Below are 442,490 nucleotides of genomic sequence, written 5' to 3'. Positions count from 1 at the left end.
CATCAAGCGATTTCTTGCAGTACCGTGTGAATCAGCTTCCACAAGTGTTTCATTTTTTTCATTCCTTGCTCACATTTTTTAGCACTTCTAAGATACCCCTGTATGTAAAACATCTGGCCTAGCTATACAAAGCCTGCTTCAAGGAACGTATTTCTGTGTTATTTTGTTATATATAAGAATTAACAGATTCTTTGAAGCTGGCCGGAACGCCAGAGTTCTCTTTTTATATGTAAGAAATAAAGAAAATTGTCTATTTTACACAGTGTCAAGCTTTCTTAACACTTTTATTTTAATTTTATAGTTGGTGGCAATGACCTTTGAATACACTAGAACTTGTTTTCAGCATAATATATAAAAAGCAAGCATTCCATATGCTGTAGCATTATTAACTGTGTATTAGCCTCTTATGCACTTTGCACTATCAAAAAAAGGAATTTGGCAGCTATTTAACATGTAATTGACATAAGAGCCAAAGTTTCACGATAGTATTGAATATCATGATACAGTACATGGTGGCTTTAATGAGGCTTCTCATTTTAACTTGAGTTAGTACAGTAACTCTTCTACTTAGTCTAAAGCGTTTGATGGTTTAATTTAGTACAATATATCAGGAACATCTTGGGGGCAGCAGTAATCATCTGGAGTTCTGGGAATGTTTTTAATCCACACCTGGGGACTATCTGGAAGTTCTTGGTTCGTTGCAATTGGTGCTTACTAGCGTACTGGTTTAGTCTAGTCCTGAAGTACTAACCACGGGATCATCCGCAGTTTTTTGTTCGTTGCAATTGTTCGTTCGTCTTCTCATAAAACTATTGGTGATTACATTAATAAACAGCAGAGTTTGTTGTGACAGTAGGATCTTCACAGGCAGTACTGTACATGCAGTGTGCATGACTTGTATAGCGGAGCTGTGAAGCCAGTGCAATGGCGTTGAAAAGACCTTACCCCTCGGGCAGAAAACTATTTAAATAAAAAATAAAGATTGAATCCTTACAAAAAGAAAGGTATTCTTTTATTATTATTATTATTATTATTATTATTATTATTATTATTATTGGTTTTTAACTTTTAAATTAAACATATGATAATGTTATTTCTATATATGCATTTTGACATGAGATGAGTAGTTAAACTTCATACCCATTTTTAATAATGTTATTGACAAGATCAGAATGTAGATAGTTATTAATTTGAGTGGCTATCACTGGCACATGACAGGAATTTCTGTCAATTTCCTACCTCAAGATCAACTCTTTTAAATTTAAAAAAAAAAAAGATGCAACAAAGTAACCTACTCTGTGTATCAGAGGTTCTCACTTTCTAGGGGGCACAGCGAGCATTCAATAATAAAGTAATCAAAATAAAAGTTTTACACATCAGTCTCAATGGGAATCTTACCTTTGGGTTCTTTCCTGCTCTTGTTTCTGCTGAAACGGGTTTGGCTGCGAGTAACAATATTAACTCTCCAGATGTTTAACTATTAATACACTAAAACTGTAACAATTTTGTTTCATTGCATTGATATGGAAAATTGAGATATCTGTGTAACTGGTGGGAATATGGATAACAACTGAACTCTGTGTATTCAGACTATTTAATAGCCTATCTATCATGTTGCAAATGTAAGCAAGCTGAATACAGAAAGCAAGTTAGAATTGTCTTTAAATAGAAATTAGCTGCTGTTGAAAGCAAGTAATACATTGTTTATTCAGTTGAGTTCCATATGTCTGATTAGTAGTACAACAAGTTGCAAGTGTTGCACTGTTCTGCTCTAACGCACCCAGCCAGAATGATGCTATGAAGTAAAGAAACATTTACAGGACATCTTTCACAGCTTTTTGCTCCAGTGCAACATTTGCTCCTTTTTCTAACTGCAAATAAACTCCAGCTCATTTTTCTAAACTGTTTAAATGAAAAAAAATCCTTTTATTTCTCTTTCCACACCTACGTTGTCTCGTGCTAGATTTGCACCTTTAAACTTTTACAATTACTTTCAGAAAATCAGTTTGCTCTGGAGCAAAAAGCTTCGAAAATCACCCTGTTACTGTATTAGCTAAATTCATTTAACAATTTACAGGTTTATCAACGCTTTAATTAAGAATCTGAGTCGGAGTAATAGCAATCAATTACAACATAAAGGAGAGGGTAATAAAAAAAATGAAACCGAAAAGGGGGGCAAAAAATATTGCCGCTCAGGGCCCCCAATCAGCTAGCACTGCCACTGCATATGTAAAGCAATATAGTATACCATTAGCATGTTATGAATCGGTACAATGACTACTTAACGATTCTAAAAAATAAATAATGTTTAAGAAATCATGAACCTTTCAAACCCCCAAGGGTTTATGACATATCTAGATACTGTACTAGAGATATTTAATTATCTTAAAGAACAAAACATTTTCAATTAGAATTGTTTTAGAAAACTACCTTTAGTTCTAATGTGCTTAGAATTATTCCAAATGCTTCTACTTAAATTACACCCCTTTGAAACAATTACTGGTAGCAAAATTACCTTACCTATATATGTATTGTACATAGTAAAGGGAGAGGGGATGTAAATTTGGTTAATACAATGTCTACCTTTTTAATACCGTAGCTTAAATGAAGCTCAAAAAGCACTCGCAATATACAATTTTCAGGTTTTTTCTTATTAACTAATGAAGCCACAAGTCTTACAAGATATAAGCAGCCTAATAGTTTCAAAACTATATAATAGTAATAAACCTGTAAATAAGTAGTTATATTGCAAGATATAGTGTAACTATTGATTGTGTAGAACTTATTCAACATAAGATTGTAAAAATGCACCATGGAATGATATACATTGTATACGAATGTTTCAAAATACTGAATATGTCTTATAACTCATTTTTCTATAGGGGGTGTGTGAAGTTGTGAAAGGATAGCGTTAGTAATGAGAACCAGTCAGGAAGCTGCAGTGGCAGCATTGTTGCGCATGTTTATTAAAGCAAAATAACAAAAACAAACAAGGCACAATGACCAAAACTAAAAGGTTCAAACAAAAACACCCTAGGTAGCTTTAGGCTGGGTTTGGGACTCCGCTAAAGAGGGTGGCCCCAACTCTGGTAGTGCTAAACACTCCAGCTGGGGCGGTGGCTCTGTGCACTTCAGCAGGGGCAGCACTGACAACTGTGAAGATGGACCTTCTAAACGTGTGGATGCTGGATCCTCAGAATGTGCAGCTGGCTTTTGCCATGCTCTCCTCAACAGCAGGTGTAGCGGCTGCTGAGGTTGGCTCCCTGAGCCTGGAGCTGGCAGAAGCTCCTCCCCTTTGGCTGTGGAGATGGCAGTGGCTCCTCCCCCTTTGGCCCTGGAGACGACAGTGGCTCCTCCCCCTTTGGCCCTGGAGACGACAGTGGCTCCTCCCCCTTTGGCCCTGGAGACAGCAGTGGTTCCTGCCTCTTTGGCACTGGAGATGGACACAGCCCCTTTGCTTGCCTCTGCGAACGTCCTTTTCTTTTATTTTGAGGCAGACAGTTCTTCCTTCTCCAGCATTCGAGCAGGCAGCTCCTCTTCCTCTTGTGTCCGAACTCCTTGCATGCAAGGAACCAGCATTGATTTTCCAGGCAGCTGAGGAGGGCGTCTAATGCGTAGCCCCACAGGGCTTGGGACACATGGAAGCCCTTTTCTTGACCTTCTTTTTTCAAGACCGAGGGAGCGTTGTGACAGTACGATTTCTACCTCTTGATAACAGAAACAATATTTGAAATTGGGATACTCAAATGCTTGGAAATCTTCTTGTATCCTTCTCCAGCTTTATGACAATAAATAGTTCTCTGCCTACGGTTTTCAGATAGCTCTTTACTTTATCCCATATTGACTTATTGGTAATGACAGCAATCTCCTATGCCTAACCCTTTTGTACTCACTAAGACTGTTCACCTATAATAAAGCATTTTCTAGACTTTTCCTGCATACTGAAATTTCTAGCACCTTGTAGACAATACTATCATAGCATGAAAGGGTATGAATACTTTTGAATTACATTTGAAAAATCTATTTATTTTTTCCTCATCCACAATAGCAAAACGAAAGATTTTTCCTATGATTCTTTGTTTTTGCGAAATTTCTAGAAATTGTACATTTCCACAGGTATGGAAGAAGTGGTGCACACATTAGTTCAGGGGGGGATTGTTATGAATGGGGCTTTAGTATCTGTGTTGCTGCTTGCAGTACCGGCGAGAAAGATTACGATTTCAAATGTCCCTCCGTATTTAAAGAATAAACTAAAGAAGGAATCGTCTCAGATAGTAGTGGAGGAGAGGGGCGAGGATGAGACAATAGGGTTAGTGGGGGGCTGGTGAGTAGGTGGGACAGAATACGACGGAGGTTAGTGAGAGGGAGGAGGTTATTGTATAGAGCGAAACACAAAACAATACTTTAGAGCAACGACAGATCTTGTCTCAAAGTACGGAGAGATTAGAGGTGGTTTCTGTAGTAGAAATCGAAGTGGTGGAAGAAGGCAATAATAAGTTGGGTGAATTTAAGCTGCCAAATAGAAAGAGGAAGGCAAAATTGAGTGGGGGTGTTGGTGGTGTTGCAAAACGAGGACATTTTTCTGAAACCTCTAAAAAAGCGGATGGCGCACAGTGTGTAACCAGAACGTTGATACCATAGCAGTGGTATATAGCTCAGAAAGTGAGGGAGAGGGCAGTGATACTGACTCCTCTTTCAATTACGAGCTGACAACAAGTCAGCAGATGAGAGGAGGGTATAGTGTGGAGAGCATAAGGGCTTTTTTAGAGACGATTAAGGGAAAGCAAGGGATTAAAGTGGTTGAACATTTTCCTGATCTTCAGCTGTTTTTGAACTCAGCTCAACAGGTTATGCGAAATGCAGTACTGTTAGGAATAGAGAAGGAACGAGACAGATTGAAGAATCTAATGGCTAAAGTGCATGGTTCTTTTAAACAAGAATAATGTTTGCGTTCTATCAAGCACACCTTTTTCTTCCTGTTTACTTGTTGTTCCTTTTAAATGTTTGTCTGCTTGATTCTCTTTATAATCACTCAATGCAGAGCCTTAATTTGGGGATTCTGAATGTAAACGGGTGCAGAGATGCAGTAAAGAGAGCAGATCTCTTTGATTATTTAGTGCAGAAGAGAGTGAGTGTGTATTTTTTTACAAGAAACACATACTGATGATAATAATCAATCAGACTGGGTCAGTGAATGGGAAGGAACAGTTTCTCTTAGTCATTGCTCCAATGTCAGTGCAGGAGTGGGCATTTTACTTAGTAAAGGGTTTGTTCCTGATTCATTTAATGTTAATGAAGTCATTAAAGGGAGGCTTTTAAAGGTTCAGGTGTGTATGGGAGAAAAGACAGCTGTTTTTATAAATGTTTATGCCCCTAATAATGGGAAGGAGAGGGTCGTTTTTTTTCAAAACCCTAGATAGAGTATTGGCTCAGTGCCAGAATGAGGAGATTGTGTTGGTAGCTGGAGATTTTAATTGTCCTGAAAATGCATGTTTAGATAGGAATGAACTAGTGGACACACGGAGGAATCTGCACCCCATTGCAAGGCAGTATACATGGGCAAAAGGGTATTCTGGCCTTATATCATTGGCCAGATTAGATAGAATGTATTGTTTCAAAAACATTTAAATTTAATAATAGATACTGCTGTATATATACTTAAATAGTTCAAAATCCTAAAAGGTATAGACAATGTCGACCCAGGGGACTTTTTTGACCTGAAAAAAGAAACAAGGACCAGGGGTCACAAATAGAGATTAGAAAAGGGGCTTTAAGAAAAATAGGAGGCAATTTACACAGAGAATTGTGAGGGTCTGGAACCAACTACCCAGTAATGTTGTTGAAGTTGACACTCTGGGAACATTCAAGAAGATGCTTGATGAGATTCTGGGATCAATAAGCTACTAACAACCAAACGAGCATGATGGGCTGAATGGCCTCCTCTCGTTTGTAAACTTTCTCATGTTCTTATGTTCTTAAACAGTGATATGTAATCATTTTTGTAGTTTGAATATTGCAGGACAAGTATTAAAAAAAAAAAAAAAAAAAAAGACCACCCACAAGCAAGCACTGCCAAAAATGATTTTCTTAGTTTCAAGATTATTTTTCATATAATAAGAAAACTTGTTCCTGTAAATGTTAAAGTAGCTAGTTATTGGTGACATTTTCAAGCAATTATCTTCATGGGCAAAGTTCAAGTAACAAAATCAAGTGTGTTTTGATCAGAGCAAAGGTGATAATTGCTTTAAAATGTCACCTACAACGAGTTGCTTCAAGTGTTGTTAGGATTAGGGTGTAAGGTGACAGAGCAGGCTAATTCATAAAGTTCTCATACCTTTAACCTCTGGAGGCTTGGGTTCAAATCTGGTTTATATACTGTAAGTGAAATGCTTTTATTGCCCCCAGTGGATATTAGTTAACATCACAAAACCTTCACATTGTCATTCTCTACATGCCCAAGACTAAATGGCAAGAGGTGTTTGAATGATGAACAACTGTACAATATGTAGCCAGTGCCATTGTCCCTTACATTGTATTAACACCAAACTAACAGATTTAAAAGAGGAGCTGACTGAAAAGGTTGCATGGACTGCAGTGCACTGTAAAGTGCCTAGAACACAGGTATTTACTGCAGAGAACTGGTTTGAATCCTGCCAGGCAAGAAAGTGAATTGAGTTCTCATGAATTTAGCATAGCTGTGCTTTTTTATTTCTTCTCCCCACCCCTTCATCCTTTTCATAAATGGTCATATATGACCAACACACATTCACATTCTTATCAGGACAACTATTAACCCTATTGTATCGCCCATGGAAATATGGCCCAGTGGTTTTATTGCTTCCAAGAATGTTGACCTAAACTGAGACAGAAAGGCATATCAACCTTATGGTTTAACAAATGTTATTTTTGCTTAAAGAAGGAACCAACTATCATTTCCACAAAGATAAATTATATAAATGCCAATTCTGATAAAATGCAGGGCTTGTACCATTGATACTGCTTTAGAAAGACATGTTTTGCTCCAAATGTACAACCCCTTATTTTCCAGTTTATATCACAGGTCTATTTGAAGGTTTTTTGTGCAAGTTTCACTACTTCTTCAAGCAGTTAGCCTAAATCTTCGCTATTACATATTATGCAGGATCAGTTGTTTCTTTACTTTATCAATAACACAACTTTATGTTTGCTGGTTCTGTATCATGGATGTATTTCGAGACTATCAGGAGAAATGATTAGTAGATCTTCATGTATTTTTAGTCTCTCTGTAAAATCTCTTCAGTAATATCTATTGCATTGCTGAAAATCATGGGCAATGCCAATGCTTTGAACTACATGCAAGTACATGAACTGGTATTTAAGGCCAAAATGAATGTGATGCCTGGGTCCACCTGTGTCTGCCAGATGTTCACGTTGACCAGTGGGATCATTCCGTAACAAATCACCCCACAGTAACACCCTACCCCTTCCCATTTACACCAACCTCAGTGTTCAGGGTTGTTCAAGGCAAAAATAAATACATTATAAATTACGTTTTCAGTCTGATTGGGTCAAAAGTTATAAGGGATTAGACATTTGAATAATTCTGGACCCCCTGACCTTTAATCAATCTTTTTTACTTCAAAAACTATTTGAGCTAGAGACTTGTGTTAGGTGTATTTTTATTTCATGGTCAATCCTGACAGTAACATTTGTCCTGGGTTTTCAGCATTGACCATGACCTCTTTTTTAACAGTAGCTGTGCACTCTTTGTAGGTGATGTTACCGTGATCAATGTAAGTCAATGAGATCATGTAGGTTACTTACCAAAAGCATTTTATTGCACAGAAAGCAGAAGTCGTAACAGCATCACAGTACAGTGAAACACAAATAACTAGATGACCCTCAATGGCACTGAAGATCACAAAGGATTTCTCTTTACAGTTTAGTTGGAAGTAAGCAAGCATTTATTAACATACATCCAATCACATACTGCTAACATCCCAGACTTACCCAATAACAGCTAACTACTTTGTATTACTCCAAACTATTATTGAACTATTACCCTATGTTAGCCTTTTAAACCAGTTCTAACTGATTCTAGTTTTGAGCAACTTAAAACACACACACACATGTAGGGACTGCACTACCCAGAAGCCTCAGCAGGATGGCTGGGTGTAGTCAATACACCTGTTAGGAGCATATGGGTGTGATTTACCTATTTAAAAAGAGGCTGACTCTCAGCTCAGGTTGGTGAGTGAGGAGTTGGTGTGGAGTGAGGTAGGAGAGCCGTGTAAACTTATTGAGAAAAACTATTGATTTGCCGTGTATGACTCTGGACTGTTTCGAGAACACTATTGTCTGGATTGACCCACCTTTGTATGAGAACCGGAACTGTGTACCGGACTTTTGCTTTGTCCCAACGACCCTGTGTATTTAACATAGGGAAATAAACATACAGGTACTGTTCTGTTTTACCTCCATTACTGTCTCCAAACAAGTGTCTTGTCTACTAAACCAATTTGTGTACAAGTTTTACTCAGACGGGTACTGCTTTGTCACTAATTATATATATACTGTGAACAGGTATAGTCCATGTAAGTATGAGATGCGCAAGTGGTGTCTGTTTTGGTGCAGAAGAACGTGACAGAGACCCAGGTCCAAGGAGATTTCTGTTTTAATGAGTTTCCTTTTTCTCTTATATTAAATCAAAATGAACACACAGAAGTTCCAGTTATCAAGACAAATAATAAACAAACTCAAATAAACACAGTCCAGGACTTTCTTTGTGAATCAAGACCCTCAGGTAAGTAGTTGCTTGTTGTATCCAAGTTCCTTTGGTGTTGGCTTGGTATTGTGGTTTCTTTTTCTTTTCCAGGTTGTCGCGGACATCCACCAGATGGCGCTGTGGAGTCGTGATCGTCCCCATCCTACTCACAGGTTTGTACTCCCGCCTGCCCTGGAGGTCTGTTGCAGAAGAGTGCGGCCCCAACACCCAGCCAACCTTTCGTTAAGGTAAGTAATAACACTGCTGTGTTGGTAAGAATTAGTATAGGTGATCAAACAGTGAACAGTGAGCAATGAGCGTTCTCTAACTCTCGCCTCTCTTTTGTTGCAGGTTCCACTGTTCCCTGGACATAAAATAAAGTTGTGTTTCGTTTAAATAACCCTTTTTGCGTCCATGCGTATTATTACACCGTTCAACACTTCCAGATGGACACAGTTCTCCTGTTTGTGGGCTTTTGATACAGTCTTTAAACACGCTGTTTAAACAAGTCCCGTACTTCAGTAGCTCCCAGCATATCAAAGGATATCAAAAACACAGCGTATTCCTCTACAGCAGTCCGTGTTCTCGGCGTTGCCCCGATGCAGGGAAGCTTGTAGTCCGCTGTGTTGTTTCCAGGTAGAACCACCGTGCACTGTCCCGCTGTAGAAACAATTGTTGTCTCCGACTGGTGACAATGGTAGTCCGTAAGGTTGCTTCAATGTAGTGCCCCAATACGCTGTACCGTTTTAGAAACAAGTGCTAAAATTGTATTCCTCTGGTTTACCACTGGTTAATATCCCAATCTCGCTCCCAATGCAGCTGCCCGCTTTCGCCTTGGTTCGGTACTCTCCAGTCCCACGGCTCGTGTGTGCACCTACCTGTTCTCACTCCCCCCTCTATCTGATTCCAGCAGCTTTTTGAAGCTGCCGCTGTTACCCTTCATGCAATGTGGGTTTTCCCCGTTGTTGGGAAATGTAGTTCCTGGTCGTTCTATGTCTCTTCCAGGGTTACTCCCTGTACCTGCTGTCTCTAACCCCTTCGAAACTCTTTTAATCTCACAATACATACATACATACACACACACACACACACACACACACACACACACACACACACACACACACACACACACACATATATATATATATATATATATATATATATACAGACGTGCTCAAATTTGTTGGTACCTTTAAAGCTCATTGAAATAATGCTTCATTCCTCCTGAAAAGTGATGAAATTAAAAGCTATTTTATCATGTATACTTGCATGCCTTTGGTATGTCATAGAATAAAGCAAAGAAGCTGTGAAAAAAGATGAATTATTGCTTATTCTACAAAGATATTCTAAAATGGCCTGGACACATTTGTTGGTACCCCTTAGAAAAGATAATAAATAATTGGATTATAGTGATATTTCAAACTAATTTGTTTCTTTAATTAGTATCACACATGTCTCCAATCTTGTAATCAGTCATTCAGCCTATTTAAATGGAGAAAAGTAGTCACTGTACTGTTTGGTATCATTGTGTGCACCACACTGAACATGGACCAGAGAAAGCAAAGGAATGAGGAGATCAGAAAGAAAATAATAGACAATCATGGTAAAGGTAAAGGCTACAAGACCATCTCCAAGCAGCTTGATGTTCCTGTGACAACAGTTGCAAATATTATTAAGAAGTTTAAGGTCCATGGAACTGTAGCCAGCCTCCCTGGGCGCGGCCGCAAGAGGAAAATCGACCCCAGGTTGAACAGAAGGATAGTGCGAATGGTAGAAAAAGAACCAAGGATAACTGCCAAAGAGATACAAGCTGAACTCCAAGGTGAAGGTACGTCAGTTTCTGATCGCACCATCCGTCGCTTTTTGAGCGAAAGTGGGCTCCATGGAAGAAGACCCAGGAGGACTCCAGTTTTGAAAGAAAAACATAAAAAAGCCAGACTGGAATTTGCTAAAATGCATATTGACAAGCCACAATCCTTCTGGGAGAATGTCCTTTGGACAGATGAGTCAAAACTGGAGCTTTTTGGCAAGTCACATCAGCTCTATGTTCACAGACGAAAAAATGAAGCTTTCAAAGAAAAGAACACCATACCTACAGTGAAACATGGAGGAGGCTCGGTTATGTTTTGGGGCTGCTTTGCTGCGCCTGGCACAGGGTGCCTTGAATCTGTGCAGGGCACAATGAAATCTCAAGACTATCAAGGCATTCTGGAGCGAAACGTACTGCCCAGTGTCAGAAAGCTCTGTCTCAGTCGCAGGTTATGGGTCCTCCAACAGGATAATGACCCAAAACACACAGCTAAAAGCACCCAAGAATGGATAAGAACAAAACATTGGACTATTCTGAAGTGGCCTTCTATGAGTCCTGATCTGAATCCTATCGAACATCTATGGAAAGAGCTGAAACTTGCAGTCTGGAGAAGGCACCCATCAAACCTGAGACAGCTGGAGCAGTTTGCTCAGGAAGAGTGGGCCAAACTACCTGTTAACAGGTGCAGAAGTCTCATTGAGAGCTACAGAAAACGTTTGATTGCAGTGATTGCCTCTAAAGGTTGTGCAACAAAATATTAGGTTAGCGGTCCCATCATTTTTGTCCATGCCATTTTCATTTGTTTTATTATTTACAATATTATGTTGAATAAAAAATCAAAAGCAAAGTCTGATTTCTATTAAATATGGAGTAAACAATGGTGGATGCCAATTACTTTTGTCAGTTTCAAGTTATTTCAGAGAAAATTGTGCATTCTTCGTTTTTTGTGGAGGGGTACCAACAAATTTGAGCACGTCTGTATATATATATATATATATATATATATATATATATATATATACACACATACATACATACATACCAATTTCACCTACACTGTTACAAATCCAAACTCTTTCCCAAATAGAAGAAAAAACTGCCCCAAAAATTATGTGATGTTTGATTTTTTTTCCCCACAGCAAAGCAGAAATATTACCTAACAGCAACTTTGTGTGTGAAAGAAGATACTTTGACCTTTCCATAATTTTTTTTCTTCAGATTCCTATTTTGGGGGTTTTACATAAAAGTCAAAGGTCAAAACTTTGTTTACTTATTTGCTTTTTAAATATGTTTATAATATCTTTTTTGGACAACTTGTGTAATTTTCAATAAAAAATACATCTAACACAAGTTTTAAGATCAAATTGTTTTTGAGTAAAAGATCTTTAAAGGTTGGGAAGTCCAAACTTTTGACCCCTTGACCCGATCAGGCTGAAAATTGTATTTTTTGTGTGTGTGTAAATCGGAGATCGTGTTAAATTCAATGTTTTTTGGGTGATCTGTGATGGAATGACTCAGGGATGCTTCATTATTTATTAATTATTACCAAAAAGATTATGAACCAAGAAATACAAATTGTAATAAAATAACAACCTGTTATATCATTGATCAATATCCTCATTTAGAATTTGTATATATTCCAAGTTACATTTTTAAAATCAGCCTTTCTTTCATAAGGTTAGAATTAGAACACACAATAATTGATATATATATATATATATATATATATATATATATATATATATATATATATATATATATATCAATCAGAATCTGAGTTGGGTGTAGAACCCCAGAAGATCCTGCTTCTCAAACATCTAGCACAAGGCTGAACTGCCTTGATAAAAAAAATACAGTATATGACCACAATGAGAAGTTTGGAGATACAGACATTGGACTGTGCCTTTCAAAAGATATGACTTGTACATAGAGTATATATTAGTAAAAGGGAACAAAACTGACCAGTTTATTTTCGATTGTATAAAACATAAACAATATCAATACAGGTGTACACTTTGTGTATCATTTTACATACAGTAATCATACTGTAATGAAACCTGTCCTGGCTAGGTTGTGTTCTAACTGGATTGGAGCAGAGTAGTGTGTAGCTGCCACCACCTTTGATAAACCGGGACGGTCCACATAAATAACCCCAGAAGCAATTTATTATATAATTATGGTAGCTAGGGAACAGAGTGAGGCACCAGGAAACAGCTATAATAAATAAAAGGGTATCTTTACTTCAGAAAGAGGTATTCAAATAATCTGGGTACATAAATTAGTACAAGCAAATTGAACAATAATAGAAAAACATTTACAATAATCAAAAATAGTGTCATACAGTAAGTCAACTTTCATAGTCAAATCAGTTACCAGATATTAAACCTAGGCTACGTCCCCTTTTGTACCGTCAATCATGACCCCAATCATGACGAGTGCAACCGCTCCTCCAATCTGCAGCTGCCACATCGATGATTTAGTGTACCGTAGCTCCACCCCCTTTCTAGATGGCTGACTTCCGTCTAACCCTGGAGGTCCCCGGTTCAAATCCCACCTCAGCCACTGACTCATTGTGTGACCCTGAGCAAGTCACTTAACCTCCTTGTGCTCCGTCTTTCGGGTAAGACGTAATTGTAAGTGACTCTGCAGCTGATGCATAGTTCATACAACCTAGTCTCTGTAAGTCGCCTTGGATAAAGGCGTCTGCTAAATAAACAAATAGTCTGCTAAATAAACAAATAATCTAATAATCTACCCTGGGAATGAATTGTCTGGCCATCCACTCCAGGGCACTCTGTTCCCTTTACACAGCGCCCTCACACGTTGGGAGGGAGATTTATCACCAAGAAGCATTCTGTCTCTGTCACACCTAGCCACTGTAGTTGTCTAATGATTAGGAAGTGGAAAAACTTCTGTCCATTTTGAAAAATAATCAGCAACTACTAAAATATACTTGTTCCCATTAGTGGTGACAGGAAGGGGGCCCAAAATATCTAAAGTTATACGTTCCATGGGTCTAGAAGTTTTGGATGTGCATAATGGTGCACAGGGAGCCTTACCTGGGGCTTTCCTAGAAGCATTCTCTACACCACTTTTTCACATCACTGGACCACCCTGGCCAGAAGAACCGAGTCCTTACCTTTCCCTGTAGTTTTTCTGTGCCTAAATGACCTCCTGTGACATCATTATGCAACATCTTGAGTATGGAGGGCAGTCCAGTGCCACGAAATCCGCGTGTTCAGATTCTTTTACGTACTCTTTTGAATTGCTCAGCACACACTCTTATCTCAGGGGAGACGTTAGGAGGACAGAGATGTTATTACTCCTAGTGGGATATAGTTCATGCTCTGGACCCGCAGTATATCCAGATGACTAATATAGAACTCAAGAAATTGACAGACTCATGTATTTAAAGTTTTTTACGAATCGGAGTATGATTAGTACTCGTTCGGTTTATTAACGTTTAAATATTGGATAGAGTAGCTACAGGCTACGTCGTATCCCCAGCTGAAAGACACACTGGGCAGTCCAGTGTCTTAACAGATATCAACGTTAACACTTTAATACATGTATATATGTGTTAATCAAGGCCGACAAGCAGGCCAAGAACACGTCACCTAAAGTACCCAATGGTCTATTTCAGCACATTCAACAAAACTCTCTCTTATTTCTAAAACATAGCGTGAGTCCCTTATAGCAATACATGCAATACATGTGAGATAAAATAATAATAATTGCTTAATGCTTACCCTTTAATATAAATCGTAAAAGGATATGGCTGTCTTCACCAGGCAAATGAAAATGAATTCAATCAGCTCAATTGTGTCGGTTTGCAAAAGATGGACCACCTTACCCTGTCTGGGATGAGTGTGGTACTCCATTGAAATTACTCTGGAGTTTTATAGGTTTTTCGTCTCATTGGAATACATGGGACGCCTCAATTAAATCCAATCATTAATCAGGTGGGACAGTTCTTATCCATTTTACAAATAATAGTTTTCAAAAGATCCAGACTAACTTTTCAGAATTAATAGGTGTCATGTACTCAATAAATTCAATATCTCATTTCTTGTCTAACTCCAAACCTATGATCTCATTTCTTTGCTTTCCTCTGAGCCCCTCCTTTATCTGAAAAGTTAAGTGAACCAAGGTTCCCAGGATCTTGGTTTATAATATAATATAAAAACACTACTGCATGCAAAACACTATTTTTATATGTGTTATATATGAGAGATGTTCTTAATATGTGACATCATCTTCTAAGTGATTATATTATGCTAAATTAAAGGTATGTGTTTCTTTTAACTTCATATTGTTTCATCATTTTGTTAATGAGTCAGTTTTGATTCCATATACCATTGTCTAACAGAGTATTTGACAAAAGTGTGTCTCCTACAATATTCAAGTCATTTAGTTTCACTAAGTTTAAGTGGTAATAGTTTTCATTACAATTATTTATCCCTAAGAGATGCACTGACCAGGCTCTGACCTGTACCTGACTCTGGGAATATGTTACTGCTAGCAGTTTCCACAGTCTCTTGTTTTTTCCAAGGTCAGAGTCTGTGCAAACACTTTTTAGATTTATGACCTATAAAGGTCTGTTAAGCCATGATTTGTGCATATTATTTCAAGACATTTACTTATCAGTACTAAACCACTAACTCCATAAACCTTAACACTACAAGTCTATGAGATTTGCAATTCTGCTGAAGTGGAACCCAAGGACATTCCTTCTTTCTAGATAAGAAGAGAGGCCCTGTTTTCACTGCAGCAGTTTCAGATCACCACATTATAAGGAATCCATCTACCATCATTAGACAATAGTATAGTGGATTAATAACAAGGTACATTATAGTATATTATTACAAACTTAACACAAAAACATAACACAACACCTTTTAACTTCTATAATTCAATGGATATCATAATGTCTAGAAGTCTTATTGTTCAATAGAAAGAAGAATAAACTTGTACCATTTTCCCATTTAAGTAAATCGAATACTGCTCCAGGTTTTAATTTTCTTATCACTACAGCAAAGTCGTGAACAAGCAATAATACTTGTCAGTTTTAAATAATATGTTTTCTCATTATAGCAAATACTTAAAACATATTATTAATCTTATGAAATAACTGTTATGAACTATAAACAGTGTCAATTAGCACTGAACCTGTTTCATTATAAGATAATCTTTCAATTAATTTACCTCTGTTTATCAGTTGCTATAATATTACTTTGGTGAATCCCTCTTAAGATTTAAATCCAAATATATGCCAGTATAACTGCATTCAACTAGGCTTGACCCTTCTCTTTGTTCATACAAAATCCAGCCGAGACAGGATTTTTTTTCTCAAGACCTCTGGCTTGTTAGTTAATCTTTTGGTCATAAAGAGTCTCTTCTTATCTTGTGTTTTTAGGGCATAAATTTGTAGATTAACGTTCACTTTTAGCCGGAATGGTGCTTTTTATCAAGCGTCATGCTTTCTGAAGATAAGATATACTAGTGGTAAATCGTTCATTATATATATATATATATATATATATTGTAAGATAGCGGGTTGTGAGAGACAGCAGGGAGGGGGTTAAAACCTCCCTGCGAGGGAGAAAACATGTGAGAATGCACCTTTTTGTTTGATTTGTGTTGCTTTATTGTTTCATTTAATTTTCTAATTGATTTGTTAATTGCTTTATTGTTTAGTTTAATTGTTTTATTATTAATGATCATCCGCACCTGGGCGTTATTGGGGAATTAGACCCAGGTGCAGGGCAGTCTGCTCGAGGCTGCTGAGTAGAAGGAGGCAGAAGAGGTGCTCTGTCTCCGAGTAGCCAGAGAGAAAAAGTAAGTGCGGTGTCAAACCTGTGTGTTGAAGTTTGTGGTTTTGGGAAGGACGGGAAAACAGCGTAGCTGTCCCGCGTTAGTCAGGGTGGTCCTGAGAGTTGAGTTAGTGCTCCAAGAGGAGTTAGGTGTTTGTTTTGTGTATTTGTTTTATTTTGTGTTTATTAAAAATTAGCGCAAACGCGCAAGAAAATCCATTTCAGTGTCCTGGGTCGTATTTTTAAAGGGGCAACGAACCCGAGTGGGTCCAGCTTTTTTACAATATATATATATATATATATATATATATATATATATATATATATTATTTATTTAAAAATTCTCAGATTACTAAATGTTCAATTAGAACCATATGTAGACTGACCTATTTCATGGAGCAAGAGAGCCATCCACTGGTGGTACAAGGATACTCTTTCTTTATCCTTCCTAATATCTTTGACACTTCATTTTATAATACATTCCATATTTAAAATCGCCTCTCAGCAGGATTCAGCTTCTGTACCAGGTTTCGCTTTTAGTTGTTTCCACAAGAAGTCCCTTGATCCAATGTTTCTCCATCACAGGTGTGGATTTCCATGGCCTGACTTCATTCCTATAAGATACTTGGACACGTTTAGCTGTAAATATTATTTCTATATATTTCCTTTTGTTCGCACAGAGTCACTTTGCGAGGTACACCTTCCATCCAGAACACTGAAGGAGGCCAAAACTCACTGTTATTCATATTTTCTGGTATCCAATTACTGTTCTGCCTCACATCATCAGTTGGCAGACACAATACAACTGAATCTGATTCAATTGATGAACCAACAGCTGTAGCTACTGAGATCCTCCATGCAAAAGGAGTCAATATTTTACTGACCAGCCTAGCTGATTCAGCGTTACTTGCGACACCAGTGACCTGGGGAGAACCACCTGCACACCTAGAGTCTAATTTGGATGGTGGGGGGTACCCTTACCTGCAGTTGATCTTGAACCTGCATTTGGTCTCACACACCTACAAACCATTTCAGAATGGGGTGGGTCTTTAATTGCTCCAGAGTATCAACCCCTGTTTCTATCTTCCACTGGTAGCAGAACAGCATCTGGATCATCCTTCTGCGCCTTTTCCAAGTTCAACTCCTGTTCGATCGATCCGGTCGTTGTTAGTGGGGGTCCCTCTGTGTCTGCTGTGTTCACTGCAACCATTTCCAGCGAGACTGCAGGCTCTGCATCCCGGCACTCCCCTCCTTCACCTACAGTAAGGACCCTTGAAAGGGCATTGGCATTCTGATGTAGTCTTCCTGGTCTGTGTATGATATTCCATCCATTGTACAAGCTGTCCTTCCAATTGTTGAAAGTTGTGTAACCACCTCAATGAATGGTAGTCTGTGCATAGAACAAACTCTTTACCTAAAAGGTAATGCCGGAAGTACTGTACAAATGTTACCATTGCCAATAGTTCCTTCTTGGTTGTAGCACATCATCTCTCTTTCTTAGTAAGAGCACGACTTGCATAGGCAACTATTCGTTCGCACTCCTCTTCTTCTTGTGACAGGACAGCTCCTATTCCAGTATCTCTAGCATCAGTAACTAAAATAAAAACCTTTTTGGGGCCTGGGTATGCCAAGACAGGGAAGTAATCAGACTAGTTTTTAACAGATCAAAGGCTTTCTGGCAGCTATCGTCCCACTTAAATGAGACACCTTTTTCTGTCAAATGGTATAAAGGACGGGATATCGTGGCAAAGTCCATAATGAACCTCCTATAATAGGATGCCAACCCAACAAAACTCCTCACCTCTGTTTGGTTCTTGGGTTCTTGGGTACTAAGCCACGCCCTTACTGTGCCCACCTTCTTAGGGTCCACTGCAATCCCTTTAACCAAGATTATATGGCCCAGATATTGCACTTGAGTAGCAAGTAAATGACACTTAGAAGGTTTCACTTTTAAGTTTGCCACCTTCAGCTTTTTCAAAACTTTATCCAGTCTACCCAAATGTTCTCCAAAAGTTTTGCCAAACACAATGATGTCATCATGATAGACCAGGCAAGTACTCCACTGCAAATCTGCTAAAACCAAGGCCATCAATATGTGAAATGTAATTGGTGCATTACACAAACCAAATGGCAATACATTCAACTTATACAGTCCATAGCAGGTAGTAAAGGCGGTCTTACATTTATCCTTTGGGTCAACTTCAACTTGCCAGTATCCACTGGCCAAGCCCAATGTAGAGACCCATTTAACAGAAGCTAAAGCGTCCAATGTGTCAACTATTCTTGGTAGGGGGTATGCATCCTTAACACTAGACGCCCCGTGGCAGTCATTTTGGCGGTTTTTGGTTTTAAAATGTAATTTTCTCCACTTGTGTGACACATATGGGGCTGCGCGGTCATGTACCGTTCTGCCCGTATGTATTAAATATTCTCACATGAAACGCGGGAGTGCAGAAATAAAGGAGATATATTACATTATACCTAAAAGCCCCGGGAGCAGTCACATTGACGGCCACACAGAAAACAATTGTATTGTGATTATACAGAACGGTATTCTATTTTATTATTTTTATTTACTAGTCCGCAATGTGTTTAGCTGATTTCCATTACACGAGAGTAGATGTTAAAACTTCATGCTGATTTGAACTCGGCTCTCGCCAAGATAAGCACCAACTAAGACGTAGCTTTACAGTAAACTAATGTGATCCATATGTGTCTCCATCCATTTACGTTTCCTTCCATATGATGATGTAGATATCCTTCTGTCTGGTGTTAATGGCTGAAGTGTAATGCTGGCTCCAGGGATCAGCTTATTTTGCCTCCCTGGCGCATCAGCACACACAACGGCTGCGATGCTGGCTCCGGGGATCAACCAAAGTGCGGCCTCCCCAGCGCATCAGCATGACAACCGTCTGGATTGAGCTAAGTAGGGTACATCTCTGGGGTTTTCAAGTGGGCACCTTCCATCCTCAGTGTTTCGTCGACTAGCCCACGACACCTCAAGAGGGCTCGACGGTGATTCTGGCGTCCCAGCATCACCCCCCTCCGTCCCCCACTCAACTCAGCCCAGCTTACTTACCTGTCCCCAGCCAGAATCTTTCCGTCTCAACCACAGCCAGTTGCTGCTCCTCTCTGCTGCTTCAGATAAGTTCTTCACTGTGCGACGCAACTCTTGGCCACTGAATCCGATGTCTCTGAGAAACCGGGTTGTAGAGTGTGCCACAAATCCTCGACAACCCACTTCCACTGGGTAAACCCGAACTCTCCATCCTCGCTGTTCCGCTTCAGTGGCTAGTTGAGCATACCGCAGTTTCTTCCTCTCATACGCCTCATCTACAGCATCCTCCCATGGCACTGTTAACTCTACCAGGTGAACAAGGCGTGCTGATCCAGACCACAAGACAATATCTGGTCGAAGGTTAGTGGTGGCAATCTCAGGTGGAAAAATAAGCCGTTGACCAACATCTGCCAGCATTTTCCAGTCTCTAGCAGCTTCCAGTTGTCCTGGGTGAGAATTGGTTTTAACACCTTTTCTTGGTGGTTGCTCTCCTGGGCGGAGGAATGTTGTCTTTTGTGTGTAATGTTTTGATGGAACAGGTGACAACTTATTGGTCATGTTACGCTTGTCTTCCAATGCTAATTAGATTAGTCTCTACTCTGCCTGTGTGAATGACTGACAGTCTATTGTTTTTCAATCAGCCTTTTCAAAAGCTGGCGCCTGCTTGCCAGCTGTGCTGTTTTGGTCAGTCAATTAGCATCGGGACTAGTGAAAATAAATACCAGAGACCGTGGAGTTTTACAACGCAAGAAAATATGGAGTTGATGTTTTGGATCAGATGGCACTAATGTATTCCATGAAAGCTGGCTCCCGACAGCGGGCTTTTCAGGTGTTTACAATGTATTGGACCTAGCAGCCATCAACTCCTGGGTACTTTACAAAGACTGCACGGAGAAGAATTTACCAAGAAAAGAATATATTTTACATTTAGCATAGGAACTTCGCAAGAAGCATTTGGAGCCTGCTGCCTCGTCACAATACTTATAATAAACACTTTTTTTCAGAAAGTCAAGAGGACAGCAGGTCCTAATGTAACTATATACACCACCACGTGGCCAAAATAAAAATTTCGGGCAAGTGAAATAGTAACATCTTGACTGAATAAAAAAGACTCTTATTAATTGAGGAGGAGGGCAGGGGGCTCAGTGAGAAGAAGGTGTGGTGGGTTATTGGAGGAAGTGACGTGACCCAGAAGCGATGGAGACAGGAAGCAATTGAGGTACAACCTGCGCACCAGCAAGGCAGGGCTGGTCAGGGTTTTATTAATATTCCATATGGAGAATAATAGCAGGGGTCAAAGACAGGTACAGTATTGCACAAACCAAAATAAGAACCCCTCTTGAATACTAGCAATAGTAATCAAGGGTTGAAATAAAAACAATAAATAAAACAGTCCCGCACTACACAGAAACCCAAAGTCGAAACAAAACAATCACGTGATTCCTCCACGAGATGGCAACCGGCGTCCTCCAGCTGCTGCCTCAGCTCCCTCCTGAGGCTTCACAAACACAAAGGCACAGAGACAAAAGGTGCTGCGCTGCAGATCCGTCCAGGTATCCAAAGGGGTAGGGAAAGCAAGGGAAAACACACACAGCTCGTCAAGGATCTGCAAACACAGGGCTTCAGTTGTGAATGCAAACAAACCAACCAACATGGCTCTTGCGGGTGTTAATCCAGCACAACCAACCCAAATGGCAGAACCCCACAGCCTAAATAGTGCCGAGCCCCACCCCAACAATCAGTGCACTGCCCCACCTCAGCCAATCGTCGAGCGCAGCATAGCTGATTGCAATAATGGGGCTCAACCATGAGGTCCTGCCCCAAGTTACGATGGCCGCGGCTTCTGCTGTGGCTTCTGCCCCAACCATGACTCATACTTTCTCCTCTGTCTCGGTCCTTCCTGTACAGCCCTGCCAGTAGTCGGGAGAGTGACTTACAAGAGGGACTCCTTTCACTCCTGTCACAAAGGCCTTTTCAAATAAGAGCTCAGCTATCGAAATCTGTAATAATAATAAAAAAAATTAAAAAGTTAAATGATGCTTTATTGTACCTGAACTTCAATACCCATATGCGTTTTGAGGAGGGAGAACAACATAGGATACTTTACAGGATATAATGCTTGACTGCTTTACATTAACAGATAGAATATTGTATGGCTTATTGTTTTGAGTTGCTTGTTTTTAACTATTACAAATTGATAAGGCTTCCTAAAACATAATTTATGCAATTTGATTAATCTCACCCTCTATAACTATCTTGGATTCTAACAAGACTTCTAACATTGAAAATACTAGGACAAAAATGACTGCATGTTTAGTGGGCTTTGGGACAGTAAACTGGTTTCATTTCTACTTGGCACTTGAATATACATTTTCTTTAAAACAAAGCTGTTTACTCCAGTGCATTATAATAGGTAGTAAACATTTACATATGTATAAACCATAGCAGTTTACAGTTTTATTATCAAGACAACTGTCATATAGTAAGACTACTCATACCTCCTGTAGTAAACACAAAAGTATAAACCAGAATCAGCATATCAAAAAGACATTCAGATTGCAAATTCTTTTTACAAATATAGTGCAATTTTCACAATCTTTGCAGAGTATACCGTACCTCGGAATCTCCTTCGAAAAGCTTTGGCTCCTCCTTGTGGTAGACTCTGGAATTTTTTACTGTGTGATAAAGGACCACAGCTTCTCCCTCACTGCACAGTCTGCATGTACAGGATGACCAAACAATGCCAGCTACTATTGTCAATGGCAAATTCAACTTTATACAGTACAGTTAACAAACATGACTTTATTCTGATCTACATATTTATATATAAAACACACACAAAGAAACAATAGTAGAAACAATGCCTGTTTAGCCTGTTATGCCTTTTTTGACTGTCATTAATTCAAGACTGCTATAACACAGCACGATACATTCAGAAAGATCACACTTAGCTTGTCTCACATACAGTGCACAGTATTTAAACACAATGTACATTGTGTTTGTACTTGTTGATTTGAACCCCATCATTTAACACAATTCAATATCTCTTGTATACATATAATTGAAAAAAAAAATTGGATATGGGTTTTCAGGAAATTTTCTGGGAAGCAAAAATCATTGAATACGTATATCCTGGAATCAAAACAAAAGGAAACTAATCCCTGTTACACTGCTGGTAGGCTCAGTTGTATATTGTTAATTTGCCTTATTGAAGAAGTCACTAATTGGATGATTAAATAGGAATGAATGGCTTTTGTGTCTGCAGTTAGTGTTGATGTCTTTATCTGAAGGCACCTCCTCGTAGAGACAGCCCTGGCGTTGGTATCAACAGTGTCACATGCAGCCTGTAGTTGAATCTTAGACTCATTCTCTTCTGCAAACTGCATAGCCAGTTCCATGTTCTTCTGGGTAGGTGTCTGCAAGCCGGCTCCATAGCATATGTTAATACTTGGCAGCATACACCTGATAGTTGTTGATGTGCATGCTGCAGGTGGAGGCGTTGCAGTCCTTTCTCAGGAAGGTATCTACTTGCCTGCACGTTCTGATGTGGAGGATCTGGAGGATGCAATTGCTTTTGGTGTAGCCAGGATGGTATCCAGCTTTGGCAGTTTAAAAAGGAAATCCTTGTGGTCTGCTGGCACCCTGTACAATTTTACCCTGGGGAGATGTGGTGCAGAGGAGGCCGAAGTTCACCATTTAGCACCAACAGGCCTTCAGACCGCCTAATAGAAGGGGTACCCTTCAAAGGCTTTTCTATCCTTTGCATCAGTGATGCTCAGGAAATCGTCCTCCTCGGTACAGGTCTGGGTATTGATATTGAGAGAATTAAATCCTTCTCAAAACAGCCTCAGTATTAATGTATAAGGATGACGGACCTTCTGTGAATTCCGGTGTGTCATTGCCAAGGGCAGTAGTACTGCTCGTGTGCAATCATAGGTGTTACAGTACCAGGAACTGCTGCATGGGCTACAGGCTGTGGAGGCCAAGCCTGTTTTGAATCTCCATCTTCCCACCTTGTTGGAACCCCCAAAACAATAGTTGCTTTTTACTCTGCAAAATCAGATTTACAGATATCTGGATAATGCAAATGATGGGCATTTTTAAACACCATTATTATACACAAATATTACTTTTGGTATTAAACAGCATTTTTAAGTAAAAACACATGTAGGTGTCTATAAAACAGTTGAACTGGAGATGGGGCCACATAAATCAGGTTAAATACCTTTAACATTGTCATGCTAAGATGTGATCTATCCTGCTTGAAAATTTTTTTATTATCGGTGTATTGTCAATGCACAAAAATTCCAAATGCATTGGACATACAGTATGTCAGAACGGAAGCTGAAAATATGTGTTTCATGGATCTATTTAACACAAATAATGTATCCAATATGGTCATGACCAATGCAAAATCATCATGCCATTAACCAAACTGTATGGACAGCGCCTTGTATAGACTGGCACTACAGTGGCTGCTATTACTCATCAGCTCAGTGGTGTGTATTCAACTAGATCTCTTTCTTTCTCCCTCAACAGGCAAGTACTGATCATATTGTAAAGGACAGTGGCTATCAGTACATGCTCATGGGTTTTGTCTTGGCAGTCAGCTTGACAGCGCAACCAGTCATTCAGCATTAGTAATAAATTGGCTATTTGGAGAGACCAATGCAGGGATACCAATATATTAAGTAAGCAAGGTGTGAGTGGGGTACAATAAATACCAAATACCCCAACCCAGTCATTCTACGTTTATTCATTTGTCCCAATACTTGTTTGAGTATAGTGTGCCATGAGTAAATTACAAAGCTTTAAAGTAGTCTTCCATACCAAGTTAATATTTTAAAATAATTATTTTAATTAAATCAATCTTAAACAAGTCGCCTTCCACCACCACCACCCTCTTGGAAATGAAAGAGGGAATTCTCTGTTGATGAAAATACTGTAAATAAATTGAACAGGATTTCTGTTGGTTAAAATACTGCAGATATATTAAACTGAATACCTTGTGCCATTTCTGTGCTCCAGTCACATTTAGTGCCAATATAATACAATCAAAAGTGGGATTTTGAAATTGGCCTAAACAAACATGCAATTTGTTGAGGAATATTTCAGTACCTTCTGTAAGCATAGTCATGTAGGAAATCTTTGGCTTTTTGATCTACTGCAGCATCCACGGGTGCAAACTTGGCCAGCTTTTTAATCAAATCTTGCAGTTTCTCAGGGTCATCCTAGTACTGAAAAAAGCACCACATTATATTGGCTAAATAACATCATTACAGGATCGCTTGTGTAATAGGAAAGTACCGTATGTGCTTGATATTTGCCATGGCGAAAAGAGCCTATGAAGCAACTCTGTCTTCTACGGTATGTAAAAAAAAGTCCATGTTTCAGCTTTCCCATTTCATGGCACCTTATAAAAAGCTTTGATGTGGACAAATGCATTCATAATTAATTAATATGTATGCATGGATAAACAAACATGGATAATATGCAACTTACATTTGTATCAAAGGCCTATAATTCTCACTGCTATGTAATGAAACCATGCATTCACTATATCCAAATCATTTTAAGATACAGACAATGCACACCCAGAAGGTATATTTTTGGTGCACTAAAAAGCATTTTCATAGGTGCTTTTTTTATATAAAATTAGTCGTTGTCAATTATTTTTATTATTGTCTTCCAATTTGTAATGGCCAATTATGATTTGAAGCTCAGCTGCCACCCCTGCTCTGACTTGGGAGGGCGAAGACGAATACACACTGTCCTCTGAAGCATGTGCCGTCAGCCGACTGCTTTTTTCCACCCTGCGGACTCACCATGCAGCCACCCAAGAGCTACAGTGTCGGAGGACAACGCAGCTCTCGGGCAGCTTACAGGCAAGCCCGCAGGCACCTGGCCAGGCTACAGGGGTCGCAGGTGCGCGGTGAGCCGAAGACACCCTGGCCGACCTAACCCTCCCTCCCCCTGGGCAACGTTCAGCCAATTGTGCACCACCCCCTAGGAGCTCCCGTCCACGGTTGGCTGTGGAATAGTCTGGACTCGAACTCTCGTGACATCCAGACTATAGAGCGCATCCTGCACTCTAAGTGGAGCACCTTTACTGGATGCGCCACTCGGGAGCCCCGCTCATAGGTGCTTTTAATTCCAATAGATGTCTAGGACCAGGTTATTATTCGGGCAAGTAGAACAGTAGAGTATATGATGGGGGTGTCAAACCCAAGCTCTTAGTTAATTACTTAATTGGTCTAATTCTTTGATTAATTGGACAGATTTAACACTTCTCTCCATGCTTCAAAATGTTTCATTGGTAGTGTACCTTGAATGAAGTGTATTTTTGAAATCATCAACTGTAAAGCACCTTGAAAAATATTAAATATGTCCAATTGAACAAATAATTAGATCGATTATGTTAATTGAGATCTTAAGCTGGAATGAAAACCAGAAGACTGTGTGGCCCTCGAGGACTGGAGTTTGACAACCCTGGTATAGAGAGTTCATGCTTCCAAACCAACGATACAATCAGCGAAAGCATCGTACAAGTACCTTTACTGAATTCTGTACTCCCATATAACTGAGATAATCTAAAGGCAAGCCCTGTCTGAATTCTATATCCTCCTCAACAGCCATCTGCAAGGCTGCAGGAAGAAGCTACCAGTAAAAGACAAAAGTACAACGTAGTCTCTGGTAACATTATTAAAAACAAACAAAATATCAATTCAATAGTATCTGGATATTCCAGAATCACCGCTCTTTTAAAATCGAAACCCTTTCCCCTTGGTGACCACTACAACAACAAAAAAGCCTCATTATTTAGTAGGATTAATTTAGTAGTTTTTCAAAATGTTTTGCTAAATTATTTAAAACATTAAAGTAATACTACTGGTACTACATGTGGTGGATAGATGGAAAGTTTGGTAGCTGCTAAACAGATGAACTCAACAAAACCTTTTCATAGTTCAACATGTTGACAAATGTATCTATCTAATGCCGAGCACAGTTCCATTTTTAGTCTTTCTATATGTAATAAAACAGCAGCAGACATGTCTTATCCAGCTGGTCCCCCCAGCTATTCTTCTGGAAAGTGAAGACAGTAATTTGGAGAGAGTGTCAGAGATACAGTCTCCTTGGTGAATAAAACCTCTAGGAAAACAGGGTAGGTCTCCAGACTCCAAGACAACCTCTCCGATCTCGTCCTGTCTGAAGTTAGCTAGGCACAAAAATAGAGAAAGTACTGTTGCTAGGCAGAATTTAATGGCTAGCCACTTAAAAATAGATTAAAAATGTCTGCAGAAAGCACCAAAAGACATAAATGACCTATGCAACAAATACTTTTGCATGAGAAAGTGGGCCAACATGTCCTACACCCACATCACCTGGAATAACTTGGGGTACCCTGAAGAACTTGTGCTAAAGAATATCTTTACCACATGGGCAAGTGGTTCCTAAAACATAGCTGCAGACACAAAATAACACTATTGCACTTCCTTAGGAAAGTGTCACGGATAGCTGAGTTGGGTGGAGGTGTAAAAATAATAAAATCCAGTCAATGGTATGATATTCCACAAGTTATTTTCTTTTCCTTTATTAGTGTCCGCAAACAGTGGTAATCAGGACAGGACAACAAACAAAAGAAAATGTCCAAACAAAAGAGAAACGCTAACTGAAATGTGGAGAGACAAAAACAAATAAACAACAAAGTAAAATTATCCAGACTCTGGGTGGCTGTCCTTGCATTTCTGGCCATTCTGGTGTCCACCCTCCTGGTTGGCTGTCTCTCTTTTAAATTAGTTTGTTTAGGTCTGTCAAAAAAACACAGTTAGCATTTGTTTGGTTTATATATATATAACCCTCAGTACCTCTCCCACACTCCTTTGTGCTTTCAGATACCAACCTCGACTGCTACAAAACGGCCCCCTTTTATGTGCCGCGGAATGCCCCCCTAATCAGTGGAAAACCAATCAGCGATTGGCATTTGAATCGCCTCCCAATTCTGGGACTTTCCAGCACATTCCATGTTGTTGCCCTCAACAAAGATAGCGACTGTCCTTTTGAGACTTCCGCCCCAAAGGTGGAACTGCCACGTCACACCATCTCTGTTGGGGCCTTCTAGGCTGGCTCACAGCCCCCTGGCAGCTGGGAGGGTGGATTACAGCACAGGATCGCTTTACCTCGTCACATACCCCCCCCCCCCCTGCCCAGAGTAAGCTGAAAGAACAGTCGGACCGATCTAACGCCCCCCCCCCCCCCCCAATTGACCACCCTCACGAAAAAAATAATCTGCATTTTGGTGTAATTTACCCGCTCAATGTTGGACATCAAAAGAGAAGGGCTGCAATGCCAGGTACCACCGTGCTACCCTGGCGTTCTTGTCCTTCAACCACTGTAAAGGAGAGTGATCTATGACGAGCGTAAAGTGACGTCCCAGGAGATAATATTTTAATCTTTCCATGGCCCATTTTACCGCTAAGCATTCTTTTTCTATCACAGAATATCAAGTTTCTCTAGGGAGAAGCTTACGGTGAAGATATAAAATGGGGTGTTCTATGTTATCTTTCTCCTGAGACAGAACCGCCCCCATACCTATCTCAGAGGCGTCGGTTTGGAGGATGAACTCCCAACTGAAATCCAGCGCAATAAGTGCTGGGGCCTGACTAAGGCTTGTCTTAATAGATTGAAAGGCCCTCTGACACTCTGCACTCCATTTTACTCTGTTTGGGGTGTTCTTTTTAGTAAGGTCAGTGAGAGGTGTGGCTATGGTGGAAAAGTCTTTTATAAACTTGCGGTAGTAACTTGCCAAGCCTAACAATGACCTCACCTGGGCTTTTGTGGTAGGGACCGGGGTGTCTAACAAAGCATGGACTTTAGAGATAAGCGGCTTAATCCTACCTTTTCCCATGATAAACCCTAAATATTTGGTTTCCTCTTTTCCAAAGGCGCACTTCGCCATGTTTGCCTTGAGCCCGGCCTCTCTCAAGGACTGAAGGACGGCCCCCAACCTATCAAGGTGCTCTCCCCAGGTAGAGCTGTAGATTACTACGTCATCGATGTATGCCACAGTATACTCTCGATGCGGAAGTAACACCTTGTCCATCAATCTTTGGAAAGTCGCGGGGGGGGGGGCACCATGAAGACCAAATGGCATAGTGCGGAATTGGAAAAGACTTTTAGGGGTGATGAATGCCGTTTTTTCCTTAGATTCCTCAGTTAACGGGATCTGCCAATATCCCTTCGTCAGGTCCAGGGTCGAGATGAAGCGAGCCTGCCCCAAACGGTCCAAGAGTTCATCCACCCGGGGCATGGGGTACGCATCAAACTTTGAAATAGCATTTACCCTCCTGAAGTCTATGCACAGCCTCAGAGAGCAGTCAGGTTTCTTAACAGGCACAATAGGGCTGCACCACTCACTTCTAGAGGGCTCTATAACTCCAAGCCTGAGCATACTCTCCACCTCTGCCCGGATGGCCTCCCTCTGGCTCTCCAGGATCCGGTAGGCTCGGACCCTGACCCTGGTACCTGGCGGAGTGACAATAGCATGTTTAATCATGTGAGTTCTACCAGGCACCCTAGAAAACACATCACCAAACTGTTGAATGAGGTGCCTTAATTCTCCCTGCTGATCAGCCGATAACTGCTCCCCCATCAGAACATCAGCAGCCTCTAGTGGCTCAACTGAGGGCCTCCTCAACATTCTCTGAGGAAATAAAATGGACTTCCCGTTCTATCCAGGGTTTGAGTAAATTGACATGATAAATTTGGTTTTCTTTGCGGCGCCCAGGCTGCCGTGATGCGCTCCTGGGTGTTTTCGACTCCTAGGTGGCCTGCAAAGGGTAAGTCATGCGCTAATCGCATAACTTCAGCCCAAAAGGGCCCAGGAACAACCAACTGGGTTATGCGCTCTCCGGTTCCGACTGCCCGGGTTACAGAGTAACTGCCCGGCCACAATAAAGTGCAGAAACGTCTCAGGTTGATTCAAATCCTTCCATTTAAATCCTTCCCCTTGATGGACCTGACTTTCTCCCTAGCAAATTTCAAAGTGGAATCATTCTGTTGTTCCAATGCCAAATCAATATCTCTATTCCACAATTCAGGTACATTGAGAGGAGGAGGAGTCTCTACCATGCCTCCGTTACCAGTAACTCCACCCCCCAGGTCACACTGAATGGCCATTCCCTTGCTGGACCGTTTAATACTTTGGCTTACAAACCCATCATTCCCCTCCCTTAGACGTGTTAATATACCTTCATGACGTTCCACCCTACGCTCACAGCATGTCTTTCGTAGGTGAAACCGGGAATAAAACAGATCAGATTGGAGTGGGAAAATTTCACCAATAGTTTTCTCCCGCTCATGGTTGCATTGCTGAATGGGATCTATAGCCACTTCTCGACCTACAATTAAGCCAAAGAAGGGCCAGTCTCTTCCCAGCAATACTGGATACGGCAGCGTTTTTAATGTACGCTGTCTGACCACCAGCGGAGATTCCTATGTCATAGTCCAGGGCATCCTCATCCGACATGGCCCTGTAACCTGCCTGGGCCTCTCCCATGAGGCAGGGTGCTAATTTGGTGGCCCACATGGTCTTGGGCCACCGTGCCGCTAGGGCCACCCGTTCAAAAGTAGTTAAAAATGCTTCCAGGTCGTCACCTGCGGTCATCTTTTGTAACTTTGGCTGGGATATTACCTGTAACACTGTGGCTTCCGCAGAAGTTGAGGATGTCATCATCTGGTTTGTCAGGCGCTCAAAGAAGGTGGCTAGTTGCTCTGAGCGCCTGGCCTCCCGTTCTTCCTGCCGCTGTGCCTGCTCTTGTAGGATTTGAACCATTGTCGTTGGATCCATGATAAGGCAAGATCCCACTGCTTAAAACCCAAAAAGCCAGAAGGATCGTGAGGCCCCGCTTTCACGGTCTGTATTCATACTGAAAATCAAGATCAAGCGGGCTTTTGCCCTTCTGCTCCACAGGACTGCCACATCACACCATCTCTGTTGGGGCCTTCTAGGCTGGCTCACAGCCCCCTGGCAGCTGGGTGGGTGGATTACAGCACAGGATCGGTTTAACTCGTCACAGTAAGAGTAGTGCTAATCAGGGTATGTGAAACCAGCTATTAGGGACAATATCCTTTTCTTGCTTTTCATATCTATAGCATATTTGTATTGTATTTGTTCTGCTGTATCTTGCTGAGGACTTTGCTATAAATGAGACCTTGGCCTCAGTGACCTATTTTTCTTCCTTTAACTATTTTTAATGAACACTTTCTCCTGCCCCACTTGCTCTAATGGAATTGTTTTTTACAGTTATTTCCTCACTTTTTTCTGTATCTGCTCCTACTCATTTATTTACTTTGATCAACACAAAGAAAGGTATGTGATGTATAAAATTACATTTCAGTAAAGTGATTGCTTTTAGTGTATCTGTAATGTTATTTATAATGTAGAAACACTTACGAAACCTGGGGCAGAACTTCATCCTTTCTTCTGTGAAAAAAGAGGTGTTTTATTCTGGGATTATTTTTTTTATTATTATTTTTTTTCCCCCTTTATACAACACCATTTCTTTATTGACCCATAACATACCATTTGATTATTCAACCAAATTATTTTCATAACTTATTTATCCATTTCATGTTGCAATTGTCATAACAATTGTATCAATGAAATACAACAATGACTGTTTTAAAGAGTATTCAATAATTCAATTTTTTTTCAACACTGTAGCAGCGCAGCAGACGAGCCCTGCACATAAATAAGGGGCAGGGCAAAGCCCTGCTTGTAAATATATTGTATTGTGATTTAAAATATATTGTTTTTTTATTTATTTTAAAACAGGTGTTTGTGTTTTATGTTATTTGAAAAGTATTTTGTGTTTAGTTAAAACACGGTGTATTATGATTTAAAAATGTATGATTTAAATGCATTTTGTTTTGATTTAAAAATACAACTGTGTTTGGTATTGTGTGTTGTGCAGAAGGTGACCATCCCCAGATTAATTGAGAGAGAGAGAGAGAGAGAGAGAGAGAGAGAGAGAGAGAGAGAGAGAGAGAGAGAGAGAGAGAAAAAGAAAGAAAGAAATCAATCAAAAGATAACAATTGATATGCGTGCTGGAAGCACCACCACAGTACTTGTTTAAACTTTTAGTTTTGCTTTGTGAGCATTGTTTTTTTGTTCAACCTTTTTATTTATTTGTGCTTAATAAAAACAGAGCAGCAGTGCGTTTTTTCACCCGAGTACCTGGCTGTGTTGTCAGCTTCCATATCTGTTCCGTATCTGTTCTGGGGACGTCATCACCACTCGACTACCCTGTCACAAACACTTTCTTTCTTCTTTTATTTATTTTTCATCGAGATGGTAACTTAAATCTACCACATTTTTATTTTACATAACATTAAATGCTACTATTCAACCAAATGTCAGTTTCTACATCATGTAAATAATAATGCAATACTGGCAGGCGTGCAAAGAATTAAGATCCATTTATACCCATTTTCAGAGGGCTGATTCATGAAAGTGTACTGTATTTCTGGTGCCAACAAGGCTAAAAAACAAAAACAGAACTATGCTTCACTGGCTTCAAATTAAGCTCTGTGTTGGCTTTCAGGTGGACCAGCATGACCACTGTGTGGCTATCCTGATATATCCTGGGCATAGTTTGAAAGGTAACATTCAAGGTCATTTACCAGAGAGAGATTAGGGGCCTCATATTGACCAATTAGGTTAAAAGAAATCTCCAATCAATTTTCTAATATATTATTAAAATAATAACCCACAGTCAAAAAAATGGCATACAAATTCAAAGATGCACAGAAACAGTACTATGTAGAAGTCGCAGGATGTCAATTCGTCCAGTTTTAAAAGCTCTGGGAACATCCAGACTGAATATCTAATGTATAGAGAAATATTTCAATCAACTCACTGGAGAACTGAATAGCAATTTCATAATCGGAATTTAAAGGGTTAGGATGAATGAACTAACCTGTCATTTTAAGTTAGGATTAGGTTTATGTATAAATGCTCCTGTCATCATTTTGCCATGGACGAATCAACAACATACACACACACACACCAAAAGTACTTCAACAACCTTACTTGTGAATTACTGGTTCAGATTATTATTATTATTATTTATTTCTTAGCAGACACCCTTATCCAGGGCGACTTACAATTCTTACAAGATATCACATTATTTTTACATACAATTACCCATTTATACAGTTGGGTTTTTACTGGAGCAATCTAGGTAAAGTACCTTGCTCAAGGGTACAGCAACAGTGTCCCCCACCTGGGATTGAACCCATGACCCCCCGGTCAAGAGTCCAGAGCCCCAACCACTACTCCACACTGCTGCCCTATATTAGATTGTAGATTGTCTGCTATTCCTTAAAAACAGCTGGTTCGTAGGAAAATAAACCTTTAGCGCTTTTTTTTACCCACGTGTTGTTCCAGCTCTGATAAGTTTAATTTCAATTTCAATATTTACATTCTGATGACTTTTTAAACATCACTGTTTATCTATAAAATGCAGGGTGCTCTTCATCAAGGGACTTTAAAATATGTCTCCCTAAGGCCCTACTTTCTATTATCCAATATAATCCACCCCCAAAACATTACAGTTCGAGTGGGCGGAAAAGGGCGTGATCACGTTATCCCGAAGACAGTGTGTGTGAATCGTGAATGTAGCAGTTTTGAAATCTATGTAAGGTTATCCCAGTAACCATCAATTGCAAAATAAATAATTTTTTTAATGCAACTTTTTGTCCACTACATGTCTGTCTTAAAATATTTAAGTATGTTTGAATATTTATTTGTTTAGAGCTCTAAAATCACTACATATCGCAAAAGACAATGAAACCTGTCATATTAATTGTAATAATAATTTCTCAAAATATTATATAAATCTCACAAAATATCATTCTTTGGGTTGTACAATTCACCTAGATTACATTTGGCATAAAAATATCTTATTTTTCAAAGTAGATTTTATTGTATAACAGTTTGTTTTTAAGACAAGAGGCCATTGAATTTCCAGACTTGGCCGCAGCACCATGTCTGTGGCACGCTGAAATCGGTTGCAGTTTACTTATTTTTGACAAATCCACACTGACTTCATTATACACATACAAACTGCTTTAAAATAAACTTATATATTGTGAAAGACTTGCACCACTTTTGGTTCGTAGCCCCTTTTTTTAATGCAGACCCAGGCACAAGAATTGATGGTTTTAAAGCACTTTCGTGCAATTTTATTATTTACAGAAATAATAACTGAACACAAACAAAAACCTAACTCCATTTTGGAGCGCTAACTAAACTTTTTCTTTTGGTTCCTAACTAAAATTGGACGGCTAAGCCAATTTTATAACAATTCTTCAAACAGACACAAAGGTTTCCACACTACCTTCACAAAACCACACAGGCTTCTTTACTGTAACAGCCTCTCTCCTCCCACAGACTGGAGACTGCCCCAAACATACATTTGTCCTGGTTTAAAAACCGGAGGCAGGTGGCATTCATTTTATTATTAGAGCCAGGTGTACCCCATCCTGGCTCCCTCCAGTGGCATTCTGGGGAATGTAGTCTTTTCCCCTTCTTCCCCCTGGTCTGTTACAATATATATATATATATATATATATATATATATATATATATATATATATATATATATATATATATATACTCTTTAATCACTCTGAATCCTTGTTATCAAGCTATTCTGACAGTCGGAACATTAAACAAAAAGAGTCTACATTTTCTGGGCCGGTATTTTGAAAACAAAACCAAGTTCCAAACTCTCAAAAACGACATAATTGTTTAAAGCTATGTGTCCGGAAGACACACCTGCTTGAATTATTTATCAGGTGGGGGGTGGAAGATATGTGGGTTGGATTAAGTGGCGTGCATTCAAGTTTGTCGAAGTTGAACTCATTCTGTGCTCTGTGAGACAATGGCAACAGCAAGTGTGACTACATTGACAGAGCGGTTGTCTCGCTGCCATGCCCTCCTGACAGTCTTGGCAGAGTGATAGATGTGTTTTAGAACATAAGAACATAAGAAGGTTTACAAACGAGAGGAGGCCATTTGGCCCATCTTGCTCGTTTGGTTGTTAGTAGCTTATTGATCCCAGAATCTCATCAAGCAGCTTCTTGAAGGATCCCAGGGTGTCAGCTTCAACAACATTAATGGGGAGTTGGTTCCAGACCCTCACAATTCTCTGTGTAAAAAAGTGCCTCCTATTTTCTGTTCTGAATGCCCCTTTATCTAATCTCCATTTGTGACCCCTGGTTCTTGTTTCTTTTTTCAGGTAAAAAAAGTCCCCTGGGTCGACATTGTTTATACCTTTTGGTGATTTTGAATGCTTGAATCAGATCACCACGTAGTCTTCTTTGTTCAAGACTGAATAGATTCAATTATTTTAGTGTGTCTGCATACAACATGCCTTTTAAACCCAGGATAATTCTGGTTGCTCTTCTTTGCACTCTTTCTAGAGCAGCAATATCCTTTTTGTAACAAGGTGACCAGAACTGAACACAATATTCTAGGTGAGGTCTTACTAATGCATTGTAACGTTTTAACATTACTTCCCTTGATTTAAATTAAAAACTTCTCACAATATATCCGAGCATCTTGTCGGCCTTTTTTATAGCTTCCCCACATTGTCTATATGAATACGTTTCCAAGTCAACATTAACTCCTAGGTCTTTTTCATAGATTCCTTCTTCAATTTCAGTATCTCCCATATGATACTTATAATGCACATTTTTATTGCCTGCGTGCAGTACTTTACATTTTTCTCTATTAAATGTCATTTGCCATGTGTCTGCCCAGTTCTGAATGCTGTCTAGATCATTTTGAATGACCTTTGCTGCTGCAGTGTTTGCCACTCCTCCCATTTTTGTGTCATCTGCAAATTTAACAAGTTTGCTTACTATACCAGAATCTAAATCATTAATGTAGATTAGGAATAGCAGAGGACCTAATACTGATCCCTGTGGTACACCACTGGTTACTTCGCTCCATTTTGAGGTTTCTCCTCTAATCAGTACTTTCTGTTTTCTACATGTTAACCACTCCCTAATCCATGTGCATGCGTTTCCTTGAATCCCTACTGCATTCAGTTTGAGAATTAATCTTTTATGTGGGACTTTGTCAAAAGCTTTCTGGAAATCTAAATAAACCATGTTGTATGCTTTGCAATTATCCATTGTCGATGTTGCATCCTCAAAAAAATCAAGCAGGTTAGTTAGACACGATGTCCCTTTCCTAAAACCATGCTGACTGCCTCCCAGGATATTGTTATAGTTAATTTTTGGATCTTATTATAGTTTCCATAAGTTTACATACAATAGAAGTCAGGCTTATTGGTCTGTAGTTACCTGGTTCGGTTTTGTCTTCCTTTTTGTGGATTGGTATTACGTTTGTAATTTTCCAGTATGTCGGTACAACCCCTGTGTCAAGAGACTGTTGCATGATCTTGGTTAGCGGTTTGTAAATAACTTCTTTCATTTCTTTGAGTACTATTGGGAGGATCTCATCCGGCCCTGGGGATTTGTTTATTTTAAGAGCTCCTAGTCCCTTTAACACTTCTGCCTCTGTTATGTTAAAGTTATTTAAAACTGGATAGGAACAGGTCGACATGGGGCAGGCTGTAGTGTAAAAAAAAGATCTTTGAATTTAAAATCACAATTTAGCTTGGAGTGAATTTTCCCTTTGAAAAGTTTTAATATTTTAGCGACAAATCTGTTATTTTTTTTAAATCTTAAAGCTAAAGTCAGTAGAGTGCAAAACTTAAATCCAAGATGGACACTGGGCAGGAAATGTAGTCAAATTTGGTGTGTAAAAAAAGCATTTTTACACGTTTAAAACCTTTTATTAATTTTAGATCAGTTTAAGTGAAGTAAAAACTATTAATAATAACCTATTTGGGGTTTTGTTTGTTGAAATCTAAAAATAAGTTTCAGCACCCTATTACAGTTCACATTGAAAAGCCATATGAGTCCCATGCACATACCAATATGGGTGTTCAAGGAAACCACCTTTGTGAGTAATTGTGTAAACTATTTTTAAAACTACACTTTTAACATTAAAAGTGGGAGGAAAAAAGCAAACTTACACATTTGCACCAGCCATACTGCCAAACTGTTCCTGAAAAATGGAAAGGACATTCTACACTGTGACAGAAAAGGCCTGAGGGATCAGCAGCCGCAAGAAACAGCCATTCTGGAATCAAAAAGAACACCAGCAGACTGGCAATTCACAGTTCAGAAAACAACAACTACCATGTCTGTTATAACTCTAAAGGGGCATTCACACTGGATGCAATGCACATGCCACGTCCTTGTGACTCACTTTGTGTTGCCACAGACCCCTGTTCACACCAAAGGTGGCAAGGGAAGTAGGTGGGCTTCGCCTATAAACACAAAAAGTGAAGGATGTCATTTAGAAAATATAAGCTGTATCGATACACATAGAAAACCTGTGGAGTACCTGGAATTAAACTTAAAAAAATGTCAGATACTGGCTGCTGGTAGGATACTTCACGAAGTGGTGCCACTGGCTGCCTTCGGTGTGAATACCTTAATTGAAAACAACAGCTTCTACTTTTTTGTGGTGTGCCCTGGTGCTGCATCGCATCCGGTGTTAATACCCCTTAAACTGGAAGCGACATGTCTAGAATCGGACAATAGGGAAACAATCTGTATCACAAAAAAATAATATTTCAAATATTGATAAATAAATAAATAAATAAATCTGATTCTTAGAGCTAGGGTAGAGTAAGACATACACAAAACTATAAATATTCTGTAAATTAGTCGTTGAACTTATTAGAAGACTGCAACAGGAGGGAGCACCAGAGAACACCGCATGAAGTCGATGTGTTTTTGTGCCGCTCCTGCTCTTTTCCAAATAACCTAGATATTTCATTGTACAAAACTTATTGAAGCTTCTATTCAACAAAAACTAAGCCACCTGCATGGAAAACAGAAAAGTCATCGGCAGTCCTAGAGGAAGAGTTTTCTTCCCAACAACCATAGCCATCTTTGGGGGGAAAGGGGGGAAATTGAGGTTAAACAAAAAAAAGGAAGAAAGAAAGCTGTCACATTTGGCATGTAGACATAGGAAGTTATTGTCAAAGGAGATCTGCTGGAGGACTGTGTTATATGCCACTATTCCGACCGTTTTTCCCCACTGATTTCTGTATTTTCTAAAGCTGCAGAATAAATATCAGGAATCTATCTGCTAGTTTGGCTCATTAGTTATTCTGATGCGTTCTTTTTGGCGGAATATATAATGATCTAAGAATCCGTGCCTATTTTCCAAAGATCAAAGTGGTGGATAATTTAATCTTCCACTAGTTAGCTTTCCACCTGCTTCAGAATGATCAATACGTATATCTGCCAGTAAAAAGAGTGACAGCACCTTAGATCATAGGCTCAACTCCTGTGCCCCCCTTTACCTTTTCAGCAACCACTCTTAATTTAAGATTTATTTTCATTGGAAAGCTGTTGACATGTCAATTTATTTATTTTTAATAAACCGTAAATATAAATTCCCAGGCTGTGACAAACAACTTTATTCATATCACATTTTTGTTTTTTGTGCATCGATATGAAGAAGTGGTTAACCTTTGAGTTTTCACCTTCTTATTTGCAATACAGCCTAGCACTGCTTGAGACTCTACTATTCATAATATGTACTGTTAACACTGACCTTCACAAACACAGGTGTACATAAAGCAATATACAATGGGGAAAAAACTTTGTATTTTACACAAGGAAGAAGTTTTAAAAAAGAGGCTAGGCTACCGTTGGATTATAACTTTTTGATTCTTATGAGGAAAAAGTAAGTGCAAAACAATGCTAAATGTAATGTTAGCCTTTAGGTGTAATTCGGGGGACGCCGTAGAGAGCGTTCTCACTGCGTTTTTCCCTGTTTAACTCATTTCTCTATGCCGTCCACTCTAGCTTTCCTCAGCGTCGCTCCGCCTGGGGGAAGTGATCAGCTGGCTCAATCACATCCGGGTGGGGAGGGGCAGCTCACTTCTAGTCATCTCTAAATAGCCTCGTGCAGCGTTCACCACATCAGTCAAGGGGCGTGGCCAGGGCAGCACTGGGGGTTCCGTTTGGCAGCTCCGCCCGTCAATCTCCCCCTTTTTCCTATATTAACCTAGCACTACTTCCGCTCTTTGTCTTGTGTTTGTTTTTTGTTGGAGACTCCCAGACTGCGTGCTTACGTGGTAACTCGCTTACCTTTCCAAAGCAAAAAATAAATAAAAAAATTAAGGGGATCGCGATAGTTCGTTTAAAAATTTATTTTCTCTTCTTGTTTCTGCGTTATAGTTTGTGTAAAAAAAATAAATAAATAAAAAAAACTTTTTGTTGTTTGTTTTGAGCTAAATAGCTGGTATATTGACAGAAGGATCCAGCAAGATGGAGACTGCTTTCGGCTCCTTCTCGGATGACAGTGACGAGCTTCCACCAGGTCAGCCCCAGCGCTCGGCTCGCTCTTCTCAGCGCAGGCAGCAACCTTCACCGTCACCAGAACCAAGCTTTTCATCAGTAAGACCTAAGTGTTCAACTCCTCAACCCCCTAAGACGCTGTCCTACAGCAGTTGGACGCAGCTGAAGCTTCTTAAAACCCTTTTCGAAAATGGGATACCAATACCCAACTCAATCTCTGCAATTCCTGTCTTTCCTGCTTCAAAAAGGAAATGTGTCGCCCTCCCTCGACAACATTCAGCTACAGAAGTGTCTATCCCTGCTCGTCATTGATCTACCTGTCAATCAGGCTACAAGCCCACTCCTCCTGACCAGACAGTCCCTCCACGTTTCTGCATTTGATTCGCCTGCTTCCTCTCATCATTCTACCAGTAGGCAGCCCCGCCAGGACATCGCCTCCAGCTCTCCCTCTGCTATACGCCACACCCGTTCCAGCATCTAACCTGGATCTCCTGCCTCCACCCTCAGCCCTCCTCGTCGGCCAAGGCAGGCTCATACTGTCTCTCCAGGCAACGCCCCGCGCTCTCAACCTATACAGTTCTCGGCCACTTCAATTTCGCCATTCGCAACATCCCTCAAGAGCGCATCTTCATCTCTCGTCTTCTTGCCTTGTCTTCTACCTCTAACTCCCTGGACGGCTCAGTCATCATCCCAGATGAAGCTAGGAAGGATATCGAGATGTGGACTTTACTCTTAAACAACTGGAACAGCCTTTCCCTCTTCTATGATGACCTCATCTCCGCCCCCGATTTACACCTATTCACTGATGCCTCCCATCTAGGCTTTGGCGGTATATTTGGGTCCCAGTGGTTCTATAGCACCTGGCCCAATGAAATCGGTTCTCTTCCTCCGCAACTAAAATCCTCCTCTTTGCTGGAACTGTACCCCATTGTGATAGCTGCCCTGCTCTGGAGCCACGATTGGCCACGGAAATCCGTTCTCTTCCTCAGCGACAATTTCGCTACAGTTCACATTATTAACAAAGGCCATTCATCTCCTATCATTATGCAGCTCCTCTGCCATCTAGTTTGGACATCAGTATCCAATAATGTCATTATTGAAGCGCACCATTTCCCAGGGTCTCTTAATAACGCTGCCAATGCTCTCTCTCGCTTGCAGATCCAGAAGTTCCGCAACCTGGTCCCAGGAGCAGACCCCAACCCTTGGCTCGTTCAACCGTTCAGCAAGACAATATTCAACTGAATAACTCTCTCTCCGGCCTCCTTCAATCAGCACGTGGATTCATGAAGAACACTCTCACCCCATCTACCCATTCCTCCTACTCGACTGCCTGGTCTTCATTTACTCACTTTTGTGAGCAAAATCGGATCTCTCATATCTCTTACAACCTACAGCACCTCGTCGCCTTCATCACTCACCTCAGGCTGTCTCTACGTTTAGCCCCCTCCTCTATTAGATGCTACCTAGCGGGCATTCCTCCTACTCGACTGCCTGGTCTTCATTTACTCACTTTTGCGAGCAAAATCGGAGCAATCATATCTCTTACAATCTACAGCACCTCCTCGCCTTCATCACTCACCTCAGGCTGTCTCTACGTTTAGCCCCCTCCTCTATTAGATGCTACCTAGCGGGCATTCAGTATCAATTTCGCCTTCAATCTATCTCCTCTCCCCCTCATTTGTCCGTTCCAGAGATCCGCCTAACGCTCAGGGGCATGGAGAAAAGCCGACCCCCCTCTTCTCCATCAAGACAACCAATCTCAACAGACCTTCTCCTTCGTCTCATCACCGCTCTCCGGCAAGGATTCTTCAACCCATTCGACGACGTTGTCATGGAACCCCTGTGCCTGACCGCCTTCTTCAGATTTCTCCGCTGTTCCGAATTCTCAACTCCATCAACTTCCAGCTTCCCAGCTCTAGGCCTCAAGCGCTCCGCTCTCTCTCTCAAATCCCTGGAAACCACTTTTATCCTCCACATCAGATCTTCAAAAACTGACCAGTTAAGCCAAGGTCAGTTCATACAATTCTGTAAAATTAACTCTCCTCTGTGTCCTAGTTCTGTTCTGTCCAGATACCTTGCATGCAGGATCCTGTGTCTTCAGTCGGATCCCCTCTTCATCGACAGCTCCAGATCTATGGTTACGAGACACTGGTTCTCATCCTGTCTATCCATCCTCTTGTCACAGATCAGGCTCTCTTGGAATCTCTCCCCATTCATTCTGGATCAGAGCAGCCACCTCCGCAGCCAGGGCAGGAATCAATCAACACTTGATTAAGACTATGGGACGCTGGACCTCTTTAGCAGTTGAACTTTATATTAGATCATCCTCTGCCGACATCGCCACAGCTCACCAAGCACTCATTAGCTTGCCCGGAGTGGGGGGCACCCTCTCCGCCAGGCCCACCAGATGTTTCCTCCCTGCAGGGGGAGTTTTTCCTCTCCACAGTGCAGATGGCTTATAGGCATAGGTTATCTACTAAAATCTCGTCTTTTCTCTTTTCTTCTAGCTTTTGTCTATGTGTGCGACTCTGCAATCTCTTTTCTATCCCACAGTGCGGTTCTTGTGGGGAACCGAGGGTCCTCTTTTGGGGGGAAAGTGAGTCTCACTCCTACGGCTGTCCGGGTCGGCCTCTCGTCTCAACTACTGCCGCCCAACTGTTCCTCGCCGACCTGAGGGGATCCCCGGCCACATCCTATTCTTCTGCTGCTTATGTGCTAAGCCTTCCAGGCTTCAACCTTGCTGTCCCATCTCCTCTCTTCCATTTCAGGTCCAGGACCATTTCACCCCCCTCATGCAGTAGGCTGAGCCTTCACCTGCCGAGCTGGCCCCGACCGAGGGGGGCTGGGGTTCTCTGTTTTCGTCTCTCCTAAACGGACCTGAGACTTTTCCTAAGCTCTCCACGCCACCCAGCTGCCAGCTTAGCTGCCTGAGGATGCTGATCTGAGTTGCAAAGGATCTGCCCTTTTGTCCTGTATGTCCCCTTCCACTAAATGCCCAGCAGCCAGAGGATGCTGCCTGACCCGTCGGGAGCGAGAGTCAGATTTGTTTTATGTTATGTGTCTTGTCCTATGTTCTAACCCTACTGCCACTCAAGCACTCATGTGCTTCAAGCTCACTGCCCCTCAATGCCTTTCTTTACTCTCATGCTCTCGTAGGCGCCCAGTGAATTATTATTATAATTCAAGTCACAGATTTAACTGTATAGGTTTTGTTTTTTTTTGCTACAATGTTTACAACATGCTTACCATAAAACATTTACAGCAAACACAACCTATTCTGTTATGATCCACTTAAATACTGCAATTTATAAATGTTTACTTGTAAAAACAGGTTGACCAGCTGTATTCTGTTGTTGACAAGGACAGTCAGAAGGCTCTAAAGAATGACTTGCACTCTGGTCTCATGCTGAAATCTTTTTTCACGAGGGACATCTAGCGTGTCCAGAATGACACTGTGTACATGTGTTAGAAGATTGTATAGAACAGTTATTAAAAATCTCCTAAAAAAGAATATCTGTAAATTCTCAGCGGCACCACATGCTAAAATCAGCTTTGTTATTAAAAGAAAGTAGGCATACATACACCTTTTCTGAGAAGCCATTTCAGACCAAAATGAGAGAGAGAGGAATGAATTGAAATCATTTTAATATGCATGTTGTCTTTGTGTTTTTTTTTTTTTTTTTTTGCCTATTAAGTTACTGATGCGCATCCCCAGGAGAGCATATAGTGCCTATAAATAAATGTTTGGGATGCTCTATCACCAGTGAGTCGGAGCCTATGTGAAATGTATATTTGTGTATAAAGTCTTCCTACATATTTTATATATTTTTATTTAGTGGATACGTTAAAACATTACTTTTTGGTTCTTGGTGCATCTAAATAAATAATCATTACTTGAACAAGATGTAATTTTGATAGGAGCAGCTGCTTTAAATATTGCAGTTAACAACCTAAATCTTTTATACGTAGACAAATACTGCTTCCTGATGTATTTGTACCTTTTAATTTCCATTTGATCATGTGACAGAGGGTGAAGAAATTTGTGCTGTAAATCTCCCTCCCAACAAGAAAGGATGCTGTGTAAGGTTGGTGGTATGCATCCTCGTAGATGGACAGCCATGACGGTAGGCGGAAACTGGAAGGTGACCATATTAGGAGGAGCGCGTAGCTGCAAGTACACGGAAGGACTCCATTGCAATCAGCTACAGGGCAGAGAGCGATTGAAGAAACCATGGCGCTGGGTCGATTGCAGGGAGGAGTTTTGTGGTACAAAGGGGAAGCAGCTACGTCAGTGCCAGGCATTGCGCTGAAACGTAATCTACCCGTGTACCCCCCAATACCATCACTGGAAGAGAGGCGGCTTTATTGTTTTGATTTAAATAAACACAGACATTCTTGGGAGTGAAATACTGTTTGGACCATCTCTTTGAACACCGCAGCACTCCCATCCTGTCACACTTGGTGTCAGAACACAGATTTCAGAAGAAAATGGATCCAGCCATATTGACGATGATGGAGGCACAAGTGTAGAGGCATGAGGAGACATTGGCAGCGGTGATGGAAAGGATGAGCAACATGCCAACCAGAGGAGGGAACCGGTGGCTGAACGAGCAGTGCCACTGTCAAAGCCCAAAGTGGTGAAGATGTCGCTGGAGGATGATCCTGAGTCCTATCTAATAGCACTTGAAAGGCAGCCAACAGCAGCCCAATGGCCTCGGGAGTGGTGGGCTACCCAGTTGGGCCCCAATCTGATCAGGGAGGCCCAGTCAGCCTACTACACCTTAACCCATGAGGGAGCCATGGATTACGACCTAGTGCTAGTGAAAAAGGCCATACTCCAGAGACTGGACATGATGGAGGAGACACACACCCATTGAGACAGTATGACTCTGGATAGATGCATATTTTAGTAATGGTGGATTACACGACCAGATAGCCAAAGGCAGTACCATTGAGATCCACTTGTGCATTGGCAATTGTAAAAGTGTTAGTACAGATTATTGCAAGAGTAGGTATCCCCAAAGAAATCGTTACTGATCACGGAAATAACGTCTCAATGTTTATCCACTTCAACTCCAAATGTAAAAATGAAACCCCTTCCAGGTACCAGATTTTGAAAATAATAATGTTTTCAAACCTGTAATTGCTATAAAATGTTAACATATGATGAATAAAACACAAATAAATGACCTAAACTGTGTTTTTAATTGGCCCTGACAGGGTCAAAATACTTGGACTGCAAAGGCTTAAGGAAGACGGGGCTGACGACTAATCTGGGCAAGTATGCATTTGGCAAACAGGAGACCCAATATCTTGGCTATATTATGGGTAATGGCCGGGTAAAGCTGATCGCCTCTAAAATCCAGGCTTTGGTGGAGACGGCAATCCCGAGAACCAAGCCGCAGGTGAGATCGCTCTTGGGGTTAGCGAGCTATTATCACCGCTTTATCCCTGAGTATGCCACCATAGCTAACCCCCTGGTAGAGCTCACCAAAAAGACAGCTAGTTAAGTGGACAAGGTGAATGTCAGGGGGCCTTTGATATGATTAAGAGGAGACTATGCCAGGCACCAGCTCTTATTTAACCAGATTACAGAAAAGAAAAACTCTGATCGGTCTGGGGGCAGTCGAGACCCAACAAGCTGACGGAGTGGAACACCGATCATTTATATGAGCAAAAAAATAGCTCAGAGGGAGATTACCTATTCAGTCATTGGTAAGGAGTGTCTGGCCATCAAATGGACCACTCACACCCTTCGCTATTACTTATTGGGACGTTCCTTCACTCTTGTAATGGACCATCCCCCTTTAAGGTGGTTACACACGATGAAGGACATCTACGGCCAGGGTTTGTTTTGTGTGGATTACATGTTTGTTTTTGTTTGTTGCAGAGGAGGACTGAGGAGACAGGAAGCTGCCGCCACAGAGCCAGCACATACCACTGAGCACAACCCTTACTGCACAGCACCAACACACACCACGATTCACCGGCTTTGGAGAGCACAATTTCATGCGCCAGGATTACAAATTGTATTGTACCCTCTGTGTTTGGGACTGTAAACCCACCGTGTACACCCCGATACCATCGCTGGTAGAGGGGTGGCTTTATTGTTTTGATTTGAATAAACATAGGTGTTTTAGGAGTGAAATACTGTTTGGACCATCTCTTTGTGCACCGGACCACTCATATCCTGTCACACTTGGTGTCAGAACAGAAATGGATCCAACCATATCGATGTGATGATGGCACCTGTACTGTAATTGTTAACCACTTCAACTCCAGATGTAAAAATGAAACCCCTTCCCAGGTACCAGATTTTGAAAATAATAATAACAATGTTTTCAAACCTGTAATTACTATAAAATAATAACATATGATAAATACAACACAAAATAAATGACTTAAACTGTGTTTTTCATTTCATTAACCCTTTATGCTGCTGTGTACTACATACCCATATTCAATATAGAGAATCTTTTTTTTAACAATGAAAACAAAAATGCTGCTAATAACGATAATAATAATAATCAGTAAACAGTATCAAATAAAAATCAAACAATATCAAAACATGTGCCAGTATCAACTTTCAATAAATGGCTCTGTGCCATTTATTGAAATGTTCAATACAACAGAACCCGGGATTGCCTTCGCAACCACTGCACATTTTTCTTGTCTTTTCTTTTGTTTTCATTTTCGTAGCAGACCCTGCACCTTTTTTACGGTCTCTGCTTCCCTTGTGTTGGAGGGATAGTCACAAATGCATGTAGGCAGCTACTTTGCACAGGCATTGTGATGGATCTGGCTTCCGCATTGCCTGTACCCAGCGCTGTGTTTTGATAGTATTTCGTCACAGCACTGCCATTTCAAACCAAACAGCTTCCCGTTTGCAGCTGGCTTACCTGTAAAGTAGCTGCATGCACTTCTGTTTGTACAGTTTGTATTGTTCTTGGCTCCACATCCTCTTCATCATAATCGCTGAGTGATAAGTCAGCATCACTGTCGCTGGTATCGAAATCCTCCGAACCAACTTCACTCCCGTTGCTCATTATAGAAAGACCATGTAAGTTGCCATGTTTAGTTTTTGATAAAAACTATATAAACTATAAATAAACAAGTAAAACTAATAATAAATAAAAAATTAATAATTTAAAACACTATATATATACACTTGTAAAAGCTGAATATCTCAGCCTTCTAAACGCCCACAGCTACAGACTGGAATTGCTACATGACATGCAATTGGATAAAAATGTCACCTGACCCTCCCCAACTTTCATTGCACATTCCACAGTACTAGCACTGCTTTAGAGAATGAAACTTGAAACGCTAGACTGAGAAACCGATCATAGAATAGAATGGGAAACTTGACGTACGCACGTATGGCATGGTACTGTAAGTGGGTTTTCAATTGACGTACGTGCGTATGTCATGGTGTTAAAGTGGTTAATGTGATAGTGACATTGCTTCTGGCTGCCAGAATAATGAATGGCAATGATCATTTTTACATGCGCACACACACATATTTATTGGTAAATGTCAGTACATTTGCCAGTATATTATATATCAGACAACTTACATTTACTACAATCTGTTAATATTACACAGTTGCATTGTCATGCAATTGTGCACATTTTTAAGCCTACATACAAAAATAATAAGAAAAAGGATAATATAAAATAAAATACTACTATACATATGTTTGTGTTTTGACTAGTTTTCTGCTGTTTTGGGACAGGTTTCGATTGTGCTTTGTGGAAGGGTGGTGGGCAATTCACTGACACAAGGAGACAGTACTTTATTTGTAACGCCGCTCAGGCGTACTGATTTATTTGTCGCAGTAGATGGCGCTGTTGTCCGTGTTCTGGATACTGACAACAGTAACCAGAATCACGGCGTTTACCAATACAGGTATATGCACAACAAGTGCTCACAAATAATAATGAAAAACCAAAGGCGAAAGAAAAAGGGGAAAATAAAACACAGTAATAAAACTACAAACAAAAAGTTCTGCTTACGCAGTGCCCCCACTGCCGCTAAGCCGGTCAGAACGGGCCTCCGTCCTACGCTCAATTACCTATACACTGGGATGGCCGGAGTTCCCCGTACAACTAAGCACGTCCCCTCTCGGGTACGTGGTGATTTCTGTTATTTCTTTTCCCGTTAAATTATTTTAAGGCCGGCTGTTTTTCTCAGCCAGTTTTGCCTCGTTTTATTTTAAAACTGACGTCTTTCGTCAGTGTCACTGGGTATTCCCCAAACACGGCCACCCGAGCGTCCAACCAAACCAGATCTTATGGGCCGAGCAGTCTCCCAAGGCCCGCCCCTCAGCCACTCGGAGAGAGGGAAAGCACACACACCCTCTTCCCCACCTCTCCGTGTCATCGCCATGACCGACAGGCGGATCCCACGAGACTGCTGACCTCTACCTGCAGTAATACGGATGTGCCAGACAGTCAGTCCAGATCTCCCCTGCTACATGCTTATATAGCATTGCTAACACATTTTTTTGTCGGATTACACAGTTTAAATGCTCATTACTTATTCAATTTAAAGCCAACGGGTAAAACAGAGGTCCACTTTAGAAAATAGGAAGATATTTAACAGATTAAAAGGTGGAAAAAATCTGCAGATTTTGCCATTTCCATTGAAAATGAAACCCCCTTCCAGGATATAGGGTACTGTAGTTCCTCAGCATTGAGTATGTGTTGCCAGGGTCCCGACTTGAATATCAAGGGAATATTGTACTACTCGGTTTTTCTCAGTTTATTTTACCTGCTATGGTTTGGGGGTCATGTCTTTCACTCCCAGCTATTTCTTAGTTGGCAAAGATGTTTGGTTTGTACCGCAGATGTATCTTTCTCAAAACTTTCATGTAATGTCACATAGGAGTACCACTAAGCTAGGTAGTAATAATAATAATGTTTTCTCAATGTCATGGAATGTAAATGCATGTATTTTTTTTAAATAACTCGTTCAATTTTGATGGATTATAGAGACTCTTTTCATTGAAAGCCAGATTTGTTGTCAGATGTTTCAAGGTTTGAATCCCATTCACAAGTAATTGCATCAATTCAAAATGTAATCCTGGGGAGCACTTGTGACAGGGCAGTTCCAGCTTGCTATAAAATGTGATCCCACAAATGAGTTGCTGCATTTTGGGTAGGCTATTCTGGCTGCATTCTCAATTGAAAATGCCCCGAAGAGTGCACTTATAGGTAAACTGAAATTCAGATTACCTGACTGTGACAGGATAGCATCACAGCCCAAGCTGTTATTGGTAGGAAGAGAGACTCATAGACAAAGAAGCTGCAATTTAAGCACTAGAGTGCACATTTAAGAAACAAAACAACAAACAGGAGCAAAATAAACGCAGCACAAGGGCCAAATTAAAAGGTTCAAAAGAAAAAGAATAAACACGCAGAGGCTGGTCATTCACCTTCACTACCAAGTTACAAAAATCACACCACAAACTCCTCCACCACACAAAGGATTTCTGTTTGCTTGTATACATGTGGCCACTCCCAAATTAGCACCAATTACCTAATTGGGGAATGGCCACACCTGTGATTGCTGGCTGGGACAGATTTAACCCCATCCCTGCCAACCTTACATTCACACACACACACTATTTACAGGAGCAGGGCTTCTGCCCTGCCACATTGACCAACAGCTCTCAATTTTGCCTTGTAAAAATCCCAACCATTAAAAGGCAGTGCCCTTCCAGGCGGATTATGCGTCTCTCTCTCTCTCCATCGCTGTAGCTTGGGACATCTAGATTTACCCCATACGGAACATCATTCTGAAAATGAACAAACAATAAACAAATGGCAGGTTAAAGACATTTACTATTATAGCTCACTCAACTTGTATCTGTAAAATTATTAAAAAATCACTGCCAATACAAAATGTGATTACATTTCCAGTGGTAGCTAGGGCCATAACAATAATCAAAAGTACAACAGTTTATATAGTCTTAAGATGGCACATATCTTGCTGTATAGGTGTAGAAAATCTAAGTCATGCACTATGTTTTCCACATTTGGCATAACTTGTGTGCTATGAAAATACAGTTGGTCAGTGATTTTTTTTAAAATTTATTTATTTTATTATTCTGGTTTTATACTGGGTAAAAGTAAAAAATAAATAAAAAATACAGTCAGCACTCACATATCCAATCCTATAAAAATTTGACTTCAGTGACGGTTAAACCTGTGTGATGCATATCTGAATATTTCATTTTGACCCATTCCAACCCTTGTCCATTTTTCAAGGAACACAAAAAAGATACAATTGCAAAAATACATATCTGAAAGGATTGTGTTTTAAAATAAGTAGGCTTCCATTTAGATGTACTGTATTGGTTTTGTTGGTACAGTACTATATTTTTACAGTAGTATTTTAATTCAGAACGATATGATTCTGAAAATATCACTTGCCAAAACTAAAGAGACAACACGTTAACTGTAAACCAGTACATACTTTTAAATCTGGTATGTATTGTAGCGGTATGTAAAATCTCCCATTAACTACCTAAGAGCAAAATAACATCTAAATGCTATCCATGCACAGAACTGCGTAAAACGTAAAAGGCAATGCAATTTAGCAAAACAGAAAGATTTAAAAAAACAAAACAAAACAACAACAACAACAACAACACAGTTTCCAGAATTAAAACAGCGGGCTGTATTCATCAAAGTGTCGGTTTCAAAAATCGTTGTTATGAACAGATTATGGTTTAAGAACTGTTTGTGATTCTTCAAATGTGGATTTTGTCTCTTCCGACAACTGAGTGACGTCACGGCATGTCAAATAGAGACCGTTTTCTACAATCCGACAAATCCCAAAAAAATGACAGTTTCCTAATTTGCATATCATTGCCTATGCAAGTGGCAAAAGAGAAGCGATTCATCAAACATTTTTGTTCAAAGAAGTACCGTTTTTTCTGTCCGAGTTAACACCACGTTGCAGCTGTTCTTAACACGGACCAAACATGGTCAGGGTTGCAGTGTTGGCAGAAAATGCCAGTGCAAATGCATTTACAATTGTAGCCCTCACAGCATATGACCTTACAGAACATGAGGCTGCTATACAACAGGATAACCAGGGTCAGCAAAGGCAAATCCGTCCGAGAATTTTTAAGCAAAGAATTTCTTTCCTTAACATACCCAATGATGAGGTTAAAAAAAGATACAGGTTGGATAGAGCTGCAATATTTGACCTGTGTGAGGAACTGAAGGGAGATCTGGAAAGCCAGACCACTAGATCTCGAGCCATACCAGTGTACATTAAAGTCCAAATGGCACTGGGATTTTACACTACTGGATTGTTCCAGAGACCGGGAGGGGATCTGTATGGAATGAGCCAGCCAACAATGTCACGCGTGCTTTATCAAGTGACAGAAGCTTTGGTGAGACAGGCACGCAATTACATTTCTTTCCCGAGAACACAGCAACGGCAGCTACAAAACAAGGAAACTTTTTTTTTTTTTTACCATTGGATCATTCCCTTCAGTATTGGGGGCAATAGACTTCACACATGTGCCATTACGTAAACCGACTGAGGGAGCCGCGGTTTATATCAATCGCAAGGGCGTCTCATCAATTGACGTGCAGGTAGTTTGTGATGCCACTTGCAGTATCATCAATGTTTGTGCCAATTTCCCACGATTCTTATATCCTGAGCCAGTCCAGCATCTATAGACTTTTTGAGGGAGACAGACCTCCTGATGGTGTTTTACTGGGTAGGTAAAATTATTTCCTTAGGGTTTCCAATCTAGTCAATAATGAAACAAAAAGCAAACGAATATTCTCATGAAACTCGTTATACTCGTTATAATGTATGGATACATATTACATGGTTCATATGATGTAGTACTGTTAAAAAAATTAAATATACAGTACATATATATATATATATATATATATATATATATATATATATATATATATATATACACACAATGCCTATAGAAAGTCTACACCCCCTTTCAAAATTTTCACCTTTTGTTGCCTTATAGCAGGGGTGCCCAATCGGGCCGGTGTCCTCCTGGCTTTTATTCCAACTGCCCCCTAAATTACTTAATTGGACCAATCAAGCACTTATTAGAAGCTTAATTGGTCCAATTAAGCAATTTAGTGTACAGTTGGAACAAAAACCAGGAGGGACACCGGCCCTCCAGGACCAGGATTGGGCACCCCTGCCTTATAGCCTGGAATTAAAATGCATTAAAATATTTTTTTTCATTGACCTACACATCCTAACCCACAACTTCCAAGTGAAAAAAATATTCTAGAAATGTATAGAAAATTAATTAAAAATAAAAACTGAAATAGCTTGGTTGGATAAGTGTCCACCCCCCCTTGTAATAGCAATCCTAAATTAGCTCAGGTGTAACCAATTGTCTTCAAAATCACACACCAATTTAAGTGGCCTCCACCTGTGTTAAATTGTAGTGATTCACATGATTTCAGGATAAATGTAGCAGTTCCTGTAGGTTCCCTCTGCTGGGTAGTGTATTTCAAAGCAAAGACTCAACCATGAGCACCAAGGCGCTTTCAAAAGAACTCCAGGACAAAGTTTTTGAAAGGCACAGATCAGGGGATGGGTATAAAGAAATATCAAAGGCCTTGAATATCCCTTGAAGCACAATCAAGACCACTATTAAGAAGTGGAAGGTGTATGGCACCACCAAGACCCTGCCTAGATCAGGCCGTCCCCAAGAAGGAGACTGATCAGAGAGGCTACCAAGAGGCCAATGCAACTTTGCAAGCTTTTATGGCCAAGACTGGTCAAAGTGTGCATGTGACAACAATATCCCAAGCACTCCACAAATCTGGCCTGTATTTTACTCAAGAAAGACCACCTTGAATCCTTGAAAACCTTGAAATACAATTTCCAGGGTGCGGGGCATCCTGGGGATAAAAAGGAAGTGTGCACTCAAGTAGTGAGAAGTGTTGGGCAGAAGGAACAAAGAAAAGGGAAAAGACAGATTTCTTTAGAGAGATTATCAACAAAAGGGTATGTGTTGGTTTACATTCAAACTGTGGAGGTTTGTCCCAATAGTAATACTTTTGCCAGTAATATATATATATATATATATATATATATATATATATATATATAATTTTTTTTTTTTTTAAGGTGATGCAGGTTATGGTTATGCAGTCACACAAAACCGAGCACAGGAAGCATACAACAAAGCCCACCCAGCAACAAGAAATGTAATAGAAAGAACATCTGGTCTGCTGAAGGTGCGTTTTCGATGTCTGCACACATTTGGAGGTGCATTACAGTATGCACCTAAGAGAGTGTGTGACATCATTGTGGCATGCTGCGTCTTGCACAACATTGCTGTGCAAAGACAAATTGTGGAGGATCCTGCATTGCCCGAATATAGGCAGGGGCAGGTTGTCCGTAACAGGATAGTCCAGGATTTATTTTATGTGTAACGACTGTAGTTTAATTGTCATCAACATTGTGTTTATATTAAATTAACAATGTGTGTAAAGTAACTATATAATTTACAAATGTTGAACATATGTATCATTTTGTACTTCCTTGTGTAAAAGCACTTGACATTTGTTTATATTTTATTTTGCTTACTCAATGATCAACTATATATTTCAATAAAAAAAAAAAAAAAAAAACAGTTGATCCGGCTAATAAACTAATACATTATAACCTACTAATTTATATGAAATAATAACACACATAGGTCACATTGAAAAAGAAAAAAAACCCTTTTATAACTTCTGTTTTCATTAATGCGTTATAAAATCATCACACAATTTCTTGTGCCTGGTTGATCTTGATGTCCTCCTAGTAGCCACAGTTTTAAGGGTTCCTTTCGAGGACATAGAGAAGGAAGGAGTCACTGCAGACACAGGAGCCCAGACCAAGAGAGGAGAGGAGCAGACCCAGAGGGGAAAGGAGCAGACACAGAGGTGAGAGAAGCAGACCCAGAGGGGAGAGGAGCAGACCCAGAGGGGAGAGGAGCAGACCCAGAGGGGAGAGGAGCAGACCCAGAGGGGAAAGGAGCAGACACAGAGGGGAGAGGAACAGACACAGAGGGGAGAGAAGCAGACCCAGAGGTGAGAGAAGCAGACCCAGAGGGGAGAGGAGCAGACCCAGAGGGGAGAGGAGCAGACCCAGAGGGGAGAGGAGCAGACCCAGAGGGGAGAGGAGCAGACACAGAGGGGAGAGGAGCAGACCCAGAGGGGAGAGGAGCAGACACAGAGGGGAGAGGAGCAGACACAATTGGCAATGTACAAGGAGTACAGCTCATTGCAGGGATAGGAGAGGGAATAGGGGGAGATAAATGTGGACATGTGTGGCGGAGTGTCCCGCCCCTATTTATTATTATTTGTATTTTTGTTTGCGGCGCGGGTAAAAGCGCCGCGTCTTTTATTATTATTTAAAAACCCCGTGAGGATGCATGGCTGATCAGCTACTGATTACTTAAATAGCTGACAGTCATGCATCCTTACCAAACGCGTGCAGACTCTGGCCGGGGGATAATAAGATAATTACCAACTAGTTAATCCCTCGGCCAGAGTATATAAACCTGCAGCTCTCTGCACTTGATGTTGGGGTGTTGGAGTAGAGAGTACGGGGAGCGGAGAGAAGGAATAATATTTAAAAAACAATTGCTAATACGTGCTGGATAATCCAGCACGGCACTTACTTGTTTGTTTATTTATTCGTTTGGCCCTCGTGCCCTTTTGTTTGTATTCTGTTTAAATATTTGTTTGTTTATTATTAAATACGCTGAGTGCTTTTGCACTCAGTTTCACCCGCCCATCCACTGTTTTGGAGTCGGTTACTTCCTGGTCCGTGACGTCATCCACCACACCACTGCGAGCCAGACTGTCACATATGGTGTCCTGCGTGGGACAAAACAAACGCCTCCAATAGCCGGACCAGGAAAGAAAAGCTCGTTTTTTTTGTTCGTTTTTTTTTCAAAGTGTTTTTGTGTGTTTTTTGGGAAAAATAAATAAATAAATAAATAAATAAATAAATATGGGAAGAAGCGGACGGAGGAAGCAGCAGCTACAGCAGCGTGGGGCCGGTCGCAGGTCCCACTGTAGCTCAACCATGCTGGACGTCTGCCCCACCTGCTTGAAAGGTGAGGAGTGGTGCTTCGCTGTTGGGGAGGTGGGTCACATAGCACCCGACCAACCCCCTCCATGGCAGGAGAAAGAGGAGCCAGAGCGTCCAGTGAGGGAGGACCTGCATCCTCCAAAGAGGACGAATGCACTCTCCTCTGAGGGAGTCTGGGACTGGCTGGTGGAGCCGGGGAGGGATTATGAGGAAGCCCTCCCTGCAGTGATCAACCTCCTGTGGGCAAGAGATGGGGAGCGCTGGGAGGCCTGGGAACAGCAACACCACCCAGCTTCCCTCCCAGACATCGCAGCCATGGTGTTCAACTACCTGGCTGCGGATATGGGAGAGACCCTGCTGCTGCCATCTCCAGCACAAAAGGGAGAGGAGCCATCGCTACCGTCTCCACCAGCAGAGGGAGAGGAGCCATCGCTGCCGTCTCCAGCGCCAGAGGGAGAGGAGCCATCGCTGCCGTCTCCAGCGCCAGAGGGAGAGGAGCCATCGCTGCCGTCTCCAGCGCCAGAGGGAGAGGAGCCATCGCTGCCGTCTCCAGCGCCAGAGGGAGAGGAGCCATCGCTGCCGTCTCCAGCGCCAGAGGGAGAGGAGCCATCGCTGCCGTCTCCAGCGCCAGAGGGAGAGGAGCCATCGCTGCCGTCTCCAGCGCCAGAGGGAGAGGAGCCATCGCTGCCGTCTCCAGCGCCAGAGGGAGAGGAGCCATCGCTGCCGTCTCCAGCATCAGAGGGAGAGGAGCCATCGCTGCCGTCTCCAGCATCAGAGGGAGAGGAGCCATCGCTACCGTCTCCACCAGCAGAGGGAGAATGCCTGCTGGTTTCGCCTCCACAGCCTGGGGAGGAGCCCGAACGTCCTACGCCCGAGTGGGAGGAGCCCGAACGTCCTACGCCCGAGTGGGAGGAGCCCGAACGTCCTACGCCCGAGTGGGAGGAGCCCGAACGTCCTACGCCCAAGAGGGGGGAGTCGGTGCGTCCACAGCCCAAAGGGGGGGGAGTCGGTGCGTCCATAGCCCAAGAGGTGGAAGTCTGCGCTTCCACAGCCTTAGGACCCAAGCTGCAGTCCCAAGAGCCAGAAGGGGAGGAGTTACAGGCTCAACCCCCTGAATTTTTCTGGGGGGGAGAAGGGCAGGATGCTGGTGTTCCCCAGCAGCCTCTATTTATGCTGCTGAAGGGAGCACGGCACACACCAGCCCAGCCGCCACAGCAGAGGGAGCCAGCACCGCCACAGCCTCCCTCTGAGTGGCCAGCATCCGCCCCATCGCCTCTGCCTCCACCACCACCAGGAGCAGAGCAGCAGGAGCTGCCTCTGTCTCCACCACCACCAGGAGCAGAGCAGCAGGAGCTGCTTCTGTCTCCACCATCACCAGGAGCAGAGCAGCAAGAGCTGCCTCTGCCTCCGCCACCTCCACCAGCAGAGGGTGAATGCCTGCTGGTTCCACATCCACCGTCGTGGGAGGACTGCTTGCCCCTCCCACCTCCACCAGCAGAGGGTGAATGCCTGCTGGTTCCGCCTCCACCGTCGTGGGAGGACTGCTTGCCCCTCCCACCTCCACCAGCAGAGGGTGAATACCTGCTGGTTCTGCCTCAACCGTCGTGGGAGGACTGCTTGCCCCTCCCACCTCCACCAGCAGAGGGTGAATACCTGCTGGTTCCGCCTCAGCCGCCGTGGGAGGACTGCTTGCCACTCCCAGCTCCACCAGCAGAGGGTAAATACCTGCTGGTTCCGTCTCAGCCGCTGTGGGAGGACTGCTTTCCCCTCCCACCATCGCCATTGCCTGGGGATGGCTGTTCTGCATCGCCTGGGGCTGCCTTTTGTTCTCCACAGGACACAGGGTACGAGGGAGAAGTGGAGCTCCCGCTGCCGCCTCCATGGCCAGGGGCTCCCCTCCCGAGTTCGCCTTCCGAGGGTCCGCTGCGGCTGCCGTCGCCTTCCGAGGGTCCGCTGCTGCTGCCGTCGCCTTCCGAGGGTCCGCTGCTGCTGCCGTCGCCTTCCGAGGGTCCGCTGCTGCTGCCGTCGCCTTCCGAGGGTCCGCTGCTGCTGCCGTCGCCTTCCGAGGGTCCGCTGCTGCTGCCGTCGCCTGGGGTCGCCAGGGATCCTGCTTCGCCTGGGGTCGTCGAGGGTCCGGCTTTGCCTGGGGTCGCCAGGGATCCTGCTTCGCCTGGGGTCGTCGAGGGTCCGGCTTCACCTGGGGTCTCCAGGGATCCTGCTTCGCCTGGGGTCGCTACACGATGGCCGGAGCTCCATGACAGGGAGCTGCCAGAAATGAAGAAAGGGGGGGAGGTCAGGAGACCAGCTTCCCCAGCCGCACTTTCGCGGCTGGAGATCATGTGGTCGGAGCCCCACGGAGGGGAACTGCCGGCCATGAAGAAGGGGGGAGAGGTCAGGAGACCAGCTCCCCCAGCCGCACTTTCGCAGCAGGATAGAGTGTGGCGGGAGCCCCGGAAGAGGGAGCTGCCGGCCACGAAGAATGGGGGGGTGCCAGAGATTCCACCATGGCCACCCCCCAGAAGTAACTTGCTTCCCCCTCTTCCGGGACTTTAAGACTGAGGGGGGAGGTGGCCATTGGGGCCATGTGTGCTGCGCACAAGGGGGGGCATGTGTGGCGGAGTGTCCCGCCCCTATTTATTATTATTTGTATTTTTGTTTGCGGCGCGGGTAAAAGCGCCGCGTCTTTTATTATTATTTAAAAACCCCGTGAGGATGCATGGCTGATCAGCTACTGATTACTTAAATAGCTGACAGTCATGCATCCTTACCAAACGCGTGCAGACTCTGGCCGGGGGATAATAAGATAATTACCAACTAGTTAATCCCTCGGCCAGAGTATATAAACCTGCAGCTCTCTGCACTTGATGTTGGGGTGTTGGAGTAGAGAGTACGGGGAGCGGAGAGAAGGAATAATATTTAAAAAACAATTGCTAATACGTGCTGGATAATCCAGCACGGCACTTACTTGTTTGTTTATTTATTCGTTTGGCCCTCGTGCCCTTTTGTTTGTATTCTGTTTAAATATTTGTTTGTTTATTATTAAATACGCTGAGTGCTTTTGCACTCAGTTTCACCCGCCCATCCACTGTTTTGGAGTCGGTTACTTCCTGGTCCGTGACGTCATCCACCACACCACTGCGAGCCAGACTGTCACAACATGTGATAGAGAAAGGATCAATGTTGTAAATCTCCCTCCAGATCAGAAAGGATGCTGTGTAAGGGGGGTAGTATGCTGCCTCCTAGATGGACCGCCTTGACAGTAGGTGGAAACCGGAAGGTGACTATATTAGGGGGAGTGCGTAGTTGCAAGTACTCAGGATGACGCCATTGCAATCAGCTGAGGGGCGGCCCTCTATTGGAGAAACCATGACGACGGGTTGATTGCAGGGAGGAGTTTTGTGGGTACAAAGAGGAAGCAGCTACGTCAGTACCTGCCCTTGCTCTGAGAGAATGAGCGACCAGCCGGAGCTGTTCTTGTTGTTTTGTTTTGTTTGTATTACGTGCTGTTTGTTTTTGTGTTCTGTATAGAGGAGGATTAGGATTGGGAGGCTGCAGCCGCGGAGCCAGCACAAACCCCAGAGCACATCCCGCACAGCACAGCACAGCACACGCACCACGACCCCTGAAAGAAAGGAGCACAGTGTAGTGCACGGAGGATTGGGGTCAAGGAGTGTTTTTCGTTTGTTTATTTAAAGACTGGAACTTATCATTTTTACCCCGATACTAGTTGGTAGAGGGGTGGATGATTATTATTATTATTATTATTATTATTATTATTATTATTATTATTATTATTTCTGTTATTTATTTTCTAAATAAATCGCAGACTTTATTGGGATAATCCTGTTTGGACATTGTACTTTGTTTCACTGCACTACTCACATCCTGTCACAGGACACAAAGGCAGTCTTTCCACCAGATCCTCCAGACACCTGGCATTCTGTCCAGGTTATTGACTACAGCTGTCATGTGCATCTCTTGCCTTTATAGGTGGGACAGCAGCTGATGATTGGACACCTGCTGTACATTTTGAAAGGCAGACAATAACTCAACTAAAGTAGAATGTGTGTTGGAAAGGATCCTTGTTGGGGTGAGGTAACTAACAGGAGGAACACAGTGCTCTGGGACAGGGGGGGGGGGGGGGGGGTAGCAGGACTCGGAGCTGTAAAGGGTGTAGTGGGTGGTGTATTTACAGGGCAATTTAGTTCAGTCTGTGACTGGGGCTTGTGGGGTTTGCTGCCCTGATAATACCTCCTCAGGATCTGTGTTCTGCACAGCCAATGCTGGTTCTATATCCAAAAAATGTGTTAGTTACTTTAAACACTGCAATGCGTTCTAATGTGCTTTATCAGTAGTTAAGCATTTCAAATATACCTTTATGAGAAGGGTAACTACTGACAAAAGCAGTGTAATTTCTTAATTGAATTGAATATATTTTGTAAAATGTCTACCCTCCACTCCAATATCATGACCTCCAAGACCCTCCAGCGCACGCACATCCCAGGTGGACAGGGTTCTTCCTCAATATTGCTCAGTGGAGAGCAGGGTTGGGTTCCACCCCCTGTACCCAGGAACACCTGCTTCAGTTTTGTGAATTTTGTTTTAACTTTGTCTCAGAGAGCATAATATTTTTTCTGGATGTCAGGTTATGTTGTCCCATATGTTATTTCTATATGACACGTTTCTTGTGTGCGCCAAATAGTTCTGTTTTCTTTTTTAGGACCTCATTCACCAATAGGTCTATGCTTTCATGATTGAATTTTCTTTTTCTTTTCCCTCCATGTGATGTACTGGAGTTGCCTTCCTGGAGGACTGAAGAAGACCCCTCACTTTCCAACCCTGCAGGAAAAGCTGCACTTTGCCCTCCTGCCTGCTTTTCAACTGTGGTGGGCTGAAAAGATAATGACAATAATAAGTGTATAGAGTTGTAGTTGGAAGTATGCACACCCTCTATTTGCAACAATGATAGAACAATTTGTGTTCAACACACTTAAAAGACGTTATTGTGGTGTAAGTATAGTTTAACAGTGAACAACTTACACTTCATACAATGGTAAATGACTTTTGGAAAATAGTGTATGAATACTTAAGACAACTACTGTATACACACATACACAAGAGTTTCATACGGGAAAACAAATGTTAGTTATTCTGATGTGTTTTCTTTTCTGTAACAATTTAACAGGAAACAGGGGCAGTAATAACATCTGCCCTGACTCAAATTAAACATTTTAACAGTCTTCAAAGACACAAACTGGATATAGTAAAATAGTGAATCTGTAATATTTGTGGTTCGGTGACCATCAGCATCATAATTTAACCTTGCAGATTGTTGCCGCAAATTTTACCAGTATTGATGTCCCTTGCAATCGGCTCATGCTTCACTATTGGTTTAATGCGTCTTTTTCGCCTTAATCCACAATTCGTGAATCGACTTTGCTCCCTTTTTCTTCGGATTGTCCTGTCTCGTAGGTGGTCCGTATGTGACCCCTATTTTAATTTATGCATGGAAATCCGACAGAAAAGGCTTTACGACTGTCGGATTTTCGAACTGCAAGTTTGATGAATCACTCATGATTTCAGGATTGAATTTTCTTTTTCTTTTCCCTCCTTATGGAATTCCAAACATGGAATTGTTGGAAAAGATTTCTTAAAAAGTTCTAAACACAGACACTTTTAAGAATAGAGCCCAGTATCCCAAAAAATTGCAGAATATAGTGCTCGATAAGGCCCTAATGTACAGTTCACTTGCAAATGAAAATGCACAAAAGCAATAAAAGATCACAGATTTAAAAAGGAAAAAAAAAAACACGGTCTGTGACGGATATTCAGATAAACTGTAACATTGAAGAGATGGGCTTTGCATCAAAAAACTGATGACGGAGTCAGAAATAATTGCAGTGTTTAATCATCCGAGTCCTGACTGTACAAGGTGCTAGAGGGTATTGAAATGTTAATTTACTACACATCTACACAAAGAGGCAAATAAAAAAACGACAGCCTAATTAAACCAATGAAGACCTACCATTTCAAAAAGTAAGTAAGTAAGCGTTGTATCAAAAATTGAATTTCACATAAGGAAGCATTTTATTTTATCAATGAAGAATGATCACAAAGATACAAATTAGTGCCATTGAATGGACTGAAACAGCAGGCTTTAAATGAAGCACACAGAAGGGAGTGGATGAAAGCTGGACCAAGATAAAAACTAAAACAATGCAAATCCTATTTAAAACCAAACTGCACAATTACTTTGCATCTACTGTAAAAGAAACATATTACAAAGATGCATCATTATATGAGTTTTCATATTATTATAATTGTGTGGTAATTTGACATTTCTCATTGATTTAGTGCCCTGTCCAGGCAGGTTTGCCTTGGTCTGTCAGCATTATGATTAGGGCTTCTGTTTTTCGGGTGTTATTAATTGTATTTTTCGGTGCTCACTTTTAGCTATTTTTGAGTTTCATGTAAATCGTTTTTTTCGGGGCTTTCGTTTTTGATATACTGTATGAAATTTGTGTTTTCGGTTAATTTCCAAAATGCTTGAGCGTTTTTTTTTTAGTTTTTTTTTTTTTCTGTCAAAATATGTATAGTAGTAACTCAACAGTACTTGCACACTTAAGTTGTACCTTCTTTCCATTGCTGTTTCCAAAACAAAAACCCTATGGTCACGGGTACATTCTTCTGGGGTTTTTGTGTGTAGGCATTTTTGTACATTTCGCCACAATTCTGTTTTAAATCCTCTGTATTTTTTTGTAATACAGCTTGAAATCCTGCTAACAAGCCACCATCCTGATTGTAATCTCGTATTAAATTTCGCAAGATGAGTCTCCAATAGAAATGTAGGAATGTGCTGTCATTCAGTAGTTGGAGCAGTTTTATTGGGTTTTATCAGTTAAAACCGAAAATCAGAAGCCCTAATTATGATTGATAAAAAAAGAAAAAAAAAGTCTTTTTAATACATAGACTATAGAGAGTAATTGTGTGTATAGTTTTCAAGACATTTTGTATAGCTACTTCTTTTACACACACCCCAGCTAGAAAAATGAACCAGCAATATGTTATTATTATTATTATTATTATTATTATTATTATTATTATTATTATTACACCGTGTAACAATTATTATTATTATTTTTTTGTTCCTGGGTAGTAAGTGTTATTTCCTAATTGCTTATGCCTCAAAAGTATAGAAAATGGCTATTATTCCCCACAAACTTTGCATTTGTGACCAGGACAGTGATATTTTGAAATTTACCTATTTTCCAGTACAGTCCAGATAGATTCAGTGCTGAGTAAACTTGGAGTAACTTCTAGAACTTTCTAGAACTTTCCAGTAATATAAATAGTAGTATAAATACAGGGGCCTTAAGCCCATCAGTTCAGTTTAGTTCCAGCTGCCTAAGTGGATACATATCTGCATTTTTCTGAGATGGCATCAAGAGGCTGCAAGCATCCAGCAGACGCATTTTGAGACTTCAAAATGGTGGCATTCCTGATGGGTCTCCAAGGCGGTTTTACCAAGTTTCCCTGCTATCTTTGCCTTTGGGACAGCAGGGACACCAAGGCGCACTACCACAGGCGGGACTGGCCACAGCGGACCGAGTTCTCTGTGGGGAGGAACAACGTCAAGTGGGAGCCACTGGTGGACCCTCGGAAGGTGCTGATGCCACCACTGCACATCAAATTGGGCCTTATGAAACAATTTGTCAGAGCTCTAGATAAGGAGTCGGCAGCCTTTAAGTACCTTCAAGACTTCTTCCCTAAGCTGTCTGAGGCAAAGGTCAAAGCCGGTGTCTTCATCGGACCACAGATAAAGAAGATCCTGGAGTGCAATGAATTCCCCAGGAAGCTCACTAGTAAGGAGAAAGCGGCTTGGAACAGCTTTGTCGCAGTGGTTTGTGGCTTCCTGGGCAATCACATGGCCGAAAACTATGTGGAGCTGGTTGAGACTCTGGTGAAGAACTACGGCACAATGGGCTGTAGGATGTCTCTCAAAGTCCATATCCTTGATGCTCATCTTGATAAATTCAAGGAGAACATGGGAGCATACTCGGAGGAGCAAGGCGAACGCTTCCACCAGGATATACTGGACTTTGAACGCCGCTACCAAGGAGAGTACCAGGGCCTGGACAAGGAGTTGCATGGAGTAGCTGGTGTGGAAGGGTCGGATTCTTGGTATGTTGCTCAGGAAGAACGGCAGGTATGTGCTAGAGATGTGCTGGGAGTAGGAGAGGCAGGGGTCCAGGGTTACTCCAAGGTTCTTGGCTGAGGAGGAGGGAGAGAGCATGGTAGATTCCAGAGGAATGGAGATAGAGAGATCAGAGGAGGGGAAGAAAAGGAGGTCAGATTTAAAGAGGTTGAGTTTGAGGTGATGCGATTGCATCCAGGAGGAGATAGCAGACAGACAGGTAGAGATACGGGAGGGGATGGTGGGGTCAAAAGGGGGGGGGGGGGGGGGGGGGGAGAGGAAGATCTGAGCATCATCAGCATAGAAACGGTATGAGAAACCATAGGATGCGATGAGGGGGCCCAGGGAGCGGGTGTAGAGAGAGAACAGGAGAGGACCCAAGACTGATCCTTGGGGGAATCCTGTTGAGAGAGGGTGAGGTGTGGAGGTTGAGCTGCTTTCAGTTACATGGTTCTTGTTTGTTTACTTTTTAATGAAAAATGATAATCTGCTTGCAATGTATTATAAAATTGGTCTTTTAAATACTCTATCCTGATTGGTCAAAACAAAAGGGGGGGGGGGGGGGGGGGATATTACAGCATATTCCCATGGGTTGAAACTGAAAAGGTGTGAACGGTAGCCATATTTTAATTTATATTAATAAACACGACTAACCACATTTAATATATAATTTTGAAAAAAACGGTAGCCATATTTAAATTCGCAATAAAGATGACTGACGGGGTATATCAATTTTGATCTTTTGGGAACCCAAACTCGATGAGATTTTGGATGAGTCTGAATCAGACACCAACACTTACTCAAGTGGTGAAAAAAAAAGTAATACTGCCTGTGCATCGGGTGTCCTTTTTAAGCCACTGTCCGAATTTTTCAAAATGCGAACAGCTTTGTTGCCTCTGGAAATGGTACCACAAATCTGGCATGGATACCTCCTGTCACTACTCCCGGATCACAAAGGACGATAAAAAAAAAAACTGTCATAATAATAATAATAATAATAATAATAATAATAATAATAATAATAAGTTTTAATTAATACATTTTTGGTTTTATTTTTTAGGTCAGAGGTGGAAGGATATTTAATAAAAATTACTTTTTTGTTAATTGAAATATGTTTGTACGTTTTTTTTTTAAATTTTAATTTTTTTATTTAGTTAGTTGACCCATTTTATAAGTGCAATAAGGCACTTCAGGGTGTGGGATATACTGTAATATCCACACGCCCCAGGTGCGTTATAAGTCACATGTGCAGTTCAGAATGACTGTGCCCTGTCTGTCTGTATTGTCTGTCCACCACATGCAACAAGGTTGACCTTGTTTGTGGCATCCACTGAAGCACGTGGCTCAGTTTCCTTTAACAGCATTTTTGACATTGACTTTGATCTGAGCATTGTTGTGAGCAATGATGAGAGTTGTGAAGATTTCCCCCTTTTCAGCTGTAAGATCAACACTTTCACAGTAGAATGTTTCACTGGGCTCACCGTCTTGTTTTAATTCCAGCTCATTTACTCTGTTTACATTTCTCACTCTGGGCTGGTAATTGACTGTGGCATGTTTAGTAGCAGAGGCATGGTGGGCCTTGTACTGAGAAAACTTCAGCCTCTTTTCTCAGTTGTTTTGTACTTCTCTCAGAATGTTCGTTTGTAAATTCCAACATCAGGGTTTTTTTTCCACGGAGCAGCTGCTTAGTTTAGCTAGAAAATGACAAGTTACAGTGTCAGCTGGGATCGTTTAAATGCTTAAAGAAAAATTAATAATTTATCCGCTCCAATGCTTTATTTTTAACTTTAGTGCCTTTACCAGCCCAGAGGGAGCCCAGCAGACCAGGACCAGCCCGGAAACCAGTGGACCGAATGTTGTTGTTGCATAACTCAGGTAAGTTACTGTCCCTCGGATGTAGGTTATTTAATTCTGTCAAACCAAGCAGTTGTTTAATAAAGGGGGTCTCTTGCAGTGGCGAATAGTGGGTGCTAGTGGTTGTTAAATGAAATATCATAATGATGAAATATCAATCATTACCATTATATGACTCAAGTAGGTGCAGGTGCAATACAACGTTTGGCAGCAGTTAACAGCGCTTGCAAGATGCTTTGTGTGCACTCTGTTTAAAAAAATGTTAACACCCCGGGAAATTCGTAGGCAAGTGAAATAATTTGGTTGGTAATGCCTACAGTTGCCTACCGCTATGTCCATCACTAGTCTCTTGTATTATAAGTTATGTTTCTGTTTTTGAAGCACAGGTAGCCATGGATGATAGATAACTTTAAGTGTAGAATTACCTTTACTGTCTTTTATAGTGAAGTTGTTTTTAATCATTATGTTTAAATTGTGTGTGAATGTGTTTTAATATGCTTACTAATTCAGTTGCTTTAATATACGTTCACATTAAGTTTTTACATAGTATTGTGTAAGTTTCGAGTTCTTTCATTTCCCATCGGCAAAACTAGCTACGTGCAGTTTTGCATAGCCTAACACGACTCAAAGTCACAGATAGGTGTCTGAACTAAACACCAAAGGGCAGAGATTAGCAGAGATAGTGTGAGATGGGGGAGGGGAACTTACTGATTCAAAGTAAGTAAATGAAATAGTGGACTCATATATTCAATGTTAAGTATTTTTATACAACAAGCCAATTGTTTCAGTTTCAGTAACCCTAACATATTCGATTAAATGTCAATGAAATATGTGGATCCTGCATTATGATTTAGGTGACCTTTTAAATTCCTTAAATACATGCTTTTCTAAATAAAGTTTTCTGAGATTTCTTGGGACAAATTGTTGATATGACATATCCGCCAACTAAACTACTGAAATAAACATTTGTTCCATTGATTTAGATGGAGAGCTGTATTATTCTGCAAAGGAAACAGCAAGGAAGGTGGTGAGGACACGGGAGCATGGCAGGGAACTGTTCCAAGAATTCCACTGCTCTCCCATGGGGGGGCATAGTGGAGTTTTCAAAAGAAGAAATGCTTTGTCATCCAGATATTACTGTCCAGGAATGATGGTTGATATTGTGACACGTGTAAGTATATTTCTGTAAAGGAAGGTAATTAAGTTGGGCTTAGCTGAGTGGGGGATGGAGGGGGGTGATGCTGGGATGCCAGAAGCACTGTCGAGCCCTCTTGAGGTGTTGTGGGCTAGTAGACGAAACACCATGGATGGAATGTGCCCACTTGATGACCCCAGAGAAGTAACCTACTCAGCTCAGTCCAGACGGTTGTAATGCTGATGTGTTAGGGAGGCCGCACTGTGGTTGATCCCTGGAGCCAGCATTGCAGCCATTGTGTGTGCTGAAGCGCCAGGGAGGCAAAATAGGCTGATCCCTGGAGCCAGCATTATACTTCAGCCATCAACCAGGCAGAAGGATAGAAGGAAACACAGATGGATCACATTAATTTACAGTAAAAGAAACTATGTCTTAGTTGGTGCTTATCTTGGCGAGAGCTGAGTCCGATATCAACATGCAGTTGTAACACTCTCATGTAATGGAAATCATAATGACATTTGAGGTTGCTTGCCTTCTAAAGACTACAGTGTTTAGATCGGGACTTTGACTAGGCCATTCCAAAACCTTGATTTTATTCTTCTTTAACCATTCTTAATTAGATTTTGAGTTGTACTTTGGATCATTGTCGTGTTGGAACATCCAGTTGTGCTTTAACCAAGTTTTGTAGCGGAGGGTTTCAGATGATTGGTCAATATCTTTTGATATGCTATAGAATCCATTTTGCCATGTATTGGGACTAAATTTCCTGTGCCATTAGGGGAAAATCAGCCCCATAGAAGGATATTACCACCTCCATGCTTGAAATAGAAAATAAGTATTTTTACAGCTGTTGATAAATATATCACATCTGAAAATGTCTCCTGTAGCTATTCATAACAAGCGCGAAGCTATCAAGTTCAGCAGCACTAAGCCAAACCCACTATTTTTACTATGAGAGTCAATATGACAGCTGCGGTAGTTCTAGGTATAATGTATTATATCTCCATAAGTTTCTGCAACCCTGGGTCTACTGATGGTTTGAGATCGCTGTTCTTGCATTCATTAAAATCATGTCTTTTCCTGCCTGTCAACTGTTATCTTACCAGATACTTCCACATATGATGAAACCAAAAAAAAACAAGGAAAGCAACATCAGAAGAAGCACATGTAACGGCAAAAATGAATACTTCTAAATCACAACAGAAGCAGAAAGAGGTATATGCAAAATGTGCGCTTAAGAAGTACAAAGACATAGTGTACAGAGTAGGAAACTGTACAATGCCAGGAAGAAGGTCCGTATGGGTGGGAGACTTTAGGCAGCAAGGAGAAATTCTGAAGACAAAGTACAATGTACTGTAAATCATATAAAGCCCTACACGACAAGCGAAACAGTTGACAAGTGCTTCTCCAGAATTCCAGGTACTGACAGGCCCAAGTGCAGTAATATGTAGTTCTCCATTGACAAACAGCTCAACAGTGCTGGTGCACAGTGAGGCAGTGAGGTCAAGAGTTACAGCCTTTCGGCAAAGGTCACTTGGGAAAACTTGACAAAATCTGGTAGTGTCTCCTCAAAAAAAGATAGGGAATCCACAACTCAAAATGTGGTTTCAGCCAGGCCAAGAGAATTACTAAGCAGAAAGGTACTGTAAAATGTAGCAATTGCTCAGTTCACTGATTCAAGTTTCAGTTCAGTTGTATACCTTTATGTTGTAGCATCAGAGTGGGTCATAATATCATTTTGTGTATGAAATTAACATAAATTGAATATATAGAGGGGAGTCCTAAGCCATTCTCTCTGTATACTTGGTTTCTGCTCACAAACTCCCCCACTGACAAAGATTGCTTTTAAAAAGACTCATAAACTAAATGTCTTATCTTCCCCCACCACTGAATGATTCATTTGGTGCCAGCAGCACCTTGCACAATGCAAGCCAGTCAGTTTTGGGTGCTTTGACACCTCAGACAGAAAACAGTACCCCTCATAAACAGCCGACGGGTCGAAACCACAGACCAATTGAGAAAAAATGGTCTGTCTCTGAACGAGACCATCCAATGAGAAACACCCCACGTGTACTCGGGCACAGCCCAAAATAACCAAACTAACCAGGTGGAAATGAGAATCACAAAACCAGCCTTGTGACTTTCAAACAGAGCGCGCTCTCCACAAACGAAGAGTTTTTCCACACTAAGCAAGTTCCCCACAGAAGGAACAGTGCTCCAGGCAAGAGAGAGCTCTCTGAGAGCTTCCCATACGTGCTGCCCATGAGCTCCCCACACTGAGAGTTTCCTGTACGTGCTGCCCATGAGCTCCCCACACTGAGAGCTTCCCACACATGCTGCCCATGAGCTCCCCACACTGAGAGCTTCCCATACGTGCTGCCCATGAGCTCCCCACACTAGAAGTGTGCCCCACAGAAGGAACAGCGCTCCAAGGAAGAGAGAGCTCTCTGAGAGCTTCCTGTATGTGCTGCCCATGAGCTCCCCACACTGAGAGCTTCCTGTACGTGCTGCCCATGAGCTCCCCACACTGAGAGCTTCCCACACATGCTGCCCATGAGCTCCCCACACTGAGAGCTTCCCACACGTGCTGCCCGTGAGCTCCCCACACTAGAAGTGTGCCCCACAGAAGGAACAGCACTCCAGGCAAGACAGAGCGCTCTCCACACAAGGAACAAGTCTTTGAACTGAAAGGAGAAATGGAAGCTGAACTGTTCTGAAGAATGTTACTGAAGTCATGATAGCATAATTGCTTGAATTCACAGAAGGAAAGGAAGAACCAATGTTCGGAATAATGGCTAAAGTCATCTTCTGAGGAAGGGCCCTGTCGTCTGTCCTATGAGAAACTGAATCAGTAAACAGGATACTGCATCAATCGTAAAGCGGGTCTGTGTTTCCACGTAGCTGCACGAAATGAACTGAAGCAAAGCCATCAGTTATGCTTTTGGAAGATCCCGAGAGAATTGCAACAAGAACACTTCTACAAACTATATAACTTTTCAATTGCAACGCATTATCTGAAGTGAGTTATGTCTGATCAACGGAACTATTCCCAGTTGGAAAACTGTCGACAACAAAGATAATGCTGCAAGACTTGGATCAACAAGCAGATCTCCATCTGAAAAGAACTATTTGTTTATTGCGAGCCTACGCAATACAATGCGTACAGCAAAGTACCGTCTTCATTGGAACTTCAGATCCAATGAGTGCAGTGTTCGTTAACACAGATTGACTTCTACTGTTTCCTTTCCCCAGCTCTACAGGTACGCTTTTGCTGTACTATTACAAACATGTGTCAACATAGAAACCTGCATCAAATACAATACATAAAATAAATATAATATTTTTAATATTTTTGTGTAAAAGAGAAAAGACAAAACATTGCTATCTGAAAGTAAATTAACTGAAGCACAATCTTTAAATGCATCATTTTATTGCAGACTTTACAAAAATGCAAATGCAATAAAGGTTCCTACAATATGAAACAAAATATTTGCACTTTTACTATACAAAATGAAAATGTTGTTTCAGAAGAACACAGTCTCAGCAATGTGAGACAGCATGATCATCTTTCTTTAATAGTAATAGCTTGCTTGTGTAATACTGCTGTGCTACAGTACTACATTTAAATGAATAAAACCGACTTTCTGTCCGAAAACCCTTTTGGGTTCAGGTTGGGTCTCAGGTCCTTGGGTACGGATAGACCTGTGAAGATACACTCCAAAAATGTAATAAAAGTAAAATTCACATCTGTCTGTCATCATGAAATTATTTTAATAGAACTGTTCAATACTAATCATTTTAACTTTCTTATTTGTTCTCTGCAATATTGATCTCATCTGGGGATTTAACATTCTGCATCATGCACTGTTTAATCTTCTCAGTGGAGCAACTGTGGTCTCAAAAGGCTGTTGGACAAATTGAAGCTGTTGTCGGTCCTTACAAGCTGTATGACACTTCATTTGAAACTCTGAAAGAATCTGTCTGGTTGACAGATGAGGTGAGGAAATAACTAATTCAAACCATTTGAACAGTCATTTTTCATTAAATAATAATACTGATAAAATACCCTCTACTTGTACCTTTTATTTTTGTAAAATTAGCTGATTGATTAATACCTCCACATACTGTATTAACAAACACACCAAAGGCAAGTATATGTTGTTTATTTACATGAATCATAGCTTGCTTAACTTGTATAATAAATTCCAAATATTTCTTGTAATTAATCACTTCTGATGTTGACGTTACAATATAATACAGATCTGTACAAAGTTTAATTACCCATTTCCGTTAACTAAAATATTCATACCTTAACCTGCTTTTCTGCATTTATTACAAATGTTTAATCATGCCTGACCATTTGTGCAGGTAGCTTTATATTACATTAGGAGTAAAACATTTTTTCTTTGAACAGAAAAAGGTCTACTGCATGTCTGCAGTCATTGCCACATCAATGGAAAATTCAGATCTTTCAGAAATGTCAGTATTAATGATGTGTAATGTATAAGCTGTTCTCAATGAAATTAGTCAAATGTAATGTTAATTTATATTGCAATCAAATACACGTAACTACCATTAGTAATGAGGGGACAAGAAAAAAGTCTTTAATTGTAACCTCAGGATTATCATTTCATGCATGTTTTTAACAGATCGGAATACAAGAACATGAGATTTTGCTGTGCCCTTACAACACTGGAAAGCACTGGATTCTTGTGGTATGTTATAATGTAACATTAACAAATTTCAACAGACACATTTTTATGATTACATTTTCTGTATTGTTTAAATTGTGTTTTGGTTACAACTAATATTTCTAAAATGTTATGTCTAGGTATTGAAACTACTATACAGTATATATACAGTGCCTTGCAAAAGTATTCAGACCCTTCCTATGGTGAAATTACAAAATGATGCATACACATTTTTTTAAACTAAATATTTTATTCAAAATTTGGATGCTCAAACTGAAGACTTCTAAGGGTAAGATAAGTTAACAGTAAATGTCAGCAAAAACTAAAGAGAAAAAACAGAAATATGTTGATTGCATAAGTATTCAGACCCATCAACTCAATACTTTTTGGAACCTTTGGCAGCAATTACAGCCGCAAGTCTTTTTGGGTAAGTCTCTACCAACTTTGCACACCGGTTTGGTGCAATTTTTGCCCATTCTTCTTGGCAGATTTGCTCAAGCTCTCTCAAGTTGCGCGGGGATCGCTTATGGACAGCAGTTTTCAATTTTTTCCACAGATTCTCAATAGGATTCAAGTCAGGACTTTGACTGGGCCACTCAAGGACATTCACTTTCTTATTCTTAAGCCAGTCCGGTGTAGCTTTGACCATGTGCTTTGTGTCATTGTCCTGCTGAAAGGCGAATTTTCGCCCCAGTTTTAAGTCTTTAGCAGACTGAAACAGGTTTTCCTCTAGTATTTGCCTGTACTTTGCTCCATCCATTTTTCCTTCAATCCTAACAAGCTTTCCAGTCCCTGCTGAAGAGAAGCATCCCCATAGCATGATGCTGCCACCACCATGCTTGACTGTAGGGATGGTGTTGACTGAGAGATGTGCTGTGTTGGGTCTGTGCCAAACCTAACGCTTGGACGTTTGGAGGGACGGCCTGATCTAGGCAGTGTCTGGGTTGTACAATGCACCTTCCATTTCTTGATGATTGAGTAGACTGTGCTCACAGGGATATTCAGAGACTTCGATATTTTTTTGTACCCTTCTCCTGATCTGTGCTTTTCAATGACTTTATCCCTGACTTGCTTTGAAAGCTCCTTCATAGTTGAGTCTTTGCTTGAAATTCACTACCTGACCAAGGAACCTGACAGAGACAGGTGTTTTTATTCTGAAATCATGAGAACCACTAATATTGCACACAGACAGAGGCCATTCAACTAATTGTGTGGCTCGTTAAGGTCATTTTGTGTATCTGAATTAATTTAGGTTTGCCACAGCAAAGGGTTTGAATACGTATGCAATCATGACTATTCCATTTTTATTTCATATTAATTATATATTTACTTCTTTCTTGTTGTTTTTGCTTTGAATGTGTGGAGTAGGTTGTGTATATAACACATATTAATTCCTATTTCAAAGTATCATGACTGCAAGCTTTAAAGCAACAAAATGTGAAAACTGTGAGGCACTGTATATATATATATATAATGTTAAGTGAAGAATCAATTAAGGTTACTGTAAATAATCGATATTAAAGAATCTACTAATTTAACAGATTTCAGTTGTTCTTACTACCACTGCCACAACTGCTGCTGCTTCTACTATAAAATACGGTATTTTGCAGATGGTGGAAATGTGTGAAAATACTGTGGTCCTGATTGATCCTCTGGGTGAGGAGGACAAGTATAGCAGAGGAATTTTAAGGAACTGGAGGTTGGTACACGTGCTATACGAGTCTTATGTGTGTTATTTGTTTTATGTATTTTAAGCAGAAGAAAATTGGATTCAGTTTACTATTGTGAAATGTCTTAAATGCAGTATTTACAGAAATGAGAAATAATTAGTGGCCATGGTTAAGATTGAAAAATAACTCCTCTCAAATAAACAAATGTAGGTAAAACACTTGATTTATATCTGTTAATTTAATTGAGTACAGGATGTAGACCTGAGTGCATGTCCACTCAGTAGAATTGGCATTGCCACTGGAATTCTAATAAACTGTCTAGTTTCATGAGATCTAAAGTGGACACAGGAAGCAAGGCAGTTTGGACATTGCAGGTGTTCAAACACCAACTTCAAATGGACGGCAGCAGTTGTGGTGTGCTTATATTATAGGTAAAAATCTAACTTTATTATCTCAAATCTATCTTTTGGGGGTTTTAATTTCTTTACATCAAATATTTACTTTGTTGTTTAGTTTGCAGAACAGTACCTTGCAAGTGGATCAATTGATCAGATGGAAACCAGCCAAGCATCTATATGAGCTGCAAGACTGGAGATTGCTGGCTTCCTAATGGAAAATCAGGATAAGAAATTACTATGTGCAGTCTTTAAAACAAATGGAAGACTACCATGTGATTTTAACACTTATGAATATAGAGCAGATTGAATTTACAATAAGAAAGGATATAACAATCCAGGACTGAACAACGCAACTAGGGAGAATCTATTGAGACATTATGTCTTATGCGTTTTGTAAAATGTTTGTAAAATGTTTATTATATTTGCAACAATGAAGGGCTGATATACAATACTGTGTTGGAAGCCACCATCCATAACATTTTGTAGGATTTCCTGAAGTACTGCAGAAACTCTGGCCACTTCCTACTAAGGGGGATTAAAGGTGCTTTGATTTAATCCGCCCCTAATTGCCCTTGTTTGATACTGGATAGTTTTTTTTATCCTCCGCCGCCGTGGTGGGGGGGATAGTTTTAGGGTCCATCCGCCATGTCATCTTTGTATTGCTTATATCTCATAAACTAAGAGCTTTTCTTTCTTTTTAGCATGATTGCTTTTTAGCATAATGGCCCACATATGAGAACCAATATAAAATACATTCTTGATTTACTTCAAATGTAGGCTCAACCATGCCGACGGTGGAGTCTAGACACTCTGGGTATACAGCCGTTAAAGAACGAAAATCCGTCTCTTATTGATGGCATAATCAGCATTATTAATGTTCCCTGGTTGCCGTCGATAGCTGTTGCAAAAACAAAAATGGAATCCATCGACAGTACTACCGAATCCCGAGTCTGCAGATGCCAGTCACGGGCAGTTTGCAAAACCTGATTCCGATGCCCCTATGCCAAAAATTCAGGACATGTCATAATTTAGAAAAAAAAAAGGATTTTTTAAATAAGTACTCTGCATTTAGGTTTGTTTGGCAATGCTGGTAAACACATTTCCATAAGCACACATAAGATTTCCATTCTTAACTGCAGGTCCAAAAAATAAAATAAACAAATAGCACTGTAGGAGGATGTTTGAATAATACTGTAATTCTAGTAATAATAATAATAATAATAATAATAATAATAATAATAATAATAATAATAATAATAATAATCATTTTGAAAACTTTAAATGTTAATCTAACAAATTTTCAACTATTATTATATTACTTCGAATTAACGCCACCCTCGAATTAACGCCTCACTCAGATATCAGCTTTTCAATAGACGCCGCCCTCGAATAAACGCCGCTCTCAATAAAGAAACGTAAAGGTATTCTTCTCATAAAAAAAAGAAAGAAAGAAACGCGCAACTCTGCCTATGTACATGACACCCCTGAAGAGACTGCAACCTCAATCCAGCATGTAATACAAACTAATGTACACCCACCTTAGTAAGCAAATGTTATTTTATAGTACAGTCCCAACAGACAACCCAAGATGAACTACTTACAGCACAGCAGTCCTTCACATCCCTTTTTCCCAGCAGAGTTCAGTGCCAACACAGCAGGGGATAAAACAAGGGCTGTCTGTTTACCTTGTCGTCAGCTTAGATGGTGAAAACTTAAACTCAGAGGAACTCAGAGCTTTGCTGGTCACTCTAAGCACTATCCGAAAGCTGGCTGAAGATATCTTCTTGTAGGGGGTTTAGTTGTTTTGTTTTTTATTCAACTGGAATTTTTTCTCAGTCCTGTACAGGTAAACAGCTTAGCTGTCCTGTTTTTAGTTTAGGTTCCAGTGTTTATGTTTAGTTAGTACTCAAAGAGAGCTAGGTGTTTGTTTTGTTTATTTTGTTTTTGTTTGTTTGTGTATTAAAAATAGAGCAACCGCTCTTAAAATCCAATTCCTGTGTCCTGGGTCTGTGTTTTAAAGGGGCAACGAACCCGAGTGGGTGCGGTTCTTTTACATTTGGTGGCAGCATGTGTGGGTGCCCCTATAACCCAGAAAAATGGATTTTAGAGAATTGATGGACAAGATCAATCAAAATACCTCTGCTCACAGACAGAAAGGTGGAAACTGGGCATGCGCTCCCCCTTCCTTCCACTTCGAGGTCCCAGACGTCGCTGCAAGCAAGATATTTCAGTTTTTTATTTTTCTTAAAAATATTTCCCAACATAAAACCAATGTCACCTTACAATAATTCATTTTGAGTTTCAGTGTTTTAAAATAAAATATCAAACAGATCGAAATTTCAATGTACCATTTGTAATTCAGTAATATGAGAGAATTGGTCAGGGGTCTGAATACTTTTGCAAGGCACTGTATATATCACTTGCTTACTATCTAGGAGAAGATTTAGTTTCGGTTTCTCTTACAGAGAAATTACAAACAAGCAGGTAAATTACAGTGAGAAAAAAAAACAAAAAAAACGAGTAGGATATATTTTAGATTTAACAGAAATCAAACCGATATTCAGAGGTAATACTCCTGATTCGCTGGTACAGTACTCCCCTGACCTCCTAACTCCCACCTAATAGGCGCTCATTAACTGTCAGTAAATGTACTGTATTCAAGCCCCAAAAACACACAAGAGTATAGTGCTGTAGATCAGAGCCTCTCATGGCACCGTTTCTAAAATGCCTTAAATCATTTAATAAAATATTGCAGCGTTTGTAAAGCATAGTATTATTAATAAAGGCCGCTCTCGTATAATCGCCACCCTCGTTTAAGGGCCGTAGTCATTTTGATCAATTTAAAATAAATGCAGTGGTGACAAATTGAAGTAATACGGTATTATTATTATTATTATTTTTTCTTTTTATAAATTTAGTCATGGCCAATGGTTTTTTACCCCAGTTTTCTTCCCTAATTTGAAATGCCCAATTGTTTTTTGTATCCTCGCTGCAGCCCCCTGGCAACTTGAGGAACGGAAGCTGTAACATGCGTCCTCCAAAACGTGCTCCTGCCAATCTGTCATTTTTTCGTGCTGCTGATCCAAAGCGATACCACCAGACCTATAGTGCCGGAGGACAACACAGATCTGATGGCTACACTGCAGAACCACAGGCGCCTATCGGCCACAGGGGTTGCTGGTGCACGGTGAACCGTGGATTTCCCTGCTGACCTAGTCCCTCCCTACCCGGGCAGCGCTCGGCCAATTGTGCGCCGCCCCCTAGGAACCCTCAGTCACGGTCGGCTGTGACATAGGCTGGATCCGAACTTGCGATCTCCAGGCTATAGGGCACATCTTGCACTCCACACGGATGCACCACTCGGGAGCACTATTATTAGTATTATTAGCAATACCAAGCAAGCCCAAATTTCCCACCGACTGCATCAGCAGCACTGGTATACTGTATATTATAACGCTACATGAAAATAAACAGGTTCACATAAACAGTATTCATCCAAACTGTTTATTGTGAACACAGGTAAAATAACTAAAAAGAAAAGGACTGCTGTCAGCCACAGATCACGGCAAAGAAATAATAATAATAAAATAACTGTCTCTTCTCAGTCTCTCACTTGCTCTCCGCTTCACAGCGCTGTTTCAAAATGATTATGCCAGAGAATATGTTCTTGTATGAGTATATATTTATATTAAACATTTGCCTTCATATAAAGCTACAGAATCTTTTTTATTTATTTTTTTTTCAAAATAGGCAGTGTTAATCACGGGTATGACAAACTGTATATCAGAGCAAGTGTAGAAATAAAATATGTCTTTAAAAAAATAGTCTGCTGAGGCTGTCTTTAGTTTAGACTTGACTGTAGAAAGCGTTCAATAACTCCTAGTTATTGACAGCATTTTGCTGTCGTTCACTCCTATGAATAGCAGGTTGAACAGGACCGATGAAAACTTTATGCTAATGAGGTAATCATCAATCTCTCAATTCGTTAAAAACATGCCTTCATAGACCAAAATCGTTGGGGCTTAACGACGCATCTGAATGATCTCTTATGAATAGCAACTGCCTTTAAATAGGCGGCTATGGAAGAAATCCGATCACGTACTCCTGTTTTCTCATTTCGACAGACGTTAAACCTTTTATGAACAGACCCCTCTGTGTCTTGACTGCATCAAGAAACACTTCTTGTTCACAATATTATTCCTAAATGTAATTTCCATAGATGTTACATGTTAAAATATCAAACTATACTGCTTTAAAAAGTGCTGCTTTATATTTGAACATATTTATCAAATTTTTTGGGGGGGGGGGTTAAAATATTTTTTTAATGTTTTAGTTTGTCTAATTTGTTTGCTTTCACAGGTAAAGTAGATGAATACTGCATGACATGCAATACGATGGACCTACAATCAAGCAACACCATATCAGATTAGCACATACTTCTTTTATCGCTCTGAGCACACTCTTAAACTCAGGGGAGACATTTAAGGAGGACAGAGATGTTTTAAACTCCTGTAAGTGGATTGTTCATGCACTAGGCTTACATTATGTCCAGACAACTTTTTAACAATCAAGAAAATCACACAGACTCATTTAATTGGAAGTTTTAATGAATCAGAGCAGTAATCGTGCTCCTTCTGTTTAATAAATGCTTAAAAATTGATTGGGTGGTTGCAGGCCACAGCAAATCCCAAGCAATAGGCAGTCTGGGCGATTCCAGTGCCTTTACAGGTTTAACAGCATTAATACTTCAACACAGTAATACAGGTATGGTTATCACATACCCAGCCCTTAGGCTAGACATGCAAACCACTAAAGCACCCACCGCTAAATCCTAAAACATCCAATATATCACTCTCCAAAGCTAAAATATAATTCCTATACCTTATAGCAATGCATCAATATAAATGAGATATACATTAAAAAATGTTCTTACCTTCCACTATATGGAAGTGTAGTTGTAGAATACAACGTAAAAACAACAGCAGTCAGTTTTTCAGAGATCCTCAGAGCATGGACCACACAACTTGTCGTTAGCAAGTCGAGTGATACTTGACTGGGGTTTTACCTCAGCTTTTATATTTCTTTCTCCATTTAATGTCAGAACACCCAGTTAAATCTAATTATTTGCTCTGTTTTGACAGCTCTTATCTTTGTGTGAATAATATATTTCAGAAGGTACCGGTGACTCCCATTTCAAAATTAATTGTATGTGAGCTCATGGTTCACTATCTTCCATCCCTCCTTTCCCTAAAAATTAGGTGAACTGGAGTTCACAGTGTCCTTGCTACCAAATACAATACAAGTATATATATGAATATATAGAGAATACATATAGAGAGATGTTTTTTTTTAATATACAACACCCACTCTGTTTAATCATTCCAACTCGGGTTTAACATATATTACCCTCAATAGGTTGGATTTGCTTCATGTATAGGTGTGTTTTAATTCAAAACAATGTAACAAAGGTTGGCACTCATAAGAAAAACAAAGTAATTCAAAAAAGTCACTTTCATTATTCTTTCTTTATTTCACAGCTTACATTTTTGAAGAACAAACAGATTCAAGTTCTAATCCACAAGGAAAGTCACAAACATGTTTCAGCCAAAAAGCCTTCATCAGTGTGTTTACACAGCTTCAATACCTTGATTTAAATACACTGAGTTTAACAGGTAATTACAATTAAGTAAAGTGTTAGTTCATGGGCACACAACAAAATTTACCGATTGATTTGCCACACCTGGTATATCACAAATATTTGTTCATCAATTTTTGCTTAAGTTCTAAAACTGTTATCTCAGTGTAATTTACATACAAAATGAAACATTCCTCAATTGAATTACAGACATCAATTAATTATACAGCATTGATCCTTCAAATACCCTGTAAACCAAAGTGATATAGATACACTAATAAACCAATCTCCTAACCCATTATTTTGATTATTAATCAAACTTAAATAAAAGCAGTCATTCTTAAAACAAAAATTAGGTATAGTTCATAAAAAAAGGTACCAAATCTAATTCTTCATTTAATCCATTGGGTACCATAGTATTTAAAATGAAAATCCAAAATGATTCTCTCTGTAGCAATTTATTATTAAGGTTGCCACCCCTCCTATTTTGACTTACGTTTTCTATTCCAATACACCTTAAAGTATCAATGTCATTGTTTTCTTCCAACTGGTGAAGTTATATCTTGTCTCCGAATGGAGCTTCTGTGTTCACTAAGGCCTGGACCAAATCAAATCATTGACAATCCGCTAATTGCACTTAACAAAATGATAGGTTGCGGATACAACCCTGGTTCCCTGAAAGAGAAAATAACCATCAAGTTATGGGATATCGGCGTCAGGCAGTAGGAATTGGCTGAGCTTTATAGCAAAGCTGCCAGTAGGCCTCTGTGCGAGCTGACGTGTAAGCCCGCCCCCCTGGAAGCTTACATTACGCAGCGCACAGAACGCACTTCCTCTTTTGCTTCAGGCCGTGAAGGCTTCCGGAGCAACCTCACGGCTTGATGGTTAGTTTCTCTTTCAGGGAACCAGGGTTGCATCCACAACCTATAGTTCCCTTTCAAGTCGAAAATAACCATCAAGGTATGGGAACAGTGTACCCAAGCCGTCGCAAGGGAGGATTCTCGGCAGTAGGACAGACTTACGTCATAAAGCAACTGCGTAGTCAACACATCTACGTATGTGCGGAGCCGCGCCTCAGCGTCTACGCTCGCAATGACACCTGTCCTAAGGCGGAATCAACAACATATCATGACAATACTCAATATGACCATCAACTAGGGCGTCATAGAGTGTAACACGGATGTTCCAAATGACGGAGCAGAGGATTCAAGTAAATTTAAACGGTAAAACCTCGTAAAAGTATGCGGTGTAACCCAACAGGCTGCAGTGCAAATGTCAGACACCGGCACCCCTCTAAAGAGGGCCCAGGATGTCGCCATACCCCTAGTGGAATGCGCCTTCAGCTGCCCTGGCAGCGGAAGGTCCGCTGATTCATACGCTAACTTATTAGCATCCACTATCCAATGGGAAAGGCGTTGTTTAGACAACGGCTGACCCAGAGTCCTAGAACCATGGCATACAAACAATTGTTCCGTTTGTCTCACGCTCCTCGTACGGTCGATATAGCACCGTAATGCCCACACAGGGCAAGTGTAATCGTTCTTCCTCTGGGGAAGAGAAGGGGAGACGATGGAACGCCATCAACTGATACCACTGACAGCAGAAACGCGGTCTTCATAGACACAAGCTTCATATCCACACTGTGGAGAGGCTCGAACAGGGCCTTGGTAAAGGCTTCTAGCACCACGTCAAGGCTCCACGACGGTAAACTGGTCGTCCTTGGAGGTCACAAGCTGCTGGGAAATCGTGGGCTGGTTGACAATAGGCCCGACGAGTTTGTCCGTTGCTCGTGTCTTGGCTAGAGACATGAGCAGTGACTGTTGACCCATCATGATGAAGCGTCGAGGTGCGTGCACCGAGTGCTGAGTGCCGAGCACCGAGCGCCGAAGCGTTGAGTGTCGAGGTGTGTGCACCGAGCGCCGAGCACCGAGCGTCGAAGCGCCGAGCCCCAAGCGCTAAGCACCGAGCGCCAAAGCGCTGCACCAAAGCGCCGAAGCGCAAGTACTGACCGTCGAGAAGCTATGCACTGGACGCCGAAGCATCAGCTGACCCGCAGAGCGGAGACGCTAAGTGCTAGTACAGTGTCTTTAAAAAGACAATGGTGCTGTGCTATACTTACCTGCTATGTTGTTAATAGGGCAACTGTATAGATGCACTTGGCGGTTGTCTTCCTTATGTATTGAATGGGATTTTTTTTTTTTTTAGAGGCGCTGCAGCAGCACTGTAACTAGTGCAAATAATCGCAGTAAAGATGGGCTAGAGCCCTACAGCTACCACGCAGTGAGAAGTACACAATCCGCGAGTGGTATTTGTTGGAGTGACTGCAGCAGCAGACTCTTCACTGGGTCTAACTGCAGGCGAGACCGAGGCTGCAAAAAATTGTGCGGCCAAAGGCCGAGCGCACAACGCGTCCTCTAAACTGTATTCTACTACTCTAAAGGGAGAGAACAGACAATATAAAAAAAACAAAGAATATAGTATTATGTATAATATTATAATATATTATATATACAAAAATATAAACAAAAATAAAAATATGTAAGGAAGACGGGTGCCAACGCGGATGGAACGCAATGCCGAAGCAAAGGGTGAGAGTGAAAAATAATATATATAAATATATATATATATATTTTAATGCTCAACGGCGCGAACACTGAAATAAACTCAGAGAAGGGCCGATAGCCAGCTTAAAAAGCTAATGAGTACAAACAGTGTAGTAATGCAAGAAATTCTCACAGAGAAAAACTTACCGGCTCAATGTTCTACATAGGCTGAAGGCAAAAGAAGTGTCCTATCGGCAGCTTTGCTATAAAGCTCAGCCAATTCCTACTGTCCATACCTTGATGGTTATCTTTGACTTGAAAGGGAACTGTATTTAGTAGCGTTTTCTTTTTTTGTAAGTATCTTATTTCTTCTACTCAAAAAGAAACGCTATTAAATACAGTTTTGTTAAGTGCGATTAGCGGGTTGTCAAAGTTTTGATTTGGTCCCAGCCTAAGTCTAGTTTTTAATTGATGAGTGGTTTTACCCACATACCCCTTTCCACATGGACAAGTCAGTAGATACACTACATGTGTGGTGCTACATGTTATACAAGATTTGATCTTTTGATTTTTACCAGTTGTAGGACAATTAAAAAAATTAGACTTTATTAGATTCTTACAAGAGACACAGTTGCGACATGGAAAACATCCCATTATAAATGCTCTTTCACTTTTCGATTTATGTACATCTGCTTTCACCAACATAGTTTTAAGGTTAAGTGCTCTTTTATAAGTACAAAGATGGGGAGTTTGAAAACCAGAACCCAAAGACGTGTCAGAAGACAAAATATGCCAATGTTTAGTCACTATTGATTTGATCTTATTACCAAGAGGGTTGAATGTTAATGCATAATTAACTGAAAATTGTTTTTGTTGTTTAGATTTTTTAACAAATAAACTGTCATGCTTGACACTTTTGACTTTATAAAATGCATCCTTTAGCCATTTGTCTATATATCCGTCCTGACGACTTCAGACAGGGACCACATTAAGTATTGTCTAGTTAGTGCTCCAACTGAGAGCTAGGTTTATTTTGTTTGTTTTGTTTTATTAGTGGTTGTTTCCCCACCGCAGTGTAAGAAAAATAAAACCAACACCGGTTTTAAACTGTAAATCAAGACTCCAGCCAAACCCCACCCCCGCATCACTGTGCCGCGCCGCAATCCCACTCCCTCTACATGCATATCACACAATAACACTGCTGTACTCGGTTTGTATTCAATGAATGTGTATTCACATTACTGAAACAAATTTTCACTTACAGAGAACACAAAAAAAAATACTTGCACAATGCAGTGGCGCAGTCACTGTCTGATTACAAACAATGCAGTGTTTCCTGCATCATTGCACAATCCACGCTGCGTATGTGCCTAATCACGTGAGATGTGAAACAGCTTTATTGGCTGTACACGTCATTGCACTTAATACAGTAACTTATTACATGTACTCAGTTTGGCCCGAAATAATTCTTATAAGCGGATTGCTTGATTCTTCCAAGTGGAGTATTTTATCATGGCTAGTATAGAATTAATTTGTCCCAGTGGTTTTGATTATTATATGTGGTTGATTCTTATATCAGTCATTCTTATAAATGGAGTGCACTGTGTGTGTGTGTATATATATCCTTACAGAAATATACCAATGGTAACCATTGAGCCTTAAATGGTAAGCAATGGTAAATAATGGTAGCAAAAGTTATTCTTAATGGTAGAAAAATACAATGGAAGTCTCAGTAATATTCAAATGGTATAAATGGTAAATGTACACAATGAATGGTTTGTGGAATGGTGGAAAGTTGTGAATAATGTTGAAATAATAATACCAATTTGGGTGTACAATTTTTGAAAAAAAAAAAAAAAATGCTGGAAACATCTACTTGCCCCCTCCCCATCACACAAAACACACACAAAAAAGTAGAATATAACTTGTAGGACTTTGGTTTTATTTAACAGCGAACACAATTAATCAATTAGTGATTAACAGGGGCGGATCTAGCCTTGTAGCTTGACTGGTTTCACTAAATTCTTCAAGATACACAAAAGGTTCCCTATAACCCCACCACACCTCAACACATTTGTAACATAATTTAACTAGTGCTGGGACAAATATCTGAATATTTGAATGATTTTTTTACATGTATTCGGATACAAAAATCAGATGTTAGTATTCGCTATAAATGACAAACATACCTTGCACTTATTTACCTCCTCACCAGAAATCTCCGCGACATAAAATAGCAAATGAAAAAGTTCTGTGAAAAAGAACTTGTCTCTCGCACTGAATGCATGCCCGTCACAGGGCTCCCCTGGGTCCTAAACCCTGCCAAGTACAGACAGGGATTGCAGTAACCACACATCGGCCATGCATTTTGCAGACATTAAAGATTTGCTTAAGGGGGAGTTTTGAGCAAACTACAGGAGAAAAACTGCCCCGGGAGATGTCCAGGAGAAGGGTCCAAAATTATTATTATTATTAGTTTATTTAGCAGACGCCTTTATCCAAGGCGACTTACAGAGACTAGGGTGTGTGAACTATGCATCAGCTGCAGAGTCACTTACAACTACGTCTCACCCGAAAGACGGAGCACAAGGAGGTTAAGTGACTTGCTCAGGGTCACACAATGAGTCAGTGGCTGAGGTGGGATTTAAACCAGGGACCTCCTGGTTACAAGCCCTTTTCTTTAACCACTAGACCACACAGCCTCCTGAATACGGGGGAGTTGACAGGTCTGCAGTGCCCAACTTTCTGAAAATGTTGTGTAGTGATTTTTATATAGACTATCAAGGCTCGAAGTTATTGTATATTTGGTAGCATTTTGCTACCCTAAAATCTGAATTTGCAACTATTTTTTTTTTATGCAGTAGCATTTTTCTGATACATTATGCTGCAGTATATGAGTGAACATGTACATAATTACTGGTATTATTTTTTATTTTTTAAAAAATGTACATTATTAGTATCTTTCATAAAGCGGCAAACCATTGCTAATAGAGCTTCATGATAGATGACAGGTTTGTACCGCTCCAATGTAGATACATACGCGCGAGGCACACAATGCAAATCGTATTGTACAGTATACATACCTACAGTACAAAACAACATGGATACAATGTAAAGGTATGAAGTTTATTTTATAGACCAAAAGTAAAATGAAATAACTGTTAAACATTAAGATTTTATAATGACAATGACCTAACAGGATTGTAAATTGATTCAGTTTCTATAAAATGCTGATTTAATCTGCCATGGAGATTATTTTGTTAATGTTAACCTGGTTTCACCCACACTAAAAATGAAAACATAATAGGTAGATATTTACTTTATCAATGCTGACTATGAAAAAAAAACAGGAGCAAATAGCTAGCTATAACGTCTTCCTTGTTTTATCAGTACGAATAATAGACGAAATACGTCATAAGAATGTTTTCTTTTTATAATAATTATCACTACCTTGCGTACTTCTCCTGTTTAACTCGTGAAACGTGTGCTTAAACACAAAATCTGACATATAAACACACGTGGCTAACTAATGCCACTGTTTAATAAAAACAAACCGAGCATTTTTTAAAAACCTTTTTGGTTGATATCCCTTATTCTGTTATTACTTTTTAGTTAATTTCTTCAAAATTGTACAGCATTTAAAAAGGCAGTGAAAAGGCAGGGTATGAGCATACAGATTTATTAACATACCAGTTATTATAACACGTTGCATGAATCTTTTAAATGTAGTGGTACCGTGGTGGAATTAGCTTTCATTTCCAAAACATCTCGGTTGTGGTTGTAACCTTATAATTTATAAGGTCATACGAGGCAGGATTCAATGATATTGTGGCACACGTTACTTTTTTTAAATCACTGTCTTTTTATAGGTGTATGATTTGTTAGTTACCAAAATCTCAGTCAACAACTGAAGACATAATTTTGTACCACTTGTACCGATGAAACATAACCTGGTTAACCGTACTGATGGCATATCAAATGCTTAGATGACAGATATGGTTGTATTCATATAGAACTTAAGGATAAAACAAAATACATTTCGACAAGGACTTGAATTAGTTCCATTACTTAGTTGAGCACAAGGTGGTTTCAATAAATACTTTCTGATTTAAATATAGGCCTACTGTGTGATAGTTTGGTTTATTCAGTCTATTTAAAACAGTAGGTAGGTGTTAATTATTTTTATTTATCGACTTTAAGTGGAATGTAATAAACGAGAACCAAAACAGCAAGTCTTTTCCCCCTTCACTTTACAACGCCATTTACATGTTTGTTTTATTTGAAGTGTTCAAATTAAATTTCAGTTTGTGTGCCTTTTTGTAGCTGAAAAAGCAAAAGTAAACCTCATGTTATTACTTTATGAAAACATGTCGATGGCCACTGTTTACTGTCTGAAACTCACCCTGTTCAATACAGATAACAAAAACCACAGAAAACAGAAATGCTTTTTAGAAAAAAAAAAAAAAACATGATTTATTATTTGTAAAAAATATTTTGGCATGGCCAGCTCACATCTGACAGTGTACAATAGAACTTCAACATGTAGGGAACATGGATTATTATTATTATTATTATTTTTAACTAATTGTATAATAAATAAGGGAATTATGGCCATATATACAAAAAAAGACCAAAAGCAACCAAAAAAAAAAACTGATTATTGAAAATGTGCAAAAGAAAACAAAAAGGAAAAAAAGAAAAAAAAACACATTCAAATTATTTGTCTCAGGGACCCTGATCATGTGGCACAAGATGGGACTGTTCACTGTGGCTTGAATGGCCAGCAAGGTGGCGACCATGGCAACATAACCCTAAACAGCTCTGGTCTCGTGCAACTGATCCACAACCACAAAAAACAAATACAGTATATTTATCGGAAAATAGGTCTTTGTGCCTTTGATGTCGCCATTTCTCTTATTTTGTGAAGATTTTGTGTGAAAATGTTTGTTTACTGCACCCAGGTAGGTCTGTTATTTGCTAGTAAATTTAAGTAACATACTAAGAGTACAATTATAATAAGCAATACTTGGGAGTTATTCAAATATAAAAATAGCTTCTGCCTGTTTTTTTCCACTTTCTCTATATGCTGACTCCAACTCCTGATGTACATGTGTTTTCGTTTGTTGCATCACAGATATTAAATCATTGCCAACTATTACTGCTGCTTTGTGGAATTCTGATTTTTCCTGAAGTTCTTTCAGTTTTGTAACTGCTGAACCCCAACTTGTTAAAGGATGTATATAAGCTGTCAAGTTTCTCTACATTTTTTACTGTTTATCTACCAAAATGCACGCAATATTTACAATAGGCTACATCATGTTCTGCAAAGACTATATATATATATATATATATATATATATATATATATATATATATATATATATATATATATAGTTTATTTCTATTATATACTTTTTTTAAAACAGTACAACATTTTACAGCTATTTTTCCTCATCTAACATATCATATTGCTACATGATGGCTAACTGGAACGCTGCTGCAGCAGGGTGATCCTAGTTTCATATTATACCCTGATGGCCTTTTGGGGGAGGGGAGAGGGGAGGGGAGGGGAGGCACGTCTTTGTTTACCTTGTTTTTACATCTCCATTTGTAATTAAATCTTTAAAAAATCATTTGTCCATATCAGGAAAAAGATTGTTAATATAAAGTGTTATCTATAGTCAGATAATGGAATACTGTTTCAGTATAAGAAGCTGATCATTTCAATGGGCACGAGGTGGTAGTTGTGGCAGTTTTTGAAAAAAAAAAAACATTCAAGTTAAGCGCTATTATACTTATATTACATCTTTACAAATGTTATAAGGATATGTTAACTATGTGTATTCGTAAACTATAGCTCTATAGTAAAGTATAAATCCTTTTTGTGCAATAATCCGCGAGTTTTAATTAGGGATGACATAGGGCACTCGTGTATCCGGTTACCCGGTTCTCAATACTACACAAATCCATTTCCTCTTCGAATCCCTTTTTGCTAAAAATCAAAACATCTCAGTTTTCCACGTGACCTGTTGTAGCGGAGCCACTCGACTTGACCAGCTAGACCAGTGCTTTTCAACCTTTATTGGTATTATGATTATTATTAATTTCTTAGCCGACGCTCTTATCCAGAGTGACTTACAATTGTTACAAGATAGCACATTATTTTTAAATACAATTACCCATTTATACAGTTGGGTTTTTTTACTGGAGCAATCTAGGTAAAGTACCTTGCTCAAGGGTACAGCAGCACTGTCCCCCCCCCCCAGGGATTGAACCCACGACCCTCCAGTTAAGAGTCCAGAGCCCTAACCACTAGTCCACACTGTGACAGGCTTGCCACTGGCATGATTCCTCAAAACACAATGCTCTGTCAATCGCACCATCGTGTATCAATCTGTTTGTACCGCTGAAGCACAGACTGACTGTCCAGAAAAACATCTTCTCCCGTTCTCCCTTTTTGGAGAAGCAAAACATATATAGTAAATGAATTGTGGTATATGGAAGGAGATATGTGGTATATTGAAGGAAATATTAATATTAACGACATTATTAATATGATTTGTACTGCCTGTAATAACCTCTGATTTGTGATGTATGTAAATGAAGGGGGAACAAAAAAAAAACGATGTAGACAGAGATTCGTTGGGAGCCTGAAGTATGTGTATGAAATGTTAGCTTGCGAGGTTCAGGGGGCGTGGAGCTGGGGGCCTCTAATCTTCTAATCTTTTAATTTTCTAATCTCCCGTTAATTAGCATCTATTTACTATTTAAGACCTGATCACCTGCACCTTTTCTGTCTAATGTTTCGTTTTAGTAGCAAACGCTCAGACGCCGTTGTTTCGTGCTTCACTTTGTTGTCTCGCTCACTGCAGGTCATTTCTCTGCACATCGCTGCCAAGATATTATCAATTATCAATACACAGGTCTTCTTTTGAACAAGAGGCTGGTTCTAATATAGCTGACAACTTTGCCGTTGTGGAGGATAGGGTTTACCGGACAGTGAAGAACCCAAATGGAGTAAATCACTATCAGGTTTATGTTCCAGCAGCTTTAAGAAGCAAGGTCCTTGCATCTTTCCATGACAACCCTCTCAGTGGGCATTCAGAAACTTGCCTACTGGCCGAAGATGTGGAAAGACGTGGTTACCTATGTACGTAATTGTAAAGTTTGTCAAACTTTAAAACCAGAGACTAGACGGCTGGCAGGGAAGATTCAACAAACTGTTGTTGGTCGTCCATGGGAGATGCTAGGGATTGATCTCATGGGTCCCCTACCTCGGAGTGCAAAAGGAAATACCCAACTTCTTATGATTGTGGATTATTATTCAAGATGGGTAGAAGTATTCCTTTTAAGAAAAGCCACTGCTGAAGTTATCAGTCAAATTCTAATCAGAGAGGTCTTCACTAGATCGGGAACCCCTGATTATCTTCTTTCTGATCGAGGATCACAGTTGATTTCTCATGTGCTGCAGGAGGTGTGTGAGAAATAGCAAGTAGTACAAAAATTGACAACGGCTTACCATCCTCAAACTAACTTAACTGAGCATGTGAATCATACCCTGAAACCTATGATGGCGTCTTATGTGTAGGATCAGCATAAGAAGGATCGATATCTTTGCGAATTTTGATTTGCTATAAACTAAGCAGTACAAGAATCTGCTGGTTACACTCCCGCAGAAGTGAATTTGGGACGTACCCTTAGTGGGCCCCTGGAGAAAACTTTCCAACATAATACAATGCCTGACTTGCCTAGTTATAAGTTATTGTCTAGGTTAAGTAAATTGCATGCTGCCGTGCAAGAAAATGTAAGTAAAGCACAAGCACGACAGAAAATAAATTCGCAGGGAGGTTAGTTTTAACCTCAAGGATCGAGTTTTGGTCCGTAATCATCCCCAATCTAAAGCTGCTACCAGTTATACTGCAAAGTTCGCTCCAGGATGGAAGGGCCCATATAGAATTACCAAACAAATGGGACCTGTGAACTTCCAGGTAGTTATGGAGGAGACTGGGGAGGATGCCAGAGTTATTCACATTCCCAATTTCAAGCCATGCTACCCTACTGTAGCCGAACTAGAGGAGCAAGAGAAACAGAAAGTTTCTGTGATTTGCAGAAAAAGAGATTGAAGAGTCTGTTGCTCCTCCACGTTCCAGCTCCATATGGAGGGCGGGGGAGTGTGATGATAGGTACAGTAAATGTCTCGATTTGCCTGGCTATATATTACTTGCTTCCTTTATATAGGATGTAGTTGTGTCACCTATAGAAAAGTGAATTACTATGTCCGAGTAGCGGGTTGGTGACAAATATGGTAGATTATGCATTTGCCTGGGACCCCAGATAGCCAACCGTTACAGAATTTAAAATGAATATCCCAAGTTAATTTCCTTAGTTCTGTGATTGACCTATCTCCTCCTAATATATATTGGGATAAATTACACTCTGTAATAAAAATTAAAAAAATATCTGGAAAGGGAAGCAATCCAGAATTAAATTTGCTACGCTTCAGCATGCCAAATCTGCAGGTGGACTAGCGGTACCAAATTTTAATGTTTACCATTGGGCTTTCCAGCTACACCCCCTTAAAACCTGGACTGATACTGTTTCATCTGTCCCATGGCATTCAATTGAAAAGGTGTTAGTTCTTCCTCATTGATTAGAAGATGTTTTATTTAATGGCCTCTCTATGAAGAAATGTATTACACGGTTTGGCCCTATCATAGCTAATTCATTTGCAACCTGGCGGGCTGTTGAGCGATATATGGGTATTAAAGACACAAGGCATTACCATACTCCAATTTGGCATAATTGTTCTTTTCTTTCTGGTAATAAACCATTTATATTTTCAGCTTGTTCAGACAAAAGAATTTGCTTATTTGGAGACTTGTTTGGTGCTTATGACCTACTCAGCTTCCAGGAGTCAAGATCTGCCTTTTATTTGCCAGGCTCCTCTTTTTTTGTATCTTAGGTTACGATCTGCTCTATGTGCATATGGAGTACCATGGGACACAGTGCCCTCTACAAATTCTATAAGGAACTGGCTCACTAATAACACTATGTCAAAAGGATTGATATCAGTTATTTATAATCATTTGCTTCAAAAATCTTACAAGCCTCTTGGTCTACTTACATCTTGGGACCATGATATCCATGTGTTTAACAAAGAGATCTCATGGGATGTGGTGTGGGTTAATGTTTTCACAGTCTCGAGGAATCCAGATCATCAGTTAATTCATTATAAACTATGTCATAGAGCTTACTTGACTCCACGTAGAATATTCAGAATGGGACTTGCCCCCAATCCAATGTGTGGATTTTGTCACCATGGTACTCCTGGCACTTTTATGCATATGTTTTGGACATGTCCTGATGTTTTTTCTTTCTGGAAGCAAGTTGTCTCCACTCTATCAAGTATACCTAATTATGAACTTTCTCTGGAGCCTTCATTATTTCTTCTCAATGACAACTCTACAATTCAACTCTCTGTTTCTCAAAGGAGAACTTTGCTAGCCGGTCTCACTGCTGCTAAAAAACTATTGGTTCAGCATTGGCTTCCTACACACTCATTGTCTTGGCGACACCGGATGCTTACTTTCTCTGACGTTATTCTGTTAAAACTATCTACTGCCAGAGTCAATCATGCCTCTGCTTTTGTGCTTGTCCTTGGGATGGGGTGGGGGGGCTTGGGGGAGATGGGTTGGGGGCAGGTTGCTCGGTTTTGAGTTACTGTTTGTTTAGTTATTTGTTGTTTTGACCCATCTTTAAAATAAAATAAAAAAATATTAAATCGCAAAAAAAAAAGTCACTGCCACAGAATTTTACAGAAAACTCTTTTCTTATTGCAGATTTTAGGACATTTTACCACAGATTTCCATGGGGACTAATTAAATCTGCGCGCCTGTGCGGCATGTCAACATCCACTTCTCTGTGTCTGACTCCTTATTTATCAGTGATGACCCACGTACATAACATCACCCTGTCACAAGGAGGTTAAGATATTAAGGTATGAATATGATAACAAGGTTAATAAGGAGTTCAAAATATCTGATGAAATGAACACTTTTTTAATATGTTTTCACCAGAAAGGATACAAATAATATATTGCCAGTGCCACCCGTTGCGCACACACAGTTCTTGAAGATTTCAGCATCAGTGAAGTATTAAATAAGTTACACAAGCTTAAATATAACAAATCACCAGTATAAGTGTAATTAATGCCGATTCCAATGTACAGTATTTGGCAGGTTGCCTCTTTCAAGAGTAGAGGAGATTATTTTTTGAAGTGGGTCTATTAATTGTTTAGAAAAGCCCTTATATGGCACAGATCTCATCACATGTAACATACTGCTCTTTCCTCTTTAGATAAAACGGGCATATCTAAATTAAGCAACAACTTTACTACATCCTCCTAGAGGCCCTTACTTGTGCTTGATAAAGCATAGCGTAAAAGTCTTTTAATGCGTTATTAATTTTTTGGGGGTTGGTAGTCATGATACCACGCTTATCTTTAACTGCGGGATGGCTCTCTCTGCCTCCTCCCTCCTAATTTGCCAGGAAATACGTTTTCTTGCCTCGTCCCTCTGTTCTGCATGTTGTTGTTCAGTTTGAAGCATAGCTGGGTGTTAAGAGAATTATACTCTATGTTCTTATAGTCTAATTTACGGAGAACCTCTGAACATTTTGTAGCAATGTGTTGTTTTTCTAATCCCTTAATGTCAGTCTCCAAAGTCTGTAATTCTTTTTTGGCTTTCAAGGTATCCCACACTATGGTGGAACAGACACCTGTATCTTGATGCTTGTCCAGAAAGATGTCTGATTGATTATTTAAGAATGCAATAAACTCTCTATCTCCTAATCATGCTGTGTTGAATCTCCACCTTTTTGCGGCAACAGTGTCTAAATCTAAGACAACTGAAAAAAATGCAGTCATTTTGGGGGCTGACCTGTCAAACACCGGTTCAAGAACACAATTAAAATTTCCACCCCAAATAATGGAATATTTTTGATGTCCACTTTCAAGACCAAATCGGTGATACATTTGGTGTGATTAGCGCTTTGTGACGGTGGTCCACTATGAAAGGCGCTATATAAAATAAAGATTGATTGATTGATCATGTTTAGTCCTGTAAGTGTTAATTAATAAACTTAATAGACTTCCTGATGGTCCAAAACACCCTTTAAAACTATGAAATGGCCATGAAAGTCAGACATTCCCTCATCTAGCTGAAATGCCACATTTTTTGTGTATTAAAATAGTGTTCTAAATGTGTTAGCGCTATTTAATATTTAGCTAACTAAACAGAATGCAATTCTGCCTCAGGTTTATTGTTGATATGTGCAACATCACAATCCAACCATGTGCAGAGAGTTTCAACATGATGGATAGACCTGTTGGAAAAGGAGAGCCCAACTTTCAAGAAATATTCAGTTATTTATCAAACGGGAAATACTCAGATGCACTTAAAGGGAACAGTGGAAGAAAGGCTAATTTTCAGAGACAATGCTAGCGTTTTTTCATTACAGATGACCAACTACTGTACAAACACAAGGTACATAAAAAACCGGTGATCCGCCAAATAGACACATTCTATCAGTATGTACATCAGTATGTTACTATTTGTTATAATATTAATAAAAAAAAATTTTGTCCATTAAAAAAAATGTTATTAAACAAGATAACATATTCAAAACATGTTGTATAGTGAAAACATTTCTAATCCCTCGAGAATGTTTGTTGTTTTTGGAACAAAAGAACTCAAACCAGTCTGCTTGAAAGAAGGTCATCCATTAGCCATAGATTCCAATTTACTGTATTGGTGTGTGTGTGTGTGTGTGTGTGTGCGTGCATGTGTTTCTGTATATAGTACTGCTTTTTTCTTTAATGTGTTTGCTTTGTATTTCAACTCCGTAATTTGATATACAGTTTGCACGGTTACAGTTTCTGTTAGTACATTGTTATGTTGGTAAAAAATAATGTAATTGTATGTAAAAATAATGTGTTATCTTGTATCAATTGTAAGTCGCCCTGGATAAGGGCGTCTGCTAAGAAATAAATAATAATAATAAAAAATGCTTTGATATAATGTACTGTAAGATGTTTTGAGCTTGAGTGTTTTGAAAGTACGTAGTGTGTTGCGTATTGCCTGTGCATGAACTGTTTCAGGCGCGGTTGAGAGGCAGAGCGGGAGAGTAAACATAGAGGAACAACTAGTGACTAAGAAAATGATGAAAAAACATTTAAGCTGTGCTCAGAAACATGATGTGTCAAATACAACTTCTGTGTCGATCTCCTGTCTTTTACAATGGTTCCACAAATGGGGGCCCACAAATGTGTTTGGCGCCAGGCCCACAAAAGGTTAATCCGGCCCTGCCTGGGAGTGGGGTGTAATGGGGAAAGTAGATTCAGCCGAGTATTCCATCGGCTCCACTCTGAGCGGTGGGATATGTGACAGAGAGTGAATGAATCCTAGTCAACAATCTCCCTCCCGACCTGTGAGGGTGCTGTATAACAGGAACAGTGTGCCCTGGACTGGATGGTTTGGCAGTTCATTCCAGGGTCAGTCGGAAGTCGGCCATTCAGAAAGGGGGCGGAGTCACAATACCAGAAGTCATTGCCTTAATGCGGTAGGCGATGTATCAGTCATGGATTGGAGGATACTTGATTGCACTCACTACCAAAGGGGGTGTGACTAAAGGTATATCAGGGGATGTGGCCAAGCAATCTGCAATCTAGCAATCTATGGAAAGACCTGTAAAGGACATATGAGTGAAAAAGTACCGTGGGGCTCCTAAGTGGTGCATCCAGTAAAAGCGCTCCGCGTGGAGTGCAGGATGCGACCTATAGTCTGGACGTCGTTGGTTCAAGTCCAGGCTATTCCACAGCTGACCGTGGTCGGGAGCTCCCAGGGGGCGGCGCACAATTGGCCGCACGTCGCCCGGGGGGGAGGGTTTAGGTCGGCTAGGGTATCCTCGGCTCACCGTGCACCATTGACCCCTGTAGTCTGGCCGGGCGCCTGCGGGCTTGCCTGTAAGCTGCCCGAGAGCTGCATTGTCCTCCAATGTTGTAGCTCTTAGGTGGCTGCATGGTGAGTTCGCAGTGTTAAGCCAGCATCAAACCCGGACTACACCGATTATTGTGTTAAATCACCACTTGCACTAGGAACACTCACTATTAGACTTGTGATCGTGTGTGTATAAAGTGTGTGTCATTATTAGTATTATTATTTCGGGACCGAACCCTGTGGTTTAACTGTGCCATACACATTGCTGTGTAGGGACAGTTATTATTATTTATGAGTCAAATAAAAGAGTTGTTTTTCACTGTGAACTGTCTTGTTTCTGTTATTCCTGAGCACTGCATTACCTCTACACCTGTGCACTGCAAACCACTTTGCCACACCACTCTAGTACACTGGGGTTTGAAATGTGTCCTCTAAATCACTGCAGGAAGAGTGATTAAAAAAACCAAACATAAAAACAAGTGCTCTGGCTTTTCTTTTCCATACGACATTGTGGATGGTTATTGCTGTGTTAACTGTTTGGCAATGTGGGCAATAATCCTTACACTATCTGGGCACTAGACCGGCCATTTTGAGAAGAGTTTTTAAACAGACTTTAAAGGTTTAAGTGTAAAAAGTTGTCAAAATGTTAACAATGAAAAGAATAATGACAGGTACATTGTTGTGATTGGGTCCCCTGTTCTATTTAAATTGTATATAATTTGGGGAGACACATCACCCCCAATGGGCTACAGTGGACATTGTGAAAAAGTGGTGCACAACATCAAATTACAGTGATCTCTCATTTCCTCTGAATAAAATCCTGAAAATCGGAATGCAACAGGCATAGTGTAGGCTGCTACATTATTTATCAAAGGACCTGCCATGACCTTACTTACGGTCTTGCATGGTATCATGTTGATTAGTAAAAATTGAACAAGTCTTCATTTGCAGCTGACTGGAAAGGTTGAGTCAGCTGAGATTTACAGCTTGCAAATGGAATGTTTTTTTCTATATTTAATTTTGGCAAGAGAGATAATCTTCCATGGAAAGTGTGATTTTATGACATTTGTCTCTGACATTTTGTTTACGACGCAGCTTTCATTCTAATATTATTCTCTTTATGTGCCGTATCTTTGAAGGTATTCCAGTTACTTAGCATCAGAGTTCTGGTGCTGGTCATGATGGGATGAAAGCTGAGGTCAATTACATAAACACACCTCAGTATAGGAAACCATAGGAACATTGGCAGTAATCAAATGTATTGTTTTGTTTTATTTATTTAATTTTTATGATGTTTGCTATCATTCTGAGTGGTTCTTATTGCAATTACTGTTTCTTTACTTTCTTGTAAGTCCATATTAAGGTGCTTCAGGAGCTGCTCTTGAGTTCAAGTTGCCATAGATATAGGCTAGATCAGTGTCTTTATATTAGTAAGCAGCAACTCTATCTAGTGTATTGCCTAATCAATTCAATTGAAAATGTCTCAGCATTTCCTAGGAAAAATATTTGGAAGGAGCAAAGCAATCGAGAAGAACTTATTGTGTCAAGGAACAATTATATGAGGCTTTAACTATTCATGAAATGATTGACAGTATTCATGCTGAAGGGTGCTAAAAGACCTTTTTGACAGCTGTTTAATAATACACAGTAATTGTTTTATGGTTATTTTTTATCCTTTCATTTGTGTTACCTTTACACTTTTTGCCACAGCAGTCTTTGTGTTCTTTTAAAAAAAAAAAAGTTTCTTCCTTTTTTTAAATTATAATGTAAAGATTCTATAAGTGGGGCTTACTAGCCTTTCACCTCTGGAGCTCTGTCACAAGGGAAACCCACATCACAAAACCACCTCACAACTTGGCACAATTTATCACAGTTGTCAGTCTCAGTTGTCAGTCCCAGGACTCAGTGGCTGGGGGTGTTCAGGTCAGGATTAATGTACACTCACAGAGCTGTGAAGGGAAGCTCTCATGGAGCCAGCTGGCACCATGCTTGACTGCTGACAGTGCCATTGTCATTCACTTTTCATGAACACTAAATATATATATATATATATATATATATATATATCAGTGGCGGCTGGTGGCCAAAAAAAATTAGGAGGCAGAAAAAAGGCAGAAGGCTTGGGTCCCCTTAAGCCCCCAACAAGCAGTATAATCTTATTATTATATTTTGACTGGTAACACTTTTCATATTATTAATAGTATTTTAATTATTATTTACTTATTTGACAGATGCCTTTATCCAATGTGACTTACAGGTGTTACAGGGCAGTACTGTACAGGGTTACAATGCAAGTGCAGTCAAAACAGGTTTGTGAAAGGATGGCTGAATGGTGACGTCACGAAACAAAAAATACAGACACAGTACTGCGGGTGAAGCTCTTGGCGTGTATTTATTAAACAAAAGTAACAAAACAAAACAGAAACAAAATGGCACGGTGGCCAAAGTAAACAAACACAATGCTCAACAAATATCAGTTGTTGTTTTAAATCAATCAACTGACTGAGAGGTTCCTGCCACTTTTATGCAGCTGTGCCTGAGATTGAATCCTTGTCAATCATTCAATCACGCTCAGGCACATTCTACAGGTGGATTTATTTGGAAGGGGAGGCAATTAACCCTTCCCTGCCAACTCAAAAGAACAAATTAAATGCACTTAAATGATAATAATAATTATAATAATAATACAAAAACAATACAAATACACATAGGGGCGGGGCATACCCTGTCACAAGGTTTTACCCCAATTCTGCTGTTAAACGCATTTTCTCCACTAGCCAACAGAGAAAAAAAAACAGTAGCCCATCATAGTTTATTATAATATGTTTACAAATGCACTGCATACAACATAAATATATAGCATTTAGATTTCAAGACCACATCACTAACATACTTAGCATACAATATTTTCTAAACAAAGTTGTTAAGGCAGGAGAAAGGCAGACAAAATATCTAGCACATCCTATCAACTTAATTTGCTAAACTAAATAAATGACCAAAAAAAGTATATACCTGTGGCAAAGGGGTTCGCAGGGTACAGGTGTAGGAGAGATGTGGTGCGCAATGAAGAGACAGACAGTGACCCAATCAGGAAATAGATTTTATTTATAATCCAGATCTGGTATCAAAACAATAATTACAGGCAATACACAGCAATGTTCAAAACAAAGGGTTTGCAGTTCCAAATAATAAACACAGTCCAGTTACAAACACAAGATACAAACACGGTCACCAGTCCTGGGTGCATGCTGTAGTGCTCGTGGTGCTAATACAATAATTATCGTGACACAGGTGTAGTGATGTCCGGGTTCGTGCTGGATTCTGGTGACAGCCCCGGAACGTGTTAGCCATCTACTAATAATAACAAGCAACAATTAGAGACGAGACAAAACAAACAAAACACTCACGTACGATATCACAACAATGGTCCCTCCAGGTCATTTCCTTAACCATAAACATAGGAACAGATCACGTCTCTCCGTCCCCTGTTTGTACCGTCACACAAGACCCCTTGGCAAATGAGTGAAACTGCTCCTCCAATCTGCGACTGCCACATCGTTTCCCTTCCGGGTTGATGAGTTAGTGCACCTGAGTTCCGCCCGCTTTTTAGATGACTGACTTGCTATTAACCCTGGGAATGAATTGTCAGGCCAACCAGTCCTGGGTACTCTGTTCCTGTTACTTAGCGCCCTCACAGGTCAGGATGGAGATTTACCACCAAGAATCATTCTATTTCTGTCACATATCCCACCGATTAGAGTGAAGCCGAAGGAAAACTCGACTGAATCTACCTTTCCCATTACTCCCCCCTCCCTGGGAAAAATAATCTGCATTTTGGTGGTCTTTTCCCACACGGTGTACCATGTTGTACATGACGGGCTGAAATGCCAGATACTACCAAGTTATCCAGGCATTGCTGTCCTTCATTGTGCTTCGCACTAGAACTGCCAGGGTAGTCATTTTGATGGTTTTCACTTTTAAAATTTAAATTGTTCTGCATGTGTTAAAGATCCGCGGTTGTCTGTTCTTGACTTTTCCTAAATACATTGTGACAGTCTGGCTCGCAGTGGTGTGGTGGATGACGTCACGGACCAGGAAGTAACTGACTCCAAACAGTGGATGGGCGGGTGAAACTGAGTGCAAAAGCACTCAGCGTATTTAATAACAAACAAACAAAATATTTAAACAAAATACAAACAAAAGGGCACGAGGGCCAAACGAATAAATAAACAAACAAGTAAGTGCCGTGCTGGATTATCCAGCACGTATTAGCAATTGTTTTTTAAATATTATTCCTTCTCTCCGCTCCCCGTACTCTCTACTCCAACACCCCAACATCAAGTGCAGAGAGCTGCAGGTTTATATACTCTGGCCGAGGGATTAACTAGTTGGTAATTATCTTATTATCCCCCGGCCAGAGTCTGCACGCGTTTGGTAAGGATGCATGACTGTCAGCTATTTAAGTAATCAGTAGCTGATCAGCCATGCATCCTCACGGGGTTTTTAAATAATAATAAAAGACGCGGCGCTTTTACCCGCGCCGCAAACAAAAATACAAATAATAATAAATAGGGGCGGGACACTCCGCCACACATGCCCCCCCTTGTGCGCAGCACACATGGCCCCAACGGCCACCTCCCCCCTCAGTCTTAAAGTCCCGGAAGAGGGGGAAGCAAGTTACTTCTGGGGGGTGGCCATGGTGGAATCTCTGGCACCCCCCCATTCTTCGTGGCCGGCAGCTCCCTCTTCCGGGGCTCCCGCCACACTCTATCCTGCCGCGAAAGTGCGGCTGGGGGAGCTGGTCTCCTGACCTCTCCCCCCTTCTTCATGGCCGGCAGTTCCCCTCCGTGGGGCTCCGACCACATGATCTCCAGCCGCGAAAGTGCGGCTGGGGGAGCTGGTCTCCTGACCTCCCCCCCTTTCTTCATTTCTGGCAGCTCCCTTTCATGGAGCTCCGGCCATCGTGTAGCGACCCCAGGCGAAGCAGGATCCCTGGCGACCCCAGGTGAAGCCGGACCCTCGACGACCCCAGGCGAAGCAGGATCCCTGGCGACCCCAGGCACAGCCGGACCCTCGACGACCCCAGGCGAAGCAGGATCCCCGGTGACCCTAGGCGAAGCCGGACCCTCGACGACCCCAGGCGACGGCAGCAGCAGCGGACCCTCGGAAGGCGACGGCAGCAGCAGCGGACCCTCGGAAGGCGACGGCAGCAGCAGCGGACCCCCGGAAGGCGAACTCGGGAGGGGAGCCCCTGGCCATGGAGGCGGCAGCGGGAGCTCCACTTCTCCCTCGTACCCTGTGTCCTGTGGAGAACAAAAGGCAGCCCCAGGCGATGCAGAACAGCCATCCCCAGGCAATGGCGATGGTGGGAGGGGCAAGCAGTCCTCCCACGACGGTTGAGGCAGAACCAGCAGGCATTCACCCTCTGCTGGTGGAGGTGGGAGGGGCAAGCAGTCCTCCCACGACGGTGGAGGCGGAACCAGCAGGCATTCACCCTCTGCTGGTGGAGGTGGGAGGGGCAAGCAGTCCTCCCACGACGGTGGATGTGGAACCAGCAGGCATTCACCCTCTGCTGGTGGAGGTGGCGGAGGCAGAGGCAGCTCTTGCTGCTCTGCTCCTGGTGATGGTGGAGACAGAAGCAGCTCCTGCTGCTCTGCTCCTGGTGGTGGTGGAGACAGAGGCAGCTCCTGCTGCTCTGCTCCTGGTGGTGGTGGAGGCAGAGGCGATGGGGCGGATGCTGGCCACTCAGAGGGAGGCTGTGGCGGTGCTGGCTCCCTCTGCTGTGGCGGCTGGGCTGGTGTGTGCCGTGCTCCCTTCAGCAGCATAAATAGAGGCTGCTGGGGAACACCAGCATCCTGCCCTTCTCCCCCCCAGAAAAATTCAGGGGGTTGAGCCTGTAACTCCTCCCCTTCTGGCTCTTGGGACTGCAGCTTGGGTCCTAAGGCTGTGGAAGCGCAGACTTCCACCTCTTGGGCTATGGACGCACCGACTCCCCCCTCTTTGGGCTGTGGACGCGCCGACTCCTCCCTCTTGGGCTGTGGACGCACCGACTCCCCCCTCTTGGGCGTAGGACGTTCGGGCTCCTCCCACTCGGGCGTAGGACGTTCGGGCTCCTCCCACTCGGGCGTAGGACGTTCGGGCTCCTCCCACTCGGGCGTAGGACGTTCGGGCTCCTCCCACTCGGGCGTAGGACGTTCGGGCTCCTCCCACTCGGGCGTAGGACGTTCGGGCTCCTCCCACTCGGGCGTAGGACGTTCGGGCTCCTCCCCAGGCTGTGGAGGCGAAACCAGCAGGCATTCTCCCTCTGCTGGTGGAGACGGTAGCGATGGCTCCTCTCCCTCTGATGCTGGAGACGGTAGCGATGGCTCCTCTCCCTCTGATGCTGGAGATGGCAGCGATGGCTCCTCTCCCTCTGATGATGGAGACGGTAGCGATGGCTCCTCTCCCTCTGATGCTGGAGACGGCAGCGATGGCTCCTCTCCCTCTGGCGCTGGAGACGGCAGCGATGGCTCCTCTCCCTCTGGCGCTGGAGACGGCAGCGATGGCTCCTCTCCCTCTGGCGCTGGAGACGGCAGCGATGGCTCCTCTCCCTCTGGCGCTGGAGACGGCAGCGATGGCTCCTCTCCCTCTGGCGCTGGAGACGGCAGCGATGGCTCCTCTCCCTCTGCTGGTGGAGACGGTAGCGATGGCTCCTCTCCCTTTTGTGCTGGAGATGGCAGCAGCAGGGTCTCTCCCATATCCGCAGCCAGGTAGTTGAACACCATGGCTGCGATGTCTGGGAGGGAAGCTGGGTGGTGTTGCTGTTCCCAGGCCTCCCAGCGCTCCCCATCTCTTGCCCACAGGAGGTTGATCACTGCAGGGAGGGCTTCCTCATAATCCCTCCCCGGCTCCACCAGCCAGTCCCAGACTCCCTCAGAGGAGAGTGCATTCGTCCTCTTTGGAGGATGCAGGTCCTCCCTCACTGGACGCTCTGGCTCCTCTTTCTCCTGCCATGGAGGGGGTTGGTCGGGTGCTATGTGACCCTCCTCCCCAACAGCGAAGCACCACTCCTCACCTTTCAAGCAGGTGGGGCAGACGTCCAGCATGGTTGAGCTACAGTGGGACCTGCGACCGGCCCCACGCTGCTGTAGCTGCTGCTTCCTCCGTCCGCTTCTTCCCATATTTTTTTTTTTTTTTTTTTTTTTCCCAAAAACACACAAAAACACTTTGAAAAAAAAAACGAACAAAAAAACGAGCTTTTCTTTCCTGGTCCGGCTATTGGAGGCGTTTGTTTTGTCCCACGCAGGACACCATATGTGACAGTCTGGCTCGCAGTGGTGTGGTGGATGACGTCACGGACCAGGAAGTAACTGACTCCAAACAGTGGATGGGCGGGTGAAACTGAGTGCAAAAGCACTCAGCGTATTTAATAACAAACAAACAAAATATTTAAACAAAATACAAACAAAAGGGCACGAGGGCCAAACGAATAAATAAACAAACAAGTGAGTGCCGTGCTGGATTATCCAGCACGTATTAGCAATTGTTTTTTAAATATTATTCCTTCTCTCCGCTCCCCGTACTCTCTACTCCAACACCCCAACATCAAGTGCAGAGAGCTGCAGGTTTATATACTCTGGCCGAGGGATTAACTAGTTGGTAATTATCTTATTATCCCCCGGCCAGAGTCTGCACGCGTTTGGTAAGGATGCATGACTGTCAGCTATTTAAGTAATCAGTAGCTGATCAGCCATGCATCCTCACGGGGTTTTTAAATAATAATAAAAGACGCGGCGCTTTTACCCGCGCCGCAAACAAAAATACAAATAATAATAAATAGGGGCGGGACACTCCGCCACAACATATAATAAATACCCTGACGACCTTTGAAAGTCAAAATCGCAAAAATAAAAAAAGTTATAAGCACTTCTACCTAGAACCACCAAAAGTAGTCATTTTGACAGCTTCTTACAATACATGCTTTTATTGTCAATATATGATGTGATAAAGAGTGAAAGGATTAATGCTGTAAATCTCCCTCCCAAACAGAAAGGGCGCTGTGTAAAAGCGAGGGGCTGCAGCCACTGAGTCAGCACAATTCCCGGAGCACTTCCCTCACAGCACGGCACCTCTCACTCACCACAATCCCTTGAATAACAGAGCACAGTTTTCGTGCACGGAGGATCGAGGATTAGGAGTGTTTTTCTTTTGTTATTTTGGTTATTCTGTTTTTGGACTTTATTAATAAATCACGGATATTTTGGGAGAATCTGGTTTGGACATTGTAATTATTGCACCACGTCACTCGCATCCTGCCACAATGACCATTTATGACTTTTCCTAAATACTTGTATTAAATACCCTGACAGCGTTTGAAAGGCAGGATTGCGAAAATAAGGAAGTTATAATCCCGCCCACCTAGAACCACCAAATCAGCCATTTTGACTGCCTTTTACAATACATGTTTTTATTTTGAATATAACCTACAATATTCTGTTTTTTTTATATATACAAGCCTGTTGTTATCTCTACCCCCACTGAGCCTACCTCTGCAGTACCAGCAACTTTGCCTGTATCATCTCCTGCAGCAGCTACAGGTGTACAAGCCATGTCAACCGCTTCACCCACAGCAGTACCAAGGATAGTGACTTCAGCTGCATCGCCAAGAGACTTGGAAGGATGGCACTATTTGGGAAATTATAAATCCCGGTGTTGATGCTGTGGGAAGATGAGCTGCATAAAAAATGATATGCAAATGCTACACCACATTCAATGGTGTACTGTAGCAGAGGCACATAGGATACAAAATAATGATTCCTGGGCAATGTTGTTGGAGGAATTAGAAGGGTTTATTGCAATCCTGTATCTTTGTGGAGCGAAAATACCACTGACAGTTTTTTTACTTCACTGCAATTGGCAAAAGAACAGCATGGTTGAACAGTGAACAAAGCAAGAAGAGAGCTTCCACCATCTGCGCACAACTTGCAACCACAGCTGTACTCCAGTACAAGTTTGAAACACAATGACTGTGCTACGCTAACTGTTTACAAGTGCAAGCTGAGAAAGACTGTCATTATTCTCAGCTCCCTTCATGGGTCAGATGCCATCGGGACTGTTTACAAGACAAAAACAAAGACTGTGGATTTCTGCAAAGACACAAAGTACGGAGTACAGACCAGATGGCACATCAGTACTCAGTGAAAGCCAATTCTCACCGGTGGCCTGTTGCTGTATTTTACAATGTACTGGACCTGGCAGCCGCCAATTCCTTCGTTTTGAACAAGGAATGCACCTGGAAAATATCAGTAGGAGAGATTTCATCTTGATCAGTTTGTCTTTCATTTTAATATTGAGGTTGTTTAAAATGTAACCGTCTGTGACAGGATGGCTGAGTCGGTGACGTCACGGCAGAAGCAGGAAGGTAAAGCACTGACACCAGGGACTGCAGTTTTTAAAGAAATACACGGCTGGCCACCGTTTTTATTTAGCAAAACAAAAATAAATAAAATATTTAAAGAAAAACACTGTGCTCACAGAGCAAAATAAATAGTTAAACAAAAACAGATCACAAACACAAAATAAATGAAACAACACAGGTCAGGCTGGGCAGATTGCCTTCACTGTTCCTATGTCTATTCTTTTAAGTTTTAGCTCTCGCTTTCGCTCTTCTCCTCGCTCTCTACGCTCCTTTCGTACACCAACCACGAGCGCAGAGAGCTGCAGGCTTATATACCGTGGCCGAGGGGTTAAACTAGCTGGCAATTATTCTATTACCCCTCGGCCACAATCTGCACGAGTTTTCTAAATTAAACTGCTGTGGATGGGGCTTCCCCATCCACACTACCAAACAGTATAAAACAAACATACGGCGTGATGGACCAGTTCCTGAGAGGCTTACCACAGGCAGTGATGGAATAGGTTGGTCAAGGCAACCCCCAAGACTCTAAAAAGCTTATCGCCCTGGTGGAAAGATGGCTGACAAAGTTCTAGCGCGGCCTACTCCACAAGACCGCTCAGGACATAATTGGTGGCCACTAAACCCAAAACCCAGGTGCCTTGAAGAGCAGTCTCAGACTGTGAAGAGACCTTGGTTTGGGGGTAAACAGACATTTGGGGACAATAAAACTGTTTCTAGTACCCGGCAGTCTGAGCTAGGCAAATTCCCAAAGAACCAAAGTGTTGGGTACAAAGAATTTCAAATTGTGCGCTGTTATGATTGTGAAGGGTGGGAGCATAGAGCCTGAAACTGCCCCAAACAGGGGGGCAAGGATAGCATGGAGTGTAATCATGTTACCACCATCAGTAATCTATTTTTCGGAAAGTGCAGGTAGGCAGGATTTTGTAATACCTCTGGAGGTGTAAAGCAGAAATGTGGTAGCTTTACTTGATTTGGGGAGTGTTCAAACTTTAGTTGCTTCCCATTTTCTACCAGCTGTGGCAAAGTGTATGGAAAAGTTATAAAACGGGAGATATTACAGGCTGAGAATTTTAAGCTTTTATCCTATGTAATGAAAATGTAGTCCCTGGGTGTGGACTAGCCATATAGAAAAAAGTACACTTCCCAGAAGTCACAGGAGTTTCAAAAGAGGGCTCTTAGGAGCAATTTAGTTTCTTACGAGGGACAGCTGAACTCACTAAGGGAGGTTTTTAAACCCAGCAGTATGCAGGCTAGTTTTGGATTGTTGGGAGACTGGAGTGTGGGTCTGAGAGAGAGAGAGAGTAAAATAACAGCAAAGAGAACAGAAACGTGTGCATGTGTATGTAAGTACATCCTGCTTAAAGCCAGTAAATGGTTTAGCCATTCGACAGTTTAGAGTAAAGCTGTATTGGTTAGTTAGTGCTGCAAAGAAGGAGATGTTTTGTTATTATTTTTGTTTAAAGTTTTCTTTCTAATAATAAACGTACTGGATTTTCCTGTTTATACTGAAACTACTATGGTCTTGAGTGCTGTCTTCACCGAAACCAGAGGAAAGATCTCGAGTGGTGACGGGAAAATACCTGTGTAAACAGGAGCGTTTGTCACATATGGTGGAATATTTGGGCAAACTTTCACTAATTAAAAGTGAGCAAATCTTGCGCAGCAGGATGCCACCCGCATACAGCATGAGACTAATCAACTGATCTAGGATTTGGGGTGGGTTTAAAGTATTCAGAACGAATCAATGCAAGATACAAGTCAGGAAGGAGGGACATTGCTAAACTGCACTTTTTCACGGGGTGTGGCAGCGTACGGTGCACATGTGTATGTGTATGTGTTGGTGTGGGGAATAATGGGTTGGCAGGAAGAGGGTTAAAGTTCTCCCTGTCAAAACACGTGGGAATGTGGCTGGAGCCATTAATTGAATAAGTGTTTAAATTGTAAATTAAGGCTTCAGCCACAAGTATATAAATAGGGTGATCACAGGTGTTAGTGAGGATTGGTTGAGTTAATGTTGGTGTGGAGGTCCATGTGGTATGTGTTTTTGTGTTCTGTGCTGCCCCGTCTGTTTGTTTAAATTTTTGTGACTTTTGTACAACCTTTTGGTTTGGCCCGTGTGCCTGTTATTTTGTTAAATGTATTTTGTCTAGAGTTTGTCAGTGCTAGTTTTGTTTATTTGATTATTAATCGTGCACATTAGCGCTTTGAAACTGCAACTTCTGTGTCTGAGTCTCTCTCTCTGAGATTTTGAAGAAAGACGGTAAACGAACGTGGAAAGGAGTTCATAAAATGGCAGGCAGCGCTGTGAACAAACTATTGTTGGACATGTTTCCTTCTTCCAACTAAATAAGGCAAAGTTTCATCTCTTAATGGTACAACTCAATTTCTTGCCACAACATGACAAGCTGCCTTGTTTTTTTTTTTAAATTAATGATTTTGTGATATTATTTGTGTCTTTATAGCGAGTGTTCCACGCTGGTGTCACGTAATGACTTGCAGAACTAAGTAGTGGTTTTAAGTTTCTGATTTCCAAATTGATTATAAAAACTTGTATCCGCAGTTCTGTAAGTTGTGTGTTGTTTACAATGCTAATGTTGCTTTTTTCAATTGATGGGGGTATATTTTACATAGCGACTGCAGTAGTATATTAGGCATTGAGTGTGTGTGGGGGGTGGTAATAACTGTTTAGTGATTTGTGCCTCACCTGTCATAAAAGTTACGAGCCGCCACTGCCTTCACCTGTTGTCAATAGAATAAATACCGTGCACAACTTCAGACCTGTTGCCACCCACAATTTGTATGCTAATTAGAATTTTTCCTACCGGTATTTTTGTTTCTAATTAGTTAGTAAATAGGGTGTGACACTTCAGGAAATACCATGCGCAGTCATTTCAATTTTCCTTCCGCAATTCTGGCAAAATTACTGCTGCTTAGTAAATGAAGCCCTTTGAGTATTCTTATACTAAGCACTGTGGTTATAGCTGCTCTTCATCCACATACTCCGGGGGTGCTATATGTATGGCTTTACTGTGTGACAGTTGGTCTTGACTTTTGTTAGTGCCCTCCCCTTCGTCTCGGGACACATAACTCCTATCGCAGTCAACTACTGCATGGTACAGCTATCACCAATGGGCACTGTTGCTTAATTGTAACACTAGTTATAGCTCAGACTTAAATACACTTGAACTGGTGAGACAGCATCTCTCGAAAGGTTTTTATTCCCGATACAAAGCATTTTTGTGATTTTAAACATTTTTTAATTTTAGGAAAACAGAATTAATGGATGTATAGCACGATTTTTAAATTAAATTTGGGGTTGGGAAGATGTGGGAACAGCTTTAACACCATACTGGATACAACTAAAAGCAGCAAAAATGTTTGGGGTAATAGTAATAATATATATATATATATATATATATATATATATATATATATATATATATATATATATATATATATATATGTAATAACAAATAACACAGGTAAGTAATGTTATAAATGATTTTATAACATTGAATCATTGTCCTGATGATTCCATTTACTTATATGGCAATGTACTGGGGTGGTGCCAATTCCTTTAATAACATGGCCATTGAAGATATCTGTTACATATATAGTGCTATTCCAGAACCTCACAGCAGTATCCATCTGTTTATGTAACATTTTTGTTTGTTTTCAAAGTGTCCAATCGTGCACCAGAATTTGTATCGCGTGACTTTTTATAAACACCCAAGATTAGATTTGAACCAATCATTGATATGTGTTCTGAAGCCATTTTAGCTATGTGATTGGAAGATCTGGACAAGGAATGCCTGATGGATAAGTTTTAAAAACTCTTGCACAGATCATATTCTCTTCAACTTTCTCCTCTCTTGCTGTCTATTGCTCTCTCTTCAATTTAAGAAAAACTCTCTCTCCATTCAACATTAGCTTTGCACAAACTGCTTGCTATTTTCACACCATACCAAGATGCTCCAAGGGGGAGAGACCTTTGAAGTTCCAGCCTTGAGTAACATCTCCTACAAAACACAGCTGCTCGTTAGGAAAGACAGCTGCCTGCATCCAACTAAAAGAAAGCTTCTAAAAAGATCACAGCCAGGCAATCACAATGAAAAAGTAAAACCATCTTTGAAAACATTGGTAACAAAAACATTACTTGGACTCTCTGGAACCACAAGGAGTCAACTTATTCCAAGCCTGTTTTAAACCTATTTCTAAGTTTGTTAACTATATGACGATTTATTACATTTCATGGTGCATAGAAATGTTGTATCAATGAAATAAACAAAAGTAATTTTACTTTGAAACTGACTTGTCTGATTTTATTTTTGGATGTTAATTAAAGCACTGTTAATATATATATATATATTTGTTTAAAATACTGAATTAGCTATATACAGCAAACATAATCCGGTTCAGCTTTTAACCATACAACGTACAGATCACTTCACTACGTCCCCTTTTGTACCGTCAATCATGACCCCTTGGTTAACGAGTGCAACCGCTCCTCCAATCCGTGGCTGCCACATTGTTTCCCTTCCAGGTTGATGATTTAGTGTACCATAGCTCTGCCCCCTTTCTAGATGGCCGACTTCCGTCTAACCCTGGGAATTAATTGCCCAGTCCAGGGCACTCTGTTCCCTTTACACAGCGCCCTCACAGGTCGGGAGAGAGATTTATCACCAAGAATCATTCTGTATCTGTCACAGCAGGTGTTTCACTTACTGGAGGTCGAAAAAGGCCTGGTTGTAACTTTAATTCTATAACCTGTTTTACAAGTCCATTTAATTGCTCTTGCTGAGTTTTTATATCTTCTAATAGTTCAACTAAAATGATAGCTTCCTTACGGAGTTCCAAAAAGGAAATACCTGGCCATTGCCTTATCATTCTGTTAAGCTCCCGGCGAAATACATTATCCCTCACATTTTCAGTGAATCTCCTTTGGGGTTGCAATTCATGGTCTCCTTTGGGGTTGCAATTTATGACACCCGTCAAAAGAGCCATCAGAACATGGGAAAACTCTCTCAAAGATTCACCCTAATTTTGCCTACAGTCAAAAAATTGCTTCATTAACTTAGCAAAAGGCAGTGCCCATCTATACACTTCTTTCAATATTTGCAGCACTCGCTTAGGGTACTTTCTATCATCTAAAGAGAAATATTACATTTCCTCTCTACCTTCCTGTCACAAAGATGGCTGGTGGATGACGTCACAAACACTTTTACAAAAACAAAAAGGCACGTTGGCCAAACAAAACAGACAAATAATAATTCTAATAGAAAATTAAGTATGGTGCTGGTTTTGTGCCAGCACGTCCAGCATTTGTTTCCTTTCTACTTTTGGCTTTTAACTCCTCGCTCCCATTCTCTACTCCTAAACTCTCCTCTGCTCTGAGCCCAGAGTGGGTCTTTTATACTGTGGCTGGAGCCTTAATTACCTATTAAACAATTACTTTATTAAGATTGCAGCCACATTCCCACGAGCTACTCGGGATGGGGATTCAACCCCATCCATGCCAACCACATTTTACGAGACCGGCTTTTTCACCCGTCTCAAACAATAAATAACAATGATGGATGGCTTTTTTATACATACAATAATAATACTAATAATAATTCAAAGAATACATAAATATGCACAAGGGGTGGGCACCCTGTCACACTTCCCCTTTCAAATGCTCATATATCAAAACTGCCTTGTATGAGAGTGACATGCGTCGAGAACCTATCACACCCTGGATCTCACTTGGCCTGAAAATTTGCACCATTAATTGTGCCCTTATCCCCCTGGCCTCCCTGAAGATTTGCTGTTCAGGTGCTGATACGTGTGAACGGAGTCATCAGCCAAGGCCTCAGTGGGTAGCCATTTTCACCTGCAAATGAAAACAATTTAAAGTTAATTTTGTGGTACAATGTAAGTGATTTAATTTTATGTTAAGTTCAGTACACTAAATAGAGACATGATAAGACCCTGGGAATCTGGCAACCACATTAGTTATATTGCATTTTGCATTACACACCACCTGCATGTTAAGGTAATGGAAGCCTTTGTGATTCACAAAGACTGATTGCAACATGCATGCAGGGAATCTGGCAGTTCCATAAAACTCCCTCATTGTTTGATGGTGTTGCTCTAGTGAGAGGGGGAAACTGATATATTGATCAGCTCTCCAGTTTAGAGCAACAAGAAACTGACTGAGGCCACGGCACATAGCTTACTGCATAATACCAGAGGTGTCTCCTGCTAGCACCTGGAACTAGCAAGAAAGCACATGGCATCTGAGACTTAGGAATTAGGAACTCATATGCAAATCACATACGTGCCTAAGTGCAATTAGGTCAGCATTTGCACTTTGGCTGAATATAGCAATTTTCCAATTGCACACCTAATTCTTCTAGTTAGGCCAATATGCATAAAACTTACCGTCTCCTTTATCATGCCAGTACTAGTGTTTAACATGACAATATTTCATCGGGTGATACATAAACGCCATTTACCGTCAAAAAACATCACTCATCACGACGTCAGAATAACATGCCCTTAGAGACCAATTTTCTCATTAACATATTATTCGTATGATTCATAAATCTGTATTGTGCCATTAATTGACACTTACCGGCATCATAATTAAGACGTGCCTCAGACCAGGCAGAGAATGAGTTGTGTCTTAACTGTATCATTTCCTAGCATAATTTCTGTGTTTAGGAACATGTATTTAAGCCTATAGTAATAATAAAAACACTTACCAATAATTAGGTAATTTAAGTACTTTGTTACTTGTAACACATACATTAAATTGTATTGTTAACTCTGAACGGATGAACGGATAGGCTACTTACTGGGTTCGTAGCCTATTCATTGTCTAGCTTTGTGTGCTTGTGTGGGCTGTACATCAATACATTGGAAGACAATCCTCCCAGAAAAACCCTGCAGATTTGAGCTGAGACTTGACCCTCTGGATTACGCTGATGATGTGAGCAGGTATCAGTTTATCAGGAGAACAATTACTCACCTTTGGGGAGAACAAGAACATCAAATGAAGAGTTGAACTGCTAGAAACAAGGCGGTTCACATAGAATAAAAGTTACAAACTCACTGCATGATTTGTATTTGATGTTAGTTTTTGCGGTAAACCCCCCCCCCCCCCCCCAAAGAAAAAACATTTTTCATTCCTATACTGATCACTGTCCGTGCGCAGAAAGCTAATAGTGCACTTTACATATTTTTCATAAGATTCCATCTACCGACAGAGGCAGAGCAAGTCATTTTAAAGTAAATTAGATTGCATAAGTCCCCCAACACATACATGTGTTTACTATTTACAGCTATGATCAAAAGTGTTGCATCACCCTATAGAATTAACTTTTTGATTCATAAAATCAAATGAAACCTGCTGAATATTGGATTACATACCGCTTTGTAGTTTTCTAATTAAATGGACAAAAACTTTTGACATTTCAAAATGAAATACTGTACTATGGCTTCCGGTAGACTTTTGATTTTCATTTTCTAGTTTCTTTGATTACATGATGTTAAATAAAAGATCTAAAGTGGTACAAGCGAAGTGCTGTTCCGTGTTTGTGCTGGCCTCTGGCGACAGCTCCGGAACATGTTAGCCGTCTAGTGAATACACTCAACAATAGACAGTACAAACAAACACTCACGATTATTTCACCAACAGTACAGGCCCTTCCAGGTAAATGACACAACCAAAACGAAGGAACAGATAACATTGCTTCGACCCCTATTTATACCATCACTCATGACCCCTTGGTAAATGATTGCAGCTGCTTTTTATGATCTGCAGCTGCCACATCATTTCCCCTCCTGGTCAGTGAGTTAGTGTACCGAAGCTCCGTCTCTTTTCTACATGACCGACTTCCTTTTACCCCTGGGAACAAAGTGTCAGGCCAAGCAGTCCAGGGTACTCTGTTCCCGTTACTTAGCGCCCTCACAGGTCGACAGGGAGATTTACCACCAAGAATCATTGTCTTTCTGTCACATAACTCAAAATAAATTGCAAGGAATATGTAGCGTTTTCTAATACAATTTTGCTATGAAACCGAGTAGTATTGTGTGACAGGCAGGATTTTTCAATCTAGCTGTGTTTATTTATTTTAGTTTGAAAAAAGCTTTTTGTATGGTAAGGTATACTGTATTGCTGTAAGAAACCAAAACACCTACAAGAAACAGATAATAAACATGTCTTGGTGTTTATTTTGGAAGCACAATTAAGCTACACACTGATTATAATTTAAACATGTACATTATTTATTTCCCAATATGAATACTTATGAATGGGCTATGCTTGATCAAAAATACATTAAAATAATTGTGAACCAGGATGGAGACCTTGCTGTGTTATAGGCAGGTCATTAGGAACACACAAAATAGCAGTCACCAAAGAAAGAGAGAGAGAAAGACAGACAGAAAGCAGCATTTACATTGTATCTCATTGTATTTCATTATTTTTGGTCAGCTATATAGGCTTTAGACGCATAACAGGAAAGCTGTTTTAAATACACAAAACACACTTGTGTTATTAAAATAAACATGCAATGCATCTCTTGAATTTAGTGATGAGAAACAGTCTAGATGTATTATTATTGTATGTGAATGAATTGTACAGGTATTCGCGAACTGGGGGAATACAGTAACACATAAAAACATACTTGTTTCGCCATTTAACAATTGTAGGCTAATTTAATGTAACTGTGTGGTGCTGTCTTGCCATGTGAAAGGTCATTTTTCTTCTAAAAAATAATCAGGTATTGTCTTCAGGTGAGTTCAATCAAAAGAGTTTTAGTCAGGAATAAACCAATCAAAAAGTAGTATAGGCTACAATAGCAACAGCACTGTAATCAACCTCACAGGTCTCAACAGGTGGAATCCGAGCAACAGAGCTGACTGCAAGTAAACTCACAGGTCTCAGCAGGTGGAAGCAACAAAATACCTGTTACAAGCATTAATATACCTAGCAAACGCCTGCACACTGGGAGTGGAACTCCACCTAGAAAGAGTGGAAATCCCCTACCTTCACCAATGAACAGTTGGCCCTCCTTCATAGGAGGTGTGTTAGTAGGCGTTCCGTGATGCTTGCCTAAAGTTACAGCGCATCACTTTTAGCAGAAGTTTGTGGTTTGGAACCAGTTTTAGCTGGTTTGATTGTGGTTTGCACATATGACCAAAACAGCTTTTTAAACAAAAACAACTCATGTAAAAGCAAGGGTTTTATCATCCATCCAAGGTCACAGCTGCACGCTGAGTTATGAAAAACCACATACTTATCATAAATCTCAGGCATGGGTGTAGTCCTGGCTATGTGCAAAGCTACAGAGCTACAAGGTCAGGGCAACGCTAAAGCCTTACATGTGCCATTTGCCATTCAAACAAAAGTTTTAAAAATATAACCAGAGCTTGCTGACACCAGTGCCTTCTACTTTCTTGTGCTCTTGAAAGAAAACGTGTGCTAACAAAAAAAAAAAAGCATTTGAAAATACCTCAGGGTGCACTCTTATATTTCTATTACGGAACTATGTCTTTGCTGATAAAAGTGATATATGACACATCACATGGTATCCCAGGGTAGCATTGTAGCTCGGTCTCTCTTGTTCCTTTTTTGTCATGAGAATCTTTCCCATGGCTCCCACATAACCAGTAAAAATAAAAACAGCCTTATACACAAGGGGATTCTCATAGCTAAAACTTAATCGTAATAGAACAAGCCAGTCGCATCAACAAATATAGAAAAAGCACTGCAAAGAGCATAAAAAAAGTTAGGTAAAGATACACAAGATTGATGCCTTAATACAAGCATGACTTGTATTAAGGCTATTGTCTTCAATATCAGTGGAAGCTTCATTTTTATTCACATTTAAACATCAGACAACTTTATTATGATTTTGTTATAATTCTGCCTAATAAAAGCTACAGTATACAATGTTTATCATCGTATTCATAGCTCTACCAAATGCAATACAGTTTATTTTAATGTAGTGCAAACTGCTTACTGTATTTGGAGGAAACTGTCAGTGACACATAGTACTAGTTTCAGTCTCAAGTTATATTAGGAGAGCCAAGCAGCTGCAGTGGGATAGCCTACTGATTTTGTGAGTTTTCAAAACATTTTAGGTAAGTGAAGAAATCTTTTTTATATATATACAAACTTTAGATGTAATAGTCATTTGTAACAACAATGGAAGCTTATTTGTGCAATGTCATTTCAAATGTAGACATATATAAAAACATATAGTACAACTTAGTGTTAAAATATTTTGCAATGGCTTTGCTGAACGTATTTGTGGCCATTGTCAAAAATAACTAATTTGATAAAGATGGCAATTTTGCACAGGGTATTGCAGGGTACCGCATTCAGTCTCATATTTGGAAATGCAAATTGTGATGTCTTTTATGTGCAAAAAGAACATCTGTGGCTGGCTGTTTGTGATCAGGCTGCACTTGACCTGACACAATATCAATTTAACTGTGCTGCAACATTGATAATCACAATTGCTCTCTCCCTTCTTCCCCCTATTGATTCATTCTCCCAGCTTTCAGCAAACTCGGCCACTATGACTTTTTCTGTCCTATCTCCACCCCACCCTGCTCGCTCCTCCCCTCCCCCGCCTTGGACATTATCTACACTCTGCTCATCCCGCAATGAGCTGTGCACTGCTGAACAGAGATGGAAGAGATCCAAGCTACCCTCTGATTTAGACTACTACTGCTCCCTCCTTTCCTGCTTCTGCCAAACAATCCTACTATTAAGCTCTCATCCTGTCCTGCACCCCCACTGACTTTTCCTTCCTCCTCAAACCCCCACCCCCTTCCCCAATCCTTCTCCTTCACACCTGATGACTTTGCCTCCTTCTTCTGCTTCAAAGTAGAGGATATTCAGAAGCTTTTCTCCAGACCATCTTCTCCTTCCCCCTCCCCACTTGACCACATCCCACCTTCCTGACCCTCCTTCATTCTCAACTATCACACCTCTACCTGACTCAGACTTTTGCTCCTTACTCCTGAATTCCAGGCCAACTACCTGTGCCCTGGATCCCATTCCCACTCGCTTCCAATCCATTGCCCTTGCTTTTCTTCCTTTTATCTCCTCCCTCATTAAAACCTCTCTGCTCTCTGGCTCCTTTCCCTGCCTTCAAAACTGCTAACATCCACCCCATTCTCAAGAAACCTTCTCTTGACCCTTACTCCACCCAGAACTATCACCCTGTCTCTCTCCTCCCGTTCCTCTCTAAAACTCTTAAGCGAGCTGTCCATCACCAGCTGGCATCCTTCCTCACTGAGCACTATCTGCTTGATCCCCTCCAATCCGTGTTCCATCCTACACACTCCACGGAAACCGCCCTCCTCTCTGTAACTGACTCCCTCCTCTCTGCTCAGGCTGTCTCTCTGTCCTCCATTGTAATTCTCTTTGACCTCTCTTCATCCTTTGACACTGTTGACCGTGCTATTCTCCTCTCCTCTCTCTAACCGTTCCTTCCAGGTTTCCTGTTGTGGCTCGCTCTCTTCTCTTTCCCCCCTCTCTACAGGTGTACTTTAAGGATCTGTCCTGGTACCCATCCTCTTTTCACTCTACTCCCACTCGCTAGGTAAGCTCATATCCTTCTTTGGCTTCTCCTACCTCCGTTACGTGGATGACACCCAGATCTTCCTCTCCTTTCCCTCCATTGATTACCACATCTCCTCCCGCATCTCAGAATACCTCTTGGCTATCTCAGCTTGGATGCATTCTCATCACCTCAAACTCAACCTCTCTAAATGTGACCTCCTCTCCTTTTGTTTTCTCACCCTTCCCTGACCTCTCCATCTCAGTGTCCCTTGACTATCACACTCTCTCCATCTGTTTCTGCTAAAAACCTAAGTGTTATTCTTGACCCCTCCCTCTCCTTCTTTCAACACACCTCTTCCCTGACACACACCTGCCTCTTATTTCTTAGCAACATCTACCAAATCTGACCTTTGCTTACTACTTATTCCACCGAACTCCTGGTCCAAGTTCTTGTACTCTCCAGATTGGACTTCTGTACATCTCTCCTTGCTGGTCTCCCTTGCACAAATATTTACCTCAGAGGTATGTAGCTCTGGTGTCAATAAATAAAATCTAATAAAAACAGACATGACAGAACTTGACATATTAACAATAGTTTGAAATATTTTACTCAAGAGATCATTCTCATGCTTTGCTGAAAGATAGAAACACTAAAAGAAACTTAGTAATGCTGCCTCCCTTTACATAGATTTTTCGTATCAGTTGTTTCAGTATAATGGCATCTAGCCCACTGAATGGATACAAGGATACTGTGGCAGTGAGTGTTGGAGAATATTATTCTCTCACTTGCTTACTTTTAATTAATAAACTTTACTGAATTAGTGCAGCATAAACCTGGCAATGTCTTTAAATTATGACCTTTACTCACTTTTTATTACTTGTCCATCCAAGCTTTGACTCTGTGAACTGATTTGTGGACTCTATCTACGTACTTACTGTATATTGTTAAACTATTTAATTATGGCTAGGCTAAACTAACACTACTTTTGTTAATTGTTTGTTTGCACTTCATGAATCAGAAACAGACGACTGCTTATCTTAATGCTTCATACTACAAGATACTCCTTACTACCAAAGTCACTGCAGGGAAGGGGGTGGGGATTTACACAAAGGAAAGTTTGCAGTGTTCACTTGTTCTGTCAAAACAATTCCTAATACTCCTAGCACCTCATATCAATTCAGAGTTTGTTCTACTCAGAGACTTAAATTGGGGTATGATTCAGTTGCTCTTCAATACAACTCTTTAAAATATACTTTTTGTCTTTTAAAATATACATCTGGAGTATTATGTCAATATATTAGTAAACACTGCTTTATAGCATCTGTTAGGGATGGAGCATGAAATCTGAGCTTTAAACATTTTGATGATCAGGCTTTCTTAAATGATCTTTGGAGAGTGGACTGGAATACATTGTTTTTAACTCCTTCAATTAAAGAAGCATGATATTATTTTAAATGTTCTTTTTGCACTATTGCTGATAAGCATGTGCCCATGGAGTCATTAAGAGTAGAAAATCTAAATAGTCCCTGGTTTGACCTTCATTCGTCAAGTATAATTGAGCATAAGAATTTAATTTGGAAAAAGGCAATAATGTCAAAAGTAGAGCATAGAAATAAGTGCTTGCAAATAATTAGACAGACTAAGACTAATTACTATAAAGATCAGTTTAGAAGGTCCCTGAGTAATCCAGATCAATTCTGGAGTATTTTTAAAACTATGGAAAACAAATCAATTCCAGCCCAACTGCCCAACATAGTTAATTATAGTGATCTGATTGTTACATATAAATGACAAATGATGGGGATATTTAATTTCATAAAAGCAGGTCATGTTTTTGAGGATGCTGTGAAATTGGAGCCTAACTTGAGTAGGTTGTTTACTTCAGTTTCAGATAAAGATTTTTCAGTTTATCTGACCGCAAATATTGTTTTGCTGCCTGTTTCTGAAATTAATGTCTTACATTAATTATTTTGTCTGGATCTGAAGAAATCGTCTGGCCATGACAAAGTGGATACTTTTTTTTAATTGGTATTTTTAATCTTTCTATTCAAATGCAGAAATACCTCTGGCAGGAAAATCGTCTCTTGTTACCCCACTTTTTAAAGATGGATATTACTCTGACTTGAATTGTTATAGACAAATTTAAAATGTATCAGTTTGCTCCAAAATTATGAAGAGGTTGGTTAATACTCAACTTATCTACTATTGTAATACAAATTATATTTTGTCAGAAAACAGTGAGGTTTTTGGGCTTGCCATGGATAGTCACAGCTACTTTAAAAGTTACGAATGATATCAATAATGTTTTTGATTAAAAAAAACAAAAACATTATATTTCATTCACTCTACTATTTACTAGTTCAAAAGACCTTACAACCAATTATGGACTATGGTGATGTCATTTATAGTTTGGCCCCTAAAGCTCCTTTCACACTGTCACTCCTACCTGGGTTCTGGCTGCCCCGATCACAATCTGGTTGACCCAGGTCCCAGCAACCCATCTCAGGATGCGGGTCGACACGCTTTGACCCGGGTTGAGCGAGACAAAATGCATGATGGTCGTTCGTAAGCCGACGAAATAACAAACAGCCACGTCTGTGTGAAGGTTTCACTTCTGCAAGGAACATTTCTGTTCATTCTGTTTAGACATATTTTTGTTACTTGAGACACACCATGAGCCAGATTGCAGCAGGGATGAGAAACATTTTCTCTAATCAACATTTGGGCCGACGTTTCAATCCAGAGAAGCTTGGATGGAAGCGTCCGTAACAACCAGACTGTAAGAACTCCACACTTAGGAGAGGAGAGGGTATGGATTCCAATCTTTGAACTTGCAAGACTTGATATCTGTTGAACTCTCTAACTCTCTCACTCTTTTGTTGATGATGTTATATTTTGCTTAACACTAAATGCTGTTATAATAAAGCTCATTTACTTGATTCAAAGACTTGACTCATTTCGACATCTGTTCCTGACTGAGTGTCTTCTTATAAATATCTTGCAGCCCTAGAATCCACTTTAAGCTCATTGCTCGAGGACCGTTAGGATTCAAGAGCATGACAGTTCACATCCTAAGGTATATAACAATGGTTATATATAAACTCAAAGATTGCTGGGGTGGCCCGCTTTCCAATATATTTTTGTGGAGCATGGCTCCACGGGCCCATATAACCCGGTGCCTCTGGGTGTCTTAAACACTGATATATGCTTGTTTATAGAACAACAATTGACAAAGTTCCAGCATATCTCCAGAATTGACCTACTTTTTCTACTTCAGACTGTCAGCTTAGATCTGATGCATTCATAAATTGTGAGTTCCAAGGGTCACTTTCAATAGACACTCGTTTGAATTTGCAGCAGCAGGTTGTTGAAATGTTTTATAGAGTGATTTGAAATTGAGCAATCTTGTTTCTGTTAACCTTTTTAGTCATAAACTGGATATACTACTGACTTATACTTGTAATTGTTAAATCTGTAATGAATGGACTTATTTTTGTGGTGTTTTTATTTTACTATCTTTTAATGGGGGTGCCCAAAACCTTTTACAAACACTTTAGTTTTTATATACATAAACACTGTTGCTGTTGGTACAAGTGAAAATCAATCCCCCAGGATTTTAACATTACATTGGAAATATTTTAAGGAATATTTTTTTTTTCTGTGTACATTAAACCCTTCTCAAGGACGATTCCATTTATCTGTAATCCTAGCAGATTCCTATGTGTGTCAGCACAGAGCAATAAGACTTTGTAGATGGACCAGCTTGCGTTTACTGTACAAAGGTATGGGAAACTACCAGTATTTCTCAAAACCACTGGACGGTAATCAAAAACTTTGTCGGTAGAAATGTCAGTTGTGGTTAGAGAGGATTTCAGGCTTGATTGGAAAGACAAATAGTTCCACAGTATGCCTGTCAGACAGAGAATTAGGTGACAATTCCTGTCAGCTAGGTGATCCCATGGGCTGAAGCAGGGAAATGTGCAGATATTTCAACCTGCTGTACCATTAGTTTTCTTCAATGATGTTTACCCTTCTTAGACTTTACTACAGCTCATTATTAGTATTTTTTTCTTTTGATTTCATTAGGGTGATACGTTTAAAATTATATTTTAAACTTTATTGCCATGCAGTGTGTTACTTGTTTCCACTTTGGTTCAGATACGTTGGAAATCGAAAGTAAAATACATGGCACTCACACTCATTTCAAATTATGTGACTGTGTAATGTTGTAATGAAAGTAAAAACAAATAATATGCATTATTTAAACCATTATAAGTTCAATAGTCCATGAAATAAAATGTTTTATTGGAATCAAAAGTGAATCCAATGCATTGTGAATCTGAATAAAATATTGTGTTTGGGCTAAGCCCTAATAGATTTGATTTGTTACTAGATAGATTTGTGTGATTGACACTTTTGCAGCAGATTATCCTGGTGTAGTAAAGATGTTAAGGACAAAAATGCTGTGTGTGAGTGATGCCTCCACACCGTGCTTACTGTTGAGGAATAATTCACAAGGGAAAAGAAATAGATCTGTAGCAAATGGAGGCAAGTTTAATAACTTGAACTTACTATTAGCTACCTGCCTGGGGGAAAAGAAAAAGTATCAAAGTGATATTTGAATGCAGCACCGTGCCTTACAGAAAACATATACTGTAGATGAACAAGAACATCGAGTTTGCCATATCTACACTAAAAGTCATGACTCTGCAACATGATGCAAGTTATAATTTATTTTAAATCGGAATTTTACCTCTTTTACTTTTGCAACTTTAAACAATTTAAGTGGGATATGTATCATATCTACTCCAACTAGCTTATCCTTGCAAAATACTGAGGACAAGGCAATAAATCAAAGGAAAACAATCTAGCATCCAACCACAGTTGTCATAAAACATGCAGAGCATCAACACATGGGGTTGATACATGGAACAGTGGAACTGTTGATGACATATGGAGCATTAAAACGAGGGGTGATACATGGAGCAGTAAAAGTAGGAGTGATAAATGAAGACTTGGAGGTGATGAATACAGCAGGACTACAAGGGGCGAAACATCAAGCATTAAGACCAGTGGTTATACAGTTTATTAAACCAGGCAAGAGTGTGGTGTGGATCTTTGGTTATTTTTGACAGGTAAAAACTTTACTATTAAACCTACATTAACATTAGATTTATCATCCATAATTAAAACACTTTGTCATAAATTCTAATGTAAAGCTATGAGAAATGCTATACATTACAGTAGTGACCCAACACATAACTGTTCATATTAGTATTTAAGGGAACTGTCTGTTGGAAACAGTGTTTTGTTGTACTATTTTATTTCACAGTTCTCTCAAAATAATAAACTTAAGAATACTTAAAAGTATTTGGGTTCTATTTAACAAAGCACATTTTCATAAAAGAATAAAAGGAGCACCCAGTTTGGAATAGTGGGGCTGTGCCTTTGTTGGCTGCTTTCACTGACCAGCTATTCATGGAGCAAGGAGGCGGTACTGGAAGGCTGTTTGCAGTCGCTCCCGGGTGGCGTGCACAAGAGATAGTCTGCAGGGGATACCACGAACATAGGCTAACGTTGGTGCATTTTTGCACCAGGGGTGACCCCTTGTCAGGGGATTCATGGGATTCAGGGGATTCGAGGGATGCACCTGGACAAGGGGCAAGAAATGTGATACATTCTTGAATTTCTGTTGGCGGTCTTTGGGTTATTTAAGGGGAGCCTGCAAGCTCCTTGGGGCAGATTGTGGGGAAGCTTGCCGTGAGTGTTGTGTGCAGTGTAACCTGAATAAAGAATTGCCGTTCCAAGCTACAACTTCCAGTCTGATCTCTTATAACCCTTTCACTGTTCCTGAAAAGCTGGTACACTGCACTGCACTGGTGATCAGAATTGGGAGGGAGCGAACATCGTGGAAAGTGAAGAAGGAGCAGAAGGAGGGAGTGACCGGAGCCGACAAGCCACCACTGACCAGGTGGAGGTCAGCGGCAGAGAAGGGCGCTTTGCGGGAGTAGCTGCGGGGGCAGTTTGCTGAGCTGGAGATCGGAGCCAGAGCAGGCACTACCGAGAAGGGAGCTGGCAAAGAAGCAGCAGAGATCCCGGACAGACAGCTGAGAACTGAGGCAGAGCGATCAGGAAAAGAGCACAGGCTTTGGGAGCCTGGCTGACCAAGAGGGATTGAGCCAGCCTAGCATCAGAGCAGGAGAGGGAAAGCCGCCAAGCCTACGCAGAGTCCTCCTCCACCGAGTAGGAGGAGCAGGCACGGCTACAGTTCACTGAGTCGCTGGGGATCGGAGAATTGAGACGACACCTGCGTTTACGGCAGCCTCAAATACTGCAAGCGGGGCTCATGGCCCAAGAGTGGGAAGTGGTAATGGCCGAAGAAAAACCACTGAAGAGACCCAAGGTGACCAAGCCCAGCCCTGTAAGGGGAGAGCCAATTGTGGCATGCTTGCGTTGCCTTGGCTCCCTGAAGCAGTTGCTCTTGTTCAGGCACTCACCACCAGCAGCTGCCAGCACTCCAGCTCCCAGGGCTGGCTCTACTGGAAGTGTGGACAGCCAGGGCACTTGCAGGCACAATGCACGATAGCAGACCGCTTTATAGTTCAGTTGTTTTATAAGTAAAGGTTATGGAAAAATACTGAAGCTATAGAAATTTTAAAAAATGGAGCCCTTTGCAAGGATTAATACATACATAAATAACAAAGCCCTTTCATCCATTAGACTTTTGCTATCTTCATGTTTGGTTATTATCGGATAGCTGATTGCTTTAAGCCTAGAATTTACTGTCCTTAGCAATTAGATGCAATTCATTGTACACTAGCTTTGAATAGCATCTATCATGTGTACTTACCAAGGACAAAAAAAGTCACATTGGACCCCAAAACGTAGTAAACTAGCGTGATTGAAGCAATCAACCCACTCATGATATAACATGTTTAATATGTTTATAATAAATACAGACGTGCTCAAATTTGTTGGTACCCTTACAGCTCATTGAAATAATGCTTCATTCCTCCTGAAAAGTGATGAAATTAAAAGCTATTTTATCATGTATACTTGCATGCCTTTGGTATGTCATAGAATAAAGCAAAGAAGCTGTGAATAGAGATGAATTATTGCTTATTCTACAAAGATATTCTAAAATGGCCTGGACACATTTGTTGGTACCCCTTAGAAAAGATAATAAATAATTGGATTATAGTGATATTTCAAACTAATTAGTTTCTTTAATTAGTATCACACATGTCTCCAATCTTGTAATCAGTCATTCAGCCTATTTAAATGGAGAAAAGTAGTCACTGTGCTGTTTGGTATCATTGTGTGCACCACACTGAACATGGACCAGAGAAAGCAAAGGAGAGAGTTGTCTGAGATCAGAAAGAAAATAATAGACACGCATGGTAAAGGTAAAGGCTACAAGACCATCTCCAAGCAGCTTGATGTTCCTGTGACAACAGTTGCAAATATTATTAAGAAGTTTAAGGTCCATGGAACTGTAGCCAACCTCCCTGGGCGCGGCCGCAAGAGGAAAATCGACCCCAGAGTGAACAGAAGGATAGTGCGAATGGTAGAAAAAGAACCAAGGATAACTGCCAAAGAGATACAAGCTGAACTCCAAGGTGAAGGTACGTCAGTTTCTGATCGCACCATCCGTCGCTTTTTGAGCGAAAGTGGGCTCCATGGAAGAAGACCCAGGAGAACTCCAGTTTTGAAAGAAAAACATAAAAAAGCCAGACTGGAATTTGCTAAAATGCATATTGACAAGCCACAATCCTTCAGGGAGAATGTCCTTTGAACAGATGAGTCAAAACTGGAGCTTTTTGGCAAGTCACATCAGCTCTATGTTCACAGACAAAAAAATGAAGCTTTCAAAGAAAAGAACACCATACCTACAGTGAAACATGGAGGAGGCTCGGTTATGTTTTGGGGCTGCTTTGCTGCGCCTGGCACAGGGTGCCTTGAATCTGTGCAGGGCACAATGAAATCTCAAGACTATCAAGTCATTCTGGAGCGAAACGTACTGCCCAGTGTCAGAAAGCTCTGTCTCAGTCGCAGCTTATGGGTCCTCCAACAGGATAATGACCCAAAACACACAGCTAAAAGCACCCAAGAATGGATAAGAACAAAACATTTGACTATTCTGAAGTGGCCTTCTATGAGTCCTGATCTGAATCCTATCGAACATCTATGGAAAGAGTTGAAACTTGCAGTCTGGAGAAGGCACCCATCAAACCTGAGACAGCTGGAGCAGTTTGCTCAGGAAGAGTGAGCCAAACTACCTGTTAACAGGTGCAGAAGTCTCATTGAGAGCTACAGAAAACGTTTGATTGCAGTGATTGCCTCTAAAGGTTGTGCAACAAAATATTAGGTTAGCGGTCCCAACATTTTTGTCCATGCCATTTTCATTTGTTTTATTATTTACAATATTATGTTGAATAAAAAATCAAAAGCAAAGTCTGATTTCTATTAAATATGGAATAAACAATGGTGGATGCCAATTACTTTTGTCAGTTTCAAGTTATTTCAGAGAAAATTGTGCATTCTTCGTTTTTTGTGGAGGGGTACCAACAAATTTGAGCACGTCTGTATATATGCAGTCAAATAATGTTCAGCAAATAATACATGGATAAACAGCACTTTCTTATGCAATATTGATTTTTTTTTATTGTATTTGTGTAACGCTACGTCTGGGTTTTTGTTTAGTTTCTCTTGCTATTTTTTTGGTGGGCAAATGAGGCAGACTGCACTGGCGGTTCTTCAACACAAACTAAAAACTTAGTGGAAACCCAGTTTAAGAAAGCTGCATGATATCAATAGTCGTGTAAAGCCAAGTTGGAACGCAGACAGAAACATTTAAATATACCCTCCCGTATTTTAATAATGGTAAAAGATTAATTTCTAACCAATGCAATTTTTAAAGAAAGACTATCACTACTTCTGTATATTATAAATGTAGTACTTTTGTATTAAAATAGTGGGATTTGATGATGTGATCTTAAGGACTGCAAGCAAAGGCTTTATTGTTTGAGGTACACAGAACGTTCAGCTTGCTTGTGTTTGTTCAGTGATATCTATGGAATTTGTAAGTTATACTTAATATATAATTACATTTATGAACTGATCACATTGTTTTGAGATTATTCTGGGAAGTCTGCTGTGAAATGCCTGAGAATGTACTGTTGACAATTTTTATCGGTTGGCACAGAACTACAACATTGTAGACTTACTGGCTCATTTTTATTGGCCCATTGGTTTTTATGTTCTGTGATAACATTTCTTAAAACAATATTTGGAACGGGATAACAGGAAGTGTATTTTTTGTCTCAATAAAATGATGATTCTTTTATTTGTCCCTGGAGTATGACACATTTTATGGAAAGTACAGTGTTAATTGAGACAAACTCATAGAAAACATTAGGTTATTATCATAACTCTGGTTCCCAGAAATAGTTCTTAACGGGTGAGTATACCAAAGCCGTTGCAAGGGCAATATTGCAGAATGACTGGAATGGTGTTACCATAAGGAACCAAGGTGTGGCAAGGTGTGACAGAAATACAGTGATTTTAAATACAATGACCCCGTTCCTAATCCTTAAAAGTACCATTAGTGTTTTGTTTGTTTTGTCTTGTCTTGCACATTACCAGACAACACAGTTCCGGAGCTGTTGCCTAGGGCCAGCAGTCACTAAATAACCTGGATCACCCACCACAATCCCGGTATTATTTACCCTGTGCAGCACACATTGTTGTGTATTGCCGGGGAATTATTGTTTAGGTCACCAGACCTGGAAAAGTTCACTGTTCCAAACTGGATTACAAGGCTCTGTCTGTTTAATTACCGCACTGCATCACTCCTGCACCTGTTCCCACTCAGCCACTTTGTCACACAGGGCTAAAAAATTGAGGGAGAAACTCGCCTCTATGCCTGTGTTCTAAGGGTCGACTCAGAAGCCGTCCTTAACAATCTAGTTCCAAAGCCAGGGGTTTGAGGATCCACGATATTTAGTCTGTAGAACCTAGTGAAGGTATGGGGAGTAGCACAAACCTATGCATTGCATATGTCTTTGACAGATGAACCCTTGAACATAGGTATGCCCTGCTGTAATATAAAAAACAGCACACGGCACTTGAGGCCAAAATAAAAAGACACATAAAATATTTCTCATACAAAATACAGTAATAACAATTACTTTAATTATGCAAACCGTCTTGTAATTTTGGCCAAAGCCAAGACGAGAATAAATAACTCCAGTCTTGAGCTATTGCAGCCTGGGGGGAAGAGCACAAAGTCACTCGACTTACGTTGCTTGATCCCTGGGGCGACTCAAACCGCCGGCTTCACACGGGGCAAAAGGCCACTGTGGGACGTAACAAACAACAGGCTGTAGTGCACAATATTCACGTAATTAATTATAAAACAATTATTACAGTGTAAATAAACTATCGCATAAATTATGTAAAACACAATTATTAGCGAAAATTATAGAGTCATAAGTAACAAGTATTTATCTGATAGGCTCCTCCTGTCAGGTCAGTCTTGAAAGGAAAAATAGTGCTGAGATCTGTGCACACAGTACTTTATACCCTCGGGGGCGGGCATGACTGCATCACAGACTTGGCTGAGCAGCTTTGGTATAGCTTATTCAGGTTTCGGGTCTTTAGGAGATAAACACCCATTAGGGAATGGTTACACTTCATACTTGAAAGGGAATTAAATAAATAAATAAATCACACAATCCATTTTTAAATGATTTATTGTGCTGCCAAGAGCCAAAACAAAATACAGGAAATTGCCTTACAGTTTAAAAAAAAAGAAAAAAGAAAAAAGTAAACAAGCGATCTGCAAAACAGCAAGGAACTCCAAGTGCCACATATTTATTTAGTTTCCTTTAAAAATAATATTAGCATTTTTTTTTACAAGAGCACAATCAACAGTATCAGGGATACAGTATGTACGAAAAAAAAAGAAAGAAAAAACAAACCTAAAAACATTTTTACACCAAGTCCTACATCCTATTCATATTTTAGAATATAACTCGCCTAAGCCAACATATACGATAACAGGAAAGTTTACTTTTTAAAATACTATCTTTGTTTGTTTGGTAAGGAATCAATGTCTTATCTTTTGCTGTCTAGAAAACGAGAAAATGAGGTTCAGCCTGAGAACAATCAGATGTTTTTTTACCATCCCCTCTGCCCTTTTTCTTAGGAAATAAAAGCATTTCCATGTTCTCTGTCACAAACAACTCGGAACATCTTCTTTTGTTCTTGTATATATTTTACAATTTTTTCAGATTAATAAATTAGGTCATTAAAATAATAAATTAGATTGATTTGTTTGTTTTTCAGCAAATTCCACCCAAGTATTTACAACAATACTTGAAAGTTCCACTACAAAACAAAAGTACAATTTATTTTCACATTTAGCAAAAAGGGCAACTCTTTCATTATACAATTAAAAAAAAGCCATGACATAAACAGGTAAATATTATGTAAAAGTGCCAAGACCTGTCAAAATCAACATTAATATAAAGTTACACCCCAGACAAACCACCACAAATTTCCAGCTTATTTCTGACAACATTCTAGTAGTTTCGACATCAGAAACAGTTAATGTGTTTTATTATTATTATTATTAGGAAGCCATGCTGTTCAAACAATTCAGTGAATGCCACACTTTCTGCTGCCTTGTAAGCAATGTGCTCTTAAAAGCTTTTAATGTGAAGGAGTCTAACATTTTTGAAAAAAAACACAAAATACATTTTAAGTGGCCAAGCTATCAGCAAATTAAAGGCACAAAAATAAAATCATAAGTAGAATGAGATGCTCTTTCTTTTTCGTCGCAAACTTACAAGTAATCAAGCATCGATATGGAATGCCTGTTTAGCTATTTCAGTTCCAGATAAAATCTCTCTTTCTTAGTTATAAATACATTCAACAGGAAAAAAACATAGAAAATTATATATATAATATATATATATATATACAATATTTTTTTTGTTTTAGCATAAAATATTTACATAAATATTCCTATAAGATAATGTTACAAGAAGCATAATCTCCATTTTGTATGAGCTTCAAAGAAAAAAAAAAAAAAAAGGTGCTTGAGTAATATACAATTAAGCAGCTCCCTAGCTTTGAAGCAGTTTCTAAGTCTGCATAACCAGTAAATTCATTTAAAAAAAAGAAAAAAAAACAGTCTCTGTTTTTACTCTTAGAGAAATATATTATCTTGTTCTTCCAACCTTCAGAACCCACAGAAAACTCACTAAAGTTTGAAGCTGACCAACACGAGATAAGCAGCAGGCTTCTGTCTAGTACAAGCACATCAGGATCCAGTGCTCAAACACAGAAAATAGTAGGTCTCAAGTCCTTTGCTACCTGTCCTGTCAAAACTGGCCATTTGAAAATATAAGCAGCACACAGTATATCGTAGTTTATATGCACAACATCAACCCACCCTTTTTTTGTTAATTTTTGTTTTCTGGATTTAAAAAAAAAAAAAATACATTTGTTTATTTTAAGCGTAAACCCTCTGTTGTGAAGATTACGCAAATACACAAGGCCTGTGGCCTTGGAAGATTCCAGTCTACGATTATGCACCGAGGAAAGGCTAAAAGGTCACACTGCTTCATCCTTTAGGGATTGTCCTTTTAGTGGGTTAGGCTTCGTCAAAAGCAGGTTCAGAGCAGCAAGAAAAGCCAATGTCCAGGCGCCTGGTTAGAGATCCCCCATATTCTTCTGCCAGTCTGAAAGACAACTTCCACACTAATGGCCTGATTCATCTATAGCAATATTACAAGCAAATACACATTTAGTAACATAGAACTTTGGTGCTACAGTGTTCTATGAAACATTTGGTCAAAAGATCACAAGAGGAAAAGCAGGAATGCTATTTTTCTGACACGCTGCAGGAGACAGAATCTGTCATATTCCAGAGCTGTACATGAGTTCACAACCCCAATACAATCCATGTGGCAAGCGCGCAATTATAATTATGCATGTTTTTTTGTGGTTTTATTTTATTTTGTTTAATTTTGTCTGTTTCAGATAACAGGTAAGTCATGTGTGTTCTGTTTCTGATGGTTCCTCACACTGTTTGGTAAAAGTTGTCTGCCTGCAGGTTGTTCTGTTTTGGCATGCTGTAGGAGCCGCTGTATCTGGAGTCTGGGTCTGCCATCCTCAGCATCCGCTGAGGACTGTCTACCTGGACCATTGTGCCTTTCTTACAGTCCACGTACACCAGCTTGTTGTTCAAACATATAGGCTGTAAACAGAAATAGGAAAACATTCTAATCAGCTTTAGCCCTCACAAAGTCAACAATATAGATACAGCTTCAGTGAAAATATGTCAGAAATCAGAATAAAATTAAACAAAAGAAAGTTGAGGATAATTTCACTGCTATGGTACATTGCAGTTGCTATAAATAAAGTGTTATCATAATAAAGTGCCATCACTGTTTAATGAAAAGGAGGAGGAATGCAAAGACTGGCTTTAAGACTTGTAACCACTGAAGAGCAGTCGCAGTGCGAAATCTTGGAGCTATACAATATAATGCATTCTGGATTTCTATATATAAAAACTCTTGTAGATATACAACATAATCAGGACTTCTGTTTTTCTGTTTTTATTCATTTTCATTTTTCGGTGCTTATTTTTAGCTATTTTTGAGTTATGTAAATCGTTTTTTTTCTGGACTTTTGCTTTTTATATAATTGAATCCAAATTGGGAGAAAATAAAATAATTGGCAACGACTAAATTTAAAAAAAAAAAAAAAAAAAAATCAGAAGCCCTAAATATAACGCATTCTTGATTTCTATATAAAAAACCTGCAGCTATGCAATACAATGCATTCTAGATTTCAATATAAAAAGAAAACTTGCAGCTATGCAATACAATGCATTCTAGATTTCAATATAAAAAGAAAACTTGCAGCTATGCAATACAATGCATTCTGGATTTCTATATAAAAAACCTGCAGCTATGCAATACAATGCATTCTAGATTTCAATATAAAAAGAAAACTTGCAGCAAGAAAAATGCATTCTGGATTTCTATATTTCACTGGTGGGTTTACAATTTAAAATCCCAGTCCAGAAATATGTATATTTACATTGTTTACAGAAAATATTTAAACAGAAAAAGAACTTCAGATACAGAGAGAATGTAGGAACACCCCACAGATTACCCAGCCTTACCAAGGCTTACAGCTGCAGTCTCCTATTGCAACATATCATGGTGAGTCAACTTGTAGACAAACATTTTGACACAAGCCATTAGAAGTGGTTTAAAACTGTGGATAAACTGTAAAATGCAGTATAACATTCTTCAGCATAACGCTTTTCAGTACACTGTAATGCATCTGCGGTCTGTACAATTTGCAGTAGGAGAAGCTTTTACTTTGAATACCAAGACACGATGCTGAGATTTTTTTTAAATGTTCCCCAATTGGCTTATGACACTGGATATGTGAATACATTAATCAAAACATTTGTTAAATATATTGCTGTAGATATGTACTACAAGGTGTTCCCAATGTAATGGTAATGGAAATTATTTAAATAACTTCTACAGTAAAAAAATAAATAAAAAAACACTGGCAGTCAGTATACAGCTATTAACAAAAGTTTTGCATCACCCTATAGAATGAACACATTTTGCTGATAAATTAATTGCATAATACTTGGTGGTTTTTCATATACTTAACATGAAATATCTATTATAGCTTCCGGTAGACTTTTGCAATATCATTGTGTATTTTTTTTATTTTTTATTACACAATGTTAAATAAAATATCTAAATTATGCTCATATAGTTTCTTTTTTCTTCTTTAATTGCCTCAATTAGGCAGTGAACATAAATCTTAGTAGCATTTAGCTCCTGTTAACCAGTATTTCCCAAAAGTGCCTAATGACAGGAATCCAGAAAAACATGTAACAGCAGTTCCCAATAAATAATAAATATTAAACAGCAGTTCCCAATGTCCAGTAAATTAAATGTTACAAGGGAATTGCTTGAAGTATTTGAAGAGGACAGCTACCTTTGTAGGAGTTCTGTAGCAGGGCACAGGTATCCACTGCTTCTTCTGATTGATCAGGAGAAGAGCGATTATTGTAATCAGAGCCATCATTATAGGCAGGGTTACCCAGGCGACGTAGTGGAAGGTGGTGTCCTCGCTTCGCATCGGGCCCTTGCCCTCGGTGAACTCCATTTTGAGGTTCCCCATTTCTCCTGGAAGAAAATAAGCAGGTGTTCAGGGTAAACAGTACAGGGTGATTCATAAAACTTGTCACTCTTCTAGGGAAATGGCAGAAATGCTTTCAACATAATATAATTAACCTATACCTGACAGCCACCACAAGTTTACAGGTTAAACATCTTCAATGCAAATAATAAATAATGCAACAAATTGTGCAGATGTCCATAACATTAAACTTATTGTGCCTGTCAGTTACAGTATAGTAATTATACCATATTATATGTTTTTGATTCCAAATAAAGTTATTTGTTTTATGGCATCAATAATGTCCCGCTAGAGACAACCACACTGTTATTTTGTAGTATAAAATGATAAGGCATAAAGCAGACACATTTTTAGGTATTGTTTGCATTACATTTACAATTTGTATGTGCTTTTTGATTTGCTTACTGGTTATTATTCCTGTGGTGTGTGTTGCTTGGTATATTTTAGCTGCTGATCAATAAGCTTTTTGTTCTGTTTTTTATTTGTTGTAGTTTACTGTGGATTAGTTACGGAACACCCTTTAGTGCTTACCACAAACGTATGACTTACCATTGCTGTCTTCTGTGCTGTACGTATTACTGAAATATCTTACAATAACAGTTGTTTTTATATCTGTATTCACATACCCTGGGTCAAAAATCTACTGAAGAATGAAAACAAACAAATACGTATCAAATCTTTGATGTGATTCGGCAGAAGAGGAAAACAGACCATGACACCTTCTGGCATTTGTATCCAAATAAAATTAACATTGCTGACACAGGTTTTCTGTTCCTACGTGATTCCTAGCACGTCAAGATGATGTAGTGAATAATAAGTATCAGTATAGATAGATCTGCGCATTTGGTGAATTTGCTGATAGTAATTTGATGTGTACACTGTTAAGAAAGATTATACACTGCAACTGTGCTTTATTGAGGGCTGTAGTAAAAATAAAATAAAGTTTGCAGTAATGTCTGTTTGTGCATGTCAGAACACCTGGTTTTGTTGAGAAAAAAAAAAAAAAACATTCCAAATTTTCAATAAGATATATCAATATTTGATAAATTGTTTACTAATACATAATATTGTTACTGCAGTAAATTACATAAATTAGGCTACATAAAGAATGTTCAATATACAGTCAACCCCACTTAATATCACTTCCAAGGGACTGGGCTAAAATGGTGACAATGAGCTGAATTCTAACAGCCTGGCAAAATAAGCATTTCTGGCTACCAATAGTAAAAAGAACTGGGAAAAAAAGGGTCAAGAGCTGTTGTTGTTGTTGCCAGTAGAAGCAGTGGCAGTAGCGCTGTTTTTTACCCAGATTTTGATCTGTCTTTACTGGGGCCTGATGAGGGCCCGAGGCCTTCTTATTGTGTCACTTGGGGGGTGGGGTGCGGTGGGGCAGGGAAGCTAGTGGGGGGTTGATTCCCGTCAGAGTAGTGCTTGACCCTTTAGCAGGCAAGGCAGACATTAAGCATTTTTCCCTCATGTAAGAGGGAGAAAGAGGAGCAGAGCAATCCTCACAGAAAACCAAGAGAATATCAGTTTAAAACAGAGAGGGATGAGGACAGAGAAAGCAAACTAAAAAAGTGTTTTGTTTTTATTTAAATTGGTTAGTCCTTCTCTGGGCGAAAGCAGGAGAAAAAATGGATGGGGCTCAGCTTCTATCTTTCACCTATATCACCTGGAGGGGGTACATGGATACAATACTGCAGAAGAGCCTCTCCTTCCCTGGCACAGGTTCTTTCTGCTGGGCTAGCAATGAGATTGGAGGTTCATGTCTGGAGATCATTGGAACCGGCAAGAAATATAGAAATCAATGTCCAATGGCAGGCTGACACTTTTTTTTTTTTGCGAAAGGCTTTTAAATTTTGAGTCCAAAATGAATTGTGTGACCTGTTTGTTCCTAGTTGTGGTTTTAAAAAACAGATTACCGAGTAGCTCTAATGCCAATTTTCCTGAAATGTCCATCTTGTTACAAAAACCAAAGTTATTTACAAAAAAAAGATAAAACTATTTGAACTAATAATAATACCAATAATACTTTTTAAAATATAATTACATAAAGTGAGGTCCGTATCAGTATCACAATTATGTTTCAAAATCTTAATAGCAACATCTTAATGAATATCACTGCACTATCAGCTTCAGCCATATCCCTGTTTTATACAGCTAATATGGGAAGAGTAAGACAGATACAAATGCTGATAGCATGACGTAATCCTCACAGTTTTTGCTGTCTACCGATTCACTCTGAAGAATCCCCATTCCCCATTTGATTTATGACCCAGATATGTGAATTAAAAATATTAAAACAATCGATATTATATTGAAGATATTTCAAAATTACGAATAGCACAAGTTACAGCAATGGTTAGTGTTGTAGTGTATAATATTTCACAAACATATGGAATTGAAAAAATACAAAGAAGCAGGCAACAATGTATGCTTCTGGCTCTATGCCTTTATATATTAGTGCTGGGACAAATATCCGAATATTCGAACGAATATTTTTTGACATGTATTTAGATACAAAATTTAGATGTTCGTATTCGCTAGAAATTACAAAAATACCTTGCACTTATTTACCGCCTCGCCCAAAGTTGCGCTACAGTTTCAAACATGGCAAATAAAAAAAAGAGCTCCGTATGATATGGAAAGTGATCTGGGTCAAAAATTGTTGTGCTGCTTTAGCGCGAATGAGAATCTCATGACAGAAAAAAGGCAAACACGTCATTCTGAAATGCCTCGCTTAAACAGTGCCCAACTTACTGTAAATGTATAGTGATTTTTATATAGATTGTATATATTATATATATTTTTTGTTGTGACTTTGTTATGTGGAATGTAATAAACGAGAACCAAAACGGTCTTTTTCCCCTTCATTTTACAGCGCCATTTCCACGTTTGTTTTATTTGAAGTGTTTAAAGTTAAATTTCAGTTTTTGTTTGGTTTCATTCAACTACAATAAGGCACAAGTCAACCTTGTGTTATTACTTTATGAAAACGTGTCAATGGCCACTGCATACTGTGAAGAAATGGCAATGGCAAGGAATTAAAATAAATTAAAAAAAGGAAAACAATTAAATAAAATGCGGCAGAGGTCACATTAGCCTTTAAAAATGTGCATTTGTAAAAAGCATACCATCTCAAAATCTGCGTTTTCAACCATAACATCTGCATATTGCATCAACATAGTTATATTATTTTCCAGTGTAACTATTTCAGATTAATGAAGTTAACATGCAAAACAGTACACAGTATAAGTAATGGTACACAGTATCATTACTAATGGTACACAGTATCTCTGTTCCTCTGGAATCTACCACACTCTCTCCCTCTTCCTCCGCTAAGAACCTTGGAGTCACCCTGGACCCCTGCCTCTCTTATTCCCAGCACATCTCCACTCTGGCACGCACTTGCCAATTCTTCCTGAGCAACATCCGAAGAATCCGACCCTTCCTCACCAACTATGCTACCCAGCTCCTGGTCCAGGCCCTGGTACTCTCCCGCCTAGACTACTGCAACTCCCTCCTGGCTGGCCTCCCTGCGTCCGCTACCCATCCGCTCCAGCTCATCCAGAACTCTGCTGCCCGCGTGGTGTTCTCTCTGCCTCGCTTCGCCCACGCTACTCCACTCACTCCACTGGCTCCCGATCACTGCTCGCATCCAGTTCAAGACTCTTGTACTAGCCTACAGATGCCTTGACCAGACTGCACCCAGCTACCTCCAGACACTCATCTCTCCCTACACCCCCACTCGACCTCTCCGCTCCACCTGCACTAGAAGACTGGCTCTACCTCCGCTACGCTCCCCTGCCTCCAGAGCCCGATCCTTCTCCACCCTTGCTCCGCAGTGGTGGAATGCCCAGTCCCTGACCACATTCCGGCGCCTCCTTAAGACTCACCTCTTCAAACAGCACCTGTAGAACTCCTCTGTTTGTATCCTGGGACACTGTCACCCTTCATTTAAATGTGCTTTATTTTGCTCTTATCTGCCCCCTATTTTACTGCATTTAATCCTGTACTTCAGAACACTGTAATCTTCCAAATGTTTAACCTGTAGTATTTTGTATTTAATCATATCCTGATGTAACTATCACTATTTAATCATATCCTGATGTAACTATCACTATTATCTGCTGTATTATTGAATTGTGGTTTGTCACACTTGAACAAAAATTATTGTATTTCTTGCTCTTATTGTATTACTTGTATTGTAACACTTGAAATGTATTTGCTTACGATTGTAAGTCGCCCTGGATAAGGGCCTCTGCTAACAAATAAATAATAATAATAATAATAATAATAATAATAATAATAATAATAATAATAGTCCAGACATACAGACATAAAGACAAGCTTACCATGAAACTTTTTCTTTTGAAAATCTCCCATTCATGATGTATAAATCAGTGTTGTAGAACATGTACCAATGTCTCTGTGGGAAGCTGTCAACATCATAACTATTTACAGTTTTGCTGTTTAAAAGTTCTTTACATTTTCCTTTTAGCACCCAATTCAAAAAAATGACTTGTGCTCTTTCCAAATCAAAGTCTTAATAATTCTCAGGATCTTCCGTTGAAATGATCATGTTTAGATCATCCTCACGTAAACGAGAGTGTTTGCTGGTCTGCACTCTGTTCTGACAGCTAAAACCCTGTTCTGCTGGTACACAAGGTACAGGTATCGTAATTGCAATTGCTGCAAGTTTTGCAAAAGAAGGAACTATGTCAAAAAAACCCCGCAGACCTCATCCATGGTCTTAAAACCATGATTTTTGAGCATGTGTTTACTGTCCAAATTCTTGAGAGTCAACAGGTAAGATGCTCTGATACAGATTACTGAGGTCACTTTTTTTTTTTTTAAGAGGATGCAGGGAGCAGTGGAAGCATTTTTACATGCATAAAACTACTGCGTAATATAAACAAAATTATTGGGTAGGGATGAAAAGGAGATCTGTTGTCTTTTACATCTCTGTTTTAGAAACGCACTGCTGTTTTTTTTTTTGCGTTTTGATAAAATGTCCTGCGTATATAACACAAAATTCTGCATAAAAGTGACCTCTGAAATGTGGTGTCAACTTTATGTACTATATATTTTGGGAATAAACAAAACAACGTTTAACTTGAACTGTTATTTGGCATCCACTGTTTTGTAGTTATTTCACTGGGGTAAAGTAAGGCCTACACAACCTGTTCTTTACTCCTGGGATATTTTTCTACTTTGACATGTTACTGTAACGTCTTGCTATAAAACACAGGCACATGCAGTATAAAGCAGAAAACTTAGCCCCTGCCTATGCAGTCCCTGCCTGCGTTCTGAGCAATATAATGGCTTTTATTACTTTTTGAAAACGAACGAATATCCGAACGTGAAAATCCTGTGTTCATCCCATCACTAATTTATATATATATATATATATATATATATATATATATATACACACACACACACACACACACACAAGAATCTCCTCCAGTCGACAACCATGAAGGGGAAAAAAAGACGGCAACTCCCGTTAGAATCAAGTCCATATCTCAATAAAAGCAATAGTCTTTATTTCATACCTTTAAAATTTCTAAGTAAACATAGCTAACACGTTTCGACCCATAGGTCTTCTTCAGAGATATATATATACACAGTGCTCCCTCACTATAACGCGGGTCTCGGGGGACACACAATATGAGCGTTGTGACTGAAGTGCGTTATAAACGGGGGAGGGGGTGGGGGGGCGCCGTGGGACACATAACACACATCTAACTAAAATACAAAATAAAACAACCCCCTCTCTAATGCACATATAGTGAAGCAAACATGTAACTTTCCGTGAATTAACCATGCATAAAGCACCATCAATGCTATATTTTTTACAGAAAAAAAAAAAGGTGACATTCCCACTCGTGGATCATTTTAATTAGCAGTTTTTAAACTATAAATAGCCTGGCTAAACAGCGGTCGGGAGTTCAGTTCGAAGCGACAGACAAGCAAACCAAGTGCGAGAAGGAGAGAGGGTCGGGAGAGGGGAAGAGAGAATGGGCTCGCCCCAGGTTCGGCTGCTGGAGCGGGGCTGAAGCGAAACTGAAGTGTCTCGTCTCCCGGAGAAAGCCGGAGCTCCTCTCGCAGCAATAAAGTAAATACATCAGGAAAGATAACCATGTAATAGGCCTAATATTTATTTAGTTATAAAACAAATGTTGAATAAGATGTCCGTGTTATAAAGTGCCAGTGCAGCTTTTCTTCAGTTCAGATAAGGGAGAGACAGAAACAGAAGTTAGACTGAGAAGTTGTTTATAGTTTGAACAACACCGGTACTGTATTTACTGTAGAAATACTGCATGAATCACTAGTATAGGGAATTGGGGGACATGCTGTAGGAGCGTTATATCTGAGACGCATTATAACCAAGAGGCTTATAGCGAGGGAGCAGTGTATATTCCTTTCAAACTCAGTCCTAATAAAAAACTGCTACAGGTCATTTAATCAATGCCACTATTGAAGCACTCTTATGAAACACCTGACACAGTATACAGTCACAGACAAAAGTATTGGTACCCTACACTTAATATAAGATCATTCAAGAAAACATGTGAACATTAGCCACTAAGACAAAGACAAAGACCAAAAATACACAATTTCTGGTAGTTTAATAAACAATCTTTACAAAAAAAAAAGCACTTAAGCAATTTCAAATATTTGTTCATTACATTAAAAGTCTGTAAAAATGTAACAGAACATTGATTAATTGAAAACCATTACACAGTAACTAAGCTGCATTACATAGCCAGAAAAATAGGTCATTATTTCCAACATCTGTTGAAGAAGAACTTTTGGCAACACAGCAGAAGATGGTCAAGCCAAAGGAATTCACGTTTGAGAAAATCATTTGTAGCAAACTACAACAAAGGAAATGGCTACAGAACAGTATCAAAGGAATATGGAATACCAAAATCCACAAATCAGAGGAATAATCAAGAAGTACCAACGAACAAATTCAACTGAAACGCTTTACAGGTCCTGTAGCAGGGTGATTGCCCTACACATGTGTAAATTAGTGTTGGTGTAATTTTATATGGGAAAATGGGTTTATTGTATGTCTTTTTGGAGTCGATCTGTGCGATTAAATTATTGTTTACAGACAGGTGCTTGTTTGAGACTTTGCTGCCTGCTGGATTTGGTTGAGAGGAAGGACAGCAAGTGATTGGCTGTGCTGGTCCTCAATCAGCAGGTGGGTGGGTCTTGATAGAGTGTCCGTCAGTTTAAAAACATCTGGTGGAGTTCGCTCGGGGCGACTGCAACGCCATGCTCCATAGGGGAGCTGTGTCTATCCGGGAGGAGAGAGTCCACTCTGCAGGAACGACAACTACGCAACCCTGAAACTGCAAGCGGTGCTTGTGAAGGCGATGCCCATCCAAGGCCGTATGAAGCAGCAGGAGTCGTTGTATGAATACCGGCTCATAAGTAGGTTAGTTTAGGGGATAGTGATCCCAGGAAGTACTGTGCAGCGAGGGTTACGTAGTGTAGCTGGTTCCTGGAGCGGGACGCCTTGTTTTATAAGGCTAGCGCTCGCCCTCTGTGTCACCTTTCATTTGTAGTTTTTGTACTGTGTTTTATTTTGCCTTTTGTACAGCTTGCTGTATGTGTCCTTTGTGTATTACCATCGCTGATAACGTCACATGACCCCTTTACTTTTTGTATAAATAAATCCTGCACGCCTGTGCTGGCGTTTCAACTCCACCTCCCATGTCTCTCTGTATTGCTTAAGCAGCGGTTACCCACACACGTGACACGAGCACCCTGTCACAGGTCCAAAGAAGATTATATGTACAGCAATTTCCAAGGGTGTAGTATGTGTTTTAAATTAAAGTTTAAAGGTATTATTGACATGGGTTACTGCCTTTTTGTGGCTTTTTATGTCTGTTTGATTGAATAGCACCACAAAGCAGGGAAAACATTGGTCATAAAGCAGCCATGTAACCAACAACATACTGTACCAGAAACTCAAGCTATGGCAGGCATTTATCAGAAATTGATCTAACCCATAACCCCACAGCCCACAGGCAGCCATGTCAACTGCTCTTGCATCTGCTTAGTCATCGACAAGCACTCACCTCTGAACTGTGGTAAGATCTCATTCTCACTGCCTGTTGGCCAAAAGGGCTCATGAAATTCAACCTCTCCTCTCCGGTCGGTCTTCTCAATGGGAATGTTGGTGGGTTCGGGCACGTACATCTCTGTAGGGAAGATTTAAAAATTATATTTAAAAAAACATTTAATGAGCTTTGTTTTTCGGAACAGTAAACATTGTATAAGCAATTTGTTTAGACAGAGAAAGTGATTATTTACTGTAGTGTTTTTTTTTTCTTTTAACTTTTTTCAAGGGCTAGACAACAGACAATAATAATTTTCAGATGTATGATTATGGGGTGAAATATTAATACTATCTCAAAACTACTCTAACCATTCATCCTGCAAAACAAGTAAGAAATGCCACAGGTTCATAGTGTGCAGCAGTGGAGGATCCTTAATTTCCTTAATTTAAAAGTAAAAATAATTAAATATATATTTCTTGTGTAGCATTGTAATAATGGTCAATAAAACAAAATAAAAAATATTGTCTAAAATACAATAAAAAATGACATTTGATCCTAAACCCCAGAACCCCAGATTCAACATTCCTATAGTAACTGCAATTCTGGCTCCTCGGAGGAGACAAGGCCATTATAAACTCCTATCTGCTATTAACCAGTACTAGCAGTAGCAGATCACGTGATCTGAGCACAGGTTTTAATTGGATGGGTTCAGAGAGTTTTTTTCATCAGAGACAAGCCTCCGTTACAAACTCCTATCTGCTATAACCGCACACAGTACAGTTCTAGCAATGACAGATGGCATAGTCTGATTCATGGTTTTAAATGGAGGAACACTCCCACCACCTGCTGAATATTACTTTACTGAGAATGCGCGATTATGAGTGAAGTGGAACGTGATTTTGACCATAAAAAAAAAAAAAAAGAAATCCATCATAACGGTAGGGGAAAAAATAAACAGCATCGCTGCTTGATAGTGTGGAAAATCCCTTGACTCTCAGTGCAATTAAACCAAAGTTAAATGCACAGGCGGCACTGATGACATGCGTAGATTAATGGGAGTTGTAGTTAAGCAGTGAAAGGGGAAGGCTTTGGATGGGGTGGCCTGACAGTTCTTTCCCCGGGCTGGGATGTCTGTCAGTCTGGAAGAAGGCGAGACTCTGTTGCAGGAACTTATTGACCCGGAAGGGAAACGATGTAGCAGCTGCAGACAGTAGAAACACCTGCAATCGTTTACCAAGGGGTCATGCGTGATAGCATAAAGGGGACAGAGGATCGTAAATCTTTTCCTTCGCTTGGTTCAGAGTGGATACAAAACTGGAAGGACTGGGAAAGATTCCCATTGTTACTGAATTAAAAAGAAAAGAGTTTGTGAGTGTTGTTTGTTTGTAGCACTGTTAGTAATTGTCGTTTTGTTTTGTAAATTCACTAGACGGCTAACATGTCTCTGGAGCTGTCGCCTTGGGCCAGCACTACCCTGAACAACAACACCACAGTCACTGTTCAATTGTTATCACCCACCACGAGCACTACTGCACACACCCGGACTGGTGACCGTGTTTAGTATTATTGTGGGACGGATAACGCACATTATTATTTGGTCTGCAACCAGTTATTATTGTTTCCTTCCGTGCTTTACACATTGGTGTGTATTGCCAGGGGATTATTGTTTGGTCGCCAGACTGGGAGTTTATAAATAAAAACAAACCTCTTTTCCAAACCGGATTACTGTTTTCTCTGTACTGCATCACCTCTGCACCTGTTTCTAATCATCAGCCACTTTGCCACAGTACCAGATAAACTATTATTCCCAGAAGACAGTGCACGCCCATATGCCCATTGCATTGTGACACCGATAGCATCAGTAAAGTGAGATATACTTTGAAATCTAGTTGTTGGTTTTGTTGTTTTCTCTGTTAGTGTTTGTTGGAAGTCATAGTTATATTAATGTTAGCGCATCCCCAGCAGTATTTGTTTATTTTCCCCAGCACAGGCAAACTCGTTCACTCTCTTTTTGCCTGTACGGTATATCATTATTTTGTTGGTCCTTTTTGGTCCTTATTTTGTTGGTCGACTTAAATTTAGCAAATTAAGTCGATAGGATGTGCTTGATGTTAGGGACATGGTCTTGAAATCTAAATGCTTACTTCTAATGTATACAGTACATTTTTTTAAACATATGCTGGCAGTGTGTAACAGTTATGTTTATTAGAATAAACTATGATGGGCTACTGTTTTATTTTCTCTGTTAGCTTGTGGAGAAAATGCGTTTAACAGCCAAATTGGGGTAAAACCTGTTTAGACTGCACTTGTAGATCTCTTGATCTACCCCTCCTACTATGCACTGGACTTGCCTGACCTAAGCATCACGTTACTAGAACCTCAGCTGATGCACTATCCTTGCACTATTGCACTACTAATATGTCATTGTAGATATAACTTGTTGCATCCTAGTTCATATTGTATTTTAGTAGTATTATTTGCACTTACTGTAAATGATACTGTATTTAGCCCTGTATAGTACTGCCCTGTAACACCTGTAAATCACCTTGGATAAAGGCATCTGCCAAATAATAATAATAATAATAATAATAATATTAAAAGTGTTGTCAGTGAGAATCCAACAATAAGATTCTGCTGTTGCGGGGGGCCTAATGGGCTGGATTTGCACCGACATGGTACTTGATTTACTTGTCCTTGTGTTTGTTTTGGCCAATGTGCCTTTTGTTTTCTGTACAAGTCTTTTGTTTGTTTGATTTATTTAATTGAATAAAGAAAGAGCGCAGTGGCGACTGATCCCACAACCCTTGCCTGTGTGTATTTCTTGGTCTGTGACGTCACCAGCAAGCCATCTGTGAGAGACCCCCAATCCCTTTGCCTTTTTTTCTGCCTCCCCATTTTTTTGGCTGACAGTTTAGTCACAATTCTGGAGATATTGAGCACACAGGGGTGATTTAAACTTCAGAGTTTTAAAAAGTCACCAGATGTTTCACACCCAGAACAAGTTGCCCAGTAGCTCTAAAATTGTAAACCTGCTTGTGATAGGGGGTGTGGGTAATCTGCTGACAAATGGAGAGGACGCAGGAGCATGGTTTTATTATTAGTCTTTTTGAGCAGCACACAAAAAGCTACATGCCGGTATCAACAATGCTAATGGCCGGGGGTCAATACATGGTTGTGTAAAAGGAACAGAAATACAAAAACGGAGGCTGTGTGGTCCAGTGATTAAAGAAACAGGCTTGTAACCAGGAGGTCCTCGGTTCAAATCCCACCTCAGCCACTGACTCATTGTGTGACCCTGAGCAAGTTACTTAACCTCCTTGTGCTCCGTCTTTTGGGTGAGACGTAATTGTAAGTGACTCTGCAGCTGATGCATAGTTCACACACCCTAGTCTCTGTAAGTCACCTTGGATAAAAGCGTCTGCTAAATAAACTAATAAAAAAAGGTTGCCGTCAATACGGTATCAGCTGCTCTCACTATTACGAGAGGTGCCGCTGACTCACTACCTCCTATACTTATTTTATTTAAAATTGTTACAAGATATTACATTATTTTTTTTTTACATACAATTACCCATTTATACAGTTGGATTTTTACTGGAGCAATCTAGGTAAAGTACCTTGCTCAAGGGTACAGCAGCAGTGTCCCCAACCGGGGATTGAACCCACAACCCTCCAGTCAAGAGTCCAGAGCCCTAACCACTACTCCACACTGCTGCCCTATGGGATTTAACAATCCTGAAACTAATCCCTGTCCCTCATAGGAAAAGAATAAATTCTGATCACGATTCCACACGCAATGGTCAGACATTGGGGTCTTTTTTATTTTTATTCCAATTACTCACAGTGCCCTGGGCTGGGTAGCGCGTCACAAGCAGAGCATATGGCTCTCCTGCAGATACCCGCATGCAAGCGAGAAGCCAGTGATGATACACTGTCCCTGTTACACTGATTTATCGAATACCTCATTTGGCTGAATAGCTCTTGCAGAATTAAAAAATATCATAAGGTTTAGAAATCTACAAATAGCCCAGTTCGCTCTTAGGAAATAGCCTCCATTATCTCAGCAGTAAAGGTCTTTTTGATGGGCTTACCTGAACACATAGGGCAGCAACCCCCCTCCACATTTACTGGTTCCACACAGGGCAATGCAGGGCAGCTAACAGTGGAGCAAAGGGTCTGACCCTGCAAGCAGTAGCAGTGAGTGCAGCTATCGATGTCCCACCTCTCCTCATCTGCATAAGTCTTCCCGTTGAAATGGCACACTGCTTTCTTTGGTACAGTATCCTCTGTGAAAGACACACAGATAAACCAAGCATGAATTAAAAGTCCTTGCTTACAGTTGCTGATAACTCATAATGCAGTTAAGACATGTTAGAAGCTGTAAATCTGATGTGGTCTTCTAGGGACACTTCAGTTTTAGCATTTAGCACAGTTTAGTTCACTTGTATTACTAAGTTAAGTCATTTGAACTAAACTCAGAAGTATTATAAGTATTCCAAAATGCTTAGGCATTTTTTTCTGTCAAAATATGTATAGTAGTAACTCGACAGTACTTGCACACTTAAGTTGCACCTTCTTCCCTTTGCTGTCTTCCACAACAAAATCCTTATGGTCATGGGCACATTCTTCTGGGGTTTTTGTGTGTAGGCATTTCACCACAATTTGCAATTCTGTTTTAAATCCTCCATATTTTAACTGTAATACAGCTTTAAATCCTGCTAACAAGCCTTTGTTCCTAATTGTAATCTTGTTTTCAATCTCACAAGCGGAGTCTCCAACAGCAATGTAGGAATGTGCGGCCACTCAGTAGTTGGGGTGGGTATAGAGTATTCAGAACGAATCAATGATAGAAAAGTCAGGATGGAGAGACATTGCTCAGCTGCACTGAAAAGGTAGTTTTTTGTTTGTTTTTTTGTAATAGTTTTTGTTTTTATGAGAAAGGGGCAGTCAACGTGAATTGAGTAACCATTTACACAGTTTTTCCATTGTTTATTGTCTGTACACCGATTTTAATTTTTTTTTATATCGGGTTTTGTTTTATCAGGTTTTATCAGTTAAAACCAAAAACTGGAAGCCCTAATAAGCTAATAAATGCATTAAGTATCAGTATTTATTACCTTTATTTCTTTAACTGTTTTTGGTTTAATATGAGTATATTTTGTATTGGCCAGTACTTTTTACTTTTAATAGCATTTCTTGTTTCGCTTTCCAGCCCCTTCACCCAGTGAAAGAAATAATTTAAAAGTAATCTAAGCCACTGTGAAAGGAAGGTGTCAAATTTTCAGTTACACCAATGTCTTGCCATGTCACATCCTGTAGTTTAATACATCCACAGGGGTGGTACAGACAGTCAAGAAAATCAAGTGACTTTTCCCAAGGTTACCGGTAATCATGGTTATGTAACGGCTGTATTACCATAATTAAGATCCCAAACTGCCAAACTCTTTTCTTTTGAAAGCAAAAACATATATAATTTAAATTCAGTCTTAATGGTTTCTTTCTTTCAAGTAGTATTTTTTTGTATGTGACGTGTGAGGCAAACCTCTGCACTTTAGAGTCACTAGAGGGTGCAAGAACACTTCCCTTGGCAAATTTGTAATCCTTTCAATATTACCTCATTTTCTGAGAGGCCACCTTCTCTCTGAGACAGAAGTGGAAAGCTGTAGATCAACAACTACATTAAGGACTTTATAGAACCACAACAAGGAGAGACGGGGGGAAAAAAAACAATTTGCTGTTTCCATCACCTGCCAGCTATCCTTGTTGTTTACAGCAATGGTAGTTTCTACTGACAAGTGCACCTATGTAATAGAGAACGCTTCTGGTAGGAAAATCTTGTTTTGAGGAAAAATAAACCTAAGGGCTGCTAAGAAAGTTTTTCAGATCTGCTTATTTTAACACAAGGTTTGCCATTTTTGACAGGAACAGAGTCCAATTGTCCAAAAGCAATTGCAGAATAGAAGTGACACTGCTGTCAACATCTTGACTCAAAGTGACGTTTTGTTAAAAAGAGAGGTTGCAGAGGCAATCCTGTCTTCATTGGAAGGAACAGTGAGGAATAAACACATAACTTTTAACCCCCCCAAAACCCTTGAATATATTTAGCCTAGGTGAACAGTGAAGAAGCAGTATGTCAGAACTAACAAATACAAAACCTATTACAAAATAAAACATACTTCTGTAATTATGACAGCCTCGGGGAAAAACAATATGGGTTTGTAAAGGTTTGCACCATACTTGACTGATTCATAGAAAACTGGATATTATTTAGTAATATACAGCACATAGACGACTGAGACCTTCAACAGTAGACCTTGTATGCAACATGGGATTGTGAATACATGTTTCTCTCATTTCAAAACATTTTTTTTACCTGTTATCAACATCTCTACATTTAGTGTAGAGAAAAATTAAATGAAACTGAATAGATTTGTAGTTTGTAGAAGGCTGCTTCACATTACATAGATTTCACACCCTAGTTCAGAACATGTCCCAATCCTGAATACATTCAGAAAACTGACAAGGTCAAATTACAAGCTATTATGGCAGCTGACTCAGCAGATACCTGGTGAAGTATGTTTGACGTGCAGTGCTTTTTACCAGTTTATCACATTCAAATTCTGAAGATCTCCTATACTTAGAAAATCAAAAAGGTGTAAATGCCTGTAAAGTGTGCTTTGTTACAAAAAGCATCACCCTTTTTCCTATAAAAAAAAGGAAGTATATTTTTCGAACAAGGCAAATCAAACCTGTATTTCTTTGCTCACACAGTAGATTTATGGTGTGTGTTTTTGACAAGCCATACAACATCAAAGGATAAAACAGTCGCAATCCACAATATACAGAAACAGCCCACACACGAAAAGTAATTCATTCAAAATGTAGTAAAAAAAAAAAAACTTGAATAAAATAGTAATAATGTACTTGTGAATTTACCTGCAAATGGAAAATGTGGTTTGAAAGACCTGCGCACATTAATTATTACTTAAGTTACTGCCTGCCAACCGTGTAAAAAGCCTTTGTGATAGGACAATGGACTTCAAAGCTACTGTATACAGCAGTATACATTACTTTCTGAATCCTGTGTCAGAATCCTGTACTGCAGCAGAACTGGTCGTCTGGGCTTGGTCTGAATCCATGGTTCAGTAAATTGTTCTTTCATAAATATGATCTAACAAGGGCTAATTAGGTTAAATGTTTTTGATGTCTCAAGAGGATTTTTTCTTCTTGGATTTCAGCTGCATGGGGGTCTTAAATGTGCTTCCATGTGTATAGCCATTTCTTTTTGTTTTTGTATGCCTTTGTAACACTAATATAGATGTAGTAGTCACTGTTACTGGAAATTAAGGGTCTTTCATTTTGTCTTGAGAGGGAGAAGTTAGTAAAGAAAAACAAGCAGGTTTCACTTCCCTCTATCCATTTCTGCTTACTGTGAACCTCTCTGTCTGAAAACAGCAGCCCATCAAAAAGAAAACCTGTTCCTAACTGTACTTACCACAAACTGGAAATCTTGCGTTTGCTAAGCTATTTACAGTAAGACTTTCATTCCAGCTGTGACAAATAGATACAGTCTAGTTTTTGTTTTTTAGAGGCCTTTGAATCTCACTTTAAGTATACTAGCAAGCTTCTCTAGAACAAACCTGAACCAATTCTTGTTGCTACATGCATTCAAAAACAACAGCTAAAATTTGAAAAAAAAAATTAAAAAGGGAAAACATTATCTTCCATCCCTGCAAAGAAAAAATGCTAAGAATGTCCTTCATGTTGCACCTGTCTGTCATTAAATTCTGAAAGTATTTTGTCTGTAGATTCAGCTCAAAACAGAATACATGAAAATGCTGTTTAAAAAAGCACTCCCCACCCCACAGTAGGTTTGGCGTTGAATCAGTTCTGTAAAGAAAATAATCATATTATTAATGTACAATAAAACTGCCAACAGTATCTTAGGCTCTTGTACTGCTGTTTGTGCATAGAGGTATAAAAGGTCTATTTTTCTCAATTTTGTAACACTATGGGCCTCATTTACGAAAGGGCACTAAACATTATGGGGCGCTATAATTGCAATTAGTGTGCACGTTCATGATTTCCGTATTTATGATTGCAATTTTACTCATTATCGCACAAAACAGTGGCTGTATTATGGCGCACACTGATTTTATTGTGCATTGCTATGGTAATCGGAACGAATATGAGATTTGTATGGTAATGCATGATTATGTATTTAAATGAGGGCACCCTGCTCTGATTAATGAGATGAGCTTTATTCACACCGAATTTACTAAAGAGCGATAATCGCAGTGTGCACTTTAAAGTGAGCGATAATTAGTTCGTTTGGAAACCAGGCTTTAACCACCTTTAAAAAACTATTTTTCTGGGCTGAAATCTATCTGGCACCATGGAGGTATTACTTGCATTAAAGTTTTCATATAGAGCAATGAAAATTACCTGTAAATAACAGGTTATATTAAGCTCGAATAAATGTGAATTAATGTTATAATTTCTTTGATTTTTTTATTGTTCAGTACATTACATTGACAGAAAAATAAACATGCTAGCAAAATGGAAGACTATCACCTATTAATGTAAAATTGTTGTGCACTACTTTTGAATAAAAGGTATGCTTTATTATTACAAGTATTTATACATTCTATTAATTACAAATGTACAACAATCCACAATAAGCTCAATTAGCCTTGCCTTAAAGATGTAAAAACCCAGTTTTTTTCCTTTTGTTTTCCCACCAAGTTCACTTCCTCTGCAGAAGGGGTTAAGACCCTGCCTGACCTCACATAAGGTGCATTTACACTTACAACTCGGACCTGAGCTGGCTTACATAAGATTCTTTTCATTTGAGCAACCATGTTTACAGCTGAGCACAGACCTATGCTGGCTTTGGCTCCGTATGCACGCATATCAACCACCCCTTGCTTGAAGACATTTCCCCTCCCCAAAACATAGATGCAGAAGTGTTTAAATCAACAACAAGCCTGTCATTTGTATCCCTTGTGTGTTTCTATTTTAAGGTGGTCTTATATCAGTACCGTTTACTTGTCAGTCTGATATCTAAAGAACACCTGTTTCTTTAAACTTCCACTTCCAAAGTCTCTTCTTCAGGGGTATGTGGACATTTAAAGAAACAGGTGTTATTGTACACACTTACAGATCAGTCTGACAACTCTTCTTGTATGTAAATGTAAACAATAACTTGTTTAATAGCTAAAAAGGAATATCTGCGACTTTCAATTGTGTACGATCTCCCGCTAGAACTCAAGATTTTTCACCATATACAGTAGTCTGGGTAAGAGAACACTCCTTGGGAAGCAAGTGAAGTGTTCTCTTGGCTGAGTTGACCACCGGACACAATATGCCAAGGTCAGTCACAGTATGAATCAATAAATACAAAAGTATCTATTACTTATATCATGACACACATGCATCAACATATTACATGAACAGAATACGTAAGAGAAAAGCAATAGGCACGCGTATGTTAATAAACTACAATAATAAACTGACAAACTAACGTTAATAAACTTACTAACTAAATTAACACAGCACCCCTACACACGTTACAGAATGCAGCAGCAGCTCTAGATTACTCTCGTGATAAGTCCGTTTTGAAAAGGTTGAATAAACCATTTTAGTTTTATGATGACGAGTTATCAGGTTACAAAACAGTACTTTATCTGTTTTGAATCGGTTAGCAATGAATCACAATCGGTGGCAAAAGGTTGTTATTTTAAGCAATGTTCATGTTCCTATACAAAGAGACTACTGTACTAACAATGTATCATGGTATTATCAATGATACAATTTAAATAAATAATAAAGCCTCATAAATTCATAAATCAAATGATTTCCTTCTAGGGGCGAATATAGTCCTTTGTTTAAAAGTAAAGTGCTTTTGGACCTGCAGTTAGTGCTTATATATATATATATATAAACAAACCGCTACTACTCGGGTTCATTGCCCCTTTAAAAATAGACCCAGGACACAGGAAATAAAGGTTTAAATGCTTACGTGCTATTTTTTTAATAAACAAACACAAAGCAAAATAAACAAAACAAACACCTAGCTCTTTTCTTGAGCACTAAACTAAACACAAGACAGGGACCTAAACTATATAACAGGACAACTAAGCCGTTTACCTGTTCAAACGAAAAACAAAACCAAACATGCTTTAAGCAAATCACACCAAACAGGCATTACACTACCTTCTCTTTATAATTACGGCTGTACAAACACACCAGCACAGGTGGGCTTCTACACACCTCAGCAGCCCAGAACAAACTGGCTGCTTTCTTTAAATAACCTGCACCTGGCTCTAATTTACAATGATAGCCAGGTGCAGGGGATAACACAATTAACAAATAATTAAACAATTAATCCAAATGTGCATACGCACATGTTTTCTGCAGGGAGGATTTTAACCCCCCTCCCTGCTGTGTTACTATATTATATATATTATATATATATATATATATATATATATATTCACATTATGGCACTTAATGATACACTAAAAATAAAATAAAGCCTATACATTAAAGCCCATTTTTCAGTAATTCAGACACACCACAAAAAAAGCCTTACAATGCTTTTTAATTGAACAGTAATATCACATTTAGAGCACACCTCAGGCTTGTAAAGTATATTTACCTACCATTTATATCCCCCATAAAGGATCATGGATGCTTTTCTCCTTTCTGTTGTGATCTACATGGGTAGTTTGCTCAATAACACGAACATGCATATAGCTTTCATTCGCCAATAACCAATCACAAGCCAAAAATAATGCATACTGTAAGTAGGCCACCTTAAGCTAGAATCTGAAAATCTCAAGAATCAATTGTAAAGAATATCTGTATACAGTGCTACCCCATTATAATACGGTTGTCGGGGTCTATAATTAGGAGACTGTGTTATTTGTGTTTCGCCTTATGACGAATATTGGCAGTTTTGTTCCCGAAATGATTCGCAATGCCCACAAGCCAAATTAATATTGTAGTGTACGGTGGAAAATGAAGGAAGGAGACACACACAATTTGCAGGTACTCAAATCCACGGCTTATTGGGACGATTATTCCCTGGGCCACACCAAAAACAGTCTTGCCCTCAACAGCACATTCACACAGCAGCTTGTTGTCTCACTCAGCTCTGCCCACACTGATGTGGGCACCCCCCTATATGCTTTCATCTCCCCACCTCCCTGGACGTCATCCACCAATCCCGGCTGAGGCAAGCGTGACACTTCCCTGCTAACAAGCACACACATACACAAACAAGCAAACAAACAAACGAAACAAACAGGGTCCGTAGACCAGTCCTGCAATAGTATAAATCAATATGCAGTATATAGAAACTGCTATTCCACCAGTTTAAAGTTTAAATTGTATATTTTTTACAATACACACTTTATACACACTTGCATTGTTTTGTGCTTGTTTTGTAACATTAACAGACAGTTAGTTTTTACTTTTAGAAAAAAATAAAAATACAGTGCAAGCACGGGAGCTTTATAAATACTGTATGTCCCAGTTTCAACTAAAATGAGTTTAAATACGGTAATGTAAAAATAACAATAAAACAAAATCAGTGTGTAGGTTTTCTTTTCTTTTTTGAGTTTATTACAATTTATCCCAGCATAATTCAAGATAACATCATCAGGCTCACTTAAAGTATCTGGAAAGTTCACCCAATGTTTGCGAGTCAAATTGCATTATGGAGGAAATGGGAGCCACGACCTTACCGTGTTATAACCGATTCCGCACTCTAACAGGTCACGTTATAACGGGGTAGCACTATACTAAGTTTACATTAGTTGCCAAATAATGGGTTTCATGGAATAACTTAGCAGTGGTTGAAATATTTCCTTCAGAAAAAGAAGGCTTAGCCCTTATAAGGACGTAAGAACATCAGAACATTTACGAAAGAAAGGAGGCCATTCTGTCTATCTAAGCTCACCTGGTTCCTAGAAGTTGATTTCTCTCAAAACTTTGTCAAGTTGGATCTTAAAGGATCCAAGTGATTCTGCCTCAACATGACTTGTTAACCCATCAACCCTCTCTGTGTAGATGTGTCTCCTTCCCCCTGTCCTAAGTCTATTTCGTCTTAATTTCCAACTGTGTCCTCTGGTCCTGGTTTTTGTACTATGCTTAAATCATTGATTAAGGTTAACTGTGTCAGCTCCTTTTAAGATTTTAAAGACTTCAATCATGCCCCCCCCCCCCCCCCGCCAATTCTGCTTTGTTCCAGGGTAAATAGATTCAGTTCTTTCAGTCTATCTCTCTAGCTCATTCCTTTATTTCAATGGGACTGTCAACAACCTTACTCTAGTCGCACCAGTCTCCCTCCAAGTGGCATTCTAACCTTGGTGTCTATATGTGAGTAAAACCCTCAGCACCTCTACACTATTTAATGACAATAGCTGACATTCACATATTGCCATCATCTACCAGTTTGTCAAGTATAGTACCTCTTAACTGTTCTCTTCTGTGGATGACCTTACAAAATGGTCCTGATGGGCTACTTTGTATGAATTGTAATAAGGTAAAGCAATTTTTAATGGTAGATTATTTTATTAACAATCCTAAATGAGATATGGGAGCATGTAATGTACTACAAGACGCTGTTTAATGTGTATCATTTGTATCGCTATGCACACCTCTTTTATGATATGCTATATCATGTGAAGGTATCACAATTCATCGATACACAATGAATCGTTACAACCCTAGTGAGGCTTGTGTTTCTCTGTGGACAGCAACATCGGCTCACCCTAATATCTAAAGAGGACTTACCGAGACAATAGGGGCAGCACTGGCCTTTCCTTAGAACAGGCCGAGCACAAGCCACTGGAGGGCAGGACTCTGAGAAGCAGCTGATTGCCCCTTCCTGGCAGACACAGCTGGTGCACACGTTGGGCTTCCATGACTCGGCCGCCAGGAAGATGTCCCCTTCCTCATTCTTGCAGTAGCCTGGCATGCTCTCATTGCTAGGTGACAAGGGCAGGAAGGGCTCGTCTGAAATGAAGAGGTCTGAAATTAATGTTCTCCTAAAGTTTGTGGTATTTTTATCACTATGGTTACCACAAGAACTCCCTTCAGCTTGAACTACTAAAGGGTTATAAATATAGCAAGTTATTTTGCAGTGCTGCTGTGTAAAAAACATTCATTCATCGCAGGTTTTATTGCATTAACTGCTTGGACCTTTGTTGAGGTAAAATTAAATGCTGCTTGAGGATTTAATCAGACTTGTGGACATCAAGATAATATGTTCTGCATCCCTTTTAAAAAATGTAAGCAACTGCCAATGTAGGCTCATACAGGTCCCTGTATTGCTAGTTCTCTGGGTTACTGCCATTGCATTTTGGAACTTCTTTAACTGTCTTGCATTGATCTACTACAGTCAAACCTGCTCCTGTGACCACCATTATTTAGCTACCACCTGGTCTAAGTGACCACTTTAAATTCCTACCAATGATATCTGTGCTTTTATTTAACTGTATTAAGCGACCACCTGTTCTTGGTTCCAGTAATCGTTTATATCGGAAGCTCTCTCGCACCCGCCAGAGACCACCGCTCTGCCTGCTTCACAGCGACACACAGGATACAGCAATACAGGAACACAAGAACCATGGCAACCAGAACAGCAGCAACATCGAACAGCGTGCAGCACCTTCTTATAACAGTCTTTTAACAGTGTTATGCTACAGCGATGAAACCGAGAAAGTGATTCTAGCAGAGTACATTTTATAATATGCCTTCAACAAGTTTGCTAGTTTTATGACGGGCAGCAGTGTGGGGTAGTGGTTAGGGCTCTGGACTCTTGACCGGAGGGTTGTGGGTTCAATCCCCAGTGGGGGACACTGCTGTTGTACCCTTGAGCAAGGTACTTTACCTAGATTGCTCCAGTAAAAACCCAACTGTATAAATGGGTAATTGTATGTAAAAATAATGTGATATCTGTATAATGTGAAATAATGTATAATGTGATAACTTGTAACAATTGTAAGTCGCCCTGGATAAGGGCGTCTGCTAAGAAATAAATAATAATAATAATAATAATGATGCAGAAAATTATTTTCGTGGTTATTTAATATGTTGTTATTTATTAATTTGTTTAATTTTTTTTTATAAGTAACTTATGTAGCAAACTTATATTGGAACATGACGCCATTTCCAATTAAGGCAAGGCTTTTTTAAATATAAGCTACAGTACATTAAGCAAATCTGCCTACAGCCAACTGTACTGGAAGTATTATGCATTTATTTGAAGGTGATAAGGTCCCACTATAATGGTAAAAAAAGAAGGTTGTATTAACACAAATAAATTAATGAGAGCTGATCAAACATCATGGGAAAACTACCACTTGGACATTTGTGAAATACACTGGAAGCAAGGAGTAAAGTTTGGAGTAGTGATAATAACACACCCCCAATCTTAACTCCAGTTTAGTGTTCTGCAGTGCTGAAAATAAAAATCCTTTGAATCTTTGGTTGACAAATTAATTACAACAAACCACAAACCCATATTTTAATGTGTGTACTTTGTTTTAAACTAATGCAGCCCAAACAGTGAATTGGAATGTTCTCTTGCAAACCAAATGCCCACAGAAGCTTTCTGCACTAGAACACAATTATGAACATTTTTCAATGATCATTTTAAATCACAACCTTTCCTTCTTAATTAGTGCTCTTCAGCCAATTACTTGGCATACTGGGTTGCAGAGACTCAATGACTCCTTCAGAATGAAATCTTGATCAAATACCTCTCCTTAATTATAGCCTATTTTAAATCCTAGTTTGCTTTTGTGTACTGATGTAGTGTAGTTGTTAGGTCTTGAAAAGTTGTGTATGTAAGATGGCACCATACATTCGTTTTTCTTGTAATGTATATCATTTTATACATACATTATAGTTCAAATGTACATAGAAAAAGTAATTTCATCCAAGCTGTAGCCTTCTACATTAAAGCCTTCTTGCTAAAGTAAATCCTGGACTATATTTTCAAACCATTTACTCCAATCATTAATTAGTTTTGTTGAAAGGAGAAACCAACAAGAACAGTATTTCAGTCCATGAACTTGCTTTGCTAATCTTTTAACATTTCAAATCTACCTTGTTTATAAATAGTGCCTTGCAAAAATATTCAGACCCCTGACCAATTCTCTCATATTACTGAATTACAAATGGTACATTGAAATTTCGTTGTGTTTGATATTTTATTTTAAAACACGAACTCAAAATCAATTATTGTAAGGTGACATTGGTTTTATGTTGGGAAATATTTTTTAAAAAAATAAAAAACTGAAATATCTTGCTTGCATAAGTATTCAACCCCCAAACATTAATATTTGTTAGAGCCATCTTCCGCTGCAATAACAGCTTTAAGTCTTTTGGGGTAAGTATGTACCAGCTTTGCACACAGTGTCGGAGTGATTTTGGCCCATTCTTCTTGGCAGATTTGCTCCAGGTTGTTCAGGTTGGTTGGACGACGCTTGTGGACTGCAATTTTCAAATAGTGCCACAGATTCTCAATGGGATTGAGATCAGGACCTTTTTGTTCTTGAGCCACTCCAATGTTGCTTTGGCCTTGTGCTTGGGATCATTGTCCTGCTGAAAGGTGAATTCCCTCCCAAGCTTCAGTTTTTTAGCGGACTGAAGCAGGTTCTCTTGCAGTATTTCCCTGTATTTTGCTCCATCCATTCTTCCTTCAATTTTAACAAGATGCCCAGTCCCTGCTGATGAGAAGCATCCCCACAGCATGATGCTGCCACCACCATACTTCACTGTAGGGATGGTGTGTCTTGAGGCATGGGCAGTGTTAGGTTTGCGCCACACAGAGCGCTTTGAGTTTTGGCCAAAAAGCTCTATCTTGGTCTCATCTGACCACAAAACCTTTTCCCACATCGCAGCTGGGTCACTCTCATGCTTTCTGGCAAACTCCAGACGTGCTTTCAGATGGTACTTTTTGAGTAACGGCTTCTTTCTTGCCACCCTCCCATACAGGCCAGTGTTATGCAGAGCTCTTGATATGGTTGACTGGTGCACCATTTCTCCACTCCCAGCCACTGAACTCTGTAGCTCCTTCTAAGTGATTGTTGGCCTCTCTGTGGCTTCTCTCACAAGTCTCCTTCTTGTTTGAATGCTGAGTTTTGAGGGACAGCCTTTTCTTGGCAGTGACTGGGTGGTGTGATGCAGCTTCCACTTCCTGATTGATCCAACTGTGCTCACTGGGATATCCAAACACTTGGATATTATTTTGTACCCTTTCCCTAATCTATGCATTTGTACTACTTTATCTCTAACTTCTGTAGAATGCTCTTTGGTCTTCATTTTCCTTCAGATTCACAGCCTGACCAATGATCCTTCAACAGTGGGATTTTTATCCAGAAAATGTGACAGCAACTTTAATGGTTCACAGGTGGAGGCCAATGGTAAGGTAATTGTGTCCTCGTTAGGACAATTTCTTTCATCGGTGTAAACTGGGAGCTTTCACAGCACAGGGGTTGAATACTTATGCAAGCAAGTTTTTTATTTTTCTTAAATATTTCCCAACATAAAACCAATGTCACGTTACAATAATTGATTTTGAGTTTCAGTATTTTAAAATAAAATATCAAACAGAATGAAATTTCAATGTACCATTTGTAATTCAGTAATATGAGAGAATTGGTCAGGGGTCTGAATACTTTTGCAAGGACAGGACCTCATAATTACAGCAAACCAATCTGTGGGTGTGTGTTTGGTTGTTACCATGACTGCACGTAGATTAGTCATTCTAATTGCTCCTGACAAAGCAAAGCTACCATGGCCTATCATGTGATTGAGTACATTTTCACTACAACTGGAGTTTTTCGGAAACCACAGATTAGAGCTTTAAAACAAAACACAAAACACCCACCCACGTGGTCTACATTGTGTGCTGGGGTTATCTAAGGTTTCCCCCATGGTGTAAAAGTTTAATTTCATGAAGTGGGAATATCTTTGACTAGTGAAGTCAGTGCAAGGTCTGCTACCTCCTGCCAACCAGTTCTGGGAAAAGCTGTGACGAAGACAACTGAGGGACAGAAGTCAAATTTAACACCAGAAATGTTGTACTGTAAAGAAGTATTACCCCCAGAAATGGACAGGTAACATGGTCTTAGTATAACCCTTTCGGTGGAATCCGATCGCAAAATGTTAGCAAATTAATCCAAAAGAAGTACGATTGCACCCGCATGTGATCGAATGCGTGATTGCATGCGACTGGATTGCATCGAAACTGCATAGTTTATCGTGGCCTTTAGATAGACAGAAAGCTAGATGGGTGAATTTTAGTTTTTTTTTTGTTTTCTGTCAGGAGATATGGTGGTCACAAGTACAAGATTACCAGAAATCATACTAAATCGTTCAAAATGTCCATAAACCCAAAAATAAATTAACAAAACATTCATTTTAGTGAAATATTCAAAGGATAAACTTTAGGGATAACCCGCCAATCAAAATGCATTTCACTAAAGCCCCAAGCCAATAGAGATACCTTTATAATGAGGTGCATCATTTCAGTATCTTAGGTTTTGGTTTCAATTACTGTATACCAGGATTTTAAACTGCAGCATTACTGGAGAGCATACTAAATTGCTTTAAATAAACCAAGGATGCTTATCAAATAATTATTTATTTTTAACAGAAGATGTTGATCAGTTGACAGATCTATCAGATTGCGAACTTCTTCACATTTGTGCACCTGTCAATTTGGTGTAAAATCAAAACCAGGCATGGTATTTATAAAATTCTTTTTGATCCTAGTTCTTGAAGGTTGTGGATACCACTGATCACTAGGAGATCACTAGATTACACTTGAGTACATTTTAAAACATATTGTTTTACATTCAAAATAGGTAATTGTAGGGTATATTTCAACATAGAGTGAAAATGTTATTCTCTTAATAATCTTCAGACTTTCAGCTGTTTTGGTGGATTTGTCCTGATACAACAAGCCAAAAAAGTCAGGTTATGTCAGACCTCAAACAGGCAGAATTTTTCACCGTAGCAGAAGGGTTAGAGTATTATATATGTGTTTCTTACCTGGACACTGTGGGCAGCAGGAGTCCTGTGTTCTGATAGGGTTCTGGCAGAGGAGGGGCGGGCAGACCTCGGTTTCACACAGCACTCTTCCACTGTGGCAGGTGCACTGAGTGCAGGAGTCAATGTTCCATGTCTCCCCTTCCACAAAATACTCTCCCCCGGGAGCATGGCAGATAGAAGAGTCGCTTAGCTCTGGCGTCCGAGAACTGGAGTCGTCTAAAAAAAAAACACATTAAAATAACATGCATTTAGAATTGGAAACAGCCCTCATGAAAGTATTACCAAAACTTGTGAAAAAGCATGTTTGAGTAAATTCTCACTATTTATCATTTTCATAAAATGTAAAATCTGCTTTGTTTTTGTATTTGAACTTAATCATGTTTGGGTTTGCTCAGTAAAGTGGTTTAAGTAAATATGCTTATTGCCAGAGCTTTTAACAGAAGTTTGAAAATATTCTCATTTTGAAGCAAGTGCACTGGCAAAGAGCCTAAATTGTGTTGATAATTTAAACATAATGTCTGTGGTAGTGTTGAAAATCTGAGCTCCAACCGCTTTGACTTAGAGGAACAGTTTAAAAATGCTTAAAGAGGCAACACAAGCTGAAATTAAATGACATTCTCCTCAAGCCTGTGAATACAGTTTCACCATATCAGGAGCTTTTGAAAATCTTTATGACAAGCTCCATAAAAAGACTAGCTCAACCTTAAGATTCAACCTTTTAAGTACAGAGATAAATGTGAAGATCCCACTATATTAAGACCATTGTCTTTCTTATGCTCTACTCTGCCACATCAAAAGTTGTCATTGTTACTTGGTCATCTGAATTCAATGCAGGCACTTTGAAATTAGATACAAGGGAGAGAAAGCAGTCTCCCTATTGATTTTAGCAGGCTTGTATCATCCATTATTAAAAGAATAACATGCGGCCTTCTGAAACATCTCACTTTTTATTATTCTCGAGTAAAGGACACGAAGACTATTATTATCATATTCATATATATATATATATATATATATATATATATATATATATATATATATATATATATATATAAAGTGTGTAGCCAACAGCCTTAACTAGACAGCCAATTAGACCGTTCTAACTTGCATTACTCACGTAGAACCGTTACATTTATCACTGTCTATTACCCGACTATGATTAATAACACAAGACTGCAACCACCTACTGAACATTCCATAAAAGATCTCCTATGAAGCCTTCCGCTAGTGTGTACTGCACCAAACTTATTATGGCACAAGGGGGTACAGTGACCACATTACACAGAAAAGAAGTGTGATTCAAATCTAGAACTCCACAGCCATTTCTGCTGAAATGGTTGTGTGGCTTTCTTTTTTCATTATTTATTCTATGGAAATTACCACTCTACTGACTGTTGGGTACAAATGTAGCTTCAAGAATGTGTTAGAGTTGGGAATGTGGTTCAATTACTCTTTTCATCTGTTTTATCTCACCTTACCTATCCTTTACATAACATGCTTTCTTGCAATAACCTTCATCCTTGTGGCACCATTAAGCTGATATTGCTATATAAGGTGCCAATTGGTGACGGCTGGGGTGAGTTTTTGCTACAGTCCTTTTAGTTTTTACTAGGCAGAGCTTACTCAGGGCTACCAACTAGGGGCATGCGAGTGGGTACAACAGCATATCAGGGATTGGAACTACACTTATTTTTCAATTATATCCTATCTAAATAAAACAAATTACAAAATCTCCTTGACAATAACTTTCACGCCTTTTTCTTTATTGACTTACATTTTCTTTTGCATAGATTGCAGAAACCTTTTCTAACCACATTTCTTCAATAAAACCTTTTCATAGCAGACTAAACAATAGAGGTGTTTACTTTCACAAAGTAGAAGGAGGAAAACAAAAAAAATGATTGTCTCCCATATATGCATATACAGTTTAGAACAATTTGTAGATTATATTTTTCACTTTGACATTATGGACTTTTTTGTGTTGATCAGTGGCAAAAACTCCTAATTAAATCCATTTTGATTCCATGTTGTAACACAATAAAATGTGGAAAAGTCCAAGGGGGGTGAATACTTTTGAGAGCCACTGTAAATGATTTCTTCTACACCATAGGAGATTTTCAACATGATAAATAAAGGAGAATTAGCAGGTGACACTGCTTGATTAATGTGCTGCCACTGAGCAGACAGGGCTGAGCCAAATGACACATCAGAGGGGATTAAAAAAAGGCATTCTTTTCAATTTGGAACATGGTTATTAAATCAGTGAGTCAGTGCTGATTAAAGTAAACTGATGCTTAAGAACTACTGATCAGAGACTGGCAAGATTTAGCGTATGAAGTATTGTAATTAAGCGATAGTGCCTGTCGATGATGGCTCTACCATGTGATGGGAGTTAGACGAAGGCGAGAGCGCTAACGAAAATCAAGGTCAACTATCACACGGTAGAGCTATCATCGAGAGGGCACTATCACTATTAGAAAACTATTTTTACCATTGTTTTCCTTAAAAAAAAGAAAAACTTAGATTTACCTTGAACGTCTACAGATTCATCGGGTATCTTTCTGCTGAGTAAAGATTCTAAGAAAATAGTCCCGAACATTTTTTAAATAAAAGAACAAGGATGACACACACAAAGAGAAAAACAATGAGTTTGTATTCAGTAAATTGATTTTTATTTATTAACTTGTTAGGGTTTTGAACCCCTATTTATAATCAGGACATTGCCTGAGGAATAAATAGAGCAACAATCCGTGTACGATGGAGTCAAACAACTAAACACCACTCTAAAATGCCTCTTAACTCACCATGTTTACACCTTCAGCCAAAGCCTTTTTCTCCTAAATCTGTGTATGAATGGAGCAATATTACTGAACTGTCCGCATCTCGCTTTGTTGTTGCTGAAAGATGCTGTATCTGTGCGCCAGTCGAGCTGACAGCCTGTGATTGGTTCTTGAGTGTTGCAGGTACAGGACTGGTTGCTTTCGTCAATGCAATTGATTGGCTGGTTTTGGTGCATAATACAATTAATTTGGACCAATTGTGTCTTTGTTTAGTATTTACTGTCCAATGTGAACAACGCTTAAAAATACAGTAAGTCACATACGCAGATTTAAATTGGATTCACAGTTGGTGCTGAGACATTCCAGCGGACATCTACTGTCTATTAGAGCCCACTAGAGCTGGAAGCTGATGGTACTGAATCATTTTCTAATAGATTACAATACATGGTGATTCATAATACATGCAACATTGTTGGTTTTCATGGTTTTCCATTCAACCTAAACGTTGACATCCTGTTTGCCAAATGATGCATGTCATAGACTTTTTTTTTCCTTTACATATCATCCCCCACGTCAGCGTTCCCGCTAAGGCTAAAATGCGTGCATTTTTCGCAATAACTGGCAACAACCTTCGCACTCAGTTTACTAACTTTCGCAAGATATTGTCATAAACATCAACCTCAATCGAGACTCCAGCCACTCGAGGTAAACCTATTATTTTTGAGACCATTCTTACAAACCATTAACAAGCATATTTGCATACTTACCAAGGGCCAAAAAATACTCTCATATAATAGACTTATCCCCTCAACTCAACACCACACGACCAGCATGACAGTAAACATAGACACAATGAAGCGTTCTTATATTTGTATACTGGTAAGTTAGTGATCAGCCGCACGAAGAGCACAGCGTGTGGTTTTCACTAACAGCAGAATAAATGAATTTTTTTCTATGTGTAAATATTGGGACTTTCTTCCTATGCATTGGGACGCGGGACATTTGCTGGGAAATCGGGACTGTCCCGACCATATGTATCTGGTCAGAGCTCGGTGCAGAGCTCCCTCGGGCACTGACAAAACTACTGTTACAGGGAGGGCGAAGCAGGCGTCTGGAGATTCTGCCTCAACAGAGAGTGCTGCTCGGTGCTGCTCATGAACTTTACAGTTTTTAACTCGTCATATAATTGAATACTAAAATCAGTGAAGCACAATCTTCCTGCATTATTTAGAAGTATAAATACTCCGGTAAACATAAATAAAAATCACAATACTCACACTTTGACGGTTTTTGTTTTATTTCCCTTTTAAATAACAACCATTTCAGAAATCATCTTAAATGTTTTGACACTGGTAGAAATGTAATCAGCACATTAGTCATAAATACACAATTAAGTGTACAGTAAATGAAGAATACCATGAAACTCAACATGGCGGCTATGCCAACAAAGAAAAAAAGCAATGTTTCAGTAAGACAGAGCTAAAAGAAATCTGATTATCTAGATGAGGATGGTGCGATAGTATTCTTAAAGATTTGCTGTAATTCGCGTGATCACGTACAAGTCCATACCATTAAATATCATAATGCCAGTTGTAAACACGTAGAGAATAAGAAAGCAAATAAGACGGCAACAGTGGCAAAGCACTGCATTCTTCTCTGCTGAAAAACTAAGAGCTAAGATACTGCGCTTAAGATGGAGCTTTCCTGAAGTAAGTAAGCTAAATTAATTGCATGTTTCATTATTGTTTAGTTTATTTCTTTCCACGCTACCTGCCTTTAATGAAGCTATAAATTAGCAATTTAAACCATGGCCGTTTCTTAATTGAATTATATTTTCTGACGATGAAGAAATTAGCTCAAAACTATTTTTCTATCTTACAATCCTTACAGGAAATTGATCACTTTACTGTGTAAAGTATGTAGTCACTACACTTCACACCGTTGGTTTCATAAAGACATTCTGTCTGGAGACATGCCTCTTTTTAAACCTTGCAAATAACACTGCAGAATTAGGAAAGAAACAATTGAGTGGATTAATTATGCATTTACATTAAAAGGGGCGCTATTTAAATTACATTCGGGTAATACATAGCAATGAACCTGTTTTAAGCAACGAGTCAGTCAACACGCCCTTATCAGTGTTTCATATTTTATCCTGGTTAATATTAGAATTCCAGTAAAAAGCTAAACTTAATTTGTGGAATACTGTACATAGGATTACTCTCACATGACATTGCTGGACTGTTACTAAACTGTTTACTATGTTGTTGTAAATGCCAGCAATAAGTTAAACAGATCTTTTCAAAACACCTTTATTTGTAGACTGAACTACTGTGTTAGTCGAAGACTGTAAATATGATTCTCACAACTGTGCTGGACATTTGGTTTTCTGAACTGTTGTAATATAATTCTTAGGATTTCCTGCATATTTTAATGCCAGCAATGAGCCAAGTGATGTCTATAAACATAATGACAGGTTTGAAGTGTCTTCAGGTGCTTTACTTATGATTACAGCAACAAGAGTCTGATTGAAAAAAAAAGAATTGTGGTAATATTTTAACTACCAACATTATATTTATGTTCAAATGGAATTGGCCATTTTTGAAAAACTGAATTTGGCATTCCCAAGAATGGAACAATTAGTAGCCCTAAAGATGGTTACAATTGAAGGCAGTGCAGATGCCAGTGTTTTATGCAGTAGTATAAAGCAATTTTATGCAGGCCACCAGTTAAGCATGCAGTCTATATCTATGATAACAACCGACAGCGCTGCATAGGATCAGAGGATGACTCAAAAATCAGAGGCAGAGCCACAATAAATGTCTTGTTTAAATTTAAAGTAAATTGTAAAATTGTTGAGATACTTGTGTTGGAATATTGTTTCAAAATTGTACAATGCAACAAAAAATATATTAAAAGGGTTAATGCGTGGCCGAAGGTTTCTCACTGATAATTTACCCTCGCAGTCAAAACGGCAAGTTTCTCAGTATCTAAAAAGCTTAGAGGGAACACTGCTCCATGTACACTCCCCCAAAAATATGTTTTATCTGTAGGGAAGTAAGCATCCTTTTCACTTTAAACCAGACTGCTGTTTGGTATTTCAAACTACAAGGGATTGTAATGGTGTTTGATCTGGTATCATTGGAAGGATGAATCAAAGGGAGAATTGTACTGCAGGAACTGAGTAGCTTATGTTATAGTTAGCTTACTACTGATTGAGCTGATCACTGATGGATAGTGTGCACAGATTCAAAGAAGTCAGGTAGTGCAGTGAAGGGATGGAAGGCCAGATTAAAAGGAAAAATCAGAAACAGCTGTAGTGGCTGTGTAAAAGGGATGCTTGTTTCTCAGGTGCTTTGTTGTCTGAGTTACCAAATAAATAAAAGGCAAAGGGAAAAGAAAGAAGTACAAGACAGACAAACAAGAAAATAAATATGCCTTCATATGATGTTAGCATTGTAATAAGTTTTTATCTATTGGGGACTGTGAAAGGGTAGCGTCACTGCCAAGGCTTGTTTCTGTCAGGGAGAGACTCAGACACAAGAAGCTGCAGTGTTAAACCACTACTGCGCACAAAAATGAACAAACAGAAACACTAACAAACAAATAGGCACAAGGGCCAAAATAAAAGATTTACACAAAACACACAAAAAATACAGCACAGCAAACATCTCACACACCTTCACCAACCTTAACATTAACACCAGTGATTTTTCCCTTTTTATACACCTGTGGCTGGAGCCTAATTAATCATCAATTATTTAATTATGGCCCCAGCCACATTTCCACGTGTATGCAGACAGGCAGGAATTTAACCCCCTCCTTGCCAACCCAATATTCCCCACACACATCCACACATTACACCCTGCCATAGGGACTGGATTATTACACCTTCAAACTTCAGAAGCAAGCAAAGTTCTGCATGACCAATATTCAGATGGGGCACCTCCCAAGAACAATCAGACGCTGCAGTTTATAGTGTTGGGGCATTCTTCCGTATGAGCCAGAGCTCTGTCGAACACGCACGATGTAAGGATGTGCTGTAGAAAGTGTCATTAAAGTAATGTCCTGTCTACACCATATACTGTCAATAAGGAAATGGCTGTTGTACTTGCTTAATAATTGGTTGTACTTGCTTAAAAATGGCTTGGATATCTCCTTACCTGGACAAGATGAGCAGCACTGCCCAGGCCGGATGGTGGGGTTGTCACAGGCAGGAACTGGGCAAGTGATGAGGGCACACATCTCCCGGCCGTTGTGGCAGTAACAGTCTCTGCAACCATCATGCCAGCTTTCCCCGCTCTCATGACGCCTACCATCCATGGATAGGCAGGAACCAGTTTTGACTGGAGGACCAACTGAAGTGGGCATTTCTGTGTAAACACAGGGAAAGAGAAAGGCACAGTTTAATTAGGACGCCAGCGACAGGAATGCTCCACTAGAATATCAATTGTGTTAGGTGGAATGTACTACGGTCAAGTGGAATGCTCCATGGCACTTTCAGTAATAACAAAGTAAAATGTTGACTAAGCATTACTGGAGGTATTAAGTCACAGCTAGATTTAATTAAACATTTTACAGTACAGGGGAATCATCTATCATTGATTATCAATGAGAAAAATATGTGGTTAATGCAAAATGCTCTAATAAAATCCAGCTGCAGATTATCCTGGAGGGGTACAAGTTGATCTGAAGGACCACTAAGCCCAGTAGACAAACCACGCTGAAGGTTTCAAGTCTAGTACCAGAAATGGGGGCAAAAAAAGCTTTGTCTTTGCCTTTGCAGCAGATATAAAAAAGTTGTTTGGATCCGTTTTCCTACATAAGAGGATGCATGTTTAAATATTAATCAGACATTAATTAAATATGGCTGATTAATAGTCGATATACTCCACTGTATAAATATTTCAGCATTTTTATTCATTATTTTTATTATAATTAATATTTAACAAAGAAAAACACTTTTGTGCTGGTTCTCAGCTGTGCACTTAAGAGGCACGCTGTCAGACTGATTAAAAAGAAGCTCTGCAATTCTTCCTTGAAAATAAACTAATCAGAACGGGAGCACTTACACAAAATATAATTATCACAATTCAGAGAGCAAGTCAGTGTACCGACACAAAACACAGCTATCTACCGTGGGTTCCATGGAAAATGTGCTCGGAACCATGGTAAACTAATGGTACCTTGAGGCACATCACTGCGGTTATTGTGCATTGTAGCTTGACGTGTAAAACCAATACTCTATTTTTCTAGCAGAGTACACCAGAGAGCTTTCAGGAATTTAATGAACCTTATACCGTTGTTCCTTAACAAGATGATTTCTGCTGTAGATCGGTTTCTCTCTGTAGGGGTATTGTGTGAGTACTGTATTAAAAAAGGTATGGCATTTTTAAAATGAATTATGCACACAAATGCTATTTAAATGAAAATGTTATTCATGGTAGTTTTTCATGGTGTGAAAATTCCTGTGGAAAAAAAAAATCAATAAATGTTGGTATGTTATCTATCTGAAAAACACTTTATTAATATTAATCAAATATATTTAATCCCCAGTTAAGTAAACAGCCCCATATGGTTTAAAAACAGTTTAAACATATTTAACTTTGTGTTGCTTTAATGCCCATTTCAGTTATACTGTCTTCTGTAAAATGTATCCCACTGTTACATGTTTGTAATACAGTGGTAGCCAAAACCAGCTATACAAATGGCGAAATAGAACTCTTCAATGCGATAAGCAGTTTAGTTAACCTGTCCTGCATCTTCTGTACACTAGAGGACGTTATATGACTAGAAACTCGCTTGTCACAGATTACTACTGAAATACAGTGTTTCACCAACAGGTGTCACATGCTGAAGCTCACAAATACCAATACTGAATTAAAGACATTTTTATACTCTATTGTATAAATGCCAGACCTGGCTTTAGTGTTAGGCGAATTAGGCGAACGCCTAGGGCGGCGATTTTAAGAGGGTGGCAAAATGAAAGACAGCTCTTAAGTTGTTTTTAGTCTTTTAAGAGAACCAGCAGGCATCAGCTAGCTTTATTCTCTATGTTGTCTGTTTTTAATATAGCCCCTTTTGTCACTGGCATGATCTACCCATTTATTTATTTTATTTATTTCTTAGCAGACGCCCTTATCCAGGGCGACTTACAATTGTTGCAAGATATCACATTATTTTTACATACAAATTACCCATTTATACCGTTGGGTTTTTACTGGAGCAATCCAGTCAGAACCTACCCGGGAAGGACCCGGTGTCATGCGGGTTGGGTATGTGATTTCACACTGCTTTTGAGGGTTGATCTGGGTGACAGAAGCAAATGCACAATGCGCGTATCAATGCCCCGGAAGCAACTTGTTACAGACGCTTCCATCCAAGCTTCTCTGGATTGAACCGTCTGCCCAAATGTTGATTAGAGAAAATGTTTCTTCATCCCTGGTGCAATCAGGCTCATGGCGTGTCTCAAGCAACAAATATGGCAGAAACCTTCCTGCAGAAGTTGTTTAAAAAATATGTTTTAAAATATTTATACAATTTGTTTGATAACTATACTTTGAAAGTGTCTTTAATTTTCATATTTTTACACTTCTAAGGAATCGCATTTTTTAAGACGGTCAGGTGACTTACTCGTTTCCTTTCAGTTAACTGAAACTAGATTTGTTGGCGGTTCAGCGGTTACAGTATAGGCAATTATAATAACTTGAGTTACACTAGTTGATTATCATTATTACGAACCATGTCTGATGGAAGACCACGGCTGTCAGGGGATGAATATCGGAAAAGAAAAGCCAAAGAAGAAGCTCTTGTATCGAGCCAAAAAGGAGTGCTAAACAATTGGTTGAAGAACAGTTTTCACGCTTTGGGAACGTAGTAATTATCAACATAAACGAGACGGGACAAACACACAATTTATAATAAGGTGAAAAGAAGACAGATTCATAAGTCATGTGTTGGTTTCTTATAAACAGAACATAACTGTATCTGCAGGAATTGTATTTAAATATCTTTCCAAAAGTGTGGTGTACAGATAAGTGAAGGTGACATCAAAAAGACTTTATCAAAACATGCATGCCCAAAACATTAGCACCTCAGCCTTCTCCTCTCCACTGCATCAGTTTATTGGTGTTTCCGCCAGGTCCTAGTGGCGACTGTATACCGAGTAGCAATTTTAATAACAAAGTAATAATGTGCAGTATATTGTATAACTGTATTGATTCGATGTATAATTTGTTTTACATTCTTTGCTTGATAAGATCGGAGAACATTGTACTGATAATTAGTGCATTTACTACTGTAGCGAAGTAGAATGCCGTAAAAGTTCAAATACGCCGGGACTCTAATAAGCGCCGGGGCTGCTGGGAAATATGGTAAATAGATGCCGGCTTTCTTTTAAACGCCAGGTTATGAATAATAATATAATGCACGTCATACTGAATGTTCCAGCCAAAACACACACATGGCTGTACAGCAAGCTTACCAATTTGTTTTTCAACAGCGATGAAGAGACCCGAGGCTCAGGATGAATGATAAGAAAACTGAATTTTATTTATTTTAAAAGGTACAAGTATCAGTTTTTTTATGACGTTATTCATTTTAGTATAAATACCCCATTGTTGTTTTGCTGAAAGTAAGTAAAATACAAACTTGTTTTCTGATATTAACAGGGTTGCCTTTTAGTGTATTTGTGTGTTTTTATTTTTTTGTTGTTTTTTTGTATAAACAGTATTTAGTGCATTTGAGTCTTGCAATGAATATTCGTATTTTGCTCCTTTTCCAGCGTTCTTATTTCTCAATGTACACGTTATAAAAAAAAATTAGTCACTTTTGCTTTGATTTTGTGATAAAACTGGTACTTGTTTTGATTAATCTTTAAACAGTTTGAAGCATTGAGTGTGTTGTGGGCCAACAGAATGAATTTATTTTTTGTATTAACACAGTATTTCATGCAGTTGTTTTGCAATGAAGATTTGTTGCTGGTTAATTTTTCACTGATTGTCCATGCTTACCAATGTACACGTTTTGAGGGTGAATAAATAAATATATGTTAATAAAGCGAGATACTCATAGCTTTTATTAATTTTAAAACCATGTTTTTTTTTTTTATTGTGCTGCAAGCCTACCTTAATACACGCGTGTGTTCCGATATTTAGAGGGCTGTCTTTAGTGGATTTTACTGTTTTTATTATTATTACAATATAAACTGTTATTACCCACTGACACAACCTTTAATTACATTACTGGAATGTTGTAATGTACTTATGTCGTTTCTATAAGGTTGTGTGCAGGCATTTGCAGATGTTAGTGATCTTACATAATAAACACCGAGTCTCAAATAGGCGCCAGGGCTACTGGCAGATAGTGTAATTAAACATCAGGGCATTTATTTAAAGTTTTACTTTAAAATTAAAGAGCCTTTAGTCATTATGCATCTGTATTATGGAACAATCTTCCAACTGAAATCCGTAAAGCTGACTCAATAAATGCATTTAAATCAAAGCTTAAAACACATCTTTACGCAGAGGCCTTTTTGTAGATTGGGATGGCCTATTTTAGAATTTTGTTAATATGTATTTATTTTATTTATTTATTTTTTGTCCGTGGCCTGAGTACCGACAATGGTAAACAGGACCACAGAAATACCAGTACTGGTAAACAGTTAAAAGCTGGTGCACTTACGGGTGCTCCGCAATAATAAATAACAAAGGGCGAAAAAAAGGGAAAATAACACACAGTAATAGAATTACAAAATAAAGGTGCTGCTTACGCAATGCCCCCACTGCCGCTAAGCCGCTTAGCTCAGGTCTCCATCCTACGCTCTGCTATGCACTATACACTGGGGGTGGCCAAGGTTCCCCTTCTACTCAGACACAATCCCTCGGATACGTAACAATTTATTTTCTATATTATTTTCTTTCTCTAGGCTGGCTGTCTTCCTCAGCCGTGCTTGCCTATTTTGGACACTCTCTCCAACCACCGGTGTTCCTGAATGGTCTATGTTTACAGTGGCCTTCTCAGCCAAAGTCTCACGATAAGCATTGTAGCAGTGTAACATTAGTATTACTATTCTTATACTCTGGCCGAGGGGTTAACTAGCTGTTAATTATCTTATTACCCCTCGGCCACAGTCTTTATGCGTTTGGTAAGGATGCGTGACTGTCAGCTAGTTAAATAATCAGTAGCTGATCAGTCACGCATCCTCACAGGTTTTAAATTATAAATATAAAAAACAATAACAAAAGACGCGGCGCTTTTATCCGCGCCGCAAACAAATACAAATAATAATAAATAGGGGCGGGACACTCCGCCACAGATACATTTTGTTAACTTAAGAAAAAAAAGAAATGCTTTTTTTTTTTATGTAAGAATTAACAGGGAAAATAAGTGTCAATCTTGTGTTTAAAGTGCCTAAAATCTTGGTCATGATAATATAAATTCTGTTTTCTACCCAAAGTAAGACTAAATCTTATGCTGACTTTCCATGGAACCCATTGTTATAACAGAAGATGATATTTTCTAACTTTCCATTTATTACATACTTTACCTCCTGTGAGAAGTACAAAAGTAGATGTATGCACTAACCTCTGCATTTGCAGATAAGGCAGCCAATGTTGTCATGCTCGAACCCCATTGGACAGTCTTTGTCACATGGCACTTCTGGGCACTTCTTGCAGCGGCAGATATCACATCCATGCTTGTTCTTCCTGTGTGGCACAAAGGAGAATTAAGAAATGAGTGATGGAGCCTAAAAGTGACTTTATTCCAAGGTTGAATTCTTGATAAACAGCTTATCTGCACAGTGATTGCAAAACAATGTTTTAAATATAATATGATTATATATATATATATATATATATATATATATATATATATATATATATATACACACACACCGTGTGTATGTGTGTGTGTGTATATATATATATATATATTGTGGTAACGTGGCGGGCAGTCAAGACTGACTAGCGGCAGGAACAGCAAACACCCACAGACAGAGTTATTGTTCAGCGCCTTGGCGCACTTTTATTCTCACAAAATAAAACAAAACACAGGAACAAAGTAAATATTTGAACCAAAATACTATAAACCCTTTTTACAAACAAACCAAACCAAAAGCCTATCTTCACTTGAAGATACTAACTTCACTGTATTGAAGTCCCTAACTCACACAGGACAGCTAAGCTGTTTCCCTGTCTCAAATCCAGTTTATCAATTATTTTAATCCCTCTGTACTTACGTTCTCCACATTCAACACTCTTGCCACCTCCTTTTCTTTTTTTTCACTAAGAACAAAAGGACCGTTTATATAGGACAGATAATTGCAAACACTCAGTCAATTATCTACCCAATTAGACAAGTGTTTTTTCCTTTTCTGGCTGAATACCATCAGCCCTAAAGGCTTCTGGGAAATGTAGTTTCCCCAGCCACTTCAGCCATGACGCCTATCATGAACTACAAGTTTTTCACCTTAACAGGGGAACATAGATCTTGTCAGCCTCAGACTGGCATACTTATTAGCCCTCACTTCCCCACAATACATATATATATATATATCAGGCGCGTAGTGTCCATTGAGGCAGCCGCCTTGATAAAAATCGGCTCAATTCTGTGAAAACGAAAAAAAAAAACCCCCCAAAAAACGTATCCACTTTATTTAAGAGTGTAAAATTGATTTGAATTATATATATATATATATATATATATATATATATAGTATTTTTAATTTCTTCACATTACTGAGATCTCGGGCTGTACAGACACTGGTGTATGTCAAATTCGTGCCACAAAGACGTTTCTCATTAGTCAGTTTCTCAAGTTACTCTGTACTCTGGTCACATTTCTTTCTAAAGAAGCCAACTCTTGGTAAGAATCAATGTTAAGTGAATTATCATTTATATTGTTGTTTTTCCCCTGCGCAATGTGATGTTTAGCTGCAATACGTTTTGATAATTTTTTTTTTTTTTTTTTCCCCCATGTAGAAGGTTTTAACGCCAGCACAGCAAAAATCCAAGTACCTGTTTTTATGATGACATTAAATGTGTAGCTAAACCGGGATAGCTGGCTGTATGTTTTTTTTTTCTCATCACTTTAATTGGACAGTCAGCTCGTCCAAGTATCAGCCTAGCTGCCATATCATAGTGTTTTATTCTAGCATAGTGGCTGTGTATTTGCATCTATAGTGAGTCGGCCTGTGCGCTAGGCAGCACCAAGACCTCTGCAACCAGTTTCCCTCGCCTGAAGTACTGTACTACTTCCTATCGTCGATTTATATTGACAAAAGAATATTAGAATTGTGTGAGAAACTGTGTAAATGTTCAAAGGAGAGCTAGCGTTCAGAGGTGGGAACATCACATTATTATTATTATTATTAGTGAATATCTTGTCAAAGTACTAGAGAGTTGTACTCAAACAGCACCAGTCCCAGCAGTGTCAGCACCAGTCAGTGCCAGCACCAGTCCCAGCAGTGTCAGCACCAGTCGCAGTGTCAGCACCAGTCCCAGCAGTATCAGCACCAGTCTTGCCAGTCAGCAACAGTTATCAGTCCCAGCAGTGTACCAAATGCAAGTCAATAAAGGTATGAACCCATCTACTTATTAATACTGATGTTACATTCTTGTTAAAATCACATATTTCTGACAGTGTCAATATGGTCATTTTAGGTTGCTGTGGTTTTGCTGGGAAATAATTTGTTTTAATCTTTGTAATAACATGGGTAATCAAATTTTAACATTAACATCATCATCCAAGGGACTTAATATTGCTTTGCAGTTTGCATGAACAGTCTCCAGGCTTTATAAGATGATAACTTTTACCTTTGTAACATGAACAGGATCTGCAAGAGGTTTGTTCAACTTTTTTTTTTTTTGCCTCAGTAAAAATCTAATCCTAGCTACGCCCCTGTATATATATATATATATATATATATATATATATATATATATATATATATACACACACACACATACACACACACACACACAGATGAACCTGTTTTATATGATCTCGCTTAATATCATGCCGTGTTTATTATCACGATTTTTCAAAAACCGCTCGCCATGCACCATATGTTCTTTCAGAAATTACCTCTCTTAATATCATCATCTCACAAACCCACTTAGTCACATTTTGTGCAGCCTGTCAAATGCTGCGTGGCTGGGCTTTACTAAGTAACCACAGGATAGAATGAATTTCCAATGCAACTAACAACCAATAATAATCTCGGCTAATAAACCGACATTTTGTGCAGCCTGTCAAATTCCACATGGGCAGTCTTAATGGGATACAGTTCAGTTACAAAACACCAACAGCCCAAATTTGTGTTTTAAGTCTTATTCACAAAAAAAAAAAAAAACACCAAGTGCATCGCCTAATTGATAGCTCTCAACAGTCGATAATTCGTGCCTTTATTAGGTAATGACACAAACTGTCGTTCCAGTTAATGATACAAAACGTATTTGTCCTGTGTTAAACTATATGCATTTGTTTAAATGTAAAGAATGACTAAATGTTCAGTATTAAAACACTGCTCTTTAATTCACCATTAGTTTTCTTTCTTTTTTTCTTACACTCATAATGTGCTGTCATAGGCACCTAGACGTGCCTGGGCCTGCTCAAAGTTTTTAAGATGTAGTACTTGCAGTATTGATTATTTAATCAGTTTACTTGTCAAAATAATTGCCCCTAAACCATTAACACATGTTTCTTTAACTTGTCTGTGAGTTACAGACCATTCCTGGATTCCAAAAATAATTTCTGATGAGTGCTAAAATCGTGGGTCTAAAATGGAGTAAGGGGATTCAGAAGCATCTTCTACCAGCCAGGAGAAAAAAACAGAAAAACATGAAACTACGTGACAGAAAATGTGTTTTTCACTCTTCACTTATAAGCAGGTGTGAAAGAGATAAAATGATTTTTGGTGTTAGATCTCCCTCCCGACCTGTGAGGCAGCTGATAAAGGGAACAGAATATCCTGGACTAAATGGCACAAGAGCTTATTCCCAGCATTAGGTGGAAGTTGGTCATCTATAAAGGGGGCAAAGCTATGGTATACAAACTCAATGCCCCGACCGGGAAACAGCATGGCATCCGTGGATTGGAGGAGCGGATGCGCTCATTGACCAAAGGGTCATGGGTGACGTTATAAAAAGGGGACGTAGTGATGTGATCTGTTCCTTTATGAATGGTTATGTTAAATGACCAGAAGGAGAACCTGTGCTGTGAAACGTGAGTGATTTGTTTGTTTTTGTTTGTTGTTAATAATACTGTTTGTAATTTTTGGACGGCTAACACGATCCGGAGCTGTCGCCAAAGGACAGCAACAACACTGCACTTTTGTTGTCACTAAAGAACTGTATTCACCACGAGCACTAGAGCACACACTGTGGACTGGTGTTTGTGTTTGTGTATGTGTTACGTGTTGGTGAACTGAAAAGGGACTGTTATTTCAGGGCAAACCCGCGGTTTATAAATAAGCAATACACGCCACTGTATTGCTTCATTAACATTGTTATTGTTTACTGCTGTTAGCCATCAATTAACCCTTCATTGCACCTGGATTATCATTGTTTGTCTGATTATTGATAACCTGCACACTGTTAACCACTTTGCCACAGTAGGGCTCTGTGTTTTCAGGTTCTTCTTTTAAACATCATTAAAAACTGTTAATTGTGCAACAGGCTGGGGTTAAAGGTAGAGGCTTTGATGCTTTCTGTACAGTATTTGTTAAAACTCATCTTATTCGTTGTTTCTGATGAGCTGCAACTCAGCCTGACTTGAGTGCAGCAGGGCGGAGACCTCCAAGACAGTAAGTTTATAAGTAGGGTGTCAATCATGCTCAACACCCACATTGTTAGACAGTATGTCAGAAAGAGTTATTTCCCTAGGTCCTTATTGGCACACGGAAGAAAATTAAAACAGTACTGTATATAACACCAAAGTTAAGAACTTTTTTTAGATTCTAGATTCTACATGAATGTTAAATATATAATTGCCCTGACAATTAACAGAAAACACATATGTTATTCAAGCCCCCCCTAAAAAAAAGCACTTATAAGCTACTGTCACAAGTATTATTTTTGCATGTCATTAAAGAGTAAGTAGCGGGTTTCCAAATAACATCCTGACAACTTTTTACACTTAACTTAAAGTGTGTTTCAAAGCTATTTTCGAAATGGCTGCTGTATGCAGTAAGTGTAAGGGTTATTGCCCACATTGTCAAACTGGTAACACAGCAATAACGATCCACGATGTGGTACGGAACAGAAAAACCAGAGCACTTGTTGTTATGGTTTTCTTTTCAAATTACTCTTCCTGCAGTGATTTAGAGGACAGATCTCAAACCCCAGTGCACTAGAGTGGCCATTTTGAAAAGAGCTTTGACAGCAGTTTTGGTCCTTTCATGTAACTGGGAAGGTCCAGTGTGAAAAGTATATATTGGCAAAGCTAGCCCCAAAACCACCACTTCTTATACCTTGTTAAAGAGAAAGTACTGGGTTTCCAAAAGATATAGCATTATACGTCCCCACGTGTTGCTACAGCTGTTTAAATACCGCACATGTAATTTTTACTTTCATTGTTAACATCCTGACAACTTTTTACACTGGACCTTCCCAGTTACATGAAAGGACCAAAACTGACAGACTAAGCTCGTCACAGGAAGCAGGTGACAATAACCAGGTGAGGGTCAATGATATTGATTTGGCTAATTTGCCATTCCAATAGTTGCTTGGATTTGTGCCAATTGCTGCTCCATGGAGTCTAAGAAAAGCTCACAGCTTTGTGGAGAACTGAAAATCAGCACAAATAGAAGCTGTTATTTTCAACTATTTTAATTAAAATGGTGAATTAGCTTAATCAACACCATTGAGTCTCACCTAAATGTCATATGCTACTTGCTCAATCCGAATATATATGCTTGCTAGCTTTATACTTTCTAAATATTTGCCCTTTCGTTGCTTTTGTTAGTAAAAAGTATTTATTTCGAGAGGATACAGCTGTATGTATGATTTCCATTACACGAGAGTAGATGTTAAAACTTCATGCTGATTTGAACTCGGCTCTCGCCAAGATAAGCACCAACTAAGATGTAGCTTTACAGTAAACTAATGTGATCCATGTGTGTCTCCATCCATTTACGTTTCCTTCCATATGATGATGTAGATATCCTTATGTCTGGTGTTAATGGCTGAAGTGTAATGCTGGCTCCAGGGATCAGCTTATTTTGCCTCCCTGGCGCATCAGCACACACAACGGCTGCGATGCTGGCTCCGGGGATCAACCACAGTGTGGTCTCCCCAGCGCATCAGCATGACAACCGTCTGGATTGAGCTAAGTAGGGTACAACTCTGGGGTCTTCAAGTGGGCACCTTCCATCCTCAGTGTTTCGTCGACTAGCCCACGCCACCTCAAGAGGGCTCGAAGGTGATTCCGGCGTCCCAGCATCACCCTCCTCCATCCCCCACTCAACTCAGCCCAGCTTACTTACCTGTACATCAGCGTTTCTTTCTTTCTATTGTGCTTGAGATCCCCAGCCAGAATCTTTCTGTCTCAACCACAGCCAGTTGCTGCTCCTCTCTGCTGCTTCAGATAAGTTCTTCACTGTACGACGCAACTCTTGGCCACAGAATCCGACGTCTCTGAGAAACCGGGTTGTAGACTGTGCCACAAATCCTCGACAACCCACTTCCACTGGGTAAACCCAGACTCTCCATCCTCGCTGTTCCGCTTCAGTGGCTAGTTGAGCATACCACAGTTTCTTCCTCATACGCCTCATCTACAGCATCCTCCCATGGTACTGTTAACTCTACCAGGTGAACAAGGCGTGCTGATCCAGACCACAAGACAATATCTGGTTGAAGGTTAGTGGTGGCAATCTCAGGTGGAAAAATAAGCCGTTGACCAACATCTGCCAGCATTTTCCAGTCTCTAGCTTCCAGTTGTCCTGGGCGAGGATTGGTTTTAACACCTTTTCTTGGTGGTTGCTCTAGTGGGCGGAGGAATGTTGTCTTTTGTGTGTAATGTTTTGATGGAACAGGTGGCAACTTATTGGTCATGTTACACTTGTCTTCCAATGCTAAGGCCAAACATCGCAGCACCTGGTCATGGCGCCAAGTAAACCGTCCTTGGCTAAGAGCCACCTTTCATCCTGTCAAAATGTGCCTTAATGTTGCAGGTGTTGAACACAAAGGACATGAGGGATCCTCTCCTACCCAGAGGTTTAGGTTCTGTGGTGATGGGAGAACATCATATGTTGACCTGATGAGGAAACTGATCCTGCTCTGTTCCACTGACCATAGGTCTTGCCAGCCAATCTTGCGTTGTTCCACACTCTCCCATCTCATCCATTCTCCCTGCTTGGCCTGGGAAATGGCCTTTATACACCTCATCTTCTCCTCCTGCTTTTGCACCTCATTGACTACCAGCTTCCTCCTTTGAGCTGGGGCTGCCTTGTGCCATGTAGGAGGAGCTGAACTGAAACCAAGACCCCCTCTTCCATGCTGAACTTGCCCCATGATATCACCAATTCGAAGGGCAGCCTTTGCATCTTCCACAGCTTTCTTTGCCGCCCACTTTCTTCCAGTTTTCAACACAGGTGCTGCCTCCCTTACGCATTTGACGCGTGACTCTACTAATGTCATTTCCAGTCTGACCTTGGCGCACTTAAACTCCTCGGTTAGAGCGGAGACTGGTAGCTGCAGTATTCCTTTACCATAAAGTCCCACTCTGCTGAGGCAGCGTGGAACTCCCAACCATTTCCTGATGTATGAACTGATTAAAGCTTCCAGCTTCTCTACTGTTGTCAAAGAAACCTCGTACACAGTCAGTGGCCACAGCAACCTCGGCAGTAGACCAAACTGAAAGCACCAGAGTTTTAGTTTGCCTGGTAGAGCGCAGCTGTCTATGCTCTTCAACCCTTCCACTGCTTGTTGTCTAACTTCTCCCACACAAACTGTGTCCTTTAGATTCCCGTCGTACCATCTCCCAAAACTCTTCACTGGCTTCTCAAGTATTGCCTCACCATTAATGAAGAATGTTTTATCTACTACTTTGCCTTTAATTATAGAGATGCTCCTTGATTTAGTGGGCTTGAATTGCATTCATGCCCATTCAATGTTATTGATTAATTTGCCCAATAACTGATTAGTGCAGGGTACTGTTGTAGTCATGGTTGTCATGTCATCCATGTATGCTCGAATTGGTGGTAGTCGCATTCCAGAAGCCAAGCGCTCTCCTCCTACTACCCATTTTGATGCCCTAATGATTACTTCCATTGCCATGGTAAAAGCCAGTGGAGAAATGGTGCATCCTGCCATTATTCCAACCTCTAGGCATTGCCATGTGGTGCTGAATTCTGAAGTTGAAAAACTAAATTGCAAATCTCCAAAGTAGGCTTTCACTAAATTTGTTATTGTCATCGGTACACTGAAAAAATCAAATGTTGCCCAAAGAAGTTCATGTGGCACTGAACTATATGCATTAGCCAAATCCAGGAATGTCACATGGAGCTCCTTCCTCTCCTTTTTAGCTGATTGAATTTGTTGCCAGATCACATTGATGTTTTCTAAGCATCCTGGGAAACCTGGAATGCCTGCTTTTTGTATTGAAGTGTCAATGAAGCAGTTCTTTAATAGGTAAGTTGACAATCTCTGAGCAGTAATGCTGAAGAAAATCTTGCCTTCTACGTTTAATAGGGAAATAGGACGAAACTGACTGATGCTTGTAGAATCTTTTTCTTTAGGTATAAAGACTCCACCTGCTCGGCGCCTTGCTCTTGGTACAACCTGTTTTTCCCATGCCACTTTCATCAATTTCCACAGAATTCGTAGAACTCCTGAAGCACTCTTGTACACTCTGTACGGAAGATGTGCTTCGGTACCTCGGTGCACACTCAGCCCTTGGTACTTCAGTGCCTTGGTATGCATGGTGCTTGGTGCACTCGGTGGATTTGGTGCTCAGTGCGCATGGTACTTCGGTGCGTGTAGCGCCTCAGTGCACACGGTCCTCGGTGCTTGGTACACACGGTGTCTTGTACCTTGGTGCCACAGCGCCCTCAGTGCTCGGTACACTCGGTGCACACGGTACTCAATGCACTCGGTGAGCTCGGTGCACACAGTCTTTTCATCCACCTCCGTTTTCTTCGGAAGAGGATAGGAGATTGAACTCCCTCTGCCCGGTGCAGGGATTAAGGTGGCACGTGGATAGGACAAGATCTCTCCGTCATTCTGACCTGCTCTTTGTCTGTCATAGTATACGGACCCTAGGACAGGCCCTCTCGAAGCAGCAACTGTCGCACTGGATTGTGGACACAGTCTCGACTGCATATGAGAATGCCGGCTTGCACCCATCTTGGTGGGTAGCCATGCATGCTACAGAGGGTTAGCTACATCTTGGGCCCTCTTCAGAGGGGCTTCGCTGTCCGACATTTGTACTGCCACTAGCTGGGCTGTGCCGCATACTTTCTCCAGGTTCTACATTCTTAATGTGGTAGATCCTTCCTTGCCTTCATTAGGAACGAGGGTCCTTGAGGTTGCACGCTCACACTGCTGACCCTTGGGTTATGTGGTTATTATTTATTTCTTAGCAGACGCCCTTATCCAGGGCGACTTATAATTGTTACAAGATATCACATTATTTTTTACATTCAATTACCCATTTATACAGTTGGGTTTTTACTGGAGCAATCTAGGTAAAGTACCTTGCTCAAGGGTACAGCAACAGTGTCCCCCAAGGATTGAACTCTTGACCCTCCGGTCAAGAGTCCAGAGCCCTAACCACTACTCCACACTGCTGCCCTGGTTCTGATGCGTTCGTCATCTGCTGCCATTCCTTCTCCCTCGCGACTGCTCTGATGGTTGTCTTCGAATTGAAAGGGAACGTTAGGTTACTTACAGTAACCCTGGTTCCCTGAAAGAGAAGATGACCACCAACCAGTGAGGTCACAAAAGAGAAAATGGTCTGTTTAATCCCTTGGTAGACAGGACTGAGGACGTCATCCCACGGAGGGGCCTTTCGGCAGCTCTGACATAAAATGCTCTGTGAATACCTGACCTGTGGCAGGCATATCCCACAAGTAATGTTGGTGGTCGTCTTCTCTTTCAGAGAACCAGGGTTACAGTAAGTAACATAACGTTTTGGCAACATGTTTTAAATAATGTCAATCATTCACTACTCTCTTTCTACATAAAGAAAACCGCTTTCAGAAGGTGCGCAGTGTGCAAAGACATTGCAACTGAGCAATCATCAATTTTGTGCATTACATAATACGCGTCAATGCTTCATTTACTTAGCAACGGGCTTAACGACCATGAACCCAAACAAACCAGCAACATTGCGTCATGGTTTTATTCAGTGAAGAACTGAAAAAGTTAATTTAAAATATAAAACTGCTGTACAGTTATACTTCTACTTATCCATATTAAAGCTTTTCTTGTGTACAACAACAATATTTCTCTTTCAAACTTTTGTGTAAGTCTCTGAGCTGTCATCAGATGCCGCAAATTGTGGGTTGATTGTTAAAAACTATGTTTTGTTAAAACAATAAAAAATATAATTAACCATTCGATTTTGTGCAAATCCTTAGCAAAAAAAATAATAAAAAAACATGTGTGACAACAACTAGAAGTTACCCACAACAAAGGCAAGTACTGCGATGCAAGACGCAAATGCACTTCTTTCTTTATTAAATAAAGGTTTTAAACAAAAAAAAAAAAAAAAAAAACATTTCAACAAACAAAACGGCACGGTGGCCAAAACAAATAGAAAAACAAAACAGACAAGAAACGAAACCAAACAAGTATCGTGCTGGTGTATAACCAGCAGGCGTAGCGATTGTTTTTATGTAAGCTTAACTTTGCTTTACCTCCCGAGCCTCCGAACACACTAACCTTTCTCATCCATGATCACCCTATTTATACACCTGTGGCTGGAGCCTTACTTAATCCTGTAATCACTTATTCAATTCATGGCTCCAGCCACATTACCACGTGTTTTTGCAGGGCGGATTTTAACTGCCTTCCTGTCAGCACTATTTCACACACACACACACACAAACCCACATCCCCGTGCTCACATACCAATACACAGTTTATCTGCACATGAAGTGACTGTGCAATCCCTGTGCCTAAATACAAATATACATTTTAAATCACTTGTGCTACATAGCCCAATGTATACCCCGTGCACCAATATATACACACGAGCAATAACACAACAACAACATAAAACACAAAATACCCACAGGGGCGGGGCTCCCCGCCACAAGGCCTGAAAATACAACAAGCTAAAGTGGTAATTTCAATAAATCAATTACAATAGTTTGCCCTTTTACAGTACCATTAACTTTTAATACTATTGCCTGTAGGGTGAATATGATTTACTTAAAAAACTTTCAAATAACAATTATAATAAAATGAGCCATCAGCAATCACGAACAGTACTCCATCATATATGAACAGCAAACACTAATATATTAACAGCAACTACCAACTAATCCTTATACCCTTTCAATATGTCCCTCTGAGCTCTTATTAAATATGAAAAAGGTAAGTCTGTCAGTTCCTGCTGTCTCTCTCAAGGACCCTTAAGGCATTTTAGCCTTTTTAACCTCTGTGAATTTCTCCTAGGACTTAGACTTTTTTTTCCATTTTCCATTTTAAGCTTAAAGGTGTAGTGTCCCATACTGTATTTTACATAGTTCAGAAACCTGTAATTGGTTAAACATTTGTTTTTTTAAAATCAACTACATGATTGTCTCATGTAAAATGTATAAGCAGAACTAAAAAAAAAATTGTAAAACAAAAACAAGCCCCCCTTTTTTAACTATTGTGTCATGTTTTGGTTTGTAGATGTCATGTACAATCTTAGCTCTTTTTACAAAATTATACTGTATATTTTAGTGTCAAGTTTAACACAATTATTGGACACTGCCACTGACAATATATCCACATTCTTCATGTGCAATGTATGCTGTGTTAAGAGTTCTAAACTTACCCACTTCAATGACATGTTTTAAATCATTCTTAGCTCTAAGTACTGGACCAACCATCCAATGCACAAGCACGACATTGAATGAGACCAAATTTGCACTGACTAAAGGGCACTTGGACTGTGGGTCATCTGAAACATAAATAGGCTGTTGTCCAGTCCCATTAACAAAATAAAGGTGCTGATTTTTTAAAGACTTCTTCTTCTTCTTCTTGTCACTTGGAAATTGGTTTCAAAATCAGCATAGAATATTACAATCTCATCTAAGTATAGAACTACTTTTCTTCCTCAGCTGTAGTGATATTGGCTGGAGGAATTGGTTGTAATTTCTTCAAACTAGGCAGTGACAAATACAAATATATATATATATTTTTTAAAAGAACAAAAACTCACATGAATCCAAAAGGACAGTCCTTGTCACAGACGACAGGCTTGCATTTCTTGGGACGTGGGCGGCACTGGCAGATTTCACAGCCGTGGGCGTCTGTCTGGAACCCAAATGGGCAGTCGAGAGCACATCCTGATATCAGGCCACTGCACAACTCCCCTCCTTGAAAGATGAAAAAATAGGAAATGTAAATGCATGCTAGTTTCATTTTTTGTTATAATTTGTATTCATTTAAATACATTTTGTGAGAGAGAATGGCACTGGTTACTATCAGGTATGATCTGCCATTCAGCCCTGGGCCTCTCTCTAGCTCACTGCAGAATTGTTCCATATTGTGTGGTGGTTTTGTGGTATGGACTATTGTGCACTGGGGACTGAGCCCACTAAGCCTTGTATTACGTGTGATGTAAGCCAGATTCAAACCCAGGCCTCTGTAGGTGAGCCTACTAACTTACTACAGTTCAACTGTAAAACTATCAAGTATGCCACAGACCCCCACTAGTACACTTCTATGACCAACAGTCTTCGAGTATAAGGGCCACCATGGTTGAAGATGAGTGCAAATGCAAGGTTTGAGGGCTAAGATGTTTATACACCTGAGTTACAACAATAAGGTAAACTCAATAACCCCACCCCCCTCATAAGCGCAAATCAAAAAGTAGTTGTGGACACATTGTGATCACATGTGATTGGCAGACCAGGAATTCAAACGTACAGCCTTGTGAGGTGGAAGATCAACACACTTGCACACCATTGTTTTAAGCCACTGGTCTTGCTTTTAAAATAATCTCCTGAGGGGCAGGAGGCATAGTCACTGATGCAGAAGTTCTATCAAGCTTGGTTTACATGAATGTAAAAAAATTGATTTGACTGCCATCCCTAGTGGAAACCATGCACCCTTCTCTGGTGTGGACTGCTTCCAATTTACATTTAAATGAGGTTACTGGAAAAAAAAGAACTGACAAACATTTTACAAAGCTTACTTTGAACAACAGCAAAATGTATTGAAACAATAAATTCAAATTACTTATTGTTATTTTTTATCACCACCATTATAAACAGCAACAACAACAATAATACAAATAATAACTTTTATATTAAAGAAATAACTCTTCTTGTATAAAACACTCTTGGCACCTGCCTTACATCATGTTAACTTCATGAGCAAACGTAAAGTTGTTAACTCCCACTAACACACTAAATAAATACGTAAAGGCCTAAATAAATTAAGTTCAGTTATTGCCAAAGCGACAAGATTTACTACCAAGAAGCACAATTTAACATATTTTGCATAATTTCAGTGTTTGGTGAGGTTTCAAATTCAGAATCTTTTCTTTTATTATCGACTATAAAGTAAGATGATGATATCACACCCCTAGTAGCTAGGATTTCCATTTATATAAACATGCTTACAGCAGATAGACTTAAAGGGAAATTGTGAATAGGATGTACATGTATCACGTTTTAATGTAACTGTTAAGGGTGGTTGGCCTTTAGCTCTTTTTACACATCTTGCTTGTAACTACCAAGATTAATTATTTTGTGTAAAAAATAATCTAGAAGCTCTTTGACAGGGCTGTGGATCAATGGAAATGTTATGAGTACCACAGTTACAGTAATTGGATTACCCAACATAAAAGGTCAAGTAAAAATGTGTTAGGGTTCAATCTTAATATAATTAAGAATCTGACATTTTGTTTGTAGGTCAAAGGTCACAGTTAGTCTTACTCATACCTTTGGTAAATTCTGTTTTATGTGAATGTTCATAGTTTCAGCAAGGTTCAAAGCTAGAACATGGTGTTGGTGAACAAAAGATGTCCACCTCAAATATATAAAATATATGCTTTCAAAAAACATAGATAGAAATAAATCTCTTTCTTTGGATGGCGTGACTCAGTATGGCACTATGCCACTGCTGCTGTGCCACAGAACATGCAACTGTAACTGATATAACTGTGTACAACCTAGCACATACCTTTCACCTGCTGATGTAACAGGTACACACAAGTACTGCAGGTTGAAGCTCTGGGCACGTATTTATTCAAACAAAATAAATAAAAACAGTGCTCACAGAGCAAAATAAAAGTACAAAAACGACCTTCCAAAAAGAAGTACAAGTAGCATTTAGTATTTTTATTTAGTTTCTCTCTCACGTTTCTCCTCTGAGCGGCTGCTGTGCTTTTATAAACGTGTCCATCTCCGAATTAGTAATCATTCAATCTGGAGATGGCCACATTCTGCACGAGATTTTTTACATGCCTGGTCAACAGCCAATTTGTAATAAATCATTAGCCGCCAACCACGCTTTCTTACACATTAAACTATAACATTACATTTATTTTCCAAGTAAACAATACCTTTATCAGCAAGGCTCTGCCCTGCTACATATTTACATGCAGGGTTCTTCTGTCCTGCTACAGATACGTATTGATTTTCTTCTTGTACTTTCAATTTTTGTCTCTAAAGGGTAAGAGAATGTGAAATGTTTCTACAGCATCACTCTCATTTCCTTTTCATTGTACTGGAGCGTTCTTTAATTCACACATTTACAGTTCTCTGTGTACAAAATTACAATAAAGAAACTGACCACGATCAAACAAAGAATCCTATTCTATCTCATCCTAAGTGGAAAACAAGTGCCAATCCTTTTCAACCTCACTTAATCATCTGCATAGAGGACTGGTTTCTATATTTAAAGAGGATAAAACTGTTGAGGTAAGTCTTTGTAATCTGCCAACCACTAAAGCCAAACCCATGGTGCCCTAATGCATACAGACACTCCTTGCAGCGTGTGAACACATGAATCAGTGGCTACTGATCCACTGGCCCTTCATAGACACAGGTAATTCTAACAATCCAATCCTAGGTTTAAGTGAACTGTGAAACCAATCCAAATTGAGATCATCTCTTAATTTATTTTGCAACCAGTCAACCAAGGCTCCAATCTTTTTAAGGGGAAAAGGGGAGAAAGGAGGTGGAAGGCTGTACAATTGAAGTCATTTGTCACCAGGAGCCTTTTGTGATGTGCAATAGTTTAAAATGTCATCAAATAATGCCCTTCAGAATATGTTTCTTTATACACATTCTTCTTGTTAATTTAAAAGAAAAATGAGTATTCTAGTGGGGCTGTATCTCAACTAAACATGAATAACACTGTCACAAACTACTGTACAGTACAACCAAGGTGATTAGGTGATCAAAGAAGAAAGGAGCATGCCATTGTATAGGTTTATACATTTCTGGAACACAGCCCTATCTTACAGGCATTAGCTCCTCAGTTTCCTGATGTATGTTCAGAGATACATATGCACAACTGACACAATTACCCTAAATTAAGGAAACATGTTACATAAACAGGAGGGTACAATCATAAATTCATATTCTGGCAAATTGTTTTGAACAGCAAAAACTAGTTACACCCCAAACGATGCTACCACTATTATAAAAATCCCCTGATAAGGTATGAAACCCTTGATAAGAGATTTGTGCATGAATATTAAGAAGATTTTTTTTTCTAAACTAACGTTGAATTTAACCCTCTAAGTTTACAGAGTGTGTGTACACACAGAAAAATCAACTATTTAATAAACTGTGTCATATTTATACCTAGAAAGTGTACAAACATTATTCTGCTAGCCTAGCCTTCAGCTGACAACAAAAGTCACTGGGTACCTTTGCAGGTAGTCTTAAAAACAGATGCTAAAGATTGGGTGGGCATGGAAACCTGAGCTCCTCCCTTAGCCTAAGAGAGTGGTACCCTCAGATTGAAGCGTGTCGTGGGGCTGTGTGGAGCTGATATTTACAGTACATTTACACTGCTATTAGGTTACATAGAGAATACTTCACTCTTAATTGTACTGTTATTTTGTATTGTTTGAAGAAAGATATTTCTGGAGACCTAATACTGCAGAACCAGTTATAAGGCTGTATGGGCGTCACTCCTATTTACACTTTCATAGACCAAGGAGTAAAAGCTGCAATGTTTAATCTTACTCCCTACACCTATGTTATTTACCTCATTATTATAATAATGCAGACCACTAAAAGTTGCAATGTCTTGGTATTCCTGCTGTAACAGACAATGAATCCCTTTCACCAAAGACTTGTTTTCTCTTTTGATGGATTAAATACTTTTTTTTTTTTTTCAATAACAGCATAGAACAAAACAGTCTAAAATATCTCATGAACTAAAGCATTGATAAATAGAACTCAAATTAAGGCATTTAAAATCATGTTGTGGATGGTTATATGTGGTTTCCTAAACAGCTTTTCCTATGAGATGGGATTGTGAGAAACAAACCCACTGTTGCATATTTAATCTTAATTTACTCTTCAGATGTGTCTATTACTGTAAACCACACTCCACAAGCAGTAATGCGTCCTGGCCACTCTTTGGTATCGCTCGTAGTCCTAGTACAACCAGGCCTTTCTGTTGGCCTGTTGATAGACGACAACATACTTACTGGTTTTGCACCGGCAGGTGCGACAGCCATTCATGTCCAGTCCAAAGCCAAATATACAGTCCTTTTCCGTCAAAGTGCAGTTCTCTAGTAGCTCACAGGTAGGTGGCCCAATTGTGATGTATGTTGGTTCTGATAATCAAAAACAAAGATTAACACTGAAAATTTCATTTTCATGTTACTGTGGAACCAGCTAGCATCTACTGCATTTCTTTATGACGAATATTGTATTGATTTATTTTATTTTATATTATTTCATTAAACAGTGTTACAGAATAACAAGTTGTAGTAAATACTATATATATATATATATATATATATATATATATATATATATATATATATATATATATATTGTGGTAAAAGTCTGAGTATTGGCAAATCTTAAGATTTACTGGTAAATGTCCAGAATAAACATGATAACGCTTTATTTCTGACATTTACCGGCAAATCTTAAGAAAAACCAAGTGGCTTTAGCTAATGACCGAATGTCTCACTTTCGCACATTGTAAGGCTTCAGGAGTCCTGTGTAACTCCAAGTGCCACAAGCATCTACCATGCTGCAATAAGTAACTAAATATATTTGTTCAGTGCCTGTATTTGTCATGTTTTGTGTCATAACCACAAGTGTAATTTCCTGTTGAAAAAACAAAATGATTTAATTTGCATTTAATAGAATGTTATTTTTCATCAAACTACTAGATATTTGGAGTACAGTATCCGTCAACACCATTGTGAATTGTTTATATGCAAATGTACCAAAATGTTGGTTGTTCTACATAAGTGGATCACAATTTGAGTACTGTGTTGAATTGCTCAATTGTGCATTACTCATAAAATGACTGGGCTTCTTACTGATTATTTTGTTATTGAAAAATGTGTATGCAGAAATAAATATATTCTTCGACATTAATAATTACTTTGTTAATTGACAATTTATATACAGGAATAAATACATTCTCTGATGATATACCTGCATTTACCAAAATGCTTCGGTAAATCATAAGTTTAACCGAAAAGCAATTTACTGCTTCATAATTTCGGACATTTACCATCTTATTTGGTAACTGTTCACATTTACTGGTAAAACTTAAGCTTGACCAGATTCAGAGTTTTACCGTAACACACACGCACAAATATATATATATATATATATATATATATATATATATATATATATATATATATATATATATATATATATATATATGAGATAGAGAGAGAGAGATTTATGAATTAGTCCTTAGAAATTCTGCCGCTGCTTACAGCCAGTTGTGTTTTTTTTTACACACTTCCTCAAATTATGTCATCACGCTGAGCATCCTTCCTCGCTTAGTAAAATGGCGGACAACAGAACATGTATTACAAAATACACTACAAAACAAAAATGCTACAAACACTATAATCGTCATAGAAACTTTGCTTTCACTGTTTTCTGACTCTAAAATTCAAACAAATCCAACGTGACGATGTATATAAATACAACGTTCACAAACTCATCGGACTCCTCCGAGAATTCTATGCCACAATGAAAAAGTCAGACAGACAGTTCTATGCCAAAAAACTTTAATAACTATGTGCTATGGACTTCAAAATCATTACTTTCTTGACTGAATCATAAAATAAATATGGACTGCAGACCTCGGCTCATAGTGGGAGACTATGGCCCCTCGGGAAGAACCATAGTTACCTTCAGGGGACAATTATAGTCCCCTGTTGGTAACTATAGTTCTTCCCTCGGGGCCATAGTTTCCCACTATACACCTCCTCTCCAGTCCATATTTATATTTAAAACATTATTATTATTATTATTATTATTATTATTATTATTATTATTATTATTATTATTATTATTAATAATTCCTAAAAGAAATTCATGGCAAGCATTTTGACTAGAAGTCTCTCTCAATGGCCGGGTTTCCATGCAGCTTAGAAAGTCGTCACTCTCTCTCCACAGTCATTATTTATGTGACGTAGCACATACCATGCTGTATAGGAAGTGTGCATCTAAAACATTGTACAATTTTAAGGGGTGGGTAAATCGTCTTCTTACTCTAAAAAAACGTACACTTGATCAAAAACATTTTCTTTTGCATGGTAGTCGTACATAACCTCACGCAAGGCTGTACCATCAAGCAATCCTTTATTATTTGAGAGGTTCTTTGACCAAATAGGAAACCATAAGCATACAGTAGGAGGGGTTTAGATACCTCTTCATTTAAGTATTTTTTTTATGTGACACCATGTATTCAACGTTTCAATTTATTGCCATTTGACTCATAAAATGATAGGGCTTTATAGTTTGGTTATTTTATAAGCAATGTTATAAGAAAAATACTGAACCTACTTCAAATAAAAAAACGCTGCTCTTTGCCATACATAAATACATACATACATACATACATACATACATACAAACAAACAAACAAACAAAATAAATAAATAAATGAATAAAATAATGAAGCCCTTTGCAAAGCATAGATATTTTTGTTCACCCGTTTTACACTTTTGTTATCTTCGTGTTTGGTGATCGGATAGTCAATTGCTTTAAGTTTAAGACTTTTCTGTCTCTTAGCTATAAGATGCAATACACGATACACTAGCCTGGCTGGTGGTGACGTGACGTCAGACCCGGAAGATGGGCACACAGTCAGTACTGTAAGGTATGAAAGCGCTGCTGCACGGTTTAATAATAACTAAAAGGTTTACACAAAACAGAAGACTTTCACAAAACAAAACGGCACAGTGGCCAGAACAAACAGACAAAACAGAACAGAACAGTAACAAAATGAACAAGCATCTTGCTGGCGTCTAACCAGCATGCGTAGCAATTGTTATTTTTGTTTCTACTTCACCTCCCGACTCTCGTTCCGCCTCTGAACACACCAACCCTGTGTGCGTGAAACACTCACTCTTTCATGCAGCTGTGCCGAGACTCTGTTACTAATCAAGAATTCAACTGAATCTTGGCACAGTCTGCACATACCCCCATGCAAATACCCACTTTTATCTCCACGTGAAGTGATTGTGCAATCCCTGTGCCTAAATACAAATATACATTTTAAATCACCTGTGCTACATAACCCACACTTCGTGCACCACTACACACATACATATAAACACAAAATACACACAGGGGTGTGGCACCTCGCCACACATGGGTGTCTACCAAGGACAAAAAAGTCACGTTAGTACCCCTGGATTAAATTAGCATAGTTGGGAATTCGTTGCCAGTGGCTTTATTATGGTTGCATGCCATCGACACCACCAGGCTTGACCGTCCACTTACTGTTGAAGTAAACTCTTTTAAACCTAATTCATTGAGGAAGATTTGTTTTAGAAGAACGAAAACACGGGAAAAAAAAACTGTTGGTTAAACAAATTTGTTCAAACAGACAGGCTTAACATTAGTTTGCTGCAAGACATGACACAGTTGCAGGAAGTCCACTGTCTTGTGGAATCAGATTCAGGTATTTATTATTATTAGTAGTAGTCGTAGTTGTCATAGTAGTAGGGTGGGTGAACAGAGTGTGATCGGGTTTATCCCCTATGATTAAAGTGTTTGCATATCTTCAATTCAACAGTTTTTGAAATCGATGTAAGAGTATTATTATACTGTAAGAGTATTATTATTATTACAGTTGGGTTTTTACTGGAGCAATCTAGGTAAAGTACCTTGCTCAAGGGTACAGCAGCAGTGTCCCAGCAGCAGTGTCCCCCACCTGGGATTGAACCCACGACCCTCCAGTCAGGAGTCCAGAGCCCTAACCACTACTCCACACTGCTGCCCTAAGAGTATCCAAGTAATCATCAATCACAAAAGATATATAAATATAACTTTTTGTCTGCTACAAATCTGTCCAAAAATATTTAAGTATGTTTGTGTAGTATAGGTTTAACAGAGTTCTAAAGGCGCTACAGATCGTAAAAGACAACAAAACTTGTTATATAGTAGTACAGTATTATTATTATCAAGACTATTATGTAGTGGGAAATGTGGGTGAGTGGGGTAGCCTACCAGTATTTTAAAAATGTACTGTAATAAACATTTTGACTAGATCATTTTTATTTCATTAATTTAAAGTTCTGGTATTCAATCGTAGATTATAAAGATCTGCTTAAGCTATATTTCTGTAGGAAAACATGTATATATTATATATGTACCAACGGTGCCTGAGCCTTTCTAAAAGTGGGGTGGGGGTTTTAAAATGTAAAAAAGGCCTGGAACAGAAAATCAGAAAGATGGTTTAGCAGGTGCTGATATATCAACGCAAGATGTGATAGGCCACTTGATACAAGAGGCCGAGCTTGTACTTACATAAAGTTCAGTTAATGGGTGTTTTTACAACAGAAAAAAAAATTGCCAGTCTCGTTGCCAAACTTATTTTTCCCTATAATTATTATTCATTTCTTAGCAGGGCGACTTACAATTTTTACAAGATATCACATTATTTTTACATACAAATACATTATTTTTTTACACATTACACATACAATTACCCATTTATACAGTTGAGTATTTACTGGAGCAATCTAGGTAAAGTACCTTGCTCAAGGGTACAGCAGCAGTGTCCCCCACCTGGGACTGAACCCACGGCCCTCCGGTCAAGAGTCCAGAGCCCTAACCACTACTCCACACTGCTGTTCCAGTAGATGAACATTACTATCATGGAAAAACTGCCACTTTCGTTTTAAAAAAAATAAAAATGGGAAGTCTAGGCAGAGTACCAGGGTTCATGTGATCCAAATGGGGGTTAACGTGATCCAAAAACAAAAAAAAATTCCAGTTTATTTTAATAACTGGGTGAAGAAAATTGCACACAGTTATTGAAAAAAAAGTGTTATGGTTCAGGTGCTAAGATATATACTGTATACCTCCATGCTTAGAAACCACTACATGATCTCTACTATGCACTTTGTTTTACCTTTTTACCAACGTAGTAGTTTATGACTCTTATAAAAAGCAACGTACCTAATTTTCACCTCCTCCTTAAATACCATATCATACTCAAGAGATCAAAAAAGCATTTTTTATCCACTTAATTCCTTAATACAATGCCAGCCTGGATTATGCTGTGCAAGGATCATTTTCTTTCTTTTTTTTCTAAAATCAAAACTGTTTTCATTGTATCCCTGCTTTTCACCGAGTGCCATGTTCAGAGGGTTTTAAAGCTCACATGATGTGCTCTGAGTAGGTCTATTACCTTGCCAACCCCTTAATAAAATCAAACAGCTAAAAGCAAAAGCCAGCCTTGTGAGCAGGGCTTTGGAAAGGTGTCAAAGTGCTGTGAGACTGATGTGAGCCTCAGGTCTAAATCTTATTTAAAAATGAACTGGATTTTGTTTGTCTTAGCCAAACAAATTGATTCCGTTGTCTTAATCCTCTCATTTTCATGACTGAGCACTGTATGCCCAGGCTAACAGATAACTCATTGGTAGGTGGGCATGTTTCTGATTTCATGGCACTCTGGAGTGGCTGCTGGCTGTGGAATGATATGAAATTGATATGTGTACAAAGGACATCTACCTGAAAAGAAATGTAACTAATGAATACCTATAGGCAACTGGCTTTAAAACTTGTAAATTCTGGATTTGAGACAGATACTATAGGATTTGAGACAGATACTATAGTATTTGAATTAACCTTTCAAATTTAATGCATGTTGTATGTGGGCAAAGGGTTTGGTTTTATAGAAACCCATTCCACATCCACTGGTACTATTTACAGCAGATGGTCAACCCTTTTTTAGCTGTGTTTAGTTGCGGGAAGAAGCAGCTTGTGTGTGTTTACCAGCTGTAAGCAGGTGGGCATGATGCAGCAGAGCACCAGGAATAAAAAGGGTCCCGATTATACAGATCACGGCTGCTGTAAGCCATAGGGGTCAGTGCGCTGCTGCTGCTGCCGCCAAAGCATCGGCCTGTCTGTGCTGCTGAACGACTGGGTTCAGGAAACGAAGCAACCACCTCTAACGGCGATCGTGTGTATATTCCGAGGTTAGGAGGCGGTCAGGGGTTTGTCCCAGGAGAAGGAAGTTGGGTGAACTGCCCGAGGGACAAGGAGTTAGTTTTGGGATAGTAGATCCCACCCAGTAAAGCAGACAGATGTGGAAGCGGAACCTCCATTTGTTAGCGTAGTAGTGCGAGCCGTCTTCACAGCACCTTTTATTTGATAGTTTTTGTAGTGTTTATTTTGCCTTTTGTATGTCGGGCTGTATGTCCCCCGTGAGCTACCATTGCTGGTAGCATTACGTGGGGTTCCTGTATGTCTGTACTATATGTAAATAAAACCTGCGCACTTGCGAGGCGTGCCAATCCCAACCTTCTAGTCTCGGTCTCCTGTCAATCAAGCAGCGAATAACCATCACGTTTGCAATCATGTGCAGCGAGTCCCCTGTTACAGACTCCAACAACAGTTCTTTTTTTTAAGCCTATCCCAGTCAGGTCAGCAATAACTTTCCTGACAATAGTACCACTAAACATGGAATGGTCCTTAAGCAAACAATTGTCAATTCTGAGCTGCAGAGTTCAGATAAACCACAATAATAATAGCTTCCAAAAGCAAGGCCTGGAGCTGCCATTGGCTTTTATCAAGAGCTACAAAGTTAGAAAAACAGGAGATACATAAAGAAAGTCAAGGGGATACAATTCAACAGGTGGCTCACCACTGCTTTTGCAGAATATATTACAGCGATAACGGCGTTCAATGTTATCGCCCTACACTATTGGGGGATATGTTTACTTCCAGTACAAAAACAAATAATATTATTCACAGTACGACCCACAGTCTTCTGTTTCTTGTTCTTTGTCAATAGAAAGCTAGCACTGTGACTCATATTAGTCTCAGTCTACGTTCCCCAAGGGTTTGAACAACACTCCATATGCACATGTTGTTTTGCAGAACCAATACTCTAACCTGTGATTTAATCTGCCAGCCTGCCTGCCTGCCTGGTATTTACCGATATCTTAAATACCATTCTGTTTTTTCAAGAGTGTAAACCCATGATGGTCAAAGGTCACCAGGCATTTCCACTGCCACCTCAGTACAGACAACATGTGTGCCAAATGTAAGGCAAATTACACACTTCAGCATAGGGGTGTTACATAATGACAGTGAGATGAGAGACTCTGATTCTTCACAATTCCGTTTCTTTAAGATTCTTTCCAGTATTAGTTATGGTAATCAAATCATCTGTTGATGTTTGTGTGATGGCTAAAATACACAGGACACTGACTAAGTCATTTTGCCCATAAAGGAGGACAACGTTATTACTAGGAAAGCTCACAAAGGTTTCCCCATTTAAGACACCTTTCCATTCATCCAAATCTTAGTCTAAATAATTAAGTATTAACCATGTTTTCTGGAGCCTTTAACACAAATCCTTTGCCTGTGACAGTATGCTTATTCTGTCGCCAGAATGCAACACATTCAGAACCACTTCACAGCCGGAGGCTCTTCTCTTTTCTGCAAGCCAAATATATATATATATATATATTAGTGAAAGAATCGCACTCACTTCAGTTCGTTGCCCCTTTAAAAACACTGACCCAACACACAGAAATTGATTTTTGGAGCGCGGTTGCGCAATTTTTAATGGAAACACAAAAACAAAATAAACAAAACAAACACCTAGCTCTCTTTGAGCAATAACTAAACAAAACAGGAACCTAAACTAAAACAGGACAGCTAAGCTGTTTACCTGTACAAACAAAACAAAACACACAAAAAAGGCTTCACACTACCTTTTTCTTTTAATTACGGCTGTACCCACACACCAGCACAGTCGGGCTTCTGCCCTCTTCAGCAGCTGCCCAGAGCAGACTGACTGCTCTCCTTAAATACCCTGCACCTGGCTCCAATTTTCGATAGTAGCCAGGTGCAGGTAATGATTAATCAATAAAACAATTAAACAAAACAATTAAACAAGACAAATGTGCATTCCGCACATGTTTTTTCTGCAGAGAGGTTTTAACCCCCTCTCTGCCATCTCACACACCCCCCCCCATGTCTTTTCAAGACACTGGCCATACAACGGCCACCTCCCTCCACCCTTAAAAGACCACCCACCCTCAAGTCCACAAATGTCAATTTTCGCCCTCTTCCACGGGCGGGCTTGAGGGTGGGTTGGTCCCTCCGGCGTTTCCAGGGAGGGACCCAGGACCGGCGAGGAGGGACCCAGACGGCTTGTCCAGGGCGACCATAGCGCGGACCGGTGACCGGGAGCCAGGACTGACAGGCAGAGGCGTGCGCCTGTGGACCTGCGCAACGACCTATGGAATCCCAGGTGGAGCGCAGCACGATGCAAGGGGAGCGGAGCAATCAGCAGGGGGAACACTAGTGAACTCTGCCCCTTGCGTAGCGACGTCTGCCTCTTGCGCAGCGACGTCTGGGATTCCAGGGGGAGTGGAGTAAGGGACCAGGCAAGCGACTGTGCCTGGCAGTGCTGCGACCTGGGAGCAAGGTCCAGCGCAGGGAGATCTGGGCATTCCGGCCAGGTGTCCACGATGACGGGACTGGGGACCTCCCTCGGCAACGCCGGACTCACTTGCATGGATGATGGTTCTGGGAGAGACGACTCCTCCTCTCTGGGCTCTGGTAACAGCAGCTCCACCCCCTCTGGCTCTCGGGACAGTAGCTCCACCCCCTCTGGCTCTCGGGACAGTAGCTCCACCCCCTCTGGCTCTCGGGACGGCAGCTCCACCCCCTCTGGCTCCCGGGACGGCAGCTCCCACTTTTGTAGAAGCCGTTCCAGTTCCGTTGGCTCCCGCTCTTGTATTATCAACGGGGCCACGCCCAGCTCTTGTATCTGCCTCTCCATCTCCTTTGTCTGCTCCTCTTGAGCAGCAGTGTTTTTATTAAACATCTCTATTAAATCTCTAAAATCCATTCTTGGGTCTCCAGGGGCGCCCACACTCGCTGCCACCATATGTGATAGAATCACACTCACTTCGGTTCGTTGCCCCTTTAAAAACACGACCCAACACACAGAAATTGACTTTTTTTATGCGCGGTTGCGCAATTTTTTAATAAACACAGAAACAAAAATAAACAAAACAAACACCTAGCTCTCTTTGAGCAATAACTAAACAAAACAGGAACCTAAACTAAAACAGGACAGCTAAGCTGTTTACCTGTACAAACAAAACAAAAACACACAAAAAAGGCTTCACACTACCTTTTTCTTTTAATTACGGCTGTACCCACACACCAGCACAGTCGGGCTTCTGCCCTCTTCAGCAGCTGCCCAGAGCAGACTGACTGCTCTCCTTAAATACCCTGCACCTGGCTCCAATTTTCGATAGTAGCCAGGTGCAGGTAATGATTAATCAATAAAACAATTAAACAAAACAATTAACAAAACAATTAAACAAGACAAATGTGCATTTCGCACATGTTTTTTCTGCAGAGAGGTTTTAACCCCCTCTCTGCCATCTCACAATATATATATATATATATATATATATATATATATATATATATATATATATATATATATATTGTAACACAGCAGGGAGGGGGTTAATATCCTCCCTGCAGAAAACATGTGCGTATGCACATTTTGGTTAATTGTTTTATTGTTAATTATCACCTGCACCTGGCTTTGATTGTAAATTAGAGCCAGGTGCAGGGTTTATAGGGAGAGCAGTCAGTCTGCTCTAGGCTGCTGAGTAGAAGGAGGCAGGAAGAGGTACTCTGCTTCCCAGCAGTCGTAAGGTAAAAGTACGTTGTATGAAACCTGTGTGGTGTTTGTTGTGTAGTGGGGAAACAGCCTAGCTGTCCCACTGGTAGTCAGGGTGTTCCTGAGGTGTAGTTAGTGCTCGTACAGAGCTAGGTGTTTGTTTTGTATTGTGTTTATTTTGGTTTTGTGACTATTAAAAAATTAGCGCAACAGCGCTGTTAAAAATCAAGTTTTGTGTGTGGCTGGGTCATTTTAAGTGCTGGAAAAGAACCCGAAGGACTAAAACCCTTCACATATGGTGGCAGCGGTAAACAGCACTACTGACCCGAGGAAAATAAAAATGGAGACTGGAGACTGTTTGGAGGTGATGACAATACTTAAACAGATGGTTGCGGAACAAGAAGAGGCCAACCGCAGGCAACGAGAAGAGAATGAAAGGCGAAGGCTAGAGCGAGGGTTCCCCCCACAAAAACCAACAGAACCGACAGAGTTGGAACTGCTGATCCAGAAGACGGACTGGGCTGCGCTGAAATGGGAGTGGCCTGCGGCACAACCAGAACCGTCTACAACAGAGCAAGAGCTGGGTGAGGAAACACCGGTAGTGGAACCAGAGCCGCTTCCGGAGCCCAGAGGGGAGGAGCCGCCGCTTCCGGAGCCCAGAGGGGAGGAGCCGCCGCTTCCGGAGCCCAGAGGGGAGGAGCCGCCGCTTCCGGAGCCCAGAGGGGAGGAGCCGCCGCTTCCGGAGCCCAGAGGGGAGGAGCCGCCGCTTCCGGAGCCCAGAGGGGAGGCGAAAAGCATACCTCCACCACAGCCCCGACCACCACCCCTACGGTCCAGTCCGGCGTCGCTGCGTCCGGTCCCTCGCCCCTTGCTCCTGGACACCCTGCCGGCCTTCCTGGACCTCCCTGTGCTGGACCTAGAGCCCAGGAGTCTGCAACACTGGCCACAGCTCTGCCCCTGGTTCCCTGCTCCGCTCTCCCCGAGCACCCAGACGTCGCTGGGCTGCTGCCAGACGTCGCTGTTGCTCCCCCTGTTAGCTGCTTCGCTTCCCCTGGGTGATCGGACATCACTGCACCGGTTCCCAGGGGAAGACCTCTGTCCACTGCTGCATCCTCCAGTGCCCCGGCCTACACTCCGGTCGCCCCTGTCGGCCTGTTGGGGTCCCTCGTCGCCGGTGCACGGTCCTTACCTGGCTGGGCCAGGACGTGGACCGATCCACCCTCAAGTCCGCCCGTGGAAGAGGGCGAAAATTGACATTTGTGGACTCGAGGGTGGGTGGTTGTGTTTTAGGGGAGGGGGTGGCCTTGGAATGGCCGATCAGTGTTGCACACTTGAGGGGGAGGATGTGTAACACAGCAGGGAGGGGGTTAATATCCTCCCTGCAGAAAACATGTGCGTATGCACATTTTGGTTAATTGTTTTATTGTTAATTATCACCTGCACCTGGCTTTGATTGTAAATTAGAGCCAGGTGCAGGGTTTATAGGGAGAGCAGTCAGTCTGCTCTAGGCTGCTGAGTAGAAGGAGGCAGGAAGAGGTACTCTGCTTCCCAGCAGTCGTAAGGTAAAAGTACGTTGTATGAAACCTGTGTGGTGTTTGTTGTGTAGTGGGGAAACAGCCTAGCTGTCCCACTGGTAGTCAGGGTGTTCCTGAGGTGTAGTTAGTGCTCGTACAGAGCTAGGTGTTTGTTTTGTATTGTGTTTATTTTGGTTTTGTGACTATTAAAAAATTAGTGCAACAGCGCTGTTAAAAATCAAGTTTTGTGTGTGGCTGGGTCATTTTAAGTGCTGGAAAAGAACCCGAAGGACTAAAACCCTTCACAATATATATATATATATATATTTTTTTTTTTACTATGAGAGCTTCCCTCTGGGCCTCATGTGAAATGATTGTTTCTGGTAATATTTCACATTGCTACACTTCAGTTTGATACACTTCATTATGCAAACCGTACCAAGGAGCCCTCATGCCTAGTTACTCATTTGGTCCTACAGTGATGACATGGAAAGCACTGCTGCCACTCACACTACTCTGCTTCAGGTACACAAATGATCCCAGTCATAGATGGTCAGTATGGACAAACTGACACTGCAATGTGAACTTTGAATAAATAAAAGCTACTAGTTTAAAAGGTATGCCTCACTGCTGCTCTTTTAGCATACAGATTTACATATTCAGCTCAATACCAATAATACATTTCTAGAGTGTACAACCTTTCCCCTGAGGCTACTACCCTCTACCACCAAACCCCTTAAAACATGCAAATTGGAATCACATCCCATCAACATGTTTATGCGTGCCAAAAAATAATTACATTAAAAGAAAATAGACAATAACAGAATATGTCCCATATAATACAGGCTTTTTGTCTCTTTCACTATTAAAAACAATTAGCTAACATATTTCCTGTTTGATAGGAGTTTATCTCCATCTTAATAAATTAAAAAGATATATGTGCTATAAATCCATGCCCTTTCATATACACTTGATGCATGGCAAAAATGAAAAAAAGAGTGACTAAGAAAGTGCAACTGAAGCCAAGCCACAGCTGCCCTCTCCTGGGGATAAATCATGTGATTGGCTTGCCTAGGGGTGTATTATAACTCAATAACCTGATTGAGAGGTTTGAGATGACATCATAACCCGAAAGAGAAAAGCATTTCAGGTTTATAAAGTCACCTGAAACCCCCTTGAGACAGTATTACAGACTTGTGATACACTTATCACCTCGGCTACTGTGGTTTATTATAGATATTGCTTTTAAAATAAAAACAGACATACTGAAACACAGAACTGGGAATTAGCCAGCTAATTTTAAGACTGGCTGGATCTGAAACTGTGTACTTTCTTTGACCAAACTTAGCACACTGGGAGGGGGAGTGGGAGGGGGGAGGGGGGGCGGGTAACACTACCTACACAGGCCTCATTGTTGAGTTTTCTATGAAAAGGTATATGTATTGGTCAGTTCTGATTCATCTAAATTATAGGCATAGATTTGTATACATTTGTAATACTGATCTGTATTTTATGTTTGACAAAATATACTTACACTTTGTGAGTAGACATAAGACTCCCCAGATCATGCTCAGTTTTACATCAATACATTATTCACTGGAGTCCATTTATATCTTGAGTTTTCAAAATAGGCTTCAGTTAATACACTAAAATATTTAGTAAAAACTACACTATTATGATACATTGGTTTATTTTAAATTAGAAAATGGATTGGAGATTTCCTTTAATGTGATTGGTCAATATGAGGACATTAATCTCTGATAAAATACCTTGAAAGTTATTTTATCTTTGTTCTTGTACACATCTCTGTCAATAAGTCAGCTTCCTCGCTGTCCTAGGCTATACATTCAATCTATCTATTTAAATTTAGTATAGCAAATAAAGTTAAAAAAGGAGGACCTAACGGTATCTTAAATACAGAAATTTACACAAATACACAAACCTGCACTCAAATCCTGATCAAAAAATAAAAAATGTACAAGTCCTTTTATTTATTTAAATGTTTTACAAACATTTCCAAACCATGTTTGCTTTTATGTACGAGGTACCTGAATTGAAGAACAGCGGCATGTTTTTTTTTTTTTTAATATTGAGGTATTAATTAGGGAATTGGAAGTTCACTGCTGAGATAATGAAGCCTGAAGCTACCAGAGCACACATGGAATTCTGAGCAAATTGCATTACACATGAAATAATGAGAGAAAAGTTTGTATTCAGTAACAACAAGAACAAGTTTGCCATAAAATGATATAAAAAAAAACAAAAAAAAAACAAAAAAAAAAACAGAAAAACTTGAAATGTTATCCATTAGCGCATTTTCTAATAGCAATAGAATCCTCATAAGAGGGCTACCATCTACAAAGTCCCTTCTGGTTATGTTAAATGCCCTTGCCTTCAGCACGGCACGAGGCGGGCTTTAACAGACGGTAAAAGTTCTATTAAATGATCCAGTTTGGGACTTTAGCAAATGCACCATATGACACAAAGAGAAATACAAAAAATATATAATAATCAGTTCTGTAAACCAGGCCTTTTAAAGCCTCGTTTTTAAAGCAGTACATGACCTGCATTCCATGATAAGACAATTGTTTAGCTCTTTGTCTAATTTACAGCTCATAGAACATTCACTGTAACAATGACTAGATCAAAGAGAGCAGCCAGGCAAGTTCTGTTTACAGTATTGATTTAACTGTGTTTAAATTGTTCCAATATATGCAAGCTAATGCTCCTTGAGTAAACATCGATCTTGGGGCCCTGACCCACTGAAGTATGAGCAGAATCAGCAGTAGTAACCCTCTCTGTTCTCTCTTTCTCCCTTAACACCTCTCTGACAGCGGTGCAGTATTTAACATGACCTCTGGTTAGCACATTTATCTGTAAACAAAATTATAAACAGGGATACTAGAAATATTTCCATTTGCAAAAAAGTAAGGTGAAGGATAAAGCCATCGGCTAATACTGTTCTTGGTGTCATTTGGTATGTCGTAGGATGTATGGCAAGCACCATGCAAGCTTTCCAATGTTAGAGACCTACAACCCTTACCTGAACACCCACTGACATTCAGTCCTGGCCCTCTATCAAGCAGACCTGAGCCCACCTGTGTCTTAGTTTTGTAATGTTCATTGGAGCCTAAGTTTAGACCACCAAAATGATTTCAAGGTGAACCCAAGATGGTTTTAAAGCCAACCCTTTAGAAGTCAACGACTTAGAAGCTAGTGGATTAGTAGTCTACTCTGCCCCCAATGAATTAATAATTTATATGTTTTTATATTTAAATTTAAATGTTAAACATGTAATATTTCACAAGGGACTAAGCAAAAACAGCAAAAATGTTATCAGGAGTTCATCATTAAACATTCAATGGTGCTAAATTTAGAAAAACTAAAAGAAACATAATAAATTCAATGACACATGTTCAACTAGAAGTCTTTCTCAATGTCTTCAATTAAACCAAATAGTGAACTTGATCCAGTGTGTGCCCATTGACTTTCATTATATTCTGGATGGAAAATTTCAATATAGTGATAATCTGAGGGTGACATTAACAGGTGTAGCACTGTATTCCACTGTGGGCTGCAGAGCTTCTTAAAACACAGTATAGGTGTCGGCATTGAATATGGATTACTGGAGTCCTGTCAGCAGAAGTGAGTCAGTGTCATGATTGCACATCAAACATAGATAAGAAAAGAAAAAAAAACAGCAAAACAGTAAATGGTAACATACAGAAGTAGTTTTCTTTAAAACAATGTGCGGTCACAGCCAAACAAAAGGTTCTAAGCGAAAATTAAAGGCAACACCTGCTTGGTTTCCATGGATACAGAAAAAGCAGATGCAAAGCCCTAAACTTGACCTGAAAAAACATATCTGTGGTCTTTATTCAAAGTGTCACAGTGCTTTAGGCCTAAACCAATGCTTTATAACTCCAGGTTATCCTCAAAGGCTTTACCATGGCACTCCTGCACCATCTGCTATCTGGAAGGAGTCCAGCACAGATCACATTTATTTCAGCCATAACAATATCCTGTAGCTGAAGGCAAAGCAGCAGGTCTGTTTTTATCACTTTGAAAATGGAAGAAGCAACCTTAGATTCAGGCCCCTGAGGAAGATTAGGAAAAACTATGAAGAGGAAAAAAAAAAAAAAAGATGAGTCCCTGCCCAGATGTGGGGAAGCCATTAATGGATAACATATCCTTTCTGGGCCCCAGCGTTTCCCAAAGGCCCCAGCCAGCGTAGTTACTGTTAATGGTATTACATACCGGGGTCAACTGAGCACTAATGACATGGGGACTCCCTTTACTATTTATTTTAGTTTTGCATTTGTAAGTACAGTAGGGAGTCAGACAATTAACACCCTTGGTTGATTCACTACATGTACAATAACTAGAGGCAAATTTAATTGCTCACTGCCCAACTAAGGTGATACAGAGCACTGTGCTGTGAAGGAGACACAAGTGACTAACAGGTTCAGAAGTTGAGATGATGATTCTTCTTCTTCTTGACAGTTTACCAATAAACAGGTTCTGATAGGTTTAGGACGAGAAGCTACAAGCCATTGTGGGGAAAAGTATTGACACCCTGCTTTAAAACAGCCAAATGCTTAAAAAACAACAAAGGCTTGCTTTTCTCTTTCCATTCCTCCCTTCTGGCACATAGATTGCAAAAAGAAACAAAGGAAAAGTTCCCAGGTATTTGAGTGGGAGTTTTGTTTTGCACTTGAGCAAACTTTTCTTTTTCTTTTTCTTTTTAACCATTTTATTCAGGGAATTTCACCTTGAAGCTGCAGATATACGCAGAGGCATTGTGCAATTAAATACCTCCCCGTGCAGCTCTGAACTACAATTTCATATGAGAACTGGAGGAAGTACTTATTTTAATAAGTCTGGCAAACACATTTAAAAATATTAGGTCACATTCAAATCATATGGGGTTTGTATACATTTTAAAAAATACTATAACCATTTTAAACAAATGTTACCATTGGAAATACATTTGCATTAAAGCACTGAAACTGTGACTAAAAATATTTTGCATATTTGAAGGAAACGCACCATGCGTTTCCTTCAAAATGTAATTTTCATTACAAAAAAAAAAACATTAATAATTTAATATTATATTACACAATAATGGGACACTCCAGCTTATAGGAAAAGTGAAAGTTTGTGCTTCTTTTTAAAATATGAAAAAAACTTTTTAAAAAAACCAAAAAAAAAACAAACAAAAATGACGATGGCTTTAAATCCAAATTCTATTGTCCATAATCTCAAAACTTATAAAGCTAGGTCTTTATCTTCAGCCTATACTGCTCTCTGCCTCTGCTGCTTCCTAACTGCCAGTTTGACGACTTTATCCACTATGACTTTCTCTGCTATCCCAGTCCTCCTCTCCTCTTGCGCTTGCAAAATCTCTCACCAGCACTGCTCTAACCCTTCTAACCTGATCTCTCTACTCCTCCCTCCATCCTCTACTCCCCCTGCTCTCTCTGGCGCCGTCTGGAACTGCCAGTCAGCCTGCAATAAGACTGCCTCGACTTTCTGGCCCTTACAGAAACATGGATCACCCCGGAGAAGACTGCTAGCCCAGCTGCTCTCTCCTCTGTTTATTATGTCCTCTCTCACTCTCTCCACTCCTCAGGACAAAGCGGGGACCTGTATTCCTACTTTCTCCATTCTAGAATTTCTAGATACCTTCTATTCTCTCTTCCATCTCTGTCAGCACTTTTGAGTTTCACGCCGTCGAATTGCATTCTCCGTGTTATCTGCTTGTTATTTTTCTCTATTGCCCCCTCCTGCTCACTTCCTTGACGAGCTTGACTTCTTTCTGTCTTCTATCACCACTATTCCTATAATTTTGTTAGGTGATTTTAACATTTATCTCTCCAACTCTACTCATGCTGCTAGCTTCCTCCCTCTTCTTGATTCTTTCTTGCTCCCCCTTGCCTCTTACTCACAAAGCTGTCAGCCAGTTGGACCTCATTTTCTCCAGAAACTGCTCTCCTCCTTCCCCTACTATCACCCCCCTCTCCTTCTCGGACCACCCTCTCTCCCATCAACCCGTTCCCCTTCTCTCGTCTTGACGCAAACTCCACTCCCTTTCCCCAATCATCTTTATTTCCTCTGCTCTCTCCCTTCCCCTTATTGACTCATTCTCCTGTCAGCACTCAGCCACCATGACTCTCTCTATCACAACTCTTGACTCCTTGTGTCCTATCATCTTCCGCCCTGTTTCCCCCCCCCCAGCTATCCTCTATACTCCGCTCATCCTGTAATGAGCTGCGCACTGCTGATTGGAGGTGGATGGGATCCAAGGTACCCTCTGATTTAGACCCTCCTCTCCTCTTTCTTGACAGCCCTCACCTCTGCCAAACACTCCTATTATCAATTTATCTTACTGTCCTCCACTAACAACCCCTGCTGACTTTATCCACCTTTTCCTCCTGCCTCAAACCCCCATCCATTCCTTCACACCTGCTGACTTTGCCTCATTCTGCTCCAAAGTAGAGGACATTGAGAAGCTATTTTCCAAACCATTTTCTCTTCCTTCCACCTCCCCACCTGAACACATCCCCCCGCCCCATATCCATTATTCACAACTTTCACACGTCTATCTGACTCGGACCTTTGCTCCTTACACCTGGATTCCAAGCCAACTTCTTGCGCCATGGACCCCCTTCCTACTTGCCTTTGCCAATCCATTGTCAATGCTTTTTTTCCTTTTATCCTCCCTCATTAACACCTCCCTACTCACTGGCTCCTTTCCCTCAGCTTTCTAAACTGCTCGTGTCACCCACATTCTTAATCTTCTCTCTCTACACTCTCTCACTAAGTACTCTTATCTCCTCTTTTGGCTTCTCCTATCACATTTACGCTGATGATGCCCCTCCTTTTGACTCCCATATTTCCCCCTGCATCTCACAATGCCTCTCGGCCCTCCTACTATGTACTGGACTCCCCTGACTTATGCACCACGTTACTGGATCCTCAGCTAATGCACTATCCCTGCACTACTAATACATAATTGTAGATATAACTTGTTGTAATCCTAACTTGTTGTACCCATATTGTATTTTAGTTTTATTATTTGCACTTACTGTACACTATACTGTATTTAAAAATGAATCTTGCATTTTAACTCTGTACTGCCCTGTAAGTCGCCATGGATAAAGGTGCCTGCCAAATAAATAAATAAATAAATAATTCAAATCAATCTTTATTTTATATAGCGCCTTTCATAGTGGACCACCATCACAAAGCACTTTACAAGATGCAGTAACAACCAGAAAATCCAGAATACTTTAAATACAGAGAAATGCATAATACATGCTTTACAGTTTAAATTATATATATATATAAATAATAATAATAATAATAATAATAATAATAATAATAATAATAATAATAATAATAATAATAATTAAACTGAGAAGAAAATTGTGCTTATGTTTCAAAAGACCATGGATTACATTTGCTATTTGTTTAGTTCCAGGTTTGTAAAGTGTTTTAAGGCCCTTTGTTTCTAATGGCTATTATCTTCAAAATGTACAATCTTAGAAACTGAAACCTGAAGAAAGAACAGCTGTTAAAATGCATTTCTCTAATTAAGTCCCAGGATGATCTATAGCAGGATGTCATGATTTTGTTCTGGGAAACTAATGGATGTTAAGGTATTATATTGTACATTATGTTTGTGTGTAACAACTATCTGATCACATAGGACAACTTAATTGCAATATTGTAATATATGAAGACTATGCATCAAACATGCTTTGGTCAGCAGATAACTACTTTAAAAAAAAAATGTATTCATCTCTTTGGCACAGTTGTGCTGTGTGTCATTCAGCTTGGGTTTTTTGCGTAGCGCTAGCAGTTTTCAGTCCACAAAAAGGCTTGTAAATCCTTCCTAAAATGAGGATGCTTGTGGCACTTTCATTGCAATATCTACAGTACGCAAGATGCAGCTAGCTAATCATGTATTTTCCAGATTGCTATAAACTATCAATATTGATTTGAGATGCCTCTGTCCTAGTGATGAGTGATTATCACTTTTACAAGTCGATTTGATTATTGATTCAATATTTGACAATAATCACGATTACGATTATCGATTATTCTAATAACATCATTCTTAGGGGAAAAAAGTCACAAAAAGGTTCCTGATTAAATGCTTTTCTTTATTTCTCATTAAAAACTACAATAAAACTTCAATAACTTTTTTCAGCAGCACTTTAAAACCTACAAAACATACAGTATGCATATATAGAATTCACTACTAACGCAGCATAACCAATATATAAACAATACCACTACAGAAACCATTTAAAAAAAAAAAGGAAAGCACACACAATCTGACAAAGCACTCTCTTGCCCTCAACTGCGTGAAATCTTCTCTTAAGCACTTCTGAATCCCTAACTCTCTAAGGTTGATAATACTGCAGAACAGAAAATAATAATAATAATAATAATAATAATAATACATGGCTGGAAGTTTATTAACTCATTAAATATAACGTAATACAAGAATGAATGGCAACTTGAAACAAATTATTATAAAAAATTGTCAGTAATTAATAATTACAATTATTTTTATAATCTTTTGTTTCAGGTTGCCATTCTTTGTTGTATTGCATTTCATTTAATAATATTAAATGAAACGTAATACAAGAAATAGTCATGTTAAACATTTTAGTTTATTATTTAAAAATAAAAAATGTAATTTATTAACCTGTCTCGCTGACTAAACTAAAATGAGAAAACGAGTCAACAATAACAGATACATACAAGTGAAAGTCTCATAAAACAATACAATAACTTTGGAGAGCTCACTTAACTTATAAACACATATTTGTATCAACATCCATGAATCTTCGGTTTCGAGGGTGATTGATCTGACATGGACTGACCCTATATTTATATAATTTAATATCCGCTGCTTTTCTCTTGCGGAACAAACCGTCATTAATAAGGATATTGATAATAGTGTAAAGAAAATGCAAATTGTTTGTATTTATGAACTTACAGTATTTAAACACTCGCTCACCTTCTTTCTCTGACAAGTATTTATAACGAAATGCTCTGATACGCTACACTCCCGAGGTATGACACAGGCCAGGTTTTTGGGATGGACCCGCATAACAGTCTCGCGTTTTGATTGGTCCATGTCTGTCACATGAATATGTCGTCACACGAGTGGAAAAGCTTGCAGGCATTTTTAACATTGTGATCAGAGAGAGTGATCTGCTTCCCACAACCTTACCATTAAAATATAATGTGGTATTACGCTGTACTGATATAACAAACTATGGGTGATTACTTTATATGAATTATCATGTTATGCACGAATGTAAGAATTGGCTTTCTGTGGTGGTGTACTTTTTTCTTTCAAGTAGCATATATCTGTAATCGTTTTTGCGATATATTTTAATATGAAATGTATACACTATTGCAGTTTTGTTAGAGGATACATTAGTTTATCTCTAATGTAATCACAGTTTTACATATAGACTGCCCCTGTTTTCATTTACGTCCCAAATTCTGGGCCGCTTTGCTTTTCAGATAACGTCCCAAATTCTGGGCCGTTTTGGTTTTTAGATAACGGCCCAAATTATGGGCCGCTTTGGTTTTTAGATAACGTCCCAAATTCTGGGCCCCTCTGATAACATCCCAATTTCTGTGCTGCTCTGGTTTTTAGATAACGTCCCGAATTCTGCATTTTCGAATTCAGGCCAGTTTTTGAGATATTCTGCTTAGCTGACGTTTCTAAGTCATGCATGCACAGTTTACCATAAACTGGACTGTTAATTCATTTAAGAGTAACCCTTAGTACATGAATCAAAGTTAATGTATGTTTTACTCTCCCCAGAAAACATTTAGGAACATGGTATACCAAAAAAAAAAAAAAATGGACATCTCATTTGCTTATGTAATGTCCATCAATATATAGTGAGGCACAGGGGTTTTATCAGAACAACTTCAAATAAATCCTATTGTATTGTATTAGTCAACATTTCCCTTATCTATTCCTGATAGTTTATACTGTAGGTCAGGGGTTTTCAGCCTTTTTTTGAAACTGTAACCCTTTTATCTGGAGGTTTCAGCTCGAGTACCCCTATACAATTTAATACATTTGGGTGACAAACTGCTGGTTTAGGACAGAACAACAAACAGTAGGCTTAATTCTTAAAACTTTTAACTACAAGTATTTGGATGCACAGAATTAAAAAGACAAGTATTGGGTTAGCACACAGCCTTTTTTAAATTTTGACAGCCTTTTGTAAAAGTGAAGGCCTTTTGATACTACCCAGCATACACTGCAATACCCAGCAAAGTTATACACTGATATTCTGATAGCACAGCAATTCAAATGAAGTTTGTAATTGGTTGTGTTCCTCAAAAACACAATAAAAAGTGATATTTATAGGGTATACAGTTATACAGTGATACAGTGGTTTCGGCCATCTAAGAACAGGTACTGCGAGCATCTGGATTCATACCCAGAGGTACTCTGTAGCCTCCTAGGACATTCACAGCTTGTTTGACACCCTCTTGTAGTTGCCCGTTTCTGCATATAAAGCAAAATGCTGTTTGTCAATCTCTCTTTTTTCTTTTACATCAGTCTTTGCAAGAATCATTCCAAAAACACTTGAATCAGTTAGGCACTACCAGTCTGACACTACAGGCCTTTAAATTGCAGTACCAATTTGCAAGTTGCTAAGTGGTTGTGTTCCTCAAATTTGCACTGCAAAGTGATATTTTAAAAGAATAGGGTATATAGTGCTTTTTTTCGCCTCTGCTCGCTTTTGGTGCAAAACTATGCTATGCTCCGATACACTCAAGCTGATACTGTGATCACAAAACACTTGGAATGGACTTAAATTGGTGCTTCTGTTGCATAAATACACTACAAAATGTGCACATTTCAGGTCTTATATATAATGGACATTTTTTGTATGTATTTTGCTATAGGAAATCGCGGTCGGGGGGGGGGGGGGGGTCCTCCTATCGTACCCCATGAGTCAACAAATCCTGGGCCAACAAACTCGCTAGTACTCTCTTTACATGCACAACAGTCTTAGCTAAAGAAAATGCGTTCCTTCGAGTTCGTACGACCCACGACCGCCATTGGCCGAGCCTTACCCCAATGGTGTTTTTATAATGGGATTTGCCATAGGGAAGGGGGTGGTCTCTTATCGTACCCGTATCTCCACGACCCCTGGGCCAACAAACTCAGAAGGGCACTCTTTGCGTGCACAAGAGTCTCAGCTAAAGAAAGATATCGGCCACGGGTTCATACGCCACCCCACCGCCAGATGGTGGGCATTGCCCCAAAGGGGTTTTATAATGGGATTTCCCATAGACATTTTTCAGGGTGCTACATCTCGGGTTCCGGGGGTCCCCGAGACTTGAAAATCGGTACGGAGGTCCACCTCAGGGCCCCTGTCTATCCCTCCAAGCAACGTGTCCCCAGCTAGAAAGGACACCAGTTTAGACTTTTTTTGCTAACCTGGAGCTCAAAAGCTATTGGAAATGCAACCCTGACATGCCATCATGCTGAAAATGTGTACATTTGTTGAAAATGTAGCATTTGAAAATGGGTGGCTCCCTGTGAAAGAGGGCCCCCAGATATGACCCTAGGAAGTTCAACCCGGTTTCTAGGCCCCAGGGTCATGGAGATATGACCCCGAAAAGGGTAGTTTTTGGACATTTTTGACAGGGCTTATCTCGGGTTCTGTGGGGGTTAGGAACTTGATTTTTTTTTTCCGGTGGGGCCCCATGGGGCCCTGCACAAAGAGTCACCGTTTTCATGGTTCAGATGCCAGGACGGCTTGGCAAAGTGAATTTTTTCATCATTACATGAGTTTTTGGGTGAACCACCACATCGTTTTAGGGGGTGGTTTGGGGTGCTCCCCTGAGTCTATATCACTTTGAATGGTGGTTCTACGTGCTCGGGTTCGAGAGATATGCCTGAAATGTGTTTTTCAACCCTTCCATAGACATGAATGAGGCTGAACACCCTGAAAATATTTTTTGCAAAGAATTGCTACAAAACTGGTCATATTACATTCAGACTGAACTAGAACCCTTCGAACGGTGGTTGTAGGTGCTCTGGTTTGAGAGATATGACTGTGAAAAATGTGATTTTTAACACTGCCATAGACATGAATGGGGATGAATACCCAAAAAAATATTTTGCAAAGAATTGCTACGATGTGCATGTAGGGGTTGCATGGTAGTGTGTGCATGTAGGGGTTGCATGGTGGTGTGTGCGTGCAGGGGTTGCATGGTGGTGTGCACGCAGGGGTTGCATGGTGGTGTGTGCATGTAGGGGTTGCATGGTGGTGTGTGCATGGGTCTTATGGTGGTGTGTGTGTGCAGGGGTCTTATGGTGGTGTATGCGTGCAGGGGTTGCATGGTGGGTGTGTGCGTGCAGGGGTTGCATGGTGGTACACGTGTGTGGAGGGGAATTGGAGTGCAGGTTTTGCGCAAAAGAGGGGCGGGGAAAAGACTGGGAAGGGTAGGGTAAAAGAAAAATTACTACAATCATTTATTTTCACTGTCGACTCCCAGTCTCCTTACCCTCACTTTACGATTTTATTTTGTGATTATTTAATTATTGTCAAATAAACTGCCTTCATCTACTCACAGTTGCAGTCTCATTTCTGTCCAAAAAGAACCTGAAACACTACAATATATTGATGGACGTTACATAAGAAAATGAGATGTCCTTTTTTCGGAATACCATGTTCCTTACCAAAAATGTGTTTTAATATTAGTCTTTAATAAAGGAAAACGACTGCTTTAATTAATTTTCATGTATCTATTTCAGTGCAATGTAGTTTCTTCATGTATTAAGAAATACGTTTTTTAAACATTTAAATTGTATTTGTTTTTTCATAAAAAAAAAAAAAAAAAAAAAGATTTCTGGGGAGAGTAAAAATACATTCACTTTGATTCATGTACTAAGGGTTACTCTCAAATGAATTCACGATCCAGTTTATGGTAAACTGCATGGATGACTTAGAAACTCGGCTGTCAGCTGAGTCCCCAAAACTGGGCTGAATTCGAAAATGCAAAGCATCCCAGAATTTGGGACGTTATCTAAAAACCAAAACGGCCCAGAATTTGGGACGTTATATAAAAACCAAAGCGGCCCAGAATTTGCGACGTAAATGAAAACAGGGGCAGTCTATATGTAAAACTGTGATTACATTAGAGATAAACTAATGTATCCTCTAACAAAACTGCAATAGTGTATACATTTTATATTAAAATATATCGCAAAAACGATTATAGATATATGCTACTTGAAAGAAAAAAGTACACCACCACAGAAAGCCAATTCTTACATTCGTGCATAACATGATAATTCATATAAAGTAATCACCCATAGTTTGTTATATCAGTACAGCGTAATACCACATTATATTTTAGTGGTACGGTTGTGGAAAGCAGATCACTCTCTCTGATCACAATGTTAAAAATGCCTGCAAGCTTTTCCACTCGTGTGACGACATATTCATGTGACAGACATGGACCAATCAAAACGCGAGACTGTCATGCGGTTCCATCCCAAAAACCTGGCCTGTGTTATACCTCACGCTCCCTGTATGTTTTTGTTCGTGAAGCCGTTTTGTATGCATTATGGGAGCTTTACAGGAGGGCGGGTCTCGAGGTTCTTGCCCTACAGATCCCAGAGTGAGCGCAGCTTCAGTGGATGCCTGAGGTGAACCGCTCGAATTGAAAGTGGCTGCGATGCGGAAGTAACTTTTATGATGAGTGACCATAAAGAAAACTTGGAAGTTTTATAGTATAATAAAATCGATCAAAATTGTGCAGTTTATTAATCATTCGAAGTCAGTTTCGGTGTTTAATTGAATAATCGAAAATTAACCGTATTTCAAGAAAGCCTCTTAATGAAATAGTAGATATAATTAAAACGGGTAAACCCATTTTTTCCCCAGATAAAAACTCTAAAAAAGCCAAGTTGACATTTCGGTGTGACATGAATGGAGGCATTAGTAAAACATTAGTCAACTTACAGTTTTCCTCAGAACCCCCTAGAAAAGATATGAACAAGTAAGCTAGTAACATACACCCTCAGTTATGCCAGTTATAATGTAAAAACAAAACCAGAGCTACAGTATCAGAATCATGAAAAAACAGACAACCATGACCATCACCCACCATGTGTACACCGTATTTGCTCTAAATAGCACCCAGGTGCTTATTTTCTCAATCCTTTATTTATCTGGGCTGTTATTGTCTATTAGAGAGTAGGCGCTAATTGGCCGCTATGAAGTCGATGCAGCACTACTTGGTTTTATTTATATATATATTAGAGGTCGACACGGGTACCTGTCGGGTTTTAAATTACCCAACCTGACCGAGTATCTTTTTACTACCCAGGTATCGATTATTAATTTGAGAATTTAAAGAAAATGTAGAAAATATGAGAATGCATGGCTGGCGTAATAAAGACAACATTAAAGCAAGCTTTAAGTATTTTAACTGACAGGATAGCAAGGTTTTACAGAAAACAATAACACACAGCGAGTGGCAAGTACACATCAATTATAATAACTGTGGCGACTATTCTCAGGAGCTAAATTGGAAAGACAACAACATCCTATTGGGTTTATGTCAGTGATAACGGTGTGAACCATTTAATCGTGTGGCTTACAATACGGAATGCTTTATCTACAGTTATTGCGCAGATATATTTTCTTACCAAAAATATCAAATAAGAAGCCTTTATTTAAAAATAAATAAATAAATAAAACCCAGATGGCTCAATTTACGGTAGCTATTGCGACAGTCCATAACGTAATAGCGGTGCTGTACTACTGCATTAGTTTTAAAACTGAACATAACAGCCACGTTAACAACAACAGCTGAATATGGCCAATAGATGTCGCAAAGAATCCCGCAGCATGATGCGCATTTAAAATGTATCGGTATTTAAACTCAGATGTTTTTTTTATTATTAGATCTGAAGGTACTAAATGTATGTGTAATATATAGTATTTAAATACGTATCATGCACTTAAAACTTTTTTAAATCATTACCCGAAAAAGACAAAGCCCCCAGCCCAGACGGGTTTGCACCCTTTAAATAGCTGACCCAGACACAGAAACTGTGGTTTAGCGATTTTCTGTGCACTTTTATTATTTACAACCAAATTAAACAAACAAACAAAACAAAACAAAACAAACCAAAAGCCTAACTCCAATTGGGAGCACAAACTAAACTTTTGTTTCCCTAACTAAATGGTTGGGACGGCTAAGCTGTTTTCCCAACAAACCACTCCTTTAAACTACTTGGCTGGGCAAAGCCTTCACTGGTTTTCTTTTACTTCTTGCTGTTGTTCACTGTTGTTTCTTGGTGTTTGCCTCTTCTGAAGCATTCACCTCACCACACCCCATAACAGGGTTTCCCAGCCTTGCTTTTATGCAGGGGTAACTGCACATAGGTGTCTTTCATTTCATCAGAGCCAAGTGTAACTCATCCTATCTCACTCCCATGGCAAAAGTTGAACAAAAGTTATTGTATTTCTTGCTCTTATTGTATTACTTGTATTGTAACGCTTGAAATGTTTTTGCTTACGATTGTAAGTCGCCCTGGATAAGGGCGTCTGCTAAGAAATAAATAATAATAATAAAATAATGGCATTCTGGGGGATGTAGTCTTCTATCACACCCCATGGACTACATTTTTTTTCTCTCTCCTCCTACTTTCTCACGCAGCAGCCTACACAACCAGGGTATGGCACTTGTCAAATCATTCCCTCAAATCTTTTACAGCAGTTGAATTCTGAACTCCACATTGTATTACTTCCTAAAGTTAAACGCTAATCCAACGGCTTAGACAATCAGGCTACAACAGGCTATAAACATATTTAATATAGATTTACCTATAGATAAAGATTTACTTGTGTCACCAGAACAAGGATACACTGGCAGAATGAGCTTAGGGGGTCACCTATCTGCTGTACAAATAATGCAACTTGTCAGTATATTTCAGTGAAAAAAAAAAAAAGGCCAACAGTGCAAAAAAAGTATGTACCGGTAAGTTTATTTTTCCTAAGTATTATTCAACAGAACTTGTGCTTATGAATGTCCACGATAATTGTCATTATAAATAGATGTACTTTATCTAAAAATGTATCACATACATAGTCTCTTCACAATATCCCTGTCGCCAATTTGAATCCACTGCTAGGGATAAAAAGTAAAAAGGATATTTTTTGTTTCTGACTTCCGCACCGTTTTAGCTAAAAAAAAAAAAAAACAAACCACCTCATTCCGAGTCGCAGGCCCTGAATTCATAAGTGAACACATTTACCAGCTGCAGGTTTCTTGGCTAGCTTTAAATTAGATTAAATTACAATTACAGTAGGATACAACTTGTACAGTCTTGGAATTCCCAGCATAAAAAATCTCTATAAAAAATAAAGTTAATATTCTGGTTAACAAGCAGAGTTAAATGAGTAAGAAGAGTTATACAGTAATATATCAAATTGCCTCAATATGCTTCAGAGTGTGTTCTGAAGAACTTCCTTTATGAGAAACAGATAAATTCCATATGCATAATTCTATCCAGACCGTGCCCTTTTAAGGTGACATGTTTTTGTTTTCATTTCAGTAAATAGTCGTTCCATAAACATAAGTTTTCTTTTAATAGTTCCGCACTGCGGGGCATCCAAATAAACAAGACTCATTGCAGATTACACCAAAGGGATACCTCAGCTTCTCTGTTAATAACCACATTGAGACCTATTTAAAGAGTTTAAAAAGGAACTATTTAATCTGAAACAAAAACACATTGGAAATGTGAAAAAAACACCAAAAATTCAAAAGTGCCCAGCCATTTAAAGTGGAGATATCAAAAACAAATGCCAAATTTCAAGAAAACATTTGTTTTTTAGTCAAATTGCCCCATAGGTTTCTACTAACTTGGCTTGTATATTTGACACAAGTTCAATCCGCTTTTATTGTGCCTCTCATTCCAGTTCAGCGCTGGACTGTCTCCGGTCCCCAGGCTCATGCACCCCCTCATATAACCTCCTGTCGTTTCCCGCCACTGTCCGGCTTCTCAACCAGTCACATCCATGCTCTACAACCTCCGAAAACAGCAACACACATTCTCCTCACTCCCCCTTCCCATGCTAAGTAACGGTGTGACCCGTTCCCCTTACAATACATGTAACATAAAAGACAGACGAGACAAACTGAACAGACAACAACACATGCAACAAAGCAATTGTCTGGGTCATTCCAATATACTGTATATATAAATACTGAGCATCAAAAGAAACGTATCACTTATATTTGAGCATCAAAAGAAACTTAACACTTATATTTGGATAAAATTCACTAGATGTGATCGAAAAATGACAAACTCTGTTTTAGAGCAGGTGCAGTGACTTTTTATTATGCTGATGAACAATTCACATCACGAAGATGCTGCAAAATGATCTGTCGATCTTGGGCAGGTGTTGTGACTCTTGGTCTCCCAGTTCGTGGCCCGTCATTGACAGAGTGTGTTTCGCCAGGTTTGATGTTGTGAGCACCCAAGACGGTGAGCCACAGTACGCTGCCCTAGTCCAGCCTCCAACATGCCAATTGCACGAAGGCGCTGCTCCCTTGACAGACATGGCATATTGTTTTTTTTGTGATTTTCTTTATTGCTTTTATTCAAGCTTGCAATTCAACAGCTAAAATCACTCCATATCCAGTGTCCAATCAACTGTCTCACTAATTAGGTGATTAAGTGCATATGCTTCAGTCATAGTCACTCAAGCGTGTCATGGTCTAGGATGAATGATCGAGTTGATTAAAAAGAAACCAAAAACATTTAGTCAATGTCCATCATTTATATACCTTATTTTTTTCGAAAATAAATGTGTTATAAAGTTTCTTTGAAAGTAAAAATATATGAAAGCATTACAACCTTTATGTACAAAAATCTTCACTAATATACAATTCAACAAGAGCTGTTGAGTATTTAGTTTTGTTTCATACAGTATTAAATGGCAGTGTTTATATCTGATAGTGAAAAATAAATTAATATCAAGATAGATAAAAAAAATAAATGCCTATATATTGATTTATGTATTCATTTATTTAAATATTTATTAATGTATTTATGTTTTACTTTTACCAAATACCAAATATATAGGCTATCCTTCAGCATAGCTTCATCTCAAATTAACATTCCTTTTTGTCCAGTGGGGACCACAAATAGCGTTACTCTCATCAATCAGTATCAAGAGGAAACCGTACTTACTTGCGCCAATAGGGACCACAATCAGTGTTACACTAACAGGAAACCAACATTTTTCAGAGATCAAGATCAGAATCTCAGAATGATGAGATGACTCGAAAAAAAAAATCTCCAGAAAAATCTCCTATAAAAAATAAGTCTCAGCTGGTTGACTTCATCTTTCAAAATACTGCTTGTTTTCTCAACTAATCATGTAGCACTGACAATAACACAACAAGCTTGCAAACTGAAGTTTATAGTTTCAAATCCCACGCATGCTAGACCTTGTTTTTATCTTTATATTATATAAAAATATATATTTTTTGTTCCATTTTAAAACAGAAATAAATAATTGAATGTAAATGATAGAGGTGAAAAAGAAGGAGGAGGCCATTTTTACCTTACTTTGGTAACTTATTTCTCTTACTATATGACAGACTGTGATGGGGTGCAGCCTATTTTGTGGTGGTTCTGTGTTTTTTGTATTGTTTAGAGTGGATGTGAGTGAGTTTGGGGTGTGGTTCAGTGAATTTATGTGTGAGGAATGTGTGGAATGTGCCTGGGCTAATGAGGTGCGAATTGCCCAATTAGCCCAGACACCTGTATAAAAGGGAGTGGTTGGGTATGTTAGGAGGTGAGTGTTTGTTAGGAGGTGAGTGTTTGGAACAGTGAAAAGACGTGTGTGAGAGAGTGAGTGATTCTTTCTGTATAGTTTATGTTTAAAGCCTGTTTTTGTGTTCGTCTTTTTGGTTGGCCACCGTGCCTTTTTATTTGTGTTTTGTTAATTAAAATATTTTGGTTTCACTGCACTTTCTGTCTCTGAGTCTTCCCTCTGCTGCTATCCTGCCACAGGTTGGTGTCAGAAGTGGGATAGCGCCCCCTGGAGACTCAGAGCGGAAGTGCAGTTTTTTCGTTTTGTTTAAAAAAAAAAAAAAAGGGAAGAGAGGATGAGGTGGAGGAAAATGGAGCTGGCCCAGGAGGAGGCAGATGACAGCTGGGAGCTATTTTTAAAAGGGCTCGCGGCAGAGTTGTGCCCCGGCTGTGGGGCATATGGACACACAGTGGCCATCTGCCCCACCCAGTATGAGGAGGAGGAGCTGCCGCTGCAACAGCCCGAGTGGGAGGCGCCCGAACGTCCACAGCCCGAGTGGGAGGAGCCCGAACGTCCACAGCCCGAGTGGGAGGAGCCCGAACGTCCACAGCCCGAGAGGGAGGAGCCCGAACGTCCACGGCCCGAGAGGGAGGAGTCGGTGCGTCCACGGCCCGAGAGGGAGGAGTCGGTGCGTCCACGGCCCGAGAGGGAGGAGTCGGTGCGTCCACGGCCCGAGAGGGAGGAGTCGGTGCGTCCACGGCCCGAGAGGGAGGAGTCGGTGCGTCCACGGCCCGAGAGGGAGGAGTCGGTGCGTCCACGGCCCGGAGGGGAGGAGTCGGTGCGTCCACGGCCCGGAGGGGAGGAGTCGGTGCGTCCACGGCCCGGAGGGGAGGAGTCGGTGCGTCCACGGCCCGGAGGGGAGGAGCCGGTGCGTCCTAGGTCCAGAGGGGAGGAGCCGGTGCGTCCTGTGTCCGGAGGGGAGGAGCTGAAGGCCCAAACCCCTATTTTTTTTTGGGAGGGACGAGGGCGTGAAGCTCAGGCTCCACAGCAGCCGCTGTTTTTGCTGCTGAAGGGAGCCCAGCGGAGACGCCCGCCACCAGCTCTACCCCCGCTGTCGGAGGAGCCGGCAGCGCCACCAGCCCTACCCCCGCTGTCGGAGGAGCCGGCAGCGCCACCAGCCCTACCCCCGCTGTCGGAGGAGCCGGCAGCGCCACCAGCCCTACCCCCGCTGTCGGAGGAGCCGGCAGCGCCACCAGCCCTACCCCCGCTGTCGGAGGAGCCGGCAGCGCCACCAGCCCTACCCCCGCTGTCGGAGGAGCCGGCAGCACCAACAGCTCTAACCCCGCTGTCGGAGGAGCCAGCAGTGCCACCGGAGGGAGACAAGCTGCTGTTCCCGCCGCCACCACCCGAGGGAGAGGAGCAGGAGCTGCCTCTGCCTCCACCACCACCACCACCCGAGGGAGAGGAGCAGGAGCTGCCTCTGCCTCCACCACCACCACCACCCGAGGGAGAGGAGCAGGAGCTGCCTCTGCCTCCACCACCACCACCACCACCCGAGGGAGAGGAGCAGGAGCTGCCTCTGCCTCCACCACCACCACCCGAGGGAGAGGAGCAGGAGCTGCCTCTGCCTCCACCACCACCACCCGAGGGAGAGGAGCAGGAGCTGCCTCTGCCTCCACCATCACCACCCGAGGGAGTGGAGCAGGAGCTGCCTCTGCCTCCACCACCTGAGGGAGAGGAGCAGGAGCTGCCTCTGCCTCCACCTCCCGAGGGTCCGCTGCTGCTGCCGTCGCCTCCCGAGGGTCCGCTGCTGCTGCCGTCGCCTCCCGAGGGTCCGCTGCTGCTGCCGTCGCCTCCCGAGGGTCCGCTGCTGCTGCCGTCGCCTCCCGAGGGTCCGCTGCTGCTGCCGTCGCCTGGGGTCGCCAGGGATCCTGCTTCGCCTGGGGTCGCCAGGGATCCTGCTTCGCCTGGGGTCGTTGAGGGTCCTGCTTCGCCTGGGGTCGCTACACTGTGGCCGGAGCCCCACGGAGGGGAGCTGCCAGCCATGCAGAAAGGGGGGGAGATCAGGAGACCAGTTCCCCTCGCAGCAGTTTCGCTGCCGGAGATCGTGTGGTCGGAGCCCCACGGAGGGGAAATGCCGGCCGTGAAGAAGGGGGGGGAGGTCAGGAGACCAGCTCCCCCAGCCGCACGTTTGCGGCAGGATAGTGTGTGGCGTGAGCCCCGGAAGAGGGACCTGCCGGCCACGAAGAGTCGGGGGGGTGCCGGACCTCCCACCATGGCCACCCCCATGGACACTGTGCTTCCCCCTCTTCCGGGACTTTGAGACTGAGGGGGGAGGTGGCCATTTAGGCCATGTTGTGCTGCACACAAGGAGGGGAGGTGTGTGATGGGGTGCAGCCTATTTTGTGGTGGTTCTGTGTTTTTTGTATTGTTTAGAGTGGATGTGAGTGAGTTTGGGGTGTGGTTCAGTGAATTTATGTGTGAGGAATGTGTGGAATGTGCCTGGGCTAATGAGGTGCGAATTGCCCAATTAGCCCAGACACCTGTATAAAAGGGAGTGGTTGGGTATGTTAGGAGGTGAGTGTTTGTTAGGAGGTGAGTGTTTGGAACAGTGAAAAGACGTGTGTGAGAGAGTGAGTGATTCTTTCTGTATAGTTTATGTTTAAAGCCTGTTTTTGTGTTCGTCTTTTTGGTTGGCCACCGTGCCTTTTTATTTGTGTTTTGTTAATTAAAATATTTTGGTTTCACTGCACTTTCTGTCTCTGAGTCTTCCCTCTGCTGCTATCCTGCCACACAGACATTTACTTTTTTCACCTAAGAGTGTTGGGAACTACAAATTAAAAGTGAAATGTGCCAATACCCTGAAAACACAAACTATCCTTGCTGTATATAGAGTCTTTGGCAGTTCTCACTGATAACTTGGTGCAAGGAACTACCATTCCTCTCAATTGCTGCCAGAAAGATATTGAAACCACTCAACTAAAAAGGCCCTTCCATATGTTTTCCAATGGAAAACTACAGAGATTATTGGATATTCTGCACATATATTATAATATATATCTACTTATGTACATATAACGACCAAAAAGACAGGGTGTATCTGCACAGTGTCTGAATGTACTGTATGTAGGACCGTTCCTTAGTCAGAGAAATTGGAGATTTTCAGGAGTTAACTGGATTATAGCAAAATGCAATTCAAAAAAAAAAATAGAGGCTGGGAATGGTAAACGTTTGATGCAGATTAGTGCAAAATCAAGACAATTAGGCTGACAGACAGACAGGTAGACAGACAGACAGACAGAAAGAAAGTCAGTTTCAGTTTCTTTTCTCTCCATGTTGTTCAAAACAATATGCCAACATTTGCATCGTAACAAAGAAGTAGGACCAACCCAAAACAGCCATAGAGAATCTGTAATGGTCTTTGGTTCCTACCAAAAACATTTATTTTGACAACATAATATTCCATATTGGAATGTTAGATATAGAGAAATGGTACTTATAACAAATAAATAAATAATACCCTGAACAAAAGGTGCCAGGTTTATTCCATCAGATAACAACAAATGCCTAGCCCTGTTACTTAGTCACCTATTGACTGTTTCTTCACAACAGCTTGTCGACTGTCATGTCACATTAGTTTTGTCTTTTTGAAATCCCCAGCCTCTTTTTTAAGGCAGTAAACAGACACAAAGAACCGTGGTGTTTAAGAAACGACAATCTCTGTATGTGACCTGTTGGGAAAGGGTAAGCTTCAAGGCAAGTAAATACCCCATCATATGAACCTTTTTTTCTGCCACATGCAGGAGGTACATTCAGATAGTGTTTTATGTATACCTGCTTTAAAATTAACTTGTGAAACAGTGGACAAAGGAAATAATTTCACCAGAAATGAAGTCTGGAAATACATTAATAATAGAGAATGAGAAAGAAAGAATGTGCCCTTTTCACTTCACTAGACAAGACTGAACAGTTAAATCCAGCTCTGCAGCCAGGCTTCCAAACTGTTGAATAGACAAACAGTAGTTAAGTGTTGAAAAACACAGAGGGTCACGTGATCTAATTTCCTTTTATTAGCTGTGCTCGGTTAGTAGGGGGAAATACACAAATGAGGGAATAATGGGTGGGAAAATTGTGGGCGATCTCTGCGGCAGGTCTGTGGAGGAAAAAATAATCCTAATTGGTCCTGAGAGGGTGAGGGTGGGGCAAGGTGGGGGGAGTGGGTGCTAGAGAAAAAGAGAAACAGAAAAAGGAACAGTGCGTAGTGGTTTCCATTGAAATTTGTTTTGTTTTTTTTAGCGGTGTTCTTACGGGCATTGGCCACACACTGATTTTTCTCAAGCAGCCAAAGTCTGAGGAATGCGAGCTATGCAGCTTTCTGAATTGCAGATTGTGGCATTGATGTCAGTGCCATTGTTCTCCGAGGTTCTATTGCAATTCCCTGCCTGGAAACAGGATTGGAAACTTCAGCCTATCAACCCTCACCCAGCAACAGCAATCCAGCGGAAGCACTTTTTTTTTCATCAGACTGACCTACAAAGATCAGAATATGACACACGTCATAATACAAGACATTTTGCGATGAAGCAAACATATTGTGTTCTCCCTCAATTAAGTATAAAGGCATTTTTTTGTTGGTGCCCGCTCCTTGGCTTTGACACAGACAAATGTTCCCCTTCTACAATGACTACTTCTGTATGTATTAGGCTATACCTACTACTTGATCATTAGATATTGAACACATTTCTTTATTGGCCAATTCTTTCTATTATGGGAACAAGCCAATATAAACTTTTTTAAATGGGTGGCTTCTTAACTGAATTATCAAAATAGTTTTCAAAACAGCACCCTTTAGTAAATCTGCCTGGTTGAAAACTCAAGTTTTCCATTGTTTATGGAAATGTTCCTCCCTAAATGTATACACTCAATCATAAAATAAACAAAAATAAAAAAAATGGAAACAAATGTACTTTTAATATTATTTTACTATCATCACATTTAAAGTACTGTAACTCCTACTAAGAGCTGAAATGCTTAACATTAACTCCTGTATTTTTTTATTATTGTCAAGGTGATAACTTTTTAGTGCCTTCTGAGAATTGCAGCTCAGATCTGTTCAGTATAAATATTCAGTACCTTTAAATACCTTACTTCTAGTGAGGCTTATTCCAGTATTTGATTTCATTTACTGATTTTGAAAATATATGGGAGGTTTTACTGATTTAGGACCCACATTATTTTCTTAATATATGGAGTTGTTCAATGAAACTGCCATTCACACAGTATGAGGACATGCCCTGAAGACACCAGTGCATTGGCAAAAGTGGCAAAAACATGTTTTTGTTATTATTATTAGTAGTAGTCATAACATATTTAAAAATATCAAAAGTCATTAAATTGGCAGCTTGGCTATAGTTTACTGATTTATTCAATTAATATTCAATGACACATTGTAGATTGAATTCCAAAGTTTCAATTCCATAATGTTGTTACAGTTTGGTTATTGCATTACACAAACTATGTATGAAAAGAGGGGATGAGGATTGATCATAGTTAGATCTGTGATTTCAGGGCCACACTTGGAGAAGTGAAGCATCTTAATAAAAATGAATTTGGACAAGACAGTAGCCAGTAGTCACATGAGAAGTTAGAAAGTTTACAAAACAAGAGGAGGCCATTCAGCCCATCTTGCTCGTTTGGTTGTTAGTAGCTTATTGATCCCAGAATGTCATCAAGCAGCTTCTTGAAGGATCCCAGCTTCAACAACAATACTGGGGAGTTGGTTCCAGACCCTCACAATTTTCAGTGTAAAAAAGTGCCTCCTATTTTCTGTTCTGAATGCCCCTATATCTAATCTCCATTTGTGATGACAGCAAATTACAGATTACTTCAGAAGTAATTAAACTGCCAACGTATCTTGACAAAACCTGCAGAAAATTCAAATAAGCAACACCTGATTGCCCGGGCCTGGGGCCAGCACTCATGTATATTGAACATCACACATTTCTTCTAGAAGCAAACATGAGCATTATCATGTGCCAAACAGCGGAATTCTTGGGGCACATGTTGCTATGAAAATCAGTAACGACAGCTGTGGTCTATATGCGGCACAAACAGTGCTGTATATATTGAAAAGGCAATACTATAAAGTTAGTTGGTTGTCCTAAATTGTTGGAAAAATCACGCAACACACAAAGGTCTTTTACCTTTACTGATACGGCTCTTCTTGTGTGGGTCAGTGAAATGTATTCTTTAAGGCTGTCAATTAATTGCGACTAACGCGTTATCTTTTTTGGAGATTTATTTTTTTAACGCACGTTAATCGCATTGCTGTGTCTTGAGCCTTCCGGCACACCAAACATCAATCCCGGCCGCGGCAACATTGGATTGAGTATCTGAGTGCAGATACTGCTTTAATAGAAAGTTAGTCACTGAACCGCGTTATGGAGCAGTAAAATGAATGGGATTTATTTTTTTTTTTTTTGACAGGCTCACTGGACAGAAAGACGCTTACTTCGATACTGTCAAAGTGAGTTCCAATATCACACACGAGTACATCTAGTCTGCTGCGTATTTGAACACACCTTCACTTCTCAAAATACACCAGCAGCTCTTCTGCTACAGACAACAACACAACAAATTAAAACCATCAGTTTCGACAGAAATTTAGGATCGTTGCAAACCCATGAAATCAAGCAAAGTATTTATTTATTATTATTTTATTATATTTTTTTAAAAGGAGTAGGCTACGTTGCTGATTTTTTTTTTGCGTAGTATGTTAAGCCTTTATACAGTTGGGTTTTTACTGGAGGAATCTAGGTAAAGTACCTTGCTCAAGGGTACAGCAGCAGTGTCCCCCACCTGGGATTGAACCCATGACCCTCAAGAGTCCGGAGCCCTAACCACTACTCCACACTGCTGCCCTATAATAATAATAATAATAATAATAATAAATAGCATCAGTAATAAAACACACAAATTAGATGGATGTAGTAATTGTATCAATTTAATATACGATTAAAACCAAGATTAACTAAGATTAATTTTTTTAATCGCAAGATTAATCGCGATTAATTTTTTTAATTGCTTGACAGCCCTAGTATTCTTAAATGATGGCTTCTTAAGAATATACAATTGATTATCCTAGTAATTACCAATTGCAAAATAAATACATTTTTTACTACAACAGAGCTCTAGTCAATACGTATCGCAAAAGACAATGAAACCTGTTAAATTAATAGTAATAATAATTTCTCAAACAATTAGATAAATCTCACAAAATATCATTCTTTGGATTGTACAATTCACCTAGATTACATTCGGCACAATTTTATAGATTTTATTGTATAACAGTTTATTTTTTAATTAATTAATTTATTTATTTTTAATTTAGTAATCGGCAATTGATTTTTACCCCGATTTTATCCCAATTTGAACTAGCCAATTGTATTTATATTTTAGGCTCAGCTCACCGCTACCACCCCCGCGCTGACCCGGGAGCGGCGAAGACGAACACACGCTGTCCTCCGAAGTGTGTGCCGTCGGCCAACTGCTTCTTTTCACTCTGCAGGCCTGCCATGCAGCCACTTCAGACCTACAGCGTCGGAGGACAACGCAGCTCTGGGCAGCTTACAGTCAACCCCGCAGTCACCCGGCCAGTCTACAGGGGTCGCTGGTGCACAGTTAGCCGAGCACACCCTGGCCGACCTAGGCGCTCTCCACCCGGGCGACGCTTGGCCAATTGTGTGCCGCCCCTTGGGAACTCCCATCCACAGTCGGCAGTAGAATAGCCTGGATTCGAACCGACGACCTCCAGGCTATAGGGTGCATCCTGCACTCCACGCAGAGCTTTATATATGCTTATGGGGTAAGCTTTAGATAAAGCGTGTTGGTTTGCTTATAGCTGATAAATACCACCGTCATCTGTTACTATTCTGATGTATACTTATTTGTTTTATTTATTTATTTATTCTCTGTTTTGGTTGTAGGAGGATAAGGTTTCCCAAATCAATTAAAAATGTTTCCTCTGTTTATAACTGCCTTTTTTTCATACCGACGGGAGCTTTTGACTCCCTTTTGTTTTTCATTTTATGCAGTTTCCATTCATTTTATATATATATATATATATATATATATATATATATATATATATATATATATATGCCTGAATTTTTGCTGACTGCGGGGCTGCGGGTTCAGAGTTTTAAACTATATTCTTGTAGAATGCACTTTGTGCACGGATGATGTGTTCTATGGTTATGCTTACACATCGTTTGGGGAGGTGTTCTGGGGTGGGAAAAAACTAGTGGGGGGGGGGGGGGGGGGGGGGGGTCCTGATTTGATTTCAAGTTCTATTGTTTTTTCTTTTGTTCTTTTTCTCTTTCCTTTTTTATTTCTTTCATTTTGAGTCCAGCTTGGCTGTTTGTATTAATATTATTCTCTGTTCACTCTGTCATTCAATTTACTTACTTTTTAAACAATATATGGCACAGGTAAGCTCAGCCATACAGGATGGGAAGTCGTCTGTTAAATATATAAGTTGGAATGTTAAGGGGCTCAATCACCCAATAAAGTGTAAGAGAGTACTATCACACCTTCAGCTTCTTAAAAGTAAATATTGCTTTCCTGCAAGAGACACACCTTCGTACTTCGGATCAATTTAGGATTCGTAGGGATTGGGTGGGTCAGGTGTTTCACTCTCAGTTTCACAGTAAAGCCAGGGGTGCAGCAATTCTAATTCATAAATCAACACCGTTTGTAGCTTCCCAGACTAAGGTGGACCCTCAAGGTCATTTTGTTATAGTTACTGGTAGACTTTATAATACTCCACTGATATTGGCTAATGTCTATGCTCCCAATTGGGATGACACTCAGTTTCTTTCAAGCTTTCTTTCTTCTTTGCCGGATCTAGACACTCATTTCCTTATTCTGGGAGGAGACTTTAATTTTGGAATATCACCCTCTTTGGACCGTTCAACATCTAGGCCTACCTTAAACAATCCTTCAAAATGTGCTGATATACTTAGGTCATTTTTAGATCAATATAGTGTGTTAGATGGATGGATTCTATTCTAGAACTGAACCCTGAACTAAAAGGATCCATTTCTAAAATGGATTTAATTATTTCTTCTTTAAATATTCCCTCTCTATCAGCATTAAAAAACTTGTGGGAGCAGATCTTGGTTTGCAGTTCTCAGAGGAGGAGTGGAAATCTGTTTTGTTGTGAGTTCACACTTCTCCCGCTTGTGCCAAGCATGCTCTGATACAGTTTAAAATGGTATATCGCTTACACTGGTCAAAAGGTGAGGTTGTCAAAGATCTATCCCGAACTAGACTCAACCTGTGACAGATGTAAGCAGGCTCCTGCCTCTCTACTTCACAGGTTCTAGAGTTTTATATTTAATTGTTTCTCCCAAATTTTTGAACTTCATATCGAATCTTCTCCGCTTATTGCTCTGTTCAGGGTGGTGCCTGATGATGTCCCTTTGCTCAGAACTCAATTTGATACTCTGGCTTTTGCTGCACTTCTGGCTAGACGTTCAATTTTGCTTAAATGGAAGCAGGTTACCCCAGCTTCTCATATCCATTGGGTTAGGGATGTTATGCAATTCTTGAAATTGGAAAAAAATTAAATTCACCCTGCGTGGATTCACTAACAAGTTCTATGATAGATGGCAGCCCTTCCTTTTTTATGTTGAACAATTACAAATTCAATCAATACCATGATGAGTCGCCTTATAAACAGACAACCTCACATCAATCCCCCGATCCTCCTTTCCTTTTTTTCTTCTTTCTTTCTCTTTTCTTGTGTGTGTGGTTTATTTTTTTGTATATGCTCTGTGCTTACATGTGTGATATGTGAAACATGTTTTTCATTTTTTTTTGAAAGTTTTTCTTTGTGGGCGGGTTGGGATGGGCGGGAAAGGTTTAATCACAACATACTTTTTGTCTTAATGATTAATATAAGCTGTATTATTACTGTGATACCGCTTTTTGTTATTCTACTGAAAACCAATAAAAAAGATTTAAAAAAAAGATGACATGAGATTTATGTCATTATTTATCTTTTGGGAACCCAAACTCTAGATTAGATTTTGAGATTTCTGAATCGGACACCAACACTAATTCAAGTGGTGAAAACAAAGTAAGTACTAGGCATCTTGAAATTACTGAAGCGCTGCTTCTGGGCATAGAAAAAGAAAAAGAAGAAATACACAAAAGACCATTGCCAAAGGCAACAGCTCAGGTAAGACAGCTATTAAATGTATTTATCTTAATGCTAGAAGTCTCAGAAACAAAATGTTAGAACTTGAAGCTACTGCACTAACAAGAAACTACGACGTGATAGGTGTTACAGAAACTTGGTTGTCTGAGAGTGATGGAGACAAATCTAGTATTAGTGGGTACACACTGTATAGGAAAGACAGGCAGAACAGAAGAGGCGGAGGGGTAGCGCTATACATAAGAAATACTCTTGAAGCCCAGGTGTTAAAATCTGGACAAAGAAAACAACGCGAATCAATATGGGTCAGAAACATGGACAAAAATTCAAACGGCATAATAATAGGAGCATGCTATAGACCGCCAAATTCAGACTCAGAGCAAAATAATCTGTTATACAATGACATTAGAAATGCGTGTAGAAAAGGAAAAGCCATACTAATGGGGGATTTCAACTTCCCCCATATAAACCTGGTGGGAAGCACGACGGATGAAATTGAAATGGTGGAAATGACAAATGACTGCTTCCTAACGCAATTCGTCAAGGCACCGACTAGAGGGGAGGCATGCCTTGATTTAGTCTTTTGAAATAACGAAGACAGAATAACTCAAACAGAGGTCAGAGAGCCATTGGCAAACTTAGACCACAACATGGTCTCATTTGAAGTGATTTTTAAAACCCCAAAAGTAATGACTTAAGCTAAGGTTTACAATTTTAGAAAAGCAAACTATGAAAGTATGAAACAGAGATTAACAGAAGTAGATTGGAGTAAAATAGAGAAAACATCCACAGAAAAAGGATGGCTGTTTTTTAAAAATGTAGTACTAGAGGCGCAAAACAATTACATCCCAAAAGTAGACAAATGGCCAAAATGGTTTAATAGGTCAATTAAAAAAAATATTCAGCGAAAAAAGGCACTTTAGAGAGTGTTTAAAAGGGACCAAAAACAAAGTACACGGAAAGAGTACTTGGAACTGCAAACACAAGTCAAAAAGGAAGTTAGAAAGGCCAAGAGAGAGATAGAAATCAACATTGCTAAGGGAGCTAAAACCAATTCCAAAATGTTTTTCCAATATTATAACAGCAAGAGAACATTCAATGAGGAGGTTAAATGTCTAAGAGACACAAATAGCAAAATCATAGACAAAGAAAAAAAAAAAATAGCAAATATATTAAATGATTACTTTTCACAGGTTTTTACAAAGGAGGACACGGACAACATGCCCCACATGTCGACCTGTTCCTATCCAGTTTTAAATAACTTTAGCATAAAGGGACTAGGAGCTCTTAAAATAAACAAATCCCCTGGGCCGGATGAGATCCTCCCAATAGTACTCAAAGAAATGAAAGAAGTTATTTATGAACCACTAACCAAGATCATGCAACAGTCTCTTGACACAGGGGTTGTACCGACAGACTGGAAAATTGCAAACGTAATACGATCCACAAAAAGGGAGACAAATAATAATAATGTGATATCTGAATAATGTATAATGTGTATAATGTGATATCTTGTAACAATTGAAAGTCGCCCTGGATAAGAACGTCTGCTAAGAAATAAAATAATAATAATACAGACCAATAAACCTGACTTCTATTATATGTAAACTTATGGAAACTATAATAAGATCTAAAATGGAAAATTACCTATATGGTAACAATATCCTGGGAGACAGTCAGCATGGTTTTAGGAAAGGGAGAACGTGTCTAACTAACCTGCTTGATTTTTTTGAGGATGCAACATCGACAATGGATAATTGCAACGCATACGACATGGTTTATTTAGATTTCCAGAAAGCTTTTGACAAAGTCCTGCATAAAAAATTAATTCTCAAACTGAACGCAGTATGAATTCAAGGCAATGCATGCACATGGATTAGGGAGTGGTTAACATGTAGAAAACAGAAAGTACTGATTAGAATAGAAACCTCAAAATAGAGTGAGGTAACCAGTGGAGTACCACAGAGATCAGTATTAGGTCCTCTACTATTCCTAATCTACATTAATGATTTAGATTCTGGTATAATAAGCAAACTTGTTAAATTTGCAGGCGACACAAAAATAGGAGGAGTGGCAAACACTGTTGCAGCAGCAAAGGTCATTCAAAATGATCCAGACAGCATTCAGAACTGGGCAGACACATGGCAAATTACATTTAATAGAGAAAAGTGTAAAGTACTGCACGCAGGCAATACAAATGTACATTATAAATATCATATGCGAGAAATTGAAGAAGGAATCTATGAAAAAGACCTAGGAGTTTATGTTGACTCAGAAATGTCTTCATCTAGACAATGTGGGGAAGCTATAAAAAAGGCCAACAAGATGCTTGGATATATTGTGAGAAGTGTTGAATTTAAATCAAGGGAAGTGATGTTAAAACTTTACAATGCATTAGTAAGACCTCACCTAGAATATTGTGTTCAGTTCTGGTCACCTCGTTACAAAAAGGATATTGCTGCTCTAGAAAGAGTGCAAAGAAGAGCAACCAGAATTATCCCGGGTTTAAAAGGCACACAGGCTAAAAGAATTGAATCTATTCAGTCTTGAACAAAGAAGACTACGTGGTGATCTGATTCAAGCATTCAAAATCCTAAAAGGTATTGACAATGTCGACCCAGGGGACGTTTTTCACCTGAAAAAAGAAACAAGGACCAGGGGTCACAAATGGAGATTAGATAAAGGGGCATTCAGAAAAGAAAATAGGAGGCACTTTTTTACACAGAGAATTGTGAGGGTCTGGAACCAACTCCCCAGTAATGTTGTTGAAGCTGACACCCTGGATCCTTCAAGAAGCTGCTTGATGAGATTCTGGGATCAATAAGCTACTAACAACCAAACAAGCAAGATGGGCTGAATGGCCTCCTCTCGTTTGTAAACTTTCTTATGTTCTTATGTTCCAAGTCCTATTTGACTGGCTAAAACAAAAATCATTAAATATTGATTTCAAAGTAATTCCTCTGCCTGATCTAAATCAAAGGTTCGCAACCAAACTTTTATCACAAGCCGCATATCCAGAAAACCAGTTTAACCTAATGTGTATAGCGGGCCGCACATTACTAAAGAATAATCAGAGTTTAACCCTTAGCTGCAATATACATAGGCATATATATATATATTATATATATATATATATATATATATATATATATATATATATATATATATATAGGCAATTTCCCTTAGAATTACTGTTAATTTTATTTCGTACTGCACGATACACATCACAAACAAAAATATACAAAACAATTCAAATCAAAGCATTAATATCATACTGTTACCATAATAACCATACACACGCATTGCACACTTCCAACAAAGAGCTGAATATAATTTAATTTAATGGAAACACCCACTTGGGCATTCCCAAGGAGCTTGTGAGAAGGAAAAACACATCACGCTTGTATTCTGTTTGAAATATGCAGTTATTTTTAAAGTGAATATGTCTCTACTGTTTTTCACAGAAGAATCTGATAATAGAAACACTACACTGCTGCAAATGTAAAAAAATTAAATATGCATTTACAAAGACACAACCTCAATTAGGCAGTCTGCGGTCGTCTGATATCACACAGAGCATTAATGTGCGTTATGTGCTGCTTCTCATTTCCAGTTATTATTACTCACATCTGTTTTTCTCTCATTTTTTGAACTGTGGTATTGTTTGGTATGTCGAAAAATATGGGGCTCTGATCAGCATTTCCGATCTGTCTAAGCTGGTACTGTTTGTTAGAAACGCTGAAATTGTAAAAGCTTCTTTTTGAAATACTCAGGAAGCTAATGATACTTCTTTGAAAATGCTGCCTGTTTGTCATGGATGATTCGAGATCGGGCAGTAATGTTTTGGTTTGTTGTTTCTCGGCAGCCAGTCACACTGCTGCTTGTGTACTCTGGTAGTCACGTCTTTTGTTGGTGATTTTAATACAGGCATCACTACTGTACTCTAATTTAAGATGCAGACTATCTTTGAGAAGCAAAAAGTGGTTAAAAAAACACGTCTTAAATTTGAAGGAACATGGTATTTCCTGTACAAAATTAAATTGTTTCTTGCCAATAAGAGTTTGTTATTTGGCCAATAAAACTATAGTTGCATCCTTAAATCCAGTCAAAAGTACATTTCCAGTAAACATAACACTAGAACGAATAAGGCAGTCATTTTGACCGTTTTGGAATTTATTATTATTATTATTATTATTATTATTATTATTATTTATTTCTTAGCAGACGCCCTTATCCAGGGCGACTTACAATCTTAAGCAAATACATTTAAATTTAAATTGCTGTGTGTGTAAATTTAAATTGCTGTGTGTGTGTTTAAGATATGGAGCTGTGCTTTCCTGACTTTTCCTAAATATATGTACTAATTCCCCTGACAAAGAAAGAATTGCGTAGCTGCAAAAATGAGCATAGTAAAATACTTTCATACTTATTCCGACCATGCGTGGTCAAATTGGCCGATACATATTATAACAATAATAATGTTGCGGTATTATTTGTTTATCAGTCAGGACTTACAGCTGTATTGAAGTTTAATTGTATCAGTCTGCATTCCTCAAGCGAGTTGTCTGTTGACAGTTCTGTTGTTTCAATGAGATGAGCCTCTGATAGCCCATCAATCAGCCTTGACAGCTCACGGCGCCAGGCTGTTTGTCTACACTGGTTACTATAAGTCACACATTTTTCTAAGAAATTCATTGTTACCCCAATACACACTGCAAATGGATCGCTGAAGAAGCAGGACAGAAAAGAGTGTTTGGAATTACTGCAAATTTTACCAAACAAGATTCTGATGCAGCAAAGACGGACAATGCGGTAAGTGCACTGAATATTTTGAAAAGCACAGTATCTGTGTGATTTGTGCCACCACTTAGACTTTGTAAACAATTGTAAATGAAGCCCATTCTGCTCAAATGTTTATTTATTCATGTCATTTTGATTATAGTATTCCTGTATATAAATGCTTAGTCAATATAAACCCATTTATTATTTTTTTTAAATTGTTACGTATTTACAGTTGTACAGTTTTGTATGTATATGATATACCTGTATATACACAAATTTATCTTCAATTTTTTTGTTCTACAGTTTTTTGAGGGTATGTAATATGTCTGTATATAAACACATTTCTGTTCAAATGTCAGTTTATTTACAATGTTTCAGTTGTGTAGATGCTTTATATGATGTTCCTGAATAAAACTAGGACTTATATTTAATTGTTTGTCCTTTCATTATAATATTTATTTTGTTTTTAATATGCCAGTCAAATTGACCGGTCACGTATCCAGCAACACTGTCAAACACTTTTAAGGAAAAAAAAAAACCTCAAAAACAAACCAGATGGATTTTAAATGGCAAAAAATAATAATAATAATAATAATAATAATAATAATAATAATTCACCTTGTCTTTTGTGCTTGACAGCACCATCTACAAAATGGGTTATTTAAAATGTATTTTATTATAAAAAATCGATATTATTCTCTCAAATTTGGCACATCATTTCTCAATATCATCCTTTGGTATAATAGTTCAATTTTGGTATTATATTGTAACAACCCTCTCTATATTTTTTCAAGACTAGGACCGTTAACTTCATATGAAATGAAAAAAATAAATAAACCAACAGGTTCACAAAAAATTCTATGGACAACTCGATATATTTGTTGCTTTGTATCCACACTAATATTCATACACAACACACAACTCGGCACACGTTAGGTTAATAAACAAAAAAAAACAAAAAACATAACGTAACATTACCAACAAAACTAAAACAAGTCACTGAAGTACGCCCATTTGAATGATCATTTCAAACAGACGCCCGTCTCAGTCCAAAGTTCAGAAAGGTTAGTTCCGAAGCGAGATATTTCTATCTATGTAGATATATTAGTGTCCTGGTCACAGACCGATCTTACTCAGTCCCGAGCCTAATATGAAACGCCCCTAACAGAATCAGCGAAAAAGAGCAAAGTTGAGCCGGCACAGTATCCAATAGAACAATGAAAGCTCAGCGACTTCCAGTAATCCAAAAAATAGATTTATGTTCCTTCCTTTCCCGTACTCACTTGCCTCTCCTAGTGGCACAGGTCAGTAACAACAATACAAAATAATACAATACAAGGCAACAAAATCCATAACATCATTATAATATGACCTTTTCTTTTTGCTTTCCTTTAAGTTAATATATCTGTGTGACTGTCACAATAGTATCAATTAAATTCAAATGAATTCCAGTGAGATTAGGAGGTGACTAGACTAAGCAGTATTTCAGTGACCCTGCAGGATTTTAATGGTTCTAAATACCCAGTTTGCAAAACTCCTACCAATGTGAATTAATTAAATAATGCCTAAACCCCTTGGGGGAGAGGCAATATCAAGAGTCAGACTCCTAAGTGTGACCTGTATAACTATGCTTCAGTTAGCTGTTAGGTGCTTGTCTAAATTTATTCCCCTGTCCAAAGCTAACTAACAGTGCCCCTTCAAACCACACAGTAGATGTTTACAGAAGCTCTCTGTGAAAACATTCATATCATTCCATGAGTGACTACATGTTTTCCACCCTCATAGTTCACATTCCATACCTTTTTCTTCATTAATAAAAAATACAGACCCCATAGTTGAACTCAGAAACTTCCTTTCTTTTCTTTTTAGCAAAAATGTCTAGATATGGTAAATACTGATATATGCAGGAACTACAGTCTATTTTTCCCCTTTTCTTGTTTTGCAACACACACATATAGCAGGAATTGCACATCATGTTTCATGCCTCAGGTTTCAATAAATTAGCCATTATGAGATAAAAGAACTCCCAGTGGTGATAATTATACATCAATAAAAAGAAAACATAAAAGAATTAAAAAACACATCTCCAAAAAAACATGGAAATTAAACTGTTATTAAAGCGAGCAACAGAAGAAGTACCTACAAATTACTTTATTTCAAGGAGATTGGGGAATTAAACAATTTAATAGATCTATATGGTTATTTATGTATTTTCTAACACTCACTCAAGGGCATACCCTTCATTTTTATTCAGTATTTATTTATAATATTATTTTTTAAATCTAAATAAAAGCTGTTTAGTTTTGTATTTCCAAATTAAACAAATTAGAATAAAAAAAAAAGGATTTTAAGTAAAAAATGTTAACTTTGTAAACAAGCAATATTGCCACAGTAGCATGTATAGCCCTCCCCCTTTATAAGGCGGCCCTTTATACTGCGGAACAGGTTATAAGGCGGTACGGTCATAGCTCCCATTTGCCCCATAAAGCCATTACACTAACACTAGTATTCTTGTTATAAAACAGAAAAGAAATAGCATGGTCTCTTAACTATGACTGCCGACTACAGCGTTATAAAGGGGGAGCACTGCTAAGGACATGAAAAACACCTTATAGAACCATGACAATGTAGGTCACCATGACAATAGCCTTCATTACCTCACATACAAACGCTGGTCACTAGGACCTTGATTGTGTTACCCTATGAGATGCTTATAGCATTTCTAATCACAATTATCACAATTAGTTGAGCGGTTATAAAGATAGCTAAAAAATAACACTCAAAAACACACATGTTTATTTTTATATTTTTAACTGGGGAGATGTTTTCACAGACAGCTATTTTTAAAAGATATTATCAATTAAATGTGTAATATTTAATTGTATTACCCTAACCCTAAAGTCAAACTGGTGCAAATGTAATTTGAAACAATTTGGAATACACAGGATACAGCAACAGTACTGATGATGTTAAAGAAGTCTATTGGTGTTCGCTAACAATTTTCTGGACAGAGAAAATAAAGTAATCTCTCAAAGACACACAACTGACTCCCTTGCTTAAGCTAACCTTAAGTACGGCAAAAATCCATATGGGCAGACTCCAGTTGTCACAGTGAATGCCATTCTGGTCCACTGCTTCCAGCATTTCTGAGTGTGACTGTTCTAAAATGCATCACTGTACGAAGCCCCTTGTGTAGAAGAACCAGACCTTAAGGTCAAACCTTCACTGTGGCCAATAGAAAGGTGGTGTCGCATGCAAAAATTAAAACATTAGTAAGACATATTATTAATGTCCGGGTTCAAAATGAACAGGCATAGCATAAGAAAGGGCCTCAGAGGCATTTACTGCACTGAGTTAAAGGGGGTTTGTACAAACCAAGCTTTGGTCTTGTACAAAGTTGGTAGTTTTTGAACAAGCCGGTTTTACCTGCCTTCTAGAAGACCAGTATGATGTAATTTTAAGTGAGAAAGAGTGAGAACCCTACAATAAACGAAGCACGGTAGACAAATCATCAATAATCAGTTCTTATTTATACCACAAATATTTTGATTTCATTTGTTTTATATCAAGTGTCCTACGCTCTCAAACAGTAAGTCGTTAAATATTGTTTCAATCAAACCCATACACTTTCTTATTACCTGTAACCTAGCAACTGGCAATGATTTCCATTGATGGGTAGTACATTTTTCTTTTTCTTTTTCTAGGAAGAGAACCTTTGAGACTAATGAAAGTTTAATTTCCAAAGTTGTCCTGAAAATGGCAGCAGTACAAAACAAAATGTTCACACGAAACAGGAAGATGTGCAAGGCTGAGCGAGTATAGTGTTTATGGAGCTGTTATGATTCTCTTTTATTAGATTCAATTGCAATTTTTGTTAACAAGGAACCCCCAAAAAACACAAAACTGATATAAATTAGAATTACATCCTGGAAGGGTATTTCAAAAGATAAATACAAAATAAGCCACTTAAGTGTTAAAAGGACAATGTTACCCCTAAGCACATTTTCAAAATCCTTAAACATTCCCACCCTTTCTCCAAGCATTTCTTACCTTCACACACCGGACAGCACTCCCCAGGGACATCCACGGGGTTCAGACAGCTATGGCCACACGCTGCCGCCACACAGCGGGCATCCCCACTGATACACTGGCAGAAAGTGCAGTCATCCTCTCTCCAGTGGTCACCGTGCGCTAAGATCTGTCCGTTGACGTAACAGCCAGCAAAGTTGAGCACAGGGTAGATGGGATCTGAGGGCGATAATACAGATGGGTGAGGCAGAATCAAGTTTGGAATTCCTGATTTAGCAAAATCAATACATCTATCTGGTAGGTATCTTTTTTGGGGGAACTTGGTTGCTGGACAACAAATAGCATGATTACTGGCTTTACATTTTGCTTACAGTTCAGTCTATTTTTAAGGCAATCGTATTTGATTTCTAATTTAGAGTCTACATGCAACCTAAATAGGACTGGGTTTTATGCCAACTTAGAGATATCAGAAAGTGTGAAAGCCAAAAGGAGAAACATAATTTTAGTTAAAACTTTGAAGCTGAATAACTTTGACTTGGTAGCACAAATTACTTACAGATTTGCACACATAGTAACTTTTTTTTTTTTTTTTTAGAAAAGTGAGAACCTGTGAAGTCACCAATGCAAGTACATGCCATATCCAGTTTAGGATATTATATAATTAGGAAGTAAATGGCTGGAATTATTAGGTTATATGTTTGTACTTATACATTCACTTATAGTACTGAATCTAACATAATGCTTTTTTTGCATGGTCGGTCTAAATGTGTTTCCTGGTTAAATGTTAATTAACTAATAAACGCTTCAAGGCCAAGAGATCCATGTCTTCCAGAACATAACTATTCCTAGTCATTTTCTCTCTCTCTCTCTCTCTCTCTCTCTCTCTACATATGCGCTTATCCAATAGCCTCAAACAACAATCACATCTACAATCATGACTGCCATCTCTAATAACTTACTACCAAAATCTGCATCTAATCTAACTGTAGAAAACCCACATTTTTTGCAAATACTAGATACTTTTGCCTTACATAGAAAAGGTGAAAATCGCATTCTCTTCACAATGGATATCAAAAGCCTCTACACAGTTATCCCCAACAGTGATGGTTTACAAGCACTGAAGCACTTCCTTGATAAACGGACAGTAAAAGAACCTGCAACCCATATTCTTCTGAAATTTGCGGAACTTGTCCTTCTTTTAATTGTTTTTCCTTTCATGGAAAGTTTTATAAACAAGTAAGAGGTGTCAGCATGGGGCCCTTTTTATAGGATGGATTGAAAAGAAAGTTTTTCAAGAATTCAGAGGAAATACATCTATCTTATATACATTGATTAAATATTCTGCATCTCAATTAACACTAATGAAGAATTAAATTATTTCATTAATTTTATTGACCAGCTCCATCCAGCTTTGGCGTATGCATGGAACATCTCTAAAATATATAATTTTCAGACATCACCATCTTTGTTTCTAATCCTGCCATCAACACCACCATTTTCTACAAAGATACACTCATACTCTTCACATCCGAAAGCTTGTCGTGACTCTATTCCATACTCCCAATTATTAAAACAGAGACGCATTTGCAGTGATGATAGTTTTTTTTTTTTAAACAAACAAATTAAATGTGTGCATACTATAAATCACACATTAAATGTCACTCAAATGCAAAATTCAATCTTTGGATTTGTATAATGCATATTACGTAAACAAAAGTTGTTATTAAAATCTGCTACCAAATCGTTGTGTAGCAACTCTACATGGTGCAGCTGCCGTGTATGGAGCAGGTATAAAGTATCCAAAGCAGTGAACTCGTACCTCTAGGCTGTATTGCTATAGTAAAATATGTACTGAATACCTAGTGTACAAGACAGTGTAAGAGAAGTGCTATGGTAGAATATGTTTGAAACATGTAGTGGTAAAAGTTATGATAAAGTAATTGTAACATAAATCCTTAAGCTATCTTGAGACAAGTAAACATGTTTTTGGATACCTTCTCAAAACCTGCCTTTAGCTAAGTATAAACAATACTTTACTATGAAGTATTCTAAGGTGTTACCACAATATCCTATCTTACCATCAAAACTACATTCATATCCAAGTGCAATCAAAAGTTTGACTTAAACATGAATATATATGTCATAGTAATCATAGAATTCTGGCTATAAATATGATGGATTAATTTGGCATATGATTTAAGGTTTAGACAATATTGAACTTTGATTCAATTCAATGTTATCGTATATCAGTGCTTGTTTCAACATTTCAGCTTTTTTTTTTCAGCTTCTCTCGGCTTCTATCGGCCTCACTTGGCCATTGAAAGCTTTTCTCGGCTTTTTGATGATGTTGGACAGGGTCAGACATTGGACCGGAAAGGAATAATTGTAGGACCCTTTGCGGTCCTATGTTGGACCAGGTCCGACATTACAATTATTCCCTTCCGGTCCGATGTCAGACCCTGTCCGACATCATCAAAAAGACGTCAAGCACACGTCTCTAGTCGTTTTTTCTCCAGAAAAAGCAGAGAAAACCTTTTAATGGCCGAGTGAGACCGATATGAGCCGAGAGAAGCCAAAAAAAAAAAAAGAAAAAATCAATTTAACCTCTTGGAATTAACATTCTAGTCTGAAGTCATCATGACATCATCCTCCGGAACTTTTATTTTGAAAGACAACTCGTTTATAACAGCTTGTTTATGCGCTGCTATTTCCATCCAGCTGTAGAAGGACTTGTAGCTTATTCCCATGCACAGCACTGCTGCATAACGCATTCATTTCAAATTATTAGATAGTCTAGCCATAATAAAATGTATTACATAATTGACATATATTCAGTGTGCTTAAGAGCCAACTGCAAAGTAACTGTGTCTAAAAAACTATTACATTTTACCTTTAACTTTTCCGAACTATTACCTTGCCAAGTGTCATCACAATGGGACAAGCAGTTCTTCATATATATGTAAAAAATATGACAGATGTACCGTACTTGTGCCTCCACTACTGTATATACTTGTCTCCAGGGATATGCATCTCCGCAAACTTATGGCAGGGGGATTTTCTATGCATGCTTTTGGGATGTAGCTAGAGTTGACAACATGGCTATTCTTCAAAAGAGTCCCACATAATCTTTAACCCTATACTGATAAATGCTTTTTTCTGGGAGGGAATACACTTTTTTTCTATGAGAGAAAGTAACATTTTTTTACTGTCCCTTTACCTTTTTATGATGTTGGCAATTCTTTTCAGTTTATGATGTTGTGGTTCTTATTGGAATTATTGGAATTGGAATTAGCTGTGGGCTACTATAGTAGGAAAGATCAGCCAAAGTATCAAAGCGCCAGCACCGTCTGTACAGAACATACCAAAGTGGCATGTCACTAGATGGCACATGCTCTTGCTTCTATAAGACACTTTGGGTGATCCATTTAATGTTTGGGGCATGTTACAGTAAAATAAAATAAAAATTAAATGCTGTTTGAAAGTAACGTGAAAATATAGGGTTAATGCCTACAAAGCAGAAATGACTATCTGAACGGCAGCACCACCCACAGCACAGTGCCCTCTAACACAATGCAGGGGCATTGGATGACCTCTGGCCTACCGGACAGAGGGCCTCTGCTGAGCCACCAACACAAATTTAGAACCAGGTTTTTCTAAGAGGTGCCATAAACAAATTAACGAAGCCCAAGCATCTTAGATTCTGATATCTGAGGAGATCAAGCTCCAAGGTACAGGCAACTGTATATTCTCCAAATGTTTACTGTTCATGTGATGTTTACCTTCACAGACGGGGCAACACTCTCCCTCTGGCACATAGTATCTGTCGCAGTGCAGCACCCCACACTGCGCAGAGAAACAGATCGAGACGCCACCCTGGCAGCGGCAGAAGCGGCAGGCGTCCATGCGAAACATGTCCCCATCAAAGTACTCCACCCCGTGGAAGATGCAGGCTGGCTTGGTTTCTGAAACACACAACACCACCCACAGGCTCAGCATCGGGGAAGGCACTTAAAGCACTGTAATTGAGTATCTTGTTTTTCATTTACTGAACACGTACACAATGATGATATTATGTTCATTTGACTGTTCTCAATTGGTCTCAATATTTTATATATGCAGTACAGTGCCACTATTTTATTATTTAGTTACCAGTTTCCATACCCATAGTTATACAGTATATATTACAGTTAGGTTCCGTTGTTTCATGCATAGCTATAAAATATTCAATAGTGCTACATTTAGAAATACTACAAAACTAATCAGTATACATATAAATCAATGTGATTGTTCTTTTTTGGCTTTCTAACTTTCTAGCACTGCATGTTCCTTATTCCTATGCCAGGATTTTTCTTTCTTTTTGCTCCTGTTCTAATAAGAGAGTAATAACTACGGACTGTAGAAGCTACAAAGCTAATTGCAGTACATTCACCACCACTTAGAACAGGTGCGTTTGTGTTAACGTGATTCACCCGCAGTAAGCGATGGATGGTATAAACTCCTACACAAGAACCTGACATTTAAAATGTACCCCAATCACCAGTACAGTAGTCAAAACAAACAAGCGTGTATGCGGTTAAAAATCTTTATTAAGACACTCATTACACTAATACAAAAGATGTATGCAATAAAATGCAATAAAAACGACAGTAATACATCGCGTATCTGACTGCGCTGGGACCAGAATAAGGGCGGATATGTAAAAAGGTGGTAAAATGAATCCTGTTTTAAATACTATTATATATTCCCTCCAGGATTCCCTGAAAAAATGATAACTCAAACATTTGCTCCCTACTATTACTGTACATGTTATAGCGCATATACACGCTATTTGTATAGTGAGAAGTGTGGCAGGGTTTCAGTGTGAGATTTAGTTCAGCTATAGAGAGATTCATAAGGCCATCGGTGAGCTCTGGAAACACATCTAAATTAGCACCGAAATATAACGGCACAAATGCAAAATGCAAGTCCAGTATTTCCAATAACTCACCGTCATAGCTTCTGTTAAAACAGCGGAAGACCGTGACAACGACCACTGAAGAACGAAATGAGGTAAGATTATTATTATTATTTTTGTTTGTTTACAAAAGGATTTCATAGATTAGTCGCAAGTTCAAAGCAAAGCGTTGTTCTGTTACTCCTATGTGAAAGGTCAGAGAAAAACAATTAGGACCTTGCTTGTACTCCCTATGCTGCAGGTCCTGAAAGATGTCATTCTAATTATATATGGAAATACACACGTTTTTGGTGTAGTAACATGAATGCTCAAAAAGGAAGGGGGCGGTGAACTATAACAGATATTATCTGATTGCTTGGGATGACGTAACATTTTTGTGAACTTTTTTTTTTTTTTTTAAATAGTTACTTTCCTGTTTGTTTTGTGGTATGTGATGGTAGCACTTTCACATTGTGGCCTTGGTCAAAGAAACAAAAATGCTAGTTTATCAGCCAATCAGTGTTGCCTGTCACTGTTTCCAACTGCTTGTCACAGCTTCCAAACTATTTATGTGCTGTCTTGATGTGGATATGTTTTAAAATTACAACATTTTGGTGAACAACAAATGTTTCTAAAAAATACCGTTACATTTGTACAAAAATGCTCCAAGCCTCGTACACAGTAAACAGTGCATTTGTAAAATGTACCAATGCTAATTTGAATCCCAGTGCACCACTAAAATCTTACTCTGCTAGGCAAATATTATTACTAATGTAATTAAATAGTCATGTTTTGACCATAACTGTATTTCATTTATTTTTTTGTATATTTTTAAAAATGACATCCAATAGTCAGTGCTGTAACAGTTTAAAAACAAAAAGTGAACTCTCTCTATTGTATGTGTTTTTTTCTTTGATTTCCATAAAATATGGCATTTCTGTTTTTTTCAGATTTTAGTAACGTGACTTACTTTTTCTTCTTTATTAATACTCGTTAACACTGTTTTTCATTAAAAAGTCTTTGCCTGCAGAATTTGACAAGTTCTTTGCAAAAAACACACTTTTTTCTTTGCAGTTTTTTAGGAAATTTGACTGCAGATTTCCATGGGGACTAATTATACATAGCTGTAACAATTACTGTACTATATTATGAGATTTAGGGGAGCTCAGCTCTTATTACGGAGCTCCCCTAAATCCTTTGCTTAGAAAGATACAGGGTATTAATGCTTGTGACAGAGTAGCTGTCTGCCATGTGGATGCGTGCATTCGCTGCTGAGTGTCAGGCAGGAGATTGTGACGGAGGTTGAAGTTGATACGCCCCGCGGGCAAACAGGATTTATTTACATATTGTAGTGCTGAGCTGCGGGATTTCCAGGATACAATGAGACAAACAGTTGTGGTTCAAAGCAGTAGGAAACTGCTGTATTTATTTATGGTTTAGCTTTTAGTGAACAATGGCTCGCATTCCTCTCCTCTCACTCACAAACTCAACCTCCTTAACTGTCTCTCTCAGTTCTCCCACTGCCAGATCCCGCTTCTCCCTTTCAAACTGTCATCGCCACACACACACCCAAGTCCCTCCCCTTTCCTCACTCATTGGTCCAACATTCCCTCTCTGACTGGTCGTGTTAGACCTGCTCCCATCCCCTCAGTGACGCTCTCACACACAGGCAGTCTTTCAGCTCTAAGTCACACAAGCACCAAAACACAGAGAGAACGCGGTTTACAAACACACATTATTTAGAGTACTCCCATCCCCTTCCCTAGTCCATAATCAGGTCCATTCCCACATTGTCCCCAATTTTTTAAAGCAACGTTGCATTGTTTGCTGACTGACAGAGTTCCAAGCATGCTTTAGCAAGCGCACAGCATCTAACAGAGACATTTTATTTACACTGAATTTCTGTGTTGATGCGCATCGCTTTTCTCTTTCCAGCCATATAAGACTACAGTAAAGTGCTGCCTTTTGTATTACAGTCTATGTGAATGGCAATGTAACGAGGTGAAAACAGCTAATTGGTGAATTAGTAAGAGCGATTACTACAGTATAAGCAGTGCATTTGTTATTTAAATCTAAACAGCTGAGTTTGCCCGAAATATACGGTGTACTTAACACGGTATAAACAATGCCTTTGTTATTGAAATCAATGGGAATGGCAAACAGCAAACTCTGTTTGTCAGATATAAACGGCTGCCCGAAATAACCCTGTACGGTGTAAGTGGTGGATACTGTAGCACATTTCAGGTGTACATTTCAGAATGACCTGCTAACGTTTTAATGTGTTGAAAAATAACAGGCCCATGTATTACTGCTTTAGAAGGTGCCATTAGGGGTACATTTAAATACTATGCATGCCATAAAAGGTTGAGTATGGGGCTCCCGAGTGGCGCATCCAGTAAAGGCGCTCCGTGTGGAGTGCAGGATGTGCCCTATAGTCTGGATGTCGCGAGTTCGAGTCCAGGCTATTCCTTTGCCGACTGAGGATGGGAGCTTCCAGGGGACAGCGTTCAATTGGCGCCGCCCGGGGGGGGGGGGGGGTGGGTTAGGTCGGCCAGGGTATCCTCAGCTCACCGCGCACCAGCAACCCCTGTAGTCTGGCCGGGCGCCTGCGAGCTTGCCTGTAAGCTGCCCGAGAGTTGCGTTGTTCTCCGATAGTGCATAGCTATAAAAGAAAGGTCATTCCCTTTTTTTTTTTTATATATATATATATATATATATATTTTTTTTTTAATGACAACACCACAAACTTGCTCACAATGAGTTTTTCAAATTAACTCCAAACAAGCTACAGTCATTAACATTAACACTTTTTTCTTCAAAGGTTATTTACTTGGCTTCTTCAACAGTCTTAGTTTTTATACTGCATTACTCTGGGTGTCTATCAAGTCAATTTGGCAAGAGAACTCATCTCTGTGTAAATGAGCTTTAACACCACTTCATTGGCATTCGGAATAGATTTGATCAGAAATGCTACTGTCCAATTCAGATTATGAAATGCTCCCTATGGACAGTGTTAACTTTCTGAACTGTGTGGCATAACCACAATTTGAACCATAAGTTTGTATTTTTTCATAAAACTTTACCTTTAATGTATCCCATGTAGTGTATATCACAGCAATTTTCTTTATTAACACATCATAGGTAAATTGACTAGAGAATTACTTTGTTTTTCCACTTTTACCTGGGAACCTTCGTCAGGAGAAAGATAATTTTTTCTTCTAAATAGCGCAGAGTATCCAGTTCATGTTCCCTCCTGCAACAATGCTGGTAGCTTATTTTGGAAACAAAAAAACAGCATTGTTGTAGGAGGGAGTGTGATCTGGATACACTGCCATCCTTATAAAATATTCCTCCTGGAGAATGCTCTCAAATAAATGTTGAGAAATGTATTGCCCAGTTGATTTATGACTCATGATGTGTGATTAAAAAAAGCAAAACATTCAGCAGCATGTATAAAAGTATCACGCTTTGATACGGACAACATGGGACACGGTGAAGATAACACAATGAGTTTCCTGTAAGCTTTGCAAGGTGTTCTGTAACACTTTAAATGTGTTTATCTGTAAAGATAACTCCAGTCATTTATTTTAGTAGAAATAAAAATAAATAATTTTATTTATAAAAGAATGATGTTTGAACTTCACTTAACCTCTATTAAGAAACTCCCCTGTAATAAATAACAGCACATAGCAATAGAGGTGCAATTGGCATCCTAATTTCGTATTCGATTATCGTATGCATTGATGTTTAATTTTTTAAAATAAAGAACAAACATTTGCTTTTTTTTAACAGAAGATCCAATAACTAAAAACACTGTTGTGCATAATAGTTAAACAAAAAGGCACAACTTACATTCAAATTAGAACACTTTCGATTATAAAAAAAGAAATACACAGGACTTGAGTTTAACAACTGAAAAGAACATGCGTGCGTCTGCATCAGAAGTCCCTTTAACATTGTAATAATAATAAAAAATACTATATTTTAACAGAAGTCATTTCTATCTGAGCTATGGTTGTTCATTTGGTTGATCTTTGGATCAAGTCATAATCATTTGTTGCAATGGTGCTGTCAGAAGCTTACAAATTAGGCAGAAAAAGGTTCATTGCAATTTGTTCCTTTACTTTTGACCAATCTTGATCTCACTCTCGAGTCACAACCCTATCCTACAAACACCTCTCACTAATAATTACTAATTGTGAGGGATATTCTTTTATTTCTTGGCAGAGCACTGACACCTTGGAGGCCTGTTTTTCCAACTCAGTCAACCAACGCAGGGGCAGCAATCAAAATGAGGGGAAAAAAATTTGATGAGGGGTAATCTTTTTCTAAATACAGTGCTCCCTCAATATAACGCGGGTCTCGGGGGGCACACAATATGAGCGTTATAATGCACATATAGTGAAGCAAAAATGTAACTTTCCATTAATTAACCATACATAAAGCACCATGTAATCAACGTTGTATTTTTTACAACAAAAAAAAGGTAACATTCCCACGCGTGGATTTAATTAGCAGTTTTTAAACTACAAATAGCCTGGCTAAACGGCGGTCTGGAGTTCAGTTCGAAGTGACAGACGAGCAAACCAAGTGTGAGAAGGAGAGCGGGTCGGGAGAGGGGAAGAGGGAATGGGCTCGCCCCAGGTTCAGCTGCCGGAGTGGGGCTGAAACGAAGCTGACGCATCTCGTCTCCCGGAGAAAGCTGCAGCTCCTCTCGCAGAAAAAAAGTAAATACATTAGGAAAGATAACCATGTAATAGGCCTAATATTTATTTAGTTATAAAACAAATGATGAATAAGATGTCTGTGTTATAAAGTGCCAGCGCAGCTTTTCCTCAGCTCAGATACTGTATCAAAAGTGAGAAACAGAAACGGAAGTTGGACTGAGAAGTTGTTTACAGTTTGAACAACACCAGTACTATATTTACTGTAGAAATATTGCATGAATCACTAGTATAGGGAATTGGGGGACATGCTGTAGGAGCGTTATATCTGAGGCACGTCATAATTGAGAGCCTTATAGCAAGGGGGCACTGGATACATATTATAATTCATACAAGAGAGCAGGTAAGAAAACAATCTCCATGGAAACTAGTCTTTTTCACAAAACTCCATTATCTAGGTTTTGAGCATCTGAAAAACAGACAATTTTAAGGTGTTTGACCTGTTTAGTGGAAGGTTCCAAGCCTAAGTCCCTTTCCACAGCCAACTTGAAAAAATGGATAACTGATTTAAAATCAGGGTAGACGGTTCACAAACATCTTATGGATATCAAATCAAAGAACCAAGTACAGTATTTGAAACAATACAGTGTGTATTTGAATATACTCAAAAAGGACTTCAGATTTCTTTAAGGATATGGACAAGCTTACAAATGTAATGCCAAGTTCCTACCAAAGGCAGTTCAAGAAGATCTTATGACATTGCATCTTATGATTAAATATTTGCAAGACTACTGCTGCACTATCAAAGGCACTAAGCTGTGACATACAGTATCTACCCTACTTCTCAAAAATGTCTCTATTCTTTTGGCCTTATTCCTCACCAAACCTCCTGAATCACGTTAACTACTGTCTGCACCGTACAACAGGTTACAATCCCACAGAGTGTTGTGGTCACTTCTTCTGATATAAACAGCCCATTATACAGTAGCCTACAAGGCAGCTCTGTGTATGACTCACATAGGAGACAGCTCAGTGCTGACAGATGTTGCCAGGAAATCTTGGTTTAGATCAAAACACTGTTTTTGCTATGGGGGATTATATTAGTTGTGATGCATAAGGTCCATTCTGAAACCCAGCTCTATGAATGGACAAGGTAGTGCTCGATAAATGACAGGAGGCTTGGTGGCACAGAATGTTAATTCACAAGCTAAATGCCTCAGGATTGGAATTGGGCTACAAGCCAAATGCCTCAGGATTGGAATTGGGTTTAGGTCACAAGTGAAATGATTTTGGTGGTTTTCAACTGTTATATGGGCAGCAGTAAGCATATCCCACTGACAAAGCTACTCTGTCACTCCAACAGAGATATGCAGGATATAAAAATGTGTCTGTCACATGGGGGTACACTACTCATTCTGAACTCTGGGGGTCCTTTGGAATGTGATGGTTAGGTGTGGTGAGATTAGGTGTTAATGCTACTGAACGACTTTCTTTTTTCAATAGTCCTCATCTCTACAGTACCTGTTGGCCAAATCCCACCATTTAAACATTTAAAATAAGGTTGTGTGCACTTTGTCAAACTTTACCCCTAAGACATAAATAGAAAATATGAATAATTTTTAATACTTCATACAAATTAATGACTTAGGAATTCATGGAGCTTTCTTAATTTAATTTAATAAAGAAACACCAATTGGCTAAACCTGCTGTTATCATAATGCTGTATTTCTGGTTTGTCTCATTCCACCATCCTGAGGAGATTTAGTTTCATTAAAATAACCCAGGAATTAATTAGCTATAAACTGATGTGCTCATCACTCATACTTTTTACAGAAAGGCACAGCTAACAAAATTAAATAAAGTATAATTCATTGGTGTCTGAATTGTTAATAGTTTAGCATACTGTGCATTCTACTTTATTAGAAAACAGACATTCCAGTGATGTGTAACCTTAGGGACACAAGCTTTCTTCTCTCACTGGAACATTATTGCCTTTATGGAAGCTTACACTACAAGGATTAACCACCCATTCTAAAAAAAAGAATTATGCTTGATTAAGCAAAGTATGCAAGGTTGTAAAATACAAGTTTAAATCAAGAACTACTGCATGCAAGGGTGATACAAGGATAAGGAAGGATTTCAAGCATACCTGACTCAAGCTTTACAGTCATATTCAGTTCAAATCCATTGCAAATGTAATATGTAATCCATGCATATTTGTATCATCCATGTATAGTTTAAATTGGTTTAAAAGTGGTTCTTTGTCCAGCCTAGGATATGGTGACTGGCACCTAAAACCTGATATGCAATCTTGTTATTTTTTATGGGGAACCTCTATATTTGCGTGCAGTGGTTTAGCTTCACGGCCTTACATGAGAGCACAATAAGAAAGCATTGTAGCTTGTAGCAATACAAGGAGAGAACAGTCTTCCAATAACTATATCCATATTATAGGGAATACACTGACTGGCAGTTAAAATGCAGGTGTAACCTGCTAGCCAATCATGAGTTGGCGATCTATTATTTTGGGCTGGAGGCTTACATTTCCAGACTATTGTCGTTATATACTGCATCCTTTGTTTACAATATATGATAAAAGCACAGTGGATTGTACCAGCAATCTACAAGCATTATTTCTGATAAGCAGGAGAGGAGGATTTGCTGTATTCCAGATTCATGACCGTCTGCCTAGGAGTGGTAGGAGATGGATTATCTGCATGACCTGTAGGGTTTATCTTAGTGTTTTCATTTCCCCTGTAGGTGTAAAGTGCTTTGTCTGCAAAAACATTCTTGGCAGAAAAGAGCTTATATAGGGCCTAACTTATTAACCATGTCCTGTTAACTTTGTTTACATAAATCAGTCAATGAAAATTGCTCACTGTTACCTTTGGTTCCAATCTATAGTATAATAAAATTAAATATACAGTCTAACTTTACTATAATGAACCCCCTTTTTTAATGATCCAAGCAGTAAGAACTGTTTCTTTCAATGGAAATTAGCCCTATTAGAACGATCACTTTTACAAAATCTACCTGGATAAGATCTCGGTAGTGACTGACATTGAACTTTGTCCAGTGTGAATGTGTTATTCTCTCAGTGAAAACAAAGACCTTGGTAGGCTAATTCGAAGATAAGGCTGATTCATAGATAACCCATTGTAGTGCGAATCAAGTGTGAGGACACGTACTGTATTCAGCATGTAAGTGTACTTTTTTTTCATTTCTTTACTGTTTTGTTTTAAATATACAGTTTAAATGTTGATCAATGTGAAGTTGTCTTGAAAGAATATTGTATAAAGATGTTAAATTCAATTTGGGCGTTTCTTCATCATTCTGATACAGCAAATTGCCAAACCCTATTATAGTGAACAACCTGATATAACGAACATTTCTCCAGGTCCCAGGGGGTTCGTTATAATGAAGTTAGACTGTATTTATTTTTGCTAATTAGTGAAATACTGAATTTAGGCAATACAAACAATTACATATATATTCAATTAATATAGTGGCCAGATAAAACCAGTTTAAATTGTATTGCAAAACAGTGACAACAGTGGGGGCTCCCGAGTGGCGCATCCAGCAAAGGCGCTCCTTGTGGAGTGCAGGATGTGCCCTATAGTCTGGACGTCGCGAGTCCGAGTCCAGGCTATTCCACAGCCGACCGAGGACGGAAGCTTCCAGGGGGCGGCGCTCAATTGGCCGAGCACCGCCCGGGGGGAGGGAGTGTTAGGTCGGCCAGGGTGTCCTCGGCACACCACGCACCAGCGACCCCTGTAGTCTGGCCGGGCCCCTGTGGGCTTGCCTGTAAGCTCCCCGAGAGCTGCGTTGTCCTCCGACGCTGTAGCTGTTGGGTGGCTGCATGGTGAGTCCGCAGTGTGAAAAAAAGCGGTCGGCTGACGGCACACGCTTCGGAGGTCAGCATGTGCTCGTCTTCGCCCTCCCGTGTCAGCGCAGGGGTGGTAGCGGTGAGCTGAGCCTAAAAATAATTGGCCATTCCAAATTGGGAGAAAATAATAAAAAATAATGGGCAATGACTAAATTTAAAAAAAAAAAAAAAGAAAGAGAAAACAGTGACAACAGTAAACTAGACATTGGCAATTTTGAGGCCCAAAGCGAAGAAACCCCTGTAGCATAGTGTAGGGGAAATGCCACCTCTAATATAATGCTTTGTAAAAATAAAGTAAAATGAATATATAAAACAGGTGTTGTTGCAAACTAAAAATGTTATGCAATGTTTGTTGAGAAATAGTGAAGGTTAAAACAGTTTTCACTGGATGACCCTCATAATCAAACTTGACTAAGAGAATATGACAATACAGGTATAAACCTTTGTTAAAAAAACAGTAACTCAGTGGCTGATGTTCATCAAAAGCGTTACTAAACAGCAAAAATGGCAGCCATATTAGATCCAGTTTAAGGATTGTCAAGCACCTTTCCCAGGTTCAAATACAGCAAAGGAAATTAGTTCTGTGGTATCAACCTAGTCTCCAGTGGACATTAGGACACCTTCAAATTTGGCACAATGGTCAGTCTCTGCTTGAGAGTTCCTCTGGACTAAATGGTAAGGTATTTTTTTCCATCAGGAATTAAGAATCACTTGCAGGGCTATGAAAGGAATCTCCTATAGAGCCCTCTCCTTTCATGAGCTCTAAATAAACTATATTTAAATAGGAACCAAGAAAGAATACTGTCTTTGAATTACCACATCGTAATTACCACATGGAGATTTTCCAATCTGAACATGAAGTGGTAACTAAATGAAGAAATACTGAAATTAAACTGTTTCAACTAGCAGTTGTTTTTAATGTCTTTGAATTTTATTTTTTCGTATTTCTTAATTCAGCACTATTGAGTAGCTAAATTACTGCATACGGCACTAGTCACTAGTCACTAGTCAGCAGATGTCGTATGTGCCTAATCAGAGCAAAAATAAAGAGCAGAGAGAAAATGCCAAGAAACTACATCCTGAATGCCAGATATGAACTCATCTGAAAGCCATCCGTACCAGCAAGCATTTGTGAAACATTACAAAATGTTATGTATTGCCCAAGCCATTCTGTTTTAAAACTTTTTTCTTGAAAAAGGAATCTAATAAAAAGAGTTAAAAAATAAAAAAATAAAAAAACAAAACAAAAGAAAGAAAGGCTTTAGTCTTTTTGGCACAATTCGTGGCCTCCAGATGTCTCAGAGTTCTTCCCAACAGAAGCTCGGGTATGTGGTTGATTAGAACAGCAAAAACGCCTGCCAACAGCGCTTGCAACTCCTCTACAACTACAAGCAGGCGGAGCGTGGAAAAAATTCAGGGTATCATAAGTTAATCTTGCAATTTGTCTTTGCATACAGTAGAGACTCATTCATCTAAACTTGTTTGGCTTGTAGGCTACTTGGATATGTGTAATATTTTTGGGATGTACAAGACTGGTCATTTGTCTGTGATTTTATTGCCAGTTCAGCCCCTGTAAACTAAAATGTGCATTGGTTACCTCTATGACCAACCAGAAGTTGTTTTTGTTTATATAAAATTAGCAGCCTTGCATAGTAATTTAACACACATTGAACTCGCTGATTTCTTTTCTTTGCTACATATCTTTCCAATTCCATAAACTATACTTACAAACTGCAACTTTAACAATTTTGTTTATTTTATGACGAGTTCCCTTTAATTTTTTTTCTAACATCTGGATACCTAGACAGACATAAGACCAAATGCTTTCCTTCTTGGTAGTGTAAGGTGTTTCTAATGTTTATGCTAAGATTTGAAACATGCCATAACACTGGCAATGTTTACAATGACCAAGTGTGGAACATTCTTTTCCTAGAAATTTCATCATACCATGATCGCACTATATTTCTCTAGCCAACTATCAGAACTGTAACAGAGTGGGTCCCAAATGGAAAAGAGGCTTATCATATAATATGGTACATTTATGCAACTTTAGCTCATTGCTTAGATCTTTAAAACAAGCTATGGGAAGACACTGCTCTTTTGACATATCAAATTAATCACAATAAAGGCATCCAACTATTTACAGATGGTATACCAATACTTTGGTTTAATGCAGTTTAAATAATGCCTACTGCATATAATAGTACCCCACTGATAAATTATATGTGATGCATCAGAACATGTGATGACAGATAACTATAATCAATGATGCTCTTTTTCATGTAGTGAAGGTAATGTGGACATCTGTTTATTAGGTGCTGGACTGGAGCCAACAGAGTGTTTTAATACACACAGTATGGCAATTCAGGAACACAAGCAATGTTCTTGTTTGCTCAGCTGAATTGTATTGAGTCATATTTTAGCTGAGACCCTTTATAGAATCAGGTAGCACCTGAATACTGTCCAATAGATTTGATTTTGCCCAAGTTTCAGACAAGGGATGCATAATCACATTTTCAACTAGGTAAGTTAATCATCCATCTGCTTGAAAGCGCCTCAGGGAAACTATATAAGGGACACAGTATATTGCTCCCCTTGTTGCTAGGACAACAGTAGGCATGAAATGCCTTTTTTACCCTTTAACTGTTGACCAACACTGTACTTCAAATTATTCATATGGGGTTGAGCCTGAACCTGAAATAGTACTCAGATTCATGGCAAACATAATGTTTTCGAGAACTAAGGGAATGCAGAGAGCATATCTGACAGAGTGACTGTACAATGGCACGCTGAATTACAAGCAGCAGAAATACCATGGCATATACAAATTAAACCAGTTCTTTCTCTTATGGTTTAATTCATATTTATAAATATTGATAGTGCAAATGGTATGAGAGACCAATTAAACTCCCTGAAGTGTATGCAAACGTAAGAAACATAACTGTTCCGAAGCTGGATTTGATATTAATTACGAATTTCAGAGTGAACCTGAACAAAATAATAAATTTATAGAATATCTGCAACTGAACCAATTACTACTTTAAATGTATATAGACTACTGTGCAGTTTATTTATATAACACTAATCCACATGTCTGTTGTAATTAATGTTTTCTCAGTATAATGATTTAAAATGTATGCTCTTTACTATAAGAACAAGTCTTAAAAACTATCTGGAGGATTAATAAAATGAAGCATGAATTAATGGAGGTGACTTTAAAAAGCTTTAATGTAGCTGAAGTGCTTTTTTTCTACAGAGATTAAATCCTTAATTTGTTTTCATCTTCCCTCATGTTGTGTTCCATATATTAAGAAGCTTCCACAAAGAGGTATATTCAAGGTAATCAGGGCAGCAGTGTGGAGTAGTGGTTAGGGCTCTGGACTCTTGAACGGAGGGTTGTGGGTTCAATCCCCAGTGGGGGACACTGCTGTTGTACCCTTGAACAAGGTACTTTACCTCCAGTAAAAAACCCAACTGTATAAATGGGTAATTGTATGTAAAAATAATGTGAAATAATGTATAATGTAACAATTGTAAGTCGCCCTGGATAAGGGCGTCTGCTAAGAAATAAATAATAATAATAATAATCTTGAAAATGCTTTAAATGAAAACAACAAACCAACCAAGCCAAGCACTGGTTGTTTTTTTAACCTATTTTGATATCTATGTGTCAGTCTCATCAAAGACAGCAGTGGAAAGTTACATTAACTATTTTCTTTTGATAGATACAGTTGGATTAAAAGATACACAGCAGTGCTCAGACAACACAAATTGGCTTGGTTTACACGCAGTTTAAATCCTTTTTCTCACCATTGTCATGAGAATGTGATGTAGCACATACATATTACACGCATTTCTCATGCTATAGGAAGTGTGCGGCCAAAAAGTGGTACAGCTATGCGGTGATCTGATTCAAGCATTCAAAATTCTAAAAGGTATTGACAATGTCAACCCAGGGGACTTTTTCGACCTGAAAAAAGAAACAAGGACCAGGGGTCACAAATGGAGATTAGATAAAGGGGCATTCAGAACAGAACATAAAAGACACTTTTTTACACAGAGAATTGTGAGGGTCTGGAACCAACTTCCCAGTCATGTTGTTGAAGCTGACACCCTGGGATCCTTCAAGATCCTTTAAGAAGCTGTAAACTCTCTTATGTTCTTATAAAGGCTGGGTAAATTGCTTTCTCACACGTCGAAAACCATGCCACATGTTCATGAGACTTCAGCAGTGAAGAACCCATTTGTGACGTAACCTTGTGCAACTTTCAACTATAACTAAAGGCTGTTCCCAGCAATTCTTTATTAACAATTGAGATCTGCTGAAAATAGCCCAGGCAAGCTTTTGTACCAAGTTGAGAAAAAAGCATACAAGGGGTTTAGAGACCTCTTCTTTCAGTATGGTTTTTTGCTTGTTTTTAATGTGACACCATTTAATCAACATTTCAAATTATTGCCATTTGCAGTGACTCCTAAAATGACAGTGCTTTATAGTTTTGTTATTTTAAGAGCAAAGTTATAAAAAAAAAAAAACTACTAAAGTAAGATAAGATGCAATTCGTGTTACACAAGCCTTAAGTAGCATCTATAATAGTTACCTACCAAGAACAAAAAAAGTCACGTTTATACCCCAAAATGTATTAAATTAGTACAGCTGGGAATTCATGCCAGAGGTCTCCTATATTATTGATGCAGGCTGGCTACTGATCTCAGTACCAGGCTTAAGTGAATGTGTATAGAGTTGAAATAAAACCTCTTAAACTTAATTTGTAGGGTTTGTAAGATTTGTTTAACAAGAATAGAAACATGAAAAAGAAAATTACAAACCTTTTGGCTCGAGAAATTTGTTAAAAAAGACAAATACGGGGCTTAACATCAGCTTGCTGCAAGATTTACAGAACGAAGTTCCAGAAAGTTACAAAAACGCCTGGGTGGATTAGCATCGAATACTGGTTCCCCAATAATAAAAAATATAACAACATTCTAATGATAACCTATTATGTGTGGTTCGGGGGGGTGCAGAAGCTAGGCCCCCTTTATCCTGTCATCTCCTTTCATCAATCAAATCTACTCTGTTTAAACGATCAGTCACCCCTATGTAGCTGTCTTGTATTTTTTCGTTCTGGTGTAAAGCTAAGCGGATTGCAAGACTCGCATCTGATTACTCATCAGCAAAAGAAGCATTTAATATGGAGTACTCACAGCACCTCTCTTCTGCGGATTAAGATGATTTTGTTTAACAAGAATAGAAACATGAAAAAGAAAATTACAAACCTTTTGGCTCGAGAAATTTGTTAAAAAAGACAAATACGGGGCTTAACATCAGCTTGCTGCAAGATTTACAGAACGAAGTTCCAGAAAGTTACAAAAACGCCTGGGTGGATTAGCATCGAATACTGGTTCCCCAATAATAAAAAATATAACAACATTCTAATGATAACCTATTATGTGTGGTTCGGGGGGGTGCAGAAGCTAGGCCCCCTTTATCCTGTCCTCTCCTTTCATCAATCAAATCTACTCTGTTTAAACGATCAGTCACCCCTATGTAGCTGTCTTGTATTTTTTCGTTCTGGTGTAAAGCTAAGCGGATTGCAAGACTCGCATCTGATTACTCATCAGCAAAAGAAGCATTTAATATGGAGTACTCACAGCACCTCTCTTCTGCGGATTAAGATGATTTTTAGGATTTCTTGTCTGTAGCAGAGCATTCTCTTGCAGCTTCAAACCAGGGTCTGATCAGCCCATCAATTTTTCTCTCCATCCGGTGTCTCCGTAAGATCTGAACAGGTGCCTCCCGATCAGGATACTTTATCTCTACCTGCCGCCCAAGGAGTTAATCTGCGCCGATCCAAGCAACTCCAGGCTCAGGATGCATCTCCTGAGCGACTGTACTGGAAGGACTGGACGCTCAACAAGTTCATAAAAGACCCTTCTAAAAAATGGCAGCACAATCCCAGCAGGGAGCAATTGAAAATCGCTTTTTCTTCTTTATTGCAATTCCATCTCGGCTTAAACAGTTTTTCCACCCAAGAAAGCTCCCCCAGCCACGATTGGCTGTTCAGTGGCCTCAACCAGACAGCTGGCAATCTGCACCAGAGCAAGACATCCCCACAGCTAGCACATCAAACCAGCAGGCAGCCGCTCCAGCCAGCGAAATTCAGCAAGAGCACTCCCTGATACTTCACGAAATAAAAGTATTCATGCAGCCATTCACCGACACATTATCTTCAGTCAGTACTAAACTGAGCGATTTGGATAAACATGTGTTTAATATGGAGCAAGAGAAACAAAGTTCAGTATTCTCCTCCATTCCTGCAGTAAACAAACCAGCGGCAGCTACGGCCATCGGTTCTGCTCTAACTTCGGTTCCTATAGTAGAGCCTCCCGTCTACAACCTTGCTACTGCAACAGCATATGGCTCCGTCTCTTCAACCATAGATCGCCGTCAGTCTATCCCCGCAAATTCAGCGCAACATAATAGAAGGTAAGGACATCAGTTTAGTTTCATTATTGATGGCGACATCTGAGTTCTTAGATCATAGAGTGGGGGATTGTGGAGATCTATCAGTAACACTGAAATCCAGAGACGCCAAATTACTCAAAAATCTAACTTTGGGGGAATCCGTCCTTGCCTTCGCCATATTCAGAGATGTCCTATGTTCAGTATATCCAAACTGCAGAGCTGAACTAGCTGTCTGTCAGATATTGAGCGCCATGTTTTTTGACTATCACAAAGCATTCTCATCAAAAGCAGCAGCTATACTGGCATCAGATAACCACATCATGATTCAGATCTGTTCAACAGGATTTTCGGCGATCTCAGAGCTAATGCATGCAGGGTCTGTTGTTCCACTGGTCACTCAACATCTCTCTGCCCGAAGGCGGCCATAGCATGGCCAACCTCCTCCAGATCAGCAGTCGGCATCACTCCTCCTCACTATTCAAACAGAATCTCCACCCCCAACTCCATACATTCTTCAGCCACCCCTGAGCAATCCATAAGGCAAGACAAATATGGGTGCAGAATCAGATTTGCAGGAGGACAAGACAAATCTGCAATAATTTCAATACTGGTTTCTGTTCAAACAGGCATGTAATTTCATTCACAAGTGCAATACTTGCGGGGGATGGTCACTCTAAAGCAATCTGCCCAGTAGCTCCCAAGTGACTTTCTTCAATGCTCACAGTCTCCACTCCCATAAACATTTCAGTACTATCACAAAAACTTCTGAATCATCCTGACAAGATTTTCACCAGTTAAATCGACGGACTGGAAAACGTTTTTTCAACCGGACTCAGTCAAATTCCTTCTTCCTCCTTTCAATGCAAAAACCTCCATTCTGCTAATCATGAACCAGAGTCAGTTCAATCTCTCATTGAAAAAGAAATCCAACATTTATAAAAATTTATAGTCTGTCCATTTTCAGCTCCCCCATTTCCAATTTACACAGAGTATGGCCTATGGAAATCGAAAACTTAGCACCACATCAAAAATCCACAGCTCTTCTTGAAATGTACCCAGTAGTCGCGACAGCTCAGCTATGGGATCATCTTTGGTCTAAGAAATCAATATTATTCTACTCTGATAACATATATGCAGTGCATATTATCAATAAAGGCTGTTCCAGTTCCCCTCTTATCATGCAATTAGTACGGCGGCTAAAATGGATTTCGACGCATACATTCGTTCTTCCCCATTCGAAATATCCTCTGCTCACCAGTCCATTGCTAGTATGTCTGGAGTGGGGACAACCTTTCTGCCAGGGCCACCAAAGGTTTCCCCCTAAATAGAAAGGGTGTTTCCCTTTCCACTGTGTGGAGGGTCTACACATAGTTACTAACTTACTAACCCCTTTGTCGTGTTAAATGTTTTCTTTTTCTTCTTGTGTTAAATGTTCTGTCTATCTCTGATTGTTATATGCATTGGCAGTTCTTTGTCTGTCTACAGATGTAGGAGTCTTTAGTGGGGAGCCAGGGGTCCATTCTTTGGGGGGTTAGTGATTCCACTTTCTCCAACCCTTTGTTAAGCTGCGCTTCATTTACCTCTTAGAGGAGGGTTCTCCACGAGTCAGAGTTGACCCCCGGCCAAACCCCACCTTTTAGCATCGCATGATAAGGTTCTGAAGCCTCTTTTATGTGTAGGCCCCTAAGCGGCAGGACCCCTCTTCGTATGTTGGGTCTCCTCACAGACGGTGACCCCTCTCCTGTTTGTCGGGTCTCCTCAGCGACAATGGCCCCTCTCCTGTTTGCCATCAGTGATGAAAACCCCCTTCTGTGTGTCGGGCCTTCGAAGAGGCAGAGCCCCTCTCTTTATATGTTTCATCTCTTACTAGCTCTGTGTTGTTAAACATCACCTCGGATGGCCTTGCTCCCGCCCCGTGAACTGGCAAAATTAGATTCAGGTATTTATTATTATTATTATGAACATTATTTAGTGAGAAATGTGGGCGAGTACGGTAGCCTATTATAGTGGCAGAAAATCTACTTTCAAATGTACTCTACTAAACATTTTTATATCATTGACCTAAAGTGCTGGATTTAAGCTCAGTTTGTAGACTAGCATAAGGATCAGAAATACTGAATCTACCCTTCTCTAGGAAACCTTGTATAGCATATATATATATATATATATATATATATATATATATATATATATATATACATATACATATACATATATATATATATATATATATATATATATATATGTACGTATATAATATGAAAATAAACATATATGCTGTCAAAAAGTGTTTAGCAAATAATACATGAATAGCTAAAGCACTCTCTTACGGAATGTTGGTATTTTTCTTGGTATTTGTGTAACTCTATGTCTGGGTTTTCTTTTGTTTCCCTCGTTTTATTATTTTTTTGAAGGCAGGTTGCACTTGCGGTTCTTCAACACAACCTAAAAACTTTGTGGAAACCCAGTTTAAGAAAGCTGCACATTATCAGTCGTCGTTCAAGGCCAAATTGGAACACTGACAGAAATATACCTTCACATATTTTAATATTAATTAGGTTATTTGAATTTAGAAGGAGAATTTCTCTCCCTAAAAGAAAACTACATGTAAACCCAAATTGCCCAAAAGGTACAACCAAAATAGTGTGAGACTTATTTTCATTTTTGCATGTAAACCAAGTTGTTGACAGATGAAAAAAAGTTGTACAGATGGATTCATCATTTTGAAAATATATTGGTAATAATTCACGGGTGGGTCAAAAAGTATGACAGTCCCATATATCATAATATCAAAAACAAACTTGAATATATTTCAACAGTATAAATATCCTAATTCTACAAAAAGTGTGAGGTAAAGAGTGACTCAGCATCAACAGCCCCAGACAGAGAGAGATTTACAGACAAAACAACAAACAGCGAGAGAAAATAAGAGACAAAAAAAACTATTCAAGCACAATAAAATTAGCAGAAGAAACCTTTTATTTGGACTTAATAAAACCTGTTTGGCAACAGTGATGACAGAAACACACTCTGCACAACAGGCACACTGGCTTGGCTTGGGCTACATTTGGTGAAATGAACAAATATTTACTGTCACGTCGTGTATTTAATTTAAAAACTTTTCACTTATATGTCAACACATTGGAGTTAGAACATGTTGATACAGATTTAGAATTTTAAACAGGCACTTTAGATGCTTTATGCAACATAAATAAATCGATCAATAATTGACAAGCTTTCATTAGTTAGCTTGAATGCTTCCTGCATAGTAATTAACATGCTTTTTTAATAGCATTAGTGGTATTTGTAGAGTTATTTGTTTGCAAGATGCCGTTTGGATATTGTCAGGAAAATATCAGGAAAAATATTTTTGCTTTGCATTAAATGGTGATCATTGCAAGTAGTTTTTCCTTAGATGTATTAGTTGTTTGGTACACGTGTAGTGTAGCAACGTTCTGTTATGTAAAGTGTGACTGGATAGTCAGATTCTCATGACTGTTTAAAACAACCCCCTGCCCATACGCATACCATGAGTGCCCTGTGGGTCCCATGGCTTGACATCGCCTTATCTGGCCCGCCAGAGAATGTAATTAAATACCACTGCAATGGACCAACATAATAGTGTGTTACTAGTATAATAGTTGTGTTACTCTGACTCAAAAATATTAAAAATAAGAAGATAACAAGGACAGCAAGTTATGTTTAATTAAGTAAGTGTATAAAGACTTTGCTAGCAGTGTAAACAGAATACATCCTAATTTATTCAACTCATAAATGACTGTCACATTATTTCATTTAGGGATATTTCATTCAATGGGCTTTTCAATAATCATTGGTGTACATGAATAAGACCAAAAAATATATAGATAATTGCGTTACGATATCAGTTACGAAGTAGTATAATGTTTATGTAAAGATTTAACAGGAATTGTATTCACACAATAGAGTACATTCAAATAATAAAGAAAAACAATTCTCTGGGGCTATATAAAAGTTCCTTTTTGCATTTTGATAGGTTCACTGCCTGGCGTCATCTTGAGCATGTGTGGATCATTCATTATTAAAACTGTGAGCCATAGCTCAGGTAAAGAAAAGGTAACCCTATCGCCTGGAGATACAGAAACAAGTTTAGGTTGGTAAACCACAAAAATTTGGTCCGTCTGCTCCCCCTCCTAGTTTTGTCTGCCTTCTCTTGCATAACACAGCCCTCTTTGCAGTACTTTGAATTCCTCTGCAGTGACAAATGAAAGCTCCTCATGAATGAATTTTCATCCTCCTGTTTTTTTTTCCTTTCTTTGGGAGGTACCTTGGTAGGGAAAAACACATTACATGTTCTCTTTTTCTCTGTTCTTGTACTTCCCTGCGGCAGAGAGTCTCACAAGAATTACAGGGATGTTTCTGCAGACATCTTCCTCTCTACTTAGCCTTACAGACTAAGCCATTGGTCCCTGTAGCGATTGTATTAGGCTCTTGGCATAAGCTTCCCTTCAAATAGCCTGCATGCCCGGGAGGAATCATATGAGACTTCGCTGCATACTTCATCAGCCTAAAGCCATTTATAGACTTAATAACCAACTAATGCAAAAGGAAGCACTCACCTATTTTGCTGGTTACCTTGAAATTAAATGTGAATAAAAAGACCTTAACTGCAACATGATTTTTGCATGATTTCATTAAACCGACCTGACACGACAAGATGGTTTACCGCTAATATAATGTACATGTTCTTACTTAATTATAGGCTGCTTACATTAAAGGAAAGCTCTAGCTGCCAGTTTTGTGAATTAAAGAGGCTTACTGTAATATAGCTACGGTTCCCAACACAGAAACACAGAAATGTGCCACTACAAAGCAGCAACAAAACATGCAGGCTTTCAGTGTAGAAAAGCAGGGGATTTCTACTAATGTGACTGTCAACGATAACAAAATGGTTTGCCCTGCATTAAAACACTAAGCTGGGATTCATCAGTGCTGCATACTCCATGAATTTAGTCTAGGCAAAGGCCCCCAGCACCTTACCTACAATCTTTACTTATTGTTGACTTTGTACAACATTAACTTTATATCAGATCTTGTGATATACATCTATTAAGTAAACACTGGCTGTGTTGACAGACATTAAGACATAAATATAATACTAACCCAGTATATTTTAAAGTACTTTCAAAATCGTACGTAACTATCCTTTATTTATTTATTTGGCTGGATGGTTAATTTAATTCCTGCAAACTTTTCAGCTGCTTTTTATCTTTCACAAGATTTTCTGTCATGCACAGAAAGGATGGGGTCTGTTTCTGATTGTTATCTAACAGCTCAGAGGGTCTTACATACACAAATTGAAAGATGAAACTTTAAAAACCCTTTACAAGTGATACAAGGGACTTTCTGCACGATTCTACAGCTGTCTATTTGATTCTCTGTTCCTGGCCTACGTTAAAAGTATTCTTTTACCAACAGCAGCAGTCATGACTCACAGCAAAAAAGACCCAAAGGAAACAAAGTACCTCACGCTTCAGAACACATTTAAGTGATAGTTCAGGACTAAATTGCTAGTAAGTGACATCACTTCAAGTGCAGGAATTTGACATGGTAATGAAACAGCAACCACTCCCATCACATTTGGTAAAAAACACACTAAATAATCTCATTACACGCAATCGGACAGGTGTTCTTTTGCAGACAAGCCCTGACTGTTAAGGAGCTAATGGCACCAAATACTTTTGCTTCACTTTATCTTTTTCATTAAGGCTTGTAAACACACATGCACGCACGCACACACCCACCCACCCACTCCTGCTCCCTCTGCTGGTCCCAAAGAAGTTTTATGAGGGAGTATCTTTCTTACAACTCTAACAAGTCTCATTATAATGGGGTGTCTGAGGTGAACATTTTTGTGATGGATCTATTCCAATGAAGGTTAGATAACAACCAGAGTGATAAAAGCACTTGTCCTTCCCTTTTATTATTTACTATTTAATCTATGTTATATTGCTTTTAAATAACTAACAATTTCACTTGGGATTCATAAAAGAATATGTTAGTGTTTAGATTTGGTTTCTTTTCTGATAAAAACCTGGGTTGATAATTCACAGAAAACAAAACAGGTTGTCTTGCTATCAGAATCAAGTTCTTTTGACCTTATGGGATTATCAAGTGCACAAGCAGGGCTCTCAAACAATAAATGTAACTGACTCAGTAACTTAGGAAGTAAACTAAAGCATTATGTACAGTTTCATTTGTCAACAATGAACACCCTTTGGGCACTGTAACAGCATTTTCTCCACTCATTCTGGCTTCATTTTAAGACCTTTCCATTTTGAAACTATGTGTTTGCTTCAAGTACCTACACATGGAGGTCTGTACAAGACAGAATATCTTTCAGTAAATGCATGTATTGACAGAGTTGAAGTTTTGAAGACAGATTTTTTTTTTTAATTCATCCATTGCTGTATTTCAGCAGCGAGTTACAATGGCAGGGTGCCGATTTCATATGAGCCAAAGATAAAACTGTTTTTTCTTTTAGACTGTAACCATATATTAGACCCTTCACTTGGCTTGTTGCTCAGTTCTCGAAAATAGGGTGCTGCAGAGCATCAAAAAAAGCTCGTTAACTTCAAAGTAGTAAGCATTCAAAATCATTACTGGACAGAAGCAGCACTGAACTTCCTGTTCTGCATGATTATGCTTTTTTTGTATCAGTTTCAGAGAACAAACCAGAGAAACAACATTGTGTGAATACAGGAGCTCTCCTGGGATGAAAGAAGCACCAGCAGTTTCACTTGAAAGATTTTAATTACTCCTCAATTAACCTTAATTGCTATTCGCTACGCTTATAGTTCAGGGTTGTCATTCTATATGGTTCTCAAGTTTGTAGCCTGCATTTCAAGTATAATCAAGAGGTCAAACAGTTTGCTTTTGTTGTAAATCTACAGGGACTTCATTTCACACCTTAACAGCACAGGATTAATCAGATTTGTTTTATTATATATATATATATATATATATATATATATATATATCAACATTTAAAGGAAAGAAATAGCAGTTATAAAATAATTCTTGTTTCCTTAATTCACTCTATGCCAGACTATCTCAATCCTCTGACAGTAAGTGTAATGAGCTTTTGTGTTTTATCATACTGTTGCATTTAGAGTCATCTTTGACAATTATTTTCTGCAACTGTTTCTGAAAGACAAATTACATGTAAGACTATATCTTGTTTGTAATATATTTGAATCAAAATTCAGAATTAAAGTATGTATTACATACAATAGTAAAATAATCACAGTGGGGTTCCAGATTTTCAGTCTGAACATGGAGATGGTTGATATTGTTTAGCCAACTATACATATCATTCACAACACACGTACACTTTCATGTAAAGCTATAAGAAATTCAAGTAGTTATTAAACAGTTAAAAATCAAATATAAGATGTACAGAGCAATGCTAATTGTTTTAAATAAACATATTGTATTCAAAGTATTTTTCATATGTAGTCATGTAGTCAGCATGAAGTCTTATCCACAAACCATCACAGCAATTGTTGCTTTGCGGCGAAGTACTTAATTCCATGGGGTCTTTTTACATACTTTTAAATGCAAAAATACAATTAAGAGACTCATACACACTGTGTTGGTTTTTACAAAGCCCCCCTTTTTTAATTTAATAGTCACCAATTGTTTTTTTTTTATCAGTTTTTTTTCTACCAATTTGGAATAGTCAATTATTTTTAGGCTCAGCTCACCGCTCCTACCCCCGTGCTGACTTCGGAGCGGCAAAGATGAGCACATGCTGTCCTCTGAAGCGTGCGCCGTCAACCAACCGCTTCTTTTCACACTGCAGACTCACCGTGCAGCCATCTCAGAGCTACAGCGTTGGAGGACAACACTCTGGGCAGCTTACAGGCAAGCCCGCAGGCGCCCGTCCAGACTATAGGAGTCGCTGGTGCTCGGTGAGCCGAGGATACCCTGGCCGACCTAAGCCATCCTTTACCGGATGCGCCACTCGGGAGCCCAGCCTCCTTCTTTTAAAGATTTAAAACAACAAAAGTACATACGCCACCATTTAGATCAATTGAATAGACCCCATTGTTTTAACAAAACAGATTTTTTGATAGGAGTAAGCCTTCATTTTACAGGCTCTACAGTATGAAAGCCTTAGGACCATTCTTTTTATCCTGTAAGTAGGACTGTAACTTTTAAACAGCACTAGTATTGTTCAAAGCAATTAGGCTGTTGTGGTTGCTCCAGCTGTTTTGCTTAATTTCATTTCTATATTTTGACATTTGGAGCACTGGATGGAAATCACATCATGCCACTACTGGCTGCAGGCCTTTGCAATGATTTAGCTTAACAAAACAGTCAGGCTGATATTTAGTGGTTTTAATTATATTTTCACAAGGTAGCCCAGTAGGCCTACATGCTTCCTTATAATGAGCCACAATCCCCAAGCTGAGGCAGCGGAATGCGGTCATGGCATAGTATGCAGCTTGTGGGAGCTTATTAATCTCAAACTAGGATCTGTCAAACTTGTATGGGTATTCATAGGTCGGTGGTGCTAAATCCAGGAGTGCAGTAAAAACACATCTCTGGCACCCTGAAAGTGACCAGGAAATGCTTTCTGAAAACACATAATTATTTTCAAGTCCAAATGTATCCAAAGGTATATTTCTTACCTCCAGAAGTAGACAGGGCTACAAAAGCATTTCTGGCACTCAGAAGTTAACAGTGTTGTAACATTATTTGAGTCCTATTGGGACCTATAAACAGTATTTTTAATACAGTGGTAGCTAAAAACAGCGATACTGTCGCAATGTGATGACATAAAAATGATGCAGTTTTTCAATCCTGTTTTTCTGACTGCATTAAATCAGCTGCACTTCATTAGTCCTGCCACCAGGTGGCAAAAGAGAGCAGAAAATGCATTAAAAACAATTGTGCATTTTGTCAGAGCGTTGCTAAACGGCACATGGTTTGGAGTTCTGCTCTTACGTCAGGTGTTATTGAACTAAAATCTATATAGCAGACTGTATAAATACCCTGCAAAACACTCACCTTTTTGTAAGCATACAGGAGATGATTAGTCCAGCAAGAATCTGAAATAATCTGCAATGTCCTTATTATAATAATGTAAATATGCATTTATACTACCAGTACAGAACTTGTACACTTCCAGCTATAATGATTCACTACTCTGTATCAAAGTATTATACAATCCTGTTCATTTTGTATTTGAAAATACAGTAGATCAGTGATTTATTTTTATTTTTTATTCTGGCTTTAGCCAGCAATTAACAATATAGCAATCCAAAAAGCAAAAACAATTTTTTTTTTGCAACGTGCGTGTTAACCCCAGTAATTGTGCACACAGACTGGGTCAGCTAAAAAAAAAAAAATCAGCTTTTAATGGTAATTTTATGAATCCCTTGCTTTCTTGTTTTCTTTTATTTAATGCTGCAAACTAGGCAGTTACATGAAGGTGTAAAAAGCATGTAAAAAGTGAAACTTAATTCCCAAATACATCATCATTTTTATCTGCAAATGAATCCACTCTGCCCTGCTAAGAGCTGAATTTACTGTTAAAATGAGCATTGATCAGTTTTTCATCAGTAGTATCGTTCAGTTTGTAACAGCATGTACAAATGTTATTACTACATACCCCACCTACTGCCACCCCACACACACTTTAGAAACCAAAGTTACGCCACTGAGCCTAATTAAACCAATGAAGACCTACAATTGCAAAAAGAAAACTGCCAGTGTTGTATTTAAAATTGATTTTCAAATATGGAACTGTTTTATTTTATTAATGAATTATCACATTAGTACCCTACAATACCACGCAGGCAGGAATGGGGTAATACACTCATAGAAGGCCTAGATTTGCTAGTAACACGTTTTTTTTGCGATTTTGTCGCATAACAACTAGGAAATTAACCAATCAGAGAACAGCTTCAATGCACATGGTAAAACAAGGTGAAGCAGTATCCAGAATGATGGAGGAAAAAATAATACTTCTCGTTGAAAAAATACCCAGTGCTTTATGACAAAGGTCATCGTAATTATGAAGATAGAGATCTGAGTCAATTTCGCAGGAACTGGATAAACCTTGGTATGTATGTTGAAATCCCGTCAGAGAAGACACTCATAATTCCCACATCATATTGATGAATATAAGAACATAAGAACATAAGAAAGTTTACAAATGAAAGGAAGCCATTCAGCCCATCTTGCTTGTTTGGTTGTTAGTAGCTTATTGATTTCAGAATCTCATCAAGCAGCTTCAACAACATTACTTGGGAGTTGGTTCCAGACCCTCACAATTCTCTGTGGAAAAAAGTGCCTCCTATTTTCTGTTCTGAATGCCCCTTTATCTAATCTCCATTTGTGAACCCTGGTCCTTCTTTCTTTTTTCAGGTCAAAAAAGTCCCCTGGGTCGACATTGTCTATACCTTTTAGGATTTTGAATGCTTGAATCAGATCACAGCGTAGTCTTCTTTGTTCAAGACTGAATAGATTCAATTCTTTTAGCCTGTCTGCCTTTTAAACCCAGGATAATTCTGGTTGCTCTTCTTTGCACTCTTTCTAGAGCAGCAATATCCTTTTTGTAACGAGGTGACCAGAACTGAACACAATATTCTAGGTGAGGTCTTATTAATGCATTGTAGTGTTTTAACATTACTTCCCTTGATTTAAATTCAACACTTCTCACAATATATCCGAGCATCTTGTTGGCCTTTTTTATAGCTTCCCCACATTGTCTAGATGAAGACATTTCCGAGTCAACATCAACTCCTAGGTCTTTTTCATAGTTCCCTTCTTCAATTTCAGTATCTCTCATATGATACTTATAATGCACATTTTTATTGCCTGCGTGCCTTACACTTTTCTCAATTAAATGTAATTTGTCATGTGTCTGCCCAGTTCTGAATGCTGTCTAGATCATTTTGAATGACCTTTGCTGCTGCAACAGTGTTTGCCACTCCTCCTATTTTTGTGTCATCTACAAATTTAACGAGTTTGCTTACTATACCAGAATCTAAATCATTAATGTAGATTAGGAAGAGCAGAGGACCTAATACTGATCCCTGAGGTACACCACTGGTTACTTCGCTCCATTTTGAGGTTTCTCCACTAATCAGTACTTTCTGTTTTCTACATGTTAACCACTCCCTAATCCATGTGCATGCATTTCCTTGAATCCCTACTGCGTTCAGTTTGAGAATTAATCTTTTATGCAGGACTTTGTCAAAAGCTTTCAGGAAATCTAAATAAACCATGTCATATGCTTTGCAATTATCCATTGTCGATGTTGCATCCTCAAAAAAACCAAGCAGGTTAGTTAGACACGATCTCCCTTTCCTAAAACCATGCTGACTATCTCCCAGGATATTGTTACCATATAGGTAATTTTCCATTTAGATATTATAGTTTCCATAAGTTTACATATAATAGAAGTCAGGTTTATTGGTCTGTATTATTGGTATCTAAATAAACCATGTTGTATGCTTTGCAATTATCCATTGTCGATGTTGCATCCTCAAAAAAATGTACCAGTCTTGATCATAGTTTTGTCAATAGCAATTTTTAATAGTTGTATAGATTTGGTAGTTTTCAAACCTGTTGCAATGCCTCTGTGTCGCTTCTGGTGTGCATGGTCATGTCGTTGTGAAAGTATCTTGTCGCCCAATAAATAATCGCAACACGTCTGTTGTGTGGCAGCCTTAAGGCAGAATATGCACCAGACAATTTTAAACACAGTGGCTTTGATAAGCATAGACAAAGACAGAAGCGACAATGTAAATGCTATCAAATTTATGTGCATATAGAAGCCTACTTTGGCAAGCCAAAGTCTTAATCCTCATCAGCAGATATCAGCCATCACACAGTAAGAAAATGCTTTATTTGTATGCAGGTTGTTATTTTGTTCATTGTGGTAAAATACTAATATATTCTTGAATTTGTTCATAGAATAGTACTATAATGATTGGAGCTCCAGAGATGTAAGGTAATATCATAGTTGTAAATTGAACAGTGTATTCAGTTTGTCTAACACAGACATTTGTTATTAAATACTAGATTTAATATTTGGTTTAAATTTTATGAGTATCGTAGTTGGTATCCTATAGTATGAGCAACATTTTGGTGATGTGTGTCACGTGACCATTGTAAGCTACAGCACAGGTTAAGGAAGTTCCAGAGCCTATGCTATTGTATTAAATATTTGTAAAATACATGTGTATGTTTTGCATATTTCCTGAAACAATTTGCATGACGAAACCAGCCATCTGATTCAGTACGCTACAAAAATTATTCTGAGAACACCACATTTCATACTTTTTAGGTAGGGTCAATGCTAGTTCTGTGTAATCAGTAAAACAAATTTCATACCATAGTTAAACTAGATAAACAAAATAATAACTAACATATAATTAATTACTGAACTCACTAGTCATCATAAATGACATTTTTTACTGTACATTTTTTACTTTTGTCACCCTTGGGAAATGCATTGTTGACAAGAAACCCATTCACTACTTCTCGATGAACGTGTATTTACTGTAGGTTGTATAAATACACACAACAAATGAAACATCAGATGAGAAGCAGAATATGTAGTTATTGCTCTGCTTACTGTTGGTGTGCATACACATTTCAACAAAATAATGTTGTTACTATTAGGCATCTCTTCAGCGAAAGCATTGCTAAACTTCTTGATATACTGTAGGCTTTGGCATATTCAAACTGTTACCACAATCTTACAGTCCAGTATACAAATTACTTTAACTCAATGTAAGCTTTGCAGGATATTCACGAGTTTCACTGTGTGACATCCGCTATGGAAATACTGTATTTCATTAGTAATCTGTAACAAACCAGTTTCTAGTCAGATAACGCCCTCTAGCGTGCAGAAGATGCAGGGCAGGTTAACAAATCTGCATATCGCATTAACTTCAGTTTGATTGCGGACAGTACAGCGCCATTTTTCAACATTTTTATAGCTGGTTTTGACTTTCAATGTACCAGTACTGTTTTAAGGAATGTTTTGTTTAGGTCTGATTAACTACCGGTAAATCAAATTTGCAGTTGGAAATGACTGGGACTTAAACCAGATGTGCTCTAAGAATGAGTACGAGTAACAAGCATCGTACTTGTGTATTCCTTTAAATTGAAAAACAAAAATGCCATACTCATCACAGATACTTGGCACACCCCTGGCAACTAAGGAGAGAATCGAAAGGAAATTAATTCATTTTTATATGAAAATGGCTGGTAGAAAAACACTAACAAACTAACACAGGCATACACACACAAAAGCATTATTGATCTCATCATTGGAAATCTGATTTTAGTCATGGCAAGAACGTTTTTTTGTATTACTTTGTCTACTTAATCGCTTATTAACTCTTTATTTGTTCAGTTTCTTTACAGAAAGCAATATTTAAGTACCCCCCCCCCCATATAAACCAGAACAAAAAGTAAAACTACTGTTTGCAATAAGAATTATCCTGGGCTTTAATTTCCTGTGGTCTTACACCATCAATTAACATGGTAGAAAAAGACTGAAACAGCACAAAAGAGGTGTGATAGGGCAAAATTCCTGCTTCTGTAATAGTGTGTGTGGGAATGTAAGGTTATCAGGGATGGGGTTAATTAGGCATGGACATTCTCCAATTAAGCAATTGAGTTCTAATTGGAGAGTGACCACCAGTATAAAATTGAGGAGACATCCTTTGTGTGGGGAGGGAGTTAGATGAGTGTGACTGCATTTTGTCTGTCACTCTTCAGTGAATGCCCAGCCTGACAGCAGTGTTTGGGTATAGTATTTTTTTTTTTTTTTTAAAGCTGATATTTTGGCCCTCGTTCCAGTTTATTTGTTCCTGTGCTTTATGTTTGTGTAATAAATGTGTGCAACAGTGCTTCACTGTAGCTTCTTGACTGAGTCTCCTGCTTGCTAATACCATCTTGGGCCCACAGAGCTATCCTGTCACAAGAGGGATCCGGCAACACTAACAGGAACTAGGAATTCAGTCCTTGTACTCAAGATTTGAACAGATTATGATATGGCCTATGCCTTCTGAAACACAATGACCCCTAAGAATCTAAATTAGCTTTGGAATTTAGAAATGCCTCAAACCTTTATGGGCAAGTACTCCATATCCCGGAAGTTAAAATTCAGACAACAATAGTTTAAAACTGTCATACTGGAGCCGACAGCATTTTTCTCTTCAATCATATTTTTTGTGATTGCATTCGCCTGCTGTGTGAGCCTTCTTTCAAAGTGAATGGTACACATTAGGCTATATTGATACTTAAGCAGAGTAACAGGTAGCTAAACACGGGACTGAAAGAGGTAGTCAGCAATGTTTTTATTTTTATTATTGTTTTAAATTAATCTTTGTTGCTTTGACGTTGCCATTTTCCTGCACATGGAAACATTACAGAAGACTCTGAGGATACTGCAGCACTCCCTGTCATATGCAGAGTAATAGAAAGGTAAAGCAATGACCCAGCAATTGGGCATATATAACATTCAAGAATTCAGTCATGTGACTTTGGTGGTTTAATCTACCTACACACTTTCAAAAGTACCCTCTCCCTCTTCTTACTAACAATTGTTTCCTATTTTCCCCACCTTACTACTCTTCCTCACAACTACATGACAAAACAGCTAAATTCATACCACTGATGAAGGCATTAGCTTAAGTGTTTGTCTACTTGACTTGACAGAATGTTGAAAAGTAATGCCATATTAGTGTACTGAAACTGCTGTGTAAAAATAAAATGATAAGAAATACATAATACTTCAAAATATGTTAATTTGTGGTGCATCCAGTAAAGGTACTAAGCGTGGAGTACAGGATGCGCCCTACAGCCTGGAGATCGCCGGTTCGAATCTAGGCTATGTCATTGATGACCGTGAACGGGAGTTCCCAGGGGGCGGCTGACAATTGGCCGAGCGCTGCCCGGGTAGTTAGGGCTTAGGTCGGAAGGGCAATCCACGGTTCACCACACACCAGCGACTCCTGTGGCTGATAGGGCGTCTGCGGGTGGAGCCGTTCAGATCTGTGTTGTCATCCGGCACTACAGGTCTGACGGCTTGGCAGGGACACGTTTCAGAGGACGCGTGTGTCAGCTGCCATTCCTCGAGTCACCAGGGAGTTGCAGCGGTGAACCGGGATTAATAAATACAATTGCCGATTCCAAATTGGGGAGAAAACTGGGGTAAAATCATTGGCAATGACTAAATTTATAAAATAAAATTAATATATATATATATATATATATATATATATATATATATATATATATATATATATATAATTTCTTTATTTAGCAGACGCCTAAGAAATAAATAATAATAAAGGCGACTTACAGAGACTAGGGTGTGTGAACTAAGCATCAGCTGCAGATTCACTTACAATTACGTCTCACCCGAAAGACGGAGCACAAGGAGGTTAAGTGACTTGCTCAGGGTCACACAATGAGTCAGCGGTTGAGGTGAGATTTGAATCGGGGATCTCCGGGTTACAAGCCCTTTTCTTTAACCACTGGACCACACAGCCTCCATATATATTGTAATAGGATTGCACCTCACACGGGTTCGTTGCCCCTTTAAAAATACGACCCAGAACAATGAAATTGAGTTTTTCCGCGCTGAGCGCTAATTTTTAATGCACACAAAAATAAAACAAAATAGAAAAGAAACACCTAGCTCTGTACGAGCACTAACTAAACCACAGGAACACCCTGACTACCAGTGGGACAGCTAGGCTGTTTCCCCACTACACAATAAACAACACCACACAGGTTTAATACAACACACTTTTACCTTACGACTGCTGGGAAGCAGAGTACCTCTCCCTGCCTCCTACTCAGCAGCCTAGAGCAGACTGACTGTTCTCCTTATAAACCCTGCACCTGGCTCTCATTTACAATCATAGCCAGGTGCAGGTGATAATTAACAATTAACAGAAAACAATTAACCCAGACAAATGTGCATTCCGCACATGTTTTTACTGCAGAGAGGTTTTAACCACCTCCCTGCTGTCTCACAATATATATATATATATATATATATATATATATATATATATATATATATATATATATATATATATATATATATGTTTATTTAAAGTTCCATTAAATGCCATCTAAATATAGCCTTTACTTGCCCTAGATTCTGATTCTGTTAGCTATCAACATACATCTGAGATGAAAATTGAAGGGGAATGTCTGATCAAATGGCTTGTAAACATAACTTTAAAGTGGTATGTAAAAAAAAGATCTATATCATTGTTATGAACAGAGGTTAAAACAACGTGGCAGTGAAAGGGTTAATATTTATTGGACAATGAAACTTACCTAAGAAACTCTAGGAATACAGTTGTGTACTAAACATTAAGACTCAAAGTGCACTGTCTCTATACAGCAGAAATGTAAAGCCATATTGAGGTCATCAACATATGGCATAGAGGGTTTATATAACCCTGCAAATATGAAGTAACTTTCTTACATGGTTTCTGAGATAGGAGACTTTGACAATGTAGTGGTGGCAGCTTTATAAAAATAACTTGCCCAAAATGGGTTAATCTTTGATAACCACACTCGATCTTGACAGAGAGATACTGTAAAAAGGCATGCTGATACATTACGTGTGCAGAAATATATTGGAAAGGTCATTTTTCTTTTGTTGAAATATGACTGTACAATATGTGAATGATGCCACATATTTATGTTCCATCATCTTTTAGATGTCCTTGAAAATGAGATTCTGCTTCTCAAGGACATATCCTGGAGTAGAAAGTTTCATATAAAAGAGCATAATACAGAAAGTTCTCTCCAACGTCAAAGAAAGTAGGTAAAGCACTGAGTTACCCTTTCTTGCATTATTCTAATAGCAGTGTGTGTGCTGTGTGCCATTAATCTCTGTGCTCTGCTGATACATTTGACAAAACGGAGAGACAGAGTTCAGACATTCTCAGTTTCACTGGCTGTGAAAAATGATTTGCACACGAAGAAAAAAAAAACAACATGTACTTTAGTGTCTTGGGTTTTACTGCACTCAAGTTGTTTAGTCATCATATTCCAGAAGCAATTCACTTTTTAATTTGAAATGTTTTTATCAGAATAGGCTCTTGAGGTATCTTGTGTACAAAAAGCCTCCTACAACCTTCGACTGGAATGTCATAACTACTTACAGATAACAGATCACTATACCTGTCTGTGCATACATTCTGTACATAGCATTCATTCATACACACTATCAGTAGTTATGTAGAGATTGATAAGATATTACTCTGTTTAACCTTTAAAGTCCTCACCCATTTTATAGTGAAGTTAACAGTTGATCAAAATCACCTGCTTTACACAGTCAGGACAAAAACAGCCTAATGGGAGACATTGTGGCTTGTGGTTAAAGCTGAGAGCCAAAAAAGATAATTGGCCTGAAGGTCACCTGAAATACACATTTTAAATAGATCTTCTGGGTAAATGGGGGGACATTTTGAGAGGCAGACTTCCATTTTGAGAGGCAGACTTCCATTTTATGCCTTCTATGGTGACCTAGGAAGATGTTGCTTCGGTGACCAAAACAAAGCACATCAATGCATTGTATTGTTACTGTTAAGACAAATCAGTGAAAGGCACCTCCTGGGTAACCACTTTGAGAAGAAACTAAAAAAATACACAAAAATAAATATTGGTACTACACCCTGAATGATTGTAAACTTCACAAAAAGTTAAGGGAACTAATAAAAAGGACATACTGTACTGTATTAAATCACAACAACACATTGAACAGTGGTGTATTTAATTATTTTTTTTTTTTTTTTTGCACTGCTCAGGTCATTTTTTCCCAACAATTAATAAAAATCTAAATAAATAAACCAATTTCAGTAATCACAGTTGGCATAAATTACTGTCGGTTCACACAGCTTACAGAGCTGCAGCAGCCCCAGGGATCAAATGACCATTCATAGCTGTTTACAAACATGGTTATGGCTTGCCTTTATAATTACAAGCTCTGCCCTTTCTGCTGCCACTGTCAGAATGCCAAGCAATTCCAACACACGACACTCGTCTGTCCTCCTTGTCCCCATCAGCATTAGCTTCACAGCTATATTTACCCACCCGACCACCCTCTGTCTGCATGACGTTGCTATGCTACGCACATGGTTTACGAATGCCGCCACGAAAACAAACATTATATTAAGAAACTTCTTTCAGGAGAGGTTAAAATTGATCCTTTCAGCTCTCAATAAAACGGTGCTTGCTGTCTTGAGTTACTGAGATGTCAGCGGCTGTTTACCTGAGCTGCAACAGTGCAGGAACATCAAGGCACCACTTGCTCATAGCAGGTGAGCAATGGCAGCTCAAAAACTCCATAAAAATAGGGCAAGTAGCTTGAAATTTATTTTTTAATCTTAACCTGGTTAACCTTTTTTGTTGATTTGTTCCTATTATGAGTGGTTCAAAGTTTTGTTGCTAAAATATTAATAACTTGCCTTATATTTATTTGTCTCTATAGCTAATTTTATGGTTTGCTATACTTTCAAGTGACTGCTTTTTCTAACATTCCCTTACTGCAAAATTACATATGAAGGTCACAAAACCACATTTGAAAATATACTTTTTAATGAAAACATAATTAATTCAAGAATGTATAATATACATAATTTTAAAGTGCCAATAAAATGTATGTAATAAGCTTTAAAATCAGTTTCATTAACTTAAAAAAAGAGTTTGAGGCCTTGAAGAAATCCAGATGGAGCTTTTGAGCTTATTGAAGTATATATTATTATTATTTATTTCTTAGCAGATGCCCTTATCCAGGGCGACTTACAATTGTTACAAGATATCACATTATTTTTACATACAATTATATAATTTTTTTACATACAATCACCCATTTATACAGTTGGGTTTTTACTGGAGCAATCTAGGTAAAGTACCTTGCTCAAGGGTACAGCAGCAGTGTCTCCCACCTGGGATTGAACCCACGACCCTCTAGTCAAGAGTCCAGAGCCCTAAACCACTACTCCACACTGCCGCCCTAATATATATAAGGCCTAATCATAAAATATACAGTTGTGCTAAAGGAAACCTATTGTGCTAGAATGAAATTTCCTGAGAACATTAAAACCAGTATTAGACTTGATTACTAAAAAAGTTGTAGTAGCTAAGGATAAACGCTTGGTGTCCTCAAGCAGAATAACTGGTGGAATTCTGCCACTTGTCAAGGTGCAAAATAAAAAGAAGTCCTGAATAAAATGAGAGCTTTCTCACCTTTATCAATTAAGATTACTTTCACTGCCAGGCGGCAATTATTTTTTTTTTTTTCTCTATAAGGCAATTAATTAATTTAAAATTTGCAATTATATTAAAGCGTAATATTCCAGTAAAATACATCAAATAAAAAACACTTTGTTCATACTACTGTTGCTATGTCAAATAATAAAAATGTTTCTCCTTTGATACCATTCTACTAATGGCTCATACCATAGTAGGCGCTCTTTGTTGCCATTACCACAGAAACATTACAAAGAACTGGCTAGGGGAGGGTTAATAGTAAAAAAAACATTTGTATGAAAAGATAGCATCGACTTTTATATGAAGGCAGTACATTTTTTAAAACATACCTGGAATGGACTGTACTGATGAAAGCAATAGGTGATTAGGCCCCTACCCTAACTGTATTCAAGCCAATCTCATCTGCATCAATCCTGGTGAAAACATACATTTTACTGTAAAAGTAACACAGGGCTACCTGTATCTTCATTACATGCAACACAATCCAATGCAACACAATCTCACTGGAATTCTTAAGTCAGATAAGCTGTTCATGGAAATAAAACACTTTTGACATAGTGCTAGAATACAACATTGTCAATATTTTAGATGAGAATGCCTTTTACACATTTCTTCTCCTTTACAAGTTCTGACAATGCCAGAATCCCTGGGAGGCATGATCAGAAGATTTTGTTTAATGTAAAACTCAAGCCATTCGGATTTCTATCAGCTGTTGGCAGTAATGGGTTCATGAATAATTCTGAAACCCTTTAGGCCGTTGGCTTTTTAACCCTTCTGGTAAACTGATCTCAAATCAGACAAAGGCGGTTTTACAAACATTACTTGAATTACTCACCACCTGATTTGTTTAATTCATTGCATTTTTTAGGATATTTGTTTAAAAATTAAATAAATAGGTGGCTCATGGGTAATTTACTTGCCTTGCTTCTGGTTTTCAATAAGGCAATTGACATCAGTTGGAATCATAAAACCCAGTCCCAGCACAGAATAACAGATGCATTGAGGTTAGAACGGAGTTCTCGCAGAGCTGCTTCATAAAACAGCTCACAGCTGAATACTGTCAGTATCAGCTATGTGTAAGTACTAGGGTTGACATGATATAAAAATTACAATTTTCAATTACTGACCCATTTAAATTCTACGTTTACATTCTACATTAAATTCTACATTATTCTGCATTTTTGCATATTTTTTACACTGAATGTTATCAGATCTTCAACCAAAACCTAATATTAGATAAAAGGGACTCTGAGTGAACAAATAACACAAAAAATTGATACATATTTCATTTATTTATTAAAGAAAGTTATGCAACACCCAATGCCCACGTGTGAAAAAGTAATCGGCCCCTAAGACTCAATAACTGGTTACGCCACCTTTAGCAGCAATAACTGCAAACAAATGCTTCCTGTAGTTATTGATTAGTCTCTCACAGCGCCGTGGAGGAATTTTGGCCCACTCCTCCATGCAGAACTGCTTCAACTTGGTGACATTTGTGAGTTTTCAAGCATGACCTGCTTGTTTCAGGTCCTGCCACAACATCTCAATGGGGTTTAGGTCTGGACTTTGACTAGGCCATTCCAAAACTTAAAATGTCTTGTTCTTCAACCATTCTGATGCAAACTTGCTTGTGTGTTTTGGATCATTGTCTTGCTGCATGACCCAGCTGCGCTTCAGCTTCAGCTCACGGACGGATGGCTTGACATTCTCCTGTAGAATTCTCTGATACAGAGCAGAATTCATGGTTCCTTCAATGATGGCAAGTTGTCCAGGTCCTGATGCAGCAAAGCATCCCCAAACCATGTCACTACCACCACCATGCTTGACCGTTGTTATATTGGGCAGGGCTGGCCCAAATCAGGCCTGGTTGTTAACCAAAGTACTCAAACAGCTGACCCTAATTATCCCTTTAATTGGGTTGAGTTAACTAGGGGGGGGCAATAACTTTTTCACACTTGAAGATTGAATGTTTGATTACCTTGCACACCAAACAAATGAAAGAAGCACCAAATTTTGGTGTCATTTTTTCTCTCAGACTCCCTATATATACTACTACAGCCCACAAAAAAATCTGACCGAATACAATGTGAGAAATATGCAAAAATGCAGAAAATCAGACGGGGGGGGGGAGGGGGGGGGAATACTTTTTCACTGCACTGTATATATATAATTTGCATAATATGCACCTGATTCATAACATTGTAACCCTCTGCTAAATATTTTTAGCACTTCCATGTGATTTATATACCTGTTTAGCACTGTGTTATTTTTTTCCATGATGCTAAAGAAAAACATACAAAAATCAATTGTACCGGATTTACACATCTTTAAATAGGGTGCTAACTGTTAGATTTAACACCTCCTTCAAGTACATGGTAAAACATCTAAAAACATTATAAAGCCATCTGTTTACTCCTTTCTTGAATGTATCTATACGCCAGTAATGAATTTACACAGTTAATGGTGTAGATTTGATTGTAATAATCATAATATATGATAATACTAGGTCAGTCAGTCCCTGAGTCAATGATTAAACAAACCACAGCAGGAGTAGGGTTACCACACAACCCAGGAAAACTGTGATTGTCCCAGTTTTTAGCCTTCATTTTTGTCAGTAAAATCGTAAAATCGTCCCGGTTTTGCTATGTTGTATTCACATTTTTTAAAAGTACAATACTGTAGCAGTGTGCTCAGCAAGTTGACAGCACAGTAATTTATTATCTGAAAATAAAAATATCTTATGAATTAGTTGTTTAACAATTCTGATTACGTGTTTAATAATTAATACTGTTTAACTTCCTTAAACTTATTTATTTAGTAGTGCCACCAGCCAAGTCAGCTTTTTAAGTTAGTCCCTATTGCATTTCAAATAACAAAGCCATTTATAACTCATTTCTTAATGATACAATTAATTATATATTGTGGTAATGTGACTGGCGGTCAAGGCTGGCCAGCGGCAGAAATAGCAAACACCCACAGACAGTATTGCAGTTCAGTGCCTTTGCGCACTTTGAATTACACAAAACACAGGAACAAAATAGTTTGAACAAAACACTACCCACAGAACTATTCAAACTTATCAAAACAAAACAGCACCCTATCGCGGGACAGCTGTCACGGTACCTCTCTCTCTTACTCTCTCTGTTTCTCAACAGTATATATGTATACAATAAGGGTCGACAGTCCGTCCGTATACATTGAGGCACGAGATGAAGTTGAGTGCCTCCAACCCCCGAGAAGTCTGTATATTCAACGTATATGGATGCCAATAAAGTAGTCCCATTTATAATTTTGAACTACACACTACGTTAATCTGAATAAATTAATTTTATTGAAACATGCAAAAGAAAGTACATCTGTATTTTTTATATTGTGGACATTGCCATTGAAAAGATGCACCTGGGGGCGGAGATGACAGTGCAGACCTGTTTGAGCAGAACAGACGGGAGGAATAAAAATAACTACAAAGACATTTCGGATTTCAGTAATTTTTCAAGGTATGTGTCTGAGAGGGGTGGATAATGTGCAGAAGTGTCTTTTTGTGTTTTTCTGTACCGTTTACAAACCGCTAAAAATACATTTTACAAGACAATGTCGGGTTGACTGAGTATAAAGAAAGCGATTAATTTAATTGCTCTTCATCCAAATCGGCATGTCATCTTACTACTTTGGGATTTGTTGCAGGTAATTGGTCACTCAGTTTCATAGTTACAGCTGTAACTGTAAAAGCAAGATGGCTACCATCCGATACTTTTAAATTCTGTGAGGCAGCGCAGTGATTAAAACATGTGACAAGGCTCCACCTGGCCGTATCCATCCAGCTGGAACCTTGTTCGACCAATCACACTGCTTGTTTCACATTCCATTGCCAGCCCTGGATTATATATATAGATATAGATATAGATATATAGACACACACACAATGGCAGTCAAAATGATGGGGAGACCTGTAAAGCTTACTGAAATTCTACTAAGAAAGGAAAAACCACAGATACATAAACAATTGCCTCAACTAATTGAGACAAGACAGCAGTGTGAAAATTTGGGACAAGCCAGTAGCTAATTGGTTGGGCAATTAGCTGCTGGTTCTTTTAAACGAGGAGTCTGAAAGAGGATAGAAGAGTAAGATAAATGAGGTACCATGGCTTCAAGGAAGGAGATAACATATGAAGATCGTTTATCTATATTTACCCTTCACAGGGAAGAGCATTCTGGGAGAAAAACTGCAAGACAAGTCAACTACTGTACAAAAACTTGGTTTTACAAAAAAAAAAAAAAACAACAATTATTTTTATTTGCTTTATTTACCACAAACAATATGGATGTGAAGCAAATAAACACAGTAACAGAATACATATATATGCATCAACGCCTTGCTATAGCAATGTAAAGCATCCTGACTCTTTCCAAACACAGAATGTTGTATTTATTATGCAGAGTTGTCTTCTAAAAAATGTGGTTGACAGATCGGTAAAATGGTAGGTTAGGTTGAGGTGGAGTAAGTATCAGGAATCCAGTCGCTTATTCACCAGTCACCAACATGCATTGGAAGTCACTGGAGTCAACGGTAGGTTTTTTAATTTTTTTATTGAAGACCCGGACTTATTAGTCACGTGCTTCTGACATTTCCCAGGTAGGCTGTGTATTCTTTATGCGTTAAATTTAAATATCATATGTAATTCATATTTTTTCCATGCATAAAATACCACATAAAATACCACATACAGAGCTTGTATTTACTTAGAACCTAATATTTTGATGATCGTTTATCACAGGCCATGCAAATAGGCGTACCATTCAACTGGTTCTGGACAATGATGAACTATCAATCAAAAATCTTTTTTTTCCATCCAAAAACTATCCCAAACTTGGAATCGATTATTATTATTTTTTCTTTAACTGCAAGACCAGCTACTTTATCCTGTGTAACCTGTGTAACTGGAAGACAGTTTCCCAATCAGGTTGATCCATCGTAAAATAATCTTGGACTCTTGCGTGCTTAGTATTTCTAAGCAGGCTGATGCTTAAAATCATTTCCTTTGGTTGCATAGTATTAAATCACAAAATGGCGAATTAAGTGATGTTTAACCCCTTTTCAATTGAAATCTCACAAGATCTTAAACAGGGTGCTATTGATGGCAATGTGACCTGCTCATTTCCCATAATGACGATCAAATGGTTCGATTTTTATCATATTCTACATTATTTTTAAATTAATATGATAAGTAGTATCGTAACGATACAGTATCGTAAATACCGTACTAAACGATAACCGCGGCAAACTTAGTAAGTACAGGAGCAGTTCACTTGTTTAACCTTCGGCTATTCCACATGCACTATGGAAAAAATGAGTCAATCCCAGGAATTCAGTAAGTGTATTAATCAATGACCTTTGGTGGACAGACACACATAAATCACATCAGCCAAGTAAGCAAAATAAACCCTATTAGACAGCTTTGTCTTGTGAAAATTGCCCACGTAGGGAAGGAATAGAACAGACAAGGTCAACTACAAAGGTAAAGCCTGATAATTTATACTAACACATTATTAAATTGTGGAGGTGAAATGAGGAACTTAAAAATCATTCCCCCAACAGAATGCCACAATGCATAAAAACAAAATAAAAACATTAACAAAAGCGGACAGCATGCTGTTTTATTATTTTATTTAAAAAAAAAAGAAATTACATTTACTATGGTGTTTGGGTAAGGGTCAATTTCTGTAACAAATGCTGTGCCTCTGTGCACCCCCCCCCCCACCCCCCTGACGATTAATATGCTCCATTATGTCTTCCACTTTTTGCTTTTTGACAACCCCCCGCCCCCCCCCCCCCCTCCCCTCAAAGACACATTATATAATCACATATCAGATGGTCAAAGTTTTCTTCACAAACAAACATAGCAACCGGTGATGGTTGCTATGTGATGTAATTGCTCGCGCTCAGAATCTCAAGGCGTCAGCTGCATTCATTCATTTTTCATTGATATTTCATCATTGTCCAGTGATTATATCGACACCTCAGAATTATACTGCATTCTAATATTTCTATAATAGTATAATTGTATTGACTCCATGATGAGTCAAAGGGAAATGTCTTGTTTACCACAGCAGGTAGAAAACTGAAGAAATGACAAGAACATAAGAAGGTTTACAAACGAGAGGAGGCCATTCTTGAGCTTATTGATCCCAGAATCTCATCAAGCAGCTTCAACAACATTACTGGGGAGTTGGTTCCAGACCCTCACAATTCTCTGTGTAAAAAAAGTGCCTCCTATTTTCTATTCTGAATGCCCCTTTATCTAATCTCCATTTGTGACCCCTGGTTTCTTTTTTCAGGTCGAAAATGTCCCCTGGGTCGACATTGTCAATACCTTTTAGAATTCTGAATGCTTGAATCAGACCACTGCGTAGTCTTCTTTGTTCAAGACTGAATAGATTAAATTATTTTAACCTGTCTGCATACGACATGCCTTTTAATCCCGGGATAATTGTGGTCGCTCTTCTTTGCACTCTTTCTAGAGCAGCAATATCCTTTTTGTAACAAGGTGACCAGAACTGAACACATTATTCTAGGTGAGGTCTTACTAATGCATTGTAAAGTTTTAACATTACTTTCCTTGATTTAAATTCAACACTTTTCACAATACATTCAAGCATCTTGTTGGCCTTTTTTATAGCTTCCCCACATTTATCTAGATGAAGACATTTCTGAGTCAACATAAACTCCTAGGTCTTTTTCATAGATTCCTTCTTCAATTTCAGTATCTCCAATATGATATTTATAATGCACATTTGTATTGCCTGCGTGCAGTACCTTACACTTTTCTCTATTAAATGTAATTTGCCATGTGTCTGCCCAGTTCTGAATGCTGTCTAGATCATTTTGAATAACCTTTGCTGCTGCAACAGTGTTTGCCACTCCTCCTATTTTTGTGTCGTCTGCAAATTTAACAAGTTTGCTTACTATACCAGAATCTAAATCATTAATGTAGATTAGGAATACCAGATGACCTAATACTGATCCCTGAGGTACACCACTGGTTACTTCGCTCCATTTTGAGGTTTCTCCACTAATCAGTACTTTCTGTTTTCTACATGTTAACCACTCCCTAATCCATGTGCATGCATTTCCTTGAATCCCTACTGCGTTCAGTTTGAGAATTAATCTTTTATGCAGGACTTTGTCAAAAGCTTTCTGGACATCTAAATAAACCATGTCATATGCTTTGCAATTATCCATTGTCGATGCATCCTCAAAAAAATCAAGTAAGTTAGTTAGATACAATCTCCTTTTCCTAAAACCATGCTGACTGTCTCCCAGGATACTGTTACCATATAGGCAATTTTCCATTTTGGATCTTATTATAGTTTCCATAAGTTTACATATAATAGAAGTCAGGTTTATTGGTCTGTAGTTACCTGGTTCGGTTTTGTTTCCCTTTTTGTGGATCGGTATTACATTTGCAATTCTCCAGTCTGTCGGTACAACCCCTATGTTGACCACGAGACAGCAAGGAAGGATTGACTTGCGAAAGAAACTATTAATATTGCTTATACCCAGGTAACATTATTGATACATGTAAGCTCTAAAGAAAAGGTAATATAGATTTGAAGATGAGATTTAGGCTCATGTGTAGGGCTGAGCTGTATGTTTTGGGTATTCAATTTATTTAAAATTGTTTATTCAGGAAAGTCATATGAGCTAAACTTAGCTTGTTTACAACAATGTCCTGATGAGAACAGCACCAGGTTACAGTTTTCAAGAATAAATAAATAAATAAATAAACAAACAAACACACACACATGACAGTACAACACATAGTATACATTAAAATTATGCAGTACATACACAGGACTTTTGTTTTTAAACTTATAGTGTGAGGTCTCTGATCTAAGTGCAGCAAGTAAACGGTTCCAATCAGAGACAGCAGCAAAAGCAAAAGATTTTCTACCCACAACACTTTTTACAGTAGGTGTTATAAAATATTTTGTGTCACAGACACTGCGCAAGCTATACTCACACGTGAACCCAGTACAAGGTACAATGATGTTCTAGGGGAGTGTTCTGAAGAACAAATCTACAGATCCTATTATACATTGTATCGATCTTCTTCAGTGACTCCTTACTAGCATTCCTATAGACGTGGTGTCAAATTTAAACAATGTCGCTGACCACTTCCTACCAGTTTTACTACATACATTTTTAATATGTTTTTCACATTTAAGAGATGTGTCACTATAAACATCTAGATATTTAAAAGCGTCAACTCTCTCCAATGGTGTAGTATTACAAGTAACAGCAGGAAAATTTGAACTAAACAGCATATTTGTCTTTTTTTCATTTAAGATCAGACCATTTTCATCAAACCATTTTTGAAGTTCCAGAAGATCACCCTGTAGTATCTTAGTTGAGTCATGGATATTATCAGAACTATAGTAAACCACAGTACCATCCGCATACATATGTACAGAGCTTTTCTTGCAAATGTTAAGTATTTCATTCAATCTGACCCCATTTCGATTTTAGATTCTTGTAATTTCTTTAAATTCCGGTTTTCTTTAAAAAAAAAAAAATATCATTCACTTCACAAATCAGGCAAAGATCTTCGTCAATGCGTCAGCTATCGTCCTATTTCCCTGATTAATGGCGACACAAACATTTACACCTGAGTGAGTATGTCTCGTTTGGAGAGACTAGGGGACAAATTGATTCACTCGGATCAAACTGGTTTTATTAAAAGTTGGCTGCTGATAACATCCGCCGGTTACTACGTGTGATTTCCAATAGTGATAAATTAGATTCTCCCAGCGGAATATTGTTTCTGGATGCAGAAAAAGCCTTTAATCGTGTGGAAAGGCAATGTTTGTGGTGTGTTTTAGAAAAAAATTGCATTTGGCCCTAACTTTATTAAGATGATTCAAGTCTTATACTCTAACTCCTCTGCGAGGGTCTCTACTGGCAGAATATCCTCCGATTTATTTTGTATTTCTCGTGGCTCAAGACAGGGCTGTCCACTGTTACCACTTTTGTTTGATTTGTCTCTTGACCCACTTGCGCAGTTTGTATGTCAAAGTACATTAATCTCCCCGCTGGATATGCAAATGTTGCTATTAGTTCGCCGAATAAAAAGTTTATTTACGTGCATGAAAAGGGTACAAACATACCTTCCTACAGCTACTCGGGATGAGAAATTGAGCAATCTTTTGGTCATTGTGAGCCAACCCAGTTGTTTTAGTTTATTCATAATTGTGTGTAAACATGTTATTTAAAACATTGCTACATATTTCTACTTCCAACATTCACAGGAATGTGATGCTTATTTAGCAGGTCATGTTCTTTGGTTTATATTTGATACAAAGTTCTTTGTGGAAAGCAGGTGAAATGTATCAAAGTTAAATCCAGCTTGTAAGTATCAAATCTGGTGAGATCTATTCGGGGGAGACTACCCGCTGCTCCCACCTTTGCGGGCCAGTGGCGCAACAGAAGAGCTGACGGCATTGCCACCGGCAGCATTTCCGCTGCCAGTGGTACAGTGGGAGGAGAAACTCGCCCTGCTGACAACACTGCCACCTATGGACCCCCTATTACCTCCCTTGGGATTTTAAGGGGGGAGGTGGCCTTTGATAATACAATAATACAATAATTGATAGCTTGTTGATCCCTTGGTCACCACTATAAAGATCTGCAGTTTGGCCGCATGGAGAAGAGAGTGTTCAGGGAGTAGTGAGAGGTAAAATAGAAGAAAATAACAATTGCTAAGCGTGCTGGTTATTAAACCAGCACAATACTTGTTATTGTTTGTTGTCTGTCTGTTTGGCCAACGTGCCCTTTTCTTTTGTTTTTTTGTTTAAACTGTTTGTTTCTATTATTTAATAAAAAGCTGAGCACCGTAGCGTCTCAGTTTTGCCCCGCAGTTGCTGTATTTGTTGTATTTATTTCTGGTCTGATGTCACCCCTGCAGCCATCCAGATCACAGGCTGGTATTTACTGTTTTAATGCCTGAAGAAGGAAAAGCCTTATTTCTTCTATTTCCAAACAGTACTATATTAGAGAATATGCTGACTGGAGATGTGCTGACTGGAGATACCATGTAAATCAAATGTAAAGCTGAGATCTAAAATTGAATGGTAAAGTGGGTTAATGCTCTAACCTTTCATCTCTGGCGGTCTGGGTTTGAATCCAGATTAGGTCAAGTGAAATTAGTTTAGTGGTGTCTGCTATCTACAAAGCCACCACACAATCCAATTTAAGACCTTTGCTCTTGCCTATCGCTTTATTCATCATACTGCTCCATCCTATCTCCAATCCCCCGTGTCTCCTTATATTCCCTCTCGCCCTCTCTGCTCATCCTCTACTGGCCGACTTGTTATGCCTAATCTTCACTCTACTTCCCCTCTTGCCTGCTCTTTTGTATTTATTGTATATATGAGTTGTTTTGCATTTTTATTGCCCTTAACTTGTAAACTTTTATATTTTGTGTAATTTCTGTAAATCGCTTTGGATTAAAGTGTCTGCTAAATAACTAAACAACAACAAAAACAACAACAACAACAACAACAACACCTTTACATTCTAAAAAAACAAGAGGCAAAGGATTGGATGGGCATGGAAAAGGAGTTGCTGCCTCACCCAACCCCCACCCCCCGACAAGGTAGTGCCTTCCAGGGAAGGCTTGAGATATTGAACCTGCTTGTGCCTAAAATGGCGGATTTGAGTACAAAGTGATAGCATTACACAAAACACAATAAAATAAAATAAAAAAGGCAAATTGTGGACAAATAACCAGCAAAAACATTGCTTTGTCATATATACATAACTTAGCAACTGTTACTATACTTAAATACTATACTTATATATACTTAAAGACTCACCGTTGACACATTCAAACACATCACAACACTTGCCAGGTGAGCTGTCGCCACGGGAGACTATGCGGGGAACAGTTCCTGAGGCACACTGGGGGAAACCACACATCCCCGGCAAACACTCGCACCTGTGAACAGCAATGGGGGGGCGGGGAACAGAGACAATATTATCAGGGGCAAAAAGGCATTTCAAAACTCATTAAACTGTAATATATTTGTTACATTTACAAATACAATCGTGTCAACAGTAGTTTGCACAGCTGGTCCTACAGTACCTGGAGTTTCATTACTAATTTATTAATTTTACTATGTCAACTGAATGGAAGACTAAGGGCAGCTAACTTGCCGTATTTACATTGAAAACAAGCCTGCTGGCTTAGTATAAGGGAGCTCTGCTGGGAATAATTGATGTTTTATTTTCTGTAACATAACTTAAGTAAAACAGAAACAAACAGGTTGAAAAAAACAATGTAGATTTTTACTTTTGTAATTCATAAAATGTAGTAAAATTACTCAAATTCCAGATCTTGTTTCTTCCTGCAACATTGCTCATTGTTTCCCCACAGTAACAATACATTTTAATCAGAGCACCAACATTGTTGCAGGAGGGAGCAGGAATCGGGTGTACTATGATGCTAATCAGGGGAATTGCATTATCAGAAGATATATTGTATGATGTGTGAATAAAAATATCAGACAAGCAGGATTATGTTTCAAAATATATTGCTGCAATACACACAACACAGGATACATCAAAGGTAAAATAAGTAAAATGGCCTGTTATTCAGTGATCCGGTTCATTCACAACATGTGAGGTTTAAAGACCTTTTTACTTTTTTACTTTTTTGGATAATCTGCAAACTTAACTATGAAGTAGAACATATTCCACAGGATAGCTGTCTGGGTTTTTTTTTTTTTTTTGCATTTCAGAATTCTCTTTTTGTGCTGAAAATAAATTGTCAATAAGTTGCCTGAAGCACTCCACAGCAGTGCCCGCAATTTCAAAATTCACGCCCACGCCCTGTACAATACCTGGGGATGTGATTACTGAGCTGTTGAGAGCAAAGTGGGCTGGGTATGATGGATCGAACCACTTGCAGCTGGGACAGCTTTCGAAGGGGAAAATTGAACTAAGCAATGTGAATAATTTTCAATTGAAAAAAGCGAGTTAAATAGTGCCATTATATTGGATCAACAGTGAAATGGTTGATAAAGGTATAGGTAAAGAAACTGTAAGTACTTTAAAAAGCATAGGCAATGAAAGACTATTATTAAGTAAAAACTGCATCGTCAGAAGTGTCTCAATATTTTACTCCAAAGATTAGCACGATAGATTGAAAACATCAGATTTTGAAGGGCAGTTGAAATTAACAATACCTAAACCCTAAAAACGATGTACCTAATTTGTTCCACGCCCTTTTGATAGTTTGTAGGCAATAACATTACATTCAATTCCAACCATTAACCATTGTTTTTAAAACGGACCGAGTTTATCAAACAACTCCCTATTTAATCTTTTTATGGTAAACTACCAGGTAGACTGTGTAGCAAATTCAAACTTAAAAAGCCAGCAGGTATTTATTAAACCGGTGATCTTTTGAATCTACAGACGCCATAAGTCAACACACAATTTGGTATGCCTGTGTTCAGTTATGCAGCACCATTATCCTGGATAAGTTTACGAAGAGGTCTAATTGATTAGCTAACTGATAGCATCTTTAACAACTACTTTGGGGCTATTTACAAAAAAAAGAAAAAAAAAACCTAATTGTAACCAGTGTTGACGGGTTTGTAACCAAGGGCAAACAAATTAAATCGACCCTTCACTAGGACAGCATCTATTCTGTTTTTTAATACAAGTGGTGCCCTGAATGCAAGATACTGTGGTTTACATCAATTCTAATTAGTTGCCACACTTGTTTAAATGTGGTCATAATTGAAATGTTGATTTCCTGTGCAGTCCGTGCCAGGAAGAACCAGTGTACATAATGTTTTATCTCAGTTTCCTGAATTAAATTAAACCAACACAGATAACCAATGATAATACCACAAAAATGGTTTTAAACCACAAAACATTTCACTGTTTTCAGTGGTTCTTAATTGGTTCCTAGTGGCTGTAAACAGACCTTTTTTTGTTTAAAAGTAGGTGTTGGAAAAGCTTTTTTAGAAGGACACTTCATCTCAAACAAACAAAGATCATTTTGAGTTAAACAAACGCACACTGTTTACAGCCACCGGGAACTGAAACTGAGAATAACTGTGCGTGCAATTGTAGATTTCTATGAATTAAGCTACCTTGTGGGCAGAGTGCAGCAGCCGTCCGCAGTGAGTCTGACCTGGGTTTCATAGCTGTCAGCTGGGCAGATCACCTGCTGAACAGGAGGGCACTCCACTGTGCTGCAGTCCACACTGAAAACTGCAGGGAAAGCAAAAAACATGATTTGTGAGTTCAGCTATCAACAAGCTTGACCTCCCCCTACCTCGAGGGTCAAAATACTGTAGGTAATAGCCCATCTAACCCACAATAATGAAGGTTAATCATTGATGCAAGTCTATACAGTATTATATAACCCTGGCAAGGCAGTCATTTTGCAGTCACCAGACTTCCACCAAAGCTTGGTGTACAGAATACATGCTTAAATATTTTAAATCTTTCTTTGCCTTATGAAAACATTAACAACTTCAGAACAACAAATCTGCCTTAAAGCAATTGGGTTCTAAATGACCTGTACTTAAATAGATGAGATATGGATCTGGTAACTAAAACAAACTTGCACTTCAGGTCACTTTGATACAGTCCTTTGTAAGATCATAATAAAAAGATGTAACTGTAATTTGGTTTTATTTTGATGATTAAATACAGTAAAGTGTATTAAAGAATTGTAACTGTGTTGTAAAGAAAATAAGAATGGTAAAGCATGGTAGAGTAACATATCTTTAAATTTCCACTCACACGAGAGACCTTTAAGACATCTTTCCATAGAACAGTATGAACTCTTCAAATCAATTGTTACAAGCATGGTCAAATATGATATAATTACCATGTTAACCCCATAACAGGCTCCATCAGCTATGTTCAATTCCCCTCATGGTCTTTGGGTAGCCACCAATGGCCATGTTCGATTTTGAGCTATCCGTCCCTTCTTAGCTTTGTAACTATGCCGTTACATCATTCAACTGCACCAAACTTCATATAGAGACAGTCACGCCCTTTGTGAACCTGCCAGATATGTCTCTGCTTACTTACACAGCTTGACTGACAGGCTGTTCACTTTGAAGGCTTTGATTGGTGTTGCAGCTGTCTCTCTCTCACATACTCACATTCCCAGATCACCTGCAGTTTTTTTTTTCCAGCCCAACAAAAACTTCCTATCTATATTTTCTATTTCAAAGAACGAAAACATCTAATACATGTAAGTAGTTCATTTTGTAATATTCTAAACTTTAGAAATGTGTTTATTTAGAAGTATATTGTAAAAGAGAAATGGGCTTTCCAACCTGGTTTACACTCGTACAGGTCACAGCACTCGCCGGGTTTCCCCGAAGCCTTGGAGACGAGGATATTGAGGTATCCAGGCTGGCAGACCTTGCGCAGGCAGCCAGCAGGGTTACAGACACAGCGGCTGGGCAGAGGACAGCACTCCCCTGGGGGGGCATAGCCCTCAATCAAAATCGAGTCCTCCGGACAACGAGGAGAAAATTGCACCTCACAGCGTGCTGTTGAGCAGTCAGGCTTCTCATCTGGAAAGAAGGACAAAAATGGAATTTCAATAAATACCAGAAGTTTGTATTGTGTCACCACAACCCATGTTTCATAATTTCCATTGTTTATCATTGAATTATGGTCACATATATCATAATTTAAGAACTTTGCTGACTCATTGCTGCCCTCGTTGCCAATGGTGGTCCTTTTGGCTGTGGTAGAGCAGTCTTACCTATTATTTTGTTCAATTAATGCAAATACAATTTGCATACACCCTTATATCTGCATGGATATTTAGGGTCTAACATTATCAAATTGAGTGCTCAAACATTGAGAAGAGGAAGTAAATGCAGGTAATGCAGTCAAAATCCAACTTTTGGGCTGCATTAAAGACACATCTATAGAATCATTTGGTACAGTCAATTATTAATGCTTAAGAAGGCTAATCTGAACAAGTGAGCCTTTCTACTTAATTGATCAGCCGAAAATCTGCAATGCAGAAACCTTGTGCAGTGGAAGGTAAGAAAATGTACCATCAGTCTGCAACGCCTCAAATGGTCTTGCTTTTCCTTTGTGATTATCAGAGTACATTCAGAAGCTTTCAGCAAAAACTGTTAGTTGTCTCTCAAATTAGAATTCAGCTTTCCAGATTGCTTTAAAGTGAACAGTATCCCACTTTCACTCTCCTTCTGGAATAAAGTGCTATTTTTTAAAGGATCCGATACAAGACAGCTTCTTTCAATCATACAGTGTACATGAAAGAATTTGATACTAGTACAATGTGTGAATTCACAAACCAAAATCAAATATTAGATTTTTTAATCCGGTGAGATTTTGCCAACACACTATTTAACATGAAAATCTTTTATAGAGCAAAATGTGAGATAGGTATTTATTAAAAGTACTAAACTACAATATATGCATCATTCAATGTCAACATTTGTAAAAAAAACTTGCTAAAACAAAACAAAATTGCTAAAGTAATTAAGGTACGACTACATGCAATTTCCAATACTGAATTCTCTCATATATTTACAATATATATGAGTATAGTACAGTAATGTACAATCACATACATATCAATGGTGAGAAGTCTACAACTGCCCATTAAATTATTTATACATTTATCTTTCTAGAATCTTTATGCCATTCCTAGAAAGAAGGCACATTTTCTCCTTGTAAATGCAGTCAATTTTTTAATAAAGATTGCAGCTTCAAGACTCCTTTCTCTATTACTGGAATGACAGTGTTGTGTAAGGTGCCATTTTGTAAACTTAAACACTGTACAACAGCACTGACAGAACACGTTTCTACTGTCTGTCACAATAAAAAGACACAAACGTATGTGGACATCATTTAAGTTGCATGATTTAGTTTTAAATGGTGTTTATACAGATTTTTAATAAGATATTGACAAAAAACTACTATACTGTAATGTGGATACTAGTAATTAAGTATATACAGTTGTGTACAGAATCATGTATATGTGTACTTATACCCTTCCTTAGCTGGCTCCTGATTGGCTGAGCTGCCATCACCCTCACTAGTATATGCAAGTCAGTCCCCAATCCTCTAACAGCTGAATGAAGTCTCTAAAGGTTAATGATGGATTCTTTCATCATTCTTTAATCTTTTGGAGAGTTTAAACCTATACCGTAGCTACAATATCATCACTAGAATGGCTAACAGCCTGATGGTAAAAATGGATCAAACAGTTCTTATTGGATAAATCAACAGGTCTAGCACATGTAACTATAAGCTAACCCCAAACGGTTCTTGGAGCAGGGCCTCTCTTTTAGTGGGAGTAGAGCTCGTCCTCTGTGAGAATTTTTATTTATTAGCTGTGTTTTGCTTTATTGTTTTTATTTATTAAATCCCATCCTATGGCTACCATTGCTGGTACCCTAGTGGTGGCACTTGCAATAATTTGTGTTTATTATGAAATCTGCACTCCTGTGCGGCACGTGAAGTGCAACGTTTTGTGTCTGGCTCTTATTATCAGTGACGACCCACGTAGGTTGATTAAGGTTCCTCTGTCATATACGTGTATTTACAAAGGAGTATGTAATAACGCTAGTAAAGAGGCACAAAGGTCAGAACATCTAATTGAGTGGGATTTGGTAATGCTCCATTGTTATTTCCTTTCTTTTAGGAGTGAGACTGCAAAAATGGAGGCCAAAAGAGTTCCTTAAATGAATGAGACTTGACATGTCTGCTGCTATAGTTCTTAACTTAAATTTAGGATCCTTTAAAAGCATACCTTCATTTAGTGAAATCGTACATAAAACCCAGCACCACCACTGGTTTTCTAAGAGGAGGTGATAAAAAACCTCTCCCGAATATCAGTGGGAATGTGGAATTCTTTAGCATTTGCTGCAGCAGCTCTAATGTTTTTTTCAAAGCCCTACTGACAGATTGTTGTGCGCTGAACCAGAACTGCTTTAAAAGCATTGGTTCAGGCCAACAGATTTCTTTTTTAGCTTGGCCACAAAGCTATCAGCCTAGTTGAAACAAGCGAGAGCTATCTCAGACACACAGGAAATACCCTTCATTTGACCTCTGGCTAAATGCAAAACACAGAGGAGCGAAAGAAATACTGTACCACGCACCTGTGCTGTGTTTCGTGTGTGATGCAAGTGCCTTTGCTGGGGTTTTGAAAAATGGCGGGATCAAATGGTAGCTTTGATGTGACAGCTTTATGTCTATAATTAACACCATCAACAAGTAAAGCAAATGATTCCAAATATACTTTGGAGGCAGACAGTTAGCTCATTGCAGTCATTTAGCTATAACGGCAAATTACATTACTAGCTACTGTGGGAGGAATATACCATTTGTATCTGAATCCTAGACATTAATGATGTAAATTTGCTTTTCTTTACAATAAATATGCTGAATCAATTAAAGTGATGAAATCCTAGACTGCAGTTTACCAATGCATACTTTATGGGGTATAGTACTGTAAGTAGACAGAGCTACCTAAATAATTTCAGTAAATCTTACCTAATATGTATAATATTGCTTCTAGAGCTCTACTGTATTCTACTTCAAGAGGTCACATAAAGGAATGCAGCTGACTTTGAAAACATGTCAGTCATAGGAAAAGCAGCGATAGGTCAAAAATGCAACATGTCTAAGACTTGCACAGCAGTATATATGTATAGTGGGTTACAGGAAAATAATTTCATCGAGGGTTTCTGTGATGTCATAAATTACGAGACCATAAATTGTCACAGAAACCTGAGATGGAATTGTTTTCCTGTAACTCACTGAAGAGGACCATCTATTATTTTTTTTTTATAATACATAGATACCTTTCTGATGCTAATATTAAAGATGACGAGGTTCAGCAGTACAGTTCGTTTTTTTTAAACACAGTGTTTCAGTGCTGTACAGACGTTCTATGTCATTCTCCGTTTCTCTGAGATATGAATGTACCAGCTTTACATTTTTTTTTATTTTTTTTTTACACATTCTCATTTTGTTGATCATAAATAAACATTTCTGTACTGTGGGTGTTGTCGAGTGACTGAAAACGAGACACGTGTTTCAATTGAGTGATGGTCTCGAGGAGTCAAATGGGTCAAGTATATTTTATTTATTTCCCCCCCCCAAAAAAAGGCATCTGTGCACTCCAATATTTAGCCTCCATGAGGTGCCGACCAGGTTGCAGAAGCAATCGTGAGTCCACATAATCCACATAGACTTCTTTTTCTTCTTTATATATATATATATATATATATATATATATATATATATATATATATATATAATTACTGTAGTCTGCTAAGTACTGTAGTCTGCTAAGAAATAAATAATAATAATAATAGTTTCTAAGAACACTGTGAGACATGTTCATGACAGAGTATATTCTCCCTGTAGTATACATTCATAACTCTAAAATGTAAAACATAAATCCAGAGTTATAGATGCGAGAATAAATTTGAAATGAAGACATTGACAAGTCAATTCTGTCAAAAATGCATCTACTTGACTTAGTTTCTCATAGTATTCAAGCCAGACTTTCTTTATTTTTCCAAGCATGGCTAAGGTGATTGCATTAAACCAGTAAGAGCAGTATCACATTGTGGTGTTTTGTTCCCCAATCACAGCTGAAGTACAATGTCTGAACCAATGAATCTCTTTTACATCATATACCTTTCCATAGTAGCTTCTGCCTGGGAAGCAGTTATTGGTTTGCACCAGATTGCCTGGCTGGTGGCTCTTATATAAAAGTAAGACAAATCCCATAAAGATACCCGCATCACCAGTATTACCCTGAAGAAACCCTTGAAGAACCTTTAGCAGACCAATATTACTGCCAATAGCAACATAATCGATTTGGAACAAATATTACACAGTGGTCCTGATATGGTAGCAGGTTTAGTACTGCAATGTGGTTGATATTGTTACCATTGATGTGTAAAAATATGAAAAGGATATCATTGTAGTACCAGATATACAAGCTGCAGTCAATAATCCTCCATTAGTACAGAAGCATCCTTATCAAAGAATGGTTGGTAATAGAACTTAATTTCAGAAAGCATCGCTATTGTTTAAAGGATGTTCTTTACATGTATGATAGTCCAGGACCAAGCATTTTGTTGCCAGGGCAACAACACGCTGAATACATGGATTGTTCTGATGAGCCTGGGCTTTTCTGTGCGAGATAAATGTCCCTGATCTATAGAACATTATTTTAAGGGAAAATGAAAATAGAGTTGGTGAAATCCCACAGAACAGCTAAACAACTCTGGGTTGACACATAGCTCCTCCTACACAATACACTATGCAAACAACAACAGGCTCCCAATGTGTTTGCCCTCTGACTGCCATTTCTCAATATTATCTCTCTGGCCACAGATAGTAAATGAGAAGCTGAACCTTAATAATTACACAAGGCCCACTCTTGAGGAGGTTTCAGTCAGACAACTCCCATGTATCATGCACAAAGAGTCGTATTACATCTGGAGTATTGTAATTTCTCAATTTATAAACTAGCTAAAATAACCAAAAACATAAAATCACATTATAAGTGTTGTTTCTTAAATGTGCAATTTTTTCAGCAAGGATAGTACCAGGCAAATAACCAAAATATTTTCATCACATGAAGGGGGCCAGTGACAATGCTGCTGGTGCAAATACAGTAAAGAAGCAACACAGTGGATTTTAAAGCCTTGGTTATTCTTCTATTTTCCAATTTATATTGTAAATTGTTGAGCTCATGTAGGTAATCTACTTCACTGTTAAAGTAATTGGTAATGAAATGAATGCTAATAAATACAGGGAAGGTAAATAATAATAATAATAATAATAATAATAATAATAATAATAATAATAATAATAATAATAACATTGTAAACTGGATAAAGTGGCACTGATTCAATGTTCCTGTAACTGCAAGGTATTTACATTGTTCCGAAGGAAGCATATTCAGTGATTGCCAGTTCAAATACTTTTGGGAAGTCAGGGGTGGAAATCTACAACAGTCTTTTCTCCACAAAGGCCATTTATTTGATACTGTTCCTTTTGAAACATCTGTTTTTGTGCAGTCTACTATGACAAGTCTGTCTGTAATCTACCTCATTGTGATATGCAGCCTTAATAGAATGTGTGCTGCAGATTCCATTTCTATAACACATGAATCAGTCAAAAGAGGGACAGTCCATACAAGTTTTTTCCACAACATCCTTAACCTTAGTGTAAGATCACTGTTCTCACCTGTGACTCTTTTGAGTCCATTCCAGACCAGGATCATGTTCTAACGTAACCATTAATTATTTAGCTGAACAGTCCATGGTCTTGTTCAACAAGGTCTTTATTGGGTTATTTTAATATTTGGGTTCAATTAAATGACTGGGCTCCTGGTTGAAACAAGATCAAGGATTAGAATGGACTGAAAGTGAGTAGCGCTGGTATCTATCTTTTAAAGATAGAACCATTGGATGTCTGGTTTGCTAGTAGAAGTTGGTAAAAGGCAAATTGACAAATACAGGATTTGAACCAGTGCGACTTATTGACAAGCTAGAGTACAAAGTCGCCTTCCCTGACGCTTTTCAAGAGATGTTCAGCTTCAGCAGTAAAACACAATATTTAAAAGGCTTGCAATTGACAGAAAAGGGCTGCAAACAAAAGTCTGTGTTCTTAAAAGCACCCTTTCCATTTTAAAATCCAAATAACCTAACTAATTACGTCTTTTTCATTACTTACCTGTAATCAACCTTGCTGGTGGCCTCATTTTCAATATCTGTGATCAGCTGCGGGGCATGCAACAATTGGATAGACCGTGGCACCGGGCTGATCACAGGGAGGAGTTTGGCAGTACAAAGGGGATGCAACTACATAAGTACAGCCCCTTACGCTAAAAAACGTGATTAACAAGCCGGAGCACTGTTTGTTTTGTTTTTGCAGATGAGTAGGAGCCAGAGAGCTGCAGCCAGGGAGCCAACACAACCACCCCGAGCACCAACAGCACTGCACTGCACAGCACAGCAAGCACCTCACTGGAGAGCACTTTGCCATGCACCACGTGGATTATAATACTTATTGTAATTACTATTTGGGACTGCAATCCTGCCGTATACCTCCCCGATACCATTGCTGGTAGATGGGCAGATTTATTATTTCTTTAAATAAATACAGACTGCTTTGGAACACTGAACTGTTGTCTGGGCATTGTACTTTCACTCACACCACTCACCTCCTGACAGAGAATTATTTTGCTAATCCATGTGATTATAGTGCAGTCTAGAGCGAGGCATGGTAACAAGAGTTTCCATAAACACATCACCATATTACCATGGCAAACACGATAAGTGCAGCTCTGCCTGGGAAATGACAACATCCAACACTAACAAGGGGTGCCAAATTGTTTGGTCCAGACTTTTTCACCATGCTAATAACAACATGCCCTGTCTATTAATCAGAGCAAAGATCACATTTTTCCTAAAGAAAACAAGCACAACACATAAGGATGATGTACTGTATTGTTGTTTGAAAGTTTGTCTAATGGGCAATGGTGTGCTGTATACAGAACAGAACACTGTTTATGTTGTCTAATCTGTGAAATACTTGTCTTGTCAAATGTCAGTCTGGTATGTTTTATTGATAACACTGTAACAAAGTTGACATTATTTAAACATAATAATATATTGGGGAAAAAAATGATTGCACAGATCATTTTTGGCAATAATATAAGGCTTTTGATATGGATAGTGTGGACTACTGTTTAGGGGTCGAGATTTGGAGCCAGAATCTAGTTTAACTCAGATTTGGTCATAGGATCTTACACTTCTTTTTCTCTGGGGGGAAAAAAAAATACTGATGATCTGAAGGGAAATATATGGGCTAAACATTCAAAACTTTGACATTTGCTAAAACAGCGGCAGGTAAAAAAATAAAAAAAAATGTTTTAACTGAATTGAGAAGCACAGATAACCATAAGGAGTGTATCTAGATTTCCTTCCAAAAGTAAATCTAATATTTTTCCATTCACATTCCATAATTTTTTGGATCTCCTTTTTTTGGCAACCTCAACAGCAAACGCTTGTTCTTCCTGCTTCCCTTGAAAATTAGCGTTTTTGACACTTGGTTTCCAGAAATGTTTTACGTTTCAGCAGTTTTCATAAAAGGAAACTGAAAGTTTAATCCTGTGTTTTTCCAGGGTCCACAAGACAGAAACCTGTTGCAGTGTGTACAGTTCTGAAAAGCAAATGGAAAGTTTTGGTACTGTACCACCCCTTAAACCTCAAGCAGGCTTAGCTGTCACTGAATGGCTTGATGTACTTAAAATAAGGATGGGTTTGGTATAATATTAATATAATAACACACCTAAGGTAAGCACAACAAAGGGATGTATACTTCCATTAAGTGGTGTTTTTACCAACTACAGAACACCACTGTAGAGTTTTTGCTATTACTACTACTGTTTGCATAGTGTATTACTACTAGAGGCAAGTAAATAATAACTACACATAGTTAGTTATACAAAAAAAGATTTATTCACGTAAACGTTTTGAAAACTGCAAATAACTTGTTGAAGCAAACTCAACAGAACAAGCAGACAACCCTAACTAGACAAACAATAAATACAAATCAAAACACTAGGATTAGCCCTTTCAATTTTTAAAACACTGGAAACGATTTACAACCTACCTCGGTTATCGTCTGTTTTTGCTTTACCAAGTACGAACTGCAGAATGCTGGCTTGTTTGGGTTCACTTGAACTTGCGTCTGTTTTTGGTTGGTAATCATGGAACTGGTCTGGAATGCGGTGCAACTTTTTTGCAACCGACTCGATTTCGGTTTTGGCCAGCGGGAGAGAATTTAGAACAGGCAGAAAGACCACGGCATCAGCAATCCCCGCAAGACCTGAAGATGGCGCTAAATGCAATAGTTCTTGAATTGCCTTTTTAGTTTGAACAGGGTTAGTGCAGTATTGGTGGTTAATTGCTTCAGTGTCAGGAGAGTTTACACGTGGTTTGTAAGTGACAGAACCGCCACAGAATTCAAAACAGTAGTAGTCTGTGAACCTTGCAGGCAGTGGCCTGAAGTACTTTTTCAAAAATGTGACCCATTAACGAAACACATTGTTTTCCTGAGTAACCCATTCACAATTGACTCCACTGACTGAATTAAAGGCATCAGCAACCTGTTTGGGTACATACAAATGTTTTCTATTTAAAGCCCTCTTGCACATCCCAGCTGATCTGGCTTCATGTGACTGTGTCCCAGCATCAGATAAAAATCAGCCACTCAATCATACAGGACAGGCTCATTAGAGCATCAAACATTTGTGTGGTCTGACTCTTGTTTTGGCCGACAACTGTGACTATCATTTTCCACTCTTCAGTGTTGTTATGCAAGAGCTGTTGCAGAAATGTTGTATCATAGTACCACCTTAATCAATGTTTGGTTGTGTAAGACAATGGGAGGGCAGGGGGACAGCTTGACCCTAAGCCTCACATTGAACAACAACCTTTTGGGGTGCTATCAAGTATGTATTAGGGAGAGAAGGCTCAGATTCACTTGGACCCAAACTAAATTCCAAATCAACAGGCAGACTAAGCACCAGCGGGCGCTCTTCAGACACAGGGGTATCATCTGGAGCCCATGATTTCTGTAGTCTTTCACTGCATCACTCATAGCATGCCTCTGTGCTATTGCATCTTTGAGATGTGCTTGTTTAGTCTGCTGCAGCTCTGCTTTTCTGTGTTTAGTTAAATCAGGAGATTTCAGCTGAATGTCAATCTGAAAACATGCATTGCACATGTCAGTCTGAGTTCTGCCAATGCGTAGTCTGGGATTAAAGTGGTGTGCATACTCTCGCCATCTACTGTATGAAAGTACACAGACTTGTATTTTATTACATTCATAAACATACTCTTTGTATAGCTTATTCCATGTCAGTGAACCGTCAGCGTGTATTAAATAGGTTTTCTGTGAGCGCAAGGAAACCCAGGTTCAGTTTTCCAAGAATGTACCTGATCACTAATGGCTTGCTTATCGGCACCAGAAGCTGCATGCCATAGTGGAGCTCTAGGGGACTCGTCTTCCTCACCACACTTTGTAAGCCGGGCAACCCTCAATCCTCCTACATCAGAAAGTTATGCCACAACTTTAATCTATGAGAGACCCTGAGCAAGTAATGCTAAAATCATATCACCTTTTTCTTGCTAGCTTGGTCTTTCTTTATATTGGTTTTATTAAACTGTTCTTCAAGATTTCTTGCTTCATCTTTACCTAACTTTTCTTCTGCTCTCTGCAGTGATTTTTCTAGTTGTTGTCGGCGTGTCTGACGAGTAGTATTTCATTTATGTTTTAACTGCGAGTGTCCACCTGCACACATAGCCATTTTTGTTTAGCAGCAACAAGGAATATTCTTATGATGTAATATGAATACCACGGTACAACAGTACCCCGGGGTACCTGTCTCATTTTAAATTTCTGAAAATGCTAATCAATCATTTTAGAAGTGACAATTTAGGAGTCATAGAGCAGTGTAAATATAACATATCCCTAGCTAACAGCAAACTGTCCCTACTCTTCCATATACCTAATTTTTCAAAGATTTTGTTCAACCACAATTAGCAGGCTTCGACACATCCATTCAGAGCTATGTGACTATACAGTATCTGGAGGTGACAAAGTTCAGACAACGACATGCAAAACACACACTCTATGTTCAAAAGCCAGCCTAATCTGTTGTATCAACTTTTAATATTTCACAGTCTATGAGTTTTCATAAGACTTAATCCAGACTGTCTCAAATAAGGGGCCACTGGCATGTTGCATAAGTCATTATGCTTTTCATTTGCCAACTGAATGGCTTACTTAGTAGATAGCATAAATGGGAGGCTGTGGATCCCATTCCAAAATTAAACACAGCATATTAACTGTAGCTGTAATTTTAAACTCCTTACTCATAGCAGGGATATCTGCTCCACAGTTCTTTGTGGATAACACCACCTCTAGCAATATAACACTGCACCCTTTTTCTGAACCCACTTTAATTACGAAACATAAAAAATACATAGACTCCATCTAATCTACTGGGATTAGAAAAATAAACAGTAGCAAGGTAGTATTGCCGGACTGTTAATCAAAACACAAATTTGCAAATCAGAGCTCATAGATTGTCTATCTGTAGGAGGGACACAGAGCAAGAGCTCTGGCAATAGGTCAGTGTTAAGGTCATGTGATTGCTCTGCTGGCAGATGTGATACTAACCAGCAAATGGTAAAAATTCAGTATTTAAAAACAAAACAAAACATGCTTTTGGGATATTAATTTGTTAAGTGTGTTCCTACAATGTTGTTTTCACTTATTAGTTGTACTGAATGCATTTGTGCCATGCGTTAAGTTTTGAGATGCAGACATGTTTTTTTTATAAAAACATTTCATACTAACCTTTGTCCTTGATAACATTAATTAAAAAAATATATAATTGATGCCTATTATTAATACGTTTTTGTGACTAATTTGAAGCTATTAATATGTTTCAATATTAAACTAAATTGAGTTATTAATCAAATTGATTCATCTTGTTATATAATTGATTTATTAAAATGTCTGGATACACTATTACTTGTGCGATTACTGTCTTGTTCACAATCACCTTAAAATCATCTTAAAATAACATCAGAATATGTTTTGTTGGGAAATAATAAATAATAATAAAAAAAAAACTGTTGACCGATTCAAATGTCGTGCACCACGGCACAGTAAATCCAAGCGCTGGATTTATCTTGTGCACAGATATCATCCTGCATCGTTTTAAAAACAACACTGTTTTATGTTTAGTAGTAGTTTCTCAGTACAATCTTAATTTCTGTGATTTATAATAAGTTAGTAGGTTGTGTGAATGGTGTTCTTATTATAACAGAAATCATTTGGCTAAAACGGAACAATATGACATCACTTCTAATAATAAGAAACCCCCTGCACACTCGGTAATAAAAATTTGTTTTTAGTGCCAGTGATGAAGAGCACTACTACCTGAGCATTCTTAAAAGGATGCTATGGTGACATGCCACATGGAGTTGTTTTGTATTTACGTGGTACAGAAAAGGTTAAAAACAAGAGGAAAGTAATACAAATTAAAACTCTACTAGTATGGAATAAAATTGTAAAAAATCACAAGGTGACTGAGTAAGCGATTCTCTTCCACATGCTGTTATAGAAAACCAGCATGTGGTTGTGCAAGTTCCTTTTTCTGTGTGCAACAGACAGCAACAGACCAAACAACCTGAACGCTCTGAAAATTTGCAACCCACACAAATTTTACAACTGCCAATTAAGCACTATCATTCCCTATAATTGTATTTAACCTTTAGCAGCAGTAAACTTGTTATCTAATACAGTAACTAGCATTATAAATAGTATTAAATCATGAAATGCTTTTAATCATCTCTCAATACACATGTGCTTTTGACCTTCTGGCAGAGGGTGCTGGGCAATTAGTCTGCACAGTCCTTGTTGGCTGATTCTATAAATAAGAAGTTCCATAGTTAATCATTCTGTGCACCCTTGTTTGCATTCAAAGATTTGATAAAGACTGAGAAAGGCTTCTTGTCTGAAACTTGGATTTTATCAGCTTCTTAAAGTATAATTGAGTGTTTTATAGTTGTGGATGTCGTGTTAAGGACACAAGCTTTCACTATGCCACTCTGTGATCTAAATAGACACACCAGTATTACAAAAGGTTTCCTGTAAACAGTAGCGATTTATTACCATTCTAATATTGTTATTGTACCATCAGTGCCATACCACTGAATGATTGACCACGAGAAGTGTTTCAACTGTTTTGGCGTGTGGCAAAGTGGTTTGCAGTGCGCAGGTGTAGTGGTGATGTGATTATGAAACATAATTTTATTTTTATAATCTTGGTCTGGCGACCACAAAGAATAATCCCAGGCAATACACATCAATGTGTATTGCACTGTTCCAAAACAATGGGTTGCAGTCCCAAAATAATAAGACACAGTTCATAAACAAAAAACACAGTAGAACACACACAATCGTTCACAAGCCCAGAGTGAGTGCTATAGTGCTCGTGGCGAAATACAATTTATCCGTGTACAATGGTGCAGTGTTGTCCGCGTTTAATCCTGGCCTGTAGCGACAGCTCGGGATCGTGTTAGCCGTCTAATAACAAACAAGTAGATTTTTAGACACGACAAAACACAGTAAACCTTCCAGTTCAGCTTAACCATAACAAAGGAACACATCACCTCGCTACGTCCCCTTTTGTACCATCAGTCACGCCCCCTTGGTTAGCAAGTGCAACCGTTTCTCCTCCAATCTGCGGTTGCCACATCGCTTCCCTTCCGGGTCGATGACTTGGTGTACCGTAGCTCCGCTCCCTTTCTAGATGGCCGACTTCTAATTAACCCTGGGAATAAATTGTCAGGCCATCCAGTCCAGGGCACTCTGTTCCCTTTACACAATGTTCTTACAGGTCGGGAGAGAGATTTATAACCAAGATTCACTCTTACTCTGTCACATAGAGGCACAGATGATCATTCTGCTTCTAATTCCTCCAGCACAATATGGAAATCTGCAGCAATGTCTGGATGAATGCCTACATCCAATATGGCATATTTTATGATGCTACTGTAAGAACAATTCTTTAATTGATAGTTTAGAATTTTGGTTGATTCGTTCTCTTATAAAAATATTTAATGACATGTTACAAGATCGAGGATTTACTATAAACACACGAGACACAAGGAATGTTTAATAAACAGTAGTATTTTATTAAGTACATCAATATTAAACAGTAATCACAACAGTCAGAAAGTCAATCTCCTAGTCTTTTATGCATAAAAAACAAGTCACAGCTCTCACCTTGCTTTTTAAGAGCTAGCAGGGCAAGTGAAATAGGACACCGCTTACACACACACACACACACACACACACAACTGAAATGGTGCAGAAAACCCTAAAATACAACACACTGAGCTTACTAATAGTATATTGTTTAACAATATAGCAAGTTCAATTTAAAAGAAGTTCTTCATACAACAATATGAGGTAGATTACTTATAATTAACTTCATCAAGTTTCACTAAAAAGTTATTTTACACGCAAGGTATGCAAACTAAACAATTAATAGTTCAATTCTATGTGAATATACAATTAATTATTTTCGTTCCATAGAGGAAAATGCAACTGGAATTATACTGAACAGATCCTTGAAGCTTAGACTCTTGGTCTGCTGGTTTGGAACTCAATCTGTTGAAAGGTCCAGTGAAAGGTTCTCTGCAACAAAGTCTTCAATCCCCGATAGGATCAACGATTCACTATGTCCTCTTCACTGAATCTTTAGCCACACAGGTAGCCGGGCACAGTCTCTTTTGGATACTCTGGCTTACAGCAGACTGGGATTTGTTTGTCTGGTATAGCCTCTGTTGGTTTTATGGCAGTAGAAGTTCTCCAGCTGGGCCTCAGTTTCTTTGCCTTTGGTAGCTGACTCGCATGAAGCTCTCTTCCTCTTTCTTGGGTGTGTCCTTGGTTGGAGTTGCGGCTTTGCTTAGTAGAGTGACAGCACCTTGTTTAGCAATTGATGTTGAGCTCAAAATGTGTAGTTTTTAGGGCTGTATTAGAAGGCGTTTGCTAGCCAGGAATTCGAAGATTGTTTTAAACCTTCGAAGCTTCGTCAAACGCCATTCACGCACTGTGTGGGGTTTTTTTTTCTGTTAACTGAAATCGTTTGATAATGTGTGAATACTATAAATCGCACATTAAATGTCACTCGCATGCAAAATTCGATCTTTTTATTTGTATAATACATATTACTTAAACAAAAGTTGTTGTATTAAAATCCAACCAAATCTTTATACGTAGCAACTCTATATGTGCTGCTGCCGTGTATGGAGCAGGGTATATTATCCAAAGCACTAGGGGGTACCTATAGTGGTTGTAGTGCTTCAGTAAAATATGCACTGAACACCTAGTGTATAAGACCGTGTAAGAGAAGTGCTATGGTAGAATATGTTTGAAACACACAAAATATACGCTAACACTAATCATTTTAATTTTGAAAAAACTGAGCACCGTCCATCCCTACCCCCTCCAGTCCGTGTTAACCAGATGCAAATTTCTTCATTCACCATCTCGACAGCAAAGCGATAGCATAAGCTGTATTGAAAGAAATGTCTCGAAACCCCTCTCCTGTTTGGGATTTTTTTTTTGTTAAATCCCCAGATGACCAAAAAATAAAAAGTGCAAGCGACTGTTGTTGTATCATTGAAGTACATCCAATCTCTGGGGTCACTTTGCAATCGTAAGTTCATATTATTATTATTATTATTATTATTATTATTATTATTATTATTATTATTATTATTATTAATATTTTTAGTAGTAGTAAAATGTGACTGTGACTGATAACCTGCTTGGAACGGTTAAATTAAGTTTGTTTTGCCTTAGTCCGCTGCAGTTAGTGCTGCTGCAATGCAAGCTTACGCGCAAGCAATCAAAATAAATTAGCAATGTGTATTTTTATTTAAATTATAGAAACATGATTACTGTTCTACATAATGTATTTTTAAACTACATATGAATGTTTTATTCCATTTATATGGCTTACCTGTAAAATAGGATTTTCAATCAAATATAAACAAGTAGCTATGCAAAATTAGTACCATCGAAGGTTCGATCGAATCTTTTCTGTGTTAAGTAGCTCCCCGCATTAAGTCATTTGTTTATGTTGCATCTTAAGACTCACGGCCCTTTGATGTTTAATGTCCTCTCCCACTGTGGACATACATGCTTTATGTTTTCCTTGCCGTCAAATAGCTTGTTGTTGCAGTTGTGATTTATCTGTACATAAGTCAGCTGTCCTCCCAGAGTCTAATCCAGCCCAGATGCCACCTAGCCCTGGTCACTTAGTTCACTGGTCACACAGTTCAGTCTGTCTAAGAAAGGGGCCCACTTTTCTCAAGACACAGCGATTTCATTAATTAATCCAGTTACATTTCTAATACACAGTTAGGTATTAATATCATATTCAGGGAATATGCACCACAATATATTAATATTAAGAGCAATTATTTTAATGCATTATTCTTAAATCAGTATATACTTTGATAGCCTTTATTTTCAAAAAGCTCAACATGAGCTTATTCATTTCAGGTTTGTTGTTTGTTTTTTGTTTTTTTTACTGATGTGCTTTAATAAGACAAGGTTGGTCACTGATGGATACTGAAATCATACATCGCTACTGATTAGGAGGCAATTTTTTATTTGGTTGGCTGCCTTTTAGTATACGTACAAGCTAACCATAAAGCCATAGGTTAAAACAATTTGAAAAGGGGCCACAAGCAAAGAAGAGCTCTTGTGTCACAAAATGATGCTCATGTTAGAATTCTGGTAAAGTACAGAAAGACTCCTTAATTTTCTCTGTTGATTGGCCGTGTAACATACATTTTGAGGTTCAACAGCAACTATCAAGCAGTCAAAACAGCGTTGCAAAAAAACGTTGCATTTTCGGCGCCAAGCAGTAACAAAATCGGCAGGAAAATCTGTACAAATCTGACGAGAACACGCTCAGCAAGAACGCTCCACTGCTTCTTCCTACGCTGGAGGGTCGTTGTTGAAAAATGAGGTATTTGAATAAGGGCTATATTTTATTATAATGGCTTTTTTGTTAAGCAGCAGTTATTTTATTGTATTGATTAAGTTACTATAAGAGTCCAAGTCAGTAAGAAGGGGGGTCAAACAGAATTTTTGATTTCAACAAACAAAATCTAAGGTTACGGTCAGCTTCATCAGAGGTCTAGTCTTTGATCGGGGCTGGCTGAGCCTCAACATTCCTTCTCACCCTCCCAGAATGAGCACTGGAATGTGCTGCGCATAAGGGGGAGGATATGTGGCAGAGTAGGGGGAGGAGAGAGGAAGATGTAGTCTCTGAGGTGTAGTACAGGACTACATCCCCCACAATGCCTCAGGCTGATTGGCTCTAAAGCCAATAATGAGGGACACCTGCCTGTAATTTAGGTAGGCAAGTATATAAAAGCAGGTTGTAATGTTTGTTATCTGTCTGTGTGAAGGCTAAGGCCTGTGTGCAGCCAGTCTATGTATATCCTGTGGGCATCAAGTTATTTTGTGTATTTAGAAGTGTTTTTTTAAACTTTTGTTTGTTCCTGTGTTTGTTTGTTTTGGGATGTATTAAAAAGTGCACCAAGACACTTAACTGCAGTTCTGTGTCTGGGTCTACTGTTTAAAGGGCACAAACCAGCCAAGACCTGTGGGCTTTACCACAATTTGTAGAATTAATCAATCAAAAGATCAAAGGGTGGCATCGCAGAAATGTTTTAAATAAATAAAGAAAAATTGGTTGGGGGACTCAATTTTTTAGTTTAAAATAAAGAAACAGATTTTTTTTTTTTTTTTACTCCAGAATCATGACCTTTCTTTTTGTTCCCCTATGTCAGCCAACAAGATGTTGTTCTGAGTTCTATTAGCACCAGATGACATCAGGAAAATGTACATAGTTTCCCAGAAACCGTGGTTGAACTTCATGCAGTACTAAAGAACAGACTTCAGCTACAACAAGACTTTATACTACAATATGAAGATCCATATTTTAGTAATGAACTGTGCAACTAACATTTCAGATCTACAGTACCCGCAGAGAAGGCAACACTGAAAGTAATTTTCCATTTGTTACCAGAGTCAGATCTATCAGACTTTACCCTGGATATGGGAAGTATTACTTCATCCCCATCATCTGGTGAATCATCCTCATTAAGAGTAAACACACGCTCACAGCAGTGGCCTGTAACATTCATCATACCAAGCTTCTCAAACGATAATGAATATAGAGGCTCAGACAAGGAAATGAGGCCTACGATAAGGATGATTCCCTTTTGACCACTTCTAGAGATATGAAGAAGATTCTGGACAATATTTCTGAAGCTATCTGTGCGTATAAGGCATACCCATTGAATGAAGAAACTGAAACGGTGGCAATAGCTTTGACACAAAAAACATCCATGTCTTAAATACCCTGGATCCATAACAGGTTTGCATGGTTTTTAAAACCAGTTTTTAATTAAAAATAGGCAACTTGCGTCAGAAACTGCACATGGCAGGATGTAGAGAGCTTACAGTAAACCGTGCAAAGAGGCAGCCCAGTGAAGAGAGGTGTAAAATAAACAGTGTCAAGAAACCCAGGAGAGCTGATAGATTTTCTAGAAATAGATTTTCTACCGGATCACCTTTAGGGGGAAGATCCAAACACTCTAGAAAAGGAGAGAAATATTTTGCAGGATGAGATGAAGAAAAATTATTTGAATTGGATTTGCCTTGAGAAGAAAGGAAATAATTGAGGATGAGCAACTTGTGTCAGAGATCAAAAGTAGATGGCCTGCTTTGTTTATTATGAGACAGGTACAGTGTGATTATTTTAACATTAGAACTTAAAAAAGGCCATAACAGAACTCAACAACGTATCCTTACAAAAAAAATGGGGTTATTGAGGTGGTCATTTTTTTATTATGCATTTGTAGGTTTATAAATTGACACGTGTTTTTAAATAGGTAACAAATAACTATTGTTTTTAAAATTGTAATTATACTGGTCAGTTTTCTAGTAGTTATTGATCTAACAAAGCTAAGTAAGATAGTGCTAACCAAATGAGTACACTATGTTTAATTGCGTATTCCACTTGGTATATTTTATAGACTTGAATTACTAGTATGGACTTTTCTTCATCCAATGTTATAGGTAAGTGCATAATTCTCTTGGCTCAAAACAACATTCTTTGCTGCACTCAACCAACATTTAAGAAGAATGCTGGCACTCTACAGAATGAAGAGTGGAGGTCTTGGAAAGAATCAGTCTTCTGGAATCTCTTGACAAAGACGTAAGTATTTGGTTAAATATCTGGTATAGTGCAACCTTTTCTATGGACTATCTGTAGAATATATTACTAGACTGCAAGTTACAAAAAACACCAATTGGATTCACCAACAGTGTGCCAAAATCAATGTCATTTTCACTTTAACCTGTTTCGTAAATTTAAATGTAAACAAACCAGTATAAAATATCATTAAAACTATATACACAGTACTGTGCAAAAGTTTTAGGCAGGTGTGAAAAAATGCTGTAAAGTAAGAATGCTTTCAAAAATAGACATGTTAATAGTTTATATTTATCAATTAACAAAATGCAAAGTGAGTGAACAGAAGAAAAATCTACATCAAATCAATATTTGGTGTGACCACCCTTTGCCTTCAAAACAGCATCAATTCTTCTAGGTACACTTGCACACAGTTTTTGAAGGAACTCGGCAGGTAATTTGGCCCAAACATTTTGGAGAACTAACCACAGTTCTTCTGTGGATTTAGGCAGCCTCAGTTGCTTCTCTCTCTTCATGTAATCCCAGACAGACTCGATGATGCTGAGATCAGGGCTCTGTGGGGGCCATACCATCACTTCCAGGACTCCTTGTTCTTCTTTACGCTGAAGATAGTTCTTAATGACTTTCGCTGTATGTTTGGGGTCGTTGTCATGCTGCAGAATAAATTTGGGGCCAATCAGATGCCTCCCTGATGGTATTGCATGATGGATAAGTATCTGCCTGTACTTCTCAGCATTGAGGAGACTATTCATTCTGACCAAATCCCCAACTCCATTTGCAGAAATGCAGCCCCAAACTTGCAAGGAACCTCCACCATGCTTCACTGTTGCCTGCAGACACTCATTCGTGTACCGCTGTCCAGCCCTTCGGCGAACAAACTGCCTTCTGCTACAGCCAAATATTTCACATTTTGACTCATCAGTCCAGAGCACCTGCTGCCATTTTTCTGCACCCCAGTTCCTGTGTTTTCGTGCATAGTTGAGTCGCTTGGCCTTGTTTCCACGTCGGAGGTATGGCTTTTTGGCCGCAAGTCTTCCATGAAGGCCACTTCTGACCAGACTTCTCCGGACAGTAGATGGGTGTACCAGGGTCCCACTGTTTTCTGCCAATTCTGAGCTGATGGCACTGCTGGACATCTTCCGATTGCGAAGGGAACTAAGCATGATGTGTCTTTCATCTGCTGCAGTAAGTTTCCTTGGCCGACCACTGCGTCTACGGTCCTCAACGTTGCCCGTTTCTTTGTGCTTCTTCAAGAGCTTGGACAGCACATCTGGAAACCCATCTGCCTTGAAATTTCTGCCTGGGAGAGACCTTGCTGATGCAGTATAACTACCTTGTGTCTTGTTGCTGTGCTCAGTCTTGCCATGGTGTATGACTTTTGACAGTAAACTGTCTTCAGCAACCTCACCTTGTTAGCTGAGTTTGGCTGTTCCTCACCCAGTTTTATTCCTCCAACACAGCTGTTTCTGTTTCAGTTAATGATTGTGTTTCAACCTACATATTGAATTGATGATCATTAGCACCTGTTTGGCATAATTGTTTAATCATACACCTGACTATATGCCTACAAAATCCCTGACTTTGTGCAAGTGTACCTAGAAGAATTGATGCTGTTTTGAAGGCAAAGGGTGGTCACACCAAATATGGATTTGATTTAGATTTTTCTTCTGTTCACTCACTTTGCATTTATTTAATTGATAAATATAATCTATTAACATGTCTATTTTTGAAAGCATTCTTACTTTACAGCATTTTTTCACACCTGCCTAAAACTTTTGCACAGTACTGTACATATGTAACATGAGCTTACTCCCCATCACAACTGAAACAACCATGTGGCTTGTAACCTTGTCCCTAATGCTTTTATTACAGAATGTCAATCAGAACAAGAGAGCAGCTGTTTTGCAAGGCCTTCCATATTTCCAGAGAGAAGACCCCTCTCATTTTTTTTCCTAACGTCTGGTAAGGTTTTCTTTGTTCTATTCTGATTTAGCATTTTTCATTATATCATGACTAATTCCATTCTGTACTTTTATGTTATTTTCTTTAACAGACCTACATGTCGTAAAAAATACAGGTGGTACTGGCAATTGAATTTGGGGGATTTTTTACTTTAAGTACAGATTAGATCATAGATGATTGTGCATGTTGTAAACTTATACACACACCTATATATGTGTGCTCCATAACTGAGTAACAGTAAATTATATCAAAGTATATGTATTTATTTTGCATTGTGTTTGATATAGTATCTGATCCTGAGGAAAACACAGTAAAGGGTGTGAAAATTGGAATACTGACAGTGAGAGAAGACAATGAGGCTCTAGACAAAAAAGGATATTATCAATGTTGCATTGATAGTCGACGAACATGTTGTTCTGACAGATCTGTGTGATGTGCAAAACCATGTAGCTGTGCTATTTGGCCTGTATGCACTACATATTGATTGCCCTAGGGCTCTGAGGTACACTTCTGAAGTTATCCAGACGGTTTCCATGAATCTTGGTGGAGACAAATGTTCAGCAAAAGTTCAGAGCCACAAAAAACAGAATTTTCAGTAAAGCTTAAAAGGTGGGGTGCAATGAATTTGCATTTTTTTCAGAATTTATTTGTATAGTACTGTTGGTAGGTCAATAAAAGTATCTGTCTAGTTTTAATGTATAGGTTTTAACGCTAAGTGTACAAAAAACAACTGTGAAGTTGACACCGCTATGAAAAGTCCAGCTCGCTCAAAGCTGCGGCTAATTTATGCGTGACGTCACACCAGGACAAGTTGCCACGGAGATCCGACGCACTCTGTGTCTATTGCTTGGCTTTTAAAAAGCCTATAGTGAAGAAACAAAAGACTAGCTATTTTGTACGGAGTTCCTGAGCTGGGAGAACGCACCTTTTTTTTTGTTCTTTGTGTCTCGAAACAAAGACAGTAGAGTCTGTATTTTTTTTTTGTTTATTTGTTTAAAGGGTGTCAGCCGACCAAGTGACTAAGAACCTTTGCAGAGAGGCATAGCCTACATAGACATGAAGGTTATTGGGTTGTGTGTGTGTGACGCTGTGTAATTGACTGTACTGCTATGTAATGTCGGGTATTACCTCAAGTAAATCCTATCACTATTGAACATCTTATTATAAAAAAGTGTAACAATAACTAAAACTTTCAGAATACTTCAGGGTCTATGTCTTGCTTTTACTGTGAAACTGAGCAATAATCGCCCTTTTTTTGTTGTTTTGTATACTTCCTATCAGTCACTGATGTTCTGCCCAGTTAAATACCTGTGCGGGAGATAATTAGAGGTCCCTCACCTTTATTGAGGGTGGCGTAGTCGAAACATACAATTGATAATTTAAACTCTTATTTGATTAATAACTCAATTCCACTAATGTGCTACAGCAGGGATGCGTACATGCAACAATCAAGCGATATTCTTCAAAATAAATTCACTGTCTGAATAAGGATGCTTGGCACAAGCTTTTCACTAAAAGCAGGCGTGAAAATACTGCCAAGAAACAAATTCAAATTAAAAAACCTGAAACTCTGACACAAAAAAACTGTCATGTGCTACTCTACCATCAACAGACTACAACAAACCACAGAAGAGAGAAGTGCAAATATAAAACAAGCTTTTTTTTTTCTTTTTTACATTGTGAAGCCAATATAAATGAAGCACAAGAGCAACATGTCTGATCTGTTTGATTTAAGATGCTAAAAACATCCAAACCGGTAACATCTTTCACTTCTGTCCTCCATCTACTGCATTTGTATACAACAGTGGATGTCCTGGTGTGATGTCACGCAGCGCGCTCTTCCGGGTAGAGGCCTCGAAGGTTTTTGAAAACGGTCTAACCACAAATTTGCCTTTTTTCCACTTTTTAAGTAACAAATGTGAATGAAACTTTCAGGACATGTATAGAAAGTTTAGCTGCACTCAACAATGACTTTTTTTGTCATTGCACCCCACCTTTGAAGATAGTATGGCCAGGTGAGAAAAACAAAAAACAGTACTTACATTTTATTTTAGTAGTTTGTTGCATAGTGCTCCATATTCTGGAGCTCAAATTTCCAAGACTTAGATATGCAAATGTATCTGTCTCAAGAAGTACTTTTCATGTGGTCTAGGTACACCGTGCAGCTCAGTGGGTCACTTCTGGTCTATTACTAAAAGGGTAAAGGTCAACATAAGACCATACTCACCAAAGTGACTCATTAAGCCGTGCTGCTCCCTGTGTACCGAGCCACAAGAACAGTTTGTTAAATAGAAACATTATAAATATGTTATAAATTATGTTGACAGTTTTTCCAAGTAATTAAATCTCCATCATGCTGTCTTAACAGTATTTCACATTTTGTTTTGTTTTGCTTCTTTTCAATTCTTGTTCAAACAATAGCAACATAATTGCAAGTGTTCTCTGTGCGTCATAGCGCATCACTGGACTTTGTTGTTTTCACCTGCATCCATCACACACCTGTTTATGCTGCCTCTAATTAAGGATTGCTACTGATTCATCTTCCCTGCCGGTGTGAGTGGCAGCATGTAAAGCCCGCTGCACACAGCCCGACTCAAGCCATCCCGACTCATCTCATCTGATTCTGCGATCAGTTGTGCTCAGTTTTGGTTTGACGTCACAATTGAATTTTTCCCGACTGGGTGTCGCACACTGCTAAGACTGAATTAGACAGACCACAACTAGATCCTGGTGATTACTATGTATGCAAATGTAATTAATACTGCCCTGTACACATGTTTGTATTAACTTAGCCCAACATAGCGATCCTCACATTATGCATGGCATTGTATGCTGATTAGACGGCGGAGACAGCGCTGCGAGGCAACCAAAAGAAGCGCTTAGCCTATTAATTAATTGACCATTTACACCGTGCAAACGTTTCAGGCAGTGTTTGACTTTTTGTATAGCTTGTCTACTACACTTTAGCCTGTGGTAAATCAAATCCAACCTGTTGATTTTTTATTTGACTTTGGCGTTTTTTTCTCAGCGTGTGGATCTAGGGGCTTGTGATTTGTGACCTATTGGAGATCGACGCACCGGTGACTTCTGTTTAGCGCAGTAAGAAAATATACGCTGCCAGTAGATTGATAAAAAGGTAAATTGATAATTTACCTTTGATTAGTAAACGACTAAAAAAAACTATTCAAATGTGCACATATCTGGTATTTTTTAATTCAGGACACTCTGAGCAATTCAAGACTAATGTATTTTTATCTGTGGAACTAAAGCTGTCAATATTCCGCCATCTTGTATGACAAGTTACATGACACTTAAACCTGCTTCACCATTGGTTGACACCCTTATGACTAATCGGTCTCAGTCAGTCTTGGTCGGCAACCGCCGCACACACAGACAGACTGATCACATCTGAACAAAACTGCATCTGAAAAAGATTCAACATGTTCAATCTTCAAATCTGAAGAAATTCCAACTGAAATCTGCATAATCTTGGTTTTAAGGGCACGCACACTGCTACGATTCATCCAGACTCTGTACGGCCAGTTGAGATGAGTCGGGATGGCTTGTGTCGGGCTGTGTGCGGCAGCCTTAAGTACATCAGGAAAGGACACTGGCTGTTCTAGGGTGTTTCTGTGTTATGTGCTGTTTTACCCAGTTCCATAATTCTTAGTTCACTGACAAAGATGAATAGTCAAAATGTGTGATAAACGTAACTACTTTCTATTATGTTTCACTAAAAATGTACCAGAGTGTTTGAAGTTATGGAAGAATATATTTTATAATGACTTTAATATATATGGGCAGCAGTGTGGAGTAGTGGTTAGGGCTCTGGACTCTTGACTGGAAGGTTGTGGGTTCAATCCCTGGTAGGGGACACTGCTGTTGTACCCTTGAGCAAGGTACTTTACATAGCTTGCTCCAGTAAAAAAAAAAAAACTGTATAAATGGGTAATTGTATGTAAAAATAATGTGATATCTTGTAACAATTGTAAGTCACCCTGGATAAGGGCGTCTGCTAAGAAATAAATAATAATATAATTTAGTGTACAATTATGCTGGACAAGTTTGAATTATTATTATTTTGTGTCTTTAAAAGCATAGCAATGCTAATTCAGTAAAACCTGCAGATTACATTTCCTTTTTATTTTGTTTAGAGAACTGGACAGTTATGAAAGGTCTTTTGTGTTATTTATAGCAATGGACAGTTGTGCTAAGATTCAAGGACATGGGAATCTGAGCCCGTTATCCGATTCTAGCTCAGAGAACAATCACTTAAAAGACAGTAAGTTAAAATCTTAGCTATGGCAGCATGTTAACGTTTCAAGATCTGTTGTCAGATTGGTAGTAGTAACCTGAGTACACTTTGTCAAATAGTAAAAGACACAGAATTAACTGATGGTTTGCTTCTGCTTCTGTTAGTCTAGTCTTGGATCACTACTTAAAATTAAGACATAAATGACTGTGAAACTGTCATGCTATTTTGGATAACACTGCCATGGGTCACATCTGTCTCAACTGCTAATCACACAAAAGGCCGTGTTATTGAGTGGTTCCAATAACAATGTTGTTAACCCAGCATGGGTGACGTGCCCAAAACTAATGTCGGTAGTGATGTGGGGGTCGAAACTGGATGTTGTTGGTAGTTTTTGCAAGTGATGTTACCAAACTTGATAAGGTGAGCATTTCAACAAGATCAGCAGTGATCTCAAAGTGTTTATTTAGGAAATATTAAATCTGCATTATGTTGCCTTAACAATATTTTAAATTATTATGCCATTTAATGTACAGTTATGCTGGATAGTGTTTCCTGAATTGTATGGAATAGTTCATGGAACTAAGGATATTAAACTCAAACTTACAAAAAGTAGTACTTACCAATAAGTTGCTGTCAAAACTAAATTCTAATTTGGGGTTCGTCCACCGTTTGTTTGTCTGTCTATTTGTTTTGGCCGTCGCTCCGTTTGTTTTGTTATGTGTTTTTGTTTTGTCAAACCTTTTTATATTGCTGCAATCAACTAGCGCAACAGCGCAAGTCACATTTCACTGACCACTCTGTGTGTTTCTGTTCCAGGCCTGACGTCACCACCAGCCAGCCTGTCCACACATGCAGCCTTATATCCCAACTATACCACACAAGTAAAACAAACTTTAGTAAACACATGTAATTAAATTTACTCAACTTAAAGTTTCATGTTGTACACATTTGCTGTTTGTTGACTGAAATCAAGTTAGTTGACAAAACTTAAATTAACTTAAGTTAGCAACTCTGTTAAAACTTAAACGATTTAAGGCAGCCAGTTACCTGACCTATACAGCCATTATATAAATTACAGATATTTCCTCTCTGACCAAAACCCCCTCTCACAGCTGGTTGCAGACAGCAAACAGGTTACTTCATATGGTATTTATTTATGTATTTTATTTTTTGCATTAATGTATTTGATTGATTGATTTCCTGATGCATTTCTTTATACAGCAGATTAATCTAACAGCAAGTTGATGTTGGCAAGCTTGTTCTGGTGTAGATCTTTGCAGGCTCTCCTGACTATCCTGTTTGGTCTTTGTTATTGGGTTGGACACTTGACTGAAGAACAATGACAAGGTAAAAACTGGTGATCCACAACAGTATTTCATTTTGTGACAGCACAAAATAAAATGTAAAGGAAACCTTTGTTTCTGAAAAGAAATACATATCCCTGATATCCACAACTCTATGTCTAGCCACACAGTATATATCATCCAGCAAATATAAACATTTACTGTGGTTAAAACTTTGAGAAGAAATAGTGATATTGAAACTGATGAAGACTTGCAGGAGTCATATTTTCTTGAGTAATTTACAGGGCCTGGATTCAGTTTAACATTTACCTGCTATTATTTCCTGATGATCAAGCTTGCCTTTGTGCAGTGTAGAGAGATTTACTGATGTTGTGAATAATTAATAAAATGATCTCCGGGGAGGAGGAAGTAATTACAGGTATGGAAATACAAGCAAAACGCCAGGCTTTGTGGGGACTCGAGAAGAGGGATGCAAAAAATGATTGCTGGGTATAGTGTAATTAACTGTGGATGGCTGCTTTCCTCTACAATAATTGTTATTAATTGTAAAATGTCTACACAGGTTGTAGTCTATTTATCTACAGTATGAGGGTGTACTGAGAAGAACGTTTCGATATAAAATTAGCTTATTGCTTCTTTTCAATAACATTTTGAGTCCTGTGGCAGCTTCAAAATATAATTTTAGCTATGCCTTAAGGCACAATTAGTGCCATGCCTTAAAGGTGTACACTGTTAGTAACTAAGGAATTAAAATAAATTGCTGTGTCAATCACCTGTCCCATGTTTTCAATAAAGCAGGCTGGCACAGCATCTGTTACAGCATCTTTTAAGCCACAAAGCCTGGCGTTTTGCTTGTATTTCCATACCTAATGGAGAAGGTGCACACTTTTTTCTTCTAATTTCCATGGATATACAGAGGGGAAAATACAGCATTTAGTGTGTGATGTACTTGACCTGAATAGAGAATGCTTTTGTTGTGGTGAGGGGTAATTAATCTGACATCACCAGATTATAACCAGGGTCAGGGTTAGTCTACTAATCAGGGATTCGTTTTGGGATTGTAGATCCCACACCAGTATAGGGAGGTGCATGAACGGCACCTTTTATTTGCAGTGTTTTTCGTACATTTTTGTTGTCCTGCGTGCGCTACCATTGTTGGTATTCATTGGTGAGCTATCTGTGTGTTTGTTGCTGGGAATAAAACCTGCGTGTCAGGTTGTACAACCTGCGTGTCAACTACAACCTCCGTCTCGATCTCCTGCCTGTAAATCAGCAGAGAATAGGCATCCACACGTCTCTACTCTCTTGGAGGGTGGAACGGAGCGACCGCACAGTCTGGTTTTGCTTTCATAATTCTAGGAAGAGGTTACATAACAATTGGGCTTCTTAGAAAGTTAAAAGTCTGAAAGATGTCCTCTTACTCCACATTCCTGTTGTATATGCTCCTTTATTTCTGCAATTTGAAGCAGTTTTGTTGAAACAGCAGAACCGTCAGTACCAAACCAATTGAATCAGGAGGTACAATATACATAATCAGAGCTTATAATCTAAAAAGAAAATCAGTGATAAAAATTAGAGATCACCCTTCAGTATTGAAACATAACAAAAATACGCCTTTAAAAACAAATAATAAAAATAGACCCTAACCATAATGCCACATTTCTAAATCTCCCATTAAAAACTTTGTTCTTTTTTTATAAAAAATAAATTTGCCAACACGTTATATCAGCATTTACAATTCTCTCACAGTACTGAACGCACATAATTGTGTGCAAATGTGTGTCACTTTTTTATTACACCTTACAACACATTGACCTCCCTTGTTCTTGGGATGATGACATTGTATGAGTGAGAGAGGGAAGGAGGAAGACTACCACACACAAACTAAGCAATCCAAGACCTTGCGGTCTTAAAAAAAATCTATATTTCCTTGTTCTGAATTCTGTATCTGCCAGGGCTCTGTTTATTAGTATGCATCCAGTAAAATCTCCTGGAACTCCCTTGTTGCTTTTAACAGCACAGTGTTCTCTACAGCTGCGTGGCAGGTGCCTGACAGTACACGGTAAATAGAGTAACATTGGCACTACAAAGAAGGTTCTGTCAAATGAGTAATTAAGCTTCAGTGCCACATGCATGCCTAGCTAGCTAGCCACAATTGAAATACAATACTGTATTAACGTGTACCTGCAAAAACACAGACCTCACAGGCTGTGGGGGTGTTTACTTAAGATATTATAGATGAAGTTGTATTGAGTATGGCTTGTCGGTTTTAAAAATATTTTATTTCTGTATTTGTATTTTTGTATTGTAATAGGTTTTATTGTATTGCTGCTACCTTTCTTGGCTAGCAATGTGATTTCCTAGTAAAGTTTTAATAATAAATAATAATAATTGTAACTGTTGCTACATTACAAAGATAATTGGGTTTGGTTTTTACTATTCACTATTTTGCTTATTGTTTTCAACTTATAAGCTTTAACATTAATCAAGTTCTTAAAACATTAGATCAGTTTTATTGACACTCCAGAATCTCACTTCTCGGTACAATTACGTGTATATTTGGTTGAAAAAACCAAACAAAATTAGGCTGCTGAGATGCTAAGTAAACTGGTAATGGTATGTGAAATCTTTCAACTCTTATTAGGTGGCTAGTTCAATTACAGACATGGTCCAAGCTGATAGGAATTTGTATCCATTGTCTGTGAAACGGGTCTATTGGCCTTTGGTTCAGCCCACTTCCTGGTTAAGGGTTATCTATATTACAAATCCATAGAAATCCAAGAAAATGTGCTTATTTGTGGTGACTCTACTTCTCTGGCCCAAGGACTTTAGCCCCCTTTTTTATTACCAAAGAATTTAAAATAATTTCAATTGTTTAATAAATACCATTTTATTCAATTTTTGTCTCTCATGTTTTCAAACTTCAAGAGTTTTGCCACTGCCTTGGTTTAATGTTTCACTGCTCTTGTGTCATTTCTAAACTGAGAACAATGTTTGTCTATGCGGGATTGGACACTGCTGGAAGCTACGAATTAAAATAAAAGAATGAAACAGTAAGAGGTTAAAACTATCAAAGGGTTCACAGCCCTCTTATCTAAATCACTCGCACCAAGTACTGTAGCAATTCAGCTGCCGTAAGAACTGTCTACCAAAGGTCTAACCATGCTCAGAATTATATCCAAATGCTTTCTAACTGAGGACACACATGCTGTGTGCTTATTGTCTGAAATCAATACAATTAAGTTCTGTTAACTGTGGTGGGCTGTGCTGAATTGTGAGGTTGTGATTATGTGTCAAGTGAACGGCTCCAGGCCTACACGATAAATATTAAAGTATAAATACGATAAATACGATAAGTATAAATTGGGAAACAGTGTCTTAGAACAGCAGCTGTTTTAAGCGCCAGCCGTCTAAGGGCCACGCGTTCAAGGGCAGTCTGAGCTGTGGCAGTCAGAGTGAGGACAGGTAGAGTGAGGACTTTTTCCAAGTAGGCCTCATCCCTACTCTAACACCAAACGCCTGGATCCCCTGGACAAAGAGTGCTTACTCTTTCTCCCCTCCTAGAATGAACACAGGTAAGTACTTGATTCAGATACCGTTACTAACTTCCTCTCCCCCTATACTGCTATTTGTACTGTTACAAACTGTAAATTCTCCTTCCTAATTGCCGTTCTCTGACTAACAAATTTCTGCTTCTAAACTAACTTAGAACGGATACAAATCTTGATCTTTGTCTAGCAGAAACCTAGCACTCTGTAAATGATAAGCACTCACTATATCTATCCACTCCAAATGGCTACTCGCTCTTTGACAAGCCACTCCTCACTGGTAGAGATGGAGGCACTGGTGTTATTGCTAACTCTGTGCTTGATGTCTCAACCCTCTCTTTCCCAGCATTCTCTTTGTTTGAGCATCTCGCTATCAAGCTCCCCTCTCCCATGTCTCTCACCCTTGCTGTTATCTATCGCCCACCAAAGAATAACTCTGCTTTTATTGCTGCGTTCTCATAATTGCCCTCCCTAATCTGTGCTTCAACTGACAAAATTCTACTCCTAGGTGATTTCAACATTCATGTTGACCTGCCTTCTTCCCCTCTAGTGACCGACTTTGTCACGCTCCTAGACTGTCTTGGGCTGTCTCAATCTGTCAACGTCCCCACTCACACCCGTGGGCACACCCTGGATCAGCTCATCACCAGGGGTCTTGACATCTCCAATCTCTCCATCTCAGATATCTCTCTCTTCCTAATCACTGCCAATATTAATATTCCCTCACCTACAGCTACTACTTATACTGTTATTTCCTTCTGTCCTATAATACTCTCAGAATGTGTCTCTTCTTCCCCTCTGACTGGTACTCTCCTGTCTTCGGTCGACGATGCACTGACCCTCTACAACACCACCCTTACCCAGATCATTGACACAGATGCTCCACTCACAACCAGATCAGTGACGAAACATCGCAACTGCCCATGGTATACCCTTGAACATCGACTCGACTGCTTAAGTCTACCTGCCGCAAGTTTGAGCACAAGTGGAGGTTGTCCGGACTAACGGTTCACAGAGAGATCTGGACAGATCACCTCAGTGGCTACAGGCATGTGCTCGCTGCTGCCAGGGTGAAATACTTCTAAGAAATCATATCGATGGGACACGGTAAACCCAATATTCTCTTTAAAACCATTGACCAAATCCTGCATCCAGCCATCAATAAATCCATCTCCCATTCATCCTCGTCTCTTACCTGCCATGATTTCTCCTCTTTCTTTCGGAACAAAATTGACACTATCTATTCTACGCTTTCCTGCCACACTTCCAGTATAGTACTTGACCACCTTGACTCCCCTCCGTTTGCCCCTCCTGCTCTCTCCTCACTCCATTACTGATATCTCCAACATACTGCTGAAATCAACTACTGCCACATGCCCCTTGGACCCCTGGCCAACAAACCTTGCCCGTCTCTGTGCCTCTGATCTTGCCCTTTCCATTATGCACATTCTCAACCTGTCCCTGGACTCAGGCTTGGAAAATGCTGCCCTCATGATTGCCTGAATAACGCAGGTTCTCAAAAAACTCTCCCTCGACCGGGCTGTCCTATCTAATTTTCTCTCCAAAACTCTTGAAAGGGCTGTAGCCAGCCAGCTGACGAAACATCTTGCAGATAACAATCTGCTTGAATCTCTGCAGTGTGGCTTCCAGCCGTATCACAGTTCTCAAACTGCTCTGCTCCGAAATGATCTCCTGCTTTATGCTGATGCTGCTGCTCCCTCTGTCCTTGTCCTCCTGAACCAAACTGCTGCTTTTGACACCATCTATCATAACATTCTTCTTGACGCATGCAGTCTGTTTTCTATGATGGAAACAGTGCTTACGCAACCCTGGTCACTTGCAGTGTCCCTCAAGGGTCTGTTCTTGGGCCTCTTCTCTTCAACATCTACATGTTTCCCTTGGGTCACCTCATCTGTCAACACAGCCTTATGTTTCACTCCTATGCTGATGACACCCAGTTCTACCTAAAACTAGACCCTGGATGTCTCTCTGCCATGGTCCAGCTCTCAGCTTGCATCCAAGATATCGAGGACTGGATGTCTGCCAATTTTCTTCAGCTCGACACTAACAAATCTGAACAACTTCTAGTAGGATTGAAAACTGAACTCAAGAATCTCAATATTGCTGGCTTGAATCTTGGAAACTGTCTGCTGCTGCCTACCCCCACTGTACGAAGCCTTGCTGTACTTCTGGATAGTAACCTCTCCTTTGATGCCCAAATCTCCTCTGTAGTCAAATCCTCCTTCTACCACCTCCGAAACATCTCAAAGGTCCGTCCCTACCTTTCCTTCCTCGACGCAGAGATACTCTGTCATGCATTCATCTCCTCTCGACACTAGACTATTGCAACTCTCTCTATGGTGGTCTTCTGTCACGCGTCATAAACCAATTGCAGCTGGTTCAAAATGCCACTGCTAGGTAGGATCCTTACCAGATGTAAAAAACATGATCACATTACCCCCTATCTTGCTACCTGTAAAGTTCAGGATTACTTTCAAAATTCTCCTGCTTGCCTACAAGGCCTTTCATCACACAGGTCCAGAGTATGTCTCCAACCGGCTGACCCGCTATGTCCCTGCACGCAAGCTGAGGTCCTCTGACTCTGGCTTGCTTGTCATACTGAAGCAAAAGTGCACCACACTCAGGGAGCACTCTTTTAGCTTCATAGTCCCGACTCTCTGGAACTCTCTCCCAGCTCCAGTGCGTGTAGCTCCCACAGTCGCTCGCTTCAAATCAACTCTCAAGATCCACTTGTTCTCTCTTACTGCTGTCTAAATTGCTATTTCAGGGTTTTCACTCCATCTTACTCGTATGGTTCTGTTTAACACATGCATCTCCAATGTTTTATGCCTGTATTTAATAGATTTTTACTATTTGTATTTAATGTACTATGCCCTGTATTTCACTGCATTGTTCCTCACTATCCTGTAAAGCACTTTGTGACGGTGGTCCACTATGAAAGGTGCTATATAAAATAAATATTGATTGATTGACTGATTGATAGATAGTGAGATTTTGTCTTTGCTGTACTGCAGTAGAAAATGATTACAACCTGAAGTATGGAATAATACTTATGTGTAGACCTTAAACCATGATATAGCCTATTTACAGTGCACAGCATAGTTTTAACTTTAAATTCCCACACATATTAGTTTTATAAGCAGGGTAGGTGGTGGTGTTTTTTTTTAATCCACTTCTGCTCATGTTAACAGTGTACCCTTAGAAAAATAACTTGTCTTAAACTACATTATATTTGTTTTCCTAACTGTTAAGGTTTTGCTGAATGCATATTTGTTAAGACAAAATAAACAGCCTAATGTCTTACCACAACAAAACATAACTCTCCCTTCTGAGGAGCAGGAAACATGGAGTATATAAACAGATGGACCCTGGCGCCAGCACACACACACACACACACACACATAGTAAACCAGAAATCACCAAAAGGCTTCGGCGCAATTGTCTAATACACACAATGAAATGAAATGGTTTGGTTTGTAAAGTGTTATCAAATAAGGAGATAAAATGTTATTGACTTAAACAGTGGAATGTAACATATTCACATACTGTATAGGTCTAGGAAGTGGTTTCTGGGAACATTTAATGAAAGAAACAATGTTTATCACATATCACTGCTTGCCAGCACTCTCTTATCAACCACAAGCAGTCATTTTTCAGTGTAGTTCATCTGAATGCACATTGTGTTTTAATGACCTTCACATTGATTTAGGTGTTCCTACTTAGTCTTATTACATTTAACACAGGGGAACGCACACTGGTGGAATGCATTATGCTGTATCATTTTCTAAACAATGTTTTCAGATATTTCTGGTACAGCACATGACATGAGAAATACAGTAACATAGAGGCAGTGTGACCTATTGGATAGCACTGAGAACTATACAACACTATCACACAGAACTGTAGCTATAGCAACAATAAAGGGGGTTCATCTTATTATTCTAGGAATGTACCAGTTTATCCTTGTCATATTTTACAGGCTGATGTTGGACTGAACATCAACTGTGCTGCAAAAGGAACCAGAATAAAAATAGGTAGCCTAAACCACAAACTACAGACTTGTGTTAAATTTTAAAACGTCAGCAACTCAAATAATCATTGTATAAACCAATACAGGGATTCTTTCCTAGTGCATTCATACAGTGTGAAGCAATCTATTCAAGACACAATATTCTACAAAATGGCTACAAAATGGCATGTAAACAAAACGGTGAAATGCACCACTGTTTCTCTTGCTGCACAAAGTTGGAAATTGTTTGAGCTCTTGAAAAAAACCTGAACCAGACACAAGTCGCCGAGCAATTTGATGTTTCCTGTTCTGGTGAGCTGCTTCACCATTAAATAAGGTTACCAAACATTCCCACTTTTGGAACACTGGTCCCAGTGTCCCCGGAACCTTTCTTGGGATGCTCATTTCGTCCCGTTTTTTTTTCCCAGATCATCGCCACACCGGTAACAGAATATAGAATATTGTATTTTCATGCAGGCTGCTGTTACTATATAACTTTACAGTACAATGACACTTGATGTGACTAAAGGGAAGGTTGAACGACCAGTAGCATTAAAAAATGGTTGTACAACGCCGTGCAAATCTGGAGAATTACTGAACAGTCAACGTTCATATTTGCAACCAATCACAGAGAATTGCGGGTGGGTTTATCCACTGACTGTTGCTAAAACGAACCGATGACTATCCTTGTCTGAATCATCACTCACTGGCCGAACAGGTTAAACTACTGTAGTCTAACAATAACGGCTCATACAGGTACCATTGTATTGTGTTGGAATTATTCTCTTCATCCATGACATTTGTATATCTGCATGCAAAAGGCTTTGCTTCATGTGTAGCTATAGGCGACTATTGCAGAAATCAACACTGTCGTGTCACATCACCGTGCCATGTTTACAACGCAGTGCAATGAAGCTTGTCGTAGTTTAAACACTTTGTGCATCAAAATGGCTGTAAAATATGACAAAAGTATTTGGAAACATATTTTCTATTGAAATAAGTCTATATTCATTTTTAGTTCACCACAGGTACCATCTAAGAAATGTATGTTAGTGAATAATTTTAACATTTAACAGTGAATAATATTTCTGAAATTCATGTTGAGTACTGTATATGACACAAATAGTTTAAAACAATTACAAAAAAAAACAATCACGTCCTTGTTTCATTTTATCTTTCTTCTTTCAAAAATATCTAAATTAGCTGCTTTAGAGGCAGGATAAATCTCTTTTTAATTTGGTGACCCCTTGTTTTTATTTCTGTGTTAAATGTATTATAGAAGTATATTTTATCCTGCAAAGTTTAAATATATGTTGCATACGTGTGATAGCTATATAAGGTATTTTATAAGTATTTTACTTTATCACAGCTATTAGTTTAATAGAAGAAAAAAACACATTGATAAAAACATGTTTTTCCTTCAGCAAAAGAGGCAAATGTCAAGCCTCGAATTACTGGGGGGCTCCAAAATAGTTACTGTATATTTCCAAAATGTCCTTTTTAACACGTTTTAAGCCAACAGGTATTACTTAAAACAGAAAGGAACCTGTTAAAAACGTGTTCATTGTATGATGGCAGTTTTTCAGTACCAATCAATGATACGTTTTTTAGTACCAATCAATGAAAGCATCTACTGACAATCTGAAAACTTCTCTGCACATTTTACATAGGCTAATGCTTATGCTTATATTAATAAAGATTAAATAGTATTCCTTTCGTAAGTAAAGAAGTGACAACATTTCATTTGATCAGAACAGGAATACGATTTAATCTTATTACACCTTGATCCATGTCTCAGCCTATACTGTTAACCCCAAAAAATAAACTCCAGCCAAGATCAGCAAATAAATTAGCCTTCGTAAAATGTGTAGTCTAATTTAGATTGTCAGAAGACGATTTCTTATTGATTGGTACCGAAAAATGGAATAGGCAGGAAATGTCAACATGCAAGCATGTTAAACTATTCGGAGAAATTTAGAAGGGTTTGCCTACGTGGATTACTATTTGCCATAATAACTACTTTAGAAGGAAATTCCTGTTTCTGCAATCAGGGCAGCTTCTAAACAAAACTCAGAAAAGCTGACTAGTGGGCTTCATTTATTGCACAGTCAAAAGATAGGATATTTAATAAATGTCATCACCTTTAATAGTAATAGTTTAATAGTGGCTGAAAATTCTTGGTATCTATTAATCACGGCACACTAATGATCCAAGCAGAAACTACAATAGAAAAACAATATACAGAACAAATACCATGTCATATTAAATGGTAAGAAATTAAACATATATATATATATATATATATATATATATATATATATATATATATATATATATATATATATATATAGATTCTATGAAGCAACCATTTAATAAATAGAAACATTGAGATATGTAATGTTTTCATGCAGGAAGGGCTTGGTTTGCAGACTGGACACTGGAGGATAACAGAGATAGAGGCAGAGCAAGATGGAAAGTGGAAATCAAAGAGAGAAGATGCCGTTTCTTAGACAGAAAAGGGACTAGATTTGCAGCAGTAATGCTAATAACTATACTTGTTGTATTGAAAGGAAATTACAAAGAGAATAAGATCTATTTATTCACATAAAACATTTTTGAAAGTAAACGATTCCACTCTGAATATCTCTGCATTCACTTTCAATATGATATTAGATCAAACATTGCCAAAGTGAAAATAAAAACCCTAGAACTAGCAGTGGTACTCAACTGGCCCTCGAGATTCATTCCAGTCCTGGTCTTAATTCCAACCAGGTCCTAAATTAGTTAATTGCCTCTTAGCAGCTTCAATTAAATGCATTAGAACCTGCTTGGAGTAAAAACCTGGACTGGATTAGATCTCGAGGGCCAGAGCTTCCCCGTAGCTTGGACGTTGGAAATTATTCACAGTATTTCCATACTGTCCCAGTTTAAGGACTTAAACATCTGGTCACCTTACCACTAAATAATGTGCATGTCTTATATATTAGTTTCTGAGTTCATGGCTTCAAGCCACAAATTGCCTATAACTAGTTACTGCACTTCTCATGTGCCTTTGATGTGTACTGTATACTGTAATGTATGCTTTTGAAATGTAGTTTCAAAAGCAATGTGACTTATGACAGTAGGTTACAGCTACTATCTGTCCTTGAGCCTCACACCACAAAAGCAGTTAATTTAGCACCTTTTCTGTGCACTACAATTATCACAAACATCACAATCCATGTCAGTGCCAACAATAAAATGACCTCAGACTGTTTATTTTACGATCCTCATTAAGGCTATGATTTTGGCATGGTAATTTTGAGTACATCTCAAGAAAGCCTCTGTGAGCTGGTAAACTTCTGTTCTCCAGTGCATTTGTTCTTCTGTCTTTACAGAAAACAGCTCACTCACATTTTGTGGCATTTTAGCGAATACCGATTTACATGCTTGCTCGCTCAGCTATCTCATTCGCTGACCTACAGCTAGACGGAGATGCTGCGTGAAACAACCAAACAATTTACAGATACTCGCAGATTTATATTTTCAGTGCATAATACTGCATGTTTTAAAGGTAATAAAAATCATAGCCTTAATCCTCATATACTAACAACTAAGGCTCGTTTTTAGAATAGACTGCTGCTGCGCTTTTTCAGTTTTCACCCAGTTTTGTCTCAGCAAGCACCCAGGGAAAACAAACAATTGCTCTGACAGTGAATGACTCCTAATAAAGTATCGCCAATGCCGATCTCACCTTGTGTTTTCCTTACAAGCGTCTGTTGCCACAACAAACAAGCACAATGTTATCTGAAGAAATGTACAACACTGTGCAGGTAGTTTATTGAAACATTTCTCTGTTCTTGTTATTTATTTAATGATAAAGTAGAAAATATTCCCTTTACTAGTCTTTTTCCTGTCGCAAGACTTGAGAGCACACATCGACCAAAACCCAAGAGTATATCTTCAAAGAATAACCTTCTCCTAGCCTAATGAAGAGTAAGTAATGGATGATGCTACATCATTCTCTCTTCCAATTTTGTAAGGACAAATGAGGATATGTAAAATGATGCACAGGAGCCAAAGGCATTCTTTGCACACCATGCAGCATTTGCTCGGATTTGTATCTTTCCCTTATTATCTGTAATCTGCTTAAGGGAACCAAATGTCCATCGTATTCCCACATGTATTTTTTTTACTCATATGCTTTTGTTGCTGTTACATTTAGCAAAAACATCTGTTCCCAGGTGATTAAGAGATAAAGCCCTAAAGAATTGCTTTGATGAGCCATCAGATTATGATCACAGCTTGAATGGGTACATTGTCAAACACAGTCTTCACCACTTGCTATCTAATTATTCCCAAAGTCACAGATGACAGAAAAAGTTAAGATTAATGCCCATTGTAGATTTAGCATTTTTGCTTTGACACAACATGATTCAGGATTCCATGCTCCACAAAAAGGCTAAAGGGGACAGTACACAATGAGGATTTTCCCATGGAAGAAAGATTTTAAACTTCAAGAGTCACTTTGCTTTCCATACAGTAACCTTCCTGAATATTTTATCTTAACAAAACAAACTGTATCTTAAGAAGGATTTGCAAAAACATATATCTATGCAGATCATACAAATCTAATTATTTTAGTATTTTATAAATGTTTGTTAAAACATTTTTAAAAAGCCTTGAAGCAAATAAATTAACACATTCAAATGCATGCTTAGAGAAAACATGATTTTAAATTCCAAAGCACAGATAGCAAACATGAAAGTTACGAGGCTCCATGTTTAATTCTCAATCTGTCTCTGTTTTGCAGGTGTCTAAAACAAACAGCAGACTGGAAAAAAATGCTGTTCTCTTCCCCTTGAATAAAGCAGCTGTGGAATAAAAGCCACATCTCCAAGGAAACATTAGCACCCAGATTGTCATGGTTTCCTAAGACCTCCCATCCCTGTGGTTACATTCTGGGCCTCATTTACGAAAGGGCGCTAAACTTTATGGTGTGCGATAATTGCAATTACTGTGCACGTTAATGATATCCATATTTATTATTGCAATTTTATTCATATTATAGTGCACACTGATTTTATTGTGCCATACTATGGTAATCGGAATTAATATTTGACTTGTATGGTAATGCATGATAATGTATTTAAATGAGCATCCAGCTCAGAATAATGAGATGAGCTGTATTCACATGATATTTACTAAAGGACGTTAATTTTAGTACGTGCATTAAAGTGAAAATTTACTAGTGCGTATGAAAACCAGGCTTTAACCGCATAGACGGGCTATTTAAACCTCTTTCTGGCCTGAAAACTAGTGATGTGCAGTTCGATTCTTTTTACTGACTTGATTCGTTTCATTTATTCACTTTAGTGAATCAATTCAACAGATTTGTTCGTTTCATTCACCGATTCTCTCACGTGAAAAATACATCTAGCTGAATTACTTGGTTATGAAAATTTGTTTGAACGGATAGTCTAGAAAAGATAGATAATTGATTGTAGCTTGCTTACACATGAAATGGTATACAGTTAAAATAAAAAATACTACATTTTAATAAAAATCCTTAAGGAGAAAACTTTTTAGAGTATTAACTATTTATTTTAAACTATGTAATTCAGCTTTAACTGCAGCCTATTTAATAACCTGCAATTTACAAAAAAACAGCTATAGTGTATGAGATTAAGAAGTAATAGTCGATTTCTTTCTTACTTTTAGGATTATACAGAGAGGATCGCACATATAGCAATAATATGTGTTATTTATTCTGCCAGTAGCAATTAAGTACGTAAAGATCTTTTTATATGTGTCTGTTGTGGGAGTAAGCAAGACATTCAGGGTCCAATACATTTCTAACTACCCTGTATTCATATTGTAACTGCGGGGCAGCCACAACACAAGCAAATGGCAAAAATATGGACCTAATAATGGACTGGGGGTGAGGTTGGGAATTTGCTGTGTTTGTGTGCTGTTTGTGTCACTCTTCCTTTCCTTGAGCAAACTGCCACCCTGTCAGTTCATGTGTGTGTGTGTGTCTGTGTGTGACTGCAAGGGGATACCAATGGGCCAATTGGTGATGAGTGGACAGAGTCAGCGTCCATCAAAGAAGTGCTTTTGCGCCAATTGTCCCTTGCTGAGTGCTGTGTCTGCTGATCGCTCATTTTCAGACAATGTAAGCCACCTCCACCTTCACCTTCACAATAAGCTACTGACCAAAAGATATGCCTGGACTGCTGGGGCTTCTGATATCACGGTGGTCATATATCTCTGACATTATCGTGCACATTAAATTATTGCTCACAATACATAGTGTTTGGGCCTGATTTACGAAAGGGCACTAAATTTGGAGTTAGCACACACGTAAAGTAGTGATCCTAACATTTAGCCCCATTTACTAACAGAGAACGCATTCATTTACGTGCGCAGTATTTGGCCAATTTACATACCATACCGTGCACACTATATGGATTGTGAGCGATAATTTAATGTGTCCGATAATGTCAGGGACTTACCCCTGACCACCATGATTTTAAAAGCCCCAGCAGTCCTGACGTATCTTTTGGCTTACATACAATTTGTATAGACATTTTCACGTACATCAGGGCTTGAATTTCAGTGTGGTTGTGGGAATCGCGCATTTTCCAAGTTGCTCCCACATATCTGCAACTTTCAGTGCAGGAAAATCCCGCAGAGATATTTTAGACACCAAGCTACTGTATTTTTCACCCAATTTAGAATGCCTGAAATGCTACAACAATCTCTGTGGAAGTGGGTGTCAGTGACAAAAGCACTATGAGCCGCATTCTGAGTAGTTCTGGTTAAAATAAATAAATAAATAAAAGTAGTGCTGGATATTTAAAGTGCTGCAAAACTTTATTCTCTCATACGCGATTCTCGGCCGCTATCTTTAAGAATTATAGAAACTCAGTACACTGCAGTAAGTAATCAGTTTGGATAAAAAAAGACGACATTAAGTCTATGTAGATGTTGTTTTGCAAGCAGTGACTTTCGCTTTAACTCTTAAAACACCGAAGGTTACGCGCATATTATTCAGGCACAGTAAAAACCACCGACCTGGTTCATGTTTAAAAGTACAGACTCAGGGCTTTCCAAAGACGTATTCAGTTTGTATGCGGTACTCCTAGCCGGAACTACGAACTATGAACTACTAGTTAAGCCTCTCATCATGTGACAAAGTTCACAGCTTAGGTTTCGTTTTGAGTCTATTGCACCGTCATTGTAGCGGCTAGACTGAAAGGGGCGGTATCGTTGGAAAGCTTAGAAGCTCAGCTCCACCCCCCACCCCCCTAAGATTACAATATATATGGCAGTGACCAAACATGATTATTTTGGATTTTTTTTTTTTTTTTTTTTTTTTTTTTTAACATATATTCTCATCTTTACCACATATAGTATGCCTGATCCTGTTGCAACTTACATAATATGAAAGGACATTTTGTGGCCTTTCAATTGATATAAATTACATGCATACAGTACAAACTATCCACTAGTTAAACATACATAAATGAAAACAGTGAAAAACAGGCGGAAATAGGGCTGAGTGTAAAGAGTTAAAAAGAAATGGAGCGCTGGTTAAAAAGAAAAGCACCTTTTTCTTCTGCTGCATGCAAAAACTTCACATCAGGCAATGGCAAAAGCAATGGAGAGTGCTCTGTCTCACAGTGATGAACAGCTGTTAGGTCTCCTGAAAGCAGCTTATTTTAAAGCAACACCAGTGTGAATGATGATGCAGTAAAATATATATAGTTTGTTATATGCAAAAGTGCCTTTTCTTTTGTCATTCCCTCCTAAAATGTTGCAATCACCCCCATTGGCTGCACACAAATTTTATTCAAGCCCTGTACATTACGATGTATATACTGTATATGTATATATTTTTTATGGTGCGGCCCACTGAGTGAACAACTTAAATGGCCCTTGCTGCCAGATTTTTCCGTTCAAACAAATTTTCATAACCAAGTAATTCAGCAAGATATATTTATTTCACGTTAGTGAATCAAACTAACAAATCTGTTGAATTGATTCACCAAACTAAATGAATCAAAAGAATCAAGTCAGTAAAAAGAATCAAACTGCACATCACTAGTTTTCAGGCCAGAAAAATAGGTTTAAATCGCGCACCTATCAGTGGTTAAAGCCAGGTGTCCAAATTAACTAATTATCACTCAATACAATTATCAATATAATTATGTGCACAATACAATTATCAATATCATTATTAGTAAATACGCCGTGAATGAAGCACATCTTATTATCCAGAGTGGGGTGCCTCATTTAAACACATTATCCTGCATTACCATACAAATCACATATTCATGCTGATTACCATTGTATGGCACAATAAAATGAGTGTGCACTATAATATGCCCACTATTTCACGTGATAATGAATAAAATTGCAATAGTAAATACGGAAATCATTAACGTGCACAGTAATTGCAATGATCGTGTATAAAGTTTAGCACCCTTTTGTAGAGGCCTTTTGTCTCTTGTTTCCATGGGAACTAAGTGTTAACTGTTGTCACTGGTGATGACAAAATCCAGGCTTTTAACTAAAACTTTCAGGAAACCCCTTGCTTTAAACACCCAGGTAGAACAATGGCCAAAAGAAACATTTTCTTTTAAAATAAATTCCTTCTCTCAGCATGCCAGTTTCCCAACAGTCATTTTTCTTCTAGACAAAAAGGGAATATAATGATCTTCATTTGGTAAATTATTTCAAATAGAAAACCTAATGGGGGCAATGGGGTACAGCAGCTTTGGCAGATGTGTTTAGCATACTACTAAATAGGCAGTAATACATGCTTTTAAAAAGTATTTCAACATTCCTGATATAGTAAGCACTAATTAAAATCAACAAAAAAGAAAATCTTCACATGAATTCAAATAAGTGATTTGAATTGATGTGGAACACTGTATGCAGTAAACCACTACTTCTGCTCAAGTTCAATACACTTTTAAATTCTGATGAAAAGTGTTGTACCCACTATGAAGGGATAAATGTAGAGAAGTCTTCAATGTTAAAAAGCAAAGTATGTTGGTTATTTTTCAAACTGTGCATGCTTCTCTAAAGCAGACCAGTTCATTACAAAAAATACTAAACTGATACGGTCAACATAAACTCAGTTTGTCTGTTTGCTTGCTTTTGTTTTTCTAAAGTTCTGCTATCTTGTCTACCATCTTAAAGACAGTTACAGCTTTATCTTTTTTTGTAGAAATGTGTATAATACTGATCTGACCAGCAGCCAGAGGCTCATTACAGTTCAGCAACACAAAGTACCCATCGTTAAACATTGTGGATTAACCATTTTTAATGAGAGAAACAATGTGACACAAAAAAAGGAGTCAGTTCCGTGCAAAGACGTTATTTAACTTTCCAGTTGAACAAAATGAAAGCTCTAAGCCATGCTTTGCATCCTATTTTATGCCTGATATCATGACATCAAAAATGTCTGTGGAATGAAGTTATCTTAATCCTGCCTCCTGGAAGGAGGAGGGTATGGAAACCATTGAAGCGGACCACACATCCCCTGACTTTTAAAACGTCCTCACTACTGTTACTGCCTTTACTATGTATTGTTGTGATTGTAGTTTTAAACCAAACATAAATCTCTCATTGGAGTGAGATTGAATAAAAAATGTGAAGCGATTAGTTACCAGGAAGCAGCAGCAGCAACTGTTCATCTACAGCAGTCTCAAATTCTAAATGAAAATATAAATCACAATTAAAAGCTCTTCTACAGAAGAGAATTAGACCAGTGCTAATATTAAGATAAGAAATATATTTTAAACCTCTGTCTAGCCCTCCTTTAAATGATCCATTCTTAGTAAAGGGACTGGTAATTAAGAATTGCCTGATATCAAGTCTAACACATATAAATGTTTGTTTCATTCAAAAGTCTTTTTTTACTTTAATTTTCATCCAATTACTGAATGATCCATAAAACAATTGCTCTCACAGTGTACACAAGTGTCATGGTGGAAAAGGGTCCCTTTTATATGAACTTCATATAATTTTGTCATGTAAATATTACATTGCAGGGACACAATTACTGAAAACAACAACGTTGTTGAGAGGGAATGCAATACTGAAAAATAAAATAATTCAAACACATTAACGAAAAGACCATACAGATTTCTTGTTGAAACAAAATGTGCATGTTTAATAAGTAGTGAGATAAATGGCAGGGACTTTTTGCTAGCGCTTTTTTCTTCTGTACTAATTTAGCAAATACATCTTGGATCATGAGCTGACAGTCAGTATCTCACAGCTGCTCCAGCCTTGGCCCTCCTTGAAATTACTTCTGGTGTTTGACAAATGTATGGTGGTAAAGGAACGAAAAGGGAAGAATTGGTCACAAACATGAAAAAAATGGGACACAGCCAAATGCGTGGGAGAGGATCAGCAACACAGCTGATCTTTTCCAAACTGCCTGCAATTCTGAGGGAACCACAATGATTTCCTCGATTCAATTTCAAGCTCACATGCCTGCCATCTGCTGCCTTCCACACTGCAATGAAAATAAAAACACTTCACTACCAGCTCCCCTCAATAACTGAATTAGCTATAAAACTGCTGCTCGTTTCTCCATTTCCTCATCTCTCCACATTCAGTATCTTGGTACTGCCCTTGGGAAGTCCATCACGGCGGCATTTTAATGCTCTTTTTTGTGACACAGCCATTTCCTCTCCCCAGTAGCCAAAAGCAATAGGGACAAGTTGGCAGTCGTTTCCACCAATTATTGGTCTTCTAACCAAGTAGGATTAACAAAACCTACATGTTGACAAAAAGCCTACCCGCAGGGCTAAGCAATTTAGAACGTTATGTTGTGCAAACACTAGCCAAAGACGACCACTAAGCACCTACAGACACCATTAGATTTATGTGGATAAACCCGTTCATAGGTCACTAGGCTTAACAGCTACTGGTATATGTAATTGGTCGCCTTCTGTTTATTTGATCAAATGGAAGTTTACATTATGTCTGTCTTTTACTGGTGGACAGGCCTGAATACAATGTGACAGGGAATGCCCAGTGAAGACTTTCATGAGGTGCAATAGCAATCATACTCTGTGTGTGCACTAGGTCCTGGCCTTGAGGTTATACCAGGGGCGTAGCTAGGAATGGAAATTTGGGTGGGCCCCAACTTTGGGTGGACGGGCAAGTACCAAAGGTCTGACGTCACAGGAAATAGTTTACATTACAAACATGATTTAAATCAATTAAAACTCTGAATACATCAAATATCTCCCCGGGGTTTGTGCAGTGCAAAGTAGCCAAGACTGAAAATGTTTGGTTTTGAGTGAAGCAAGGCAAACATTTTTGGCAGTTTATAAAAGTAGTTGCACGTATACACTACAAATACAAAGCACATGTGCATACAACCTACAGAAATAAACACACTGTGCACAATGATTGCAAAAACCATTTCATTTCACAAAAAAAGTGCAAACAAACTAAACAAATCCCCAAACAAACAAAAAAGCTTTATTGCTTTTTTTCTTAGCTGTATTGTAATCTTTTATATTGTAATAACTTGTTACCTCTGTAAGTCGCCCTGCATAAGGGCGTCTGTCAAGCAAAAATTTTAAATCAGGCTAAGCTCCTGTTGCCTTCAAACCAAAACTAAAATCTAAGCTGTGCTGAGAATACCTTGTTTCCAGCTAAATATGGCTGCTTTCGTTTTCAATGCATTTTCTCGGGTACAGCTAAACAAAGATATTGTGTTGGCTGAAAAAACGTAACAAGCAGACACAAATAGATTTTTTAAAACAACCTTGAGTGACACATTGAGCAACATGTTCAAGTTTTGTAATCCTTTTTGGGTCATGTAGTATGACTCGAACACCAATCATTAAGTCAGTATTTGTTTGACCCCATTGCCATAGTAACCAAATGCACGGCGCTGATAAAAGCATGAATTCACAGTGTGAAATACTGTAAGGAAAATAAATGCCTATTTTTTCACGGTAAATTGCAAGAACTTGAAAGCAACTTTTATTTTTTGCTTATAAAATCAGCTCTCGATTCGCCAATGCCCGCCATTGCTACAGTACAAATTCCAAACACACACTCATTTTTCACAGTTCACAAAATATTTTTAAGCCGGAAAATTGTCTATAGATGGAAGACTCCCAACCACTATATCTCCCATGAAAACCACTTAAAATGTTTGAAGCAGACAAAAAATAAATGTACTTGCATATACTCGCAGTGAATGCACTTTCAAAAGTCAAACAAGCAGTGTCACCAAACCAGCGAGAACACAGCATTACATTTTAAGCAATTATTAAATACAATGAAAGTCAGTCAATTATTTACCTTTGCCTAGTTAGTATCCTCTCGTCTCCGCTCCACCTTACACAGGAAAAAGCGTTGGGGCTTGCAGTTATATAGTCATGACACTCCAGAAAATTGCACATATCTCTTCAAAGGGCAGCACTTTTAAGCTATTTGTCAGCATTCGGCCAGCTGTCTTAATCCTGTTCACTCGAGCCTTTCTACTAAACCAAACTCTTAAAAGTGTGTGTGTATTTGTTTTGTGATGTTGACAGCCACACTACTACTAACTTACTTTAAAAATGCACATTAAAATAAACGTCTGGGACTTTTCAACAGACTTTCAACAGATCCACGCCAACTGCCTCGCAAGCTGTCAATCAAACATGGCTTGCACATAATTCGTTGTGCGAGAGGAAGATCCGACCCAAATATTGCATCACAACTACTACTTTGATTTGATTGGCTAAAGCCTGTGGCATTTAAAAAAATAGCCTATTTGATCTAAACTTAAACATCTGCCTTCGGGGTGCACAATTATTATTTTTTTTATATAAATGTACTTAAACTTAGCATTCACATAGGCACAGATTTGTATGGAGCGCCATTTGTGCCAAAACTATCCGGCCATTAGTTTGTCAATTTGTTTGTCAATTTGTTTGTCAATTTGTTTGTCAATTTGTGAATTTGTCAATTTGTTTGTCAATTGGTCAATTTGTCTAATTCATTAATTAATTTGTCAATTCATTAAACCGAAAGGCTGTACGGACGTGCAAATTTCCAATCAACCAGACAAACTTCCCAACAAACAGACAAACATCTAACTGTCAACCTCGCACTGTGCCGAAAACACTGCAACCTTTCTAGCCAATGGGAGCACACGCTAATATTTTAATCAATGAAAATGCAGTGAAAGAGATTCAAGATACTGAGCACTTTTCACCGTGCCACACTGTCCTTCTCTGACCCATTCTCATTGCAGTCTGAGCTACGCTTTTCTCCAGGGTTCAGACATTCTTGACACAGTTATGGTACCACTGGGAGTAAATTACATAATTTTCTTCTGGAGGCTAGGAGACTCCCACTTCAATCTCCATGTAGTGTTTACATGCCATGTCAAGGACCCTGTTTTAATATACCTGATGAGTGGACAAACGTCTTGTGTTCTTTGCGTCTCGGCCACTCTTTGCAACAGTGTGTAACTGTGTAGCATGTTTAATCAACAAAATACAAAAAGATTTATCAATATGCATATTGCATTGTTTAAGGAACTGGAAGATTAAAGCTACTTTTCATTGCCTAATGAAAGATGAAAAAGAAACTCAGCTATTCAGAAATAAAGAGAACATCTATTATTCTAGTCTAGACCATGAATATGGATTTAGAGAATAAGTTAAACCAAAACAAGTAAATGTAGCGTACTGTTTAGTTTTATTTGTAATTGTATTTAAAGTAATTGCACCCAAAAAACATATTTCCATAAAATGTCCTTAACATTTTGCACTTCCATAAATACATAGGTCTCAGAAGGTGCGTTTACACTTACAACTCGCACCTGAGCTGGCAGATTAAAAGATTCTTATCATTTGATGGTTCTGGCCCCTTGATGTCATACCAAAACACAGAGTCGGAAGTGTTTAAATCAACAACAGGCCTGTCATTTGTATCCCTTGTGTGTTTCTACTTTAAGGTGCTCGTTCCGTGCTAATTAAGATTTCATGTTGCCATCCAAAATGAAACGAAGCATCAAAAACTTGCATGTCGGTATCATCTACTTGTCAGACTCCTCTGATGTGTAAATAACATGTTTCTTTAAACTTCCACTTCCAAAGTCTGTTCTTCAGGGGTATGTGGACATTTAAAGAAACAGGTGTTATTGTAAACACTTACAGATCAGTCTGACAACTCTTCTTGTATGTAATGTAAATAATAACTCCAGTTTATTTTCTTACCCATGAAAAAATATTATTTTTGCTATTTAACGAAAGCAAAACTCATTTGTTTAAATCGCTAAAAAGAAACATCTGCGACTTTCAGTTGTGTACATTCCTCCCCCGGAACTCAAGTTTATTCATCATATACTAACAACACATCACGGTACTATCGATGATGCAAATTTAAAAAAAAAAGCCTTCCATAAAATCAAAAGATTGCCTCTTTTGTTTGTTTAAAATGAAAGTGCTTTTGGACCTGAAGCTAGTGCTTTATATGTACATATATTCACACCATGGCACTTAAGATGATACGCTTTGAAAAATAAAGACCATACATTTAAATTGATTAAACTTCCACAAGCTTGCGGCTTTATTTTTCAAATTCTATAAATGTTAGTGCTGTGATGCATAAAAACAAACACAGGGCTCAAAATAAACACAATGAAACAAGATGATATGAATTACTTTTCTACATTGTACCACCGTGTTTATTCTAAGTTTTTTTCAGTTGATCCATAAATGCAACATAAATGCAACATTGCGCTTCTGCAGGAATTATATTTTCTTACGTTCAACTGTATAGAACATACACTACCGGTCAAAAGTTTTAGAACCCCCCCATTTTCCAGTTTTTATTGAAATGTAAGCAGTTCAAGTCCAGTGAATAACCTGAAATGGTACAAAGGTAAGCGGTAAACTGCCAGAGGTTAAAAAAAAAAGTTTAGGTTACCAAAAACTGAAAGATAATGTATATTTCAGAGTTATACAAAAAGGCCTTTTTCAGGGAACAGGTAATGGGTTAACAACTTACAGCTGTTCTGCAGCAATGGAAGTAAATTAAGCCTTGAAAGTTGATGCTAACAATTCCTACAGGTGTCCCAACTTTTGTTGATTACTTACAAACCCTCTGTCTGTATAAAAGCAGTGTTGGAACAGACTGTGTTACTACACCCTCTTGAGCATTATTTGGACAGTATTGTACTGCAGGAAGTAGTATATTGCTCTCATAATGGCGAGAAAAGGGCAATTAACAAAGGAAGACAGACAGACCATTATAACCCTTAAAAGTGTAGGTCTTTCCTTTAGAGAAATTGCAAAGAAAGCCAAGGTGTCAGTGAGTACAGTTTCCTACACCATCAAAAGGAACTTGGAAACTGGAGGAAACTCTGACAGGAAGAGGTCTGGCAGACCCAAAGCCACAACAGAATCAGAAGACAAGTTTCTGAGAGTCAACAGCTTGCGTGATAGGCGGCTCACAGGACAACAGCTTCAAGCACAGCTTAACACTGGTCGAAGTAAACAAGTCTCAGTTTCAACTGTGAAGAGAAGACTTCAAGGTTACAGCAGCAGTGTCCCCCACTAGGGATTGAACCCACAACCCTCCGGTCAAGAGTCCAGAGCCCTAACCACTACTCCACACTGCTGCCGACTACTGAAGACTGGAAGAAGGTCTTATGGACCGATGAATCAAAATTTGAAATCTTCGGTTCATCACGCAGGGTTTTTGTACGCCGTCGAGTAGGCGAAAGGATGGTTCCTCTGTGTGTGACACCAACTGTCAAACATGGAGGAGGAAGCGTGATGGTCTGGGGCTCTTTTGCTGGATCCAGAGTCGGCAACTTGCACAGAGTGACTGGCACCCTGAACCAAAACTGCTACCACAGCATTTTGCAGCGCCATGCAATACCCTCTGGTATACGCCTAGTTGGTCAGGGGTTCGTCCTACAGCAAGATAATAACCCAAAACATACCTCCAGGCTATGTCAGAACTACCTTAGAAGAAAAGAACAAGACGGTAGGCTTCAAATCATGGAATGGCCAGCACAGTCTCCAGACTTAAACCCCATCGAGCTGGTTTGGGATGAACTGGACAGAAGGGTGAAAGCAAAGCAACCTACAACTGCAACACATTTGTTGGAACTTCTGCAACAGTGTTGGGAAGAACTTTCCGAACAATATTTGATTTCCATTGTAGAAAGAATGCCACAAGTGTGTTCGGCTGTTATATCTGTAAAAGGTGGCTACTTTGATGAGTCAAAAATTTAGATTAAATTTTGTTAAACAAAACGATTCCATGATTTCTTTTTTATCTCCAATTGTTTATTTGTTCTATGCTTTAATTTCAGAGTACATTGAGACATTAAACTGCGTAAATTTCAATAAAAACTGGAAAAATGGAGGTGTTCTAAAACTTTTGACTGGTAGTGTATGCTACTAAAACTTAACAAAATGGTCCTAGTGTAGCGGTAAAAGCCAATGCCTTCAGTGCAGGGTGCTATGTCCTCACAGGCTCAAATCATATCTAGGTTTCTGGTTCGCCGTGCTGGTGGGCCGCCCCGTGGGACTGCCATTGACTTGAATTTCCTGGTAAGGGATTGCGCCGCTTTTGCCAAAAAACAGCATTTTCTGAACAAATAAAATTGTTATTAATTAGTTAAACTGTGTTGTTTCTTTCTGTGTCTAATAATTAGATTTTTATATGAATCCTAAGCAAAATTGCAGAACATATTGCACTTTGGCCTTGACTTTAGTTTGGTGGCCTTGGTGCCCTAAACACATCTATTGAACTTGCCCTTTCTTTTGCCAATTTTGAGCACTAGGTTCAGGTCTAAAAGCATGTTACTTCTAAACAAAGGACTGTATTCAGCCTGTGAAAGAAACCTTTTATTTTTTTTTTAAATCGACTTTCCTGTAATGATTATTTCTCCTCTGGGCCAAACCATGTTACTGTCTGAAAGCATGTGGGTAAATAGGGGAAGTAGCTGATTGGACAGGAAAGAAGCCAGTAAAGTTGGGGACAATAATCTGAAACATTGAATAAAGAGTGTCAAGTAATGTATGTTTTTTTTTTCCCCTATTCGGTCAAAGAAGCTTGCCAAAAGCCTAGAATTGCTTGGCACATCCTTCAGTTACAGTAGAAAATCTAGTAAGCAAAATTTTTAAAAAGGTTTTAAAAAAGTTAATATAATCCAGTATAATTAATTTATGGAATTGGGACATGTTTACCAAGTTTGTGATTGGCTGTATAGATTCAATTATTTTATTTACTACTATGATAAAACTAAAATTATACAACTCATAGACTTACAGAATGCCTATTTAATGGTGCTTGTAGCAAATAGGTTGTTGACTTTTTTTTTCATTTTAGTAAAGAATTAATCAAATGTTGTACTGGAAGAAAAGTGAAGGCTGGCCTAATTAAAAGGTCATACAGTAATTATTACGTTTGTAATTCTGAAATTGATCGGCACTATAATTTAATCCTACGGTTAGACAAGTACACAAATATTTTGGCCAGGGTCTTCAATCAGTGGAATTACATTGATAAAAGGCTAAAATGTTCGTCAACGCTTGGGATTAGATTTGATCAATATATACCCTGCTGGGATAACTTGCTGCTGATTTTATTAGAGCATTTTCAGCACTGACCCATCGCCTTGGATTGCATAACTCACCTGTCTGTGTGGAGTAGTGGTTAGGGCTCTGGACTCTTAACCAGAAGGTCATGGGTTCAGTTCCAGATGGGGACTGCTGCTGTACCCTTGAGCAAGGTACTTTACCTAGATTGCTCCAGTAAAAACCCAACTGTATAAATGGGTAATTGTATATAAAAAATAATGTGATCTCTTGTAACAATTGTAAGTCGCCCTGGATAAGGGCGTCTGCTAAGAAATAAATAATAATAATAATTTTTCAGTTTTGTATCTATTGGGTGCAATTAAAAACACAATGGAGTGCAGGTCTCTTCTGCAGACCAGCATCAAACTGTTTTCAATTGAAAATACAGGCTGAATGAAATTGTGTTTTCAAAAAACTGTGATGGAAGAAGTGACCCAATATATCAAAAGCAATGGGTTTCAAACTTTAGACTGTCAAAAGAAAATTCATCCTTTATAGTAGACAGGTACACAAGGGCCAGGGGTTTCCACGCAGCTCAGAAAGCTGTCACTCTCTCTCCACAGTCACTATGTGACGTAGCACGCACATAGCACATGCTATAGGAAGTGCACGTCTAAAACATTGTACGACTTTAAGGGGTGGGTAAATAGCTTTCTGCAGCTAAAAATCCATACAATTTACCAAAAAATCATTTTCTGGCATGGAAATATGTCGAAGTTGTACATTATGCTTACTAGACTTAAGCAGTGAAATCCCTTGTGTGACGTAACCTTGCGCAACTTTCTACTGTAACTGAAGGATGTGCCAAGCAATCCTAGGCTTTTGACCAAATAGGGGGAAAAAAACACACAGTTTAGAAAACTCTTCAGTTTTTTTTTTATTCCGTTTTTTTTTTTTTTTTACGTGACACTGTTTATTCAACGTTTCAGATTATTGCCACTTGACTCATAAAAACTGCTTTATAGTTGTTTTATAAAAAAATACTGAAGCTACTACATATAAAAGAAATACCTTTGCAATTAATACATAAATTATTATTATTATTATTATTTATTTCTTAGCAGACGCCCGCCAGGGCGACTTACAATTGTTACAAGATATCACATTATACATTATTTCACATTATACAGACATTATTTTTTTACATAAAATTACCCATTTATACAGTTGGGTTATTACTGGAGCAATCTAGGTAAAGTACCTTGCTCAAAGGTACAGCAGCAGTGTCCCCAACCTCCAGTGAAGAGTCCAGAGCCCTAACCACTACTCCACACTGCTGCCCCGATGATGAAGCTCTTCTTTACACTTACTTTTGTTACCTTCGTGATTGGTCATCTGGTAGCTGATTGCTTTAGCCTAGCCCTAGACTATTCTGTCCCTTAGCAATAAAATGTCACTTTGGATAAACGCGTCTGCTAGTACATGATAGAAGAATAAGATGTATAATATGTATAATAGGTTTATAATAACTATATATGCAGTCAAAAATGTTTAGCAATTACCAAGATAGTACACAGCGCTTTCTTATGGAATGTTGTTTTTTTATTATTAATTGTGAAACGTCTGGGTTTTTTCCCCCATGCTTTTTTATTACTTTTATTTTGGTGGTGAAATGAGGCAGGTTGCTTGCAGTGCTTTAACACATCCTAAAAAGTGAGTGGAAACCCAGTTTAAGAAAGCTGTACGACATCAGTCGTCCTGCAAGGCCAAATTTTAAGTAAGACAGAAACATTTAAATATACCCCCCAAATTTTAATATTAATGAGGTTATTTGCATTTGGAACGAGAATTTCTCAGGCTAAATGAAAACTATATGGAAACACACACAACACGAATGTACTACCAAAATAGAGAGAAAAAGGTGACTTTTTTCCATGGAAATTCCCCCATGGTGTTGCAATAGGTTAAAACCCTGGGTAAAGCAATTATTCATCCAGAATGTGTCACTAAAATAACTGATATTATATTAGAAATCCATGCAGCAAATACACCAATATTTTAACACATCATGGTGGACATTTGGAAATAGCTAACACTATGTAACTCAATTTTTGTTCCTGGGTAGTAAGTGTTATTTCCTAATTGCTTATGCCTCAAAAGTATAGAAAATGGCTATTATTCTCCACAAACTTTGCTTTTGTGACCAGGACAGTGATATTTTGAAATTTACCTATTTCCAATGAGAAAACGGGCGAATTTGTGTCTTTTCGTTCACATAAAGTCAGAAAAAAACAACATATGAATCCAAATTAACATGTATTTATACGAAAGTAATACAAAAATGACTACAAAAGATTTAGAAGTGAGTAGTTTTTCGAGATTTACGATTATACTGTAAATCACTTTCACGAATCAGCCCCCAAATGTAGTCTCCCATCATGTTCTCGTTATACTATCCTTGGTAGCGGCGTTCAAAGTCCAGTATATCCTGGTGGAAGCGCTCGCCTTGCTCCTCCGAGTACGCTCCCATGTTCTCCTTGAATTTATCAAGATGAGCATCAAGGATATGGACTTTGAGGGACATCCTACAGCCCATTGTGCCGTAGTTCTTCACCAGAGTCTCAACCAGCTCCACATAGTTTTCGGCCTTGTGATTGCCCGGGAATCCCCGAACCACTGCGACAAAGCTGTTCCAAGCCGCTTTCTCCTTACTAGTGAGCTTCTTGGGGAATTCATTGCACTCCAGGATCTTCTTTATCTGTGGTCTGACGAAGACACCGGCTTTGACCTTTGCCTCAGACAGCTTAGGGAAGAAGTCTTGAAGGTACTTGAAGGCTGCCGACTCCTTATCTAGAGCTCTGACAAATTGTTTTGTCAAGGCCCAATTTGATGTGCAGTGGTGGCATCAGCACCTTCCGGGGGTCCACCAGTGGCTCCCACTTGACGTTGTTCCTCCCCACAGAGAACTCGGTCCGCTGTGGCCAGTCCCGCCTGTGGTAGTGCGCCTTGGTGTCCCTGCTGTCCCAAAGGCAAAGATAGCAGGGAAACTTGGTAAAACCGCCTTGGAGACCCATCAGGAATGCCACCATTATGAAGTCTCCTATGACCTTGATGCCATCTCAGAAAAATGCAGATATGTATCCACTTAGGCAGCTGGAACTAAACTGAACTGGTGGGCTTAAGGCCCCTGTATTTATACTTCTATTTATATTACTGGAAAGTTCTAGAAGTTACTCCAAGTTTACTCAGCACTGAATCTATCTAGAATGTTCTGGAAAATAGGTACATTTCAAAATATCACTGTCCTGGTCACAAAAGCAAAGTTTGTGGGGAATAATAGCCATTTTCTATACTTTTGAGGCATAAGCAATTAGGAAATAACACTTACTACCCAGGAACCAAAAAAAAATAAAAAATTGTTACACGGCGTGATAAATCGGTACTTTTTCCTATTATTTTGTGGACAATAATTAGAATATAAGCCCAAAGACAATGTTGATTTTTTCCCTGCTGCAGAAGTAATGGAGTCAAGAAAAAATTCAGTGGGTCAATTATTTTGAATAAAATAAATAGACGAATCTATTCCCAAGACCTCCCTTATAAAAGTTTACCTTGGTAATTTTGCACAGTAACTTTCCTGTTTATCCCAATGGTTATACCATTTACCATAGTTTGTCATGTTTTTAATATGCTTTATTATACCTATTTTACCTTTACAATGCTTAACTTTGCTTTATCATGCTTTCACTGTACTTTATTAAACGTTCCTATGCTTTTACTACTATAACCATACAAGGGCTACATCTACAAAAGAAAATTATGCAGAGCATACTGTACAGAGGGGTAGACAGGTTCCTCTACATATTTTCAGATAATCATCAGAATTTTGTATTTTTTGTCATTGTATTTAAAAGGAGATGTGATCATACAGCTGAATAGACGAACTTGGAGCAGCAGTGTGTGCCTTTTCTCCAAAGACCGATCAAGCCAACACCTATGTGTGCATCAGCAAAGCATACACTGTAACAAGTTAACTTTCTCCTAGATTTACAGCTTGCACTCCATATTAACACTCCAAACACACCACCTTCAGTATCTGCCCCTGATCAGAGTGTGTGAATTGGTTCATTTCACACATGCACTTCATTATGCTCTCCTGAGCTTGACGCACAGTCCATTTATGGTAATTTACAGACATGCCTGATTGAAATAAATGCCAACAACCAATAGGGAAAAAATCTTCCTGTGTAGTACCATCAGCATAATCTACAGTAGGCCATTTTAAAAGCTTTCCTACAGTATGTAATGTGTGCTATCTGTACATGTGCTTTTAGGCCAAAAGGTCAGGAGTTCATAAACCCCTAAGGTGCCAAGATTCTTTTGAGGGTCTTCTGCTTAAGTATATAAAGAAACTGAAAGACTCTACTCACACTTACTAAATAGATTAGTACATTTGAGAGCAGCCTTTCAATTTCCATGGGACACACTCAAGCCAGTACTTTCAGAATATAACGCTTGGAAGTGTGGGTTAACTCATTTAGGTCTGACTTTCAAGATGGTCACTTGACGAGCACATTCTGTCTCAAGAATAAAGCTAAAGTCCATGCTGTGCCAATTTCAGCTACTGTACCTTCTGTATGGTGCAGCAAAGTATATTCCTGCTACTTAGCTGGTTTCAAGCTTGAACACCTCTGCAGTTGACCGTATAAATCTCACTTATTATTTTACAGTATTTTGAGCAATTTAACCAGGTAATGGAAGTCTGGAGCCCCAGCATCTCAATTCAGTACCAATGAGGTCAGTGAAGACAATACAATTCAGGCAGGTGTATTAATAAGTGACATTCCACCACCCAATTTGAAGCTGTTACATATAATCAATGAATTGACTGCCATATTGGTCCCTATTCACTAATTATTTTTTCAAAGTCTTAGCCAGATATACATTTTTCTGCAATTAAAACAAGCCAGCAAGTCTAGAACTGTTTCCAAAAGTATTTTATTCATAGAATACAAAAATATGAAAAATTGTGCATTTGTGTATTTGGTAAAAAAATATATAATTAAATATTTCCTAAGACGAATACCCATAGATATTAACCCTTTGCGGTCCTATGTCGGAAGCTGGCTGCTATTGAATCAGCGCTCAGAGAATATCACAGACATTTGCAGAGCTTTTTTGAGATGTTATAGTAATAAAATAATGACTTGGATCGCATTATTGAGGCATTTGGTGATAAAACGAGTGATCAGGAGATGATTGATCGGTATGTACGACTGTTATTATTATTATTATTTATTTCTTAGCATATGTGAAAGTTATAGCGAACGAAAGGGTGGGGCGGGGCTGGAGATGCCTAGTGAGTGCTTTGTTGATATGCAGGGCCTTTTAAACCCATTTGACTGTGAAAAAAAATACTTTTAAACAGCGCGTCTAAAATTAACTGCGCGTGTGAAAATAAATTGGACCTGACGCGCCTGACACGCACTTAATAAATGGACTGCAAAGGGTTAAAATACTGCATCTTTAGTTATGCACTAAATATAGTAATTCATGTAAAAAATATAATTATGAAATTTTCCATTGTTACTATAAACACAACCAATTATTAATTTTCTTCAGAGTTGCAACACTTCATCTTATTTTTATCTAGCTAGAAAAGGCCAATGAAAAATAACCTTGAACCTTTAAAACCCCTGCAGCATGACTTACAACTGCACTGTACAAAATACATAATGTGCTTTTAAACAAAGAGAGACCAATTCTGCCCTGACTATAAACTGTAATGCACTTCAGCATTAAATATTTATGTTTTAAAGAATCTGAAGTTGTTGCTAGCAGTGTTCCTGAAGGTGACACCTACTGCCAGCAAGGGCACCCATATCTATCCATTAATTACCAAAGCATTATCTTAATGAGGTGGCAACAATGAGACTAACCATGTGAACATCACCACTCAAAGAGAAAAATATATACAAAAATTAAAGATAACGGAGCACAGGAAAAGAAATGATTCCCTGAACATGTTATTTTAAGAAACCTATTACAGTAGGATCCTGTGGTAGTACAGTAGCACTGACTATAAATCAGTATTGTAATCACTGCAGTTATTACACATATTGAAGTTTGATGTTCCTGAAGCTGCTGGTAAAGAGGCAAGCAACAACCAAAGGAACTGTTCCATGGATATCAAACTGCATACACAGCAAATGAAGACTTTGAAAACATTATTATAAAAAAAAATCAGGAGCAAAAATGTTTGCAAACCTATTGGGCTACCATGTGTATACACTGAACTGTAAATACCTGTATGTAACTCGTGTCAGGGAAAAGTGGACATGCTGTATAAAGACATTGCAGCAATTCACGTATCTGCTAACAGGTGGATGCACTGTACTGCAGTAAATGTACGATACATTACTGGTAATGGGTCAATACCTTTAAAAAAAAAAACTGGTAAAAGTGAAACTGGAGTATGAGGGGTTGCAAGTCATTGAAAATAGCCTTTGAGAGGTTGCAAGAGAGATGTGGATTTGTCCAATAAAAAAGCTGCATATCCTACTTGCCTCCCAGTATGCTTTAATATATAACAAAGACATATGATTTGAAGGTTACATGGCCTGAAAAATGTTCTTTCACAGGTTACAGGCCTTGGTCTTGTATCTCAACCAAGCTCTTTTAAAAAGTCGAAGATCTGTTAATGTTCTTTATTCCACTAGGTATTTCTAAGTAGTGTGTGTCTTTGGGCACCAAATGTTACCATTTCCATTGTATTTACAGTGGTTCAAATTAACTTTGAAGTCCTGTTAATCAGGGGGCCCATTTCACCCGCCAATGTAGAGGACCGTAGTTTTTATAGGTTACCATTTTGCAGACTGAAAATTCAGGTTCAACTGACATAACTTAACTTTACAGTTTATATCAGGGCAAATATGTACCAAAAGTGTACAGTATTATACCTTTCTAAACAGCTGATCCTCATAAGTGTCATTTAGTGATCTCCCAACATAAAAACTGTAAAATTACCAGTGGTAGCCACAACCCTCACTAGGATCAGAAATAATAATAATAAAAATTGCTGTGTATGCTTTAGATTTTACACCAAATTGTTTGACAGGTGCGAAGGCTCATCTTCAGATTTTTTACTAGATTCAGTGTGAAGAAGTTTGTCATCCGAGAGATCTGTCATCCCATCAACATCTTCGGTAAACAAAAGCTTTCTTTCAGGTTGGTAAGCATTCTTGGTTATGTAAAACAATTTAGTATGCTCTCCAGTAATGCCTGCCCTTTGAAGGCACGGTATACGGTATTTGAAACCATAGATACTGAAATACTGCACCGCTTAAAAAAAAAAAAGTATCTAGATTGGCTTGTGGTTTTAGTCAAATGTGTTTGATTGGCGAGACATCCACTATGTTTCTCTATGAATATTTCCCTACAGTTCATATTTTGTTATATATTTTTGGGTTTATGAACATTTTGGCCCATTTAGTAGGATTTCAGGTAAGTTTTGTACTTGTGATAGCCGAATCTCCCAACAGATTGCCCCCTAGTGGTAACTGTAGAAGCCTGTCAGTGAGATGCATTAACTACTATACTGTGTACCACAAGCAATTACAATGCAAGCCATTGAATCTGGTGGACCTGTGAATACCCCTCTGGCTGCATTCCTGGGCTCCCAGCTCAAAACAACAGGGCAGATTATGAAAACAAAATTGGTGATTAGCCGGATAATGGTAGGACGAGCACACTGTGATCAGAGCAGAGAAACCAGTGTGGTCACATGAAAACAGAAAAGCCCTCATAAAATAGAGGGTATGACAGGACAGGAAGCCTGGGCATAAAGACAGGGAAAAATTAAAATGAAATGCCTGCTGCTGACTTGTAGTCAGTGACCATGAACAAATAAACAACTAAGCTTGCCTTCAATATTCACATCCACACACTGAAACCTATGTGGTTAGTAAGGGAGCCAACACTGAAATCGGGAAGTTAATAAGAAATCAATCGGCTGGAACTTCTGGACACTGTTTGTGCTCTCCAGTGGCCTCCATCATAAATTCACCTTGTCCTGCTATCCTTCTTTTCACAACGTCCCACTCTAAAGACCTTCCTGACAATTTCCTGATCATCTTTCCATTTTATTTTTCTATAATTCAGACCTTTGGTTCATGCACAGACTGCCCTTTTAGCTACTATGCAAAGTAGGTGGTTATGAATGTCATTGGAAAAGATCGGCTATAGCTTAGGAAAGCAAATATTACAATTAAAAGAGGAGCTTCCCTTCTTCATTGGTGTGACACATCCTCATGATTCATGTGTGCGTGTGTGTGAGAACCAGGGTGAGCAAGAGGTTATCACTGTGTGAAGGCTAGGATAACCACATCTGTAAAGATAGGGATTTGTTTAGGGGATTCTAATCCCACTCAGTTTATTTGAGTTTGTGTTAGAGTTTGTTCCTGGAGAGGGAACCTCCTTTTAGTGGTAGTAGCACACAGCCGTCTGCAGGCCAAGTTTGATTTCTTACTTGTTTTACTGCATTTTGTTTTGCATATTTTGCACTATTATAAATAGATGTAAATAAAACCTGTGTGTCTGAGTGGCATGTCGACCACAATCTCCAGTCTCTCTCCTGTCAGCGTATACCCACGCCCCTAATAAAAAGGTCATATTCTGTAAAGAACCTGAAATTGTAGCATCCTCTTTGGCCAAGAACCAAACCCACAGATTTCAATTTGTTATGTCTACAGGGAAATAAAACAACTATAATGAAAATCTCTTGAGGGCCGCCTGGGAAAGCAGGAAATATTGGATATTTTCATCAAATAAATCTAATTGTTAATGCAGCGCTGCCCATTCCAGATTTAACAAGCCAAGTGGACCAATTTTTTTTTCTTTATTTGCTGCTGCAGTGTAGGTAAAACATGGGGCCGATGTGTGATAAATATACAGGCAACACAGTAATCCATCAATTGTATAGGCTGTATTACAGTTGGCTTATTTTAAGAGCTTATATCCATTATCCTTTGATGGTGGGGGCGGAGGAGGGGGTGGGAATGGGAATGTTTTTTTTATATGTTTTTGGTTTTACTATATAATGGACCTTCTCTACCTATGAACAATACAACAAATAATTTAGAGCCTAATTATCATTGCAAAAGATACAAGAAAATGCAGGTGAAGTAAAAGGACTGTCACCCCCCTCCCCAAGGCTTGTGTCAGAAGTCAGGGGGGAAGTTCATAGGCTGGCTTTACAAAGGAGTCATTGTCATGGGAGCCGAATTACCCATTCCACCCAATAATCACATAAGACTCCTCTCCACATTATCCATCATCCTCCAAATGTTCTACTTTATTAATACAAGGATTGTAAAGTATCAAAAGATACCAACACAGAATTTAGTCTTTCTATGATACTGTTTTGGTGTCCTGCAGTTCATAGTCTATAAAATTGCCCATTTATTCTTTGAAAATCTCCAACATTAATGCCAACATGACTCATGTAGTAGTGCTTTGGATTACAGTACTTTTGCAAGTGGGCCAAGCTAATCACAGCCTGTTAAGGGTGGCATAGTGGGGGGAAAACACCAAGGACCTGTTTCAAATGTAGCATAGGACTACAGTAAATGATTTGGGTTTTGATGGCCTCATCCCAGCTGTTATTTCGGTGTACTGTACATTTGTCCACATCACAAAACTTTTGCCTTTGTTCCTGCCTCAACATAGGATCACTTGTCTTAGCCCTGAATAGGTGATAGAGTTCCACCTTGACACTCCAGCTTTAAAAGCTCTGGTGATCTACTCAGAAACTGTTTGGCAGCTTTTTTTCTTTTTTGCTTTAATTGCATACCAGATTCATATCAATGAAACACAGCATTGTATTTGAACAGACATGCACTCCACCCTAATAAAATGTGTCTCTGTTATTACTCTACTTATTCTGTAAACCTGCCATTCCTGAGTACCCAATTATATGAAGAACTTGGTTTAAACACAAAACCTTTTTTAAGAGCAATTCAAAAAATACTTTGGCTACAGTATCTTTTTTATAAAAGGTGTTGCATTTCTTAGAAGTGCTCTCAGTTATTTTTCATATTGAAAACAAAATACTTTGTGTTGTGGTCTGGCATCCTTCCTACTCTGACCTTTATAAGAAGTGCATTTTTTTGTTATGTGTACCATTGGTGTTCATTCACCCGATATGTCCGATTCACATTGCTTCCCCCTGACAAGCTACATTCCATCTGAATAGGTCTTACATTCATTCTTGAGCCACATTTTTTGTGAGTTACAGTGTATATAACTAAACCAAAATGGTATGAATCTAATTGTTGCAAGCTATTTTCTTAATCTACAGAAAATAGTCTAGACGAGATATTTCAAAAGGTTGTAGTTGCAAACTAAAGGTTATATCAAAAAGGTACTTTGGGATATACATTTATTGTTAAATTACCCAATTCCCTAATTCAGTACATCATATTTAAGTTTACGAGCAGAGAAAAAAAATCAAGACAAAGATAAAATAAAGGGGCAACGGGTCCAAGACAATTCTCCCCCCAACAATGCAACTGAATGTCTTTAACGTGAACAATCAACAATTTTTATGTGGTTACACAGTCAACATCTTAAAAGTACACACACATAAAAACAATAACAAACAGTAAGAAAACTAGTACATAAAAAAATAACAGTAAAAACAGTAAACCAGTAAAATACAAATGACAGTCAGATTAAAATGGAAACGATAGATCATATAAATAGTTTTTCATCTTGACTTAAATTGCAACGGTTGAGGCCTCTCTTATAGAGCCAGGGAGAGCGTTCCACAGTACAGGGGCCCTACAACTGAACCCTCTACCACCAGTGCTTTTCTTAAAAGCCCTTAGGACAGTAAGCAGCTCAGCATCCTAGAATCAGTGAAGCCACCAAGGAACATAAGGGGCTAAAAGATTCCTTATGATGGGGCTAGAACATTCAGGGCTTTATAGGTTAAGAGTAGGACCTTAAAATCAACCCTAGACCGTACTGGGAGCCAATGGAGGGCTGCTAGCACAGTAGAAACATGTTCAATTTTTTTGTTCTTGTAAAAACCATGGCCACAGCATTTTGGGATCAATCGGGATAAAACATAGCTTGGGATACCTGAAAACAGGGCATTGCAATAAATCAAGCCCAGATGATACAAAGGCATGCATCAATCTCTCAGCATCCTGCAGCGAAAGAAAGCGTCTTACTTTAGCAATATTTTTAAGGTCAAAAAATGACACTTTGGTTACATTCCTAATATGAGGTTTGAATGAAAGATCTGGGTCAAAGATTACAACCCAGTTCCTCATTTCAGCGAGTAAGGGAAGCTGTCCACTGGAAAAACACATGGACTTGTATTGTTTAGTTGACTCTTTGATCCTGTGATCGAGCAGCTGTTGAGTGGCGTGTGTGGTGACGTCACGGACCAGGAAGTACCAGAAACAAAACAATGGATGGGCGGGTGAAGCTGAACGCTACTGCGCTCAGCGTATTTATTAAATAATAAAACAAAACAAAAGATTTAAAACAGAACAAAAACACAAAACAAAAAGGCGTGTTGGCCAAACAAATAGAAACAAATAAGCGTGCTGGTTTTAGCACCAGCACGATACTTAGCAGTTGTTTTTTTAAATGTAGTTTTTCTCTCCTCGCTCTCTCCGCTCCCCGTACTCTCCGCTGTACACTCTCTCCAGCACGGACAGCTGCAGGTTCTTATACTCTGGCCGAGGGGTTAACTAGCTGTTAATTATCTTATTACCCATCGGCCACAGTCTGCACGAGTTTAGTAAGGATGCGTGACTGTCAGTTAGTTAAATAATCAGTAGCTGATCAGCCACGCATCCTCAAGAGGTTTTTAAATATAAAAACAATAACAAATACGCGGCGCTTTTATCCGCGACGCAAACAATACAAAAACAGTGCATAAATATATAGGGGCGGGACACTCTGCTACAGATCCCCAAAGCATTACCTCTGTTTTATCTGAATTTAACAATAAAAAGTTGTCCGACATCCATAGCTTAATATCAGCGAGGCTGGTAGTCAGAATGTTTAAAGATCACTCTCTGTAAAACTTTAGATAGAAAGGGGAGATTAGAAATAGGCCTGAAGATGTTAAGGATGTAAATATGATTTAGTTTCACACAATATTTTATCACAAAAAAGTAGGTTTATAAGCCAGCAAAGGGCAATCTATCTTTCAAAGTTGCATGCAGAGTTTTATTGTTATAATTTATTTTCCTTGTAAGAGATTTTTATGGCAACAATCTGTACACCATTGCTTTCGCTTCCCATGGACACTTAAAATGTTAAAATCATCACAAATGTAATGATCCAGGGGATTCATTTAGGTTGGGTCTTATGGGTATATAATGCCTTCATTAACAACTAGGACACCAACATCACATACCAATATGCATATTGAGAACAGAAAGTTATGCTAAGATTAAGAGGCTCAATTATTTGTGTGGAATAGAAAATGTAAAAAGGGGCAACTACAAGGTTGCAGTTTTCTCTTCACTATAACTGTTTTTAGCAGGTATTGGTCCTGTAGCAAAATAAGATGGATCCATTCCAGATTTTACTACTAATTACCCTACTGGAAAGTTTGGAACTAGAACACACATGTAGCCTAATGGTTTCTTACTCAAAACTAAGCTCACATTTAAAGAGTAGACAACAATGCCAGAAGTTAGAGGGGCTATAAAATTACCTTTTTTCACTATAACAAGCGTTACAGACTTTTGAACCAGCATGAACCAGAGGATACTACACATCATAATAGAACAGTGATGGTCAGTGGAGTAATATTTGAATAAAATAGCATTTCTATTCACACTACTTATGAACCAGACCCTGCTGGTGTTGGCTACGTGCACACAAACCTCCTTTATCTTTCTGTCAAAGGGTCACAAGCTCATAGGTCAGGGGTTCTCAAACTTTGTAATAGAGGACCTCCCTTGGGTGAGAAAAAAAAATTGTTTTGTTTTGTTTAGTTTTTTTTACTTGAAAAACTGAAAAACATGTAATATATAAAAGATGCAGCACTCCTGTACACACAGCACACTGACCATTATAAAAGTTCCCCGTAGTAATAACATAGCAAAGTGTGATAAAGTACAGTAATAAAGCATAGGCAAGCACTGAAAAGAATAGCTTGGTATGGTAAAGCACAGTATTAATAAACATGGTAAATGCATAGTATAACCATGGTAAAAGCATGGTAAAACTGCAAAAATATAGCGAAAAATAGTGATTTGACAATCCCACCCAGTTTGTGAAATGCAGAAATGCGGGAAATGGGTCATAAGTATACTAAAATGTTACTTAAACTCCAATAGTAATAACAGACCACCTATATTAGTTATTATAATACTGTAATTCCATTTCCAAATGCTTAGTGATTTAATCATTATTTTATAGATTGTTTTGTGGTAGAGAGGAGAGCAACATACGGTACCCATGATGAAGCAGGTACTTAAGGAAGGCGTAAGCATAGACAATAGTATTTTTTCATGTATTACAACATTTTAAATGTCATGTTTTATTGCTTTCTGAGACTACATGTCTATGATGTATGTTGAATTATATTATTATAGTGGTAACATGGGAACGTATTATGCATCCGTAACTACAAACTCACATAAAATCTTCATTAATACTAAAGAAACTAAATAAAGTTTAACACAAGTTTAGATGAAACTGAAGACTTGTGCATTACTGTTTTGGTTCCCTAGGCGCTCCTATATGTTACAGGATAATTTTTACAAGAAAGAAATACGATTTCACACTCTGGCTTGAATATTAGTGTCTGAGGATGACGTTTGTTTCGGGTAGTTTTTGGGAATGTACTAGTTGCCTGTATAGGGAGTTTTTAGAGGGTTAGCACTTATGTTTCTGTGCTGCTCGGCATTAACTCTTGCACAATTAGGTTAAAACGGAGATTCAGCCCAGATGGTGACGAATTAGCCACTGGTGCCGGCCTTTCATTTGAATCACTCTAAACTAAAAGCCTGTATGTTGCAGCGGCAGAGAGATGCATCTTTAACGAAACAAACAATCTTAATTGAAGTTTTTAAACTTAAGAGAAATTAACCCTAACCAATACTTTAAGCGCAGCACAGGAATAAGTGTCAGCTGGAAATTAAGTGGAGAGACTTAGGACAGAGGGTAGAAGACACTTCTTTACAAAGAGAGTGGTGAGGGTATGAAATAGGTTAACCAGCAATGTTGTTGATGCTGAATCATCAGGATCCTTGAAGACCCGACTTGACAAAACTTTAAGATCAATCAACTCCTACGAACCAGGCATTGATGGGTTACCTGGGCTCTTCTCGTCCATAAATTCTTATGTGCTTACATTTTTTAAAGGGTTCAATAATCATACAAAAATAATATATATATATATATATATATATATATATATATATATATATATATACACATATACATATATATATATATATATATATATATATATATATATATATATATATATATACATAGTTCTCTTGATAAGGCCAGTTGGAAACAGTGCAAGGCTTTAAATCTTGTCCAGTTTGTGTATCATTATAGCTGCACTACGCTGGCTTTACTTGTCAGAAAGTCTCTGTCAACAGTAAGCAGTCACACAAGGCAAGGAACAGTGCATCATGGGAATACAATGTGCTCCTGTCTGGCCCTGTGCAGTTAGTCTTTTAATGTCTTGACAGATGCTGAATACCTGTCTGTTTAAGCTATAGCTCAGGGAGGGCTTCAGTAGTGATAAAGCAATTATGTAACAAAAATGGACAAGGTTCTGGAATGAGTTATGACAAATAAAAAAAAAAAGTAATTAGAGGGCAGTAAACAGATATGGTCAAGTTCATATGTATTTGGTTGTTTGTTAGAACTGATTCTTGTTGAATTCCTCAACTCACTATACAGTACTTCAAATCAACAAACAGGACTGTTTTTTTTAAAAGATCAATAGTTATGTAAAACGTTTTGACACGTTAAGAAAAATAGTTATATCACAAGCCTGTGTCTCAGTGTTCATAACTGGTTTAAAAATTGTTTTATATACAATTATGAACCTGCTTTCACAGGACTGAGTGAACCTGGGGTAATACAGCCAGATCAAATACCAGTACAAAAGAAATGTACATGAAATTATGTTTAAAAATATCCGTCTATTTTTTTCTATCCAGCTAAAGAGCAACTTGTAGTCTGAAACTATATTATATATATATATATATATATATTGTGGAGGAAAGGTGGTACAGCGAGGGTACAATGTTAAAAAGAGTGCGAATATCGGTAGTGTACAGACAAACGGCAATCGAAAAGTACGCCGTAAAATAAATAGTCAGTTTGGTTTTAATGCAGCACACGGGTTAAGCAAAGGTAACTACAAGACCCAGAATTAACAGCGAAAGCAGGTAATGCATTGTGGGTAGTGGGCTGTATTTAAATCGGCTGAGAGGAGTAGAGAAAAAAAAAAAGAGGATAGGAAAAGGAGTTTAAAAGAAATGCTGTTTGTAAAGCCAGTTTTTGAATCACGCTGAAAACAAAGACCTGGATAAAAACAGTAAGCAAGTGGAATGCTGTAACCCGCTTGCGTACCGATGGAACAACGAAGCACTGTTCTGGTCAAACTGTTAAATGTTGAAGTAAGTCGCTTGATACTATAAATGCTGTTAACAAGGTCGCAGTATTTGTTATTGAAAACTTGTGCTTGCATATGAACCTAGCTGGGGAAGTGGTTATGTACAAGCGAAGACGCAACGTGTTCTGAAATTCCAACGGTAAAGTGCTATTCAAGTTCATTAGTATTGTGTACTCTAGAACCGCCACGACGTTAAGCAGTGAAACAAGCTACCGTGAATTGTGAGAAGGAAACGACACGAGTATACAGACTGTTGTGTGTAAAAATCGTCTTGACTAAATGCTATCAGTACTGTGGAGAGAAAACGGGACTGTGTGTGTTACAGGCTGCAAACCTGTTGCAAAACCAACATAGTTCTCTAAGGAGTACAGTAATACCAAAGAAACTGCACAGTGTTCCAAACGGCCTGGGAACATGGGAGGAATAAGCACTGTGGTTTTAATACACGTTTTCTCCAGCAACGGAGTATAAGCTGTGAGAGAGAAACAAGTGGTTTTAGAAAAGAACAAAACTGAAACCACCAGCTAACAAAAGACTTAATTAACTTCCAGAGTTGTTCAGATCCATACGCTGTTTGGACTATAAGTGCACAGAGCTGCAGGTTCCACGTAGTCCCAGGAGGGACAGTAGAGAGCCAGGGAGAGTGCACTACCACTGAACTCCAGGAGGGGCCGCACTGGAGAGGGGCTGCTGCTTCCAAGCAGAGGATTACAAATACCTACCATACTGTTCCACGCCAGGAGGTTTAAGTGGACGGTTGGGGAACACTCTGGACACCAGTTCAAAGAGGAACTTTTTCTGTTTGGCACTTATTATTTGAACTTTCTTTGGGATTTACCCCTAGCTTTGGTAGCAATTTTATTTGCCTCGTCTTTTTCCCGCAGGAAGGAATAAACAATAAAACCTACCATTGCTTGCATTCCTGTTGTCCGGCCTCTCTTTCACAAGGTTCTACCAGTCACCCGGTCATCGCACAAAAAAATAACGTGCACGGCGCCACCAGCCGTGTCACAATATATATATAACAAGGGAAGGTGTACTCACCATTTGGTTGCAGCGTTTTCTGATAATCCAGTAGGGATCCTCCGTTTCTGGATAAGGTTGGTCACAATTATCTTTTCATTTAAACAGGAGCCCCACTTGTCGTCCTGCTATATCCACACACACTTTGTTTGTTTTGGTAAGTAGGTTCCAGACACACACACAGATTCCTCTTCCTGTTCCCGCAAACTTTTCGTTGTTAACCCTTTGCGGTCCATTGTCGGACTGGGTCCGACATTGCAATTTTTCCTCACAGGTCCTTTGTCGGACTGGGTCCGACATCATTATAGCAACGCAATAAACGGGTGTTTAGTCGTTTTTTCTCCGGAAAAAGCCGAGAAAACCATTCAATTGCCGAGTGGTAGCGACAGGAGCCGAGACAAGTCGGAAAAAAAAAAAAAAAAAAAAAGGCGTATTTCATGAATAGTCATACATGGTATCAGGTATCAGATAATGGGCGTCCATAATAAACAAGCTGGCTAAGTGCGTCAGCGCACTGAGACTATCATGGACATTTGCAGAGCTTTTTTCAGATGTTATAGTATTAAAATAATGACTTGGATCGCATTATTGAGGAGTTTGGTGATAAAACGAGTGATCTGGAGATGATCGATCGGTATGTACGACTATTATTATTATTATTATTTATTTCTTGCACAGCTGAACGCTATAGCAAACAAAAGGCTGGGGAGGGGCTGGAGATGCCTAGTGTGTGCTTTGTTGATATGCAGGGCCATTTAAACCCGTTTGACTGTGAAAAAAAATACTTTTAAACAGCGCGTATAAAATTAACTGCGCGTGTGAAAATTAATTAGACCTGGCGTGCCTGACGCGCGATTAATAAATGGACCGCAAAGGGTTAATAAAGATTTTTTTAATATTGTACTCACGTCTTCTCAAGTTGCTCTATGTCTTCATACACTCCTGTTGATCCAGTTCCTCACCTCTACACCCACGTGTGTCTATAAAACTGGTTCCATTTTATACCATTCTGAGTGTCAATCAAATCATCTGTCTTCCTACTTGCTACTGAATTATGGGAGTCGTAGTTCCTATACTCCCCTGTCTGTTCTCTATGGGACAAAGGTTGGGCGTTGTAGTTTTTTTAACTTTCTTGCCTGGTCTCTGATTCTGTGTTTTTCTTTGTATGAAGACATTTTACCAGGAATCCCATACCCCTAATACTCTGTCTTCACATTCTCAGTTCCATCTTCCTCACTATATATATATATATATATATACACTGAGTGTACAAAACATTAGGAACAACTGGTCTTTCCAAGAAATAGACTGACTAGGTGAATCCAGGTGAAAGCTATGATCCCTTATTGATGTAACCTGTTAAATCCACTTCAAATCAGTGTAAATGAAGGGGAGACAGGTTAAAGAAGGATTTTTAAGCCTTGACACAATTGAGACTTGGATTGTGTATGTGTGCCATTCAGAGGGTAAATGGGCAAGACAAAAGATTTAAGTGCCTTTGAACGGGGTATGGTAGTAGGTGCCAGGCGCGCCGGTTTGAGTGTGTCAAGAACTGCAACACTGCTGGGTTTTTCACGCTCAACCGTTTCCTGTGTGTATCAAGGATGGTCCACCACCCAAAGGACATCCAGCCAACGGCAGGCCAGTGGTCGAAAACGGCTCATTGATGAAAGAGGCCAAAGGAGGCTGACACGAATTGTGCAGAGCAACAGACGGGCTACAGTTAGTCAGCTGACAGTCCAGTACAACATTGGTGCCGAAAGACCCATAAAAGAATGCACAACTCGTCGTACCTTGACACGAATGGGGTATGGCAGCCGACGACCTAACAGAGTTCCACTTTTCAGCAAAACACAAGAAACTGCGGTTGCAGTGGGCTAAGGAACGAAAACACTGGACACTGGAGGATTGGAAAAACATCGCCTGGTCTGACGAATCCTGGTTCCTGCTGTTTCACGCTGATGGGAGGACTAGGGTATGGAGAAAACCACATGAGTACATGCATCCATCATGCCGCGTGTCAACATTGTAGGCTGGTGGTGGTGGTGTGATGGTGTGGGGTGTGTTTTCATGGCACACATTGGGCCCCTTGATAAAGGTGAAGCAACGTTTGCATGCCACAGGATATCTGAACATCATTGCAAATCAGGTGCATCCCTTCATGGCAGCAGTGTATCCATCTGCTAATGGATTTTTTCAGCAGGATAATGCCCCATGCCACAAGGCTAGGATTGTCCAGGAATGGTTCCACGAACATGACAGTGAATTCAGTTTACTGCAGTGGTCTGCCCAGTCACCAGATCTCAATCCAATTGAACATCTGTGGGATGAGATGGAACGAGCTATGCGGAGTAGAGATCCACTACCAGCCAACTTGACAACTGTGGGAAGCATTGGAGTCAACATGGGCCAGCATCCCTGTGGAACGCTTTCGACACCTTGTAGAGTCCATGCCCTGACGAATTGAGGCTATTCTGAGGGCAAAAGGGGGTGCAGCTCAATATTAGGAAGGTGTTCCTAATGTTTTGTACACTCAGTATATATATATATATATATATATATATATATATATATATATATATATATATATATATATATATACACACACAGTACTGTGCAAAAGTTTAAGGCAGGTGTGAAAAAATGCTGTAAAGTAAGAATGCTTTCAAAAATAGACATGTTAATAGATTATATTTATCAATTAACTAAATGCAAAGTGAGTGAACAGAAGAAAAATCTAAATCAAATCCATATTTGGTGTGACCACCCTTTGCCTTCAAAACAGCATCAATTCTTCTAGGTACACTTGCACAAAGTCAGGGATTTTGTAGGCATATAGTCAGGTGTATGATTAAACAATTATACCAAACAGGTGCTAATGATCATCAATTCAATATGTAGGTTGAAACACAATCATTAACTGAAACAGAAACAGCTGTGTAGGAGGAATAAAACTGGGTGAGGAACAGCCAAACTCAGCTAACAAGGTGAGGTTGCTGAAGACAGTTTACTGTCAAAAGTCATACACCATGGCAAGACTGAGCACAGCAACAAGACACAAGGTAGTTATACTGCATCAGCAAGGTCTCTCCCAGGCAGAAATTTCAAGGCAGAGAGGGGTTTTTCAGATGTGCTGTCCAAGCTCTTTTGAAGAAGCACAAAGAAACAGGCAACGTTGAGGACCGTAGACGCAGTGGTCGGCCAAGGAAACTTACTGCAGCAGATGAAAGACACATCATGCTTAGTTCCCTTCGCAATCGGAAGATGTCCAGCAGTGCCATCAGCTCAGAATTGGCAGAAAACAGTGGGACCCTGGTACACCCATCTACTGTCCGGAGAAGTCTGGTCAGAAGTGGCCTTCGTGGAAGACTTGCGGCCAAAAAGCCATACCTCCGACGTGGAAACAAGGCCAAGCGACTCAACTATGCACGAAAACACAGGAACTGGGGTGCAGAAAAATGGCAGCAGGTGCTCTGGACTGATGAGTCAAAATTTGAAATATTTGGCTGTAGCAGAAGGCAGTTTGTTCGCCGAAGGGCTGGACAGCGGTACACGAATGAGTGTCTGCAGGCAACAGTGAAGCATGGTGGAGGTTCCTTGCAAGTTTGGGGCTGCATTTCTGCAAATGGAGTTGGGGATTTGGTCAGAATTAATGGTCTCCTCATGCTGAGAAGTACAGGCAGATACTTATCCATCATGCAATACCATCAGGGAGGCATCTGATTGGCCCCAAATTTATTCTGCAGCATGACAACGACCCCAAACATACAGTGAAAGTCATTAAGAACTTTCTTCAGCGTAAAGAAGAACAAGGAGTCCTGGAAGTGATGGTATGGCCCCCACAGAGCCCTGATCTCAACATCATCAAGTCTGTCTGGGATTACATGAAGAGAGAGAAGCAACTGAGGCTGCCTAAATCCACAAAAGAACTGTGGTTAGTTCTCCAAGATGTTTGGGCCAACCTACCTGCTGAGTTCCTTCAAAAACTGTGTGCAAGTGTACCTAGAAGAATTGATGCTGTTTTGAAGGCAAAGGGTGGTCACACCAAATATTGATTTGATGTAGATTTTTCTTCTGTTCACTCACTTTGCATTTTGTTAATTGATAAATATAAACTATTAACATGTCTATTTTTGAAAGCATTCTTACTTTATAGCATTTTTTCACACCTGCCTAAAACTTTTGCACAGTACTGTATATATATATATATATATATATATATATAGACACACACTAACACACACGAAGCACTGCACATTTTAGGGTTCCATTGTCAACTCCAATAGATACCTGTGCACTTAAAGAAAAGCAAGTACAAACAAATGGCCCACAGTGCTGATTAAAAACACAGCTGCTGGTTAATAGCATTCCAAGTACAGTATTGCAATAGGGATGAATGCAAGAGGAGGTAGAGCTCAAGTAATTCCTCTTTGCCAGTTGTACTGTGTGTTATGGAAAACGATTTCAGTAGCAGCAGCAGGAGGGCATTCCATAAACCTGGAGTCAGCCCTAACACCTGGTTGGCCCAAAAAAGTGATCTACAAGGAAATATACAGTAACTGTTCTGAGCAGTGGAGTAAGCCATGATTCAGGCAGCCAGTCATGTGAGGGGCAGCCCATTTACACAACAGTGTTTCCATGATTGAGGATAGTGCATAGTATATACATGAGATAGAATTCAACTTCTAGTTAGTGTTCTACCTTTTTTCACATATCAAATAACTGAAAAAAACATGTTTTCAAAAACCAACACGGACAGACTAAACAAATAACAGTTACTGTACCACCACCACCTTAGAAATCAACAGACTGCTAACACTTAAAAACACTTCCAAGAATGAATATAATTAATACAAAGATATTTACAAAAAAAAAAAAAGTGTAATTCACTTGAGAGAATATGTGCTGTACTTGCACCAATAACTTCAATTAAAAGTAGGGCAAATTTCACTTTAGTAATTAAGGAGACTGAAGTATAGGATTTAAGTAAGTCTAAGTGATATTTGTTCACTTCACTTAAGTATTTGCTAATCACAAGCGACATGACTTGTGGTGGTCTTAACTTCCATCATATATTATAAACCTTATTTAATACTCGTACATACAGAATATACACGTTTTCCTACAGAATAATGTTGTTGCTAGTTATTGGGGATCCAGTAGATGCTAATCCACCCAGACTTTTTGGAACTGCATTATGTCTTGCAGCAAGATCATGTTAAGACCCGTATTTTTCTCTTTTGGAATAAATTCGTAGAACCAACATTGTTTTTTTTCTTGTTTCCGTTCTTCTAAAATAAATCTTGCTCTATTAGGTTGAAGAGATTTTACTTCAACTCTATATGGTCTCTTAAGCCTGGTGCAATCGGTAGCCCACAACAATAATAAAGCCACTGGCAACGAATTCCCAGCTATGTTAATTTTATATATTTTGGGGTACAAACTTGACTTCTTTTCATCCCTGGTAGGTACCCATAATAGATACTACTTAAGGCTAGTGTACAGTGTACTGCATCTTATAGCTAAGGGACAGAAAAATCTCAGCTAAGTCAAACCAATCACCAAACACTGAGATAACAAGTGTAAAACGGATGAACAACAATATCTGCGCTTTGCAAAGGGCTTATCTATTTATTTATTGCAAACGGCTGCACTTTTTTATTTGTAGTACCTTCAATGTTTTTTTTATAATCTTGCTTATAAAACAACCAAACTATAAAGCACTATCATTTTATGAGTCAAATAGCAATAATTTGAAGCGTTGATTAAATGGTGTCACATAAAAAAAATCAGGTAGGTGGCTTTTACAGTGTCTGAGTAATACGTGCGTAACCTTCGGTGCCCTGGCGCCCCAAAATGAATGAGTTTTAAGAGTTAAAGCGACAGTCACCGATTGCAAAATACCTAGACAGACTTAATATCGTCTTTTTTTTTCAAAACTGTTTACTTACTGCAGTGTTCTGAGTTTCTATAATTCTTAAATACAGTGGCAGAGAATCACGTACGAGATAATAAAGTCTTGCAGTACTTAAAACATCCAGCACTACTTTTATTTATTTATTTATTTATTTTAACCACTACTCAGAATGCGGCTCATAGTGCTTTTGTCACTGACACCCTCTTCCTTATAGATTGTTGTAGTGTTTCAGGCATTCTAAATTGCGTGAAAAATACAGTAACTTGGTGTCTTAAAATATCTCTGCGGGATTTTCCTGCACTGAAAGTTGCAGATATGTGGGAGCAACTTGGAAAATGCACGATTCCCACAATCCCGCACTGAAATTCAAGCCCTGTAAGGTATGGCTTTCGGACATGTTTCCTTGCAAAAAGGTTTTTGGTGAATTGTATGGCTTTTTAGCTTGAGAAAGCGTTTTACCCACCCATTAAAGTTGTACACTGGAGAGAGAAGTTTGAGTTTCTAAACTGCGTGGAAACCCAGACAGTCTCTGCCTCAACTGTTTGGGTAAAGTTGGTACTGTAGCCATTGTCTGCAATTAAGCTATGTCATGCTGCTCAGTGGAAATAGATAGAAATGCTAATCCTTCCTCTGTGAAGAAATGTGCAATCCTACAGAGCAGTCTATCAGTCTTTTTTAAAAGAAAACAGTCACTTAGCAGCTCAGCAATGTTTTGGTCAAGAAGACTGAAACACCTTGTGAAATGATTCCCCAATTGTGTATTAAGGGTTTCTATTTGCTTCGTATCTTCTCTTGACTGCAATAAGTCAAGAGAAGATTATTCAAATATAAACACGGGTACATTTAGAGCTACCTGACACACACCTTTATTGATCACTTGGGAAATTGAAATCATACAAACAGTTGGAGCTGCCAAGGTTGGATTTTTCTGAAACCCACCTGTGAACTCTTCACCCCTGTACACATATCCAGCCCCTCCCCTAATAACCATTTTATATTCAGACAGACCTAAAAGTGATTGCAAAACCTGCTTGATTAAAACAGAAACTACTGTTCTGTGTTCCCAGCTCCTTTCTAATCATTCTTGAAGTCCAAATTACACTGTAGAATGAAATCTGGAATGCTTGCCTGCACCATAAATTGCCATTTAGCTTTTTTTTTATTGTTATTTAACCATTCATTCATGAAGGCCACATTTATACAATAGATTCAGAATTCAGTGTTTGAGGTAAAACAAGATGTAACTATCACTATTATCTGCTGTATTATTGAATTGTGGTTTGTCACACTTGTACTTTGCTTGAACAAAAGATATTGTATTTCTTGCTCTTATTGTATTACTTGTATTGTAACACTTGAAATGTATTTGCTTACGATTGTAAGTCGCCCTGGATAAGGGCGTCTGCTAAGAAATAAATAATAATAATAATAATAATAAATGTCCATAAATTTACTCCTGACATAAAAATATGAGTCCCGTCCAGTAAAACTAAATTACACCAGAATATATTGCCTTAAAAATCAGTGCACACTTGAATTTTATACCAGTATTTTTGCGGAACAGTACCGCAACATCTGTTTACACTGGAGTTGTTATGGGTGTCGTACCAGACTCGGTACAGTTTTTCAAAACATGCCATCAAAGATATTCTATATTACCAAGATACTCAAGTCCGCTTTTACTTCTGTCATGCAGCGCAAAGAGTCATCGGATATAAAGAGCACTCCGGGGCTATCTTTCTAAGTGTGAATGGAGACGGGTTGGATTGGGCTGATTTTATTAGTTTAAAAATGTTAAAAACTTTTGATGTCTGTTTCACTATTGTCCAGTGACACGGAAGAATGAAGACATAATGTAATTGATAAGAAAAATGAACTTTTCTGAACACAGTTCTTCATCTATGCATTTTAAGTTTAAGTGCCTTGTAAAAACGTTTCACAGTTTTGATATTACCGTAATTAAATATTATGTAAAATACATTAAATAATTAGCTTAATTGATTCTGGAATTCAGTTATCTTTTTTTTAAATATATATAAAAAAAGTCTCCAATAGTTAAATTAAATAAATATTGCAAAACACTAATCAATTAAGTGTTTGTTTTATTCCTTTTTTTATATTTTCAGAAAAGTTACAGTAGTAAATGATCGAAGTGAAATTTGAATAATAAAAGAAAAACCATATAAAAACTGATCTATTACTAATAAATCCACCTGTCTACTCTATACAATGTGAAGTGCTTATCTCTTTTTTTTCTGCGCATGTGCAATCTCTGGTTCTGCGTTCAGAAAAGTGCATTTTTCGTATCAATTCCAGTGTGTCATCATTACCATGGGTTATGTTTTTCGTCAATACACCCTGGGCAAGAGTAAAATAGACTTCACAAGTTTTTTTTTATATTTTTAAACATCAATAAAATCAGCTTAAAGCAGCTCAATCCGTCACTGTTCCACTGAAAAACCTCTCCAAGTCCCCAGAGAGAATCAGCGGAGATGAGTATCTTGGTGTAATAGAATATCTTTGATGCCATATCGCTTGTGTAGGTAGCCATTTCGTTAGTTAGGACAGGAAGAGGTATCGTATCAGTATATTCTAAACCAAAACCAATTTTACCAGTACCGTACCGATACAATTATGAACACGGCTTAAGTCAGTTTAACAGGCTACAAACTGAGTTTCCCTCAGGGAAATTTCCTGTCAGCAAAAAAAATCTTAAGTGCTGTGTAAACTTCCCCCTGCCAGCACATGTTTTACTAATATTGCAAACTAAAAGTACAGCCCATACCCAGTAGTTCAAAAATTTAGTTTAGGACACATTCCTCCATAAAACAACCCTCTGGTGTATCCTGGTCCCTTGTGGCACAGTGACTACTTTACTACTTTTTATAGAAATAAAACCTTACTTAGTCAGAAAATGTAAAATGACCGTTGGTTTGGCCCATGCTAATTTAACAAAACCCATGGTCTAAAATAAATCAGAAAGGCTCCAGACAAGACATTATACCAGTATGAGAAAAGCTAATAACACAACAGCTCATCCAGGCCTTTCATATTATAAGTCGAAGTGGAAGTTTCCCCTATGTTAATTCGTTCAAAGAGCAGATAGTTGAAATTACAGTCAGGTTTAGAGAATTTTGCTTTGATGGTAAAGGGTGACGTGTGGGAGTCTCTTGAAGGCAGCTCATGAAATAAGAATGTTCACGATCAGGTTTCTTGCCTGAAGGGGCAATATAAGTAATTGGCTGTAGCAAGCACCTGCAGATTAAACTGTGGTTGCTAAACTGGACACAAATTATATACCATTGGATACTCTTTAAGAAAATGAGGACTCTATTCACAGTAGCAACAAGTGCAAGGGGTAATTTTTACAGTATAAAACAAGCAACTAATTTAGCACTGAAATTTTGTAATTCAGTTAGTCATGTTCCAAACCAAATCTTCCATGAACATTTTCAAAATTACAGATACATCTCTTTAATTATGTACTCTATGAGTTGGTTTCAATTCCTAGAGTAAATTAACATCAGGTAGTCCAATATTTTTCTGCTACAGAGAATTTCATATAAAATGTGCTAAGCATGTCTATCTTCAGAACGCTTTATTAAATTCCCACTACTTGGAGCTTGTTATTATATTATTCTAAACCATAATCCTCACACACCCAGCTCATAGCAGCTAAAAAAAATAAAGGCTAATTTCCCGCCCATCTCTTTAGACTGGTATAGAAAAAAAAAGAACATTTGGGGCCATCCAGACTAAATATTTACCTCTCACAGACAGAGGACTAGTTATTCTTGGCCCCCCAATCAACCTATCTTGGAAAAGAACATCTGCAAATGTATAAAAAGCTGACAGCCTGTGCTACTTCCATTACTAAAGTATGCTGCAAAATGCTGATACAGGTTTTTTACAATGTCTGACAGGTTGAATGTTAAACCGATGAATGCCTTGTGGTTGTGGGTGGTGGGTTGTGGTGGGGAACACCGACTTACTGTAAGATATAAAGAACATGTTATTTCTTCCTTGCAGGGTTTTTTTTATTAGTCAAGTAGGCTGCTACTGTATCTGGTTTCAGGTATGTTATCCATATCCTGAAGGCAACAGGCATTGCTTTGTTTCCCCAACCTCAATTTGTATCACAAGTCATTTAATTGAGGGCAGAGGCTCAGTTCCCTGACAGTTTAGTTAAGGTAACTTAAGGCTATGCTCATATGTTCATCAGAGGAACAAAACAATGTACAAGTCATGAAGTAAAACATGTGGGAATATGCCAATTCACAACTGAGATGTTTACTTCAACAGCTCTAAGATTGTAACCTAATATGTTTCACAGAAATATGAACCACAGCAGGAATAGAAAAGGTATTTTGATTCTGCATTGAAGATGAAGAGCTTTCTTCAGTAAGTTAAGTTGAAGGTAGGTACAGATATCGAATCCTAAGTCACACCCAATTCTTTAAAAAAAGAACCCTATTAAGCCCATTAAATGTCAGCAGAAATGGGCAGTAAATACTAAGGGCCATATATTGAAAGATTTTACGAATGTATGCAACTTCTATGCAACTCTGTTTGCCTTGCGAATATCTTGCATATATTTGCAAGTCTGTGAAATTCAAGAGTTGTGGGGAAAATGCTGATATCGCAAGGAGGCAGAAATTAACACATTTAAATAAATCTTGGCGAGAGCCGAGTTCAAATCAGCATGAAGTTTTAACATCTACTCTCGTGTAATGGAAATCACCAAGAAAATCCTATCAGGACGGGTCGCTAAATCAATGAGAAATGTCTGATTATACTACTTGATTAAAGAAGTATGAAATCATATAATAATCCTGCTTTTTAATAGATAGAGGCTGAGTAGTTGTGTGGTATTGTTTTGAAGATGTTTCTCTGCTGTGTACGGGCAGTTTTGTCTTTGCTCAGCTTTCATCCACCCCCCAGATAACGTGAATCCTGTTTCAACTGTTATCATATTGTAGAAATAACTTCGATAATTAGTAATGAAAGGAGGACACAGTGCCGTTCTTCATGTTGCAGCAGTAAAAGGTTAACTTGTTAGGTCATTGCTTATGAATTGAATTTTTAGAGTTATTCTTTATAAATCTGTAGCTGTGCAAATGTACAGCAACTGTAGCCACTTCTATTGTAGGAAGTAGTAAAATATAGTAAATATAGTAGTTAACAACACAGTAGTTAGCCTCTTGACCTGCTGGTGGCTGGTGTTTCTGCTTAGGACTTTCAGAGCCATAAAGCAGGGCAGTGAGCAATTTATCTGCAGGTGCAACCATCTGGGAGTCTAGTAGGAATTGTCTGTTGTCAGAATTCTGGCTGTAGATAAGCTCTGGTACAGTGTGCAACTTTATCATGTGTCATCAAGACAGTAAAATGCCAGGGCATTTCCTTGCATTCACATTGTAAACAGGACTGTCAGCCAAAATAACAAGAATGGCCAAGATAACTGCTGTGGTAATTAGAGTGGCGTATTGATAACCAAGCAGGCAACAAGTGGCTTGAATAGCCCTGCACCACCTACTTAACTACAGTACAAAAGGAACATATTAGCAACAGCTCAGACAACATGAACACACTTATTGTGGTGTCCCTCTACGGAGTCCAATAACTGTCTAAAAACACTGGCGCCACTTTTTCATAATGCCATGTAAAACACCAAGAATTGTTGTACAGTAGTCTCCAGCTAAGAGAACACCCCTCCAGCTGAAGTGTTCTCTAAGACAGAGTTAGCCACCAGACACAATATGAACCAATAAATAAATTAAAAAATACATACATATGTATTACTTGTCATGACGCACGTGCATCAACATATGAAATGAACTGAATAAGTAAAAGCAAAACAATAGGCAAGTGTATGTTAAACTATTATAATAAAGTAACAAACAGACAAATTAACATTAATAAAACTAAAGCAAAACAACACGGTCAAAAAGCTTAAATCGCTATGTACTAGGAAATTAGCTGGTGGGTGTGTTTCGGTCTATCACACTGGCAGAGGCAAAAATAATGGGCATTACTTAGGGTTAACTTAATGTTAATAAACTAACCGTCAAACTAAATTAACACAGCACCCCTACACACATTACAAAAATGCAGCAGCAATATACAAGACATGCACATTATTTAACAGAATGGTGAAGCACCTCACCAGAACGGGAAACACCAAATTGCTCGGCGACTGGTGTCTGATTCAGGTTTTTTTCCAACTTTATGTAGCAAGAGAAACAGTGACGCATCTTGCTGTTTCCTTACATGCCAGAGATGAAAATGGAAATCAGAATACAAATTAATCAATGATATGACGGCAGTTGTGGAAAGATTTATTAAACCAATCAGTGTCCCTCAAGACACTCTCGCAATGACAAGTCGCTTTGTTTTACAATACAGTACTGTATCCATTGTGAACGAATCGCTATGGTGCCAAGAAGGTGTTCTTTTAAGCGAAGTTCCTGTTCCTTTAGTCGGAGCGTTTACAATGGGAAAAATCCATTTCACCACAAGGGTGTTCCCTTAGGCGAGGTGTTCCTATACGCGGAGACTACTGTACAAACAAAGGCGGAATTTGCCTCAAAAATGCTTTTCAATTAAAGGTCAATAGCAGCGCTTCAAACTCAGTACCAGGAAAAAAGTTAGGGAAGCTGCAGCTTCTGCTTGTTTATTGGCTGGCTTTACCGTACAATAAATGTGAAATAAAATGTGCTCTTTTGAATCCATTTTTTGTACTCAAAACTTTTTGCATAATGTTAAAAAATGGTTTTCACAAGTACATCTTAATGCTAACTAATCTAAAGGTTTTAAAGTCCTTTCTGCTTGTAGAAAAAGTATTGAGATTACATCCAAAACATCTTTTGATAATTTCTGATAAACTTGATATTTGCCACAATTGTGCAGAGTGCTTTGACACTGTAAGCTGTATTAATTAGCTATTTTTAAAACAAACCATAAACAGCAAAAAAGACTAAAGTACCACTAACATTTTTATGTTTAAAACATCATGTTGTCGCCTAATTAAAAAGACCACATGTTAAGCAATTCATTTCGCATTTAGCTATATATATATATATATATATATATATATATATAATTTTTTTTTGCCTACTATCTTATCTCCGTTTACTCAAATCGGTGAATAACACACCTAAGAGAAACATTAACACCTTAATAGAACTCCTTTTCTTGCAGTGGTTTCTCAGAGGACAAGGGTTGGGTCAACATTCTGGCAATTTGTTGTTAAGTAACCCAAGTTATTAGTCAAGTGTATACAAGGAATGTGATTGTTGTCAGTAACAAGCAACAGGTTTTGTGAAAATAGAGACCTGCTCTATTTCAAACCACATTGTACAGTGTGTGTTAAACAGTTGTTGCATTCAGGACCCAAAGGTTGCTCATTCCTAATGTACCATAAAACAATTATTCAAGTAATTTGACTAATAGTTTCTAAAGCTTTCAGTGTATGTGCTGCATTGTTGGTTGCCTAATCCATTACTTAGCATTATACATTATTTTTTTTATCCGATAAATCAAATAAATCAAAAGTTCCCAAATGGGATAAAAAAAAATAACAAAAACAAACAAATAGGGCATGAGGGCCAAAATAAAGAGTTTACACCAAAACAACACACCAAGGAATGAATATACAAAGACTTACTTAGGTCAATAATTAATATAACAGCGATACACACTTGTACCCGAAACTGTGGAAGATATATGATGTGGTTGAAAATTTGCGACTCAAGTTTTCTGATTTATATGTACCAGATAAAGACGTTAGCATAAAGAGTTTGATGATGTACAAAGGGCATCTGGGATGGAAACAGTATATCCCTCTAAAAAGAGCCAGATTTGGAGTGAAATTATTTGTAGTGTGTGAGGCAAAATCCAGGTACATCTGTGATTTCATTATTGACACTGGACAAAGTATTGTTTACATTGAGAAATACAGTTTTGCATTTGATGGGAAGTGATATGACTGCACAATGACTTTTTGCTGCACTGTGATTATGATGCTACAATTGTAAACAAAACATTGTTATTTTGTTATTTAAGTTCTATTAAAATGTATTTCCATTTTTCATAATAATAAAAAAGTGTGTATTTGAAAACTGTCCAGATTGCTTACTTGAGGGCTAAGAATGAAAAATCTGCAAAAAAAGAAAAAGCCAACTTTTGACATGAAAAGTGTCACAATAAATGGGCAGCTGGGTGGTTAAAGACAATCCATGGTTTGGAGTTGAGTGTTCACGCTCGTTCAAATGGAAGGAGTTAATGATCTAAAATCTATATAGCAGGCTGTATAAAAAGCAGGGTTCTCCTCAGGTTGTTTCAGCTGTGGGGGCCGCCCGGCTCAGTGACTGTCACCGCCCATCCAGTGCTTAACCCTTTGCAGTCCATTTATTAACTGCGCGTCAGGCACGCCAGGTCTAATTAATTTTCACACGCGCAGTTAATTTTATACGCGCTGTTTAAATTTTTTTTTTTCATAGTCAAACGGGTTTAAATGGCCCTGCATATCAACAAAGCACTCACTAGGCATCTCCAGCCCCGCCCCACCCTTTCGTTTGCTATAGCGTTCACCTATGTAAGAAATAAATAATAATAATAATAATAGTCGTACATACTGATCGATCATCTCCGGATCACTCGTTTTATCACCAAACTCCTCAATAATGCGATCCAAGTCATTATTTTATTACTATAACATCTGAAAAAAGCTCTGCAAATGTCCATGATAGTCTCTGTGCGCTGACGCACTCAGCCAGCTTGTTTACTATGAACGCCCCGTTATCTGATACCTGATACCATGTATGACTATTCATGAGATACGCCTTTTTTTTTTTTTTTTTTTTTTTTTTTTTCGACTTGTCTCGGCTCCTGTCGCTCCCACTCGGCAATTGAATGGTTTTCTCGGCTTTTTCCGGAGAAAAAACGACTAAACACCCGTTTATTGCGTTGCTATAATGATGTCGGACCCAGTCCGACAAAGGACCTGTGAGGAATAATTGCAATGTCGGACCCAGTCCGACAATGGACCGCAAAGGGTTAATTTGTAAATCGGGAGGTCCCGGAACACATAGTGAGCGCGAGAGGGGGGTGTTCCTGGGGGGTTCTGAGGTACCGGAATGCATGCTAGCTGAACCACTACCAATTGAGCATCCTGACTAACTTAAACTCCTCTGCTAACATTGGCTGTTTCAAAAACTGCTCAAATTGGACCACCAGGGGGCCTAATATGGAGTAGAGGTGTAAAGCAGGAGTTCCTGAATCTTTTAAAATAATCTTTAGCAATCCTTTAAAATCATTCCTTTAAAACGTCGCTTTTTGTTTGTTTTAATAAGTTTAACATTACATCTGCTATTTTATTTGATATATCCGTTGCTGTCAGTCATACTTACTTTATAATGCCACCAAAGCCGTCAAGCAAAGAATTGATGGCTGCTGATCCAGGTACACCTGCTCCTGGGCCGAGCGCTGTTGCAGGAGAAAGCAGAAAGGGGCCCGGCTACAGCTCCACCATGCTTGACGATTTCCGTAGGATCGTCAGGGAAGTTATCCAAGATGAGATTGCTATGCTTCGATCCGAAATTCAATCGGCAATTGCTCCCATTAAAGCCTTGTTGTCTGAGTGCTCTGAAAAAGTTAGAGAGGTGGAGGGCTCCATGAATGTGTTTGACGCCCGCCTTGCTGGGGTTGAATCAGCCTGCAACTTGCTTGCTTCTGAAAAATAACAAGCTCCTTGCTAAAATTGACAACCTGGAGAACCAAAGTAGGAGAAATAATCTGCACGTCGTCGGAATTCAGGAGGGGATGGAGGAAGGCAGACCAACTGAGTTTATGTCGAGCTTCTTTCAAGAAGTGTTTGGGCAGGAGTGCCTGGACTCCCCCCTGTTCTGGATAGGGCGCATCGCTCCTCGGCTGCGAGACCACGAGAGAGAGAGAGCGCCCAAGGCCTTTCATTTTGAGAGTTCACCATTTTCAGGCTAAAGAGCGGCTTCTGCGCTTGTCAAGGGAGAAGGGACAGCTCATCTTCCGCGGAAAAAGAATCTTCATTTTCCCAGATTTTAGTGCTGATTTGGTAAAGCACAGAGCTGCTTATAATGAAGTGAGGGCGCTTCTCCGTGGTGCGAAGGTGAGATATGGCCTATTACATCCAGCACGTCTCCGTGTTTCATTCAAAGGAACTGATAAAATCTTCGATACTCCAGAAGCAGCAAGGGACTTTTATTCAAGAGAGATCCTCCCTAAGCTAAAATGCACAGAGTAAATACAGTACGTAATTGCAGACTTAATATCATTTAAATATACCGGCATAATACAGCAGTATAAATGTCTTTTTTGTTTATTTATTTATTATTATTATTATTTTTTTTTGTATGTATGGTTGAAATGTGCGCATCAGACTGACAGGCAAACACCGCGTCACTGGTTACATCAATGCAATGTATCCCTGGTAATTTAGTTTTGGTGCCACGGAGAACAGGGGTTTTGCTAGTCTGGGTGGGCATGCTTTGCAGCTATCGTTCTAGTGGTGTTATTGGGTTGCTGGTTAAGTTTGCTACTCTCAACTGTCTGTAATGGATTTTCCAGTATTACTATTTTATGTGTTTGTATGGGTATGTATGTGTGTGTATTTGTGTGTGTGTGTATGTGTGTGTATATGTATATGTATGTGTATGTATATATATATATGTATGTGTGTATGTGTACGTATGTATGTGTGTGTGTATGTGTATGCATATTGTATGTGTGTATGTATGTGTATGTGTGTATATATGTATGTGTATGTATATATATATACAGTGCCTTGCAAAAGTATTCAGACCCCTGACCAATTCTCTCATATTACTGAATTACAAATGGTACATTGAAATTTCGTTCTGTTTGATATTTTATTTTAAAACACTGAAACTCAAAGTCAATTATTGTAAGGTGACATTGGTTTTATGTTGGGAAATATTTTTAAGAAAAATAAAAAACTGAAATTCTGATACGTTCTTGTACGTATCAGAGTATAGTCATATCAGATCATGCACCTCTGGTTTTGGAGCTTGTTTTTCACAGGCAGGTGGCAACACGTCATCCTTGGAGACTCAACCCCCTATTATTAACTTATTATCTGATCAAGACTGTCCAGTTTTTCTTCCCAGATAGACTTCTTTCTGGATACCAACTCAACACCTGGGATGTCCTCCATCACTTTATGAGAAACCCTAAAGGCTTATTTAAGAGGCCAAGTAATCTCTTACAGTGCTCGACTCAACAGGCTTCGAACACGGTGGCTCTCAGGACTAACTGACCTTATTTTGCAGTTAGATCAGCAACATGCTCTCTCTCCCACTCCAGAACTCTATAAACAACGACTGCCGAGAATTAATCATTAGATCACGGCATGCACTACATGGTGACAAGGCTAGCAAAATTTTAGCACATCATCTGCGTCAATCTGCTGCTTCACATTTGATCCTGCAAATTAATTCTCAATCAGGTCTGCCTACAACAGACCAGCAGGAGATTAATGATCAATTTAAAACATTTTATTTTTCTCTTTACAAATCGGATTCACCTGCCGATCCCGCATTAACCAATTCTTTTTTTGAGAGCCTCCCTGTTCCAGTTTTGGATCCTGACTCAAAAGCCCACCTGGAGGAGCCCTTTGCCCCAGATGAAGCGCGAGCAGAAGGTGTCACTTTATGCTGATGACCTTCTTTTATATATTTCTGATCCTATCTCTTCCCTCCCCCATGCCTTAGTCATACTGGAGCAGTTTAGTCTGGATATAAACTTAACCTACACAAGAGTGAATTGTTCCCTATCAACTTGGCAGCCCGTCGCTGTCCCCTTGAGAATCTCCCTTTCAAAACTGCATCCGAAAGCTTTACTTACTTGGGGGTCACAGGTGGTTTCTTTGTTTATCTGGAATAAGAAGCCTCCCAGAATTCGGAAAGATTTCCTACAAAGAATGAAACCGGGGGGGTATGTCTCTGCCTAACTTTCAATTTTATTATTGGTTGGCTAATAACCGAAATCTATCAGATTGGTCACATTTTCACCCCCGGCTGGACGGACCTGCGTGGATGGTCATGGAGTCAGCCTCCTGTTGATTTACCTCCCTGCCTGCCCTACTGTGCTCTTCTCTTCCCCTCTCGACTTCTCAGTTTAGTGTTAATCCATTGGTGTGTCACTCCCTCCGGATCTGGTCCCAATTTAGGAGGCGGTTTGGCCTACAGTCCAAGTCCATATCTGCCCCTGTTGATGTAAACCGATTCCCACCCTCAGTGAAAGACTCTGCTTTTAGTCTATGGTATAGAAGTGGTATTAAGTCTCTTAAAGATTCATACATTGACAATAATTTTGCATCGTTTGGCCAGCTTGTCCAAAAATTTAACCTACCTCAAACACACTTTTTTCGCTACTTGCAAATTCGAAACTTTGTTCATAATAGAGTGGTTCAATGATCTAGGACTCCAGCTAACTGATGACATTTGGGAATATATCCTTGCTCGTGCGCATTCCTCTTCAGTTTGTGCTCGGCTTGGGCTTATTCAATTCAAGATCTTACACCGTCTTCATTTATCAAAGGTCAAATTGGCCAGAATATACCTTGAATTGGATCCAGCCTGTGACAGATGCAAACTAGCACCAGCTTCTCTCATTCATATGTTCTGGTCCTGTCCCAGGCTGGCTCCATTTTGGACGTCTGTCTTTGAGACCCTCTCTCAGTTCTTACAAGTGCCTATCGACCCCACTCCACTCCTTGCGATTTTCACTTTGATTCCCGAAAATGTTCCCTTAACAGGGCTGCAGTCGGACACCGTGGCCTTTGCAACTCTGCTGGCTAGACACCTCATTTTGTTTGGTTGGAAACAGGCTGCCCCACCCACACATGTTCACTGGATTAGGGATCTCATGTACTCTCTTAAATTGGAAAAAATAAAGTTTACATTAAGGGAATCCACTGCAAAATTGTATAAAGCATGGCAACCCTTTCTCTCCTATGTTGACAACCTCAGACTGCCCTCCCCTCCATAATCTTCCTTTATAAAATTAATAATAATGAAAAAGCAAGCACGGCACTTTCTCTGTCTTTCTCTCTGGCTCTTTCTTTTCTTTCTCTTCTGTCTTTCTCCTCTTTCTCTTCTCTTTTATAACAATTATAATTATTATTAATATGATTCCCACTTAAATCTCTGTTAAATTGTGTTTATGTTTCATTCTGTTTAATTTGTGAAATCCAATAAACAAAGTTTACAAAATAAATAAATAAACTGCTCAAATTGAGGAGTCAACAATAATAGAGAAATCTGCAATCCATGAAGGTAACGTCCACTTGACTTTAATCTTCAGGTTGAGTGCTACTCAATGAAGTGTTACTGGCGGGGATCAACCAAGGCTCATTGTGACCATTTGTGCAAGCCAGCTGCTATTTATAACACTTCATTTCACAGCATTAAAATGTGGCGATATCTGGGCGGTGTGGCTCAGCCAGCTTTCTGACGCTGAGAAAAAAATAAAAGAATATGAGACTGATTGCGTTCAATAGTAAATGGCATTACCTTTCCAGTGGCTGACTCATGATAAGGAAAAAAATGTTTTGTGATGTGTGTACACAGTTTCCTCAACTGGCAGATCCCCACAGCAGTTGTAGAAGGCTGAGTAATTTTAAGATCGATACTATTAAGGAGCATGACAGTTCAGTAAGGCATCAGAGAGATGTTGAAGCTAACCTAGCAAGCAAGACCAAACCGGGGTATACCGCAGCAGAGAAAGTGTCTAAAATGAAATATTGTGCCATCTATTTAACAACTATGATGCCTTGTTCAAAAAATCACTGAAATCACTGACCTTCTGTGGGGTTTTGTGATGAACATTTAATATTTGAAGTGCCATGTCTTTCAAGTAATACTGAGTAAAAGTCTTTCTTGTGACTTTGTCTACTGATGATGCAAACAGTTTTATTCAATTTAAAAGGTGTGATAGTATTATGTCAAAATAAAATAAAAATCAGTTTGCTTCAATTGTTTTGATCACATGCTATGTTATTTACCAGATGTATTATGATTCTTTTTTGGTTCACTTAAAAAAATGTTGGGCCACCAAAATCTCTAATGAACCACCAGATTTTCTTAACTGTGGTCAGACTTGCCACTTTCTCAAAAAGTTCATTTCTAACCCTGAGTACAGTATAAAAATGACTTTAACTCAATGTAAGCTTTGCGCTTTTGGTATTCACATGCTTCAGTGTGTGACATCTGCTGATGAAACATTGTATTTCAATAGTAATCTGTGACAAACCAGGTTTCTCAACACTTGTGACACAGTGGTTCTTGATTTCCCAGTTACCATCTCAATAAAAAATGCTCTGACAAATCAAGCACCAACCGTATTACATTTTACAGCCAACAAACCCATAGTTAACAGCTTGAGGCCTACTGGACAATCTTGAGATATTGTAATATGACAAACATGATGCAGCCACATAGATATAGATAAAAGACTGTACAGTGTAGAAACACTGTACTGCTAGGCATATCATGAGCACAATAAACTCACATGAACAAGGCAAGTGTGTCTCATCAAAGGATCTGCCTCTGTCACAGAAAACACTCCCACATGCTGGAATTTGGATGGCCCCTGACTCAAGTTATCCCATGCCCTAAATATTCACAACGCAGCAGGCCCCTGTTTTCCACCTGTGCTCTGCATTTAAACAGCTCTATAGTTTCATCAATAGGGTGCCCAGTGGGGCTCTAGTTTAGTCTGCTGCATTGCCCACCCCTCTGGCAGCCTGTTTACGAAGCAGAAAGCAATGAGGAATAATGACAGGATATGTCTAAACAACCCCCAAGTGAAGCAGCAGCAACCTCGATCCTTGTTTAAAAACGTCTCTAGACTAGGAAATGTGAGAGGGCCTGGCAACCCAATGAATAGGAGGGGATACTAATCATTTTGAGTTGGGTACCACCTTTTGAAAACAAAAACCAGCATGGGTTTTATGTGCGGAGTTAGCAGCACGCAGTTGCAAAATTGAGGGGACCTCCTTCTAAAATGTTAAAGACGCTGATCTGACCTGAAGTCTGAGGTGAGTGGAGCAGTAAGGCAGTGCTGTTTTATCACTCATACTTATTAAAACACATAATTTAAAGAGTCCAATCCAGGTTTTAATATGCCATCAAATATGCCATATTCTTATTGCAGTAATACAATACAGATTTCTGAATAGAGTTGCGTTGTTTGAATGAGAGATCATTCAATATCAGCAAGACTAATAATCACAGTTAAGTTTAAACATGTAAAAGCCTAAACTAATTTATCATAGCAATACTAATTAATCATTAATCGACAGCATAAAGTTTGTATTTTTCTTATTTAGAAATATGACAATTTGACTCCGAAGAAAATATTTTCTTATAAAAAGTTTAGTTTTCGTTCTGTGTAGAAATATTTTTTTTACACATTCAAACAATATTATTTCATATCTAACATTAGTGGACATCAGATCTCAGATAGACATTTGCCTCAGCATTTCATTCACTACATAGTGTGCAGCATTACAAGTTGTCATTGCGAAATTGTTAAAGCCTATAAGTTTGCAACACTGCAGCCACGAAAACCAAAGAAGGAAAATAAAAATGTAACAAATGCAACAACCGAGAGTTCAGTGCGCTTTTATTATTAAATTAGTACACTGTCGGGCAGTTAAAGGTTCAAAACACAAACGAAATACTAAAGAATACAGAAATTCTAAAGCCATAGCAAAGTAAGAAAAATACAGAAGCGTCCTAGTGCCAATTAAAAAAAAAACTCCTAGGAAGGACTTTTAAACTCCTACGAAGGACTTTGTATCTCCTGTACAGTATGTTGTAAACCGATGTTTCAGATGTTTATTTATTTACATTTTCTTGTTTCGATTTGTAAAATCAATGTTTATATATATATATATATATATATATATATATATATATGCTTCGGTTGTTCAGATGTTTGTGGCGTACTCAATAAATAAAAATTAAAAAAACTAATTACATCTGACTGTTTCTCCTTTCGTTATAGTATTTACAGTGTTTTGAATGCAGCCGTCAGAATGACTGCTGCGGGGATTTTAGGTGTGAGTATATCTCCGGTCCTTCTAGTGTTAAATGCTCGGTCCAGTGGGTTTTGTCTTAGTCCAGGTGCATTTTAAATGAATAAAAAAAAAAATACAAGTGCTATGAAGATGGGTCATGAGATGAGTCGTGTAGCATGAGAAACTGCATCCTATGAGAAAGTGCGGCCCTGTACTGTCATGTGACCATACGCATAGAGGCTACGATTAAAATAAATAGGCAACAATTGACATGTAGACTAAATGTTACAACTTTGTCACTATATGTTAGTTTTATTAGAAAGAAAGGCGATTATCTTTTAAATAATATAAACAGGCCTATATTTACTGAGCGGAGATGTGGGCTAAACTAAACAGAACCGAGAATGAAGATCATGCTTCCGTGTGGTACAAAGCACCCTGCACACAAATACATGTTAAAAAAAGGTTGTTTGTAAGATCAATAAAGAACGTTTTAAGTATTTATGTGTCTGTTTCTACTTTTGTAATCCGACGTTTTTGTTTGGTGTCTATGTATGCCTCTTCTGCACCCCTTTTATTTTCTTTATAGTATTTTTTTTTCCAGCTGGTGAAGGGTTAACCTTTAAACAGGTTATGACTGTAAGGTGTCGATCATGTATTTTTGTTACTCTGGTCTATCCAGCGGCTTTCGTCTTAGTCCGGCTTTTACCCAATCATAATACCTGCACGAGACAAAAACAAAAAAAAAGCGCCAGTAGGCTTCAGTGTGAGGGGAGTAAAGATGGCTTCGGCACGAATCTATTCTCTTCAAAACGAAGAGGAAAATACCACTAGAGTTGAATTTAATAGACAAATACAGAAATATCTGAGTAGAGCTGGCAGCGATGAAAACTTCAGGTCTGTTTTGCCGATGTCCCGTTATAGTACTCTTATAGAGGAAGTTGAACACACAGCAGCTGTTTCGCGTAAGTCAAGCAAGCAGTACAGATGCAGCAAGCGATTCAGCATTGAAGTACTTCGCTCATGACATGGAGGTCTTTGGTATAATTCATGAAGAGCATCGATCGATCGGCCATGGGGGTCGAAACAGACTTGAAAAATGTTTAAGTGACAAGTACCTCAATATATCGAGAAAGGTGATTATGCTCTATCTGTCCATTTGTATACCTTGTCAGACGAAGAAAAAGAGTCAAAAGAAAGGTCTTACTATTCTACCAATGGTGTACACAGAATATAATTCAAGAGGGCAGGTTGATTTAATTGACATGCAGTCACAGCCCGATAAGGATTCATAATGGTTTATCAGGCCCATTTAACTAAATTCGTTTTCATCTGTCCATTGAGAAGTAAGCGAGCAGAGGAATATCTCATGGACATATTTTGTATAATCGGAGCGCCTTCAGTTCTGCAGTCTGATAACGGCAGGGAATTCTGCAATCATGTTGTTTCCTCCCTGTGCGAGATGTGGCCACAAATGAAAATCGTTCACGGCAAACCTCGCCACAGCCAAACCAAGCGCTCGATAGAGAGGGCGAATCAAGACGTTGAAAACATACTGACAACATGGATGCAAGATAACAATACATTTCAGTGGAGCAATGGGCTCAGGTGAGTCAAAAATCATTGTGTTTTATCCTGATTAGACTATTGCAAGAAAAATGCAAAATAATGTTGCTCTAATGTCCTACTGGTGGGTTTGATGGGCAGCAGTGTGGAGTAGTGGTTAGGGCTCTGGACTCTTGACCGGAGGGTCGTGGGTTCAATCCCCGATGGGGGACACTGCTGCTGTACCCTTGAGCAAGGTACTTTACCTAAATTGCGCCAGTAAAAACCCAACTGTATAAATGGGTAATTGTATGTAAAAAAAAATGTGATATCTTGTAACAATTGTAAGTCGCCTTGGATAAGGGCGTCTGCTAAGAAATAAATAATAATAATAATTTGTATTTTGCAGGTTTGAGTGCTTCTTACAGTAGTATTATTAGGATAGTATTATTATTATTATTATTATTATTATTATTATTATTATTATTATTATTATTATTAATAATAATAATAATAATAATAATAATATCACAGGCATAACAGGCCTACTGTAATTTAGAATTACAGTCTGCAATTCTACGACGCCAGTGTTAAATCGTCTGTAAGTCTAGACCACGTTTTAACACTGTATTTGATTTTTTTTTATTTGTCCTGTAGGTTTGTCATGCTCATGAAGAATCAGGCTTATCATACAGGTATCCGTCAAACACCTTATGAGGCAGTCTTTGGTTGCAAGTCAAGAATTGGCCTGAGCACATAAAGTTTGCCCCCCTGAGATCTACTCTAAACTGCAGACAGAAGAACTAGAAGAAGTCCTGAATGGACAGAATGTTGCGTCTGGCAGTAATGTGGATGGGAAAATGCCTAAAGACAGCACTTAAGAGTGTGATATGGAGGTATGAAACACTGAAAAACACTATTCGTATTTTGCATATTTTGCATCATATTTTAGTCAGTGCATTGTTACCGACATTGTTAGTTTTGTAAAATGTTTCTTCTTTTTTTCTATATGTAAATTTTGTATTTCATTAAAAAAAAAATACAGTATAAAATTGCATCCCTGTTTCAACTTCAAATTATGTAATATGTATCTTGTAGAATGTATTTCAAATTGAATTGCAGGTGGATGTTAACCCTCACTTGGTTGGCGTTTATGGCGAAAAATCTACAGACGATCAGGATTTGGTGGCAGCAGCAGAAGGGGTTGCATTGTACGCTGTATGCAAAAAGCCTTACATGTATGCTATACATGTGTAGAATGTAATCGTGTAGTGCATGCAATCTGTGGAAATGCATCTCGCACCGAAGAAGGCTATGGTACGATGTTTTGTGTGTACTACAAAGAGCAATGCTATTGTACAACGACAAAAGGCTCACGAAGGGATTCAACACCAGGCACATGAGATGACAAAAAGAAGCAACAAAAAGTTCTTTCCTGTAAATGTTGGTACAACCGTCACCATACCTGTGCCTGAGGTGGATCGTGGAAAAGGAGATCCAAGAAATATGATGGCTATTGTTATGGAAGTTGTAGATAGCGACTTCTGTCATATGTGGACAATACACGGTACCCTAAAGCAGCTGTACACTAGAGCCCAGTTTACACCTTGCACTCAAAAGTTTCTGACTTTAGAAAACGTGTCAAATAGAGTGGTTACGTTGAGGGGCGCAGCGACGTTACAGTTCCTTGGCTCTGGGCAAGGGTTTGTGAAATATAATTGTCAAAAAAAAAAAAATGTATCAACAAGCGTTGCAACTGTTTAACCAAAGGTTTACAAGGCAACTCAAAATGCCATAACTGTGCGCCCTGTTGTAACAAATGAAAGGCTAATGGAAAGTAACACAGCAGTGTTCATCCTCTGGATATCTACTGCAGATCTCTATAATAGTGTGTCAGTCGAATAACTTTATTTAATCATTAGACCGACTGGATCATATTGAGTTTTATTTATTTATTTTAATGAAATGCTGAGGCAAATGTCAATTGTCTGAGATCTGATGTAAACTAATGTTAGATATGAAATAACATTGTTGAATGTGTAAACTTATTTAAACTTATTAAACTAAAGTCAAATTGTCATTCATATTTCTAAATAAGAAAAATACAAACTTTATGCTGTTGATTAATGATTAATTAATATTGCAAAATTAGTTTTGGCACTGCATTCTTCCTGAGTTTCAGGTAACTATATTTAACTGTGTGGCTTTTACATGTTTAAACTTAACTGTGATTATTAGTCTCTTGCTGATTTGAATGATCTCTCATTCAAACAATGCAACTCTGCTCAGAAATTACTGCAGTAAGAATAAAATAAAACATTGTTGCATTTTATTCTGGACTCGTTTCTCCACCCCACGCTGACTCTAACCTCTATATCTAACCCATGATGAAAATAAACTGTGCATTGATATTTTGTTTAATTCCGTTGTTATCGCGTTGTCAGAAAGTATTTCAGTTATTTAAATAAACACTGCAACAGGTGGCTTGGTGGTGGTGCGCTTTAGTGCTTAAAGGCAACATAGGTAATTCACTCTCTATTTGTATTATACTGTGTCTGTTAAAAATCTTTCTTCGCCCGGGTGGCTGTGGGCAGTCGACCAGCCAGGGCAGATGCTGAAATGACATACAATTCAAAGCTAATTTGGCATCTGCCCGCTGTAGCTGGGCATTTTGCGAACTACCGGGCATTTCGGCAACTGCCCGATTTTGGCATCGGTCCATAACACACACACACACACACACACACATATATAAACAACGAGCAGCTCTTGAGCCTCTATTTAAAAGATTTAGACAGCAAAAAGTAAACAAACCAGATTATGCATGCTCAAGCACAGTGATCTCTGGGACAAAAACGTGTTGTGCTGCTTTAGAGCGAGTCAGAATCTGAAGGGACAGAAAAAAGGCAAGTATGTCATTCTGAAATGCCTCACTTAAACAGTACCCAACTTCCTGAATGTTGTGTAGTGATTTTTATAAAGATTATATATATATTATATATTTTTTGTTGCGACTTTCTGTTGTGTAGAATGTAATAAACGAGAACCAAAACGGTGAGTTTTTTTCCATTTTCACTTTACAACGCCATTTCCACATTTGTCTGAAGTGTTTAAAGTTAAATTTCAGTTTCCATTTGCTTGTTCAACTGCAAAAAGGCACTTTATGAAAACGTGTCTAAAGCCACTGTTTACTGTGAAGACACGGCAATGGCAAGGAATGAAAAAAAAGAAATAAATAAAATGCGGTGTCAACGTTATGTTCTATTTATTTTGGGAATAAACAAAACAACATTTAACTTGAACTGCTATTTGGCATCCTTTGTTTTGTAGTTAATTCACTGGGGTAAAGCAAGGCCTACACAACATATTCTTTATTCCTGGGATATTTTTGTTTTTAACGTGTTACATATTGTAAGGTCTTGCTGTAAAAGGCACACACACACAGGGGCCACAATACTGTGCAGAAAATAGTATGCATTCTTCAACCAAATAGCCAAAGCACAGCGAGCTCGGGAGACATCATCCAACTAGCAATTCTTTTCCCACAGATTGTTCCTGGAAATATGCTGGATAGCCTAGAAATGGAATCTATGGAGTACCAAGTGACTGACTTGATAGATCTTAGACAGGATCTGGTGGCTGATGAATACTGGCTCAAAAATGCACTCTTGTCTACGCCTAGCGGAGACACGTTTTCCAACACTTTCCAAGTTTGCTATGAATATCCTGACTTTGCCACACAGCACTGCAGAAGTAGAACACATTTTTTTTGTTTTGTTTTTCTCAGATGAACCCTGTAAAAACAGCACCGGCTTCAGACCAACCAGTCTGCAAATGTGTCCATCTATGACTAGTGCTGCAACGATTATTCAAATTTTGCCTTCATCGATGAATATTCTTATCGTCGATTCATCAACAACCCCCTCCCTCCTCCCCGCAGACAGAGTGTGCTTAAGCCTTGTTCACACAGCCGAGGTCCGGGTGGTTCTTTACCAAACAGTGAGCAAGCAGAAGCCAGCAGTGAATTGAGCCCCTCCCCCAACACACACACCCCGAAAGATTTTTTAAGAAAGAAAGTAAATGTGTAGAAGCTAATAACAGAAGTGTCTTTATATTCCCAGAGCTAAAAGTATAAAGAATAAAGATAGTGAACACAGAGACAGAAGGATTAGTGTTCGTTTATTTATTTAAGGCAAACGTTTCCCATAAATTACAGATATACAGACTATCATAACTAGGGCTAGACAAATCCGCCCCCCTATAAAAGTATACTAACAAACGTTAATACGCATCAAAACAACCAGCACTACTGGTGTGTCTGTATGAGACAAAATGAATTAAATGTATTCAAATTAGGTTAAGGTTTTTCAATATAATTACAAAACAATAACTGAGTTACAGCGTAAATACGTAAACATTATATATATACAGTAATTAAACCATATTTTATGTTTTGATCAATGTAATGTAAAGCATCCAGAGATGAATAACAAAAACAATAAAAGTATCAACATTACGATTAAATACCAATAAAAAACTATATTTTTGTTTTTACTCTGTTCACTCTGAATAGCGAAACGAAATCGCCACATGACTTGTTTCGAACTACACAGGTAGAGGGCAAGCCTAACCCCAGAACATGATGATATGCTGGTGTTCTTGCACTCAAATACTGTGGACTAGCAAAAATGCAACTTTGTATTGCCACGTGACTGACTTGAAGAGCCCAAATATAATTCATGTCTTTAGTTTCCTCAACAAATAATTATTTAAAAGGGTGTGGCAAAGTGATTTGCAGTGTGCAGGTGCAGGAGTGATGCAGTGATCAATGAAAAGACAGACAACGATAATCCAAAGTGCAACAATGTTTATTTTTATATCCTGGTCTGGTGACCACAAATAATAATCCTAGGCAATACACAGCAATGTGCATTGCACTGTTCTAAAGTTACTTTATCATCCACAAATACACACACAAAGTCCCTAGTGAGTGGTTTCAGTGCAAGTGTTCACGTATTGAAATACAATTCAATACGTGAACAAAGGTGCAGTGTTGTCCAGGTTCGTGCTGGCCTTAAGCGACAGCTCCTGGATCATGTTTAGCAATCTAATAAATCATAAACAAGCACAGTATTAGACACGACAAAAACAAACAAACGCTCACGATATATTTTTACACGGTTCTCCTTCCGGGTTAGCGTTAACCATAAAAAAGGAAAAGATCACCTTGCTGCGTCCCCCTTATATACCGTCAATCACGCACCCTTGGTTAACGACTGCAACCGCTCCTCCAATCTGCACCAAACTGTACACGATGATTTAGTGTACCGTAGCTCTGCCCCCTTTCTAGATGGCCGACTTCCACCTAACCCTGGGAATGAATTGTCTGGCCATCCAATCTAGGGCACTCTGTTCCCTTTACACAGCACCCTCACAAGTTGGGAGAGAGATTTATCACCAAGAAGCATTCTGTCTCTGTGTGGCAGGGCGGAAGCCCTACACATGGGAAATATGTAGTTTTATTGTATATTTTTGCATTATTTGTTGTAAATTGATTTAATTAACTGTTTAATTGATGTTGCGCTCCGCCGTGGACGATTACCTGTCTGTGTGGAGCAGCAGCTGAAAGCAATGAGCTGTTCCAGCAGGCAGGTGGGCGTGTCTCGGCAGAGCGTTGGTATAAAAACATAGAGATCACTGTGATCGGGGCTGCTGCAAGGCCTGCCGTTTTCACGGCACCTTTGATTTATAGTTTGTTGTATTGTGTTTTATTTTGAGTGTTTGTACAGTCATGTATCGTCCTCTGTGCGCTACCATCGCTGGTAGCGTCACATGACATTATTGTTTACTTTTTGTTTATGTTTATTGATTAAATCCCGTGCGCCTGTGTCGACGTATCAACGTCAATCTCTAACTCAGTCTCGTCTGTGTTCTCCTCGGCTACCTGAGGCAAGTATACCAGGACTCTATCACACTCTGTCACAAAGGGCTATTAAGATTTGAAAACAAAACAGTTATTTGTTTAAAGTACATCCCACAATGTAATACTGTAGAAAAGTTAGACAATTTTTGTTTTGTTTCACAAGTAATTTTTTTTTCATGTCATTCCATTGTTAGAAAAAAAAAATCATGAAGCAGTAATTAACATACATAGTTGCTTTTTTGTTTTATGAAGTGGTCAACTTAAAAATAAATAGTTTCTGCTTGTAAAGTTATAAAGTTCATTTGTGGTATGTATTAATAGTCTCAATGCATTATTTAGCTGCAATCATTTGACCTTGGCAGTTTTTTTCAAAAGGATAATACGCAGAGTATTCTTTATTTAATAAATTATTTTAGATACTTTATTATTATTATTTGTTTATTTAGCAGACGCCTTTATCCAAGGCGACTTACAGAGACTAGGGTGTGTGAACTATGCATCAGCTGCAGAGTCACTTACAACTACATCTCACCCGAAAGACGGAGCACAAGGAGGTTAAGTGACTTGCTCAGGGTCACACAGTGAGTCAGTGGCTGAGGTGGGATTTGAACCGGGAACCTCCTGGTTACAAGCCCTTTTTTTAACCACTGGACCACACAGCCTCTTACATACTTTAGAAATTGTAGAGTATTTTTTGTTGCTGAAATAGCAAAGCAAGTGCAAGTGCATCTTCTTGAGACATACTGGACTGGGTACATACAAATCGGTTAAAATGGTTCAACGTGCTAGCTACTGAGTGGTGTGTTGGTATTTATCCTAATAATCGATTAATCAAAGCAACCATCGATAAATTAATCGATTACACTAATAATCGTTTCATGCAGCACTGTCTATGACCATAAGAAGTAAATAAAACCTAAAGAAATCTAAGTACATAGAAATAGACTATCTTAGAATGTATTTAAAACAGTAAAAAAATTGCAAGGCTCGCAACCCTGGTTCACATCTGGTGTCACAACAATTCACACTACTGAGAAGCATAAAAAATGTTATTCACCCACATACAAAACCCACTGTGCTTCTAGATCAATACAGCAGCTTGACAAAGTCTTCAGTTCACTCTCAATCAATTTAAGTATGCATCTCCACCTGTTTGATCAGAAAAGAATCAGTGAAAATGCTGTGACAATAAAGAGTACCTAAATCCCTGAAGTAAATCTGATTCACATTTTATTACCTGGGTTGCTGCCTAGAATGAGTTGGTTAAGATTATGATCACAGAAAATGTTGCAAAACTTGGAACCAGTGCTGTTCATTTTCTATATTCTTTCATAGTTTTGCCTTCTGCTCACTCTACTTTATCATAAATTTAATTTTATTTGCATTCCATGAAGATATTTTAAGCTGCAGTCACACAGGTTTCCTCCCTCCTTGAAGCATATTTGCCACTCTATGAACTGAACAGCCATGCTCTGCAACTTCAGTACCTGAAGGAGCTTACAATCCATGTTTGATGTCTTTAATTTTTATAGAGCAGGAGCTTAAGGAGCTGAAAATGCCAACAAGAAAAGAGATACCTGACTTTAGCACAGCATAACCCCATGGCATCAGAAGTGGTAGCAACCTCAATCTAAAACAAGTTAACAGACACTGCTTCACCCCCTTGAGATCAATCCATTCCCTGACATTGCCCTGAGCGCATAGAGACTTCTAAAACCAGCAGTGATTAATAAAATACCATAGCTACTAATCACACGATATAATATGCATCAATAACAAATTAGTAACCCTCTCTCTCCCAATACATTTATTTAAAAAACGTTTCTGTCTTGTGAATTTATTGCAAAAGGAAAAGCAAATACAGTGTAGGTTTCAATTGCAAACGCTACTGGTGTGCAGCAGCAGTGAGTAAGTAATTGGTTTAGTCTTCCTGACATATCCTTGATATGAGTGGTCTAAAGAAAAAAAATAGATGAATTCTGCCCATTAAAGACTGGATACCAACTTCCACAGGTACTAAAAGACCAGTTATCCTTCATTTTAATGCATACTAGCTAACAGGTCTACAGAAATACTAAAGGGGGTATTCAATCAAAAAATACAGCATCCCTGTTACTTCCCTGTTCTATTGCACTGTTCAATAAAACTTTCCAGAGGCTGTATGCTTTAAATTAAGAGCGTAAAAGAATGATATCACAAGTGTTTGACACTTTTGCTAGAAGTTGTTCTCTCACTGTATGACAGGAAGCTTTAAATACCCCTTAGCCATCTTTTGTACTTCATAAAAGCAATATTTATGACAGGTTAAAAATAATATTATCAACCCAGTTTGAAACTGAATTCCATCCTGAACTTACAAACAGCTGCTTAACTAAGCTGTTGGAGGCCCTCTCTTCAGGATTCTCAGCCCAAATACTGTAGCTGTAAGAAGTCTATAAGATTATTTGCAGATTGCCAAATGTCACACATACAGGTGGCTGACCATTATCAGTGACTTTGCCTGTCACCAGTTAAACTGGGGTGACGTGTAGTCTATCAAATGGCAAAAAACAAACAAACAAAAAAAATGCATTAGTGAAAACTTCAGGCTAGATAAATATTAGTATGGCAGTACTAAAAGGTCATATCTGAAGAACCCAAAATGCCATAGTTTTAGAACTTCTAACTTCTTATGTGTTACAGGAATGAGAAAGGAACAGCTACACTGTGCGGGAAACAGTATGACAGTGCAGGTACCACAGTGTTGCCTGCATTTGCAGCTAAAGCCCATGGATAGGAATTGCTCTTTACTTTTTTGTCAAGCCCATCTGATGTTATGCCAGCCCCTTCCCCTGGGGCTTAGATATTTGAAAATGTAACGCGAGTATAGTCAGTTGAGTTAACGGCTGGTAAAGCATTAGTGAATAGTTTTTAAAAAATGGAACTAAAAAGCAAAACAAGATTCTGCAGCTACAAGAAAGAATGGGAGACAACATACATCTGGGTGCAGTCGGTGCCAGGGGATGAACAGAAAGCTGAGTGCAATTTTACAATTTTCCTCTATTTGTAAAACAAATATGCATTAAAATGTTGTCAGCTTTTTTTTAAAAAAAATATCAGGTGTACAGTGTTTAAAGTGGTTTGTGAAAAGTGCTGGTATGCACTGTAAATAATGTGCTGGGAAGGAGTTGTTTGATTATTTTACCACATTCAGCCACAGCTACACTGATAGAGAGAGTGTAAATAGTACTGAATAGTGTTTTCAGTTTTTGAGGAACATTACTTTTTCTGTTGATGTGTATAAGTTTAATTTATATCCAAGCTGAAATGTGTTGCCAGACTTTTTTCTCACCATGGCGTTTATCACAACATGGAAACTCGTGCTATATAATAATTGTAGAGACACTCAAGCCAAATTTATTTTTGTGTGAAACTAAAGGGTAAGCCTAGGTATTTTGCAGCAATATAAAAAAAAAAAAGGTTCCTTTCCTGAGTCCTAGATTTTTTTTTTCTTTTGTCGGCATGTCATACCCTCCGTTTTATTTTACCGGTATGCACAGACCACCTCACTTTAACCACGGCAGGTGTAGTGTATGTAGTTAAATTATGTAGTTCAATTGCAAGTGTAGTAGGAAGGAAAGGGTTAAGTTATTTCAGTTATGTAACATTGATAATACTGCGCAAGTGCACAACAGTTCCTTGCTGTAATGGGTTTCCATCAGTAGCATTTAGGAAAACAACTGTAGCGGTGCTTCGGTCTCCTGTGTCTATTTTGTTGTATAACGAAAATACAACATCAGGATTTTAGAAAAGTTTTATTAGTTTAGCCCAGTGTCCGCAAAGTCACGCAAAACTGGTCATGATGCCCTGAAATTGGACCCTTATCAGTTGGTCACCCTGCACAAAAGGCAGGAAGCAACTAGCAGCTAAAATGAAACCGTTATGCTAAACCATAAGCTGTAAATATATATATATATATATATATATATATATATATATATATATATATATATATATATGGTATCCACCACTTACAGCATCCAGGGTTATTGCGGGCAGCCGTTTATTTTGGGCAAATTGCGTTTGCCATTCCCCATTCCCATTGATTTCAATAACAAACGCACTGCTTACTACTGTAGTAAATTGCTTACTAATCAGCTGTTTTCACCTTGTTACACCTTGCCATTCACATAGATTTCAATACAAAAGGCAGCACTTTACTGTAGTAAAAGCTTGACAGATCGATCAATCAGCTGTTTGCACCCCTGTACTGTACCTTGGCTATTTAATCCCTGTACGCAGTGTCTGGTTTACAATTTGAATACACAGCTCTGACTGCAACAGCAAGCAAGCATGGCTGGAAAGAGAAAAGTGATGAGCATCAGCACGAAAATTTAGTGTAAATAAAATGTCTCTGTTAGATGCTGTGCGCTTGCTAAAGCATGCTTGGAACTCTGTCAGTCAGCAAACAATGCAACGTTGCTTCAAAAAAGCTGGGTTTTCTGTGGAGGACAGTGCCGACGAAAATACAACCGAAACTGAAACTCTGACAACACCAGAGGGAATGTTAGAGGAAGAATTCTCAGCTGTGTCACCTTAGCGACCAGGATGCTCTGCCTGAAACAGACACCGATGACGTAAGCATGCATGCTGCACTTGTAACACTGTGGCATGCTGTGGAGCAGCATCCGGATTTCTTTAGAAAATGCTGACAGTTTGCCGTCCAGATGTGTATCACAGAGTTCTTCGCTGGAAACAATTTGCAGTAATGTAGCCTACCTGTACTGTACATTTCTGCACTTGCATTACTTTTTTGCACTTTTTATTACATTCATAGGTTTTAATACATTTTTTTATTTGTGTGATGAGTGTCTTAATAAAGATTTCATGGGACGGAAGCCAGGGCTGTGTAAGGGTTAGGTAGAGGCTTGGCTTCGGATGCATAGAGGTTGAGGTGTGGCTTCGGGGATAAAAGTGCTTAGGAACGTGTAGGGGAGAGATGCTGAAGGGGAGAGAAAAGGACGGGCCTGGACCCACCTGGGGGAGCCTTCTTGAAGGGTTTGAGGCCAGACGTGTTGGTCTACCGGGCCCCTGAAATGAGAGAAATGCTGACTCTCGAGAGCTGTTAATAGGCATTTCCCTGCAGCTGGGTTCTCGAGAGAGCTGTTAATGAGCGTTGCCCCGCAGCTTGTTCTTGAGAGCTGTTAATAGGCGTAGCCCCACAGCTGGTTCTCGAGAGCTGTTAATAGGCGTTGCCCAGCAGCTGGATTTCCCTCAGAGGATGGAACGGTTTTGAAACTTTGAAAGAAAAGAGAAAACAGTCTGAAAACATAGAAGACTGTTAGTTGTGGGACTCGAGCACTAAGGTAAGAGGGCCACATCCCAAGAGGATAGAGAAAGAGCCTTCTCGTCTTGAAGCAAGATATAGCATGTATGAGCTGTGAAAGAATAGTTTGGCCGGTGGTCCCCTCTGACCATTCGAAAAACCTGCATTTTACCAACTCCAGGCCGGGGAAGTGAGTCTCACTATCCCCCTAAGGGGACCAACACAGAGGCACGTGGCATATGAAGAACAGAGGAGGAGGAGGAAAAACCTTACACAAGAGATAGAGACTAGGCTGTGAGGGGTTTAAATAGGGAGTCTAGATTGTTTGATAGGAGGAGGTGGAGCCCTGGTTACCATGCCCCGAATTACACCCAAGGGTTAACATTTTTAACCGCATACACTCTTGTTTGTTTTGTTTACTGTATTGGTGATTGGGGGACATTTTGAAAGTCAGGTTATTGTGTAGGAGTTTATAACATCAATCACTTGCTGAGGGAGAATCACGTTAACACAAAATGCGCCTGTTCTAAGCGGTGGCGTCAGTGCTTGGAAATTCTGGTCTGTGATTGGTTAAAACCTCATCATAGGAGCAAAAATAGATTGAACTATTGCCCCAACATCTTTACATCACCGGGCAATAGTCTCCCTCTGACATGTGATTGGTTCACATCGCTGTCAGTCCCACCCCTTTTCAAAGGAACACCCTCCACCTCCACTCCTAACAACAAGATAAAACAGCTGAATGAAAAAAACTGCTTGATTCTGTGACTTAACAGAAAATGAATTACAAAACATACTGCAAAAGAAAAATAAAACTTGCGGTATGAACTTCAAAAACATTTTCTGTTATTTATTTATTTATTTTAGTTATTTACATATGCTGTATCAGCTATATTTAAACAAAATACTGTGACTAATATTTGCGACCAAAATATTTGGCGAATCACACCCATAAAACCTATTTTGCTCCAGAAATGTTGGCTACCTGTTGCACTGGTAGTAGTATAATACTTCATTATATGTACAGCACTAAGATATTCATGCCAAAAATGTTTACTTTTTTTTTTTACTCATACGCGAAAAACACATACATTTATGGCTTTACAGTACAGTATATAAAGTCATATTTACTATCCAACCTTGCCTCTCTTATTATTTTGACATTGTGTAATCAAAGAAACTACAAAATGATATTGCAAAACTCTACCGGAAGCCATAATAGTAGTACAGTATTTCATGTTAGATTTTAAAATGTCACATTATTTAATTGTCGAAAATGTTTCATTAAGTATACGGAAAACTACAAAGCGGTATGTAATTCAATAAGTTAATGTAACATTATTCAGCATGTTTCAATCGACTTTATGAAGTAAATCAGTTAATTCTATAAGTGGATGCAAAATGTATGGCCATAGCTGTATATCTTATGGCAGAAAGCCAACAAAATATTTCAGGATTACTGAATCACAGCATTAATTATGGCGGTCTGGAGAGGCCAATCCTACTGAGAGAAACTCTGACTACAGTTCAAAGAACAGAACTCTTAGAAAGATAACTTTAAAGCAGGGGACTTTCACTTCACATGGACATGAGCACATTCTGTGCAGCAACTAATACAATACAGTGTTCTCTGTTCTCTCATGCTTTTTTTTTTTATTTATTTCAGAACTAAAGCAATGTTTTTGATTTGCGTCATAGCACTGGAGAATGAAGTTGTGCTTTTATCTAAAGGGGAGTTACTCAACAAGCAACAGTACATGTGTGAGTTTCTCTATCTTTCTCAACCAGTGTGCTTAAATCTATAAGGATACCCATAGGGGCTGTGAGGTCAAAGTTGGGCTTCCCCACTCTTTACTGTATGACACAGTCATTCACTCATGTTTTATGTAATCTGGAAGAATCTGTTTTTGCACATTATTTTGCAGTTTAGCAGCATTGTTATGAGAGATTTTTGTTATGCAAGTATTATATCTACCCAATATGAAGTAAGCTACTGTAAGACTAGCAGATTCATTCCACATGTGCTAGGTAGTTTCTACTGTTTTTCCCCACTTATTTCAGTGGTATTGTACCAGGTACCAACAGCCTCCTACTGCTTCAGAACTCATTTGTTGTTTTATGGTGCTCTAAAATTGGGCAATATGTATCAAAATATGTATTTATTACCCTTTCGAGACTGAAGACCTGTGCTGCAAACCGTCACCGTTTTGTAAAGCAATTTTAACAAATGAAACTCCAGGTAAAGTATACTGCTGTCTGGTTTCTCTTCACTTCACCCCTCACAGGGTTCTCCCAGGCCTTTTCAGCCTGGCGGGCTGTCCAGCGAAGTCACTGTCACCGCCCGGCTGAAAAAACCTGATCCACCCGTCATGCAGATGCTACTGTGCCTTTAACAGTAAGGATTGATTGTGCTTCTAGCGGATGAGATCAGTTGCACGTTACTGGGTGAAAAGATCTTGGAACCACATGACAGCTGTGTTACATCTTGACACAACATTTAACCAATCATAGAGTTGAAGGGGCGGGTTTTGTATGTTAAGCACTTCGAGAGGCTAAAATGTTAAAATGACTGCTAAAAAATAGCCGATTATTTTAAAAGCAAAAATAGTGACAATAAATGCAGGGCTTTCAAAATAAGCTGGCGATCAGCACAATCCACCGCCTAATACTATATTTGGCTGGCTACTTTATTAAAAATATTAAGATTATTTTCAGGTATTATCATTCAGTCCATTTTTTTGTCGTATTATTGTACTGAAAGGTGATATATAGTACATAATAGCTATACATTACTATACAGTTGCTATACAGTTCCATTAAAAAAATGTAGAACAGCGAAAAACAAAAATAGACGTGCATTAACAAAATGCCCCAAAAACTTAACATAAAGAAAACAATTTAAATGAAGCAGTAAGCTCAATAATTACGCTAAAAAGGAACTGCAAAGGTTACCGTTTTTTTTTTTTGTGAACTCCAATAACCCTAATTTATCTTTCCCCAGTCAAATCGTAGAGTGCCAAAATAAGCACGGTCATTTATCATAATAAAAAAAAACAGTAATAAAAAATGTAGAACATAAAGAGCAACCAGATACAGTCAACGAAAGACAACACATTATTCAAATTCTTTATCGTATTACATATTTAAGGCAAGTCAAGTTTATTTTTCAGTTAAAAGTGCTCCCGGCTATAATATACCCTGCCCTCAGTGTGCCTCAGGACATAGTCATAGTACCCTCTCTGTTGACTACTATAGCACTGCTTTTATTTAGAAAGTTCATACAAATGTGCTATACTTAGGGCCCTGTGTTTTACACGACCTGCTTTCTTAGCTGCACTTCATTCCTCCCACCGCAAGGTGGTCATGTAGTCCGCTTAATTAAACCACTTATTGATTAATAATCTCCTGATTCCTTTAATCATCTCAATTAGTCATTCTATTAACGCTCATTGGCACGTTGATTAGGCCGCAGCAGCAGCTACAGTCATTTATTTAGTCATGCATCCCTTTATTACTAATACGTCTTATTCAATATTATTTCTTAGAATGTGTAAATAAATAATTTGGGCATTACCAGTCAAATGTACTGAATTAGGCAGTAAACCTCGAAGAATGTAATTGTATGCCTTGATCATGTAACTGGCGTTATCAGAGACAAATCCAGTCACATTATTAAAATTAACTTCAAATGCATTTCACCCTGTGCCACCAATGAGTAATTCAGAGTGCAGATTAACTGTATCGGCTAATATTACTTTCAGTTCGAAGGTATTTGATAGTCCTTGGAGAACAAGCAACATGTGCAAAACATACTGATCTTTTGCATTTGTAGACTCGTCAGTAACTACAGATACACTGTCAGACACCTTTTACTAGTTATACAATTTTCATCTTGTACAACTCAGCAATTTTGGGTAGATATTCCCTTCTCAGTTGACCTGCTGTAGGAATTGCTCCTGCATTTGTTACGTTTGTTCAGAAATGCACGTAGTTTGGGATTATAATTTTTTTCCAGGGGAATATTAGCAAATGCCTCTGTCAAATCGAAAATAAATGCCTCTGTCAAATCGAAAATAACACCTAGTCGTTCTCCTTACGTTTTTTAATGGAGGACGCAGTCTCATAGCTGTCAATCTCAGCCTTTCGTTTTCTGTGTTTTTCTGATGATGAATGTCGCTCTATTGTTGACTTTTGAGTGTGGTCCAAAGATAAATTGCAAGTTGTGAAAAATAAATGATACCCATCGGTGTGCAGAACACCAGGTGGATATTGTTGCGTGCGTTCGCTCAATGAAATGCTTTTTGATTGCAATGTCTTTGACTCCATGTTTAGGTCTCTCGATTTTTCTTTTAACGCATCAATTTATTCAATTACTGTTTATACTCATCATAATTGGCTTTTATTTTTCTAATTAGTCAAAGCATAATGTGTTGATTTCTTAATTGTGAATTCGATTACTATAACTGGAGTGGCTGCAGGGACATCTAGGGGATAGCAATTGAATTACAATTGAAAAAAACAGGTCACGCAAAATGCAGGACCCTAGCTATACTGCTTCTGATTCCAGTGCCCTTCTATTTAAATTAATTAAGCAAGCACTATTGATTCATGTACTGAGGCATAACATACAGACAAAATCTGATGAGAAAATAAGATGAAAAGCCAAAGAGAAATTCAGATCAACATCTACAAAGCCATACCAAATGTATTTTTCAATATCTTTTTTACCAACTCCACCTATTTAAAAGCAGTCCAAAAGTGCTCCCTCGATATATATCACAATTCATGTTTATGCAACGTTGACAGAATGTAAATGTACTGTACTTAACTAATTCACTGTTTTCAATATTTAAGTTTTTTTATGAATAATTCAGGAGAGAAAAAAAAGGCACCACTTTTGGTTGGAGCTTCAAGGCAAGGTTGAGACCCCTTGGCTACAGACGAATACAGTGCACTGCATCCTCAACTTCAGAACTTGAATAGTCTTGCAAAGCTGTATAGTACTGTATGTGGCTTATTTGTCAGGTATTGAAACAGATCCAGAATCTAGAGGTGTTGGCTTCATATTTTTTTGTTTTGCATGAGTCGCCCTCTGAAACAACAAACTATTCAACAGCACTGGGCCCAGAGCAGAGAGCAGAAACATTTCACTTTTGGCAGGGTTTCTGTCCTCTGTGCACACTGGAGCCTGTGAACAGCATGACTAGCTCCCCAGAACAAATATTCACTGCTGTAATCTTGCCAAAGAGTTTAAAGACAAACTCAAGAAGTGGAATGTGAGGCATTTCCTTTTTGTCTAGCTTAGGAAGGTCAGAAGACCATTAGAAGAAAAACTCAAAATTACCATAGTCTCACTGAATTACTGTATTTTCCCTATGTCGGCTTGGCAAGGACAAACCAGCTTTCCGTGCACGTATGTTTTAGTAACATTTAACTAGCTGAGTCTCCTTTTAAACAGTATTAATTTGGTGGCCATCTTTTTGTAATACAGAGCAACAGAGTACTTATTTTAAGTCTCAGTGAATGCAGGCTTATCAGATGAGCAGCACAATAACTGATGCCTGGTACTGGTAGAAAGTAACCTAGAGGGAAGTAACCAGTATTCAAACCTGACAGCTAAAGCTTTCTCTTCTGTTAACCTGAAGCACAATTTTACTGGTTTGACCGTGATGAACTTTGTTGTACTGTATACTTCTAACTAATTTGTTTTACAACTGTAAAAGCTACTGGGACTCAATGACCACACTAACTCACCATGGCTATTATAGATTAACTGTATTACAAAAGCTACAAAAAGCAGTAACAATATTACAGTCTTTAAAATAAACTTCCCTCACAGTCTACCAAGAGAAACACAAGGATAAAAAACATTCTAGGTTTAAATAAATCAAATATAACATAGCACAGTGTAATATGTGAAAGACCATAAAGCAAAATGCACAAGGAGGTATGGTAAGCAGAACAATAACCATAAAAAACACTGTAAATGCACATTATTAATATTGGAAAAGCATTTTAATGTGTTATATTACCATGTAAAATTACAAAGCTAATTTTTATAAGGCTGCAAGGTTGTATTATAAGTTTAAAACGCTTATGTTTATTAAAAATATACATTATTCCTGGGTATGCTGCAATCAGCCTTAGTTTAACTGATGTTCCCAATGATCTAATCAACTTTTGGTACACTGCGATTGGGATTATCAATGGTACTACCATTCGTCCAAGCAAGTGGATCACACTTATCTGTTGGGTGCATTAATTACAGGCAGATCCCCCTTACATAAAGCTCTCTTGTCTGTTTTCACAGCCACCAGCAGCAACAACACATTTCTTTACAGTCAAAAACAAAGCTACTGTTATGCAGGGCTTTGATTACAACTGTGATAACCACTCTAGCACAAACCCAAACAATGTCGTTGTTTGCAAATTGTGGAAGGTCAAGACCAAACATCCAGGGGCTGACATCCACACCCCCAGACTAGAATAACAGGAGCTGTTTGTTTAAGCACTGTATTGCCAGCTGTTTCCTTCATATACATGTATATGTGTATACCTGCAAATTGTTTAAAACATAAAGTTTCCTCTCTGGTATATATAAACATACTACATGAATAGTTTAGAACTGTTATTCTAGATTTGGTTTATTTTCTACCAGCCTTTCCAGTCACTAAACATAGAAGGACAAAATTCAGCACTTTTTTTTGTAGTTTAGGACAAACTCTTTTTACAAATATAATACAGAACATAACAAAGAACATTCAGAGAAAAATATACTTCATGCTAGGGAGTTTACAGTCATTGGTAAATATACCCAAAATGCTAGCAAAACAAAACCGTAAATCTGAAGGTACAGTAATAAGCACCCGTATAGATGCAGTGTATCTATTTAGCTTATAAGCCTGTAAATATGTGTTCATACTGCCTGTCATATCATTACAGTAAATGGCACTTAGTGTCCCACTGTACACATCCTGGTAGAACCATATAAACTAATAAATTAATACATAAATGTATCTCAGTTTTATAATATTACCACAAGTTTGTCTTCTGAAGCATTCACAGCCTGTTGAACACAGCTGTAATTTCACACATTTCTAAGAAAGAGTTAAGTCTGAAATTGCACACTAAATTATTCTTGCTAATGGTACACACACAATCAATGCATTTGCTTGTGAATTTCAAATGTCAACAGTTTTTGCTGAAATATTGACAATTTACTTCCTTCATTTCTTGTGAAACTTATAACAACATGCTGATTCTGTATTCTGTTTAAGATCTATAGATTTATCAAGTAGACAGATTACAATTACTTGGTTGGTATTCGCAATGGATTCTACTAATTGAAAATACCCAAGTTCCTTTCTTTTTTGGAATTGGTTGTGAATACAATTTATAGGCTGCTGAACACACTGAGCCAGTCTTAATAAGGACATAAAAGGAGATAGGTGCTTACCTTCAATCCTCTTTAGTGCCGACAGACACGTTTCCTGACTTGGAAATTCAAATGGATTGTTACAGGTCCGAATGCTGTCGCACTCGCATTTCCCATTTATTATGTTGCACCCCATTATCAGGTTCTCATTGCAAGGCTCAAATCCAAGTAGCTGATCATCATCCCAGTTTTCATCTGCAGGAGAAAGATAATAGTGTTTTTGTAAAACAAAGTTTACCATAGCATAATATGTCACTGCGCGTCCACATGATGGTATATATTTGCCAAAACACCCATAATGGCAGGCAAATGACACAACAGGTTACAGGGGTAAACAAATCACAACTATGTGTGGTAGTCCACTGGGCTACCAAAAGGTAAACTATGGTAGCCCACCACAAATTTTGGTAGCCCGCATTTTGTATTAAATAAACATTTCCATTTAACGCACCATTAAAAAAATGTAGACAGATAAAATTGTAAGGTGGTAAAAGGTTCAGAAAAGAAATAGACAAACACTCAGTACATAAGATAGTTTATGTAATTGTTTTTTTTTAATGTTTCAACATTCAACACTCAAATATTTGTCATGTGAAACTTTTTGCCCTATGGCTAGAAGAAAGTACACATTATTATTTTTTATTTCTTAGCCGACGCCCTTATCCAGGTCGATTTACAATTGTTACAAGATATCACATTATTTTTACACACAATTACCCATTTATACAGTTGGGTTTTTTACTGGAGCAATCTAGGTAAAGTACCTTGCTCAAGGGTACAGCAGCAGTGTCCCCCACCTGGGATTGAACCCACGACCCTCCAGTCAAGTGTCCAGAGCCCTAACCACTACTCCACACTACTCCACAATAAATAAAATAAAGTGCACCTTAAAATTATAAATCAAGTGAAAACAAAATGTTAAGCCTTGATAAGCCTCTTAAAAAGGATTAGAGCATTACTAAATGCTATTCAGTTTTTACATTTAGTTTTTACAGTTTTTACAAGTACAAAATAAAATCATCCAAAATTTCTGTAAAACAAACAAGACAATCTCCAGCATTTTATTTTTTTTGTAGATATTGTAACGACCTCGAGAGGTGGCGGGAATCTCGGAGGACCCCCGTGATGGACAGGTGGCGAGGACGCTGATTGGGTGGAGGGGAAAGGTTGCCAAGAGGTCTCCTCCAACCGGATCTGAGAAGCGAGAGGGGACGGGCCAACATATAACAGAAGCGGGAATGACGTGAGGAGGGGGAGAGAGAGACGACAGCCGAACTGATAGGAGTGAGGAGATAATAAGAGAACGAGAGAACCACCCACCATTACTACTGTCAGCCATGAGACGGGCCCCAACTACAGCTGGTACACACAAAATGGCCGACGCATCATAGGGACCTCATGGAGCAAAACAAAAAATGGCGACCTCAGCAACTACAGCTCCCATAGCAGTGAGCACAATTACAGGGACTCGGGCCTTACCAGCGAACAGCGGAGGGAGGTAAGGGCAGCCATTCGGGCTCAGTGGGCAGAGGCCCGGTCAGAATTAAACGTTATTATGTCCGCTCTGGCAGTAAAGGAAGCCAAGTTGGAGCTGGCCATGGGAGTAATGGATGGGAGGCTGGGGTGGCGAGTCGGGGTCGAGGTAAGACTGGACACGGCAGGAAGACAAGCCAGGAGGGGTGAAGATGGCCTAGGTAGAGTGATGTGGAGGCATATGCAGGCGAAGCCAACCTAAGGGACGTCCACAACTGAGGTGGACCTGGCCAGCCTGGGAAGGCTGCCAGCCACGGAAACAACTACGGGCCATTCCATGCTCAGCCCAGAAGCCAAGGCCCATGCCGTCCTATGGAGTGCCAATGCCGGCGCAGCCTCTAATGAGCCCATTAAGAGGGAGGTGGTGCAGTCACAGGCCTCGAACTGGGACATACAGCCCCATACCCACAGCCTGGAAGTTCCCATAGGCCTCCCCGTGTGAAAGTGGGGAAATTCGATGGCTCGGGTAGTTAGGAGGCGTTCTACTGCGTGTTTGAGAGGCTAGCGGAGAGGCTATTGGGTGGACGGTACAGGAGAAGGAAGCCCAGCTCATTGCAGCACTGGGGGGCGAGGCCTGCAACTGTGTGCTCGCCCTACCCCCGCATGAAAGGACCAATGCAGTGGCACTGGCTGCCGTACTGGATCAACAGTATGGGCTGACCCCCTACCAAGCGGCGCAATCGACCAAGCTGAGAGAGAGATGCAGGAAGCCTGGAGAGTCCCTGGGGGCACTGGGGAACAACATCAAAGCCCTGTGCAAACGAGCGACTAGCCACTTTCCTGCCGAGACCAAGCCACAATGGAGGCATTCATAGGGGCCGTGACCCCTGCCGCTCTGAGGGAACACCTGTTACTCAAGGAGCCCAGGTCACTTAAAAAGGCCATCGCTGAGGGCCGCCGCCTGGAGCAGATCCTGGAGACTACCCTTGTTGTCCCTTGGGACCGTGTAGCAATAGTGAGCACTGACCTGGGAGCAGCCCCCAGCCCCCAGCCCCGTCAGGCGTTATCAAGCGCGGCCGTACACCACCTACCACCCACGTGTGTGTGCTGGCATTGCAACCAGCCCAGACACCTGCAGGCGTGGTGCCCACAACTAGTGAGCCCTGCTGAAGGCACTGGTCCAAAAGAGTCCAGTTCGTCTTAGAGAGGGGAACATCGGCCCGCCACCCCCCTCCACTCTCACCTGAACCTGCCATGGTATCCATTGGAACCGGCCACTCCATGTATGTGCCCTGCACAATCGGCGGGATGGAATGTTTGGCCCCACTGTTACTCTTTTGCGGCTGGGGGTGCTGCCACAGCGGGGCAGCCAGCAAGGAAACCTGGGAACCCACCCATGCCAGCCTGAGGACCGTATCTAGACAGGTCGCCCCCATGAAAGGACGACAGACCCTCTCCATGCACCTGAGGCTAGCGGACAAAGGGGAACAGTGCATTCTAGGAGCTGACGTCCTGTCTGCCATGGGAGTCATCCTCGACCTGGAAGAGGGCGTGCTGAGGACTGAGCAGGGGGCCTGCACACTCCAGCTGCAACTAGAGCGGAGCCATGGGGAAGTAGAAGAGACAGCATACCCGCCTGCCAGCAACCATGCAAGCCAGCAAGCCTGCCCGCTAACCAGCCCAGCCGCCTGCCAACCAGCAAACCAGCCTGCCAGCCCGCAAGCTTGCACGCCAGTCGGCCCTGCCGCCTGCCAGCCAGCAAACCAGTCTGCCAGCTACCATGCCAGCCCACAAGCCTGCCCGCCAGTCAGCCCTGTCGCCTGTCAGCCAGCACACCAGCCTGCCTGCTACCATGCCAGCCAGTAAGCCTGCCCGCTAACCAGCTCAGCCTCCTGCCCACCAGCATACCAGCCTGCCAGCTATTGAGCCAGCCAGCAAGCCAGTTTCAGTTCAGGGGTACCAGTTTCAGTTCACACACCGGGCTGGGAGGCAGCACGGAAATGCGGACACTATCCCGCAGCCCCTGTGAGGAGGAACAGTGTTGGCACTTCACCCGACTCAAAGAGAGAGAGGCCATCAAGGCGACCCCGGAGCGATCCAATGTTGTCATTGCGGTCTAAGGGCCGCTGCAGGAAGTACCAGCCGACAAACTGCGACAGCTGCAGGCAGCTAACCCGGAACTGGACACTGTCATGGCCAGACTAATTGAGGGCCGGCGGCCGACATGTGAGGAGGTGGCACCCCTTTCCAAGGAGGTAAAGGGCCTTGTAGGACAGTGTCAACTGTGGCCCGCTGGCAGGTGGTGGTTCCTGCCGTCCTGAGGGAGCGGGTGTTGCAGGCCGTGCACAGGACACCGGCAGTTGGACACTTCGGGGTGACCAAGACCTTGCAGAGGCTGAGGGCTTTCTGCTATTGGGGCCACTGCCGGAGGGACGTAGAGACGTACCTCCGGAGGTGCAATGCCTGCATTGCCCGGAAGGGCCTGCCCAGACAGTCACGCGCCCCCCTCCAGCGCTATCAAGTGGGTGCGCCACTGGAGTGGGTGGCTATCGACATGTTGGGCCCCTTTCCCAAGTCCACAGCAGGAAACAAGTTTCTCCTGGTCACCATGGACTATTTTGCCAAGTGGCCCAAGGCCTATGCCTTGCCGGACCAGTGTGCAACCACCGTCGCTAGTGCCTTGCTGGAGGGCATGTTCTGCCAATTCGGGATGCCTGAAGAGCTGTATAGCGACCAAGGCAGCAACTTCGAGTTGCAGGTGTTCGGGGAGCTATGCAAGAGACTGGGGATCTACAAGACCCGCACCACCCCTCTTCACCCGGACGCTCGTGCTGTGAACCGGTCGGGATTAGCGGGACTGGGACCAGTACCTACCCTTGGCCCTCCTGGCCTACTGGTCGGCCGTGCAGGAGTCCACGTGGTGCACCCCGGCTCTGGTCATGCTGGGAAGGGAGTTGCGGACCCCGGTGGACCTCGTATTTGGACGTCCCCCAGGAGAGGAACTGTGCTCACCAGCAGGGCCGTACATCCAGCAACTCCAGGACTGCCTCAATGGGGTTCACCGGTTTGTAAAGGACCATCTCGAAGGGGCTGGCATGCAGCAGAAGCGGGCGTACGACGTCTGGAGTCGGGGACGGGACTTTGAACCAGGGGCACTTGTGTGGGTGCACTGCCATAAAAGGAAGAAAGGGAGGAGCCCCAAGCTGGATAGCCACTGGGAGGGACCATGTAAGGTGTTGGCACAGTTTTCTGACGTGGTGTACCAGGTCCAGCTGCGACACAGAGGGCGGCGGGTCGCGCTTCACCGGGACTGGCTGGCGCCCTACCGACCAGGGGTAAGCACCGACCCAGAAGAGGGAGGGACGGGGCCAGAGGAGCCTCACGAAGGCTGGTGGACGCATTGAGCCACATAGGGGCGCTGAACTGATACAGACACAGGGTCCCGCCGCGTCGGCTGGTCCCCGCTGTAGGATGACCCCGTGAAAGAAGGGTCCGGGAGGAGAGGACGGTTCAGGCGGGGGCGGGGGGGGGCAGCTGCCGTTCACAGCGGCAGAGAAGGAGCCCCAGAGAGGTAAGAGCAGGGGTAGAAAATTCCCAAAATCTTAACATGCCCGGTCGGGCATGTAGCTCTAAATTTGACATGCCCAACACAAAATTTTACACGCCCAAGTCTGAAACTGAAAAACACTTTTCTGCTGCTGGTGATTCCACACCGATAGAGGACTTCTGGACTGCATGTCCTACTGTGTGTCATTGTCAACAGTGTGTCTAGTGCCAACAGTCTCAAACATCCAATGTTACACTGCTGCATCCTCTTAGTTGCCATTTTTTTCATCAAATAAGCATACATCAAGTGCTTAGTTGGGCCGGGGCTTGCCGGGGCTTAGCCCCGGAACCTCTGGGCATGCAGAGTCATATTCCCGGTACCTCTAGTTAAAAATCTCATAAAATGCTTTCTTTTTAAATTCTCAACACAGTTGTATCAAGTCTGCAAGTTCTTGCATGCGCGCTAAAGAGAGACCGCTGCCACTTTGTAGCCTGAACGATACAAGCAACTTCTTACACTACTAGATTGTTTGATTAAATGAGTAGTACACAACAAAATATGAAAGCTGAACATTAATTTCAACAAAGAACAACGACAACTTTTTAATGAAAAAAATATATTGTAGCCGAGTTCAATAGGAACATTAGCCTGCTATATTATATTAAACCAAAACAATAAAAAATAACAAAAATCTGGTTCTCTCTTGCCTTTTTCAATTAATATAATTTAATTAATATTTAAGATTAATATTTCTGTAAAACAAACAAGACAATCTCCAGCATTTAATTTTTTTGTAGATATTGTAATGACCTCGAGAGGTGGTGGGAATCTCGGAGGACCCCCGTGATGGACAGGTGGCAAGGACGCTGATTGGGCGGACGGGAAAGGCTGACAATAGGTCTCCTCCAACCGGATCTGAGAAGCGAGAGGGGGCAGGCCAGCATATAAGAGCGGCGGGAATGACGCGAGGAGGGGGAGAGAGAGACGACAGCCGAACTGATAGAAGTGAGGAGATAATAAGAGAGCGAGAGAACCACCCACCATTACTACTGTCAGCCGTGAGACAGGCCCCGACTACAACTGTGCGATTACCACCCCACCCCCCACCCCCCCGGGAACCTTGCTGAGGGAAGTGAGAGGAAAAGAGGAAGAGAATGGACAACCTGTCGGGACAAGAGAGCGACTGACAGAGGGAAGGAGTCAGACTGGAGTCCAAGTAACGAGCCCGAGGAGCTCCAGCTGCGGTGCAGCGTGTGTGCGCGCGTGTCTTGACCCTTTTCCCCCCAATACGTCTGCCTACCCTGTGCTCTTTCACCCCTCTATCCTTTTTTTCTAAATAAATATGGGCTGACCTCATCCGTTCACTACAATCACTGCCTCTGTCTGTCCATAAGGCCAGAATCCAAAAACATTACAATATGTTAGGAAAAAAAATATATTGTTTTGCAAGTTTAAGTGTAAAATAAAAAGTACTGTAAGGCATTGTTAAAGAGGTGTCTTTCTATTCAAATCCTTTAAATTCATCATCACTGTCAATACTATCATCAGAAACAAAGTCAGTATGAGTCTCTTCTGACACAGACTTGGTTTGAGTGGGTGCAGTGTGTCCTTGAAGGTGTCTAGTTCCCTTGGCTGAAAAGATCCAATGCTCAATATAAGAATCTGGGTTAAAGTCCTCAAGGCTTGGGCCACCACAATAGATTTTAAGAATGCTACCCTTGTTTTCTTCTGTTGACGACTGTAAGTCACCCTGGATAAGGGCGTCTGCTAAGAAATAAATAATCATAATAAATAATAATCAAATCTTTCAGTGTTACTGTACACCTCACAGGTTTCTGAAGATCACAGTTGAGATTTTCTGTGGAAAAAGCTCCTGATAATTTAATGGAGTTGCCATTAGCATCAGTGTACATCTTAGTTTCCCTGTTGCAACTTGCATTAAAAGAGTTCATGCTTACACCACCATTCTCTGCCAGATCAAGCAATGTTTCTTTGAGGAGATCTAGATCCATCATAATATCAGACAAGAGGTAACTGTGCCTTTGAATCTTTAAAGACAAGCTTGTAACCGTGGTTAAGAAGTCTTGCATTGCATACAGGAATTGTACAAACCTAACCAATTTCATTGTCTGGAGAAGTTTCTTTGCCTTTGCAGCTTCATCTGTATTTCTGCTGCTGCTCAAGTGTTCCAAGTGAAGAATTGTAGAAACAAGATTGGTTTTTAATGCAGTTACAGCTCCTAATTTTGATGAAACCCATCTAACTGACTTAATGTCACCATACCTTGCCACTTCTGCATTTAAAGTTTCACACGCTTCACGAAGCTCTCATCTTTTCTTTGGAGAAAAGTAGTATAATTTGAATAAGTCTTTCATACTTTTTTCACATTCTGCAAGGTAACTGAACTCTTTCATTGAATCTAAAATACTAAGCTCCAGTTTGTGATTAAGGCATTTTACTTTGAAGCTGAGTAGCAACTCCTGATCTAACCCCCCATCATGACTGCAGCACCATCAAAGTTACAACATACTAAATGAGGCTCATTGCTTGTGTCTGTCACTTTTTCTAATGAAAGGTCTACCTTTTCTAAGCTACAGTTAATAGCTTGAAGAATACCATTAGCGTTTGCATGTTTAAGATCCTGCAAATCAACTAGTTTTGTGACTGGTACATTACCATCTGCATATCTCAGAAAAATTGATTCTTCCTCAACAACTGCCTTGTTAGTAGAAGAGTCAGCTAAAACACATCTTGCCTTATTTACCTCCTCTTTTAAATCAATCTGCATTTTGTGTGCAATGCATTCTACAAATTGTGTACCTGCTTTCTTGACAAATATTTACTTCCTATATCTACTTCATTCTTTTTTCTGAGCTCATACAAGCTCATAATCAGAAAGAGGCTTGGCTTTCTTTAGGCATGCATAGGCAGTGTTAAAGAGACGTCTCATCTTTTTACACTGATTTTCTGACATAGTCAGAATACCCCTGCCAATCGGCATGTCTTTTACTACAGTTCCTACTGACTATTCACATATTGTACACTCTTTGTGTCGTCTGCTGTCATTGTGCTTTCTAACAGTTTCAATTTGAAAGTTACTCGTGCCTGCAAATAACGGACTAGTTTTATCTGCCGACTCTGGGTACTTTCTACACACAACACAGAACATTCTCTGGCTTTTATTTTCTCCATCACTATCACTGCTTTCTTTTTCACCACCAGGTACGCCATTGAAGGTATTTTTCCAATGCACCTCAAAAGTGCGCCTGCGTTTATTTGTCATATATTTTGTCATAGTCTTTTCGGCTGTGAGCTGTATCGGTCACATTAGGTATTTCACTCGACCCGCCTGCAGAACTACTGTCTGTCCCTCTTTTGAACCCATATAGCAACAGGCTATTCATAATTTCTTCTTTTCTCTTACTGTATGTCCATTCCTTTCACAGTGTGATCAGGGCCCTCAGCTGAAAGATAAGTAGACAAGCAGTCAACACATGCAAACACGGTGACGCATTCCAGTAAAACAAATATCACGATCTACAATTTAAAAACAGGAGTTCCTATAAATGTGGCTTACCTTTACTTTGATTATTTTTTTTTTTACAAAGCAGTTTTAACGTCCGCTTCAGGCATTCTGCAAAATGATATGGCTACAAACTCCCGCCTGCACCAAACCTAGTGGAACAACCAATCACAGCTCGGTCTTCAGTGTAGAACCCACCCCCACAAGCACAGACCTAGTGAACAACTAAACACAACTCAGTGTTCAATGTAGAACTCGCCCCCACATGCTTTGTCAATCAAGACAAGATGCAAGTATAAAGTCTGTACTACTGTTTAAAAAAAAAAAAAAAATTTGGAAGCTGCAGGTTGCCCCATGTGCTTTGGAACATTACAGTTCAATAGTCCAGACCTAATTTTTGGTAGTCCCAGGCGTCTGGACTACCGATTTGTCCACCCCTGGGTTAGGTTGGCAAATTTTGCCTGAAGTATATTTAAGTGTTTCAAATAATAGAATACCGCAGTGTTCCAAATTTGAAGCCAGTATCCATGAATAGAAAATTGATTTATATTGCATATCAGTTTCAACCACAATATGCTGTAGAAGGTCAGTGGTCAAGGTTAAAAGAATATTCCCCCCACAGTTTTTATACAAACTAAAATCTATTTCTTGATCATTTATCAAACTGCATAATCCACATTAACGCCAGCAGAAGCCTGCCAGCAACTTTTCTATACACTCCTTCCGTTCCCTGCTACAGATGTTTAGAATGCCCCCACAACTTCTGCTCGCACACACACCTTTCTGAAACATCAGAAGTCTCTACAGGTGTACAAATTTCTGATGCCATTGCAAGTGTCAGTGTCACTGGTATAGGATAAGTTTTATTTTTTCTGAGTGCGTTTTGAATGAAAATTTTTCAAATAATAAAGTTGAGATTTTGGATATCGTAAGGCAGAGGTGTCCAAGAGCCATGCCGACAACCAGGAGCCAAAAAATCACGAACTGAATAAAGGTAGTTTACTTAAACTAAAAAGTAGAAAAAAATAAAAAGAAACTAAGACATTGCTTTACTGTTTTTGTGCTAAACATAGTTTGGTTGCATTTTTACCTTCTACTAAAGACAAACAATCATTGACTCCATCTCTAAAACCAGAAGAGCCTCAGTTTGGCACTCAAGAGCCATCCACTGGACAGCCCTGTCGTAAGAAAAGGACAGCATACAGTATAGGTCATTGTAATTTTCATATATCTGGTTTGCATACGTACGTAAGTAAAACTTCCACAATCATTTTTTTAAATATGTGCAGAAACATGCACTGCTTCAGAATGAATTATCAGTCTTGACATAGCTAAGGCTGCCAAACATGCAGGTTGTTAAGTCTTAGTATTCCTCCGTAGAAAACAGTGTCAACCAATTACACAAGGAGGAAGCAGGGACAGGTGTGTCAACGTTGAAAAGTTCTGTTTTGTGCGGTGCACACGATGTGAAAGATCGTCTTTGTCAACACCATCTGCTCCGTACCAATATCTAAATCCATTACTATGTGACATTCATCTCCACAAAGGCCCAGGTATTGAAACAGAAATTGTACCAGTTGGCACAATGCAGTAGATGTTCCCCATGATTTTGTAGTTGTGGACCACTGTCTTCCACCAAGCCCTAAGCCTAACAGTAACCCTAATCCAACTATTCCTACTGTACCTACCAGTATTCTCAGAGATTCAGATTTGCAATGCACATTAAAAGTAAAGATGTTGCGTTATCAGCTTGAAGCATTACTTCATTATCACCATGAAGCATGACCTTATTAGATACCAGAAGCTAAGCAGGAAGTAGTGTTGGTTGTTGGTGGATCAGTAAGGGTGTTCTTTGAGCTCAGCCACTGCCCCAGAATTTTAGTGTGCGGTTAAAGGTGCTATCCTCCAAGGAGACATTAAACTAAGATCCAGCCGACTCTCATGGCACTTTTTTTTTTAAAGAAGAGCAGGGTTATTAGCCCCAGGCTAGATTAATACAGTCCAATAGAACTCTGGAATGACTAGCCTATATTTAAAACATTACTTTGCTTTGATGTTTTGACTAGGCTCAGAATTAATCATCTGTCAAATCAAAGAACTTCAGACCTTGGGCAACCAACAGGAATGTTATGCAATCAGATATCTCTCTTCAATCAGAGTGGGAGTTATAATGCAAGTTAGCTGTACTCATATGTTTTTCATTTACTGAAAAACAAACGACTAAAGATGTAACGATTTTTTTTCTGGCCCACAAATCAAATATTAAAATTCCTTCAAGCAAGAAGATATAAGCTATTATTTGATTTCAAAACAAGTCAATCTAGTAGTTAATTCATGCCATAACCCATTACAAACATATTTTTGTGTGGTAATATATTCTGACCCACATCATTATTTTATATATTCTATGTTTCTTAAACCTGGTTGCCTTTACCTTCTTTCTTAATCAGTTTTTGTTTGGCCGAGACAGCCTGTCGCAGAAAAACATTTCCCATATGCATAATATATCCCAGCTGAAGACCTCACGTGATGAGCATTTAACAACCTTGCACTTGTGAAGTGTGTTCTTCTGTAAATCTGGAAGATATTGATTTTTTTTTCAGCTGCATTCAGCATTGGTTCTGGTGTATTAATGATAGAAGAGTGTATTAAAGAATAAATCAGTATGGAATTGTACTATAAGTAATCCAAAAAGAAGCACCCAATACCAAACTGCATCCCAGATTTCATTTCTTCAAGCAATCACACTAACACAGGAAACACCGGAGATCAAATACCTTTGGATTCAATATCTCCCATGCCATATCTGGCTCTTAAGTTTCCAACAAAAGGCTCTCAGGACTGCAGGGATTTCCCATATACAGCTATGGCAAAAAGTTTTGTATCATGTAGAATTTTAGGATGGGTCTTTTCCACCCAGACTGTCTGTTCTAATTGTTGTCCTCCCCTCCCACTACAACCAGGTTAACTGTCAGACCAGCTTGAGCACACAGTCCGTAGAACAGGTAATAGGCAAAGACAGTGTTACACATGTTTTTTTCCTCAAAGTTTTAAGATTTAAGAAAAAAAACAGAATCTAACTTAAAAAACAATGAAATGTAACTCATAGCAGGTATATAGTATTACTTTATTGTGGACACAAGTTAGGTTTTTGGACTCCGCATAGACACATGAAGCTGAAGGAATGTCCAAACTTTGATTGTTGATAATATACATACATACATACATACATACATACATACATACATACATACATACATACATACATAAATAAGGCAAAAAAATATTATTATTATTATTATTATTATTATTATTATTATTATTATTATTTATTTGAACAGCAATAGTGACCACCAAAAAGCATCAGGAAACAAGTTAGCCCAAGGGCAACAAAATAAATAAAACATCATTTAGCCCTGCTGGCCCACCTAGAGAGCAGCTTGACATAATTTTGGACAGCATTAAGTGTAACGAATACTAATTTCCCCAGTCTGAATAATGAATAGCATTATTCTAATATCACCAGAAGGTTGTTTATTTCTGTTGTCAATAATGTTTTACGGGCGCCATAATAAAGTGAATGGTCCAAATGAAAAGAAAGAAGATAGATACAGAGGGGTGGGGATTGAAGATACAAATCCATTATAAGTCTAATATTTTAAAATAAAATATAAATAAATTGGTAGCGTTTTTTGTTTTTTTTTGTTTTTTTTTAAGTGCAGTACGTATGTAATAGTACGTACATATTATATAACCAAGGTATATTGTATCTGGTTAACATGAAATATAATTTCAGAGTAATTGTTGGGGGGTGATCACAAAACGAAACTTTCAAGAATTCTAGTCGGTGGTGTAGAACATTGCGTTACATAAAAATGTTACAATAATACATTTTTTATTATCATTTTAGGAGCCTTGAAGAAAACAAAACATTCTAAAGAAAAACAAAGAGGTGCACTTAAAATGTAATCAATAAGACGCCCATGTTTTGCAGTTACTACACCTCATTTTGCATATAAACATCGCAAGCTGACTTGTGATTGTGAGGTACATTCTTTCTTACTTTGAATCCGGTCTAAGATCCGGTCTTTTTCATCAGTTTTTTGTCTTATTGGTGCCGCCTACTGGCCACCAATGGACAACCATGGTAAATTTCACCTGAAACGCGTTAGGCAGGTAAAGAAAGTGAACACAGAAAAGAAATGCATATGACTTTCATTAAAAACGATCAACATTGCATTTACAATGGAAATTATATACCAAACATGTCTGGAATGCCTTAAGAATAAAACTGGTAATATCAAGCTAAAACAAGTTCGTCAGAAACATCTGGTTTGAATAATGTGTGAGTATTTTACTTCTAACTATTTACTATGCTGCACAGTCTACTCAGGCATGGGTCTGGCCGCCTGGGATTTTATTTATTTTTGTGAAGGTCACTTGTGTTTCAATCTTCCTTAGATAGTACCACACATGTAGCCCTAACTTTTTTTTTTTAAAGGACGGGGCAAAGGAACAACACAGTACTGTACCGTCACTGAATAGCCTAATAATGTTTCACCTGCATACGCAGTGTATATGCATAAGTGTACGTATTTCAGGGGTAACACAATCACATCCAATTAGATAATCCACAAAAAAGGAAAATCTAATTTACCAATATAATAAAAACCCCGCACACCCCACCCCGCCGCCGTCGCCCTCCTAATTTATGATAATCACAGACCACTCCAATATTAAGATAAACGATTTACTAATGAAAAGTGAAAAAGCATTCCGTTAAAACATTTGAAAGGATCAAGCATTTGATATCTGGCATTTGTTTATTTCCTTGGGGCTTAAGCAAAATATACGAGCTCATGCGCAAGCAAGACACATAGCAAGCATTCCTGTCAAAAAAAAAAAAAAAAACACCCGCAGTGGAAAGGGTGGTCTGGCACCAAATCCAAAAACAGTAAGGAATCTGTTACATGTTACACCCCAAAAGAAATGGAAACCCCACATGCTGCAAACAGCTTAACTCACTTTTTAATGAAATGGACTGCTCCAGGAAATGCATTGCTACTATAGGGAAGCTGTTTGGCACAGAGCTTCATGCACCGTACTGATTAGATTGTTTTAACACCTGGTTCATAACAGTTACAAAAACAAACCATACAGTATTTTTCAATTAATTCAACTTAGGCTCCAACCAAGTAATATAACTGACATTCACATAACTTTGAACATCTAGCTCCCATGCTAGGTCAGGATAATGTATTTATTTTGGTAACAACTTTTCAAAACACACACACACACACACACACACACACACACATTACATATATATATATATATATATATATATATATATATATATATATATATATATATATATATATATAGTCCATTCATCTTGTTGGAAAATTCTATCGCTTTTTTCGCACAAAATCACTATATATATATATATATATATATATATATATATATATATATATATATATATATATATATATATATATATATATATATATATATAATCATTTTGGGCTTTGGTTCGAAGCTTGTAATTAATGCATGAATAAAGATTAACATTTGCATTTAATGAAAAAAAAAAAGTGCTTTGTATGCATACCTTCACAAACCCCAACTTCATACTCCGTAATGGAATCACCGTTCAGTAGGGGTCTGATAACACACCGCAGACCCCGATCGCAAGTCCCGTACAGTCCGTAGACTCCCCCGCAGCTCTCGTTCTTCTGCTTGGCACAAACCGAACAGCAACCGCAGATACCCAAAACTACACTGCCCGGGCAGTTCTTGGGTTCCTCGCATTTCGATTCATCACACGGCAGACACACAAGGGCTCTGCTACTTTTTGCCATCAGGATCAGAAGTTGAGCGATTAGCATGCATTTCGCAGTAAGGTACATCATAGAAGCCATTTGTAATATGATCCAAGAAGGCAGCAACGACAAAGATAGAAATCAAATCGAAAACGATACGGTTCCAGCAAAGATAGTGTACGGTCTTATTTTTCTCGTTTCCTTAAACTTTTTGGATGTTAAGACAGTGTTGGTTAAAAACGATGGTTCTTTAACGCTGACCTCGATTTAAAACCACTATACCTCACTGTGCATGACTATGCAGCATACGACAAAGTTTCTTCCTAGTTTTTCTCCACTCCACGAAAAAAACTTTCCTTCTTTCTGCAGTCAGAAGTAGCTATCCGACTGCTTCAAAACCTCACAAATATCTTCCTGTTTAGCGCTCTCAAGCTCCGATCCTCACCAGTAATGCACAAATCTCAAGAAAAAAGAAAACATAAATCTTATAATTTTGTTTTGTAGTTACTTGACTGAACCTGCTAAAAGAAAAGCTTTGTCGTCACAAATCTCATCTGTCCCCGTCTTATGTTTATCGCTCTATGAAAACCCAGCACAAGGCGCTCCACTGCTTCACCCTCAGTTCATTCCTGTTGTGACCTCATACTAAACCCCTCCTAGTTTTCCATTAGCTTTGTCTCATTGGGCAGATGATTCCAGATATTGAACACGAAATGTTGGCACATGAGCAGGATATAAAATCAACAGTGCTCTTCTGAAACTGTGATAATTGCCGGTGTTGAGCTCAGAGAGATGAGAGCAACAAATGCCCGCAAGCTAAAGCTTTTCTATATGCTTTTACAGAGGCACATACTGTAAATGCATACTTTCTGAATACATAAACTCCGCTATTTGCCTTTTTTTTAAATCTGCAGTTCTCAATCTGTCTCTAAATCTGGAATAGCATGGCAACAACTGAGATGGCGTTGATGATTTAGGCTTGAGGGGAAAATATGTAGTTTATGCAGTATTTTATGTAGTTTATGCAGTATTTTATGATTATTTCGTTGACCACTTGGCAGCCCCCACCCCCCAATCAAAAATTATTTTCTGTCAAAAAGGTTTTTATTATCAGTAGTCCCTCGATAAACCGGACATATATATTAATACAGTAGTGAAATCAAATGAATACATGTAGGGCGCGCTTTCTTTTTACTTTAGCCTGCCGGTAACACAAAATAAATCATGCTGCTGCATTTTACACATTACTGTACTGTGTGAAAACAGTAAAAGTTTTTTTTTTTTTTTTTAATTAGAACTAAATGTAGTGCATTTTCTTTTTTTACTGTAGTCTATTTTGTACACAATTAACAGAAAACAGAACACACACTTTACAGAAATAATCGCTTTTAAATTTACATAGAAAATTTGACAGTATGCTTATTGCATTTTTTTTTTTAGATTTTCTTTTTTTGTAGTCTTTTCCTTCTGTTTTTGACATCCAGATTTGTGTTACTCGTATTTGCAATTTAATTTCTGTATGTGTTTGGGCCCCCCTCTCACTTCGGGGACCCAGGCGCTTGCCCGGGTTCTTGCCCGAGTACTGACGCTGGCCTGCCACTTGATCCCGTTTTTTTTGTTTGTTTTATATACTGCAACAAGCACAGCCGATCTGTTACCACTGCCTGAGCTAGAGGAAGCTCGGGATACTGCACGCCACCACTGAGGTACCTCCCGGGAGAATCCTGAGAGGAATATGCAAATAATGTAACGGCGCAAAGGACGCTGGGACTGTGGGGTTTGGGGGGGAAAAGGTTCATTGTTACTGTTATTTCGCTATTTATAATTGTTATTCGTTATTGTATTTATTGTCTTGTTATTGTGTATTTATTGGTTCTGTTGTTTACTTGTGTTTTGGAGTGAGCCACCCTAGGAGTTTGTACAGTGTGAATCTGTCGGAGGAGTGGCTAGCTGGAGCTTAGAGAACGTGTGCAGTGGTAGTCAAGTTCAGTATTTAACATTGGTGAAGGCACTAGTGAAGTAATTTAAGTCCCGTTGAAGGTGCGTAATAGCATTTGCGTTCCACAAAGTTTTCTGTGTCAATATTAACAACTGCCTAGTCTTTCAATGTACTGATGTAAAGGTGTAATCGTCTGCGTCACCCTCCATGATACTAGCGCGTCATGTTGTGTTTAATATGTAACCGAGAAGCGCAGGTGTTCTTATTTGGTAGTATCAATTTTAAGCGCACTGTATCCTCCGCGCAGACTATTTACATCTGGTTGTCCTGCGCCAAGCTAATAGGTGGTGCAGCGCTAAGCTGCCAATGATTTCCTTTAAGGAAATAACACTTGTGTAGCTTAGATTCACCTGATTGAGTATATCAATATCAAAGTATATTGCAGAAGTAACAGACACTTTGATTAACCAAATGACACAATACATTCACTGTCCTGTTACAGAGAGAGAGAGCAAGTAAGACGCAGCTTTACAACATATTAGGGTTTCCAAGTCATAGAATGTATCACCTGTACTCCTGTTCCAATAAAACTACCAAGCATGAACAAGGCTGCATTTAGAAACTGCAAACAATACCATTCATTAAATGTGCCATTAATATGTGACCACTAGTGTATCATTACCAATATTGTAGCAAACTTCCCTGGATCATATCACAACGCATATATCCTGTCAAGGCAGTATGAATCTGGAGCGTTCACTGACAGCTGGCTACTTGGTAAGTGAGACTTTGTTAAATTACCCAAAGATTAGTAGAACAATATAATAGCATAATAAATAATTGGTCTGTTTTTTTATTTCTGCTAGGTGACAGAGGTTACCCATTAAAACAATGACTGATGACTCCTATCCGTGAGCCTCAGAATGCAATCAGCTCCATACATGCACCAGAAATGTTGTTGAAAGAACCTTTGGTGTGTTAAAAATCATTTTACATATAGAGAATGTTTGTTTTGGTTTTTTTAGTTTTTTTTTTAAATACACACCGATACATGTGCCAAAATTATAACCGCCTGCGCCATGCTACACAATTTGGCCATTAAAAGAAATATGCCCATTGCAGAGGGCCTGGACCTGCGCATCCCATAGGAAATGTTGACCCGTGCAGCATTAATATCCAGTTTTTTTTTTTTTTTTTTTACTCACAGCGATAGTAATTTAGACATGCCCTGTGAGGATTAATATTATATTATACAAAGAATAAAATAACAAAAGTATTAGTATTCCAACTTTATTACACATTGATGCATAACAGAACATGTTGATTTCAAACAGTATAAAGTATTATTTTCACATTTCCAATTAAACATTCTCATAAATACAGTTGACATTAAATAACCAGCAGCCTATCAACCCTTAACAAAGTCTGTTGTCTTTATGAAATAAAAAAAAAAAAAAAAACATCACATATGTAAACTACATACCCAGTATTTTTCTCATTTTTCTTGGTCTACGACTCCTAGCAGACAAGCAACTAATACTGGCTTTAGCAGTATCTTTTTTCCTCAGTCGTTTACCACATGCATTTTCATTTATCATTTTGTTACGGGTGTCTAATTGACTTACAGGTAGTTTTCATCTTCATTTCTGTTGTAATCACTTACATGACTTGCAGTAATTGAGCAAGCTTCTTCCAATACATTAATATTGCCTGTGTCCATTTCACTACCAGTGGTCAGTTTGAGTAGATACAGGATTTACTTCTGACAGCATCTTTTGACATAGCTCATAGCAATAACAATTAGATTTTCAAAGGATTTTACAGCATTTGCTGTTCGATTCATTACTGTAACAGCTTTGTCAATGCAGCACTTTAATAATTGGTTATTTTCTCTTTGTAGCAATAACATCTCATTTTCAGTCACCGGCAGTGTATTTATTATTGCGAGGATTTCTGTGCTCGCACACATATTTGTGGTGTAAGTACGATGGAATAGCCTTATTTTCATTTCTCTGACCATTTTTCCCCCCTCCATGTTAGGTTCGCCATGGTCTTGCTCATCAGATGTGAAGACATTTGAATTCCTTGGTAGCGTTTCAGTCTGTTGCATGCAATGTTCTGCAGCATTTATGATCTCAAAAGTTACATCCACAGGTTCATCATGCTCCTGAATTTCATTAATTCTCTCTGCTTCTGCTGGTTGGGATTCACCTGTCAGATGAAAAGACAGATCTGAAAAGACAACGTTTATAAATTAAAATGCAATGGTCGATGGCTTATTACTGTGTATGTATTCACTGCTTCAAATGAATATAGGCTCAGTAGGATACATAATTGTAGGCTGCAGCACTCCTAAAAGTAGAACATAAAAAACATGCCAGTATATTGTACAGTATTGGGCAATTGAGCTCCATATTAGCCTGCATAAACATTATTGAAAAGATCAACTCAACACTTCACATTATATACATATGAGCAACTATCACAAGCAAGTATTTCAAACGGGTTGAGCGGTTCCATTTGAGGGTCATTGAGATTTTAATATGAATAAACTACTTACGTTTTACAGCATCAACCTGATCAGAAAGAGAGTCCTTTACACCCACACCATCCAATGCATATTTTTCTATGAGGTGGAGTACTTTAGCTCTGTCTCTTTAGGCGCTGGTCCTCCACCTGTTCCAGTCTTGTGTGCTTGAATCCAGGCTTGTTTTTCCTTTGTTCTTTTTTGATCTGTGCATTCTTTTTTTATTTGCTTTGTGTTTCCTTTCACAGATCACACTGCATTGATATTACCTCTTATTTTGTTCCATATTCTGTATTTTGCTGTTGCTCCAAGCCTCAAGCTTCATTCTCCAAACAGATCTTCTTTGTATTGTATGAATCCATCAACCAAAATGTCAATTTGTCGGTTTGTAAATTTTTCAATCCGTGCTCTTTCTTCTTTTGTTTAATTTTCCACTTTTTGTCATTTGTTCATCCATTGCTAAAACCAAAAAAAACACCTACTACGCACCTGAGCGCAAGCCTTATTTAAATAGGGTGGTTCATTACAAATTAGCTTAATTAATGCATGCATATATGGGTTACACCTGGCACAGGTTACAGCTGTGCTTTCCTGCACTACCAGGCCCGGAGGAAGGCAGTCATTAAAAATAATTATAGTGGGTGCAGCATTTGAGCACAAGAAAGGCTAGATTGCACACTATTTAAAATTAAACTGAGTTTCTTATTAATTTTGGTATGTATCACCCTTTCACAATGACATAGGGAGAACGTCAGTGAGATGAAATACTTGCTAGTATTTCAGTTGTGTTCTGTGTGTATGTTGTTGTTTTCTGTAGTTGTCAAGTTAGCTTCAATGAAAGTTGAAGAACAATGGTACCTGGTGCCGCTACTCTTTTCAGGTTCACCTTATTCATGACCTGAAGAATAACCTTGCCAACCAATCCTGAGTTCCTTTCAAGCAGAGATTGACAAGTGTATCAAATTGTGTGGTGCTTTTTTATGGAGTTGAGACCACCAAATGCATTGCACGACCTGAGCCCATTGCAAACACTTCAGAGGTGATGGGAGATTAATGAGTTGTCCTGCTGCGGCTCCTAGCTACCATTGCTTGTGCTTTTTAATTAGGTGTATGGAGACTAGATTGGGTTAAAGGGTTACTATGGAGCGCCATTTGTGCCAAAACTATCCGGCCGTTAGTTTGTCAATTCGTTTGTCAATTCGTGAATTGGTCAATTTGTCCATAAATTTGTCAATTCATACAGTAATTCATAAACGTATTTGTTAATTCATCTAATAATTCATTAATTAATTTGTCAATTCATTAATACGAAAGGCTGTACGGACCTGCAAATTTCCAATCAACCAGACAAACTTCCCAACAACCAGACAAACTTCCAACTGTCAATCTCGCACTGTGCCAAAAACACTGCAACATTTCTAGCCAGTGGGAGCACACATTAATATTTTAATCAACGAAAATCCTGCCTCACTCAAAACTGCTTCAGCCAATAATATTTAGAAGGGCATTTCAAAAGATATTCTATTTAACAAGATACTCGACTCCGCTGATGTTCAATGGAGACTTCCATCTCACTGCGCGCAAAGCACTGTGGTATATAGAGTTAGGCAAAAAAATTCTGTGGACAGTCAATGCAGGCATTCGAAATGTTGCTGGTTTTCGCCATGTTAAAAAGACGCATCAAACTTTTGAAGTAGATTTCACATTTGCCCAAGGCCTTTTGAAGAAAATGGCAACATTAGCAAATTATGACAATACATAGTTATTATGAAAAATGCTATGCTACTAAAAAGAATGCTACTAAAAGAATGTATATCGGTAGGACCGATGCAGCATCACCTCATAGTGGGGGTGGTGGAAAGGCTCCACATCCAGTTATTCTGGACCGGGACTGGCCACAGTATAAACAATTAATTAAAAATACAGTCCCGATTTTATTGGGCAGGGCTTCATAATGAAGTGTCGCAGTATGTAGCCACATGCCCAGACTGCCAGCGAGTAGCCCCGGGTCGAGTGTACCCCGCCCCTTTGGTCCCACTGCCAATCATTTCCACTCCCTTTGAACGCATTGCAATGGACATTGTAGGTCCTTTGCTACCTTCTGATTCCGGGTATACGCATATATTAGTAGTGGTAGATTATGCAACAATATGTGACAGAGAGCAAATGAATCCTAGTCAACAATCTCCCTCCCGACCTGTGAGGCAGAGAGTGACACAGGAATGAAATTTCAATCCTGTTCCATCCTGTCCTGTCAAAAATGTTCCTGTCCCATCATTTCCAATCATGTCCTTTCCTGTTCCGTCCTGTCCTGTAACTTTTTTTTTAATTCCTGTCCCATCAAAAAAAAATCCCGTCCCATCCCATCCCGTGATATACAGAGATCAACTATTTGGAGATATTTTTGTATTCATGTATAAAATTAGGGTTTACAGTGTTTTACATTTAACACTACCGGTATACTACTAGTAATTTGTTATTAGTTTTGGGTTTTTTTGAAAAAAAATACAGTGCAAGCACAGGGTCTTTATAAGCACAATGTGCAATATAATGATGTAATATATAAATTCGGTAATATAAAAACAACTGTTTAGAGTTTTGTGCGGCAGTTTCAGTTTCTAAATTGGTTACTAAGCAACCCGGCTCAGAGATTTTAGTATGTCAATGCCACAATAAACTGTCAGTGAAATACTGTATTAAGAACCATTAATTCATTAAAAAAAAACATGGTATTGAAATATATTTCATAAATGTTCAAGGAGTATTCATCATTTATTTATTTATTAAAAATCATAGTATTATACATACCTCTTCAACATAGCGCCATAGCTGGACCTCCAAAATAGTAGCTGCTATGGCCAAATGTAGCCATTGGCATCTCTTCATTATGATTAGGGGTAAAATTCATAAATAACGAAAATGTGCACATCCTTAATATACTGTACATATGTATATATAGAGATATGTTAAATACATGCCAGTAGCAGTCATCAGCGTTCAGTTATTCTGCTAGTATCAATATTGTTAACTAAAGGTCTGACATAACTATACAATTATGGGTAATATGAAATATTTTAAGTATCAATCTGTGCTAAATGTAAGGGTTTTTATTAACCATTCCGTGTTGCCAAGACGCTGATTCTCTGCAGACATCTGCTGTCCCACTGGTTCGTCCGCGTTGGTGTTGTCAGAGTCTCTCTCCGTTTGACCCGTCTGATTCGGAGACATACGGCTCGAATTGCTACGGGAGACAATCCCGGTTTTCTCTATGTCAGATCATAAGAGGTGTCTGAAACTGATAAAATAAGTCTCTCACTGTTACCGTCAGCCATACTGGCAGATGCAAGTAGCCTGCGGGTATCTCCCTCTGTGATGTCACAGTCTCCTGGCCCCAAACCAGAAAATGGAGATCGCCCTGTGTTTATTTCCGGGTATCATTTGATTAATTGTAGCGTGATTAAACATAACTTGGTAAAATTAATGTGACTATATGTTCAAATGAGACCTGTTAATATTATTTTTTATGTTTTTGGTAAAAGTAAAAAATCATAGGCTCTTTAATGACTTTAAGAAGCAAAGAGTTATATGTATTTTAAGGGTAACGGGTCACACTGTTAGTTAGCATGGGGAGTGAATGAGTGCGTGAATGCATGCTGCTGCTGTCTGGGGATGCACTGGCTAAGCCCATGCTTTATCACTCCCACTTAGCATTGGAAAAAAGGGGGGGCTGCAGAGCATGGGCTTGATTGGTTGAGCTGGACAGCGGTGGGAAATGAGGAGAGGGTATATAAAGGGGTGCATGAGCCTGTGGGAGTGGAGAGAGTTAGAAAAAAAGGGTTTATTATTTTTTGGTGGCATGAATTCCGGCCCCGAACAGGAATTCTGTGTTTGGTATCGCAATAAATCTTGAATTCAAGAATTCACCACTGTCTCCCTGAGTCCTGTTTCATAAAACCTGACAAAATGTTACAATATGCATCTCTTGGAAAGTCAGTTTCGTTCACAATGGGCAATATAACTCTCACATACAGACGGGGCTGATTATTTATTTATTTCTTAGCAGACACACTTATCCAGGGCGACTTACAGTCGTAAACAAAAATACATTTCAAGAGTCACAGTACAAGTATTAATACAATTAAGAGCAAGATAAAATACAATGACTTTGGTTCTAGCAATTACAAGTATATGACAAAATACGATTCAATAACAGAGCAGATAACATTGTCAGTGATAGTTACATCAGGATATAATTAAATCCCAAATACTACAGATTAAATTACATTTGACAGATTACAGTACTCTAAAGTACATGATTAAATGCAGTAAAATAGGGAGCAGATAAGAGCAAGTAAAGTGCATTTAAGGAAGAGTGATAAGTGTCCAGAGGGAAAAGAGGAGTTTTACAGGTGCTGTCTGAAGAGGTGAGTCTTGAGGAGGCGCCGGAAGGTGGTCAGGGACCTGGCAGTCCTGACATCTGTAGGAAGGTCACAATTAAGTGAGAGTGCCCGTCGATGAAGCCACGACTGGAGTTATGTGTCCCGAGCCAAAGCCGCTAATGAAAGTCAGGTCAACTACCACACGGTAGAGCCTTCAAAACATTTTTTCTCATTACTTTCTTAAAAAAAAACAAAAAAAAAAAAAACTTTAAAACCTAGATTTGCCTTGAATTTGTAATGATTTATCAGGTACCCTTCAGCTGAGAAAAGTTGTAGGTAAATAGTACCAAAAATATTCTTAAAGGATCAAATAAATAGAGAAAAAAAACTATAAAACAAATACGTTTTTGTACTTGTCAGATAGCTTATAGTTTATCTACAGTAATATTACTGAATTGTCCATGTCTCGGTTTGTTGTTGTTGAACTCCAGTTATGGGAACAGGACTGCTTGCTTTTGTAGGTGCAAAGTATTGATTGGCTGGTTTTGGTTTTGGTGGATAATAAAATAAATTTGGACCAATTGTGTTTAGTATTTGCTGTGACAGGGTACACCCCGCCCCTGTGTTTATGTGTGTTGTTTTGTATTATTGTTATTATTTAAATGTATTTGTGTTATTATTGTTATTATTATTATTATAACTATTATTATTAATGTGGGTTTTGGGTTGGCAGGGAAGCAGGCAATCATCTTCCTTGCCAACAATAGCGCGTGTAGAATGTGGCCGTCTTCAAATTGGTTAATGTTTGCCAATTCGAGGACGGCCACATGTATAAAAATTATAGCAGCTGAGCGCTGCGGTTGATGAGGGGAGAGAGAGAGAGAAAGTAAGAACAAAAATAACTGAAAAAATTGCTACTCGTGCTGAATTGAAACCAGCATGATACTTGTTTGACTTATTGTCTGTATATTTTGGCAGGTTTGTTTTGTAAAAGTCTTTTGCTTGTTTGTTTGTTTTATTATTTAATCAATATGAGCGCATTTGCATCTCAACCCGCAGTACTTACTTATACCTGTGTCTTCCTGGTCTGACGTCACCCAACCAGCCATCCGTGACACTGTCCAATACATGTGAACTGAGCTTTCAATACAGCAATTCAAAATGAAAAAGAAGGCACTTGCGAGGATTGATTTTAAGTTTGATTCACAGTTGATCCGGTGTCTATTAGAAAATGGATCAGAGATTTCCTTTAACCTGATTGGTCAATACAAAGGCTAAAATCTCTGATATAGGACATCGAATGTTATCTTTCAAACTATATTTAATCACTGTTCCAAATCAATCCGCCTGAAAATACAATACAGTATTCGTGTTGTTGTACACACCCTCTGAATGCTGTCTATCAATGCAGAGTATTCTGCTTCCTCGCTGTCCTATCTATTTAAATTTAGTATAGCAAATAAAGTACAAAAAAAAAAATATCGAGAATAGCGTTTGCTGTCAGCGGCAATACAACCACAATAGCAACTAGTCTCCGGTTTGAACGACGGCGGTATGACACAGGCCCGGTTTCTGGGATGGAACCGCATAACAGTGTCGCGTTTTGATTGGTCCAAGTCTGTCACATGAATATGTCGTCACACGAGTGGAAAAGCTTGCAGGCATTTTTAACATTGTGATCAGAGAGAGAGAGAGTGATCTGCTTTCCACAACCTTTCCATTAAAATATAATGTGGTATTACGCTGTACTGATATAGCAAACTATGGGTGATTACTTTATATGAATTATCATGTTATGCACGAATGTAAGAATTTGCTTTCTGTGGTGGTGTACTTTTTTCTTTCAAGTAGAAAAAAGTACACCACCACAGAAATCCTTTCCACTCGTGTGACGACATATTCATGTGACAGACATGGACCAATCAAAACGCGAGACTGTTCCATCGGTTCCATCCCAAAAACCGGGCCTGTCATACCTCGAACGACGAGTTGAAATCAAACAACTGGACGCAGTCCAACTATTTTCAGAAAATTTATTTAAGCATATCACAGTAACAACACAGGCACGTTACATCTCTTCTCTAAAGCCAGGAGAAGGAGGCTTTGACTTTATGAACACACTTCAAACAATTTACTGAACAAACAGCATGATCAGGATTAACACATACTCACAGGCGGCGAGTTATATGGGCCCGTGGTGCCCGTGCTCCACCAATATTCAGGAACGTGGGCCCCACTCCACAATGTTTGATCTTATATTTTACATATATTTTGATGTGAACATTGGCTAAATAGGTCAGATTCTGCACATCTGCGCAGAATGCTCTCTGTGAACGCACCCAGTATTTCTGTGTTAACTAGTATCTGATTTGCTGGTCCCATCCTACCAGCCAATCAGTTTTGAAAATGCTTGGTAAGTACGCCCCTCTGTGTGCTCGATGTAAAGTAAACAAACAAAAACAAACAAAAAAAAGCGGGCCGCTGTTCTGACAATCTGACCTACACGAGGTGCGCTTGACAACACAAAATTCGCATGCGCCGCGATATTTTTTTTTACTTTACTTCCTCCCTGTTCGATACACGCCCATAAATCCGAGCTACCATGTTAAATTATAATATATTACCTTATAACTTTGTACAGGTATCAAATACAGTCAATATTGCTATTAACTATACATGTATGGGCTATCCAAAACCAGTGTAACATGAAAACGTGCACCCCCATAAACCCCACTGATCCACGGTCTTTAACTCGCAGACGCATCGCAATGCATCACATGATTTATAGTATTAATAATCATTTAAAAAAACATATTTTGTTGGTTGGTTATAAGGGGTTAAAAATGCTGTGTTGTGTGTTTTAAAGCAGAGGGTAGCTCATTATTATAGGTAATTTCTGTCTGACAGAATGAGCTACCTAATATTTTTCAATCAGGATAGCTCAGATTGCCTTGAATCCAGAGCACATTGAAAAAAAAAAAAAACTGACTGTATATAGTTTGCGCTTCTTTGGAATGAACTGGTATATAATGAATATTTAACAATATTCAATAACGTAAATAAATAAATAAATAAATAAATGATCAGTGAGTTAAACGCAATTTTGGAGTAACGATCAGCTTGACCTATATCGGGTGTGCATGTTGAGGTAATAAATCAATTTATTTGTAATCATTATTATTATTATGATGATGATGATGATGATGATGATGATGATGATGATGGATGTTTTAGGCAGGGATTTCCGCACTGTGTGTTTCACAGATAGTGAAGGTTAGGTGGTATTAACAAGATGCGTGCGTGATGCTGCAGCTGTCACTGAATAAAAAAAAAAGACGTTTTTTTATAAACTCGTGTCTAGTTTATATAGATTACAGTACTTTGGAATGTAATCTATATAAACTATACACGAGTTTATATAGATTACTGAATAATAATAATAATAATAATAATAATAATAATAATAATAATAATAATAATAATAATAACGTCACGAGGAGAGGAATGGAGCAAAAATGTATGTGGGCGGTACGATATTTACTTGTGTGCCCAATTAATCGATTGCTATTTTCAGGCTTTACTGACAGCCCTATTGTGTACCATATCATTTATTTTGTTTCTGTCTGTGTTGTTGCTTTAAAACGACTCCGAAGTATTGTTTACACTCCTTGCTCTTTTGAAATGAAATACTGGTTTAATCACTTAAAGTTTAAACGCAGTGTTTGGGCGGCCAGAGCAGCAGAACTTTGTCAGTTTACCTGGAAACAATTTAGAACATCGCAAAAGTAGGGGCTACTTTTTATTTTTATTTAATTTTAGGAAGTATTTGCTTTTGTGGGTTAAAGCCTCCTCTGGTTAGATCACGGGATCTGCCACTGCTAAACACTGGGTGCGTTCACTGAGATCATTCTACGCAGATTCTGTGCAGAATCTGGCCGTTTTAGCCCGTGGTGTGTTGTGCTAAATTTAGTGGCGGAGCCCTGCAAATAATTGTCAGCCGTGTGACGTCATCACCAGAGCTCGCATCACGTCGAATTTTAAATAAAGAAAATGACACTAACCATTCGAGACCACAAAAAATTGTGATAAATGAAATAGCCACATTTTACCATGAGAAACAAAAACATAAGACTCACCCTCATTTAATCTAACAATTAAGAATACCCCCCCTCCAGAAAAAGACAAACTAGGTCGCATTAGTCTCACACATAGCAGTTTTTCAACAGAACTATGTATTTACAACAGAAAAGAAAATTCATAGTTTTTTTTTGTTTGTTTGTTTGTTTGTTTTTTGCAATAGCTTATTACTTTAGCATTGAATTGGAACTATTATATTTTTTAAGTTATTACTCACCGAAAATGACGCATCACTGACGGTAGATGTGGCCAATCTTGTCCTTATAGTTTCAGCTGAGTGGTGGCATCGCAACCAGGTTGTAACATAAGATGATGGAACCCACTGTGTCAGTGGAGGTCCATGCAGACTTACAAACATAAGCGCAGATACCCAACTGATGAGGATTCTTGACCGTGCTAGTGATGTTATTAGGTTCATATGACTAAATCCTTGCTCGCATTCTGCAGTGCTGCTTGGAATTACTTTTGTACAATTAAATAGAGGTAGTAATTTCTGGGGGACGCGTTGTCCAGCTTCATCCACGTAATCTCTGAATGCATTGATTACAGAAGTAGATGGCAGTTTAAACCGCTGGCAGAGAGAAGTTATCTCTGATTCTCCATACCCTGGAGGCATTCATAGGATTTTCTGTCGGACGCAGACTTTGTTCCATCTTTCATTGCAAATTCAAAGTGAGCACACAAAGCTTCATAGTTGCGTCATACAGCCGACACTGCGGCCGATTTTGGAAATTTGCTGTTGTAATTCGGTAGTACACTGCAAGTTGCCTCTGATTAAGAGGTGATCTGTTATACACAGAATACAGTTTGTCCATAAATGGTTTAAACAGTGCCAAACAATATCTGGGTAGTGCTCCAAAAGTCTGTGAGCTACGCCTGATTTGTTACCTAGCGTAACACGCCATCACTAGCAAACGCCACAAGATGCTGTTTCAGGTAGGAGTCATAAAAACTGCGTTTCGCAAGACATTCAAGTAGATGCTTTACTATTGTTTCAGCTTTTTGATTTGGAAGTTCAACCAGGTCTAAAAACATAAAATGTGGTTTGCAGTTTTTATCACTTTCACGTTGAAGGTATACGATAAGTGCTGTTTTGCTACTCAGACTGGTAGACTCATCTATAAGTATAGAAATCTTACCATTTATGTCGTGGATAAGTTTACAGATTTTCTTCCTCGTGCCAGAAGCAATGTGGTCGATGATTTCTGTAGCACTGTATCAAGAATGCAGCCCCAAACCTATATCAACACCATTTTCATTTTGAAATTCCAGCAAACCAAAGTGATCGGAATAAGGTCTGATGATGTTTTGAGCCAAGCAGTATGCAGAATGGGAAATTGCACACATTGCCCATTTTTCTATCCACGGATATGTCTCTTTTTTCCTCTTCCACATTTCCTCTGTCTACACATCAGCACACAGGTCCAGACCTGTTGCATCAGGCCCAGTGTCACAGGCTGTAGATGTTGAAGTCACTGCATTAGAAATCTCATCTCCATTCCCTGCATTCGTATCGTTGGACGTCAGCTTTCCTGTATTGCTGGAGTTAGCTATTTCTTTCTCCTCTGTGGTTTCCTTGTGTGTCTTACTGAAAAACGCGGTTATACTTTTTTGTTTTGCTGCCATTGCTTACTAATTTCTGTTTTTATTTCACCAATACATTTCTAAGCTCCAGAGGGCGGCAAACGCGTGCAACACTAACTGACAGTGTGTTACGCGAGTGGTGGACATAAAACCTTTTTCCCTAGCTACACTACTTTGCTGCTCTCAAATACGCCTAACACAAAGTACAATTAATATCTTTTGGATTTTTTTTTTCAAGTGGAGAAAAATGCTTAACAAATTTCATTAAAGAGTAAATTAATTATGATATTAAAAGATTTAGAAAACTGAATCATCATACTTTTATATGGGTCTTCATGGGTCTCAGCTCTTCCTTGAATGCTCCGGCAGCACTACATCCCTGAATTTAGCCAAAAGTTCACAGAGATCATTCTTAGAAGATCATTGGTTAAATTGGTCAGATTCTGCACAGAATTAGCGCAGAATGATCTCCGTGAATGCACCCCAATGGGAGAAGGGAGGCTTGCCTCCCTTTGTATAAAAAAAAAAAACCTTCAGGACAAACACCATCTACCACTGCTAGTACTGTAAGCAATGTGTCTCTCAGCAGCCAGAATTGCTGTTAATTTAGGAATGTTGAATCTAGAGTTTAGGTTACAATATTTTTTTTCTTAAATTTTAGCCAATAATTTTATTTTATTTTATTGAACATTGTTATATTATAATGCTATAAAATTATATATATATCTTGTTTTTATTGTATTTTTCTTTTGAAAAGTTGAGGAGGCTCTGTCATGGAAACATTAGCAAGAGGGCCATATTTGACGCTGGTGGTAGTTTCTCTACTTGAAAAATGTACTTTGTTGCGCTGAAACATTAAAAAATGTACAGTTTTTTTTTTTTAGCAGATCTCTTTTTATATTTGGCCATCCAGTATCTGTATTTCATATACTGAATATATATCCCTAAATCTGCTGCAGTGCGTACACTATGTATGCTGTATTTGAAATGCAAGGTCCTGTTTACAAAGCTTTAACTCATGAATTATTTCAAAACTATTTCAATTGATTAAACTCCATTTGTTATTTATGAAATGCTTCTAACCTATTGTTAAAGAAGTCATCAGTTTAGAACAGCTTCATAAAAATGATGGTATTTGATGATATTTTTTATTCCTGTTGAGTGTTCTTTTGTGATATGAATAGTTTGTTTTGGGACGAAAAACAAACTTCTTCATTGCCCATCAATCTCTCTTCTGACTTTGATTGTCATAGTGTCACAGGTTTACTATAGCAACCATAGCAACTCCATAGCCTCAGATGATGAAGTATATCCAACAGTCAATGTAGCAAAGAAGTGTCAACAAATTGCCATTTAATCAGATTGTTTTTCCTATGAAATGCAAATGTTAAAAAAATCTGCTTGCCAAAATCTTAACACTTAAGAATATGTGTACACAGAATATGTGTTTTATTGTAATTATAGACATATAAAATCCCTATGTGAGAATGAAAAATTGCTTATATTAAATGAGCCAGCAGTAATGTCTTGATTTTGAATGGCTACTTCCCTGTTATGTTTTCAATGGAGTGTGGACTTTTCATGCTCATAAATGTATTTGGTCATGTGGCAGCTGAACTGTAAAATAAAACTTAAAAAATAAAACAAAAGGTAACTTTTGTGAACAATTGTTTCATTTAAAAAAAAGTAAAACTATATACAAAAGAGCCTGAGCTCACACAAAACCAAAACATAAATACATAATAAAAAATGAAACTAAATAACACAGTCATGCCATAATAAGGTCAGCCAAGGCAGCAGAGACTAAACATTACGCCTCTACCGTTGCTGGTCTCGTCCCATTCAGTTTGGCTGTGGCCCCTCTAAATGAACAATAACCCTAAACATACAAAGCCAAGAGCGGGCGTATGTATGGTGATATCCAAAGCTACAACATTGATTTATTAGTGGCTGTTAGGCTAGCAAATAAAGTTGTATGCCAAGTTAAAGAAAGATTAACCAAGGAGTCATTATTAAGTAAATAATCAATGTTCAGCTACTAACTGTGAACCAGTCAATTTAGATAACACTGAAGCTACATAACTCCAAAAAGTGGCAATGATGGGACAGTCCCAAAACATATGCATACTGGGGCCAGGTGTGCCAAGTTTACAGATGTTTCATGCAGGATTAGAAGTTATGTTAATTTGGAAGTGTGTGTATGGGGTTGCATAAGCTCTATGAATAAATTCAAAATGTATTAGTTGATGGGCTGGGTTTTTAGAAGCCACAAATGTATTTAGCCATACAGCCAATTAGGAATATTACCTGGACTCCCCAGATTTTTGTGACAGCTAGAGGCTTATAAGAGTACATTAGGAAATGGCCACAGTAGATACCATCCCCTGGAAGAACTAGTAGGATTGAACCAACCCTGCCAAAGGATGTATCCCACGGCACACTGTAGGCACGCATAGCTGATCCGAGTCTAAAATGCATAAAATAAAAGAAGCCAGGAAGGGAGTAGGTATCCTTGAGGTCCTGAAACGTATGGCCTCCATCATCAAAGATGTCATCAAAAGTAAAAATGCCAAGGGTCGCTGAGTGGCTCATCCAGTTGAAGCGCTGCCACGGGGAGCACAGGATGAGTCACACAAGCTGGACGGCGCCAGTTCCAGGCTGAACTTTGCTGAGAACCCCATGAGGGGCTTCACATTGGCTCTGACGCTCCCGGGGTGGGGGATGGGAAACCGGCAGGGACTTATTCTCCTCACTGCACAACAGCAAACCCAGACACCAAGCATATTCAGAGAGGATAAGAAGCAGGGCTGATCTCTGTCTTCCGGGATCGGTAGCCCACCCACTTCTGCTCTGGATTGCTTGGCGTCAAAGCAGTTCTGGCTTTAGGCTTGTGAGATCGGAGGATGCTCATATGCCCTCAGAACGTCCGTGCTGTGTGGGGAGTCACTGTGGTGAGGACAAAAAACAATTGTGCATTTCAAATTGGGGGAAAAAAAAAAAAAAAATAATAATAATAATAATAATAATAATAATAATTGGTCACTCTAAATTAAAAAAAATAAAAAAAAATATATAAGTAAAGATGCCTCTGGATGACCAGGCTGGATAAACAAAGGGTTGGCCTCCTGTTAAGAAATGGCAGTTGTTCCAAATTGAAAATTATTTATAAAACTTATAAGGGCCATCCATGAATCTTTCAGTGGTATTCCACATCCTCAATAGCTATAGTAGGACCACATTTTAAGTCAATATTTTTAGGACTAATGCCAGTGAAGGGGAGGTCGTGTAGCCTACAAGGCAGCACCAAAGTGTCCTCCACAGGCCACCAGGGAACCGGAGAATCATGATCCAGCCAAGTTCTCAATGCTCTAAGTTGGAATCTCAACAGCAGAATCTCAAATTAGGAAGAGACAGTTCACCCAATAATTTTGCTTGTTGAAGAGTTGTAAGCCGTATTCCTGAGTGTCTGCCTCCCCATATACATTTGAAAATCATAGAATGCGCTTCAACAAAGTATTTGGGAGGAGGTGCTAGGGACAACAGGAGCAAAAAATGGATATGTGATAATGCATTCATTTTAATCGTCGCTATCCTGCCTTGCAAAGAGAATTGCAAAGAGGATCATCTTAAGAGATCAGCCTTGACCTTTTGCATTAGAGTAATAAAGTTGCTGCTACAAATCTGGTGTAAAGAGGAATAAATCAGCATGCCTAGATAAGTAAAACTTCTCTCTAAAACAATAGGGGGTAGCACAGTGCCCCTAGCAACAGTATTCAAGGGCATTAAAATAGATTTAGTCCAGTTGACTTTGTAACCTAGTCAGGTTGCTTTTGTAATTGTTTAATAGATAATTTTTACCTAATACATCAATAGCTCTGTGTATATACACACCTTTATTACAAAGAAAATGTGCAGAAATGTGAAGATAAGTCCTTTTAATCTGAATGATACATTACTAGCCAATGACTGTAGATATGAGAGATTTAATCAACAACTTGTGTTTCCTGTTTTGTCTGATGTCTGACATTTTACTATCTTGTGACAGGATGACATCACTGGCAACGGTGTTTAGACCAGGAAGGGAAACGCAGACACAGAAGGTTCAGTAAAGCGCTAATGCACACGTTTAATTATACACAAACAAAAATAACATGGACAGAAACTCTAAACAAAACACATTTAACAAAATAACAAGGACCAAAAGAAAAGGCTATACAAAACACTCAAAAAACATAAACAAGCAGGGCACGGACATAGCAACATGAAACATCTCCACCGACATAAAATCCAATACTAACCAAACTAACACCTTATTTATACAACTGTAATCATTTATTCAATTGACGGCTCCAGCCACATTCCCACATGTTTTTGCAGGGAGGATTTTAACTCCCTCCCTGCCACCTCTGTATTCCCCACACATACACAAACGCCATGCACCAATACATACATACATATAACAGAAAATACGCACAGGGCCGGGTGTACCCCAACACATATCTGCTGAGGCTTTACTGAATAATAGTTATCCTAATGTCATCCTCTTCAGAGAATCTTACATCTTTGTATACGTATATGGAAAGGTCAACAACTAAATGTAGCCATTGAATCATCTACATTTTGTGGAGGGTAAAAAAAATAAAATAATTTACAGTCAAAGAAGGCTATTTTAAAGCAAGGTGCTTCCTCAGCGGAAAAAATAAGAAAACTGTCAAGAAATAAACAGATAAATTACTGTTCTATGTAGTTTCTTACTAGTTCTAAAATCATTCCTCTTTCTTCATTTCAAAATAGGACCTGTTACTTATTTATATTGTGTAGTGTAGTGTCTTAAGGGTAATATGTTAGGAACTATAGAAGTATTGAGAGAGAAAGAGCCACAGAGTGGAGACAAAGGCTAGTATGTTGTCATCCACATGCTAGCTGCATCCAATGGACATTTGACCAAGATTAAATAAAACCAACAGGGTTTGGGTGACTAAACAAGAGGCCATACAAATGGCTTGTAGGGATTTCATTTAGGTGGATCCGAGGGCCCCCCGCCACTCTTAAGCAGGAAAAAGGGTGCAGCACACTGTTTTGAAGAAATTATGACTAGTTGCAGATAAGGCAAGATGACTGATAATGCATAGCTTCCTGTTGGTTTGTAATTACCAACACAACCATATTTCTATTTTTTATATGCCCCTTTCATTGTTTTGTTCAATCTTACCTGCATGCTGTCATTGTTCTCAAGCAACCTCCCCACCACCACCACAGTGAGGCAGTTCTTGTTCCTGTGTTGTTGTGGCGGTTCCACTTTCCCACCGTCTTGCCTCCTTGCCCCCTGAACAGAGGTTCTGGGTGAGGACAAACCAATGGAAGATTATTCCTTTTACACAAAGGTTTATGCAATCACATCACAAACTGTTTTAAAATTATAATATATAAATCCTAATTCAGTAAATTAACATTTTAGTTAGCAAATCATGAGAAAAGTGAAGTGACTGGCCATTTTGACAGGATTAGTGTATCTGTTTTTAACACACTGTAAAGGGTACATTCACTTCCATGATGCAGGTTGCAATTAATTCCTGGAATTTGCCAACCTTTAGCATTACTGTTGCATAACTTACATTCCCCTTCATGTGGGGTAGGAATTTCCAAGTATTGTATTGGGCTTCCAGGCAAGGTAGCTGGTAAGAAACACCTTTCAGGAAACAATTAATTTGCTTAAATTATAAAAAGGGTATTTTTCAATATACTTTATGTGTGTTCAGAAATGTTTAGATATAAGGTCCGGAGTGCCACTCCGGCTTCAGGTGCTGGGTGAGTCATGAGAGCATGGTTCAAATCTTATTCGCACTGTGGTATCACAGGGTGCGATGCATTGGGCTTTGCTCCTGCAGGTGGTCAGGAGTCCAAAAAATCTAGGCTGAGACTTCCCTTGCTTGGTCTTGCCTGGTTCAGTTGCTTAGGTTTGTTGGATGAAAGAGGCGAGTGGCTTGACTGAGGGAGGGGAGTTCGTGCCTTGATATTTAGTCCTCCTGATTCATAAATGCAGCAGTGAGGTAATATTCAAGGTTTATGCTGTATCGTTGGGCGGACTAATGATCCAAGTGGCCAAGCAGTGGAAATAGCAGGAAATCACAACCATCTCTGTGGCAACCATCTCTGAGAGGAATATAATAATTCAGTATAGCACTTACAAGGAACTACTCTTAATTTACTGTTCTTTCCTGTAACTACTGAAAGTAATTTCTTAATAGTTTGGTATTGTTAAAATAGTTTTATTTCTGTAAGGAAATGTGTCTTTGCTTTTGTACTTGTTTTAAAATAGGTCCTTGGATATTCACTAATGCTTTACACATCTTACTACAGGTTGTTAATTAATAACATGATCTCCAATTTAAATGTTTTCTTAGTTGATGTTTACCTATTTACAGCCTGACTTCCAAAGTGATTGTTAGTCATTTGAGCCTGTTGAACACAAGAAATATATATTCCTCCATGTTTATTAGAAAATCATCATGTGGTTGGGTCCTTGTGCTGCTACACATCAATTGCAGACACTGCCAGAGCACAAGGCACAGGCCTTTTCTCTCTATTATGGCATGCTTTTCTTTGTCACTGACTAAACCTTCAACCAATAGCTCCTCATACTCCTCCACCCCTTCTAGTAGTGTACCTAGTTCACATGTGGCATGGATTGCTGCATTTTTTGCCAATGTCCTCTTTAGAACACCAAAAAAGCGATTGTTTCATAGCCAAGGGTTCAAACCAGGTACTCAAACACCCATGACTGTCAAAGTTACTATCGCTGGAGAACCTACTATCCCTGTGGTCAAAAAATGAGTTGCATGTTCTGATATGTGCTATCTCTCATAAAATATACATTAAAAAGGAAAACAAAAAAAAACAAAAAAACTATTGGAATTGTACCAAAAAAACCCCAAAGCATCCAAACACACAAAAGGCATTGTTGAACCCCACCCAAAATGTCAAATTTCTAGCTGCCTGGTCTTTATGTACAGTGCTTCCAATCAGCTTTTAAAACACTCAATGCGGAAGTTAATTGCCGTTGTTTGGTACTCAGTTGTAAAGGTGAGGGAAGGGTAGCTTTTCTTGTTTTGAAATCAACACATTAAAAAATAGGTGTGTTTTGATTTATTTAATACCTGCTGTCAAATACATCTTAAAGGTAATTATTCAGGAAAATATGAGTATCAGCACACTCCTACTATTATCCAAGGTGAAGTTCTTAGGTCTAAAGAAGCAATTGGCTTGGCAGGTTGATCAGCAGATATTGAAGGAACTTTAATTGGAAACAATAATGTAAACTTCTAAACTTTTAGGCTTCTAAATCTACCTACTCCTCGTGCTTTTTTATAACACTTGTCAGTTGTAGTGGGCCAGGGTATTGAAGGGATAGGTGGTGATTGATTCCTGCAATTAAAAAGAAGTATTGTGAAACCATATGAAAATACTGGGCATTGATAATTCTTAAAATTACATGAATCACAGTTCAATATAATTAGGGTTTTTCTGTTTTTTGGTGTTTATCTTTAATATTTCTGTTTTTATTTTTAACCAATTTCAGTCTAACAGGCTTTATCGATTATATATGTCATTTTTTATTTAACAAACGAGTAGGTAGTTTTTACAAAAAAAAAAAAAATCTGTTTAAAATAAATTTTTCGTGTTAATTTGAATAGTTATATCCTGTACTGCATCTCTGCATCTCTTTACAGCTTAGACATGTAAGTGAGTTTTTGAGTTCATATGTTCCAGATGCGTGTGGCTGTCTTACCTTTTACAATGTGGAATGTAAGTCTGCAATATTTGCACACCAGCACCTTGGATCCCGAAATTTTCTCTGCTAAAAAGGTTGGGGAATTCACGGGTGTAATCTTCTGCCATTTTCCTTTTACAAGGCATTTTACAGTGGTGGGTGAACTCTGCAAACCAATGAGCAAAACAAGGTCACAACCATTTAGAGCCCGAGTGGGTGGGGGATACAATCAACACCAAATATGAAGAAACAAACTTTATATGAAAATAAAATTACACATTATGTAAGTAAATAAAATATTAACATTGTACGGCACTCCTTTACAATATTGGTAAAAAAACAAACACATCTTAAACACTTTGGATGGTTCACCCACCCCCCTTTCTATCAATCTAGCGAGTACATAAATGTCAGCATCACACACTTGTGTGAGTAATGTATCTGATGTTGCACACCCATATTTTTAAAATTGTCAGCAAACTCTGGTTTGAAGATCACCAGACTCAGCCTTTGTGGTGTTTTACCGGTATTTAGAACGTAAAGCTCAATTCATTAACTGAAAACCAGGAACCCTAAACATAATAGTAAGAAATGGAAATCACTGTCCAATGTGTAACTGCTTGAGGGTCAATAGCCATTAAATTATTCTTACTGTTATTTTTTTCTCTGAACACATCACTTTGGAATGCCAAGAATATGAATGACAAAGAAGTCATAAGATTCCCTAGTTGCACCAGGCTCCAAGAATGAGGATATTTACGGAAGTCTGAGCTCCTTACAGCACCAATGAATTCCTTTCTTGCCATATAAAGAAATGCATACAATGTCATTCAGACGTCTTTGGTCATTCTAAAAAAAATATTAAATGATGCAAAGTATCATTTTTTTGTCTACAATTTTCTGACTTATATAAAAAACATTTCTGCCTGTTCTATAAAATAACAATTGGTTTGTAGCGTGTATCAAAAAGAGCAGAATCTTTTTGAAGCCATCGCTTTTTAGGTAGTTATTAATTCCCATTTGTACCCATGGTATATAACTATACCATTTCTTATCATTAGGTCCTATCAAACATTTTTATTGGCTTTGTTAACGACTGCATTTTTTCTCTCAACAATTCCACTGCTCTGGCGGTGGTGAGGGACTTTATCTACTCCCAAGATTGTTTTAATTTCCTCACAAACGTCTCCAGTAAAACTAGTACCTCAGGAGTATAAGGTCCTGGGAAGGCCCCAGATTGTGAACACCTGCTTCATTAGTATGTTGCTTTGCAATCTTTGGTAGCAAAAACCAGGGTGTAACCTGTAAAAGTACATACTATTACAAAAATATATTTGTTCCCAGTGCTAGATTGCAAAAAGAGGCCCATAAAATCCATCAATAATTTGTCCCACGGATATTGTCCTTTGATGGATAACGGAGCACCTTCAGTGACCTGGGTTTTCTGGTTTACCCTTATACACTCTATTGGCCACCAACACATCCTGAGCCGGTACAGGGTCCCTTTAGCTGCACTATGCAACCCCCCGGGCCCCGCATGAGCTTGAGTTACTAAGGCTGATCTTGTCTTTTTAGGAGTGTGACAGGGATGGCTGAGTGGTCACCACCAGATGCAGGAAGAATAACAAACGCAGTACTGCAGGGCAAACGACGTGGCGTGCGCCGTTTTAATTGAAATAATTAAACAAACAAAAAAAGACTAACAAAACAATGCTCACAGAGCAAAATAAAAGTTGAAACAAAATAATCATGAACACAATAAGAAAATAAGTATTCCAGGTCAGGCTGGTCAAATCGCCTTCACTGCTCCTAGATTTTTTTTTTTGTTTGTTTCTCTCGTCTCCTCCGCTCTCGTTCTCCGCTTCTGAACACCCACACAGATTGCAGAGAGCTGCAGGCTTTTATGCAGGTGACCATCTCCAGATTAGCAACAAATTAATCACTTAATTAATTCGGGAGATGGCCACCTTCTACACAAGGTTTTTAAATTGTGGATGGGACTTCCCATGCACTCTGCCAAACAAAACCTACGACTCTTCGCGGTCACATTTAATAAAACAATAACAAAACAACACAGCTACACCGTCATATATACACATAATAATAATAATAATCATAATAATAATAATAATAATAATAATAATAATACAACAACAAAACAAATACACAATAATAAATTGCACAAGGGCAGAGGGGTACCCCGTTCTAAAATAAACAAATACATTTATGGCAAGACTTTAGTAGTGTGGAGTACTGGTTAGGGCTCTGGACTGGAGGGTCGTGGGTTCAATCCCTGGTAGGGGACACTGCTGCTGTACCCTTGAGCAAGGTACTTTACCTAGATTGCTCCAGTAAAAAAAAAAAAAAACTGTATAAATGGGGAATTGTATGTAAAAATAATGTGTAATCTTGTAACAATTGTAAGTCGCCCTGGATAAGGATGTCTGCTAAGAAATGAACAACAACTTTGCCCTACCCCCTTTTCATGTGCAGGGCTCCACGCCCTGTCACAAGGAGGGATAATTTTATTTTGTTTAATGCAACACCACTCGTCCTGGTTTGGGTGGGTATTCTTGCAATAGTTCTAGGTCGGTGTGAACAAGAGAGAATGAATCTGAGCTCTAGCTCTACCTCCCGACCAGGAAGGGCGCGAAGTAAGCTTGGTGGCACATCTTCACAGGGATGGGCCGACTTGATGGTAGAACAGAAGCAGAAGTCAGACCTCTTGATGAAAGGGCGTAGCTGTAAGATGGCTAAATAACTCCATTGTGATCAGCTGTGGGGAATGAGGCGATTGCATAGATCTTGGTGCCAGGCTGATTATGGGGAGGACTTTAGTAGTACAAAGGGGGCGCAGCTATGTGAGTGTGGCCCCTTGTGCTGAAAATAATAACAAGATGGAGTGTTCTTGTGTGTTTTTGTTTTGTGTATTTGTTGGCAGAGAGAACGGGAGCTGAAGCTAATGAAAGTCAGTGGAACCAACTCGGACATCACGACCACTACAAATATTGTGGGATTATTGCAGTGAAAATAAAGCACCTTAAAAATATACCCTCTGCCTGGACTTCTTTTCATTACCACATCACGCACATCCTGACAGTCGGCCTGTAGTATTAAGGTTTGTACAGCATTAACCTGATATTTTAGCAAGGGTGTGCTTTTAACTACACCCTTGCTAAAATATCATTTTCTAACCATGCATGTAGGTGGAGATTGTATGCCTGACACCCGTCGCTTGAGTTTGTAATAACAAATATTATTTCACTAGGCATCCCTAGAGTGCTAAGAGAGCAAGAGCCTTGAGTAAGGCTTTGGCTTCTGCCATTTGAGCTGATCTTTCCGGCACAATTTTAAAAATGTACATATTTTCTTGATAATGACCATTTACTGTGCCTGAAATAATCCTAAAGATTTGGGTGTTTTCTATTTTCTGGCACGAACCATCATGTTATTGTGTTATTACAATTACTGCAGCCTGTTTACCTACATGTATGTGGGCTTCTACAGTTTCCACAGGTAGTTTAGACGTGAGGTCTCCTGCCGTTTTAATATTTTTTTGCTGAGTTAACCATAGCTCATCCTTGGATCCCCAAATAAATATTTGTTACTTTTGTATACAAAGGAGCTGCCAACAATGAATATCCTGGTACTGTGTTTCTAGCATACTTAAATAGTCCCATAACTGCTTTTATGTTTAAATATTTCTGTGTTAAACAATCATATGTTATTTGTACTTTTTCTAGTTCTTTTTAAAAGTCTCCACTTGTTTTTGTAACTCTTTCTCTCCATTCTCTGTTTAAGGCCATTGCACACTGGATCTGTTCCATCATTTAGAATCTGTCATCCGAAAATGTCGTGCGTCAATCCATTGCACACGAGATGCGTTAATATCGAACTTCAGAGCGCTGATGTGCAGTAGAGGCTTTGTAGTAAATATACCTAGTTTCAGTATTGTAATACATAACTTTGAATGCAAAAAAAAATGTTAAATGTAGTATAAACTTAATGATCAGCAAATGCTGATGGAAGTTAAAATGCTTGCTAATTATTATGTTTCTACTAGATCTACAATAATGTTGTTATGCAACACATAACATTTAAAAAATTAAAAAAAACATGATATTACACAAAACATTTGTCATAGCATGATAAACCTTATGGCCAATATTTCATTTTTCAAACACTTGCTCTTGTAATAAATATATCTAAAAGTTAGGAAGCTAGCAATGAGCTACTGAAAATACTTTATCATAATGACCTACTCTCTGTGTATGGAGCCAGAAATTCCATCACTTTCATGCACTGCCCTCTTTTCTGACTGTTAAGCCCTGACCGCTCTTGCCCTGTCACGCTTCTTTCTCTGATATGTGTCTCCAGGTTAGGCCATTGTTTCTTTTCTTCCTCGACTACAATTGAAATAAAAAGTATATGCTTGTATTAACCTATATTGCACACAATCCACATGTTTATGTATGCTATCAGTTCATAATTTCATGTTTTATAATACATATCATTCATGCCCAAGTCCACGGCAATGTCTTTCCATATATTTTTTTTTTCCAAAGTCTTTGTAATCTTTGTTGGATTTATCATAAAGTAATTTTTGTTTGGCGACACAAACAATTCATTTTTTCCATTTTGTTCAGGGAACTGCAAGAATCCACGTGTCTTCCCAGTCGTTTCTCATTGGTCAATGTAATTTTTAACACACGTCAAATCGGATTCTGCAACCAGTTTCTCTGGATCACTCTTTCTGTCCATATTTTCCAACATGAATTCACAATGATCGTCATGTTTCTCATTGTACTTCTTTAAAAAACTATCCATGTTGTTTTCTAGATGTGTCACTGTTTATAGTTCAAAGTGTGTCACACACTCTGCATTCAACAATTATCACAATTTGAAAACTGGTCTAAGTTCCTTTAGTTGGCTTGACCTTTTTCCCTATATACTTGTCTAAGATAGTTCTAAGAGAACAAAAAGCATATATTGTACTTGATTGAGTAAGCAAAAGGTCTGTATCTGTTTCGCATTTTGTTTTGCACATGTGCATGTTAAATATAAATTTCAAGGCTTATATACTCAATTGCCCCTTCTCCCCTTTTTTTGATTGGTCGATTTGCAGATGTTCTAGAATTTATATTTAATTACTCTTTATCATCCAAGGTGGTATGGATGTTTAGGTAAGGCTTATAGTCAATTGCCTATATACGGACTAGACACACTTTGTGTTAATGTCTGGGGTTGTCTGCCCAGGGTCATACTGCATGAATAATCTGACTGCAAGGGAGATTATAAGACTGTGACACAAACCTCTCCTGTTTTTACTGTGAATAATTCCTTCGCATTCTTCCTTTAACTGGTTACCGGCACCTCTCTTTATGGCCACAGCTACCCCAGCTCCATGGCTTTGTGCCCATTAGCCATGTTAACAATAAAATCAGTATTTTCTCAATACTCTCCGAGCACTACTTCTATTATCAAAGGTTCATTGCCTTTGTGAAGGTAAGTCATGCTTGAGACAAGGAAGTTGCTTATTCCTCCAGTTAGTACTTTCTGTGAGATTTTAGCAAGTGGGGATGGTAACTGGCTTTGGGAGAACCGAAGATACTGGTATAATGGAGGGACTGGTTAAGTGGTCAATTTCAGTTTGTGCAAAGTTTTCCACTGCTACCCTGGGATTGTATGTCAGAGGTTTCTTTAAATTAATTTACGCTCGGGTCCGAACCCCGATTGGACTCTTGGATCGTGTCCTTCAATTCTTTTTATATTTTTCATTCAATTTGTTTCTCGTGACTACTGTCCTCACTAAATTAACCTTCATCTATAACTGAAGGGTTAAATGCTGCCATTATTTTAATACTAGTCTGACTGTGCAGTTCAGAAAACAAGTAGGCTACTTATTGGAGGAGGGGGGTACCTATACTAATATTCGGAAGGTTAATATTTAGGACTTAAAAGATTTTATCGATGTTATTTTGTTCTCAAAAGGCTGGGATCAAAAACACAATTGGAGTCTCGAGCCCCACATTGAGGGCACCAAATGTCACGTTCATGCCTGTAACAGAGGGAGACCTGTGCTGACTCTGCTGGCGTGTTCACAGTGCTGCAGGAAGAGGGCAGCAGTCGTCCAACAACCGCCTGTCAGTCATGGCCGTGACACGGGGAGGTGGGAGAGGGGGTGTGTGGACTCTCACTCTCTCTGGATGGCTGGTAGGCGGGTCTTGGGGTGATTGTTGGCCCTATAAGATAATGCTCTACTGTTTCCTCAGGTCTGCCAGATTTTAATGAATGGGCCAGCAGAGACCCTACGGACGGACAGAGCGGGGCTGGAAGAGAGCCGCGCGCGACTTGAAAAGAAATAAAAAAAAGACAATGCCAAAAGAAAGAATAAGTGTAGCGGGGAAAATAAATGGGCAGAACCCCGAATTGTATAGAGTAGTGAGGGAACAGGGTGAGAGTAGGACGGAGTCCCGGGCCGTGCGGCTAGCGATGGTTGGGGTTTGTTTTTGCTGCTGAGTGCAGTACTTTATTTTGTAGATTTTGTGTATTTGTTTTTGTTTTCTTTTTGCCTTCTGTTTCTTATGATTTATTGCGGTGGCGTGTGCGCTATAGGTGAGCACTGAGACACCTTTACCATCGTTGGTAACAACGGTGTCTCAGTGCCACCTGGTGGTGAGAAATAAATAGTGCACCCAAGGGGTGTTTAGAAACCCAACTTTCTGTCTCCGGTGTCAGTGATTTCCCCCACCCTTCCACAATGCCTTATAAGGGTAGGCACAGGAGAGCTACAGCTCCTAGTGGATTATATAGTCATGCTCTGGGCTTGAGTTAAATGAGTTTAAACAGCCCAATAGACACTTTAGGAAGAACAAGAAAACAGTCATAACAATAATTATAAGAGGATAACAGCCTCCTTCGGAGAGACTATGTTTATTAAGAATACACAATTTAAAAAGCAATCTTCGTTTAAAACACAATCCTATCCTTTAAGAGTGCAATCCTGTTCTAAAAGCTTAGTACTATGTTGTTGAGGCATACAAAACAATCTTATCCACCTATTTAAAACTAACAGTGTCAGTATATTCTACCTATATAAGACATCTATTTTTCAGGCAGAGAATAGTGCTTACCCTCATCCTGGGGAGTAACTGATTCAGAGCGGTCAGGTGATGTCAAGTAGGTGAGAGAGCTTTAAGTTGTCTATTCAGGACTCAGACTGCAAAAGTTGGGTTCAGCAAGTCACAAGCTCAGGTTGAGATTTTGTGGGGTTTGACTCTAGTATTTATTTCTGTCTGACAGCTGCCAACTCATCTTAACCTTTTAAGGACCGGGATCGTATCAACACGATAATATTGAAGTCGGATTCTAGGACTGCGATCGTGTAAACACGATAAAAACAGCACTTTGTTTTGATGACTTATAGGCTTGGTACACTTATCAATGGATAGGGGAGGGACTGAATTTCACTTCCTGATTAGTTTTTTTTTTTTTTTCGTGTGACGTCACTGAGAGGGGCATTTAGTGTCTAAAGGGTGGAGACAAGCAGCCTGCAGAGACAAAAGCAGAAACAAAAAACTCACAGGAACTTGTTTAGAGCCAATAAAAAAGGGGAAACACTGTAAATCCGATGAATCTGAAGTATAATTATATTAGAACATTTATTCTGTCTCATGTGTGTAATATATATATATATATATATATATATATATATATATAGGTGTGTTTTTACAACATTTATAAATATCAAGAAACGAGTGGATATAAGAAGATACTATTTCATGAACTAAATGTATCAGGTACATTTTTTTTCCTTATTATTGATAATAATGTAATGAATAACTTCTTTATAAATGTTTATTTTGAGAAAATAAATCAAGAGTAGAGTCCATTATTGCTTATAGAGACCATGAGAATAAACATGTATTATGTCATTGCAATCACTCAGGTGAAACAATGTCCTGTAATTTGCCCAGACATTAATATTTTTCAACAAAACTTTCAGGAAGTATTGTAAGGTCCCTCAGGTCATAGAATAACGCATTTTTATACATGTATCTCTAAGCTGATCAAAAATACTTAACTTAAAAAAAAAATATATATATATATATATATATATATATATATATATATATATATATATATATATATATATATATATATATATATTAGTGTTGGAAAAAATAAAAAAAGCAAAAAGTTTGTATGGTTTCACTAGTACTTTATAATGTTCCCCAGAGTGTTCTGAACAAAACTACACTTCCAAAATTGCTACTGTAAAAACTAAATTTTTAATGAATTTTTATAGGAAGAGAGTCAACTACAGACTGATCTGGTCCCGGCGCATCCCAGTGAAAAATGGGTTAATTTCCAGATTTGGAAAAAAAAAAGTGTTTACAAGGAACTGATGTTGCTTGTATGCTTAAGTATTTGTGGGCCAACTTAGAAAGAGGTGGGTATTTGACAGAGTTAGCAGAGCAGTAACTGATCGTAGTTGCAGAATTGCAAGGTAAGTATCACGTATGTACCTCTGCACTTCAACAGTGGCATCAGAAGTAACGTTGTGCACTTTCTGTGTTTCTTTGACTTTGGAGTCAAACATTTCCCAAAGACTCTGGCTGCTTGCTGTGGCCGACATTGTTTCTGTTGATGCGTCTTGTTTAGCAGTTGCAGGGGAGATACTAATTTGTGACGCACACTCTGCTGTCAGATGTCTTACAGCTTCTTGTGCATTTGTGGAATTTGCAAATGCAAAGAATTTGAAACATGGATCAAGAAGAGTCCACATTAGCACACCTCCTCTGTATGTTTGCTTGTATCTCTGCTGTCAAAACTTCTGCTGTAGGGTAGGTAACAAGCGAATGTTTCTGTGATAACACACACTGGAGCATTCTGGTCAA

At 39.1% G+C, this 442,490-nt stretch overlaps 1 protein-coding gene across 2 annotated transcripts; it reads right to left on the bottom strand.

Moving 5' to 3' along the window:
• Window positions 1-124,794: 124,794 nt before the first annotated feature.
• On the bottom strand, window positions 124,795-411,916 carry LOC117403084 (cysteine-rich motor neuron 1 protein-like). Of its 2 annotated transcripts, XM_034004989.3 has the most exons (17): window positions 411,043-411,916; window positions 396,907-397,080; window positions 286,764-287,006; window positions 285,561-285,681; window positions 283,272-283,393; window positions 236,919-237,101; window positions 233,161-233,358; window positions 184,074-184,202; window positions 179,616-179,772; window positions 167,823-167,944; window positions 162,401-162,610; window positions 155,458-155,673; window positions 150,187-150,408; window positions 141,477-141,671; window positions 137,404-137,526; window positions 129,101-129,291; window positions 124,795-127,325 (listed from the first exon to the last, which is right to left on the bottom strand). In XM_034004989.3, exons 1-17 carry the CDS (start codon window positions 411,350-411,352, stop codon window positions 127,149-127,151), a joined length of 3,093 nt encoding a protein of 1,030 aa, XP_033860880.1. In that variant the 5' UTR covers window positions 411,353-411,916; the 3' UTR covers window positions 124,795-127,148. The 2 variants fall into 2 exon arrangements, with proteins under 2 accessions (XP_033860880.1, XP_058880340.1); XM_059024357.1 differs by lacking the exon at window positions 236,919-237,101.
• Window positions 411,917-442,490: the final 30,574 nt, after the last annotated feature.

Source organism: Acipenser ruthenus, chromosome 5 (genome assembly GCF_902713425.1).
Source record: "Acipenser ruthenus chromosome 5, fAciRut3.2 maternal haplotype, whole genome shotgun sequence".
Taxonomy (NCBI): Eukaryota; Metazoa; Chordata; class Actinopteri; order Acipenseriformes; family Acipenseridae; genus Acipenser; species Acipenser ruthenus.
This window is presented reverse-complemented; position numbering and strand designations above follow the sequence as displayed.

Excerpts from the sequence above, each read along its gene's own strand:
- LOC117403084 (XM_034004989.3), bottom strand. The coding sequence starts at position 411,352 with ATGGCTTCTATGATGTACCTTACTGCGAAATGCATGCTAATCGCTCAA. Across the intron at positions 285,682-286,763 it reads CCTGTACGAGTGTAAACCAG|TTTTCAGTGTGGACTGCAGC; the intron begins GTTGGAAAGCCC and ends CTTTCCCTGCAG. Across the intron at positions 155,674-162,400 it reads GTGCTGCTCATCTTGTCCAG|ACGACTCCAGTTCTCGGACG; the intron begins GTAAGGAGATAT and ends TTTTTTTTTTAG.